The sequence below is a fragment of the Oreochromis aureus genome, linkage group 18 (genome assembly GCF_013358895.1).
Source record: "Oreochromis aureus strain Israel breed Guangdong linkage group 18, ZZ_aureus, whole genome shotgun sequence".
NCBI classification, from domain to species: Eukaryota; Metazoa; Chordata; class Actinopteri; order Cichliformes; family Cichlidae; genus Oreochromis; species Oreochromis aureus.
Genome location: NC_052959.1, coordinates 4,178,509 through 4,755,224, shown reverse-complemented (window position 1 = coordinate 4,755,224; position 576,716 = coordinate 4,178,509). Strand labels below are relative to the sequence as shown.

Sequence of the window (576,716 nt, the reverse complement as noted above, 5' to 3'; positions counted from 1 at the left end):
GGCTAGTATTTATCGAATACAGAGGTAAATTAATAAGCTCTATTGCCTTTTCCTTACAGCTTTCTAAAAACTGTTAAAACAAAAATAATGAGAGTGAGACAAAGTATCAAAGTAACCACAGTTAGATTTTCAACAGACCGGTGATAACAATGCTTTCTCACAGCTGTGTGCTAAAGTATGAAATATGGTTTCATACCTGTGAGGTATTCTGGGTCGGGCACAGGGTCTGACAGCTCCTCGTGGCATTGAGCCTGCGTTGGCACCGATGCCACCACCATGCCATCTGGGAGCTGCTGTTCGATGCCTCGGGCAAAGTTCTTCTGCCTGGTGTAAAGAGAGATAATATAGAGAGCTCCAATTAAGAGACATCAGTGTTCAGTTGCCCAGCACGGGATGAAAAAGGGAAGAGGGAATGGGAGAAAAGCAGGAATTCAGGAAACAAGGACAAAGAACGATGTAAAGGAGGTAACGGCAGCTGTCATTGTCACATTTTGTGGTATTTGATGTATGAAAAAAAGGCAGTGAGTGAATCAGTCAGGAAAAGTCATGTTATCACAGATGTTTTGTTGCAAATTTTCTGCTCTACCGACATTTTAACACAGTGGACTAAACGAAGTATTGGGACATGCATCGTAGCTCTAATTTTAAAATGTGCTGCTCCATAATCATTCAAGGCAAACTTCATCCTTTCAGTATGTTCCAACCTCGGGCCATGATGGGCCGAACATTTGCATTTATCATTTGAATTAATGTGTGTTAGTGAGAGCGTGTCCACCTGAAGCACACCTCAAACCAGGCTGATGGACACAATCTCAATCCTAAGCTCTTAGTGAAAGTTGCCGATGGCCTTAACTGACTGATTATGGTGACTGTGTATGAATGCCATATGAAGTCAGACCAGTAATCTAGAACCACTGCTGTTACTCAATAACACAATTAAGAGTGAGTTTTTGTGTTCTCACCATATTATCGTAAATTGGGGCTGTAATCTTTTTTCACTGCAGTAATGTTTTTGTCCTTGTGAAATATTTTCTTTACTCTGTGTTAATCGGGTGCTGTGAACACTAACTAAGTCACTAATTACCCTTCTGAAGTTTGATGATGATGATTAAACTACTATTGCCAGAGGGTTTGCAGTTGCATGTGATGAATAATTAACACTATATAAGCTATAAATAGCCATGGAAGTGCTTAGCAGTTTTGTTTAAGACTTCTGTGAGTTTGCTGTGGAGCCTTTGTGATGACTTGTGATGTTATTTGGTGCACTTTTTATTGACAGGTTTACAACAATAGCAAAGAAGGCTGGTCTAATAATAGGAAATAGTCGATGAAGGATGTTAGTACATCCATCTTTAAATGTAGAGATAGACATGTGTATGCTCACGCAGTTCCACGGCAATTTTAGATTTATACAATTTAAAGTTCACGCACATTGTGCGATATTAGCAAAGGTTAAATAAATCCACACTGTGTAACAAAGTTTGATCCATGCAGACCAGGGATGGCAAACAGGTCACATTGATCTTAAGTGGGGCGGACTAGAGAAACTTCTTCCTGCCAGTGTGAAGAAGTTTATACATTTAATCCCTGGGCTATCTTAATATAAGAAAAATGCCTCAGTTTGTCAGGGTTTTTTTTTTATAAAGTAATGCTCCAATAGTAAATGAAAGAAATCTGTCAGCACGACTCATGGACTCGTTGAAAGAAATACAAACTTCTGGTAGCTGATTGCCTCAGACCTTCTTGTAATTATAAAACAGAAAGCTTCTGTTAATTCATAGAAAATGCACTTTGTTGTGAGGATTGTAAATAACAGAAATTTGTATAGTGAAAACACAGGACATTACTTTGGTGTAATACGAATGGCCGAGGAGGAGCTCTTTATTAGCAGGAAAAGCTGCAAAATATATTAACACATTTAAAAAATGTATTCCCTCTTTCCCATTTCCCAAAGCCATCCAGTGGGCTTTGGAAAGACTGAAATCTTTGTCAGGTCCATTCTGACCCCCGGGACTTATGTTTGACTGCCCTTGTCATGGCTAGTGCTGTGGCAGGCAAGATGAAGGACCCAAAATGCAGGACTCAGAAACAGGAAGTAACTTAGGGCGCAGCTTTATTGCTGGCAAATCTTAAAACAATAACCGTTATAAAAACAAACCAAAACCTCAAATGCAGAACTAGAACTAGACTGGGAACAGGAACCTAGAAACTAAGAAAACTCACGCTAGGAAAAACCAACCGGGACACAACAAGAGAACACAGCAAAATGAGGGTACAATGCGACAACAAGCAGGGGATGACAGAGGACTAAAATACACAGCGGCATAATCAGGAAACAGGAGACAGAAGGGAAACACAGCTGGGTTTAATTAGGCAGGACGAGACAAGGAAAGCAAAAAACTAAATACACTGACATAAGACACAGACTTTCAAAGTAAAACAGGAAACACACCAACTAAACTTACAGACACAGACTCAAAGACACGGCTTCACGCAAAGACATGAATGACTTGGAACCAGAAGGAACAAAGAGACAAAACCTAAGGACTAGAAATCACAGAACCATGAACCAAAAGACTAGTAATGATAAAACGTGATGAAATCAAAGCTTAATAATAATACAAAAATCAAAACGCTGGGTCACTGACCCAGGACCATGACAGCCCTGATATAGACTGAAGGTTTTATTCCTTTGCCATTTCTTTTCATTACACGTCACACTTGGCTCACTTGTGATATCTTCAGAGGGACGCATTATACAAACCAGGCTTCTGCTGTCACAATCATACATTTTCTTTGTTGTTTGAATCCCAGGCTTTGTATAGTAACTTCCATCTATTCTCTATCTGTATCAGCCATGATATGCTCCAGCACCCCCAATAATCCTAAATTGGTAGATGGATAATCTGTTATGATTTGTTTAGATTTTTTCACAAGTGCCGCTGTTGAGCTGATGAATTTGTCAGTTCATGCTGCGTTGTCATTGGTTCATTAGTGAACATGGGTCAAAGCAGCAGTCACATTTTGAGAATTTTGTTGGAGGCTCTCTCTGACTACAAGACAAGAGACGGCCTTTAAAAAAGGAACTATTAACTTCACAGTTCAAAATGATCATTTCTGTTGCAGAGGCTCAACACCAGACAATATAAACTGGGCTTCAAGATTCTACACAACTGTGAAAAAGTATCAAACTCATTCATGAAACAGCAGTCCAACTTATTTTGAGCTGAAATGTGAATGATGCAAATAAAGGAGGAATATAGCTTATTAATTATTCATTCAACTCTAGTATCAGATCGGTACTCTGTATCAGCAGATACCCAAAGAGATCCCAAGGTACCGTATTGGAAATTGCAGTAGGATGATTGCATCCTCACACAGAAAAAGATGAAGCACACAAGGATGGCGACTAGAAGGACAACTCAAAGATAGACAAGTGTTTTTCATAACTGGCAGATTGTAAGGCAATACTTTCTGGCAGATCGTTAGAGACAAATCAATAAATACTAATAATTATGGGAGAGTATGGCTGTGTATTGAAGAGACAAAGAGTCACATTAAGCATGTCATTTTTCATTATGTTTATTGTTCTGCTGCGGAGTGACTCACATTCAGTCTGAGAATTGATGTCCTCATTTGTCTGATGCCGCGAGTGACTCTTGGTTGAACTCACTCATTTTGTCCACTCCATTATTCCTTGTCTCAGTGCCAGTTAGGTTCACAACAAGGTTTTGCAGCAGAATGACTTCAATAAATCAGTGACCCGGGTCAATTAGGTATCTCGGGTTGGATGCTGAAAAAAATAACTAAAAACATCTTTATTTTTACTCCTGCATGAATCCACAGCCAGGCTGACTTGGACGACAAATCAGACAGTGTCTGTAATATGACTGGAGAAACTTGCCATCAAACAAATACCTTTTATTAATCCAGCAAGGACGGACTCATTAGCAGCTAAATGTGCCACTGAGTTCGTCAGTTGGTGGTAAACTTTATCTGTCTGCTGTTTGGTGCTGCGCAGGTAGTGCACACTGGGTTTACCAGAGCTTGTTGCTGGAAAAGGCTGCCTGTTGCCACGGTAAACATGTTTAATGAGAGAGCTGACACTGAACCAAAGCAGTTAAGCGTCAGACATAAAACTAACACTATGAGCCAGACGATAGTAATCCGTGTGAAAAAAGGGAGATGAAGTGGACAGTCGTTTAAATGACTTTTACTATAGGTCACACTTTTCGTACATTTGATTAAAACTACTTATAAAAGACCAATTAGCGCAAGTTTAAATGAAACTATAATTTAGCTTGTGTTCAGACTGTCTAACACTTTGTCTAGATTGTCTAAACCACTGTAGATATAAAACCTAATGTGTCAGTTATCGCACCTCCTTGTACAGGTACAGTCTGTGTGTCAGCCCTTTCACATTCCCAGGGCGTAAAGTAATGTCTTTTTGTCAGAGCTGGCAGAGTGTCACAGCTAGGTACAAGATGTCCTTTAGTAGCTGTGAGTGACAAATCGGGTTATGTTAAAAGAAAGACCAAGTCTGTCATTCCCACCTTGTCATTTATGAAACTGCCTGGTTATAAAGTGGCTTTTTGCATGTTTGTTTCTTTGTTTTCCCCCAAATCACAATCTTTTATATAACTGAGTGCTTTGACTAAACCTAACAAAGTTTTTAAGCTTAACCAAGTAGTTATCACTGCTTAAACCCATCAGCAAATGGAAGTTAAAAAACAAAACAAAACAAAAACACAAACACAAAGAAACTATCAGAACATGAACCATGGCTCAGAAGTGCAACTAATGCCACTGCCTTCCCTGCCAGTTGTTATCTGTGCAACCAATAGTGCAGAGAATGTGAATGTTTCTGACAAAAGCTCCATTTTGTGAAAGCATGAGAAGAGAACTCATTGTTTAAGAGTACCTGTACAGGAATTATGACTTTTATTCAACACATTGTCACAACTTACAGAGAGTAAGTCAACTCTCTGCTGTTCAAATTTGACAGCTCATGACTTTCTTATGTTTTTCAGATACAGGGCTGAAACACTTAGGTATCCGATTACTTCCTCCTCAAGCAGTTCATCAGACTACTCAGCTGCTTTACCTGTTGGTGCTGATAAACTGTTCTCTAACTTCAAGGTTATTTCCCTGTCTGAATTAACTAAGGTTGTAAATGCAGCTCGTTGTGCAACCTGTTCTTTGGATCATCTACCAGCCTGGGCTGTAAAGGAACTGTGGTCAGTATTAAGACCTCACATTCTGTTTTTTTTAAATACTTCATTGACGACCGGAGTCTTCCCTGAATGTTTTAAATCAGCTGTGGTAGTACCAATCTTTAAAAAGCCTGGACTGGATGTTGACATAGTTGCAAACTATAGACCCATCTCATATCTGTCTTTCTTATCTAAGGTCTTTGAAAAAGTGGTTTTTAAGCAGCTCACTGAGCATCTGTCAGCTAACAATCTGCTTTTAGACCAAATCACTCCACAGAAACAGCTTTAATCAAAGTGGCAAACGATCTGTTGGTAAATGCAGACAATGATCGCACTTCAGTTTTAGTACTACTAAATCTAAGTGCTGTGTTTGACACTGTGGATCACTGTATTTTATTGGATAGGCTTGAAAATTTTATTGGCGTTACAGGAAATGTTGTATCATGGCTGAGATCCTACCTGTCTGGGAGATCTCAGACTGTTAGTTTTAAAAATGATCTCTCCGAGACCTGTGCAGTGGGGCATGGGGTCCCTCAGGGCTCTGTACTTGGCCCACTGCTGTTTTCGCTGTATCTGCTGCCTCTTGGTCTTCTTTTACGTTCTTTTAATGTAACCTTTCATTGTTATGCTGATGACCTGCAGCTTTATGTTCCTTTAACCTTTGGAAATTGTGCTGAAGTGTCTAAATTAGAATCGTGTCTATCTGCAATTAGAGGATGGTTATCAGATAACTTCCTGCTTTTAAATACTGATAAGACAGAGTTGATTGTCACTGGACCACAAAAATTTCAATAACTGTCTCAAAATTTCATCTTGAAAATTGATGACTATGTCATAAATTGCAGGGACAAGGTTAAAAACTTGGGCGTGTGGTTCGACATGGTGCTGTCCTTCGAGTCTCATGTAAAAGAGACAACAAAGACTGCCTTTTATCATTTAAGGAACATAGCCAAAATCAGACAAGTTTTATCTACACTTTTAAAAAAAAATCCTAGAAAAACAGGCAGCTGGGGTGCCAAAATAATACCAAATAATACCAGAAAATAACTTTCTCATAAAAATACGGTTATTTTCAGTAATGACAATACAGTTTGTTGCCCTAATTTTACATGGGATTTTGCCTTTTTCAAGTGCTTTTAAACATTAAATTGGGAACATGTTAATGTGATTAAACAATGAAATTACCTATAAACAAGGTCAATGAATGTGGCAATATGAATAATAATACTTAAATGTACAGAAATATACAGTTAACAGTTGGTTTAAATAATAATGGATTGCATGCCCTGTGACAGACTGACAGAGGCGTGGCTGCCATATCGCACCATCGGCCATCACCAGTAGGCGGTAGGTGAAGAGTCTTGACCAAGGACACAACCACCAAGAGTGTCTGAGCCGGACAATGATATTCTAGAAGAACAGAACAAAACTGTAAAATACACAGTTAAATACTTTTATATTAGGATTTTTTTTTACAGTGTAGCGACACTAAAGAGGTTCTTCTCCATGCATTTGTGTCTTCACGTATCGATTATTGTAACGCTCTCCTTTCTGGGCTACCAAAGAAAAGTTTTAGAGGTTTACAGATGGTGCAAAAATGCAGCTGCTCGCATTTTAACTAAAACTGGAAAATTTGAGCACATTAACCCCGTACTGAAATCCCTTCATTGGCTACCTTGTCAGGTTCAAGCAGATTTTAAGGTCCTGCTGCTCACTTACAAGGCTTTAAATGGTTTGGCATCCTCATACCTCTCTGATCTTTTACACCTTTATGTTCCATCCCATGCTCTCCGATCCCAGGATTCTGGCCTTTTAAAAGTTCCTAGAGCCAGAAAAAAGACTATTGGGGAGCGAGCTTTTGTCTTTTCGTGCCCCATTTTTATGGAACAACCTCCCTCAAGATATTAGGCAGGCATGCTCGGTGGAGGTTTTTAAAGCTAAGTTGAAGACCCACTTGTTCACCCCATCCTACATGTCTTAATTCTATGGCATTTAGTTTTTAAAATTTTTATCGTTTTTAACTTTTATTATGTTTTTAACTTGTTATTGTGTTTTTAACTTGGATTGCTATGTATCGCTTTTTATTTATTTATCTCTTTATTTTCAAATAGCTGTACAGCACTTTGTTTGAAAGCACTTTATAAATAAAGTTATCATTATTATTATTATTATTACATGAAAGATAAAAGCTAAACCAAGAACTCGGTCCTAAAATGCAAAGAAACAACCACTAAAACTTTCACATCCAGGGGTCTGAGACTAACTTACTTTCTTATTATATGCCACGTAGCCTTAATATTATGACCACCTGCCTAATATTGTGTTGGTCCCCCTTTTGCTGCCGAAACAGTCTGTTGGGTCTGTTCCCACAAACCCCGCTAGTTCTAGAGACTTATTCATCATGAAAGAAAACAAGACAGTCGATCGATCGATTACTTGCGCAAGGGAGGCCTCGTTGGTATCTTAGCTCATCACGAATGACCCCAACGATGGCCTCCTCTCGCTGCCTTTTATTGAGAGACAGTTCACACAAAACACAGCAAGCAACGCCCACATGGTTCTAAGGCATTGTATGTATATGTGTGAACTTCTATATGTAAGTAGGAATGTGTGTGTGTGTGTGTGTGTGTGTGTGTGTGTGTGTGTGTGTGTGTGTGTGTGTGTGTGTGTGTGTGTGTTGAGACCTCCTGCTGGGCAGGAAGCTTACATCAAAAAGACCTTCACAAGGATGTTGCCTGTAATAAAGGACTACAGCCCCTCACCCAGAACCTCGAGAATCTGGGGAGGGGGACAGTGGAATTCCTTTCATCCTACAGTTAAACAATGTAGATATGGATGGTAAGCATAAAAATGACAAACATTTAACAATTCACTCTAACACAGTCCTGTCCCATGTCCTGGACTCCCTGAAGGTGTGCTGTGGTATCTGCACCAAGATCTTCAGGTCTTGTAAGTTGCGGGCTGTGGGCTCCATGGATCGGACTTGTTTTTCCAGCACATTCCGCAGATGCTCGATTCGATTGAGATCTGGGGAATATGGAGGCCAAGTCAAACCTCAAACTCGCTATTGTGCTCCTCAAATCATTCCTGAACCATTTTTGCTTTATGGCAGGCAAATTATCCTGCTGAAAGAGGCCACAGGCACCAGAGTTAATACTGCTAACATGAAAAGTGCACACCGTCAGCAATGCTTAGGTAGGTGGTACATGTTAAAGTAACATCCACATGGATAGCAGGACGCAAGGTTTCCCAGTAAAACATTGCACAAAGCATCACACTGCCTGTGTCGGCTTGCCTTTTCCCATAGTGCATCCTGGTTCCCCAGGTAAGTGATGGACACACACCCAGCCATTCCTATAATGTAAAACAAAATGTTATTCATCAGAGCAGGCCACCTTCTCCAGCATGGGAATCCTGACTGATCTGTGGCTATGCAGCCCCATATGCAACAAACTGTGATGCTCTGTGTATTCTGACACATTTCTATTAGAACCAGCTTTCCACTTGGAGACGCTCTGACCAAGTCACCTATTCATCACAACTTGGCAGTTATCAAACTCGCTCATATTCTTACGCTTGCCCATTTTTCCTGCTTCTAACACATCAACTCTGAGGACAAAATGCTCCCTAATATATCCCACCCACTAACAGGTGCCATGATGAAGAGATAATCAGTGTTATTCACTTCAACTGTCAGTGGTCATAATGTTATGCCTGATCGGTGTAAGTACTTAGGAATTATAATTGACGACTCCCTCTCTTTTATAGCATGCATTCAGCAAGTGGTGAAAAACGTAAAATCGATTTGGTTTTTACTTTCAAACAGAGACCTTTGAGGGAAGAAAGAGTTGCTTCCACTTTCATGTCAGTGCTGGATTATGGTGTTGCTACTTATATGCATCTGTTTTCACAACGGCTATGCCGGATACTGTTCATCACGTAGCACTGAGGTTTTATTAGAAACCTTAAAGCTCTTTCCCACAACTCTATGTTGTACGCATTTGTCATTTCATAGACTCAACCAGTGCACATTGTTTTTTTTAGTCTGATTTTGCTTTGCTCCTATCTTACTTACTCACATTCATTAATTAAGTGTGGAAAGTTATTGTTACTGGTCCCAAATCTCGTTCCTTCCGTCTGTCCTGAAAGTTTATTGTGAATTTCGAAAAAATAAGCGTTCAGAATTGTAACTGTCTCCTCCTCGAATCAACACAAACTTATATTCATTATGATCTCCACTTTAAGGAGATTTCAGGTAACCTGGAGGCAGTTACTTCAGGCTGAATATTAGTACCCCCTGTGTATTTGCCCAAGACTGGCTTAAAATTAATAATTTTTGGTTATTTTTGGACTAATTCTTTTGTGCTTTTTAATGTGTGTATTTGCATCTGTGATACTAGTCTACTCAACTGCTGTATTCCTGTCTGTCTTGGCCAGGACATTCTTAAAAATGAAACTTTTTTTAATCTAAATACTTCATTTAAAGGGTTTTATTACTTTGGATAAATAATAAGGGTTAAATGCAAATAAATAAGAAAATAAATAATGTTTACGAGGATGTTTTCAGCTGAAAGTTAAAGGTTTGTTTAAAGGAAGCGTACGGGTCAGGGAGATTTTAAACACTGCAGGCGATGATAAATGGAAACACTCTCTTACTTAACAGCACAGACATCCTGACTAACATGGTCGGTTTGCGAAGGAAAAAAAGTTACCATCGGACGTGAGAAGCAAAGCGTTTACTGTCAGAGTGCAGATATCTCTGGATGAGAGGCTCATTTGCTGCTGTTTATCTTGCTCTCAAATTTCAAATTACCACTTCCTGTATACTCCAAATATTTCCTGCTAGTAACCATATCTGACACAAAATATTAAATTAAGCAAATAAGATAGAGAGCATCTCACTTACACTAAATGGATGCTCTTCTCAGTTGCAGCCCCCTTTTACATCAAGTGTAGATATATTAAAAAGAAGGGCGTAATAGCCTCGCGCCTTTAAAAGATTCATACCAGCAGCCATTAAAAAAAAACATGAAAGGTCCTCATGGTTCATACTGGTGACAGTTCTCCCATTAATATAAACTCTGCATAATGTACCATTTGATGCATGCAGAGATCTGGGCCTTAGTTGTCGAGGGAAAAATGCACAAATATTTACAGATCACAAACTGCTGCCTTCGGGAAAGTCACAGCGTGAGAATAACAGAAGCCACCGGCTTCAGCGGAAACAGTGGTAGCTGTGTGGCCACGCCGAACACCAGCATCCATGAAGCATTTTATTACAGTGGTCATTGTTTGGCTAGGGGTGCAACAGTATTAAGAAGGAGGTCAGGCTAACAGATGCAATGCAGTGCAAAGTTAGCTGCTGGTGCACCGCTAAACTAGATGCAAGTGAAACCTTTGAAACAGTAGAATAAGAAACAATAATCAGGATTGAAACAAATTTCTTTATTATATATCCAGTACAATGCAAATGTTTTAGGAACATCAGATGTTTAGATCTTTAACCCTGCCTGAGTCAGAGCCCTCAACTGGGGATCTGACTTAGACAAGCACAATCTGTACTTACTGGTACTGGCATTTTAAAGAAACCTTTCAGTCAAATAAAATATGTACAGGAGAGTTTTACTTTACTACAGGTTATATGCTTTATTCAGTGCTTGTAGAAGCAAAGCCTGAAATCTTAAAGAGCTACATTCAGCAACTAGAAAGTCTGGTCCTGAAACCCATGGCATAACACTCATCATTCATTGATGTCAGCAATATGGAGTGATAGCCTAAATTCACAAAAGAATTTTGATCTCCTGGACACTTAGAGCAACGGCTCTGCAAAAAGTACTTGACTACTGTGGACAAATGTACCTAGAAATAGCCTTGCTTTAAATGTATAATGTGGTCATGCTAACAATGGGTTTTTCTATTTACTCCACTATATCTTATTTTTTCAAGTAAAAAAGAAGGAAAAAACTAGGAATTGCCCTTTCAGTCCATTAATCCAGTAAATATGTTTAACTTGTAAGTCCTACATCCAGCCAAGTAATCTAAAAGTTAAATGACTCAGACAATTAAAGACATTCCCCTTCAAACTAGTCTGCTTGGGTACAGTGCCTCGAAACCACTGCCGGCATTTCTGCACCATTTGGAACGTGCCACTGTGACTTCTTTTTACTCCAAATTTAGAAGATGAAGGGTTCAGATACAACCAGCATGACAACTGGAAGATTTTCCACTTACGTGGACAAAAACCTTATTCTGTTCTACTCTAGTCCATGCTCCTGGTCTTGGTCCTCACCTCCCACCCTGCTTTTGGTCTTAGAAACTCTCAACTCTGAAACTGCTCGGCTGTAGCTAGAAACCGAGCTCTCATCAGCACTGATGGTTGATGTTAAGTGCACAGGGAAGAGGCCAAAAATATGAGAAGAAATCTAAAAAATGTAGCTGTATTTAAAGAGGTGCATGAGAAGATGACATTATAACGGACGGGTTTATGCCAGATTTTCGATTTTTACAAGCTCACTCCTGAAACACTTTGATCACACTCTTTAAAGCAGGAACATACTGAACGTTTACTTCTCTGTCTTTTCTTTATTGGTTTTTTATGGATCATCAGCGTGTACTAAAAATTAAAACACAGCTCATTATGTAGTGCTATATTTGTAGTTTCTACAAAACTAAAGCAAACAAGGATGGCTGTGATTTTACTGACACTGAGTCAAAAGCCTGTCATTTTCTGCTGAAAGTAATTACGCATGATTTCAGCTGTCAGTTTAACAAAACACACAAATTGGGAACGTAATGACTGAATCTCAGTTGTTTTGCTGACGACCGTGATTAGATTTTTCTCTCCCATAGATACACGTGAAGTGGGATATGTGGCTGCTATCGCTGCATTTGTGTTTGACAATTTTCACTGTTAATTTTGTTAGAGGATGGCATGTAACATTTAGCAGCCATCTGGCACTGTAGGGATGTCATTATTCATTTTCTCTCTTGAAGTTCAATGAACTCTTGCAAAACTGCCAAAACTTACTAAAAACTTTTTTTCTTCTTCTTTAGCAGGAGCTGTGGTGAAGCAGCCACCTGTTTGATGAATTATTAAAATGTGAAATGAGACAAAACACCAGGACACTTTTGATTTACGACAACAGTTCTTTCACTTTCTTTTCTGTTTTCCTCGCAACGATCCCCCTGACTATGTGACTCAATAAACTCGTGGCTTTCAATAAGAGACAATCAGGGCCACTAGCAACCCATTCCCACCCCACTGTCTCCATTAGTCTGCGGCGAGCATATTTCATATTTTAATTAACTGAGTCAATGAAGGTATTCCTCTTGAGGGCGTCATGTCGAGGGTGTGGTACAGCAGGCACAAATGAGCCAAAAAAAAATAAGAGAGGGAGTTTGAGAAAAAAAAAATTCTCACACAAAATAGTGGGGTGAGAGAGTGATGGGTTGTCAGGTGGGAGTGTGGTCTTAATCATTGATCCCAAGCAGGCAGCAGAATGAGAACAAAGGCCACTAAAATATTCATTAAAACCTGTTCTGAGCTCGTCGTGTGAGAAAGCAATAGAGAGAGGAGTTGAGAGAGAGGAGAGGGAGGACACTGTTAGGAGTAATGAGAGGAGGTTAGCTTTTTAACATCTCATTACTGGAGTCCACTGGCTCCCACAGAGACGGGAAGATAGAGACCCTGTCACTGAGCTCTGTAATTTGAACCCCGATCATATCGCACCCCCGAGATGTCACCGTGATAGGATCTCCTTCACACAGACGCACATCTCACTCTGTAACCAAAATCACCGCGTGCCCCACTGGCCCTGCTGCCAATGACGATGCCATGGCTGGATCTCTCCCACTAGGAAATCAAATAAATAAACCTTGTGTATTTGAAATGATAATGCCGAGCTTTCTGTGCAACGAGGGGAAGGGTGTATTTTCCCCTTTCCAAAAAAACATGAGAAGCATTTCAGGGCTGGTGAGCTTGAAAGACGGACCACGCTGGGCAGAGAGAATCAAACAAGCGCTGCGTGTGTGTTGACGCTCTCTGGAGCAGAAAGAACCGTGCATTTACAGTATGTGCATACCTGAAAACCCAGGTTCGTGTACCGGTTAGTGTTATGTGTGTGTTGTGCTGCTGGCCACCTGCTCACTGTTATTGCTGCTTCCCTTTTATCTCCCCCACTTTTTCTCTATCCTTGACGGGGCCACAGATCAGTTCCGTTTCTCTCCCCAGCATACGCATTTCTCCTCAAACAGCAGCCAAAATGTTGACTTGGACGAATGCTTGCCATTTTTTCTTTTTACTTTCAGTGCATGAAAGTGGAAAAGTGGGCAAAAAAAAGGAAAAGCAAAGAAGTGTATCATTGACACCGAAAAAGAATTCAGGCAGGTAAAAATGGTAGCATATATTTGGAGCGAGCAAAAAACAAACAAACGTATAAACCCACACCGGTGGTTAAACAATATTAAATTTTGACTTCTTCTTTCGACTGAATGAGGGAGACAGATGCTTTGTGCCACTCCTGAGCCGTGGGGTAAGGGCCTTTTGAAGAAGTGCCAGTGAACATCACATGGAGGTTCTCATTTTCCCTCCCCTCGCCTCTGCCTTGCGTGCTCGTGTTTACTCAAGGGCAAATATGTGAGGGAATATGTGAACTCACGGGCCACATTGCTGTTTCGCTCACATGTTGTAGATGCTGATGAATAAGTCAATGGCTTTCGAAGGCTGGTCATTGCATCTTTGCACTTTTGCAGCCTCGAGTGTCTGTTAGAAATACTATAATTGAATGTTCTGCAGTTTGAAAGGTGTCTTTGACTACAGGTCGTTTGGGTCGTGTCAGAGAGGTGCACACTACTTGGCTCTTTGTGTCACTCTCTACAATGAGTGGAGGGTGTGAGAGTCAGCTAAAATCCACTGTTTGTGGCTTCAGAGAAGAATGACATTTGAGCAAATAAATCCACTGTACTGGCCTGTATTAAAAGGAAAATGACACCCTACCTCCCCTGCTGTTCCTCCTTGGAGTAACCTTGCAATTTATTTCATGGCTCTCACAAACAGATTACGCATTCAGATTTTTTTCATCCATCACTCTGGTCACACTCTGTAAAATGCTGGATTCTACATTCCAGTATTAGGCTTGAAATCTGTTCCCTTCAAAATAAATAAATAAATAACTAAAATAACTGGATGTGCATCAGTGTCAGCAAATCTCTTATTAAACTGTGTATTAAGTAGAGAGTAATGTACCAAACATTCAGGTAATGCTAGCAGGCTTTTTATTTTTAGCCTGAGCTGACTTTCATCGATTAAAATGACAAACATGGCTGGTTTCAGACTATATGAGCTCTAGTTAATTACCATGAAGTCCATTAGGAATGTTGCCTGGTAATGTTCTGTCTGTGTATCTGTGATTGAAAAAGGAAGAAGTAGAAGAAAAACACTGACTCTAAGTGTCTGTGATGAGTTCCAGCTAAAAGCTGAAGCTCATGGCAACCTATGGTTTACATAAGGCAGAATTTCCTGGTTACACTTTTATTCTTTATTCATTCATTCATATTTGTTGTTTCACTTTCACAAAATCAGAAGCATTTAAACATTCAGTTTAAAATGTCCTAATTCTCAGTATGTGCATTTGTCATGGTTTATCATTTGTACATTTAACTGTTCAGGAAAATGGACAGAAGCGATGCTCAGTTGGCACTAAGAGGGTCAAAGTGTGCCAAGAAAATGCCCCTCAAACCATTAGACCAATACCAGTCTGAACTGCAGGTGGGATCCATGCTTTCATGCCGTTCGTGCCAAATTCCGACCCTCCCATCCAAATGTCACATGAGAACATTTTCATGGTAGGATAAGACCAGCTTCAGTTTTCTGCTGTCTAAATTTTGGTGAACACTTGCAAACTGTAACCTCAGTTTCCTGTTATTAGCTGACAGGATTAGCACCATGACCATGTCATTGGCTGATATTTGCATTAAGTAGACCTGCGGTGTATAATTTGCCCCTTTAACACAGAATTTGTTAAGATCCAAGATTTTCTGTCACTAAAATATATTGGAGGTTCTAAGGTGCTACATAAAATACAGCATTGCAATGTTAACTACAGGCAGCTCTTTTAGCGCTCATTTGAAACTTGACCGCCAGCTAGTAATTCTTGCTATGTATCATTAAATTTGACATTCAGTTTCCTTGGTGACAGATAACATTGCAAGCTAAGCACGCATTTCCAAAGGCCAACATTCACTTGTGAAAAAACTGTTACAGTTATGTTCATGTTATTGGTTTTGGAACAACTCCTGACACACATCTGTGGATGCAACGCTTTCTTCCTGCAACTTTGATTCATTTTACTTTCAAGCCAATTTGTTCCTTAGATTCAATTTCAGCACACTGACTCCTGGTCAGTTTCAATCCATTTGGTGCTATCTCCAATAATTAGGCCTTGCATTAACCATGCCTCCCAACAGTCTTTCCTTCCTCTTCCACCACCTCATCTGAACAGGAAGCACGAGCACTTTCAAATGAGATCAGAGCTTTTGAGATTTAGATTCTTGATGATATTAACTATTAACCTGGCTCACGCGTCCCTTCCTCTCTACGACTCTAGCGGTTGATCCCTAAGTGGGTGATTGGCCTCCGGGCAGCAGAATCCATGCATGGCCAAAATTAAATTCGTGGGCCACAGATGACTTTGCTGACCTTCCGGCTTCCTGAGTTTAGTGGAAATGATTGCCACATGCAGCGAGTGATAATTAACCACCCTCAAAGCACTCCACTAATCATTCTGATCTCTGTAGAAATTATGAGAGGGACAGTGCGTTGCTTTTCACCTGTGCGGTTGGATATATACAGTAGGTCTCTCAAAAGAGGCAATGCATTTTATTTGTTTTAAATAGTACACAGCCAGGAGAAACATCCTGTTTTATCATTTCCCTTTTCAGAAAGGGAAATGGCATAAAATCTAAAACAAAATCCTTACTCCACCATGAAATAACCTTTACAGATACTGATTTGATCCTTTTTTCCAACCAGTGGAGACACATTTGCCTCCAGATTATGTATGAACTGCTTCCATTTTGACATTGTGTGACCTGAACCATATTCTACTCCAAGAAAAGCTGAAAGGTTGAGCCAGCGCCGTAGCTCCGCAAACGCACATAACGCACACTGCGTAGGGCACCAACTGGCCGGTAGGGCACCAAAAAAATCAGGGTCGTAAAAAAAAATAAAATAAACCATATTAATACTATAAATATCATATGCATTAATATGGTTAAACAATACAAAAGCAACATAAAACAATTTTCCCGAGAAAAGGGGTGAATCTGCTTTGTGCCCTGTCTCCAGTCTCCTCCTGGTGCCCCCCCCGCCCCCCCCACTCCCACTCCCAGTGGTCTGTTCTATAATGCCTCAATTCGGTATTGGTAAACACCTGTTTGAACATGGCCTCGAAACGCAACAACAGGAGTCGGGAGCGGAGAAAAGAAAGAAGAAGTGGAAGCGTGATGAAACTCAGGCGTCGCTTGCCGGTAAGGCAATGTTTAAATAATAACAATAAGAAAAAGTTCATTATTGTAGCCCTTGCTTGCACGCTCATGTCCGTCAACTCTGTGATAGCTCCTGTTAGCAGTGTTCATACTGTGTTAACAAATGTTGCAAATGATTGATGTTGGGTAGTTTGTTTACGTTGTGGATATGAATATAGAATGGACTACTAAAAGCAACTCATCATGGTCACTCAATTGACGGTTTTCAGATAACGTTAGCAATCGTGAGACTAGCATTTCCTCCTCAGGTTGCTAGCTGGCTAACGTCATGCATGCTACTGATTAACCTTAACTTTGGGATAGGTCAGTGATGCAGTCAAGTATTATTATCAGATTAGACAAGATTACTTTGTATGTTGCTGCATTTCAGGATATCTATAAAGACGCATATCTTATTTATGCGGCATAAATAAGATATAGGTTTCATATTACAGTGTAATATGAAACCTATATCTTCCAGTAATATAGATTTCCTACTTGCGCATTTATATCAAATTATGTACAGCATGTTTATATTGCCATTTGCCATTATGACAATCTATACATGTAAAATATAGTTAGTAATTTTAAATGTACCAGTGACTTACTTAATTTATTAGTCTTATAATGCAATTTTTCGTAGGCCTACTGTAGATTCAAAATTGTATTTCTGTAAAATCCTGAATATTTTCTCTTGTATGCAGGGTCAATGCTTAAATATGTTCAAGGAGGATCTCAAGGACAGGATGAACCATCCAGTAGTAGTGCCATCCCTGGACATCAACCACCAGCCATTGTAGACCCTGCAACAATCCCTAGCCAAGAAGAACAAGAACCATCAACCACCAGTTCAGGTACAGTTCCATACACAAGTACCACTGAGAGTCCTGTCACTGAGAGACTATCAGAAAGTGACACTGTGGAGACATGTGTGCCCCCTTCAACCGATCCTGCTCTTTGGCCAGCTCACATTGTAGATGCTGATCGTGTTGAAATTGTGCGGAGAGGTCCTTTTAATGTCAGCTCTGATTTTAATTTTCCAAAGGGGCCTGAGTATTTATTTGTAACAGTATTTTTAACCTCCTTTAACCTTATTTATTGGTTTAACTGTCATGTTTGTTGTTATTTAATTAAACAAATTCCACTGAGAAATTCAAAAGTATTAATGTTTTGTTTTTGTTTTTTTTTAAGTGGCGGGGGCACCACCATAAAGCATTTGTGCTTAGGGCACCCAAATGGCTAGCAACGGCCCTGGGTTGAGCCACAGCACTAACACCAATATCAGCGGAGTAGTTTCTTAAAAATGCTTTGGGCACAATGATTATTATCTGTGTGAATGAAGGTGGAATTAAATTTCCCCTTTTCTTGTATTGTTTGTTGCTTCTCAAGTTTTGGATTTTCAGTAAAGAAGAACATAAGAATTGCAGATAATAATGAAGACATATTTGTACTGGCACCCCAGGTCAACATGGAATATACAAAGTGTCATAAAGAGCAAACAACACCGACTGTTGGTGCAGCTCTACATATGGAGATGGGGAGGTTAAATGCTGTTCCCTGATTACTTTGAGGGAAAACAGAATTTTTATACCTAAAGGGAAAACCATATGAACATTTATTTGGTACCTCTTCAGATATGTTAAATTATGTGGTTATGTTAAGCACAACAATTAAAAATAACAAGAAAAAAGAAACAGAAAAAAAAGAAGAAAGAAACAACTTTTGTTTCCTTTCAGTTTTGATGTGTTGCCATGGCTTTATTTGTCCTTCTGTGCACCATTAAAGTGACTTAACTGTGTCCACTGAGAGCAAATGAAAATCTGTTGCTTCTGTGGTTTGACACAAACAAACATTGTTATTATTGTTGCATCTTTGCTTGTAAAGTAACACAAAGTCACCCGCTTGTATGCTTTATTGCTATGGATTCCGGGTGTGTTCATATTTGCATCAATACACATTGCAAGTGTGCCTCTCTGCTAAAGGGAACATAATTTGGTGAGCATTCACACTAAACACTGTACTGCAAACGTAAATCTTGGCATTCAGTTCTTTAATGAAGTAAAGCCTTTGAGGTGTGAGGGGCGGGGTCTGAGCTTGTGCACTGTGAAACCAATTAAAAAGCGAAACTGAAAAACATCAGGGCTTTATGATTATTTATAAAACTGATATCACTGCAGTAGCTATAGAGATTTGGAGAGAGAAAAAAGCTACAGCAGTAATCTTTATTTATTGCAGTGTTTTGTAGATTGATATAATTTAACAGAGCATCAGTCTGACCTAGTAAGCAGGTAACTACCAGCAGCAGTGGTAGTTACCTTATTTTCAGCACTCATAAAGTGTCAAGTTAACCTCTTAAGCACGCACACCTAACCCTAAATGCGATCTCCTCCCTTTTGCCCTGTATCTGGGGGCATTGGTGCTTAAGAGGATGAGTGTGGAGTAAAGTAGTTACCAAGTGTTTGTCCCTAAAGCAGTTGGGACCACATAATTATCCAGTTTTCTCTGAATCCTTTGCCCAGCCTGGTGAAGGTCCAGGCAGCAGTGGATGTCCCGCTGAATAACTAACGTTTATTCACAGACACTCATTTTTCACAGAAAAGTCACAAAGTAAAACTAAAACTAAATTTAAAAAACAGGAACATCAACAGAAGGCCTGATTAAACCGAAACATTTTAACACAGAGTCAGCTAAATGGAGCTGGAGTGGTGAACTGGTCCTGAGCCTTGGAGAATGAAAGGCTCTGTCTTCCCTGTTCTTCAGTCTTGTACGAGGGAAAACTAATAGATTTTGAGCTTGAGTGAAGACAGCAAGCAGAAGTGTTTAACAAGCAGTTGATATATATAATCTATGTTCAGCCTTGGATGGGATTTTGTTCTGTTAAGGGTGCCATCATTTTAACTGGGAACCTTAGTGCTGTTCTTAGTCTTTCTTTCAGCTCTGTGTTGTACTTCTTCTACTCCCGTCAAAGGCTCATTGACTTGGATCTATGAATCTGCTTTGTGTGTCAAACATTAGTCCAGTCATACCTGTATTGAGAAGACTTTTACCAAATATACATACATACATACTCCTTAGAATTTTAGTCCTAAAATGCATAAAGTTTAAAAAAAGTGAGTAAGGAGGTTGTGTTGAGAACAAGCTAAAAGTCTCTCTCCCTCTCTCTCTCTCTCTTTAAATGTTGCTATACACTACAGTACTCAGAGCATTTCCATGATTGCAACAACACTGTTTGTTCATGTGTTATCCTGTAAAATACATTTTGCATGTTGCCAAGTGCTTGTTTAAACTGCATGAGGTAATTTGATTGTAGGGAATGTTATGAATTGGTGATATATGAATAAAACTGAAATGAACTTAAATAAATGAAGATAAAGATTCACGGTGATATCGGCATTGTGGGAGCTGAAAGTCCTGCGCCAAGTGTTTCCCAGCTGAGGTACAAATGGCAGAACAATGTCCCACACGCTCCATTTCACCAAAGTCTTATGTGCTTACCTGAATGTGGCCTTGAGGATCTGTCCAGAGGTGCTCTCTTTGGTGTGGTTGTTGTATCCGTAGAAAAGGTCCCCAAACACCGTCTGGTTGGCAGGGATATCAAGCACCTCTCCACAGTCTATTCCCTCAGTGCAAGCCTCAGACAGTGGCAGGCACGACCTCCCATCTGGACCGCGTTTGTAGTCTTCGATGCACCTACAGCAAACAGGGATTAAAGTCATTTACCCGATCCATGGATTTCTTCTTTCTTTTGTTTTCTTTTCAACACTGACTGTCAGTTTAATTACTTACTCTATTGTCTATTTGTTTTCAGGTTTTCTGCTCAGGCATTTTCCTTTTGAATCCTTTTATTGTAGTTATTAAGCATATCAATCTTTAGTGTGCAGACAACAAATGTTTATTATTCTTGAAAATAAAAAAAAAATGTTCACACTGAAAAACTGAACAAAGTTGAAGTAAACAACAACAACAACAACAATAATAATCTGACACACCTGTAGACAAAAGTTATCACAGACTTTTAATAACTACCTTTTAATTCAATTAAAAAGCAGATAAGTATATTAAATTAAAAACACATTAACTTTACCTAAAGTCACCAACTTTGGTCTATTAAAAAAATCATTGGAGGCCCTTTTGATATTTACTTAGACGAGAGAACAATTCTCCACAATCTGTGTGCAATCTAACGGTCAACAAGTCAATATCTTACTTTACTTATATCAAAGAAGGTAAATAAAACACATGCAGACAAACATAGGACAACTTGGTAGCTGACACGCCATGCATTACATTTTAGGTAACACCCATAGTTTCTGCAGCAAACAAAGAATTTTACAGGCACATGTACTAACTACAGGCTACCAGAAAGGTGCAGACTGAAGCTGACAAAACAGATGTTGGTTGGTCCTCCCCCTTCATGTCTTACTTGAGCACTCTTACTGCAGTCTATAAATGCATGCATAATCCTGTCTACAGCCTGACAGGGCTTATATTATATAACTACCCACAAACACTACCGTGATGATGTCAGGCAGATCTTGGCATGTTAAAAAATATGAGCCTTTCTCACATAATCTTCCAAATAGGTCAAGTTAGTCAAAACCAACCAGTTTAATCTAACTAAAAATTGGGAAAATATTTGAAAGACACACCTATTGAAGTTAGTAGAATATGTTATAAATATTTAGTTTATACCCACTGTAAAGCCAAAATGCCATTTTTACCTTTCAGTAGTTTCCACAACTTAATAAATGTAATTTCTTCTTATGTTTTGGTTTCTGTGCAGTTGCCAAATTAAAAAAACAAAGTATGATTTCATGTATCACTATTCAGAAAAGTCTCTTTTTGCTAAGTTCAAAGCATGAACAACTCATGACTTCACAACTCACTAGAATCAGCAAAATCATGTCTGCTTAACTGATATATAATCCACCATTTCAAGAAAGGAGCTAGAATCCAAACACTGAGAGTCCTCTCAAGGTTCTTTCATATTGATGATGTTTTGACATCTCAGTACATATATACTCTGAAATGAATCAAAGGCACACAAAGTGGAGGCAGTGAAATAGGGGGTGGAGTGGGGTGGAAAGCAAAAAGATAATCTGTCAGGGATTTACACTATGAGAAGCTCTCTCCTGGATGCTAAATGTCGCAAAGCTAATGCCAGTCTCCGATGGGAAAAGTGGAGGATTAGCCACATCTGCACTATGGGAAGAGACGACAACAAAATGCTGTTGTTGAGAATTCAATGAAGCAGCAGTCTGTATCACCCGCTTATGTAAATTTGACACAAATTCGTACGCCTGCAACATGATGTTTGCCCTAAAGATGACAGCAGCTTGTTGTGTTCAATTAGAAAAGTGTTGTTTATCGAAAAATGTGCCATTTCACAGCGGAGATGATCAAAATTCATTGCTTTTGTTTTAATTACGTCTATTGAGAAAAGTAAGAAACAGATCTTGGCAGCTTTCTGCATTCAAACAGCACAAAGGCTAAAAGGCCAAATGCTAGAATGACTCGTGAGCTGCAGATATTCTAAACACATCTTATATCTCTTTAGATTAAAACTCTTCATATCCAGCATATCTTAGCAGAAGGTTCGTGGCCGTCTCCAGTAACTCTAAATATTATGCTAGTTATTATTAGGCTTCATGTGACAGAATGAAAATGCCAACTTTGTTCAGTTTGCTTTTAATATCTGTATATAAAGCTTTGTCTTTTCCATTTGTAGATCACCACTGACCACTGACATTTGAAGACGCTTTAGTTATATGCATATGAAGAGATGATCTGATGATGATAGCAACCCAGCATCAGCGTGGTTTAAAATATTAGCAGGTCCAAATCTAGTCAAGTATGACATTCAAGTAGTCTTAATTGGTCAATATTTTAAAACTAATTAGCCTGTGACAACCTCCTCCATCATCATCTCATTCTCTTCCTCTGTCATCTTCGCCTAATTCATATTCACTTCCTATTAATCTAAGGGACAACTTACATTATGTTGCCTCTGTCAGTTAACCACCATGAAAGAATCACCTCACATGAAGAAATACTTCCCCATTCACTCATCTGTTCCACGTTACACTGATGTTTTTTTTTTCCCAGACACAGCCAGACCAACTCTATTCCAAAGATGCAGTCTGTTATATAATCAGCTGACTTTGTCCAGACCAGCATGATGCTGATGGATTGTGTACTTGGATGTTTAGTTTCAGGCTAGATTTGGGTTGCTCTGCTGTAACCAAGAAAATGTATTTCATTGATTTCTAAAGAACTAAGTGAGGAAAACAGGCAAGTACGTATCGAATCACATACGAGCAGGGACTGAACGTAGTACACAAAAAAGTTTAAAAAGCTGGTCTGATTAGTTTTTATTGGATTTGTATTATTTTTTATATGTGGAAGTTATTATTAATTGCTATTATTAACTGCATTACAGTGAAATGTCAAAGCCTTATTAGAATTATTCAAGAGTCTCTTTTCTCAAAAAAGAGTCTCTCTTTTCTCCTTTTTTTAAATTTAAAACATCTTTATGCTGTGTTCAAATTCTACACCAACCTCATCTAATCCAATCTAAAAGAACACCACACTACTCATGATCAAGCTTTCTATGACTAATGTTGAGCATCAGTATCGTGGGATATTTACATAAGAACTAGCACCCTGGATGGTTCTTTCTGTTTTCTAACTGTTTTATGGAGAAATCTTAAAAACATTTTGGGTATACTTTATTTTTATGAATGTTGCACAGCTTGGTGAACGGCCTCATTTCTAATCTACATGTTGATTGCAGGCTCATTTTGTAGCCCTTCTGGGTCAAAATGATTAAATATAGTCATGTCAAACAGGGGATGACGGCCAGTTTCTTAGCCTGTGTGACTGAGGCCTTAACACAAGTAGAGTTAAATGATTCTTATTAGAAAATAAACTGAGAGAAAGAATCTTGACCCTAACATTGAAATTTATTTATAGAAAAATTGTTTTGACCAGTCACCTATCCCACGTGGTCATATGAGCTTTTTAAAGTTGACCTTAAAGTACTTTATTGAAATGACTTATATTGAATTAACAGAAAATGCATACAACGTCCAGGGCTCCAGTATTTGTTTCTGTCAATGTCATTAAATCAGCTGTGTTTTTCTATGATATAATTCACGTTAATCCTCTTGAATCAGCCTGTTCCTGTACTCAATAATTCAGAAGGCTTGTAAAAAAGCTGAAAAAAATAATGTGACTAAAAAGGACCAAATTTAAACCCATCTCTACTTACTTTGAGGGATTGTAACTCATGCAGTTTTAATTGTATGAAAGTAACATTTTTGATGGATTAATTTGATATGTTACAACTAAATAAATAATAAAAACCAATCAGCTGATTCCAAGGAGTCAATAATTAATTGCAAATGTGTAATTTTTACATGCAGTTCCAGTAAACCACATTACATTGTACTGTGTTGTTGTAGCTGAGAAAGGTAAATATTCAGAATTATCCACATTGTCAACCCAAAATTTACGCTTGAAACAACAAACGGTTGTACATTTGAACCAAGTGTTTTAATGGTTTGTTTGTTTGTGTGGTTTCTGTGCTGTTAATCTATCACTGCACAATTCAATGTGCAGATTGTAACAATAAAATGACATAGACAAGCACCAGTATTAAGACATAGGCATGGGACTATTTTTCATATATTCATAGAGTCTAACTTATGCTACTGTATAATTCATTGTATTCTACACTGTTTCTGCAACTAGTAGTTAAGAACAGTAAAATGTGAAAGATGTACAACAAAAACACATTGCAGATGACCCTCAGGTTCAAGACTGGATTAGCCATTGATGCCAGTGAGTTAGTACAGCAATAACCCAGGGTGCATGGGGAAGTGAACACATAGGAAGTGCCTTATTACAGATTAAAATGGTTTCCCCTGCACTGGTAGACACTGATAGGATAGTTGTGACTGTATTACAGCTTATGAGGATATCTGTTTTGGAGACTCGCAGAAACTACTTTGGAAGGTAAAGAAGCTGTTCCAAGGAGTCATTTATATAACAATTTTCATCATAAAAAAATAAACTAGAATAACACACACACACACACACACACACACACACACACACACACACACACACACACACACACACACATACATGATATGATATGATACTAGGGTACTGGAGTCGGAGTTTGGGCCTTAACTTTATATTATTTCTTGCCCAGCCTTGTGACACAATATTTACAACCCACTATACAGTCCACTGTGTGATATGTGTCACCGGGCTTAAATCACCCCGCTCTAATGTCCCAAAAGGTTTGCTTTTCCCATTTGGTCCATGGCTATTCCTGGCTAAAGCCTCATTTGTGTTGGCATTGTATAAGGAAAAGCAGCAAGGCAGGTTTCTTTAAATTTCAGTTGATTTGAGAGCTATAAATCACAGGTGCATAAATTGCATTACTTACTTTCATGCACCATATCTTCCAGAAATGAGCACACTGTTAGGTATTATCTTAAAACTAATTTCAGAGATAAACACTTTTATAAATCAGGCCCCAGGGGATCATAATGGAACTCATTAAAGCCCTTTTTTCTAGTTTTGGTATTTTTAATTCAACACTCACTTCAAAGTTTGCTTTAATAAATGTTAATGGTGGTATATTTAAGACTTCACAATCAGGAGTCTTAAAGTGCCACCACCATACTGCTTTATGTTTTTTACTGGCTCATTTTGCACTAAATGTTACAAATACTCATCTGTAGTGTACTATATATATCACCTGAATCTGGAAACTTTTCTTCTCTTTCTGTCTCTGTCTCTCTCTCTCTGCATCACACTGCACCTCTCAATGCACCTGCTAGTTAGATGGCATATATGTGTATGTATATAGATGTAAGCGTGCATGTGGAAAAATGTGTGTGTATGTATGTACGGATGCATATATGTATATATACATATATGTATGTATGTGCATGTATGTTTGCAGGTGTTTGTATAACTTGTACATATCTTTCTTGTGTAAATGTAAATTTGTCTGTTATTGTGTAAATACTTATGCTATTGTGTACTCCACACACATCGAGAGATGCCAAACTGCCTTTCACTGTTCTTGTAACAGTGACAATAAAAAGCTATTCTATTCTATTCTATTCTATTCTATTCTATTCTATGCTATTCTATATATAGTGATGGCAGCATATTAAAGGGATTTATTTTGTTTTTGTTATTGACTGACCATAGACCATGTAAAAGGTGACAAACTTAACATGAGAGAATTGTGAAATATATTGCTATAATAATTAAAAATAAAAAGCACAGAATGTGTTGTTTCTTACCCACAGAACATCTGGATGTTGTAGAGTGTCGGGTCATCCTCTAGAGGGGCCAGCTGCTGGAGACACAGCTGCTCACATCCTCCATTGAAACCGTCAGAGCAGTCGATGCCGATGTGGTGGTCATAGCACCCGGTGCCATCCTTCATAGGACTGAGTCCTGGGGGGCACTGTGGGACGAACGCATGGTTTTAAATGACTAAAATTAGCAATTACACATTACTATTAAGGACACTTTCCTAGAGCTGCTTAAACTGTGTGAAGCTACCACATTAACACTAATCCCAAATGGGGCAGGTAGACAGATCCCATAACATCTGTGCCACAGAATGCAAACACTTAGATTTCTATTCCCATGTGCAGTGTGTGTGTGTAAGCACTGAGTCTTGTTTGTAAAACTGCACAAGTAAAAGTATGAGGACAGCATTACTGAATCATTATTAAATTAATAACTTTATACACCAAGTTTTAAATTGCCAGTAAATTTGTATTGTCTTAACTATAACTTTAGAATTACAGGATTTTCAATGCCCCACTGTAAACTATTTGCTGGGTTCTGACCCAGGTGGGGTCTGATTCATTATTAATCTCTGATGAAATATGATGAAGCAATTAAGAACACTCACACTAAAATAATCCCTCAAGATTTACTTAATGTTAGTTTTGATCTGTATAGACTGCTTGAACACCGGCACAGCTACACCTATAAAAGTAATTTAGTTCATGAGAACAAAATGGGCTAGCTGAAGGAAAAATCTACAGTCAAAAGTGTAAGGGTGTCCTTTGTGAACGTATTCCATCAAGATGATTTCACAAAGTTAAGACAATGTTCACAAGACAGGGATGTTCACAGTGCACTTTGACAAAGTCTAAGGTTGTTTTACTTTATGTATATATGGAATTACTTAATTATACATATATATATATATATATATCTGTATAATCACTTAAATAAGTATATGTATAACTATTTAATTACATATATAACCTTGAAACATAGCAAATAGTTTACAGTGGGGCATTAAATATAAAATACATATTTATATCTTTATATTATATTCCTTCTCTCACCCCAACCGGTCGCGGCAGATGGCCGCCCCTCCCTGAGCCTGCTGGAGGTTTCTTCCTGTTAAAAGGGAGTTTTTCCTTCCCACTGTTGCCAAAGTGCTTGCTCTTAGGGGGTCATGTGATTGCTGGATTTGTCTCTCTATGTATTATTGTAGGGTCTACCTTGAGGCGACTGTGATTTGGCGCTGTATAAAATTGAATTGAATATTATACACTATATAAAAAGTTCCTACCTGGCCCCCTCAGAATCATTATTTTTTTGTTTGTAAAATAACTATTGCATATTTAATGAAGCCATTCCACCATCTGACCTCGGTGTTATTGGTCAAACCACAGTGAACAAAATATTCGGTAAAGCACGACTTGTTCGCAGGAGAGAATGTTGTGGTTTTTTGAGAAATTAATAGAGTTATGAATACTCAACAGCAGTAATATTAACTTTTTTGCCACTGTTGCTCAGCAGTTGTACAAGTAGAATGTAATGGGCAGCTGAGTCATGCTTTTGAGCCCACACTTCTTTTTAAGGGTGTACACGCTGCAGGGTGCTGGCAAAATTTCTTTGCATTATTCGTTTGCCATTTCTTTTCCGTATTAATCAACACAAGCTATAGTTATTACATCTTCTTATATTCATGTATTTTAAGATATTTTTTCCCATTGTGAAGATTTCACAGTTGGGAACATACTGCTGCCTTAGCAGCAGTATGTTCCCAACTGTTAATAGCATACTTACCCTAACCCTAACCATTAAAAATGAATGCCCTGACATTAAAACCACATTTTGAGCCTCAAAAAGGCCTTCAAACTTGTGAGGACCGGTGAGTGTGTCCTCACAAGTGACTGTTGGTTCTCACAAGTATAGTAGAATGCAGATTTCGGTCCTCACAAAGATAGCTAGACAGGAACACGCACACACACACACACACACACACACACACACACACACACACACACACACACACACACACACACAACCATACAAATACTATCACTTTAAAAGAGATTTTCTGTTATGGTGAGGAAAATGAGACAATACTGCAGGTTTAAATTCAATTTCCATGCAGATGACATAAGAATTTCTTCATATTTGAAGAATGAAATTAAATTCTTTAGTTTGGTAGATAAACTTCAAGAAATTAATAAAAAAGACCCACAATACAATTTTTTACACAGCCATGAACAGCCTCTTAATGCAACCACACTCTGCACTGGGGTGAATTTAGAAAAGAGTGAAGACCTGACTTCACCCCGGCTCATTCAGTGTTTCCCAAGCAGCTGCCAAGTGAAATTCACATTATGTTTTCTGTCAGTGATAACTTCAAAGGAAACTTTGATGGAGTGCATTTTAACAAGGCATCCCTGCCATCACAAGTGTGACTAGACAGTTTGTTTCCTCTCAGCATGGAAGAATCAGAAGCATATTATTTTATTATACAGGCCTATTTACAGTCCAGGTGGCTCAAGTGCCTGTTGATTGTGTTGATTTCAATTTACTTCACATTTTTGTGAATGTAACACCTAATATTGTAGGCAAATAAAACTATAATAAACCTTCAACTGGCTTGAAACTGCATTTTAGAAGTGACCTTTTTAAGAAGTCATTTAGATTAAACCATGACTTCTATGTTTTAAAGATTATAGGTGAGGCATCCATCCATCTGTTTTGTCAGAGAAGTGACAAAACAGATGTCTTCTGACCAATGTCATCACATCCTTACATTTATAGTTAACTTCCTTTATGTACATGCATCAAATGTAGGATGTTTTTCATCTTCTTCTCTTCTTACCTAAATGAGCAGAAAAATAGTTCCACCATCATGGGGAATCCCTTCAGTGCACATGCCTCTATAGGAGGTATATTGAATCACAGAAACAAGCCTTATATATGGCACTGCAAAGCAAACCTTGAAGCACTTGGGTATAAGAATAAGGATACATCTCCCCCCATGGAGAAGAAGGCTCGAATCCAGAGTCAGCAAAGTGGTTAACCTGCACATCAGAGTGTCATGAGCTAAAACTAAGCGATACTGGAAGAACATCTATTCAACACATAGTAGCAGGATGTAAGACTGAAGCAGGTGAAGCATACCCTGAAAGGCACAACCAAGTGGCTCCGATAGTGTACAGTAACATCTGGGCAGCATATGGACTAAAAGTCACCAAGACCCAATGGGAGACACCACCAAAGTCCTGCGGGACTTCAAATTCAAGACAGACAAGCAGCTGCTGGCCAATCAAGCAGACATAGTGGTGGTTGACAAGGAGCAGAATATGATAGATGTGACAATCTCAGTGGGCAGTAACATCACAAAGAAGGACACCAAGAAAACAGAAAAGTACCAGGGGCTAAGAAAGCACTAGAGCAGATGTGGACGGTAAAGTCTGTTAATTCAAAACTTATAAAGAAATAACAAACTTTGCATAATCACACACAGGATGACTTATCAACTCTATTGGCAGGTCCTGACTTACCTTTCTGTGGCAAACTGTACATTGTTAATAGCATACTGCTATTAAACTGCTTATTTAAAAACAGCAAACTGTTGTATGACTAAAAGACTGCTTCACACTAAAACTGGTGCAGATGTTGGAGATTTTTATTTTGTATTTTGTACATGTAATACATGTATTACACTGATGCATGTAAAACATGCATCAAATTATTTCTGTATTACAAAGAAGAACTGTTGCCATTTGAGCCAAGCTATTTAAAGTTAAGTTATTTTATTCATGTCCTTTAATCTTGAAGAAATGTGACTGATATACATTTGTGGTTGTTATACATTTGTAGAAGTACCTGTACAGAATGAGGACACATGCTTGAATGAGTGGTCCCTGGTCTTGCTCCCTGATAAACTGATATTGATTTTGTCACCCTGCAAAGGGCCGTGGCGACAAATGATTTATTACTTGTAAAGCAATGAGCACATGAAACATTGAATCTCCTAACACATCTGTGGCACAGAGTCTTTAAATCACTGGAACTCACTGCAGTCAATGGATGTGTGGACATGCAGTGCAGGCTGAGAGGAATTTGTATTGATGAGTTGCTATACTGCAGCTTGCCAACCACAGATAGCTCTGGTTATTGACTGCCATAATAGTCTTCCGACACATTGGAATAGCGATAACTCTGAACTATTGTCCAGCTTTCCGTAGGATAATAATCATTAAGAATATGTGCCTGCCTGAGCCTTTGTCTGTGGATAGTTATAACTTGAGATTTCAGTAAATCTGGTCTATAATCCTGGGTAAAACATATAACCCTCTGTATTAAACTTTCCCTGTATAAGCAATTGTCAAATCTTTCAAAAATTTTTAAATCTAATTTAATAACTTCTTTTAGTTGTTGTCTTCAGAAAAGATGTGTTGCCATAAAAGATGGAATACTAGAATTCTACATGAGAGCCATGTGTTAATTACTGACATACAAAACTTTGTTTTAAAATTCAGCTTGTGGTTGATTCAGTCACACAATGTTACTTCATCTTCCAGTCTTATATTAAATTTTCTGACATTTCCAAGCCATGGATAATTAGGTCTCACTTGGAACTTGATGGCTCACACCATTTTACTACAAAAAAAAGGTTGAGAACTCATTGTGGATTACACTGTGAAAAAAATCCTCCAGAGTAATAATAAATGAACTTTCCTATTTTCTATATCATTTCGATTTCAGCAGATCTGTGAGGTTTACAAAGGAGAATTCACGGAGAATAAAGATTAGGATATAAATAAAGCTAAGTGCTGGACAATGAAGCTAAACTGTGACACTTATTAGCAAATTTTCAAACTGACAAACCTGCGGGTGAAGCGTTATGCCGCGTAACTGAAAAGTCTTTTCAAGACTGCTGCAATGCAATTCACACAGCTGCACATCAACTACAACAACAGCAAGAAACTGGCTCTTGCTAAAATGTTGAATTTCATCCTGAGAATATCAGCTCTGACAGTGTTTTCAAATGTAGCAATCTTTCTTCAAGATTCTGCCTTTATAAAATAGAAGTTGCACTCTCTAATATGCTGATTCCTGCTACATTTTGGCAGGTGTGAAAAGTAGACTTACCACACTACATGAACAATAAGAATGACAAAAAAATTGAAGAAAGTCAGTAGCTGAGTTGATTAGTGTGCTAGACCAACCCTGAAAGTATTCGCTGCAAACCAATGACAAGGTTCTCAGTTATTGTGAAAGGCATTTACAGTATTTATTAGTAACTACCTGGAAAGGACATATTTCTTCTCCAAAGGAATATGCAGGATACTAGATAATGACCTGCGTATTCATCCACTGACACAAACAAAATAGTCTTTGAAGGCAAAGTAATCACCATTTATCTTAGATCATTTAATAACCAGACAGTGAGTGAGAGTGCTGTCTGTTCTGTTGTAGAAAGAAAGCATGCAGTACAAAGGCTACTCTAGAAAACCCCTTGAACCACCACTTTTAATCCTGTTTCTTAATGGAGATAAATTCCTTCAGTGCTATTGAGGCTTAAGGGAATCAGCCCTGTGCTATTGCCAAACAGCAACAAATCCATGCGAGAGAAGTTGGATAAGCTATGCACTTTTAAAATTTGTCCAATAGGCAAACTGGTACGGAGATTCAATGACTGAAGATTTAAACCGTGAGGAAATGTCTTCAGTGGAAACTATTAATAATCCTTTAGAGAGTCCTAATCAAGAAGGAAAATTGGAAATTTGACTTATTCAAAGAATTTCTTTCATTGTGAAGGAATTTTATTTTTATCAAGTAGATATGATAGTAGTTAACCTACTTCACATGTGCAAAATATTTGAGGTGTTATTTTGCAAGATGTACCCCCTTGGACATAAATTAAAAGCATCCATCCATCCATCTTCTTCCACTGATCCTGGGCAGCATCGCGGGGGCAGCAGTCTAAGCAGAGAAGCCCAGACCTCCCTCTCCCCAGCCACCTTCTCCAGCTTGTCCGGGGGAACACCAAGGCGTTCCCAGGCCAGCCAAGAGGTATAATCTCTCCAGCGTGTCCTGGGTCTGCCCCGGGGCCTCCTCCCAGTGGGACATGCCCGGAACGCCTCCTCCAGGAGGCATCCTTGTCAGATGCCACCTCAACTGGCTCCTTTCGATGTGGAGGAGCAGCAGCTCTACTCTGAGCCCCTCCCCGATGGCCGAACTTCTCACCCTATCTCTGAGGGAGAGGCCAGCAGCTCATTTCCGCTGCTTGTATCTGTGATTTTATTCTTTTGTTTACTAAAAGCAATAATGTAATAACTGTGCCACTATTTGAAAATAATCACTATCAAAGGCATGATAATTTTCCGTCCTTTCAATTACTTATAATATTGTGATATTTGTGTGCAGAAATTATATATTATAATTATATATCTGCCATGAAAGGGTCGTGCATAGTAATAGCTTATTATCTATGCCTTCAAAACATTGTTTATTGTGTTTATTTTGTTTATGTCATGTTTAATTTCATACTCTGTCAATTATTTGTTTTTTATTATTATATTATTTTTGATTATCATGTGAATAATGAATGGCAGTGATTGAAAACAATAGGAAAGTAAATTGATCCTGGTAAGCCAAAAGTACAGTCATGTGGAAAAGAACCTTTTCACTGGAAGTACACACCCACCATGATTTAGTAGCTTGTTAAACCACCTTTAGCGGCAATAATTTGAACTAATGATTTGAGAGATTTTATCAGTCTCTCAAATCATTGCGAAGGGATTTTGGCTCACTCTTCTTCACACTGAGTTCATCGAGGTTTTTGGGCATTTATTTATGTACAGCTGTCTTAAGATCCCAGCACAAATTTTAATCAGGTTTAGTTCTAGACTTCTAAAAATGAAAAGAATTTAGATGTTTTGCTGTGGCCCAGAGAATCTGTTGTAGATCTGCAGGTGATTGTGCTACTATTGACCCAATGTGGGCCAAGTTTCAGCTGTCAGACAGATGCCCTCACATTTAACTCTAGAATACTTTGATATACCGATGAGTTCATGGTTTACTTAATAGGTGCAAAATACCCAAACAAGCTCAAATTATCACCCCTTGCCCCACCATGCTTGAAAATAGGTATGAGGTGCTGATATGCTGTTTGGCTTTTTCGTCAAATGAAGCACTGTGCATTGTGGCCAGACATCTCCACAATGGTCTGTCTGGCCAAAAGACATAGATCCACCATCTTGTGCTTATTTCAGGAGCAAATATGTAAACCTAAGCTTTACTCTGATGCTTTTTGTAGAGAGTACCCTTCAGACACGTCTTTTTCTAATTGTACTATAATCATTTTAACATTTGCCTTGCCAATAGAGTCTAGGATGTAGCTCTTGGATTTCTTTACAATTTCTCTGAGCATTGCACAGTCTGACCTTGGGGTGAATTTCCTGGGATGTTCAATTCTACCAAAATTGTGACATTGTGTTAACACACACCTGCTTTCATAGAAGTGGTCACACTTGTTGATGACCAGTTAATCAGCTGCATTTCATTAGCAGCACCTTGCTGCTTACCCTCTTCATTCCTCTGTAACTAATGATGCACTTTATTTTTCACCAGATTGCACAGAATTCCTTTAACAATGTTCTTTTCACACATACTTCAAATGATCTCAGTTACTTACTAACTTGACCTGGTAAAATGTAAAATAACCACACATAGCGGTTATGCATCTTCATGTCCACCCAATCACCAAGAAATATTTTTAAAGAAATCCTTCACGTTTTTTTTGCAGTTTCAACAAGCAAAAAGTTTATACAAGATGCATTTTCATAGTTTGTGTCTCTCAAGGCATTTATGGTGTTTTACTCAATATAAACAAGTAAGTAGCTGTTTAAGAGATAAAGAGAAAATAACATTTTCCCTTTAAAAAATTACACAGGACAATTGCTAGGTCCTTTAAGCTCATTGCCCAGCCACTTCATGTGGGGGTAGATGATCAACAAAACAGTACCCACAATTTGTTTCCAACTGAGTACACCGAAAGGTCACTAGCTTAGAGACAAGATTTACTGCTTCATCAGGCCGATGAACGTCTTTAATATGTGTGTGTGCACTGTACCCACACAGTTTATGAATACAGTTTCCTAAACAACTGTGCATGCATTAGCTGAAACTTATAAGACACATATAAGGTACAAAAAAGCTTCTTTCTGCAATGTTTATGAAATTGAATTGAAAAGACGACGTGTTAACCTTTGTTTTACTTGTTTGCATTTTCTTCTTCTTCTTATTCCTCTGCATATTTAGTATGACATTATGGTTTTTCATACTGCTGTACTGTATGTTGATATATCGCTAAGGGAAATATTACCTTGGCACTTATTTGTATAACCACGTATATTAAGGTCATGCAAACCTTAAATATCTTAATCAAAAGGCCAGTTAGAGAATTAAAACGCACATTGACTGATACATCACACAGAGAACTGGGATGATATATTTGCCAAAAACTTAAAAGGTTTACAGCAGAGAGAGAAAGAAGAAAGCCCACAGGAATGTTCGCAGAGTAACTTATCATTTCAGAAATGGTCTGTTAAAGACATCACATTTTCTTACCCTAAAACATTATTCCAACATTTCACTTTCCTTTCATGTTTCTTAGCAGAGAAAATTGTCTCGAGAGGGTTTTATTATAGCGTGTGATTAGATTAACACTGTGAGTCAAAGGTCAGCTTATCACAGAGCACTAGGCTCCTCATTCCAGTCTCCTTTGGATGTAATGGTGAGGGAGTATAGTGCAGGAACCTTGGCCTTCTAGTAACCCCTCTCACCTCCTTCACAGCAAACTGCAAAAAGGACAATATGGATGAAGACTCAGGTCAAGTGGAGGCACTGCAACGATAGACCTGTCTATAAAGGAAAGATCATGTTTCCTGACCATGGATGCTTTTCTTTATTGATTGCTGGAACTGTCAGCACCGTCTGTAATTCTAAAACTGCCATTTTCCATTCAGAAATGTAATGATCTTACAATCTGTAACAAATTGTAGTGAACAGATATCCACAAAGTATATTAACAAAACTAATCTCTTTGCTAAACTTTATCGACTTAGAGAATGAGAGTGTGAGCTTCTCGTTTGGTAAATTAGAGGGAAAAAAACTTTCTTTATCAACTTGAAAAAAAGAGCCTTGTTACTTTGGTCCAAATTGCTCACAAAAGAGAAACCGCATGTGCATTACTTTTGAATAGAGAAGGATTATTTATACCGTGTGGAACGTGTCTGCTCTAATCCGGCTTTAAGTTTGAAGGTGCCTGAACTAATGAGCGATAAAGAGCAGGTACAAGAAAAATTATGGAGACAAGTGAAACCGAGAATAGGGTCGATATCTTATTCAGGTGATGTAAGTACTGGACATTTGTTTTGTTATGAAACTTGTTTCATCTGCTTTTGTTTAGGAAGCTAAAACACAACACTCATTTTCAGTTATTTAAGAGTACCTCTGTCCAGTAGCAGAGCACTTTATTTTCAGTTTTCTTAAGTGAGAGAAGAAACTGTAATGTTTAATCATTTACTGTATTATGCTGTCAATTTTACTTTTTCGAAAAAAAAACAGAATCCGTAACAATCTTTACCAACACGTCACAGTAAGAGAACAATTGGAAATTGAAATCAGCCAAGAAAACTGCAATTGGTACATTTCTATATGCAATTATAGCAATGGTCCTGTTCTTTGATAACAAAACTTTGACTGATTTAACTGCCATAGGGTTCTGGCACAAGACGGCAGAATCTGGGATAAAATGATTGTGAAGGGTTCTTTAATAAAAAGTATCCAGTACACCAGTATTCATTTATACTGACTAGAAGAAAAAGACTATTACTGGCATAATTATTTTTAGTGCTTAGGAACACCTCCTTCTGCAGCGAGAGAGAACTACATCAAGCCGTGACACAGATGAAGAAAGCATTATGAAGAATGACGAGGACATGTTCCATTTTTGCTGCTTCGTGAAAGCCCTGCTCCTACCAACTGCACTTATGCATCTGCGATGCAAGTTGGATCTGGTCCACTGTGTCAAATCACTAAGTCTTCACACTTGATTTCATTTGGGACAAGAGACATAGAGAGCTAAATCTGGCTGATGAACGGGGTGGGAGTTACATTTGGACTGGAAGATTGTACATGACATCTTCCAAAGACATGTACCGCTTCAAGTGGTTTATATGAAATGTTCTCCATCAGCATGTTAAAATATTACATCACGGCTCCACCCTGAGTCTGAGTGACAAATTCATGGTCTACACCTTTGTGTAAAAGATAACAAACATGGGAGGCGTCATGCTTCTGACCTGACAGCGCAGGCTCATTCCTTAAAAACTGCTGTGTGGTCTCTGGAGTTATAAACCTAGACACCAAAATGAGATGGTTTGATGCAGGAGCTGATGTTTGGACAGGAACAGAACAGGACACAGTGATCTTTAAACCTGAAGGAGAGTTTTTGCAACTATAAATCCCGCATGGTTTCTGATTGTTATGAGCAATTACATTCAACTTGTGATTCTGGTTCAGGATGTGTATTTCTACTATTAGGATTATATTTTTTTATTATTATTAATGAGGCAGAAGATTCATTTATGTTTGTGCCTTTAATCTTTCCACCTTCATCTTCATCTAACTAATAATGTATTATTTTCAAATAAAGTTAATACTGAACATCACATTCAGCAACTTCACAGTTGACTGAGCAGTAGATGAGCACTTCCTTTTATTAAACTTCTAATTTCAAACACTTAAACACAGAAGTCCAGTGACCTGAGGAGAGAAAACATCAGAAGTGACAATCTAATGTGCTCCTATTCCTCCTCAGGGCTGAGGTCTACCTACATCTCTGCCAGGTATTGACTCCACTCAGCACTGCTTAGTGTCCCAAAATGTGATCTGAGTCAAGATTGTTTTTTGCTGCCTAAGGGGAATAACACCAATACAGGAGAGAAGAAGTACTTTAGCCAGTTCCATACAGTGTGGTGCCATTCAGAAATGTTATTAAAAAGCACCTGGCTGCAAGCCGTCTATTTGTTGGTCTTATGCGCTATTGTACATATTTTGTACAGTATACTGTACATATTTTGGATGAGCTTCATGTATACAGTCTGAGGCTGACCAGATTTAATGAAGAGGAGCAAAAAGGGTTAGTTCTTAGTTCTTTGAATTAGGTTATATCACTGCAAACTGAAAAGCATCAGAAATGAAAAGTGGTGTCTCTTTCAGATTCATTTAAAACTATTAAGTTGAGACCATAGTATTGTACCCTCATCAAAGGGAAAGGCTGCATATATTAAAAATATTATTCAGTTTACTAATATCTATGAATAAGGAGTCAAAATATATACGAGAGTACAGACGTTCTATTTTCCTTATTGGAATTGACACTTTGTTAGGAACAGCTCAATAGTAATGAGTTAGACCCCAAGTCTTTTGTCTTCAGAACCGCCTTAATTCCTCTTATCCTATTTATATGAAAAAACACTCAGTTGTCTAGCTCAGTGTTTCCCAACCACTGTGCTGCGGTACACAGGTGTGCCGTGAGAAATGATCAGGTGTGTCGTGGAAGATTCCACCTGATTAGTTCTCTAAGCGACCGGCATGAGTAACGGGCAGAACATTTACATTCTCTACCACTAGAGGGCAGTACAACTACCTGCTCTAATTAAATGGGTTGCCAACTGCTAGTAAAACAGAAGAAGACGAAGAAGAATTACATAATAGTAATAGTAAAGTAGTCAGTCTGACCTGGGTCCTGGAGAAAACTCCGACCCAGATGAAGGCCCAGCCTGAGTAGTGGTCAGAAGAAAGCAAAGAAAGGTATACTGGGGACAAATTGAGCCAATTGCGCTATACCTGGTGCGCCGGGGAAACTTATCAAAATGCTTTTGGTGACATTTTTGTTTGGTGGTGTGTCGAAACACTGGTCTAGCTACTGCCATTGTTTATCTTTACAGTAATAAATGCTTGTGGCTTCTGGGACTCTGAAGGTAGTTGACAGGTATCAGGAGGCCAAACATACACAGCATTGGCAGTAGCTGAAATAAAATCTCAGATGTGGGAGGAGTTCAGTAAGGCCATGGAAGCTGTGTGCCTCAAAGAAATTCTGGCAAACCATCATGTGACTCAGAAGGAGGAAGTCATTTCCTTTGTTCCTGTAAAGTTGATTTTAACTGGGGATATAGTTAGATGGTGGAAGAACATGCCCTCCATAGAGAACGCAGTCTTGGGATGGATGGATGCAACATTACCAATGCTACAACTTACATCACAACCTACAGTCACTTAAAACAATATCTGATTGATCTGCTTGTTTCTACTTTGTACACGACATATTCTTTACTTCATAAGCATGTTGTCTGTTGAACATTAAAAATTTGGACTGTTATAATATAAACAATAAATAATCAACATATCAATCTTATAGATACCACAATCCTGGAGTATGTGACAAAGGATTTGCTAAAATAATTTGAAACTATTGTTACTTCAGTTTACTTTTTTAGTATCTAGTTTTAGAAATTAGTACAGTTTGATACATTTGAGGGTTTTATTTGTTGTTTCTTTTCTAATTTTCTGTTCGTTTATAATTATTCACACTTGTCAGTCTTATTAAACTACTACACACTTTACCCACATTTTCTGTACTTGTATTGAGAAAATATAAAAAGTTAGAGCTATGAAGTTTTGGCTGCTAGTCTACAGAACTTTATGAAGCTCTGTCTGTAGATGTGATTCATAGTCAGTGCTGATGACCGTTTTGTTTTCCATACTGTGTTTACATCCCCGATATGAACATTGTCCCAGTCACACACGACAAACAGTCCCAGTCAAGTCTTGTCTCATACCGTGTGCACAAAACGCCTATGGTGGTTCTATAAAGTAGCTATGCAACAAAACACACAGAAGTAAGCAGCAGTAATGACTCACATGTCCTGTGTACTGCAGGTTTATGTATCAAGCTACAAACACTCACTACACGGGCTGTTTGGATGGTGCCCAGCTATTCTAGTCATTCCATCTTGGTGGCAATCTGTTCTGTCAACAACATCCTTGTTTTCCAACATTTTGCAGAGGAGACAAGTGACAAGAAGAAGCTAATTAATCTCACAATCATCTTGTGATTATTACGCTCTCACTTCCACAGGCGCCGCATGCTGCCTCTCCTCAGGAGAGCAATATATCAGCTAGATGGAGGAGGTCAGTCAGCACAGACCGCCAGCATCACTTGACTCTCTCGAAAGGAAAGATATTAAATGCACACAGGGCAGCTTCTGGCAGTGTGGACTGAGACAAGGTGTTAATTGATTAATGTGGAATCAGAACGCTAGGGCCCAGCCAGTTTACCACCCTCATTAGACAGATGAAAGGCTTGTTTATTAGCTCAGCAGTCACGAGACAACTACTCAGGGTGGCTGTAGCTCAGGAGGTAGAGCAGGTCACCTACTGATCGGAAGGTTGGTGGTTCGATCCCTGGCTCCTCCAGTCTGCATGTCAAGTATCCTTGGGCAAGATACTAACCCCAACTTGCTCTCCGATCGTCCATCGGAGTATGAATGTGTGAATGTACTTAGTAAGCACTACGTATAGATAAAGTGCTTGTGAGAATGGGTGTGATTGGGTGAATGAGGCATGTTGTATACAGCGCTTTGAGTACTCCGTGAGAGTAGAAAAGCGCTATATAAGAATCAGTCCATTTACCATTCAGTCCATTTACTAAAAATCACAGTAATATATGCAATGGGAGCTGACAGTGGTCCTGTATGGTGATGGACAGGAGAGGGATGTGTGCCTGTGCGGTATACTGTATCGGAATATCAGTGGCTTTGCTTGTAAAGATAATAATAGGTGGTTGTTAAAAAAAATGGGACAATGATGGCATGTGTCATTCAAAAAGAATAAGAAACACTTATTATAAGCTACCTTTAAAGCACAAGAGATCAAAGACTGCAGAGTGAAGCAGCTAAAGTAGAAGAGATACCAACTGCCAACATTCCAACATTCCTCATGAGGACTTATGCAAACATTAGAAAGGAAATGTTGGAAAACAGGTGGTATTAGTATTAATTAGGCAGGAAAAAGTGTGTGAAAACAGATTGAACAGATAATGCATTTTAATAAATTATTAAATTAGTTATAATAATTAAATACAATAATGAGTTATTGTAAACGTAGAATAAAGAAAATGTAATATCTTGTCTATGTCTACCTCCTAAACCCTTCCCCAGCTCTGCTCTGGATTTCATCTTTGCTCAGATTAATACTCCTTACTCTGGACTCTCTGCTCACTTCAGCAGTGGTTCCCTCTCTGCTCTGCTCCAGCGCAACATCCCACCTGTCATTCTTTCAGCCCTGCAATGATTATTTATCTTTGGTCTAACTACAGTTCTCTACATACTTGTCTATCAGTCACATCTAGCTAGCAGGCTCTTGTTGCAGCACACTGAATAGGGCAGTAGTATTGCACTATAAATTTGATGGGTTATGATCTATTGATGAATCTTTTTTTGTGGAATGAACATTTTATATATGAAAAAAAGGAACACTTACAGATCAGTGTCATAGTGCATATTATGCATTGCAAGTACATCTATGTTCTTTTTTCAGTTCTAAAAGAAATTTACAGTAGAACATCCTCACGGGGATGAAAATACAGAGAACGGTAAATAATTAATAGACTTGAAAAAGGAGTTCCATGGAAAGGAATATTTTCAGAGTTTCTCTTTGGATCCACCTGAGACTAATTTCATCAAGAAGAAATTGTTTTTTTTCCTGATGCTTTTGGCAAGGACTTGTAACACACTGCAACATAAAGCAGTCTTCTAGAACACGAGTTTTAGTTTAAAATCATCCGGTAATGTCTAAAGGAAGGTTATCACAACCAAATATTGATATTCCTTTTTGTGCTTTCCCACATGAGAGACCAGTATGAAAAAAATCTTATCTACACAACACATAATAAAATACCCACATGACTTCAAAGCTCTGACCCAAAATATCCATTCAGTCATCTCTTGGTGCATGATGGAAATTGGATAGATATCTCATTTCAGTGCAATGCTGGTGCTACTTACAGGTCTTCTTTCACAGTGTTTATCATTTCTGATGGTGAACAGCACAATACATACAATAAATACTTTACGTGTGACAGATTTCTCTCGCTAAATAAGCTTGAACAACGTCACAATGTAAAAAATGTTTGAAAAAACATTTAAAAAAAATCAACACACTTTTAAGTTTTGTTTGCAGTGTGGAAAAGGAAAGTTTTGGCTAGCTGACCGTCCTCAATATTAGCATTTATGCTAATGCAAACCTCAGTGCAAGCAGTGGCAAATATTTAGTTGCACTCATTCAGGGCTAGAGAGTATGATCGCTAAAAGGGTCTTCCAACAACAACAAAAAATAAAAAATCAAGGCATATTGCTTACGATGTATTACGCATTGAACTATGATGTGGACTAATGTGTCCTGTGTTTGCAGCAAGGCACAGTTGACCATGCCTAGAACACCTTATTTCAGAGGCGTGCAGGAGAAGTCATTCCATCTGGTTTCTTTCTATGTGGACTAGTGGCTCTAAGCTCAGCCATCCTCATTCGACGTCTAAAGGAGAGCCCAGAGACCCTTCGGAGGACGCTCATTTCCATGACTAGTATCCCATTCTTTCATTCACTACCCACAGCTTGTGGCCATAGGTGCAGCTAAGAATGCAGATTGACCAGAAAATCAAAACCTGTGCTTACACTCAGACGGATACAACATCCAGAACACTGCAGATGTTCCACCAATCCATCTGATAAAATTCCCACTCCCCTTTTCCCCTCATTCATAAACAAAACCCCAAGATACTTGAACTCCTCCACTTTAACTGAATTAACATTTTAATTAGCACATTTCTCAGCTTAAAAAGAGACTAATAGACAATAACATTATGGATAAGATATATTAGCTCCTGAGACAGACTGATTGATCTGGTTTCGATATTCCTTCCACATTTTTGAAGCTCGTGCAATTTTAGCCTGCAGTCTCAAACTTAATGATTTAAACCAAATGAGGAAAGTCAATAAATGTACTCCTGCATGTGCTTTCCATAATGCCTGAAGTAATATTTACTTGTCTGCGCAACAGTTTATCATGCATACTGTATATAATTGGCTGGAAATGCTTGCCTCTATATAAAAAGCATTTTCCCATTTAAAAAACTCTCACAAACTCTTCTGCCTCTCGTTGAGATGCATTACAGGCAATAAGAATACTGGATTGCATGAATAGCATCTTCCAAATGCACCTCAAAGGCTCTACTCAAGTGTATCAAAGTACTTGAAAAGAAATTAAATTGTTAGGAAGGATGGTGCCTGACAGCTTATCAATAGAAGTGGGGGATTTAGCAGAAGCAAAACACTAGCAGCCGGTGCTAAGATTCTGCAAATAACAAGAATGCTATTGCTGAAACCCCCAACAGATGGAGAACAAAACAAACCTGGCTGCTACATTTCCTGGTTGCTAAGCACCACCTGGAGTTAATGAATGTGTTGTCAGGCTAAGAGGCATATGAGACAAGAGGCAAAGTCAAACTGTCTACTCAGAAGCATTAGAGAGTACCAATCTGCTGAGACTGCCGATCTGCTATTTGTCCTTGTGGGTCACTGTGGCATGCAGTTGTGTTTATAGTTACACTACACACACAAAAAGTTAAGTTGGAATATTAACGAGTAAAAAAATCCCAGGTATGTGACCACGAGTCGAAAAAGCCCTACTGTTTGCATCTGCTGACGGTACTAACTATGCTCTCATATCAGTCATAAAAAGTTATATGAAGGCTGTATGGTGCACAGTAATACTTTTGATTTGATTTTCAGCAAAACCTGAGGTACTGCAGGCAGTTTTATAACAGAAAAAAAGGACTCACCACACATCCAGTGGAATCAAGCTTGCGGTCTGATATACAGCGGAAATTGCGACTGCAGCCACCGTTGTCTTTGGTGCAGTCTCTGACAGGTCCAAAAGAGTCCAGGAGAACCTCCAAAGAGTCAAACGATGAACTGATCATCAACTCCTCTCTGCAAATACAAAAGTAATACACAATAAAGAGCCTTTACCTTCAGCCAGGTGTATCTGTGGGGCTTTCAAAAAGTATATTTCTTGACTACATTTTTCTTTTTTCTCTTTCATCCCCCTGAAAGTGAAATTTACTCATTAACAGCCTTGTTTTGAAAATCCTGTCACTTCTAACCATCTAGCTCCAGCCCTTCCCATTCTGTGTTTTTCTGACCAGACTCTCTGCCTCTTCAGAGAGTCTGTCTTCCCACAGCTGAAACTAACTCCAGCTGCAGTAGGCGACAGCAGTCCTTGTTAGAGCTACTTTATGTTGCTCCTTTATTCACAGGGGTCGCCACAGCGGGCACCTCTGCATGTTTGATTTGGTACATTTTTTATACTGGATGCCTTTCCTGACACAACCTTTCAGGGGTTGTCTGCTATCTGTTCTGTGTTTTTACAACTCTCAATTAACTTTCTTTAATGAATGGTAAAGTTACTTTCATACACATGCATAAAGTTACTTTGGCTCAGGACTGAACTGAATTCATAGCAACGCCAAACTGCCACTTTTCTAGGACGCTGACTTCCTTGGAACAGCTGCCAAATGAATTTTATCACATGTTACTTCTGAGGCTGTTTTTTTGCGTGACTTAAACTTAGATTGGTTCTCTGACAGCTTGGATGCACTACACAAACTTTGCATCAATTGAGCAACTGAGCTCTAGCCCAACATGACTAAACAGTACAAACCTACCATGCCTAACTTCTAAAAAAATATTGCATTTAAGTGTCTACTACTCTTGTCTTAATGACCTTATAATACCATATCACCCCATTAGAGCACTTCGCTCTCGCACTGCAGGCTTACTTGTTGTTCCTAGAGTATTTAAAAGTATAACAGGAGGCAGAGTCTTCAGTTTTCAGGCCCCTCTTCTGTGGAAACAGCTGCCAGTTTGGATTCAGGAGACAGACACTATCTCTACTTGTAAGATTAGGCTTAAAACTTTTCTTTTTTGCTAAAGCATATAGTCAGGCCGGAATCAGGTGACCCTGAATCCTCCCTTAGTTATGCTGCAATAGGTGTAGGCTGCTGGGGGATTCCCATGATGCATTGACTCATTATGTTTTAATACACCTCTCTGCATTGAATCATACTTGTTATTAATCTCTGTCTCTCTTCCACAGCATGTCTTTTATCCTGTCTTCCTTCTCTCACGCCAACCGGTCATGGCAGATGGCCCCGCCCCTCCCTGAGCCTGGTTGTGCCGGAGGTTTCTTCCTGTTAAAAGGGAGTTTTTCCTTCCCACTGTCGCCAAAGTGCTTGCTCATAGAGGGTCATATGATTGTTGGGTTTTTCTCTGTATGTATTACTGTAGGGTCTACCTCACAATATAAAGCACCTTGAGGTGACTGATGTGATTTGGTGCTGTATAAATAAAACTGAATTGAATTGAATTGAATACTCAAATTTTTCCTCAAGATATGAGGAGCTACTGCCCAACAAAATGTGTAGAAAGAAAGACAGTTTCAAGAGCAACAATATTTCATAAAGAAAAGGAATTTAAAGATTTTAATGAGGATTTTTTTTAACTGAACTTTGTTTTAAATAATAAAACTCTGTTATGGTACCTTTTTCATTGCCAGAGCTCTCATTGCTAACGATGCTGCATGGAAGATGGCAAAACCCACCAATAACCATCCATCTTCTTCTTCTGGCTGCTCCCTTTATGGGTTGCCTCCATCTCACCCTTTCCCTAGCATCCTCTTCCATCACACTGACCCTCTGCATCTCCACCTCCAGTCTTTTTGTTATAACCACCACCTTCCCCAAGGGGAGCCATTCAGCATCCTTTGCTGTAAATCTGTTTGTTCTGTCATAAATCATCCCTGACTCTCATCTCACCTACTCCACCCTGTCTGCACTCTCTTCTTCACCACTCTCATGCTTTGTCCATTGCTTTGGATGGCTGACCCCAGGCATTTAAACTCATCCACCTGTACTACATCTACTCCTTGCACCTGTCCCCTCTCATTAACACACAAGTATTCTGTCTGGCTTTATTGACTTTCATTCGTCTTCATTCGTCTTCTCTCCAGTGCATACCTCCACGTCTCCAGAATGTTTTCCACCTGGTCTCTACTCTCACTACAAATCACAATGTTGTAATCATGCACAGACACACCTGCCTGACTTCATCTGTCAGCCTGTCCATCACCATCACAAACAACACGTGGTTTGGAGCTGATCCCTGATGTAATCCCACAGCCAGCTTGAAACCTTTGTCTATCATACCACACCCCACACCACTGTGTCCTCCACCCTCACATACTTCACCGCCCCTCCTGACTTCCTCATGCAGTCCCACAGTTCCTCTCTTGGCACCTTATCATATGCTTTCTCTGGCTCCACAAAGACACAGTGTAGCTTCTGACCTTCTCTGTACTTCTCCAGCAAAGCTCTCAAAGCAAACAGCACACCTGTAGTCCTCTTCCTCAGCATGAAGCCATACTCCTGCTTCTTAACCCAGCTTCATCTCTTTCCCACAGCCTCATGGTGTGGCTCACTTATTCCTCTCTAGTTACTACAACTGTGCAAATCAGCCTTGTTCTTGAAAATCAGTACCAGTACACTTCCATTCCCCAGGCATCCCACCATATGTCATCTGTCAATGATCTGTCAGCAATCTTTTATATGACTGGCAAAATTTCACACAGAAACAAAATTACTGCTTTACTCCTTATCTGAAGAAAATCTGATTTCTATTTGTCCGCTCTTGCATCTAAGTTATGGAAAACCTTCTGAACTTTGAAAATTAATGTCACTGCCTAACTCGTTTAAAAAATAAATAGATAATAAAACACATATCTGTGATTATTAATTGTTATCTTATTTCAGCTGCAAAATTGTTTTATAACCATTTCTAACAAGAACAGCATCTCTAATTCTGCTTGTTCTGCACCAAATATTCCACATCAACAAGCTGTAAGGAAATCTACAGACAACTGGACATTTTTTTAGGGTGAGGACTAATCTAGCGTTCCCTTCCACAGAGGTGGGGATCCTAGTGACTTAAATAATTACCATCCCTGTTAAAATCGCCTTACTAGCAAAAATACCTAATAAATTATCATCTAAAACTGTATTTGGAATCAAATAACATTTTACAACCAGAGGAGTCAGGATTTAGATCTTTTCCCAGCAGAGCAGTACTGCAGCTCTCCATAATTACCAGTAATGCACTGTACTTTTCATAGACCTATCAAAAGTATATGATTCAGTGGATAATGGCATTTTAGAAGATGGACAGTCCTTTAAATGGTTCTAAGACAATCACTCTGACAGAAAGTCCAAAACTATGTGCATTGTATTAACAGGTTCACAAAAACCATCATATGGTCCATTTTCGCTTACCACCTAACCCTAACACCTATGAAGAAAATGAAAGACACACATTGGATTTTTGTATAGAAACAGATCCTGTTTCTCATTCGTTAGTTGTACGATCATTGTACAATCCACAGTTTTGACTACGCTTCATTATGGTCATATTCTTTATAATGTGACCATAATGAAGCCTCTTGACTCACAAGAGCTTATCACAGCTGTTTCTTTCTTACTCACCATGGTATCTTATATGAAAAAGTGAAATGGTCCTGAACACAGAACATGATACAAATTTAGATAGCTCTCCTCTACAGATTCCCTGCTTACCTCTGCTCTTTGATTACATTTAAAGACAGTGTCTACAATGTAAGGTTGGAGGACTTTTTTTAACACTAACTGCACAATACATAAATAAATAAATAAATAAATTCTTCACTCTTAATAAACATGAAGAAATAAAGTAAAATGCAGGTGAAATATATAAGAAATATATAGGTAAATGTCATTGGTATAAACTGAATGCATACAAATGAAGTCAATTTTATTTTTACCACACTCTTTTAAATAACATAGTAAATTTACATATAATTAAATTAATTCTTTTATTTTGTAAGTGTGTACCTTTTTGTTCATACTGAACTGAAAAATGTCTTTGCTATCGATAAATCAACCAAGCCACATAAACAATGAAACGTCACATTTTTAAAACAGGCTCGTTACTTTAGGTTCATTCATAGCGTTTCTACTTGGAGGATAATGTAGACTGTAAGTTGTGGACGTGGTACTTCAGCATCTAGCTATTGCTACTGAAAAGGAGCGAGTATAAAACAGAGTAACACTTTTTAACTGGCCGGTATATAGAAATGCAACGTTGTCTGTGACATGTCCTGCAAAACAAACTAAGCCTGGACTTTATTTTACTTTTACTTGAGTAAAGAAGTGGATTTAGTACTTCAACTTCACTTGGAGTATTTTTTAAAACGGGTATCTGTACTTCTACTTAAGTAAAAAATGTCTGTACTTTTACCACCTCGGATTATTAAACATGTACTGTATAATGTGCCTGTCTGTATGTTTCTTTGCTTTTTTTTGGACACTGTTCCCAATCTTAGTGAGACTGTTTGTTTAATTAAAGGATTTATTATAATATCCTTCTGAAGAATCAATACTGTTTTAAAAAGTACACGAAATGCTAACTTCAAACAAGCTAATAATTCAACATCCAATTAGCGGCGCCTCGATGTCAGGAATGTTCAATTCACTCTCATTATAACTGATTAGGTTATCACATTTCTTTAGATCATATTTCAGTCTGGCAGGAAAATGAGGAACTGTCAGAGCAGTGCTTCAACAGTCTGCTTTGCGAGACATGTTCTGACACTCTGCTCTCATTTTTTCTCATAAAGCGATATCTTCTTTCATGAATTACAAACACCTGCATGTTTAATTCATTCTGTGTAATCATCATGAGAAAAGCAATGAGTTTTTACAGCACAGTTGTTATGCAACATAGCAGACTTGTGAGATAAAACACACCATGAATTCATTGCTTTAACCTTGCTCAGAGCACTCACTTTGAGTAACTACAATTTCATTTATTTATTTATTCATTATTTTTGCCCGTAAACCTCTTGCAAGGTCAATGAGCAGATCATCCAGCAGAGGGGCGCAAGTGTAAGTACTTGAGATGGTTGAGGATGAAGAACAAAGCAGAGTGGACTGCTGCTTTTCCTCACATAATCTAAATCAGTAGCTATTTTTTGCAGAGGAATAGTGCTGCTGGTGATAAAGAAGAACTGGTGTAATAGCCTTGCCATGAACCTTGGCTTAGCAGGGAAATTGATGACTTCTGTGGAACTAAAAAAATATTTAGTTTCCAACTTCCCTAACCCCCCTCTGAATTCCCTGGTAGAAAAGGAAGCGAGTTTCCTTCCTTTTCACACTCAACTTGATGTTATCTTACAAACCAATTTTTCCATTATAATTGCCCACTGTTTTATTGTCATTTATTCAGAGGGAACCTATTGAAGAGAGCCTCAGCAGATGATGAAACTAACAGCAAGTTCGAATGCTAGGATATTTTAGAACCCTAATTAAAGTCAAATCGCACCAAAAAACTGTGGGTGACACTACTGTGTTTACCATTAAACATCCCACAAGAAAAGAAAAAAGGTTCAAAGCATTGTTGGTGAGTCTTTGAGGCTACTACAACATTCATTATATCCCAAAATATCAAAGCGCTGGAAAGAATGATCATCATAATGTCCATTTGGGAGGAAATATTTGGGTGTTTGGATGTTAAAACCAATTTGATGCAGACAGGACAAACATTTGGCTTTCCCAAATCTTTGTCCTGAGGGTTCGATTAACGAAAACACGATTTGATAACAACTATCTGAAATGCTTTTTGCCCAAAAATGTCTGCAAAACTGAATTTAGGGTGAGGATAGCACAGGAGAAAAGTTAAAGTGTAAAGGCTTTTTTATTTCAGGAAACTGTATCAGTATTACACAATTTTGTTGTACAATGGAGGAAAACTTCTCAATTAATTAACGAAACATGCAATTGGTTTAGGCGAAAAAATGATGATGTAGAGGTCTCAAATACTAACAAATCAAATGATACACTTCTAAGACTCATGACTTTCCCTAAACTCTTTTATATGTTTCATTAGATCCCATGTGCAATGTTTCTGGTGCTCAACATTAAAAAAGAGTCATCCCCTCCAGGCATTAAACATGGAACAATACGACCAGAGATATCTCTCTGTAAAACAAAGTGGTGTTTAATGGGAAGAAAGTCCTAAAAGTTACAGTTTTCCAGATTCAGATCAGATTATAATCTTTTAATTGGCACTGACAATGAATCCAAACACACTTATCTAATTAAAAAGACAGACGACAGACAATTAAAATGGTTATCTGACGTAACTGATGTTACAGTCAGTATCGGAGTACACCATCACTTTATTAAGTCATTGGAATGACTTACCTTGTTAACTTAAAAACTAAAATTCTCACCAGAAAAGCAAAACAAAAAGGTTAAAATACAGTTAATTATCCTGATTTTATTAAGAGCATCATATGCTTCTGCTGAAGTAGTTCTGCGTTATGTAACAAACACACTGGATTAAAAAAACAAAAAGTCACACTGGTAATGTTGAACAAGGACATGTCATATATTTATAGACAGCTGCCTGCTTTTGAAATATAAACTGAATGTAAGCCTCAATTATTGGAACCATTAACATGAATGGAACGGTTATAAGTAAATGTGCGATTAAATGCCAAGTTTTACCCTGCAGCTGACTTATTTTTAGTCATTTTAGTTCAGACAGGGAGGTGAAAATCACCATTAACAAATAAAAGGAAAAATATAGCGTCTTTCTGAATACGACTTCCTAATATGAATGATACATTGACAATTACAATGACTATTCATCCAGTCATTTTCATCCAGTCATTTTCATCCAGTCATTTTAACTGCTATGACGCCAGCTAATCAGTAGGAACTCATCCCTCAGCCAGTGAACATGACATATTGACAAATTTATAGTCAAACACGTGTGAACACAGTTCAAAAGAGTGCAACAGCATGTTCAAGAAGATGCTAACATTGTTGCTTGGCCTCTGGGGAAAGCTGAGAGGAGCCTTCATCGGATCAGGAATCACAGAGAAATGACACATTGGCATGAATGAAGTGGTTGAATGAAGAAAGATAACTGCTGAGCTGGTGACAAATAATTCCTTAAAGGTGTTCAGCGGTGTACAAAACTTTCCCATAGTTTCTGCTACCGCAGGCAATTTGATGAGAAATGGTGTTTCCTACAATATTGCTTTAAATGAAAAACACTCAGAGTAACCTGGTGACAGGAGTTCTGGGCCCTATACCTACATCTCTGAACCTTTTTCTTCTCTTTATCCATATTTTTCAGGCATTTTTTAAATTTAAACAAACAACTGTGTAGAATACTTCTGAAAGTACTTCTCAAAGTGCCAAAGAAACGTAGGAATACTGTGTCCCCCACATTTCTGCATTTCATCTCACTCCATATAGAGAATGCTACTTCCAGCGCTGACAATAAACTCTAACACTAAACAACACTGAACTCCAACATCATATCAGTGGTTTCTGTCAGTAACAAGCTAAAAATATACACTTGTCCACTTCCATTCCTGTTCTGATAACTAATCCTTTCAACCAGCTGTGGCTCAGGCAGCACATTTAATTAGTAAAACACACACAGCTGGAGTCTCAGATTCATATGTGTCTATACGTCGCTTTCTTGAGTCACTTGCATCAAATTGGTTTTGTATGCCTGCAACAAACACCCAAATATTTTCTACTGATAATTAATCCTTTTTCTTGTTCAGTGTGAAATTCATTGAAACAATATTTGATAAATAATCACAACAATCCTCTCAGAGCCACATCAGTATAATGAACCAAGTCAAATGACTTTGCTTCTATTTAAAAAAGAAATCACTAAGCGTGAAAATTCATCAACCTCAGTGGCTGACAGATTTAATAAATGGCCTTTCCCCATTGGTATTCAAGCGATTCAGGCACATCAGGCAAGTGAGGTCTTTTGGGCATGTCCTACCAGGACCACAGAGGGAGACCCCAGAGGTGGCCCATGACAGCCTGGAGAGTTTATATATGTCCGTTGTCTTGGGAACACCTTGGTGTCCCCCAGGTCGTTGCCTGCTTTAGTGGGAATCTGACAAATGTTGTTGGAACATAAGATTGTTCTTGTCACAGTGTCAAGGGTCCCTTCAACTCTGTCACCACTGTCCCATAAAATATCTACATGCCATGTAGAGCTTCACAGTTAAACATGTTTAAATATGTTAAATAGTTTAAATTTGTGTATTTTGGAAAAGTCATTCAATTTCAGGCTAAAAAAAAATGACATTGCATTTGACAAAGAGCACTATAGACCAACTCTTGCAAGTAAGGATTGTGTTATAAATGGCTGTCACATCATCTTCTGTCATCTAAAGTTGTTATTCCCTTACTGTTTGACAGATGTATGGTTTTCCATTCACATGTATAGGAACGCAGAAGCTAAACTATTTCACTGTATTCTTTTTAGTGACAGTAGTGTAGCCCAGGGGTGTCAATTTATATCTGTCTTCCTGCCATTCAGCCTGCTGCTCAACCACTTTGATCCAGAAGGTAACTGAAACAACTGCTGTTAAACTGCAAAGGGATTCAGTACAGGCATTCATGGTCCTCACAGAATAAAATCTACTGACATCTTCTGTTTCAACTCCAGATTGATACCTTTGTGATTTTCTTTCCTTTGGGAAGTGGCTTGACAGCTATCACAGATGACACATCATTCATTCATCATGGGTCATCAGGTGGGCAGCTGTCTTCGTGGATGTCTCATTAATTTAAGAGCAGTATATCAGATGACTAAATCACCTGAGGGCTAATCCATAAATCCTGTCATCTTAGATGAACACCCTTCATATCCAGCCACAATTTTATTTTAGGCCAAAATCTAGTTGCCCCTGTTTATCAATAATGAGTTGATATTTTATGCAATCAATAACAAATGTACCCTATAACTATGATACACAGAAACATGTCTAAAGGTGTTTTCATAAATGAAATTAATCAGTTTTTTCTTTATATTTCTGAACTCTTTGGGATTAAAATATAAAAAAGCTCCCTATGTGTTTATGAGGCTTCACAAAAATGTTGATAATCACCTGGGTGAGTCTAACTTTACCTGGCATAATTTTCACAGGGAAAATAAGCGTAAGTCAAACAGAGCAGGGCTTTACACAGTTACACACTAACTTGTTGACACTGAATGTTTCTGCAGACACTAAAGGACAATACCCACTAATGACTACGTGGACCTACCTCTCCTCTACAAACTAATCCTGTCCCACATATTTTTTCTAAAACATAATAAGTCATGTTAACTGTTAATCTGGGTGAATCTTAAAGCTTTCCACCAACAAGCAAAGTCGGTTCTGCATCAAACTAATTAGTGGTCTGTCCTTCAAGTAGAAGTGAGCAGCAGTCTTTATGCTCAAGGGCTACAGAGATGATCTTACAGTGAACCTGATCAGAAATACTATTGATATTACTGTTGATTAAGTCGTGTGTGGATATTTTTTATCTGTGCACCAAAAAAATTAAAATTATTTTATTACCTAAACTCTTGTCTTTGTGTCATATGTCTAAGAGCACCAGGGATCTTTTAGAGTAAATATTTTAGACATTCGCATTATTTACAAAGCTTGCTGCCAAACACGTGCAAAAAGGTTACCGTGTTTTTGTTTTGGAATGCAAAGTGTGAATCTAAAGGGCTCATCCAAAATATATCACTTATGACAAGCTTGTACTACAGTCTCTTTCTGTCTCTCACTTTCTTTCTTTCTCTGCAAAACACATTAAATAATTAAAAACAAGACAAGTGTTCCAGCAGAAAAGATTTTTCTTTGCCATTAACTGGTTTGAAATTACCAGACTAATCGGTGCTGCTCTATTGTTCACACAATTATGACTCTCAGAAAATTAATCTGAAATTATTTTGAACATTTAAAGATTTCAGTCATTTTCATTTTCAGAGAAGAGAATGTGTTATGTTGGGGTCTTAAATGCACAATAAATTTTATTTGGACAAAACAGAGCACCAAAGGCCTTGGTCTTCAGGAAACTGGTGGAAACTTTTCTCAGGTTCCAGATTTATCCACCAAAAAACTAAATCTAACAAAGAAATGACCAAAAGAGTACACTAGATACTGAAACATGCTGTGAAATTCTGCCCTGTACTGGTCATATTTGAGCATACCCCTGACTAATTTAAGTAACTTAAATAAATGTAATTAAATGGGACATAACTGATCAAAGTTCCATGTAGAGCATTCTCACTCCCAATGCGTAACATACCGACGATTTGTCACGTCCCGAGGTGTCTCATAGTAATGCGAAAGGTAACCTTCTGTGTCCCTATGATACGCTCTGGATTGTGGATGGAATCCAATAGAATGACTCTGAACGCATAACATACAGACGGGTTGGGTGCCCAAAAGCGTAACATACCGACGATTTGTCACATAGCGCCGGTATGTTACCTTTTGGACAGTGAGCATCATATTTTGGCTGGTCAATGAAGCCATAAACATAAACGCTGAAGGCTCAGGCATACGGATAGGCTGTTTGAAATTTGATAGTTGGATTTATTTTAATTAGTTAGACACACACACTATAACAGAAATAGTCTACTCCACTATATTCATTTTATTATTGGAGTCCAACGTCTGGTTTTTATAAACATTTGGCTTTCTTGTTATGCAGACATCTCTTTCTGGACTAAACCTCTTATCCGAGCATCGCTACCTTTAGCTTCAGCCCAGAGTTGCCTAAAAAAAAGCACAGAATGACTGCACACACCTGTCCCATCTCTCCAGTGAAAATCTGTTTGCCAGGGAGCATTTTTGAACAGAACAGTACCCAACCTACACTACACACAAAATAAAAGCATATTTTAAATAAGCAATGAGATATTTTCTTATCCATCTTATTCCATCAGTCTGGAAGTTAATGTGATTTTTAAGTAAAGCACGAACCACACTCTGAAAGAGAGATCTTTCAGATACGGTCATGTGTCTGTGCTCATTTGGACCACTAGCTAACTTGCTAAAAGCTAGCTAGAGCCTATATTGGATTCAATGATTTGGTTTCTGCTTTGTGTCCTGGACAGATTACATTGCTGCACACATCTCCAGTGATCTGGACCAGAGTAGGATCATTGTGGTTGTTAATCCACAGTTGTTGTAGACGGTCAAGATAACAAGCCAGTGAGACATGTTTCCTGCTTGCCGTGTCAGTGACTGTCGAAATAACACAAATTCTTCAGCACTACCTTAAAAATCACCTTTTATGGTTTGGGTGGGTATGTTCTTTATTTAACCCCCACCCCCAACCCCAAGTAGCATGTCTGTCCATTTCTCATTAGAAATAAAGAGAATGCTCAGGGGCATTGCTTCCACTGTGTAATACATGTCATCAGTTGAGCCCAGTTTAACTCTGCGGCATTGTTTTGGCTCATTTACAGCTCTCTCTGCAGCCCACAGTCACTGCACACAGAGTAGATTTTCTTTGGACTTATGAACCATTTAACAATTCAAATGCTCTCAGTGGCTTTGAACTGCCAAGCAGTTCTTTCTTTTTAAACTTTGGCATTTTTTCCTTTATTCATAAATGTTTTTGTGTTAGACTGCAGAATTTCATTGCCCTCTGAATCATGACCACCTCGGCAAAATCCTCAGAGGCCTGATTAAAACTCACAGCAACAACAACGAATAAAAACAAATGCTGATTACGTGAGAATACAAAACAAGTCAGAGAGTTGATGAGAGATAATAATAAAAGTCTGTTTTTACTAGAGTCGACAGAAAGTCTTTGCAATCCTTCAAGTGCGGCATTAAGAAGAAACTCCTTCAGGTACTTTTCAGCTTGGTGCAGCGGTCAGCAAAATCCTACCCTGCTTCACTGCTCGATGACTCCTTTTATTTCTTTAGTTGGACTGTCATGACTCCCAAAGTAACACTGAAGAAAATGGCAGTGCAGAAAATGTCTCTCACCTTACATCTACCGCATCCTCCATGACTGTCATGTCTGTCTTGCATTTGGCTGATGGGTTGATGGCGAGCTCAGCAGGGGGGATGACAAAGCTTTTACTTAATGGCAGCCACATTCCTTCTCCTAGGGTGTACGTGAATCTGCAAGAGGACAGGAAAAGTACATGAGAGTGTAAGGTAGGGTTGTAGGTTTAGGCCTTTCAGGGAAAATTAGATCATTAAGGCCTTTGACACTGTTGGGAACCCCTTTCAACTTCCAGCTGCTAGGGAATTAACCCAACCAGTTGGTGAGAGGCTGCTGGAAGTTGCTGACTTTTGCTAGGTGAAACTGTTTGCAAAGAAACAAAATGTTCACTTGCTCCCTGATATATCTCGCCTATTAACAGATGCAATGATGAAGAGCTGATTAGTGTCCTTTATTACACCTTTAATAATTATCAAGCAAGCACAGCGTTTCCTTTGAAATGGGTTTATTTTGTCAACAAAAACAGAATTTAGCAGGTGTTCATTATGTTGGTTTTGCTCTATAACAGGTTCTACTTACACATACAATGACATCATTATTTCAAATTTTGGCAAAAGAAACAGCGGTCTAATCATATATGTGAGACAAAATACCTAAGTATAATAAAAAAATAATAACAGTAATAATAATAATATTATGATGATGTTCTCATAAATGTTGTTTCTTTACATAGAAAAAACAAATGTAGAGAATACTACTTTTTTGAATTGTGACTGAAAGTCATCAAAGTTATTTGAACTGACAGCAGTTGAAATCCTGACTCTGTGAAGTGTTGAATGGTGAAAGGTTACTACAGTTAAACATATTAATAAGTAGCTCATGAATGGCAGACAGAAGTGCACAGAGGCATTTGAGAAACTGCAATATCTTTATTGATTTGTGTCTACGAAGGTGTGCAAGCCTTACTTCGCATATATGATCGTATTTGTAAGGTGCTATTTGTTTTTAGGCCTCTAGTCCTGCAAATGTGATTTTTACAGTAAGTGAGGGATAAATATATATAGTATATGAAACTTCAACACAGCAAATGCCAAGAGTGAATTTGAGTGCACTGTTATTTCCAAGCAGAGAATAAAATCAAGTAGTTAAAGATCTACCGTCATGGTTCTGGGTCAGTTTGACCCAGCATTCTGAGTTTCTTGGGTTTTGGTATTATTCTGTATTATGGTTTATGATCCGATTCTCTAGTTGTGCTGTTTTGATTATTATTATCTGGTGTTTAATTCTTCTTAAGAGTTTCGTTCTTAGGTTTAGATTCCGTGCTCCCTCTGTTCAGTGTCCAGTCTGTGCCTCTGTGCCTGTCCTGGTCCCACCTCTCCATGTTCGCTCTATTGCCATGTCTGTGATGTCTGAGTGTTAAGCTTGTGTCTCTAAGTCGATGACTGTACATACGTGTCGTATTTCCTGTTTTACTTTGATAGTCTTTGTGCTATGTCAGTGTGTCTACTTTTGCTCCCCTCGCCCCGTCATGTTTAATTAGCTTCAGCTGTGTCTCCCTCCTATTTGCCATTCCTCGTTTCCCTCTGTGTATATTTAATGTTTGTTCTCCTTTGCTCGTCGTCGGATCGTCTGTGTTGCTTCAGCATCTCTCCTGTGTGTCATTCCCTCCATGTCTCAGGTTTAGGCTAGTTTTCCCAGTATAGGTTATGTTTGTTCCTTTCTAGTTCTCCTTGCCGTTTATTTGTAACATCTGTTCAACCATAAATAAAGGCTCATTTTCTGTTAACATCCACATTCATCTCCATTGTCTGCATTTGGGTCCACTCCTTCCTAATATCCACACGGTTTGCTTGGCAAACCATGACATCTACATTAGGGGATAATAACATGGGTCTATATTTTTAATAGTAATATTCCAGTTATCTTCACTGACATGTTTATCGTCTAATGTTTCAAAGCATAACACAGCTTATGTGGTCAATTTTTGGAATTGTTAAGTGATTCTTTTTATTTTTATTTGGGTTCTTGCTGTTTTCTTTACCATTAAGGAGAAAAAAACAGTTTTATTTGGTTCATGGTTTGGCTGAACTCGATGTAGCAGTAGACTTTTAAGCTCTGCATCAAAACAGTGAAGTTAGTGAATGTTAAAAATATAAAGGCACAAAACATTAAAAAGAAGAGAAGAAGCAGAAGTGCTGGTTTATTAAAATCTGAATAGAAAACTAACGATTAAATAGAGACATCCGGGATATAATGGTTATCCCAGTGACTTATTACTGCACAAATTTAAAGTTGAGAGACTTAAAGGAAACACGAAACAGGAAAAATGCCCCAAACTGAAAATGCAGTGTCTAAAGACATTTCAGTGGACGATTAAACCTCTAAACTTTAGATCCTGAACTTTTGAGGCATGCAGGGTTTAATGGGAGTTGTTTAATGCTGAGTTTTCAAACTTGTTCCCAAAGTTTGAAGTCTCAAAGGCAAATTGCAATAACCTTCGTATCATCATCAGGGCATTTCTCACAAACCTTGGAAATCCACCAGTCAGTGTTTCTGACTAATGGCATCATGTTTGTTACAGGTTATTTATTTTACCTTTCAGCAAAGTTATCCTTTTTGCATAACTCTTATTTGAGCAGAAGGGCACCGAGTTAATGGACAGACTGCATAGCAAATGAGGCACCCCGGCAAAAAAGGGCCCATAAGAGTTTCCCCCAAGACAAAACAGGGCTATAAATCTGTAAACAACAGATGGTTGGAACAAGGGCTTTAAAACAATTCTTTATTTGTGAGTCAATGGACATCATCAATCTTTAAACACTCTGCAGATGAAATGTAATACTTCAAGTTTTAGTTAAACAGTGCATGCTGATTAACATCAAATGCATTATTAGTGCTGATGAATAATTCATGGATACTTGTAATACAAAAAGGGGGGACTTGTTGATTAAATAGTTAACAGCCATTTTTATGCAGACTAAACATATTTCCTCATTTACAATTGTTCAATTTGCATTTAATAAAATGCTAACGTAGCATAAGGAAAGGGCAGTGAGTTGTGGGCGCTGCATGCATTACCAGTCGCTTTTAGAACCGAAGGATTAAATCACTATAGAAATGGAACACTTCATTATATCCACCCAATTACTCCCTTTGTTCCAAAGTTAAAAAAAAATTTGAGTGGATCAAAGTGCTGTTGCTCGTTTACTGCAAAACACTTGGCTGTAGCAAGTTAGTATAACATGGAAGTCCATTAAAATGGTAATATTTCCATATTACTTCTCAAGACGCTGTTGCGCTGTTGCTACCTCACATTTCTCCTACGGGACTGTGTATAGCAGGAGTGCTGAAATTCCCTGTGATGCGGTATGACGTATATGGGTGACCGCAGGACAAATTAGCAGCCACTTAATGAGCGCAGCTTTATAATGGACAACTGGGGACTTGTGTGCTACTGTACGACTTATTTGGTCCAACCTAAGAGAAAGTGGTGGTGGAAAACACTAAGAGGCCCCAAGAGGAAACGGTTGTTCAGTGGAAAACATGTTTGCAGTCCGCAGAGGAACTCCCTGCGGTTAATACTGTGCAAATAGGAAACACTGTTTGTGAATGCTGACTCTCACCATTTAGCTCCTCCAACACACGAGAATTTTGTTTGTGTTGTTGGGTTTCCTTTGCTTTATAGCGCTTCAATTTCACTCAACTAATTAGCTTTTGTGCTGAACAGTAATATCTGCTCAAAGAAACAAGAGGATGGCTTCGTAGGTCAGCGAGTGCTTGCTCAAAATTCAAGGTCTCTTCTAATGTGTGGAGCAAACAGGGACGTTTGGGGAAGTTCAAAGCTAGAAATGTTCAAATTAGGATGGATGGCTGTGTTGAAGCCGCCAGAGGACAACGAGATTTTAAACTATGGTTGTAAAAAAGGTGGGGAGCCTACTGCAGAACGCATGCTGGCAGGCAAGGAAATGCATCAAAGCAGCTCCTGGAGATATTACTGTGATTCCAGCTTCGAATGTGTGTCCCAGCATACGGACAATGCTAACAATAATAAGAATGGTTCACATCAACTGTGCAGTCACACAAACTTGTTCTTGCTGCTGTGCTGTCATGAAAGGAGTCAGAAACTTGTAATGAAGGCAGTGGCACATTCCTTCTTAGATCTGCTCTTTCTCAAGTCGGAGAACTTGGCAAGGAAAGCAGTTGAGAATATTGTTAGATACCTCAGTCTCAGACAAGTTGCCCGATACCCTGATGTGTTGTTGTGAATGTGAGAATGGAATGATTTTCTCTCAGCTATATGTTCTCTTCAAGGCAAACGCCTAAAGCAATGATCTCTGTCATAAGACACAAGGGAAAAGATTAAATATATATTGTAACGCTGTGTTTGTAACATTCATCTGTTATTAAAAGCATAATAATTTATAACAGCAGCCAGCAAAAAAAGCTGTAAATTAGCTACCTTTATCTGACAAAGGGCCAGCATTCACTTGCTTTTCTGGGTTCATTCAATCTGAACTAACATCTGTGAACTATATCTGATTCTTTAGTAACTTGGAGATATGTTTGGTGCCTAACAAGTCATTCATCTTAGCTGTTTATGCTGTCATATATGCTAAAAAAAAGGTGAATATCATCCATGCTCTAATTTGTTTGTCTTTCAGGTCTTTTGTGTTGTTGTTCGACTCTTTATTGCTCTTTGTTGCTCATCAGTGCAGAATTCTAAGTTTGTGAGTAGCTGAAGAAATAGCAGGTATTTACAAAAAGTCCCATAAGTATTTGGAAAATAACAGATTTTGTCATTTAGCACCACAGCAGATTGTTTGTTTTTGATTAAAGAATGTTAGCTACCGCTCACCGCTTGTCTGCAGGCTTTATTAAATGGAAAACTTCTACAACAGTGTCCACGCCATAACACAGCAACAGAGAATGTTTCTCTTAGGATTTTCAGCCCAAATTTGACCTGGCCTTCCTGTTCTTGTATAATAGCGAGAGTTCCAGTGAAAAGCTACCACATGCCGCAAGTTCAACACAATGGGATCAATTCAACATGGCTGCAAAACCACGTTACAGTCAACTGTCTAATTAGATTTGAGCCTGTATGAATGGAGACTATTTATAAAATAAAAATCTTTAACAGTTGATGCAATAATTTGGTTTGTTTGGTGGTTTGATTTAAAATCCACTCTGTAATGGTGGTGTAAAATTACAAAAAAAACCCAAAACACTATGTACTTATGGACCTGAGAACCAATATTGAGTCAGCATGGACATAAACTGTTCTGTCACACCCTTGACTTGTTCAGTGTTTTCAATTTCAGTTCAAATGAAACATCAGCCATTGTTCTGTTGTAACTTTTTTAAAGTGATTTTTTAACAGCAGGGAAAACATATGCATTATGGATTAATGTCCACAATACTGCAGAGAGAAAAAAAATTTACTCATGTTATCACAGTTTCACAAAAGTAATTACTGCTTAATATCAAATGTTGTCTGAAGTGGTCAACTAAATTCACTTTTCCAATCAATTTCATGAATGTGTAGCATTCAAATTGTTTTAAAAATTAATTCTCAACAGCAGAGCAGACAGCTTATGTGATGTTTCTCCCATGTGAAAATCAAACCTCTTGCTCCCTTTCATAGTGCATTTAAAACTGACAGAGTTAGAAGGTATTCTGCAGCCGGAGCTCGAAATCCTCCCCTAATCATAAGGGAGAGACACAATCAAAGCTATTGTACCTGAATTCTAACAAGTTATTTGACTGCAGCACCACAGAAAATGCAGTCAGATAAAACAAAGTTTTGTGAAGTTCTCCTTACCTGAAAATGCGATCAGAGGGTTGTTCTCCCATCACAAGATCAAAACCACGCTGGAAGATGGTGTAAGGCCAGGGACTGGCATGAAAAAAAAGGAAAGAAAAAAGAATAGATCAGAGGAATAGAAAAAAAGGTGAGAGAGAATAAAACTGTGTGTTAAAATCAAAGCCTGCGAAGTGTTAAATTTTTCATTGTACCATCCTCCTAATCTAAACCCCCTAGACATCGAAACACTAGCCATGTTTCCATGTCTGACTTTGAGTTTTTCCCGCCTTGCAGAGCCCAACAAATCACAACCAGCATTGCAATGTGCACTACGTGTAAACATAATGATTGAAAAATGTGTTTCTCCAGCAGCTGACATGCAATGTGACTTTGACTCATATCTATTTACCAGGGGAGGGGATAAGAGAGGATGACAGGGCGAGACAGAATGGGAGAAAGGGTCAAAGTGAAAGGAGGGAGAGACGGAAGGTGATGGAGAGGGCACACAAAGGAGCCAGTGAGGGTGGGGGCATCAAAGGGAGGAGACAGATGCCAAGAGGCAGAAGCGAGAGAGGGGGAATGATGGAGATTAATGGGGAGTGGCAGCTCCGGGACTAAACAGTCTGCAAAGTGAGAGTGTAAGGGGGAGAAGTGACAGGGGACCGATGTCATTCTGAGCACTACTGTAAGCAAAAAGAACATTGAGGAAGACTAGAGCTGCATCCACGCCATAGGCCGTGGTCATTAAACATTTAAGTCACCCCAGGGTGCTCACTCAGTTACACAGGTGTGACAGGGACTCAGGGAGAGCACCAGGGAAATGAGATAAAGAGGTGCAGAGTTACGTAGACGGGCAAAGGGGGGACATTTCTGACGTTTCATAAAATGCAGACAAAGAAGAAAACATTTCCAACATGCACTGAGTCTGGCGTGTGATACAGAGAATACATGCCTGCCGGTGACGTGACAGATTAGGGATGTATGATTTGACTTGTTCAGGCCATCATCACATTCACTCTTCTCAGTGTTTGGCAGAACAATTTCAAGGTGCAGCAGAATCTAGTACCAGGCCATAACAACTAAAGAAGTCACAGTGGGGTACCTCTTCATTGTTACCATTTGTTAACAAGTTGTTGCCCAGACATATTGCTCTGGAGCTAAACTTTAGTGGGTCCCCTCGTTCTCACAATATATCTCCCTGTGGTCATTGCATTTCTTTCTTTTTTCTAAGAAAAGAAATGTAATGAGCACTCTATATGGTTTGGTATAAAAACACACACAGAACAAAACAAGAAAACTCCACAAGACACTTTAAATTCTGAAACAGTTCCATTACAAAGTATTTCATTATTGATGTTATTTTCATAAACATGTGACAGCCTGCTACATATAAAAGGGCTGGATCCCATATCATCTTTTGCAGGTATTACTGGGTCAGACAGCAAACTGTAAATCAGCACAGTCTTCTCTGATGTAGCTTGCTTTTATTTTTTTGTGACAGTAACACCTCACATGCACACGCACACTTACACACACAGCGGTCACCCAGTGGTCAGCACTGTGGCACCAGTGTTCGCCAAATGTCAAGGACTTTTTAAAGAAGCAGATGTGAACTCAATTAAGTGTTAATATAACTTCCTGGAGAAGAGCCTGAAACAGCATTTTTAAAGCCAAAAAATATCGAGTCATCACTTGGAATCATTACAGAACTGGTGACTTTGAGGTCAAAGATGAAGAGATCATAAACCACATTAAAGCCACTAAAAATTAACAAATCTACCTATGGCTGAAAATGATTTAAAGATAGTACTAAAAGTCACGCAGCTGTCATTGCAGCCACATTACTGGATATATTATGGGTTCGGAGGTACATACCAACTTAATACTAACAGTTAAAATACTCTTCAAAGCAGGTACTTCACCACCTGTGGCTGCATTGAGTCTGCAAGAAATTACACCTCATGACTAAACTGAACACAGTACAAACATGAATTTGCTTGGCTTTAGAAAACCATGTTGTACTTCAGTACAATTTATTACTGCAGTTGTGATTTTTGGTTGAGGTGCTAAAATCGTGCTGTTCACTTCCACAGGTGGAAGCTGCTGGAGAGAGCCTCGATTGATGTATTCCCAAGCCTGTAAGTGACCACTGAGAGCAGCCGACAACAGGCAGTAAGTACTATGGTATCTGTGTTCGCTGGGGGGTAATTGTTGGCTCTCTGTCTGCAATATTGTAAGAGTTTGACCCTGCTAGGGAAAGTGCCTGTGAACAGCACACTTTAAGATTTGTTGATACATAAACTCAGTGAATAGAGCTGTAGAAATGTAAATCCGAACATTCTGCATACTAACACATCTAATCTGTTTTACGCAGTGACATGACCTCGGGACAAGCGGAGGACTATAAAACTTGGAACTGTATCAGGCGATGACGATGACATCGATTATAAACAAATACCCAAGCAACAAAGAAAAATGATCTCCCGAAGACTATTTACAGTACATGCCGATGTGCACAACTAATTACCTGCATTTGAAATGTTTATGTGTTCAAAAATATCAGCTGTACTTGTCAACATTACTGTTCCTTTTGATTCATCCAGGCAAATTAATACCACTTGGTTTGATGCGTAGGGTAATTCCTTTGTTGTTCCACTGTTCGACTTTGGGATGGTAATGAGCAATCACAAACCATTATGAGGTGATTATCATAACTTACCCCTGATTGGGCCCCCACTCACTGCGGATGCAGAGGTGCTTGTGGACCGGGTCCTTCATGTAGCCGTCTAAGCAAAGGCACTCTCCTGCAAGCAGAAAGCCAGTGATTCAATCATGTCTTCATTATAGTCAAGCCTTGTTTAATTCATTAGAAATTTCCCTCTGCCCCTCTCCTTCCATTTCACTGCAGGAGAGCTATTCTAAAGATGAATCCTCTGTAGAGAAGCACTCTTAATCATCTCTTATTTTTAATGATGTATTCATAGGTGGTCTTTTTTTTTTTTTTAGCTATTTCTGTTTAAATCTCACAAAGAACGGAAAAATAAATTCCTCAGAGTGTTGCAGCAGGAGAATATTTAATCAGTTGTCTCAGTACAATACAGCCAGTCTCCAAATGGCTACTAAAAAAAGCGATGGCGCTCACTGCTGTGCGTCATGTCAGTGGATTGGTTTCTGACACACTGATAAGGACACGGAGTGTAAAACACCGGCTCGCTCCGACACTGTCAGCTCATTAAAACCTTGCAGTATGACTCATTTTGGATTGATTTTTGACTCGTTCTTGATGTGCATGATGCTTCCTAACCCTAAAGTTCTTTTCAACTCCAAGTTTAAAAAATGTCGTTTTTCTTTGTTTTTCTTCTGGAAATTCTTATTTTGCAACAAGACAAACTGAAGAGGCCAACCAGTAACCTAAAGCTACTACTTTTAGACACAAGCCCAGGATATGGCAACTTATTTCATCAAAAGCATAAAGGATATAGTATTTGTTTGTTTGTATTAGTTTGATTTCTAATAAATGGTTACCATACTTAAAATTCAATTAGAATTTAATTGTTAGGTTTCAGTCAAATAAATGTCAAAATGGATCAGCCAGAATGTGACAGAATACTTTTTAAATCAAGAACTTACTTTTATTTGTCAGTTTGTAAGACTGACACTTAGCTAGCACTTGCCTTAAAGAAGAAATGCACAAAGAATATTTTACTGGCAAGACCATAAGCATATATGTAATTTGCCAAAACTCATTGGCTGCCAACACAATGAAAGCAACCCATAATGAACACTGTGGTTCAGTTCCATTTTAGTCTCAGATGTCATCAAATTCAAGGAAAGAAATATGATGCCATGAACACAACTATGGGATAAAGTGTTGAAGCTCTCAATAAGAGATTGCTCCCTTATCATGTTTCCAATTTCTCCTTATGTTTTATGAGTAAAAAAGAGAAACAGACGGTACATTTACCCAGCGAATTCTGACTTGACATCGAAGCCTCAACCCACAGAGACCGCTAACAACATCGTATGGCCAGATAGCACAAAAGTACCGTGTCCACACCCAGACAAGTTCGAGTTGTTTTGAGGAGCAAAGAATATTAGTCTGTTTCTTTTATTCTTGTGGCTTATCAGTGTGGTTACACAGTGGAAAAGGACACCCTAGAAGTAAATACCGAAGTTAACTTTGAGTCATTACTCCAAATGTCTAGACTTAATAGATTCTGTTTATATTAGTGTTTTTCACACTTATCAGACTGGTCCCAATGACTGAATAACATCCCCTACCCAAATGAGAAGTGATTAGATCAGTGATTAGTCTAATGAATCGTCACTTGGCACTGCCATTATTTACTAAAGCAGAGTGTCTTGGGTTGTAATTTGCCCAAATCCACTTAGTCCTCAGGCCTAAGGCAACAATTTGGGGCAACTTCTAATAGCATCAAATGCAGCATTGCCCATCTGTGCTGTTTAAAGGTTGAATGTCTAAAGCCATCTAAAAGAGTTTATAAAAAAGCCTCAGATGTGGGACTGTTTCATATGCAGAAACATATGCACTAGGCAATATTTTAGAGGGTGCTAAACCGACTACTCGATACAAAAAATACCAGTGTCTTACATGAATATGAATGTCCAATACCTCAGCAGTGGGACTCGTACAATGCTCATGCTCTGTGTTGCCATTGTCCTGATAAGTGAGGCCTGTGTGCTTTTTGTGCTGCTATCAGCTCCTGGGAGAAATGTCGGCCTCGACTTTATCCAGTATGATTGATGGGGCCTCACCTTTGGTTTAGATGGTTACTCAGGGGTAACATGTACAACATGCTCTCCTCATGCTCAATAGGAGGCAAGTGAAGAGCACAGGCCCTGGGCGTATACACCACTGTTAATGGAAAAGGTCAACTGTCAGTACCTGCCAGGCTAAAGGAAATCGTTTACTGACTTTTCATGCTAGCTGAATAAAAAAGAAATGAGTCAGGCATCCTCATGATTTCAAGTCTGTCTATATTTTATAACATATAGATGGGGGTTATTTTCTAATACTGATTCTGTACTCAAGAGAGCCTCTGTGTGCTCTAGAGTTAAAACAACTCTTAGACCGGGTTCAATAATGCCCGTGATCCCAGCAAAGTTTTGAGAAAGGAACACAAAAACAAGGAGAAGATAGAGATATACTCTGTGCCCTTTTCAATTAATAATCCTGCTCAAAGGCTGTACGGCACATCCTCTCACAGAGTTCCTAAATATTGAACTCCCAACTTGTTATTGGCCCGTTAAGTGCTGCACATGGGGCTGCAATTTAAACTAACTTTACATTACATGATTAATCATGACCAGTGTCAGTGTTTTAATCTGCTGTGTTCATCGAGTTTCACTCAAGGAAACTCACATTTAAAATGACTGCTTTATCACAGCAGTAGAATACCATTAGAGTTTGGTGTATTTGAGCTCATTACTCCCCATTAACTCATTACTTGTGTAATTGGAGTGTAATAAAATAACAGTTGTGTGGAGGGGTTCGAAAGAGCACCCAAGATATCAGTAGCGCAGCATGTTAGGATAAAAGATGTGAAGATAGACCAGAAAGACCTCATCATCTTCTAGTCGCTTAGCTGCATTATGGAAGTTCATGCTCTGCTCCTCAAGCTTTGAGTAATTATTCTTTTAAAAAGGATCACCTGGATGTGCTCTTCACTAGTACCAGCTTTTCCAAGACTTTCCTTGTCGGCACTCTTAACATGTACATCCTGTAGCTCTGAATATAATTGCTACTTTGCTGCTCTGTTAAATGTGCAATGAAAGTATTGAAATGTTTGACACTGGAAAGCCAATTTTACATGTTCACTGATAATCTAAACTGTATCCAAAAAATAATAACAATAATGCTGGAGGGGCAATGAGCTTTGTTGCACAGCTCCTGAACATTGCTAAATGGCTCATCTTACTTTAATTGCCATTTCATTGCACTCTCAGGTCACGGCACTCTGCTCAAACTTGTTTTACACTTGCAAGGTGTTACTTTCCATAATTGCTCAACATACAGTGAGAGCCACAATCTAGGCTTCACGCTTTATTTTCACTGAATTTCACTCTGCGATTTGTCACCTTTAAAAACACATACTGTACCTATACAGTACAAATCACCCTCAAATAGCCTGAAACTTGATCTGTCCTGTGGATAGCAAAGACTGCACTGGACTAGACATGTATTCACTTAAAACTTGTAACATGTTCTACAATGTCTTTTAACTTGACAAGACCAAACCCTATTAACTTCTTGTTGGTGATCACGATTGACTAAAACGGTCAGTTTCTTTTTGCCAACATAAAAAGTATTTGTTTGACTGACAGAAGACAGAACAATGAAAAAGTCCAAAGAACTCTGTGAAAATCTAAGAAGGAAAACTATATACGTATGAAAGGTCTGTTGGAGCCATTTCTAAACAACTGCACGTTCCAGGATCATCAGTTCAAGTTATTTGGATGTGTCACATCTTTGCCAAGGTCTGGAGATAGACCCAAATTGTCATACCCAGATGAGAGGAAATTGGTTACAATGTTCAGGAATAACCCAGGAACCCACAAGGCTGAAGCCTGCCATCAACGGGAAACTGCTGGAACACAACATAGAGAGGGTGCCAACCAAGAAAAGAAGATTCTGCAACCTTCGAGCTTGACTGAAATTAGCAAAGACAAACCAAATTCCTTCTGGATAAAAGTTTTATGGTCAGATGAGACAAAGCTGTCAAGCACGGTGGTAGTAGCATGATGCTCTGGGGTTGTTTTGCTGCTACTGGTACTCATACATTGCACAAAGCGCAGTACTGAGGAGTACTGGAGAAGGAGGACTACCTCCAGACTCTTCAACTTCATCACAAATCAACAACTAGACAGTTGGAACTTGGACACATTTGGGTGTTGCAACAAACATAAATCAAAAATACTCTTAGAATGGATGAAGCAAGCTAACGTTATGGAACGGCTTCACAAAGCCCCAACCACACTGGGAAAAGAACATTTTAAAAAATAATTAAAAGCCCAAATTACAATGGCATTCATGCCTATGACTACAGCTCTAATAAAGTTGACTATGTGAATGGTTAAATGATAAATAGGTGAATGTTAATTGGTTTAACAAACAAAACTTTCCTGTGAAAATGGTCAGGTACAAAGACTTGCCTGAAAATGAGTGAAAAATCGGTAGTATTATATGTGGTGAAAACACCACTTTTAAAGCATCCCCACCTCTTTTAATGTCTTACAGGAGCAGCACAGAAATTGTCACAGCCCATCTCAGTTTTCATCAGTATATTCTCTCAGCAGAAAAGAGGATTGGATTTAAGCTATCTATAGCACCTTTGCAATCTCCTGGCAGCCTATACACACTTTCACTCATTGTCATGTGTGCTATCCCACTGATAAACCTGTATCTAACCTTACATATGCACAATGGCTCCTTTACAAATTAATCACATAAAAAATATAATAAAATTGCTGAAGCCTGCGGCTGGTCCATATATCATTTTAAGAGTGGGGAGAGTGGAGGTTTGGGTGTGTGGGTGAACCTCAGAAATTATTCCAAGAAGAGCAGGCATGAGACACACTGGCCCAGCTTTTTGATTCATTTAAAGGTCTCAGAACTTACTCTGTATTGCCCAGGGGAGAGTTAGGCTGCTGAATAATGGATGCAAAACAAGGAAGACACTTCCACCGCTTTAAATGTGAGACTTCTTCTTGCACTAATAATCAGAGTGATGCAGTGGCAGAGACTGTCTAAGAAAGCAAAAATCACACTGTTCTGTCTGCATTCTGCCTCGAGCCATTACAGATATAAGCATGTTTGAAAAAGTTTTTCTACATATGACAGGATGCATTTAATTGATTGTTGTAGATCTGAAAGCTGACACAGTTTTCACAAAGAAATTTAGTTGTTTCTTGGAAGCTTTTTATGCATTGTAAAGCTTTATCTTGAAACTTGAAGCCAGGGCTATTTCTATATGTGGGAAATTGCCCAGGGAAAAATTTACTGTCAACACCTCCATTGAAACAGGGACCACTTTATATTTAGCACTTTGATTTTAAAATACTCCCTGACAAAAAGGTTAGAACAGAAATTGAAGAAGTCATTTATAATAGGTAGTGATCTGATTGATACTCTTTGAATACAAAGACGTACAGGCATCTTTTTAAACACTAACATAGAAAAGAGAAATTAAACACACCATAGTGTCTCCTATTAATAACATATGCTTGCAAGTATTGAGCAAATTTGAGGAATGAGATATAACTACATACACAAAGATCAAATGCTTCTAATTTATCAGAATGTACTGTATAAATCTGTTTAACACACTACATTTAGTCCCATATTGTAAGATCAAAATATATACAGGCAGTGAGACTGATAAAGATCTCACTAAACAGCAAAATGTTTTGCTATTATTTTTTATCAGCAAAATATTTGAATTCATAGTGTTGTATGTGGTTTAAATACAAGAAGTAGTCTTGAATGATCAGGCTCGGTCACGTCTTAGACCCCATACTATCCCAACTGAAGCCTTCTCCCTCAGACTGCAGGCTTACTTGTACTTCCTAAAGTTTCCAAAAGCAGAAACGGAGGCAGAGCTTTCAGCTATCAGGCTCCACTACTGTGTAGCCAGCTCTCACTTTGAGTTCATGAAACAGACACCATCTCTCCTTTTAAGATCAGGTTTAAAAGTTTCCTTTCAGATTAAGATTGTAGTTAGGGCTCCTTCAGGTGACCCTGAACCAAGCCTTAGTTATGCTGCTACAACCTCAGGCTATTGGGGAACCTCCCATGAAGCACTTTTTCCTCATGCATCTATACGCCACTATTCCATCACATTAACTTGTGTCCACTTTCTCCTGTAGCTGTTTGTTATATCTCTATGCTCTTATCCCGTTAAGCCCAAAACCGTGAGATGACTGCTGTTGTGAACTGGGACTAAGTAATTTGTATGGAGGGAGGAAATGTTTGAAATCAGTCAGCTTAGTATGAATTAAACAGGATGTTTATTTTTAGTTTTCTAATAAGGTCATATTTGTATTCATATTTCAATTCAATTCAATTTTATTTATACAGCGCCAAATCACAACAACAGTCGCCTCAAGGTGCTTTATATTGTAAGACAGACCGTACAATAATACACACACAGAAAAACCCAGCAATCATATGACCCCCTATGAGCAAGCACTTTGGTGACTGTGGGAAGGAAAAACTCCCTTTTAACAGGAAGAAACCTCCGGCAGAACCAGGCTCAGGGAGGGGCGGGGCCATCTGCCACAACCCGTTGGGGTGAGAAACACATATTTCAGAAACACATTTAAGATTTCACAGTGAGCTCACTTATTTAGCCAAAAGCTAAAAAAAAAACAAAAAAAAAACAGTCCACTATTCTGTTTGCATTGTTTAATTTTTGAGTTTTGTGTGTTTTATGATGTTGTTTCAAGAAAACAATCAGGTTCACTTTTATCACACTGCACTGTACATTGCACTGTTCGCGGCGGCACCGAGAGCTCAGCAACTTGGGTAGACACATGCAAGCAGACAAAACAGGAGCAAATCAAGATCTTCACCAATTTTCTAAAAGAAGTAGAATGAAAAAAACAAAACAAAACACTGCAGATGAAGGATAAAAACCAAAAAACCAAAAATCCAAATCAGACTACATCAGAAGTATTTCCAGGGGGCACTATGACGGAGAAGGACAGAGCACGCTTGTTAATAGCATTAGAACTGTGACTCATGATGTTGCTAAAGTTGGCTATTTATTAGTAGTGTTACGTTTTTTCTTTGTTTAACAACAACTTTCTGAGTCATAAACTGGTAATAAAAAGAATGACCCCGCCATGTCCATTACATCATTTTTGTGTCATCAGGATGTGTTTTTCTTTTTTTAAATACTGTTTATGTGTTGTCAAAATAGTGAAGCTGTTTCATATAATAAGGTTAGTGTTAAACAAGGTTGTTATTATTAGTATTTTTTTTAAATTAGCTTTAGTTTATTTGAAGTAGACGTACAGATCATGAACACTAACTCCTTACACAGTGTACACAGAGGATTTATTAGCCTTCCCCTCAGCAATAATCATTAGCACTTTGTGCAAGAAGAGAAATTTAAGAAATACATTAGATGTGGGCTATTTATCCATTTTAGATTAAAGAAGTAAATAGGATTATTTATTATATGTGACTTAAAATGATTAAAATGAACAACAATGGGCGACTAATGAACAAGGTCTGGATATAAATGTGAATTTAGATGGTAACCACCTAAAACCTTTCTCTGTTGATGGCAGGTATGGTGAGGTTGGCATTAGCTAAGACTGTAAGTGAAAGTTACAGAAGAGACATTTTCCTTTCTCTGTTTCTGGAGGCTCATTTTTTCTTGTTTTGCTGTAAAACATGCTTTTAGTTGTGAAATTAAAAAAAAATTATGGCTGGTTACAAATCTCACTCTCTTCAGACGGAACACCAAATATACCAGATGACTAATGGATACAGCTACGACAAGCATTCACATTGTGGCAAATTATTCCGTAACTTCTGCTAAGTCAGACTTCAAAAGCCTCCAGTAAACCAGTGCATTTCAAATACAGTTTTTTTCTTACAAAAAAGCCTAAATTTACTATAACTCACAGAAAAAAAAAGAAAAAAAAAGACTAGACCTAAATGAAAATAACTGAAACAAAATGTTGTGCTTACAAAACTCAGTGAATTTAAACAGAAAATACCCTTAATTAACCCGATTATCAACCTGTCACAAAATGTTGTTGTAGGCATATTCTGAAAAAAAAAACAAACAAACATGAAAACTAATTTAAAAATAAAAATGAATCAAACTATAGTTTGTTGTTTTTTACAATGTAATTGTAAAATACAAATACATGTATATCATTTCAACCTTCTAATTAATCTGAAAGCTTTTATAGTAAAGCCTGCCATATCTCAAGAGCAGCAGCATTTTATGTAATGTCGTAATTATAACTGGACTTCACCCGTTCAATGGAAGTCATGAAGAGAGCTGATCAATAAGTTCACTATTAACTGCTAGTTAATATTTCCACTCAAAGCTGTGAGAAGAGCTGGTAGTTCTGGCCTCGGCTCACCTGTCTCGGGGTCACACTGATGCTCGCAGGGATCCAGGAGGCGTCGTCCACACAGCTCATTGACCCAGGGCCCGCTGGCATTCTGCTGATAGTACAACAAGATCTGGGCTGGGTTGAGCCAGTCTGAAGCATCCAACTGGCTCCCCTGGAGCAAAATGAACCTTGACCCTGGGTAGGACAGAGGAAATGGAAAACATGGAAGAGAAGGGAACAGGAAAGAAACGTGAAATGGATATGATGGTTGAAGAGAAGGAAAAAGGTGATTGAATGGTAACGAAAAGATGGCAGGAATGGAGACGGGAGGAGGGTGAAAAAGCAGGAATGAAAAACAGAACAGGACACTTAAAAAAGCCTGACTTTGAACAAAATCTTCAAAGCAAATTATCATATTTATTATATTTTTTACCACTTGTTTCTTTATATTTTCTATCATTTCTAAAACCATTTAACAACAACAACAAAAAAGACAAGGTCACAGCACATATTGGACCTTACAAGTAAAATATCTTCAACTAAATATAATGACAGCAAGCACCACATTTTAGTGAGGCAGTTTCTATGAGAGAAAAACAAATTAGGAAACCTTCAAAATGAATGTCTTTTGAAAAGAAAATGTGATTAAAAAATACCAGATTTAAAATGTGTGGATCTGGAAAAAACATAAAAACTTTATACGACATTACTTGTTAATTTTAGTGTGATTAAAGTATAAGAGCCATAGTGCAAACATGAAAGCTGCAAAATTGAAAAGCAAAACTTGTAAACACTCCGAAAGATTTAAACAGAGGAAGATCTATAATCATACAAATAACAGTTTGTATGATCCTAACATGTGTTAGGCATGATCAGCTGAATTTCCAAATGTACCTTGATTAGGTTGATGGTCCTGGCTGATTGAACTACATAACTATAACTGGGTGGGTAGCCACCTTGCAAAACATTTCATTCTTGCTGTTTGTGTTGTTTATTCTACCAAATTCTATTATTACTGTGGAGAAAATAGAAGCAGTGAGGGCAGAACTGGCATCTTGACCATAACAATACACTCTGAAATGTTTACTTGTAAGAAAGATCTTTGCCTACTTCAAAGCGCATAAAGGTGACTGTTGTTGTGATTTAGTGCCATAAAAAATTAATAGTTATTCATAACTATATATTTGCTTACAAACTGTATAAGGTAAATGCTGATACAATACAGCATTTACAGTGGATTATATTATGTCAGTGAATGCCAAATTGAAACAAAAAAGTCTATATTTTCTCCCAGAAAATTGTTTTTTGAACCAAGGTCTCAGGCTTATTGTAAAACGATTGTTATATCTGTCAAATTCATAACATTTAACATAATTATGCGCTATGCATCTCATCTCTTTTACTAACATTGTTCATTTTTTGGCCCTTCTTTTATTTTAACAAAGTATGGCTGTCTGTGAAACAAATGTTCCCCGACCCTGAAAAGTCCGCAGTGCTCCTCTTTCTTGTGAGTCTTATTAGTGGTTGTTATGACACAAACAAAGCATCAGCTCAACGCTTTCTTGGTGATAATAAATGTATAATAATGATTATTGGCACCACTATGGGCCGACACATAATTCTGAAAAGGTTAAAGATGAGAGTACAGCTGTAAATGAGCTACAACGCCGCAGCGTTGTTTGTTTTCTATGTAAATTTCAAAGTTTGTGCATCTGATCAGTGGAGGTAAAACTGTTGAGCACTGGGCTAACATTCTGTTGCCATAATGCAGGATAATGAGGCGAGGACTGCCTGTGTTACTGCTGCTGTTTAATTTCAAACCTTTCTACTTATGCTTTAATTACCTCGTGGTTGAAAGCTGCAGCACACAACTTTCCTCTTAAAAGGTATAATCAATTAGTTCCATTGAATACACTTAAAGACTGAGGTCTCCAGGGGTTTACAGCTCAAATGCTGTAAACTAAAGGGAGCTCGTATGCAAAATGTTTTCTACTGAGTTTGTGACTGCCTGGGAAAACAAAAGCACTCTTCCATGTTCCAGGACACCTGACAGAGGAGGTGTCTCTAGAACACTTGGTACTGAGAGTTATCCGCTGTGTGATCTCCGTAAATTAGCAACAACGCTCACTGACCAAAGCACTGTCCATTTGCAAACACGGGATGAGCTGGGCATTTGCTAACCCAAGCATATTTAATGACTTGTTGGCAGGCTCTGTGTGCCCTAGTTAGTGCCGTCCTCTTTGATGATTCCCTTAGAACTAGAGCGCACACTGCAAATGGCTGGACTCATCCTGTTAGCTTAATTGTGGAGAGTCATAAAACTGCCTGGAAAAACTTTGAAGACACCAGCAGTGTTTCTGTTTTTATGACACTTTTTATGTTCTATTTGAGTTTTCTGGCAACTATGTATGCACTTTTTAAGATGAAATGGATTTCTGTGTAAAACATAAATGCTTTATATATGGTCTAATATACAATGAAGAATTCATTTATCAAAATAAGAAACTGTAGCCATCTTTATTGAGACATTCATCACATTGTGAAGTTTGACTCTCACGGGAAGCCACGTAGGCCTGAACGGACTCCGAGACCAGAATTATTAACCCGAGCACCAGACTTAAGAGCAGAATTAATCGTCTGTGTGCAGCTCTTTGGTCAGGTTTTAAATAGAGCAGTTATGTTGCGTTACTTTGTGCAAGTACATCACAAGTACAACAACACCCCCCAAAAGAAACATAGTGCTGGATTGCCATCCTCCAAAACCTTGGAATTTCTATATAAAAAAAATATTATAGAAACCGGAGCTCTTAAATACCAGGCGCGTTAGCTCTGGTGCACTATGGTAGCATGTTTAAAGGCTAGCACACTTAACATCACATTAAAATTTAACTCATTTGTGCACTTTCATTGCTAGAATGGCAATAGACTCTGGCTTTTTTTTGGTATATTGCGCTTAACTTTTTGGATGCTTGCCTTCAAGCCTTTCCCGAGGTTGACTCAAACGCCCAGGTTCTGACAGATAAACATCTATAATGGCAGCATAATGGCAGCAGAGGCATGACCGGTAACATGAATCCCCAGCCACTACTCGGATGAGACTCTAGGCCACAGCATCACTCCTTGAGATAGCTTCAGATGTAATTGGGAAACCTCTCACAGGAGGCACAGATGGTAAAAGTAAATCTATTTCCAGCAAATACAATCTGAGATGATAAACGTCAGCCACCTTTCTATTCCCGACTCTCCAAGTTAGTGATAGGAAAAAAAAAGTTGGCCCTGTTCTTTGTTATGTATCTTGAAAAGCAGTAGATATTGTTATCCCGCGTAACCACACAAACATCTTCAGATGATTACTTTCCCCGACGCGAAAGGCAAGGAGAAAGGTGTGACGCTATATTTTGGTACTTTTCTTTCAGTATTTGAAGTCAGACACATGCGCAGCTGTTGGCATTAATAGCTTCTTTCCCCAGTGGTAGAATCCAGATTTTCATCTGATTCACCGTGACATCAAATCAAGTCTGATGAGACTGTGGAGACATTTATGGAAACATTCTAAATCGATCCCAGTTTTGTAATTCAACAGACGAATTCGCCATCTTTCATCTCTCCTTTCAAAGTTCCCTCCCTCGATGCCTCCCTGGAATTTTAATATCGCTGGCAGGCCAGCGTGTACCACCGGAAAGCAGCAGCGTTCCGAATCAAATCAGACCTCTAGATGATAGATGAGCAAGCCTAGTCACAGTCTATAATATATCTGGACTGCCAGCTCACTTCAGTGACAGCTGAAAAATGCCAATGAGCCAGCAGGAGCCAACACTTGGCTCCCGTGGTGCTATTTTTTTTTCTGCAGGTACTACATTGAAATTCATTAGCGAGGTGGTTCAACATATCAGAAAGTAGCAGGGGAAGCGTGATGGAGGTTTGGCTGTGGGTGGTCATTGCGACCTAGCAACGATGTGCTCCGATGCTTTGAGGGCACATCTGTTGTGTGCTGCGACATGGGAAACCCAGGCAGAGGGTGGTCGACCTGGCATTTACCTTTGTCTTCGAGAGAGCAAAGCAAATCAGCAGCTCGACCACAAAGCACAGGCACTCGGTTAGCGAGATATAGTGGGCCGAACTCCCCGGAGAGTGACGAGGAACTGCAAGCTCAGCCCTCCCTGGGGATGTGTTTGGGAATTCTGTGGCTGGTGTAAGGCCTTACCATCAGCAATGAGGTGCTCCGGAACATGTAAGATTACCCGGACTGAGAGGCTGCAGGAGAGGTGAGAGGAGTAAACCAGGCCAATCACGCAGCTGATGACACTGATCAGAGTCAGGGTGGTCTTATTGATGGGGCTCCGTGGGGAACCTGCTGCTAGAAAGAAATGAGGGTGGGGGGGGGGAGAAAAAAAGAAAGAGTAGAGAACTGTGAAGCAGTGACCACACTTTTCCCCAAGAACCCCTCCATCAATACATGCACACTATCACACAAACATGTACACACAGTGCCTACACAGACACTCATTTTACAGTTATTTTACAAACAAGCAAAAAAAAGACAAAAACCCCCAACAACATGGGTCTAAACCCATAAAAAGGACCTTTTTATGGGATCAAAACCCTCAAGCCTCTGGGAAGTTTACACTAGGCACGGCTCAGTGGCACAGAAATACAGTTTACCTTTGAAGGGTTTTAACATCCATGCTGGAATGTGTGGAGGGAAAAAAGAGAGAGGTTGTTCTTCAAACCTTCCCTCTTTCCTCACTTTCCTTTGCCCCCCCCCGAAAGTGAGAACTCTCCCTTTATCTCTTTTGCTCCGGAGTGCAACGCAGAAAGTGTCAAAACTGACCCCACACCCACGCATACATGCACATACACACAGAAAAATATCACAGTGACCTTGAATGTAGTCACACAGGCTTTGTTTAAAGTGCCTATTTTTTCACTAGCTGAATAACTCTAGATCCCATTGTCACTTTTAAATTACTCTGGCAGAACTTTTTCATTCAAAAAATGCCCAAGGCAATCCTTTAAACAAAAGCCAAAGTAGAAAGCTGACCTATCACAAAATGTTTAAAGCTAGTTTATTTAATCAAGTAACTTACCCAGAACCTGGATGCAGGGCAGAATTTCACCCCTTTGACTTCCTTTTCAAAGTTATTTTTTAGATTTTACAAAACCTCTCTTCAGCGCACATTTCTGCCTTCTATATAAAAGAGTAGAATGTCTCATTCTTCACATCCTTCTCTCAAAATTTTCTATACATGAAAAAACAACTTTTGTCATGCCACATGAATCATCCTCTCCTCTGCATCTAAACAACATAGTTAGTTCTATTCTTAAAGCTCAGTCTAATTAAAGGTGTTGGCTACACTTCTGGAGGCTTTGCTGTGTTTGTGACACCTGTGCACATGACGGGGGAATAATTGGCTTGGAGGCATCGTAACAGCTTGTAACGCCTTCCGACAGCAGCTATTATTTTGAGGCCAGTGTCACATTTTTTTACTTGAAAAAAAAAATCTTCTCTGTCTCTTTTCCACACCCCATTACTGTACATCAAAGTTGCAAGGACATGGCATGCTGACATATAAAGCATGCTGCACCACTTCACTATGACAGCATTTGCAGAGGATCCTGCTTAGAAATAATATTTGTGTGGAATATTATTTCAAAATAAGATGTTCTTTGGCTTGTAGATGCAACTAATGGCAAAATATTCTGCACTGAGGACCTCTGATCTCATCATCTTGTTTGAGTTCCGTCAACAAGATCATATTCGGATGCACTGAGATCAGTTTCACATGCTCACAACCACTCTACACACACCTATGTATATACACAGCATGTGCTTCCCTTGGGAGTCAAAATGATGAGCACATACAACACCAGAATCATCCGCTATATGCACTGTAAAGGTGACTTGTCATGCGTCGTGGCGATGGTAATACCATCAGACGGCAAGATTAACTGTCTGTAGGTGTATGAGTCCTCCTTACCCCCTGAGCCCCACGCGCTGTTGGCATTACCGTTTCTCATACCTCGACTCCGGCGGCGACTGCGGTTTGGGTCGGTGTAAAAGGCCAGCTGAGGCTCGCTGTCTGCCTCCGTCCCAGAGTCCCCGTCTGGGTTCAAGAATGTTGAACCCGCTGTTGGATTCACACAAAAAATACAAAAGAGTTCTGGACCAGTGGTGGGGAATTTGTCCTCAAGTTAGCTTCACAGAGATGGCAGGAAAAGGGCAGCCAAAACTCAGGATCAACCCACTGCTGGACTTAGTGTAAAAAAAGAAAAATCTTCTTCTATCATCTACTGATGTGTAGGCTCATTTGTAATCAAAATCAAGCTGCAACTTTGAGCATTGTGTTTTCCAGTTTTTCTTTAATATACTGTGTTTAGTTTTTATTTTTTTTCCCCCCAACTGACACATTTTGAATTAGCCACATCCATGAAACAGCACATCAAAAAGAGTGCATGCTGGCTTAACTGGACTCGATCTGACTAAAATACTGATGTCACCTGTGTTAAACAATCAAAAGTGCATGTTTGAGCCAGAGTTTGAGACTACTGACTATTGTTTTCAATTTTAGTTTAGCCTCTACTTTCATTTTTACTGTTATGCAGTTTCGGTGGTGCTTGTCAGATATTAAGATTTAAAAAGTACACACACGTATCAGGTGGGTTTCTAAAATTTCTAAAATCAGGTAAATCTAACTTCATATGAACAACAACACATGACATATCAGACCACATCACTATTTATTTAACACGAATTATCCAAAATGTAGAAGCAGCACATGTGCAAATTTAAGGGTAACTAGCAGCCAAGCGCTGCAAATCAAATGAACTAGATTAACTGATCAGTGAGCATGAGCATCTCCATAAATGCAACATGAAAGTTTTGCAGGTATCTTAGAGAAGCAATTGTTAATGGCCATAAATCTGGAAAATCTGGCTGTGAAGCCATTTTTAAACAATTTGAAGTCATTCTACTGTGGAATTTGGTCACCTTGTCGGTGTATCCGTGATACACAAGGCTGGTTGTGTTCATGGTTTTTCCAAGGAAACATGAGGAATACATAAAAACATTGTGCAAAACTTCAGCACTTTACTTTTTTGTGTGATTCTAAGATAGCACTTCACTACAATTAAGACCCTTGGAGATGTTTTAGAGAGAACTATATGAGGAGGAACCAGTCACTTGGAAGTTATAACAGCTAACTAAAATGCTTTTAGTAGAAATCACTGAATCTGCATCACACTTATATAACGCTAAACTTTGGTTAGCTTGACAAGATCAAATTAAGACCACTGATCAACTAGAAGCAAAAAAAATCTTTCTGCTGTTTTTTGCTAAGGACTGCTATTTAGTGGGTACTCCTAAGCACTACTGTCCATGGATTTTATGGGTGTGTATTTAGTATAATGTAAAATGCCACCTGTTTCAAGGACCGCTCTGCATCAAAAGAGAAAAAAACTGGATGCACAATCTTATGATTTTCTTTTTCTGCCTTTGACTTTACAAAAACACAAAGCACATTTCCTTACACCATCAGATATAAAGATGTACTACAAACCATTTACAGCACCCTGTATTACTGTCATTATACACTCAATATATACTCATTTAATAAAAGTGAACATGGCAACAAATGTCCACTTGTAAATATCTAAAGGTGAGCTATTGTGCTCACTTCTAGCATCGTGATTTTACTCTTGTATTTTATCCTGGTACTTTGGTTGGTCGTTGTCTGAAACAAGCTGTTTTAGTTCTTCTCCCTGTATGGGCAAAATTGCTTCAGGCTAACTTTATACTCACTGTCTGTTCCTGGTAAAGAAATGATTTACCAGTAAATTAGAGGGTCTCCAGTGCTTACAACGTGAGCTGTGTGACTTCACCATATGAAGGGTATCACATTTATAAAATCATACACAGCCAAAAGAAGGAGAAAATGTGTGAAACGCGCTTTCACAAACATCTCACTTAAAGCAGGATGTGAAAATAAATGTGTCTAAAGATAATGTAAAAAAGCCACGTAAATAAGATATTATGTGTTGACTCAAGGCTCAAAGTCTGAGGGCTGAACTGTGTGACACTGTTTCCAAGTTCATTAATTTCAAAGTACACATGAGGCAACAATGAGGCAGCAAGTAATATGAAAAACATAAACACTAAATAAATACATGAAAACACACAACATATACTTTAGCTAGACAATCCCAACATGACTCCTGTTTTTCTGTGCTACATATTTTTCCTACACTGGAAGGAAAAAAAACACAATCCATAAGACTTTCTCTCTACAAAGAAGAAGAGTGCAAAATAAATGTTAAATAAAAAGAAGAATGTTCAGCTTTATCTGGGAGGATGATCCTTCTCATAACATCCAGTCATTAAAAAAATTAGCCAGATTAGACTGTTATTTAAAGCTAATGCTCTTTAGTATGAGGGTTGATTATACAGTAGGTGCAACACTTTAAAATAAACAAACTCTTCTCACACCACAATATACCCACAGTGCATTTCAGCTGAGTGTGTTTTAGCTGAGGCATTAGCTATATTTAGGGGGCATGTATTGAAGCTTGTCTTACAAGTGTTAGCGGATTGCGAATCAAAAAGTGAGGGGGAAAATCCATCAAAGCAGCCAAGATTTGCTGCCTCAGCGGGACATGTGAGAATCGAAATAAAATTCATGCTAACGTTGCTCTGTGACAAGAGCTTTAAAAATCCCCAACCAAGAGGCGGTGTTTGATTAAACTGGAGACGATCCCTCAGAAACAATGGGGCAATGAAAACACAGTTGGCAGCAATGTCAATGTGGCAAACGCAGAAGGACTTTTTTATGACAGCGGCTTCATCAGCTTTTCATATTGTTGGGTTTTTTTGAACAATGCGCGCAAGATATGAATGTACGGCGTAAATATTATTGGCAGCCATGACTATCTGACAGCACAGATGTTGGCGTTTCTTTACTTCACAAGAAGCGAGCCTTTTTAGATGACACCATTGTTTCTGCAGTGTTTTCCACGACTGATTTAATAATGAGGAATATTCACTGCACACTTTCCCCCCAGATATGTCTGCTGGCTGGAAACAGAGTCCTCTGGAACAGGATTCAGTGTGCGCAACTAAAACTCTGTGAAGACAAATTAAATCTCTATGCCCTAAAGTAGGAAGAAGGAGGTGGAAAAAAAACATCAAGAACACAGGCATGCTTGAATTACAAGTTTCACCAAAAAATATTAATAAAACATTAATAAAATTGAAATAAAATTGTTATTTTAAATTTCAATCTACTGTGTTTTTATCATGTATGTTTTTTTGGTTGCAACATCCTGCCAGAGTCTTAGCAACAATGTTTGCACTACAGCTGGGGGATAAATTTAACTACATAACAAGAATCCACCATAATTCATATTAAGGGCATCACTGCTGCTTTATTCATGTGGATATGTACATGCACTGATTATAATGAATTATCTTATAGGCTGCTGCAAAGTTGATGAATGCCTCAACAAAGATGGAACACATCAGAGCTTCAGCACTGTTACCATACTTTACAGACTTTAACTGTTACTGGCCAGTTTGAGCAGCATATTTTTAGATGTAAGAGCAAATTTACACTTAATATTAAAGACAACACAAAGGAAGTTGAAGACTTGAGGAAATGTATGTGCTTAAGCCAAAGCCAAATAGAGGCCTTTTGCTGAGCACTGATATAATCGTGATTGGATGAGAATCAACGTGGAGATTGACAGCAGCAAAAATTAAACAAAGAAGATCACTTTACTGTTACAGCAGAACAAAGGCTAATCATATTTGACAGTAGTGATTGCTATCTATAGTTCAATATTGAACCATTAAATTATATATCCAGCAGAATACCAGTCACCTGACTTTGCAGTGCATATGGGAAACTTTACATTGCTGAGAAGAAAAACAAGCTTGCCTACACAATTCCTAGTGTCTCAAATAAAATAAAAATGTAGTAGCACTTGGGTTTTCTTAATTCTCAGTTTGGTTCCTGTTCATAGTTTGCTGTTCTCTTCTCCCTGTCTCTAGTGTTTCCCTTTCATGTTTCCCTCCATATCTTTGCTCTTTCCATATTTTTGTCTCTTTTTGGTACTAGTTTTTGTCTTTTCTCACCTTTATTACCGTCTGCACTGCCTTAATTGTATTCACCTGCTGATGTTACCTTGCTCTATTATGTGTGTATTTCTTTCTTTGTGCTCTTTATCCCATGTGTCATTTTGTTGTGCCATGGGTAGGGTAATCCCTCATTTGTTTTTACCTTCTGCTGTGCTTTGCTTTGTTTAGTTTGTGTGTGTGTGTGTGTGTGTGTGTGTGTGTGTGTGTGTGTGTGTGTGTGTGTGTGTGTGTGTGTGTACATGTATTTTTTTTCTATTTGTGTGTTGACTTTTGATTTGGTGAAATCATATTGTTCAGTAAAGCTTGCTCTTAGTTTTGCATAACTGTCTTGACAGTAAATAATAGCAGCGACTGCAGTACAGTAGCGTTTTGACATGTAGTAGTAGACAGTAGTGCCATAGTGTAGTGGTTAACACATTTGCCTAGAATACAAAAAACCAAAGCAAAGACCAGGAGGAAATACAACTCTGTGGAAAGGTTCAACCCAGTATCACAGCAAAGTGTGTAATAGTGTGTCTGTAATAGACATAGACACGCATGCTTAAGTAAGTAGTGCAGTAAGCTACAGCACCAGCAGAGGGAGATATTTTATTTCAAGCCAACACACAAATAGTCATAGGAAATAACACATTTACATGAAACTACATATCAGCCACCTAGCTTTATTGTGGCATAGACGGAGCCTGGATTGTACTTCATACCTTCCTTGGTCACTAGCGACTTGTTGGCTTTTAATTTCTTCACTCCTCCTGCTGGTATTGCAGATCTATATGCTGTGGCAATGAAAGAAAGACACTTTGCAACCAGTTACAGTTGCCAGTTGCCTTATGTTCTTTTGTTTTGTTGCTCCCGGTACAGTACTGAGAAAAAGTGTTTGAGAAGAAGCCATTTCTTTATATTTCGCTAGAAAAATGGTAAATAAGCAGAATGAGTGACTGAGTACGGTTGTACAACTCTAACAAGCTTGACTATAAAATAAGAATATATCATTAATCCATGACTGATAGTGTTCCATTGTGTGGCTTTCTATCCAGGTATGCTTTATCCTTAGACTCCAGCTTCAGTGTGTTTGGCATCTGATCTGATCAGATCAAAGGAGGAGGATCACTGTCATCCTGAAAAATGAAACCATTGCCACAGACTTTCCAGACGGTATTTCATGATGGATAAATTTTCTGTTTTCATAATTCCATCAATTTGGACAGAATACCCAACAGCACGGGCTAAAATGCATGACAGCACCTCCACTGTATCTTACAGATTGCTATTGATACTCACGGTTGTAAATCTGTATTGACCTGCTCCGTACACGTTGATGACTTGAACCACAAATTTGGATTTATCACTCAATAAGACCCACAGACACTGATTTTCAGTGTGTAATTTGATGTTCCCTAGACTTTTTTCAGTCGCTTAAGAATGGCTTCTTGACAGCCATTGGGACCACTTCTGAAGAAGCTTCAGTGGCTTGTAGATGGGTCAACTGAAGGGCCAGATACATCTCTCAGGTCCTGTGTCAGGTCTTTGCTGTATTTTCAGATACTGGTCATCTGCTGCATATTGTTTTTAGGCCTGGCACCTCTTTTTCTGTCTAATTGTCCAGTTTCCTAATTTTGTTGGTGGAAAAAAATACTATTTTCTTCCCGTCAAACTATGTTATCTTCGGAATTTTTCAAGATTCAGCTTAGGGAAATGGGAAAACATCATTTGTTTTTGTGACACGCCACTAGCAACAAAGACACAATTTAAAATTGGTTCTGTGCTGAATTGTCTGTTATGCATAGACACAAGTGGTTTATCCCTTGAGTTAGGTGCCTTTTTAATGCCTGAATGATTCATGGATGCACTTTGTTGCAAAGACTAAAGTTAGTCTGAAAATGGAATTGAAATGATCAATAGCAAATATACAATGAAGCCTAGGCAAACATGAGAAGCAGTAAAAAAAAAGAGTTGGTCCCGCATCCCAGACTGTGGGGTAATGAGGGTCACAATGACCAGATGTGTATTTCAAATTCTGTCAAAAAGTAGCTACAGCGCCTTGCCACATTTTAAGTCTTTATGGGAGTCTGAATATCTAAAGTTAGGAAATGTGACTTTAATTTGGGAGAGGTGTAAATTATGGTCGAAGTCAGACAACAGTCTAATATAAAGGGATTAACTGAGGTGAAGAACAGTGAGGCAAAAATGTCAGGAAAACCATAACGGATCCTTAAAATCAGCAAGTATTGAGGAATTGTCACATCCAGGCAGAATCAATGACAGAAACTCAGAAAGATAATTTAGAAAAATGGAACAGTTTGATAGAATAGACTTTAATCCCCGAAGGCATTAAGAAATAAATGTATGTAGGTTTTTTGGGGTTTTTTTGCTGTTTCTGGGTTACAGTGATTGTGTCGATTATTGCTGTTTGTAGAATGTTCCATATTCTTTCAGTACAATTTTAGTGAGTTTATGTAATTTATTAATTAATTGATTAACTGGATAATTCAATTAAGGAAATATTAAAATATAAAGAGGGAAAAAAAAGTGTCCCAAACTGCTTTGGAAACATTTTATGACAATCAAAGAATTCATTCGTAGACACTGCTAAATAGCCTACAGTGTCAAGACTCCCAAAACACTTACTGTCTACATATGTAAACACTAGCACTAGCTAGGTATAATTTTCAGCCCATTCAATTTAGTTTTCACAGGTCAGGGAACAGCTTCTAACTGGGCACACACAACAGATTTATAAGGTTTTTATAAAGTGAGCAAACTCCCATCACATCAACCTTACTAGACCATAATTTACAGTATTACAGAAAGATTTGAATTTTCAGGTTTACAAAAACTACAAATGGAGCCTTTGAGTTACTCTCTGAACACCTGAATAGTGCACAGCTGTCAAGGACTGCTTCAGGTTTCAGAGAGAAAAGAACATAAAAGAAGTGCTGGCTAGAATGTAATAGTTCTACACTAGGGATAACTTAAAGTAGTTCAAAGTGCAACAGCATGTCTCTCTGTGAAGACGATCTAAGGCAGTTAGGAGAAAATGTACCTTACAGCGTTTGCTAGGAGTTCATGCTGACTGACCAATGGCATAGAGCTAGAATTTGCTAAAAGAAAAGGATCGGAGGGTTGCAGGAAAACATGTGGCATAAAATCATGGCCCAATGAAACTTGCTGAATATAAAGAATGAGATTTCCATACTGGATTGGTTTGGACCCAGGTTATCAATGACAAGCACCCTTTTACCCTTTTGGTCAGCGGTCAACGGGGTGGAAAATGTGCAACTGTTGGCTGAAGACAATGAAAAAAAGGGGGAAAGGCGTGTTAGGAGGAAGCGAAAGAGACTGGGTGGACAAGATTAGAAGCACTAGAGGTGGATTCAAACCATACTACCGTGATATACATAGGAAGAGAAATTTAGTAGGTGTAATCTTAAAGGAACAGCATGTGAATAGTATTGTACAGGTGAAGAGCGTCAGACAGGATCACGAGTTTAAAGCTGGAAGTCGAAGGGATGATGTTGAGTGTTGTCTGTGCATGTGTCCCACAGTTTGGATGTCAGTTAGAAGAGAAAGACGAACCAACAATAAGTTGGATGAAGAGGTAGAGAGTGACATCACGGAGAGGAGAGCAGTGATTGGATCAGACTTCAGTGGACATGTAGCAGAAGGAAACAGAAGTCATAAGGAGGTCTTGGATAGAATAGAAGGACAGAATCTGAAAGAGACAGAAGACTGCAAGGTGGTGAAGCTTGCCTCCACCAGTGTGTGAATGTGAGAGTGAATGAATAGTGGAATTGTAAAGCGCTTTGGGTGCTTAGAAAAGCGCTATATAAATGCAATCCAATCCAATCCATGGTGTCAGGGGAGAATGTAGCTAAGCAACATCAGATGTCCAAGGTAGGAGCAAGGATTAAATGGTGGAAGCTGAATATGGAAGAATGTTACACAGAGTTCAGGGAGGAGTTGAGAAAGATCTTGGGTGGTAGGAAAGAGTTAGCGGATAACTGGGAAAGTACAGCTGAGAAGCTAAGGGAACTGCCCAGAGCCTGTTTGGTTCCTCTAGACAGAGGAAAGAGGACAAAGACAGATGTTGGTGGAACGAGGGAGTACAGGAAAGAATTCAAAGGAAGAGGTTAGCCAAAATCAAGTGGAAAAGTCAAGGAGATGAAGAAAGTAGACAGGTATACATCAAAGAGAGAGGTGGCAACGGTAAAGGAAAAGGCCCATAGTGAGTTGTATGTGAGGCTGGACACAAGAAAGGAGAAAAAGAACTTATATGAATCTGCCAGGAAAATAGACTGCGTTGGAAATAAGGTTAAAGTGGTTAAGGATAAAGATGGAAATATACTAACAAGTGAAGATAGTGCTTTTAGAAGACGGAAGGAGTACTTTGAGTAGCTAATGAATGTGGAAAATGAGACAGACGATGGATGGAGGAAAGTTAGTAAATCAGAATGTGCAGATTATTAGTAAGGTTGAAGTGAGGGCAGCTACATGACAACGATGGGGGAGTGGAAAGGCGACTTGTCATAATGACCTACCTCTTGAGATGTCTAAAAGAGTGGGCAGTGGATTTTTTTAACCAGATTGTTTAACCTAATAGTGAGAGGAGGCCTGAGGAACGGAGACGAAGTGTACTGATTTTCAAGAATAAAGGTGCTGTGCAGAGCTGTTTTGTAGTCTAGTCAAAGTCCGGTCTTTAATCCAGGATAGACTGACCTTAAACAGGCCATTCATGCTTGAAAACTGTCTAATGTGGCTGAAGTAAAACAATTTTGGAAAGAAGAGTGAGCAAAAATTCCTCTGCCATGATGTGAAAGACAGAACTTCTTGGAAAGAAGAATTGCTTGATTACAGTTCTTGGTGCACAGCAGTTCTTAGCTTTAGGGCACAAAAATGAAAAAAGGGGATAAATATTTTTTCACAGCACTTTACATTTGTTAAAAAGATGCCACTTAAAATGTAACGGTGTGACTCACAGAGAAGAAAAAAAGCAACTCCTGAAGAAGACTCATCCTTGCACAGCAGGCAACTTTATATCTTAAAACTGAGCTGAAGGTGTAGTGCTTAACACTGCTACAAACACAAGTTAGACTCCTTTAAATGTTCACTACAGGATGTTCACCCACAACCCAGCATGCACAGCAGAGACAAGTACCTCTTATAAACCAAAATTATATCCAGTGCTAGAATCAGGCAGCTGAGAGAATAATGGCACCACAATGACAATCTACCCTGACAGAGGAAGTGGACACAAACAAGCATATCCAGATGATAAGGATATCACTGCAACTGGAACAAGAGTGCTCATCTCAAGAATAGCTGCTATGAAAATAACTATTTGCAACAACAATACAACCTATTTTTTGAGTTCCCCATTACCAGTCCACATATAACATTTTTTCCTAAAAGCAGAAGCAAAATCATGATATTTGACCAAGATCTGCCCAAATGTAATATCCAAAGAATACTAGATCTTCCTTTCTGCTCTAGAAAACCTTTTTTTAATCACTTATAAAAAAAAATCCCTTAATATGGGCAATTATGGACATGTGTTTTTAGTTACATCAAACCACCCAAAAAAATATGACTCCAAATTAAAATGCCAAACCTTTCCAAAAGAAAAGCTAACAAAAAGCTAACTAAAAAGGTTTACAGCTCCCTACATAGATGACTTGTTATTATAAAAATCATATGACAAATTAAAAAAAATAAAATCCTAACTATGATGCAGTTTGGCAAACCACTGTTCAGTAGAATGACAACTATATAAGGAAAAAAAGGATGTTGCAGGAAGAGCAAATGCAGTGGATCCTATAATATATTAATAACAAGGGAGAAAAAAGTGATATTTGAAGGCATTGCAGTACCAAGGGACAGCTGCTAGCCTGTGGCTAACCCTCTGTACTTTTGTTATTGCCACAGTAACTTGGCAGGCAGTGTTAAAATAATAACAGGCAAACGCAAGCACGGACACACACACACACACACACACACACACACACACACACACACACACTTTGCACTTCCATCCGTACAATTAAAATTGCAAATTCTACATTCAATTAGCACTTACAAATTTACAGTGAAGTATAAATTGCATGTATTGAGAGTTTGCCTGTTATAACAAATAAACTGAATCTACAGAAATAGATTTATTTATTTATGCATTTATGTATTTTGTGTAGCAGATGTAATTTGGTATAGACTGTTCATGCTACCTCTGGTGGAACATTTGAGATTTTAAGACACTACTAAACATTTCAGCATCTAAAACAATCAAACCTAAACTCCGCAAAACCTTTATATGAGATCCTAGTCCCCAAAGAGCATAGACTAATGATTTAGCAGCTTCCTCTGCCCTTTTGTTGTAATTTAGTTGTGGTAATTTGAGAAGATTCTACAGCACAGTATGTGACAAGATACTACCAAAGCAGGGCCCTGTTTCAGAAAGCCGGTTTAGAAAACTCAGAGTTAAAAATGATACTCAGGGTTGAGTAACCCCGAACTGTCCAACTCGGAATATTCGGTTTCAGAAAGGCTGATAACAATTAGTTCAATCAACGCGGAGTTGCTTTAACCCCAAGTTAAGCACGCGCATAAAGCCCTGATTAGTGGAGGACAGATTAAGCGAGTCACCATGGAGACGGAGGGAAAGAAGGCGCGGCCAATGTATTTTACAGCGCTTGAGGCCGAAATTCTGATGGCAGCATATGCCGATAACATGCAAATTTTATGGAAAAAAAAGTAACACAGCCTCAGCTGCAAAAGAAAGGGAGCATGCATGGCAATACATAGCCGACAGAGTCAATGCGTGAGTGTTAATTTAAAAATTGATCTAGGGATTTCCACCCATTTAACACGTTATTTTATTATATTTAATTTTATTTTTTATTTTATACATTTTATTTTGTGATGTGATGTGAGCGCATGTGCAACCCAACAGGCCCCAAACGTTCCTGGCAGCAAGTAAAAATGAAATATAAAAATGTAGAGGAAGAGGGTCCAGCCACTTCTCCAACAAACCTTTCCTCAGTAAGATGTTCAGCACTGATTTACAACCAACCTAAGTAGGCATGTACTATGAATGTCAATGCTATTTTCTGTGTTTCAATAGCTCCCTGTAAAGCAGCTGTACAAGACCTGTTTGATCAAGAAAATAAAAAATGCTTTTTGGAAATGGAACACTTCAAGCAGCAGAATGGAATGTGAGTGCCATCTATACAGCCAATCACGCCTGGGAACCCTGAAAATAAATGTAAAATCTAAGTAGTAGTTCAAGTATCACCACATCATGAATTAAGTTTTGTTCATCCTGATACCTGCAATTTTGTGGAATCCTCTTTGATAAATCTTGTGGGTCTATGACCGGGGAACACCACAAACGAGTACACAGGAGACGTTTCAGTGCAACTGTAACATTCCTGACTGCCCGACAGACGGTAGCCTTGGAAACGTGCTCAGCGTCACCAATATTATACAGAAAGCTCCCGTTTGCAAAAAAACGAAGTGCAATACAAATAATATGTACAGAACTGACAGAATGTCCGCGATGTGTCACATGAGCAATATAAGGCCTGAGGATGTTATTCAAATAAATTATCGATTGTGCTGAAAAACGGTAACGTTCACACAGAAAATCATCAGGAAATGATAAAATGTCCAAACGCGCTCTATCACTCTCTCCCGGCGGAGAGCTCTGCGGAGAATTTGGGCTTCAACATCTACTGGCTCTTCAAGGAAGGGGCACCATGTCTGACACTTCCTACAGTCAGGTTTCCGACAAAGAGGCGGAGAAGTTCAGGGTTAGTTGAAGTAAACCTGCTAGGGGGCAGGTTAGCTTCACGGAGTGTGTCGTCATAGTAACTCACTCAGAATTAATCTAAACTCGCTTTGTGAAACCGAAAACCCAGAGTTTTCGTTAACTCAGGGTATACTTACTCAGAGTTTGCACTAAACCAGCTTTCTGAAACAGGGCCCAGCAAACAAAAAAACAACAACAATAACAACAACAATAACAACAACAAATAAATGCCATTCCATTAGATGCTTGTGTCTGTAGAGCAGATCTTTTCAGACCAAACAGCTTTCATATCAAAAAGTGTTTGACTAAGTTATACTTTCAATGTCACAATGATACCTCACTATTAATATCTGACATGTTATATGACAGGCTTTTAATTTAAGACTCAAAATAACAATAATGAATGTCTCTACATAGGCCATTTGCGGGTCTTACTATTTTCCTCTATCTTTCTGTCTCCATCTGTGAAATATTTGGAATAGCCTACAAGCCTGGGAAAATCATTTTCTTTAGTATAATAACAGGATTTGCCTCTAACTAAATCCACCATTACCACAGCAGGTTACATTTATATAAATACATCATTTTATACTAAAACCTGTACTGTACAATCAACAGTAGGTTATCAAGGCTGATAACCCATATATGTATTCAGATGACAAAAAGAAACACTCTGTAATCCGGTTTTTTAGTCTGACGTCACTAGCTTTGTCTGGGCTCAAACTCCGCTGCAGGTCCATAAATCAAACGATCACTGTGGCATCACTGAGAGTTGAAAAACTGTCTTAAAGTCTTTCATCTTTAATAAAATGATCAGCGTTCTGCTCTACCAGGTGTAACAATTAAGTTTAACATCCAGGCATCCATGAAAACGGAATTTATGACATTTAACGGAGTTAGAAACTAGCAGGAAGTTAGCTCGCTAGCTTCCATCTAAATACAATATAGCATGTCCTGACAGAGGGATTTTGGAAACAAATTCAAACGTACAGTTCTGCTATCACTTCGGACATAAATGAAGACAGAAAACTAAACAGCAGTGACGTTTGTAGGGTTACTGAAGTTGGGCTAGCTGGTATATAACGATGTGCTACGTGACCGCTAGTGACACAGCTATGTGAGCATTGACACGCTAACTTTTTTCCACTTGATAAAAGTTAACGTCAGGATTCTCGGTGGTCAGGAACAAATGCAATCGCATGGCAGGATGCTGTAAACAGACCAAACTTCAGCCAGGAGAACAACTGAGATAATCCATCCACAATACGAGGTTAGACATTCATATACTGCTGCATGGGCTGGGCTGTAGTTACATCGTAAGGTTTTAAAAACTGAGCTTTAAAATGATTAGCGGTAATAAAAGCCGAGAGAGGCCGACAGTGATCACTGACTGTTTTTAGGGGCTTTTTGAAATTAAATAGAAGAAGATACAAAGCATTAAAACATGTTAACAACACAAAAGCCATATTAAACGCAGACTACTTTGGGCCCGGAAGCAGGATTCGTCACATCATCACTTACAGTCCAGATAATCAGGTTCATTAGTTTAGTAGCACTTTTGTAGGCTGGAATAATACAGAACATTTAATAAAGGGCCCAATGTTCAGATTTTGAAAACTTGCACCCTTTGCCTTTCATGTAAATTCAACTGTCTTATTTCCTTCCTGGCTGCAACAAACTATAGACTGTAATAGGATAACAATATTAAATAGTTTTCTAATGCTGTGCCATTGATATAACTTAATAGCATTTGAATGCAACAGCATCATTGTTATCATTAGCCCTATCAGTGCTTTCACTGTCAAATCAAATGGCCTAAACTGCTAGACTAATTCAAGCAATGCCATTCAATGAAAAGATACTGTCAAAATACTCATGTCTGCTGCTGAGGGCAAGCCTTGTTATGTATGCAGAAGTACAATAACTTTAATGAAACATTAACCTTATCCAACAATTTAGACAACATTAACTTAATTATGGTGTATGGTCCATAGCTAATTAGGAATAAATTATGCACCCACTCAGCAATAATAATCATGAAATACTGATGGGGGCCGCAGGCCTGGGCCCACTCCTTTCACTCACTCTGACATCCTTTTCTCCCATTTGGCAAATCTGGCACTTTTAGTTGCTGCAGAAGTAACTCTGGAGTCCATTAAATGTGCTGACATATGGAGGGAAGAGAGACACTGGGGCATCTTCAGCAAAAATTGAAAGAGTCCTTACCTTACCTGCCTTGCACATGCACCGAAGTTATCCACTGAGGACAACAATAGCTCTGTCTGTGCATATTTTATGACAAAGATGAAAATAGTTGACTAGAAACACCAACAACAGCGACTCAAAACTGCATGAAGCACATCTAATTGCCTGCTTAGACAGCCTCATTCCTATGCAGCTGGCTTTGGAGAATACTAATCTCTACCTGGAAGCACTGAAATTTTTAAATTGTGTATGTGTGTATGTATGTGTGTGTTTTGAGTGTATTAGGAGGAAGCAAATCCTTCTATTTCTTTACTAAGCTGATACTACCAATTCTGATACAACAAATATAATGTTTGCAAAGGGATTTTTCATTTCTTTACTTCATGCTTGCATATTCTTTTAGCTATGCAACTAAATTGATCAGAATTAGTCCTTTCTTTTCTTTGTAGGAGCATTAAGTTCTGGTGTCAGTAGACAGGCTGACTCAGAATAAAGCAGAAGATCAATAGATGACCAGTGGGAGATGAGCTGACTATTTGAGATACATCAAAGATCTAGAGGGGTTAGATCCATCTTTTGCCACAAAACACATTTTGAATATGTATATAGAACTCCAAAAACATTAACATTATTTAGAAGTTAGGTGTCCAGCCCCTGCAGGGTTTAAACAAAAATAAAAACCATTCACAGTCACACCTATAGCCAATTTAGTATCACCTATAAACTTAGCTCATGCATTTCTGCAACAGAATGACTATGAAAGGAAGCTGAAGTACCTTCAGAGAGCCGAAGCACCTTCAGAGAGCCGAAGCAAGCAATGGGAGAGCATACAAACACCACAGGGAAAGACCTATGTGGTGGATTTTTGTATGATATGTATAACTATGTAACTATATATACTATTTATCTATGTGCACTGAACATATATATTTTAACTTTCATGTAGAGTCTTAAGCACAAGGCATTTTGCTTCACCAAGGTTTATTAAGGTTTTACAGTAACAGGGCAGTTAATGCTGCTGAGAGTTCACCTGAATAACTCACTCTCCACCTCCGGTAACTAACCTTCCCTAATACACACTCAACGTCTTTCATGCAGCACAACCAAAACAGTAACATTGTAACAGAGATCCTGAACACATCACGATAAAATATCATACGATATAATCACACACACACACACACACACACACACACACACACACACACACACACACACACACACACATACTTTGAACCTACACTGAAGTGTTTTTATATATGAGAAACCTATGTAGTTATAAGATTATATATTATAAGATTGTGCCACTTGCTGTGTAAGATTTAATAATTAGGATTAATGTGTGATGTTTGACCGTGTCATGACCTATCGCAGAAGGCAAAGCAAAGGATTAACCTAAAGGTGTCCCTTTGGGCAGGGCCCTCAGCCAGAGCCCTGCCCGTATCCTGGCCTGTACCTGACCCCTGCAGCTGTGTTTGGGCGCGTGGGAAAGTTACCCAGCAGCAGGGGGTGGGGATACTGATCCCTATATATTAGTATATTAGGGGACCAGAGGACACCCCCAGCTCTTTTTCTCCTGCTGCTACTTCCTGTCCGTCTCTGTGTTGCTCTGCTGTCTGTGCTTAAGGCTGTACACCTGCTTTGCTTGCTTTCTGCTATGTAACTCTATTGCTAAATGTCTGTATGTATTTTTCCTGCTGTTCATATGATTCAGTGTATTAAACTCTGTTCCAAGAATTCTACTCTTTTCCAGAGCATCTTTTTGAGTGTCTTGATTTTAATTGGATCTAAAAGGGTTGGATCGCCACATCGTTGGTGGGAGAAGGTTATCATGATGGCTTCAAAATTCGCAACCACACCTGGGTCGGCTGGTGTACTCAAATCCAAGATCTTCTTGTTGTGAGGGTTCAGTGCTAACCATCAAACTGTGCATGGATAATAGCTCCTAATGAAAAACTTAGACAGTCACGGGTCACTTTAATATGTACACCTTGCTATTACTAGGTTTAAGCCCCTTTGTTTTAAATCTTTGTGGCACAGTCTTTGCACAGTCCTCAGATATTTTGGTCCACGGTGACATGATAGCATCACACAACTGCTGCAGATTTTTCTGCTACACATCCATCATGTGAATGTTTCATTCAACCAAATCCCAACCGTGCACGATTGGACTGAGATCTACTGACTGTAAAGCCCATTTGAGTACAGTGAACTTATGTTCAAGACACCAGTTAGAGATGATTTGAGCTTTGTGACATGGCAGGTGGGTACACTGCAGTCATAAAGGGATACACAACAGCAGCAATACCCATGTAGGCTGTGTCATTTAAATTATGGTCATATGGCACTAAGAGGCCCATGGTGTGCACAACTCAGCAGAAATTAAGACTCATCAGAACAGGCAACATTTTTCCAATCTTCTGTTGAAACAGCACAGAAATAACCCTTCTAAGTGTGTTGAATGACCTGCTGGTGCTGGCAGGTCTGCTTCCCTCATGCTTTTGGACTTGACTACAGCATTTGGCACTGTAGATTGTAGCATTTTTCTGACACGGCTTGAATTACGTGCAGGTATTAAAGATACTACCATTGGTTCCAGTCATATCTATCAGATAGGAGTTTTTCTCTCCATTTAGGGCAGTATTCATCATCCGTGTCCCCACTTGTGGGGGACCTCAGGGTTCCCTTTTGGGGCCCATTCTGTTCTCTTTCTATATGCTTCCTTTTCGGTTCATTTTTAAAAAGCATAACATCTCCTTTCATTGCTTTGCAGTTGACCTTGAGATAGATTTGCTTATACAAACCAACAGCCATGTTTTTATTCAGGCACTATCTTAGAGATGTAAAATGATGAGTGGATATAAACTTAACTAAATAAAAGTAAAACGCAATTTTTATTTGAGCGACCCAACCTGATGGATATGACAGCACCACTGGTCTTTTACCCACTTACTGTCATATGGTTGCAAGGAACCTTAACTGAACCGTGACTTTTGGCAGTTCTTTATAATGTGATAAACAGATTAGTTCTGTTGTTAAGACAAGTTTCTTTCAACTCAGGCTACGTCCACACTAGCCCGGATAGATTTGAAAACGGGGTTTTTGTCTAAAAACGCTCTGCATCCATACTAGCTTTTTCAGTCATTTTCACAGAGTTGTGCGTCCACATAAAAAAGGCCGAAATCGCTTACGTTCCAGTACTGCGCATGCGTGAAACGCAAGAAGATTCAACCTGCCACATTTAGTCTGCCGCTTATTTACTTTCCGGCTCTTTGAAACGTTGCGGAAGAATGTTGAGGAAAAGCACCAAGTTTTTTAAATGGACTAACAATGAAGTGGAATTGTTGCTGCGAGTAACACAAAAGTACAAAGTTTTGCTGTCCACTCTGCGACGCGAAAGCACTGTTTCCAAATGTATGCGTTTTCAAGAGCATTTTCAAAACGCTGCGTTTTCCATCAGTGAAAACACCGTCTCAGTGTGGACTGGAGGCCAAAAAGGAGAGAAAACGATGCATTTTCAAATGAAAACGCATTAGTGTGGATGTAGCCTCACGTGACTTTGAGAGGGTAATTCACGCTTTTATTACCTCTTGTCTAGAGTATTGTAACTCTTTATATGTTAGCTCTGATCAGAGCTTAAAAAGTTCAAAATGCAGCAGCTGGCTTTTGATGGTAAAGAAACAGTGTGATCACATTAAACCTACACTGACCTCCTTACACTGGGTTCCAATCCATTTCAGGATCCAGTTTAAAAATGTATTGATTGATTTTAAGAGTCTCAATGGTTTGGTACCACCTTGCTTAACATAACTTTTGAAACCCTATAATCCTACGGTACCAGAGCAGTGAAGTCCACAAACCACTAGGTTTGAGTGGCACTGGGTGTGGACTTTTGCTGCTGTAGCTCATCTACTCCAAATTTCAGTGTGTTGTGCATTCAGAGATGCTTTTCTGCAAAGGAGTAGATATTTGAGTTACTGATCCTATCAGCTTGAAGCAGTCTGTCCATTCTGCTCTGACCTCTGGTATCAACAAGCCACTTTTACTCACTGGATAGTTTCTATTTTTTGAACCATACTCTATAAACTCTAGAGCTGGTTGTGGTAGAAAATTTCACTAGAATAGCCATTTTACTCAGACCAGCCGATCTGGTACAACCACCACGTTTATAATTTATATTAAATACTTTTTAAAAATTGAATTCCGAAAGTGCCCCAGGACTCTTTATGCTTTTATTGAGTTGTTTGGTTCTACTGATGAGCAGCTGTTTGGAGTAATTTTTAGAACCACGTAGCACTTCCTTTTTAAAAAATTTTCTGCTGGAGCGTACTTCCTGTTACAATGGAGTTTTTCCTTCCCACTGTTGCCAAGTGCTTGCTCATAGGGTGGTGGGTGATTGTGGGGGTTTCTTTCTAATATTGTTTATTCATTTATTAATTATATTATCTTTAACTTGTAAATATAAATCCCCTTGAGGTGAAAGTTGTTGTGAATTGGCAGTATATAAATGAAACAGAATTCAACTGAATTGAATTCAACTGGCCTCTAAGGTGTGAGCAAAGAAGCTGCAGGTTATGGCTGTGAAGGAAGAGTAACAGAAGTCTCATACTAAACCAAATATTAAGTAAACAAACAAATCCCTACAGTCTCATGTATACCCAAGAATCGTTTTGTTTTGAACTTTCTACCTTCAGTGTTTTCATTGGACCTTCTAACTGGTCAAAAGTTCATTGCAAATGCAATAAAATCCATTGACTCCTGCAATTCGACAAAATTGGTACAGTCATAGTACCAGTATGCGTGAAGATTCTGTTTTTGACACTGATCTGCTGCTAGCCTGGACCTGTCCTGAGGCATATTTACTCTTTCATGATTTTTGTCATAAAGCTGCAAAGCATAGGCCTGAAAGTAAACATTTTTTGTTTGCAGTTCATTGCAACCATGTTACAGGAATTTTGGCCACTGGAGTTTCAACATTCCAACACTGCCATCTGGAGCTTCTAGCAGTGTTGTATGCCACTCTGTGTTGGGTGCTGGGCATTTATTCTTTGTTTTAACTGTATTATGGATAAAAGGAATTGCTTAAATATTGTTCTTTTTTTCCATTTTGCTTCTCGGCTTTAGGCAATTGTTTGCCAAAGCCATGGTGGAAGCAGGTGAGTGCCAAATCAGTCAAGGTAAAACTATGATAGAAAAACAGGACAAGACCAATTTGTTTCTTCTTTAACAATTAGAAATCAAGGTGTCCCAAGAGTCATGTTGGGTTTCCATGGAATGAATGAATTTTATTTGGAATGATTATCTTCCAGGATAAATAAATAGAAGTGACTGCAAGTACATGCACATGTGAACATTTTTGTTTATGTTCCTCTGTTGTATCTTTTCATTTCCAATCCTTTCTCACTGTTTGGAAAAGATTTCTGGATTACTTTGTGTGGCTAAAAATGGGTATTTCTGGAGATTAATTTGCATCAACGAACATTACAGAATTGTTTTTAATTGGACTGAGAATAACACTTGCAGTCGAGTGTGGAAGAAAGTGAGTTATGGTCTGAGGTTAACAGATTTAAGATTAAGATTTTCAAAACGACATTTTGAAAATGTCGCTGCCTTCTTCTCTTGTTTATGATAATGGGATAATGTCTCTCAGTTTGATCAACCGTATCCTCTCTCTCTCTCTCTGCATTTCCAATGTTCTTCTGTGTTTTATTACACAGGACAAGTTCTGCAATATCACAGCTTGTCAAGGCACAGGTGAACATGGGAGGCATGGGCGTTTGTGGTGACGATGTGAGTGCAAAATTAAAAAATAAATAAATGTATGGTAGAAAAAGACAACAATAAGAGAGATCTACATCGTTTTGAGAGTTCACGCGCTCCTGCTAACGTTGTTTTATTTATTGTTCGCAGTCCAATAATCTCCCAGGAAATGTTTATATCTATGACTCAGTTTATCCTTTCTGTCCTGCAAAGGCCTCTTGTTTTCCAGTGCTACTTTTATAACACTGCTGTATTCTGTACTCTATTGTTGATAACTTTTGTCCAACGAGGTGAAAATGTCTCGAGGTCCTCTAGAGTTTTCCAAAGGGCATTCATGATGTTGTCAATGATTAAACCTGTGGTGGCATTCAGTGACTCACTATGAATTGTTGTGAATACTAGAACTGTGAAAGATAAACATTTAGAGAGAAAAGATATACACAGCAAGGAACTGAGCACACAGTGCTGCAATGAGTTGAACACATAATGGCTCATTGTCAGACCTCATTTTTACTGAAGGATAAATCTGGCATATGCAATACCGGTCAAAAGTTTGGACTCACCTTCTCTTTATTTTCATGAGTATTTACATTGTAGGCATCAAAACTATGAATGAACACATATGGAATTATGTAGTAAATAAAAAAGTGTACAATAACTCAACACATGTTTTATATTTTAGATTCTTCAAAATAGCCACCCTTTGCACACACTTGGCTTTTGACTACCTCATGCTGTGGTAGTCACCTGAAATGGTTTTCCAACAGTCTTGAAGGCATTTCCAGAGATGCTGAGCACTTGTTGCCCCTTTTGCCTTCACTCTGCGGTCCATCTCATCCCAAACCCAATCTCGATTGGGTTTAGTTCAAGTGACTGTTGAGGCCATCTGGCACAGCACTCCATTACTCTCCTTCTTGGTCAAATAGCCCTTACACAGCATGAAGGTGTGTTTGGGGTCATTGTCCTGTTGAAAGATAAATGATGGTCTAACTAAATGCAAACCGGATGGGGTGGGTGATGCTGCGGTAGCCATGCTGGTTCAGTGTGTCTTCAATTTTGTATAAATCCCCAACAGTGTCACCAGCAGCTGGTAGAGATGTGTCTGTTATTGGAACTCTGTGTGGCATTTATTTGGGCTCTGATCCTAGGTGATGTTAACTTGCAATTTCTGAGGCTGGGGACTCAGATGAATTTATCCTCAGCAACAGAGGTGACTCTTGGTCTTCTTTTCCTGGGGTGGTCCTCATGTGAGCCGTTTTGCTGTAGCGCTTGATGGTTTTTGCGATACATTTGGGGACACATTCAACGTTTTAGCAGTTTTACGGACTGACTGACGTTCAGCACTTAAAGTAAAAATGGACTGTCATTACTCTTTACTTAGCTGATTGGTTCTTGCCATAAAATGAATTCTAACAGTTGTCAAATAGGCCTGTCAGCTGTGTACCAACCTGACTTCTGCACAGCACGACTGATGGTCCCAATCCCATTAAGAAGGCAAGAAATTCCACAAATGAAGCCTGAAAAGGCACACCTGTGAAGTGAAAACCATTTCAGGTGACTACATCATGAACATCACTGAGAGAAGGCAAAGGGTTTGCAGCACTGTCAACAAAGCAAAGGGTGGCTACTTTCAGGAATCTAAAACATAAAACATATTTAGAGTTATTGATCAATTTTTTGTATCTACAAGGTAGAAAGTAGTAAAAAAAATAAAGAAAAAGCCATTGTATTAGAAGGTGTGCCCAAACCTTTCACTGGTAGTGTGAATATATGACTCAATTCCCCACATATGGATCCTGGAATGCCTAGATCTATACAAGTTTGTCAGAACCCTAAGAGCCTTCATCAGGAACTCAATAGAAATGTGGCGAACAACACTAGAGGCCAACTTTCAGCCAGTAGCACAAGTCACCATCAAGTCTGCCAAGTGGTCTGTCCCCACTGCTAGTCAGAAGTCAGAATTGAGGGGACTGTACTACCAGAAGGCAACATTGCCAACATTGAGGACAGCTACATGTACCAATCCCACAGCCAGATGGAAACCACAAAGAGGTCGCTAGGAAAGCCGCAACCACCAAATACCTGCACAGCGTCAGGCAAGTGCTGAGGAATCAGCTGAATAGAAAGAACAAGATCTGGGCAATAATCACCTACGCCCTTCCACTGAACAGGTACCCTGCTGGGATTAGAAGCTGGCCAAAGGAAGAGACAGAAGCCACTGACATCAAGGCAAGAAAGCTCCTTACCATGCATGGAGGGTTTCACCCCAAATCTAGCATCCTGAGACTGGACACTAAGTGAAAGGAAAGGAGGCCGAGGAGTGGTGAGTGTCAGAACCACTGCCCAGGATAAGACAACAAACATCAGTCAGTACATCAGGAAGATGGCTAAAACTGACAGTGTGATTACTGAATACCTCAGGCAGCAGAAACACAAGAAAGAGGAGCAAGAAGAAAAGCCATCATGGAAGGAAATATAAATGGCTGACATCCAAAACTGGTGGCTGGACAAAGCTGGACTGAAAGACAGCACAGAGGCACTAATCATGGCAGCACAGAACCAAGCTCTGAGCATAAGATCCATAGAAGCTGGGGTCTACCACACCAGGCAAGACCCCAGGTGCAGGCTGTGTAAAGATGCCCATGAGACAATCCAGCACATAACAGCAGGGTGCAAGATGCTAGTACACAGGGCATACATGGAACGCCATAACCAAGTAGCTAGCATAGTATACAGGAACTGTGTCGAGTATGGCCAGGAAGTCACGAGGTCAAAACGGGACATAGCCCTCAAGGTGGTCAAGAATGACTGAGCTAAGATCCTGTGATACTTCCAGATACAGCCAGACAAACTGGTGATGGCTAACCAACCGGGTATAGTAGTGGTGGACAAGCAGAGGAAGACAGCTGTAGTGATAGATGTAGCTATACCGAATGACGGTAGTATCAGGAAGAAGGAACATGAGAAGCTGGAGAAGTACCAACGACTGAAAGAAGGACCTGAGAAGCATTCGGAGCACTCAGTGCAGTGACCTCCAAGGTAGGTGAGTGGCTCCAGCAGATCCCAGGAACAACATATGAGATCTCTGTCCAGAAGAGCGCAGTCCTAGAAACAGCAAAGATACTGGGCAGGACCCTCAAGCTCCCAGGCCTATATATCCTCCTTTACATTTTTAGTGAAATGCATTTTTGCTCCTACAAAACATCTTACAAAGATGTCCATATAATGAGCCACAGTACTTGGAGAGGGCTTAGCCTTTTGGGTTCCAACAGTATTTTCTGGTTACTAGTGTGGTGAACCAATATTGTGATATGATATGATACCAATATATGCCTGCCGCTTTGCTTTCCAAGCTCCTTAAATTACTATGACCTGGATGACTGAAATCCTACACAGACATCTAATGGCAACCAATACTCATCTTAGCTAGCTAGGAAAACTTCATTTTTACAAAGTCCAATTGTAATGTAAAACCATTTTTACTTCTATTCTCTATTATTGTTTATGTCCTATTACTTGTTATTTAAAAAAAACAAAACACTTTTTACCCCTTACCTTGCACCTGTAAGGGACTACTGCCTTGACTTGACAGAGCAGTATCATATTATCATATTGCATCAAGTGTGTTATCTGGTAAAACTCAATAATATTGAAGTCAGTTTTATTCCTGTGAACACTGTGAGTGTGTAACACGGATGCATTGAGAAAAATTGGATAATGAAGTGAAAGTCAATAATTTATGTGATCACTTGAGTGAAGATTTTTTACATTCTGAATTACTAAAGCTCCAGGAACAGTGCTAGGCTGTGCAGCAATTTGGAAATTATATGCAAATTGCTACAGAATGAAAAAATAATAATAAAAACAACTATTGACCACTGAGAAATATTAGCAGCACGTAGTGAGTAGTGGCACTTTCTCTGCTGATAAATCTACTCAAAATGTCTAGTCCGCTTACTCCACCACTTTTAGGACTTGATTTCATTGCAACTAATAGCCAAACTGCACCGACAGATTCTGAAGATAAAAGCCATTTGTGTTTATGCTTGTTTCCCTAAAACCTTAAACCATTTTTGTTTTAAGGTTTTTACGATTTTTTAAAGCCTCTGAACTGCGTTAACTAAGCTAGACACATAATTGCCATGCAGGATCTATCTTGTATAAAAAGCACAGATTACACCAACGTTTATGGTAATACTTTGTGTTCTGCTTCTTCTTTTCACAGAGATGTCCACACACTATGTTATTAGTATAAGCAACAATTAAACACTGTACATTCATTCTCTAGTTTATATTAGCTTACACAAAAAGGGGAGAGAGGAGAAGAATTAAAGTTTCAGGTTGGCTTTACTGTCTGGAGGGCCATGTCAAGTATGTCAAGTCATGTGAAAACCTTTTCTTTCCTTCATAAAGTCCCCAGGCTGTCACCTGACAGGATCAGTGTACACATGTAACGATACAACAATGTCCACCTAATGATCTGATGCTGCTAGTAGTCCTGGAGAGGACTCATGGATCGGTGGTGTTGACGTTATCTGCTGTCTGTCTCAAATCCATGGTAGAGATTGACTCACCACGGGTGTTGCTGGAGAGACGTTTGCGTTGGCTGGTGGAGGTATTGTGGGGAAGCAGGGTGTTCTGCTGGTGGTTGCTATCGATGGGACTCGTGGCAATGATGTTGTCCTTGTATTTGTTCATTAGCGCCAACTTGGTGTTGTCACTCACTGCAGATAAGAAGAATGTTTTTTTTAATGTAAGCTAGGAGACTTACCAACCTTAAAGCTTCCTCTTTAACCCTTTAAAGTCATGTGTTTTATATCTGACACTTGAGTTTTTGGTGAAAGGTTCAATAAACACTCAATTTTTTGTTTAATTGAATTGTTGGGCAGTTATGCGATAGTTCAGGCTTTAAAGAGTTAAAATGAGAAAGCGCTTGGAAAAACATTTTTCCATTTTTTGTTTCTTTGCTTTGGCTTGATGTGGCAAGCATAAAGTATTACAAATACTAAGAAAGAAAATCCAGGATGCTGTTTCCTGTACCAGAAGTCAAACAGGCAAAATTAAAGACAGACAAAAGCTGGCATGAAATTAAAACTTATTAAGGCATTAGACAGAGCCCATTTAAGCCTCAGAAGGAAAAATGATCTATTTCTGTAAATATTAAGAGCTGAAGTTCCATGGAAACAATACGAATCATATATTACTGCAGATATCTGGTGCTGTCATGGTATTTAGTCACAGACACTGTTTGTCATGGTAGCTGTAATTTTCTGCTAATGTCAGTGTGTTCTCCACTTTGTTCCAGTCTTTCAAAAAAAGAAAAAACACAAATCTGTGTCATGGATTCGGATTAAATTTAATTCAGGATCTCAAGTGGATGACGTTTTCAGAGCCACTACTATGCCTTGTCTCACCATAATTTCTAAAATATGTGTGCATTGTCTTAGGCAAGAATTGCAAAATAGCAAAAAGAAAGGAGCGAAAGCATGAATTATTAACAAAAATAAATAAATCCATCAGTATTTTCAAAGACGTCGCTTGCAGAGGTCTAGTATGTGGTATATTTTCTAATACATGCCATTGTATTCAATAATTAATAAGCCCAACTATTTTTTTCTGTATATTTTTCCATCTCAGTGTAATTCAAACTAATAAATAATGACACAAAATGTCTTATTAAAAATAAACTGTAGATAATTTAACATGTATTTCTCTATTATTAATGTCTCTTTTAAAAATATGGAAACAATAAAATGTTGCAATTGTGCAAAAGAAAAATCTTTATGAAAATTTTGACATTTTAAAGAAATAAAGTTTTATTTCAAAACATTTAAATGAGACGTTTGGTAGAACAACAGTAGCCACACTATCAGGTACAGTAAACTGTAAGACAAGATTATTTTTAAGAAGTACAAAGTGCACAAGTGACAACAGACACGAAATGCCCCTGACATCTTGTTTTTCATTTGTTTATGTATGTGTACCTACTAAATTATACATATAGCAGAGAAAAGGTCAGGGGAGCCAAAACACATTTACTGAAATTCGTTATTTTAAGTCTAAATTCAAATGTTATTTTCTGAGTGACCTCTCTGATGTTCACACTATTTGCTATTCCATGCATGAGCTGCTGTCTCCATTTTTTATTTCTCTAGTTCATTGCGTTACACATCTTAAATGCATAATGCACAGGATTACTCTGCTTCCATAAGCGCTGGGGTGGAGCTGTTTGGATTTTACAAGAGCACAGCCATAAGAGATCTCCTGATGAATCCGAGTGGTGACTCTCTCGTTAGTTGAAATTCAGAGCCTGTACCTTCATCACAACTGCTCCACTTCATGAAATAATTCTCATGGGAGTGGTGCTCAACTCCAAAGTCCACCAATTATGAAAAATGCTTTCTCTAAAACCTAAAATCCAAATTTCTTGGCAGGTACGCGACTCTATAATTATTCCAGTGGTGACTAAAAATACTGTTTAAAGGAATATCTGCAGTTTTTATATTTATGTGATCTGCATTCTACATGGGTCACACAGCTGATGTTATTCTAGTAACTGTGGAAACCAGTGCTTTATTTTTGTGGATTTTACACAGGCAAACCCTTTCCAGCCTGCATGTTTGTGAAAATATTTTTTTTATCCTCTATCATTCCCTCCAAATTCATTTAGATAATTACTTCTAACCTATGAGAGAAAATAAAACTTATGTTTTTTAATTAAAAATCCAATTAATTTTTCATTTATTTCACTCTGCAATTACTGCAACTGAGTTTGTGTAATACGCAAACATAACCCCTTTTGACACATTGTCTTGTAACGTCGTTCTTAGAAAACCGTATGGCTGAGGAGGAGGAAAAACAAATGCATTAATAAGATGAGTAGATGAACATCTGCAATATAATGTAACTGCTTTATGACTATAAAAGACAACAGTTCATAGTTACATGGAGTGTCAACCTTTATCATAAATTAGAGTTTAAAATAAACACAGGAACATTTTTTTGGTGTAATATATATCTATATATTTTCCTTTTTGTGTAGGTGTACAGTATAGCGTTTACTTTTAGCTCTGTTCTTCATCTCCAGCTAGGCGCTACGCTTGTCTCTCGTTTGGTAGGACATGAAATTATCTGCGTTTTTCTGCTGAAAATAAGTAACAGCATAAGATGAAATAAAAAAATAAATATTCTTTAATGCTAAATACTGATAGCGGCCAATAAGCCAATGAACCTAAAGTCAAGGTAAATGATCATGTCTAAAAGTGATCACTTTTATGTAGTGTACTTCTAATTATCATGAGAAATATTGTTCAGTGCACTTGTTCATTAGGTCCTGTGTCTTTTCTGACCTGGCTGTTTGTGCATCTTTCAGCTTACCAGGTGCGAGGTCCATATTATTCTTGTCATTACAGCCCTGGAGCGAGTCCAGGGTACGGGTGACTTGGCTGGCAAATTCCTCCCCACCATTCATGCACTCCCGCTGCAGATGGTGACGCAGGTCGGTAATGTCATACTCATACCTGGGGATGTAGTTGAAATCAATTAGCAAAATCATTATCAGACTTATCTAAATTAGAATAAATGTCACAAGTGGCTAATGTGTGACGCAATGTACTGATAAAGGCATCAAAACACATTACAGGCTAATATAAAAAAAAAGCAAGTGTGTTGTGTACAGGCTGATTTGTGGAAGCAGTTGTCTATATTCAGGCAATATTAAGCTCTGCTTGTGTAACATGGAATAAACAAGATATTATTATTCAACTCAGCAATGTGTACGCATGCTATGTGCTTATTTTTAGGGCTTGAGCTCTAACCATCCCACATCCAAACCCTGCTTGTACCCATCCAAAATCGGTGTCTCCCGGATACTGAGGGTACCGCTGGAGTTTGGACCCTGACCCCGCGAGTTCCTCAAGCTCTCGCGTGCCTGGCCTCCCATCAGCACTGATGGGATGTAGTGGATCTCATTAGCCGCCTCGGCGCTCGCGCTCTTCTGGGGCTGAGGGATGCGGCGGCGTTTACACCAGCGCCTGCGAGTGTAGAGGATCAGGACCAGGCAGAGGATGGACAGCAGAAGGGCAATCATCCCGCCCTGAGGGGAGGAGGGTGGCATTTGGAGGAGAGACAGAAAAAAAAAGGGAGAGAAGAGACAGAAGTGGGGAGAGAGAAAGCAGTGGGAGTCAAAGGCGAGAACAGAGTCAGAAAATCTTGCCAATAGAATACGGATCAAAGTCAAAGTTGCGATGCCAACAGCAACATCTGAAAAAGGTTGCAGCGACAGTTTACTGTCTTGAATAACGCCTACAGTGTTTTTAAATGACACTAGCTCTCTGAAACATTCCTCTACTTTGTTTCAAGGTGAAACGGTAGCATAATACGCCTTTTGCCTTCATTGTTTAAACTAATCTTAACTCATGGCAACATTTAAGTGCTGAGATTTTTTCTTGAATTTAAAAAATGCACTTACTCATGTTGTTGCATGTGTCATACCTCAACACATTGTGTGGAGATAGGCACAACAGTTTGGCTCTGTGTAAGAATCCAGCCCTCTAATTAAAATGTTCCATCTCATTAGGTCAACACAAGAGTCAGAAAATCATACGCTGTGATTTTATGGAGTACATGCCAAACAGTCTTGCCGAGGAGCAGCACCTTCAGAGACTTCTATATTCTTTTTCCATGCTGACCAATTTCAGTGACTTTAAATACCAAGAATTAGGTGCACAGGTTTGAATTTTTGTCTATTAACAGGTTTTGTCTATTAACGATCTATTAACCTTCAATTAGAGATCACATTTGACTACAACTGGGTTTTTTTGCCAGCACAAAAAGAACTGGTTTGTTCTGACCAATACTCAGAACATTGGGAAAGTTGGTGCAGATCTAAGACGGAGAATTATAGAATATATATATATATATATATATATATATATATATATATATATATATATAAGAAGTCAGTAAGTACAGTGTACATGTGATGTTTTAGGATCAATGCTTATAAAAACAGTGTAATGCTGGTGACCACCTGTAGTATGAACTTGAAAATCGCTTCACTGTGAAGTGATCACATTCACGAGATTATCAGAAAACCTGACCTCTGATGTTGAGTTTGAGGTCACCAAGATAACTTGTCCTGAGATTTTTAGTAGCAACTATGGCAGCAATTTGACAGTGTAAAGGTACTTCCTTCTCAAGTTATGGCATTCACAAACTTGGGTGTCCATGCTGCCCGCCCGCTCTGCAGTGATATCAGTCTTTTAAATGAGGGGTAAAAACTGTTGTAAAATTCTTTGCATTAGCTCATAGCTCTATAACTGGCAGAGCTAGTCGTCACGCTGCCAGTTGTTGATTCTCACTATCCACTACTTTGCTGAAAAACCTGAAAACTACTTTTACACAGTCATGTACTACTGTCTCTGTTTACATCAGGACTACTAAGGGAAAATAAGATCTACTATTAAGCATTTGCTGGTTATTCATTTCATATTTTGGAGTTTTGAAGGTCCTCTACCATCTGCCAGTGGGTTGTGGAGTACCCTCAGCACACCTGCTTTTCAAAACATGGTAGAGGTGCAGAGCTGCAGATAGTGACCAAAGTGTCATCATGTTTGTTTTAGTACCTGTCATATGCATTTGATGCTTCACACCAGTGAACTTGCATCATCACTCAGCTAGTCTGAGAAGAGAACAGGTAAGCTCAGCTGACATGGCATTCCCCTGTTAGGTGACTGATGTTGGCTGCGTAGTTTTGAAAGGCCTCTCTTTCAGGTTTTCCCACATTTTTCATGATCCATTCACCATCCATTGAGTGACATTTGAGACTCTCATTTCATTTCCACGGGTTTTAGATGTGTATCCATTCCCATCTCACATTTTTTCTGCGGCTTCATAACGTACTTCTTGAAATTTGTATCATTTTAATCTCTAGCAGTGAAACTCAAGCTGGAACAAAAGAATTATCATTCGTTAGTTGCTTCCAGTGTTACTCTCTGCAGACACTGAAGCCGCAGTGTGATTAGCTCAGGCCCATTTCACATCACAACGCAGAGATGTGACAAAAGTCAAAAACACATGTGCCCCGCTCACGGCCTGTGGAAACGCAGAAGACAGAAGTCAATTGTGACATTCAACTCAGGAGGTACTGATCTCAGATGACTGGGTCAGGTCACATAACTGTTTTCATTTTCCTCTTTTTCCCTCTGATTTTAATGACTTATGAGGGAGCTGATGGTGTAAAAGGGTGCAGTGGCATCTACACCCGCAGAGAAGGCACAAGATGGACAGATGAAGGGCGATGAGCCTGCCCTGAGGACAGGTTAGCAGAGTGGATCGAGACAGAATCAGACAGAAACCGGAGAGAGAGCGAGCCAATGAAAGGGTTTACAGTCAAAGGGAGAGCAGAAAAAGCGAGAGCAGAGTCAGAGAATCCTGCCAAGAAGCAGGATATGGATCAAAGTCAAGGCAAGTCAAAAGCACACAGCCTATGAAAACACAGGAGGGTGAAAGAGGGATTCTAAGTCTGAATATCAGCCCACAGCTCCTCTATAGATAAAGGCAACAATTGTTCGTGGGCAGTTTTATGTTTTTGAGTGTGACTGTTTTGCATATTTAAAGTTGTCGAAAACATGATTTAATGAAAGACCGGGAATGATGAGATAACATTACAAGACTGTGTTACAAGACTGTAACACATAACACTGCATGCACTGTGCATGCAATTTATCACCTCCTTGTGACTAATCTGATACCAGCAGCTGAGCTCCATCAAAAAATCAAGATCAGATAAATTGTGCAATTTGGAAAAGGTCAAAAAGAGTTATGAAAATGTCAACTTGACAGTGCACATAGAGACAGACGGGAGGAATCTAACACACAAGATTTTTTTTTTTCTTTTAAGAATTAAACCCACCAGTCAGAAAATTTTACAGCAAACTGGATAATTTCTCCCTCTGGCTAGGTGTTCACGTGTTCTGTGTTTACCTAACTTGATACATAAAGATCCAAAATTGTATTCTTTCTCTTGATCATTCAAAATAATAAGTAAAGTAAACCAGTACCTAACTGATCCTCCCTGTAAGCGATACTCATTCACCACACTGTTACAACAAGGGTTAAGTGAAACTGATTCAAAAACAGTGACAGGAAAAAAAAATCAATTAGAAATGAACTGCGTCAGCTCAGTCAAACAAGTACAGTTATGCAAAGATAAGCAAAAATGATTAACTGAAAAATGGATTTCAATGAGTCATTTACATAAAATATCCCTTTTCAAACATATTAGGGAGTCTGTGGCTGAATAAAAATGGGATTTTGGTTGCTATTATTAATTTAAATCAGCAAATGTTGTGGCTTCTTTGCATAAGTTGTTTGTTTAATCTGCACAGTCAAGGACATTAACAAATAGCACCATGATATGGGGTACTTGTGCAGTAAATCTGCATGTGCAGTGGACAGAAAGGAGACGAGGGTCATTTTGTTTGCGATGATTACATTTTTAGCTCTTTGAAAGTCACCCTTGCAAATCCCTTTCCACAGAAATGAAGCAGTGACTATACTCTAAATGCAACTGAACCAACTGAGGATCTGATATTTCTCTCTACCAGTACAGTCATGGACACTGACAGCAGCAACACACTTAAAGCTGCACTAAACAACATTTTTACATTAACAAACGGTCAAATCACTTAATGATCTGTATTAAATGGGTCTCTGTGAACCATTTGCTGCCTGCTAAGCAGACAACATTAACAACTTGCGGCTGAAACTATTAAAGAATTTAGTAGGTAAACAGCCAGTCTCACACATTTGGTGGACAGCAAAACAAGACCAAGACCTACAGTTTATACAAAACATGACAAATTAGCACCCAAGTAAATCTCAATTTGCTTGTAGCCTTCATTACAAGGAAAGGGCTTTAACTGGGTTTTTATCTCAGTTTCTTTTCAGTCTGGTAATGATTGTGGAAAAAAAACTTTTTTGCATTTATTTTTACTATGACGCTTTTGTGACATTTCCTTTGCAGTGGTGATTTTGCCTCTCCCTTAAAGCCTCACTCCCTCTTTAGTGTGACTTGAGGGTGGTTGAGTGAAAGAGAGCCTTCAGTCAGCAGCATCTATCTCAAGAAAGTAAAACTATCGAGGTTTTGTTGATGAACCCGTGGATGCAGATCACACAGATTCTCTCACGTGGTGCCTTTCTATAGTATGCCTCCCATTGCTTTTAGCACTGGTTATCTCTTGCTTGCCCGGGGTAGTTGCCATGCAGATTCCCAAGGCATGTGAGTCCACTGCCACCTGGGGCTCTCTTCACCCCTGCCTACACCCTCAGACATCCCACAGTGATGGCAGACAGTCTGTTGCCCTTGCAAGACAGGCTTTACAGTCAAAAACACTCCCTAGTCAGGACCCCGTGAACCAGTGTCCTCCACCACTTTGTCTTTTTTCCCTTTATGTGTTTTTCATTTTCATTTCAAGTTAAAGAAAGCGTCCTCCAAAAGACATAATTTTCTTTTTTTAAAATACAGCTTGTATATTGTACATTTTATATATATATATCTTTTTCCCCTATGTTAATACTGTCCATATGTACATAGCACTGCAGAACTGTACCTCCCCGCCAGCATGTTTACACTGAGTAGGAGATGCTCTGTATCTCATTATACAACTGTATAGTGACAATAAAGGCATTCTATTCTATTCTATTCTATAATCTCATTCACTCATACATATTTGTGTTAACTGATCAAGACTATATGCTGTCTATAACATCAGAACGAGTTTCTTTGTGCTCTACATCTACCTTTTTTCAGACATGCAGCTAAAATGTCTAGATCCCTCTTTCTGTATGTACTGCATTTCTCAACGTGAATGATTCAAAGCATGCCGAAGCATAAGTTAAAGTATATACATGCAGATTAGGATGATGGAAAAATATGTCTGCAATGAGTCTGTTTTACACAGTCAGGAGGAAGCTGGAGGGAAGGGGACAATGATCTATCAGAGGTGTGAGAGGACGCCAGTGTCCAGAGTCTTCGGGTTTGAGTTAATCATGCAGGAGAGTCGTTTGGTTTCTGCAAATCACAAAAATGAAAAGGAGTTCCAGCAGCTGGCTGAAAAAACAAACAAACAAACAAAAAACACTAATATTTCATTTAAACCTGCATGACTACCCTTGAACTTTCATATCTACTTTAGTTTGTTCAACATATTTTTATACTTATGTGTTTTCAAGTGTTTTTTTGTTATTAGAGTTACTCATTATTTTCTCAAACGCAGCACAACAAATTGAAAAGCAGAGGAATTTTTCCATTTGATAAATAAACACATAGATTTATAAGTACTGAAGCACAAATGTATTCTTAAGCACCCCATTGTTTCATTTATGCCTGAGTAAACTTCAGTAAGATGTCAAATGTCAATCAAATCTACCCCAGTGACAAATGTAATTCAAGCCCATCAACCAGCATTAGTGCCCATACATGGAGGGAGCTAATACAGGCAATGCAGGGAAAAAACTGTTTAATGCCAGGCATTACTTGGAATCCAAGTGGAGACTAAGTGAACTGTGTTCTCTTATAGAGCCAATAAAACCAAACCACACATCAAAGCATGCCAGCGCTCCAGCCCCATAATCCACTTACTAACGGATGAGGATGATGTTATAATGGCACCAGTGCTCCTATGACTTACACCCCTGTCATGTAACTCCTGAATGGAGGAAAGAAGACATGGCCTTTCTCAGGCTGACGGAGCAGGCATAGTATTAGAGCTGAGCTATCAATCTGTCACTTAGTCTCTGAATGCGAGGCATTAAGAATCAGGAAGGCGGAAAGATCGGGACTATCTGACAGCTACAAGATAGCAAAAGGAAGCTTCTTGCATGGAATATAATAAACTTTATCTGCACTAAAGGGCCGCTGATTGAATTTGATATCAGATTACAATATTAATGGCTGAAACTGATAGTTTTCTAACAATGAATCCTTTCAATGCATTTGTTATTACGCTAGCTCCTGAACCTGCAGTTAATGTTGTCAAAATATAACATTCGATACGTACAATGAAATGAAATGGAATGAAGAATGAAATGAAAGTTAAATTGAGAGGATTTTTAGCAATGGGCTTTATGATCCAGTGCAGATTTTGACATTGAACAAATGTGAAAGTCGCAACCCCATTTCACACGTGTCACACAAGGGCCTCTCCACTGGAAATGAATATTAATGACATAACTGGCTTCTATCATTTGATTCAATTTGGTGTATTTCATAAAAGCTAATATAGCATGAAGCCATGATAGTTTGACTCTGTGTGCTAATGGGGTATTAAAGTGAATTATGTTACAGTTGTAAGTTGTAGTTGTAATGGTAAAAGTTTTAAATGCTTGAAAGATGTTTTATGCTCAAGCTTTTTATTTTTTTCCATTTCCATTCCACTGCTTTGAAATCCACGGTGGATTGTATGAGATCACATAATTCATTTTATAATGGTGGAAAAATGAGTCAATAGTGTCAAAATGTTATCTTTTGACGTATTATCTTCAGCCAGTTTATCTGAAACAAACTTGTATATTGACAAGAAAATATGTTTAGATGTAATTTGAAACATTAATTTCTGCTAACGTGACACACAGGGATTTTAATATCAGGCTGTCACAGTGAGTCCAGCACTCTGCTTCTGATAATATAATAATTCATAATTCATGCTTCCCACATCATTAGACTCCAGTCAGCCTATTGCTACTACAAAGTCTCTACAAGCCTGAATTACTGTCTATTAGTAATACTTATGCTCTGTATTTTAGTGGTGTGAAAAGTTCCTGTTTTTTTGTATGTTTGTCACACTTAAATGTTTCAGATCATCAAACAAATTTAAATATTAGACAAAGATAATACAAGTAAACACAAAGTAAACGCAAAGTGAAGTGTTTATTATTAAGGGAGAAAAATCCAAACCTACATGGGCCTGTGTGAAAAAGTGATTCACCTAATAACCGGTTGGGCCACCCTTAGCAGCAACAATTGCAATCAAGTGTTTATGATAACAAAGCAATGTGTCCTTTACAGCACTGTGGAGGAATTTTGTTTACTTGTATTATCTTTGTTTGATGATCTGAAAGATTTAAGTGTGACAAACATAAAAAATAGGAAATCAGGGACCACCATAGACAGGAAATTCAAGCGCAAGTATAACACAGCAAACTCTGTTCATTTAATGTGAGAGGTGACTGACTATCAGTTATCTAGTTCTATATTTATGTGTAATTCATTGATATTACAGTGTGAGATCCATCACATTCACCCTAGCAGTTGATTGATGGACAATGTACGCTAACCTTGCAGTAATTAAGCAACAGATTTCTGTGCTGGGAAGAAAAAAAATAAGGTGCATAAAGATTTTGTCCACTGTGACTTTTTCATGTTATTGGTACAAATACATCAAATTCTTGGTTTGTTAGTTGTCTCTAAATGATTATGCAAAATATTTAAATTCTAATATTTCTGTTTGAACTTTACTAAATCAACCAATCTGTGGCATCACAAATATAGAACTGTGTAAAAGTCTTGAGTCTTTATACTTTACTTCCAAGGATCCAGATCGTCTTATTATAGTGATCTCGGGCAATATCTCTCCAGGGTGTCTGAGCATCTTTCACAGTTTTTTCTTTTGTCACTGGCTACTTCTTCATGCATTTTCAATCCAGTCCTTGTTTTTTTAATCTTTTTCAGAACGATGCTTTCTTGTTAAGCCAATATACACTGACCTATAAATTACTACGAATTATACGAAGCAGTGGCAGGCCAAAAGAACTATGTATAACACATGAACATTATCTGAAAATCACATCATTAAGAAACAGGAAAAACCTGAGAAAACCTGAGAAATTCATCTGACCCTTCAGTTGACCCATCTACAATTCACTGAAGCCTCATCTGAAATGGTGTTAATGGCTGTCAAGAAGCCATTCTTAAGGAACTGAAAAAGTCTGAAAAACACCAAGTTACACACTGAAAATCAGTGTTAATGGGCCCTATTTATTGATTAATCCAAATTTGTTAATCAAGTCATCAATGTGTATGGAGCAGGTCAATACAGAGGTACAACCGTGAGTATCAACAGCAGTCTGCAAAATACAGTGGAGGTCCTGTGATGGGTTAGGGCTGCATTTCAGCCAGTGGTGTTGGATATCTTGTAAAATGGAAGAAATTGTGAATGCAAAAAAGTAAACGAAGATTTTTATGCATCATCCAACTTTTGGGTTGCATATAAAAAACTTTTGGTCAGAGTCTTCAGCTTTCGGGCCCCTCTTCTGTGGAACCAGCTTCTAATTTGGACTTGGAAGACAGACCCTCTCTACTTTTCAAGGCTAAAAAGTCTCCTTTCTGAATAAGCTTATAGTTAGACGTGGACCTGGACTGTTGCAAAGTGCTTCCTCACAGAGGAATTGAACTGAACTGAATTTAACTGAACTGAATTTAATTTAATGCAATACCTTTTATAAAGTGTTTGATTGGATCAGTATGATCCCAGTCGTGAGTGATTGCAAATACACTGTAGCAAAAAAAAATACCTGGACAGAAAAACAGTCAATGAAACAATTACTATTGAGGCAGTGTTGGATCATCTTGACAAAGAATGGACCAAAAGGCAGTCAATGTCCAAAGAAGAGCTTTGGAAACTTTTCCTAAATATGACTTAAAGAAAAGAATTCAGGCTTTACAAACTGACTTTACAAACTCTTGTTTTTGCCTAATTTACTGCATTTCCATCTGTGTTTGCAAGAAACGGTTATTTATTCATGTAGTTTAAAAGGACAGCCACTCACTGTCTTGCTATATAAGGGAACATGAAGTAGTGACAGTATTTACATGCACTGAATCAGTTATTGGCCATTCTGCCATTAAGGTCTTATTAGGGTTAAACTCGTGACATGCCCCTCTGACACAATGTGATTGAGCATCCTTTCTGTGAAAAATTAGCCAATTGAAGAATACAGCCATTAACAGCACTTGGCAGAAAAATACTGGGGGTAAAAAGCTTGTCCTGAACAGCTTTGTCCTTCTCTCACAAGAAGAGACAAAAAAACAACAGGAAATGGAAAGCAGAGGCCAACGGGGCCAATTAATTCTCAGTACAGGAAATAAGGACCAATAACAATACTTAATAAAAACAAAAACAGCTTAATGTCAAACCAAGTGTTGCAAGACTTACAACAGGCTTTCAGTCCTCTGTGCCATCATGTTAGAAATATTATAAATTTAGTGAATTCATATTTATAAGTAAAATACAGAAAAATAAAGAACAATAGGACAAAAATAAATATAATTTAAAAAATGAAACCTTTTACAAACCTTGTGTGGGAAATTGCATGAAATACCTCCTAACTGCTGATCTTTTACTGTCCTGCTACCAACCAGTGCACTGCTGCTGACGCGGGGTGTAATAAACATGGAACACTGAAGTAAACAAATCGGACCCCACCGAGCAGGTGTGGTCAAATATACCTAATCTAACTTTTCGAGTCAGGATCAGATCAATATCACTTTCATCTTTCCATAATCCAACCATCCCACAGTACAACCTAGAGGACACAAAGGATATGTTGCTGACCACATTTCAAAAGACACTCCCAGGTCCAGTATTAATGCCCTGATAGCTTAGACCTTTTAAAAAGGATACTTTAATTAGGGATTGGTCTAAATATAAGAAATATGATTTTCTGTATTCAGTTATAACTGATATATCAGCAAAACTACACACTGAGCCAAAATAATATGAACAATATTCATATATTTTTTTAAAATCAACTGAAAAAAATTAAGCTCTTTTTTCATATCTAGTCTTCCCTTTTATCTTCAATGTACCAGATTTTTACATTTATTCATATGCTAAAAATTCATATTAAGCAGGTTTCTGCTCACCTGTGTGTATATCGTTTCCAAAATGTCATCTGCACAAATCCAAAACTCATTTTTACACTTGCTGATGTGTGACTAATTCATTTGGTGGCACTGAATGAGAGCTACCAGTTCACTGTGTTTCTACAAATACTCAGAAAATTAGAAGTGTACGGTAGAATGCAGGGAAAATAATAGTGTAGGTGTTCTGCATAAAACCTTGTGATATTCAGTTAATATTACTGTGGGGAAGTGTCACGATTACTAAATTCAGGTATGCACCTCTCATGTCCCAACGAACAGAAAGTCATCCCGTGACAGTAGATAAGCACACTTATGGGATCAACTGCTTATTGTTATTATTATTATTTTTATTTCAGTGCTTGAAAAAAAAAACATATTACTTATGTTTTATTTGAGAACTTCACTATACAGCCCTTGGACATTGCTAATTGTGCCATCTAACGCGTACCAGCAAAATGAAATATGATCAAGGTCATGCTTTTAATCCCTAAATTGAATCTGTACATTTACAACTATACCACTGATAAATGTGTAGCAAGGTCTGGCACAAACTCTGTTTAGATTACTTTAGGGGTCAGTGCATGTCTCATTTAACCTGATTAACATTTATGGATTAAATCACAGCAGCAGTAAAAACATTTCCTTGTTCCTGTTGGCTCGAATGGCCATGAGGCAAATATTATGGCAAATATACAGCAGCAGCTTGAAAAAGTGAAAAAAAGTGAAAAGTAATTTTGCATTTAGTGTTTTTATTTTTTTCCTGTCTTTTCTTTCGGTCTATAGGAAATTAAATTGAGGCTAAAAGTCCACGGTTCATTTTCTGTCCCTGTAATGTCCTCTATACTTGCAAAGGGACAATAAACCGGTGAAGCAGCATGTAATGTTTCAGCTCCTATGCAAGTCTGATTTATTAAAAGCATGCTGTCTGCTTTATAAGGTACTGGCCCTGGATGAAATCCCAACAGACAGAGGAAATTATTTGATGCTGAAGCCATATCTAGTCTGACTGATTTCTCTTATGTGCGTGCTGAGACACAGCTTGATGGCACATGAGCGAAAAGAAGGAATACATATTAGAAAAATTCAATCAAACATAAACAGAGTTTGTGGTTTTCATGCACATAAAAGCTCAAGAAGCTGAACCATCAGCTAACAGCTCAGAGGTCATTAATGCTTACATTCACAGTTAAATTTTTATGTTTACTCATAATAATTGGTCACTTGGGGATTTTCTACCACCTTACAAGAGCATGTTATCAGCAAGCATATTTACACATGAATAAGCAGCATCAACATGGATTAGAATTTTTGAGCCAAAGGAAACAAATTTTACATAGAGGTGAAGGAAACCACAGGATAATTGCTACAAACTAGACCTCTTTATTACTGCAGACCTATCCATTCAGTTATTGGTCATGTGTTCTGCCCCTTTAAAGCTGTACCAGACTGCTGAGAAAGCAGCCAATCAGCCACATTTTTCTGCATGTGCGGCTAGCCTCGCAGTAATGTCACAGTACATTTTTGTCCATTTTACATTCTTAATTGGAAAAGCTTTTAACTGAGTATACGAACATAATGCGCAGAGGTATCTATCTGAAAATTAACATCTTCTGGTGTCCATTCATGTCTCTCAAGCTGCTGTATTTATTCATTTTTATCCATTTACTTCCGCTTATCCTTTTCAGGGGACACTGGAGCCAGGGCCAGTACCTATCCCAGCTATCTAAGGGCGAGAGGCAGGGCACAACCTGGACAGGTTGCCAGTCTGTAGCAAGGGTAACACAGACACAGACAAACATTTACACTCACATTCACTCACACATTCACACCTATGGGCAATTTAGAGTTTCCAACTGACCTATCCCCACTAACTGCATGTCTTTGGACTGTGGGAGGAAACCGGAATACACGGAGAGAACCCACACAAACATGGGGAGAACAATTTCTTCCTAATTTCCTTACTTCTTTATTTTATTTATATCTTGCACTACTGCAGTACTGTTTATATGTTTGATTTTATATATTCCCTAGAGTGTTTCTGAATCGTGAATCATCTTGTCATCCAAATCTGTGTGTAATTTTAGACATCTATGGCCATGAGATGAGATTACATGAGAAGGAGAATTTTACATTTGTGTCCTTATTCCTCTCCAACACATCCCCAGTAGGCCAAATTGTAGCAGTTGCTTTTACTTCTGTGACACTGAAAAACATACAGAAGAATTTTGATGACTATCAAGCCTTTTACTATAATTCAAAACACTAATGTTGTCTTAACTGTGCAGCTAATTATGGGTGTTAGAAATGATAACCAAGTAATTATTTCATGAAAAAGCCATTTTATTCTTTTGATTGGTGGATGCTTAATGACTGAAAGAAAATAATTAATAGAGGAATGGATGCATAATCTGCCCCTAGAGCCACCTTAAAGGTGAGGAGTTTTTTGATCTTTTACAAACAGGTAAAAACTTGTACAACTTTAAACTAGCTTAAAGGGCTCATCAGTGACCCCACAGTTATTTATCAGGGCAGCTATTAAACTGTTAAAAAAACACAAAAACAGCAAAAATCGCTGCTCTTCACCACGTTAATGCTTCTGTCAACGGCTAACAAAATTTAACATGATAAATAATGACTGATTTTTCTTTAACAAACTTATAAATGATTCACTTACTCACACAGGCATATTATTAACTACAGTGCTTCAGCTTTAAAAGGCAAAATGTCGGCTTTTTTCTTTTAATTAGAACAATGATTTCCATTTGGCTGTTTTGCCTTTGTTGTAAAACCAACCCATGGCGCTCGTTGTCTGCATCAGAGATTCAGCAGCACTACAAATAGGCCAAGCATTTGGGCTGTGTGCCTTCCTGACAGCCCATAGGGAACCTATGGATTGGTTTGTCTCGCTCTGCAGGCTTTTCAAAAACACGCCATGCTGTGATGCACATAGAGTAGCTCTGGAGGCTGGGATCCAGCCGGGGATCCTGCTTTACAAGTGGTCAGGGCCACATTGATTTAAGGTTTATACGATCAATGCTATCAACATGGGTTTTAGGAGGGTCACCACATGAATGTCAATATCCCCAAGAGCTGAGCTGTGTCACAATGGCCGTCCCCTCCCATAAACTGTTGGTGTGTGTGCACGCGTGTCTTCCCTTAACATTGAAGCTTGTACATTTTCAAAAACACTAACCACTTACTGTAAAGTGGAATGAACAGTGGTGCAACATAAAGGGCTGCCACCGTGATTTCTCTACAATCATCAGAAAACACTTTATCATTTCGCAATAACATAAACAGAGATTTACCAATTACCATGTTAGCATGTCAAGAGATGCAGGTGGAACCCTGCCAATTTACTGTGCTTCAATTACACTCAAATAAATAAAACATGAGATGTTCACTGGTTTGGGGAGTTTTGGACTTGGTTTAAATAAATTTGTCTTTTTCCCAGAAAAACAAACACATCATTGAGGGACATTTTAACATCATGTAAGGATTTTATCTTTTATCACAATTACTTTTTCCTTGGCAAAGTAAAACAGCATGAGGTAGGGTGATTATATAAACACTTACAAACGATATTCTCTCATGTGGTGATTTGATGTCGTTGGTTTATTACTGACAGTGTAAAGCTAATGTCAGCAGTGGTGGTGTGGTAGGGAAGGTTTCCCCAGTGTAGAACGTTCCTCACTCGAGGTTCTGGTGAATGCAGCCTTGAATGGGGTGGCTGTAGCTCAGGAGGTAGAGCAGGTCACCTACTGATTGGAAGGTCGGTGGTTCGATCCCTGGCTTCTCCAGTCTGCATGTCAAGTATCCTTGGGCAAGATACTAACCCCAACTTGCTCTCCGATGCATCCATCGGAGTATGAATGTGTATGAATGTCGTTAGAAAGCACTAAGTGTAGATGAAGTGCTTGTGAGAATGGGTGTGATTGGGTGAATGAGGCATGTTGTGTAGAGCGCTTTGAGTACTCCGTGAGAGTAGAAAAGCGCTATATAAGAATCAGTCCATTTACCATTTACCCTGACCTCTCCTCTAGCTCCCCAAACACAGTTTGATTATAAGACACACCTGGAGCCTGTTGTTACTTTGGTTGCAGATGACAGCAGTGGTCACTGATCCTGAGGCCTGTACTACAAAGCAGGATTTGGGCCTATCTGGGTAACTATAGTGATAACCCTGGGTTTCCTGTTCTTCGAAGGTGCTTCACTTCTTACCAGGGAACTTTGCTGCGGTAACTTAAGTTTCAGACTAGAGACTGACAGGTAATAACCGCCCACTCTTAGAACTCTACACAGACAGATGGGGGATCTAAAGGTTTTCAATAGTTTCTATTGTCTGATGAGCATTACTATTGAATATAGATTCTTAAATGCAGCTTTATTTATTTATTGGCTTATTTGGACTCCAAAATTCGCACGCAGCTTAGACTAAACCTAAATTTGAATCCTTTTTTTAAATACTTACCCTGAGACTGTTAAACACTACTGAGGTTACAGTTGAAAGAATAAAAATTAAAACAATCTTTGAACATTGCCAGCTTTCTTTTCTGGCTTCATACAGGCTGAACTTTATTAATATAGTAGATCTTATTCATTCCTAATGCCCTTAAAGTGCACACAAATTCATACCGTGCTTTTAATACTAAACTACTGTCGAATGCTTTTCCTCTCACACACTGTTGCTTTATTTGCAGCAGCTGTGTTGCTTTTAGTCTGTATTATGTTTAATATCTTCATCATTTTCTAACATTACAGTTTTGTCTTCCTTTGTAAATCAGTTGCTTCTGCTGCCAGTACACTTCTCCATAATGGTGATTGGTCAGATGCTGCCAACGTTACCCCTTTTATGGGAATGCCAGGGGAAGCTTCATGTGTCTGCTTATTCTGACTGCCAATGTTAGTGGAAGTGAGTCTAGATAATGAAAAGATACCCTGGGTATGTTGGACATGCTTTGTAGTACAGTCCCTGTTGGGGCCACTGTGTTGCACCCCTCTCGACCCTGTGTTTTGCTGCCCAGTGCTCGATGGTGATCTTGCTTAGGCCTTTTATTGCGATTCAGGTTAAGACTTTTGCACTTCAATGCATTTACCACAAATTTTCTCTATTGTATTTTCTCTAACTGAGTTGCTTGTGTGTTCTGGTATGCTATTTTCATTTGAGTTCTTTCAGAAGCGTTCCAGTTGTAGCCCTTTGTTTTCTTTTAGACATTTTTCTCTCCTTAGTGAGACAGAACGTCATCTTGCTGAGGGCACATTTGGTGAGGTCCCCTCCCCACAGATATACATGTGATTGATTCATTGTGTTTGCAGTGAGGTACATGGTGAGTAGTTGGTAGCGCCACTGGGTACTCCTCAGTGTAGCCTGCCCCCCAAGATTTTACCTATTATACTATAGTAAACCTTCTTTTTCATTTCATCAAATTTGTGATTGTTTTTTACCCGTTTTCTCCATCCTAGCAGCTTCAACGTTGTTTGTAATTGACTTCTGTTTTGTTGAATAAATTACTAGAATTAATCTGCCTCTCTGGTATGGGTCAGTGTGCCTTTATTATCCACTGGTAATTAAGTTTTGTTAAAGCAATATTTCCTGTGGTGGAGTTCCTCAAGTGGCATTGTTGTTCTCTCTCCTATTTCCACATTATTACCCTCACCACAGTAGGACCTGCAGTCTTATTTCCTTGAGGGTAATGTCCATCACACGGTGTGTTCAGGCTTGTATCAAGTGCTTATTTCAGTTTATTCTGATGCGGCTCCCACATGACACTTCATTTTTCGTAGTTTAAGTACATCTGGTGTGCTTTCTACCTTGCTCTTTTTAGAACATCATTTTTAGTCGCGGCTAAAAATGTCTGCTAGCCGACGCATTGCAGCCATCCCACCCATAGTGGAGAACCTGTCTGCCCATAGACAGATTAAAGATTCTCATCAGCTGGGTTTAGATTTGCTTGACTCTAATTGCTGACTCATCAAAGCATTTTCAGCGCACTGTGCCGTACAGATGTGGGCACCTTCACCCCAGAGGCGAACATTCCCATCGGAAAAGAAATGTAGAGTAAAGATGGCCACTTGGAACACCTTTGTACTGACTGGCTGTAACCCTTCACTCTCAAAGGGACAACTCACAAAATCCTCACATCATCAAATCCTTTTTTCCATTATTTTGTTCCAGTAGAACCTGACGTTCATGTTTGTTCATCTGCTTTTTTAAAGCGGGGCTGGATTGTTGCTGGGAAAATAACAACCTTCTCCTCAGCTGTGGATTATGTATTATTAAAGTCATCTCTCACAGTGTAGTTCTGCAATAGAAAATTTTCAAGTGCTGAAACCCATTTTCTTAAGGGTCTTGGAATAATATGTAATATATAAAAGCTGAATTTTGTTTTTTTTAATAGAGTCTCTCTTTGTGGGAAATTGTGAATTAATCTTGTCAGTTTCATATCTTAGCTGCATAACTAAACACAAATCTAAGTATGAAATAACTCCCCCACAGGCTATTTAACTCCCAAACATCCAGAACAAAATGCCCAAAGACATGACCTCACTCATAAGCTTGACACCAAAGACAATCATCATTACTTTTTTTCTTTTTGAAAACAGATCTACCAATGCAATTTAGCAAAAGCGTTTAAAAATAAAAGTACTTTTCAGAGAAATAGTTGACCATCCTAATACTGATAATAATGTAAGGAATGAAAACCTGCAATGTGTCCACTGGAGAGCCTATTTCAGCCAGACCCAAACAAAGGTGCAGCCTGACAGTCGCTGCTGCCATTAATATACAGCTCTGACACTCTGAATCTAATAAAAACCTCCTAATAGCTCCAAAGAAAACTTGTTCCTTGAGGCCTTCGACACAGGTGAGGTAAACAAAATCTGTCCACACCTGCTGACCAGCAGAACTAACCTCGTCAGTAACCTTCCCAACGATTTGCTTCTATGTGTGAAAGAAAACAAATGAATTCCACTTTATCTCATTACTAATTAACTTTTTGTCTTGATTTCTCCATTTTTTTTCAGGCAGCACTATGATGCTTGCTCAAATTAAAAAGTTGTGTTATGGCCTCTGAGGAAAAACAATAGAGCCAAGAGAGATTCACGAGGGGAAAAACATCAAATCTAACCTCTACGCTTGAAAATATTAGGCATTTATACAATGTAATTGACTCAGTTTGTTCTGGATGCCTCTGTGCTGTATGTGATGATTGGATTGATCCACTGAGGCCCTGTGGCAAAATAGCAGCTTATTAGAATTTGGAAATTAAAAAGGGAGAAATGTGTATAGCAATGATACACTGGAGCTTAAGAGTCTTGACACATAAAACAATCATGCCACACTAAACACATCTTTTTCTAAATATATAGTGTATTTATTTGTCTTCATCTAAGTATCACAGTTAACTTTGAAGCTGTCTGTGCCTGTAGGGTTCAAGCTGAAGTTGAGGACATGTGTTTGAACTGCCAGTGTCTCACCTGGTGTTGATACAGACATGCACAAGGTTAGTCATCTATTATGGATGACCAGCACACAGCCAGTGGAGGACACTGTGGTCACCTTGTTGGATGTGAATGCATGGGGAGAAGCTTTGAACCCTCCATGAGGAAAACCTCCAACTTTAGAACACGGCGACTGAAAAATAAACCAGCTAAACTACTGAAAATTCATTGGTGTTATTCCATATAGTCAAAAATAATCCATAATATTATAGCTTGCTTGGAGTCAGGGAAAAAAAATGTTCCTGTGGCTTCAGATCCCAACTTTGCTGCAGTCCATTGAACCCAATTCCCTTTTAGGATCAGACCCATAATAAGCCTGGCTTATCGTCAAGCTTTAAAACGATGGAGTCCCCCCCCAACAACCACCCATCCTCCTTCTTAGGTATAAACAGTCTCACGGTGTAGTGTAGTGGCCAAGCAATGAACTGTGGCTAATTGGACATTCCTGGCTGAGCTGACCTGGCTAAATTGTGCAGACCTGGGACTAATTTCAACTAATTTCATGAGTCTGGTAAAAAGAGAGCACTGTAAGGCAAATATGAATTTTACAACCACAGGATACACTTTCTGCAGGCCTTTAGAAAGAATGCAGATTTGAGACGCTTCCAAAGTCCATCCAACTCATTATGAGATCATCAGGCTAAACTGTTGATTTTCTTTTACAACCTTGTTTGTCCACATGGAGATCGGACTTAAGACTGTCTGAGGTGAAAGTCTGCAGTCATTAGACTGCGAAATTATGAATTTCAAAAACCTACATCACCTTGTTCTCAAGTTATCGCATTCACAAGATTTTCAGAAACCCTGACCTTTAGGGCAAGGTCACTGTGATTCGAACTTGAGATTTCTAGTAGATACACCCACAGTATCAAATTGAAACTCCTACATCACTTCATTCTCGAGTTTTACAAGCCTGGGTGTCCACGTCCGCCCAGCAGGAGGACGACACCACCCCAACACCCTTTTACGGCTGAGGGGTAAAAAGCGAACAAGCACGTATCTGCAGCTGGATGGCACTAACTGAGGATGTCCCCCTACTCTCATAAATTTTTCTGTTTACACCTCTATGAAACACATTAATCCAACAGTCTGACATGCCTCATATTGATGCTGGTCTGGCACAGATATACTCATCTTACCAAGTGAGACATGCAATAAAATGACATGATATCCTTTATACGGGTATTTGGAGTGTTCAATGTCACTGGATCCCAGCAACTGGTTTGGTAAGTCAAGCATTAAATGTGACACCAAGGTTGAGCTAAACTGTGTATCATTCTTCTTTTCATTGCTGCAGCGTCATTGCATCACCACAGAGTAGAATAGTTTCTAAACATTTGGCTGTGATCTAATGAAAGTGTCTTTTTTGCTGCTTTTATTTAGACATCATCTGCTCTGCGTACTGAGTGCTTCCAACCTGCAGTCTCCTGTGATATACAACAGGAGCAGGTCCAGTTACAGGTGTGCAGTTGAGCTAAAAAGCCTGTAAAGCAGCCTTCACGGGATCTTTTCTGTATCCATAAGGAGCTGAACGAATGACACAGCTTTGGATTTATAGGTCGAGGCCTCCAGCCGGGTGGCAAGCTGCAGCGGGGCCCGGGCAGCACAGTGGCAACACCACTTCCATCTGTTTCCATGGTCTGCTCATATCTGCATGCTAATCCTTCTCTACCCACACCTTCATGAAAAACACCCCGGTGGCAGTGCTGCCGCTGCAGCTCGTTCAGGATGAGGAATGAGCGGAGCATGGAGCACAGAGACATGGACCTGAGGTTGATGGGATGTGAAATGCAGATAGAGCAGGGAGTAAAAATCTGAGATTAGTGGAAAATCAAAGGGGCAAGAAGCAGAACTGGCACCCTGGCTATCTAATTTCCACATAAAAATGCTGTCATCACTGAAGCCTGCGCACCTAGGAGATGGACTTGATGTTTGCTAATACATGTAAAACATGCAGAGGAAAGTCAAAGTCAGTTATCCGTCATTATATTAAGGTCTGAAGGTCAATGACATTCAGGGGGTGTTGAAGCACAGCTCCGTGCCTCCGTTCAGCAGATATAGCTGCTGGCAAAAGTCTTCTCAAGCTGACTAATCATTTGTGTATGCAGCTATAATATGCTTTCAATGTCTGAAAATACATATCATCCATCAAAGTACGATTGTAATGTCTTTGGGCTGGAAAAGGGCACTGGGAGTAGGTGTGGCATATCTAAGATCTAATAAATATACATTTCCTCAGGCAAGAAGAGGAAGCTGTGAGATCTAAGGATTCATTTCCTTCTCTGCCGACAGAGCAGATAAGGTTTGATACAGTGTAAGCATGCAAAAATCTACATTTTGCAAGTGAAATGTAGAATTTCATAAATATATGTTTTGGTGCCATAGTTTATACAGCACTAAAATGGCAACAGTAAATACCCTTTTTTCTTTATCATTAAAAGTCCACTTTGACCCCATCCATGTCTTTACAGTCATAAAACACATTATTTGTCAAATGTGTCCTTGCCCTATAGCAGGCTGGAGTAGATGCCATGCACTTAATATATGTTTGCTCTAAATAAATCTGGCAGGCATGTGACTGTGGTGGAGATTTTTAGACTGAGATATCACATATATTGGGTCAAAAAAAACCCTCAACATACTACAGAGTGAACTGCAAGACAGAGAGAGGTTTGGGGGGGAAAAAGATTTTTTGCCTGTAAAACAGTCATCGTACCATGACAGAAATCTACAAGATTTGTCTGCTTTTTCAGAAAAGAAATATGCGGGTTGTGCTGTTTCATTTGGAAGCAAAAACAAAAAGAATGTGCCATCTTATCTCAAAAAAGACAGATCTCAGGGTAGTTTTGTTTCTGAGAAGAAGAAAAAACAGTGAAGCGGTTTGATAAATTTGATCTCATGTCAGTTTTAATTAAAGGAAGAAAAAAAATCTTCCACCAACATTTTTCATTTTGCTAAATTTTGCCCAATTAAAAAGTTCTTATATGTGTCAAAAGAAAAGGAACAGCAATATAACATAGCACTTTCCAGTTTTAGCTCTTTTGTGATCACTGAGGCTTTACCATCACAGAGATGTGCAGGATGCGGAGCTCCTCCTTCGTAGAGACATTGGCTGGATCCTCGGTCGGTTCTGGGAGGCTCAGGCTGCCGTCTTGGTGATGGATGTGGAAGAGTAGAGTGCCATTCTCCAGCCACTGCTGCCTCCAGCGCACTAGAGGGATGTCCTCCGAGTTCCCAGAGATTTCTTTAAAAACATAAAGGACAAACACAAGGGCACTCAGAAGCTTTCTGCTATTGCACATAAAATATTACCAATATCTTGGAAGAGATCCATTTAAATTTGGACAGTTTACCAGCAAATGGCATCATCTGATACTGGAAGGTTCAATCGTGCGGATATCAAATATGATAGAAAGTTAGCGAGTGAGCAGTCAAAGGCACGTGCAGTTTTAACTTCACAATAAAAAAAAAAAAAACACACTACAAGTGTTCACGTAACTAACAAAATAAGACAGAAGGGACACATATTCAATTTAATTTAATTTATTTATAACAGTCCTCTGCTGTCAACAGTCATCTCATGGTGCTGTATATTGTAAGATAAATATTCTACAATAATACAGAGAAAACCTCAACAACCAGACAACCCACTACAATCAAGCACTTGGTGATAGCTGGAAGAAAAAACTTTTCACAGGAAGAAGCAACCCGATATCACAGCAAAGTGTGTAACAGACAGGCCGGTCCATCGTGTCCATTTAACACTTTGTCTCTCCAAAACGTGAAATGTACACACATGCAGTAAGTTACAGTAACAGCAGAGGAAGATATTTTATTTCAGACCGAATGAAGTGTTTAAACAGACATTTTAACACATGTACATGTATATACATACTAGCCACCTAGCTTAATAGTTTCTGGTGATTAAGGACTCAATAATGTACTTTATACGTTTTTTACTCAGTACCGACTTCATGGCAAATATGTTATCTCACCCTGCCGGTAATGCAATTTCTGCATGCATGTACATTTCACACTTTGGAGAGGCAAAGCGTAAAACGGACACGGTGGACCAGCGTGTCTATTACAGGTTTTGCTGTGATACTAAGTTGGAAGAAACCACCAGAAGATCCAGGCTCAGGGAGGGGCAGCCCGTTGTAAGACAATAACAATTATACAACTAAAATTCATTACCCAGAAACAGAAACATCTGACTTATTTTTTTACCCTCTACTGACAAAACAGTGAAGATTTATTTTATGTCAGTTAGGTGACAACAGAGAAAACATGTGACAAGAGAGTGATTGAAATCACTAACCTCTATATTCTACATAATTAAAGTTAACATATTTACACACATTTTCTGCATCCTGCACAGACATTCATGGTCCCCAGGGGATGAATCCTCTCATGTCACTTGTGTTTTTCACATTCCACAACAGATCATTGCATACTGGGTGCTAGATGAAGTGTCAAGGTTAATCCCTTTACACTTCATCTAGCACCACCATCAGGTTGGAGTTTCAGAGCATTTAGCTCAAAATGCCACTTTTACTAAGTACAACCCCACAGAGATGCTATCATCTCTGTCACCTCTTGTTTGCACGGGTAACAAATTTTATTGGCATTGTCGACCAAGACGCCTGCAATCTGATGAGCAATTTCATATTTTCAGCGCTCAGCACCCGTAACCTGAGAGATTCAAGGACAGTCGTGACAGTTGTGACATTTTCCATTACAGTAATTCATTCATTCAGTCTGCATTGTCCGGAAATGATTTATGCAAATACGTTGAAATGGATTGCACTGTTTTAGGGTTTTTCTGATCCCTGCTTATACCACTCCCTCAGCTGCCAGCCGTTATATCCATGGAAGAACAAAAAAAAAGAAAAAAATTAAACCCACGAGAAAGAAATGAGTAAACAGTGATTTTATGGAAGCAGTGGAGCATGAGAAACATTGTGCTTTGTGTCATACCTCAGTTCCCCAGACAATAAATTCCCCTCCTAGCTATTTGAAATATTAGTGATGTACGCCAAAACACACAGAGTGCAGAAATGGAAAACATTATGAATGCATGGCAGAGCTTTATGGGTGATTTTCTGTTATGCAAGTGTGAAGAGTAGCAAATGCATCAGGTTCATAATTTAGCAGAAGTCCTGGAAGACATAAATCGAAACAGAGATCACTTAAATGGCAGCTGAAGTGGAATATAGTGTATGTTCCAGATGTGATTTTATGACTATCTGTCTTTCAGCAGCACTAAGAAAGCAAGGATTTGGTGAGGTACAGATCACGGTCTAGAATCAAACTGGTTAGGTATGTTGTACCTGAACACTATATTATATTGCAAAGCTTTTCCTCCTTGTACACTAAAATATAAAATAAAATATAAAAATCTAAGTGTGAGAGCCAAATGTATCCTAGTTTTCACCCAGGCTTTGAGATGACCTGCAAATCAATAGATCATTGCATAAGTGACTTGGACTGTGAGACCTAGATTCCGCCTCCAGATTAACACTTCATTCATTCATTCATTCATTCATTCATTGAGTGACTTATAAGCCTTTAGAGCATGGAAGACTCTTTGTCTTTATATCTCATACAGCTTCATGTTTCTGTTGCAAAAGCATCTTTAACTACTACCAGTTATTTTGTTTTAGACATATCTGTCCACCGTCCAATTTCATATTCAAGAGTCTCCTAAGTAAAGTAAGTAAAAACTCAACTGAAATCTTTTAACATGCATTTGTTACTATGAGGCTGGGCTTCTGTAATCCCTTATTATGACTGCCTAAATGCTCCCTGAAAAGCCTTAAGTTGATCCCAAACAAAGCAGTAAGAGTCCCAACAGAGAAAAGAAAAAGGGATCACATTTCAGCTTACTGGCTAGTCTTCATTAGCTCCAAGAAATCAGTTTACAATCCACATTTACAACTGAATGACCTGACAACCATACATTAAAATCCCTGTGATCCCCATAATATCATACTGTACAGAATACAGAACACTTAACTCTCAGCAGATCTGTTGACTTATTTGTCGTATAAAGCGCTTTGAGTGCTGCAGGAGAGTAGAAAAGTGCTATATTAGAATCAGTCCATTTACTTATTTGTGGTACCTAAACTTACCAAAATAGAACAGGAGGCAGAGCTTGTGCTGAACTTGTGCCACATAATAAAATGGGAATGACGCGTAAATTCAGTTATATAAAACAAATGAAATGTATATTTATATAATATTTACATGATATAGATTTTAACATAAATAAATAGAATTTAGAAATGAACAAACTCTGGATAAAACCTCAGAAACCCTTTGAATTGTAACCAAAATCCAACGGGTTTTCCACTGTCTGAAAACTAAAAACAAAACTCATCAAGAAATCTTGACAAGTGGAGAAATGTGAGACTTTCACTTGAAACTGAGACTTGTGTACTTTGTATCTTTGTATTACAGCTTTTATGATTGCTGGCTGGAGCCATTATTTCCATTTAAAATTCCTATTAGGAATTTGCACATCAAGTCCTCTTTACTGCCACCATTTAAAGTATGGTTCACAGTGCACATCCTCACCCTGTTTATGGATTACTTTGGAAACCAATGCCTCTGAAATAGACTATTACACTAATTGCTAGCATGACCCAGTACAGTGCACAAATCTATTATCCAAATATATTACGCTTGCTCTACTGCTATACAAGCTATCAAATCATTTATACCATAAAGAACTTAACAGAGCAACAAACACAATGGTAATGCATAGCAGAAATAAAAAGTGAGGATGAACTGAAAGCACCCAGTCCATTAACAAACATTCCATAATTAATCAAAGTCCACACTGTTTGGTGCAGCAGAGGACTGATTGTTGCAGGGAGAAATCACAATATGCAAATAATAAAGAGGATTAGGCCTGATCAAAAGAATAAGCCCAGGACTCTGTGATGAAAACAGTAAAGTTAAACACTCAAGTTAGCAAGGATGATGTGACAGTAGGACAGGAACAAGGACTGGGAAAGCATGGGGAGGCTACACAGCAGTGCAGTGGCAAAACACAAAAGTGTTAGAAACACCCAGCGCTATCAGCACTAAATCTACTTAAAGCCATGTGTGGAGAGCTTTATATAAACACAGGCTAACCACATTCCACACTACAGCATTACGCTGATAAGTGGCTGAGACGTAGCTGCAAGCCAGATTTTCCTGCTGATCACAGGCTTTTGCACAGTTTGCCAAACTTCAGGGGCATGTATCACCTTACACAGTTTTAGCACCTGCACATCATGGGACCTCACTGATTCAAGGCTTCAAATTCTGCATATGTATATTTAAGTTCTATCTTTACACACATTTCATGTTTCAACATAAAGAGAAAAAAACAGAGAACCAAAGGGTAAAAAGGAAGAATAATTTTTACACATTAGCTAGTAATTAGGAGAGTTAGCAGCCTGCAAAGAGCAGTTGCAGACTGTGTCCCGCGGCACTGGAGCAGCTTTGCCAGGTCAGAGAAAATTTACTTAGGTGATGTCTTCAGGGTTATACAGGTTGATTTTTACATAATTAGCATTATTGCTACGCGTTTTTACTTATTTAGGCTGTTAATTAGACACAGAAGGTTGAACACATAAATTACTGCATTGTACGAAAAGAGCAACCAGTGTTGCTTCTGAGGATATCAAACACAACTAGATTTGTTGAATAGGTCTCCAGCAAGTGCCAAGCTATAAGAAACAGCATGCTTTAAGTATGTGAATGGATTGCATGCCATATATCAGACATCAACTACACAAATACAACAAGAGAATCACACTGCTGTTCTGTTGTAGGGTCTTTAGCACCTTGAGGCGACGGATTTGGCAACAGATAAACAAAACTGAACTGAATTGAATTATTTTTTGCTAAATAGAAAAAACAGATTGTAACATTAAGTGTGGGTCTATCCATTTAACAACACGTTTATATGTTCTGTTTCAGAACATTTAGGGCGTATATTCTGGCTCATCAATCTCTGAATGTGGGGCAAACACAAATAAACAATTTGTTTCCTACACAAATCCAGTTTTTTTTATTTTCATTAAATTTGGAGACTTTGTTTACTTTTCAGTTAGATTTTCACACTTTGTTTTATTTGTTGCTTGAAAATGTTTAGTTTTAATTGACTTTTTACAAGTTTTTATTTATTTATTTATTTTTTAGAGGGTATTTGTTATGGGTAAGATTTGAGGATCTGAGTGCCAATTTATTAAGATAGACAACATCTCAATGTCATTTCAGTTAAAGTTTCCTATCTTTCTGTCTTTGGTTTTTTCTTGATATTCATTGTATTGTATTTGCTGTGCTTTGTGACTTGATGTCGCTGAAAAACATTATATACATACACTTTTCTTACTTACTTTCCATAGAAAAAAGCTGTGCAAACCCAGTCATTGTATTGATCTCTTGACTTTTCATCTGACCACAATGAGTTTCACATTTTTTAGTGCAATGTGTTGACAGCTATGGAATACATTACCATATCTGTACTCAAAACAAAAACACTACAGCACAAAACTGAGGATGAACAGTAACAGTCTTTGTTAACCTCTGACTTGTCAAGCAGCAGCAGTTTAAACTATAATAATAGTTTGTTTTAGAAGTAATGTAAGTAAGTAATACTAAATACAAATAAAAATGACATATAGGATAATGGACAGGGTTAATCACTGATAATGAGATAGATTTTAAAGGGTTAATTAGTCCCAATAAAGAGTAAAGTTCTTCTTCTATCACTGGAAAGATTTCATATGTATGCCTAAAAGGCTGGCTCTCTCTCTCTCTCTCTCTACCTGCCTTAAACTATTCATTGGACTGACACCATTAATATTTTGTGCACACTCTGTACATGCATCCGATTACAATACAGCACTTCACCTTGTGCTCTGTGAGTGTGCACCTTCTTCGTCGGACAGCCCATTACACTGATTGCTGGCAAAGGACGCTCTTGCAAGCTTGATAATAGCCGCAACCCCCATATAGATTTTAACCTGTTTATAAACCAAAAACACTTAATGCTTTCACCATGACTCAGCTGTGTGTGTGTGAATGTGTGTGTGTGCTTGCCTGCATTTGTGCATTTGTAATTGTTTGGCCTGACAGTAACTGATGCCCTCATGTCGCAGTGAAGAGGGACTTCCCTCGGCTCATAAATAAGATTTAAGAGTCCCGACTGGTTTTAACCTAAATGCAAATCATGTGCCAGAGTGTGACAGGGCACTTTTTAAAAAGTGGGCTCTCTCTCCCTGGGGACTAGTTTGCCATGAGAGCTGGATTAATGAGACCACCACAGTTACTCCCTCTAACCATACACTGTGCCACCCAGCAGAGACGAGGCAGGAGAACAAAAGAAAAAGGAAAAATGGAAGAAAGAGAAAAGAAAGGAAAAAAAGAGGAAACGGAGTAGGGAGGCAGGCTGAGACAGAAAACTGGAGAGGAGATGAAGGGAGTGGCGGAGAGGAAGAAAAGTAGCCACCTACCAGCATCAAAATGAATCAAAGTAATCTGATTAGGCCGCATTATTAGTTTACCTCCTCTGAATGCAGATTTGCAGTACCATTTAGTTTAAAGGAGTTTTAGTGCCTTTAGAATTTAATTTAAGTAGCCCTTATCTTAAGCATTTTGAAAGCAGTAACTTTCATGCCAGCATAAACTAATGGATAGCAGCACCACAGAGAATTACAACACAAAGCATTTTAACATTCCCTTAGTTACTGACAGAGCACAGACCACCCCAATGTTATTACCGACAATTCAGAGTGTGCTTTGGGGCTGTCACAGATTTCCCTTACATGTGTATCGTTAGCACATCGAGTATATTGCATTAAATTCAGTAAAATCTCACTCCACCTCAGGTCGCAATGATTTCTGCTTATTCAAGCACAACTGATGGAATTAGAAAATTCTTAAGGGGTATTTAAGAATTAAAAAATGAATTTGATATCAAGATTAATGAGACGTGACAGAAGCAAACAAATTTCAGTAAAGCAGTCTGTTTGGTGCAGTTCAAGGAACATGCGGGGAACCTTTTTTTAGAGAATTCAGCAATATAACACTGTCAGTTTTTAGCACCCAGCAGGGAGGTTTTGTTCTGTTCCAGGCAATAACATCGCAGCGAAGTGTCGGAGGCAGAATAAAATCATTCATCTTATTGGAGGATGCTTCTGGATAAGATGAGGGGCTCAGTGTTAAACTGGAGCTGCAATAGAGTCGTACGGGCCCTCCGGGACTTTTGAGGCTAGAGCTGCTGCTAACTGCATTACCAGTCTGTCGTTGTAGCTACTGCTGTGACAATAATATATTATCTGGTCAGTTTATCAGTGTTACAAAACAATTTGATCTACTTTGTAGCATTCAACTATGCACATAGTTGATTTGTCCAGATTATAGAGTTTCTGTCTCTAAGCTTTCTGTCTAATATAATAAGAGGAAGGTTCTGAAATCATCTGCAGGCAGTGTTGCATACTGCAATCTTTCAAAACAACTCCTCTTATTTATAGGTGGTAATGTGGACATTTTTAAAGTGGGACCAAATCTTTGTTTTTCATACTAACCAACTCCATAAAAATAAAAACTAATTAATTTAATTAATAAAAAAACAGTTAGAGTAGAAAAGGCTTGCTCCTTGCCAGTTAAAAATGATGATCTTATAATAACTGGTATCGAGTTAATTCAGAAAACATAGTATATGCTGTTGTTTTAGGTACTGGACATACCGCACATTGACGACATGAGGCATCATGGTGCACTCAAAGTCCTGCTCACATTCTGATTTAAAGATTCAGGCTTCAGGCAGCCTAGAGAAGTTTCAGTTTCTCATTTTGTGCTATCCTCATATCCTGAAAATTACAACCATTGTTTATTAATTGCAACACCGTGATATTTTGATTTGACTCATGTCTCATATTCTAAACTAGGTTCTGGTAACTAAACCTTAGTAGTAGTACCTGTGTGCGTAAGTAATTTATACCTATCGGACATCTACAGTATGAGTAATTAATTGCTCTGTTCTAACTGTGCAACTTTGGTTGACTATAATCACCCACAACCAAATCTGACAGCCACAGACATTCACTGTTGTCTCCAAAATGCACTCTTGATTATTTTCAGATAATAAGTTAATGTGCTTTGCACATTTTATGACCCAGTTCTCAGAGACCAGATTTTCTTTTTCTTTCAGACATGAAGGACCTATATAAAATATAACCTCCGCGTACTGTCCCGCTTAGCATTATTTTTATTCTGTTACAACGTTTTGGCCTGTGCGACCTCGGTGAGGTACAGAGAAAGACCTCCAATTCATAGGGTTAAAACTGAAATATGACTAAGGGCTACGTCTCTATTGGCACATCAAATGGATTACTCTGATAAAAGAAAAAGCAATCAAAAGCAGAGAAAAAGTTGTAATAGCAGTAATAATATGTAATAATAATATGTAACAATAGTCCATCATCCTGTACATACATGGACAATGCATACATACGTGGAGATTATGATTTTGGTTGCCTTTTAAAAAGAGACAAAAAAACCTCAATGACAAACAAAATCAACAACCACAGCCCATTCATGGCAGGAATTCATATATAAATAAGAGCCATGGGCACCGGTTTACCTCAGTGTGTGAGCAGGCAACCACAGGCCGCATGGGTCCTGGCTTGAGTCCGACCCTTTGCAGCGTGTCTTCCCCTCTCTTTCTCCCTGATTTCCTGTCCATCTCTACATCTCTACTTACTATCCAATAAAAAAAGGCAAAAACCGAAATACAGTGGTCCCTCGCTATAACGCGGTTCACCTTTCTCGGCCTCGCCGTTTCGCGGATTTCGTGTTTTGCAATTTTGCATGCCTTTTTTTTTTTTAATAGCGAATGGTGTTCTGTGTCCTGATTGGCTGTAGACCATTGTCAGCCAATCTCCTCCGTGCCGTGTCTCCTGTACAAATTTACATAAATCTTTGATCGCTAGCAGTGTGGCTCTGAAGTTGGTTTCATTTTATAATACTGGACTTATCTTTCTACAACGGTTTGAACTTGAGGGTGTTTAAACAGAAGAGAAATATATATATATATATATATATATATATATATATATATGTACATATATATATGTACATATATATATGTACATATATATATATATATATATATATATATATATATATATATATATATATATATATATATATATATATATATATATATATATATATATATATATATATATATATATATATATATATATATATATATATATATATATATATATGTTAAATATAAGAGAAAGAGAGAACTTTAGGAAATTAATATAGCCACTACAGTGACCATCAAAATAATGAAAAAATATTGCCGTAAACAGTTTATTCTGCGACACCACGAAACAAACGATAGCGTAAAATGAAACGATAGACGTTTTATATCGTCATCCGATATATATCGTTATATCGAACAGCCCTATATATATATATATATATATATATATATATATATATATATATATATATATATATGTATGTACATATATATAAAAGCCACATCCACAGCACTATTTAAAAAGGATTAAAAACAAAATCCCAAATCTCACCGAAAAATGCAGCTTGGGTCTCAGATGACTCTCCCTGAGGTCACAATGCCGCAAGTGTATTCTCTCTCTCTAAACTGTGTTCCACTGAGACCATGATAACAATCATCGCAGAGCTCGGGCACCAGAGGGCACGGCGATAAGCAGAAATTACTTTGGAGCTGTTGATTCTGAATTCCCCAAACTTAGCAGTAATAAACGACTGCTAAAGAGAAAACGAGCTGACAGAGAAAGGGTATGAAGGAGAGACAGAGCGTTAATTTCCAGATCATTATTCCAGTATGAACACATGGAGGTTGTCCTTCATGCCTGTCCTCTAGCTACACCAAAGAGGGGCTGATTTCTGAGGAGGCCTTGAAGTATGCACTTTACAAAGTAAACAGAGGTTTTTAGCCTTGCCACAATGTTAGGAGACGGCTTTCACATGATAATACATTTAAGTTTTAAAACTTTAGTGGGTTTAAAGTTATCTGAATATGTTTTATAACAATGAGATGGTTTGCATTATATCACCTGTTAGTTATACAGTCCCGATCAAAAGTTTGAGACCACCCTGAAAAATGGCTCAAAATCATATTTTTTTTACAAGGTTTCAAGTAGAGTTTCAACATGCAACGAGAAGAAATGGGAGTCAGCCAATTTTCAAGTGGTCTTCAACTTTTGATCTGGACTGTAAAACATACAGGTGATATAATACAAACCATCTCATTGTTATAAAACATATTTTGATCTGGGGGACTGTACTATATTTTCCCAATAAAGTAAACACAGATGTAAAAGAGCTACTGAAAGATATGACTCAGGCATTAATTGGAATAAACTGTTCATATGAATCTTTTATCCCCGAAACATGTCTGTTTGAATGCATCGACTGAATGCAAACCATAGAAACCAAACTTAAATAGATCATAAAAACTGTCACTGCAAAAAAGCCAAAACATAAAAAAATACTCAGCTCTCATATTTCAGATTGTACTGAACATTATCTGATAATATATAGAATATGACAAAGCGGGAAATCATAGAGTATTTTTTCTGTTACTTAAAAACCAGAGGCTGTCAGAAAGAGAAAACAAAAGTTGGTCTCCTCACGATGATTAAAGTATCCATAAAAACGCTCTGAACAAATGAGACAACAAAAGATTTCGTTTTGGACAACAAGGAAGCACAAAATCTTCAACAACACAGTGATGTCACCATCAAGGGAAAGTACCAAAAATGTGTGGGGGCGTGATAGCGGTCGCTTACAACTGCCAAGAAAAAAAGAAATCAAATAAAAATTTCAGTGAGTTAAAACTCAGGATGAAAGACTTTGGAACACTCTATTAAATCTTTACGGAGTTGGAACTGTTTTATTTTGTTCTCTTATTTTTTTTATTACACGTTCTCTGTCTACTTACAAAAATTAAGAGGCAACCTTCAAAACAGAAAAATGAAGCCAACTAAGACGTGGTGAAAGCTGCAGTTCCTCTTGGTGCCACTTGAGACTGGCTCCTAAAAGGAGAGATGGATTATGCTTAGCTGAGCTCAACCAGAAAGCGATACACGGCCCCGTCTTCTTGTGGGACATCCACTCGCCGGGGTTAGGTGACGTGTGGATTGGGCAGTGGTCGGAAGCCGAGGCCCTGGTGGTCCGATGGCCATTTGATAAATCTGGCTACAGGGACCCACAGTGTCAGAAAACAAATCCATTTATACTGAACTAATTCTATTTACTTTGAGCTAATTAAGATTAGACTAACTGAGAGCTGACTGAGAATAAAACAGAGATGGAAAGATTGGAGGGGGGGTCAAAGATTATAAAATGATTGGGAAATACCTGCAGCTCCCACACAGAAAACGTTTCTGTTCACTGCTTTGAATGCACAGACTAGTCTGCGGTAAGAAATGTTATCTTTTTCCTTCTAAGAGTTTAGTAATGTTGAATTAATACTGAGAATTATAGATGGCAGTTATTAGAATTTTTTTTAGAACACATCAGCTTTTAATGGCTGGAATGGTTTTACGTGATTACATAATAAATCTCAACAGTTCCAGAATGTTCTTGCCATTTTCACTTTCAGTAAAATATATATAAATCAGTATGCCTGTTATGTTTTCACATCTAAAATATAAAACATGATAGTAGATGTTTTTCTCCAAAAGTGAGTGCTGGAAAACCTAAAAAAATACACTCTCCCTGCTCTTCAAACATTCATTAAGGATTAATCACCATTCATTAATTTCAGACAGGCTATTTAAGCATTGTACATAGATCTGTAGATCTGATGAGCAAAAAGTGTTAGAACTGCAGTACACTCTGCTTCTCTTTCCTTTCAGACATAAAGTACAGCAATCAGGACTGTAAAACCGGCAAGCAGAGGGCATAGTTAAACTAGTTAATGATTTTAAGCCAGAATTCTTTGATTTTTGCAAGGCAAACAGCACAGTGTCTGGGATCGATTGGTGCTGACTGTCCAAAAGGCCTCCAGGAAACAGTTTGATAGTTTATTATTATTATTTTTTCATTAGTTTCAAAAAGTGGTTTAATCATATTAAAGGAATGTTGAACAGGAAAACAGAAATTTTATTGCTTTGCCATAGCACTGACATTTGCAAATTACTAATCTCATTGCAGTTATTACAAGAAACAATCACCCAACTTTCTAGTTCCAGGGTGCCACCTAAAGGAGTGCACACACCTTAAATGCACTTCATCTAAGAGCCACTAGAGGTCCCTTGGTTTTAATGTATTGCATCCACATTTGCTAAAGCACATAATGTTCAAAAGGAGAAGAATTGCAACCCAAGCAACCCACTCCCACTTTTGACAAGTCTTAAAAAACAAACAGTATGGAGCTAAAGTAGGAGCGCTACTTTAGCTGGAGAGTAGCGGCCCAGGTTTGAGTCTGACCCACAGCCATTCGTTGCAAGTATTCACACTTTCCTGTCTGTCTTCAGGCAGAAAACTAATCATAAAAAAATAAACATGCAGTACAGTGAGTCCTCTGGAAGATGCACAGAAAGATCATCTACACTCGCATGCTGATTCTTTCTCATGCTCGTATAAAAGCTGCTAGCTAGCTTACAAGACTGCACACAGCACATGAATGTGGTTTAGCCACAGAAAAACTATGTTCTGCTGTACGTTGTTCATGTTTGCTGTAACTTATCAAATAAAGAAGTTAATAAGTTAAGTATGTCTAGATCAAATTTTGTATCAGTATCAGTAGTATAGCCATGTGAAGTCTGCATGGTGTGGTCTGAGCACATCCCAGTGAAAAATATTATGTGATGTGTTTTTACGTGACCTGTAATTTACTTGCAGCCTGCCTACCCTGCCTCTTGCCCTATGACAGATAGCTTAGGCTCCAGCCCCCCTCTCACAACCCTGAACTGAATAAGTGGTTAAGTGAATGGATGGATGCTTTCGCCCTTTTACAGTAAGACTGCAGGAGTTATTTCTGACTGATGTTGATTAAAAGATCTTTCAGATCTTTCAGCATGATCTCAATCGCAGCCAACACAGAGGAGAGATACATGCAGTGATTTATATGTCTCACTGTGTTTTATCTTATGCTAAGTCATTACTCTGAAAAAAGCAAACAAACAATTTTCCCAGGTGTGACGACATGCTGGTCGGGGCCATCATGCACTGTGCTGCGAATTTTAATTTGGCCCCATCTGTAATCAGCATGAAGTCTGCTACTCTGCTTTCAAAAAGATAAATCAACAAAAACAAATAAAAAGTTGTTTTTGGACTTCTAAGGCCTTTAAAGAGAACACATGTTGAGTAACTACTGAAGCCACGATATTGATTTTCACAGCCAAGAACTAAGCACAGAAACTGACTTCAGAGAAGCTGAGGAGGACAGAATGAAGATGATATACAGAGAGGCACAAATCCCACTGGGCTTATTTGTAGCCTCCACCTGAAAAATGATAACCTTTCACACAAAATAAAGACCACGGTAATAATGTATTCTTCATTTAAGTCATGTGTAAGTACTGCATAGTACTAGGATATCCTAAACAAAGCCTTCTGCCAAAATACAACATGCCCTCATAATTAGCGTGTTGCTGATGACAACACACAGGAATGTTTTTATTGGTCTAGCACCTCTGGAACGGGTGGTAAACGTTTTGATCTAGAAAGCTTTAAGAAGTCACAACATTTAGATGAGGCACAAGTGGTGGACAAACAATGCTTTTGACTTTAATGGTTTGATGATGATTACAATGACTGTTATTATTTCAAAGTTCCTACACAGAATTTCCTTGGGGAGACCGTCTGAGTATATTAATGGCAGCCAAAGTAGTTTGGGATTTATTTCAGCATTCCTTTTTTAACATTTTCCATCCACAGACAATTTGGTAGTTGTTAATTTGGAAGTCCATTAGCTGCTAACCAGCTAGCCCAAGTTTTTTCAGCTCAGTTGATGAGCATTTGAGATGCCATTCAATCCCATACAGCCTCTCATCAGACAGACTCCAACTCCACAGTCATGGACTACAGCTAGCAACGGTAGTCGTTGCCCTGCTCTGGTAATCTGCTCCAAGCTATATGACTAATTCAACCACAGCCTCATTCAAATCCACCTACTCTGAGGTACTGCTGGTACCTGCAGTTCAAGGCAGTGGGACGGGATGAATAACTGGCTTAAGAGACAGCTGATTCTTGCTGTGAAACTATAAGATATTTAGAACTTGAATTTGTGTTTATGCCTATTTTATTTTTTAGTATACTTGGAGAAAATCAGTTTGTTAAACCAAAGCTACTCAACATTTGAAATAAGATTTTCCTAAAATATATAAATAGATAAACTCTCTCTCTGGGCCAGCATCTCATAGTAGCTACTATTAAGCTGCATGTGAACAGGCTTTGTGTAATGGATCATTAATGCTCCACAATGCTATACTTTTCATCGTTACAGCTCTAAAGACTATTCACAGCACAAGGATGCCAGTAGAATGCATGTAGAATTAGCTTTAAGTAAATCTGCCATCATAGAAAAAGAAGGAACGTGTCCCACAATACTTGCTAAGAGGATGCATTAATTTTTGCTTTGAGCTTTGGGTTTAGAAAGAACATAAAACGGCTTAGATGAAGCAAACGCCTGATTATGCCAAGTCTTGCTATCTAGGATACTCACTCACTCACTCGCTGGTGCTTTCTCTTCTCTGTTTCAATTTGTAATGTCTGATTAGTTGATAAATGCCCACCGGAATGCAATTCAAGGATATACAAGGAATCTAAAAAAGCATCAGGGTTAGAGCTAATGGGTACTTTATATTTCTAAAGGAGGGAGAAACATGATTTTCTGTTGGCATGCAGGTGGTGTCTTATTAAAGCAGTATACAACACATAGTGAGAGTAATCACAAAAGACCAACACTGTAAGGTCGCTTTCCGTTTAAAAATTTTACCGTGGCCAAGCAGCTGAGAGCGTAATGCGACAATATCGACAAAAGCATTCAGAACTAATGAGACAGGCGAAAAGATCTCTTTAGGGGAGATCAGGAGCTGAACAACAGTCTGAGAGGACTGCTGTTTTCTGAGGCCTGTTTCCCCAGTGGGATATGGGAGAAGGGAGGAGGACCATATGGCTGCGAAGCTGTGCGCTTGTACTGGGATTTAACAGCAACAGAGTGAGGCGTGAGTGTGTGGTGGTAAGAGCTGGTGATTGCTGAAGCTATTCTGCTCACATCCTCATGCGGTGTCAGGGAAAGCTGCCCTCTCTTACTTCTCCTCACAGCAAGGGAAGGGGAGGTAGTAAAGAGGGACGGGGAGGACGGGGGGGGGGCATTAAAATCGAAGCCGGCGTAATGGGAAGAGTAGAGCGAGAATGGTGGAGTAGAGGTTGGATGGGAAAGAAAAACGAGAAAGATAAAGAGCTCGGTTTTTGATAGGAGGTCTAATCTAAATTCAAACTTCAGGGTATGAACCTGCCACCGCTGCTCCAACCCCCGCAGCCCCTCCACACACACGAGTTCCCAAACTGTGATCTAGACAGGCATGAATAAGCAGCAGTCCAAAAAATTCTTGAATCCTTATCAAAGACATCCCTACCACCAACCACACAGTCACCCACAACACAATCAGCAAAGCAGGGACTGCCAATATAAAGCAATCCCAGAACATGTGAAAACAACTTCTGTGGCAGTTTCGCTGCACGATGACGCTGAAAAAGTAAACAGCACGAGCAAAAGAGCAAAAACCTTGATGTTAGTGGTGAAAAAAGAATTAAAAAGGCTAATAAATAACAGGCTTTAGTGGGCAAAACAACAAAAAAAGTTTCAAAAAAACTAAACTAAACAGGAGCAACTCATTATACATGCCTAACAGTGACACTGCCCCATTGTTCAGCTTTTGTTTCAACATCTTAGAAACTCTGAAAAGAAATGTAAAAACAAAAGCTATGAGCACTACAAAAGCTGGAAAAGTCATTCAGACATAAACTCTCCACTGTCCTCAGGGAACGCTTCTGGTCTCGTTTTAAGATGTCGTTCTGCCTTGCCAATTTTCTACATGAATGAGAATAGGAAACCACGCAATCAATCAAAGTCGCTCTGTTTCCTAACTAGCTACCTAACACGGGACTCAACATATTAACCAAGACAGCCAGCAAATGGTAATTTGCGGTAGCTTGAGAAGTTCCTCTTTTAAAATTTCATGTTGGATGATTATGTATGGGACACGGAGCATAGAGGACAGGGGGAATGGTCGACTTCAAGGTGAGTTGAGATCACAGGAGGTTCTGCCAGCAGCTGCTGTAAAATACATGGAGCGATCAGTTTGATGAGATTCAACAAGACTGACCCCACTTGGCTGTGATTAGAAATTCCACTCGTGGAAAGTCACACACCCTGCAGAGTTTCTGCAAATGTGATCACACAGATGAATCCCATTAAAAGTGAGGCAGAGCAGATGGATCATATTGTTGCCAAGACTGGGAGCTTCAAAACCACTTTCGACAGGTTGCTAAGCTGTTTAAATGAAAGGTGTTAAGGCGTAATGCATCACTGTATGTGGAGGCAATCAAAACAAAGCTGGTAATGCTAACTCTGCATTTCCAGCTTTGTTCAGTTCTTTTAAGCCGAACGGGAATAATTAACTGCGTACCACTGCAAAGATCCAGAATCCACTGATTTGTGCAGGTAGATGGCTTTGAGGAGACTTACATTAAAGACACCAATAAGAATTACAAGTCTCCCTAATGTTTAGGTAGAAGATGCAATATGCCTCCTTCACACGGTAAAAAACACATTAACTTTCTCTTGATTCTAGATACTTTCCAAGAAGCAATGAGAACACAGCCAGCATGAATTACCAAGAAACTGAAATGACAAAATAAAAGTCAGCCATCATTCATTTTGTTAATTATTCCTGTGCTTTTCCTGAGGAGAAAATGCTTGTTTTTACCACATTCTTGTGATTTTCATTAACACACCATTTATCTTAAAAATGACTGCAAAAAATATATATTTATATATTTGTACTTCTTGCAGAGAAAATGAATCATTTTGGACTTGCAAAAAAAAAGAAGGGATTTGGAATGAATAACCTATAATCTGGGACTGCAACTGCCTGCTACTGTGCAATCAACCATGTGTTTCGTGAGGTGAAAAAGGTCAACTGAAGGGGTCTCATGGATAGCAATGACCTGCTTTCTGTTTGGCACCATTTGCTTTGGTACTATGGTGGGTGTTAAGGACAGCCGAGCTGTTTGATCATACAGATACCATGTTTTCACATCTGGAGAGTAGAGCAGCAGGCTATTTCATTAAAAGTTCAGAATTAGATAACTATGGCTGCTGTAATGTGTGTTCAGCAGTTCATCTGGATGTTGACAACAAATCTATTCAAATAATATTCTATTTATATGTGCTATTATAGTTTTCTATTTTCTATTAGTTTTTTAGATTACTTTAAGTAAGGTTCCTCAGGTCTGCTGGCTTGAGTTTAGGTTTTACCATTTGAAATGTTGCATTCGAGTTTAGATTGTATTAGTTTCACTCTTAGCTTTAGCCTTTCTAATTACTGATTGGTCTTGCCAGTGACAAGATATACAAAAGGTTCAGAACAAACATTAGAACACAGTCACCAGATTTTGGAAAGATTGTGAATTAACAGCATTTAGACATCTCAGTCTCAATAAACAGATACACCAAAGCCTCATCAGGCTGACTGTGTTAATAAATCTAACTGAATCCAAAGACTAAAACTAACTACATCTTAATTTGGGGTTTTTTTTGCCCATATTGTTCTATATGGGCAAAAAAATGGTGTCATCCTAATTTCTATAATGTGTAATGGCAATTTAATAGAAAGCCAATGTTTCATAGATTGATGAATAGATTGCAGCTGGAAACAAAGACTGTGGTTGAATGTAGTCCAGCTTAGTCCTTTCACTCTGTAAATCCTCCTTTTAGTGTCTAAAATTGCATCTGAGGGAGATCAACAAATCTCTGCAAGTCTCTCGCTCTGTATTTCTGCACCACTCTGTGCTACATCACCATATTCACTCAGCCACGCCCACTATGACTGGGATCTGCGTTAAATCCCTCTCACAGCTAAACCCAGTCAACATATTTGTTTTCCCACAGAAATAGAAAACATTCACAATTCAGTTTCTATTGAACTGGACTGAACACAAATCTCTAAGGCGTGTATAGGGCATCACCACGACAAAGTAAAACACCTTTTTCCCGCACCCACAGATTTTAGAAAAAAAACCCAATTTGACTGCATTTTTCAACCCAAAATGAAGATTCGAATGAAAAACATGCTCTCATATCCTAAAAACAAAGAACCCCACCGTCAACCTGTAGCACAAAACCAATCACTGCTTTCATATAGAAAGAATTTAACAAAGCAGTCATTCACACACGGACCGCCACTCTCTGTACGGCAGTCTCATTTGGATGTTGACTTAATTCAACATGCACATCAGCTCTCGCAAAGAAGGCACGCACTGTGCAATGAACCAAACAAACACCAAAGCCATTTGCTATTCTGCGACGAATAGCAATTACGATTTTTATGTCTCATTGGTTAACCCATTTGTTGTTCTGCAGAGCCATGGATATGGAAAACAACTTAATCTCCATGTGAAAGAAGTACACGTTGATGGAGGCAAAGATTTTAATCCCCATTTTAGTCACATCCTGGCACAATCAGCTTTCATATGTTGGTCATATTTCACTAGCTTCATTGTGATGCAGATGTGGTATTGTTTTTAGAGCTGGTAGCCAGTTGTTTCAAGTGCATTTCAGTAAAGTCCAAGTCTTTTATTCAAAACAGAGTGAATGTAGATCTTCTTCTGAATTCTGTATTCTATACCAGTCCACTTGTTAAAGGACATTTATTTTCCAGGGGCTTACTCCACCAGTTTGTCTGTCCAGTTTTCGTCAGGTCCAACTACAAGTGCCCTGCAGTCCCACTTAAGAAGAAAAAAAGTTTAATGGCTAAGAGAAAACAGGTGAAGTGAGCCTGCTACTCAAGTCACCTTGAACACTTAAACATGGTGTTCAATGGGGATTGCTCAGCTCTCCCAAAAGGGACATTAGCATGCCTAGCAAGTAACACAGGTGCCTCAGCATTGCCTTAATAACTACTTGTTCTTGCTCATTTTGCAAAATATATCCAGTTTAAGAAAGAAGCCTGCCATGTGCAGTTTTCCCACTAAGGTACTGAATAAAGTGGTATGCATAACAAAAAGAACAAAAACACTCCAGACTTCTTTTTTTTTCAAGTTTTCAGCCTCCAAATCCTTTTTCAGCTATTTTCAGGTGTAGCACAGCTAGAATCTATACCAGAGTACAGCTGAGCACAGACAGGGTCATGGGTCATGGACTGAACTTAATTTGTTCATTTGTTACTGTTAAGCTAGCTAATCAATATAATCCTCCTGTTGTGATCATTATTGTTTTTACACAGATAAAAACAACATAAAGACAGTTAGCAGCTGCCAATAATAATATTAATGTTCACAGCTGAATGTCCAAATGTTATTAAAAACATATGCATAGCTTTGATTATAACATTTCCTGAATCATTTCAAAATAAAGTGAAAATTAAACCACCAAGAAGAGTGGGCAACCTGCTTTACCACCTAAATCTGGAAGTACCAGGTATTTCTTAGAACTATTTAATTTTTTAATTAGATGACCCTGCTTGAAAAGATTTTTTTGTGCTTAATTCTGCTTACAGGTTCAGTTCTTTATCTTTTAAGTTCCTGAAATATTTGTGTGAAAACAAAGTAGACCTGCACAGGTTTTCAGCTTTAATTGAACTGTATTACTATCACTGTGTTGTGTCGGCGCAGAATCAAAGTGTGAAAAGGCTTGCGTTGCAAAGGTGTCTGGGTCACAGGCAGAAGCAGCTAAAACCTGGAGAGAAAAGCATCACAACAACTTAACCACAGGCTGGGAAGAGACTTATAGCTCTCTTCCTTTTTTTCAGCTGTAGAAAGGCCTGATATAGAAAGTTGCAGAACACGTTTCGTTTTACTCTGATGTCTGCTTGTTAAACTTACACTCCCATAAAACTCAACAGTTTGGAGCAAAAACAGTGTTGTAGATCATTTTTACTATACCCTTCTATGTCAAATACTGAGAATTACAGTGTGAAAACACAGTTACAGTTGGCTGCTCGAGCAGAATGAAGCCAGCAGGTAGCTCTGCATGTTTGATTTGGCAGATTTTTATGCCAGATGCCCTTTCTGACACAACCCCAGTGGGATTTGTGTTTCTTTCTGGGATCGAATGAGGGACTGTCACTTGTTAGGCAAATGTGTAAACCACTACACTATGGAGCCACTAATCTGAAAAACATGCATGACGTGCAAAGGTCTGCAGGTGCTTCTTTCTCTTTCCATCTCCAACATCATGCTTTCATAACGCAGCTTTTCTCCTGGCATGAAAAATAAACAGTGTTTTGATATAAGTAATGTGAAAATGAAGGAAAAACAGAAACTGTCAAGGATGTTGTGATTGAGAGTTAGTGTAGTTACTTATAACCCGTGTGATGATTTACAATGTTGTTTATGCTGCTATGTCTTCAAATTTGCTTCTGTCCTAACTTTGAAGTAATTAATATGAATTTCGATAATTTTGTGATCTTGATCCAGTAAATTAGCTGCTTGCTGTGTACTTTGTTTTAACTTTTAAAGACATTTTTTGGCCATGCAGATTAATTAGAGCAAAGTAAACATACAGTACAGTGTGAATGACAGCTCATTTAGAAGAACCAGACAGATTGCAATGCATCTCCACCAATAATCAATTAAGATTAAGCAGCTCCCACGCTCATTAAAAGAGCACTTTAGCAAATTGACACTACGTTTTCATACATTTGGCCAACCACAAGAGAGGAAAAATTTAAAAAAAGAATCAGAGGTTGTGTTTTCAAGCCAAAATAAAAAAAAAGCAAACAACAGTGTTTTGTTCATGTGGTAAAGACTTACAGTTCCCAGCCCTTTGCCACTGAAACAACAGCAGATATCCAGAAACAAAGATAACACTTTAGTATTTTGACATGCTAGCCAGTTCTGTGAATAACAAGTAATTTAGTGTATAAAATTACTTATTTTCTTTTAAATCTATTACCATTGTGAATTCTAAGAGAACCATAATAGAAAGGTAATTTTTGAATTTCAGAATTTGTGTACTCTGAATAACTTTATGCTGATGGTCAATAATCTTGGGAGCTGACAATATTTTCCCCATAAATGCATTAAATAACAGCAAAATTCATATTAACAGTGTCCTTGCCAATGATGACACACAAAATCAGTGTTTTCAAATCATATGAAATCAGGTTCTTTCAGGGTACTCGGGCTTCCTCCCATAGTCCAAAGACATGCAGTTAGTTGGATTAGGTTAATTAATGATTTGGAATGTGAGTGCGAACAGTTCTCTGCCTCTTTGTGTTAGCTCTGTGTCAGACTGGGGACCTGTCCAGGGTGTACCCTGCCTCTCAACCTAGGTAGCTGGGATAGGCACCAGCCGCCCCATGACCCTGATAAGGATAAGCCAGGGGTCGGCAACCCGCGGCTCTTTAGTCCTTATACTGCGGCTCTGCCTGGTTTGGGCAAATAAATTAGAAGTATTTAGCTGAAGTGTATTTTATTTATGTTAGTTCTTTTTAACTCGTAGTTCTAAATTGGAAGATTATTGTGATATTGAAATATAAAAATAAAATGATATTCTATTATTTTTCATTGCTCAAAATAAGAGTCACACTCATGAAGCCGGTGTACCATTGACTTGCGCGTGCACTTATCGAGACTTTCAACCCCAGGTAGGCCAATTATGGATCTTCGGATCCACATTATGTCAGCAGCTGTTCTCCACCGTGAACTATGTTAAAGACAAACACCGCTCACGCCAGACAGATGACAGCTTACAGTCCTGCGTAAACTGACTTCGTATAGCCCCGATTTGCGGACTCTGTGCGCAGAGGTTCAGGAGCAGAAGTCCCATTGTAAACAAATCACGGCAGACCCGACGATGTTTCCATGAGCATGCTTTTCAGCATCTCTTTATTGAGCACTTTTCACACACGGTTGCTGTACGCATACAGCCGGCTGTAGCTTTTCAGCTCACAGCCCGACATACACCACCAACAACACAACAGCACAGATAGCGCAGACGTTAAGGCAGCGAGGCGTGATTGCGGGTGTCGCTCAGGTGCATCCGCCTCCCCTGCAGCGGCGCTGCAAACCACGCCCGCCGCGCCGCGCATTAACCAGGTAAAATACATATTTAGGCAGAATTTTGCAAATATCCATTTTTCAGCAGCATAGTGCTTTTTTCCAGTTATTTCTTAAGAGTCAGGTCAAGGCTCCAACAGCCCAAAGGCGATATAAGGGTGGCGGCTGACAACAGTTTTTGTTTGCTACATGGATCATTTTTGTTCAGGTTGGTGTCTTTCCTTTTGTTATATTTCTTTAAGAGTTCAACATGTGTTGATTACACAAATATAATTTAATTTTCTCTGTAGCATTTCATGGATTTCATAAGCAGCACACCTTAGTTGTTCACACAAAGCATAAAGATAAAAACAATATATACAGTGTTATCTTCATTTTAGATGTCAAAAAGTATTTGCGGCTCCCAGTGTTTTCTTTTGCGTGGAAACCGGGTCCAAGTGGCTCTTTGGGTGTAAAAGGTTGCAGACCCCTGGGATGAGCAGAAGAAAATGGATGGATATATACGTACATTTCAGACCATAAGGCGCACCGGATTATAAGGTGCATTAAGCGAAACAAAACAGTCAGATAAGTCAAATTTTACTTATCTCATTCTTCTTGCTTCGGTACCATTGATTCATTAATGTTGAATTCCCTCGCAGCTGCTCTATTCCCATGTTGTTGCAGTATATTAATGATTAATTAATATACTATAATATTAATTAATATGGATTATCTCAGTTGTTCTCCTGACTGAAGTTTGGTCCGTTTACAGCATCCTGCCATGCGATTGCATTTGTCCCTAATCATCGGGAACCCTCACGTTAACTTTTATGGAGTGGAAAAAATTTAACGTTCATCCTCCAGCTTCACTGTGTTTATGTTATGCTAACATAGCTGTGTCGCTAGCGATCACGTAGCACATCATTATATACCCATACATGCCATCCCTCCCAATTTTTCCGGGAGAATCCTGAATTTCAGTGCCCCTCCCAAAAATCTCCCGGAGCCACCATTGTCCCGAATTTCTCCTGATTTTCCACCCGGACAACAAAAATGAAAAACCATATCCTAGACTTAGTTTTAATATTACTCCATTACTCTTTTTGGGCCGCAAAATAAACTTTTAGCATATTTTCAGGCGAGAATGTAGCTGTGTAAACGTCAAATATCTGAGCCGGCGAGAACAGCGAACTCCTGGCAGATTGTTTTCAAACCCCAGCGATCTTTCGCTACTCAGGTTAAACATGATATATAAGTCACTTAGGTCAGCTAAAAATGTTATTGTTTGACTATTTTCAGTATTTTATTTGTTTGTGAGTAAATCAGTTTGACTGAGATTAAAGTTTTGAGATTAAATTAGATTAAATAAAACTTTATTAAACCCTCGGGAGGATTCCTCTGGGGTTTTCACACAGCTGAATAAACGAATAACAGAAAACTGATTAAACAGAAGTGTGAGATGGTCGAGAATTTACGCCAGCATCCAGTTATATTTAGATAGCAAGGAGCAGACAGCAGAGTGTCACTCCACCTAGAGAGCTCGTGATGTAATTCTGAAGGCGAGAACGTGACAGTCGCTCACTTCCGGCCTACCTTTCGGAGGACCCGGCCCACTTAGACCAGCGGTCCCCAACCTTTTTTGCCTCACGGACCGGTTTATGCCCGACAATATTTTCACGGACCGGCCTTTAGGGTGTCGTGGATAAATACAACAAAATAAAACTAGTACCGGTACCGAAAAAAAGAAGATTTATTCATAACACACATGAAAAGACCCAGGAAAACCGAGTTAACGATAAAAACGATAACAAAATAACGCTGAAAAACGATAAAACCCCTGAAAAACATACATTTCACACCTGAGCCTCAACTCTCGCGGCCCGGTACCAAACGACTCACGGACCGGTACCGGTCTGAGGCCCGGGGGTTGGGGACCGCTGACTTAGACCACGAAGGCCGGGTCCTCAGGTGGATGCAGCCTCTGAATTTGGACACAGCCAGCTGGGGGACAGTTATAATGGTGACATTTAGCTTACTTTAAATAAATAATTTTAAATAAATAAACACTGTAAAATTCAATCACAATCTTTGAAATAAATGTTTGCTATCAGCAGACATTTGAAAAGGTAGTACAACTAGAATTAAGTGGAAAAAATATATAAATTAAAAGTAAATACATTTCATCTGTTCAGCTGATCCGTCCATAGATCACAGTCTGAATGTGAACGAGGTTCTCCTGCTGGTAAAGCCTGCAGCCTACTCCCTCTTCATGCTTGAAGTGGGTAATAAATTCCCCAGTGTGCGTGTCTCTATCTGCTCCCATCAGCAGCATTAGCACTGTTCTGTTTTTGCATTTGTGCCACACAGCATGCATTATAGTGGGTGGATGGATGGTGAAATGTTAACCGAGTGCTACATTACATGGAATGAGGCTTTTTTCCACATTGTCAGTAAACATCTGGTTATACTACTTTGTCAACCAACTTGTCACTTTTATTTTAAAGTAATTATGTTAAACACCTTTGGTAAAAACTGCTTCCTGCAGAAACGTCACTGACAAAATTCCGTTAACTGGGCCCATTTTTCATTCTTAAAATAACCATGCAAAAGAAACACACGGAAGCATAGAAATTCAGGTTAATGCCAATACTTGTAGCAATAATGCAGAGCAGAAAGGCACTCCCCAGGAAAATGTGCTGCACCTTCTAAGGTTAGAGGACACAACATAATCTGGAACAAAGTGTTAAACCTTTGACACCACAGCTGCACAATATAGATACCAAAAGTGGCAAAATAAGAAAAAAACAGTAAAAGTGATGTACTGTCCAATTTTATTTATTAAACATTTGTTGTCAGTTAAACTAAAACTTTGAAAGCACTGAATTATCCTCAAGTCCTCCTTCACACCTCTTGTTAGATATTCGCTCAAAAAGTGCTGAGGTTTCACAAAACTCTGTATAGATGATGCATGGTGCATGTTTTATTTATTCGTATGCAGTGCAAGGTAGATATCTGACCCTGGAAAAGATAATTCTATTCTCTATCCACAGAGAGAGAATAGAATCTCTAACCCTTGTACTGCTGCATTGTTCTATCCAAGTAGCTTCATTCTCTCCACCATGCATTATCCCACTTCAGTGAAAAGCAAAGAGATACAAAAAGCATTGTGATTTGTATAATCCATGACTCTGGAGTCAGTTGAGTCCCCTCACTGAAGTTAGGCATGGCCATCCACTGGAAGGGTGGCTTTGGACAAAACATCAATGTTGTATAGATCGAATAACAATGTAAGCTTCTGAGTGTGTCTGAGGCTGTACACTCAAAACTAAAGGCCCGACATTCCTAATACCAATAAAAAAGAAGTGCAGGCTTTAACACATATTGATTGGATTACAGAAAAGAATGTTGCAGAATATTGCATTACCGATGAAAGTTTGGTCCTTTTTCACTGAGAACTTTTTATCACTATGCAGGTAAGGCTGAGGTTAAACTCCTTTCAAGTGATAAACTGTTCCAAGTACTGAAAATCTCTTCTGAAAGAACAAGTTGGTCCAATTCAGTGCAGCCAAGGCTGAGGTGTCCTGACTTGCAGACCTCAAGCAGACCTGTCAATTACATGCAAAGTGTATGTAAATATATGTTAATGGCAGTTGAAAACATGCATGCAGAATGCACTGTGATCCAAGTGTTATCAAATGTGCTAGATTGCTTGTTGAGGTTTTCGTCTCGCATTGTGATCAGATGCTGGGGTGATAGCAGATACATTAGAAAAGGTGGTCAACCTACTCTAATCATCAGTCAGGCTGGCTGGAAATTTGCCGTTTTGCTAATGTTTCACCCAAGTATACACTACCATTAGTCTTCTTTATGTGTTTCTTACTGACACTTCAACATCAGTGGAAATGCATCATCAGGGGACTAATCTATTATTAATTAGGGTTATCTTTCATACATAAATGCCAACTTTGACCCAATTTTCATTCTTTGTATGTGATGATTTGTTGGATATTTTTGAGACGTTTTTGGGGCTTTTTAATTTCATAATGACACATTGTATTTTATACAATATAAAACATATACAAGTCAATTGTTTTAAAAAAAATGACAGACTGAGTACTTAAAAAACTTAAATATACTGCTTTAAAAACACACACAGATAAACACATGAACGATTTCACTCCATGGTGCTTTAAATGTTCAAAATCTCCTCATCAAAACATTTACAGTCTTCGACATTTAGCTTGGTAAGTGATGTCAGCATGTTCATAAGACTACCCAGCAATCACATTTTGCAGCATTTTTAAAGGCTGACAAAGACTTACCACGACAACTGCAGTTGCTGGAGTACCCTGTTAAGTGCCTTGCTTAAGAGAAGGCAGCATTTCTCTCCCCTTTGGTGATTTTCCCATCCACTCCAGGATTCTTACTGCTGCTTTTCTTCATGTAAAAAGCTGTTTGTAGGGTGTGTAATTGGTGTATAAATACAGTGTGGATTCATTGTCTTTTGAGAATCCAAGCAGCGTGTGTTTCCAACGTGGCAAACTTGTACGCCTCTATAATCAGGCTGCTAAATTAGCACTAAACACCCTGAGAGGTGGGAATGACAGTCTGTCAGAACGCTGCGGTCTGACCAGCCGTGAACGGCTTACGATGCGGCTGCTGCCGCTGCTGTTGTGGCTGCAGCAGCGAACTCCCGATGTGCTGGGGCTTATCTAGGGCACGCAGGAAGCACAACAATGAACTTATCACCATCCAGCCACTTGGCGGGATGTAGCTGCAACCCCACCATGCTGCTCCGACCGCAAGCCGGTTCCGGTTCACTGATCATACACACCAGCAGAACCTAATCTAGGGACAGTGAGCCTTTCAAACTGCAGGCTCCAGCTTTGGACTGAGAAAGGACTGAAAAGGGAGAAGCTTTGCCAGGTAATATAAAAAGCTGCTGGTAGGAGAAAAAAAAGCCCAGAGAAACAAGTTCAATAACTTTGCAGGGACCTCCACGGCCTGCATGTCAACTAGCTTCCAGGATTTTGATTGAAGCTCTGCACAAGCCCGCAGCAGGGCTTTTCTATTCCTTCTTTCTTCTTTGTTGCCGAATCGGTTACAGTGCCACAAGAATACATAGAAGTTTTAGTAAGAGTGCTACTGTGGGTCAGGGAAAAAAATCTCTTTTTGGGACAAAACTGTAATACAAACAAAGATGATTCTCAGTCTATTTGCTGTCTGTGAAGCTTTGAAAGCAGCAACAAAGGACATGTCAGAGTGAAAATGAAGAAGCACCATCCCATACAAGCAATTTCAAAAGCATGCAATGTGATTTTATGTGCAGAATAACAAAACGGGCGGGTTACCTTAATACCCAGACAGATGCATTACGATCTGACACAGTTACTGTCAGTGATATTAGATTTATCACGCCCACTGCAGAAAGTACAGAGAAGTCATTCAAGCTGTATATGAGAAACATCAGAGCCTTTTAAATCTAATCTGGTATGGGATTTGGGCAAAATATAGTCTGTCCCTCTCTCTATGTCTGTGTTTCTACAATCAACTTCAATACGAGCCACACTGAATGCACAGCATGTGTAGGTGTGGGCACACATTCCCAGTCGTGAAGCATTTTTTTAATATAGCCTGATAATCAGAAGCTTTTGTAGTTTCTTGCTCACTGATTCTGATTCCATCAGACCTGACTTCCAACATCCCATCTAAAGGAAGGATTGGATCAAACAGAACACGGTGACTTGCTCCCTTGCAGTCTCGATGTTTGGAGTAAATTGAAGGTGATTTTCAATAACTGCACTGATGAGAGGCAACAGGCGGATCAGAGTCATTCTCTACACCTGAGAGCCTGTAATAAAAGTGACGATGCGATGTTCTTTGTGTTTCAAGTGAATCATAGCCTGGTTTAAGCTGCCTCCTTGAAGAGTTTTTTTTACCTGCCAGAACATGATGGTGGCGCATGTGTAAAAATTTTCCTGATTAAAAATCCTACAATACTGTTTCCCTTTTCGTTGAAAGGGAAATTGAATATGGCTCTTGCGAAATTTTAGAGTAAAAACAGAAAAAAGCTTCACGTCTTCTATGATATTCATTTTTGCTTTCTGACAGGTTCTAGAGTGCTGTTGTAGAATGAATTATCTGACCAAGAGATGCAGCAGTCAATGAGCAGATAACAAGAATTGGATGGAATTAAGACAGTTACAACTTTGTGCAGTGCACAACTAATAGTTGTCCTATGGACAGATTCCCCCATCTGAGCTGTAGATCTCTGCAGCTCGTCCAGAGTCACCATGGGCCCCTTGGCTGTATTTCTGATCAGCGCTCTCCTTGTTCGGCCTGTGAGTTTAGGTGGACGGCCTTGTCTTGGTAGGTTTACAGTTGTGCCATACTCCTTCCATTTCTGAATGATCGCTTGAACAGTGCTCCGTGGGATGTTCAAGGCTTGGGAAATCTTTTCAGTTATTTATTTGTAAAAAATGTTTGGAATCATGTATGATTTTCGTTCCACTTCTCACGTGTACACCACTTTGTATTGGTCTTTCACGTGGAATTCCAATAAAATTGATTCATGTTTGTGGCTGTAATGTGACAAAATGTGGTAAAGTTCAAGGGGGCCGAATACTTTTGCAAGCCATTGTAGCAATACGCTGTGTAAGCATGTAAATCAATATAAACATGGCATATTGATATATGTCATTTTGAAATAAAGTTTGATATGAAATCAGCGTGATAGTAAACAGTTTGCCTTACCTAAAAAATCACAGTCCATCCATCTATTTACTTAACCACTTAGCCAACTTAGAGTCCCAGAGTTAGGCTTAGGCAACAGACAGGGTGCACCCTGGATGGCCTGTCAGTTCTGAATTATCCATAAATCTGTTTGTGTGCTGGGCTAGTTAAGACAAGTCTGCAGAGTCATTCATTTACATGGTTAGGTCACCCGTGTCTTATAGATCCCAAATCAGCAAATCTGAGACTGACAGTACAGAACACTGACTGATATTGATGCAGCCAGAGTATAATTAATTTTGCGGTGAATTCAGGTATGATTGTGCTTGATAAAAACTGACTTTGTCTTTCTATCTAAAAGCATGATGTGGGAGGAATAGCTTCACTGCTGCACAGTGGAACAAAAAAAAATTATGCTCTCTTCTTATCAATGTAAGTTCCTTGCAAAGGCCACAGTAGCTAGTAATCTTTAAATTTAGCATCTGTTATTTTGATAGCTTTTCTGATCCCTGTGTAGTCCCAGCTGGGTCTGAAGTATCCTCTCTTTTCTGTGTTGAAGCATTAACAATGAAAGTAAATGTGAAAGTTGCTAAAACTCGAACATAAAGTACTCAGCTTAGCCTACTTAACCCCACCATCATTTTATCCACACCAACTTTGTAGGTGTAGATAAATGAAACACTGGTCAGCTGGTCTTTAGAAATCTAAAAAATTGTGCCAGTAACCTGAAACAATTTATTTTGAGGGGTTTTTTTTGCTTTGTTTTGTTTTTATTTGTTTCTTCTCTATTCTGTTACACTTTTACTGAAAATATATATTAGCTGATCAGTTATTGGATATAACATATTAGAAAGATACTGAATAGCCAATATTATGTTAAACAAAAAATTTCCATTAAAAGAAAAGTTACAAAAATGCCTGTCAGTGCTTTCCATTATAGTTATATAGAAATCTATAATTAATCAAGCAGTGTCATTGAGACTGAAATCTCTTTTACAACAGCAACACAGCAAAGAAGAACTCAACAACAACAGAAAAAGCTCCCCTGGACACTAGAATGAAGATGAGTTGAAATTAATTCTACTTGAATGGGCGTATTATCTCTAGCCCATGTAATTCAGTGTATGACTGTACCTCGATGGCTACAAGTCAAAACAAAGCACAAATGATTTAATAATATATCATTTTTTTCATGATTATTAATATAGTGCCGGATCTTTGTGAATTTAAGTTGTCTGGAGACGCGTTTTAATTAGATGATGCACCATTTTTGTGCTCCTGACAAGAACAAGCATGGATGGACGATGACTGTAGCCTCTTTCCATACAAATATTCTCACACCCTTTCTTTTCCCCATTTGATTTTGAATCCTGAACATTTCTGTATAACTCTTTCAAAATGTAAAAAAGAATCTTCCATTTTCACTGGCCTTCAGCTAAGGACATTTCTGCACAATGATTATTCCACAGTATGATTTGCCATGAGAGGCTGTGCTCTTCAAGGTAGTTCTCAAAGAGAAAGAGCACAAGGTTGCTACTGGAAGAACTAATTGCCTATAACAAACACACAGCAACAGTAGATCTTTGATAAATTAATTACAACAAAACCACAAAAAGCAGAGGGAGCTGCACCAAGAAACAATGTTGCATTCTGGGAGTTCTTCAGTTGGTCAGCTGGTAGCCTCACTGGTAATAAATAAGTAATTGATTCTAAAGCAGTGGATGCGTTAATGTAAGCATAACCCCAAGAAAAACACTAGATCCTTATATCACATATGCAGATTTTATACTAAGGGCATTATCTTAAAAATAAATAATAAATACATTAATTGTAGTAATGAGTATAAAAGTTTTGCAAAGCAGTGTATGTGTAACAAAGTACAAGAGAAATGCCACAGATGAACTGTTCTACAATTCTGTTACAAACCCTGTTAACATTCACCATAAAAGCAACTCAACAGTCTTTGCCTGAACACTTTTTAAAAATGTATGTTTGTCTCCAAACATTTGAGTAATAGCTGGATGCTGGGTTTTTAGTAACTGTTAGTTAACAGTGTAGAAACAGGGCTGTTTATGTGCACACTAAGACAAAAGGATTTATGCTTGTATAAAAGTGTACAGGAAATTAGTCCCCTGTCTGTGTGACTGTGACTTAAGTAAACTTTTTCCTGATAAGTTGCTTGTTTTAAGTCTTGTGGAATACTAAATCATGTTTATGTGGTTAATTAAAGTCCTCAGCACGGTCACCATTTACCATGTGATTGACAAGTCACTAGCCTAGGAGGATGTGGTGCATCATTCATCCATCCATTATCTTTCAGTTATTCAAAGTTCAGTCTCTATGGCAGCAGGCTAAACATGATGCCAAGGTGTTTTCAGCCCAAATGAGAAATATAATCTCTCTAGCAGGTTCCAGCAGAGTCTAAGGCTAGTCCTTCCACTCAGGCATGCCCTAAAAACCTTCAAGGGGTGGTACCAAGAAAGCATCCTAACTAGATGCCTAAACACCTCACCTGGTTTCCTCAGACACACAGGAGCAGTGATACAAGTCTGAGATCCTTCCGTATGTTTTAACTCCACACCCACTCATCTCAAAGACTGAGTACAGCCACCCTAGGGAGGGAATTCATTTCAGCCCTTGTATTTGCCATCTCCCTACTCTTTTGGTCATCACCCACGTTTCATAATCACAGGTGAACGCTGGAACATAGATAAAGTGGTAAATTGAACGCTAACGATAACTGCATTATATCAAGCTCCAACTTGCTATTACTTGTGAATAAGATCCCAAGATATTTTAACATCCTTGCTTGGCAGCATATCCCCCTTATCCAGCGTTTCACAATTTTCCAGCAGAGAACCATGGCCTCAACAACAAATTCAGTGGCTGCTCCAATGCATGCTCTAGGTCACATTCAGATGAAGCTAACAGAATCACTTCATCTGCAAAGGACGAAATGCTATTCTGAAGTTCCTAACACAAACCCTCCTCAACTTTTCTACACCTTGTGATCCTGTTGAATATCACCAACAGGATTTCACACAATGGGCAACCCTGATGGAGTCCAACACCTACTGAAATGTGCTTTGTGCAGAGAACATGGGCACGGTTCTCACTATGATTACACAAGAACAGAATGAATCAATGGACTTGGAACCCCTGGAATCCCTAAAGGTGCCCATTTGGGACCTTCCCCAAGTCCACAAAACACATGTAGGTTGCATGGTCAAGCTCCCATGAACCACTCAGAAGTTCTAAAAGGGTGAAAGTTTTTCCCATTGCTCTACAGCCAGTCAAGCATTGCTTCTCCTGAATCCCAGTTAGGCCCTTTTCAGCATCATGAAATAGATTTTTTCAGAGCAGTGTGATATGCTGATAATTTGCCACACACCCTTTTAAAAATGGGAATGACCAACCCAGGATGCCTTTCAACAGACACTGTCCCAGACATCCACATGACATTAAAAAGATATGTCAACCAAAGACAGTCCCATATTGTCTCTCAGTTTTTCATTCAGATTCATACTTTTCACTTGTCCAATTTCAAAACACCAAAATGCTGACAGCAAAAATGTTGATCTTAATACCATATTCCAGATACCTCGGACATGTGTTGTATGGCACATACGAATTACACACAACTTGTTAAAAACACCAAGTATAATACAAACACTAACAAATACTGACATTTCCTGTTGATAATTTATTAATGTGTTACATACAATTATGATTACTTCCTAAAACTGAGATAAAAACTTGAGATGAGAAAAAATGTTTTATACTGAACGGACTGGAAAACACTTTGTGGCAACTCTAGGATTCTTGACTGTATAAGTGTAATCCATCTTATCAAGGCATCTCAGCTTGGCTGAGCATACAAGTCCATGTCAATCCTATCTTTACCTCTCAAGATAAGTTATATGTCAGTGTTTTTAAACAAGTCAGAAAGTCACCCTCAAAAAATAAATAAATAAGTAGAAATAATCACCGGAGCTGGCAGAGTGAATGAAGCCTTTGGGATAGTCTGAACTATATTTTTCTCCGGAAAATAGTGTTTCACGTTTCCCTGCAGACAGACTCACAAGGAGAAAACTGCTTTGTGGCAAGCTGAGTAGAAAAGTACCCATAAATCCACCAAAATGACACCAGGGCTAAACAATCTTCGCTCTGAAACAATCTTGCCTTGGTAAGAAATTGGAGGTGGGGGAGCACTTTGCCTACAACATCATCATCATCGTCTTCTTCTTCTTCTCATTCTGATCTGCTACCTCTAAATCTATTTTGCTGCTTAATCTAAATCAGACATATGACTAATTCACTCAGTAGTAATCAGCAGCCTTGTAATAATCTGTGCTGTGGCACACATACACTATGGACCTACCATGTCTAAACATATTAAGCAAACAAGCTAATCACATGCAAAGCTCCATCCCACGACAAATTGCCAACAAGCTTGTATTTGGTGTTTACCTTCTGTTTTGCTCAAATGGACTTGGCCAGAAGTGTGGCAGTCACAAAAGCTGCATGGTGGGATCCTGCTACAATAATACCTTACTCATGGATGCCACCCACTGTGTCAAAGTCACACACTCAACATGCGTAACCATGATTAGAATCCAAAGAAAAAGCACCCTATTTTCTCAAGAGAGCAGAAAAAAAACGCTTTACCAAATATAATGAAAGGATTAAATGAATGTACTGATTTGTGTTAGGTTGTGAACAACTTTCTAATATTAACTACATGTGTAAAAAAAAAAAGAAGAAGAAGAAAAGAAAAAACAGTCTTTCTTCTTTAAAGGGTCGACCCATTGCGTTCACACATGGACCTGTTTAACTGTTATGAAATGTTCTCATTTTACAGTGTAAATTTCCTCTGAAAATTGTATGTAAGAAAATTATTACACATCATTATTCTCTATAGGAGCCAGTTTTGCGTTGTTTTTGCAACTTTAGCTAGCAGGTGGCACTTCATGTAAAATTAGCAATAAGGAAAGTCTATTCTATCTACAGTATCTAATCTTTACTATGCTTTGTGCAAAACTGTTATCATATTTATGTGAGTGGACTATTGTGGTTTTCATATTGAAATTGTTATATTTAATTTTACTTAATTTGGAAATTTTGCCTCAAAAATGTAAACAAATGGAACTGGAGCATGCGTGAATTGAGTTTTGTCATGGCAGTTCCTCGTTGGCACTTTAAAATTGCATTAAAATAGTCACTAAATTTATGGTATTTTTTAACAAACTCACAGAACTTTCAAAATGTGGTTTTAAATAAGAAAATGTATTTATGTGCTTTTATTAAAATCCTCAAAATTATATTATACCTAAAAAATAAAAGGGTAGACAATGGGTGTTTTTGCTTATAAAACAGGTCCGGCAAGGCGTGAGTGTAGATGGAATGACATGAACTTGCATCACACTTGAGGAAAGGGGTTCAAAGTTAAGGATTCATTCAGCTTACTTTACTTCAATCAAGTCTGTTAAACAAATTTGAACTGTAGTTTTGGTACCCCAGTAACTAAGTAAGAGTATAGCTGTGCCAGTATTTCAGAGCAAAGCGTGAGGTTAATAACCTTTATTAATTGTGTTGCAGGATCTTCTTCTTGCTCACAAGTAGCTCATTTTACAGCAATGAAATAATAAGTCATCAAAATATTAGGCCTTCATTGGGGTAAAGACGTGGTTTTTCCATCAGTATGCATTGGTGGAATGTGTGCATGTAGTTGATATGGTGAAGAGATGTTATGATATTCTATGTGCAAATTTGGCCCTTAGACATGATTTGATAAAGTTAGTCTTATGCAAATGCTCTCCCTTTTTTCTGTCTGCAGGTAGACAGATTTACGTGTAACCAGTGATTACCGTAATTTATCCACAAAACAAGCTGCTGATGAATTATGCAAATGCTACATCTGTTTCCCTACAAATTAATCTCTGAAGGAAAATGGCTTTGTCACTGCTTGATAAAATCCATCTTTAGATGACAGCAATGGTCAGATGCCAATGGAAGAAAAAAATGTGATACATTTGATAAGTTCTTCTAGCAGACTTGTGGATAGTCAAGAATGATACTAGGCCATCTGCACCACAATATTCTGCTTCTACTCTACCATATACTGTTTTTACTTTATAAGTCTTGAGCAAGACTTTCCAGCAATTTTTAAAGTGTTTTTGAGCAAGGATACTCCAGCCTTTCTGAAGGTTTTTCAAAGTTTTTCTGTATGATTATTTTCAGAGGAATACTTTAGTTTATTAAGCCACTTAATACTGACCTATGAATCATTCACAAAATAAAAAGGCACCAAACTCAAGGGACGTCTATGCATAACAGACCATTTTTAAGTCCTATCTTTATCCACGTTGTTACCAGCAGCCAGAAAATCTAAAATGCCAGTAACAACACAGTTTGACGGGTATAAGATTGTTTTCTTTTGGGAGTTTTTGTGCTAACAGGGTGACTCCCAAAGAGCTTAAAAACTTATCTTGGCATGATGAAGCTGTGATTTGAAGAAAGTGGACAATTGGAAGCCCCCCCCCCCAAAAAAAATAGTGTAAGGTCAAAAAGTTATCTAGAGCAGTTGAAGAACATCTGAAAGTCATGTCTTAAAAAGCAGGGGAGAAAATCCAGACATGACCTGACGTGGGACCTCAGACATGCATCTGGTCTATCAGTTGACTTATCTACAGTTTGCCAAAGCATCATAAAATAGTCTTAGTGGAAGGTTCGCTTTAAACAATTCATTCTCAAAGAAGGAAAACAGGGAGAAAAGGCGGAGGTACACCAAATTACACAAGTCTGAAAACCAGTGGTAACAGGTCTCATGTCAGAAATGAATCCAAATTTGACATTTTCGGTTCAAATCATGCTGGATCAACAGTGAGTGTCTGCAATATGATTTGATACTAACTTTACAGCCACCTCCCTGCATTTTAGCTACTGGTGTTGGGGATCTGGTCAAAACTGATTTGAAAACTGATTTGTAAATACAAAAGTGTACTGTCAGATTTCGAGCCACCATGCAATACCATTAGCAACAGCCTCACTTTTCAGCATGACAATGATCACAAACACACCATCGATGCAAGAAAAGCATACCTGGACAGAAGAACATGCAATGTAACACAATCAGCCATGGACTGGCCTCCCCAGAACCCAAACCTCAGCATTACTGAATCTGTGTGGGATCATCTTCACAGAGAATGGCAGCCAAAATTCAATGAAGAGCTCTGGAATCTTCTTCAAGAAGTCTGGATAACTATGCCTGAAGACCACTTAAAGAAATTAGAAGAAGGCTGTCTAAGAGAGTTCAAGCTGCGTTGAAGATCAAAAGTGGTCATTCCAAATACTGACTTTCAAGCTTATTAGAATTGTACCAACTAGTTTTTTTTCTGCTTTATATAGTATATTTTCATTTATGTTTGCACATTTTTCAACAAATTGTTGCACCCATGTCTCATTTCCTGGTTCACAATGTTTGTGCAGTACGGTATGATGATTTTCAAACACAGCGCTGTCAATACTTTTACAATAAGCACTTTTTAAAAATTATTAATTCAGTTTCTTTTGCTGCTTCTCTGGTTTTGTTTTGACTAAAACAAAGCTCTTATAATAGTACAAGTTAATGCTGTTGGTATATTTAAAGAGACTAAGTTGAGTTCATGCACAACACAGCTCTAATTTTCATCTATGAGTTTACTCACAATGTGCCCCAGGCTTGCAGTGTCAAAGCTATCCTACCTTTACAACCACTTCCCTATGAGTTCAGTGAAGTATGAAAAGCTGTATGTAAGTATTTTTGGAGACTATCATAAACACCTCCTGAGATGTTTATGATAGTGTTCAAGGATATGACCTTGCTGCTAGTTCAGACTTCTCCTCTAATGAGTAGGATGGCCTCTGGTTTTAGAAATTCTGATGCACTACCTGCCAACTCTTGGTCATAGTGTTAATTAGTTTTGATTACTTTTAAATAAAAGTCAGACAATATAAGATTATTTAAAATCCTAACAAGCTTTTCCTGTTTTTAGCACGTTAAATAACATCCCCAAAATATTAAGCATAGGATAGAAGCTGCTTCTTATTTCCATACCACTGTCTACTTACCAACATTTTCTGTGCATCAACACTAAGCAAAGGACCTTCAAAGAAGAAGCCACGGAAATGGGTTCATCTAAAATTCTGTAGGGGGGCATAATTTGTAATCTTCTCATCCTAAGTCAGTTTTCAAATCAGCTAAAGGTACCCTGATATGCATTTACCAAACTGACCCTGTGCTTTATCCATCCCCAGCATTAATATTCCTTTGAACTAAATGTCAGGTTCATCTGTAAGGGGTCCAACCCTCAGCAAGGGGCCAAGGAGAATGTTAATTATTATGGGAGCAAACTGACTTTCAAGTTCAGAGGTTGCTTTAATTAAGCAAAAGCAACTTGACGCTGCAGAAGCATAAACTGCCCTAAGACTCACCGCGTGGCTCCTGGAACACCTGAGAGCACGACATTTGATTGTGACTGTTGCACAGTTTTTGTGTGGATGTGTGCAGAAAAAAATGAAAGCAAAATCAAACTCTTTGATTTTTTGTGTACATATATTTCAGACAGAGATTAAGCATCGACACCTTTCAGATATTACTGTGTTAATGCAATACGTTTTACTGTGAGAGTTTCAGCTTACTGGAATTATTGATGACAAAAACTCCTAAAAAACTCTTCGCAAAAAGGGGAAACCAGTGACTTTATGTCGATCAGATGGAATGAGCTTTGAAATAGCTAACCCTTTTGGATGGTTTAACTTTTTTGGTTTATGATGGAATACCTTCAGTCTTACCGGCAATTCTATGAATGTCAGAAAAACTGTACTACTTTCAAATTGATAGATGGCTAACCTTTTAATACTGAGGAGTTCATAAACATAAGAACTCCAAAATATCAGCATGTTAACACTGCACTTCAACTGGCATAAAGGGCATTTCCAGTTGAATAATATGGTGTTCAGATCCAATTTGTCCAGTTTCAAGTATCTTCAGCATAGCCTTTCATACGTATTTTTTCTCTGGCGTTTCTTGAGGTAATTATTCTGAGCAGCAGAATGAACAGAGAAACCTAAAACTGCACTCATAACTTTTCAGCAAAACAGCTGAGAACTCTGCATCACTGCTAACACCGGAGAAGCTGGAACAAGAGCAAAGAAAAATGATAATTGGCAAGCTCACAGCATTCAGATTTAGCTCAAAGTACCACTGTGCCTAAATGTAGCCCAACATTTAGACACTTTATTTGTCCTTTCCCATAAACATCTCAGATTTATTCAAATTGATTTTTCATTTCAGCTTCAGAGTTTGTCAATATTTAAACAATTGAAGAGTTTCTGATCCTATGTCCTATAAACAGCTCTTTTTTTTATTCAAAGAAATATGTTTAACCTGTTATCAAATACATTTTTTCCCTTTCTTGATTTGAATCAAAGTAAAACTATTGTACACAAACCTACCATGATGTGCAAGTAAGCTTAGCTTCACACACAAAATGGGAACAGGGGAGAGCACCTAACCTGAAACATGACCAACCTTCCAAGTTATATAGAAAATTGTGTCTTGTATTCTATATCATAACTTTGAATTTTGATTTAGTCTAAATTTAAACTATTTATGTCATACTTTGACATAAGCAGGGCATGATCTCTTGCCTCACCTATAGGCGTTCTCAAAATGTATTTTATATTTTCATGATTGTTTTCACCCGTGTAAATAAAAATAAGAAAAATAAAAGATATGTAAAAACAACATCTCTGCTCCAAGATATGGTGCGACTCTTTGCACCCAGACTTTGATGCTGATGTGTTAGACGTGGTGTGAAGATGTATCATGACAGTAAATCCTCCCGGCTCCTAACCCTGTTTCCCAAGGGGGATTCTGAAACTGCTGTAGGAGAGCCGTCAGAAACGAGTCAGCAACAAAAATCCAAAAGTGAAACACTACTGTAGTTTGACAATGACTTCTCACAGAGATGAATCAAACTAAAACAAATGTCCTTTAAATAAAACCTAATGTCATTAACCCTTTATGCATGAATTATGACAACCTCAATCAGGATTTTTTTCTTAAGTATTTTTATTCATCATGAAAAAATATTTTTGAACTTCATTTTTTTTAAACATGTACTTTTCAAAGAGTTTTTTACATGTCCACTTAGGTGGACAACTGATGACAACTAATGTGTCCACGATGTGTCCAGTGTAGTGGTTTATGTGCAAGTATACCATCAACTCTGACACAAATACAAGAAAACAGCCTTTGAATAGCTGTCCACTGTAGTGACCACTATGCGTGAAAGAGATAAAAAACAAACAAACAAACAAACAAAAAAATAAGTACAACATCCAACATGGTAAAAATTGGTTATAGGTATTCCATCAAACTGTTTGATTTTAATTATTAGGCTTAACATGATGGCCATCCCTCAGACAATCCAACACATAACAGCAGGGTGCAAAATATATAGGACCATCTGTACTGAGTATGGTCTGGAAGTCCTGAAGTCAAAATGGGGATAGACCCCCCTGGGGTGGTTGGGAATGACCAAATTAAGATTCTGTGCGACTTCCAGATACAGACAGACAAATTGGTACGGAACGACATCTGAGATCTCTGTCCAGAAGAGCGCGGAGCACATGGGAACTTTATTGCGGAGGAGTGTTGGTTTTACTCTGATTCACAGCAGAATGACTAGACTCCTCAGATCCAGATATCCTTCAAAGAAAACCAGTTTTTGCCCCTTGTTTCTGCAGTCCTATTGTTTTGGTCATTACAAGAACTTTCATACTCAGTTCTCTCCCCAACAACATACTGGGCATATAAAAGCCTTCTTCAGACCTCCTTCCTATGTTAACTTTGCTTCTTCATCTTATACCAGATACATCCAACAGATATGTGGAGTCAGTGTTCTCTTGGAACTTTCAGTAACACATTCTGGCTTACCCCAAGGGTCAAGACTAATTTGGGAACTGCAGAAAAGATGTGTGGTGTCCCTCTGTGGGTTTACCATATTGTGAATGAAGATGTGAGCAAAGAGAAGACAGAGCATACCTGCTGTTAAATGATGCTTTAATTCCCTCATTCTGCAAACAAAATATTTGCTGTGCTTTGAGTGTTTGAAGCTGAAGGTATCTCAAAGGTAATTTTAGGCTGGCACATGTTCAATTACAATACATCTGCAAATGCTAATTGCAGATTGGTTAACAGTGCTAATCAGCAAAGTCATTATGATAAACAAAACAGAAGACACGTGAAATACTAATACGGGGAGCTGTCTGATGAAAGAAAAAATCAAAATGAGAGTCATTTCATGGTATTCCTAGATCCTATTGCAGCAAGAGAATATCAGATTCTTCAGTTCTATTCTGACTTAATTAGGTAGTATAAGCACACTGCTGGGGTTTAGCTACCTTGGTGTCCAGAGGCATATATGTCATATAAGTAGTAGATATGAATTTTCAAATTTAATCTGATTCTGCAGTTTCATCATTCAACTGCAGTTTGCTGTAGGTTTACTGTCAAATAATGAGGTTTCCATATATATTTGGACACCGACACAAGTTGTTTTTTTTAACCCCTTTACTGAAACATATTCCAATTAAAGTTATATAAGGGACATCCCACGTAGCAAGCAGGTCTGGCCTGGATCTGGTATCAAGCCGGCGCTGCTGGCTGACTTCTGGCATGATAAGATGTATGTCATCAAGATACGGGCCAGGGCTGGCGTAGATGGCACTGTTTATGTGATGGCATGCCATATCTTGCTCGATTATGGTTTGGTTTATGTGGCCCAGTTCCATAGAAAACAGGTCTTCCCTGGATCCAGCATCAAGCTGGGACTTCTGACTGACTGGTGTCATGGCAGAGTGTATGTCAACCAGATGTGGACCAGGTCTGGCAATGATGGCACTATTTATGTTCCTGTTTTCCTATTTAGTTAGAAGACCCAAATGGCATGTTGCAATACTATACTGCTGTGGTAGCCAACGTTTCAAATGCAGGTTTGACAGGTTTGTGAGTGTACACTTTATCCAAAACCTAGTGAGGGTTTACTAATATTTACCACCGGGTGGCTGTAGCTCAGGAGGTAGCGCAGGTCATCTACTGCTCGGAAGGTTAGTGGTTCGATTCCTGGCTCCTCCAGTTTGCATGTCAAGAGTGTGAATGTATATGAATGTAGTTAGGAAGCACTCAGTTTAGAGAAAGTGTGTGTGATTAGATGAATGTGGCATGTTGTATAGAGCACTTTCAGTAATCCGGGATAGTAAAAAGCATTATATACGAATCAGTCCATTTACTGTCTGAACAGAGTTTTGTAATGCTACTTTTGCACTATTATGTTCTGGCACATGTTGTTATTACATGGCTTGATTAAGGTACACATTAGGCTAACATCTGGGGCCAGAGCTGAAACTGTTCTGGGCCAGCACAGGACCACCAGTGTGTCTGCAACTGGCCTTGTGCTGGCTCATGTGTGGGCCACCTCTGGCAAACCTGATTTGAGCCGCCAAAGGGCCGTCATTCTTTGCGGTATGTGGGCCATGTGTAAACACATTGTGTGGGCCAGATCTGGGCCATACCAATTTTGCTATGTGGGATGGATATAATGTGTAGACGCTCAGTTTTCATTTAAAGGGAACCCCGGCTATTAACACATGTTTGCGCTAAAATATGCACTGTGCTTTCAATAACATATATGTGGTATTAAAATACGCCAAATGTTTTCCTTTTAAGCACATTTTATATAAAACCGATTTACCAGTAGGCCGCCATTGTTATTTACTTCTCAATGCACTCTGGGTAGTGACGTCACACGGTTGCACCGCATCGAGTTCACAGTTAGCAGCGCACTGGAAATGGCTTCTGTTCAGTCTTTCCAGTTTGAACCAGAGCAATCCGAGAGAGAGGATGAAAATAGTCATTCAGTACTTAATTTAGATGAAGATGAAAACAATCCATCACACGAGGACGCGAGAGTGAGGGAAAACTACTGCGGCTACTGCTTACCAATGGCAACGGTGTCGTGCCAAATTATGTATCCCCACAGAATTTGTTTCCCCTGCGTTGGGACCTTGGCACACGGGATTATTTAAATAAACCAATGACATTTTGACTGATTATTATTTGTATCCTTCTGTAACTGTACTAAGCTAAAACCTCCAAAATTTCAGGAGCAATAAGTCTTTGGACAGGGGGAACAAATTGTGGCAGGATCAGCCTGATATTATTTGTATCCCACTGCAACTTTACTGTATAAAGAGCTAACATCTCCAAAATTTCTGGAGTAGTTAGTCATTATAAGAAGTGTTTATGAACTAAAAATCACGAACGTGGGATACTGTTAGTCCATGATTTCGAAAGGCCAGTGTATGCTCCCGACGCAGGGGAAACATTCTGTCGGGGATACCTAGTTTTGCACGATGGCTTCAAAGTTTTGGTGCACTGTGTTGCATGGAGAATCTGTAAAAATAACGATATCGTAATTTCACAGTATAATAAAAATTATAATTCTATTAATGTTTTTATCATGCGGTTATGCGATACCATGGATAGCTGCTGCCATAATTGAGCTCTTTACAACAAACGCTCTCAGTCGCCGTTGCAATTGGCAAGCAGTAGCCGCATAGACACCAGTAGTTTTCCTTCACTCTCGCGTCCTCGTGTGATGGATTGTTTTCATCTTCATCTAAACTAAGTACTGAATGACTATTTTCATTCTCTCTCTCGGTTTGCTCTGGTTCAAACTGGAAAGGTTGAACAGAAGCCATTTCCAGTGCGCTGCTAACTGTGAACTCGATGCGGTGCAACCGTGTGACGTCACTACCCAGAGTGCATTGAGAAGTAAATAACAATAGCGGACTACTGGTAAATCGGTTTTATATAAAATGTGCTTAAAAGGAAAACATTTGGCGTATTTTAATACCACATATGTTATTGAAAGCACAGTGCATATTTTAGCGCAAACGTGTTAATAGCCGGGGTTCCCTTTAAGGGTATCCACATTCAAATTGGGTAAAGGGTTTACGAGTTTCAGCTCCTCAACATGTGCCACCCGCTTTTTAAAGGAACCAAAGGTAATTGGACAACTGACTCAAAGGTTATTTCATGAGCAGGTGTGGGCAATTTATTTGTTATTTCATTATAAATTAAGCAGATAAAAGGCCTGGAGTTTATTTGAGGTGTGATGCTTGCATTTGGAATAATTTACTGTGAACAGATAATATGCAGTCAAAGGAGCTCATGCAGGTGAAACAAGCCATCTTTAAGCTGCGAAAACAGAAAAAAAAAACATCCAACAAACTGTTGCAATATGAGGAGTAGTAAAATCTACAGTTCGGTACATCCTGAGAAAGAAAGAAAGCACTGGTGAGCTCAGCAACACAAAAAGACCTGGATGTCCACGGAAGACAACTGTGGTGGACAATCGCAGAATCATTTTGATGGTGAAGAGACATAAAGAGAAGACTTCATGAAAGTAAATACAGAGGGTTCACTGCAAGCCACTCATAAGCTTTAAGACTAGAAAGGCTAGATTAGACTTCACTTAAAAACATCTAAAAAAAAACAGCACAGTTCTGGAAAAACATTCTTTGGACAGATGAAACTAAGATCAACCTCTACCAGAATGATGGAAAGAAAAAAGTATGGAGATGATCCAAAACATACCACATCATCTGTAAAACACGGCGGAGGTAGTGTGATGGTTTGTGTGTGCATGGCTGCCAGTGGCACTGGGAGGCTAGCATTTATTGGTCATGTGACACAGGACAGAAGCTGCCGAATGAATTCTGAGATGTTCAGAGACATACTGTCTGCTCAAATCTAGCTAAAGAAACTCAGGAGTTTAACAAAGCAAAGAAGTGAAACAAACAAACATTATGGCTAACAGGTGGATTTTCCCGCTTCAGTGCAGCTAATCAAACAACAGGGAACCACCTATTGCTAAAGAGACAGACAGTGAAAGTGGATAGTATATCCCAGATTTCTTATAGGGCTGGGTATCATCACAGATTTCTAGAATCGATTCGATTCTGATTAAGTTAAGTTACTGTGTTGTGTTGTGATGTGTCGTGTCGTGTTGTACGTAGTGCCAGTTTCATTGTACTACTGTACTATGTATGACTCTGCAATAACAATAAAGAGTTACCTTATCTTATGAGGTCCCGATTCGATTCGATCCACAATTCGATTCAATTCGATTCAATTTTGACTCAGACAGTTAGAAATATTATAATTCTGATCATTTATCAGTACTGACACTTGTGAGACTTCATCAGAGGTGTAAGCATCACAGCAGATGCCTTTTTGTCAAAGTAACTGAGGATAACATACAGAAAAACATGAAGGAGATTTTCCTGGCCTGGCTTTTTATAGCAGATAACCACCTTAAAAATATTCTGCAGTAGAACAAAAACTGAATCAATATATGAACATTACCTGATGCTGCTGAAGTGAAGCAGAGCAAAGTTACGGAGGTTTTATTAGACACATAGCTAAGCATTTGGGAATTTGGCATAATTTTAAAAAGTTTAAACTCCTTCGGTGTTGAACAGTAGAAATGAGGCTTTCTTGTCGGAAGTCATTTAAAAAACAAACAAACAAAAAAAACAGTAGCCGACAGCACTGAACACAACGGTAGACTGGTGCGTAATAAACAAGCGAATAATGCAGAAAACAGAAATTTGAGATGGGAAGCTGTTCTTGAAGTACATTGAGAGTGAGAGAGAGAGCTGTGCAGGAAGTGTGATTTTATCGTGGTGGAAGCAAAACTCAATTCATGATGATGTTTATGTGAAGCGAAATCTGAACTGTAGTTTTGATCTTTTGCTGCTGGTTCAGTCAATTTTGGTTGGAGAGTGACAAAACCTGCAGCTTCAGGATCTGTGAGCTGTCGGCTTTCAGCTCCGACGGTGTGTCAGTTTACGTGCCGGCGAGTGAGAAAGCCGACATCTCACAGATTCTGATGCGTTGGGTCCACCCTTTGTGTTTATGTCTTTGTGCACAATCTGTTTACCTGCTCTCATTTACTGTTTTAGCTGTTTGGTGGTTGTTGAAATAGTTTTGTGAGGTTTAACCTGAGATTCTGGCATTTCTGGCAAAATACATTAATATATTAAAAAATTGGTTCAGGATTTAATGAATCCACATCGCTTTATTCAAGCTAAAATTGATTTTAATCGGAAAATCAATTATCGAAACCCACCCCTAATTTCTTAACGTAAAACTCATTGTTGCAGACAGGCCCAGCACAGAAGTGATCCCATTAAACTGATTTTTAGTGTCCTTATATTCCCCTGAGTTACTATTTCTGAAACTAGTTAGCTAACATAAACTAATATAAGTCTATTAGCTGCAATCAAACAACTACATAGTGTCACATTCCATACTGACAGAAGATGGCACTAAACATGTTTTTAAAACTTCAACTTAAGCTCTTATTTCCTCAATCCAGTTTCACAGACAGAGTTACATCTGTCAGTTTTTGAAAGCAGGGCTCCATGATGCCCATTAGCCTTTATATGTTTAGTGTTTCATGTCCTGTTTAAGTACCCCAGTTGAGATGACGGATATTTTAAGAACAAATATGATCTTAAGTCTCTTTTATAATAGAGGCCTTGGGGTTTTTTTGGACAACACAAGAGTCGTTTTACTTGTTAGATCTAAACCTAATACAAATGCTCATGATGACATGTGCCAGTTCTATTTTGTCAGGCATCCTAATAGCCTGAAGTTAAAGGCTTGAAGTCATCCTCAAGGAAACTTGATTTAGAAAAAAGAAAGCCAACATTGATTAAAGTATTCCTGACATAGCAGAAGACTGCATGTCACCAGTTTAGACCGATCAAGATCAGGGCACTCATTCGAAATGGTGTGAAATTTCCCATTGTGAGAGAATCACATATGTTCATGACTGTGTCCCATGATGTCAAACCCCAGAACCCTAATTTACTTTTCTGTTTTTAATAGCAGAGTAAGATGAAATAATAACCCTCAGAGTGATGAAATGTCAAGTCCAATTATGCTTATGACAAAAGAGCCATGACTCATCTACTTTCATGAAATGAAACTTCATGAAACCATAAGCAAAGCGCTGGAGACCACTTTATTTGGGATTTTTACATGTTTTCTACAATGAGAGCATGTTGCTACACGGTTTATATTAATAACCCTTAGAAATCACAGAATATACCATGAATCAGTGGAAATACTGGCTTCATAATACAACTGTATGACAACGAATATTAACAATACTCAATCCAGATAGTTATTCTAAATGACAAGATTCTGTGGTATGCTGTGCTGGAGATATTAGGGTAAATGGTAGTTGCTTTATTTTTTTAAGAACTGAGCGGTTCAGATGTGAGCAAGTTCCAGTTGCCCCAGGATGAAACCAAAGCCAACTGTATAACTGAGTTTTATGGTACTGTGCAAAAGTCTTAAGCCACCCTGCTCTCTCTCTCTCTCTCTCTCTCTTTTTGTAGAATTGGATTACTATGATTATTCAACGCAGTTTAAATTCTTAAGCTTTCTTGTAATTTCTTGTAATCTATGTAAATATGGCTTCAGGAATAGTTTTCCAGGCTTCCTAAAGGACATTCAACCTCACACTCTTTTAATAATGTTGAGGTCAAAGATCTGGTGAGGCCAATCCAGCAACAATAGTGTTCCATTCTGTGTTTTTGTGTGTGTGTGTGTATGTTTTCCAAGTATGCTTTTAATACACTGTACATACGTTTACTACACACATTATTCTTGGGATCACTGTCATGCTGAAAAATGAAGCTGCTGCCAATCAGCTCCTTTGCACGTGGTATTGCATAGTGGCTTCAAATTTAATGTTACTTTTCTGCATTCACAATTCTGCCAATTTTGACAAGATCCCCAGGACCACTAGGTGGAATGCAACCTCCCAACCATCCCCAAATCTCTACCATGTTTTACAACTGTAGACACTCACTTATGTACATCTCTTCTTTTCTCCTCTATACATTTTGTTGAATCAATCATGAGATATGTTGCCACTGAATGTCCGAAGAAAAACTTTGGAGCATCCTCGCAAAATGTGGAGAAGTACTGCTCAAGACCATCTAACAAAACCAAACCAAAAAAAGGATAAATAAATTGTGGTTTCTTGAAAGTAAAATACAAAGAAATGAGGTGTGGCTCAAGACTTTTGCACAGTACTTATAAAGTACAAAATCCCATTTTCATTCTGTTAGCTAAAACCTGGCATTTTACAATGACATCCACAGCCTATTCTGCACTGAGATTTAGTTATATTTCGGCTATATTTGTACCATGGACACATAAAGAAGACAGAAATGCCTACAGCAAAATGTTTTAACATGGCAACGTGTCCTATGAATTTGTGCTAAGGATCTTAGGATTACATAACTCCCTCGGGATTAATAAAGTATATTGATTGATTGATTGATTGATTTACTCATAACCATAAGGAGTGAGAGTGATGTATTACACTGTAATAAGACATGCCACATATGATGAAGTCATATTACTAAAGAGCACTGAGAGCTTCAACTGAGAGCTTCACGACTTCACATTGTGTGTCCTTGATGTTTTGTTTTTTTCCAGAGCTGCCTCCCTAGTTCACAAGTCCTTCACTCGGCTGAGTGACAGGAAACCAAGCTCAATTCCCTCTCAGCAACATAACTCAGTCTCCCCTCATCTTGTTGAATTAAAGGAGAGCCAATCTTAATTGATGCTAATGGAAGTCAATGACGACCATGAGGAACAAGTGCTAATGTGCTTGAGCAATTAACCTAATATTTACTGGCTGTGACTCTTGGGAGGTGCTAGCTTATGTCTGTCTGCTCACTCCTTTTGCTCTGACATGATGTGCAACTGCTCAGAGTCACAGATAGGAGGAAAAAAGGTAGACTATTAGGGAATAATTAGAATTAGGGTGTTAAAGCTGAGTAAAGGAAAAGGAGTGATACAAAAAGAGCAATTAGACTGCTCAAGTCAATTCGTCTATAGTTAAGAAGCTAGTAGACTTATTCAGCAGTAAAATATTCAGGAGTAGATATAGTGACACGTAGCACAGAGCAGGCATCAAAGACAACTATTAAGTCAGATACAAAATGGAAGGAGAAGTTAGGGATGGAGATTGGTTGTAAAGTGGCTTGCAGATGTGGGTTAAACCAGCTAATACAAGGTCCTCTAGAAGCTAACAGGATATGTTGGTATCAGCTGAGATGAGCTAATCTGCAAAGATTGACTGAGCTTGACTTTGTGACCTGCGTGAGATTACGGTATACTCAGTACGCGTACTTATGAATTCAGATCTGCACATCATGGTCAACAAAGGTCACAGATGTATACTGTGCTCATGAGATAACTTTTACTTTGTCAAATCTTGCTGACTGCAGCCATTAGAAGGTGACACACTGCCATCAAGGGATGCACATGTCAGTATCAACCCTCAGACTTCAGCATAGAGGTGATAGTATTCAAGACAAAATGATTCCCCACATTATCAACCTAATCAACCTATCTCTAATAATCAGCTATGTACCACAGGCCTGCAAGCTGGCAGTAGTTAAACCGTTACTTAAAAAGCCATTTCTTGACCCGGCGGTCTTAGCCAATCTTCAACTTTCCTTTCATCTCAAGAATTTTTGAAAGAGTAGTTTCAGTCAGGTTTCAGAGCTCATCACAGTACAGAAACAGCTTTAGTGAAGATTACAAATGATCGTCTTATGGCCTCTGACAGTGGACTCATCTCTGTGCTTATCCTGCTAGACCTGTGCAGCGTTTGATACTGTTGACCATAGGCAGTATGTAGGACTGCTTTCTTTCATTTGCACAACATCTCTAAAATTAGAAATATTCTATCTCAGAGTGACGCTGAAAAACTAGTTCATGCATTTATTACTTCTAGGCTGGACTATTGTAATTCATTATTATCAGGATGACCTAAAAACTCCCTAAAAAGCCTTAAACCTTAATCCAAAATGCTGCAGCAAGAGTACTGACAGGGACTAGAAAGAGAGAGCAGGTTTCTCCTATATTGGCTTCCCTTCATTGGCTCCCTGTTAAATCCAGAATTCAAAATCCTGCTCCTCACATACAAGGTCTTAAATAATCAGGCCCCATCTTATCTTAATGACCTTGTAGTACCATATCACCCTATTAGAGCACTTCGCTCTCGCACTGCAGGCCTACTTGTTGTTCCTAGAGTATTTAAAAGTAGAATGGGAGGGAGAGCCTTCAGTTTTCAGGCCCCTCTTCTGTGGAACCAACTTCCAGTTTGGGTTAGGGAGACAGACACTATCTCTACTTTTAAGATTAGGCTTCAAACTTTCCTGTTTGCTAAAGCATATAGTTAGGGCTGGACCAGGTGACCCTGAATCCTCCCTTAGTTATGCTGCAATAGGTTTAGGTTGCTGGGGGATTCCCATGATGCATTCAGTATTTCTTCTTCAGTCACCTTTGTCACTCACTATGTGTTCATAGACCTCTCTGCATTGAATCATAATTGTTATTGGCTCTCTTCCACAGCATGTCTTTATCCTGTCTTCCTTCTCTCACCCCAACCCCCACTCGTGGCAGATGGCCACCCTCCCTGAGCCTGGTTCTGCTGGAGGTTTCTTCCTGTTAAAAGGGAGTTTTTCCTTCCGACCTTCGCCGTAGTGCTTGCTCATAGGGGGTCATATGATTGCTGAGTTTTTCTCTGTATGTATTATTGTAGGATCTACCTTACAGTATAAAGCACCTTGAGGCGACTGTTGTTGTGATTTGGTGTTGTATAAATAAAATTGAATTGAATTATCACACCAGCAGCAGATGCTTAGATTCAATAAGGTAGGGTGAATCCACAGATACATGCTCATGAAGCAAAATTCTGAGCTAACCATTTTAAAGTGCCACAGGAAGAGGTTAAGACTGTTTACAGTATTTGCTCCGACATCTGTCTTATTATAGACTCTAGAATAGGTTGCTACCTGTTTTAGAGCCTATTACTTAACTTTCTGCCATCTGGTTCAGGTTTCAGTAATATCACCTGCTTTGACCAGATTCTGTGTAGGCTGAAAGTGTACATGCAGGTTTAAATTAAACTCTACTTTCCAGTCAGAAGATCAAAGGGATCAAACTGCCTAGCAGTGAGTAAGTAAGTAAGTCAATAAGATGTCGACAGAAACACAATTTGTAAGAAATTCATTCTTGAGTTGAGCTTCCTTACTTGTATGTAAACTCTGGGCTCCTGCTTTGCTAGTTATTCTGGTACACATTTGTCTCTTTACTGACAGTAATTAGGCACTGGTTAAAAAAACATCACATATACACTGTGTGATGGCCACAAGATGAAGCTATTTTATTGTTGATTCATCAGTGATGTTTTGATGTGTTTGTGTTGGAATGTACGGCTTGAGCCTCTGCTCTAAGCATCTCTTACTGCCGCGAGCGGGTTTATATTGGACTATATTGAGAACCCAGAGTGTTTTATAAGGACGTGGAAAGGTACCTTTTGCGTCACTGTGAGACACCCTTGGGCCTGGACAAATTGTTGGTATGTTACGTATTGGGAATAATAATGCTCTATTAATTTTGGCTGTAAGTACTGAACTTGAACAAATAGGAAGGAATGTTGTGGATTTCCTTGCTAGACTAAATCTCTCTATTATTTTTTTTCCAACCCTGTAGATGACCTCAGAGTCCCTGCTTGACTTTATCTCCTTTACCTCTGTGGAGGTTCCAAGGATAGGCCTGACTCTTTACTCTAATCCTAAGGCAGGATCTCACTGTTCCTTTTAAGCAAGAGTTGTGTCCTCCTCATCAGGAAGAGACTAGACTGACAGAAATGTGCTCCCTATAGGAGAAAGACTACAAGAACTGAGTGAGCACTTCTGGTGGCATGCTACTTAAATTGTTTCTGCTTTACCATGCGACTCTCTTAAATGAATTCCCACATGAGAACAGTACTGGTTTCAAAAGATCTCCCCCAGTATCCCGCAACTAAACCAATCAAGTGACTCTCATTGCGTGTATGAGTGAATTGCTCTCTCGGTTTTTCTGCTGTCAGTGTTTTCCTGCGATGAGAAAATTACAGCACTCCATTAAAGGTTTTAGCCAGCACCAAATAAGATCAGCAGAGGGAAAATAATAAGCAGTAAGAATAAAACATAGCTATTCAAATTCCCACACATTATTAAATGTTGAATATTCAAAACATATTTGAAGGAATCTGAACTTGGACTGTTAAGCAAGAATTACATAAACTTAGATATGAAGTATTTGACTTCCAGCTGTTAGCTCTTCTCTCACTAAGATGCATTGTTTTGAGATGATCGGAATGATCTATGATAAAGCTAGCATGTACAGGATCTCTGGTACTGTTTAAATTCATGCTGTGCTGGTGGCTTCAAGAGATTTTAGCAGGGCTTGGAGACTCTCTGTCAGCCTGTCTTAGCCTGCTTAACTACATTCTCCCCTGGGATCTCAAACTCAGTACTAAATGTTTTACTTTCACGGCTGTTTTTCTGTCCTTGTATTATATTAATAATAAAACAACACTGTGCTTTATCATTTAGAACTCATGCTTAATCCATTAAAGTCTTAGTCACAAATAACTAGAAAATGAATGTGTTTCTGGAGAACAGTATTTGTGTCATATTGTGTGTGTATGTTGATATGGTCACTGTATGGTCAGTGTATGATCACCACCCAAAGTCCCATTCTGAGCTAGAAAAACCCTGACTCTTCAAGTAGCTTGACAACTGGAATACCAAAACCAGCATTTTCTCCAGTATATGTACCCATAAGTACAGTAAATGAACTCTTATGGAGATCTTACTACAAAGAGCATTTCTGACCTGCTATAGGTCAAAATCTTGCTCAAGCCTTGTTGGAAATAATTTCTCCTTTTATAGTGATAAGGGCTAAAAACTACCATTAGCACTAAACAATGCTATTAGAATTCAAGTCCATGACCACACATGCCTCAGACTTTCCATTCCCTCTTTTTGAGCCATACAGGTTTGTGTTCCTCATGAAGTCGTTGGGCCTTAGTTGCTTTATAACACTGAGGCTATTTACAGAGCCATGTTTATCTGCATCCAACACAAGCAACTCTGTCACCCCACTTTTCTGGATGGCGCACGTCAAACTCTTATTTTTCAAGACTTCTTCAGAAATGCTTTAGCATTAGAAAATGTGCAACTCTTATCTGAGGGCTTTATGCAAAATTACAGGGGGGATTGTTACAACTTAAAAAAGATGGAGCATTTATAGTTGATACATACAAAATGATTATTAATCATTTCTTGAACATTTTTTTTTCTTGAACGTTTTAAACAGTAATAAAAACACCAAATAACTATTGGCTATGGAAAAATAAAGTGAATGAGTGGCTTGTGCTGTAGTCAGTACTTCTCTGTTGCAGCCAGTTGGGTTGCCAGTGGATGTTAGCAAGTTTGTTGTTAGTCACTGCAATTGAAGCTGTTTGCCCTGTTTATTAAGAGACTATCATGTACAGATAAACTCAGGAACATTCAGCTGGAGGTGCTGCTTACTCTCCTCTTACACAATTTTTCAGGTGAAAAGACGTCTGACTTAGAAATAAGGCCAAAGTCAAAACTGGTCTGGCCTCCCACAGTTGAAGAGCCCTGCAAGCTGCTAAAGACTTCCAAGTTTGGTCCTGTTTGCTTTACACTTAGATTTTTGTGCTCTAGTATATCATCTAGTGGTTCTGAATTATTTAAAATATGTATAAGTTTAAAATAAAGACCCTGTGTAGCAAAGCTGAAAGTAGTGCACATCTTCAGAATACCATCAATGAACCAAAACTCAAAACCCCAAATTTTTATCAAAGTATCAGCATGCACCTTAAGTTCAAGTTTTGGTCAGGTTTTTATGTTGCTCTCTAACAAATATCTCTCTTTCTTTCTCTAATCTAGTCTTGTGGGTCCTGTATTGCAAACTACCATCACTAACAGGAAGTATAAATACTTCTAATTATGAAAAAAAGCATGTATTTTATAATACAAAGTGGAACCCCAAACAGTTACCTTACTCACTAATTGTGTGTGAGGCATGTGGTTGCACTTACCTTACTAAACTGTGAAATATATTACTCATTACATTGACATATCATCTTCAGATTACAAATGAGTACTCATTGTTTGTATGCATTGCTTCAGTTCTGTTGTGACTTTTGACAGTTTTGGCATAATTCTATTTTGATAACGCTGTCAAACTATCTGCATACACTGAGGCGACTCTCATGCAGCTCTGACCCACTGGGGAATGGGCGAGGCACTTTGGAGGTGTCCTGTGGTGGCAGCACATCCAGTCAGTCATTAGAGTTGCAAAGTGGGGTCTTTGAGCATAAATCCTGTGGATCCTTAGATAGATTAAAAAAAAAGCAACACACTGGTCTCTTTGTCATATTCCTGAATCATTCCTTCATAGTTGTTGCAGTCTGGTAGGGGACAGTGTGCAGTTGAAGAGGCTGCTGTCTTAACCCTTGTATGGTGTTCGAGTCTGTGAGACCCATGCCATTTAGAGGCCGTTGCCCCTTTAGGCAGTATATACCATCAAAACCTGCAAAATATGGTATAAGGATATGTACACTTGATTAGAACTGATTTTATTTTTTTTATAACATTTTATTGACAAAAAACGAGAAGCACATTAATTCATAAATGTGATCGAACAAAGGTAAAAGGAAAAAATTAACCATGTTTGCTGTTCACATGGCTTGTAATTGGGATAAAGTAAACATCTGTTGAGTAATTTAACATAAAATTGTTTGATAGTGTTAATTGGAAAGCCAAAACTCTAGCGGGTCCACCAGACCCATGAACACTGGCTGAGTAACAAAAATACGAACACCACACAAGGGTTAAGGGAGTGTAATTGATAAGTCTGGTTTGAAACACTGTTTTAGACACACTAGGTGTGGCTCCACAGTGTGGTGGTTTGCACAATATCTTCGGAAACGAACGGTTCCTGGTTTGATTCTATCCGTGGTTACAATTTCAGGAAGAGCATGAGATGCAGCATGTTGTGAAATCAAAACATGTGGAGCTACCTGCTATACTGGCCCCATGTGCCAAGAACAAGCTTCAGCTGCTCTCTTATGTGTTAAAAAGAACATTGCTGGAATTAAATTAAACTTGAGCAACCAAATACCCTAAGAAAGCCATTTAATTCAGTGATAATTTAAAATGACTCACAGATTATTACAGCAACACAACCTTTAATAGAAACGGATGCACTCCAAACAATATTTTGACCTTACCCTGCTGTTTTATGAACTTCAGCAGAAGATTTTAATACCTCTTTAAACACTGTCAATAACACTAACAAAATCCTTTTTACGCTGGTCTGGGTCCAATTTACACTCTGGTTTGAATTTTCCTCAATAATTCCCTGTCACGCTCACTGGTACTGTGTGTCGCTACATTGATTCCCACTCAAACTTTGAACTTCTGGTTTATAAAGCTGAATACACCAGCCTTGAACGTTTTACTGGACACACCAAGTAAGCAGCTCCAGCCACAGTAAGGTTCTAATAATGTCATTATTGCAAGCAAATAACAGTTGGTCAGTACAGGATCAGTTTGACAAATAGGTTGTTAAATAATCTGAATTCAGACAGGCTGTTGGCATTTTATCCTCATTAGGAGAGAACAGCAGACGCATCAAACATTAGCTACTTTATTCTAAAGAATATGTTTGCCTTATGTCATCACTTATTAAGCTGTGATTTCATTAAAAAGGATTCCAAATTTTCATACACACACACATATACATACACACACATATATATATATATACACACGTGTGTGTACATATACATATATACACATATATATATATACATATATACATATATATATAGACTATATATACTGCTCATTCCCATTCTAAATATCCAACTGTGAAATATATTATTTATTACAGATATAAAAGGGGAAGATTCAGATTACAAGTTTAGTGTTCCAGCCCTTCTGGGCTGTCATTGAAATCCATCCTCTTCTTTATTGTGAACAGAATCTGATAGCACACGATATACATGAGAATCTAAGACAAGATAATAGAGCTGGGCGATAGAACAATAACGATATGTATTGCGAAATAACTTTTTCTCGATAGAAAAATGAAACTATTGCGATAGACCTCATCTCTTGCTCTTCCTGTCTTAAAAAAAAAAAGAACAGCCAATCCAAATTAAGTAGCGCATAGCCGAACCAATCACAGCCGCAACGTCACGTCACATGACTTGTCACGTACAGCACAAGTGCCCAGCCGCACATGTGTGTTTGTTTGGGAAGCAGCCAGCCGCCATGCCGGCCGGTTAATGGAGAAAATGAGTTTGCCCGCTAGAGAAAAATCAACCGAGAGCTTGGGTGATCAGGTTACCGAAGAGAACACAGATGACGGTTCCAATGCCGGAGAGATTGTTGAAAGGAAGGGCCAGAGAAGTTCCGTAGACTGAAAGCGCTAATTCGTCATCGAAAACAACCAGGAGAATCCCTGCGAAGCAGCAACAGTCAATTGAGTCAGCTTTCTCCAGCGTCTTACCATATGACAAAAAAGCTAAGAGACATAGCGACATAACGAATGCCATAGCCTACCGTCATGCTAAAGACATGCTACCAATAAACACGTTCGAAAATGAAGGATTCAAGCAGCTAATTGAGGTAATAGCTAAGCTATACAACAAGGAGAGATTGAGAATTTCCTTTTAGTTCTCAGTTTATTTGATATTGACAAAAGTTAGTCAATTTTGTCTGTTCTTCTGTAAAACAAACTAAGATTTATTTTTAGAATTATTATTTTGTTTCTAAGTGGAATTGACAATTTACTGCTCTGTTTTGTTTGTTCTATTGAAACTTAAATGCTTTAGCGGCTGCCTTTTGTGTAGTTTGCAATATTTGCCTTTATTTATCTGAAACTGAAGCCTCATGTTCCTTAAGTACATCTGCCCTGTTGAGCTTATTATGGGAAATAAATATTTAAATCAAAACAAGCTGCTGATTATTTCACATTTTACTTGTGAGCAACGGCACATTTAAATCTCACAAATATAGTTATTTGGCTTATATCGTGATATATATCGTTATCGCCTGAAATGAAAAAAACATATCGTGATATGAAAAAATCTGATATCGCCCAGCTCTACAAGATAAGAGAAGTTGAGATATATTTGGTGCAGAGGGTGGTCAGGATTACCCATGATGTGCAGCCGTTTGTTCCTCTCCACAACAGCTTTGTCCAGTTTGCAGTTAATCACAGGGTCTGTTGGTGTCACCAGCTCTGATGCTGCTCCCTCAGCAGACCACAGCAAAGTACAGTGCACTTGCCTGAACAGACTGATAGAAAACATTTTGCTGCATACACACACTGCCTGCTCAGCCTCTTCTTATATCCAGCCTCTTTGTCTGTCTTTCAGTTTAGAGTGCTGCCAGTGTAGGTCTCCAGGTACTCCTCCACCACACCAACCTCATGTTAGGTGGCAAGGAACTGAGCCTGGAGAGCTAACAAAAGAATATTAGCATTAGCTAGTATTCGAAGGCCTGGCTGCCCTCCGCTTATAGCTAGTTCCTGCTATTTCACAGCGAGCAATATTCTGATATCTGGTTCAGCTGCATCTCCATAGTGTAGGACAGCTAATGCATAAGCTCATTTATGCATGGATGTGTGTTTCCTCAGACGTTACGTTAGGTTTAGGCAAAAGCTGAACTTCAGTTAGATAAAGTCTGTGAGCCTGTGTACTGAGCACAACAATTCCAGCAAAACAGTGTTTAGTTGGGTTTTTTTTTATCCCATTTCAACATGAACTACATTATAATAAGAATTTAAAGATGCAGTTTCATTTAAGTATTTTTCAAATATGATTTAACTGGAATTCAAACTCACTAAACGTCAATGTGAAAATCTCACATTAGGCCTCAGCTTGAATAACAGTGGTCACAATAACATACATTACTTCAACATACATAATATTAAATACTTTTTCATCCCTCAGGTAAAGGAGATGAATTTTGTTGAAGAAAAAATATAATGGAAAATATATATATTTTAATGATCATTTCAAATCTATGAGAGAAAAATTTGGCTTCTACTAGAACTGCTGTAAGTTAGGCTGAACCTATGACTGGCAAAAAATACACGCAGCTAATCCCTGTTAAATGTGTGACATTCAGTCTCCTAATTAAGGTGTTTCATTCCTGACATGTGTGTTATAAACCATAAAAAATGGAACAATTCAGAATAACTCACTTTGTCGTACTAACAATGCCTGAGCCTCAACAGTCATTACAGAGCCATACATTCACATGTGATGACTCACAATGAGTTTCTGGCAGAGCTGAGAGACAACAGTGGCACAGCGCCTTGAGCAATCAGCCTCATTTCCATTTGCTTTTGTGATTTTTCTTAACAAGCTACATGCACCAGCAGTATAGATTTTATACTAAGAAAAAAAAACATGATCGTGCATTTTGTTTGCATCGTGGTGGCCCAGGTTTACACTGCCCTGATAGCTCTTCTTTTGTATGAATGCTATCTTGAGGGCCAGAGCATGACTCGAATCCAAAATGCTGATTACCATGCTACAAGCTTTTTCCTGTGTGTGAAAGCTTGTTTTACAGTGACAGCCCAAGCTAAACTCACTCCACATCCACACCAATTACGTCTCCAGTCATCATATTGCACATATAAATTCTAATTTGTCCGAGTCCTGGCCGGTGTTCAGGTGTAGTCGTCACCGAGCAAACGGAAGCCACACAGCCATTTGTAACCACATCACGTCAATCTTTGCGTTATCGCCTGATTTTGATGTGTTTAATTTTCAAAAAGGTAAAAAAAAAAAAAAAGCAGAGGTGCTGTTATTGTGTTAAAGATAACTTTAAATATGAACTTGTTGTTGCCAGGCTTTATTAGTTAGGGCTGGACCAGGTGACCCTGAATCCTCCCTTAGTTATGCTGCAATAGACGTAGGCTGCCGGGGATTCCCATGATGCATTGAGTTTTTCCCTTCCAGTCACCTTTCTCACTCACTATGTGTTAATAGACCTCTCTGCATCGAATCATATCTGTTATTAATCTCTGTCTCTCTTCCACAGCATGTCTTTATCCTGTTTTTCTTCTTTCACCCCAACCGGTCGCAGCAGATGGCCCCGCCCCTCCCTGAGCCTGGTTCTGCCGGAGGTTTCTTCCTGTTAAAAGGGAGTTTTTCCTTCCCACTGTCGCCAAAGTGCTTGCTCATAGGGGTCATATGATTGTTGGGTTTTCTCTGTATTTATTATTGTGCTATCTACTGTACAATATAAAGCGCCTTGAGGCAACTTTTGTTGTGATTTGGCGCTATATAAATAAAATTGAATTGAATTGAATTGAATTAGAGGAAAGGAGCTTGTAGGACTTAGATCTAAAGATTACTATTTACAGTAGGATTTATATTTCCCTTATCTAAAGACTTTCTTCATTAAAAAAAGAAAAAAAAGGATTTTTTCCCCCCTTTTGTCTGTTCAGCACATCTTAGTGGGCTTTAATCAAATGTCATTTTCAGAGCGCTTGGCCTTGTTGTTGCCTGACTTTCTGTTTCGCAGCTGAGTTCTAATTTTACTTCAGTCCTGCAGGATTACCTTCATCTACTTAATGGCTTCCTGATTGTGTGTCGAGTTCTTCTGTTAGCTTTATTAAAATTTCATTTCTGCGGTAATTAAGCAAAGCGGCACTTCTTTTCTTAAGGGGTGCTTGGGCTGTTGAATTGTAGGCACGTTAATTAAACGTGATGGTCTTGTAAATAAAGCAGGCTGTGGTTTAATTGCAATGTTGGCATAGTGTCCAGAAAAAAAAAAATTGGAAGTTTGTGGCATATTAATACAGCTAGCTCCATAGAGACTCGGAGAAGTGCTTTCTTATGTTTGTTGATAATTTGATCCATAAAAAATAATTCTGTCATAGCTGCCTGGAGCAATATTCGATTCGACAATGTGTGGCGAGCTCAGCTTTCTCTGTACTTCTGGAGTGAAGGCGTATCCTTTCAGTAAGGACCTTCAGCCGACAGTCAGCTTACCTACAAAAACTTGAATTGTTCCTTCCCTCCCTAAAAACAAGCCTCCTGACAGTGAGGGAGAGTAAGCCATTGTTATGGTGCAGGCAGCTGGAGCAAAAAGGCTGGTGCAGAATGCAAATGTGAGAGCTTCTCCACCAACAGAAAAGGTGGAGAGCAAAAAAAAACAAACAATTTCTCAGCTTTAGTTGTGAAGACAGGTCGTCTGTCTTCCTCCTCTGGGCCAAGACGATAACATCTGTTAGCACATATGGCACATCAGGAAAGAGCAGGTTTGTAAATCTAACAAAAACAGTGACAACAGGGATGGTGAATGGAGGACAGAAATCATATGCTGATTAGAAGCGGATCTATACATCATTCGTACTGTCACCGTGCATGCATATGCTCTGCGTATATAGATGCATCTTTGTAAGTGTAATCACAACCTGACTGCTGCCCTGCCTAGCCCTGCTTTGAACATGTGTGTATAACGGCTTCTTTAAAGGCGGGGTGTTAGATATCAGTCCTTTTGAATTAAAGATGCCTTCCCTTCTGTTTGATGAGACATTCATGCGAGAAATGGATGCACATGGATCTTTAAATCAAAGTGAGATTGGAATCAGAAGGCAGATTCTCTAGTACTAAAACCAATCTATATGGAAACACCAATGCCTTTCCTGTCTGAAAGTGGATTCAATCAGGACTGCTTGTTCAAAAGCTTTTTATGAATTCTGTGGACAGGATGTGTTATGAGGTCCTGTTAGATAAATAGTAATGGCCTCCACCTGCCACCCTGCACTGGCATTCACACAGCCTAATGGCCATATGTTTTGAGACCAGCAGATGCTCATTTAACCTTCTACCGATGAGCCACAGATTCACAGAAAAGTCCATCATAGCCAAATACCTCATGTTCAGGGACGTGCCTTCAACCCACCACGGTGTTTAGACTTATCTTAAAAGAGGGCAAAGTTAGCCCACAGGAAATATTTAGAAAAATGCATTAAACCTTCATTAATGGTAAGCCCCCTAAAACAACTGAACTACATCAACAAAAAGAAAATAACTGTCACTAAAGAAAGCCCAAGCTCCGTACACAGACTTTTGTCTTTTAAAGGATAGTTTTAGCTTGTTCCCATTGTGCCAAACAAATTTCTAAACCTCAAGATGCATGTGTGCAGCTCCTGCTGTCGACTGCATTGTAATTTTACCTTAATTATAGCTATACATTGTCACAAATACTTGTGCACTGAAGTCCATAATCCTTCACTTTAAATAAAAGGGTTGCTGATTGGCCTGTTTTTGTACTGTAAGAGAATGTAAAGTGTGAATGTGCAGCCCCGGATACTACATCGCTGGAGATCCTATGTTAGGATCACTGGGAATCCAAGAATTCCTGGCTTTTTGTATTAACAGAAACTACCCCAACAGACATTTTCCACTGCAAGACCCTAGAATGTTGTGCGACTCCAAATATCAGAGATCTTCACTGGATTTCAGATCATTTTGCATCCCCAGATCGCTGTCAACATGCATTCCTATGTATCGTTAAACCCCAAGGTACTGTGCAGCCTCAGAGACCACTGTGAATCCTTAGATTCCGTATCTGTAGGATCTGCCTATTCCCCCAAGTTTTTCTATTGCTGCTTTAGTAAACACTGTATGAAAGTTGAAATATGAATAGATATGAAATGATATGAAATAATTTATGGTACTCAAACCCCCCCACCGTCTTTTGTATTGCATTTTGCTTTCTGCTGTTTAAAAAAAAATAGCTTCATGTCCTATGTAAACTGAACATTTCTCTGTGATAGCCCTGCAAGAGATTGGTGATTGTCCATGGTGTACCATACTCTCTTGCCCTCATGATCGGATGGTTGAGGGTTCAAGTCCACCGAACGGCTACCCTGAAGGTACCCCTGAGCAGGGTACTGTCTCTAGACACTGCTCCCCTGACGCTGGATTGGTGGCTGCACACTGCTTCGCTGAGTGAATGGGTTAAATACAGAGGACTAATTTCCTATAGGATTAATAAAGTATACATTATTATTATCTAAGTAATAGAAGATCACTTAAATTACAGAAACCTTTCTAATTTTTTACTATATACAATCGAAATTTCAATTTTTAAAAATTGATGTACACAGTGGACAAAACCCCCCAAAACAAAACAAAGTAAGAAAAAAACTTTGGGCAATGAGGTACTTTTTCAGTAATTTGACACATTTATTACTGACAATTTAGTCCCAAAGAGTCGTACTGACAGATTTCTTTCATTTACTATAGAAGTATTTGATGAGACATGATGTTGAAATAGTACTTTTATCTTCTTTTATGAAGATACATGGAGGATTCAATGTGCAGTTACATTTCTCTTCACTGACAGAGAGGGGAATTTCACTGGTCTGACCCACTTAAGGTCAAAGTGGGTTGTATGTGGCTCATGATGTAAAATGAGTTTGACATCCCTGCTCTAGACCCTGTCTCTAGACCACTTTGTTCCATGGATCTCAGATGACTATATGTTTAACGGCCACTGTGAATTCTCATTCCACTTTAACAGCATCCTTTTAGCTTTCTAATGTTATGCTAGTAAAATAAAGAGCAATTAAAATGATGGCATACACTTCTGCAGTTACCTGCAGTATATTTTTTAATGTTCACAGACAATAGAAATGAACCAGCAATGCAAATAGTGAGAGCTCATAAGTGTGGCAAATACTTGGTAGGTTTGAAACTCTGTGAGAAGAAACACTGACAGAAATAAAACTAGACTTATTCTGGTTTAAAGGACGTTTCATTTGTTTACCACGATTACGCCCACTATTGATAATCGATGTAAACACAAAGGAGTGTGAGTATGAGGATTATGAGTTTGCATGGCTGAGTAAAAAAGAGATAAGAAGTTATAAAAGAGTTGAGGGAATCTGGGTGTCTTCTTATTGTCTCAACTTACAGTGTAAGCGTTTCATTTTGGAGCCAATAAAAACACTTTGGTTTGTACATGCTGCATTTGAGTGTTTTCAAACTCCCATAATCTCCGTGTTACTTTGTTCATTTCAATATTTATTTATTTATTTTACACACTGAGACTTGCATTGCAAATCTTAGGTGTTTTGTTTTTCTGGAGTATGGAAATAAATACAGTATCTTTTATTAACGAGGCTGCAGTGTTTTATCAGTTTGCATAAACTGTCACAGATTGTGTAGGCTCATGATAAAAAATTGTAACAGCATGATGAAGCTACTTTACAAGCCACTCTGTTTCACTCCCATTAGAGAAACTGAGGACATCAGTTTACTGCAGTTCATAGTCACCTCCTATAAGCATTGTTTCCTTGTTACAAATGGCCAACACATGTGGGCATCTTACAATATACAGACTTCCACTGTACTGAACACAAAACATGGGAAATATAAAGCCCATAGAAATCAGTCAAATCAAATGGAAATAACACTAGAGCATCAAAGCACCAGCTCCTGGTTGATAGAGCAGTACACCAGGATTCCAGACCAGACAGACCAACCTGAGCACCGCCTGGATTAACAATAAGAAACCCTACCTATGACTTAATACCCCACATATGGGTACTGGAAGGTTTGGCACTATATAAGCCTAGTATTGTGCTAATAACATTCATTAAGACCTAAATCTGGAAGACAGCTTCCAAAAGTTGTATGCCAGGAATGAGTGAGACGTCAAGTCAGTGATCCACCTCAGCAGAATTTAAAGCAAGGACGTCAGGATGTCATTCGGACTCAATAATTGTAGCTAAATGGTTGCAAAAAGAGTTAAATTGACCTGGATTGAAGAGGAGGAGTTGTACAAAGGTAGAAAAGCAGATATACAGGACAGCCACAAATACCTGGGTATTCCACAGGCCAGCGAGGACCATGATAAAAATGCAGAGAGGTCACCCCTACCAAAGCTTAATGGTAGAAAGCTTTCAATGCACACACACTACTGGTCAACTGATACACAACTGGAATAATAAGCTGACCAAAGGAGGAAATGGATGTCACTGATGTCAAGACACGAAAAATTCTTAACGAGGGAAAGAGGGAGGGCGACAAATAGTGACTACTAGAGCCACAATCCATGATCAAGCATGGAACATCTGCAAACACATCAGTAAGATGCCCCTCTGAAAAGAACTGCTCCAAGAATCCTTCAGGCAGCTGAAGACAGATGTTGATGAGGAACAGGAAGATGATCTATCACCTACCATCAAGCCCCTGCATGGGATGTACAATCGACAGACAGAGGGACTGGCTGACATTAAGTAATCCTGCCAATAGCTAGAAAAGTCCGCCCAAAAGGACCGCACAGCATAAGAACAGGCCCCACACACCAAGGGTCCTGAGCTCCTGTGGGACTTCGGGTTCTAGACAGACAAGCAGCTGCTAGCCAACCAACCACACACAGTACTGGCTTACAAGAAGCAGAGGATCACAGTTGTGATAGATAGATTTGTCTTTCGCACAGTGTTTGTTCATGAAAACAAGAGGCCTTCTTCATCTGATCACACTTCCTTTTTTAGAACCAGCTCTTCTATAATCCCATATCTAAAGCCCATATGCTGAAAATGGCACATAGGGCGTGGGGACTACCTCATACAACACAGAGACAACCCCACCTTTGCAAATATAATAACCATTTGTAGTTGTTGGACTGACAGCTGGAAAGTGTTAACATGTTGCCCAACTCTAGTTCATATGAGTTTATTCATACACTCCTGCCTGTCTGCCTTTGCAGAGCCATATTGAAAAAGCCACAGGGAAATGATTAACATTATATTGTTTGCTGGTGCAAATTTCCTATCTCAAAGTGAAAGCTGTGTACCCATCGTAAGCCGGGGAACGCCTTGGGTGAACAAATCATAAGATAAAGAAGCTTGGAAGGGTGTGCAGAACCCAAAAGCATGTTTCACCAAGAAGGAAATTGAAATGTACACAAATCCACTGTAAGGCTCTGAAGTCTTCCATGCCTCTGATAGCTAAAGAAATATATTACACCTTTGAGTTTTTGCAAACCAAGTTCCTGCTATACATGGCAAATAACTTATTTTTCAGCTTTCTAAGCTCTGCAAGGCAGGGCCTTCTATTTCTGTGTGATTAAATGTGTGTAGTTTTAGGATACCATAATTCATGTTTTAATTTAAGGTCAGCACAATCCTGTGGTGCTAAATAGTGTGTGTGCTGCATTATACCATCTTAGTTGTCTTGGGAATGCTTCATTCAAATGGTCTATAATTCTGAAATGCAACAGTGTAGAGGCCTTGATGTAAACATTTCACCACAAGACAGCTGTTTAATGCTGTAGTCTGGTGTTTCTGCTCACTGACACACAGGCAATAAACAAGAAACGTTTCAGCATTTGGATATCGAGCATTACTTAATCTTTAAGCTAATTGCATTACCACAGACCAAACACAGCCAAGCTTCATCAGCAGCAGCTCCTGGGCACATACTCACTGACAATTACACCACTTAGCAAATACATCAACTGGCTCATCTCTCACTTTTCCTGGTTGTCTTTCAGTCTCCTCCCAAAGCAAATCTTTCCTTTCACTAGCTCACCATTGTACTAACCTACTAACATCTCTTTCAGTTTTTGTCCTGTCTCCTTCTCTGTCACCTTTTTTCTTTCCCTCATGTCAGCTGTCTTTCACCTTGGAGTGTTGTCTCCTGCTTCCTTCACCTGTCACCCTCAAGCAGTTTAATCATCAGCCTAATGTCACACCCTATTTAGAGAATGCTGGAAAACACGCATGTACATTTATATCACATCCCCTCTGGTGAGCGATCCCACATTTGCCAGCCACTTTGCCTTTTTTTTGCAAGTAGTAAGCAACTTGAAAGCCATGCTTGACAAGATGGAGCCCTCCCACATGGAGCTTTCTGAGCTCTGTTTGCATACGTTTGCTTGCAATGGTTATATGCTTGATATAGTATGTGGTAAATAAGCAAATAAATATATATATTTGAGTACACAGCCACTCGGGCTGCCAGGTTCATTTAAGTGGAGATGAGTGACAGACAACTGTAACGCTAACAGTTGTATTTTAAGGCAGAAGAGTTAGGCAGCTGTGAGACAGGTTGGCTCAGACAGACCAAAGGAGTAGAGATAATACTGCATCTCAGAGGTGGACATAAGCAAAAGGTGAAATCATCATTTTCAGTTAGATCTGCCTTGAAGGATGAAAATCCTAACAGGGGGAGCCAAAGAAACAAATAACCAACTAGCTACATGCCATGTTTAAGTTATACAACACAAAAAATACACATAAAATATATAAAACAGAGTATTCTCATCATTCATAAATAACCATGTATTTGTAAGTAAGTATAAGTAATGTATTTATAGGAGGAGCTAATCTAATGAAATATGACACTTCTCAGTTTGAAGTAAACATGTCACAGGTATGATTCCACTTCCTCCTGCTATCTTAACAGTTTTACACCAAAAGGAAATTTACTGACTTAATGTTTACATGACTAATGTAATGACACATGACAGTCAGCACCCCCCAGACAGCAGTTATCTTTTTCAAAGGAAAATGGCTTTCTTTTAGTTTCTACAATTATATTTTAAATCATCTGCTTTCACTTAGAGAAAGTACCACAAGCTACCAAAAATGTCTTCTGGCAAGATTGCTGTGTAGGTTGTCAGTCATCCAGGTCATGGCCGTCTTACATAATTTAATTCTTGTCAGTCTCCTGGCAAGAGTTAAATTTTTATTGTCTATACTGCAAGTCCTCTAGCCACATATGGTGGCTCAGTAACTTAACAAAGACACATGTAAGTTTTCCTTTATTTGGTCCCCTGTCAATCAAACTGAATTTCTTGTAAAATTGGAACTATGAGACCACAACAATTAAAATTATTTGTAATTAAGGGGGGAGTGAATCATGGCTTTCTGACTATTAGAACTATGGAGCAATCCTTTCCAAGTGGTCTTCATTTTTTTAAGTATTTGCTTTTTGTTTGTGAGCCTAAAGCCAAGACATGTAGTTCCAGTGTCTTCAGACACAAATTGCAGGAACTTTGATTTGCAGCAGCATTTTGTAATCTTGATATCGGTGTGCTGCAGGGAAATAGCTTTTTTGTCAAAACATTTTTAATGCTTTGCTGAGAACTTGGTCCTTTATTACCACTGAATGTGGTAATAATAGCCATGTAGTCCCAGTGTTGAATACCTAAAAGTCAAAAAGGCATCCCTGACAAGTCTCAGTTTCAGCAATTTCTTCTTGTCATGAAATAAACATGCTAATCTTGTTGATATTTCCAATATTATCAGCCCATATTAGCCATTTGCATATGTCTTGATATCAGCATTTATAATGGCTAATAAATAAAAAATAAAAAGGAAAAATAGGAGAAACAACCTTTACGTTATGTTATCAGTGTTAATGTTGCACACCACAAACATGGGAAATACTGAAAGTCACATCATTTATACATGACAAGGATAGGTTATTTGCATTAGAGAAAAATTGCATTGATGTTGAGAAGCAGCCATACAAATCTATATGGACCAGTATCACTTGTACTGGTGTCCTCATAGGCATTGAACATGAATTAATGTATTTGGGATAACTATTTAAAGTCATAAAAGTTGTAGCCATAGTGAGGAAGCATTTATATTTAAACTATTTGTATAAAATATTAACACAAATCCATTGGAAAAAGTTGTTAAAAACTAGCCTACAGCAGTACATAACCTGTTCTTCAAAAAGGTCTTGTTAAACTTTTGGCACTTTTCATTCCAGCTCCCCGTGTCATTGTCTGTTTTATAATAAATAGGCTATATTTTTACCACCAGCATGGTTTATAGGTGATAAGTCCCCCAAGGGAGCAATCTCTGACAAACTGAAAATTCATGACCATGAGAATATTTCACCAACTTAGTATAGCTGGCATGCTTGCTACATTCACAGCCGTCTGGCACAGCCCTAGTACTTACCTCTGGCCAGCCTTGACATTGTCTAAAAGAATAAATTTGCCATTAATCCACTTGGTTTAAACCTCCAGATGCCATATACACCTTTGACACTGTCGACCATGTGACTTTATGAGACATCTCCCTGGAAATGTAGCTGTTCTGTGCTCAGTAAAACATAATAATAACAATAAAATCAATGAGGAAGAAATATGAGACTATCCTGGAGATTTCTTTTGCTAGTGCCTCACTGTGGTGCAAACAGAAACAGAGAGAGATGCTTACTGAGAAAGGTAATAGAGCACTGTCTGTGTGATATCTGGTCCAGTTTCAAAGTGGGCAAAAAGACAGGAGAAGAAATGGAGGTAGCATTTTCTATTACAGCTCAATGATGTAACTGTAATAGGATGGAAACAGGGACAGCACCTTGGTGCAGTGGTTGCCTCACAACAAGAGGGTTCTGGTTTTGAATCCACCTGTCTGTGTGTCTGCGTGAAGCTTGCATGTCATCCTATGCTTATGTGGTTTGTCTCCCAGTACTCCGGCTTCCTCCCACAGTCCAAAGACATGCAGTGGGGTGAGGTCAACTGGCAATTCTAAAGTTCTAAAGTTTTACCCAGTTACATAAACTTCAATGTATTGTTAGTTTCTGCACTGCCAACTTTCCAATCAATCTTTAAAAGATGGCTTCTTCATGGTTTAAGTGGGAAAATTATTACTAAAACTGCAAACCAGTTGATAATGACAAAGTTAAAGGACACCCCTGTGGGAAAAATAGTTTTAACACACAACTTGTCAGGAGCTTACATAACAAACATATATGACTTCCAGCAGCATTTTGTAATCTTTATCTCGAGGTGCTGAAGAGAAATAACTTTTTTGTCAAAACATTTTTAATGCTTGGCTGAGAATTTGGTCATTTATTACCACTGAACGTGTATAATACGCTATGATCGATGTCATTAAGTTAACAATTAGGTTGCGCTCCCAATCAATGCTGCATTAAAGGGATGATAATGTTCAGTACATTAATTCTCATGCCATTATGTAAAATTCGTTTTTGGCAGGAGAACAATGCATTGAACCCTTGCCACAAAGTTTTTTCAGGCACTGGAATGGGTCAAATATTTTATATTCGAGAGAGACATCCCTCCACAATTCTGTTCAACATTTGCTTTAATTCGCAGAACACGCCCTGTTTCTCACAGTGCTACGGTACAGTGGAAAGTTTTAGTCTTTCTCTTGACCTAGGCACAAGTGAACATATTTTTACTTTCAGCTGCATGTGCTAAGAGCCAAGAGGAGAAAGCTTGCGTCCTATTTTGGGTTTGACTGATTGATCTTAAGCAATCATATTTCCCTTGGTTCAGGCTGGGAGGCTGACATAACAAGGTCAGGAAATGCCAACGGGAGATTGAGATGTGCCAGTAGGTAGCTACAAATATCAAGCAAGTAAGCTAAGCACGAAAGAAAAACAGAACTACTAAAGATCAGCATGATTTTTAAATATTTTATATTCTCTACATAGTAGTGAAAAAACCAAGTAGTTTGACTATTTTTTTTCTTAAAATATAAGCATATTCCCATATGGTATTTTTGCCCACCCCTGGTGGCCTAACTGGTAGTATAGACACATAATATATGGTCATTACATGCCATAAATTCAGATGAAAAATATGCATTTCATATATGGTGACTACTGGAACTAGATGGTAAAAATAAGGCCGTTACTGCCACTTTTACTAATAAAACATCTTTTACTGAATAGTCTCATATACTTTTTTGAACTCACATGCAGGAGGACAGGGTTATTATACCTAGTTTCAATGTGACAACTCGTACAGCACAACCGTTAGGCTGATACTGATACTGGATATTTGGTTGATATCACAAGGATGCATACTGTGTGTCTAATAAAAGAAATGATGACATGCTGCCTTTCTGAAATATTTTGCTGAGTGAGCTGATGATATAAGTCAGCTAGAAAATGGTTATCAAAGCATTTCTAACATCAAAGCTCAGTTTAGTGAAACAAAAAGAACTGTAACACCAAAAACATCCCAAAAACACCAGTAAAATCCAAAGTGGCTTTGCACGCTTCAATCAAACCCGAAACTAACCATTCCTTAGAATAAATGACTGGTAGGATGTCGTCTTGCCTTTGAGCTGATGTCCTTCTTGTGTGTAACACCTTTCCCCGAGGTTGAGAAACTGACAGATCGAGGCCAGCCTGTGATGACAGTAGCAAATTAAGATGTATTGCTTTTACCGGGTGATGAAATCAGGACATCAGAGGGGGAAACCAAGAAACTATAGTGCCGCTCTCAACACAAGAACATCGCCACATGCTTCCTTTAATAGAACTAATCTGAAAACCTGTGAGGAGCATTTCATTTTTACATGCGTAAATGTACAGGCACAGCGTGAACATGATAACAAGGTTCCTCAATCGATCCATTTACTTTAAGAACCATCGAAGGCAGCGTGCTCATGGAGGGCCATAAATTACTACACCCTAATCTTTAAAATAGCATGAAAAATATTTCTAGCCAGTGTCCCATTGTTTGTCCAGCTCCAAGCCCTCTCCCACTGGCCTCTGTGAGCCTGCATACAGATTACAGTTTCTTTCTCCCTTGATCTCTCCTGGCCTGACAGCCTAATAAAACACATGTGGGCAGTAGTACCATTTTTGAAAACTCTATCAGCCGCCTGGCAAAAGTGGCTGTGAATCTGAGTTTGCCTTCTTCTGTTGCTGGTTGCTGATTTATTTGTTTACCTCTGTTTTCCTCTAAAAGCTGTCTATCTTACAAATTAGATTAATAATGGAATTTGTCTTTTCATTATTCATCACCACAGTAGTGCTGCGATCTAAAAGAATCTACTCTAACAGCGAGTTATCAAATATATATGTAGTATTCTTGTGACATCATCCAGACACATTATAAATAATTCTACGGGTAAATTCTCTAACACAAAAAGTGATGATTTCCCACTCATTCTCACCCATGCTCCGCTCAGGCGTTCAAAAGTTGAACTGGGAAATGAATAAGCCAACTGTATTATTGCACACATGCAACTCCATTTGGTGGCGGTCCTGTCTGCTTGTTTCTTGTCTGCTTGTGCATATTTCTTTTAGCTTTCTGTGTTGATGATGTGATTCAGCATGGCACTTAATTCAAATGCCCTGGTGGAATGACTCAGAGACAACGGCCATGTCCATGCCCAGTATAACAGATGAATATAGCTTCTGGGTCTGAGAAGTGAAACTAACATGGAGGCGCCTTAAACCTGCATTCCTGCATTTGGGTCCTGTCTTCAAAACACGATCATGACACTTCCACAGTTTCAACGAGTTCCTAATTAATGTTATTAGCATACTGTTCAGTCTTCTATGGTGCCAAGCACTAGTGTGGATACTAAATCACATAGGATGGAGAATGCCGGAGTGAATGACCTAAAATTTTTTGTTGCGCTGCGCTCTGCCTGTACATCATTTTTTTGCGCCTGCTCTACGTATACTAGACGCGCCTGCTCCCTGTCATTTCAAAACATGTATCTCTCATCCATAAAGAAGCAAGCTTTGGCACTATCCATTCTAGTGAAGAGCATGTCATTTCCACAACAGTGCTTTCCTCCCGAGGTCCCTTCTTTAGCCATTAGGCATGTCAGGTCCTGGTGCTGTCCAAATTTTGAATCTGGAGTCTTCTTGTTGGATCTCTGCCTTTGTGATGTTGACTGCCTGTTGTTATGGGAGGTTGCTGTGGCTTTTGGCATAGGTGTTGTATGACACCTCTCTCTCCTGAAGGTTCTTCTTATACTTTTGGTTGTTGCTTAGTCTCTACTCTGGGTGGGTCTGCCCTTGTGCTATTGTTCCCTTGTAGTTGAGGATACATACGCCCTGGATGGATCTCTGGAGAAAAGGCCATTTATTCTTTTTGCAACTCTTTCATATACGTGTGTGTGTGTGTGTGTGTGTGTGTGTGTTTGCTCACCTATCTGAACCACCAGTCGCCCACCATGTAAAAATAGAAGATCAAATAAAGGACAACTCTAATACCTACATTTATATATTAACTTGAATCAGACGTAGATGCACTCTGTTCTCTTCTGCCTCCTCACCTGTGAGGCACGGGCTACCATTACAGAGAGGAACCAGAGAACAGGAAAGTAAAAAGCTCAACCTGAGCACGTTGTACCTGAATTGAACAATATTTGATGGATAAATCATCAGTGTTTTTTTATAGTTGGCATTATTCAGCTAGAGCCAGTGCGCAGAGTTCCAGGTGCCACGTCAAATGGCTCTCCTTCGTTCCTTCCTCTCTTCTCCTGCTGTGGCGATAAAAACACCACTATTCTTCAGAACTCCTGTCTAAGCACCCGATCACGTTGCCATGGAAACCGTTCACTAGTAGCGATATGCCTTACAATCTCTCTCTTTCTGCTTCACTCTCTCTTTATCCTCTGGCTGTCCTCCTGTCTAATTCCTTCTCTTGTGCTTTCCTCCATAGTTCTCAGCCGTTGCCTTGCAAAACAGCAAAACAATCCTCGATCTTTGCTTGGTGTTAATCACAGAGCAACGAAGCAAAGTGACTGTGCAGTGGTGAATTCAGCCTCTACACTAAACTGTGTCACAAGCAGATTTGGACAACATAAAGGAGGCAAAGTTCAGATAGGGGAGGAAGATGAAAATGGATGTACACATGAACAGGCTGTAATAAATAATTACTGTATGTTTCATAGGCTATTATAAGTTTAATTAGCTGACATGTACTTCATGTAAATCCTCAACTTGGTATATTTCAGATGTACCTGAATATAGGCAGTCCCTGGACCCAGACAAGGCTACACAAAAGCAGAGCAGTGCTGTGCATAGAAAATAGGAAATGTAAAGTACAAGTCTACAAAAGAGATACATTTCCATGCAACTACAGTGCACTTTTAATGTACTAATTTCAAGTAAGCGTTTCTTCAACACTCCAGATAATCATCTAACACGAATATGGACATGAACTATTAGTTCCAGTGTGAACTCCCTATAAACTCTGCAGAAATGTACCAGAAAAAATTCAGACTGTTTGAAATCCCGCTGGTATTTCTGCACGAGAATACAAAATAGGAATTAGGGTTGTAGAGGCCCCAGGGAGACTAAGAAAGCCAGTAAGAGACTCTCTGAAAGCTGCAAAAGGTCTTGCCACTTGCCTTTGTGTATTGTCTCACATACACATAAGCAAGTGGTAAGAATGGGATTTCGAAGGAGTGATCTAAAAGTAAAGGTGTGGCTGATGGAAACATTTTTATTGTAAAAACTACTTATTTTAAGAAAACCTGATACGTGACCATCTCCAGTACCTTATTGTGTTATAACTGTTCACAATAATTATAAGACAAAGAAACCCAGTAAATAAATGCAGCACAAGGTGGACTCACAGCCCCATGCTGTTAGCCTCCAATGCTAATCAGCCAGCACACTGGCATGGACAGCAACACAGCCTTGACACTACTTAGTAGGGCTTACTAGAGCTCCTGTATGTCATATCAAGGAGGAGATACTAGCAGCTGCAGAGTACTCACTAGTTGAATTCCATATGACAGGAAAAGAAAACGGTAGATGGAAATTTGTGATGCAGTTACACGGTGAAAAAGCAGGGCTTTAAGCAGCTGGTTAAAAGGTTCAAGTCAAGATTCAAGACAGAAAATATGTTTCAGTGTTATAATGTAGCAGACTGTGCAGTCTCCTGAAGACGTACAAGGTTAAGTTACTTTTGTTAAACTTAAAAAAGTTTAGGCAGTTATATTTTAAGTGAAAAGCACAACTTTGGTTACTTTTCTGCTTACACTTGACTTATGCTGTGTTACCAGTATTGCACTATAATGCTGATGCTGCTGGCACCTTGTTTTAATAAATTCTCGCTTTTAATTAGGAAATGTGTCATCAATGACAGTAGCTCATTAGAAATGAAGGATAGAAAATGCTCTTTATTGTGTTAACATTTATAAATGCTGCTGCGTGGAACCATCAACAAAACATTCAGCATTTCTTTTCTACATAGAAATATTGTTATGGCAGGTTTTCTTGAAATATCATCTTGCAATGTTAAAACTACATTGTCCACGCTTAGCATTTGCACTGGAATAGGGAAAAGATGACTGTCATGCTCTATGACAGTACAAAGACACGTACAAGTGAATTCATCATGAAACCCATAATGACACAGTCTGTGCCTATCTGATGTCAAATGCACTATGTGGACAAAAGTACTGAGCCACCTACACTTACACCTACAGGGGCTTCTCGGCCATGGAAACCATGCCATGAAGCTTCCAGTGTACAGTTTTTGTGCTGATGTTAATGTCAGTTTGTACTGAATCAGTTATTGAATCAACAGACTGAGCACTCAGTGACCCTGCTATGTAACGTGGTCTGCTGAGTTACTGTGGTTCTAAATGCTTTCACTTTGTAGTACTTACAGTACTACAAATTCATTGAGCTCTTTACAACTCACCATGCCATCATTCTAGAGGCTTGTTTGTAAAGGCAGACTGCATGGGTAATAGGTAGAGCTGGGCGATATAAGATTTTTTCATATCACGATATGTTTTTTTCATTTCAGGTGATAACGATATATATCACGATATAAGCCAAATAACTATATTTGTAAGATTTAAATGTGCCGTTGCTCACAAGTAAAATGTGAAATAATCAGCAGCTTGTTTTGATTTAAATATTTATTTCCCATAATAAGTTGAACAGGGCAGATGTACTTAAGGAACATGAGACTTCAGTTTCAGATAAATAAAGGCAAATATTGCAAACTACACAAAAGGCAGCCGCTAAAGCGTTTAAGTTTCAAAATAGAACAAATAAAACAGACCACTAAATTGTCAATTCCACTTAGAAACAAAATATTAATTCTAAAAATAAATCTTAGTTTGTTTTACAGAAGAACAGACAAAATTGACCAACTTTTGTCAATATCAAATAAACTGAGAACTAAAAGGAAATTCTCAATCTCTCCTTGTTGTATAGCTTCGCTATTACCTCAATTAGCTGCTTGAATCCTTCATTTTCGAACGTGTTTATTGGTAGCATGTCTTTAGCATGACGGTAGGCTATGGCATTCGTTATGTCGCTATGTCTCTTAGCTTTTTTGTCATATGGTAAGACGCTGGAGAAAGCCGACTCAATTAATAATAATAATAATAATGCATTGGATTTATATAGCGCTTTTCAAGGCACCCAAAGCGCTTTACAATGACATTATTCATTCACGCTCACATTCACACACTGGTGGAGGCAAGCTACGGTTGTAGCCACAGCTGCCCTGGGGCAGACTGACAGAAGCGAGGCTGCCATATCGCGCCATCGGCCCCTCTGGCCAACACCAGTAGGCGGTAGGTGAATTGACTGTTGCTGCTTCGCAGGGATTCTCCTGGTTGTTTTCGATGATGAATTAGCGCTTTCAGTCTACGGAACTTCTCTGGCCTTTCCTTTCAACAATCTCTTCGGTAACCTGATCACCCAAGCTCTCAGTTGATTTTTCTCTAGCGGGCAAACTCATTTTCTCCATTACCCGGCCGGCATGGCGGCTGGCTGCTTCCCAAACAAATACACATGTGCGGCTGGGCACTTGTGCTGTACGTAACAAGTCACATGACGTGACGCTGCGGCTGTGATTGGTTCGGCTATGCGCTACTTAATTTGGATTGGCTGTGCTTTCTTTTTTTTTAAGACAGAAAGAGAGAGAGATGAGGTCTATCGCAATAGTTTCATTTTTCTATCGAGAAAAAGTTATTTCGCAATACATATCGTTATTGTTCTATCGCCCAGCTCTAGTAATAGGGTTTACAAAAAAATCAATACTCAGATACTAATCAATACTAAAAATTATGAGATTAGACACTTGTTTGTAATAGTATCAATACCAAAAGTGCTGTCGTTGCCTTCACCTGTTGGCATGCAATTTCTCAAAGCACCTTGCAAGCACACAGCCCATCCCGTCACTGGGAACTGAACACATGAACATTAGCACAAAAAACATGGCAAAGCATCTTAAAGAGCGAAACCACTGTCTTTATAAGGTCAGTAAAGCAACAACACTGAAGTTTTAAACAGTTGTAAACTTTAACCTCAACAGCACACATGTTGATGTTAGCCGATTAAAATGACCTACTTACCCATGTTAGCCATCTGTCAACATTAAGGTAGTAGTTAGTGGCTAAGAATAAAATGATACCATTAATGGCATAAACATTATCCCTCCTACCCATCTCTGATGTTAATAGACATGATTAACTTAACAAGATTAAGTTATTCTTCTTGTAAAGTCCCAGGTTGAAGCTTGGAATGGTCTATCAGTAATCTATCAGTAACTAGACAGAAACAGTGGGAGCCTGCTTGCTATTTGATCAGCTAATTCTGGTGCCAAGTGACCAGAAGCACAGGAAATACACAGGACTGTAGCTTTGCATGTACCAGTATTATCCTGTGTATTGGTATCATAACAGCCTTAACGGCTAGACGCTTGATTTTATACACTTGTGGCATTGGGCCTGAGTTATGGACCAGTACTTTTGTCCATGCAGTGTATTCAAACAAACAAACAAACCTCATAAATTGTAATTGTTTGTAAGAAAAGATTGTTCTTTTTCACCACCACATGGGAAAAGAACACCACCTGGCTGCCTGTCATGAAAACACAGTCCACTTCCTTGTCAAACTGCAATATTTCCGTTACTGGAAACAACATTGCTGATTGAGGATTTGTTCAAACAAGATGATGCACGTACACTGGCAAGAATCTCAGCAAAGTCTCACGTTATTTGCCTGAACACAAAAGCATTAACAATGTTAAGTGAGAGAAAGGGAGAGATTGAAACAGGTGATAACAATCATAAACTTTTAAGATGTGAAGAATTTCTTTCCGAGCCGCACACATGTTCATCTAGGCCAATGATACTATTTTCCCACTAACTGCTGCATATAGCCATCGATTACAGCTTAAAGACGTCACCTGTTCACACTGGTAAGAGCGGTAAAAATCAGCCTCACACAAGCATAGCCTCACTCTTACATTAGCCATAGAGAGTGGGATAAGAAGATGAAAGCACCTGGAGCAGTAGTTTATTCATGTAACTGCTAATTAGCACTTTTTATAGCTGGGGCTAAAAGTCTCTGACTTTGTTAACATGTTTAGTATCTACTCCTTAATGACAGCGCATAAGTGGTGTGCATGTTAAGTTTCTTGTTCTGCTCCCACATTAAAAGCTAAAAAAAAGAAACAGACATACTGTTCTGTTGTTTCAAAAGCAACTCTTATCTCCCTTCTGCAGATTAAGCTCTGGTCGATATAATAATACTTTAGATCAGATTAGGTTTTTGAAATAATTCAAGTGGATGCATTTTAAAGTGATCGCCGAGGAATATTAACAGTAAACACATAATCCCTTACGATCCTCTAGTTTCAGCACAGTCTGCTTTTTATATTTATACAACCCTTTACAGGCATCATATTATTATAACAATCGCAGACACCTCACAGGAGACCTTCATGCCCTAAAAATTCAACATTAAGCATTCTGTTCAAAGTATTAGTGCAACATTTTGATGGAATGCATTAAAAACAATGGCCTCCATCCATCCTCTTCCACTTAGTCTTTTCAGGGTTGCAGGGGGGCTGGTGCCTATCCCACCTGTCTTAGGGCGAGAGGCAGGGTACACCCCGGACAAGTCACTAGTCTGTCGCAAGGCTAACACATAAACAACCGTTCGCACTCACATTCACACCAATGGACAATTTAGAGTTTACAAGTAACCTAACCCCATTAACTGTATGTCTTTGGGCTGTGGGAGGAAGCCAGAGTACCTGGAGAGACCCTGGCCTGGTGGTGGAATTTAACTTGCTGTGAGTAAACAGTGCTAACCACCGTGCCACCATGCTGCCCAAAGAAAGACAACTTCCTGTCTTTTCTTTTATAATACTTTTTTCTTTTTTGTCAGGGGGAGGGGCTTTTTTCTACATTTTTAAGTAAATGGTACTTTTACCCATAAGCACGATGGACAAAAGTAACATAAGCAAGCTTGAAGTAATAACCCCAATAATAAGCTTCAATAAGCTTCAAATCAAAAGCTTTCCTTTAGGTGCCACCCAGCTACATTTCTACAGTCAGGTATAGGTTGTCCATGATTATATAACTCACCTACGCTCAGAAAAAGCACTGTGTTCAGCACGAAAATCCAATTAATAAATGAGTTGTGTGCTCACCAAGCTCATCAAAGTGCCTCTGACACCCTACATGTACAGTAATTAGATGTCTCTGTAACATGCTCATTATGACAGGAGTATATGAAGGCAGCCTAATTGCTCTGGTGGACACAGCTTTGGCCCATTGTTTCACCCCACGGTCTCCTGCTGTAATTTCTTCTGAATAATAGAAGCTACTGATATTTAGCAGAGTTGTGGAGCTCTTCCCACCAATTACTGATGATTATGATGATTTCCCAACCATTTTTTTCTGTAAAAGAAGTACAGCAAAATATGGGTTAAATACTTCCACACTGCTGCCATGTGCAATCAGTGATACAAAGGGGGAGAGAATATGAGTTTACCCTTTCCACCATGAGTGTTCCTATACACTTTGTAACTTATCAAAATGCAAACCACCAGTTTTCTTCACGTTCAGTGAAGATGCTACCTGACAAGGTCTTGATGCATTCTCAATCATCCAGGAAAGTAAATCTCCAAAAGTTGAATCTGTTCCTCTGGACGTAGCGTTTTGTGGGAGAAACGTTTCGTCACTCATCCAAGTGAAGAAGTCACTGAAGAAGTCACTTGGATGAGTGACGAAACGTTTCTCCCTCAAAACGCTACGTCCAGAGGAACAGATTCAACTTTTGGAGAGCTACCTGACAAGGTTATAATTAAAATGAATGTCGCATTTGCTGACTTTAATTTCTGTGACAGAGTTGCAGTTGAGAATTTCCAGAACAGGTTGAATAAAATCAGTATTTACAGGCTCATTATTTACTCTCTAACTTCACTAGACAATAGGTAAAATGCCAATTTTTGCTGGAATTTAAAAAAAAATCTTTCTCTGTTAACAGGGACACAAAAAACTTATTGTATTTGAAAACCCTGCCAGGTCTCTCTTTTCTAAAGAGCTCAAGGTTGTTCGCTGTAGCCTTACAGTTGTGGAGCTGTTACCAACTGAAATTGGGGATGTTTTATCAGGTGGAGTTGTATAAAAAATGGCCTGGAGCTTAGCAGGCCTAGGAGGTTAAGGCAACTGTGACAAATAGACCTGGTTCGGATTACAGTTACTGGCCTAGTGTTCTGTGTAAGAAAGGCTTGAAATCACTTTCTGGTTATACAAGGTGATACACACCGCTGGATGAGGATTAAAAAAGCAATATGAAAAATGGAGGTCAACACAGCTTTTTTGAAACAACTTGAGTTTTTGTCTAGCATTCACTGCAGTCAGAGGCCACACAGGAGCTGGCATTCTTTTAAGCAGACATCAGTCATTGCTCTGAGGCGCATTTTCTGCTCATGGATAAACGTTTTAGCTGGATAAAATATTGATGATTTGATCCTGGATTTTTCTTTTTTTTGTTTCTTCAACTGTTGTTTCATTGGTTGTCACTACATGTCATCATAAGGTGAAACCAGCTTAAACGATGTGGCTTGCTGTGTAGATGTGGATGTGGTACTCTCAGGTGGAAGCAGTTGTCATTGGTGTTTCAGAGACGTACCAATTTAGTCGGGGGGGGAATATTCACATATGTAATTATTTTCACCACTTTACAATTCAAGTGTGATGGCATTCGCTGCTTCTGCCAACAATACAGTCTAATATGAACAATAACAACAGCCAGTGAGCTTCAGTTACCTGACATGTGCTGTACCTGTAGCTTGTGTGGTTTCTGAGGAAGAGGTCCACCTTCTGCACTCTGCTGTTATTGTATTATTGCAGGGTCTACCTTACAATATAAAGCACCTTGAGGTGACTGTTGTTGTTATTTGGCGCTGTTTAAAGAAAACTGAATTGAACTGAACTTTCTTAAATCCATTAACTAATTTTTTAACTAATATCCATTAATTTTTTATCTTTTTTTCTTCCTTTTTCTATATCTACACTATCCTTCAGGGCTACACAATTAATTGAATTTTAATCTTGTTGCACAATGCTTAAAACGCCTCCCTGACCAATTAAAACACAAAGCAAAAGCAAATCAAGCGCTCCCTAAATCTGGACCTGACCACATGCTTGGATTTACCCGTCACAGCTGTTCCCTGCACTATGCAGCTTGAAGTTTCCTGAACTAGTCTGCATGAGTAAAACCTCGTTAAAAGACAGATATACAACACAATTCAAATGTCTAGCACACCAAAAGTCAAATAGCTTGTTACCTGAGTCATCTGTTGTTGGGAACTAGGGCTGTGCCATATCATATTGTCATATTAACTACCCGTATACATTTTTACATGACAAAAAGGTGTCATATGGTGATATAATTGCTATAGCAATGCCATGCATGTACATTCCCTAATGCACAAGCCTATACATGTCTGACAGCCAGAGCCGTGTGTCAGCCTCAAATGAAGATTTAGCTACATCAACATCCTCCAACAAATCACAATGCTTTGCAAATATGCAAGAAAATCATTCCTGTTACAGGTAGAAAAAGCAAACTCGTTTTAAGACTTACGGCAAAAATACACTTGCAGAATACAACCAGGTTAAGGAGGCAAGTAAGGAAGCGATAGGAGTGGCTGGTGATGTACAGCAAAACAGTAAACAAATGGCTCAACCGAGCATAACAGGAGCACTCACTAGACTCCGTGTGACAGGAAGAACAAATGGTGAATGGAAATTACTAATACATATCGTTTGGCCAAGATATGATACATGACATGACAATATATGATGTTAATTCAAAATGTGGAAAGCAGGGCCTTTTAAGCAACTAGTTAAAAAGTTCAGCTCTAGTTACAACATGTTAGATATAATTTTTTTTATTTTAAATGTAAATTTCATTATGAGACAATACTGTGCTAGCTCCTGACGAGTTACAAGGTTAAGTAACCGCAACTCAGCACAACCAACTTAGTCAAAAATAGTAAGGCATGTTTTTACTTTTTGATTAAGATGCCAAAATACAGTTACTTACTGTTAATAGATTGAAGAGAGTTGAACGGTATCATTTATTCATTTCATTATTCATTTCTGACTCCTCAGAGAAGTGGACGCTCATGTTTGGTTATCAAAATGTGAATTCAGCTTGTTATTTGCTTAATAAATGACAAAGTTTTTGACATATTACTAATATATTTGTGTTTTCTTGTCTTATGGTTATAATTTGTACTGTGTGTGTCCAGTAAACACAGTGAATAACAAATGTTTCAAACATATCTTATCCCAATTACCTTTCTAAAGTGGCAAAACCTACGCAAACCATCAGCGGGGAAAGCAGAGAGTGATCTCACAGCTGTCGAGTACTTTGCTGGTTTGCTAGTTTTATTCACAGCCATCATGCAGGTACAGTGAATGGAAACAAAGACTTTATGTTATTATTTGTCTGCAGAGATGAATTCTGAAAATCAATTATCACGAATGTAGCACAATGTAAAAGGGAAAGCAGTGCCCTTGTTTATTTTATTTTTTTATCAAATCTATTTTAATGAAAATATTAGTACTAATCGGAGGATGTAAAAGCTTTCTGCTTTCTTATATGACAGAACAGTAAAACATTTTTTGAATAATTGTGACAAATAATAATGTTTTTAAAACTGAATAAAATTGTGTTTTGCGATAATTGTGCAGCCCTAATGTCACTGATTCAGATTTACAGGCAGACTTAAAGTGCTGTATTAGACTATAAGCTACCTTACAGTTGTAGTATTACACCAGCTTCTTTTCCCAGTTTTAATATGATTTCTATGTTGTGGTAGAAGAGCACATGAGAATGAAATCATTTCAGGAGTAGGAGTATGCCTGCACATTTCATTTGTCTTTAACCTTTTGCCTCACCTCGCCTCTTGTTATTTCTATTTTTGTGATATTACCTTTAACATAAAATATCTTGGTAAATTTCTCACAGCCCCCTCAAACAAGTTCTTCCTCTGCTGGGGTAAAAACGTTTTTTTCCCTCTTATTCATCATTTCTCCGGTTATCAGAGTTGCTGATAATGATCTCCAGGATCAAAATATTCCATCTAATCACCATTTAATTTTCTCAGTGGACTGAATTGAGTTTGACTAACCCAATTCTCACGTTGCTCTGAAAAACCAAAACACAGGATCCAGCTGATGCTGGGTTACTCAGATGATCTCAGATCTTTAAAGCAATGTGCATAGAATAAGTCACATGATGAGGCTAAAGGCTGGAAAGCCTTTTTAAATAGACCTTTATCTGTCTATACATTCATAAATTTGAGAGGTTAAACATAGTCGGGCTGCTGCCTATACTCTGAAACAAACTAAGCAACTATTCTGAATCCAACACCTCAGACATTAAAGTGGAAGAGTCTAGAGACCTTTCAAAACCTCAACTCTCAATGGGAGCTTGAGACAACTGAATATCACCACAGCAAAAGCTCACCTGTAAGGAAGCACTAGAAGGAAACCACCAGAGCTAACAGGTTAGCAACTGCTGAATCGAAAAATAAGGAATGGATAATGTTGTTGTTTCACTTGAAATAATAAAAAAGAAACAGAAACATGCACTTCAGCACTCAATGTATACCATCAGCACCTGGTCCTTGTGTAAAAAACACTTGATTATGAAGAACTGTAGTTAATGTTACCTTTTGTGAGCTGGGAAATCAATCTAAATCAAACTACTTGCTGTAGTCTTCTTAGTATGGTCACTGTTCAAGGCTGACGGGTTAATATTTCTTAAAAGGTTGCTTTATTCCTGACTCAGAATGAGCCATACAACTAAAAGAATTCATTCTGAACTCTAATCTGAAAATGTATTTATAAAATAGGGGTACAGCTATATTTAGATTTGTTGTATTGCACCAGCCTAACTAACCATATAATTACTGCTCAGCACAACAATGAAAGGCACTGAGTTCTACACACTCAGTAAGACGGAGTGAAATACAGGTCTCTGCGTCCTGTCAGCTTTGTTATGGTTTGAAAATGTACATAAATATACAAACAAGAGTTTTAATAAGGGCACAGTGCATTTAGGGCCCAAAGGAGATGTATAAGCACTGGTGGACTTTAATGTCTTATCCACTAGCAGCAGTATAAAACTTTCTATGGCATGGACCTGAATCTTACTAGCTAACTTATTATCCCAGAAAGCTGATTCAAATGGGAGGCAGTTAAGGGCTGACTACCCTCCCCGATCCTTCCGGCACAAATGTGTAAATCACTGCCAGAGCCAATACAGCAAGAGTGTCTCCCAGAGGGTAACTTTATTACCTCACCTCGGCACAATTTATGACACCACACCAAAAGGGTAAATTTCTAATAACATAGCTTCCCCGGCTTCTCCGACACTAACAAGTGGCTGCAGTCCCGAAGCTAGAATTTACTGTCAGTCACAGAATCTCCCCTTTGCAAAGTGTTTCTTAAATGGTCAACACAGAAGCAATTTGGGAAACGTAAGCTATTGTAAAAGGTGAAGAATATAAACTGTACCCAGTACCGCCCTCACCACCACACACACACTACTGTGTGCTTTCTTTAAACACTTTTGAAATGCTGTCACTGCAAAAAAGGTTGAGGGGCTAATGAAAATAAAAATCAAAAATTTTCTCCAAGGCCAAATAAAAGCTCATTGTCCCCTTCTCAAAATGAACCATACTACTATACAATTCATTGTGAACTAGACCACTGAGTCCATTCCTTAAAATTTTTTGATCTTCTTGTCTCCAAGGTCTTCTAAGCTCAAATCATTACTGTGGATTAGCTGAGTATAAGGTGTCCCTGTGAAACATGGAAGAGGATGGGGTACTGTAGTTGTCAGCAGGACTCTCTGCTGCTGCTGAGAGGGGTACTGTGTAATATTAAACTGACTGAAGTGTTCACGATCTTAAGTCAAAGCCCCCAGCTGTCTTGCATTTAAAGTGACACTCAATGTTTTTACCGTCAAACATTAACTACCAGTAAGCTTTAAAAGAAGGAGAAATTTATGTCAGCTCCATGTAAAATCTCTTCTAGCACCTTACAGTGTATACAGCGTGTTTCAGTGCTATATGATTGTGTCATGGCTGACTACCCTGCTTTAGAAGGTCTCATTTTTTCCCATTTTCTAAGATGTCATCTACAACAAGAAATAATAATATAGGTATATATCGTTTTAGAGTAGCAACAAAAACATTACATGAGGTTAGTGATATTAAGGGAAAAATGTAATTGTAAATTAAAAATATTCTCTATTTTTTTAAAGAATTAGCATTATGACATCCTGTGACAGAATGGCAGCCTGCCCAGGACGTACCCTGCCCCTCACGTCAACCTATCACAGCTGGGATAGGCTCCAGCCCTCCACATGGATGGACAGATGGATGGATGGTCAATGCAGGTATTGCTGGTAGAGTATATGTACTATCAACCAGTAGCTTGGTAGTCCATGAGGCCTTTCACAAAGGCAAACCATCCAGCAGGTTACATGTTGCAAACAGCTTCAGCAATGTTAACATACGTCAGTTTTCCGCAAGTAGAGATGTTTACTGCAAAAACTTACCCCAAAATCTCTTCACAGTAAGGGTTTTTCAAAGTTAGTTTAACTGTTTTACTCAAAAGAGACTTTGTTGGTTTTAATCTTGTTATTAATGTTATCCAAGTTTCCCACATTGTATGCTTGCCCGGACCCAGCCTTGCACATGCCGACATCTGGCACAATGGCTCGCACGCATTCTGTAAAAATTTGCTGAGATGAGCTGTGCACCACCTTCAAATGGAAGACTCAACAGCATAAACAAGGCTGGTGTGACATGACAAATGGAAACCAGACAGCAGCTAGTCAAAAATTTAGAGGTTCCACTGAAACAGCATTCAGCCACACATGTTTACGTGCAGTCACTGTTATTTTTTATCAGCACAGCCGCACAATGTTGGCTCAGTTTGCTTTTGTTTCCTGAGAAGACACGGATACAATGAGCGAGTGAGTGAGAATTGTGGTTTGTAGTTTAAAGTGGACACCCATCTTTTTCTACAAAGGGATGGGGAGGTTGTCAAACAGCAAAGAAAAAAAGCAACAAACAAAAGAAACATAAAACCAAAATATATAATAGAACCAGCAGCTCCAGCTGCTCCAGTCTGTTTGAGTAGCAGTGCCCCTACTTGCACAACAAATCTGGATTTGTGTGGGTTTCCCCAGTGTGAATTTTCATTAAAAGTTTTCTGTCCCACAGCAGAAAACTATGTCAGGAAATGTCACATAGAAATTAAGACTGATTAACATGCAGCAGCATTCCTGAGAGATCTGTTGTGCTGTGCATTTGTCTTAACCTTATTTAAATCATAAGTGTTGTATTAATTATTCCTTTCAATAGTCTAAATAGTTCATTTAAAGAGCCACGGCAGCCTCGTGGTGTAAATATCAATAATACCACCATTAGGGAGCTTCAAGAGCTATTCCCTACGTTCATATGTGTGCGGTAATTAAAACACCCATGGAATTTTTAGTAGTGCTTTCTGAGGCACTGATAAATACAACTGAGTCAGCCCACAGTGATAATTCTAGTTGCATTATGCAGTTCTGATTTGCTAAAGATACCAGATACCAGTTAAAGAGCCACATTACCAGTTTTAAATTTAAAAGATGTAATCCACACTGTAAGGCTCTTAGGACTCGTTTTTTTATGTGTATGACGACGTCAGGGTAATAACTAAAATAAATATATCTTCAAATTTGTAGATGGGTGAGTTTACATCCAATTAAAAAATAAAAGCTACATTGGTGTTGGTTATCTAACTTCGGGGCACTAGTCTAATTTTGGTGAGAGCCATAGCTGCTACATAGTGGTTTTTCTTTCTTCTTTCCCTTCCTCACGCACACCTTGTTTATGGAGCTGCCAAAGAGTCAGGGTAAAAAAAAAAAGATTAATCCAGTTGAGGACAACACCATACCATACAGTAAAAGCTTCCCAACAAGTGGTAAACTAACTGAATGCCCTTCCAGCTTATCTTATATTAGCTTCCTTCATGCTACATTAGTTCTGCCAGTAGCTGCTGCTTTCATGTGACATAATAAACATCAATACCCAATCCAGCTTTTTTGGGGTCAGTATCAGACCAATAGCCAATCCAAGTATCGGACTACTCTGTCCTTACTGAAGGAGAACGTGGGTGTCTTGAAAAGTTTGGGCAGTTGTTCTTTTGCTAAATCAGACACCTCAGGAGAAGCACAGCTTGTCTTATTGCAAATGATTCTATTATATAAATCTAATATCTGTGTCTAATAAACACAAAACAGTATCTACCGTCAGATTCTGATCCTTCCACTTGTTAATGAAGTTGTTATTATTATTTTACCACATACAGACATGTATCACCTATTGTTAGACTGAGCCAATAATCTTACAAAATTAAGACTGGAGCACGTAGCAGTAACAACTGCTGTCTTACAGAAATTTCAATATGGTATTTAACAGCTCTGATAGAAGAGAAAAAATACAAACGAAAGAAAAAAACCATAAAACTCAATTTGTGATGCTCCAAAGGAGTGTGTCTACTACTCAGCAAAGACATGCAGAGGCTATTGTAGTCTTTGCAGTTTTGTTTAATGGACTGATCTCTGTGTAGAAACGTGTATAAAAACCTGATACAGTGCAAACCCATCACTCACTGAAAAGTAATTTGGCTGCCTGTTATGCCCAATATAAGATGTATCCTCTTGTGTCCTGCATTGGGATTCTTCCCCGCTCTCTCCCCTTAATTAAGTTAATTTCAGTGCATTTAAGTTAAGTGCTGGTCTGTTAGATCAAACTACCAGTATGAACAGAAATCTGCAGGGCTTGGCTCTAAATAACTGGGAACTCAGTGAGGAGCGACAGGACACAGCCAAAGCTTTGGCAACGAGCCATCCACCCATGGCACTTTTTCTGATCATATCTTTCCCTGGTTTTCAGTCATTCAGAATAACACTCGTGCAGCAGCTATCACAGCCAGATCATCCCAAAATGCTTTTTTAAAATGTGATTTTTTATTGTTAAATATAGTGCAATTCGCAGTCAACTGAAATCACACTGTATAACTCATTTAAATACTCTACTCTTCAAACTCTGCACTGTGCAAGGGAAACCTATGCAATAAGGCAGAAATGCTAGTACTACAGTAAATAGGCACATTAACTGTTGAGAAAAAAGAAAATACTGCCCAAAAGTTTGCTTTTACAGAATCTCACATATGTCATTGTGTTCTTTTTACTCTGTTTATGTCATTATAAAAATCTCCAAAGTTTTAAACAATTGGTAGACCTCATCCTTGGACCCCTTGGCCATTTTCCACAATTTTGTGACAGACTAAAAGATCAGTGGATTTATGAAAAAAGTACACAGTGAAAATAGTCACTAATTAGCAACTGTCACATTCTTAGGGCTGTTTATTTGTTCTACTTTTTAAGCTAAATCAAAGGCGCTTTCTGATTTTTGGGTCAGTTTTTAAAAAAAAAATGGTCAAAAACATGTTTCTGTTTTACCAAAACTAAAATATCAAAACAAGTCACTGTAGAGAAGCATCATATTTGAGAAACTTAAAACTTTCAAACGACAATTTCATAACCTCTCACAGGGTTAAGAAATGCTTTTATACAAATATAAATCAGTATTGCTGTACCATAACAGCTAGTGCTAGGGCTTAACAAGTGCTGCTTTACAATAATTAGTAGATTGCATGTTATAAATGTTATAAATAATGTCATATATCTAGTATTCTCAGAGTTTAAGATACTGACAAGTTGACCCATTGATGTATATATGAAGGATTTAATTAGGAAACTTAAAGGTACAGTGTGTAAACTCTCACCAACAGATTTCAGCAGATAGCATTTTTCAGCCGGCTGAATTCTGTTTTCTTACCCCTCCCAAATTAAAATTATAATCCCAGCTATGGTGGCCAATATAGGACAAAAACTCTGGTTGTTGTTTATCTGTAGTGAGTATAGGTTGTCAGTCCATTGTTTACCTCAGCTGTCAGTATGTATCCTCATCTATTTACTCTGGAGGAGGCTGTAAAACTTTGTGAAAGGAATCTGATATGAGTTGATGAGTCAGTGAGGCTCACTTCTGTCTGATGACAGCGATACTGAGGTAAGATTTTGAGGAGATCCTGAACTTTTCTCCTGGTAAGTTCTGCTGTTTTTGCTGCTGTTAGCAGGTGTTAGCTAAACTTTTTTTGAAGTGGCTCTGACTTTGTTGGACTCAGGCGCTTAGTAAGGAAACTCTGAATGTAATAAAACGTTTTATCAGAGGGGAAGTGTGATTCTTGAGTCTAACATTAGCTGGCATATTGTTAGCTTATAACCAGCTGTTGCTGCTGTTTAGCTGGCCCATTGTCAGCTATCTGGAGACATAGCGAGTAAGAGATATTGAAAATATACAAGTACAAATGTTAAATGGTCACATATACTTTAAAAGAGCAACTTGTGATCTTTGATTTAAAAGTAACTTATAACACGTACTACGTACAGTATGTGGCTCATCGATAGCCACATGTATAAAATGTGATTAGACAAAACAGTCGACCACTGTGTAAAGATGGCAAGACAACATGTCAGCTTCCACAAAAGAGCAATCGCTCCTATGTATTTTAGTGGATTCATTAAAAAGAAAGTTATGACAATAACTATTCTATTACATAATCTCAAAAAATACTTACTGTACCTTTATATTTTTGATCAAATGTAATTTATTAGTTTTAAACCATTTCTTGTTTTTCCCCACCAATCCATTTCTAGCTTAAATGTGGTTAAATCAAATTATAATTAATATTCATTCCTTTACCCTTTATGGTTTTCTAAGTTTATGTGTTGGTTCTTGAAGTATTACTGCGCTATTACTACCAGTATCGCAAGAACTATGTAAATACTGTGAAAATGTGATTTATTCAAACAGTATAAATTTTGTTATTTTTGTTATTCTCTGTTTCTAGTAATACTGGTAACTAGGGGTGGGCGGTATAAACGGTATTCGGTAGAAATGATATGAATTTGGCCAACAGTAGAGATTTTGACTATACCGCTCTACCACGATAGCGCATGTTGATGGCGTCATCAATCTGCACCTGTTTTGGTGAAAAGCATCGCAGCGGCTGCAAGCAATATCATCTGCAAATTATGCTGGGCGACAGTAATAGTGAAGACACGAAGCACGTTTTGGAATATGAGGAAAGCCAAAAACTGCGCTTCCTCCACTTCCGTAACATTGATTCATTAATGTATGAATTCTGCTCTATTCCCATGTTGTTGCAGTATATTAACGACTAACCTCGTATTGTGGATGGATTATCTCAGTTGTTCTCCTGACTGAAGTTTGGTCCGTTTATAGCATCCTGCCATACGATTGCATTTGTCCTGAACCATCAGGAACCTTCACGTTAACTTTTATCGAGTGGAAAAAAGTTAGCATTCATCCTCCAGCTTTACTGTGTTTATGTTATGCTAACATAGCTGTGTCGCTAGCGATCACTTAGCACATCATTATATACCAGCTAGCCCAACTTCAGCAACTCTAAAAAAGTCACTGCTGTTTAGTTTTTTGTTTTCATTAATGTTGGAAGTGATAGCAGAGCTGTACATTTTATTTTTTCAGAAATCTCTCAATCAGAACATGCTATATCATGTTTAGGTGGAAACTAGCGAGCTAACTTCCTTCTAACTTCTAACTCTGGTAAATTTAACAAATTCTGTTTTCATAGATGGCTGGATGTTAAACTTAATTGTTACACCTGGTAAAGCAGCAGCACTGATCATTTTATTAAAGATGAAAGAATTTAGACAGTTTTTAACTCTCAGTGATGCCGCAGTGTTCGTTTGACTTTGGGACCTGATGCGGACGGAGTTTTGGACCCAGATTACGCCGCAAGGCTCCTGACTACGGTGGCCGTAATGCTCCGACAGTCCATCAAATGGTGCGGCTTCGTAGCTTACCAAAGTCGTACTAAAACATTTTTGACAGATTTTTGAGCGCCGTGTACCACATAAAATCAGTTTGAGGTCAGTAAGCACAACCAGAATTCATACATAAGGCGCAATGGATTATAAGGTGCACTGTCGATTTTTGAGAAAATTAAAGGATTTTAAGTGCGCTTTATAGTGTGGAAAATACAGTATACAGAAGAAAATAATATATCGCGATATATATTGTTACCACACATGCTTCAAATTATACCGCGATATGGATTTTAGGCCATATCGCCCAGCCCTACTGGTAACAATTAAAAGCAAACCAAACAAGTATTTAGTGATGATGGCATCCAGCAGTGTGAGTGCAAGTTTTGTTTTTACTTTTCATGTTGTTATATCTAAATATTTTAAGAATTTAAGTAATACAAATAAACAGAGGCTTTACATAAATAACAAAACTGATTATAATATTAAAAAGGTTTTTCTTTTAAAATAAAAAAAATCAAATAAAAAGTCACACTTCAGTAGTGAGGATTTGTTGGTGATATAAAGATTTAAGATGCTAATCATGTAATCGTATCATGGTGTATCTGACAAAGCATGAAAATTAAATCCAAAAATGACTCAACAGTAATATAAGCAACAGACAGAATAGCTGAGCTATGCTATGTCTGTTGTCCTATATACGTTTTGTTCCAGTTTTTTCTTAAATAAAATAGAGTGAGACTGCGATTTTAAGGTCAGGTGCACACCTCATATCAAAGTGTCACAGGCAAGAAAAAGCTCCACTGATCCAACAGTCACAACACTAAGGCGTATCTGACGTGCTGTCTCACTGTCTCCTGTTGCTTTCTGACACATCAAAACCAGTTGAGACTCCAGTAACAACACTTAAACCCTCACCAAACAGAAACAGAGCGGACCTAAAACGCTGTGTAAATGTGACACTGCAGCTCACACGGAGCCCCTGAATATGGAGCGGAGGGATATGCTGGCCCCCAGCAGCCGCAGCAAGAGACGCTATAAAGAAGCGCTGCGATTCAGCACCATGGACAGCGGCCAGCAAACTTCACTGCAAACTTTGCCGCTCTCTGCCTAAACCAATGTTACTGAAACAAAGCATAATGTCCAGTTAACGTGAACTTGGGTTGGCCTAAATCTAGATGAAGCTTATTTAATAAAGTTTGAAAACTCACAAGAGGGGCGTAAATTCTACTGTCTGTAACACAGCATATAAGAAATGAGCAACAAAAAGTAACTACAAAAAAAAGACAAAATTAAAAGTTACAGCACAGTGTAGTGTAAGAGGAGTTTGGCTGCACTGTTGCTAGTGTTTTAACTAGCAAGCAGTTTCCTACACATGTAGCTAACCGAACCACGTGTGCACACTCTGGGTAAAATACCCACAAGCAATAATACAGACAATGAAAATGATGATCCCTAAACAACTCTAATGATGGTTTTTATTTATTACAACCCCCACACAAAAAAAACCTCTGTTTTTATGCGCATGTGCTGTGCGGCCTAATATAATGCAAAAACAAGTGCTAAGTGTTGATTCACTACGCTATCAATAACAGACTAATTATCAACCACTGGCGGACTAATTATGACCCGTAAAACTGAGCTAATCGTATTAGCTACATATTTTGGCTGCTATACTGCCTATAACATTTTCCCAAACCAGTGGAGCCATGGTATGTAGCCAGGCGCTAGCTAATAAACAGCTGCTCCGGTGTAGTAATAAAGAGCGAGCGGGGTTTTATCCGCTTAATTGGTGGTTAATGATCCCACACAGCAGCGTGTTGTAAAAAGCAAAACTCACCTAAGACGAAAAAGGGGAGCTCAGTGTTTTCCAGGTCGTCCACCACCACCACGTCCCCGGGAAAATCGTTTCTAACAGAGAACAGAAGCTTGGGCTCGGAGGCCGAGGGACTGTGCATGATGCTCAGGTCGTTTTCTCTTAAAAACGGCAGCGCCGACACGGTGACGCTCTTCATCTTGCACTCGGTGTCCTGGCTCTGGTCCTCATCGCCGTTAAGACATCGGACGTAAACCGCTTGGAGGGCCAGGAGAGCCCACGCCAGCTCCAGCAGCAGCAGCGGTCTCGGCCCCATGTTGATGCTCGCCATATCGCTCCGTTTCCTCTCCCCTCCTCGCTGTTTCTCTCCCAGGCAGCTTCAGTCTCTCAACCCGGCGGATGACAGAGCGCCAGAGAGAGTGAATGGGGGGCGTGCTACACCGGCGGGCTCTCACAGTGTCGGAAACAAGCGCCTCTTCTTTCTCGCATATGATCAATCACAGGATTTTGTTGTACATGTGCTACTCCCGCTGAACACTGATAATGTAGCAGTGTTTTAATGCTGTTGACCCCCTTTGTTGTAATTGATCGACAAACTGTCCAAATGGCTGTAATGGCTAAGCAAAGATTACTAACAGCAAACCACCCAGGGTGCCCTGAGGTTCCCATCACCAAAAGAAACATCATTTGTAATTTAATTGTCTGCTTGCCCTGTCATAGAAACTTGCACATAATCTCCAAGGACACCACAGAGCATCCTTAGAAGCTTGCCTGACCTCAGTGTACATGCATAATTGCCTAATTGATGGTGCAGATGACTGTTAGGAGCGAGTGTCGGTGTCTGCAGTAGCCCAGATATGAAGGACACTGTAGTGAAAAATCTCTCACCAAATTTTAGGAACCTTACAAATAAAATCAAACTATATGTTGTAAAATTTGGCAACCAGTACTGAGTAAAGAAGTGCCACAAAGATAACAAGAGAGAGAAAAGAGTGTTTTGAGTGTATACAAATATACAAGTTTTTTCATTATTGCTAATTTTTTAACAGGGCATTTTGAGGAAGTGTGACATAATATATACAATATTAAGAGTACACTTAAAATAAGACTGCATTTGGCACCATTACATTATGTTCTGCTATGTCTGGTGAGGTTACATAGAACCCTGAATATTGGTGTTATAAAGGTCAGCACTGAATTTTCATGATAATTGTGCATGTTTTAAAAAGAAATAAATAAAATGGAATTGTTTCCAATACTCTGTCAGGTTTAATATGCTTAACATCTATTAGTTTAAGACCTGGCAGGAACCTTTAATGTGCATGTCCACAGTTAGTGGTGTATAAATGGCTGAAATGAGAAAATACAGCTATTCAGTTTGATTTCAGTTTTTGTAAATGACACTCTTTTAACCGACGCATTTTCCCCCCCTGTTTTTCACACATTAAAATTCTGTGAAATTCTCATTATCCATTTCTTTTGCTTCCTGGTACATCACTGTTCTGCCACTTTTATGCATGAGGAGGGAAAAAACACATGTGTTTCTCTTCATATAATGGTGAAATAAAACATAATCAGTCAGTACAGAATCAGGTCCTCATTGTTCTCCATATCTGGCCACTTGTAAGAACAAGTTAAAGCAAACCAGTTAGGTCTTTTGTGATGACAGTTTTAGACCACCGTCAGGGATGTAAGAAAGACATGGCAACAGCGGCTATTTTCATGATGTGATATTTATTTTCAGATTTATGTAAATGAACAGAGGCAGTGCATAAAAATAAAAATGGCTCTGAACCACATTGTACCCTACTAATGTGGGCGACAGGGTACACTGTTCTCTTCAGTACTTGCAGGTGCACCACAAAAAGAGAAGCTAGGCATCACTCCAATAAGGCCTGATGGAAATGCACCAAATGGGCACTGTAAGAAACTTAAAATAATTCTGGTCTACAAAAAAAGAGGTTTTGTTTGCTACTGGGAACCTCAGAGTAGCTCTTTAGCTCTAAGTTGTTGCACTGATTTCTGATACGAAATCTAATTTGAGCTACTCGTTAAGGTTTCTGAGATGCATATCACTGATGATTTGATACTTTTGAACATCAGTGTAAATATACCAACACAATGTCTGGAACTATTTCCTGCTAATATGTTTGTTATATGTTTTTTATTCTGAAAACATACCAGGGCATATTTCTGTCAGTTTAGCTCAAAATAAAACAAGCATGCTCTAAAGTGTTTGAGGCCCTTGCTTTTGCGTTCATGCTGCACATCCATCTCTCTATGCAAGAGCAAAGCATAGTCAGCCATCATGCTCGGATTACATTTTCCCTGATATCTCTTTTCCATCACTATTATATCTTGATGAAATCTTTCCTCATGCTGGTCGCTGACATCGATCAGGTTTGATGGGGATAAAAGTCGAGGTGAGAATGTAAAAAGTGCATCTTCAGTGACATTCTGGTGCCCATTAACTGATATGCTTTCAGCACATTATCTACAAGCTCAGCATAATCCTCTGTGATTGCCCAGAAAATTGTGGACATCCTGCATGAACACTTCCCAAGCTGCTGATTCAGTTGGCTTCCGTTTTCTTTTGAAGTCATCGTCAGTCATGAGTTCACAGATTTCAGGAACAACAAATACACCTTCCTTAAATTTTGGGTTCACTTTAGATGCTGAAATGCATTGCAGTTACTGTCCGTTCATTCTATTTTTCCAGTATTTGGAACATCGTAACTGAAAAAAACAGGGCATGCTAACGAAATGCTTGTTGACAAGTGAAATGGGTAAGTGCAAAGTCAGCCATTACTGACACATGGGGTACAACTTGGACTGGTCAACCAGTCTATGACAGGGTTAAAAGAGAGACAGACATTGATTGCATTATCCTAATAAAGCCTATGTACAATCAAACCTATAATAGCAATGAAAACATTATTATTATAGACTTCACTTAAAGATAGCTACTTTCCAGTTAGTGATAACATCAAAGGTGCTTGTATGTGTATTAGAGTTTCAGCTATTTAGAATTTTATTTTCACAATGAAATGAACTTTAAAATAATCAAATTAACAACAAATAATACACAGGAATACTCCAGTTGCACTCAGACTAAAATTTCCAGAGGGGCTTTCAGACTCTAAATCCCTTGACTGTTTTGTTGACCACACAATTGCCACTGGGATTTGGATATAAAGCCGTAGGAAAAGAAGATTGCGTTTTCTGTGTCACCACTGTCCATCCATTTAATATTTAAGCAGCTCTGTGGTCTCCAGTGAAGTGTCAGTTCTCTCTGTCTCTTCCCGTCCTCATCAGAAACAGTCTGAAAATCCAAAACAGGGCAATATTTGGGATCGAAGCTAAAAATAAAAAGCGGGGAAGTAGATTGGCCTCGGCCACCCGCAGTGAAATATTAAAAGGTTAGCAGAGATTGAGGAGAATAACTGGACTAAATCGCATAAATGTGCATTAATTATTGATCGTGGGCTCATGGTTTCTCAAGACACTGTTAAAGAAAATCCATCAGCATTCAAACAATATTGAATTGTATGTGAAGGTTTAGCTTCTGGATATGTGTGCGCTTTTTTTTTTCTCCCCTTTTGATTCTCAGGCCTGCTTGCAATTGGACAGTACATAAGAATTATGTGACAGGAAATATGAGGGCAGAGTGAAACCTTTCTAGTACATTGCCTTAAGGGTCAAATGAAACTTTTAAAACAGTCGTTTGGAAAGTATACACTGTGTCAGCATTCAAATAATTATTTTTCCTGTTCTGTAAAATAAAAATAAATAAAGTCAAGACAGATTTTAGTCATTAAAACCAGACTCTTTTACTGGATTTGTTACATGATATTTTGTTGCCAGAACACACACTGTTGTTTATTTTGAAGCAATCGTGGATTCACTGTCCTGCTGCTGCAAATGATTTGTAAACCACCAAATCCACAATCAATAAAGAGTCTTCAACAAATATATTTTAATACATCTTCTCAAAAATGCAAGTGTTTTAAGAATTAAATCAACAAACCAACAACAAAAGCCAGAATTCATCCAAAACAATCTCATGCACATCCTACAAAAATGAACAATGATCATATCTGAAAATGCACATTTACATGTTTTGCTTTTTAAAACATACACCTGTGTGCAGTGAAGTAGGAAGTAAATTTATGAAGTGATGCACTAACGTGTACTATATGTGACATTCATGTGTGAAACTGTAGGATGGTTTGGTGGTGGATTCGATCATATGGCTAATCGATAGATTTAATTTAGACTGCTACATTAATCTGTTGTGCGTAGGTGTCCAGTCTGATGCTAATAAAATGAAATGAAATATCGAGGATGATCAACCCTGTTAACTCCAATATTAAATGTTTTACTCTGCAGATCTGTCACAAACCTGAGCTGCTGGCCAAAATGTGTCTTTCCATTAGATTCATCACCAAAGGAAAATGACTGTAATTATACATTTTACAACAGGCTACTTTGCTGTTGAACAAACAAACAAACGAGCAAACAATTTTGTTACTTGACTCACAAAAATTGCAAGCTATGTTTTCTACCTATTAAATACACCTTTTTTCTCTCTTTTTCCTTTTTTTAACTTACTGAATTCAAAATATTGACAAAATCAATTAAAAGGCATATAAGAGCAGTGGTGTAAAAGTCTGTTGGATCTCCATTAACACATGCATGATTGTTAACCACTGGGATGGTCTTTATTTGCCCTCCACCAACAACCCTTTCTCTGCCCCTCTGAAACCTTCTTATTTGGAGAGAAAACATAAATCTTTGACGACCTTGGCACAAAATCCTCCTATTCTGTCTCCAGTTGAAGCAAATGAGCTTGGATTGGCACAGGATGTCATGAGAAAGACTCAGGAAAAGTGGTAACACAATTTTGGGTTTTCCACAGTATTCAGAGCCAGCAAGAAAATACAAAATTGCCTCCCTTTGTTTATTTTTAACATCCTGAAACAGCTTTGCTTTCAGAAAAAAATGCCCTTCAACCAGAGGCTAAAGCAGTGTCGCCAAACATCCACCCTTCAGTGGCGTCCTTGATTGTTAACCTGCACTGTTCTGCACCTTAACATGGACCTCTGATCTTCCTGTTAGAAGTGCAGAGAGTTTCCCCACAGGAAACCATAAAAGAGCATTCTGTTTCTCTCCTGTTACTTTAGAGACATTTAGCATCCATTTAGTCATGAAGCTACGCCAAGCAACTCGCCAAAAAACTTGTTTAATTCAGTCCCAAAGATTGTAACGTCATCTCTCGCTGTGGAATTGGAAAAATGTCTTTCTCATTTATCACAGAGTGATAAACAGAGGAAATGAGTGAGCAGCTTGAGTCTAGTCTGGATTATGTACAGTCCCAGCATTCGTGATTAAAGTGTAGAGGGAAAGAATAACAAAATAGGTTTGTGCGAATGTGTGTGTGTGTCTGTGCAGATAGTGAGTGGGACACCATAGAACCTATGTATGTGCGAGTGTGCAAGTGAAAGTGATTGCAAGCGAGGCAGAGATGAAATTCCGATAGATTTGCTCGCATGAGTTCTGGGTCGCAGTCGATAATCAAAAGCAAGGAAAAAGATGGAGGGTGGAGGAAGACCGGGGGAAGAAGAAAGACAGTCAGTGAAAGTTGAGAGGCAGAAAGAGAGAGCGAGAGTGGGAAGGGAAGCAGCGAGCACATACATCAGGGGCTGAGACTAGCAGGTGCAGGGATGGCGGGGAGGACAGACCGGGGGCCTGATCAAGAGAAAGATCTCACTGTTTAATCTTGAGACTCTTCCCGTTGCCAAACTAGCAAGGCTTTGGCCCACTGTATAGCTTGTTCTGTGATCAGGAGCAAACAGATTCATCTTTTCAGTTTGCTCGCCCCTCAGCCTCTGCGTGGGCTGCAAAGTTGATTATCGCCTAGAAAAGGCCTTTGTCGTCAAGCTGCTGGATCTCTGACAAACTGGCTCAAATCATCCCGCAGCAGTTACAGTTACAGCCTCTTCAAATCTTCAGTGTATGATGTAAATGTGCCACTTCAGACAAACTGGGCTGGATCATGAAGAGCCTTTTAACCACTACTGGATAAACTGTAAAAGCTGAAAATTGTAGGTTGCCTGATGCTGTTCTTATATATGTGGGTACCTGCCCATGTTTATGTACTTGCTGTCCTCGGCAGAGGTCTGTGTGCATATAACCCATCATCTCACAGTCATCTCTTGCATGAAAGTGCAAAGATCTTTTAGCCAGGCATGTCAGCGTGCTCGGCTCTCTGAAACAACTGTGTCAACAACAGTAACACAACAATAGCTACTTAATAAATACAAATGGGCTTCTCCAGGAATTTACAGCATATAATTACCTTGTATCACCTAATCAGCCCACCTCCAATCTGCAGCCGGAGGCAGATGGTGTGGGATTTCCTTCAATGTGTCCAAAGATGACAGAAATAAATGTCCCGAAACTTTCTCCGGCTAAATAAAAACAAATCCCAACTAATTCAAAGTCTATATCCATATCCTCTGTGCAGAAGAGTCTTGGCTGCCTGTTTACGAATCAAGCCAGGAGCCAGAAATCTGGGTGTATTTTGGGACAATGAGCTCTTTTTTGGCAAACGAGCCACAAGCGTTATCCAGCCACGCTTCTCCAATTGAGGAGCATTTCAGAGCCCAGTTGCTCTGACGCCTGGACTGACCTCGGGAAGGTCAGTTTTTGCATTCATATAATCAAGCCTTGACTCCATTAATTCATTTCACTGAGGGTAAAGCCATAAAACACTTTTACACCATCAGTTTGTTGTAGTGCAGCTGCTATTAAAACAAATTCAAAAAGACAGCAGCATATTAGCCCTGTTCCATTCTTCCAGCAGAGGTTAACACCGTGTTTTAGAACTGATTAACATATGTCACGTTTAAAGCACATCACGGTTTGGTTCATGACTGGTCCTACAAGCCACAGTGAAACCTCAGATTCTCTCTTCCGATTTAAGCCTAAGATAAGATAAGATAAGATAAGATAACCTTTATTAGTCCCACACGTGGGAAATTTGTTTTGTCACAGCAGGAAGTGGACAGTGCAAAAGTTATGAAGCAAAAATTAGAATAAAATAAAATAATAATAAATACAGTACACAACTGTACAGAATAGAATAAAATAAAATATACAGTAGAATAAAATAGAATAAAATATACAATAAGATAAAAATAGAATACAAATGCTATATACAACTGAGTAAAAATACAACAATGCCAGAAAAGATTATTGCACATTAGTGTTATTGCACATTAGTGGATGTGTGTGTTGTGTGTAAGTAGTACAGTTTAATTCTTCTTCTTCTCTATTCTTCTCTGCACTCTCGGTGGCACTGACTTTATTTTGGTAACCGTCTGAATTAGTCTGTGAGCCACGGAACTTATAACTGTGAAAGCATTAAAAAAAAAAATCTCACAAAATTAATATTTAAACAACAGCATTTGCACCAGACAAAACATGAAATGCTGCTGTTGCTCTTCCCCTGAGCTCCAAAGTAGCACGCAGCTCAGCTCAGCAAACTCCAAGGTCAGAAAACTTCAAAACTGCCATGTGGAAAATAGATAAGGCCTCATATGTTACACATGTATGTCTTGTGGAATTTTCTTTTTTTTTTTTGGGTGGGGGATTTTTAAGGAGCAATAAAGTGTGATATACTTTATTCTTAGTTCAGATTCACTCTTAGATTCTGTGTGACCATTTTGTGTCACGTGGTTTTGAATTTGATTTTGCAGCTGTTATGCAACAGTGTGATGTTGCATAATAGTTTGCTTATTGCTGTATCATGAAAGTGATTAATGTCACACCACTAAATCATAATAATAAATGTGATAATAAAAATGTGGCCATTGTGGAAAACTTTGAGATACTAGTCTTTAAACCTAAATTGTCTAGCTCGGTTTAGCTCACTGGAATGAACAGGCGACCTTATGCTGCACGGCTGAAAGCGGTTCGGGTTTGAGTCTGACCCGTGGCCCTTTACCACATGTCTTTCCCTCTCTCTTTTCTGTCAGTCTTCACTGTCCCTATCAAAAAAGAAAAGCCATAAAAAGGCCCCCCAAAAATAAATAAATTGTCTGAAATCTTGATCTGAATCTCTGTCTTTAACCTAATGACATTCAGTACTGGACTCAGAGTTAGCACCCCATTTCAGAGACCTGCAATGTTTGTGACATGCTGCAGGGAAAAGGGTTGTTGGAGATTGTGGCACAACCAAAATTACTGTGACCACTGGCAGTCAGCTGCCATCTTCAAAATAACTTTAGTGCAGAGTTGGGTGTAATACTTTCCAGTAAGTAACACGCTACTATAGTTACATCATCACATTTTCGATAAAAACGTGTAACATGTTGCTCTAAATTCAGTCATTACAGTTGAAACAAGAAGCAGTCAGAGTGCAAACCTCCGACAAGGCAGCTCATCCTCTGAGGAGTATTTACTTTAATTCAATTCAATTCAATTCAATTCAATTCAATTCAATTCAATTCAATTCAATTCAATTCAATTTCATTTATATAGCACCAAATCGCAACAACAGTCGCCGGCACTTTATATTGCACAGTAGATCGTACAATAATAGATACAAAAGAAAATAGCATTATACTTTTTATAGATTCGCTTTGTTTCCTTTGTTCTTTTTAAACTTGCATTAAGAAGTTTTTAGTGCATTAAAACTCAGATAAGAGTAGCATAAAAGATTGTTTACTCTGATGCCACAAACGTCATGTCAGAGTAGCTAATGGATAAAATTTATGTATAACTGGACATGAAAAACTTGAGCTCATTATATAATATTACACTAGAGTGTATTTCTAACTAACTAGGCAGCTCATTCTCTTTCTTTTGACAACACTTTCTTTAAAGATATAACACAATTTGGGGTCAGCTTGAAGGAAAGGCGGATGTGAAATGTAAAAGTGAGATCAGAGGTCATATTAGACATGATATCTGGATGCAAACTATAATGTGATATGTAGAATCCCCATATACAAGTATCGTTCCCCAAATGTTGCCAGTACAACCAAAGGCAGCAGAATATTAAGCACAGTTTTAAAGATATGACATTCTATAAAATGTTGACCTTAATTTACTTGAAGAGATCCAAGGTCCACAATAATTAGAATCCCTGTATGCCTATATGTTGTCAATACAAAGAATGGCAGTAAGAAACACAAGTTTCAATAGCTCTATATGGCATCATTTTCACTTTGCCCTTGTGTTCAATTTGTTGATCTTGAAGGAGAGGTCAGAGGTTAAATGTGTCAGAGTATTTTAAATCTTTATATGATCCTCTCAGTATACATACCACACAGAATCATACTGCAGTTTGTGTTTTAAGGCTTGTTTTGTCAATTTCCAGCCGATAAATTATTAAGTTGACCTTGGAGACCTTGGTGAATGTAATCCATATTTTAATAGGCTGTTAAGATTTTATCAATATTAATTCAACACTTTTTGAGCTATCATGTTTATAGACAGAACAAGTGACAAATGATGCAAAAACCTAACCTTTTTGGGTGAGGCAATTATCCCAAACACACTTTTTTCTTCCAGCACTTTTTACAACCAGCTGATTTTAGGCTGAGGAGGAAAATAGTGGAGCGGTCTACAGCTTTTCAGGAATGGACATATGGATATTAATTTTTTCTTTATTGCAAAAACAAATACAAACCACATCCAGGACAGAAACAGGCGTATTACACTGCTAACACAACTTTGGCACTTTGCAAACATCTGCACAGACAGCATGCTAATACAAAGCTAGATGAGTGTATCGCAACCCCAGCCCATGAGCCAGAGCCTGAACTTCAGCAGGTAACAAAGACAGTGATGGGGAATCGGGCTTGCAACATTGTAGCCTCCGTCAATTTGTACATGTTTCTACAATAGCTGTGCTAATTTAATAAGTGAGTAACTAAGTAACATACTGCATTACATTTTAAAAAAAAAGTAACCACTAATGTGTAATGCATTACTTCTTTGAGCACAAACTCCAGTGCTGAAGACAGAGTCAGTGTGCTATCCTTCTGCTATCACTTTGTGACTGAATGGGGTTAAATTGCAATCTGTTTGTGATAATATGGTCATTAACGAATCTCACATTAAACAGAAATTCACATGAACTGCTTACATTCAGATTTCAACCACAAACTCACAGATCTGAAGCACAAATTCAAAAATTCCTTCATAAATAATGATATCGTGGCTGCAGGACAACCTTTTAACTGCAAAGTGACATTGGTGCTTGGCAACCCTGCTTTTAAGGTATATAGGTATACAGGAATAAAAGCAGAATACAACCAGCTGAGTCAAGTCCCCTATTGCAAAGAGACATGTTGAAAGTGAGCTGGCTCATTGGTGCAGACTAAATCAAACTGATTGCAATGTGTTGGCAATCTCCTGCGTTTATAGGTTGGAAAACAATTATTTTGCAAAGCACTCAGACTTGTATGGCTTAGCGACAGATTGCCTCCTAACAGGAAATACACTGCCAGGTTGAGGGTGTTGTACTGTCAAGTTCTGGGGTCACTGCAACTACATACAATCAGTCACCAAATGCAAAAAAAAATTAATTCAGTCACTTTACGATTCCATCTTCGCTCTAGTGAGCCATGAGGAGGTTGGAGTGTTCACTGGTCACTGGTGAGGTTTAGGGACTTGAAAGTTAGGAAAAGGAAAATGTTGTTAAGGGTTAAATACAAACTAGTGACCCTTTGCACTGAAAAGTTGTCTCATTAATGTCAGACATGCATGGCATGCATGACCACCAAAGGAGCATCACTGAGCATCACCCGTGGCTTTGTCCAAACTGCGTTATTTTACTACCTGGGAATGAGAGTAGCCAGGGTATTTTGAATGGATAGATTGACTCCTTGTCATAATTTGCATTAATAACCTGCTACATTATGTTTAGATGAGCCGGTTCAAGTGCTGTGGCATTGCTCATTCACTCATTTGTTACGACTGCAGTGGATCCCATTTCTGGCCAATTGATTTATACATGACTCTAACAAAAACAGTTTATTTTATTCCCTTTTTGTAAATAAGAAGATGCCATTTCTAACACGGCGCCATCATATCAGCAGACAGACATAAAACAAGCAACGTCTGGAACACATCACTTACTGTGCTACTCCAGGACAGCGCAGGCTGACGAGGGTGAGCAACATTTTCAACCACTGCTACATCACTGCTCTTCCTTTTATGTTCATTCCTTCATGTTAAAAGCAGAGTTAGCTATTCTGTAAATAAACCAAAATAAAAGTGCTTTTTTTAAAATTAAACCAGCGCTTTCTGGAATAGGCTTCAGTCAGCAGATCTTTCAGAATTAGAATGAAGTGTGACACTGCAGATGAGCATGTTATTGCTGCTCTCTGCAGTTTTGCATAGCCACAGAATCAGAGGAGTTGATTTCATGGGAAACATAGTCCTCGATCTGGTTCATACTAAGGCTGTTAGCTGTTGACTAAATGGACATTTGTGCAAAAGTACAAAAGTACTAACAGGCTTAGAAATACATTTTGTCGGTAGATGCTCATTAATAAACTTACCTCCTGTTTATAATTTACCATCTGAAATATTCACCTTTCATGTTGTTATTTATTACTTTGTATTTTGTATATATCTTTCCCCTTTTATTCATGCACTGTAAGTCCTAAGCTCATCTCTTCTAACCAACAAAATACCTGCAGAGTGAGCAATTGCCATGGTAACCGGGGACTGGTTGACTGAATTACCATAAGGAATAGATACTGTGTAAACCCCTGGCTAGGGAAATATTTGGAGAGCTTTTCTTATCAATGACACTCTTGAACTGCTCATGCATAAAAGCACTTGCAACCTCAGCACCGCCGCTGCTGCTGATCTTGTTCCAGTGTTACAGCAAAGCCTCTTCCATCATGATTTCTTTATTATAACAACATCACTTTGCATTGAATGAGTCTAGTGAAGTTGAGTTTGAAAGGTGAACCACTGATACTACAGGATAGTGGATGCTCAATCACTTGTAATTTTGTCTGGCTATGTCAAGCCTGAACTCATGTACTGTAGGATTAAGTAAAGATTACAGCAAATTCACTACTCTTTAAGTGTAGAACTGCATATGCCTGCACTGCAAAAGGGCTTGCTGTATAAATCTCTTTAATCTTTGGAAGTGCAAGTATTATTTTAACTGAACATAAAAACAACTGCTCTTTGGATCTGTTTTTTTTAGCTTAAGTGTAAGATAAATATGCTACCTTTAGATGGATGTAACATTGTAAACACAGGAAGTCAAAAATCCAAATCTTCACTGCACAGACTGACACTGACAGGTTGGCAGTCAGCTTAGAAAAATATACAAAATTTAAAAAAGGGAAAAGAAAAAATCCAGAAATCAGGCAGAACAAGTCAAACATAAGAAAAACTATATGAAAGCAGGATGTTTACAAAAACATATGGTGGAAAAAATGAGATCATGGAACATGGAAATCTGGAAAAGGCTGGAGAGTTTGAAGGCAATCAGACAGTTAACAATACGAAACAAATGGATGCATGGCAACCATTTAGCAATGAGTTAAAAGGTAGCATCTTAATATCTACCCCCCTGTGACTTACATTTAGTTTGGTTTAGGTTTGTTGTATGCACAAATTAAGAATAGCATGAAGCTAACATGCCTTTAAACCACCACATCAATAAAATCAGAAGTAAGAAAAATAAGAAATGTAAACTACTTCATTACCTTTTACTCCTCCAATCATGCTGCCCCCTCAAACAAAAGGTATACAAAGGTCACAATCATACCAATGTAGTGCCAGCTAAGAAACAATGGGCTCCACTGGATATATATCCACTGGATCCCTAAGTTCAGGTAATACCATTTGGCCTTTGCAGACAACATTTGGATAGGAGCAGAAAAGGTCACTTAAAAAAGGTTTATTCCATACTATTCCATATAGGATACCTTAAATACATTTATCATTAGGGTGACAAAACTGTGAAGAATGCCCTAAGTATGGTAAACAAAGCTGTTAGACAGATTAATGAAGCTGACATGAGCTCATGACAAAACAGGAAAAGACCCAGAGCACTCTGAATACTAAAGTTTGGTACGAAGTTCTTCTTTGTCAGAGGTTTGTCACAAGCTATTTCATGCTATACCAAACTCAGAATCCAGAACCAGAGAAACAATAAGAAGGACAGCAAGGCTCCAATTTATCCAAGGCATCTGCCAAGGCCCGTAAACTTGTTGTCAAGTGTTCAGGTTTCCTTTCACAGCTAAAATTAGACCCTCAGCTCCTCTGACAAGCAGTCTGGATCACCTCTAGGGGCCTCCTGTCATCCTAACTTATGCATCCTTGGTGGGGGGGCAAGTAGAGCGATGCTACCAGCTTCTAAAATGGTGGTTATCCCAGAGGAACCAGTCTTTGATGAAGACATGTGCTGGGAGGAGGAGAAACAGCAATATTAATAGCATTCTATGCCTGCTGAAAAAATAAAACCTACAGATACAAACTACCTGCTTTTTCAGCAGACTGACAGGTAAACCAAATAATACTAACGGAAATGAGTTCTATCAGAGAAAAATGTGTCCAGAGATTTTACTGATAGTCATTCTGTCATGAATTGATTTGAATGGTAGGGACTTGAAACCCCAAAAAAGGAATAACTTCAAAGTCACTGATTGAAACAATGTTACTATGTGACGGATCATTGGAACAATTTTTCCACCCCTTCACAAAAATCCAGTTTACATGAGTGTCTGCAAGGGCCTACATGATTTTTCCATATCCACATTAGTGCCTAAAACTACAGTGCTTAATACATTTATTAGAGCAGCTGTCATAAAAACAAGAAAACGCTAATCTTTTCAAAAGCTATCAAAACATGTAAATTGCCATCAAAAATAACAATATGCTATTTTTCACACTTTTTGCAAAAAATGTGCCAAAAGTATTCACTTGTCTGTCTTCACACACGTACAGTATGAACTTCAGTGACATCCCATTTTACTCCATAGGGTTTAATATGATGTTCGCCAACCCTTTGTAGCCATAACACTTTCAAATCTTCTAGGAAGGCTTTCCACAAGGTTTAGCAGTGTGTTTATGGGAATTTTTGACCATTCTTCCAGAAGTGCATTTGTGAGGTCAGGCAAGGGTGCTCCATCCGGTTGAGGGCAGGACTTTGTGCAGGCCAGTCAGGTTCTTCCCCATTAAACCTGCCCATCCGTGACTTTATGGACCTTGTTTTGTGCACTGGTGCACAGTCATGTTGGAAAAGGAAGGGGGAGCATGAAACTGTCCAAAATGTCCTGGAATCCTGTTGTATTACATTCCTTCCACTGGCACTAAGGAGGTGAGCCCAACTCCTGAAAACCACACACCATAATCCCCCTGCCACCAAACTTTACACTTTGAACAGTTGGCTTAGACAAGTACCGTTCTCCTGGCAAGAAGAAAACAAGCCTCCACTGCTATAGAGTCTTGTAGTGACATGCTTTACATCACTGCAGCCAACACTTTGCAATGCGTGTGGTGATCTAAGGCTTGGATGCAGCTGCTTTGCCATGGTGACCCATTCCATGAAGCTTTCCATGCACTGTCGGTGAGTTAACCTGAAGGCACATGAAGTTTGGAGTTCTGCAGTGATTGACTCTACAGAAAGTTGGCGACCCAAGCGCACTATGTGATTCAGCATCCACTGACCATGCTCTATGATTTTATGTGGCCTACCATTTTGCAAGTTGCAGTTTTTCCCAATTGCTTCCACTTTGTTATAATACTACTAAAAAGTGACTGTGGAATATTTAGTAGCGACTGGACATGTTGCACAGGTGGCATCCTATGACGATACCACACTGGAATTCACTGAGCTCCTGAGAGCAACCCATTCTTTCAGAAATGATTGTAGAAGCAGTCTGCATACCTTTGTGCAGATTTTATACACCTGTGGCCATGAAAGTGATTGGAACACCTGAATTCATTGATTTGTATGAGTGGGCAAATATTTTTGGCAATTTAGCGTACATGCATGGATGTGGTAGTATACAACAACCGTTCAGGTTTACTGATCTTGGAGTTACATTGGACGTTTCAATTTGCTACAGAAATGAGCTGTTTGAATTCAGCAGTAACTATGAACCCAACCTTCATTTGTTGCTTTGAACTTTGAGTCCTGACAAGATGAATGTAGTCCTGGCTACAATTATTGAAAATTAGAGCTGGTGCTTACTACGAGTTTACTTCCCCTCCTACCCCAAACACTTTACCACAGAATTATGAATCCATTTGGGAAAACATCAGCTGTATAGCATCTTTGGGGACATCTTGGCATCACTTGGGAGGACTGGGAAAATATGACTTGGAAGCTAGACATCTGGTCTGTTTTTTCCTGTCTTGCTTCCATCATGATTCAGACACAGTATAAAGATGGACAGATCCTTTTAGCTAAACTCATCACAGACTTTGTCAAGCTTAACTGGGGTTTTGTCTTGTGTATTGAAACAATAGTATTTCCTGACTCAAACATCTTCATTAATTAGAAAAGAAGAAATCGGTATCTGTAAAACTGTAGTGTCATCACCTGAGTATTCTCTTGAGTTTAATAACGTGATATTCTATTAGCCAGAGAGTTTGACCTTGTGAGTGTTTTTAGTTTAGCTGAATGGCATTTAAATTAGAATGTGAATATTTCTGCTGATTGGTAGCAAGAAAAATTCACATTTATTTTTCTTAAATACAATGATTCACTTTTTCACGGTGTAGCCTAGTCTACAGCCTACACTGTGAATTCATTTTGAATATTAATGTTGAGTCCACGTGACATCAAGCCAACAAGGCTTCCACCATGCGACTCTTATTAAAGAGGATTTAGATATTAAAAGAGAGACCTTCATCAGGATAAAGAAGAAAACAGATGAAAAGGAAATCGTTCTTGGTATTGGCACAGCATGCTTTCTATACAGCGCTAATTTGATTTTCAACCCTGAAGCCACTGTTAAGCAAACATATAGTCGCTTATCCTACTTCCTGGTAAGCAGCATTTGTTAGAAAGCTTTGATCTCACAGGCCAATTAAATGAGCTTTGTGTTTTTTTATGGTGCCAAATACAATAGGTGCATCTCTTTCCTCTTTGCACAGTCTTCAAGTATGTCGTTGCAACAAAAATCACTCATTGGAATCAGAGCTCTGTTGCTCAGGCAGGCAGTGTAATGAGCAAATCCACAACATGGTGTGATATGGTATTTGATAAATTTTTAAACAAATTCTGGTGATGGATAGTTTGTTAAAGGCATTAATCATTTATCAGCACATGCATAATGAGGCTTCTGCATCCAGAATGATATTATATCATCGTGACTTTGCATAACTAGGATGTGAGCACCTGAAGGCAAGGTTTCCGTATGTCTGACTAATCCCTCCACAGCAAAAATTCTGCAAGGTTAAAGATGCACTTGAGCTCCCGTAAAATCTTTTTTTTTTTTTTTTTGTGGCCCGACTTGAAAATAAACGAAGCACGAGGACAAGAAGTGAGCCACCTGGAGACTCCTGAGATTGATGGTGATTGCTGCGGAGATGTGATTATAATAAGCCTCTTGATAAGTCTTAGGATCAAATTTAGGTTCTGAGTTTCGGGATTTAAATAACTCTTTAATACATCAGTTCAATATTATTTTACCATTCCAGATCCTACCTGGAAATTGCACTGTCACTTTAGTGGTAGTGCAGGTAATTTTGCCAGCAGCCACCTTAAAAAACTCATTTGATTAGCTCAACAAATCAGATAAACCAATCAGGCTGATTTGACAATTTTGTTTGACATGTGAATGTTCAGTTCACAGCTGCCTGTTATACAGTTTGCATGCCAGGAATTCACACGCACACACAGTCTGTACTTTTACATCTCTGAGGAGTGGCTACTAGCACTTAAAGAACCTTGAGTCAGACACAATGATGGCTAAGAACTGTAACTACAGATTAAATGCTTTATTTAATGCTTGCAGTAGCTAACGGCAAAGTAGTGATAAATTGATTCAGCAGTAATAAATGCAGTGTTATCTCAATGAATTAAAAGATGATTTAATCCTACATTGGATTAATTTATTGGTAAATGGACTGGTACTTATATAGTACCTTTCTACTCAGTTGAGCACTCAAAGCGCTTTCTACTACAAGTGTCATACACCCAGTCACACACACGGACAGCTATTTTATCTATACCCGTGTTTCTAATACACACACAGTGATCCCTGATGCCTGATGCACACACGTGCATCAGGGATAACTCAGGGTTCAGTCTTAGCACGTGAACTGGTTGTTAAATAAATCTGAATATGACCTTTTTCTGTAATGTTACACATTTAGTTATTTGTTAGGGCAGGGATAGCTCAGTAGGTAGAGTGGTGGCCCCATGATCGGAAGGTCAGGGGTTTGATTCCCCTGAACAGCTACCCTGAGGTACCCCTGAGCAAGGTACCGTCCCTACACACTGCTCCCCGGGCGCCCAAAGGCTGACCACTGCTTCACTGAGTGAATGGGTTAAATGCAGAGAGGAATTTCCCCACGGGGATCAATAAAGTACACTTTCTTGTGCTTGCATTTACTACAGCAGTATTTCTTTATTGAAACAGAGAAACTTTGAGATGAAGTGTTGAAATTCTGTTTCTTATATTAAATATGCAGTTTAACATCTTTACACTGTGTGGCCCCACAATGTAAAATGAGTTTCAAGATTCAAAGTGTTTATTGTCATGTCTACAGAAGAAATAGCATTTCTCTGTGCAATGAAATTCTTCCTTTGCTGTCCATACACAAATGCCAAGTTAGGTAAGGGTTAAAGGAACAAGATAAATACAGATAAAAATGACAAGGTATTAAGATAAATAAAGATTAAAATATTGATAAAAATAATGAAAGATAAATAAATAAATGCAAAAAATAAGTAAGTGAAGACAAGTGAGGTATGCAGATGTCGATGTAGATGGATATACAAAGGAGCTTGATGTGCAAAATGACATTGCTGACATAGAGTCACTTGCTAGCTTGACCTGGTGCAAGTATACATGCCCCCAAGCATGTAATATCTTTAAAGCACAAAAAACCTATTGTGAATATTTAGATTTCTTTGTTCTACATCTTAAGAGAGAAAATAGCTTCTCGTTTATTGCACTTCCCTGCCAGTAAAAGTGGCAGAAACACCGTGGCTTTCCTTCTGGCAACTTTTACAGGATTAAAGACACAAATTAAATAAGCTGACATTGTTGTGCAGCAGAAGCACAAATTATGAGTTCCCACACTGATCATAAATGAGATTCTATGATTTTTTTTCACACAAAATGCTTGTAAACTGGTTGTGAAATTGCGAAGAAGCAGAGACTACTCGAATGTGCTCAGCTTCTGAAAGCTTTCCTACGGACCTCAATCAAACAACAACAGAGTGAAGCAGCTCAGTCCAGCATATGTGAAAATGAGATACCGATTTAACTGAAAGCATTTTTGTAAGAGCAGGGAGAGATGTGCACTTTTCAAGTAAGACAGTTATTACACTTATCTCATCTCACCATTATTCAGTGACACATTAAACAGAAGCCTATTTTGGACAGACAAATGAAACTGTACTTGCAAGCAATTAATCTTTCATGTATCAACCCGGTCTGACATATCAGTTATAATATATTTTCTAAGCAATTATTTCCTGATATGTCCCGTTTGACATATTGTGCTCTTTTATTTCATTTCTTTGTCTGCCAGTTCTCAGGAATCGTTCTACTTCCTTTGTACTGTTTCGCCCTCTGCAAAAACTTGCTTACTCCCCAAAGAAACATTTTCCCATCTAATAGAGGTAGGAAGAACAAATAGCTAGGTTGAACTAATTACTGTCGGAAACCAGCCAAAACATCTCGCTCTCTGTCTGTACTCATGCTCTCTTCTCTCTGTGTGACTCATACACACAAGCTCTCCTTTCCTTGCGCTGACTTTCTCTCTCTTGAGATGCAACTGCAGGGAGCGTTTCTATAGGTCAGCTTTGCAAGACGGATGGTCGACATCTGCCACAAAGCCTCGCTGGACGTATTACCTGAGACACCAAACAATAACCTCTACACACACACACACACACACACACACACACACACACACACACACACACACACACACACACACACTGAAAACACACTAAAGCCGAGCCTTGCCTGGCCTTAAACGGCCTGCCAAGACCTGACCTTCTAGTTACGACCATGATCACCCCCATGGGCACGGGTGGCATCTGGCTCAGTGATATGCGTGTGTGTGTGTGTGAGTGACTGAGTGCATACTGCGAGTGTTCTACATCACGCACGCATGTATGCCTGCTTCCCTGCATGGTAGTGCTGGCTCGCCTGTTTGCACGTGTTTATCTCTGTGTCCCTTTGCCTGTGCGTGTGTATGTGTGTGTGTATTGTTGGCATGAAGAGGAATGCCGCAAGGAGCCCAAGCAGCATCAGAAGGGCCGATGTGCCCCCAGAGTTTGACCATCTGTGCGTTATTGGTTGTCATTAAGGTTTCTAATTCGGAGGTGTCTTGGGGATTAGCCAAACGAGGGCAGAAAATGTCATTACGCTGTTCCCCCCGCTGAGCTGCCATGACCATATTTACATATTTATACACCTTAATTGTCTTTGCCTTGCTGCCGTGACATTGAGGCTGCCGGAGTTTAGCCCGAGCAGGAGGCAGGAAAAATGTGAGGAGGACAGAGTGGAAGACAGCATTACATACAGTCAAATCAAATTTAGCTCTTAAGTGGATTTGAATTAACGAAATCGCGGGTAAGCGGACTAGAGAAGAAGATTAACAAAAGGCAAAAATACAAAAATGGAAAGATGCAAACAGCCCAGAAAGAAGAGAAGCAAGGAAAATATGCATTTTTCATTTTTTTACAGCTTATATATGTTGATAACTGTATTATAAACTATGTACTATTTGAACTTTATTAAATTAAATTGCAAATTTTGCATATGCGCCTCATTTAACAAAACAACATTAACATAAGCAAAACAGAGAATTTGCAATTTTAAACGTCTTGACGTAAAAACCAACATAAGTACATTTATCCTTGCTATCCTTATCCTTTATATGGAGAAAAGGCGCACAGCACCAGCAACCAACCTGATCTGGTATGTATGTATCCGATGTATGATTTAAGTGTTGTTCCTGTGTATAACCTAGTGATCGATATGGAATGATACCAGTTTGAATCAGCACAGTGAACAGCTTGAAAAATGGTGTGATCCTTACAGACACTCGTTAGAGAGGCAAACACCGCCAAAACATTTAGATCGAGCCTTCGAAATCTCACCAGTTTATGGCTGCGGTTAGATAACTAAACAGCTGGTTTCTTCTATTTATATTTCTCTGTGTTTAATTACATCACTTTGTACTCTACATTATGTTCTTCTTATATGCAATATATGCTATGCTTCTCTAAAGTGTACTTACACTTATTTAAATGAGGTTTCTTGCTCAGTTGCTTATAATAATAAAAAAAAAAAAGCTGGCACTGACTAATCTCAGTACTCCTGCTGGCACTGCTGTCATTCCAGCATGTATAGGAGAATTCCCACTGAGTTCTAGAGTCTAAAGGAGGACTTCTCAGCTTTTCGGCTTCCTCTCAGTAACAGGGACATTAATGAAAAAAGTTACTTAACACAGTCCATTATGAGGTTATGTTTCTGGGGCTATTGTAGCTGCCGCTGTTGGGTGCAGTCTCTGACCAGTCAGAAACCTTGCCGATTGTCTTGCATGATTGATTAAATTCTAAATATTTAAAGTGCCTTAAACATTTCACAGTGCGGTATTTGAAATAGATCTTTTGTTAGATATATTTTTGAGCCCCTCTTTTGCTGGCCGTTTAGTTCTTTACGGACTGCTGCCTTTACAGAGGTTGGGGAATAAAGAGAGCAGGTGCACCAGCATGTTCTATTTCTGGTGTAATTAGAGAAGAAATGGCTTCAGCGCCTTTACTGACTATCCACTGTGGGAGAATCACACTTGTATTGTGTTGACACCCAGAAAGAAGCCCACAGAGGTGGTGGTGAAAACGAGGGATTACAGCCGCTAAGCAGTTTAACACATTCATTATACCACGCAGGTGATTATGTGTTCACTCCAGTTTCATAAGGCAACAGCATCATATCTCTCTAAACAAAACCTAATTTGGGAGGTGAAGTGATCATACAAAATGATAAAACTGTGTAGTTACTTTTGCTGTTCATCTGGCCTGGAGCCGGTTTCAGCTGCTATTTGTGCTTGTATGCACCCGCATCTCACTGCTAGATTATGCTAATTGTGTATGATGCAAGAGGCTGTAGTCAGTGGTGCAATTCCAAATTAATGGAAGACTACCTTGTAATTGTGCCTACCAATCAGAATGAATAAAATATTAGCCTGTAGACAGTCCAAACAATGCCAGGAAATATAGTGGGGAACTCAAGTCAGTATTGTATGAAAAGAGTGTCCCTCATTTTACCCCCTGCCCCGCCTCTTCAGACTGATAGACTGTATTTAAAAGATGGACTTAGCCAGCATGCTGTCACTTTGGTTACTTTGTAGCCTCTACTTTAGCATTTTGGAGGTTGCCATGTTAATTTTTATTACATTTGGAGGACAGAGTTGTAATGCTAAATCATCAGCTAATGCTAACTTGGTTAGCAGACTGCATCCATAAACTGTACAGGTACAATGCACAGACACACATGTCTGCCAATTAGTGCTAAGCAACTCGAAGTTCACTCAACAAAAATGAATCACAAAGCACTCAGTGGATGAGCTGTGCCACACAGGAAATCATATTTAACGAGATCCAATCAAAATTTTTCAAATAGCACCATCAACAGAAACACAATGGAGAAGTCCAAGGACTTGTCATCTCAGCAATCTGATCACCAGCAGCTGTTGAGACAGCTGCCATTCAAAGCATGCTATCCTCTAAAACCTGTCTTTAGTTTTCAGCCGCAGGTGTTGCCACTTGGTCCCACTATGGCCATTTTTAAACTCTCCGTTTTGAGCTCAAGTATACATTTGTGAAGTTTGGTGACTTTATCTTCTACAGTTAGATTGGTAGATTTTGCTACTGAAGCATCAGCAAAGGGATTCACATTCAAGTGCAAACACAAAGTTCCCAAATCCTGACTGTAAAAATGAAAAAGCTTATCTGATTTAAATTTGTCCTTGAGAAGTGCTTTTTAGATTGCTCCACAGAACTCCTATTTGAACTTGAACAAGTGTCAGAGTTCAAGTGCTTGCAAGTGCCCCAAGATCTTACAACGCTTTGACAGTTTAACCCTGAGAAACTGTGCAGGTGCAGGTTAACTCAACAAAAATGAAGCACAAGCACATTAGATGTGCTGTATGACACATCAAACCACATCATTTAAGGAGATAATCCCATTAAAATTCTTGAAATGGTGATCACAGGACAATGGTTATCAACTGGATAAATTGACCCTGGGTTTTCCAATTCAACTAGGAGTGTGTTCACATGAAAGAGATGCTGCTAGCAGGTAAATGGAAGAACACATACTACAGACTGAAAACATTATAGCTGCTGGGGAGATTAGACACATTTTCAGAGTAAGAGTGTGTGTGAGAGAGGAAAAAACCTGTACAGTACTAAAAGTGCTGTATAAATGTGTCTGCTATAAACAATTTCGTTAGTAAGGCTGGAAAAATGCTACTATATTAATTAAGTTGAGCCTATTGGAAGCCAGGAAAACTGGCAGGAGAGCCAGTTGAGATGCCAGTAGTGTAAGTTAGCAGACTTATCAGCATCACAACTTTATCACTGAGACACAGAAGAATCTGACAAATTACAAGTGTTATTCTGGTAGATGAGACAGTTTTGTTCTTAATCTTTCAGCACATGCCCAGTAGTGTCTAACAGTATTAGAGCAGGTAAAGAACAGAATTCAAACATATGCTTAGTCTACATGCAGAGATTTTCCAGTCTGAGAAAACAGAGTCTGTTTTCCAGAGAATTAATTGGTCAGTAGGAGGTGATGTCATTCCTGCTGATATCTTCGCATATATTACCTGGTCTGGAGTAGGTTAGGTCCGCTGTGATGTGTCCTGGTGAAAAATGAACTTTCAACCCCTAACCCTGGAATAATCTGAATAAGCCAAGTTTCTGGTTTTTATTAGGGCCCAGCAGAAGCTGAGAACTGAACCCAAATGTTGACTTTGGGGGGCTCTCTCCCTTCTTGAGTCTTGTTCTGCTTTAGATCTGGTCCTGCTGAAAGTGAGTTCTTCTTTCCCACTGTTGAGAAATACATTAACTATTAGGGTTTTCACCTTACAATATAAAGCAACACGAGATACTATATGTTTAATTAATACTTTCTAATGCGGCCCTCGATTAAGGGTGAAATTCCCCTGTAATAAAACGGAATTTCAATGCATTTTATTTAAAATTACAATGCAATTATATTTACCTACAAATACTTAAACACTAGAATAAGGGGGTAAAAAGTCAGATTTATACAGGAAACAGCAGAATAATTATAATGTAAGTAAAATTTAAGTAGTGTGGAAGTAATTGTAAGTAATCTTGTAGAAAAAAAATCAAAATAATTACCAAGAAGTTGATATTATGCCTATGTTTAATACATAAAATTTGATAAATAATTATTCCTGTATATAGAAGCAAATTGATAGCTACAGTGAAAACCTATGCTAAAGCAGCTTGCAACCTTGAGTATCTGCATTTGTATTATTGATGTAAACTTTGACTGAACTCAGTCTTTGGCTCAACGCTCAGAGCAATCTCCCTCTATTAATGCATGCTGTCAAACACACACACACACTGACAGGCAGGAACATACACACAGTCAACAAGGTAACAGACAACAACAGGATCGCCTGTTACCTTGAGTTGAGCATTCATTACATACAAAATGACTTGGACCTTGTCTAGTGGAGACACTGTTTTCACCGAAGCGACAGGCCATTGTTCACTCACTTTGTAAACCCTGTTCTGTTACAAAGAAAGGAGGCGCAACATTGAGAGTGTGGCTTAGTGAATAACACTATATTGTATAGAAATTTGAGAAATATAGTTTTATTATTGCATGTTTGTGTCTTTTTTACTATTTCAAAGTTTTCACTGGTGATACTTAACGGCCCGCAGGTCCAGACTGCAAAGGTGACTTCATGGGTGTTTGCAATCAAAGCCTCAGGGTGAAACAATGATTTGCCTGAGGCTCAAAGATTCGCACAATCACTGAACTCTTTACATTTCAAAAGAGCTGACTTTCTGACTCTGTGCAAACAAAATTACTTTACATTTTCTCCTTATCGTTTCCTTTGATGTCAGCACTTTGTTGCATTATGTATTTATACAAATGTCTGATGTGAATATCATGGGATACATGTAGTAAAAGCAAAAATCACACCTTACTGGCAAAAGTTGCCAAAAACAACACAGTGAATTTCAACTTGGATTGTGTTTCTAGGGTTGCAATCTGTGGGATATTTTTCTTGTTTCGTTGAAAATCTTCCAAACATAAAGATACTGAATTCAAAAAGATCTCAAACAAATACAGCAAAACACATTCCAGAGAACAGAAGAAGAATCCAAGAAGAAGAAGAAGAAGAAGCAGAAGAAGAAGAAGAAGAATCTAAAATAAAGTGAAAAGCCATTGTAACTACCACCACGCAGTGAAATAACAAGAATGAATATTTAAATATTTATATCTGACTCGAGGATCATTGTGTCATATTAGACATAAACAGAATCATAAATGTAAAAAAAGCAAAACAAACAGAAAACAGTAGTGTATATTTTAGAGACTGTCTTGAAGAAGAACAGTCTAGAATCTAATGATTGTAGGGCCCTGTCATCTACTCAGATTGTAGATTGCCGTGCCTGTCCTGAGAGGATGCTTTAGATAGCTTTATAACTTTAGATAGTTTCTGTCACCAGTAAACTTCTTTTTGTAGTTCTTTGAGTTCCAAGCCGATCATAGAGCAGGAACACAAAACAGGGAAGACTGACTTAGAGTTTGCATATCTAAAAGAAAAACTGAGGTTATTATGCCGTCATATTTGTGGCAAAACAGATGGCAGTAGCAGTCTACTCAATTCTAAAATAAAATAAAGATAGGAACAGGAAAACATTTGCCATTTTTATATGTTTTAGAAATCTAAACAACTTTAAATTCTTCTTGTGTGACAAAGCCATTATTTGAAACTGCATGTCTCTGAAATTGTTGTAATGTACTTGCACAAAACAACACAGATGGTAGGAAGCTACTGCTGAAACACAACCATAAACCACTTCTTCTTAGGAGGGTTTGTGTGCCTGGCTTCCTTATGTGCTTTTTGTAGATGTGGAAACCCACAAAGTCAAAGAGATCTCTGAAATATGTTTGACCGTGTTGTCAAAGTTGAAATCTTTATATATTGATTGCTGAGTGTCAAAAATAGCTTCTCTTGGTCTTCAGCCTCTAACAGTCTTTGGAGACGTTCTAAGATTTTGCCATTAAAAATGCATTTATCTACACATCTCACATTTATTTGTGTTTAAATTTAGCTTGGCTTTGGTAAAGGAAGGGCATTTTTAAGATTCTTGACTGTGCGTTCAAGATGTATTAATACACACGAACATCCTTCAGCTGTGATTATTATTTAATACATGAAAAATGTCTCTTCTGTCCACTATTTAACATTACAGCCCACAGGAACAGGAACATAGCAAAAAAAAATAGAGATCAAGCTGAGCTGCTGTGCTCAAGTCTTGTACTTTTTAAGCCTTGAAGACAAAAGAAATCCATCCTGTGGTTTTCAGTGAGCTGCTGCCATCTTCTTGCTTCTCTCCCATCACGGTCTTCTGTTCCAGACGACTCTGTTTTAATCCCTCACTTGTTTCGAGAGAGGGGGAGGAATGGAGGTATGACAAGAGCAGGAATGAGCGATCCCACACTAAAAAGCCTGATGAGGAGGCACAAACAAAGCGCACTTAGCTTTCACAGTGACACGAAATGTAAATGCTTTCGCGCCAACAAAGCTCATTCTGCCAATAAAATATTCTCATACAGCTGACAGTGACAAAGACCCTGTGTGGGCAAAAACCGAGGTGAGAGCTGCAGATTTGAAATTCTGTTACTGATGGGCAAAATACCACAATATTTCCCTTTCCAGTGAATATTTACTGTTTATATACTGTACTGTGTGGCTTTTGTAAGATGGTGCTTGCATTAATGGAACTTGTTCAAAAGCACTATGCTGAAGAGAGTTCCTCTGAGAAGATTCAACTTGTAATCTAGAAAACCAGAGAGTAACGTTTTGTTGACCCAGTAGACTCTAGTTACTTTTGACATGTTGTAGAAATGACAAAAGTATAATTAATAACCTTTAGACCAACGGCCTTTTATTTAGTTATCCCAATGACATGAATGTATCCATGCTGGTCTACTGAAATGGTTTTCTGGTGAACTTGACTTGGCTAAAATGAAAAAAAAAAGAAAAAAAAAGAACAAAAACTAAACAAACAAACAACAACAACAAAAAACAACAAAAAACCAAAAATAATATAAACACTTTTAAAACTGGCCATAAACCTTAAGATATGTATTGGCAAATGAACTGGTTCTTATATAGCACTTTCCTACTCTATCGGAGCTTTACATAACTTGCACATTCACTTTTTTTCTACAGTGTTCTTAAGTGCTTCCTATCTGACATTCACACTCTGATGGATGCATGGGAGAGCAACATGGGGTTAGTATTTTGCCCGAGGATACTTGGCATGCAGACTGGGATCAAACCACCAACCTTCCAGTTAATAGGGGACCTGCTCTACCACCTGAGCTACAGCCGGAACGTTGTGTCCACATATAGAATATCTACCAGTTACCATTCATCTATTAAGATTTTGATATCCTTCCATCCTTACTGGACTTAAAAAAAATTATTTAATTAATTAATTTTTTATAGTAAACATTTTTTTTTAAATCCCCATGAATGCCATTAAAAACAACAGAAAACGATGAACCTCACTCACTCATTCTGTGCAGGGGCTTAAAATGAAAACGCACTTTGTGCTAAAGCTAGCCAGCAAACACTCCAGGAGCTGTTTTAATGGGGCACAGAGTTAAATCAGAGTGTAGCAAAAAGACATGAAATCTTAATCGACCTGAGAACAGAAAGAACAGAAAGAAAAGTCGGTCGTCAGAACTTTATCGGCTTTGTTACTTCAGTTTGGTCTAAGCAACTCCACAGCTCGTTACTGTATTTCCCACAATATCTGTTGCTACTGTAATGACCGCTATGAAAGTACTGCTTACCACTATGTCAGATCTTTACAGTGGCAGCTTAGAAGTTTTTATATTTTCAGTAAATAAAGAAAAAAGTAGTGATGGGAGAGAATGCAGGAGAGGAGGAACACCTGGCTCCAGCAGGAAGACCATCATGACTTAACCTACCCTCTGAGGTCTAACTCTAATCCCTAATCTGAACCTTGTTCTGTCAGAATGTATGATTTTTGACTTTCAAGACTTGTTCTTGTAGGATTTTGCAATCAGTGGACAAAAAATAGACATTCCAATTGATGCATATCAAAACGTTTTTTATTGTCATCAAAATGCAGGGTTGTGGCTACTGAATTAAGGTTGACTCACAAGACTGTAAAACAATATGACCAATCTTTTAATACAGGAGCTGACATGCCATAAGAATTTGTTCTCCTGCCTCAAAATCATTTTTATATTTCACACTTTGAAACTTTGTCTCATATGGAAATCTGTACCACACGTGACACACCCAGTCCTTAGACTCTCGAAACCTGATGAGCAACTTGAAGTACCTGTAGTCACGTCGATACTTTGATTTGAGCAAATCTTGGAGATTTGTTGATGTGAGCCTTAAAATAGCTGTAAATAGCTACCTGCTACTCCAGTGAAGATGTTCCCCAGGTGCCTTTCTAAATAAAATGCTGCCTAGCTTGCAGTGAGCATCTCACTCCTGTATGGCAGCAAGTGATGAATGCTTCATGTGGCTCCAAGTTAACTAAGTTCATTTTGAAACACTCCCTGGAGCGTTGCCATCAATCAAAGCCTCTCCCAGGAGCTGTCAAGCAACTTTGTCTGCCTTATTCTGCTACCATGTGCGGTTGTGCCACAACAATATCCAGCCCTCCCCATTTGCTTCCATTTCAGGCAGCTCAGGCACTTACTTAGTTCCCTACTTTTGCCTCTGGGCTGGATATTTAACATGCAAGACACCCTCCAGCCTCCATTTAACCCAAGAATGGCTTTTGGGATAGCCCAAAGAGACCAACACCTACTCCAAAGTGCCACCAACAGGAGTGGCGCCAAAGAGAAGAAAAAAAGATTTCCTCATTGCTGCTGATTTTACTCTTAAAGGTCTGCCACTTTCATCCTGTGTGCCCATAAACAGTTATAACCACTACTCGAGCTACAGCCAACAGATGAACCTGAGTGGAGTCTACAGTCAGACTGTAAGGAGATGCTCAGCAGGAGGAGGGCGATTGTCGTATAATCTGAGTGCATGTTTTTAATCTTATCAACTAAAAAATGATCTGTAATAATAAAAAAAAAAGACCAGCACACGGGACAGGAAATCCTGAACCGAACATGTGCTGTCCACATATCCTGGCTCTAGGAAGCCCTGAAAATATTTCTGCCTGTGGTGTAGTGGGAGTAGCAGACTAGCTGATATGAAACAAGACTGATTTTAGGGGAATCTGTTATTTTTGAGCTTTTCCGCTTGTGCATTTATTTGCTCACAGCATTGAGCAACTACCATGTATGCAATGATGTTCTCAGACATCATTGCATACATGGCAGATATTAGAACATGAGCATCACTGAAACAAACTCTTATATCGATAATGTAGACCCTGAAGTCTAGATGATAAGGTAAATCACGCAAATCCAGATGTTTTATTGTCATTGGAGTCCAACTAAATAATCGTGCTGCTCATTTGTTCCAAAAAATAAAAAAACAACCCACATCAGCCTTCATCAAACAACATGTTGAAGTGTTTCCAATTTAAACTGGTAACAAATGTCATGTTAGGGGTGGTGATAGTTGCACAAACACATAAATTTCAACCAATTGACTGCAGTTTTCCAGCTGTTTACTTTTAATTACACCTAAAAAATGTAGTCTTAAGTTACCTTTAGGTTCCATGCTTAAGTCCTACATTTCAGGTTTGTTGTCTGAAGTCAGAAACAAAATGGTTTTCTTGCACATGTACCAAAACTGGTTCCCTTCTACACAAAGGACCTGGCATGCTGTAGCCACTAATTCATCATAGACTCATCAAGGAAGCTACTTAGCTTTCAGCCACCATATTGTTTTTTTTTTTTTTTTTTAAAGTAGACAGACAGTCAGAAGTGTATGCTTAGCATTGGTGGATGCTGTCATTATGTGTTCCATTCTGCTGGGAGTCAAATATGACTAAAGCACTGCCAGTGACTTAGTGGGTAAAAGAAATTAACTAAAGAAGAAAAAGAGGAGGGACGCATTTTCACGTTCATTTGCCGGCCTGTCCCTCTGGGCTCAAACACAGAGCTCAGTGCATTAACTGCCCTCCCTGATAAACCCATCCATCCACACATAGCACACAAACTGCATTATCCTCATTTCCTGGGACACTCTCCTTCCCCTTTTACCTTTCTTGCATCCCACTTCTCCCATTTTCATCTCCGTCGTTTCCTCTCCATCTAAGTTTATTTAATGCCACCTCTCTCCACCCTGTCTTTTTTCCTGTCCCTTTCTCTCCCCCTTTTCTTAGAACACATCATCCCAGCCTTCCTCACCATCCCTGTCTTCGGTCTCTCCGCTTTCCAGCCAATGGCTGCCGAGAGGGGCGTGGTTAAATAGAAAGCGGATGGACGGAGCTTGTTGGGGGAACAGGGAGAGGGAGACACAGAGGAGAGCGCCGATGAATAGAGACGCTTTCCTTAGCTTCCTGGAGAAGCAACGCCAGGCTTGACACTGAGTGATGATTGTCACGCAGAGAGAGTCGGAATAATAACGCGGAATCAAATCCACAGAGAGAGGGGAGGAGGGGGCTCAGTCTGTGGATACCTGCGCGTCTCCACTCTGGCCGCAGGTGCGCTACGGTCCCTCTAAAGGGAGTTTGATCTGTGAGAGGCTAGTGCGAGAAGAACCAGTCCTGCAGGGATTATTTTTCATTTTCTCGCCAAGTGTCAGTTTTATTTATTTTATTTATTCTTTTAGTTAAACTGAAAGCAAACTTTCTCTCCCCTTTGCGCCACCTGCAGTCACAGTTCAACTCCAGGTCTGACTCCAGCTTCATTCGGAGCTTTGTAAGTCTGTGGGCTGTTCTTTCAGACCTTTCCTGAACTCGGATTACACTGGACAGCACCTCCAGTCTGAAAGGAGAATTCCTCAAAACTCCCAAGTTAACGAGAATCAGGAGTCCTTTCCAGTCCAGTCTTTGCTTTAAAACGAGCTGATGAAGAGAACAATGTCTGGATTATTGCAGTCGCTGTTCAACCTGCCCCGGGAAAGAGGGGAGGAGTGAGGAAAGCAGTAAAAGAAGGAAGGAGGAAGAGGTGAAGAAGGGGGGAAGTCGGCGGCGTTTAGCTGCCGTCCACTAGTTCTTTAACGCCTTTGCTGCCCGGGTTCTCCACTCTCTTTTTACGAGATACACGAACAAACATCAAGAGACGCACGGGGAGGACCTGCGTTCACACCCTGGGTGAGTTTGTTTGTGTGTGTGTGTGTGTGTGTGTGTGTGTGTGTGTACACTGGGGGAATGAAATCGGGAGAATAGAAGAGGATCGCTGTTGTGCGTGTTCGTGCCAGGTGCGTTTTTACGCACAGCTCACTCCGGGTTGATACGCACAAGACAATGTGGGTCCAGGAGGGTTAGTGACGCATGATCGATAAGAAATGTGAGAAAAATGAAGAGATTGCAATTCAGGTGAATGTGACAAGACGCTTGTTTAGCCCGTTTAAGCAACTTTACGCCTAGAAAAAATGCGCAAATAAATACTGGCGCTCACACGTGGGTCTTTATTGGTCCTTTTTATCTAATAGATTGCGCATGTTCTCGATAAAAATGTGCGCAATTGTGTTCCGCTTCAACCCGTAGAGTCTACATTCTCGTCACGCTTGGGAAACGCGTGTTTTTGACAGCGTATGACAGCTATGTATGTATGTATAACAACCTCACAATTGTGTGTGTGAGTGTGCGGACAGGAAAGAAAATCTCGCTGTTCTAACTAGTGAGCACCTTCCTGCTTGCCTCTGTCATCCCCGTGTGTCTTTCTCTGCCTCCGCGTGTGTGTGTGCGCGCGAGATTGTTGCTCCATCAGTCACCCTGAATGCCTGCCACGCACCGCACAATTTCTCACAAATTCGCTCAACCATGTAAGCACATTTACCTGTCAGCTACTTTGTCGAGACTACTGTAAGTAAGAAATCCTCAGAGAAGACGAGATGCTGCCTCGGCAGCTGTGCGCTATATTTACACACACACACACACACACACACATATATATATATATGTATGTATTCATTCTCCTTTCCCTACGTAATGGGGTCTAGTCAAACAACTAATGGGGGAGGAAGAAGAAGTGAAAAAGGGAAAAGGTGAAAACCCAACTCTGGGAGCGGGACACTTGCTCACCGAAAGAGATCAGTTTTACATCGGTAAATAATGCACCAGTCAATCAGCGCACACACCCACACGCTCACAGTCGTTCACCTGGAGAGAGGACAGCTCTTCCCGTTTTCCCTGCCTGCGTTTAAACAGCAGTGACGCGCTGACGAACGCTCGCTGGAAGAGCCTGCAGATGAAAGGGTGAGTGCAGGACACAGCGCGCTCATAATGACGTGTTTTGTAATAAGAGCGTGAGCGCAGAGCCGTCCTGACTTCACAAAGTGAGAAGTGATATTGAACGCTCCGACCAGCGATGGGTGCGGGCGAAGTGGCCGTTGGAGAGAGTGGACACACGCACTAAACTGCAGCCATTTCTTATCGATATTGTTTTGCTTTTGGGCTCCGATTCAATTATTCCGCTATAGTGCAGTACAGTAGATACGAATGTAGGATTGAAATCAATAACACGACATTAAAACAATCACCATGATTTTCCAGAGAAAACTGAAAAGGAACCACTATATTCTAGGTGAGGCGAGTAATTTGCCATTTTTTGTCTTTCTTGTGTCAAAATCCTCCATTTCCCACAATGCAACCAATTTGCAAGCCTTCTTTGCTGTTTGAGCTCCATATTTGTCAAACTTTGGGCACTCGGTCTGGAACACTGCCTTTATCAAAACTACGTTATAGAACATCATGGTAACAAAGAAATGCAGAAAGTATTTGTATTTAATGTATTTGAACCCGACAATAATATTGTCACTATGATTTCACTGAAGTTGATACTGTTCAGATAATATTGAACAGTATTATCTAGAAAAACAAAACAAAACAAGAACCTTATCTCCACAATGGAGTTCACTCCAGCTGCTAGAAATTGTAACTAGAACACCTTATACACTCCTGAATATAGTCCCCAACAACTGCAGGCACATGTCCTGGTGTTGAGTAAGGAAATGACTCTTTTAATATTAGATCTGTGTGCTGCCATATGAATGTCACAGTGTCCTGAAGCTGAAAAGATTACACTGATATACAAATGCACTGGTGATTTAGGTATTTTTTATGGACACAATGAAGTCAAAGTGATAGAACTTTTTAAATGTATACATACAATTTTTAGATTTTCACCCAGAAATGACATATTAGGGGTAATTTTTGGGTTCAGCATTTTGTCTGAGCATGGTTTTGCTTGCATACTAAAAGAGCCAGGAATTAAACCACAACCTCCAGATTAGTGGACAGCCTGCCATCCTGCCTGAGTCGTAGCTACCATATAATATGATGAACCCTGCACGAGACAGAGTAGACGATTATGGTATACCTCGAGAGTGCAGGATAAATATTGCAATTGCAAGGTGATTGGCTGCATCGCAATACCACAACTTTTCTCTCACAAAAGCATCCATATAAAGAATTCCATCCATCAATCAATCCTTCCATTTATTTTTTCCGGTTATCCAATTCAGGGTTGCAGGGGGGCTGGAGCTTATCCCAGCTGTCCTAGGGCGAGTGGCAGGGTTCATCCTGGATAGAGGAGAGGAAGTTACATAATGAGATGTTTAGAAAAACGGTTTATCAAAAAAATATATGAAACAGAGATTATTAAGAAATTAGATGCAGAAAGTTTCCCACTAAAGTATTTAATTTTTCTCCTTTTTAGCCTTTCTGCCGTCTCAGGAGAAATGAATGTCCGAGCGCTCACATTAAGTTCATGTTCATGTTTATTAAATCACTGCCTAAAGCCTTGCATTCGATCGCAAATTTCACTGCTTCAGATGTGTAGAAGGGAGCTTGGTTTCACTTGTATTCTAATGCAGTGCTGTTGCTGTTTGTTTCTTTGGTTGAGAATCATACAGCCTCTGTAGGTGGAATGAAACCTGTGATTCATCAGATAGCCTAATGCAGGCAGGCTTAAAGGGAAAAAAAAACACCTTAATGCATTCTATCATTGTGGTAACATTCCAGTAGCAATATAACATAGCAAAAACAAACAACTTTGCACTGTGTTTAGGACCTTGGAGAATCCTTTTAAAGGCTCCTGCTGGTCCCCACTTAAGAACCAGTGCACCCATGCAGGAGTACATCGCTCTGTAAAAAAGTTTAGATACTTACAATAATCCTTTGTTGATATAAATTGTTTCCCACAACATCTTTCAGACCTTATAAGACCTTATACCAGATAAGATTAATTGAACATTTGGTATCATGTCTGTGGATGTCTGCTTTTGGTGGTGCTCAGTTGTTCCACAGTCAGTGACAAGAGATGGAACACCTCCTAGTGCACTGACCCCCTTTCCATAAGGGAAATCAGCTTGGCTGTTGTTATTAGGTCCTATTGTTTCCACTGATTTCTCCTTACATTTTCTATTTAAAATGAGATCAGGCTATTTACTTAGCCTGATCTCAGTCCCACTTATTAGCCTTCATCATAGAGCTGGGCGATATAAGATTTTTTCATATCACGATATGTTTTTTTCATTTCAGGCGATAACGATATATATCACGATATAAGCCAAATAACTATATTTGTAAGATTTAAATGTGCCGTTGCTCACAAGTAAAATGTCAAATAATCAGCAGCTTGTTTTGATTTAAATATTTATTTCCCATAATAAGTTCAACAGGGCAGATGTACTTAAGGAACATGAGACTTCAGTTTCAGATAAAGGCAAATATTGCAAACTACACAAAAGGTAGCCGCTAAAGCGTTTAAGTTTCAAAATACAACAAACAAAACAGACCACTAAATTGTCAATTCCACTTAGAAACAAAATATTAATTCTAAAAATAAATCTTAGTTTGTTTTACAGAAGAACAGACAAAATTGACTAACTTTTGTCAATATCAAATAAACTGAGAAGTAAAAGGAAATTCTCAATCTCTCCTTGTTGTATAGCTTAGCTATTACCTCAATTAGCTGCTTGAATCCTTCATTTTCGACCGTGTTTATTGGTAGCATGTCTTTAGCAAGACGGTAGGCTATGGCATTCGTTATGTCGCTATGTCTCTTAGCTTTTTTGTCATATGGTAAGACGCTGGAGAAAGCTGACTCAATTGACTGTTGCTGCTTCGCAGGGATTCTCCTGGTTGTTTTCGATGACGAATTAGCGCTTTCAGTCTACGGAACTTCTCTGGCCTTTCCTTTCAACAATCTCTCCGGCATTGGAACCGTCATCTGTGTTCTCTTCGGTAACCTGATCACCCAAGCTCTCGGTTGATTTTTCTCTAGCGGGCAAACTCATTTTCTCCATTACCCGGCCGGCACGGCGGCTGGCTGCTTCCCAAACAAATACACATGTGCAGCTGGGCACTTGTGCTGTACGTAACAAGTCACGTGATGTGACGCTGCGGCTGTGATTGGTTCGGCTATGCGCTACTTAATTTGGATTGGCTGTTCTTTTTTTTTTAAGACAGGAAGAGAGAGAGATGAGGTCTATCGCAATAGTTTCATTTTTCTATCGAGAAAAAGTTATTTCGCAATACATATCGTTATCGTTCTATCGCCCAGCTCTAACTTCATCAGGACACCTAATTAATGCATTGGGCTCACTTTTGTGTCATTTCTTAAAGTGGCGCTTTAGTGTTACAATTGGAACCCAAACCAGGACCTCTCCTTAAAGCAGCAGCTGAAAACAAATTGGAACTAACTGCGAAAACAAAGCTTTCACTGGGGAAGTGAACAGTGATATCCACGTCGTTTGCGTATCTCTGAAACACCAGTGGATTATTTCGGGATACTCCATCTGTGACCTTTCTTCAGCTTCATAAGTGACGTAAACGTCTGAGCTAAATCTAATGTTGCCTTTATTGTGAGTTGCTTTTCAGAAAAACGCATCAGCTAAATGCATGTATATAAATGTAAATGTCCGCACTCAGCCTGCGTGCTTTTCTAGTGCATATGATACAGCTGTGTCCTTCAAACTGTAAGGACATGTGGAGTTATTGAGAATTCAGCCGTTTCAATGATCGATACATAATAGCTCTCTTTCAGATTTGCACCCTGTCTCATCTGGCTGCCCTGTGAGCTTTTCTTTTCAACACAAGTCATATATGCGTTTTTTTAAATGCCCGAGTCAGACTGTGGAAGCATCTGAAAATGAAGTTATTCATAAATACACAAAGGTGCCTTTTTCTATAGGCTCTATTTGCTGTGCTTAGACCAGCCCAGTGCATTTTATACAGGCATGGTTGAGAAAATACCAAATTTCTCCTCCACTAATGAACCAGTGGACATGAAACACTGGATAATTCTGTTTCACTGTATTTTTTAGTGTGGCTGAAACAATTAGCCAGTTTATCGGGTAGTTAATTGTCTGCAAACTATGGACTTTTCTGATAATTAGTTAAATCAGTCAATATTTTGGAAAATACACCCATCTACTCTTGTGGCACGATGAGAAGTTCTTAGTACAGGCTAGAGAGTGTTAGTGTTGCTTAGCACCCAGTCAATAGTGTATTAAGCTTCGGACAAATGCTTTGGACAAAGCCAGGCTAGCTGTTTGTTTCCAGTCTTTGTGTCAAGTTAAAATAATTTACTGTAGCCTTCAGTCTTCTTATTTCAAAACAAGAAAGTAAAAATCACATTTCCTAAAATAACTTTTGAAAAAACTTTTGCTCTTCCAAGCTCAAAATTATGTTTTTTTCTTTGCAGTCAGGGAAGTTATGATGATGGTTTATTATTAAAAGTGACATCGTGACTTTAATGTGTTATATGTAACACATTAAGTATATAATACTAAAAGTTCTATATGTGAATAAAATAATGTAGGTGTAAAAACAAGAATATTATTGAGATAAAATCTTGCAAGATAAAGTTGACTTAATAGTATGGTCTTATTTTACTGTTAATTTATATGGGTAATTTATATATCTAATATAATATTATATCTCAAAATTGATCTGAGAGCACTCTAACAAAGAATAATTAATTACTGATGATTTTTTCTAATCCTGAATGCTAAAAATAGACTGTTTCCACCATGTCAAATATGATCATTTGTAGGTATTCTTTCCCTGTGCACTATAATGCCATTATGTTTGTAATTGAGTTCATGGAAATTAAAGTTAAGGCTTTTATTGTGAATTTCATGGGGGAAGTTTTGAATAAGAGAACTGTGAATTTAAGAGCAAATTTACTTTCAAATCAGTGTTAGTGTTATATGGCTATTACCAAAGAATACTTTACTTTAGAAGTCATTGTTATATCTGCAAATCCCAATGCAGATGTAAGTGGTAAAGAGTTAAAGCTGCACAAGGCTAGTACTCATCTTACCAGAGCCTTCCTTTTTTATTTAACCTGTGATTTCATCTTTTAATTAAATCTTAAAGTTTGTCACTGCAGAGACTGCAGGATCACATCCAGGTATACCTAGCTTAAACCAGGAGCACCTATTAGCCTTGCAGCAACAAAAAAAATAAAAGAAAGAAAAAGAAAATAAAAAATAATAATTTTGCCTTCATGATGGTTATGGTTCATGAAGTTCTTTCACAGAGGTCTAAAGTGAACATTTGCTCTAGTGTATGTATAACATATACTTCAAAGCCAACCTTTTGTGAACCATAGAGGAACGCAATTTGCAACTAGAAAGTGCATTTTCTGAAGAAACTGCAGTGTGAATGCTTGAATCTGAATGTATGCACTGAAATGAATTAATTGCTGAATTTAAGTTAAAAATTTTGAATGAGATGAAAAATACAGAAATTTTCACCTCAAAACAAAAGTGCTGAACTGCTAAAAGCTGACATCCACACAGAAGAAGTTGGAAAATAATTGAAAATGTTTTAAATGTAAATGAGAAAAACCTAAGAAATGAGAAAAAAAAATTAGAGTCAGAAAATATCTGAATGAATATTAAAAGTTCATATTCTTTGAATCACTGAATGACTAAAATGTGATCCCTCCACTTGGGTCCACACAGTTGTAAAGGCTGAAAAGTCAGCCCCAAACAAATCCTTCCCAAATGAAAAGTACAAGTCGTATTGACAAAATTCTTTCACCGTGAGCGGCAGCAATGTCTAGTCTACTGAATTCTCAGTTTTCATGCCTGTGGAGTTTATTATATGGACGTGGTGACAGTCGAAAGACACCATGCTCTTCTGATTTTCAAACGAACCTTCTGAGCCATTTTAACATTAGAGTCTGTGGAGGAGTTGGAGGGAGGAGGCTGTGCATCGGTGACATTTATGAAAGAACCATAACACCTAGTACAATAGTAAACACATTGGATGAAAGAGGACAGCGATGGCTACGTTTTGAGGGTAAAATCATACCTGTAGAGCAAATGCTGCGGACACAGCAGCAGTTTTAAAAAAGATTTTAAGATTAATTTTTTCGCTCCTCTCACTCTAGCAGTTGAGCTGTCTCACTCTAGCCCCAACATTCCGTCCCATAGACACCCATTATAAACTCTGAAACGGGTGAAAAAACATCATGAAACTTAAACTGGAACTGAAGAAAAAGTATAATAGATATTGAAAAGATAAATACAGGTTGAATAGTTGACTGTCTTGTCTTCGTTTTAAAGTTTGAATGGTGGCTCTATGTCAATGTATGTGGAAGTAGTTAGAGTTGAAAAATGACTAAGTTGAAGGAGAATTTGAAGGATCTCCCCATTGAAATACATGGGAAATTTTTGTTGAAAAAAGTTGAATAATTTTAAAAATATAAATGTTAAAAATGAAAAAAATAGAAGCACACCATTCCAAAAGAAGAGGAATCTAACGGTGTTTGAATGGTTTTTCTAAGTTGAAAGGTTTTGAAGGAGATAGACGGCGAAAAACGTACGGAAAAGAAAATAATAATAAAGATTTGAAGAACAATACTGTGAATGCTTTTACAAGCATTCACACTAATTATTGATTGACCCACATGATGTTTGTCTGTGCTGTATATGTCTGAACTGTGAAAAATCTTTTAAGCAATGATCTCAAGCTGCACAGGAGTGTGCTGCATGGGGCACATCAAGTTGATTATTGATTGATGGACGTACAACATCATTTTAGATCTGTGCACCAATCTGCTTGTTGCATTGTTGCCAGTGTCAGTGAGAGAACTGATGTGAGTCCACATACCTGGGAGATTCAGTATAGACTAAAGCAGCAGGCTGTATCTTCTCTTGGATGCATTGTGATTCATCCTGTTGCAGGTTCAAACACCTGCGTTGACTGAGCTGGTCAAATTGAGACTTTCAATTACAGTCATGAAAATAAAGAAAATCTAATTATTTCATGAAACAAATTAACTGTCTAATAATTCCGTGAATTAATTAACCTGTCTGCTGATGAAAGGAAGCCAAGTTAACTGTTATAGAGTCATTATGTCAGCTTGATTAAGCACATCATATTACAAAGACTTTGTACGAAGCTTCAAAATAAGAAGCCAGCAAATAAAGTAACACTGAGCTGTGCTTTGTGCTCTCTAAGATGTACAGTCTTTACATTTCACTAAAAGCTGTAATGTTTAAATCATCCTGGTTGTACACAAGAGATGATTCTAGAGCAGGGGTCCCCAATCCCAGTCCACGAGGGCCGGTGTCCCTGCAGGTTTTAGATGTGTCTGTGATCCATCACAGCTGATTTAAATGGAAAAATTACCTCCTCAACATGTCTTGGAGTTTTCCAGAGGCCTGGTAATGAACTAATCATGTGATTCAGGTGTGTTGACCCAGGGTGAGATCTAAAACCTGCAGGGACACCGGCCCTCGTGGACTGGGATTGGGGACCCCTGTTCTAGAGAGATCCCAGTTTGTTTTTGTACTTGTGTTTTTATGTTGCTCCATAGGATAGTTGGACTCTGCCCACACTATTGTATAACAACTCTTACTAACTTGTAGACTATTTCAGATGCAGTCTGTGTGAGGAGTCGCTGTTGTACTGTCTTTCTCTTACATAACTGAAAGTTAGATTTTTGTACAGTATGCGAACACTTCCATAGCAAAGGAGATTTATCCATAGAGCAGCTATCCTGGCCTCTGATATCAGGTTTTCTACAACATCCCTTTGCAAAGTTCAACTTGTCCTTCATTTTAAAGCCCAGCTATAAGCAACATAAACGAGTGCCTTGCTCTTGATGTGATTGGCTGGAAACTGCACTTGTGTTTGGAAACGTAAACTCCGCAGAACTCTTTGGTAAAATTACTCCAGGTAAAGTGAAACAACGGATCCACACTTCAGTTCAACAATGCATAACATCACTCCATTCAGAGTGAATGGGAGCCGAGAGCACCAAAGCGTCAAGTTGTATGTGTGAGTGTAGCTGTAGGAGGTGGCCACTTGTATCAGAGAACATCATTTACTAGTCCAATAGTGAGATATGGACAAAAATAAAGAAATCACCCCAACTCAACAGTAAGTAGCTGGATTAAAACTGTACATGTGCTTTTTTTTTCTTCAATAGGAGTGACCTGTTAATTAGTGCTGCCTGCAGCCACAATACTGAGCTCCCTGAACCTTTTATCCAAGACTCAGATTTTTCTTTATCTTGCTTGTTTTTGTGGCTGTCTTTAGAAACTGCACCTCTAGGGGGAAAAAGAAGATGAAACAAAATCCCCCAACACCGGCAGCAACCACCACCACTGCTCCACTCTGTGGCACTGACACGCCTCCAGTGGCAAACCCCGTAGATGTGTCTGGCTTTAGTGGCTTGTTTAAGGCAAGACAGTGGAGTGTCGGGGTGCAGGGAAGGGGAGACATGAAAGGCAGTTAAACTCCCTCTTTGTCGGTCCCTCTGCCCCCTTGCCTCTCTTTCTACATCAAAGTGCTCGTCTCTTCATAAGGAGAAGCCACATGCATCCCACTGCAGCTACAGTAGGAGGGGATGTGGAGAATCTGCCTGAGTGAGCATTGTAGATGCTCCATTGTTTCCCATATGTACATTAATCCTGAGCCAGGCTCCAACGTGGACCGTAACAATCCAAAGCGTTGCTGACATTTCAATCTACACAGGGGGTGGGTGAGAGTCAGGGGGCATTTGTGTGCGTGTTGTGCATGTGGGTGGGGTGTGTCTAATACTCTTTTTACCGCTCTGTAGAAAAAAAAAGAAAAAGAAACTGAGCTTTCCTTTTTGTTTAATCCATGGAGGATTTTTTTATAAGCCGCTTCCAAATATTCTTATGGACTAAGCTGTTGAGTTGTGTAGAAAAATGTCTGTCTCATTAATGAGTTTTTCTTTGCAAAATCAGTTGAGGGATTGGACTGTCATTCCCAAAAGGCTTGAGGAAATTGTTTTTTTTCAGACATGTGTTTCAGGAAGGTTAAGAACAAAATGTGTGTGAAAATGGCCACTTTCTTATCACGGCTCTGTCAGCGAACGAAATGACTAAACTGAGGAACTAAACAGAAAGAGGAAATGCCTAGAGGACACTTGGATTTGTTGATCGTCTCAAAGTATGCCACTCCTTACCCAAGAGATGCTTTTACATTTGAAAAATACATGCACATCCATTTTTCCTCATCTTTCCCACTTTCCTGTGTCCCCCTTTTAACTCATCGTTTCAAGTGCCCCACATTTGAATGCAGTCCAGATTAATAGTTTAATACATTTTTCATGCACAGTTATCCAAGCCATAGCTTGAGCCACATGTTGGCATATTGAATAGTGTATGTTGGGTTTGGAGGATGTTTCGCATCATTGTGACAGAAGTTTTACTGGACCTACAGAAGTCTTACCATCCATACCTATACATGTATGGTAAGATTTGAGAATCCACACCTAAACATGACTTGAAGCTTTAGTATTCCTAAAACAGTGATCATTAACTAATCTAATGATGTTTGAATCTGTCTTTTGTCCTTGTAATATTTGTCTTTGACTTAGCTTTGATTTGCTGAAGCAGAATGAGATCTTTGGAAAAAAAAAATCACAACCTTGATTGTATCTGCCCTGCTACTGTGATGACTGTCTTGTTGTCAAGATGATGGCATTTTGCATATGAAGCCGTTGCTCAAGAGATACAATGTAGAGGAAACAAGAAATTTTATTCTCTGAAGAAGCTGCTGCACTCCTCACAGGTGAGCTAAATTGATCCACAGCATAAAATGCTTTTCTGTCTCAAATACGTCTTCAACAGTTTGTGATTGCATTTACTCTTGGCAGTTTTGATATCAGAAAGCCTTTTAATCCACCCAAACCCCATGAAGTGTAAGTTACGTATCTGTCACGCACAATGATTCTTACAAACCCAGATTTTAAAGCTTGGTGGACAATTCGTGATTTAGTTACTTGTGTAGAGTCTGCTTCGAGCAGACCAGTTTGCAAGGCTTGTTACCCGACCATATGTGAGGCCGAAAGTGTTTAGCTGTTCCAGTTGACCGCACTTGAACACGGGGGTATGCAGCCGGCTGTCACAGAGTGGGTGAAAAGCAAAAGCTCACACTTTCAAACAGTCTTTCTTCATATTTACTCTTGTTTATTCACTGAAGTCATTTTCAGTTTGATAAATTGTTGGATATCGCAACCCAAATTCCAGTGTCATAAATGAGATGGTGTTTCAGATGTTGTGTCACCAGCCCAGTTTGTTAACTGAAAAACTAAGAAACTACTGTTGGAACTGTTGTATTCCAACAACAGAGATGTGGTCAGGTACGAATAATCAGATGACTTTGATCATCACCAGTGTTGACCAAGAGTATGTGAAACCACGGTGATGTGGCCCTTGTCAAAGTAGCTTGGGCTTTTACACAAACCCATTGCATCAAATATGAGAACTGAATGTTGCTGAATGAATGTTAACAACAAATGAGTCCCAGATATTTATATCTGGCCTTTTTTATGATGTAACGAGGGGTCAAAATCCATCAGTTCATCAGCTCATACTTCTCAAATTATTTTGTGATAAAAAAGATTTTGCTTTTGTCTTTATGATGAAACCCTTATCGGCTCAGTTCTCCTTTTCATCTCCAAGTAAATTGCTGTTGCTGCAATGCAGAAAACTCATCACTTTCAGTGAGTCACAGGGTTTTTTTTTTCTTTTGGAGAACTGACATACATTAACATGCATCCATGTTTACTAAAGCAAAACCCCTCCAAATGGATTGCATTTCTACTTTCGTCTATCTTTTAGCAATAGAAACTAGTACATTTGCATAAAAATGTAGTGCATTCTTGCCATAAATTCATGTATAAATGATGCAGAGTGTAAAACTTGTCACCCAGGTCCCTGTCAAACACTAGAAGTAGGAACATTAAGGAACAGTAAACTCTCTCAGCACTAAAGCAGTACAATATTTATAAGGCATCCAACAGTACAACATCTGAGGACTTGCATGAGGAGCTTTTTCTCTCACCTTTTCCTTATCTCCTTTGGCTCCTCTCTGCTTCCCAACAATGATCAGGAAAGACATTTAGCAGCGAGAAATACAATGATTATAGGTTGGGCCATTGATCCGCGTATTGAGCTATATCCTCCTGATTCATTGGCTCTGACAACCAAACTCTCTCCATTGATTTTTACTGTTGCTGTTAAAGGAGTTTTAATCCCACCACCACCTCCTGCTCTCTCACTCTCTCTCTCTCACACACACACACACACACACACACACACACACACACACACACACACACACACACACACACACTACCTGCCGTAAGCCAAACAGGTTATGCTGCTGAAATGTACCAGTTGTACTTTCCTGACCCACTTTATCGGCATTCGTGTGCTCAGTGCTTGTGTAAGCATTCACTCAAGGCTCTACAGGATGAAGTTTTGATAGTATGAGGACCAAAACGAGCTAGAGGAAGTCAGAGTGTGGTCACACTACTTTATATTCATGGTGTTTTACATCATGCATGGAGTGCAATGAATTTTCCAACCATGCAAAGGAAAAAAAATCAAACAACATGGCCTTACCTTGTCTCTTACATCAGGAAGTTACTCCTTTGCCTCCGGAATACATTTTACAGCCAAACATCGGCTGTATTCCCTTGCTTCAAAGTGGAATGAAGTAGTATGATTGGGCGTGCTTATTAAAAACCTATCACCGCTACATCAGCCCAAGACTCTGCCAAGAACATCTGGGAAGAGGTGATAATAGCTTCCTCATCCATTTAGGCATGTCCCTGCAGAACCCCACTGGAAGCACGTGTCACTGTGATTACATATGTGAGGAGCTGTTGTGCAGGGATGTGGAACCTGTGGCATCATAGGAAACCAGATCCTATACTCCCTGCGGCTTCAGATATCAGCCTACACGAGGCGATCATAAACAAACACAAGCTTGTGCAGCTTTTTTGCCTTTTGTATCTTGCTGGTTTAGTGTATTTGGGCTATTTCACATCAAACATGAGCAGCTGGTAGACCCACTTTACACAACCTAACAATCACCAAACAGCAGACAGGAGACAAGTGTGGTTACGAATTTATGAATTTGCAGGAATATTTAGCAGCTCGAGTGTCTGCTTTTCTTTCCTGGATATGATAAAGACAAAACTGGAAATAAGGTAAGAGAATAATAAACGCACTTCTGTCAGCTGACCACAAGTGCAACTTTACATTTGGTCTCTCATTTAAATCATTTGCTTGCACAGAATTACAGAATCATTAGGACTCATATATAATAAGCTTAAAAGCTTTTTTAATGTAACTGTGAATTGGTTAAAAAAATATGCAACAGTTTCTTGAGTTGTTCTTTTTCGATTATTGATGAGGCTACATAAATAGATGATTGGTTGTGCTGTTACAAATATGTAGGATAGCCATAGAAATGCTTCCATGAAAACACTCTGCTACAAAAATAGTATTTATTGTATGTAACTGAAGTTCTTTGAGGTTTATGTACAGTCCCCTAATGGGTTTACCATTGGTTGTGTGCAGTGGCCAGAGGAGTAGCCAGACTTAGCATATTGAAGCCATTTCCGCCTCTGGCCATTCCTTGGCTCAGCCTGTGGCTGCTGCTGCTCCATTAGCTGTAACTCAGCAAATGGGCAATTGACGGTTTATTTCATCATGCCTTTTTGGAAAGTGAAACATGATATTGTGGTTTATTAAGGTACAAGAATCTGAAATCTTATGTCCTCAAGGAAATGAACTGGTAAATGGACTGCTTTTATATAGTGCTTATCCTGTCAGTTCAACCACTCAAAGCACTTTACTACAAACCACGTTCACCCATTTATACAGTACTTATATGGAGCACTTCCTCTAACACATGCACTAACACACCGACTGCTTGATTGGCACGTTTCAGAATCAGAATACTTTATTAATCCTTGAGGAAATCATGTGGTTACAGTTGCTCCAAGACAATAAGAACAGTAACAGACTGAACTAAATCAAACCATATATGTAATAATATATTAAAAAGTTGCAAATATAAGAAATAGCTGTAATATATACAGTAGCTCAGTTATAAATATCCAGACTATTACAGAGATTAAATATCTATGATTGGTATTTTACAGTAAACTATAAACTGTTTAAACTTTGTAGAAGATGTGCAAAAGGGTGTAACTATTGCACTGCGTACTGTGCATTAGATGGAGGAGTTGTACCGGGAGATAGCCACAGGCAGGAATGATTTCTTGTGTCATTGTGCATTATGGGTAATTCCAGTCTCTCACTGAACATGCACCTGGGACTGGACAGCGCGTCATGAAGTGGGTGGGAAGTATTGTCCAGCATTGTATATATCTTAGGCAACATCTGCCTCTCCGACACCACCTTAAGGGAGTACAGTTCCATTTCCACAACATTACTGGCCTTGTGGATCAGTTTATGGAGTTTGTTGACAATCTGCAACCCTCAACCTGCTGCCCCAGCATGCAACAGCATAGAGGATGGCACTGGCCACAACAGACTCAAAGAAAATCCCGAGCATTGTCCGACAGATGTTAAAGGACCTCAGTCGCCCAAGAAAATAGAGATGGCTCTGGCCTTTCCTGTAGGGTGCAGGGCTTTTTATAACCCAGTCCAGTTTATTATCAGTGTGTACTCTGAGGTATTTATAGTCCTCCACAATGTCCAAATGGACCCCCTGGTTTGAACAGGGGTCACTGGTTTCCTGGTCTTCCTAAAGTCCACAATCAATTCCTTGGTCTTTGTCACGTTGAGCTGCAGAAGATTCTGCTTGCACCACTAAACAAAGAAGTCGACCACAGCCTGGTACTCCATCTCATCACCCTCGCTGATACATCCAACCAAAGCAGAGTCATCAGAAAACGTCTGAAGACGGCAGATCTCTGTGCAGTGGTCCATGGTGTAGAGGGTGAAGAGGAAAGGGGAGAGGACGGTCCCTTGTGGTGCACCTGTGTTGCTGATCACCTTTTCAGACTCTCAATGTTGAAGATGGGCATATTGTGGTCTTCCTGTCAGGTAAACAACAATCCAGGACACAAGAAAGGCATCCGCCTGCATCGCTGTCAGCTTATCACCCAGGAGGGTTGACCTGATGGTATTGAATACAATGGCAAAACCAAAAAACATGACCCACACAGTGCCTGCACGCTGATCTAGATGGGCGTAGACATGCTTGAGCAGGTAGATGTTGGCGTCCTCGACTCTGAGAAGGGGCTGGTAAGCGATCTGAAGGGGATCCTGATGTGGTCTGACTATAGATCGGAGCTGATCGAGGATGAGTCTTTCCATGGTCTTCTTGATGTGAATCAAGGCATTCCATCTTCTATCTATCTATCTATCTATCTATCTATTAGGGGTGCAACAATACTCGTATCGGTATTGAACTGTTCGACACAGTGCTTTCGGTTCGGTACGCATATGTATCGAACAATACAAAATTTTTAATTTATTTTATCAACTTTTCTTCTGACGATGCTGTCTGTGTTGAGCGCTCAGTGGATCTGCGTTCGATTACTCCGCCTAGGCTGCACTGTCAAGCGCAGATCCACTGAGCGCAGCGCAAGCTAGCGAGACAAAAATTAAGCTCGTTGCAACATGGCAACTGCCTCAACGCTAGCCGAAATTGAACCTCCCCCACCCTCTTTCAGATCTGGCGTTTGGAACTGTTTTGGTTTTCATGTGAAGCATGACCCTGAGGGTAAGCGCGTCATGGACAAAAGTAAAACAGTATGTCGGATGTGCCACGCAATGCTCAATTACATTGGTGGGAACTAGTGCGTTAGCGCAGTTAGCTCGTTAACGTGTTGACGCCGTCCAGCCCCACACACGGGGCGATCCGCGGTAACTTGTTAACGGAGATTTGCGGCGTTATGGCGTTAATGTCATTTTAACGAGATCAATGCTGACAGCACTAGTGGGAACACAACAAATATGACTGCACATTTACGCTGACATCATCCTAGTGCAAAGACAAGTGGAAGCAGACAAAAACAACAAGCATGCATGCTACAAACTTTACCCGAGTCATTTAGACAGCCGTTAGCACATGATTCTCCTTATGGGGACCTGATATGTTTAATATGCTGCTGAGAATATCGCCCAGAAGAAGCGTATAGTATAGCTTTTATTTTGGAAAGAGCCATTTCTCTGTAATAAACTCTCTTTTCCAAAGATGAGTGATTTCTCGATCAGATAGATTTTTTTTATTTTTTTATTTTGTTGTTTCAGCAACATTACATTTAAAAACTGTACTTTTGAGTTAAAATATATATTTATAATTTTAATAAATGACAAATTAAAAAGGCATGAACATTTTTTTGTATCGAAAAAATATCGAACCGAACCAAACCGTGAATTTTGTGTATCGTTGCACCCCTACTATCTATCTATCTATCTATCTATCTATCTATCTATCTATCTATCTATCTATCTATCTATCTATTAATTATGTGATCAGTCGAAAAACTACAAACAAAAGCAATATTTTGTCGATCTTTGTGTCTTTTGTGTCACAGTGTTGTGCTGCAATGCTTCTAGTGGCCAAAAGAATCTGTTCATATCACGTACTGTGCCAGTTGGTGCTGTTATGGTCATTAAAGGAAATGAATGTAATTTGTGGAGTTCTATGCAGCCACAATTCACAGTCGATCTTTTGGGTCATATTTAAAAACTTATACCATTTTATTGTAATATTTGTTTGAATATTAGTATTTAAAAGCATTGCGTTACATTAGATAGACAGTTATGTGCAGGATAGGATTTGTGTTCCATAAAATTCCTATTGAGACTATAATATAAGCGATATTTAATCATTCCTGCTTTTGTTGTTTTAGGGAAATTTGAAGCTTAACTAACTAACTTCCTTATGTAGGGAAAGGGCGTGAGCTCCAAATTGCTGTGACTCTGATAATGCTAATTTATCTGTTGAAGAGGCATTTTTCCTCTGTTATTGGCATGGCTTCACAGAAGTTAAAACTCAGAAATTGTCTAGCTGTGTTTGCACGCCTGATTACATATTTAATTCATGAGAAAACACTCCAAAATAATAAACCTCTCCACCCCCGCCCTTGCCTCCCTTGTTTCAGCTGACTAACCTGACACGAGACTGTGAATGTACTCATGTGTGAAGTTTTGGGAAGAGCGCTCACGTGAATCTGACTTTGACAAACCCAAAGGCAAACAGACGGATTTTCGTTTCACACAATATGAATATCATGAAACTTGTGAGAATTGTGTGTGTGTGTATGTGTGTGTGTGTGTCCACATACTATCTTGAAAGGATGAAATAAGTAAGAGGGCTTTTGATTTCAGTCAATGTTCATAAATAATAAAGCAGTTAAGGGTAGAACTACAGGATGATACTTAGCAGCTCAGGGCAGCTTCTGAACAAGAGAGCAGAGCAGAGCAACTGTAAGGGCAGGGTGGTGAGTATGTAAACATGTTTCCTGTCTGAGATGAAAGTACTGCATATATGTGCCAGTCTGTGCATATGGGTCATTAACATGCAGTTTATGTTAGCTTTGAATCAATATTTTCAATCGAAGTGTTGAATCAAGTGTCATAGGAAGCAGTCAATCAAGAAACTCGTTTCCAGTGAAAAATACAGGTTGACTAAAAAGACGTGCCGTAGTACTCCCTAATTTTGTTGTGAGCTGGAGTTCTTAAAGGCTCACTGAACTCTTCACTTACAGTCATTTAACATTAAGATGCAGTGGGATGTGCAGCTATGCTTTTACTTTTTTAGCCTGAGGTTGTGCCAGGCTACATCCTGGTGGGTTTTTGGGGCTGTGTGGAGGAACAACTGCTAGTAAACTCTGGGCTAACATGAGTTACAATTAGTTATTTTTTGAGACATATTTTAGTTCGGGGAAGTGGGGTAGTGACCGAAAGAACGAGATTGTGGATACAAGCGGCAGAAATGGGCTTCTTGCGAAGGGTGGCTGGCCTCTCCCTTATAGATAGGGTGAGAAGTTCACCCAACCGGGAGCGGCTCAGAGTAGAGCTGCTGCTCCTCCACATCGAAAGGAGCCAGGTGGTTCGGGCACCTGACAAGGATGCCTCCTGGGCGAGGTGTTCCGGGCATGTCCCACCGGGAGGAGGCCCCAGGGCAGACCCAGGACACGCTGGAGAGATGATATCTTTCTGCTGGCCTGGGAACGCCTTGGTGTTCCCCTGGACGAGCTGGTGGAGGTGGCCGGGGAGAGGGGGGTCTGGGCTTCTCTGCTCAGGCTGCTGCCCCCCGCCCCAGCCCCGGATTTATTTTTGGACTCTACTATAGTATCTTTGCACTGTTCATAATTCAGTCCTTATTCTTCTTATACTGGAGCTCTGAAACAAGCTGTTTTATTGCTTTTCCCCTCTTTTTAAGCTGACTTTATTCTGATTGGCTACCCCTTGCAAACACAAGATTTGAACTGCAAGATTCTGTGTTTCCAGTGAGAAATGACAACCTGAGATGATCTCTTTAGGGATTAATTGTTTCGTTACTCATCCGAGTGACTTTTTCACGCTCAGCAAACTGCAGGTTTCCCCTACTTTATAAGCAGCACATTTGCATAAAGTCATTTGGATGAGTGATGAAATGTTTCTCCCACTGAAAACGCTATGTCCAGATGAAAAGATGTAACTTTCTTTACATGGATGACTGAGCATTAATACATTTATAAGGATTATTTAGGGATACATACACTAATCTCATTACTGAAACATGTTTAATATGAACGTTTATCTCAAAAAAATGAAAGAGGACAAAATGATCAAATTATAAATCTTGTTACCAGCCAGGTTAAATGTCAATCCAAATACATTTTGATATTATTCTTATTTGTGAAACCTAAACTGTTTCCTTAATTGATATAAGAAGAGGAAAAACATTTTCAGCTTTTCCACTGTGAGACAACACAGGTTTACTCAGATTTTAAGGAACAATATGGAGATTAAAGAGTGACTAAACCAGTAATCAGTAAGAAAAACAGCTTAAAAACATACTTTGAATATTTCATTGTTTTTCTTCATAGGCAATGCACTTACCTAAGTCATATATAATTCTTTTATCTGTTCTAGGCAGATGTTTAGTGGTTCAAACCCTTGGCAAAGAAACGTGTGGGGAAACTTCCCTGAGACAGTCACAGAACCCCCGAATGGATCCCAATATTTATGCGAGTGGAAATGTAACCGTGCATGAAAGTGCTAAGTGAATATATAGGCAGCAGCTGCTAAAGATTTAAAATGATACTCAGAGGTAAAACTGATTTAATCTAATTTAATTTTTGGATGAGGTCAAAAACACCTTTAAGCAAATACAGGTTAATCACATTGTGTTCATTGTGCTACTGTGTTTAAGAGATCATGACGGACTTGTTACACTAGAAAATCTTTGATTTTTATTTTTCCTTCCTGCCTGTGTCAGAACTCATTCCAAGTTTGAAGCATTACTTTCAACTTGGCATCTAGGCTGATCCTACAGTCAGCTGCGACGTGCCAGCTTCACTGAATAGCTTTAACAGGATTGGACCCTCGCCTCGACGGTGACGCACTAAGCCAGTCAAGGTCACTAACAGCAACACATAAAAGAAGACATCAGTTCTTAATGAAGTCATACATCACATTTAGCATATGGTTCAATTAGAGGCTTCATAGAGATTATTGAGATTATATTATCCCTGTGCATTCATTAGCTAAGCTCCAATAGTCCCCCATCTGATTATAAGCTGTGAGGGGATTTGCAGCTATTGACTGGGAGCAATTCAAGCATGGAGGGAGAAGGAGTCACTGGTAATGGAGGGGATGTAGCTTACACGTTAGGTGGGTTTGATTTTAATTGTGTAAATATGTGAGTTTTCATACAAATGCGCTTGTAGGCGTACACGTGTCTACATATAAAGTCGCAGCTGCAGCAGATTTAGCTCATAAATGCTTGTATGTAATTGTATATGCGCACTCAGTTGTGACCAAATAATATTCTTTCAAATATGTGCGTAATTGGTTTGTGTGTGTATGTGTGTGCAAGCTTAAATTTACTGGGATCCGAGAGGTCACGGCTCCCCTGTTAGACAAGTGAGAAAAGGCAGAGAGTTGTGCCGTCCACGGTGGTGATGCAAGTTCACAGTGATGTGAATAGATGGTGCTTGTGGCTCTTTAGAGAGACACTGTGCGTTTTTCTCCCAGAGTGTCTTTATAACAGAAGAAATTTTTTCAGTGTTGCACTAAAGTGTGACCTTTTTCCATGTCTGCACTGTAATTTTCTCCATTTAAACCGTGCTTTTTTCATTCTTTCTTCCTTTGATATTTTGTAGTTTATGAATAATTGTAGTCACAACATATACGTACCCTAATGCGGTTAGGTTAGGGTATATGATAGGCAAACAAAGCACCTCTACATGTTACAGGAGAGGCTGGGATTCATATGCAAGCTCCCATCGCTTCCAAACTTTAACACTTTTAAAGTCAGAGAACAACTGTTCCTATGAATGAATTGTGCCACTGTTAAATTTCTCTGTATTCAACCAAGAAATGATCATTCTCCTCCAGCCCTGTACTGCCAGTACCAAAACATAACTATCCAAAAAATATGTATAATATGACAAGTGTACAGTGAAATGTGGAATTCTATACTTGGAAAACTGTAATGTTTGACTGTCCAGGAGGGGCTTAATCTCATCCACTACAGGGACAGTGGTTTATCAAGGTGCTGAATGTTGTGGGGCACTCTTGGCTGACATGCCTCTGCAGCACTGTGTGGAAAGCAGGGACAGACTCCCCTTTTCAAAAAGCGGGACTGGGTCTGCTCCAAGTTCATGGGATCACACTCCTTACCCTACCTGGTAATATATATGGCAGGCTTCTGTCTTTTATTCAAACTGATCTGGTAGGAACAATGCAGTTTTAGCCCTGGTCTTGGAATACTGAACCAGCTCTTTACACCCTCATGGATATTTGAGAGTGCGTGGCAGTTTCCCAGCCAGCCTACACGTGTATTGTGGACTGGGAGAAGGCATTCAGTGACATCCCTCAGGGCATCTTTTGGGGAGCTGCAGTATGAGGGCTCTGGCCTGTTGTTATTGGTTCTTGTACAAACAGTGAGAACTTGGCACACATTGCCAGCACCAAGTCAGACCCATTCCTGGTGGGATTTAGACTCTGCCAGGGCTGCCCTTTGCCACACTACTGCTTTTAGCATTTATGGACAGAATTTCTATCTTTTTGGTTGTATGGAAAATTAGGCTGTTTGTAGTTAAAATGGAGAGGTTTAACTTCTCTCTTTACATTAGGTTGTTAATCTTTCTTAGACTCAGGAAATGAAGCCGCTTGATCTTGCTCCTCCTAACCCTTCAGAGGAAAAGAGGCTGAGACCTCTGGGTGGACATGCAAGGAAGAGAGAGCTCTGCCTGGGCCAGCTGCTCCAACTGTTGATGCTGTACCTTACTGGACATTTACAGCTGTGTTCCTTGACTACTGGGACTGTAAATAATTGAAATCTGGAAATCCTTGAAAATGCTGTAAAATGACAGCTAATCTTAGTGGCACAGGTGGCCTGATGTGTAAATCTGTGCCCCTCTGCGTGATTGCACCGCACTGTGTCTCGCTTGCTTTGGCACATGCACATATACAATAAATCACATCTGACTTGGCTCACCAAGTGGTTCGGCCTGTCCTGGGGTCATCTCAAAATCACCATTTAATGTTTAACGGCAAAGCTGGCTTTGATATCAGCGGCAGATAAAGTGGAAATTCTTGATTGCCTCAGTCAAAGAGGCTGAGCTTGCTGAGAAAATGATTTATTGGACACGGGGAAGACGGCGGAGATCAAAGGAGACGGACGAACCTCCGACTCACACCGTGGGCCAGGAGCAGACTGGGGTTTTTCCAATCACTCACACCAGCAGGGCTCCGTCACCTCCATCGCAGCTATTTAATTGGCCACAGACAAAAAGTGAGAGAGAGCAGTGTGATGGGGCGGAGAGGAAAGGAAGGGCTGAAGGGCCCCACAGGTCACTAGAGAGTTCAGGCTGGAGACCATTACTTAGAAAGGAGATAGAAAGGGTCAACTCAAATGGAGGGTCAGTGGAGCACAGATTGCTATGCCGAGAGAGTGTTTCCACTGGCATGCATGGAGATTACTCCACTGCCCTGTTTTCTGGATCGGAAAGAGGGTGACTGTAGGGGAGCGAAGCTGCACAGGAAAAGAAAGGAAGCAGAATTAAAAAGTGTGAAAAAAGCTAAGTATTGATTTGTAAGAGAAGATTTGCTCCCAAGATTGAGAGCAATATAATATTAAACCCTGTTGCTGACCAAGAATGAGAAAATAAACCTAGAATATGACTCCCCCCCCCCCTGTTTTTTTTTTAATAACTTCCAGTCTGAACTGCAGCTCCGGAGAATTACAGCTTGTGAGATAATTGGAAAAACATCAAAATGTGAATGCTTGGTTAGCAGAGGAATACGCTTTATTCATGAGTTGTTGTCTAGGTATTATTAAAAAGAGGAACGAGGCTGTAAAAATAACACCAAGAAAGAACTCCAAGCAAAAATGACTATCATAATACAAAATGCAAAATCAATAAAACTTTGAAAAACTTAAAAAAGTGTTCAGATGCATTGCCAGTTTGTAAACACTTATGGACTTGTTGCTAGCAGGTAAAGTGAGATTCAAGTACAGTAGTTGTGCTAATGAAGCATAAATTGTGTTAAGTTAATTGGGCTAATAAAAAACAATTCAGTCTGTGAGCCAATTTCTTTCTGTGTTGTTGAGTTAAGAGGAGTTATAAATGCTGTAATTAATACACATATGGTTTAATAATGGGCTTTACTAGCAACTTGTGAGTTTATAGTACACGGACAAAATGTTGGGTTAACATGGCCAAAGTGAACTAATGTTCAGTTGTTGTTGTGATAATCATTAATTAGGTAAAATGCAACTGAAGAAGAAGAACATTCATGGACATGAGATTCACAAAACCTTAATACTAAGGCTAAGGTTATTCATGCACTTCCTGACAATGTATTGACATCTGTCATGCCATCTTATACAAGGAGTTGCATTTGTTTGTGTTTCCTTGGTGAAGGAAGCAGAATAAATCCTGCTGTCAAAGCTATAAAGAAGCCTCTTTATTTGTATGGTGGCATGACTTAGGATCACACCCCTCCCTGACACTCACCAGGGCAGGTGGACAATACATACAAAGCATTTGTTGATGAACCAAAGTTGATAAAATAATTATTGCCAATGGCGGTAGATAAAAGATTAAAGCATCGTGACAATTTATCCCAAAATAAACCATAAATTTCTGTGCAAACCTTTTACGTAAAACAAGAAAACTCCCAAGAGAATTCAAAGTCGTTATGAATGGCTTTTTAAAAAATATTTAAAAAATGACAATTTAATTCAATGTTGACGGAGGTATTTGCTATGAAATCAGTAGTTAGCAACACCTTTTCTTTTAGAATGCTGTACTCACCTAGATAAAAATAAGTGAACATGCTTCCAGGCTACAATTAAAAAATAAATACATTTAAAAAATGAAGGCACTGCTGCATAGGCCACAGATTAAATATATTTCTTTGGTATACAGTTAAACTGCAGTGCACACATCAAGGAGCTTCATAAGCTAAGGTAAAAACCCTACAATAATACAAAGAAAACCCTGACAATCAGATGACCCCTTATGAGCGATCACTTGGCAACAGTGGGAAGGAAAAACTCCCTTTTAACAGGAAAAGCTCAGGCAGGGGCAGCCATCTGCTGTGTCCGGCTGGAGGTTAACTATGAGGTATTGCCTTTGACATATTGCCATATTTTCCCATGTGTAGCAGACTGACAGTGCTAATCAAGCAAAACCTAAACCTAGTTGGTTGGTAAACAAAGATCATAAATCTGAAACATATACAATATAGACTTGAACTTACAGAGATACTGTACGTATGCTTCATAAGCTTGATAAAGACTTTTATCAGAATCTGGGATCCTGCATAGGTATTTATAGGACAATCAATTCATGGAAAAGACTCTGTCCCCTGATCCTAAAGAGATCAACAGCTAAACCGGAAATCAAATGAGCTGTGTTGTCTTGATACACTGAAGCATTTGCACAGTTGAAGTCACAGTTTCAGCACTGAAATGAAAGCGTACTTATTTAAGTAGCGATGACGTAGGTAAGTGTAGCTTTTCATTTGTTCTTTTCTTTATCTTTAAAGTGAGTTAAAGAGGCATTTATTCAGTGTGTTCTGGTTTTGGTATGATGAGCCAGAGAAACTGATGATGTCCAAACTAAGCAGTAATGAAGAAATAATTTTGGTAACTTTGTGTAATAAGTACAACTAAAAAAGGTGTCAGAATTTTGATTTATTTTAGAGCTGTGTATGAATAATCCCTGACCTGTGCCACTTGAGTTGTTCTTTGAAATGATCAGACACATGAATAAGAACATTCATAATGAATTCATTTCCTCCTCCATTGATGCAGTTTTTCATCGTTATTAATCTGTCTTATTAGAGAGTAAAAAATAGCGAGAACCCCTTTTGAGCAGACATTTGTAGCTCAGAATGATGTAGACTATTTACTGCCGTGAAGCAACACTACTTCTAATATAAACACTACATCATATGTGTGTGCTCAAACTAATGCAGTGAAAGATTTTGTTTGCATATCCCATGCATGCTGGTTTTTATGCAGTGTGCAGACTGAGCTCACACTGTGTAAAGAGGGACAGCAGAGAAATGAGGAAAAAATGGAGATTTATAGCGTTAGCTTAATTAAAATCTCCAGAAACTAATGGTGGGAAAATTGAAATGTTCCTTATAGATTAAATTTCCCACCACTGCCTGGTTTCAGAGAACAGTGAAGCAGACTGTGACCATCTCGTGATATCTTCTATGTTTAATAGTTTCCTACATATAATTGGAAAGTGGGAGCTGTCCAAAACTTTGACAACACTCTATGATGTTGTTAGACTCTGAGATCTAAAGCAGTGTTTCATTTTTTACAAAAAGGCCTAGACTCTTTCAAAATAACACTTCTTGCTTGTTAACTGTCAAAGTTAGTTATGAGAGACTTTGTTACCTTCAAACTCCACAGGTGTCACAAAGTGAAAGCACTGGAAGAAACTGTGAGATATCGGGAAAATTCTTTGATGAGCGTTTGATTCGTTTTCCCTAAATTTAATCTAAATTGAAAAGAAATCTTTAAATGGACACCCAAGTCCTAATTTCCAGATTTTCTGTGCCTTCATAAATCCAATTATTCCTACTTGAAGCCCACTTCTGGATTAAATCTGTCTGTGAATGTCAAGGGGGGAACGGGACTGCACTGGTTGGTTAATTGACATTAATAATTGGTTGAAGTGGCTGAAAAAGCCAGTGTGAAGTGACAGTAGCACTTTATGTCTAAGGAGCTGGGAAAGGAAGTGACTTCTTTAAGTTTCTTGAAGTTTTGTTAAGTAACTTAAAGAGGTTTTGTCACTTTCTTTCCCAGCTCCTTAGACTACCATGACCTGGACGTCTGAGAAGCTACACAGATTTTAAGCATTTTATGGATTTTTTTTTTGGAGATACAATTTATACAATTTGAATTAGTTGAATATAATCCATAGTAACACACGGATATCAGGGTTGTGGCTGTAATGTAATTTATTTGCATTTTATGGCATAAAAAAAATGAAAGAAGGAAAATCAGCCGGAAGTTGGAGTGGGCAATATAGAATCAAAATTATAACGCAATATTTCCAAGAAATTCCTGAGAAAATTTACGATACCAAAACCTATAAGGAAAATTTACAAAATTTAATTTGTACAAAAAAGTATGAAATAATTGTATAACAGTACCTAAATGAATTTAACCTTGCAACTCTTCCGGAGCTGCACAGTATTGTAACATCATAAAACTTAAGTTTCTCTTCTACCTGGGACTTGGCAAAATCATTTGTTTACATTTGGGTGGCAAGTCTCAGCAGCTCCACTTTCATGGCCTGGCTTTACTTGATAGTGTTTTTAGCTCATCTGGTAAAACAAATTTCTTGTTTCCATCTTCAGCAGGAGCAATTTTCTTGCATATTTTGCAAAGTACTGTGCTTTGTTGGAAGTTAATGACGTATAATAGCTCTGTTTTTAGTACTAAAACATCAGAGACTGACATGTGCCTCTTGGTCTCATGCATGGGCTTGTCTTGTTGCATGCACTGGGGAGCATACGTAAACACACGGTGTTGCTAAAGCAATTAGAGATGCTACAGCAATTTTTATATCACATTTTTATATCACATAGAATTTTATATTATTGTGAATGATATGATATGGCACAGCCCTAGCTGGAAGATCTAGCTACACAATGAGCATATTTAAATATGTCTAGACACACTTGAGGCTAGCTGGACCTTTTTCTTAGTGTCCTTGACCCAGTCTGACGTACTAAACAGAAACATAACACTGGCAGTAGCACAACGGCTCATTGAGAAGAAATCGTGTTCATTTTTCCTGTGATTCACCATTGACTGTCTCCTCACCTTAAGAAGAGATTTTTTTCTTCTTCGATGAGTATGACACTATTGACACCTAAGGTCCTTGTGAGTAGAATAGGACTCTGAAAGACAGTTTTAAACAGATGTGGAAGATGGAAGAACAGGAAATGTAAAGGCTGTTCAAAATAAGTTGCTTTAGAAATACCAACAAAGTGCCATTCATCTGAACAATGATTCACTTATTTGTCATTTTCCCAGAAATGGCATTTAGGTTCTATTACACCCCTTTGACAATGATGTACTGATCCATAAAAAAAAATACAATACGTGACACCATTATACTTGTAATCCTACACTGAGAATTTCAAGGAAACATTGAGAGCTGAGAGAAAATAGTCTGAAAACTGAGTGCAGCTGGCCAGGCTGTCTGAGGATGTTATAAGTATTGGATCAGCAGCTCATAACACACACACCACATCACAATATATCATAGGCCCTGGTGGTTTCGTGCCCCTCCCATTTGCCCCCTCGCACGTCAAGATGGATGTTTGTCATTATCTCTGTCTGGCTGGGGTCCAGTGACCTTTTCTGGGTCTATCACCGTTGGGAATTTCCCATTGATCAAATGTTTTCAGCATCGCGAGCTTGTTGGAAATATTTAGTATTTAAAATCAGTGGTAGTGTATACATTAAGTGTGTGTCTGGAGAGATGAATATCAATAGCAGAAGGGTGAGTGTGTTGACGTGCTTGGGTGCATGGTGAAGGTGCATGCATCTCCTTGACTGAAGTAATGAGCATATCAAATGTGAATGCGTGGGAATCACCTTGACCAGGTTGATGGGTGCATCAACTCGCAGAAGGTGTTAAAAGTTGATGAGGTGGTTTCAAGTGAGCAATATGACCAATGGAGTGAACAATGTGCCTGTGGAGACATAAAAACACACACCTCTATCTCCAACCCTCTTGCAAACAGGGACGGTTTTAATGAGGACACTGAACTTTGATTGATGGGTGATGCAGGCCCCATCTTTGATTCATGTACTGCATCAGGCTGTTACTCTTTTCTTCATATTGAGCTGTAATTTTATCTCTGGGGGTCAATCTTAGGTTGCTCTTCACAGAAGAACTCAATATGGGGAAAGATGAATGGGCCTACCATGCTGTTTGTCAAGGAGTTAAGCAGTGCTGAAAGTGCACAGAAGACGGGGCTTCTACAATTGCCCCTATTTATACACAAATCTTTCCTCCACAACCTTTTGATGAAATATTGGCCCATAACAATTCACAATGCGGGGTCATCAGTGTCATGTGGAGCGCTTGTTTAGTCGATGTGCATTCAGCACTTCAGGTGGCAGTTCAAGGTGCTTTCCTACCCCCAAGTATTTCTATTGCATGATGATGAAAGACAATTGTGATTCAGCTTCGAGCTTGTGAAAGATTTTAACGACTGTGCCGCACAGGAGGTGATGTGTTTAATATTTGAGGCAGCAGGCTGGCTGGAATGAACAGATCCTTTGCACAAAACAGACTATAGCTAAAGTGCAGACATAAGGTAAAAAACCCCTGAACAAAACAAAACAAAAGATCTGATTGGAATTAAAGCTTTAGATGGTGAGCGTACGTTAAGTCAAATTTGATCCAAACAATGTAGGGGTCTTTAATTGTTTAATCGCTTGATATATAGTTCAGCGACTGGGCTTATCACTCTTTTTTTATAATAAACTCTGTCATTTGCCTTTGAGAACACCGTGACCTGATTTATATAAGGTTATAACTTGTGTTCTGGTCTGTCTCATTACTGAATAGAAAATTACAGCTTTGCAGCCGCCATTGCATCGGATTGTTTGAATCACTGACACTGAAGGGAGAAGTTTGCAGTGGAATGTTACTGCAAACATTCTCCCTGCTGTATGTTACTGAAAATGGAGACAATACTATAACCGAGCCTTTCTTCTTCTGAACTGGAAACATTTTTGGAGAAAATTCTAGTAGCCCGCGCTCAGTGGACCTACACTGTAACGCATTTAACACTTCACTTTACGACATTACCTAAACTACTGCACAGTAAGTATATATGACTTGGTAAATGGGTTCTTATATAGCACTTTTCTACTCTACTTGAGGAATCAACGCACTTTTATACAGCATGCCTCATTCATGCACATATTCTCATATTCATACTAGCACTTTAGTGGTTTCCATCGAACAAAAAAAGTGCTATCTACCATTCACACTCTGATGAATGCATTGGGAGCAACTCCGGGTTCAGTATCTTGCCCAAGGATACTTTGGCATGCAGACTGGGTCAGCCAGAGATTGAGCTACCAACCCTCTGATTAGTAGATGGCCTGCTCTGCTCTTAATGGCTGAGTGTTTGTGGTTGCTAAGCATTTCCATTCTCTACGAGGGAGAAAATTTTATGACCGGCCATGTTGCAATGTTAACATCCTATTACAGTACCATGCTCGAATGACCCATTCTTTCCCAAATGTTTGCAAAGGCAGACTGCATGGCTAGATGCTGGATTTTATACACCTTCAGCAATGGGACTGAAAACACCTAGATTCAAAATTAAGAGGCACTGTTGTCTATATAGTGTACCTCCAAGTAGAATCATGAGCCCAGCCTTGATACCTAGAGGTTTGTTAACAAGACTGGGCTTACTGCCACATATGCATGTAGAGTGTATGTGTTTATCAGCTCTATTTATACACTATATATGTCTGATTTGCATAAATGAAAACATATGCTGGCTATGTGGATGCACACATATAAGCAGACATGTTAAAAAGCAACTGAAAAAAATCCTTAGTCTACTTACTGGTTATACATCATGGATGCTAATTGTCTGAATTGCTGTAGCATGCTTGGGAGCATTGGCAGCATTTAAAATCCAAGCCAAAGCTATCTATATTATGTCATGTTGTATAATTTTGTATTTGCATTCTAAGATGTCAAACCATTCTTTGAGTTATTGTGGTTCGGTAGCGATGTGAACAGATGTCGCACAGTCAGAGTTGTTTTAGCTCCGATTAAAAACACAAACTCTACTTTGCTAACTGTTATTGCTTCACACTAAAAATGGAAAAATTGCTGGCTGACCGGTCAGGTCACAGTTTTCAGACACATTTGTGGCAGTGAAGTCAAGATAACAAACACTGGGAATATTGGAAAGTCCAGTTTTCCTTGGTTGCATTATTGCATGGCTGTGTTTGTGCAAACCTGGGATTTCTGGGGAACGTATGGCAGAAGAAATATTCTACCATTCTCTTATATTTAATTGTAATGAATTTGAAACTAATTAAATAATGGTGTATCCTAATAAGCTTCAAACTCCAAATTTAAATGATTTCTTGTACAGAATAGGAAACCCTACAGTGTTAATAATACAGTATTGTAGATGCTCTGCTGCCGGGTTCTGCTTGTCTCAGTCTAATCCACAGTCACAGTCTGATTGATTTTTTTTGCTTTTTTGTACTAAAACCTGGCAGCATTTGGAGACAATTTCATACATCCCACTGTTGTTCTTGCTGAAGGCTCAGCCAGATAAACTGACTTAAAATGTGATCAGATTAAAAGGTTGATTTGCTTTAAAACAATGATGTTTCAAAGCAGCTGAGCAGCTTATAGAAACTTTTCCCAAGGAATAAAATGAACTGTTTACAGCTCACACAGAAACTCACACCGTGTTGTTTGAGTGTAGCCCGATTTTGGATCCCCAACTTTGTTTTTGGCTCAGCCAGAACAAACTTGTCTTATTGCAACCTTTAATCATTAACACTTTGTGACAATTTATGTGTCTGGCAGCTTTGTTGGACATGTCCACTGTTTGTTACCGGTGACAACACTGAGCCGTCACTTCACTCACCAGCTTCAAAGAGTAGCAGCTTTTATCCGGGGGACGCTTTTCCTTTCTGATAGCTTTGATCTGATGAATGAGAAATACACAGTAACTGTTATTATCCTTGCTTTAGCCGCTGACTCTTGTGCCACTTTTCAGCTTACCCACTGTAACTAAATGAATAAAATACCTGCCTCCGCCATATATTAAAATTATACAAGAGAAGAAATAGAAGCTCACACTTCACAGCAGTCCCTGGAAATCTTGTAATCAGTGCAAATATAAATCAGTTCTCTGATTACCAAATTGCACTGCATCTTGTAGGTTTTTGTTTACTTCTACAAAACGCCCTAAATTTCATGCTGTCAAAAAATGAAATGAATGCAAAAAGGCTTTAAAGTAAAATTTCTCCATATATTTCAACACAGTCACTCCCTTAAGCATTGTGAAATACAGCATGAGTGTACATGAGGGAAGCGTTAGATTAGAGTCCTTTGCAGCAGCACCATGCAAATGATGACATGTTATAGCTATGTAGCAAGATCAACAAGATACTCTCTAAGCATACATTTATGAGCAAATATACCAGAAGCCTGTCATGCATAAGATACGGTTAATGTTGTCACTGAGCAGCCACTTCATGTGTTTTATTGGGCAAAGGTATCATCGCAAGATGAGAATTATACATGTACTTTACAGGTTCCTCACTATGATGCCTGCATGATTAATAGCCCACTGAGTGCATCCTTCAGTGTAAAGACCTTGACATGTAGATGGGATTTATGCCACATACATATTCATCCACCATCTATAATTATCTAAATAAGCTATGAACATGACACTGCAGGGTTGAGTAAAGGATGTGAAACCGTACTACAGTAGGTGTGCATGCTCATTTCAGTACAAATACAGCTTTGGAAGCATAAATGAGCCCTCTTTGCCCCGGAGGTCTCTGCATTTATTACTAAAACACAACCCATTGCCATTTTTTAAAGGTTGCAGTGTTGGATCTTCCTGGTATTTTGACTGAAATAGATGCATTTTTCCTGCCTTATCTCTGTTGGAACTAGTTTGGTAGAATTATTATAAAGTATCTTTAATATAGTTTAAATATCGTCAGTATTCACTGCTGCTTTTACTGAAACTTTACATTTGTTGAGCAGAAACAGGGCTTTACTGTATTGTGATGGTTAAATATTAATGGATGTATTAATCAATAATATCAGCCAGTGTTGTGTGTTGGTAGTATCTTAGTTGTGTTCAGAGTCAGGGTTAATAACCAAATGATGATGTGGTCAGTTAATGGTAAAACCAATCAATATCTAACAGTATAGCTTTGTTAAGTTCCAGCTGTAGACAGAAGAATATTTTTTCCATTAATTAAACTTGGGAAAATACACATAAAAGTTAATCATGAATTGTAATAAAAATAATATATTTATTGCATTATCAGTGAAATGAATTTTAATTCATGCTGTTTCTATTAATATTGATTGCTGCAATAAAAACTGTTAATTAAAAAAAACAAAAAACAGACCACTCTGACTCCTGGAAATGGTGAACACTGTATGAATTACAAATGATTTCAGTAATACACATCAAAACTGCATGACAAATGTAACAAAATATCCAGTATACATATATATTCAGATAAACTATACAGTTTACCTAAAGATATGTTTTATGAGGAATTTCATGTTTTTTTTCTTCTGCAGGTGTCCGTTATGTGCTCCTAAATGTATTTTTATGTTACTTCAGAGACTTCAGAACTGAAGTGCATCTAGAACTCTAGAACCAGATTATATTCTTGCACTTAATTACTTGATTATGGTCATGATATTGGTTGTTGCACGTCACCAACTGTGACTTCACCACAGCACTGTAACCATTTATACATTGGACTCCATGTGGTATTCTCCTGAAAGATAGGTGTCACTACTCAGACAAAACCTTTGCATTTTATACCTGAGACACTCCACCTTTTGGTTTTAGAACTGAAGAAGCCTCTTGGATGAGAGTTGAAATATCTTCAAGAGAAGTTCAAGGAGTCCAGTCATGTTCTTTTCTCAGACTGCCATGACCTGGATGACTGAGTTCCTATGCAGACATATAAGAGTTGAAGAAGTCGAAACAGGAAGCAAAGGGAAGTTTTCTCTAGAAAGGCTCACCTTTACAAAATGCTGCACCATCTCTCAGAATCTCTAAGCTCCTACACTGATATACCATTGAAATGGCTCTAAAGGCCAACCTGCTCCAATACTCATGTCTCAGACCTGACATCATGTTACAAAAATGAGAGGCGTACGACAAGCCCAAATGACGCTCACCTACAGGTGTGCCATCACTTTTAGCACATACTGCCTTTCCCAAGGTTGACAATGGTGAGCGTAAAAGGGTCATAAGTGTGTATAGCACTTGTGTCTGGTGCAATGCAGTATATTACCTCATTATTTACATGTAGAACAGTACTATTACAGACACAAATAATATAATATAGAATCTAGTATAATGTACATCTTCTGGTATGGAAATCAGAATTTTTAAGATCAATTTTTTAGTTCATTCATACATATCATATAGATACAGACATTTGTATATGGAACATATGGAAATTCCTGAGTCATTGACTACTGACTAATTATGTTCAATAGTGATAGGCTTTCTGTCCTAACACCACATTGCTGAGAAATCACTGGATAATCATAACGCTAATTTCTTTGGCAAGAAAGATAACTGCTATTTCTTGTGGAATTTTTAAGTAATTGACCTTTGGCCCAACATAAAATCTAATTTATTTCTCCAAAAGGAAAAAGAAAGATCTTTCAGGTCTTATTACGCTGTCATCTTTTATCATAACCGCCCAGATAAAAATATGTAGATTCCCTGAATCCTCCCTGTCTTCCTGTCACCTTTTTCAGTCACCTTTGCACTTCTGACTGCTCTTTCCCAACCTCTCTCCATCCATCCCCTCTCATGGATCGTGTCTCACAGATACCGGGTCGTTTTTGACGGCATTGCATTCCGCTAGCGGGACGTTAACTCGAACGTTCCCCCCGTCCATCACTGCCTGCCGTGGCACCTATGCATTAAATATCAAGCTTTGTAGCGGGGAAGAGTCACAGAGCGTGTTCACTTGGCAGGACAGAAGAGAAGCTTTCCGCATCTGATGATTAAGCTCAGTTCTCACTCTGTGTAAGCCGGAACAGTTGGTGAAGCAGGGAGAAGCAGTTATGGAGAAGCTTTTAATATTTCCCAGATGTAAAAGCACCATGGGAGCGTTTGAATATTGTATTAAAGCATGCTGACACACAGATATAGGCAACCTTCTGTACTTGCATGGACACGTACCCACAAACAAATGCTGTCGAATGCAGAAAAACACACATGCCTGAGCACATTTTTACACACACACCTGCAAAGTAATGAGATTAGTGCTCTGATGTTTTTGGAAAGTTGGAGGACTGAGAGAATACAAGGGGGAAAGGAAGTGAGCTGGTGCAGCAGTGATAACACATTTTCAGGCAGGGGGCCTCTTATGAACATGTCCATACCAAAACTGTTAATTAGCAAACAAAAAAGGTGAAAAAGGTGGAACTTCTTTTTCTGGAAATCTAGCCCCCTGGTGCATTCCCATGTTTCGGTGATGCTCACAGAGAGTACACTAAAACTTAGCTTAGCTTGGTAATTGAGCTATGAAATTATGCTTTGATGTGTGTACATGGAGGCTTATGCAACAGGCAATTTAACTGTTGACACATGTGCAGATCCCTCTTGCTGCTGTGCTATATCCCATAAATATCCCGTCAATTTTAACTCCTAAAAGTCTCCTTTTTCGTTTTTTTTTTCCAAACCTAAACAGGACTCCATGTTGAATATTTAATAGTTTGGTCTGGTCCCAGGGGTAATACCTAAGTAATACCTGAGGGGAATTTTGACTGTCAAGCAGAGTGCGGGTTAAAAAAAGAAGCTTTAATTTATCACTGCAGCTGTGGAGAAATTGCATCTGAATATGATATGAACAGGTGTACTTTATACACCAGCAGATGTAGCACGGTATTAGGTGCATTTTTACTAGTATAATAACTGAAATGTTACTGCCACAGCTTAAAAACTAAGAAAAAATATATTGTCATAACTATTGATAATTATGAGGTGGGTTCACAGAGAGACAATAGTGACACTTTTACAGGAAGGATAGAAGCTGCTTTTGCTCTACTCTGGATGGATGCTGACAGCCCCACGCGTTAGTGCATTAGTGTATCCCTGCTCACACTCAATCATTGTGACATACGTCATTCAGCCCTAATTAAAAAATGAGTTGTGATGTATGTGGCTACTCCATATTGTTAAAGCATCATAAATAACTGCTGAAAACTGATGGATTCATCACATGAGTAATGCTGTGGAGTGTCTAGACAAAATGCTTTTAGTATTTATTTCTTCATATAGTTTTCCCTTTGTTTTTATTGAGTTATTTTCCCCTACTTGGACAATCATGTAATATCTTTGATCCCTTGAAAAAAGACGAGGCTTCAAATTAAAGAGCTGTAATTCCTAACTATTGTAATAGGACATTTTTACAAAAATAGCCGAGGCACTACAACAACAGAAATGCTGATTCAGTATCATAAATGATCATAGGACACAGAAGCCACTTTCCTCTCCGAGACAAGGATGTATGACAGGTGGGACGTGTTCAAGGAAGGAGGTTTGGCTAACAGCTTTGAGTTTGTTAACCCTCAGCCGAAGGAAACTCCTGGCAGGCTAACTGGCAGGTTTTCTTCAACAAAACGGGAGTTTCTCTAAGACTTCTGCTCTCCTCCTTCTTTTAAATTTTTCATTTCCGCATTGATAAATTTGCCATGAAAGCTCAGACTGGAGCAAATTAATGTGCTGTGCTGTGTTTAAGTTTTTAGAAATGTGTATATTTGATATCAAATTCACATACTATGATGATAAAAGAGTGGCCCAGAATGATTATATTGGCTTTTTTTCTTCCGTTTTTTAAGATAAAAATCATGGTCATTTCCATGTGTCATGTGCACTTATATTCCTCAGTCCATTTGCTTTAAATGGAGACTGCTTTTATTTAGCTTTTGACATGGATATCAACTCAAAGTGAACATTCAGTTCAATTTATTTATACAGCACAAACAAAATCACAACAAAAGTTGCTTCAAAGTGCTTTATAGCGGGAGGGAGACCCTACATGCTCAAAGTGGATTGAACAGCTGATCAGCAAACTCAGAGTTGTGGATCTCAGAGTGAATCAAGTCAGAGTTTATTTTTAATCTCACAGTTCATGGAACATGCTTCCTGGAATAGGCTCCCGGTTTGTGTAAAACAACAACCGCAGCAGTCTTGGTGGATCTTCACAGACTCAGAGACCTGATTGAGAGTATTGATTTCTCACTTGGAATAGATCTGTCTTGGTGTCACAATCAGAACCCTGTAAGGAACAGATGATGCAGAAACAGGCCGAAACCAGCTCTTCAGTTTAATAGTTTTTTTTAAATACATTTTTGACTTATTTTTCCAACAGGAAAAATGTGACTGATAATCCAAAACATATATCAATAGCTGTTTGGAATTCAACAGATAGGAAGAAAAACGAACAAACAAACAAAAAAGAAAAACACAGCTTGATTTCAGTTATCTTTCTACCAGTGTGTCATGTTCACTTTTGAGACTGTCTGGTGAGATAGATCAAGCGCATGTCTGGCAGTTCAAGGAGTTCAAATATTTGACACTTTAGTCAAACGTTTTATTCAGGTCTGTCACAGAAATGTTGCTCCAAAGAGATTTGCTATTCTTTGTCCTTGTTAGACTCAGGTTGTGACTGGATCTGCAATCGCAATATGGTGAAAAGAGGGTATAATGCAGTCAACTATAATGCAGGGTATAATGCAGTCAACAGTCAGCTGCTAAATTACAGTTATTTTCTGTGTAATTTAGCAGCTCTGCTTTGGAAAACAACCTTGCCATAATTCCTGGTTATCTAAGATTTTCTTTTAATTGGAAACTAAAATGTTCTCACCTAGTATGAAATTGTATTAAGGCCTAAGTGGATTTTATTATCACAGAAAGCTCGGCAGTGATATTAAAATGTAATAGAAAAATCAGCTTACTGCTGTGGATTTGCTTTAAGCAATTAATGTAACACAATTTTCTTCCAAATCTTATGCATTTTCATATCAAGTAGTTATGTATAATGTATATATAATCACTAATGCTGTGATGGCAGCCAAAGTAAGATACTTTGCTCTGCTTATCAAAAAAACAAGAAAAGAAAATGAGACATATAAAGTCAATAAACATTAAATAGCCTTAAGTATCCTATAAAGCCAGTAGAACTGGGATTACTGGGGACAGATGTAAGTAAAACCCAGTTTTTCAGTCAGTCATATGACTGCACGAGATGCGAAAGTTGTTGCTTGTAGTGCCAAACCAACAGAGAATTGTCACTTACTGTAGCTGTGAAGTCTTCCTCATATTTTATCAGCTCCTTTTTTAGCCTGCAACACTGACATCATTAAGGTTTCTAGCAGCAGCAAGCAGCTAGTTTTTAGCTTTGCAGCCTACGGCACATTACCTGCAGGCAATCTTAGTGAAAATCAACCGAACTATTTTTAAGTGACAGATATTTTTCAGAGGCGTTTCTGGTGATCAAAAAAGGGGGAGAGATAAAAGAGGACTGCAGAATGAACAGAATTTGAAGCCTTAGAAAAATGCTAATGTTGCTAATCTTTCTGCTGGATCTGTGAATGAGCGTTTGGCAACAAAATTTATATTCATAAATAAAAAGAAATCCATTGTATTATTTAGAATGCAACCATAGTAGCATAATGAATGTAGCTTCAACTCAGTCTGAAGTATAAATGCATTTGTTTTGACATGTTTCCCGTTTTAATGTGATTATCAGTGTGATATCTTCCTAGTTAGTATAATTTTTTTAAGCTAATTACAAACAAATCTCTTCATCATTTGGTTTGAAAGACATTAAAGACCCTTGCAAATAGCCATGAAGTTTATATAGCTGTAATAATGGAGCTCAAACTCCTTCATTGCGCTGTTACATTTGTGTTCAATATATTCATCATCTCGTCATTGTTTTTCATGTCTCATTATACGTTCCTCCTTCTGTCCTTTTCTCCCATTCTGCCTCTTCATATATCACTGCTCTGCTTTCTCCACCAGCCTCTTCTCTTCTTATCTCCCTGCCCGCTCTCCCGTGCAGCTTTACTGTGGCCCCAGGCCCTTTATTACTTTGTCGTGTGCAGTGGACACTCCTTTCGACCTGGCGCCACTCTTGGATTAGTGTTATCTCCATCTCTGTCACTTGCTTATCTTTTTTCTAGACTCTTGAAATAAAGCCCAGCCAGATGTGTGATGTACTTAAGATTACCGGAGGCGGGAGGCAGGTATGGAAATCCTCCACCGATTAGATGTCCTTCTACAGGCTAAGGGAGATGTGCAGAGACTGCTGCCAAGCATCTTAGAGATATACTGATACACTATTAATCCTAAATCTATGGATGGTTAGAGGAGGTTTTCTTTCTTTTCTCCTGTTTCTTTTACTTTTGTGCTAGCTTTCCTACAAATCATTTAAACATTTACAAAGAAAATTTGCATAAATACTGATTTCAATATACCATGAAACCAGAATTTAATTGCCACCACTCATGTTTAAGGCCTTCAGTAAAGCACAAGGCAAGCATGTAAATGGGGCGCGAGGTAAAGCAAAATATTCATTCATCTTCACATTTATCTTAGAGATAGTGGCATTTGGTTATTACAGTTTAATCATCCACGGATGCTTTCTTCTGTACAGTAATTATGAAAAACTTTGTATGATGGACCTGGTAGGCATCTAAGCATGTATTAGAAATAGTTTTAAAATTATTTTTTGGTCTCTTACCAGATTTACTTTTGTGATACTCAGTAGATTTTTAGACATGCCAGGTAAATTGAAAATGAAAAATTTAAATTGGTTCAGGGTGAAATAAGTAAACCAATTTAGTCCTTAAAAAATAAGAAATAAAACCTTTTGATAATAAACCACATTAGTCCCTTATAAACATGGTGCTTTCACTTTAGTAATGTAATTCAGTAATTTAATAAAAATGGGACTCTTAGTTTAGGCGATCTACCTTTTATAGAAAATTCCCACTAAATTGTGTTAAAATGCTTGTTTTGATTCTCACGTTGAGCCACGTGAAGCCTGTGCTATGTGTTAAGATCTGTAGTGTGTTAGGTTAAGTTTTTTTTAGTTCCTCTGTAAAACACTTTTGACTTAATATTGACCCAACAATTGGAACTCATTTTAAAATGTAAGATTTTTTTCAGGATTGCGTAACACTGACAGTAGAAGGAGAAGAATTTTGATGGGGATCTCTCTGATTTGGCTTATGCATATGGGCACTCATGACCAGACAAAGCCTTTGAATCAAATTGTGCTGTCTATATCACCAAATGTCCTTGTCAAATTGTGCAAGAGTGCAAGCGCATACAAAGTGAGCGTTTTGTTATGGGGAGTGAATAGTTTTACTTGCCTTCTATACCATTTCTTTACTATTTATCAGAGAAAAATGATGTTATATTTCCATGAATCTGACTTTTTGACACCAAGTGAATACTTTACGATACTTTGTATCTTTGAAACAAGGCTTTGATAGTTTGTCAAACGTATGACCTCTAGTTCAGTTACACATTTTTCTGAGATCTTGAGTTAAGAAAGACATTTTATATGTTAAAGACTCAACAGTCATAGGTCAAAGTAATAGCTGAAATTTGTACTTTCTTCAATAGTTGCTTTGACCAGCATTTCAAAGAGGTTTCTAATGGTGCAAAACCAGCCGACTCTTGTGGTGTTTCATCTAGACAATCAAAGGTCAGTACCCTTTGGCACCAGTGTGAAATCTAAATGCTTTTTCAGAACTAACTTTTTTGAACTTAATGACATTTTTCTGAATTTGGCCTCATGACATGAAGGAAAGTCGGTGTTATACAAGCTCTCAACAGAGGTTAACAGACATGTTTGCAAAGCAGCTGCCACAGTGAATCACTTCCTGCTGTGAGACTCACAAAATATACACAGCAACAAAAAGATATCAGTTTCCCGATGTCAATTAATGTAAACCCCAGCAAAAAAAAAAAGAATTCTTGAGAAGTGCAACTGAAAGCAAAGTGTTGATCCAATTTAAAGCACTTCAGTGTTTATTTCATGTATATATTTTCATCAAAGCTTTTAGTCACATTATCAAGAGTTATCTTAATTTGACATGAAAGTATGATCTATGTGGGCATGCCACTAAAAGAAATCTGTCCTTATTCCGTTCACGTTGGCATTCTCTTCAGATATAGAATAATGATGAGTGCAGCTTGGATGCTGTGCCTTTCACCTGTCACAAACAACAGATGGACAGTAGAGAAGAAGTGATGTGACAAAAAGAATTTAAAAAGTACTGTATAAGCAGAAATGGCAAAAGTACAGAAATTCTATACTCCGGTAAAAGTTGAAGTATGATTCAAATTCTTTACTCGAGTAAAAGTGAAAAAATACAGACTCTGACATGTACACAGAGTGAGAAAGTAAAAAGTAGCTCTTTGGAGGATGTTTCTACCAGCAATTTTTGTGTAAAACTATATGAATCTTGTGCTATATTAATGCAATAATAAAATATCAGAAGGGGAACAAAAATGTTATTTCGTTCTAAATTTTAATTCTAATAAATGTATTCTGCTTGAATCACTGAAGGAGGACATGAGCAGCAAAAAAAGGGGAAAATGTTAAAAAATAGCTCTATTTTCTGTTGCCTGCATTGTAGAGGGCGACTTTGCCTCTAAACAGGAAAATGTGTACAGTCAGGTTAGATAAAGTGAGATTCAGCAGGTGGGGAAACCTAAAATCGGTTGTTATGGTTTAGCATGGGGAAAAGAATCACAACTCATAAATCTCTATTGAGAGCTCCGGTAGATCTTCTTAGTGTACAGGCTGTGATCAGCTGACCTGCTGCTCTTTGTGGATTTATACATCTGAATTTAACCAGATGTAAGCAGATGTTTCATGCACTCTCCTGGCTGATTTTTATTCTCTGCGCTGACAGTACACCGTTTATATTAACTTTATACTAGATGGCCACTGTGTACAAGTCACACACTGTTCTTTACTCTGAATCCATCACAGCACGGCCAGCTAGCCTGTTTATCCTGCACTAAACTGCAGAGTATTTTTATGCCCTTTAAATAATACAGTCATTCTGCCTCAGTTTGTTTAGCAGCATGTTTTACAATATGAAAATACATAATATCACATTTACAAACAGTAGATGTAAATATCTGATTTAAAAACATGAGCACTTACATGTAAGCTTTAAATTTCCAGTTAATCAAACATCACTGAGCAGTTCTTACCTTTAAATCTAACCTCCCTTCTTCCTCCTCTGTCCTGTCTTTCTTATCTTTCTCCATCTCTGAGTGAAGTTAGCTATACGCAGCTGGACCTTTTAGCTAGCAACGCACTGTGAGACAAACTGCACACAAACAGTTTGTATGTTTGCTGATGTTTGTTGAGCTGATAGAAACATTGCATTTAGAAGTCCCTCCTTTTATGATCGCTACTCTTTGTAGTGCTAGCTAGATGCTAAAGTACCGCAACTCATGGACACCTGCAGTCATTCCGGTGTTGTGCCACAAAAAAATGGCGCAATTGTGCCTGATGTCAGGAATTATCAGGAATTATCTTGTTAAAGAAAGGTAGGACACAGTATTTGTGTATGTATCTGTGTATAAGTTGTATGCTTTTTTAGAAATAAGTGCTTATCTGTATTGACAGAAACAGCATTGTGTATTTTTGATGTCCTTTTGTGTCTTCCATTTAGGGGGATTACACAAAGAACATGATTCTTTCCAGAGTGATTCACATCACACTGGAAAAAATCTTGATCTATGATCATTTACTGGATAATATCGTCATCAGCATGGAATTGTAAATAACTTTTTGGCTGTATACTAGAAGAAGAACTTTCACTGACCTCCAGCATGGTTGATTGTGATCGTGATATGAATTTCTCTGCAGGACAAATGAGGTGGCAAGCAAAAATTAAGAAATAAAAAAATTGAGTCAGAAATGAAAGACTTATCAAAGGCAGCTTATTTTCTAACTTGCTTTTTGACTCAGCTCCAGGCTTATTTATAAAACCAATGGCTGGCTATTATGTATTAATAAAGAGAGCTTATTGACAGTGACAGTGACACACCCACGCTGTTCTGTCTGCTTCAAATTATTTAACAGTAGACTGGCTGAGAACAGCTAAGCCAGAGTTACAGCAATCACTTTTAGTCCATGTTGCAAGCAGTCAGGGAGCCTGTTTCCTGTAGTCTGGTGTCAGGAATTATCATGTTAAAGAAAGGTAGGACACAGTGTGCTGCCTACTGTATTTACATTTGCCATTAAACGCAGTTTTTGTTTGTATTCACGTGCCCAAATGAAAAGAAATAAATGTTAGAGAGAAGCAGCCAAATGAATTTTCCTCATCATGGCAGGTAGTAGTCTATGTTATTGTACTGTTATATTCTTATCGTATTATTGTAGGGTCTTTACCTTACAATAATAGGAGCTAATAGAGTGCTACAAACTGATATGAATTATTCTCTCTGTTCTAGTCCTGACAGAATTTCTAGATTAATGGTTATGTTGGTCAGTATAAAACAAACCCTTTGACAATCATAAAAGTCAACTAAGAAGCAAAGTTTCAAAACATTTGCTAGTTCCAGTTTGTCAAATATGAAATTACTTTGTTTCTTCATTATTTAAATGTTTGTCCAATGAACTGAGTTTTCGGCCAGTACAAAGAAATTCTAGACCAGGGGGTTAAACTCCTTTTACATCGTGGGCCGCATACATACTTTGGTGTCATTTGGGCCAAACCAGTCAGTTTAACAACACCTTAATATAAGACAAAAAAAAGCACAATTTAAATGGCATTTTTCAGTTTTTCTAGATTATAAAGAAATGCTGCTGTAGTAAAGGAAAAATCCTCCAGCATGACTCTTTAAGCTTAAATTGTAAGAAGTAAATGTGTGCAAAAAACATATTTTTGAAATTATAGAAATCTATCATTTAATTACTCTGGTGCACTGTGAATGGTCATAGGGGAGGTCTTTATCATGAAAAGTTGTAAAAATTGTTAAAAGTTAAAGTTTTCCAAAGTCATCCAATGGAGTTTTCACTTGGCTGATTCTGGCCCCTGGGCCTTATGTTTGACAACCCTGTTCTAGACTAAATACACATAAACTTAGGCGCTGGGAAATTATAATTGACTAGTGCGTAATTGATGTATTGTCACTGATATTTTTCTGACGAAACAAAGCATTCCTGGCCCTGTATGATTAGTAGCTTTAACCGTATGTACTTGTACTGCCAGTATTCATTTGACCTGATAACTAAATTATCACACACCAACTGATACAGTAGATTGTATGCACTCTTAAAAAACACCCCATTTTTTAATGTGTGCAAATTGTAAGCTTATCAGTACAGATTAAGTAACATCTGGTGTTAATGTGAATAACTTAAAAATGTAAAAAACTGGAACGAACTAAATGAACTTAAAGTCATGGGGTTTTTTGTTGGGTTTTTTTTTTGCCTGTTTAGTGTTTCTTACCCAGTATATTCTGACATGTAACACTGTGCTAAATACTGAACGTTTTTGACCAAAGAGGGAGGAAATGCTCTTTGACACGGTGCCAACAATGCCTCAGAATCAGTTTTGTCTAATGCACTTGAAACCAAATTTATCAACAAGGACCAAGAGCCAGAACTTAAAAACTATAAATTAGTCATATAAATAAATACAATGTCAAACTAGATGCTTTTAGATCAGGATAGAATGTAAAGTTAATGTGATTATAGCAGGATTATCAGTGAAGCAGTTTGTACAAGCATAGTTCTTAAACTATATTAGCATACATGGCTGCATTAGAGTGGATAAAAGTCTTCCACTTCTGTTAATTAAAGTAAATCCCTTCTGCTATCTTAAAGCAACTGGGACAAGCATTTGTGAAAAATCTGCAGTCTGTAAGTTGAGACTCTAAGTATTCCTCTGCTCTAAAAAGAATCAGAGCAGCACTTGCTTTGTGACATTGTGCATGCACCCAGCTTTTTGTTTGGACCATCAAAACCGGAGCTTAACCCATTTTACATTTTACATTAGTGAGTATAACAGACTATAGAGGGATGATTTTGGTTATATAATAACCAAATATAATATAATAAGCATTGTGTAGAGAAAATGACAGCAAAGGGGTATGCACCTCTATAATGTTCAGGTCATATTGTACATGGTATATTTTAATGCACTTTGAGTGGGTGTTATGTTTTATGTTTTTTGGGTGAGAATCTTTATGGATACCATACAGCAAAACAAAGCCAAAACACAGCAACGCCATGACAAATGCTGGTTGTAGTTTGAATTTACCCTTTGCACTACATCAGAAATGTGAAGTTCATGTCAGGAACTTTATCCACAGGTGTCTGGCCACTCCTGCACTCCGTTCTATCCCTGTAGATCATGTAAATTTATGGTTACGTGCGCTGCCTCTCCTAAAGGTCCTCAGCACGATTTATGCACCCTGCTTTATGTTGCAGATGATAGAAAGAGAAAGCGCAAGACAAATAAGCCTGTGAAAAAAATGATGCAGTGAAAAAATGGGAAAGAGAGAGGGTGTGAATGAGATGACAGGATAGTGTTTAAATATATTGGATATTATATCCACCATTCACTCATGTAAGCATTGTGTTTGTGCACATATGTCACACCAACGACCAAAAAAAAAGAGTTTTACATGGAATCTGACTCACTCTCTTGTCACCTGAGTTATAGTTTTTCAGTTGCAGCAGGGTGATATGTGGCTCTGTTTTTTCCCCCCGCAGTTTTCTCCTCTGGGTAACTACATGACTCATCATCTCCCTGTCCTGCTTCACCTACAGGCACACATCTGCCTGGCTAGGATTAAGCAGAACGGAAGCACGATTAAATGGCTTTGGCAACTGTCTTCTCATACATCTTAATAGAATTCACAAGTCTCTCCCCTCTCTCCATTTAGGGTGAAATTCAGCCCGAGTCTTGGATTTTTTTTTTCTTTTTGCCTTTCATTTATCTGAAGTGAGGGGCCTCTTTGAGTCGACAACTGGCTTACTGTGCTTATGGGCAGGGCAGATTACTCAATTAAATGAAGACATGGAGGAAAAAGGGCTCAGTTTATGCTCATCCTTAAGCCTCTATTCTGTTGTTCTAAAGAAGGCGCTGAGGGAAATCAAATGACCAGATAGTGGGCAAAAGTGAAGAAGACAAATGCTGCACATGGACATGCTTGAACACACTCTCAGTAATGCCACAAATTGGAAGAAAATAACTTTTTTTTTTCCAATTTGGCTGACGGTGGTTCACAAAGACCACAACAATACAGCAGCAGTGGAAAGTAAGTTCTGTGTTTACTCTAATTTTGTAGTATTCTGCATATAGGAAGTATGGTGCATTAAGTATATAAAGTTCCTGCAGAAGAGCTGGAGGAGGTGGAGAGAAGTCTGGTTGTTTCAATTTAGACTGCTGCCTCCTCAACGGGGACCTGGATAAGTTGCAAAACATGGATGGATTGATGGATGTTGTATTTATCTGACAGGTGTTTACGTACCCAATAAAGAAACACCATGCAAAATTTTACAAAAAGAAAATAGAAAAACTTGAAATGTATAGTAGTGCCAGCTAGCCACATCACAATTCTGGTTAAGACTGTAACTATATTTTTGAGAACATCATTATCATAGCCAAAAAGAAATTACAAAGAAGATACTGCACCTGTTTTTGTTTTCAGTTTTTGGTTTGGGAGAAGTCAGGAGATGTCATAGTTTATCCTACTACATAGAAACATTGTAAGTGGTATAGCACTGACAGAATTTTCATTTGAAATAATATAAGCAACGATGGTGGAAGAAAGAGGACTTTCAGGGTGAAAGAGCTTTCAGGACTTTATATTACAATGTTAATGATTGTGTATTAGTACTATGCCACTCCTATTTTCAGGTAGTTGTGAATTGTTGGCACCACATTTGAATGTTTTTTTAAATTATCATTTTTCAGAGGTTTAAGAACAACATGGTCTGTTTCTTTGAGCTTATTGATTAAAAATGCAACATTATAATCAGGCTGAACTTACCTTTAAAGCATGAGTATTTATCAGTCAAGTGCTCAGTATAGATTATGTAGACATTTTGAATCTCAATAAGTGGAAAACAAATAATTTTAATACCAAATTTCCACATGCAGGGAATAAAGAAAAACCCAAGAAGCTCGGTAATAATAGAAGAGATAATTACAGACCTCTTTGTCTGCAGCTGGCAGAATAAAGCGGCATTGTTGCAGCAAAGATCCTTAACTACTCACATGTCTGCATCAGACTTGTGTAAAGGTCAGGCCATTGTGTGAAATTAGCAAAGACAGAAAGGTCATTGAGATTGTTCGTGGCTAATAGATAAGACCCGAGGCCTTAATGGGTTCATGTTTTCCCTTTTTATCAGGGGAGGATAATGCACAAGAGCTGGCCCTTTTGTTTCCTATGGACTTCCACAGATACACACAAAGAGGAACACACATTCCCATATTCACAGGCACATGTGGGCACACAAAAAGTGCGTAAAACCAGGGTGAGAAGGTTCCGAGTCTGAGGGTCAGAAAGTTAATGAACAAGAGATGAAATATAAATCATTTTACAACAATTTGAACCTCAGCTTTTACTGTTGTGGGTGTGTCTGTTTTTGTGTATGTCTGAATGCAGTTTCAGGGTTTTATAAAGAGAAAGAATTACCATGAATTCCCTTTTAAGCAGTCTGGGTACTTGCCAGATTAATAAATCATTTCTTTACAAAGAAACACAAAGCAAAGGCAGATTCATTTTAAAATCAAGGCTGAAAATCAAAGGGATTGGGGGACTCTATCAGGATTGCATAGACTTCTCATTGACCTGTAAGAGAAAACAATACCAGCTTTGAGTTAGTTTTGTCAACTTGCCTTTTGTTAAGCGTTCACAGCAATTGCTTTAAGAAGTACAAAATTTGTTTTGTATTCCGCTCATAGTTTCTTTGGGACATTCTGTCCTCTCGTTAAGTCTGCCTGCGGTTATTTTATCTACTGAATGAAAGCTCTTCTCAAGACTGATTGGAAAAGTGGAAAAATATGATTATTTTTCTGTAATATTTCTCTTTTTGGTTGATGCCCTGCAGTAGCAAAAAGGCATTTTGGCTTTTTGAAATTGAGTTAATAATCAGTGGCATTTGAGCTACTGAGCCAGAAATATGAGAGAAGTAAAAAGATGTAAAGTATAATACTTGTAAGAACAAAATCTATCAAACAGACTCTCTCCTTTAGTGTATGTTTCATTTGAAGTTGAGCTTTACCTAAATAGGTAAATATATAAATCCTAAGGTCTAAATGCAACAGGGTCTTCAGTAATGAATTGTAGTGTTAAAGGTTCTAAATGAACAGTATGAAGGACAGTTGTTGATCTCCAAATACTTACAAGTTCAGACCACACCTGCAGTAAGATAGGACAGACAGCTGACAAATGAGAGAATAAATGTGAACCGCTGGTCTCAGCAGTGAGTCCTTTGTTCTGTTTTGCATGACTTGGACCTTAAGGGCAAGATCATTTCAAATCAATCTGAAGTTGTTCTGAGTGATCACCTTTTCTTAACTTATAGTGACACATTTTATTTATGACAGATTTATTTTTCAGATTCCAGAGCAACTACACGTGAAAGTTCTTCAAGAACCTTAACTTCGCTTATAATAACAAAAGAAATAGAACAAACAGTTACAAATATGTTTCTACCATGACGTCATGCACATACTGGTTTTCCATCATATTGGATGTGAAGCTATGAAGGAAAAAGGCGTATCTCCTGACTGGTTGGCAAGTGGTTGCTGGCTGTTGCCAGGTGAAATCGGTCACAAAGAAGGTGTTGTAACTTCCTTATTATTGTTTTGGGTACTAGCGGATTGCCCCAGTCACCTGTACTTTGCATGGAAGACATTGTCTTGTATCCAAAGAATCTGAACTATTAACTAAGTAACTAACAAACTCTTAACTACTTAACCCTTGTATGGTGTTCGGGTCTGAGACCCATGCCATTTAGAGGCCGTTGCCCCTTTAGGCAGTATATACCATCAAAACCTGCAAAATATGGTATAAGGATATGTACACTTGATTAGAAATGATTTAATTTTTTTTTATAACATTTTATTGACAAAAAACAAGAAGCACATTAATTCATAAATGTGATCGAACAAAGGTAAAAGGAAAAAATTAACCATGTTTGCTGTTCACATGGCTCGTAATTGGGATAAAGTAAACATCTGTTGAGTAATTTAACATAAAATTGTTTGATAGTGTTAACTGGAAAGCCAAAACTCTAGCGGGTCCACCAGACCCATGAACACTGGCTGAGTAACAAAAATACGAACACTATACAAGGGTTAACTGGAAATTGAGAATATATGCTCACCAACTAGATCACCCCTTTGACACTGGCTTCTTGTAACACACAGTATATTCAGACAATAAGGGAAGAAACTCTTAAGTCACTTTTCTGACTAGACAAGTTGAAGAATGGAACGATTTAACTAGTACAGGGAATTAAACACTGGCGTTGAGTTTCTGCAAGGGACTGTTAGAGCGTCACACCCCTACTTAGTCCTAAACAGTCATAAGAAGCTGCTGCCAGACTCTGTGTATCTCTAGAGTAAAGACAAAGAGTGGTGGAGATTTGTCACTAGAACACATTTATGGCCCTTTGGGAGAGTCACTGTGTGGGTAATTGTGTTTTAGCTGAAGTAGCAGCTATACTAGAAAGGTTTATAGCTGTAGCCCTGCTGTTAACTACAGTTAAAGTTGCTAAATATCTTGCTAATCTTCTAATACGGTTAATGCTACATTTTGATTGTTGTTCATTGGGTTCGTAATGCAATGAGCATTACTGAGCCCACCAAACAAGGATGAAAATGTAACATGTGACTAACGTTACCAAGCAGCTGAAGAATGTGTAAAAACTGGGTATTTAGTAAGCTAGTGTTGTACTATTTACAGTTAAGAAGACCACATATAGAACTTGTGGAACTTATAGGAAGGTTTTCCTTACTGGCATTACTGGGAAACATTTTCAACATCTACTCTTATAAAAAATAAATAAATAAATAATGAATTTAAAAGAAAATCTGTGTCTACAGTTATTCATCACATTGTTGAAGAAAGATATTACATCAAAGTTGAGAATGCAGTATAATACAGAAATAGATAATTTAGCTCCAGACAATGTTTTTGAGAGGTTGAAAGTCTTATTTATAGCTTTAATTTTGCACTAAAAGCGATTCAAACAGCCGGAGATCATTAATGCTTCTGTAACTTGTTTTACAGAGGAAATAAATTAATGATGAAAAGGAAGAAAATTGGCAGTTGGAGGTTATGTGCAGTCAATGGTGTTGACAAAAACAAATGTGCATCTTATTTTAGGAATTCTTTGTTGGTTTAATGGTTAAATTAAGATGTGCTCCATGTTTAATGTCACTTATATAATAGCTGAGATTATATAGTAAAAGCAGTGCTATGAGAACAATTAGAGGTTACCACAGGAGACAAAAGCAAAGAAAGAAATCTATAATGAATTTTTTCATGTATTTCTTTTAAAAGGCAGCATGAACATACTTCATACATTACCCTTCTAACTACCACAATATACATTTCCTTAGTTGTATTTGGAAATTTGAATTTTTTGGCTAAACAGCACGTTTTGGGCTTTAGAAAATGTTTTCCAATGATTCTCCTCTTACCTTAAGGACCTTTTGTCATTACAAAAAACATCAGAGGTTAATAGAATAGAATAGAATAGAATAGAATAGAATTCAACTTTATTGTCATTGCACATGTCACAGGTACAGGGCAACGAAATGCAGTTTTGCATCCATCCAGAAAGTGCTTTAGTTGTGATATAGATATATTACAATATATATTAGCAATAATAGAGATGTGTAAGTATATTACAGAAATGGGTCTATTATGGTATGTTATAATGTACACAGTGTGAAGTATGTTATGAATATTCTATAACTATAAGTATGTACAGGCTGTAGTAAGTACAAGCTATGTACAGGCTATGAACAGGATATAAATATGAAATAAAAACTATACAGAAATCTGAGATATACAGTTATACAGAAATGTGAACTATGTAAGTTATAAACAGTTGTGGGATTAAAAATGATCGTATGTACAGAATGATTATTTACACAGAGCTATACAGTAGTGCAGTTAAGATAAGTGAGGGTGTGGATAATTTCTACAGAGGCTGTCAGATGTCAGGAGGCAGAGTTCAGGAGTCTGACAGCTGTGGGGAAGAAGCTGTTCCGGTACCTGGTGGTCTTAGTCCGGAGGCTCCTGTAGCGCCTCCCAGAGGGCAGGAGGGTGAAGAGTCCATGTGATGGGTGACTGGGGTCTTTGATGATTTTCCCAGCCCTTTTCAGACACCGCTTCCTGTAGATGTCCTTTATGGCAGGAAGTGGTGCTCCGCGATGCGCTGGGCAGTTTTCACGACCCTCTGCAACGCCTTCCGGTCCGAGGCAGAGCAGTTCCGTACCAGACTGTTATACAGTTGGTCAGGATGCTCTCGATGGTGCAGCGATAGAAGTTCACCAGGATGTCTGAGGATAGGTGGTTCTTCCTCAGAGTCCTCAAGAAGAAGAGGCGCTGGTGAGCCTTCTTGACCAGCTTGGAGCAGTTGGTCGTCCAGATGAGATCCTCGGAGATATGGACTCCCAGGAACTTGAAGCTGCTCACACGCTCCACAGCCATCCCCTTAATGTGGATGGGTGGATGTGGGTCAGCATTCCTCCTGTAGTCCACGATGAGCTCCTTAGTCTTCTCGGTGTTAAGCAGCAGGTTGTTTGTTTCGCACCACTCAGCCAGACGATCCACCTCCTCCCTGTAGGCGGCCTCATCGTTGTCACTGATGAGGCCAATCACCGTGGTGTCATCTGCAAACTTAATGATGGTGTTGGAACCATCAGCAGGTCTGCAGTCGTGGGTGAAGAGGGAGTAGAGGAAAGGGCTCATCACACAGCCCTGTGGTACACTGGTGTTCATTGTGATTGTTGATGAACAGCGGTTATCCAGTCGGACATGTTGGGGGCGGTTGGTCAGGAGGTCCAGTAACCATTTGCAGATGAGGGAACTGATGCCCAGGTCTGTCAGTTTCCTGATGAGTTGTGAGGGTGGATTGTGTTGAATGCTGAACTGAAGTCTATAAACAGCATTCTGGCGTAGGTGTTGTTGTTGTCCAGGTGTGAGAGGACAGAGTGCAGTGCGATGGAGACTGCATCCTCTGTGCTCCTGTTCTGGCGGAATGCAAATTGGTGGGGGTCCAGGGTGGGGGGAGACAGGATTTGAAGTGTGCTAAGACCAGCTGCTCTAAGCACTTAGTGATGATGGGGGTGAGGGCTACTGGGCGGTAGTCATTGAGGCTAGATGGGTTGGAGTTTTTGGGTATCGGGACGATGGAGGTGGATTTGAAGCAGGCCGGTACCACAGCGTGGGCCAAGGACAGGTTGAATATGTCTGTCAGCACTCCTGCAAGCTCCCAGAACACGCTCTGAGAACACGCCCGGGATACCATCAGGACCTGCAGCCTTGTGGACATTGATACTGCTCAGCACCGCTCCTACATCGGTGGGGAGAGAGTCAGAGGTTGGTGGTCTGGCGTCATGTCTGTTATGGTTGTGGTTGTGGGGTTCCCTCGCTCAAAACGAGCATAAAAGTTGTTGAGCTCGTTGAGGAAGGAGGCATCAGAGGATGTGGGGAGGGTTTGGTGGTCCTGTAGTCTGTAATGGTCTGGAGTCCTTGCCACATGCGTCGGGGTTGGAGTTGGAGAAGTGTTCTTCTACCTTCTTTTTGTAATGGTGTTTGGCTTTTTGATGCCCTTCTTTAGATTAGCCCTGGCTGTACTGTAGGCGTGTGCATCTCCTGACCTAAAGGCGGTGTTGCGGGCCTTCAGGAGGAGACGAACATCCCGTTCATCCAAGGCTTCTGGTTGGGGTACATGGTGATCCGTTTCTGGGTGGTGACACTGTCTGTGGTTTCGAGATGTAATCCAGTACAGATGAGGCGTACTGGTCCAGGTCTGTGTGGGTGAACATATTCCAGTCTGTGTTTTAAATCTGTCCTGGAGCACTGCGTCTGTCCCCTCTGGCCACACTTTAATTGTCCTCACAGCAGGTTTCACACGTTGGATGAGTGGTGAATACCTAGGTGTGAGGAACAGGGAGAGATGGTCCGATTGTCCAATGTGGGGGAGGGGTGTTGCTTTGTAGGCTCCAGCCAAGTTGGAATAAACATGGTCTAAAAGTCTTGTCTCCTCTGGTGTGGCAGGAGACATGTTGGTGGAATCTGGGGAGGACTGTCTTTAAGTTGGTGTGGTTGAAGTCGCCAGCAACAATAAAAGCAGCCTCGGGGTGTTTATTCTGGTGTTTGTTAATGGCTGCAGAAAGTTCTTTCATGGCCAACCTAGCATTAGCGTCGGGAGGGATATATACTGCAGTGAGTATGATCGAAGTGAGCTCTCTGGGGAGATAATAAGGTCTGCATTTGACCATTAAAAACTCCGCATTAGGTGAGCAGTGACTCTCAGTAGTAGTGGAGTTCATGCACCAAGCATTGTTAATATAAATGCACAAACCTCCACCTCTGGTCTTGCCGGAGTCATCTGCTAGCCTGTCGGCTCGGTGTGTGTGGCGTCCTGCTAACTGCTAAAGATGCCCACTATGCCATCTGTTTTGTTGTTGTTGTTCTAAATCCATGATCTTGTTTAAAAGATGTACACAACAAAGACATAAATACTCACTGGCAACCGAGCCGTCTTCACTTTCTCCAGCTGACACACAACTTGAAAACCTCTCATCTCACAAACAGCCCGTTAAACCTAAAGTAACGAGCCTGTATTGAAACTGTAAGCAGTAGAAAGTACAGATTTTTGTTGGGGAGTAAAAGTAAAAAATTCTCAGAAAAATAAATACTCAAGTAAAGGACAGATACCTGTACTTAAGTACAGTAAAGAAGTATTTGTACTTTGTTGTTCCCACCTCTGGTAAACAGACTGACACCCTGGTCTTTATAAGGAATGTTGTAAGGTCAGCAGTTTCTGTTTCAACAACTCTGAAGTATCGCACAACATTAATTATCATAAATGTTTAACTGGCAAACACTCATTTTAATGCTAGCCGTGTAACTATTAGCAGTTACCCACATTAGCTATAATATCTTTTTACTCAGTCCCTATTTGAAACTGAGAAAAATCTTTACAGGAACAGCAGAAATGAAGCCTACCTACTATTTGATGAGGAACAAAAATATGGTAACAGAAATTGTGAAAAGCACATGCAATAAGGAGCTTTAGCTAATTGCATTTGAACAGACCATTATTGTTGTAATCTTTATTTTAAAATACATTTTTGAACATAGAGGATATTTTTGGATCAATGAGGTAATGTACCAGTAATGTAAGACTTATGAGGGCTATTTATTTAGTTTAAATCGTTTATTTAACATAAGAAAAAAATGTATGCCAGTATGTGATGGTTAATGCTATGGAAATCTAAAATTCGAGTGCTTGGTATGGTTCCTTGCTCATTGTCACCACTGTTCCAGCTTTAGTGTTTTATAATGGAAGCATTAGCAGCTGAGCAGCTCCTCAGGGTGCCTTTGCCCTCTGCTTTTCACAGAAGATTCACAGCAGGATGGCTGCAGAAACTTCCTGGAAAATAAAAGCAAAGTACTTAGTCCATAGGGAATTATGTAATGGCTGGGTTAAAATAGAGACAGAGACACACAGGCAGAGAGACATGCACACTTGTCCACTTTGATTTAAGTAGATCAACACGGCGTTCCATCAAGCAAAGGCATAAACACAGATATTGTTTTATTTGGCTTTTGATTATTGAATGTCGTGCCAGGAATATTCAGAGAATATACGTATGTATACACTTTTGTGGGGGGATTGATTTGGGTGGAGTCAGATGTCCAACATGGAACTGCTTGTTTGACTTGGCAGCGATTTTACACCGGAAATAAGGAGCACACTAGCTTGCGACCCCTGAGGTTAGGTATGTGTCCTGATGGAATCAAACTGGTTGTTTTTAACGTGTAAAGCAAATGTGTTAACTGCTACACTTTATCACTTAGCCTCATCTAGCATGTAAATGTCAAATTTGGAATTACTGTCAGCACTTTTCTAGCAATAAAGCTTAAAAAACAATCTACTTGCATCATGCAGCACTGGGAAAATTGAATATTTAGGATCTGAGGAATATATTTCCCCTTCGAGTAATTAGAGACTCCCCCACCCTAATTAGTGAGATCCATGTTGATTAACTTTTTAATCGTCATCACCAATAACCTGTGCCAATCTGATCGTAGCCCAGTTGTTACACAATGGATCTTTAAGGCTTCTGTGCTTGACCATAACCCTAATGGTAAAACTACTGTTCCAGCAGCTCCAATTTGTGAGTCACTGGTACAACCTACCTCTAATAAAGGGCCATGGAGCTCAATCCAGGCACCTTAAATAAATATTGTAAACATATGCAAATACCTACCCTTCATCAAGCACCAGCAATGCAACACATTCTGCATACACACATCAGTGCACTGGAAGGTGCTCTTCAGCTCTTTCAGCTTCCTTAATTAAACCAACCATCGCTCGTCCAATTTCCCCCATTATGGAGCTGTAAATCTAGCAAGCAGCTCTGACTAATAGCAATTTACCCACAAAGTGTTGCAACTGGCCTATACTGGCTTTCCAGCCTAATCAGCCCTCATAAATAAATCAGCAGGATGGAAGCGAGTGATGTGTAAGCATGTTTGCGGTTGTGAAAATTGGGACGTGCATGACATTTAGTTGTACAGTTTGTTTTCAGGGTTGCAAGCATTCGAAGCAACATCAAGCGTTTCCGTGGAGTCAGCTAAGGCTGAACAGATGGAGAGACAGGAAGTGTGAACAGAAAGTGTCAAACATGGAAGAACTTATTGTTTTGCTCATAGTTTCCCTGCAGTCCTTTTGTTTAGTATCTGTCAGTTTTGGCTGGGAGCAAACTTTGCCATGTGTATTTTACAAGATGGCCTGTTTACCAGAGACAGGCCAGAATGGATGAGAGTCTGCTTCAGGAAGGAAGACAATCACCCATGAGTGAACCTACTGTTCTCGAGATACACCATGCTGTTGTTTTGCTGTACCGAAAACTAATATCTCCGGTGCTCCTGATTTTCTGTTGACATTTCCCTCTTGTTTCATGACTAATGTTTTAGTGCTTTCCCCAGCCAAAACAAGGAACACACACACACAGACACACACATCCAAAAGATACATAAATAGTTTAAAATTAAGTTTTAATTTGAATGAACTTTATAGGAAGCTAATTCGAAAAAAAATTACACAGTATGTTTTTGTTTTGTTTTTTTTTACATTTTGGGCTGAAAAGATGTGATAAATGGTCTGAGCAAAACATATACATAGTGTACAAATGTGCATGTTACATAATGTAAGAAAGCATATACAGTATATTGTGCATTTTCTCTCCACAAATGAAAAGTTGCAAGAAAACAGGAAGCTTCTACCAATAATAAAAAAACAGCAACTTTTTCTTTCCTGCCAGCTGAAGTGGCAACAGACACAAAGCAGCATGGTGTTTGTAAACCTGGCTCATATCAATTGTTGTTATACACACAATGGCATGCCTGTGAGCTATTTTTGCTGTGTAACATTGTGACTGTAGGGCGTTATCAAGCATAAGAAAATAAAATCATTCATCATGGTGTTTTTTCTGTGTTTCTCTGGCTAAAACCAGAAAGGCGTGGCTGATGTCATTGTCACCATCTATCAGGCTTTCCATCATGCAATGTGACTGCTGCCATCAATCATATTTCCCACGGTGCACACCGAGAGTCCAAATATTCAGAGATGTCATGGTTTATGTATGCCCTGCCTGTCAGGTATAATATGTGTTTATGTGCACTGTTTTAACTTGAGATGTACTCATAAGGATGTGTGTCTGAATATGTAGGAATAAATCTGTGTGTATATCTGACTTTACAATGAGACAGATAACACCTGGAGGCTAAATGTAAAATGTACCTTTTGAGGAGTGCATTAAAAATAAGGAAAGAGATGAAACGACTTTATAATGCACCTACGTACACCCACTCCTCTTTAGATCTGCAGCTGTGTGCACTCTGCATATCACTGCGTTATTTGTGCCAAAGACACTTTGCCTGAAACCGTGTGAGCTATGATAAGGAAAGAGATTTGATATCTTCTACAAAACATTCAGTTTTTGGCCCAAAAGACACCTCTACTATATTATCTTATTTTAATACAATGCACAGCCTGGATGTCTTAAAGCTTATTTATTGCTTTTGGCAAAGGCCAAAGCAGACAAATTCTACATAAAACTGCGATAGTGCATGAGGAATATAAGAATACTGACTTCTATGATTTATTGTGGCATACCTCACATTGTATTCAATGGGGAAAACATACTTTAGTTAATGTGGACACTGCTGATAGACAACTATATAAAACTCTAAACAAACAATTAAAAAAATCAATTTTTACACCAGAGAAATGGAATCAGCCGTAAAAGGCCGATGGGGTATTGTTGTCTCCCTGCCTGGTTGGCAGGCAGAAGGGGCACCCAAGTTTGTGACTGCGACAAGTTAAAAACAAAGCACGAATGAACAAAATGTAGGAGTTTCAAGTTGATTCCATCTATTAAAAATCTCAGTGACCCCAACCTCAAGGTCCGAGGTCAAGTTTTCCGAAAATCTTGTAAATGCGTTAACTCGAGAAGGAAATCACCTAGGATTTTCAAATTGATGCCATGGATGCATCGACTAAAAATCTCTCAGTGACCTTGACCTCAAGGTCAGAGGTCAAGTTTTCTAAAAAATCTTCTGTAGTAAAAATATTTACTACTACTACTACTTTAATACTACTACTAACCTCAGAATCAGATATTGGACATTTTCTTTTATCTGACAATGGAAGGATACTTGTAATGCAGCATTTTTATTTTTAACATAACCTGGTACAGCACTGATAACCAATGACAGTGGTACCCATTGAAATTGATGATGACTTGTTTACTGTGTAGGATATAAAAACTCATGTATAACTCACTTATATAGTACATCTAGTGGTAAAAGACTGAATCACTTTACATGATGTATAGTACAGTGGGGTTATGGATGAAATATAAATCCAATAGCAGCAGAGATATAACTGTTATAATCAACATGTCCAATCTTACACAGGCTTTCCCTGTAGAGTCCCACACAACTCTACACACTCATGTCAACACATGATTCTGAAATAGCACAAAGATAATCTATACATTAAATTGCCATCCTGAGAGTGAGTGCCCTGAAGATGTTATTCTCAAATATCTTGTATTGCATTTTCCATGGGGTATTTTTTATTGAGTTTTGTCTTGTTTGCAGGCTGGAAGCAATATAGGAAACACTACTTTCCAGTTTGATTTAATTTATCTTCAATATGGGCTTAGAAGGTTATGAAATATTGGCAAAAAGGTGAAGGCAGCTGATACAATGGGTTTCTGTCGCTTAAAACAAAGCTTCTGGGATGCGTAGATAGCTAGGTTAGTCATGCGCAAATTTAGCAAATTCTTCATTGATAAATTTTACTGTTTCCACCCACACATTGCCAAGAACCTTCTATCTTGCAATAACGTAGTTCATACTGACACCTCGTAACTCCAAACAAATAAGCTCAGTGTCAGAATCAGAATTGCCTGAAGCAAAAGAAATCCCAAATAGCTGAGACTTGGCTGTCACCAGAGGACTTTTGGGAAGGATATGCTACAGCGGCAGCTGTTGCTGTAATGTAGGAAGGATGGCAAACAAGGGACCTATCAACTCCCACAGTTTTTGAGCACCACTCTAAGTATATGTGATGGCTTGAACAAACAGTCTTCGGATTTATTTCACTCTGACATCGAGCTCTGCTGCACCTCCTGACTGGAAGTTGTACACTGCAAAATGGGCACGTAAAGCAAAGACAGCGTTTGGTATTACAAATATAAATATACTTTGATGAAGATTTTATTTGAAAATCATTGCCACAGCTGTGCTGGAAAAACAACCATAGTGCAGTCTCTGTCGTGTCATAAATATGGTAACCGGCTATCTTAGAATAAATAAATAAATTTCCATGACAAGGCATATCAGACAGACCTGATTGGATTAGAGCTAATGAAAATATAGCCAACACTTACCTCCTATCTTCTAATACTGTAACACACTATTAACAAGAAATGACAGTAGTGACACGCTCGGCTTAACGCTAAATGCCATGACAAATTGTCAGCGATCCCGACACAAAGTGTTACACCAATCTTAATGCAACCCTCTGAGCCACGTCAGCATTCACATGGACTGTGAACTGTCTGTACTGTATCATGTTATCCCTGTCACCGTATTTACTATTTACTGTTCATTGCAGCAGATGCTTTGCCTTTGTGTTGAGAAAATCACTCAAGTCTGTCCTGGTGTACAACAGTCCCATTCTAGATAGCCGTATGTCTTTCATCTCCAATATATTAATGCAAAAGACCCCCACCAAACATTAGTACCTTGAAACATTAATGTTACAAGATCAAAAAAACTGCTGCGCCTGTCTGTGAATGGGAGCTAGAGGTATATTCAAGGTTCAAGGTCCATTTTTTCCTTCATGAACAAATCATACACCTTAAAAACTCCTCTGCATGATGCTTGGGACGCTCCCCTGCAGTGCCATACATCAGTGTACTGTTTACATATCAGGGCAGTAGCCACCTTGAGAGTTGGAAATAATATGGCAAAATCAAGTCAGGTGTATTTGTGAAGGCCAATTGTATAGTATCTAATCAGTCTGTACAGCTCCGCATCTCTCATGAAAACATAGAGGTAGTCACATTGTGTTATTCTAAAATGATCTCCACTCCCGTTCGGCCTAAATTGCAAGTCATGAGCTATTTCTGTCGAAAGCTTTGTCAGCAATTTTCTGCTTAGAACGTTCCCTGATGAGCCAGGTTATACTGCTGATGCCCATCTCCACTGGAAATGACTATCCAATGTAATAATTCTCCTGCTTTGCTAAGGGCCATCTGAAATATTCAACATTCTTTTTCGAAACACAATTTCCTATCATCTTAAATAGCATGAAAATATAATGGGGCTGTATGGATGTTGAGGTAATGAATTCTGTAGGGGACAGGTGATCCATGACAGGACTCAGGGATGGTTACATTTTTTAAAAGAAAACCAAAAATCAAAACAAAACATTCAGACCTATGTGCACTAATCTTTCTGTGCTTTGCAATGTATGTCAAACACGAGGGAATTCATAATCTGCTGTAATGTGTGACTGGGGTGTTTGAATACTGATCATTACTGGGACTTTTCTGTCGAGTTGATGGACCAAATTGATGACAGCAACGCCCACTTCAGTATTTGCGAAGTAATGCGTGAAAGCAAGCATAAAAATACGATGTTTTCAAAATGTATTTCATTTCATACTAAGCACAGTAAACAAAAAAAAAAGTCAAACCAATATTTGACCACCCTTTGCTTTTAATTCTATTTGGCAGTTACAGTGTTGCAAGGAGTTTGGTGAGTTCAGCTGCAGTCAGTGCACAATTTAAAGAGGGCTAATTACTGGACCTCAAGGTAACTATGTGCACTCTTTTGAGGGGTAAAAAAAAGGGTCCAAGTACATTCCTTCTTTTAAGGATATATCAGACTGTTGAATTTGCCAATCCTAAAGTTTTTGCTATCTTGCTAACAGGTTTATTTTCATTGTCCAGGCTGATGAGCTCCTTCACTTGCATTGGCACCTGTTTGGACCAGATTTTAAGAATTTCAGTTAACATCACTTTGAATCGATTACATTTTTTTTTTTACCTGCTTAAGTTGTGATGAGGGAATAGGGCTCCCACGGCCTGAAAGTGCTTCTCAGTTGGCTGTCCAAGTACCTTTGGGCCTCTGACAATGGGGGTTGGTATAAAAATATCTGCATTGCCAAGCAATCAACATTTTAAAACCTAAATTAAATTAAGTTGAAGTTCTCTGAATCACTCGTGCTGTACAATTATTGCACCCTGGAAATGGTTCAAAGAAAACGTCAAAAGCCCAAAATACCCATGGCATGCCCATGGTTACTAGATGTAAGCCTTTAACTACTGTAGGTACAACATATATTTTACACATTGAAAAAAAAAAATCATTTAGCATTATTTGTGAAAAAATGAACTCATACTGTGTCAGTGGCAAAAGAGGTGCTGAGGTTAGCACGCCACCTCCAAACGAGGTTTTGTGTTGGAATATTTTTGGGGCCTTTGTTCTACTGCTGCTCAACCTGGCCTTCATTTCATATTCCAACAGCTGGCATGCTAGGTAAATTGTTGATTAGAGGGGGGTTGTAGGTGCAGATGTGACATAGATGAAGCCACCCCAGTAACTAGCTGTTGTAATCACAACAAGAAAATACACGGGGCTCCTTCACGCAGCATGTGGTTAATATATGAATCTTAGCTTGGTGAATGGCGAATATTGCAGCCTTATAATACAGAGCTGTTTATTTAAAACGTGTTATACAACAGGAGTTGTCTGGGAAGAGTGAGCACCATGTTTCCACCAGCTGGTGTGAGGACTTTTCAGGAGAGTCACAGCAGTGATCCAAAAATCAGGTGGTCCTCATCCACTCTGTGCCGTACCTCAATCTGTTCTGTTTGTGAGGACACCTGTTAAAAAATAAGAACTATACTGGAATTATAGATCAGTTTACTTGGTTCGGTTTCCCCCCAGCACTGCTCCCGCCGAACACCTGCAGCCAGATGGCCTGGATTTTCTGCTTGTTTACTCATTATTTTGTTTATTTATAATTGTATTGATTTACAGTAGACGAACTGTTTTCCTCCGAGTCGCTGCGCAGAAAGTATTTCCGAGGAGCTGCTCTATTCTCGTGGGCAGATTCTTTCTCACTTGTCTGTGATAACCTAAAAGCCCAGGGTGTCAGAATGATTTTGTTTGATTCACACCATTATTTAGCATAAAAATACATATAATAATGTACCAGTTGATCACATCAATCGCCGTCAGCAGGGAAACTGAACGAGAGAAAGTTTGGGAGAATTTCATGTTAGTTCTGATGCCAATGTCCTGTATAACTGTATCAAACATGGTTTTTCGCAGGTAAGCATTTCTTTAAACTCACGGGCGGAATTGTTGTGATATTAAAAAATAAAAGTGTGTGTGTGAGTGTTGTTATGGCCTGATTTTACTAGACCACACAGGCTTTTCAGTAATAAAAACACATTTTTATACCTACTGTAACTAAGCAAACAACAAGTCGCTTTTACAGTGTAATTTGAACCACTGTTTATATCTTACTATATTGGATACATATTTCTTCAATGCACTCTCCAGTGTCTCCAGTTCTCAGCGTAAAGGTTCTGGCAACTAAGGTTGCATTCAAAACTGTAGTTTTCTTCAGTTGGAAGTGATCATGGAGGAAACTGAAAACTCACACACTGAACAGCTTTGTTGACTGTCATGCTGACTCATCAGGACCCTGTTGAGTGGATTAAATTTAGATGACTGATAACAGGATAACATTTTGTGTTGCACCATACTGATACTTTTTGTGTTAGAACTAATCAGAAAATGGCTGATCATGTCATTGAAAATGTGAAACTTCAACACAACCTCCTTTCATCAGTGGTGACAGCAAAAGCATAGATATAGAAGCTGTCTGTCTTGTTGAAATTATTACTACTTTCATTCAGTGGCTGTCACTGAACGGTGACCAACAACAGCGATCGTGGTGAGGGAAGAGTGATAAGAGAGAAGAGAGCCATGGAGAGGAGCAATATGTCCTGTCTGTCATCGTTGATGATTATGAGAGCACTGGGCAGTGAGACGGGCCAGCTAATAAAGAATCAAGGGGACTCCCATGAAAGTGGTGTTGGTTTCAGAGACATGGCTCCAAGTTATTTCTCAAGGCCCACTGCTGGCGTGAGAAATAACCAGAAACAACCAGAAATAAATGTGATTTGCAAGAACTGAAGTGCATCCTTTGCTGCTTTTATTAAAAACCAATGGCGCCTCTGAGATTGACAGGTGAATTGCTGGACTGTCTCCCGTGATGTCGACGCTGCATTAGTGTTTTGTGGTAAAGAGACCTGAGCGTGAAGGTGAAAGCGTTGACTGACTGGTTTATCAGCATCCCGACTCTCACCAGTGGCCAGAAACTGTGGGTAGTGACCAAAAGAAAAAGGTTGCAGATGCAAAGGGCAGAAGCAATCATCCTCCAAAGTGTGTTTGGGCTCTGCCTCAGATATACTTGAGAAGTTCAGTTATTCAGGAGGAAGTTGGGATAAAATTGTTGCTCCTCCGCATTGAAAGGTGCCAGTAGAGGTGGTTTAGAAAGACTCCTGGGCTCCTTCTAAGTGTGATTCTTGGGCATGTCAAACTGGGAGGAGACCCCAGGGCTGACCCAGGACATGCTAGAGAGAGTATGTCTCTTACTTGGCCTGAAAATGCCTCTTTACCCCCCCAAGAATAGCTATAGCTAGAGAGGTGTTGACTGAGGAAAGGGAGGTCTAGGCAACTACGCTTAAACTGCTGCAACTGTGATACAAATAGGAGGCAAAACAAAATAAGGATGGATGCTACTTTTGTCACATTACCATGAGGAATCATGTTGAACTGTTAGCCATGGGGATACGTCCATTCTACACAACCGGGGAGTTTTCACATGTCAGTCTCAGAAACAGGGTGTTTCATCATGCACTCTGCTGCAGTGAAATTCCAGACCATTGTATAATGTATAATTCAAAGACATTTATCATTTTTCAACTAATTTTTTCTTTGATTTTGAATCTGAATTGAATATTTTATAATATAGTGGCAGGGATCAACACTGTAAGGTGGCTAATTGTGTGGTTCTCTGCTAAAATGTCATGGCACTCGGGAAGCATAGGAGCAAAACAAGAACTATACAAAGACCATGAAAATGGGTTATAGGTCAGAGGATGGTCAGCCCTAGTTTGAAGAAACTTAAATTGACTGTTGTTAGGAGTATGAGGGTCCACACTGCTTGTCACGTGTTTTTGTAGCCCCTAGGCACTTGTCAGTAAACCTCAACATTGATTATATAAGCGTATAAACAACTTTTATGTACTTTAACAGCTACCGCTACAACATAGGCTATAATGTGTGCTTAGAAGAGTACATCTTAGCTGTCTGATACTGTCTAATGTGCTAGAAGAGATAGCCTTTGCCTTTTAGCTATACAAAAATGGATAACCCTTTTAACCCCTCGCAGGTTTACACAGAACCTACAGGCTGCACTTTAATGCATAACACCCAGTTGATTTGTAACTGGCGTTTTAAACTCTGATACTTGCTATTGGCAAAGCCAAATGCACATATTCCTGTTAGAGAGGTGGGAAGGTTAAGAACAGTTTTTAGCTTGCTCGTCATTACATTAAGCTGCATAAAGACTCAAGCCGTACACTCATGTTCAGCCCATTTGAACATGTAGGCGGCATATTAAATGTCCTCAGCAGAGCTTTTCCACCTCTTCTTACTATTTTTTCAGTTGATAGAGAGGAAAGCAGATGGAGCCAGGAGGCTCAAAAGGAGCCTGAAAATGATGTTGCTCTTCTATTGCCGTAAAAGAAGATTCCAAATATGCCCATGGATATAGATTCAGAAGGCGAGGGGAAAGCGAGTTATGTGAAAAAGAGGGAATGAGAGAGACGGTCAGAGCCAAACAGAAGTAAGAGATCTGGAGTGGGAAAAGGAATAAAAAGAGAGTAAGCGAGACCGAGGCAGCTGACAGATAGCACACAGACGGGACGAAGTCGCTGCCTCCATTATCTTCTGATGCATTTTTTATAAACTTTTGGGAATTTAGGAAATTAATTTCAAACTTCAGCCCCACGGGGCACCCACTAAATGTCGTCTCAGCCACAGAAGAAGGAGTGAGGCTATTTCTCTGTCCTAACATCCATGTCTAACTATGTCTAAAAAGCAATCACGTTCTCTGTACTTCCGAGCATAGCTGGAGAGTAACTGCTTTCATTAAAGGGCTGCTCCATTATAGCTGTGGCCATTTATGCCACGTTAGCCAAGCTTTTTATTTGTGGGGGAAAGTCTTCCAGTTTTCAACACTGCCAGTTTTTATGTTTAATATTTATACATCATCATTTAACAGTAAACTGATAAAAGTCTGAGAGGAGTGCTTTGTCAATTTTTACTCAGTTGTGCTTTTTTTAAAAAAAAAGAGTACTATTAACTATGTCTCTGTCATTTTGATCACACGTATTTTATGGTCTCATTTCCTCTCATTTCTCTGCAAGGGGTATTAGAAATGTATATCAAGGTTGTTTTAAATTATGTTAATTCTGCTTACAGAAAGAACAAATAATGGGGTTGGCGTGGGGGGTGACAGATACATAAAAGTACGGTTCGAAACACGCTCGATATAAATGGTAACATTAACTTACAAAAAAAAAGCTCCACATCCGGTTCTTCTGTATGTGCCATGAAATGGGTGCGATAATTCCAAGTCTACAGAATGAAGATTTCTTAGCTGTTTGATGTTGGACAGCATCTAAAACAGCTGCTGCTGCTGCTGCTGCTGCTGCTGCAGATCGAGGCATTCGTTAACTAAAAGCTGAGTAGAACCGCAGAGTCAGGTGATAATTCACACTAGGTTTGTCACTTGAAGCAATATGCAATTATACCACTTTTCTACTGCTTTAATTTCAGCTCACTATATTGCACTGATCCAGAGATTTTGTTTCATCTAACAGAAATGTCTTTATTACTGGAAAAGCTTAGTCTTTCATCAAACTTTTATCACAAGCTGGCGATAAAGTCAAGTTAAAAAAACAAAAAAGATTCTGTGGAATCAACTGCTTTAGAGCTCATCTTACACACAATTATCTCTCACACTGAGCACACGGGCGCCTGCTAAAATAAAGTACAGTGTCGCTAACAACTATAGCTGGCTGTCTGTGTCTGCAGACACTGCTTTTGAGAGGCAGGTATTAGCAAATTAAGCTTTTGTTGTTGCTTTATCGCACTCATCTCTCTCTCTTTCTCTGTGACCCTCGCTCTCTCTGTGGGCTTTTCTCATTGAGCATCAGGAACAGAGAGGTGTTTGTTTCTAGTTAGCTGTTGGCTGCATCCTCCCCGGGGACTCGGCTGTTTTGTAGCGATGCAGGACACATGATTGGAGTTGGCATGGCAGCGTTGCCAGGGGCACTGTGCCTCCAGCATCACAACCTCGTTCCTACACTGAGAGAAGTGATGGTAGCCAGAAAAGCTCAGTGTTTTCACCTAAAACTCCTATGGGCAATAATTTAAAAGAAAAAACAATCACATTCCCTCAGGTCTGCCTGACATATGATTTTACCTCTTTACGTTTTTCTTTAAACACCATTTAAGGCATGTTTGTTTTTATCAAGTTCATATTTTTAACCTGACCTTCACTCTTAGCCTGTGTCTTCTTTTTTTTGCCTCTTTTCTCCTCTCTTACCCTGAGGGCCAGTAGTTGGTATGACAATGCTGCTTTGCGCCCACTGTGCTGTTTGGTTCAGCACCCAACCCACCTGCTCATAATTATTTAACACCACAGCGTGCTGGATTCCCAGAAACATCTAAAATGCATTTGTGCTTGTATGAATCCAAAATTAGTTATGAGTGTACTATGCTTTATGTAACATTGATAAACAGGGGGAACTATTTTCTTTTTTGTTTCTTTATCCTATTGCGTAAAAGTCTCATGGAAAATCATGCATTTCCCAAGTTAGACCTTGTCAAGAAGGCAGCTTGAAAATGCAACACTGCAATACACATTAATGCTGTAAACATACTACTAGTGAGAACGTTATACAAAGTATGGCAGTGCATATCATCATTAACCCAATGATAAATCTAAAATCATGTTAGAAATTGCACATGGTACATTACACTCTAAGAAAGGGCAAAAAGTTTAGAAGAAACGTAGAAAATCTGCAACTATAAGGCAGGGCATGCACAAAATCCATGTTAACAACTGTTATTAGTCAGGTCTTAAAACTACACATTGTAATTTTCCCCATATACTCTTGAAAATACATGCACAGAATATACTGTGTAATTTTAGAGACTAGTGTTTTAGTCTCTAAAAAAAAAATACTCATTCTTAGATCTAAAGACTATAAAATGTAAAGAATACGCAACTATTATTGATTGCTGTTCTTTTCCTTCTGACCAAAAAATCTAGTTTTTATGATCAAAGATTTATTTCATTTGCTTTCATCATGTTGCAAATAATGGTTTTTTCTTTACCACGCTTGTGACGTACAAGGCAGTTTCATGAGGAGTCTCTTTGGTATATTTTAGAGGTAACAGGAAGCATGGCAGCGGAAATTCACCGGCTCACAATAGTACTATATAAATAGGAATCACTGCGTTTTGCAAATTAAATGTCTCTGCTCATTCTCCTGTCTTTATTTTATTTCTCCACTTTTAATCTTTTCTTTTTAATCTTTGTCCTTATTCTTGTCCTCTTTACTGCTTGACTGAAAAAAAGCCTTTAAATTAATGGCTTTTTAAGATTGGAAACTATATGTACAACAGAAGTGGTCAACTGAAGCACTCGAAGCATTTATTTGCAGCCCAATTCAAATCCAGAATATTGCTTTTTGTTGTTATTAAGTACGTTCTAAGGCAATGGCATTGATGAATAACTCTGAAACTATAAAAAAGGCAATGGCTGTGCCTTCTCCTCTATTTTCTGCTGTTCAAATCCCTGGTTTCACTATTTATATTGACCTCAACCCTTATGAGGTCAAGTACTGTATGTGCTGAGCAAGATTCATTTCCCTTGAGCGTACGAAGAAACCAATCTCGAAACTAATTTAGAAAAAATGCACATTCATATTGCCCCAAAAGTGATGTTTTTGTACTGTTAAATCTATTCCTCTCTTCCTGTACACTCTTGGTAAAACTATTTATTTGGGACTAGCCCCTGTGGTAAATGTAAAATCTGCTAACCTTCTATCTCAGCCATCTCTTTTTGGGCAAACTTTCAGCAAAGCACTCTCTGTTGCTTATTACATGTCTACCTTCAAATGTTTTAAAGGCCTCTCTAGCGACTTCCCCACAAGATGGGAGTGACGTGAAAGTCGAGGCAGAAGCTAATGTACTTTGTCCTACTGTGTACGTATGTGGTATGTCACATCCTGCTCCAGAGTGTGTTGTTAGGAATGGTGTCATGGATTATGGGATGACCGAAGACATATTTGTCTGTGGGGCAAATAAAGATTGTGGAGTTGTGGCTGGAAATGTAAGTGAGTAACTGTAATTCTTAACTCCAAAACTTAACTCTGTTTGTATTCTGATCCAAAGAAATACGCAAAGTTTCAAGGCTGTTTTTAGTGGTTTTGTAAAGAATTTGTTCTTGTCCTTTGTTTCTAAAAAGCTCCTTGAAGTAGAACAGAAATTATTTTTAAAAAATGAGACACAAAAATAGTTTGTACATTTACAAATGGCCTTGACAGGAGAAGTCAGAGTCTTTGACAAAGTTTCTTTGTGAGTACTAAAACACACATCATGATAAATAATTTAGTACACATTCAGTACGATGCACTCTACTTTTTACTTTTATTTCTCCTGTGCTGTTCCCTGGCTGAAGTTAATCAGGAACCACAAAGAAAGTGGTCAGTATGATTTCTTAAGTAGTGACCATGAACTAACTGTTACGTAATGACACACACAGACAGTTCCCTACTAACGCAATAATAATTAATTGGAAAAGTATTCATTAACTGTTCATAAGTTTTCAAGTAGTTCCTGATTTTTTTTAAGTCATTAAAAAAATATAGAAGTTATCATTAAGTACTAAATAAGATTTGATTACTCATTATCTGCTGAATGTTCATTCATTCATTCAGTAGTAGTTGTCATTCACTATGGTGTTGAGAGGGGTTTTTTTCTTATATTGTAATTAGTAACTTCTTTGATTGCAAAGGAATGAGAGCACACACAAGTAAAAGCTAGCTGATGGGCCTTAGGTGTGAATATGAGCATGAAAGACTGTCAGTGGTTTTCTGGTTCTTTCGTAGCCTGCCTGTCATCAAATATCAGCAGGGATCGGCTCTTGTGCACACACTTGATTCTAGATGTTGGATTAGGAATTGATTTTGGGCGATAGCCTAAAAACTCATAAAATTCAGCATCACTTTTTTCTACTCCACTGCTCCTTTCTGTTTTGCATCAGCACGGCTGCAGACTTTGTGGTGTGGTAGCCTTTTCAGTCTTTGGTGGTATTTTTGTGAATAAAGCTGTCCAGAACATGGAGCTGTTCAGTTAGCTCTGTTACAGTTTTCATTAGTACGATCTTTGTGACTGTACTAATGAACCTCGTCAGTATGGAGCTATTGAAATTAATTCGAGCAACTGCTCGAAGACGTTCTGGTATTTGAAAACGGTTTGATGAATGCAGTTCTTTCACATGATCAAGCTTTAAAATACTTTTAGGATAACATGCTTTTGCATCAAAAAACTGGACTTTTGGTCACATATCAAAGATGGAGCGTTTTTCCAAGAACGTCTGACCAATATGATTTTACTTAGTTGTGCCTCCCTCTTCAACATCACATCCATTTTATCTGTGAAGCCATCACCATGCTCAGTATGTCCCAATCTGTTTTTCTCATCTCATCTCTGCTGTTCAGCTCCGTTCAGTGTTATTATAGTGGAATGATGGTGCATGCACACAACCACTTTAGAGCAATATCACTTGGAGAAAATGATTTGTCAAATCGCTGTGGCAATTCAAAAGAGCCTGGGGAGGTTCCAGTGTTGGCATAGTAGTAAATAAGTAGTTATATAAACCCCCCTTTTACCCCCCCACGAAGCTGCTTAAAACTGAGAATAGTTTGGGTGATCAATTTCTCCTATCCACTTGTCTACAATGCCAGAAAACTGATGTCGGGTAAGGCCCCATGAGCAGGAATGCAATAGTATTTCCTTCACCATTGTGCTGATAGGAAAAGGTATTTTTCAAAACTTTCTGCTGCACCAAGAGAGTACAAAGCGAAGAGCGTACACTCCAGAAATACAGACACGGGAAAATCCTGACAGCCAGTATTGAGCAACATTTACAGACCACAAAAATAAATGACTTCCCTAAAGAAACATTTCCAGGCTGTAATCTCTACTGTAGGAATTAGGTGAGTCATGCATACTAGGCTGTGTGTAATTAATTCAAAGCACCATGCAGAACTATTGTTGCATCGATCCACAAAGTGCAACCCCAGTAGAAAAGCCAATACATGTGTTATTGATCCAAAAATAGTGGTGGGGCCCTGTAAGCCTCATACATCCCCCAAAGCTAAAGAGACAGGCAGATTAGAAGATTACACCATTAGTGACTAGTGCATTCCTTCCTAATTCTAGCTGCAACACATAACACCTTTGACCATTTCTAAGCCATTAAACTTGCTGTTTGCTAGGTTTATACACCAAACCTGTTTTGATAAGTTTAGTAAAAGGTTGTTGTTTGAGTTAAGATCATGGTTTGACAGCATTAAACAAATATTTGAAAGATTTTCATTCTAGATTACCAATGCAAGAGCTCCGCCTGAGGTCACCTAATTTTGAAATGTAACTATAAGGTGTAATAACCTGCTTGCACAAATGACCTAAGAGGGCTTTTTTGTGTGGGAGGTCTGTTAATCATTGCACCAATGCAATCACTTCTCTTTATAATCTGTATGTTTTTTTGCTTCTCTCTGAAAACACCTTCCAATTTTTGCTGCTTGTTCATTTTATGTTGCTTGTTTCCTAAATTTATGAGATTTCTTTTAACAAATGAAAGACTTTTTCTGTCAGATACTTGCTTTGAAATAATATCACTTAACATAACAAAGTCGGCTGCATAACAATTAGATTCTCTGAACTAAATTTTTGTAATCTATATAGTGAATGTCATTATGTCGTGGACACACTGTGAGCAGTATGTCATGCAGTAATATTCAAATTAATGTAACACATAATATGGTGAGTGGGGGAGTTAGCCGCTTTCTGTGATTGTGGTGCTTGCAAAATATTAAGCCATGAAAGCAGCAGGGCTCTTGGGATGACATTGCTAGTATTTCTGTTGCCTAGTCCCCTACATAATTTGAGTCTTTTGGAATATCACAAATGTTGTGATGTCATTTTTTGCCAGTGCCCATTTACAGCAACATTCAAAGTGAACAAAGAAATGCAATCCACAGAAACAGACTGATGGATTTAATGTTATGTCTAATATGATCCTTCCTACTCACAGAGAAAATCCAAGATATAAATGGACTGAGGCTAAATTAGAGCAATTTGCATCTAATACGGAAGAAATTTTTACACTTCCAAGACAGAATTTATTTTTTCCAGCTAGAATAAAATCAACAATACAACAATAACCGGTAATAAGTAATGGGCTTCATTACTCAAGGGGATGACATAAACACATACAAAATCTTGGAAGTGGCATGCTCAGGAAAAACTACTTTACTAATGATATTATTTTGCTCTAAAAAGATGCTGAAATTAAGAAAATACTACTACTACCACTACTACTACTAATAATCTTAATGTAATTGCAGCATATGTCTGCATAGATGTACCCTTTCTCCTCCTTAATGGGCATCCGAATCTGAATGAAACTTTGTACAAACATTGTTAACATCTATACGTTTTTTAAATAATTTTAAAGATTTATTATCAATCCCAATTCTTTGAGTTTGTGTATATAGTATGTGATTTTCATCAACCCCCTGCAAAAGCAATGTTAAGTTGTCTTTTTGACTTTAAGTGTCGCTGAACATGACATAATGCCCCTCATGTAACGGTCACCAAAATTTGTATCCACGACAGACTTTTGTTCACCACTAAAGATGAAATGAAACATTTGAAAAAAGTTCTACAGGCCTGGCAATAACTGTTATAATAAAAGTAATTATAGTAAGAATAAGATTTATTATCACATAATTAAAATGAAGGACACTAGATTAATTGAATCAACATAATTTTGCTATTTTATTTACTCAATAAAAAGCTGGATACTAACAATGCAAAGCATGACTTTTCATTTAATATTAATTCTAGAAGCCATTAGAATTATAAAGGGAATTATAGATGTTACTTAAACAACATTGTTTGGACTATAAACAACATTGTTTAACTATAAGCATAAAACTCAAATTCTCTATAAATTAGCTAGCTTCTCTTAATGTTATCAAAAATGTTTTTTAGCCTGTTGGGCCCCACAGATTTTATCTAATTTAATTCAGTTTAATTTAATTAAACTTTTCTTTTGGACCAATGCAGGTCAGCCTTTTCCTTACAAGCAGTGGGCTTTAGCCTTAAATATGACCTGCAGCAATGAATGTAGCATCAACCTTATATCATACTCAAAGAAGTGAAGTAAGCCCATCTCCTCAAAATGTCAAACAATTCCTTTGAATGCTTCATCTGTAGAAAGCTGGACTCAAGCAGGCAGGTTTAACAGGCTTTAAGGAGAGCATTTTGAACAGCTGTTCATCAAGCTACATGATTTTAATACCTTTTAAAACAGGGGTGTGGGAAAGGGCTCATTAAATTCCAGACATTATCGGTTTATTTATGTGAAATGAAAACATTGTTTGACTTAAGATGGAAAGAGCGGGATGGGGGATGAAAGGAGTGGCACAGAAGTAGAGAGACTTGGAGTGAGAGAGAGAGAGGGCTATAACAGCAGCCAGGCAGATGATAACTTGGCCTTAACATTTCTGAGACATTTACAGTCCAGATTCAATCTTAACCACAACAATCAATTCGCGAACCGCTCTAAGAATATCAAACATGTTTGATATTTACAGCCATCTATGGGGTCCTGAACTGTCATGTGGTGTGTGAAGCATTATGGAGACTGCCGATAGTTCAGGACTTACACAGAAAAGAGAGGCTGGCTCACATCATCCATTGTTGTTCTGATTACATATCACAGGATTTCCTACAAGATTAGAAGCCCTGATGTCAGCAGGATACAGCAAATCAGCTGGTGAATGTAGAAGCACGCACACACACACACTCACACACTATTAGGCTTATAAAAAAGGGCTGTGAAAGTCAACTAATTTAAGAGCCTCTCTAGTCTTTAAGGTCATGTCAAAGCAGTTTTTTACTTTGGTTCAGACCTTCCTGTTTCTGTAAAGAAAAACGATTCACCTCAAGTGTGTGGCAACAGTGGGGAGAAAAACTTGCCTTTGACTGAAAGAACCAGACATTCACCCACTCACATTCAGGCCTTCACCCACTGAAAAAGAATGACTAAAGAGTGGAGAGAGTGGCGATTATGCTGACTATCTACCATGATCAAATCACAATCGTAAAAAACTAGGTAGACTCAAAATAATTTCCTAGGGTATATCACTGGAATCAATCTTTAGGTGTGTGATACTCAGCATCTCCAAAATCGGTTTGGTTTTACGTCTTTAAATCTTCTTTGCTTAATACCTAAAGTGCTCCTTAGTTAGGCAAATAGAAAGAGACAGATGTGAAAAGAACAGACCTCAGAAACATCATCATGTGCAGCAGCAGCAGCAGGACTGAGTGAATGCACATTGTGACCTGAGGGCTGAGAGCAAGAAGACCGTAACAATAACTTGTGCACACACCTCATGTGAACCCGCACTTAAGACGTGTAAGGCAAAGAACCACACTTGCCATGGTGAATGAATAAAGGGAAACTTGCTTGCATGTCAGTTTCTGAAGTGCTTGTAGAAATAAGAGCATAACAATTTGAATGGCAAGATTAAAGAAAATGTAAAAGTCTCTCTTTTCCCCCAGTAGCTTTAAGATTGAGATGGACTATAAGCAAACTAGCAAACACTGCAAGTGTTGCTGACATGAATACTGCAGTGCAGACCTGCAGTAAGCAGTCATTTCTAGTGTCAGTAGAAAAAAAGGTTAGATAAGGTGCATTTTCACAGATGTCATCTCTTGACAGTGTATCAAGTTGCTTTGGGCTAATCTCTCTTAGCTCAGACAGTACAGAGCACTCAGTTAAAGAAACATTTGCCATGCATAGTTCTTTACAACATTGCGTTGATGTGTACGATCGGCCTCTGCAGTAATTAGAAAAGAAAAAAAAAACATGCTTAAAGGGTTATTTTTAACCACAGACAAAGTAAACATGTTGGATTTTTTTGGATTTGTTGTAGACCTTTTTATCTAACATTGATTAGTAACTTTCCCGACTATTTTCTCCTTTAAGAGAGGTTTGCAATAGTGAAACCTTTTTCCTGTATCATTATTTTGCTCTTGCTATTACTCAACACTCAAAAAAATAGCTGTGCAACAACTCCGAAAACCAAACTACAGATGCTTCAAGTAGTCATCCATGAATGTTTTTAAAACTATAAAATAGATTCAGTAAGTATACTACTTTGTATAAATGCATATTAGACAACTTTGAAAGCTGAAATGCCATCAGCTACCAAGAGCAGATGTCTGAAAAAATGTAATTAATGCAGTGTAATGTTTGTAAAAGACATACATGACACATTATTTAATAATAACTTGCACATATTGAGAAATGAGCATTTTGTTTTGAATGGTCATGTCTCATGACTTGTTCTTCCAAAGGTCACAACCTCCCAGTAATAACACCTCACCACAGTACCTATAATGGCAGATTTTGCTTTACACTAAGTTGGATGTGTTTAATCTAACGTGTGTGGCAGAGTTTCCACGGCTGCATGAGTGGCTGCGCTGATACTTCATGTCTGTCGAATGTCAATGTATTGACTTTGCTAACCCAGATACTGGTGTAATGCTCCATTAAACTAATTGTTTGAGAAGTGGTGGGGAACTCTCAAAGGACACGCTGCAGCAATTAAAAATGCACAAACACACATGCACAGACACACACACATATACACTCACCTACATAAAGTAGAAAGTCAATGAGTGTTGGCCTTTGAATGTGTTGTGAGTGATTTTTAAAATAGTGGTTGGATATGTTTGGAGATATGTCAGCAGATGCGTTGCTATTGATCCCTTCTGTTAACCTTTACTTCTTACCACCCATCCTCCACTTTGTTCCATCTAAATTTCATACATGAGAGAGGTAAAAAGTGGCTTAAATAGTGCACTCACACATGTAGAAAAAAAAAAAGTTGAGCGTCATTGAGAACTAATTTTAAAGTCTATAATACGGCTTGCTCTATAGTTGTGGCCTTACTCTCCGATAAAGATGGCACCATTTGGTGCAGTTTTCATGTATCTAACCTTGTGGCTGTCATACTTATAATCACAGGAAAGAACACCTTGGGTATCATTATGTCTCATGGGTGCCATCACATTAAAAGTTCCCAGAGACTATCTGAGGCCATGTGAGTGTGACGCCCATGAATTCTGATATTGTAGGGAAGAAATCATACATAGAGACAAGGTTGTTTAGAATGAGCTGGTTGGGAATAAACAATTTAACCTTTATACTGCACTTCTTGTAAGGCTGGGCACAATTTCACACTTTCTTGGTTAATACGTGATTTTACTTTTGACCTATGGTATTTCGCTCAGTCTGCTTAGCGTAAAAGTGTAAAAAATCGGTTGAACTCTGGTGTTCAGTTGACATGCTCAAGAAAAGATGGGTTTTCTTCCACTTCCATTTGGATAGGATAATGAGATATTGATAATAATATTGACAATTTCGAAAACTACTGCTGATGTCAACCTCTGTCTACTGGGAGAGCTTTTCTAAGCAAACTGTATAAACAATGGATTTATCTGGATATAGCAGCATATCAAGACATGTGCGCTGTCTATTTTTGTGCTGCCATACAGTCGTTATCCAATCATAATAAAAACAAAGAAAATGCAAACCAGTATTTTTTCCTACTCATTTATGACATCACACCCAGTTTCTACTTTTTGCTTTGAAAAAAGAAGTTTGAAAACTGTCAGTCAGTCAGAGCTTAATAAGCAGGATCAACAGATAGATACATAGCTGCAAAAAATACAGAGCCAAAGACTGGATGTGCTGTGCAAATTCCAAAGTTCATGAACAGAAATGTAAACTCCCACTCCACCTTTCTTAAATCCATATGAAAGAAAATATTTATTTGTTTAGTACTTTTCAGAAATATTCACCACAGTAAAAAGTCAAGGGTTACAAAAACCAATATGCAGCATACAAAACTAGAATTTCAAAGCAACAACTGAAACTGAAAGGAAGGGCACAGAAATGAAAAAGAAAACCAAAGTAAAAGAAGAACAAGTACAGAAGAAATTGGACACAAATAAGATACAGAAATACAGAAATCAGACATAATAGGGCTGTGCGATAAAATCTCATATCCCAATATAAAACATTTCTTATCCCGATAACGGCATATGTGACAAAATAGTGCATTTTCTATAAATTCTGTGAATCTCGGGCAGCTCGACCTGTGTGAAGTGTTTTCAGGTGGGCGTCGTGTACTTGGAGTCGAGTGTTTTGACTGATGCATGAAACTATATATTTTTAGATATAAGTTGTAACGGCCGCCATTTTCTTTCTGAGTATTTATTACATGGCGTGCTGTGGGGAAAAGCCTTTTCTAAGGTTTGAGTCTAAGGTTTATTTTGTGTTAGGATGCCTGGGTTGTTGACCCAGGGTTTTGAGTTTATTATATTATTTATCATTTCTAGTCTTTGGTTTCTTTGTTAGAGTTCTGTCTTATGGTTTATGTCTCTGTGTAATCCTTAGTTGCTGTCTCCCCTGTCTGCTATTTCCCCGTGTCCAGTCAGTGTCTGTGTCTGCCCTGGTCCCACATCTCTGTTCCCTCTGTAGTGCTTGCCTGTGAGTCTGTGTCTGTAAGTTCAGTCTGTGTTATGTTTCCTGTTTTACTTTGAAAGTCAATGTCTCATGTAAATGCGTCTGGTTGTGCTTCCTTTGTTTCATTAGGCCTGATTTGCCCCAGCTGTGTTTCCCTCCTGTTGCCCACTCCCTGAATGCTCCGTCTATGTATTTAAGCCCTGTGTTTCAGTTTGTCTGTGTCGCGATCTACTCTTATCTACCCTCACTCATGCTGTGTGTTTTGTTTTCCTGCCTGCGTTAATGTTTGTACTTTGGAAGTTACTTTGAGTTCAGCATTAAAGCTGTTTTTTGAGTTCACGTCTGTCTCCGGAGTCTGCACTTTGGGTCCTTTTCTTGTCTGCACACAGCCGTTCCATAACATTTTGAGCACCTGATGGCTTTTTTGCTTCTCATCCATAAACTCTCTCTATACTCTTTCATGTGATTCTTGCATAGGTGGTAGAAGAGAAAACAATATTGCCATAAACAGTGTATTTTGGGACACCACGAAACAAATGATAATATGAAACGATAAATGTTTTCATGTCGTCATCCGATATATTTCATCATATCGCACAGCCCTAAGACATAATATAAAATTTTGCATAATAAAAAGCAACAAATCAGTCAAGCAGCTGCCATAGGTTGATAAGTCTCTGTACCAAATATTGCAGGTTTTGTGTTGATTAATGTTGACATGAAACTCCTGCATCACAATCTGGTTAACAAGAATATTCCATGAATATCTTCAAACCAAGCAAGTTAATTACAAGGCTAATATAACACTGATAATGGGGTTGCCACAGCTTGCCCAAGATTCACCTGCCTATGAATTCATGTTTTTCGTGTCTGGTTCATTACATATTACATATTAAGATTCGGGGCCAACAGAAAATGTACCAGACTCACATTTTTTTCTCCTAGTTTCAGACCAACTGATCTTAGGCATAAAAACAACCTTGAATACAAAAAAACTTTCCTCAGAAATCTTTCACTATCAAGTTATGTTGATTCTAAGCAGATATAGGAATTAACTTGAAACTTTCTGTTCAGCTTGACTCACTTGAGAGAGCCGTGTTACCTCATGAACACTTAGCCTCATTGCGATAATTATAGTTTGGCAGGAGCATACAGGTCAACGTCTGCTTAAAAGGTACTTGGTATCCTAAGTAGAGCGCTTAAAGTGCATTCTAACGCAATCGAGTGGGTTACCAGTGTGGTCATTTAAATTATCCAACAATCAGTTTCAACCAAGCTACCTGTTAATATGTTAAATCTCAGCAAAAGTTACAAGTAGGCTTTATTCAGGCCTTTTCTGTGATACACTCACAAAAGACAAAGTGTTGGTTACACAGTTGCACCAACACCTTTGATGATATACTGTTCCCATCATTATAATGGTGCATCGGTTTTATACAACTAATCACAGTAAAGAGTAAATAACAGACTTTCCCCTTGGGTATCACCCCTTTAGCAATGCACATATTGTACAAAGAAATACACCACTTATAAAGAAGCTCATCAGAATTTCTAATAAGAGTCATATATCTTGTAGCATGTCGATGTTCATGATTATTTTATGAGGTAGGAATAGTAGATAGATGCTTAGAATTCTTGTTTAGCCTTATGTGCTTACAATTTGAACTCTCAGGAGGCTTTGTCCTACTGGAGAGGATCAGTGTAATGGACCAGGCCTTCAAACAGAATTCATTTATTCACCACTGAAGAGGAACATTTATCCATAGCACTGAGACATCCTCAAGAGTCATGCGTATTTGCTGCAATGTTTTATTAAAAATATGTATCATTTTAAGTGAAAAATATGGCTGTGTTGTCTGGCATCAGCGTGAGAGCTGGCCGATCATTTACCAATTGTCAACAAACAAACCAAAAAAACAACAACAAAATTTATGTCTTCTTATCAGTGCTCACTTCAGGCGATGTTAGGCCATTGTTACAAATCGTGACTGAACAGACTGCAATCCAACTAATAAAAGGAACTCTGTAGGCTTTAGATGCCAGACTGAATAAGCTAAAATACCAATATCATGTTCAATGCAAGCCAGCTCTGGTTTGAATCATGCATTTACTGTCTATGTATATATCTTATGAGGTTTCATTCTTAGTATGATTTCATCACCCAAAAGATCTACATATGAATCTAACCATGGTGGACAAAACCACGTCCATAAATGGTGTGGGCCGGATTTCTGTAACGTCAAAGATCACAGAAATACAAACAGTCTGACTAAATGATTTTCAGTGTGTAATAATAAATTATGTTACAAATAAAGCTTTGCAAGACTTGTTAGAGAGAAGAACTGGACTGTAGATGTTCATGTTTCTGTCGTTACTGGCATTGTTAACAAAGAACTAATGCCTGTAGTTATAATTTCTACAGTAGTTGCTGATGACTGAGGAAACACTTGACTGACATTCTCGTGTTTTCATTGACCCCATTAGACTTATGAGGATTTAAGACTGGAGAGGTTAAAACAAGCACAGTGGTTTCAGCGGAGGTTAAATACAGCACATATGCATGATGGGCCATTTTTATGCAGCAGTTTCTGCTTAGCAAAATCAAACGTTGCTGCTGAGGCCTGCTGAAGCAATTACAAGACCTCTTCAGGCTTTATTGAGGAGCGGCACTGCTAACTAAATGGTTTTCTATAGAATCCCAGGGGAAAAGATCATTAAGAAATAGTGCTCAATCTATCCATGATGCAGTGGGAGATATACTCTGTGTGTGTGTTTGTGGATGAGACCAAGGAGAGTGAAGCACAGCACACATCTGTTACAGCTGAAGGGGCTACTTAAACACATTTCAATGAACTGTTATAAGCTTCTAATATGCTCTGGTAATAGAGATAGGTTGCTACTGACAGTGTTTGGAAGGGTAAATAAGCCTTCAGTCATTCTTTTCCTTTCACAGTAGGTGACCAATATCTCTGTCCTTTGGAAATGAAAGATAAAAGATGGAAGGGGGCTTCGTTTGCCCCCAAAGGCAGCTATGATACACTTTGCACACATACAGATTGAAAGGCCTTGAGATATTTCTTTTATTGATTCACCAAAAGTTTTTTTCCTTCACAAATTCAAACAGTTGACTGATTTTAATTTGCACCATTATAATGAGCCAAATGGAAACGTATGGTCCCATGTGAAATTCCTGCACATCACTATTAGTCCAAGGATGTTATTTTTTAAATATTTTTTCCAATATTATCTCTGCACAACATGCAAACAGTAGCTGACTGCATTAGCCGTGCAATTGGCTGTGGTTAAGCAACACCACTAGAAGCAATAGTAGTTGCTAGTGAAGATCATTTTTCTGGGTCATGCATTATTGCCCTTTCATACTCGACAGAGAGAGTGCTTGCCCCTGGCGACTGGCACTGGCCACACAGATTTAAAACAAATAGAACATGTCACATATACATATATTGGGTTTCTTTTTTTAATATGTACTGGAAATGGTAATATTTCCTGGTCTTACCTCTGCTATGGTTCCTGTGTGACAATAGTGGCATTGAATAATGAGGCTCCATGGGACCCAGGGGATACTGTTACATTTTTCATTTTGGTCTGGAGCAGAAAAAGTTTTAGAGCCTCTGAATTATGCAGCAGATGTTACAATGTTTATTAAAAGCTCTTATGTATGGAGGTTATTTGAGAGAACGAAGAGATGTATTGAGATTCCACATCAAACTTTTTTTTACCTAATGATAAAAGAACTGGGAAGAGCAGAAAGAAAGCTATCTGGCTCACAGGAGCACGATGAAAAGAGCAGTTATTTGTCTGGCCACATGAAGTTAGAACAAAGCAAATAAGAAATGTCTTCACAAAATACCAGTGTAATGAAAGCAGAATGCTATGTTTACCAATGCTGACTGGCCTGGCCCCACAAGCTTAGTAAGAGTACATCAGACACTCTGTGGGCCCAAAAACTATTTGATATAGAAAAAACTGATTAAAGTGAAAGCTGGGATTTATCCCTATGTTATGACTTCAAGGCAAGGCTGGATAAAGATGGTAAGCAATATGCAATCTGTGGTTTCATGCAGCTTCGCCAGTGATATGACCGATAAACTGGAAATTTCTGAAGACGTTTGAGCATTTGTAAAGCCCTCCACTGAACCATCTCCTAAACAGATGTAAAACAAATTCTGTCTGTATATAGCAAATTTTCTTTGAGATAGTGATACATTTACTAAATTCACAAGTCAGTCACATGGAAAAATCTCACAGGTGCTGTTGTTCTGCTCTTGACATGGGATGCTTTTTTTTGTACCCTTGTGGTTTGTATATAAAGGTCAGACGTGATCATCTGATACAATTTTGTACCAGCCTTTTAAAAAAAATTAAAATTTGATACCCACCAATTTTTTGTTATTGTTTCATTTGAATTATTGTTCCTTAACACTTTCAAATATACCTTACAAATATGAGTCTTTTTCCGAGGAGCCTCATCTCACATCTGTGCAGACATGGATGTTCTAACTAGAGATGGACCGATCCGATATTACGTATCGGTATCGGTCTGATACTGACCTAAATTACTGGATCGGATATCGGTGAGAAATAAAAAATGTAATCCGATCCATTAAATATCAAAAAAGCACCTCACAAAACTTGCGACATGGCGTAACTCGGCTCATAACCGTAGCACGTGGGAGCAGTGCGCATCACGTGATAGAGCGGCTGTGTGTATTTGTAGCCTGCTACCAAACCAGCATTTCATCTCTGAGGAAGTTATCCCAGAGAGAAGTAAAGCAAGTGTGTAAGTTCATCTCTGAATGTTTGTAAAGCGTTCCCACGTTAAGCTTAACAACCCATATATGGAGCGACTGCCTCTTCTTGCTGCTACTTCAATCGTGAAACTGCTTAATGATCAGCTGATCGGCTTTTCTGTCGGGAGTCCGTCTCTCTTCTTTGTTTTTGGCCCACTTTGCACCAGAAAGAGGAAAACAGCGGCTGAACAACAGCAGCACGTTTAAGCTTGATAAGCTGTTGTTAGAATTTATTTATTATTACTTTCTACACCAGGATCCTTTTCTACGTAGCTGACGGCTGGTAACTGTGCAGGGGCGGATCTAGCAAAGTTTAGCCAGGGGGGCCGACAGGGCATTAACAGGGAAAAGGGGGCACAAAGACATACTTTTCTTTCTTATTCTCATTTAAAATGTCTAGCTTTTAATAAATAATTATCTGAATCTTACACCCAAAGTTTTAATCTGATGTAAAATGTATAGAAGTCCATTACTGTATATAGTAACTGTAGTCTATAGTCTAATCTAACCTAGTAAGCTATAGTACTTTTTCCTTTGGGAAAGTACCATTTGTGAATTCTGCAATTCTGTTGAAGAAAGATGTTGAATCTATTTAATTATTCTTGAAAAATAATTTATCTGTGCATTTTTTTTTTCACACTGCATCAAATTTAAGTTGATTACATTGATTAAGCATCATGAGGTGGAGGGTGGGGGGGTGGTTCGCAACCCTATTAGTTAGGTTGCTTAATATTTCTGCTAAGTACTCTTTAAAATACCAGAATAGGGAGGATGGAGCAGGTTTAAGTTTATTAGATTGATCAGTGTTGCTGAACTATGAAATATTTTGGGTGCAGTGTATTTTTTACATACAGGTATAACAGAATAGTGTTGTTGTTTATTTAAACTTGAGTATGAACTTATACAAAATGCAGCAAGATATTAAAAAACAGTTTTATTGATTAAAATACACTATATCGGATTCGTATCGGTATCGGCAGATATCCAAATTTATGATATCGGTATCGGTATCGGACATAAAAAAGTGGTATCGTGCCATCTCTAGTTCTAACCTAACATGCATGACTTTGCGTTAAGATTAAAATCTTATCTTTGTCAGATTAATAAGAATTTTTGGTAGATTCCTTCCTGAAAAAAAAAGATCAAATTTTGTAAACTACATAGTATACATAATTAGGTTTGAAGTCCAATAATTTCCGTGTGTAGATTTTACCTGTAGGGAAATAAACTAATATTTACAATTGCCCATTTTCTGAACGTTTGACTATACATTCCTCTCTCAGCTTTACAAACCTTTTAAACTGCACTTTGTATGTAACTTAATACCGATGAAATGTTGATGCTGCTGGATGAGATGGCACAGAGGCTCTTAAGAAAAGTGCAGTAGTAGTCAGTTTAGTGATTGAAAGTCACACCGGCATTAATTTGTGCTTTCCACCACTTTGATGTTAATGTCATCTCTGGGACACCTCGTTTTGTCTGTACATTCCATAATCCTCTTGTATTTTTGCACTTTACAGAAAATCCTACCCAGCACTTATTGGGGCAGGCATTGTTAATACAGCCTTATCAGTTAGCAGGCAGTCACATACTGTCAGTGCCAATATTCTACCGTGCACATGTCTGAATGCAACGTCTGCCTATTTACACCTTGTTTTTTTCTCTTCTGGTCTTTTCTTTCTTTTTTTTTCTCTTTTTTTTGCCTGGGTAACTGAGACATTGAAAGCAACTTTCATGGGTGAATGGTAAAATAATCATTATTAGTTTGTTTACTCAGCATGACAACAAAACTAAAACTGCACTATTGTAGACTTTTTCAGAAACCTTGATAATAGTGTATGTAAAACACACTTGTGGCACCACAGTCCTTCATTTTTTTACTCGTGGTGCGATTTCGTGTGAACTGACATGCAATTTTACACAACAGCAGCAGCCTGTAACACATGATTAACAGAATGAAATGAAGTATGTACTTTTAATTACTTGATAAGGTTATGTGAAAAAAGTTCTGAACTGATTCCAGCATTCTCTCTTACTTTCTCCGAACTGCTCTTGTAATATTTAATAATATAGCACAGCCTGTTGTTAATATATGTTATTAGACGTCTTCTGACTGACTGTGATTTCATAGGTTAAGTAAAGAAACTTCTGTATGATTAAACTCTGGCCAAGCAGCTGTGTGGGAGAGCAGCGATTGAACATAAACATGACAGTTTTAGAACGAACACTCGTGGCTCTATAGTTTCCAGACAGCCTGTGGTTCTCCACCTGCCTGCTCACCACTTACTGGAGATGAATGAGCCTTGGGCGGCCATTACTTACCTTGTGAAATGGGCTTAAAAGGGATAGCATAGCCCCTGTCAGCGCGAATGTGACCAAACACCATAAAGTCAGGCTCATTTAAAAAGCGATCCATTACGCGTACAAAAATGTGAACCCGTAATGTACTTTTGATCCCACAGTAAATTAAAAACAAGAAAAAAGGAAAAAAAAAAATCATGTATACAATGGAGCTTAACATAGAGCTGCAAAGTGCAAATGAATTTTAAAGAGCGCTGATGTATGCATTTGTCCATGTTTTTCAAAAATGAATTTCAAATGTTGATTCATCTGACCCAAGGACAGTTTTCTACTTTGCCTCAGTCCATTTTAAATGAGTTTTGACCCAGAAAGAATTGTGCATTTTTGGATGATGTTGATATATGGCTTCTCCTGCATGATGGAGCTTTAAACCTATATTTGTGGATGGCACGGTAAACTGTGTTCATATCTTGTGATTTTTACAAGTGTCCCTGAGGCAATGCAATGATTTCCTATATGCTTTTAGTGCACTACCACCCTCTTTACCTCTGAAAAACACTCTCTCTCTAAGATGTTTTTATATGGTAATGACCTGTTGGCAGGTAATGTAGTTAGTTGTGAAATGTCCCTCCTTTTGCTTGTTTTTAGTACTTTTCTAGCCTTTCGTTGACCTCCTCCTAAATTTTTTAGACATGTTGCTGTAATCAAATTCAAATCAAATGAGCTATTTTTTTTTCAGGAAATTGTAAAATTACATTTAGTATGTTTTCTGTGTTATGTTGTGAACATGGGATTTATTAGATTTTTTGGAATTGAAGTTTTATATCCTCAGTAGTCAAAAAAGAATTTAGATCATTTGCTAGATGAAATTGCTAAACTCAAAAATATTGTAGTTGGAGTACATACGCATCTTCTTTAAATGTTTTTAAATGATCAGAAAATGTGAAAATGATTAATGATTTATTTGAACTGTTGTTTTTCTTGGGTGGAAAGATTGTACAGCAAACACCTTTAACAATGTAAAAAAATAAATAATATAATATAATACAATAATAATAAAAGATTTGGGTGCACTAGTTTTAACTTATTTTTGACTTTCTCTAATCCACAGAGGGTCAAAAATATACATACAAGATCAAATATTTACACCAGGAACAACCCAATCACCAAGACTCTATCCTGCAATCAACTGGAAACTGATGGAACATCAGTATCACTGTCCACAGTGAAGCTAGTTTTACATTGCCATCGACTTAGATGTGCTGACCAAGAAGAAGCCCCTGCTTCAAAATCAGCAGTTTTGAGCTTGAGTGAAATTTGCTGATCTCCTCATGAACAAGCCAAAAGTTTTATGGTTAGTGGTTTGTTGACAATGATACAACGACAGTTATGGTTCTGCCAGTGGTACTGGGACATTTTGCAAAGTAAATTATTCCAAATGGTCTAAATTCTCATTTCTTAAACTTTAACTCAAATCAACAGCTACACAGTTGAAATTAGGACAAATTGGGCATTCCATAAAGACTTTGATCAAAAACACACATATAAACTGGTGTTGGAATGGATGAAGCACTAACATTAAGCTTCTGAAATGGCCCATCCAAAGTTCTGACCTCAAGCATACTGATAATTTGTGGAGTATTGTGCGAGGAAACATCCGTTTTAAATCAGCTTGACCAGTTCTAAAGAAGAGTTCTCAAATTTCCAGTCAGAATTAATTTAACCAATTAGTGTGGGTGTATGTATATATTTAGCTTGTATTTATACTTTTTTGCCATGTGTGAATAAAAAAACCCAAATTAAATAAATTCAAAAGTGTGTACCTATTTCTTGCTTTTTGAAATCCTTTAAAGATGTGTGCTGTATACAACATTTCAAGAAAATATTTAAAAGCCTAAAATCGCATGACATTCACTGCAGACACTAGGGGAAAGGCAAGCTTTCATTGGCTCTGCTTTACCTTCTGACTTGTATCATAGTGTGATATAGGAGCTCAGAGCAGCACTAACCATCATAGCAGAAACCATCTTAGGATTGACAATTGTGTAAGCAATGATGGTTTGAACTTACTTAAAAACTATAAATAGGTATGAGAATAACAAGTTATAACTGAAGCTACCATTCCACAATGACAAATGACACTTACAAAAACGTGTTAGTGTGGATTCCTAGGGTTTACAGGGACGTGGTCATAAAAGTTTATTTTACCAATGTAATAAATCATGTTCTGAATATGATGTTATGTACGAAATTTCATGATAATCCAACCCATAGTCATTACCAAAGCATCACATCCTGCAATTTTCCCAAAAGAGTTGGCATCTCTAAATTATTCACAAGGTGTCCTTTGGCATCAGTGCCATGACATCACAGCTTTAGGCAATAATGAGACAGGTGTCTCAGAATTCATTACAGTTGGAAAACAAAAAGCCCCTTAACACAAAACACGGCGTCCTGAGTGATAATCACTTACTCCACTGCCATCCCTCAAGTTTCCTAATGTGGAGCTCTTTAAAGAAGAATCACTAACTAAAGGTGTACAGTGCCTAGGTGTCAGTACACCTTTTGCATAATTTGGAGATCCCAGCAACATCTGACTGAATAGTAGTATTTGATGCGAAGAGAAGAAGAAATGTAATGGTGAAATGAGAAGTAAGGGAATAATCAGGTTCTTCCATTATTTTCTAAATAGAGTATACAGTAAAGCAGTTCTTGTTGGATGACTTTTCCTGAATTCCATCCTTTTGACTAAAATCAGAATTTCATTATAGCTCAACATACCGAAAGAAATTCCTTCCTGGAACTATGCAGATCCTCCATAATTAGTCTCTCATTTTTATTCTAATCAGGTGTTGGATGCATGTGTCCAGAGTCTGGTCACAGCAGCACAAAGTGACTGACTTCCATAAACATTTAGCTGAAGTTACTGAGCACTGACACAGTATGTGTTTGGAATTATAATTAGTCCACCTCTGTTTCTAAGTTAATGTTTGCGTTTGTGGATCTGGGCTATTTAGCAAGGTGGAACACCTCTATCACTCGACTCATTCTAACACCATGGTCTGCCCATTAGTCCGCATATGGTCTGCCTGGCAATGCCTGATAGGCTGTAAGTGCTTAAGCCAGCCAATTACCAGCCAACTGTTCTTTTAGAGCATTCCTTTGACATCAACCAAGATACCCACAGTCAGTAGTGAAAGCTATTCTAATAGTCCCATCAATTGTAACATTTGTACTGATTGTGCTAATAGCTTAATGATTTGATGATGAATAGTGCTTTGTGGTCCTTTTGTTGTGGCTGGCCTGAAAAAACAGTACAACAAAAAGCACAGCAATTGCGCACGAGTATCATCATTTATTGGCTGCCAGAGGAGCTTTATTCTACTTTCATGGACCGGAATAAGTGCAAATGTGTAACAGTGCGTGAGATGTGGATTGTTTAACTGTCCAGCCCATTTGCATGGCTTTGGCTTGTCTTTGATGTCTGCTACATTATCAGAAGTGACCTATTCAGCAGTTAAATGACCAGCAGTTTGTTTATCTATGGATTTCCTTTTAAATGTAGTGCCCATGGCTATGGCTAATTCTACTCATTACTGGTTGTTGTTGGCAACTTAGTGGTATTGGCAAATAACAAAAGTGACTACACTGCTGATTAGTAGATGCTGCTGGTCAATGCTGAGGCTGCTGCTCGTCACACATTAACGGCATCCGAGTTCACATATTATTAGTGACTCCATTACTAAGGCTTTTAAACAACGTGAAGAGATTTATTTCATTAGGAATATGAAGCAGCGCCAGAATGTATCAGCCCCAATAACAATCCTTCAAACTGACATAAATTATGCCATTATCTGATAGCATTCCAACAACAAAAGCAAATAATTGCCTAAATTCATCTGTGGATGAAACACTAACCTCTTGACTCTGCAGTGATTTCATACAGAAACAGACCAATCTGCATCCACAAAAGCTGCCATAAGCTCATTGATGGATGTGCTTGGTTTATAATGTGGCCTCTGTTTGTTCAACTACATATGTTTGGAATCAGTTTGCCTTTCCTAATGTATGTCAGTCCAGCTATTAACACAACGACATTGTGGCTGGTTAGTGTTTACAGTCAAAGCCTTTTCATCAGTGAAATAGTTGGAATAGTCATTATATCTACATTTAAACCAGTGAGAATTGTATGGCTGCCACAGTAGTCTACGTGGCCAGACTGATAAGCATCCGATGGCCCACATGGGGCCCAGTGCTTGCTCAATTATATGCCAACTGTTTGTATATGTAAAGATTTTACTCAGCTGTGGACAATTCTGCCAAGAGCTTGTTAATGCTGTTTGTGAGCTCACTGTCTCAGGCAGCACCAATTATACTTAGTGTTAGCTTGGGGTGATTCAGTAATTAACTTCTATGATAGTGCCATGTATGTCATGACATTTGAATTCTGCTGGATTATGTCTCCCCTGTAAGCTGCTGTACGTGGACAGAGATTCACCCTTCAGTTACCAAGGCAGTTAGCATTCTGAAGGTACCTCAGTGAGCCAACTATGCAGCAGCTGCAACATGCCAGCCTACAGCTGGTACGGTACAGAGCTTTAATGAGGCATAAAAACAACATTTCTGCTAGGTTTCTGAAAAAGAAGCACAAAGTGCGTCTTTTCCGATTTTCTTTTTCTTTTTTGATATGTGAATTATGGATTTTGTATAGAGCTGAACAAAGGGTCAGACACTCACACATATCTATTGATCTATCTATCTGTCTTTCTATACATATATATATATATCTATATATCTATATATATATATATATATATATGTAGGAGAGAGAGAGAGAGAGAGAGAGAGAGAGAGAGACACACACACATATATAAAAGAGCAGTTTGTGTTTAGGGTTGGTGTAATGCTAACCACGTATATACTGTAATAGTATTTTGTCTAGCACAGGAGTCATAGCAAAGCATGTTTCTAGTCATCTAATTTGCTTTCTCCTCTATTAGCTGTGCTCTGCCTTTCATCTCCTATCTCTTTACCAGCTAACTGCACCATCATCTTCATTTTCTAGCAACATACTTTGTCTGTCTACGGCCTATTGGTGCTGATCAGATTAGCACAGCTGCCTGCTGAATATTACCTATTAAATCCACATTGTTTTGATTGTAGAAACAATTTTGTCCAAAAGTACCTTCTAAGGTTAACTGCAAGATGAATATCAATTGTCAATACAATAAAGAAGACACTTAGAAAAACAACAGATTAGTGCAGCATATGAAATAAACTTTAACATCTGTTAGGAATAGAGTGAGGTTTATACTGCATTGTAACAAGTGTGATTTAAAAAAAACTAAAACATGTTTTTCTGTTACTTACGGCTTCTGTTGTATATTTGGGTATGATAAATAAACAATGACGTCATATAAAGAGTAAATATGAATATAACCCTAACCTTATTTCTCTTCCTGACCCTGCAAAGGCCATTGGCTATCAGCAGCGTGTTAAAGGGTTAATGCATTATTTTCTACCTTTCAGAATGTCTCAAGTATATCATTTATGCACAGGGCTATACTGGCATAAATTACTCTTGTGTATTTTTAAAAAACAACCCAAAGTACACCTATATTGCTGTAAGGTGGTCTAATTTGAGTTTGCCATCCCCCCGGTCCTTTTTAGTTACTAGAATTTGCTTTCTGCTGCTGCTGGCAAAATATCAACTGAAGCCCAACTTACTCTGTGTGGACCTATTTGGAAAGGATTAAACTAGCTTGCAACTAATAAAGGAGATGTTGCAGTATGCATATAGGGACTTTATGAGGCAGCTTGACTCAGTGGTGAGCAGCTTGTGTAATTATCAGATTCCAAAATGAGGCAGGGAGGGGAGAGTTTGTATCGGGGGTGGGGGATCGGGGGCTAATGAGGATGGGATAAAATTGTTTTGGTGGGAGAAGGAGGATGGGTGGTAAACCTACAAAAGAGAGGGCGTGGTAGTTTCACATATAATATAAAATAATCATACAGTCAACAGCACTAAGTGAGTACTAGGAATTCATTGATTAATGCATCCAGAAACACATCCACTGACTGTGACAAAAGAAGTATCTGTAACTGTTATCTGCAGTTACACAACAGGTTGGCAGCCCTACTGTTAAAACACAATGTGGTGTAATAAAACAGACAATTAAAAACCAAGTAAAATATTCCTGTTGATCATAAATGGGTATTAAAATTGTGTCCTAAGAAACTGATTATCAACCAAATTTTATGCATTAGGATGCGTTAACTGCTTTACATAATCTATTTGGTGGCATCATCAACACATTACACATTTTGCAGTCCGTTATACTGGACATAACTGATAGAAATGAGATTGTTTCCCTGATTCTTAATACCAGTTTTGGGCAGGTAATCAGTAACTTGCAACTAATTGCGTTTTTAAGCTCCTCATTTTTTCATTATTTGTTGAACCTTTACTTTAGTACCTGTCAACAAAGTTGCTGAGGATAAATGAAAGAGGGTTTAATGCTCCAGACTCAGAGCAACTGAAAGTTGATATAAGTCTCTTCCTTGCTTGGGGAACTTTGAGTTCCAGCTCAGCAACAAAAGTGTAAAGTGTATGTATGTTTAATAACTTGAAAAAAAATGTGTTCTGTGATTCATCCATTTTTTAAACTTCTTATCTAACTTGGGAACTCTAGGCGTCTGGAAACTATCCCAGCTGGCATTGGGAGAGAGATTCATTCTGGACAGATCGCCAATTCATGCACAAATCCATACCTACACTGCACCACTTAGCCTAACATACATGCTCTGGACCTTGCAGTTAAAACACAAACCACACGGCTTTTGCATTTTTTCACTAAAGTATCGTTTGTTTTTCATCTCAAGCACCATAGTTGAAAGTATATGCTAATCTATGTTTAAAATAAGCATGACCTCCACTTGTAAGTATTAGTCATAGTCTACTTCTAAACACATTTTCATTGCCACAAAGAGATTTGCCAACTGCTGAGCATTCTGTTTTATTGTTCTCATAATTACTTAAATACAGGCAATGTGCAATGCTAATTCCTGCATCTAAGAAGGTGATTGCTGCTGAAATCAGCACAAGAGAAATAAAGTGAAAAGAAGCAGGGTACTCTTCATCCGTGTCAATCCTTTTAACATTTATTTATATTAATAGTCTTATATGAAAGTTAACGTCTCCTTACTGTGCCATTAACGTAATGGCATTTGGTACAGGACTTTTATTTAGTGGCATTCTTTTTTAAATTTTGCACTGCTTGTTAAATGATCTGAATATGTTTTCCCACCAAGGTGATTTATTACGATCCCAAACTCCAGACATGTCCTTTTACAATAAACACTGTATGCATTATTGGTTACTGTAATTTTACCACAATGTCAATGATTAGATAATTTAACAAGTTGTGTTTAATGAATTTATTTTACCTCTTTGTCAAGTAATTAGTACACAGTCACCCTCATGCATGGTTGTGTCATTGCAAAGAAATTTAATTAGAGAAGAACTCAAACGCTACCTGCAGTGGCCAGTAGCCATTAATTTCAAGTATTTTCCTTAAATACTCAGACAAAGTGAAAAAAGGAGACCTTATTTACCTGACTCCAAAGTCGTAAAACATTTGGAACCAGCAAATATTCAGATTAGAGAAGGTGAAACAAGTCAAATTTGTCCCATGAAAAACGTGACTTAAATTATTGTTGGCAAATACATTGCCATTTCATTTTCAGGCTAACTGATTAATCAGCTAATCGTTTCAGGTAGACCTGGGAGGAATAATTAAGGTGCCCTCGATAGTGGGGTTCAAAAGGAGACCAGCCACAATTTTTGGCCATGAGGGTCGCCTGGGAGGATGAACGCGGCCACGGTTTGTCATACTGAGCAAGTTGTTAACAAAAGCAGCATTTTCTAACATTTCTTACACAGATGAGTGGGCGAGGTATGTAACTAGGGGCAAAATGACTTTCAGCAGAGCGTGCTGCTGACAGGCTGTTGTTTTCTTAATTATCAGCTGGTATAGATGTTAACAGAGGTATTGATGGGCCTTAATTGACCATATGGCTGTTTGTTTGTCTAGCTGGAAACTGGCCAGAGAATGCACTGATAAGACAATCATACACACACACTAACACACATGGATGTAAAATGTACTGCGCAGAAACATGAACTCACAAACACACGCACACACACACACACACAGGAAGCCAACACAGCATATAATTTGTAGGGGTTCCAGTTTCTAACCACAGGCCATCAGAGTGTGTCTCCCGACATTATCGGCATTATGCTGTGCACTGACATTATTGCTGGCTCTGCTGCTTCATAATCCAGTTGTGTGTGTGTGTGTGTGTGTGTGTGTGTGTGTGTGTGTGTGTGTGTGTGTGTGTGTGTGTGTGTGCATAGGGGAGTTCCCACCACCTGCTTATTCAAAACCCAACTCAGCCTGTAGGCACTGGGAGTCTGAGAAAAAGCCAATTACATTATTACGCTTTCTCTATTTTTAATCAGATGCCCTTTAACACCCCCTTTCTCTTTGTTCTCATTTGATTAATCCAACATACTTTTTAACTGCAGGTCACATTTGTTCTTTTAATCCATAATCATTCTTACGTCCTTAGACTGTTAAGTTTTTGTTAGTCAAGAAAGGGAGTGGGATGGATTTGAGAATGTCTCCTACAGCTACTTGTAGGCGTTAGCTTGTGCATGATGAATAGCATTTGTCTTTCTTAAAATCATGTAGTTTTTCTCTTTTTTGTGGGGGTGGGGGGGTGGATTGTTAGGAAGCTCCTTTAAAAACTACAGCGTGTGCACACACACACACACACACACACACACACACACACACACACACACACACACACACACACACACACACACACACACACAAACAGACAAACCTACTGAATGAAAAATAGAGGTCAGTTGAAGACGCATATTTGATGTAGACAGATTGCAGAGGTCTGTAAAATAGATGCTGAGGATCTGGATCCCAGTGAGTGCCTGGCTTTGGTGAGTGGGAAGACTGATGGATTTTCATGTTCCATCCAAATTCGTCCAGCTGATTTCAGAATATTTATGTCCTAAATATCTTCTCATGTTCTCATGTGTTTGAGCAACAGTATTACAGCATAAATCTCATTTTATTAAAGCTGACTTTTTCCCTATGCCTTCCCATACTTTCCATACAGCCAGTCAGACGGAAGTTTGCTTAAAGGGAGGATAACTTTTCAGCACATTATGCCTTACATAGAAAATCATGTAAACAGCTCCCGTATTGTAAGTAACTATACACGTTAATACATTTTGGGTAGGCATCACAACATATTAATTTCATTGAACGCTGCTCCAGGTTTTTCTGCTGAGGTTCATCTTGATTTTCAATTGCTCATAAAATAGTTAAATAAAAAATCAACCCTAACCTATCCCAGCCATAATGCCATAATATCTTTCCACTGCTGCAGGACAGGCTTACTGTGTAGGTGAGCCTGTGAAAAACAGGTAGGCGCAGTGTGAAGTACCCCGACATTGGTGAGTGAGATCTCAGTACAGGTAACATGGAGGCGATAGAGCTATAGGCACACTTTATACTGACAGATAGTCTGGTGAATGTACACGCAGGACTCCAGCTGGTTTACTATTCAGCTCCCACATCAAAGTGTAGAAGTATGCTGCTCTCTGTCTCTGGCTTTCTCTTCCTCTCTTTTATGTCTCTTCCATCGTATTCATCTGTCTGTCCTTCTGCATCTCTCTCTTAACCTCCCTGTTTATATCTCTCTGACTGTCATCCTGTTTTGTTAGGATCAGTTCTCCGCCACTAGCTTTCTTGGCGCCACAAGCCCCCAAATCCCCAACCCACTCCCCCTCCTCCAGGTCTCAGAGCCCGAATAACAAGGCATGGTAGGAGCAGGTGTGCAGCTGGTCAGCTATTGCTGCTGACTCGCATAAATGCTGAAAGGTGAGTAGTGAGCTGCTGGGGTTGAGGAATACAGCTGGCCTCTAATGCTGATGGACCTCCACCTGCTTTAATGTTTGCCAAGAGCCTGGCCAGGTGCTTGGCAGCATATCCACACACAAACACACAAACACAGACAGAAACCAGCTCAGATTCTACACACACACACACACACACACACACACGCACACAGCTACGGACCGTGAAACACATATGTGTGTCAGATCCAATAAGGAATCCCAAATGTGGTAATTGCGGCACACAGATAGCGAGCTGATGAATTCTGCTGCACATTCAGGTTCTGTGCTGCAGAGAAAAATGATGGTTGCATTTTGTCTGACTCAGAAATAAAAAGGAAAAAAGCTGGGACACTGGCTCCCTCCCATAATTCTCTGCCCTCCCAACTGGAGCACGAATTACTTAGATGAGTCAGGAGGTCAAACCATTTTCACCTCAGCCTTTGCCTCGGTCACTCTGCAGCTAGGTGGCAAGTTTAAGGAGAAAGTTCTGCTGCTTTCTCTCAAAGAGCGCCTTTTTTCCCAGATAAATGTTCCCCTGTGAGAACGCCTGTCCCTTTTCCAGTCTCTCTTGTCTTTCCCAGGTTTCCCCATGTTTCTCATTTTCCCCCCTTTTTTTCTCCAGTTTAGTGCAAACACAGTATAGCAACACACTCTTTGCCCACTAAGCCCAGTAGATGGGATGAAAAAAAAAAAAAAAAATCCAATAAACATAAGCCTCGTTCCCCCTTGACTCTGCTGTCATCTCTGAGATGTTATTTAAGCGCGACACGTGGTCGATTTTTCCATTCCACCTGGATGCCCTGACACCCCTCCTTATCCTCTGCAGCTCCCTCCTTTCCTTCCAATATGGATTCGAAATGTCCATGCCTTCTTCACTTACCTTCCGCTCCTCTAGGTTGGGTTACAGAGAAGGGTAAATACGCAAAGGGTATGTGAATAATGCAAGGCGTACATTAAATGTCAGGGCTGAAAATTCACAATTTCCCTCTATTGTCTCGCTGGCATTTGCGGCATGTTTTATGCATTTTATAATTAGTAAGTGAGTCTCAGAGGAGAAGGAGGCCTGGCAGTAACGACGAACACTTATTTCTGCGAGAGGTGGTGTTTTAAGAAGTTACAGAACTTCATTTGAAAGGCAAATCTCACAGCTCCTTGGAGTGGAAGACTATTGCATTTCTTTTTCTCTGAATCAATATCATTGCCAGCATGTATGTATGTATGAGCTGTCTTTATATTCATAAAAATGCACCAAAGAAAGATCTTACCAACCGAGTGTCTAAAAGTCCATTTTCCATTTTTAGTTAATTAAGTTGTCATGTGTTGTGATTAAATTTTAGGGCTTTATATTTACATGACAGAATGTCTCCTCAGTTTACAAATAAAATTTTTTCTCCTGGATTTCCCACAAACACAGTACCAGTCAAACATTTGATCAGCTGATCAGTGGTACAGAGAAAACTCTTACTCTATTCATGTTTTCATATGCAAAATGTAATTAATAATTATACTAATATTACTGTAAACCGTAAGATTATTTAGATGTTAAAAGACTTTCAGCATATTAGACATACTTATAGTAAAACTGTACCTTACTGGGTACTTAAGAATTCCCAATATGAAAATCATTTGGTCCTGCACATCATTTGCGCTGACGTTTGTATTACACTTGTTTACATATTCAGATTTAAGTGTTGTAAAATGTTGTTGTACAGCCAAGTCGCAACGTGTCCGATGGTATTCTTTTTACTGACATTGTATAGCTTTTTGGTTTTCTGAACAATATTTGTTCTTCTATTGCAATATTTTCTCACAGTGACTAAGCTGTGCAGATTCAAGGAAACAGTAAATAGTGCCCTTTTGACCTTTTGATGCCAAGAACTTCTGCCACAAAACCTATCCTCTAAAGTCAAAGTCCCTAAACATTATCCCTGTCACCTGCCTTGTGATTTGTGGGTAGCAGGTATTTGTTAAAATAACCAGTGTAGTAAATATTCCTGTCAAAAATTCTACAGAGAGTGTGTAGCTTGTAAGTATTACACCAGTTTTCATATACAGTGTGGCTGTTACATTGAACTAAGTGACATTTGCTTCTGCATTTCCCAATTTTCATAGTAAAAACAACAATACCAACTATTGAATAGTACATTGCACTTGTACACTGTACATTGCACAGACACATTCACAGACATATCCAATGGTTTATCTGATTTTCTTCTACCAGAAAACAACTGCACAAGCTGAGAAAATTCTGCATTCTGCAGCTTGACTATGAAAATATCGCCATGGTTTCGCTAACCCAAATTGCAAAGTATTTTTTTTAACTTTCCAGTATGGTTGATTTAACAGGCAATGAGTACCAGTCAGTAACTGGAGAAGTGGCTATAGCCAGTTTAGAAAACCACAAAACACCTGTTATACACAGTAAACATTGTAATCACAGTAAAAGAGCTGCTGTATATTTTTACAGTGGTAGCTGGACAACAGTAAGCTACTGTAAAAAAAAAAAATGTTTACGTTAATGTTGCAGTATTTGAATTTGCAGCGTTATCTTCTTGTTAACAGTATTATTGCTATATTGTCATTTGTAGCATTATTACTGTGTTCTCTATTGTTACTTTATTTTTTGTATGGTTCATTTTTAAATAGTACGATATTTTAATACTATGTTTATTTTTCAGTAAGCTGATAGCTTATTAATGTTTTTTTAAAACAAAAACAAAAACGGGATATTACAATATTAGACGGCCCTGAGCGGTCGAATGCGGTGCAACCAAGGAAAACACCAGATAATAGAAAAACACACTGCAAAAGCATACAAAACACAATGTAAGGAGAAAGAAGAAGAAGGAAGAAGAGAAAGAAATAAAACCTCACAAATTAATAAAACAACACAACAGTTGTGGACTGTACTGAGACAAGCTGAAAAGGACACTTATTGTGTTCTTCTCCCTCACAACACCAATGAATCCTCTTCTTTTTTTCAGTGTGTGTCAGTGCAGCATGTTTTTTGTTTTGTGTGCTTTTAAAGTGTTTTTTCTGTTTGCTCGTGTTTCTCAGGTTGCTCTGCATTTGACCTCTCAGGGCCACCGTATAGAAGCAAAACCACAGTTATAAAGAGGGCACTTTATATATAATTACACACAAAAATGGGTTTGTTCAGAAGGTGTGCATGCAGTTGTGGCATTGTGACTGTGCTACCTTCAACAGCAGTAAGTTTTATTCGGAGTGGAAAGATATTTAATCTACCAGAGCATTAGTTCAGGCAGATCCATGAAGTCAAGCTCATCAGCAATCCTGGCAGATCAAGCTCGCCTTGGTGCAGGCCCTCACATTCAATTAGCAACTCTTATATAGGGAGCTTCTCTAACCTAGCCACAGCTGCTACGCAATCCAACTCTAAACCAGCTGCTTCCTTTATGCTATATCTGACTTAATCAGTGTCATATTTGTTTGCACTGATGGTCTGTTGATCTGTTCTTGCTGCTGCTGTGTAAAATCTCTGTGGTCCAACAACAGAACCCAGTGTACCGTAGTTTGAAACAAAAATCTGAAATTCACTGCAGTGGTTGTGACTGAACTGTAAGTATTTTCCCCACTGCTCTTTATACTTAGCTGTAAAATCTGTACTATTGGACTGTTCTTTAGTCGGCAGTGGAATTAGTTACGTTTGTAACTCTAACTATATAGAAGAATTTTCCTTTTCTTTTCTTTCTTTTTTTTTCAAACAGGCACTCAGGCTCAGAATGCTTGACTGACTCGTTTCAAAACAGACAACTGGGCTTCTCTCAGGACATAAGAAAACAAGAAATCTGGCACACCGGCTTTACCTCTGGGCCAAACGGTACAAGAAACAGCATAGCAGACTATCCTATTCATCAAGTTTTCATCCTGCTTTTAGTTGCATAAATACATTCGTTTGACAGATGACTTTGCTAATTGCCTTTTCAAACTGCAGTAATCTCCTGGTGCAGCGGGTGAAAATTAAAAATGCAGTACCCTGAGTATTGTTTTTTCATGTCTAAGCCTGCATTTATCTACGTGAAATTAATTCTCTAATTTGTTTGTGAGATAAACAGGGAATACTTGAGATCCCAATCCACTTAAAGCACCTCCTCCGCTGCTTTACATATCCGTTCTGAAATGCTGATTTGTCCCTAAAGACTCCACCCGGCGGTCCTGCTAGTCATTACCGCCGAAATGAAGAGCAAACCTCGACTCTTTTGAAGGGTACCGTCTTTTCAAAGTGTCACCTTAAAGACAGTGTCAAAGCACTGTGCCTTCTCCTGGGCTGAATAAATGAAAGCCACATTAGAAAGAGCTGTTTGGTGTTAGATGCTGGGAAATCACACTTGAACTGCAGTGTGTCCTACACTGCTAATGCCTACGATTCTGTATGGAGGCAGGTGATGACATGCTTGTCCAAACACACAAGTCATGAAGAAACTGAAAGCAGTCAGGCATGCCACTGTCGTGGGACTATCCCCATCAGATGTATTACTAGCTTTCAGTCCTTCAAAAAGTTACTATAAAATAAGGCTACAGAGTCACATAGCAGAGATCCATTTCATTTTAGAAGCTTATGTTTCCCTTTTCAAGGCTATTTTATTTGTACATTAGCTGTGTTATGAAACCAATCTGTGGTTTTCAATTTTCAAATATCAAGTGCTTGGCTGACAGCAATGATGCTTTTTTCAAAATGTTTCATTCAGAAATTATTCAAAGCTTGTGAGAGGTGCCTTTTGGCTTGTAATAAATACTTCCATTTTACTGAACTGTCTACAGTTCAGCAAACCCAGAGTACGCTGAAAGGAAGATTTCAGCTAAAATCACATTAGCACCATTACAAAAACTGCTTTTGCAGAGCACCTAGCTCTCCTGGGTCAGGTTCATTGTGTGGCTCTGTATAATTCATAAAGTATATAAATGAATGGCTAAATACACAGGCAATAGCACACAAGTGAGAGGCTTTACCCTTCACTAGCATTTAGACCAATATTCAACAAGTCAAAAGAAAAACAATCAATCCCTTGAAGAAACTGTACAAATACAAAATTGTTTTATTTCTTCCTTGCTGCTTACATCTTGTGATCAGTGCAACGGTTTGTTTTACTATGGGATCAAACACATCTTTACCTAATTTTGACTTGTACCTGATATCATTCACATTTAATATCTTACATACAGCATCCATGATATTGCACTTGTATAATATGCTAAGGATCCTAAATTTCATAGCAAGCTCAGGAAATATGTTTTTTCTGCTGAATCCAAATGCTGTTAACGCCCAGGCTTTCTCCACACCTTTTCTTTCCACCTCACTGCATAAATGTCACACTCCTTTTTGCATTAACACTGAATCATGGCAGTAAATCGAAATAATATGCAGTCCAATAAGGACTTCCTGGGGACAGTCCTTATTCCTGTGGATGCTAGGCAGAGTTTTTGTGCTCTTGGTGTCATACCAATAATTTAGTTTTGTACCAAAGGCATGCACAACCCTTTCCATATCAGAAGGTTTTAAAAAGGCTTTTAGTGTCAAGATTGTTCTGAGCTCAAAGAAGCTGCTCTTGACCACAGATTTGGTGGTCACAAAGTGGTAACATTTCAAATTGTTGATGCATCTTGTTTTGCTTATCTGGGGCTGGTCACAGGGGGGCAGCCTAAGCAGTGAAGCCCAGACCTCCATCTGCCTAGCCACCTCCTCCAGCTTATCCAGGGTAACAACGGGGCCAGCTGAGAGCGTGTCCTGGGTCTGCCCAGGGCCTCCTCCTGGTGGCACATGCCAAGAACACCTCAACCAGGAGGCATTCTTGTCAGATGCCCGCACCACCTCAAATTTGTGTTTAAGATTATTCCAAGGTTCTTAACCTGTGTTTTCATAAAAGGAGTTTAAAAGCCCAGGGTATTGTTTAATCTCTCAACTAACAGTGGGAAGTCAAAAAATATGGTCCCTGTTTTGGAGAAACATTTGATATATAAAAACCTTTTTTTTTAAAATATCTGAAATGCACTCATTGACCCTTCATATGGAAAAGCGATTTCCAGCTAAATACAGTTTTAAAACATCTGCATAGAAATGAAAAGATATGGTATAATAATTTGACTTAAACTAAGCATGTACAAAGAATAAGAGCAGGCTAATTTCTATTGACACTTGGAGCTTGTCTTTCCTCCAGCTGTGTTCAGCTCTCTTTCTTTCTTTCTTTCCTGACAGCCCTAACAGATTCATTAAGCCAGGGATGACTTTTAAATCTCATTCTGAGTGGTGGAGCCAAATCGAAAGCACAAGTACAGAACACATTAAAAGAAACACTGAGTTCTTGAACACCCAGATTGTGAGCAGCAGAGGAAAGAGCTGTAGTGTTGTAATGTATCTGTGGAAGAGCTGAACCTCCTACAGTTGTAGGGACCACAGATTGAAAACACACAAGTGAGTTAAATCAGTATCCAAAATTACAGCATGATCTATGTTATAAAACCACATGACAAGATCAAGAGTGGTTTCATTTAACAGTCTTGAATGAGATTAAAAGATTCCCAAAGTTGGTATAGTCAGGTGACCATGGGCCTGTTAGGGCTGCAAACATGTGTCCCCCAAAGTGAATATATGCAGTCATACATTACTATTACTGAGGACAGAAGATCTGAAAATTAATGTCATGAAGTTTGTGCACTAATGACTGTTAATGAATGTTAATGATGAAAAGTCTAAACATTGATTTCAAGGAGATAGGTAAATACATGCTGCAGCAGGCAGGATCGTCCACTGATCATTAGTCATTGTTAACCTCTGGCTCTCCTCCACAGCATGCCTTTGTCTTGTCTTCCTCCCCTCCCCTCACCCGATTGCAGCAGAGGGCTGTCCCTCCCTGAGCCCGGTTCTGCTGGAGGTTTCTTCCTGTTAAAAGGGAGTTTATCCTTCTCACTGTTGCCAAAGTGCTTCCTAATTGTTGCAGTTTTTTCTTTGTTTTCTCTGTCTTTCTCAGTCTTTAACTTACAATATAAAGCACCTTGAGGCAACTGTTTTTTGTGATTTGGTGCTATACAAATAAAATTGAATTAAAATGAAATGAATCCAGTCCTGAAGTTTTATTCTCACACGAAATTTCACATGCCCTTTTCCACATCTATTTACCAGAAAAGGAAACAGTATGTTTCTGCACCTTTAAGATGTCGCTAGACTGTTCCTGAGGCCCATTATGGTGTCAAACAAACAGCTTCAAAAAATAGAACACTTGTTACTGTGTGCCAATTGTTCCATTAGGCACTTTTTTCATCACCCACCAAAGATAGTAAAATCCCAAGAAATACAAAGGATTAATCCAAAAACAAAAAACCAGCCAACCAACAAACAAATAAAAATGGAAATATTTTGATATGGAAAAAACAAACAAACTGTGCATGACTGTTAACAACCAAATTCTTGCACCATGCCAGTGTAACGCCTACTGAAATAGTAAAGCTATTATAAAAATAAGTTGATAAGTTCCAAATAAAAGCAAATTTGTTTAGGTTTAGTGATGTATATATCAAAACTAATTGGGAGATTAGTGTGTAGGCATTTAAGCACACTCAAACACTTGTGCATCTTTTGTGGGTTGGATAGCTCTCATAGCAAAAAAAGCTAATGGTATTGCAGAGGCCTAAAAGAGGGATTGAAATCAGGGATGCATTCTAGCAAGATGTTGAAAAGGTGCAATTTCTCTGTACTAACTCATTTAAACTCAATTGAAGTAGTATGTCAGAAAGTCCTCTGTTGTTTGAAACTTCTTACACCCACACTTACACTTACTATGCCTGCCACCCATAGTAATGGTGGCAGGAATAACATGTATGTGTTTAAGCATGACCCCTGATCTGTATGGATGACAGGAAGACAATAAGGCTTTGCAGTCACTATGGACATTATTAGTCACACATGCTGCTTTTAAAACTGAACTCCAAGAATGAAAGGTTTTTGGCAATTACTCACCAACCTCTGATCTATTATCACCACCATGTGGACTAAAGGAGTGATGCTGATTTGCTCTAAGGCCCTGAAAACAGATGTTATGGTTTTGTGGTCAATGCGGCTGTAAGAGAGATCTAAGATATGTTTATGTGGCCAAGTATATACGGAAGCAAAGGAAACACAATCTGGATTTTGTCCACATTTAAGAAACTTGAAATGACAGTTTCAATAAGCACTGCAGTAAATACAATTTCATGATAACTGAACTTCCCTGTATGAGCAAAAGCAAACCTCCATTTAGTATTTGATCATGGTTATTCATAATAATTATGTGTGTCTTTAGGCATGCAGAGAATATCTTTCATGTCAACATTCAAAGTAGACATGAAAACGCTCTCACTGATTTGATTGATGTTAACTTGGTAAACACCACTTAGGGGGCATTATGCTGCCTTCATAATCACAATATATGGACAACAATGTCTGTCAATGACAACAAGCTATGAATTACCAGAAATTCCTTCCTACTACAAAACATGTTTCAGCATGCTATCATTTCTCCGTTTCATTCAGGCCAGCGGGAGGTGACTGTCAGAAGAAATGCCGGTCCCAGGTGCCCTAGTACATCACCACTGGGACCATGGCGACTCCTTGGCCAATGAGAAGAGACAGGTGCTCCCATGGCTCCGCCTGGCTTGCTAGATGGTTGGCGTCATCCTTGATGCTCCTATGGTTGCCGTGGGTGTTACTATGGCTGCCGTGGCCCACCCATGCTGAACAGGTGGGCAGCGGGGGACATGTTGGAAAGGTGCTGCATGGATCCCTTTCGTCCCCCTCATCTTCGTCATCTTCCTCCTCCTCCACATCCCCTTCTGGCTCCTCACCATGGGGTTTTAGCACAAGGCAGAGCGGAGGGCAGCTGGACTGGCTGCTGTCAGAGAAGGGCCCTTTCCACAGGTGTCCTGAGTACACCGAGTTCAGAGAGAGGTTCCAGCAGGGATTTTCTACCAGATACAAGATTTACAGGTGAGAGGGATCTGCACTGGCTAGTGTGTGGGGGTTTTTAGTGAGACCATTTTTCTCTGTCATATCATATAATATGTACAGACTCGCTTTGTCTTTTGTGCAGACACTTAGGTGTGACTTTGTCTTTTTCATTCTTCCTTCCTGCATCTTCAGTTTTTTAAAATAATTCTTTTTTTTTATCTGCAAAGATTTTTGTATCTACCAGCTGTTCTTCTTTTACAGCTCTGTTAAATTATTTCAGCTTGCTGTTCAAATGTTCAAACTTCTTTAAAATGCTGTTCTAAAATGTTGAAACATCACATGCTCTTGGCTGATGTACTGTACAGGCAATCACTAGCTCTGTTTCTTCCTTGAAGTACTCTTTAAGTGGACTATTTCAAAAGTGGATTTCACGTTTTGTCATATTATATTGACACAGAATCTTCTCTGCCCCCTTTTTCTATCCTTAGCACTTATCCATATGGTTAAAAAAGTGTTTCAGGGATGCTAGTGACAGAGGTCACCAGTCCATCACAGGGCTAACACAGACAGACCCATTCACATTTTCATTCATCATTTTGAACCACCAATTAACCCAACACGCCTGTATTTGAACTTGCTTTGCACATGCTCATATCGCTCTTCCTGTGAATGAAGTGTAAAGTTATTTCACTTCTGCAGAAATTCTCAAAGAAGAAAGTGAAGAAGAAAGTTTTTTTGGGATGTACATTTTTTCTTCAGCTGCCTAAGGGTTAGGTGACTGAATTTAAAATCCATTTTACTGTTAGCTAGTGCACATTTATATGTTCTGATTCTCTTGAGATGACCAGTTGACCCGTGTCTTTGAAGGAAAATGCTTCTGGACAATTTTCCCCCAAATGATTATGGAGAGATTTTGTTTTTATGTCAACACTCAGCCCAAAGTTCATACTAAACAAAAGATTGATTAGCCAAATGCTGACTGAAAAAATGAAAGCAGGCATTAACCAATAAAATATATAATCGCAATTCATGAACCACTTCAAAATGTCAAGTAAATGGGTGAAAATCAAACTATATTACTAGACTTTACAGCATCTCCTTATTTTTCATGAAAGAACAGGATTGTGGCCAATAGAAAGTAAACAGAAAGAAAGAAACTCATACTTTGAACATAGCTAATTATAGCAGATTAGAGTTCTTGCCTCCAGTTTAGACATTTAATTAGCTAATTAATGTCAAATGAATGGTTTTGACACATTTTATGTCTTTATCTTGAGGGAAAGTTATTTTAAAGTAAGCCTAGAATGTTGCTGTGATATATGCAGTCTTTGCAAATTTAACGAAACAAAACATGCTCTTAGCTGAATCTGTTAAACAGTGACTAAACATGCATCAGAGGGAATGGATAATGCATTTTGTCTGCCAGAAAAAAGCAAGCGTTTTTTTAAATACTGTCAATATAATATCTGAAGATATAAACGAGTAACAGTTCATTTTGACTGGTGGACACATTCAATGAAGTTATAAAAAATCCCCCCCTCACCCCTGTGGGCAGTCTATCCTTCAAGCTCGGGTCCTCTACCAGAGGCCTGGGAGCTTGAGGGTCCTGTGCACTGTCTTTCCTGTTCCTAGGACTGCGCTCTTCTGGTATTTTTCCAGCTTCTCGCATTCCTTCTTCCTTATGTTGCTGTCATTTGGTATCGCTATATCTATCACTGTGGGTGTCTTCCTCTGCTTGTCCACCACTACTATGTCTGGTTGGTTAGCCATCACCAGTTTGTCCATCTGTATCTGGAAGTCCCACAGGATCTTAGCTCGGGCATTTTCGACCACCCTAGGGAGTGTCTCTCATTTTGACCTCGGGACTTCGAGGCTATACTCGGCACAGATGTTTCTGTATACTATGCAGGCCACTTGGTTATGGCTTTCCATGTATGCCCTGTCTGCTAGCATCTTGCACCCTGCTGTTATGTGCTGGATTGTCTCAGGGGCATCTTTACACCGCCTGCACCTGGGGTCTTGCCTGGTGTGGTAGACTCCAGCTTCTATGGATCTTGGACTCAGAGCTTGTTCCTGTGCTGCTATGATTAGTGCCTCTGTGCTGTCTTTGCAGCTTTGTCCAGCCACTGGTAGGATTTCTGGATGTCAGCCACTTCCTCTATCTGTACATACTGTGCGGGGGCCTGTCCTTCCACAATGGTTCCTTCTCTTGCTCCTCTGTGGTGCTGACACTCACCAGTCCCCAGCCTCCTTCTTTCCACTTAGCATACAACCTCAGGGTGCTGGACTAGGGGTGAAACCCTCCATGCATGGTCAGGAGCTTCCTCACCTTGATGTCTGTGCCTTCTATCTCCTCTTTTGGCCAGGTTGTTATCCCAGCAGAGTACGTTATTGCGGGCAGGGCGGAGGTGTTGATAGCCCAGATCTTGTTCTTACCGTTCAGCTGACTCCTAAGGACTTGCCTGACCCTCTGCAGGAATTTGGTGGTTGCAGCTTTTCTAGTGGCATCCTCGTGGTTCCCATTTGCCTGTGGGATTCCCAGGTACTTGTAGCTGTCCTCAATGTCTGCAATGTTGCCCTCTGGCAGTTTGATCCCCTCGGTTCTGACTATCTTCCCTCTCTTTGTTACCATCTGACTACAGTTCTCCAATCTGAATGGCATTCCAATGTCCTTGCTGTATGTCCTGGTGGTGTGGATCAGTGAGTTAATGTCTTGTTCACGCTTGGCATACAGCTTGATGTCATCCATGTAGAGGAGGTTGCTGACGATTGTTCCCATCCGTAGTCGGTATCTGTAGCCAGTCTTGTTAATGATCTCACAGATGAGGTTGAGGCCTATGCAGAACAGCAGTGGGGACAGAGTATCTCCTTGGTAGATCCCACACTTGATGATGAGTTATGCTAGGGGCTTGAAGTTGTCCTCTAGTGTTGTACACCACATCCCCATTGAGTTCCTGATAAAGGCTCTTAGGGTCCTGTTGATCTAGGCATTCCAGGATCCAGATGTGGTGCATTGAGTCATAGGCCTTCTTGTGGTCAATCCAGGCAGTGCACATGTTGGTCAGCCTAGTCTTGCAGTCTCGGGTGACTGCTCTGTCCACCAAGAGCTACTCATGGAGCTGGTGTTTCGCTCTGGTATTCTTGCCAATTCCCTTCTGTGCTCTGCTCATGTATTGAGCCATGTGCCTGTTCATCTTAGCCGCTATGATGCCTGATAGGAGCTTCTATGTGGTACTGAGGCAGGTTATTGGGGATCTGGGGATCCTTCGGGATCAGGACTGTCCGGCCTTCAGTTAGCCATTCTGGGTTCTCATCACCTAGCAACTGGTTCATTTGTGCTGCCAGATGCTCATGGAGTGCAGTCAGCTTCTTCAGCCTGTAGGCGTGAACCATGTTGGGCCCTGGTGGTATCCAACTCTTCATACTGGAGACCCTTTCTTGGATATCTGCCACTGTGATGGTTACTGGACCGTGTTCAGGGAGGTTGCTGTGGTCTGCACTTAGATCCACTAGCCACTAAGCATTGCTGTTATGGATTGTGTCCTTCTCCCATATGCTCTCCCAACATTGCTCTGTCTTCAGCCTTGGTGGTGCTGTTCTCATATTGTTCCTCTGCTACTGATAGTTGGATGATTCAGTGGAGTACAGCTGGTTTATTCTCCTGCCTACAAGCTCTCTGGTGTACCTCTTCAAGCGGCTGGCCAAGGCTGTGAGTCTTTGCTTGGCAGTTTCCAAGGCCTCAGTTATGGACAGCTTGCTGTACTTCTTAGGCACCCTTCTCTTTATTGCACCTTTCTGTATTTCTGATAGTTGGCTTCCCTCCGTGCTACCTTGATTTTGGCCTCTAGTCGCTTTCTCCGTGAAGGGAACTGCTCCTTGTGGCTGTTCATCTTGTAGCCAAGCATCTTTGTCATCACTGCTGCCGTGGTGTAGATCAGCTGATTGATTTCAGTCATGGTTGAAGCAGGGATTGTCTGTAATGCTGCATTCACATCTTCTAGTACACCTCCATAGGTAACTTCATGTTGTCATGGTAATCGGCTAGAGGGGCCAGGCTTCCAGATTCGCCATGATCCTGTCTTTCAGGTTAGCTGCTCTCACACTCAATATATCTTTGTGTGTGTATATACTATATTTAGTGAAATAAGTATTTGATCCCTTACAAACCAGTTAGAATTCTGGCTGTGTGGTACACAGATTGCAATTAATCAATGCAATTAATCAATCAATAATCAATCAATTACTCTGTGTGTGTGTGTGTGTGTGTGTGTGTGTGTGTGTGTGTGTGTGTGTGTGTGTGTGTGTGTGTGTGTGTGTGTGTCTTCTAGCCCTACAAACATTAGTGTAAGTGGAAAGATATTATGGCTTTCCTGACAGCTCAGCTAACAAAACATGAAGTGGTAAAATTATTTTTTAACATTTAAAATGTACTTCAAAAAGTCAGCCTCAAGAACTGCAGCATCAGAAATATTTCCAAAATAAATAAAACAGCAGAAACATGAGAAGGGAATGGTCTTCACCATTCTCCAATTTAACTGTTTCATGCAAGATTTACTGTCCGAAATAAGCCCAGATAGTCTAAATGCAAAAGTTACAATTGCAGCATGCACATGCTGCAATTGTAACTTTACCCGCAATTTTACCAAGGCTTAGTGTGTCAGTTTTAAGGACCCATAGATTGTATCTGTAGGATTCAGTCCTTACCCTTCTTAGGGTATATGTGTTTTTATTCAGGGTGGTTGTAGGTCAAAAGGTAGCGCAAGTAATCTACTAATAAGAAGGTTTGAGGTTTGTTCCTTGCTTGCTCCAGTCTGCATTTCCAAAGTGTAAATTGATGTGCGAATGTTAGATTGAAAGTACAGGCACAGAAAAAGGTGCGTTGGTGAATGAGGCATGTTGTATAAAGCACTTTGAGTGCTCAAGTAGCGTAGACAAGCACTATATAAGAACCAGTCCATTTACCAGATGTCACCTGTGGTTTTTTAATCTGAACTATTACATAAGTATGGTACAGTAATTGTATTGCATATATACAGTTTTAGCTCTAGCCCAACATTACACTGCTCGGATCTCCTGCCAGCTTATTTTGTAACAATAGTAGTAAAAACAGAAGCTTAGCAACCACATATTTACTAGTCCCATTTGCATGATTTGGGCTTTAAAATTCAGCCTTGTGGGCCAGGGTTTTTTTTGTTTTTGTTTTATTTTTTTAAACTCTCATCAGTAACCACTTGGTCTGAAAAGGTGAAGCCTAGAAGCTCTTCTCTGTAACACAAAGTAGCCTCAAAGCCTTTCTCTGGCAGTGTTTCTTTACATCCCTTTATGTTGTGTTCAGTTATGCGTGCAGCTGCATGAAGGTCATAAAGCTGAGCTGCAGGCAAAAGATTACAAAATGACCTTATCAGAATTTAGGGTTTAATATTTGTCTGAAGTATAAAAATGCCCACATTGGACAGACAGCCTCAGAACTGGATTGATATGATTAGGCCCAGAAGTATTTAAACAATTACACAGTTTTTGTAACTTTGCCTCTGTACAATGCCACAGTGAATTTTAAATCGAAGCGTGACTGAAGTGTAGACTTTCAGCTTTAATTCAAGGGTTTAACAAAAGTACAGCATGAACTGTTTACAGCCATTTCTAATTGGACGATTGGGTGACAAGCAGTTTCATGGCTAGGCGAGGCCTGTTTCCTCATTATCCTGTTTCAAATAAAGGAGATAAAAGATCAGTTCCAAACCTTGAACTTGCATTTGTTAGCTGTTTACTGGAGCTCTCAATTTCACTTTTCATATTTTTCTTCCCCGTCTTATTTGTCTCCTTCTCACTGCTGCCACTCAGGGGTCGCCAGAGTGGATCATCTTCCTCCATGTCTCTCTAGCCATAGGAAATTCTTCTGTCACACCAGCCCTTTGCGTGTCCTCCTTAGTTTCTTTGTAAACAACTAGCTAAAATGATTCAAATTTGCACATACATTGTACTGTTAACAGTCATTTCCTTAAAAAAATAGACTAAAACGTATTATTATTTCACCAAGCTTAATGAAAAATTACAAATATACCCGAGCAGTAGAGTTAATGCTAAACTTCCTAGCAATTTCTAACTCAGCTTTTATTAGTCACTTGTTTTGTCACAATAATATGATGAAATACATAGTGGGGCAGCTGAAAGTTTCTGTAGTTAGTGTCCAAAACAACTTCACATGGGGCAGTATCGAATTACAGTTCAAAAAGAACTGCCGATGTCATTATTATTATTATTTTTATTATTATTATTATTCTAAACTACTTGTGATGGTTATAGTTTAATTCATCTCACTGATTTCAGGCGTTAGGGCAGTAGAGATCAAGTGCAACGTCTTTTTTAAAGCTTGGGCTGAGTGTATGTGTCAAAAACACCTGCCAAAGAGTGATTGTATCATCACTGATTCCTATAAACATCCTTGTTACTTGTACCTGCTGTAAAGTGTATGCATATGTCGTTCTGCACAATGAAAGTGAAACATTAGCAAAGGAAGACTTTCTATCTGATTTGTCAGCGCTTCATTTGATAGCACTTTAGTTAAAAATGTTGTATTTGTTATTGATATCTTTAACATCACATAATTGTACAGAAGAAGAAAATTCAGTCTTGTGTATAGGCTTCCTATTAAATTTCCTCTTACAGTGAACGCGCATTTTGGGCCTGACAGTTTCCTTGCTGAGAGGAAATTGTATGCTAAGCCAGCAGGTTCTCACTATGTGCTCTATAAATGATGCAGTGTAGTCCTGTGCCAGGTCCAGAGTTCATATTGGCCCCTGTCACCATTATCATTATTCCAAATTTAATACCAAAATTGATAGATGCACACTGTGTCTGCTGAGGCTGCAATTTGAATTTCGATTTCCTCAACTTGGATTACATCTATATTTATATTCCGATTTTTTACTTTGCCTTGTCGTTTCCTTCCCCTCCGTTCCAGCTCTTTAAAAATAGATTCTCCAAGCTCATAGCCATGAAAGCTGTCACCACCATTTGTTCTGTCGCTAATGTAGACGTGCCTGAAGATGATCCATTCCAATCACTCGTGGCGTTTTTTTGTTTTTTGTTCTTTGGCTGTTATAGGAGTTGATGGTGACTGTGTTATACAGACATGCAACTGCTCTTTTCTGTCCTCTCTCTTTGTGGCAGTGTATGATGATTTGTCACCAGCCTCATCTTTACACTCAGCTCGTCTCTTTCCCTCCCCCTCCCCGGGTCACTTGGACAGCGGGAGATTTGAAATGCCTTTAAGCAAAATTTCTTTTAGTTGACCAGTTCCTTTTATGTGCTTTTGCCCTCAAACATTCTTTTACGAAATACAAAATGACAGTGCTTTCCAATCTTTATACATTTCTCTTTTTCCTCTCTCTGCTGTCTTTTCCTCCTTTCCATATCCCTCTGCATCAACTTGAATCAAATGGAAATGACAGCATCACTTACAGATGAAGGGGAAGTGTAGTATGAAATGACAGGTGAAAGTTTTATGACATAAGTGGGACAGGTTGTCATATGATGCCATCTTTGGGAGAATCTGCCCCTTTTTCTGAGTTGCAGAGTTTTTGGCTTGTGCTTCTTTTTTCTGTCTTTTTCTTGGCATAGATGCTTTGCAAACAAACTAGCATTAACGTGGACCATTTGCATTTGTCGCACCAAGTTGTTAAGAGTTGTAATGCTTCACTCTCCAAAAGACACAATCGAGCCATTCAGTTCAGGAGGTTATGCTGCCTTTGTGGGTCTTTTGTTTGCTGCATTAGTGTTAAATGAGCATAAGAATGAAATCAAACTCATACACAACCAGTGCAATGTATGAACATTAACAGGAGACAGCAGTTCAAGAGCTTGACGGAATGTATAAGTCTAAACTAATATTTTGCAAATCTTACCTTATCTTATTTTTTTCTTATGCTTATTTTGTGCTGGTAACTGCAGTTTAACATGTTATGTTACACAGCAGTAGATGAGGATTAGAGATAAGCGCAGTATAAAGTACATAAAGAACTTCGACCGTATCCATTATGAAGAAGGTTGTAATTCTTCTCACAGTTTGAGATTGCATGTTGAAGTATGAAGGAAAAAATATAGTATAAGGAGAAAAGAAGGATTATTCTGAACTGAATTTAGGTTCTGCAGTTTGGGAAAGTGTGTGAACCTTTACAGAACTGTGCAGAAATAAAGAACCCTCTGATTTTCACACACATAGTGAAAAGACTGATGGAGGAAATACAAATAATACACAGAAATTGAATGAAACATGGAGGATAAATTTTGAGTCATGTTTTTTTGACAGTGAGAGGACAACTGGGTATTCAGTAGGCATGGTCATCCAACTGGATGACCAACTATGAGTATGCCTTGCAATATTCTAAGGTTCCACAGAAGAACGCGGGGCAACATCTAAGCACCTCAAGGGCTTTTTCTCCCCCGTGCAGAGACAACTGATCATTTTAAGAACATTTACAGAGTTCGTGAGCATTTTTTATGACAAGCACCCTTTTGTTGCCAGAGTAATAGCTGCTTAACTTACTCTTCATAGTTGTGATATTAGTCTCCCAAGCTCTGTAGCCCAATAGGTCAGAATGTTCATTGTAGAGGTAGTGTAATTTGGGTACCGCCCTCCTCCACAGGTATGTGGGATACAGTCAGGGACGCCACCGGGTATTTTGAAAAAAAATATATCACCTTGGCCCCCACCCCTTTACCATTGCAAACCATGCCAACCCTAAAAATATAACACTGCACAGACATGGATCACAGTTCTGCTGAGATAAATCCATTTTTTGATTTCATGCAAGAGAGATATGTGCAAGCCATTTTTTAGATTTCAATACTTTAAATGATAATGTTATCAGTTTTTTTGGTTACACTGATTGGCACTGTACCTTACACCAAGTACAAATACAAATAAAATTTAAAATCCATGTTGGAGGCAAATTTAAATTCTCATCTATAAAGTGGTGTAAAAGTATTTTGTACTGCTTGAACATTTTTATTTATAATATTAAATATCGACAAATATAACTTAAATAAACTTTGAGTTCTACTAGGTCTGAAGACAGAGACCTATTTTAGTTGGCTACACTTTGTTCAAAGGTTTTAATCTTTAACATTTTTTTATGATGACAGATTAATAACGTCTTTAAAAGAACCCCAGAAAAGACTAGCTGACTGTTCTACTGTTTCTTAGAACCCCTTAGAGTCGTCATCACTTTTCTGTCTCTTCCACTTCCCTGGTATACACTCAAAAGTGTCTGACTTTGACATTCAGAAACACTCTTTCTACTCTAACAGTGTTATTAAACAGTTATTAAATGATCAATACAAGAAACAGTTTTTTTCAGCTGTCTTCAAAGTGACTGTTTTGTATAAAGGTGACGGTAAAACTCCAGTAAGATAGAATCATTGAAGTCATAATGTCAAGTAGATGCAATCTGTTTGTGATAATGCAGCTATTAACTGTGATTTTAAAAAAAATCTGCAAATCTGCTGCCATCAGTTACAAACCTGTTGCTATCTGTTGCCTTCTACATACAAAGAAATTCACAATTAAACAAAAACTATCTATAGTACTTAGAGTCCAGCCAGAAAGCCATACATTACAAACAGAAATTCAGAAAACGCACAAATAGTGATGTACTGACCGAATTAAAATTGGTTGGCAAATGACAAAAAATTCACGCAGGTTGAGATTGCCGTCCTTAAACCTACATATGCAGTGCATTGGTGTTGTCGGAGCATGCACTTTCTTTATACGTTTATATTTCTAGATACTCATATCATGATATAATCATATCTAACAGTTTCCCATTATGTTAGAAATGACATCTCTCCTCCTTACTATCAAAGAGTCATTACCAACCCCTCTGTGTGTACTTTGGAAATGCATTCCTCATTTTCTGTGGTTGCTTCTGCTTTTTGTTTGATTGCTGCACCCCTGCTACCCACAGCAACAAAGTGCTTGTACATTTCAGCCAACGCATCCTATTCAAAATTTGTGTAAAAACAATAAGAGTGGCAGTGAAAAATGCCAGAAGAGGCCTTGCAAAAAGTACTGCTTCAAGAAATCAGACTCAGGCAAGAACAAAAGTCTTCTTTTAGTCTTTCTTTTGTTTTCTCTTTAATTAAAGCCTCATTGTTGTAACATTTTACAAAACCAACCTTGCATGTGACTTATGATGTAAAATAAGAAACCTTTGCGGTGCAATAATAGAAATGCTAATCAGTGTAATGAGGAACATAATTTTATGAACATTCTCCAGAATCTGATTAGTGATGGTGAAGATAATATGCATATAATAGTACAATAGATAGAGGAATAAAGAGAGTGATGGTCCAGATCAAACACATAATGGTGCAATTAGACTTTAATTATTCCTATATGTCCTGTTAATTTTGTGTGTCATTGAGAAAGGAAGCCTGCGAAAAGTCGCACAGTAAACACAGCAACTCTGCATCATGTAAAAAGCACTTCTCTCTGGCTTCTAATTGTACTCCCGTGACCTTACTAATGCTAATATCTGATTATCATTAAGGAAAATAAGCACTGGCAGGCTTTTCTCTGCATTAACTTTCCACAGAGCAAGAGTAAAATTGGCTGCTCTCATTAGCTTTTAATCAGGGGTAATGGAGATGGGAATACATGTTAGCCACATTTTCCTGGGCTACACGTAATCTGTTAAATCCTTTAATCTCATCATCGCACAAGTTACATCAGCTGCTACGGCCTTAAACAAGCTTGAAAACTATCAGTGGTTGAGGTCATGACATCTGCACTTTCCAGTGTGCTTACTGTCGTTGTGTATCTGATATCATCGTGTTAGTGTGATCCTTATACCATTATATCACTGAAGTAATTGGTATCGTTGTGAATAACCAGTAACAAAATTGCAATGTGATAGCTTTACAAACCAGGAAAAATACTAAAATAGTATGTGTCATCCTGTGGTGGAAAAAGTGTGGAGTGACAAAGATGAGGTTGGGCTTTCACCTGCACGAATGGGATTTGTGCAGATATTGTTTTTAGAGTTGTTACTTCGTATATTTAAGAAACCTTTTGGAGTTTTGTTGATGATTGGTTAGTTTTTAGGAAGCTGGAACTGACCAGTCACAAAATTATGATCGCCCAATTATTTGCAAATGTGTCCTATTTGCATTTAATTTCTAAATTAATATTAATATATTCATTTATTCATTATTATTACACATATCTATATATTACAGATATTTTAAATAAATTGACTGGTGGATACAGCCCTATCTGTTGTTGACAACAATAGTGCATAGTATTTTTCCAACATGTGGCTGTCAATTTGAAAATAAAAGGGGTTAAATAATACCACACGGAATGAATTTCTATTGTGCTGCTTGATGTTTTATGCCAAAATCAATCTAAACTACAAACTGAGCGAACAAATCACTTCAGCATTAACCAGGCTTGTTGTTGTTTATTCAATCAAACTTTACATCACCTCAAACTCCAGCAAAGAAAAGTCTCATCTGGCTGAATCAGGCTGCAAAGGAACAAAACCACATGGAATAATCACACTCTTTTCAATTTTCATCTGTCTGAAATGACAAAAGAAGAGCTGTCAAGCAGTTCTTGTAGAGAGACAGACAGGGATTCTGCTTAATTTTCACTTCTACTTGTGTTGGACTTGAGTTAGATTAGCTGCTGATGAGGCACTGGGTGGGGGTGGAAGGTGTGTGCATGATTGCGTGGAATGTGAGGGGGTTGTGGGCTTTTTCTCTATGGTCCACATTATCAGAGAGGCAGACAGCTTAACATGGACAGAGCAGCACGGCAGAAACAGGCCTGTGGTTCTGTGATGGAAACAGTCAGGAGGCAACAGCCGGCACAGCAGGGAACACTTGGTGTGTATTCTGAGTTAGTGTGTTCTGTGCTGTCTGACCACCATAGCTCCTACATCGCCTTCAAACAAATGTGGGTCACACCCTGCCTACCACACATAAAGGCACACAAAGATTCAGGGTCTTTGCCGGCTGTTTGATATGTTAACCTCTCAGTTTCATAAAGGGATAAACCAAAAGAAACACCAACTGCTGTGTGCATTATCGCTGGTTTTAAACACCAACTGGGTTCAAATGTACACAGAAGGCAAGAGAAAAACACACAGGACAATACAGAGTGCTAGACTTTAAAAAAAGAAAAAAGAGGCTGCTTTTATATATGCTGCTGTCAGAATGACATTGGAGCCTGCAAACAATACCATCATATGTAAATGTATTCATGGATTTTCTGTGTTCTTTTCCTGTGGATGCAGTGTGGTTAGAGAAAGCTAAAAATATTTGAAATGTAAAGATTTGATTTCTGCAATTAGACTGTATCTTTAACCTTTGCTAGACACCACCAGCACTGGTTTTCCTCAACTCTGCTGCTAAATCTAAAAATGCAATTTCCTTACAAACGTGGGACCATTAACTGTAAAAGGGGAAATAAACAGGCTTTCCAATGGCATAACATTTATTAACAAGAAGCACTGTACCAAATAATAACCCACCCAACATGAATTTCCTTACTTTCTGTGCTAAGTTTAGATAAACCATTTACTTTGCTTTAGAGAAAATTAACATTTAGATAGATGGAGATGTTTTGTGTATGATAGTACGATATTAACAATGTTTATTAGAAAATTATTATTTTGCATTGTTGTTTAAATATCAATCGATAGTTCTTCCACATTTCTACTCCATTTCACTTCTGCACTACTACATCTTTTACCTTTATTTGCTATATTTTATCACTTTGCAGTGCAAGGTTTTACATATCTCTCTATTTTCCTATATGTACAAAATAAAAAATGTTAAACAAAATCTAAAGGTCAAAATTCATATTTTATACAGTTGATTTTTTATGTTTTTCTTCTCTGAGTACATTCGTCTGGTCTCCTTGACAAAGTGTGGTATGATCTATGGCAACAAGTCTGGAATTTACCAGCAGATAAATATTGTAATTGTGTGTGAAGAAATGTCTTTTTATTTTTTATTAATTACCGTATCATAAATATTTACTGTATATTAGACGTTTATGATTTCTGTGCAGGTTTTGGCAGTGAATAAGTCTTTGTGCAAAAGACATATACATGAAAACATTCAAACAAATCATCAAACACTGTCTCTTATCAGCAAAAGCAATTTAGTTCCGTTAGCTTTTCAGTGCACTACAGAATTCATCCGCAAATTAGGGCTACACCCGGGACTGGTATAATGAATTAGCCTCTGGTATTCAGGGAAAAAGTCATAATGAGTGATGCATTACCTTTATAAAAAGGAAGCCGGCAGCAATTGCATGAAATAAAACGTCGGTAAAGTGGCAGGTGAAAAGAAAGAGACCTTGTCCTTAAAAAATTGAATCACTTCAAATGAGATTTCACATTAACCTTCAGTATAAGCTATAGTATTTGGCATTAAAGTGAGGTTTGACTGCTGAAAATATTTAGCAAATAAAACATTTTTGACAGACAGACTGAGAAACATAGAGAGATATATGAATGTGTGGGTGAGAATCAGCGTGCCTTTCCATTTGGCCTCTATCTGGTTTAAAATCGTAAAATTACAAACAACAAGCGAAAAGAAGTCTTTGCCCAAGAAATGCCCAAGTTCAGCTCTAAAAGTTCACAAAGAACTGCAAAATTTCAAGAGCTATGACACTTGAAGTCTTCTGAATTTGAAAAAAAAAAAATCACCACCAGCAAGTTTAAAACGTGTCTCTGAGAAGCTGCAACGTCCATTTTCTTTTCAGATGCAGCAATCACAATGGATTCCAGGGGTGACCTATAAGTCATGACTAAAACATGCATCAATACTTTTCAAAAAACTTTGAGAATGTGGATGAATAGAAAAAAAAATAACTGTACGCTAAAATGTATCTATCACCAAGGACTGCAAGACTCTACAGCAGGGGTGCCCAATCCTAGTCCTCGAGAGCTACTGTCCTGCAGCTTTTAGATGCATCCCTACTCCAACACAGCTGAATCAAATGGTTTGATGACCTCTTCAGCATGTCATCAAGTTTGGCAAAGGCCTGATAACAAGACATTCATTTGATTCAGGTGTGTTGGAACAAGGATGAATCTAAAAGCTGCAGGACGGTAGCTCTCGAGGACTAGGATTGGGCACCCCTGCTCTACATTATGCTTGTCAAAGCGATTTCCATTACTGTCCAGACAAGATTTTAGCACTGCTCATCTCTGCAAACACACTGAAGGGAAGGACACATAATCAGGTACAAGAGAAAACAGATAGACAACAACAAGGAGGCAAACTGTAGCTCAGGTGGCTGTAGCTCAGGTGGCAGAGCAGATCAGCTACCAACCAGAAGGTCGGTGGTTTGATCCCAGGCTGCTCCTTGTCTGCATGCCAAATATCCTTGGGCAAGACACTAACCCCATGTTGCTCTCCGATGCATCCATCGGAGTGTGAATGTGTATGAATGTTACTTAGAAAGCACCTAGAAAAATGTGCTGGTGTGAATGGGTGAATGCACAAGTTGTGTAAAGCGCTTTGAGTGCTCAGAAGAGTAGAAAAGCGCTATATAAGAACCAGTCCATTTACCAAACTGTAAAGGAAACATTTATATCTGTATAACATTTGTAAGAGTAGCTATTGCTGAAACCATCTTATCAAAGCACTTGTACTGTGCATGTTATAGTAAAAGAACAAAATTATTATGCTGAAAATAACAAAGTCATTAGTGTGGACATGACCTGAGTCAGGTCAAGAGATGTGGAAACTGTATTTCCTATTTGTATTATATATAGATAATGTGTGAAAATGAGTTTACTGAGATTGAGAACAATCACACAGCAGTAGACCTGTGCGTGTGTGTATTTGTGTCACAGTAACGGAGAGAAGTGGAGAGAAAAAGAATCTGGAGCTTCACAGAGACAATAAAACATCAAATAGAATCATTCCATCAAAGAAGATTACTTTAGATACAACACTCATGGAATGGAAATCTGGGCAATATTTTCCTCTTATTTCATCATCAAAAGATTAGGTTTTCTCAATAAAACACTCTCCACCCTCCACTCAGGAAAACGTACTCAGAAAACCACAGCAGCACATGCTATACTTCTCTCCAAGTGTCACGCCAATAAACATCTGATTCCATTTGGAGTTTCATGAGTAACTCGCTCACAGACATGTTGGCTTTCCGTGGTTACGAGCATAATTTAATTTAACCTCTAAACACACGAAAACTTTTAAGGATTTTAAATTACAGTGTATGTTTTGTCTCTCGCTCTTTTTTCTTCTTCTTCCTTTTTTGAACCAATTTTAATGAAAAGTATCTAGATTTTCTATTCTGAACACAGGTTTTCATTTATACCTTCTGTTGGCACAAATTGGATTCCTGCTGCAAGAATACGTTTGTTCTCTTAAAGCTCATTTCACTGCTGCTATCTTCTTGTGATATGCACAGCTCAGAGGATGGTTCCAGAATTTTTATATATTTTTCTACTCAAATTAAACACAGCTGTCACTGAAATGCAAAAAATCTATATACTAATAGGTACATATGCACTAATATATAATATATATTAGTGCTGTCAAACAATTAAAATGTTTACTCAGATTCATCACAGGGTTACTGTGGATTAATTTTGATTAATCACGATTCACGAATCTACATTAATCACATTTCATTTTGCATGAGCAAACAGACTTGAACATCTTGAACATTCGTGTTATCAATATTGTCAATATTTTCGAGGTAGACTTACTGAGTCCCTGATGCTCTGTGAGTGGTTTGTAGCAAGCTGGGTGACGCGTTAGCCAAAGTGCTAGCAGCATTCCCAGCTAACGTGTACGTCGCGTCAATTTGATATTTTAAGCTGGAAGTGCTTCGGTGAAAAGAAAATTCCTTGTTGTACAATGTGCATAATACTTTATGTCGGTCGACTGTTCCGTCTTGTTGTTTTTTTTAATACTCAAATTTCCCATCAAGAAAATTGAGTTGATTGGTTCAGCTGCCCGTCACTACCAGATCAACTGCCCATTTGTGCATGTGCAAAGGTAACTCTACTTGGACAAACTGCCCGAAATGCGTTGACAGAAACATTTCAGGGATTTTGAGTCATTCTGCACTCCAGATGCATTAATAGCATTTTTTTGTATTGCGTTAATCGTGATGATGGCTTAATCTGCGTTAATGCGTTAATTTTGACAGCACTAATACATACCCACACACACACACACACACACACACGTATATATATATATATATGGGACTTTAAAAGAACGCAAAAGGCAGAAAATGCATATTCATCCATTTTCCACTTTGTCCATTATTAGTCATTTTTCCCATTTATGAATTGTGCTGGATTCCAAGTGCACTACAGAGTCAGCCCTTACTCTCTGGTCAAACACATTCAAAAACACTTTGAAAAGCAGGTGGTGGTGGAATGTTGGCAGCGATGAAGCAGTGGGCAGCACAGAATAGGTACCACTAACTGGGCCAATAAATACCCTACTGATTAATGATTGGCACCATGCAATCAACATAAGGATTTGGGAAGGTAGTGTGAACCTAAGGGGAGTTCCCCTGTGAATTTAAAATTGAGGGAAGTTAAAATATATCTACAGTAGATGGGCTAAAGCTAAGAGGCAGCATGAAGGAGGAGTACTAAGTCTTCTTGCTGCTGTGATCGCTATTATAAATGTCAAACTCTTGCAAGTAGATGGAAAAAAATTTGGAATCTGACAGAAATGCTTAATTCTCTCCGTAACTTGCAGTACGCTATTAATATGCTGCCTAGCCATGCAACAACATCACTCACATGCAGTGTGCTATTATAAGTACTATCCTGCGATGCAAATCTTCAGGCTGCGCTTACTCTGTGTGTGATTATATTCCTGAGCTGCTGTGCAGAAATTTTGCTGGAGAGGATGAACGACAACAATACAGCCAGATGAAGACCAAAGGTCACAGAATCCTTCACACAACATGCTTGCTACATCATCTGAAGTCATCATCCCATCTGACAGCTCATTTGAGGAATTTCTAACATTCTTTAATCACAAACAAAGAACAGAAAACCAAGCTTGGTGGAGAGCCTGCATGATCGTGGGGCAGACGGTCAGCAGAGTCTCCCTGAGCCCAGCATGGCTCTCAGTTAAATACCTTCTCCAGGAACAAAAGGCAGTACACAGCTGTTTCACACCTTAAGGTTCACACTCCCTTGCTACCTCCCAGAGTCCTCCAAGAGACAAAAGATTCTTCCTGTGGAGTTGTCTGCTTCCCCCAACTTCCTTACCATCTGTCTTACTGTATGAGTGTGAGACATGTTAAAATCCAGTAGCACCAAGGCATCATACAATAAAATAATGTGATTAATACATAAATAAAAGAAATTCCTATACAGCTGACAAATTGCAGAGACACTGTGATACAACTAGGTGGTATGGTAACCTTTTTGCGTTATATTTTGCTGACTATTAATAAACCTTTGTCTGTACCCATGACTGGTTGATGTCACATGATAAACCATTGTTGTTATGTAAAAAAAGAGAGACATGGATAAAATCCTGAAAATGTGACATCATTATCAGCTTTTGACCAAAACAGCATTCTTGCTGTAAAAACAGTTAACTCCGAATACTATGAAGGATGAAAAAATCTCTAAGGTGGATATCACATCCTCCACCTCAACCTGTGAAAATTATCTTGTAATTTCTTATAACATACCTGCACATATGGAAAAGAAGAAAAATCCCTTCAACAGTAAATGCATTGCATTACCTATATACAGTGTTGGGTAAGTTACTTTAAATTAGTAACTTAGTTACATTACTAGTTACTTCTCTAAAAAAGTAACTCAGTTACTTCAAGTTACTCGTTATTTTCAAAGTAACTAGTTACTAGGGAAAGTAACTTTGGTTTTACTCAGAATTCTCTTGTTAATGTGTTGCTTCCATAACTGGATACCCAGCAAGATTGTCAGTCTTCTAGCTTGCTTACTTGCCACAAGTGCACTGTGCCACCTACCAATAGAAAGGAAAAAATAATGTGCACATTTCCACGAGAGAAATCCCACGCCTGGACCGTCGTTGACCGCCACCATGATTCTAGCCTGCTTTTTACATCCAACACAAAAACTGCAGTCGTGGTGCTTTTGATTGTACTCAGAACTCGGAAATTCTGCCTTCTGAATAGGAAGATGTAGGTAACACCAGACTGCAGATGAGCTGCATACAGAGCTGGACTGGGACAAAACAATCGTCCCGGGCATTTTGACTAGAGACCGGCCCGCCATTATAGGAAAAATCATAAAGCCTTTGAATGAAAACAAACACTGTTGTGACAGTGATGTACACTGTTCTGATGGTATATATGTATCAATCTATCAATTGTTTGTTGTAAGACTCAGATAATTATTTTTTTAAAAGTGAGACATTTTAAATGAGAATGAGAATGGACTTTATGTTTCCAAATTTTTGCTTTAAGTTATTTTGTTATTTACATAATAATGTAGATAACCTAATAATGATCCTTATTGCTGTTTTAGAGAGGAGCGGTGCTTCAAAGGATAGTTGCAGATTTCTGTCAGAATCTGCAGATTATACAGTACAAATAAAATGTTCACGTTATCTTCCCAACAGTTTCACTAACATCTACACTGGATGGCCAGGAAGCGTTCGTGATGTCTTCTCGGACGCTTCTCCGGCGCTGATAATTGGCGTCTGTCTTGTGTCAGTGACGTAAAAGACGGATTTAATGCGACATGACCGTTCACACAGCAGTCGCTTTCTAAAACATCGGATATGTATCGGATTCAGGACCACATACGAAAGTGACCCAGATCGGATTTGAAAATATCGGTTTGTGCCGCTCACACTGTCATACCATGATCGGATATGGGTCGCATAGGGTCAAAAAATCGGATTTGATGCGCTTTTCGCCTGCAGTGTGAACATAGCCTTACGTTCACACTGCAGGCGAAAGCGCATCAAATCCGATTTTTGGAATTGAGCATTAAGACCTGCAGTGTGAACGTAGCTAAATCATGGTGGCACGTTTTCATTTTCCCAATGATGATGTGCACTTTCTTACATTCCCCTTTGAAAGACGTGCTCGGTATAATGGCAGTCGGCAAGTACCACCAATATCTAATATGACACACAAAGTTATTATAACCAGTGCTTAGCACAAGTTGTTGAAAATTTTCATAAAATCCTAGTAATGAACACCCTGACCAAGTTTCACTGAATACTATTGAATCCTTTGTTACCTAATCAAACATTTAAAAACATCTTAACAACTTACGCTAACGTTTTAAGCACATAAAAAGTGATGATATAGGCCTTGTCTGACTTTTTAGAGCTGTGAGAAAGCGGCCTGTGATTTGGAATGATTCTGTGTTCTGTGTGCTGTTTCTTATTTGGAGGTGGAGGATCAGTACATGCCGAGTCTGAAAACATCATTACCAGTGAAGTTATCTTTTTAGATGGCCAGTTGCCAATTTCGATTTGGCTGCCCCTCATCATTTTTCTGACTTTAAGCCAGACACATTTTTTCATTTTCTTTACTAGCACACATTTTAGGAAATTCACTGTACACGTTTCATTGTAGAGTCAGACATCACCTTAATAATGCTCTTCCTTTATGCTAAGAAGTATTAAGCATTTGTTTCTGCATTCAGCCTATTTCAAACAAGTTTAACTGTGCTGTCTTGTTTAGTAATATGGTCTTGTAATCAATGTAACCATTGGCAACTGACTCCAGACGATCCCCAGTTGTTGTTTTTTTCACATCGATGTTATGTTTGTTCCCATCTGATGTAATTTAAGCACTGTTATACAACTGGTTGACAGTGTTTTTCATCTAAGCTGGACGACTTGTGATTTGGTAAACAGTTAAATATATCAAGACATGATTTTAGTGGCCTCAGTTTTAACTGCCTGTCTTAAATATTTCCAGCTTCTGCAAATTCTCCAGCAAAAACAACAGTTACAAAAATGATTCCATGTCATTTAGTCAGGATCATCACAACTTTACGTCACAAACTCGTGCAGAAAAACATCATTATCATTTCAACATTTTCTTAAGAATTCCTGACACCAACTACAGGAATTTCGTTTCCTCTGCAGAAAGATGAACTTTCCCTCCCATTTCCCTTTCATGTATGGCCTAAAGATATTGCTGAAATCATGACTTTGCAGCATTATATTTGCTTTGTTCAGGCTTATGCTCTCCTCCTATGATCCGTGGACAAATCTTTGGGTGGAATAAATTTTCCAGTGGCGATAGCAGAAGCCAAATGGCTTACTTAGCAAAGGATTGTGAAAACATCAGAGGAAAGAATTTCCCTATAGTGAACATTGAGGCATCGGAAGGGCTCAATGTTTGTAGAAATGTTACCTGGGCAAACCAATGAGAGAGATGGGAGCAAGCGTAAGAAGTAAGATAGAGGAGACAATAGAAGGGAATTAAAAGAAAAAGAGACCAGTGAGAACATAAAGAAAGGAAATGAGAAGAGGAGCTGGTATGAGGGCAGTGGTGTTTTGGGAAAGGGACAGAGCGTGTATGATGTGTGTGCGTGTGCTCATTTGTTTTCACTTCACTGTGAGGGCAGAAGACAAATTGCCCATATGGATAAGAGCAGACGGTGGCCAGGTTGCGTTAGGAACCAGTTAGTTCTAGCACATTCTGTTGTTGGGCAGGAAGCCTAATGTTTAGCACACTGGGAACTGGCAAAGTAATGGACACATGCAAACTGCCACAGTGTAGGCTCTTTAAGGATTCCAGGACACTGCAAGGTGCATTGTCTAACACAGCAGCTGCTGAAAATATGATCATGTATATTTCCTTGAAAATGCCATAGCAATGCCAAAAGTAGTTCAGTGGAATCAGTAACCCAATATTATATAATATATATATAATATTTTTATTAAGTAGTATGACGAGTATTTCATCTGGACTGTGCTGGCTGCCCAATGAAAGGAACATTAAAAGTGAAGAGGGTATTGCACTGTAACCATAGAAAGAAATAATAATCAATAATAATGAATCAATGCTCTATATTGGTACCTAATAAAATTATACCATATAAAGTACACCAATTGCATTTTAGCTTACGACCTACAGAGAGTTCATGTAACTCTAGTTCCTTTAAGATTTAGTCTTTTTTTGTGGTCCATGACTTAATCAGCCGATCCAGTCTCATCAACTTTGTTTTCATCAGTCGTGAGAAAAATGGATTCCAGTGAAAAAGTTGTGACAAACAGACTGGGTACCTACACTAGCCAACACCAGACTGATGATTGTCTCTGTCGTAGTTGGTGGAGACTAAAACAGAACTTAAATAAGAGTGGATCTTATACACAGGCATTAGGCTGTGAGAGAAAATGTCATGTTAGCATATCTTTCCCACTTTGTCTGTTATATGCTAATAATGCCTGTAGGTCTAAAAACCCAGTGACTCCTAGCCAGAGTGCTAGCAATGCATAGACTACCTATTCTTTAACAAGATGGCAGATGTCTTTTATGTCACCTGATGAATGTAATTTTCAAATACTGTGTATACAAGATGTATATACTGTGATGTCCTGTTAACATGCTGTTTGTTAGTAAGATCCCATTGTGAAGGTTTGAGCTGAGGGTGTTCTTGTCATCATCATCATGGCGTTTTCAAACCAGATGTGACCAGGGACTGACTGAGAAACTTTTGCTGACTGTTTGCTCACAGGGTAGCGACTTACTTTGTCCTTTGTGTTAATAATGACTAGAATTTACAAAATGAAAATAAAACTGTTTTTAGAATGACCTCAATTTATCAATTATTAATTATCAATGAATTTTGGCAGCAAATTTTGATGGTTTTAGTCAATGTGACTGTGAACTATGTGTTCATAGTCACATTTTAGACTAAAATGTCATTTAGTTTAAGTCGTAATTTATGCATCTAAATTACTTTAGTCTAAATATCATATGATTATAGACGAATAAATCAAATGAGTTGATTCAGTTGACAAAAATATAAAGTGTAAAGGTTTGTTATGTTTTTAGCAGTGACAGTTGCTCCACACACTTTATTCATTTTCCTTGACATCAAATGCAATATGTGCCCATATATCTAGTCTTCTCTTCCGCCCAAGTGCTGACATTTTGTTGTGTTTTCATGAGAAACATGGAGCACGGTTGCCGATTGTTCGATTTCCCAGGGTCGATCAAATGTTCGCATCTAACCGTACTGTACAAGGAGATTAGTTCTGATTGGCTCACTTTCAAACTTGTGTGTGTCAGTTTTTATTTAGTTATTTTGAGATTTTCCTCAGAAAAAAAGGTAATTTAGGAAACTGACTATGAAATTTTTGGTTAATCCAATTGCAACTGAGACCAAAAAGTAATTAGGAAAGTGTTAACTGAAATTTTAACTGACAAAAGGTAATTTTCTTCTGCACAGAGTTTATGGCAAGCACATTATCTATTCTCTTTTAAGCTTTGTTTTGGACTCTATGTACTTTTTCTGTTTGGTATTGTATACGCATTGTGCATGATGCTTAAAAGTGGATAAAAAACTGTGTAAGTCCTGGATTGGGTGATAATGTATTTAGTTTATATATGTACTGCATTTTTATCAAATGTTGTTTTGTCTTCACTCTAAAAAGCAAACGGTCTGCTAAGTTCACTCGAAACCTGTTTGTTTTCTTTAAACAGTTTATTGAGGAAAGAACCGTGTCCAACTGGAAGTAACCTAAGGGCTTCCTATTAGATGGGCATTGTTTTGTCAGTGTTTTTTCTGTGTATTATATTGTTTTGATATTGTTTGGTGGCTGCAGGAAGCAGCAGCCCTCACCAACGCACCAGAACTGAACAGTAATTGGTCCTTCTGTCCACATGTGTGCACATGTCTATGTGCAGTATGTGAATGTGCTGTCCAAATGGCATCACACCAGGACATGGTTGACGTCAAACTGTGATAATGAGCACAGCCAAGATTTGAATATAAGCACGCACCGATTCAATTATTTCATCCCAGCTAGATAGAAAAAGCCACAAACATACTCATTTCTCTACATTCTGCCAATTTTCTGTTGGGAATGCCTCCTGGGCAAGACAGTAAAACGTGGAATAACCTGCATTTGTATGCTCGCTACTTATGCGCTCTCTCTTTCAATTTAACAAGAGTCAATTTGAATTATAATTCAAAGGTGCGGTCTCTATTCACTAAGTACAGGGTGGGAGTTGATGCTGGTGGAGGTCGGCATAGGGGGGCAGAAAGCTTCATTGCTGTCTCTAACAATACTTGATCTAATTTAGTTGAAATTGTCCCTATTACAAAATAAGAAAAAAATGGCATCTCTCTGTTTTGCTTTTGTCTGCTGGTTGAATTATTTAATTTTCTGATAAGGCTACATGGGTCTTCTGACAGGGTATGTTAAGAGCCACAGTGTTACAAGAGAAAAAGAAGTATACACAAAGAGGTCTGCTGAGGGTGAAGTAAAGAAAACATGACACATTAGGATGACAAATATAGACATAATAACAGGAATATAGACCAATCTTATGAACAGGATATGAACAGATAATGACTGCTAATATCTAGTCAAGTGGCATTAAATTATTTTTCTCTCAAAACATAACTCCAACATATTATATAAAGTATACCTTAAAAGTGCCGGTGTGTGGGTGGGTATACAGTTCCAGTTTGAAAAGTTACAGATTAATTGCATTTGTATTGGAAGTGATTTGTTTGTCACACATTGTCTTGGTGACCATCATATATCAATTAGTCCCTCTGATTGGTGGTCACTTTAACTGAGAAATGTTTGACACTGGACCTGCCCACTTCACATGACCAATCGTTCATTTAAAGTCACTAAGTCTCACTAACTTTCTGTGGTCTGGTCACAGGGTGGTTGCTAGTATCTTCTGACGAGTTCTTCAGTATCAAACTGATCCTTTTTTCCACAATTATAAGAAAACAGAAAGGGCAGCATTGCTCCCAGTAATGTGGACCTATGAAGGGAGGTGTACAGTAGATTATTTTCTGTGGCATTATACTCAACATGCATACTAAGTGACAAGTTAGGTGCTGTCCTCTTTGCTGGAAGCAGCAGCTCAGAGACTCAATATGGACTGATTTGATTTTAACCTCTTAAATGTCCTGAAATGCTTTTAAATTAGAGCGTTCATTGTATATGAAATAAAGCTTTTGTGCAACCTTTTTCATATTAACCTGATTTGAATGGTTAGTTTTGAGACGGTTAGGATTATCTTTACATTTATCATAGATGGCTGAAGTCATTAAGTTGCATCCTATTTGAGGACCTTTCAGCTGGTTAACTAACTCATCACAGTCAACATCTGACAAATGGAGATAAGAAAGCATCCATACAAAGAAAGAAAGAAAAGAATGGTGGCATATTCTGATAACTGGATGATGCTATGTTGCATTTCGGTTCTTTTTTCCCCCTCTAATAAAAGCACAAAGTATACAATTTTGAATAAAAACAACCATATAAATGATGTTATGAATGTCTGGGGCTAATGGGAAATGGGTTTCAATAAAAGAAAATCCTGGGTTAATTAAAAGAGAGAAATGTTACACAAGCAGCAATATTAGACAGTATTTCATTTACTAACGTCATCTTTGAGCCACATGTCATACTGTAAAAAAAACCCCTCTTTTCCCCGGTGGTTTAGCATTCTTGCAAATGTCACGAGGATTTTGAATTAGGTGTTTTCAGTTATGTCTGAGCTTCCCAAAAGACTCAAGGCAGACCAGCTGAAAAGGTTAAGATGAAAGAAGAGTTGATTGAAAGAAACAAATCAAAAAGATGCAACAGAAACTTGAAGGTATTTCTTTAGAGTCTTCCACAGGTTACATCTGCAAGGATTAAAACTGCACGGATCTAAAAACAAGCAATTAGTTTGTGTCCTTTGCTCTGACCAAAGACGTTTGTAAGAATCGTAGGGTACACTCTGGACAGGCTGCCAATCTATTGTTGGTCTTGATTTTTCTTAAAAACAAATCAACAAAAAACACATTTTCATGATGATTTATATCTGCAACACAGTAAATGGTGTAAAAAAAAATGAATACTCTGATTCCTCTGTAAAGACATTCTAAACTCCTATTATGAACTTTGATGTTATTTACATATTTACCAGGCTACTAAATTTCACATGCTGCAAAATATACACCATGTAATATACAGTACATTCAGTTCAGTTGTCATACGTGTGATAACAATGGATATCAAGTTAGCTTTCGTTGTCACTGGTGATAAACACGGGTGTTTATCAGATTGCTTGTTCACAGGTATTTTAAGGTGTGAAAAGGATGTATTGGAATGGGATGTTTTCCAGAGTATTTTACCATTTTATTGTTAATACTATATTTGGACATAAAACACAGCTGGGAAAGGGAACTGACACTAATTACCCTGTGACTGCAATTGGTGAACGCACATTAATTCTATCACCATACCGAAAACCTTAAAAAAACAAAAAACTTTCTTACTATGTGATCCAAGGATACCTATCTACATCAATAAGAAATTTCCCTCATGCAGTAGGAATTATGAATAATTCAAGCGCCCATATAGCTGCGCCTTTTCAAAAATGTATTACTGGAAAGTGGCAGGAATACCACACAGAGATGGGCAGAGCATATCTCCTCAAATTAACACTGGCAGGCCACTTTTTAATGTCAAAGACACTCAAGATATTTAATCTCAGTGTCATTCAGAGGAATTATTCAGCCTGAGAAACAATCAAATTGAAGTCTTCTCATTGGAAATGAATTCATGTTAATGCAGAAAGAGTAATCTCATGCTGAAGGGATAGACCTGTTTCCTCGTTTGGGTGGATACAAATGTTAATAAACCCCAAACTTTTTATTTTTTTAGTTTTGAAGGGAAATAGGACACATCAGGCTCCTGTTTCGCTCTCGCTCTCTCTCTCACACACACACACACACACACACACGGAGACTGGCTACAGCATGACTCTCAAAATAGCTGAGAGAAATTTAACATGGAAAGTGAGGCGCTCAGCTCCTTGATTTCTCCAGGATGATATTAATATAGAAAGGCAGGGAAGTTGGCAAGCAGATTCAGCACACATCACGACTCCTTGGGGTTAACTTGTTTTTTTTTAAGTCCTCCCCTGCAAAATGTGTTCAGAAAGACCTCTTAAAGTAACACTGAAATATGTTCGATGCCATTGAATCACCATGTCACGCCTGTATCATTTCAGGTTGATTGAACCAAGGTTAGACAACCTAAATGTTGGCAGATTGTCATGCTTTTGTACTCTTTCTTTACAATCCTGGAGAAAAAAAAAGCAAGCAAGCAAACAAATAAAGAAAAAACTTTTCCTTTCAGTGTACGGTACTTGTGCATTCAGCTACTGGGTGAAATCTTTATTCACGTACACGTAAAAAAGATCCTAGTTCTGCACCCGGGCTTCATATTTTAGTACACAGCACTCTTTACATGAAAGTGCATGTTATACGCTTTTGTAAGATAACATCCATGCATCCTGATAAATGTCTCCTCAAAGATAAATTCATATGTTTTTCAGTTCTTTAGCTTTACATATGTGCAAATTATTAATTATTTTATTTACATTAATAATGCATTAAGACATTTTTTAAAGTAACATGAGTTCCCATTTCACTTAAGCCTTTTGTATTGCAACCATTACATTCAGAATGCATCATATTAGGAGCAACTAGACTTGCTTTAAAAGACATTGTAAAACAGGACTAATAGCTACAGAGGTAATAAAAGTGTCATTTACCAACATAAATCTAGTATAAAGTTACTAAACTGTCCAAAATGATGATTTTTGTTTGATTGATTGATTAAATGATTTCATATATTTATTATTAAATGAAATGAAATTACATTAAAATTGCAAGTCTTTGGAGCTAAATAAAGACATACGAGGCCCAAAGTGGTTATTTTAATTTACTAATTTGGATTACATTTAAACCTTCACATGAAGCAAAGTAGTGAACACACTTACAATGAAAACGGAAAAACAGTCCAAGCATAACAATTCTATCATTGTAGGCATATTTCTATGATAGCTATGTATTGCAAAACAGTGATATCAAATTGACACAACAGAGAGCAGCTTTTAGACAACATGGAAACTCTTTTTTTTTCACTGTGGTCAGATTCAGAGAGAATAAAAGTCTTACACTGATTCTTTTTTTCCCCCACACAAAGGATGATCAGGCATAAGTAAAGAAACTGATAAAGAACTGAGAATGGCATTGGTATTGATGAAATCTAAGCAATATTCCTTGATAAACATAATAAGGAATTTTAGCACAAAAGTACCGGGGTGCTGTGCATTCTATTTCAGCTGTGTTTATTGTTAGAGAATCTGTCTGTAGCTGCTGAATTTATATATTTTGTTCACCCGCCGCTGTGGTGAACACAATAACACATGTTGTTTTTGCATAGCAAGTCATGGACATTAGGTTTGATGCTGAAATTTGCCAACAAAAGCTTTTGGTTGGTGGATGCTGGCAGTTCAAATGATCTTGACGAATCATTAAATACTAATATAGATGTTTTAATTACTATAGTTTTAAGTGCCACATGTTTTCCTGAACACCCCCAGATATTGGTTAAGTTGATGAGTTGAATTGCCTGTATATAAAATCCACTGCTCCATTGTTTTATTGTCTAAAAGTCTAGGATGTGTAAGTTTTGACATTAAGTGAAATTTATTTATTTCTATCACATTATTGGCATTTATTTATGTAGAACATGTGTGGAAAGTAATGGGGAATTTATAGTCAAGTATGAAGTATTATTGTGCGATCTATTGTACAATATAAAGCGCCTTGAGGCGACTTTTGTTGTGATTTGGCGCTATATAAATAAAATTGAATTGAATTGAATTGAAAAGGTAAAAGGATTTTAAATGTAGGCATATGGCCAATTTATGGCATTCATGTTATAGCAAGACCATTAAGAGCATTATGGTATTGGTAGCTGGTCAAGATGGAGCTATTGCTAGCTTTTTTTATTTCTTTGTGATCCACTATGTTATAGATTAAATTATATTTACTTTTCACAAGAGGACCTTATGTCTCATTCTTAGAGTTCTTACAATTGAGGTTACAGTAATATAAATTGGGCTCTGTCCTTAAAGGTAAAACTGGCTCCTCTAATTTCAACTGCCAAATTTCAGCAGTGTCATTGACATATATCCTATATATCCCTGTATCCTAAGCCGAGAAGATTCAGCTGAAGCGTGACAAATTTTAAAAATAGCTGACAGTGACACTCAACCTAGATATGCCAACCTCGTAAGTAGGCAGGTGATGCCTAGTACAGATTTAGGACACACTGTGCAAATTTAACATTACCGCACATTAAATTGGTTTGACTTCCCCTCTATACCATAAACTCTAAATCAGGATTGATACATACTTGAAAATTACTGAAGCAAACAACCCCCCCAAAAAATGCATACATCATGTGCTCACCTCATGATAGTGCAAATCTGTCATAATTATGTTGCAGTCAAATCAGTTTTTGCCCACAAATAATCTTTATCGGTTCCTTTGTGTCAAAGCTGCTATTAGCTGTCATAATGTAACTGCAGTTTGGGTTCCCTTGCAGTCGACTTCCAGCTTAATTCCTTTCAGGACATGTATAATGACTCTGGTGGGAACAACTCAGACATCATTAAAAAATCATGCCCTGGCATAGACCCTCCAGGCTGGGTGGAGGGTCTATTTCCTAGTGGGTTCCCACAAGGCAGGAGGGAGTTTTAATGAACTCCCATCCGAGGACAAGAAAAGAGACTTTGTGATTCAGCTCCCAGACTTAGAAGGTAACACAGCCCTTAGTCCAGAGCAGTAGAGCTTCATTTATTATACCATTTGGGAGTAATAACCTTGGGTCGAGTGTTTGACAAGACAGTTTGACAAATGTTATGTGGCAACCTAAAGGTTCACAGGCCATATGAACAGGCTAGCTCTTAACTGATTGATATATAAGAAAGTAATGGGGATGTCAGTCATAATTTTAGGATACCAAACAATTTCTTTTTAAAGCAATCCAAGATCTTTGAATTTAGCTCAGACTGCAGTGCTACATTTGTCAGAACCAGAAGTTTCAAGATCTTTGAGAGTGAATCAGAGCTGACACTGGGCACACTCTTAGTATTCTAGTGTTTACTGAGGTAAACCTTTCTCAAACAGCACATGCAAGTAGTGTGACAGCTAAAACACACCTAAATCAAATCCCAAAAGACCAAATTTCATCTACAGCCAGATGTATCTATCAGTTCAAATGAGAAATAAACAAATGTTTGTATATAATAAATGCTTTTGAAAATGTAATGAATAAGCAGAACAATGTAATTTTAAAATATGGCTTTAATCTGATGTGATAAAGTGTGTCTGCCTACCAGTGTTGTTATGTTGAAAGACACCCAGGGTCACATTATTACCTACACACTGTACACTGTACACTTTACATACTGTTTCAATTATTCTGAAGATGCAGAACGGTTGTCCAAATAAAAGAGAACAGCTAAGACATATGAGTGTCTTATCAGGTGCCTCCAAGCTGACCAGCTGATAAGTTTTGTTAAGAGTTTACTATGTCCTCTGTCAATACCAGTAGTATTTCTAGATGGCTAAAAGGACATGCATATATTTTTTTGCATCACAGTCTGTGCCAGACTTTTGTGCTGCTAGCTAAGAGCTAAGAAATGGAAAGAGGCAACAGACTCTTTCACCACATTTTTCACTGATGTTGTATCATCTTATTACTATTTAGCAGCAGGAAACATTAATGCTTGAGTTACAAAAGATAAATGGTCAAATGTCAATCGGTGGATCACAGTTCATCTCGGCGCTTACAGATGGCAAAAGTGACATTTAGATTTCTGAAACATGCGGGAATTTGGGTTTCACGATACTTTGTCATATATCTTTAAGGAATCAGTCAGTACAGTTTTATTAATTAGTTACCAATCAATCTGTAAGTATTTTAGGCTGTTGTAATTAATTCCTAAGTGTCCTTGTCATTTCCTGCTTCGTGCATTTAAAAAAAATCTTCTCTTCTGCTGCAGTTACAAAGTTGAGCATGATAAAAACACTTTCAATGAGATGGCTGGAAAATATCACCCCACTTCTTATGGATCAGGGCTCATTTTCATTGAACATTGGTTGTGAGCAGTGAAGCACAATTTTCACGGAGGAACTTGAAGATTGTGCACTCCGCCAACCACCCACTCCAGAAATAGCCAGAAATCATATGTGGGTCACTTCTTATTAATAGGTGAGACTGCACCTGATTCAGGTGAAACTGCTCATTATAAAGTTTCAGCTCTGTTCCCTTGCAACACCACAAACCTCTCATCATGAGTCAAAGCTCGGAACAAATAGGCTTGTGGTGAACGCTGGGGTAGAGTGCAAAAGTGCATACAGTGAAGTGAACTTGCAATTTTCTCCTTTTATGGTTTCTCTCTTCTTTTTCTCCCATCTTTACCTCTCAAATCTCAACTAAAAATCATTGCCTTCTCTTTTTTTTTTACTAAATTCTAAAGTTGTATAGATGACTAATTAAGCAGAGGGACCTATGAAATGCTGGCTAAAGCCTGTTGGTGCTCCAAAAATGTTTGTACTTCTGAATGTATACCTGTATTTAATATGCAGGAGCAAAAATAGAAGCATTGTGACTTAAAATTAACTAAACAAAACATCTGCCATCTGTTAAGCTCAGTACTAAGGACTCTTCAACAGCTGCTGGAGAATCTCTGTCTGTTGTAATGTCACATGTCTCTGGTGGAATGGGAGTATGTGGGAGGTGTATAACTGGATGGGATTGCCCAAAATTGGATGTGGATTAGTGAGCACAATATGATGTAGTGGAGCAGTGATTGTCAAACATCCCTTCATAAATAACTCCATATATCATGTGTCTCCTCTGACATTTCCCAGCTGTCAAAGGGCGGCTGGCAGTTATACTATGGCCAAGTCTCCAGTGTACTGCAGCTCATTTGACATATATATTACATGAAATAATACAGTTGAGCTTGGGCAACATGCAAGGTCCTAAAAGTGCTTATTAATCCAACGATCACTTCCTAGACCTGACCAAGTCGATTTAGCACCTAATCCTAACTGAGCAGAGGGTAAACGCAAAACAAAGCAACAAGAGAAAAATATATTGAACCACGAGTGAAAAGAAAACATAAATTAAGAGCAAAACCGAAGCTGCCAAATAGGACAGAAAGAGCAGTCTGTGTTTGGCAGTATTGTCATCTACACTTTTTTTTTTTTTTTTTTTTTTTACACTTCTTCTTGATTGCTTTGTCTCGCATTTTTCATTTAACATTTTTGCAGTTCTCAGCTCCAAAACCTTTAATTCACATTTCAAAACAAAACCTTTCTTTGACACTTTGTAAACGGAGGTGCTCAAAGTGTTTATAGACATTAGCAGAATGAGAGTGCGTGTTTCTCACCTTCTCATTTCCATAGCTGTCTCACCCTGCATGTTTTTTCAGTGGCCTTCCTGTTATTTTTCTGCGGATGGGGGACTGATATTGTGTATCAAAGTGAATACTTTTTAGATGCTGATTTCAGGAGCACAAGGTTTTACATTCTCCCTCGTAAACAAAAATAGCCCGTTCATTTGCATTTTCTTTCCATTTGTTTTCCTCCAATATGCCCAAAATGCAGTAAACAAAAAGTTATAGTGACCAAAATACAAAAACAGAAAAAGTACACAGAGCTCCAAGGTGGGAGAGGGGGGTCCATGATGCTGGACATCATCATGATGCTCACCAACAGAATGTGACGAGGGGATAACTAGCACGTGTGCCACATCTATGCTCTTCATTCTTCGGCATCTTTTTTTAGTCCGTTATCTTCCCTGCAGTGCTGCAGATCCTTAGTGCTCATCCATGGGCAGGCTGTTTCCTCAGTAATATATTTATCCGTGCAGTCTCCTCCATGATAACAAATCACAGTAACTCTGTTTTGTTCAAGCTCTTATAAAACTGTGTTTTATAATCCTCATTTGAGAGATTTTCACCTTTCAGTTTGGCAGATTTGAAAATCTGACTGCTCTGCATGCTATGGCTTACACGGTCATATTGCTGACATATTATGGAAAGATAGAAATACTATCTAGTTTGTACTAGATACCGTGCTAACTGCACTGAATCATTTGCATTTGCATTTGCAAATGTTTTTAGGAAATGAGAAGGGCCATCTCAAATATGCCCATGTCACAAAGTGCCTTTAAGGATTTCACATATTGTTTTGAAAACTTCAAGTGTCATTCGAGAATTAAGCCAAAGCAACCAAGAAAGCCGTGAGCCAACATCAGCCGACAGATGTTTTTAGCTGAGCTGACCTACAAGCGCACTCGTTTGGCTGGTGCCCTTGACACAGGAAAAAAATGCATTCACAAAGATCTAACCCAAAAACAAATTGGATGCTACTTAAAATAAATGCTGACATGCCCACTGGGTACATAAAACACTTTATATTTTATAATTATTTTGCAAAACACAAATAATTTATGTGTAACGTGTTTAAGTAGCCTGTCTTCTCTGGGTAATTGGAAGGGGGTGGCACACTAGTGCTGCACATTAATCAACAGCCAGTGTTACCGTGGTTTCTGAAGCGAATAAGAATGTGTTCATATACCTGTACTGTAAACCAGCGTGGTGACCTGCTTGTGTTTGCTTCTGTATGTTTTGGAAATGCAAATGCTGAGGAATCTGACCGCTGTTCTACATAGATCATATCTAAGCTGTTAAACGTTATACAAACAAAGCATGATCTCATTTAAAATGTAAACAACATGATAAATAACATACATTCTGAGCCCTCGGCGCCGCACCGATGAAAAGCATTTGGTAAATATATTAATGGTTCACTAAGATACCCTGAAAGGTGTCCTTCACTCGCTCTGTAAAATATCAAAGAGCGAATAGCATTTTGGTGTGGCTTTCTGATATTCTGCCAGGGGGAGCATCCAAAAGAATTTTCTGCATAGGCAGAGATTTTTCCCCCTTTTTTGTTCAGTAAAAACAACACAATTCCCTGTGCTTCAGTGGAACTGAGTGCTGGAGCTGCAGGTGCAATCAGCGCTGTGCTAAAACCTTTTAATTAATACCATCTATCATCATTAGCTGAACGGTCAGCCAGCAGTCTTGCCGTTAACTCTTAGAGAGTGAAGCGGGGAGAAAAGTAAATGATGCACTGCGCTTCTTTGCTTTTCGGCCCCGTCACCATCAGCTCTCCTTCGTTGTGCTCAGTCACTGTTGAGCATCTCTAAAAACACATCAGTCTACATCAGCCTCAGTTAATCAGGATGGCTCCCGTCCTGTTCCTCGCTGGACTAAATAGTAAGCTAAAACTAATGCTTGCTGATGCATGTGATGGCCGCAGACTAATTGTCATACTTTGCCCTATTCAACTGAGACTGGCCTCTGGTTTGGGATATTTGTCATGTGACCGCTGGAGGAATTAGAATGGCTATATTTGTTCGAAGCGCTCCTGCTGAAATAACTTTGACGCCCTTTTTTTTACTTTATATTGTATTTTTTTGTGTTTTTGTGCTCCAGGTTTTTTCTTGCAGGTGCAGCAATCTGCAATACAGAGTGCATTTCTATGTGTTCTATACTTCTAAACTTTTCCTAATTCTTTGGCTTTTTTTGAGCTTTATGGAACAGAAATCCAAATCAGACTCCATATTCAGAATTCTTCTTTTGCTTTGTTGAATTTTAAAACTATACTGGGGTGGTGGCAGCTCAGGAAGTTGAGCAGGTCATCTACTAATTGGAAGGTTGGTGGTTTGATCCCTGGCTGTTCCAGTCTGCATATTTAGACAAGATACTTACTCCAAATTGCATCCACAGGAGTGTCTTTGAATGTTAAATAGAAAGCACTTAAACATAGAGAATGTGTTGTTGTAAATTGTTGAGTGAGGCGTGTTGTATAATGCTCAGGCACAGTTGAAAGGCGCTATATAAGAACCAGTCCATTTGCAATAAATGACTAAAGGTGACAAAAGGCAATCTGTCTTGCCCCTCAATACACTTCAGTTGTCCTGCTAATTTACTTTGTTGTTCAGTGCATTATTGCAGGCTCCATGCATTGTATGTTTTTCATACTTGTGTGAACACATAAGAGGCAGGTATGCTACAAAAAGCACTGCTTACCAAAGACTGAAAAGTGTCGGTGCTCTGAAATCCATTCCAGTATTTAGTCATAAGGCAGGAGTGGGAAGAAGGTTTTCAGAGGAGAGTAATGTCAGTGTCTGACAGGAGTGAGTCATTAAAACACCACAAGATGAAAGAAGAGAGCGCTTGTCTGATAAATTGCATATAAAATAGCATCAGTTCTTCGATATGCAAATGTTTCTTCATTTCAGTGTCATTTATTCATTTGATTTAAGAGCAGCTCAGTTAATTTACTTTTAGGCTCGCCGTTTTTCTACATTACATTCGATAAACATAATAAGAGGGACTGGATGGATATACCAGGTGTATTTGAAATATGCAGCAATTTTGTATGTCATGATGTGCAGTGCGCGCACATCAACTATAACTTGATTGTCCAAATACAGAATGATAGTCTTTCTACTGAAAGCTGGACTTTCCTCTTCACTTAGTGTTCCTGCCTTTTCTGTTTTATGTTCATCGTTGTGCAGAAAGGCTTGCTGCTGGAAATAAGCAGGAGAAAATAAGATTTATTGTATTCTTTCAGGTATCAGTAAGAATATGATATATCCTCCGAGGATTTCATCTTATCAGACGCTTTAAATATGACACGGGGTTTATAATCCCGTACTACACAGCTTTACACACTGAAAAGTTATCATAGTCACTCATTTTATTGTCTGTCACACAGATTGCCAGAGTTACAGCAGAATAAAGCTGTTAACCAGGGACATGGCTCTTCTTGTTGTATGTCTTTTGTACTTTTTAATTGTATCATCATCTGACGATGTTCCTTTGAGCTTCTTGTGATGTCAGAATTGTTTGGCTTTCTTCTGTCCTCAGGTTTTCTAATAAAAGCTCAGGGCGGTTGAGGTCAGGCAGTCGTGGAGGAAAATCTGTGATTGGCAGCATGCATGGTCTTCATTGATTCTCAAATAGTTTTTTAAGGCTTTGAGATGTTTTAGGGTTTGTTTTTCTTTGTTTTGTTTTTTCTGCTGGAGTTTGAATCATAGACTAAGAGAGGAATCAGAGCCTTCTCACAACACTGTTACTCTTTGAATTCAACTGTGCTGGTATGTCTTTGCCCACCTTTGGACGAAGATCTCTGCTGCGTAGCCTCGTTTGGACAGGATGTTTGTTTACTTGAATCTTGTTTTTGCGGTTTAGAAAATTCTGCATCTTTTCTGTATCTTTTATAAAGTCACTGTTCGATTAAAATTTAGCCTTTTAGAGTGACACTGCCCCGTTTAGTGTCAGTTTTTTTCCCTTTTTTTGACAAAGTTCATGACCATGGTCAGTAGGATAAATTTGCCTTTAACTTGCTCACCTATAAAGTATACATAGTCAAACTCAAGTAAATTTGCGTCAGGGATACTAATGCAAGACATATCTAGTTGTAAGACGAATTATAATAATAACAGATATAAAAGGAAATTTAACAAAAAGAAGAAAAAATTGTTGTGTGCTCGATAAGATCAGTATCAATAATGGCATTTAGTCAGCTCCTGATAATAGATAACTAATTGAGTAGACTGACACAAGTAGGACAGTTGGAGCTTATCATCTGCCCTGTTGCCTTGTTACATAAATCCTACTGTTATTTCATCACGAACTACTGTAGATTTTTTTTTCCGATCATTTCCTGTGAACAGCTGGTGCATCTTTGTCCCAAGCACTGTTTCTCTTCTCCAGAAAAATGGTTTAGAGAGGCTGCTCTTCCTCTGAGACCCCTGCATAGCTTTCCTTCCTGATTGGAATCTTTTGTTCTTTAATTAGCAAATCTTATATTTGTGCTGAAATTACTTTTCCACTCGTTTAACAACATTTTGATGGTGTGTCCACTTTGGATCAGTTGAAGCCAACTGATCCAAAGTGCTTGCTTAATCGTAAGACACGACTTCACTCTGATAACATTTTGGCTGAATGCATTATTTTCAATTGGTGAATGATCAATACATGTTGATTTACTAGAATATTGTTACAATACATGACAACTTGTGTTTTTAAATGTTTAAAATGTTGTTAATGTTAAAAATGGATTTTAAAAATCCCCAGAACTTCTGAGAACATCACATGCTAATCAGTGTTGCTTATGCAGATTACAGGATATCAGTTAATGCAGACACATTTGCAGTATAAGAAAAACTAACTAGAACAAAAGCCAGTTTAAATGCTTAGCAAAGCCCTGTTAGGTACTGTATGCAAAAAGATGATTTTTAAACCTTAAGTTTGAAGAACCTTAATTTAACGAATCTGTGCACTTTTTGTTATTGTATTATTTGAGTCTAAAAGTTAAAGAGTGAAGAGAAGAAAACACACAAGGGTGAGAAAACAAAGCTTTATCTTGCGCTTCTTGATCTCTTTTTAACACTTTTTTTGCAGCATTAAACTGTACCTTCCAACTTGCTTCCCCTGAGTTGCCCTCCTTTCATGGGAGAACAATGTTGCCAGAGTTAATGATAGCATGAACAAATTGTGCTGTGACTGTGGCCAGACTACAGACATTAATTGGTGCATTATGTGAGAATGAACCTCCTAATGAAGCACTAGTTTGACCGTACGCTCCTGAGGCCATTCCTTCTGAGGAAGGCTTTGTCATGCCATGTGCTAAATGGCTACAAATCCAAGCTCTCCTTTGAAGACTAATATGCAATGCATGAACTAAAAACTAATTACAGTGCATTCTTGTCTTTACTGTAGTACTATCTGAATGACCTATGCATATTTACTGTGTATTATTACAGGAAGTAGCGTATTGTAGTGTAGTCACAACGCTGTCAACAGCATAATTACAATTTTGTGTTGGTAATAGTAAACTTTTGACCATAAAAATGCAATGTGAGAGCAGCTAGTGCAAGTGAGACAATGATATTGCATATGTATCTCCCTCTGTGAATCCTCCACTGTGAGTATGCGCGCGAGAGAAAGAGTGCACTCATGGGAAAACGGTGTATCACTGCTGGCATTTTGTTTGGTGCATAATGTGCTAAGATTCAACTCCCCTTGTTTTGCCAGCAAATTTATGCAGATGAGGTGGATCTGTACTTTTCTTCTGAGATTTGCATAATCTTCCTCACATACCTCAGGGTTCCACTGTTGCAGTAGTGAAGTGATGAAATGATCATCAGTCACTTAAAATGCTTTTCCAGACTCATCTCTCTCTCTGACCTAAGGTCATTGTCACTGCCACTGGCATTTGTCTGGACAGCTAAAGAACTGGATTCACCAGAGGTTTAGTTATTTAAACTTTGCAAAGTTATATGTGACATCCTGGATTTGTTTATAAGGATCAGGTTCTTTCAAATCAAGTATATGCACTGCCAACTTTTCATGTCATGATTGGGATTACTGTACTTTACACATGATGTAAGGTTTGAAGTTTTCAACAGGATGTGATGAAAGAGCTGTTGCTGTATGACCTTTGGGAAACGGGGATAGGGCTACTCACATCCAAAAAAAACCCTCCCAATACTCCCACTGGTAAAATGCTTTCCCATAGTGGTTAACGTTCATTGAAGCACAAGTGTATTTATTTGCTTGAAACGAAGACAGCAGGGCACTTGGACATGCCATACCAGGCTCTAAATCACAACACTGACATGTTTTGACCTGTTATGGCCAATTTCTTCACGCAAGGCTGCACAGTCGACAAGCAGAAATGTTATATATTCATATTCTTAACTTTAATATTGACAGGTTTTTCTAGCCACCCACCAAGTGTGAGTCCAAAAACTATTTTCTCTGCACCAGCTCTCAGGCAAATGTTATGCTTATCATAACAGCTGCCAGACTGAATCAAATCTGTACAGTTAGAGACCATGAAATCAAAACAATAAGCTGCTACGTTAAAGTAACTAAGAGGTTTATTCATAGTTGTTTATGGGCTTAATACACGCAATACAATATATGTAAACCACACAGATTACATGTTAATGTTTTTTCTGCCATCATTTTAAAGTCATAACAAGAAGAGATTAAAAGGTCTGAGGCTCTTATGAGGCATTTGACATTGACTGAATACAGAAGGGCGATGTCTCTTGAATTTATCAGTGATATTCAACAGCTATCTGAAAATAGTGTTGCTGGTTACAGAAAGCCCAGAGTGGTCGAACCTAATTTGCTTAATTAAGGACATGTCCCAAATGTAAAGTTCTAGCACCATTTAATAATTACCACATTCATCTTTCAGATTAAACTGAATTAAATGTGAACAAACACGACCGCAACTGAGAATACTGATAGCATTTCCTGACATCCATGTTTAATGTGAGTCAGTAGGTTGTATTTGGTGGAAAACACGGGCTTTCTTTACAGTCCCAAAACTTGGAATGCCCAGAGTGTGTGATCTTCTAACCCCAGGCTATCTCTCTGCAGAAGTGTGAAGAAAAAAATACAAATACTTTGTTACTCTGCTTTGGTAGAATTTTCAGGTATCTGTACTTCACTTGAGTATTTGTTTTTTGACAGCTTTTTACTGCTACTCTTCACATTTTTTGCACAAATATGAAATATTTTTAATTTCTATTCCTTACATTTTCAAAACAGGCTTGTTTCTTTAAGCCAAACACATTTGACACATTGGCTTTATTTTACATCACTGTAAATCTTAAAAAATCAACCAGATTTGGTTTTAAATGGATGGAACAAGAACACGTAAAAGACACTCCTATATCCTCCGTCACCAGTGCTTTTTATTTAGTGCAGGATAAGCAGGTTGGCTCAGCACACTGTTGTGAATTTACAGTAAAGCACTGTGTTGTTCACTGTGGTGTTCATGGTCATTTAGGTTATATCAATTGATGAATTTGAATTTAAGCTGATGGTTCTAAAATTCATTAAACCTTTATACCAACTGTATATTGTCTGGTGTAAAAACAGTATAAACAGTGAACTCTCAGTGGACTGAACAGAAATCAGCTAAGATAGCTGTGAAACATCTGCTTACAGCTTGAATTCAGTTGTGTAAAATCAAGCAAGAGCAGTAAACCTCAGAGCTGCAGCAGCACATGTGAGCTGATGCCAGCCTGGACACAAAGAAAAACTACTCGAGTTCACGATAGAAGTTATCTTGAGCTTTAATTCTTTCCAAACGCTGAGCCACTGCAGCTGATTTTACGGTTCCCCACCATTCCCCACCCCACCATCCCACTTTAACCCCTGACTATCCCGTGAATATTAGCTTTTTGGCATTACTGTATATCTGTACACACGTTGGAATATTTCTCAGTGTAGCTCATCATATATAAATATATTTTTATTTTGTCAAAGATTTGCACATTATCTATCACAATTCCTATACTTTTGACCACTCAGAGTACTTTACTTTATTCATACATTCACACATTCATACACCAGACTGTTTCTTATACATACAGCGTTAACACGCCACAACAGCCATCCCTTTGTCAGTGCTCTTTATGATGCTGGCCAATAGGATCACATTATAGATAAGAATAGATAAGATGTTTATTTTTTTGTGACCTGCAGATACCTTTTTTTTTTTTTACATATAATGGTCAAGACAATTTCACAGTGAAAGACAGCAAGTCATGATTTTCCAGGGACCATTGTGCAATCTGTAGTGTCTCTCTCTGTAGTCACTTCAGAAACGTATGACTCTAACCTTAAATATTCCTGTCATTATATTTAGCAGCATATTCTAGTCAGTTGCATGTAATTCCACATCATGCTAAAGTGCTTGCTGAATCAAGCATGTAATCACCTTTTCATGTATTTATAATTTCAGGGAGTTCAGCCACTGGAAGGTGAACAGCCTGGCTACGGAGAAGAGAGATTTCCTCAAATCTCCATTGCCCTTAGCACCAGAGTTCCTACGCAACCTGCGGTTACTGGGCCGACGACCAACCCTGCAGCAAATCAACGAAAACCTCATCAAGAAGTACGGGACCCACTTCTTGGTTTCTGCCACCCTGGGAGGTAAGGGAGGACTGCAGGTGACACGCTCTCCTTTATTCTCGGGTTAGGAAGTGTCGGGACACGCCAGAAATAGAGAAACCACTCGTTTTAGGTCTCGGAGGATGTTGCCTGTGTTAGTGTAGTGCTCCAGGAGTCTAGCTGTCCTTTTATTCCAAGAAAGAGTCTCACGTATTAAGTAGAAATAGTAACAATGCTTACATCTTGCACTTGCAGCACTCAACAATGCTTGTCTCCCTCAGAGGTAATTTTCCACTCATCGTTCCCTCTGATGAACATTAGAGCCTCGGAGAGCAGAAGAGGGATTAAAATGACCTGTTTCATACCCCCGTGTTTCTTCATTGGATTTCTTTTTTGCCTCAATCCCCAAGGAGAGAAGTAACTCACAAAACAGATCGGCAGCAGCATCGATCGTGTGAGGGTCACAAAAACAAGAGTAAGACCTGTGTAGTGTTCAAGATGACAACCTAGTGATATTGATAAACACCTAATCTCAGTCATCAACTAGTATAGTGCAGATGTACGAGTACATTTTCAAGGATTGATAGTAAGTCTAGGCATATCTAAGGACTCACTTCATCAGTGTCCAGTCAGGATTTACAATCCTAGGGTACTCAGATCAGTCAGCCACATAAAAAATGCTATGAATGTATGAAATTGCAGATTTTACAATGATGTAATTAGTCTAAAACTTAACGCCTAGTGTATAATATTTGAAAAACCAACATAAATTGCACAATACATTTTTCAGCAATAAATTGAAAATAAACAAACAAAAAAAACTTCAAATGTGCAAATTAATAATTAATTTAATTACTTTTGAAAAAATTGTCAGAAGGTTCAGTTTCAATTATTTCACAGTTCAGGCTTGAAATGTTTAATACCAAAATTACCCATACATCTCTGGCTTTGGATACACACTGTTCACATAGCAGACAAATCCGGTTCTCTCACAGGAACAGTCTCCTAACAGCCGCTCTGATATTCACGTCTGCAGACGCCTAACTTTAATGCCACTTATCACTGAATGTATGCACTGGAGGAGCAGTTTTAGAGATGGAGCAGGGATGAATGCAGTGTCACACCGATAGTGTCTATGTGTAATTAACAGCCTCGACTAAATGGGCAGATCCATTCTGCATACTGTAGCAGAGTGAAAACGCATGAAATATCTGTTTTTTGTTCTCTTTTCTTCTGCTGTTTTCATTTTGTGTGCCTCACCAGCTGTGGTTACATCTAAGTGTATTTTGTTAAATAGTTGAGTGAAAGTGAAAGAGAAGTGAAAAATTGATTAATTCCCCCCCCCCAAAAAAAAAGCCACTCAGCCTCAGAAAAGTACTTTTTGCATCAATAAAATGAATTGCATTACACTTTGAGAACAAAAGTACTTTTTGGCTGTTATAGTTGTGACATTGCACTTTGCAATAGAAACTCAAATGAAAAGGTGGCGGTAAATATAAACACCCTGCGCTTCCCAAATAACTGAACACCCATGAATTTCAAATCAGAGTTAGTCTCTCTGTGTTTCTCTGAATGGCTTTAAAGCCTCTTGGTGCTCATCCATAAATAATGGTGTGCTTTGTTGAAGACCAAGAAAGTGTGGCTTTTCTAAGACTTAGGCAAAACTTATGCTTAGCAAGACACTTTTGGAGTGGCGGCTTTGCTAAAGATCGCACTTAAGCTCCCATTCAGATTCAATTTAGGGAGGTTGGGAATAAAGTGTTCCCTGTAGTGCCCGGTAATTGAACTTATCACTCTGAAAGTTTTTGAGAAATTACAGTAAGAGCTGTCTGCAATTTATTTGGACATTACACGGGCAAATAAAAAGGTGTTTGGTGCATTTACAGTAAGAGAACCCTGCCTCATGTGATTTGTTAAAAAGTTTCCCACATCAGTAGCTACTGGCATTGCTGAGAATTTCTTGCTCACACTTTATATTACTTACATGTTTTAGCTTGCACAAGATAAATGCCACGTTCGCCTTTCATATTTTCAAACTATTGGTGTCTGGGGAAGGAATACAACCTCCTCTCTTGCCTGTGTCCAATTTTAGTGGCAATGGTTCTGTTGCTGCCAATCCAAATGATACAGTATCTGCACCACAGCAGACAAACCGCAAAACCGCAGCGAGATGCTGAAGGCCTTTCCAAAGAAATGTCAAAGTCAAAGATTGTCACTCCAGTTCTTCCAAATATAACTTACGCGCTCTTCTTCATTTGGCTTTTTATCCACGTTAAAGAGGATTCAGAAAGAAACAAATGATTTTCTCAATGAAAACTGTTCATCACAGAGTGCTCTATAAAATAATTATCATCGATCCACAGGAGAAGAGTCTCTGACCATTTTCCTGGACAAGCAGAAGCTGAATAAGAAGTCCGAAGGCAACAGCAACAGCTCAGTAGTGTCTTTGGAGCTGCTCCATCAGCTGGCCGCTTCCTACTTCACAGATCGAGAGAGCACCCTGAGGCGACTGCACCACCTCCAGATTGCCACCTCTGCTATTAAGGTACTGCTCGCATTCACAAAGCAAATGCACCTGGAGCACATGTTCAGATGTATAGTCTTTGATTTACTAAGAAATTAGTTTTCAGTATAAACCATGTATATGCAAATGTGTGTTTCTGAGTGTTTGCAATTCTCTAGATTCAAAAACAATTACAGAAAAAAAAAAAGACACACAAATTAACACTCCTATAAAACTGTCCCTTTAAAATGCATTGCTCCATGCCCCACCTAAAACAAATGGCTCTAACAAGCAATCTTTTTTAAAGCATACTTTCAAGGTGCGTCGTTGCTCAAAAGCTGGCAAGAGATGAAAGCAAGTGCACAACATTTTTCAAATGTAGCAAGCTGGTTTAAAAGGACAGTGCATGTGCTATAACCCACAGAGGCATCAGAGCATGGCAAATGTCAAGTTTCTCCAAAGTCCCGATGTGAAAAGCAGCAGATTCTCTTCCATCTGGCCCAGGTTACGGGCTTCAGTGTGGGTGTATGCATCTGGATCACACAAGGGTTAAAAAGACAAATATCATCAGTTTTTTTCAAATAGAGCTGTTTGATTTCAGCAACGAAGTGGCTGCGACTGTCAAACTTGAAGCGATTTTAACACACTCTTACAGCCAGGTTCATTTTATTTACCTGCACACTCAACACTTGATGTGGTGAGTCGTCACTTAGCCAAAATCCACCTCCGGGCTTGTGCAAGCTTTTTAATTGCGACGAGGCGCAGTTTTGTTGAAAACACACTCAAAAACACAGTCAAATAAATCCTATTATCTCCTCTCTGCCTGGTTTTACCTTCCCAAATCCCCTCCCTTCCAGACTGGAAGCAAAGCTTAACCGAGCAATACATTTTTCACATCAGAACAAATCTGTTGGCTTTCACTTGATGACAGCAGGTGTGTGGGTGGGTGGACCGTGCCTTCATGCTTTAACTTAAATATAAAATCTGATTGAAATGAGTAATTGCAAAGTGTCAGCCTTGTGCGTACCTTATGCGAGGTGGCTCCTTTCCAAGCACAGTCGCCGAAAACAAGGCATGCAGAGGTGAGATTGGCTCTCAGACCTTTTTTGGCTGCCAACAGTCTCTTTAAAACAGACCCTGAAGTACTTGATTGCTCTCCCAAAAAGCCTTGAATGGTTGTGCACAAGAACCGGGCAACACAAAGGACTCCTGGACTTATTGCAAATAGCTTTTACTGGGAGAGAGAAAAGTTTGATTAGTATGAGGGCATGAAATGGAATTTTAATGAATGAGAAAAGTTTGTTTAGCTAAAGGGAATCTCAGTGAAAGCAGCATCAAAACAAACTTCCCTACAATGCAGGGTTGGTCAAAAAAAAAAAAAAGATAACCTCTGCGTGCCTACAGCTTTTATGTTTATTGACACGGTTTATCCCAGCAAACCGTCGCTTTAGTACGTGAGCAAAATCAAAACAAAGGAATTTTCTTGCTTACTTAAGTATGCAAAGTATGAGCGCTGCATCTCACCATTGCAGAAAAGGCTGCTAAGCTTGAATTAATTATGAACTGAAATCTTTGCTCAGCGTGATCCGTTTGTGTCTGCTGGGGGAGGCTAATGAGTGACTGGTGCACTGAAACAATCCGTCAGCTTCTGCAAAGAAGTCCACAATGGCAGATAAATAAATTAGTAGCGACCATTTAGATCTGTTTTCCACATCAGTTAGTCTGCATTCAATCCATCCAGTGATATTCTGAGAAGAACACGTTCAGAACCCAACTGCTTCTCATGTATATTGAACTGCATTCCTACAGTCACGTATACACGTATACAGCCAGCTTACTGTATTTGGTCTGATTCAACAAAATCAATAATTATTGAAGTTTAAGAAGAATCACTATGTCATCAAATATTTGCCAAGTGGTATTATTAAAGTAAAAACAAAGTTTGAGCTCTATCTCTGAAATCAGGTCCTTAGTTGCCATGTTGCCTCTCTGCCCTGCTTTTGTAAAAGAGAGTGTGAGTGCTCTAATCCAAGTGTTAACGACCAAATGGACATCAGCTAAAAATATAGTGGTTTAATTTGAGTGATGTAAGTAGGTCATAGTGGTGGCAACCTCTGTGGCTGAAAAATAAGTCAGCATGGGAGTGCTAAACTGTAGTTTCTCTAATGGCAACTTGAAGCTGACTCCCATCAATATTAACTCTTTGGATGGGACTCAGGGATCCAGGCCCACCCAGTAAAGTCTCAGTAAAGTAAGTTACACTAATTCATACAATTTGCCCATATCGATTCAATTAAATATATATTTATTGAATTCATTATTATTTGATCAACAGTAGTTCTGCAGCAATCGTTATGATCAGCATGACAAAGAATGACACTGAGTGGATGGGCCTGTGCAGGTCAGACTCTGGGAAGTACCTGTCATGTCATGAAACTAAAAAGAGGTCGTTTTAAAGTACGACCCTACTCGTAATTGCAAAACACAAACACTGCCTCCGCCACCTAAGATTTTTGAATATTTTGAAATAGCAAAGTGACTTGAGCTGAATGTCCCCTTGTCAAAGCTGGTTGCCCGTCCAGTTCATAGGGTTTGTTGTCAATCATGACTCCCATGAAGAATTGTTGAAGTCTTGTAAAAAAAAAAAAGAAAAGCTAAATTATTAGCTAAATTGTCCCTTCATAGCAATTATACAGAGTTGAACTTATTTCTTAAGTTTTTTGTCAAGGTTTAAAGTTAATATTGTGACTGTTATTATTGACAGGTGTACTGAAACAGGCAACTATTTGATAAATAACATGGCTTCCTAATATGGTCACTTCTGGCTCAAGTAGAACAATGTAGCAGTCGGCAAAATGCTAATGTTGAGGGTTTCAAATGTGAAACCAGAGACCAGTATGTGACGTAATGGTGGCTGTACTGTATCTATCTGTTGGGAGTGTGTAAGCATTCAGTTTGAAAGTACAGCCCACTATACCCAGTTTGGTGTATGCAGTAATATTCTGAGAGCTGAGTTAAGTTTAGTTGTACATAATTCCACAAAGGCAAAGCTTCAAAAAATGTTATACTTAAAAACTTTTGATCATAACTCTTTAAAACAGCTATTAGATTAGTGTTCCTGGGTGTGTGAGGTAATAGACACAGAAAGTCAAGAAGTGTTCTAAAATGCTTGAGTAACACCCACTGTCAGCTGCAGTGGGCACACCACTGACTCTCCAGACTCTTTCAAAAAGTACAAAGCCCACCCCACGGCCAACCTCGGAGAGTTCAGCTTTTTTTGTGAGAGGGAAAGCACTGGGATGGGGTAACATTAAAATTGGAAGAGCTAGATGCAACAGCTCAACATAAGAGGAGACCAGTGTGGCCCTGAAGGTATACCAGTGAAGAAACAAACCAAGCTCAAAAGACTCCAGCTGACAGGAAAACTCGACTAAAACTACATTTGAAATGCTGCTGATCTCATGGAAAAGATGGAAATGTAAATTTTACTGTCAGACAAGCCCATATAAAAACTGTATAATGTAACTGTTTTTCATAAACAGGCTAAACTGTTCAACTTGAATGCCTTTCTCTAAACGTCCACGATGTAATTACTTTCTTGAAGTTACACATAAAAATAAGCTTCAAATAAACCCGGCTTATTGGGCAATAAAAGTGTGTTAAACCTAGTTTAGCCACTACAGCTGCTTCTTTCTTTTCCTTTAGACTGATACTAGCAGGAAATGCAGCAAGAAAATAGATTTTTTTTCTAAAGGAGAGTACCAGTGTAACAAGACCCAAAATAGAAACTGAAGTGCCATCTTGAATATATAGCAAGGATGTTGTTGCTTCATGGCTTTGTGCTCTGCATGAAACAAGAATCAAGATTATTGCATCCTAACACGACCTGACAGTAAGCGGAGTCATTGTCAAGGTGTTAGCTATTTTGTCAAAAGTTTATTGCTTGAATTATTAACCAACATTTGATGTGATTAACTCAAAAGAAATCAGAATAGTAAGGAATAAGCAAGCATATAATATAGCACATTTTGACACACTGAAAATTTTAAATTGGGATTTAAATATTGGCTAGCTGTACCCCGATAGATGCGCAACAACACTCCTGTAAGCAGTTCTGAAAAGGCAAGCTCATGTGACTTAGAGACTTAGAGACTTAGAGAGCTTTTTATTGTCATTGTGCAGTTTCTTGCAAAGCGAAATTGGGTAGCTGGACCACAAAGGTGCTAAAGTAAGAAAAAGAGAAACCAATATACATTGAAGGTGGAAAATAAATAAATAAATAAATAGAATAAAATAAAAAGCAGTGTATATATATACATGTGTGAGTGGAACTATATACGTGGTGTATGTGTGGGAAACATTGAAACAGACTGGGACCAAAATAATTGCACTTGAGCCAAAAATATTGCATAGAACATGGAAAGACTGAGATATTGCACATAGATGATCAACAGCAGTGTCAGGGTGGATGTGTTGGGGAAGTCTTTACACACTCTTAGTTTCCATTAATAGTTCTGACAGCCCACGGGAAGAAGCTGTTCTTTAGTCTGTTGGTTTTGCACCTGATGGATCTGAGCCTTTTTCCAGAGGGCAGGATGTTGAAGAGGTGGTGGTTCGGATGGAGGTGGTCCTTTATAATTGCCCTGGCTCTGGAGAGACATCTTGAGCTGGCAAATGTGGCATGTAAATGAAATGCTACTTTCAGTCTGATATAGTCGTGTTGCTGTGAAAAGGAATGAGTAATAAATGATGGCAGCCTGTCATTTATTTAAGAAATATCACTGTATTAGTGTTATGTAACCGTTTACCTTCACTCAGTCAAACTCCAGGCATGGAAACACGATTTTAGCGAAGAAGGGAGTGAGTCAGCTTCTGAATGATAACCCGCCCTGCAGTGGGAAGACCAGGTAGCCATGGTAATACCAGATCTAAAGCTAAAGCTTCAAACAGTTTGGAAATGATAGCCACAGTCACAGAGAAGAGTTAATCTGTTTTGTTTGTTTCGTGTAAACTGTGTGGGAACACAGAAATAGCGCCTTTTCCGCTGGAGTCGGAAAACACAGAAGATTCACCGATCAAAAGCACACATAACAAGTGAGGCTGAAAGTTTGCTAAAGAAAAACAGGTTACAGTGCCTTTAGAGTTTGTTGGCTAAAACTTAGCTCACATTTTCATCAAAAGACTGAAAACTAAACAAGCTGTCAAAACAAAAACGAATATAGAGTGTTGCGCATATAGATAAAAAAAAATCTGCAGTAGGTATTCATCTTCATGAAAATTCAGAATTTAACTTTGCATTCAAGTGAAAATCATCTAAAAAAGTATAAACACACATACCAACTAGTTTACCTGCTGATAAGGGACTAGAGCAGCTTTTCTTCTAGACTGACAGGCAACTTCAAACAGCCAGTGTTTTTGCACACCTGCCTACACACACACATGTACAAACACAACAAACACAGAGTCTCCCACTTGGAGAAGAGCATCCTTTACATATGTGCTAAATGAGGCTCTCTGAATGGCATTCGGGCCACCTGCCGAGCCATGTTCTGCCACATCCACTCATCACCCAAAAGGGAACAACACTGAGTGGGATGTACTTGACCTGTGCGCATACAGGCCCTTGGGTTCCTTGTCTCTGCAGCTGAGAGTAGGAGGTAGGAGCCACATGCATTGCCTCTATCTGTAGCAGTAAAGGAGAAGAAACTCAGTCACACGTTCAGTTTAAGCTACACTTCTGTAAGCCAAAATAAACAAATAAATAAATAAATCCTCTGTAGCGTATGTGTGAAATCTGCTGTTTGGAAAGGTAGGGGAACTGGCTCTGTTGACGCAAGTGAAAGCATGGTATTTTTACCACACTGTCAGCAAGAGCCAAGATCGGCAGGGGAAGTGCACAGTGAAACCCCAGTCCTAAATAAAAGCTCATCACAACGCATTACGCAAGAAGGAACGCACCGACATACACTGACAGAGATCTGAAAGTGATCTAAAGCACAAACACCACACCTACAATGACTTTAAACTCCAATAATTCTTGGAGGTGTACAAACTAGATTTGGTGATGCCATATAATAGGAAAAATGACTTTTTAGTCCTCTAGCTCATATGTGATGGAACAAGCCAGCTTCACATTGATAAAAACATGAACAAGGCACTGTTGTATATTTAGGAATTATTCTAGAGACTTTTAATAACTAATAATGACTAATTAGGGCTGTTAAAACATCCAGAGATCAAGCAGTACTAATGTTCTTCTATCCAAGTGTTCTCAGGTTTTCACTGCATCCATTACTTTGAGGTAACTTCAAATAAGATTAAGATGCAGGGCACGTCTGCAAGGTAGGGACACGAATGGTATCAATGCAAAACCTGCATAAATATATATTTCACTCCAAACAAATGTGCACTTAATAAGAAAGCTGAAAAGTATTTGATGTAAAATAAAACCTGTGTTTTTGTGAATCAATAAAGAGGTTAAAGGTACACAAGAGTATAAACAGCAGTTTGTTAGATCATCAGCCATAATAAGCTGAGTGAAACAAACAGCAATGCATTACTTGATCTCACAAAATCCATACAAAACTTTCTAGGATCATAGGAAAACACACACTACTCTGCTATGTTTGAACAATGCATGTTATTGAGTAAACACAAAAGACAAAGTGGTCTAGTTTGAATGATCCACTCACTGAAGGGCTCTTGGGAGTTTGAAACAAAAGCAGAGGCAGGGTGGCAGCTCTCAGGTGGGTTATTATTGAAGTTCCTCACAGGAGTTACAAAAACGCCTGGTGTGTATTCACTGCAACACAGCTGAGAGCTCTGATGCATTTATCATTTCGACAGACAGAGAGCACAATTTATGTAGACCTTAAGGAAATAAATCATGATAATAAAAATCGTTGTAGATAATTTGAAAAAAGATGTATGAAATTGTTACATTATAGTGATAATTGTGCAGTCAGTTTTGAGTATTAAACTGTCACTCTCCATGGGCTAGAAAAGTGGCTAAAACCTTTAGTGTTCTTCGTGAAGAACAAAGATTAAACTTAATGCTTCTTACACAATCTGTAGTACATGTTTGAATTTGTTTATTGCTACAAAAAAACTTACCGAGCTGTATTGATTTCTCAGTTCCTTCTGCATTCAAACATGGCATGAAAAATGAAAAACTTTCAAAGTTTTTGCACTAAATTGTGTTGGTATCAATACAACATATGCACTTTAAAGTTTGGGAGATTTAAAAATACAATAATCTACTTCTGTTTTCAGCAGGTTTTCATATTTTGAACAGATACAGTTCAGTCAGTGCTGTCTTCTTTTACTAACAGTAGCTTGCTGGCATGAGACATGTTTAGTGTACGCCTGTAAATGGTAGCTATAAAAAAATACCTTGCACTGCAATCCTTTAAAATTGATCAAGAGTTGACACATTGAAATGTGAAAAAAATGTGAAACAGACAGTTTCAGTTTCACAAAATATAAATGACAAAAATATAAAAACTAACAAACTGTTAAACTGGGTCCACAGTGGAACAATTTGGCAGTATTTTCTTGCCTACTGGCAAGAATGTGACCTCTTGACTGTGCTACAGCTGGAAATTCCAAATTATGAACTAAATTATTTAGAAATACCTGCTCTAACTTCTCTTCTTAAGCTAAGCTGCTCCATCTTTAGTCTCGCACTTTATTTTTTATATTTATTATATGAATTTTCCTCAGTGTGGTAGTTGTGGTTCTGTGAGTCATGCTGTGTTTGCTGTCTCCACTTCCTTTGTTGAGATTGAGGGTCACAAAGAACCCCACTAAGCAGCGTGTATTCCTTTATATTCCTGCTGGGTGTAGTAAAGTGTTTTATTGGGATAACACAAGTGATGGATTTTTTTTTTTAGTGTACATAAAAGAGAAAATTATAGTAGGTGAAGTACAAGAGAAAGACCCGCTAATAATTAGCAAGGTCCAAAAATAAAGGACGGTCCAAAAAGAAAAACCCCGGGGATCCACTTTGAAACTAGAACGAGTTAACAAAGAACTCACCCAGCAGGTGGAAGTACACAGACTGGCAGCTCGATAAAGGCAACGCAGGACTACAGTATGTATATACAAAGAATAGAACTTAACAAAGATGAGGCAGTGTGGGACTAAAATATCACACAGGAAGAAGAATGATGTCATCAAAATGAAAGAGGAAGTGAAAACAAAGAGACTAACACAAAAAAGGGGAAATGCCATCCATCCATCCATCCATCCATCCATCCATCCATCCATCCATCCATCCACTTTCTTAACCACTTATCCAAATCCAATTCAGAATCATTTGTTGGCTAAAAGATTCAGAGGATAACCTCGAAAATACAACAAATAAAAGGAAAAACATGCACTGTTTGGTTATTACTATATTTCTCTAATTCAAAAGCCAAATATCTGCAAAATAGTTGTCCTACCCTGATCATTTTTGTACCTTTTCATAACCACTGTGCACATTCTGCAGGCTTTTAATTTTAACTGCATGCAATTTATAAAAAAATACAAACTGCTTTGGTTTTGTGGAATCACATAATTTATCCGACTTCGCAGAGTTTGAGCGCACCCTATGAGGTAGAGAAAAACCCAAGGGATTATGTTACACAGCCAATTCCAAAACGTGAATGAGATGCAACAGGTTTCTTTTGGTTTCTTTTTAAGGCAGGGATTATCAGTGGCACGTGTGGCTGAAACAACATCCCCAAACAGCCCCGTCCTCCTTCACTAATCTTTCCTTGTTGCTTGCCTTTATCTGTAGCTTATCTTTGACTTCATCTCAGCAGTGTCTGTTTTTTTTAGTTGGTTATTTGAGTGATGTTTGAGATGTGTATCTCCTGTAGCGCCTTCAAGGGTAACTTCTATTTCTTTTGATATTAGATGCAATCTTAATGCAAGGCAGAGTGTGAAGATGTAAGGCACAGGGCTGTGTTAAGGACAGCAAATTTGCACAGGCTACCTCATTTGCCAAATAGCCTGATTTAGCTGCAGAATGATTTTGCCAGAGGACATGTCAATATTCTTATGTTCTATTTTGAACAACTGCTCGGGAAAATGAACTGTGTGCAATATCTGCACTATAATGTTTGCTTGATTTTTTTTTTACAGTATTTTCTTTTCTTTCTTGTGTCTTATCCCTTTGTTCCATCTTTTTTCTGTTTACACTCATTGCTCTGTGTGCACCTTTTTTCTTCACCCTCTGTTCATGTCACAAGAACAATATTGTCAACATATCATAATTTCCATTACATCTCTATTCAGTTTCAATTGATATATTTTTAAAAACTAAATTGTACTATTACAATTTACTTTTTTTGCATCTTGTAAGGAAGAAATTTTCAGTTCAGTTCCCTCTGATTGTTGCACTGGTACTCCAGTGCAGCTAGCCAGCTTTGTATTGTATGATCACTTGTCATCATCACTTGCAATCAACAAGTCCCTATAATATTTTTGTTCAGTGATGATGTTGTATATTCATACAATTAGAACCTCTATCTGCACAATACCTGTACTTTGATGCTGCTAGCATTTTAAAGAAACCTTTAAATCAAATACAATACACACTGGAGAGTATTTCTTTATCTACCTGTTAAATAAGCGATTTTTAAAAATGATGTTTGCATCAGTAATAGCTGTCTTTATTGTCCCGACAGAGTGTAAGGCTGTACGAAGTGGTGCATAAAGATAATATAAAAAAGGAAGAGCATGATTCTTGATTCTTAATTTCTTGTAGTATAGCAAAAGTATCTTATGTTGGAAGGTGATGGCAGCATTTGGTTTATGAATGGCCATTTTACAGCCTCCGAATAAGTCGGGTGGAGAAGGTGGGGCGCTACCAGTGCCTTGTATTTAAACAGCTCCAAGGTTTACTTAAAATTACAGTTCTTCCATGTTATCTCTTGAGTGTTTTGCTGCTGTAACAGATGCAGCATTATCATTGGTCACACTTAAACATTACAGCTCTCTAAAGCCTGCTGCCTTGAATCTTATTAAGGGAAATGTGTTTCACAGTTATTCTAAAGCCAAGATAAATTATATGTTTTTATTTATTTTTAACTTGTGAATAGAAATATGTTTTTAAACCCTAATAATAAGAGATACTACATGGTAAATATTCTTAAATACATACCACAAAGTATCTAAAACTAATAATGAAGTCAATTTATAGACATAATGTTAAATTTGTGGGGTTTGGGCAAAGCGATCATGTCTGTGACGCTGTGATAAAAACATGGGCTCAAACAAATCAGCAGATTATATGAACATTTTAAGTAAGATGCATTTGCAATAATTCAATGGAACAACAAATATCATGATTTCTGCTAATAGGAATAATGATAGTCATAAAAGTAACAATAACATCTTAGTGTAATATTTAAGAAATTTGCAGATTTTGAGTATTTAAGAACACTAACATGTAAAAGTGGTCATTACCATGCTTATTGCCTCTACTACAAACTGCTGCTTAAAGCCATTTAACAGCCTACCTTTCAATATTTGATTTTGTGACTCCTTCACAAGTATCTGCATCTGTTCACTTCTCACTTTTCTTCACATACTTTCCACCATTCTTTGAAGAAAGCCCTCACGTTGCACACAGCTGTGTCTGCAGGTGTATGAGTGAAGCCAAAGATGGTGACAGTTTCTCTGCTGTCAGAGGGCTCTGCCACATCCAGTATTCTGCCTGCCTTCACACACTTCACCTGCTACAGCTGTGTACATGACTGCCAGAAAGAGAAACAAACAGCTACCTCATCCATTGATTAGTGGATGAGGTAGCTGTTGAAGTAAACAGAGCTATCCCTCCTCTATTTCCTAGGTAACCGAAACAAGGACAGGCCCTCTCGGCTGCAGTAACTACGACAGCTTGGATTCAGTTAGCTCGGTGTTGGTGCACAGCCCGGAAAATAAGATCCACCTAAAGGGTAAGGCTCACAACACTCAAACACACACACGCACACACACACACACACACACACACACTCACACACACACACACACACACACACACACACACACACACACACACACACACACACACATATTTCCCCATATACTGTGTTTTAAATTCATGGAAACACACAGCCTCTGCCCTGGAGGATCCACTGATGGGATAAGTTTTTTTTTCTTTTCGTACATACACACTTGAACTCACACATTTCTGCCACCTCCATCCACCACCATGCCAAGCCTTTCGCCTCCAGTGTTGTAGTAGTTGGCCAGGATGACCCTTTACTTTACGCTGCAGTAGTTTATATGTCTGTTTCTGCCTCAGTGGCGCTCAGGCTCACAGAGAATCTGTTATCTTACCAAGGCTGTAGATGGAGCATGTCTGGCCACACTGACCTCAGCCTAACCTTTCCTTACCTGGAGCACTCAGTGCACAAGTAAAGCTGAAGTGTTAATGTGTAAAGTAAAACACCTGTTTGCTTATAATTATCACCAAATTATTAGTGAATATCATGACACTCATCCCTCTGTACTGGGAGTGTTTCCTTGTCAATCCTCATGCTAAAAATTAAGGGGGGTCATCAGCTGATGCAGCTCATCTGAGGGTTCTTAGGCTCTAAGATGATAAGGACATAAGGTTGCACTCTTTTTGGCTCCATCTGGCATCATGAACTTTCTCTGTTCAGGTTTTGTAAGTTTATGTTTATTAAAATATATTTTATTTAAGCTAAGGTCTTGTGTGAACATATGAAATGTGTAAATATGGTAAATTACTGTAGTTTCCATTGGTGATTAATAAAAAGTCACATTTATGCTGGTATTTTTTTTCCAGTAAACCGTCCTTTTTAGAGCTTTACATGATTAAAATAACCTGTCATGGATGTGTTGTTTAAGCTTTAAGGTTTTCCCCCTTTAATTTTATTAGCTTTTTGTCCCTAACCTTGCTTGTTGTCATCATCTTGCTGACTTATACTTACTTTTTTGAGTACTCTTACTTTTTAGGTTTTGAATGAACTGTTCTACACACCAGTTTGACTAAGTAATTCTTAACATCTCATCCAGTTAAATCAGTTTGGGGGCTGAACTAAGCATAGGTCTAGAGCTACATCAACTGTTGGGTGTAAATGCTGTTCTAAGGTCAGTACATCAGGGTATCAACTGCCATATTTACACTGCTTCTCTTGGTATTTAATGTTTTATCCAGATGCTAAAATGCTAAAAGCATCTATTGGACACCAGTACCACTTTTCATGTACAATTTTAAACAGTTTTGGTATTTTTATAACTGTAAGCATCCTGTGAAGGGTTTTAAATGTGTAATGATTGTGATCACACTTTAGTTAATGTCTGATAACCATGGTTTTTAGTTTGTGGTCAAACATCACTGTGACTAAGTACCACCTACATGTTACAGCTACAGAAGCTGCTCAGCTATGGAAAGCCATGTCATGGAATTCTCTGCAACTGTTTTTGTGTTGATATTAACACCAGGGGAGGTTTAAAATCTGCAGGTTGTGAGTCAGCAGAGCATTTTATGCACTGTGTGCCTCTGCAGTGACCCTACTCTGTAACTTTACATGGTCTGTGCTGTGGTTCCTAAACACTTCTACTTTGCAGTGGTAGCATTTACAGTTCAACATGTACTATGAAGTTACATGAACTGACTTGTTGTTGTGATTGTATTTTATTACAGAGTCACACTCAAATTCAGTGAGCTCTTTAGATTAATCCATTCATTCACAGACTGCATGGCTAGACACACGACTTTATACACCTGTAGCAATGCGACTGAAAACACCAGAGCATGAGGGGTGTTGGCCAGTACTTTTGGCTTCTTCTTTTCAGTCTTCTTTTTGTCTATATAGTGTTTGTAGCACAGTCACTTGGACTTGAGGAAAAAGGAGAATTAGGTCACTGAAGTCCAAAAACTAATTTTTTCTTGTGTGAATTCTTGTGCTATTATTTCATATCCAGAAGGTCAAAGTTCAGCTTATGGGTGTCATAATAATGTTCAACAAAAACACTTTCCTTGACATTATTCAACACCAAACATTTGGAACAGTGAAGGACACTGTAGTCATATTTCACATTTAGTATTCACTACATATATTTTTTGTGTCTGAACACACGTGGCTGTTGATTTCAGCTTGAGTGATTGTTGAAGAAAAACAACAGTAAGGTAGTAAGCAACTCCAGTCTTCTAGTTTTCTGCCAGAGATAACAGGATCAATATCTCATTCCTTTAATTAGGAAAAAGGAGTTAAGACAGCTGTTTACCATGAGAAAACAGTCTATTCAGGAAGTCAGACATGTTTACTTGCAGTGTGATAACCTGGCCTTTGTAAATGTTTTGGTGCATTTGCTGGAGGCTGACAGATCTGAATATAATGATGCAGGATTTGTTTGCATGATTGTGTCTGATTTTTTAAAACTTCCATTAAGTCCAAGCTTTATACGTTTTAAATGCACAGTATGACAAATTATACATGAAGAACAATATGGGCAGAGACTCAGTGCATGTGCCAATATGTTTATACGTTGGAGGTTGCATCAACAATCACGTGACCTTTAAATTCCAATTGCTTTACTGCAGTGCAGTTTGCTGAAATAACTTTAGTCAGCATGCACAGGTCTGGAACAAATGTGAGCTTGAAAAAGTTTGTCCCTGAGCTCAAAAAGGCGGCATTACACAACATTTAGTGAACATGAATACATGACAAAAGGATTTTGCACTCTGATACTGCCATTTACATAGGCTGTCTATATGACACAAGTCCTAGATACAGTACAGTACACGTGACAATATAAAACCATAAACGACTTCCTTTCTTGCCTCCACTGCTACAAGGCTCAATTAGCAACACTTTTTTTGTGTGTGGAATGCAAATTGGTGCAGCATCGGTTTGCAGAGCAGAGTTTGTACAATTCTAACTAGCTTGAAAGCTGACGACCTTTATTCTTCTCAATTTTCTTAGGCAAGCTTTCTTTTAATTTCTTTAAGTAGCTCTCCAGGCTTCTTGACAGCCATTTCAAAATTCATCCTTGGATGCTGGCTTCATTTGATCTTTTTTCTGTAAAAGATCATGATCCCACACTGCTTCAAGATTCTTAAGGTCATAATAAAAAATAAAGCCAGATGGAATTGCATGGTGGATCACAATCTGGTGGTAGTTTTCTGCTAATTTCACTGTTTTTATCTAGATCTAGAGCCTCCATTGTGTATCAGAATAGACTGCAGACACACACTGTTGGACCTTTCACCCAAAACAGTCCCTACATATTGATGGGCAACAATTTAAACTAAAACTATCAAATTTGGATTCAATATTTTATAAACCCTGTTGCCACTAATTTTGAGTCTGTGCCTTACAAAAGATTAACAAGTGAAACTGAAAGGTCAGCAGAACCTCGAGACTCAAACACGTCTCAAGCTGTCTTCAAAACAGAAAAAGGAAACAAATAAAAGACAATGTGATACAGAAAATATTAATATTTATTCCAAGATTTGCATTACATGCAAATAATTACAGATATGTAAGAAAGACTAGGTTCTGCATTTTTAAGAGGGTTCAAGAGAGAAAGAGACATGAAGAGATATTACAGATAGAGATATTAATATTACAGAAAAAATACAATACAAATGCACATTAGAACACATAAAATGATATATCCATTAATAAAAGCAGAATCTTTTGATGAGCATCTAAAGAGTTCAGTCAGGTCAGGTAATTAAAAGGCATAGATTAGCATTTTATATAAATTTGACACAGATTCTCTATGGCAATTCTGTTTTTGCTTCAGACACATCAACCAGGATCAAAGGTGAGCAGACAAAGGATTCTTTCAATATGCATGTAGCTTATACTTGCAGGAAAGGCAGATAATACTGGAGGGGCTTTCTTTGATAGTGTTTTCCTTAAGCATACTACTCTCATTTTATGCACTCCTCTTTAATAATATAGCATGTCCCCTGCTGTTTCTCCTGACAGGGAAAGATAATTATCAAGGGAAAAGTGCCTGTTTAGGCTAACTGCCATTTTGTATGCACACGGAAATGAAATTGGTTAAATCACCCACCTATGAAGACTAAATTTGATGGTTAAGCAGACACATTTACTTATCTTTATGATGTCAGAACAAGTATTTCTTTGCAGTTAACTTTGGGTGAAAACAGTTTCAATTGTATTTGTGGAACTTGATCGACTACAGTGAAGTTTGTTAAACTGCAAACACTAGCATGATACTGCCTGGCCCATGCAGTAGTGGTCAACAGTTGCGTGTGCTATTGGACAACCATTATATGTAATGTGTCCCACTGTTGTGTACCACATATAGAATCTGAAAGTGTAATCAAGGGATGCTCACTGGCTTATCACTTGAAGGAGAAGTTGTAAACTAATGAGTACCTGGATTTGTTCTTATTTTTGACTCTTAATGAACTCTAATTTACGAAATAAGCATTATGTGGTATTATCTGCGACTAATGAACTACTAGCTAGCAGTACAACCTGCTACTAGAGGTTGAGCCTATTATAAACTCATTAGGAAAGTGTCATAGAGAAATGAGCCTGGGATCATTTCCCCATAGATTTCCATATCGTTGTATTTCTGGGCGAGTGTAGATGTTAGATATTTTTTAGGGCTAATCTCTGAAAGCTTCAAATCACTTAACTTCTGCATTGAAGCATTTGTTTATCCATATAAGAACATGCATCTGGTATGTTTTTCCTTGTGACACTGCAAGAAAATTGGTTGTTAATTATACAGATGATCTGAGAACATCAGCCTTATTATAATGTTTCATAATTATCTTACTCTGCCTCTCTTTTGCTTTAATGGCAGCAGCAGCACTCAACATACATGGAATCCACAAATTTGTCTAAACCTGATAACTCATGACTTGGTTCTCCATCTTCAAGTGCCCCATAAATGTTCAGTGTGGTTTAGATCAAGTGATCATGGAGGAAACTCACTGACAGTCAGAGCTCTTTGGTCTTCTTTGGTCTTTAAGTAGTTCTGTAGTAGTTTGGAAGTGTGTTTGGGCTTGTTATCGTAGTGTGGTCTGACTCTTTCTGTCCTTCTCCACAAAGATGCAAAGCAGAGGGTTGAACATTGTTTTTGTACAGTAAACAAAGCATGACATTTAGATCTTGTGATGGTGTGGTCATTTTTGGTCTGTCTGATTATGCACTGCATTCAACAACTCCAACCATCCCCCATTTGAGTCTTTCTCTCTAGTCAATGCTGACAAAGCACCACTTCTCTTGGAGTACCACTTTAACCTTTAACATTTCATCATAGTTCTGATGCCATGCCAAAGGCAATTGTGTTGCTGGGATTCAGTCAGTGTACATGTGCTTTTCAAGTGTGTCTTATCACCACTGGATAGGGCTGCGATGGTGCATTTAAAAAGTTTTTAAAAAGTTTGGAGTCATAGCAGAAACTCTGTCTAACATCTCATATTAGACAGTACAATATTGAGAGGTATTCCATAAATGTATAAATGAACTGTGGACGGTTGATACATGCAGATAGAAATGAACAGTGAAAATATTGTAAGCCAGTTGTAAACAAACTAGTTCTTAACGGCATAGTTTATTTTTAGTTTATTTTTGAATGATAAGGAAAAGGGTCTCAGGTAGTCATTAAGCTGCTTTGCCAATCATTTTTGAGCCTCTGAAAATGTGGAGGGCTATGTATAAAAACCAGTTAATGCAATGAAATGTTATATCACTTGAATTAAAGTTGAAAGTCTGGACTACAATTACCTCTTGAATGTTTGATTTAAAATGTTGTACAAAGGCAAAATTTTAAAACAAATCGTGTCATTGCTAAAACCTTGCTAAAAACAAACCCTTACTTATACATGAACAGCTAAATCTGTTGATTGTCACTAGGACGGGATCAGCGAAATTTAACCAAATGTAGAACAGAAATACAGGCAAGCAGTTTTTCTTAAATTGTAATGCTTATGTTGATACAAATAAATAGTTTGATATTATGTGCACAGAATAGTCAGTACATAATTCTCCTCTAAGAGAGGGCAAACTCACTTAAATTGTGGTAAGGACATGATATGGTCGAATTAGTCATGGTCAGTCCCTGGGAAGTCTTCTTCATGGCCACATTAAAACATTGGTTTTATATTGATTGTATCTCAGCTATTGAATTTCTCAAATGCAGCCTATCAATTCCATATAGTGATGTCACTGCTAAAAGTCTTCATTCTATTTACTAATGGTGTAATGCATGATGTGCCTGCTCTGGAAATTGAGAACCACAGCAATGAGCAAGAATAATTTTTACCAAAATTCCAGTCGGTTAGATTGATGGCATTCATTTCTTGCACTTCAGAACCTCTTGTCCCAAGAGGCCAGTTGATAAATATTATGGCATTCTGTTGAATGTGTTGCTGGCTTTTCTAGCACTAAGTAAAGTCAAGATTTAGGTATATAGTCTTTAATTACAGAAGAAACAGAATGAATGTTGCCTCTCTACGCAGGATGTATATCCCACAACATCCACTCCATTATAAAAGGATGAACCACTCTAACTACACAGCCTCTTTGAGTTTGAGGCCCTGCTGGATACATAAATCACTAAAGAACAAATAGGACAGAAACATTATGCTATGGTGATAAGGTAGCAGCTCAAAAGCTCTGTGCTGTATAATCTTCAGGCCAGAAGAAAACCTCTTTTTCTATTATTCTATTCCCCAACTGTTTCAGCATTCCACTCCCTGATCTCTGACTCTGATTGCATGCCTGTTTGCTTATATTTTGTATCTTTCGGCTGTGTGTGTGTGTGTGTGTGTGTGTGTGTGTGTGTGTGTGTCTTTGTGTGTGTGTTTCTATGCAATAAATTCAGCCTTCATTGATGCCAGCAGTGGCTACCCTTTTCTCATCAGTAACTGTTGATGAAAACAGCCTGACTTTAGTCTCAAATCAGAGTGTCGCTTTGAAGTGCAGCTGCAAAATCGTCATTATTTTTATTGAATGTTTTTGCCAGGTTTTCTGACTGCAAAATTAAACCTGCTAGGTTATTATTTGCACAGACACATTGTATATATGATGATGCATATTTGTGAGCAAGTGTGGGTGGTGTGCTTGAGTGTGAGTGGATCAACAGTACATCAAGAGTCAAAAAAAGTAAGTCTGATAACAATACATTTGACTGTGTGGGGAGATAGGGGACTCAAAATACAGAAACAAGTGCATAAGGGCTTTGGCAAGCTTTAGTTTATATAATCTTTTCTCACAAAACTAAGTAAAGCAACCCCGCTCTCGACACAATGCCCAGTGTGAGTGTATACATGAACTCACTGGGAAGAATTCTGTGGAGCTCAGACTTCACCCTGAGGCAAGTGTAGGTCTGGTGCTCGTCGAAAAAGGAACTCTGAGACTACAGATCCATGCCATTTATGTCATACCTCGCTGAAGTAGGGCAGCCTGGCTACTTTTACAAAATATTTATTAGGACCTGCAGTGATGCTGCTCTCTGGCAACATTTTGGAAAATAAGCAGCTTCCCAAATCCACAGGACTGACCGTCAAAAGGCTTCAGTCAGCCCCATACTGAAACCACTGAACGGTTTTAAAAACAAACTCAAAACACGTGATACAGAAAGACTGAATTTAAAACAAACACTTGGACGTTACTTTCTTAAGTAACCTTCTGCAAGTTACTGAGTTCTACAAATGCAGAGTTTGATACTACAAGAAATACAAGCAGTGAGGATGGATTTATTGGCTAATCAAATTAGAAAGAGAACACAAAATCATGTCGCTGTCAAACATTTCAAACAGGTATTTAAACATCCATCAGAGTTTACACTTTTCAGGCTTCCTTACTTACGCATACATTTTTAGCAGTTTTAGCTAGTGCCAAACATGCTTAATCATCATTTATTTGAATGGCAGGTTAATTGGATGAAGGACTGCCAGAGACAGATTGATGTGTTTTATAAAACAGAGTCCTTAAGGATGTTGGCAGTATTAAAGAATATATGGTGTCTATTGAGTTATACTGCATGTTTCAGAGATTTCACAGTGTGGGTTTTTGTATCATCAACCTTTAAGGTTTCTTAAATAAGAAGGATGTACAAAAGAGGATTGTAATCTTGGCTTGTGTCTGCTTCGACTTTCTATTTTACCAGGTTTGCCAATACAGAATTCCCCTTTATTTTTCTAAAGGATTCTATCAGTGCCATCATTAAACTGCATACAGCCTGCAACATACATACTCTAGTTCTCTGGACAGCAGCAACTTCCATGGTGCACTATTTTTGACTCTCTGCTCACTGTATAACCTTCCCAGGTGGCTCAATCAGTTTGTGCTGCAATGTGTTTATGGCATCCCAAAGGATGCCATAAACAAGGTGTCACTGCAGCTGAGCAGCCTAATTTTCTGTGTGTGTGTCAGCAAGTTCTCAATCATCATTCATTAAAAAAGCAGAATAAAATTAAATTAACAAATTTTTCCCTCAGTCATCCCCAGCCATCACTGTGGGAAAGTCAGGAAGAGGATGAGGTCATTTCCTTTGCGGCGATTCTCAAAATCTGCAGAACAGACCAATCCTTATCACTTCACGGTACCTAAAAAGGGATAACACATAGAGTCAAAGAAACACTGTGTTGAGACTAGATTACATTCAACCGAGCCATTATGTCTATATGGGCAATGTACAGGAGCAAATTAAGCAAGCAGCCATGTCCTGACGTTCTGAGGAAACAGAAAATATGTTTGTAGCTCACTGATTTTTCCACCTAGAAATTCCTCTTTAGGTTATCCTCAAGTTTCTTGAAAATAAAAGGTCCATAGTTGGTCGGTCGAGGCTCAGACTAGAAGCTACACTTCAAACTACCAGAGGATAGAGTTGACAAAATAGCATTTCAGGCAATCATTCTTCAAAAAAGAAATAACAGTGGAGAAGATACATCTAATCCAACTCAGTTCAGTTTTATTTCTATAGCACCATTTTGCAACAACAGTCATCTCAAGGTGTTTTATATGTAAGGTAAGACACGCCGCAAAATTAGTGAAAAAAAACTAAAATCTAATGAAACTTTATTAGCAGAGTCTTGGGTACAGAACCAAACTCAGATGTTGGAGTAGGAGGAAAAAGAAAGGAATAAAGATAATAAAGATAGAGAGATGAAAAACAGCAAGGTGAAAAACTAGAGGGCAGACAAAAGGAAAGGCATTCAATAGTGGCATATAATTGCACAGTAAGCAATGAGCGGAAAGTAGAGAAGTAGTACTCATGTGGGTCATGAGAGGTCCACCAACAGCCTGAGCCCATAGTATATGGTTCATGGTTCATGGTTCAGGGTCACATGCTATTCTGCTTTCAAAAACTCTAGGAACCACAAATAAGCCAGTACTCTGAGAGGAGAATGCTCTACCAGAATTATATGGCACAGTAACATCCTGACGATATGTTATGTCATGACCATTTAAGACATTGGGTGTGGTTGAACAGTGAAATGTACTCAGTAAGATTCTTAACTAAGTGAAATGACCCAGAAGTATGCAGGCGGCACTCATAATCAGAGCTCGCTGAATTCTATAAATACTAAGGTAAGGTGGTTCAGTGTCTCTTTTATTACTTCCTTTAGCAAAGGATGAACTGGACCATCTTCTATGAGAGGAAAAGAGGAACATTTGCGAAACTGATCAACAGTAACTGACAAAGTGGCACACATCATATAAATGTTAATTCATTTTTTCTTTTTCATGCCATAATTAAAATATTCGGAATTTTCAACAACAGTTTACTTCGGGTCAACTCGGATAAGCTCCAGGTACTTGGATAAGTGATGAATGGAGTGAAATATACAAATACAAATATTTGCAATGGATCATCTTGCAAGCAAGGAATAATGAAATAAGCGTCCATATTTTATTTATTTATTTTTAAAGAATATAATATTATATTTTTCACTGGTGGCTCTCCTTTATATGACCTGAATAAAACAACATGACATGGCAGGTAGATGCACATTTTGTAGTGCACTACCCGGAAAATGTAGTTTCACCACCTCGGACATCATATCTATTAAGGAATCTAGTGGAAGTGCAGTTTGCTTCTCTGAGCATTGAGCTTCTCTTTTCCCAGGTCCTTATGAGTTTTCACACATCTGTTCTTGACCTTGTGACATTTTCCATTGAGGTCAAGGAAAAATAACCAGGAAAATTAAATTTTTCAGCCACACATCTTTTCACTCCCATATTGAAAACATTTAGTATATTTCATTATCTAGAATATTTAAGAATTTTTCATTACAGAATAAATATGGTTTACATTTCAGCAAATAAAACACTTAATTTTGGTTAGAATTTAATCCAGTGGCAACTGAGACCATGAGGGGTCGTGATCAGGGGCCACTGTGATGTTTAGATTGAATTTTAATCTTTAAAATGTTTGGTTCAGGTTTTTCAGGTTAGGGAGAGATTTGGATTGTGGCCACTAAAAAAGGAAACCTTGTGAACATTTTTTTTTATTGGACATACGCACTGTCACTCGATGTTATTGTTAAGAAGGTGGGAGCCTGGCAAGGGGGGCACATTTATCTGCATGGCTTCATATAGCATGTACAAGTTTCTATAGTAGCACTGAATGTTAAAATCGTCTGTAAATAGCAAGGCTCATTGTCCACATGGGCAACATTTCTAATGGCACTGAGCTGATTAAAATACTACCCAAAGGCATTAAGCTGTAACAACAAGCTTTGTTACATTTTTGGCTAGAAAGAACAAAGCCCACTTTGTAAATTTACCAGACCTCGGCCTCTGTTCTGCACTGGCATGTGCACAATTGCCACTTTAGTCATCCTTTGAGACCTCCTGCAGGTCTTTTAGGGGTTCAACACACAGAAGTGATGCCAGAGAGTAAAAGCAGCCAGTTCATTTGCAGCCAGGATTTTACACTCAAAGGACTTTTGCATCAACCACTACCATTTTATGGCTTTGCTGTAACCTTGCCCCTATTTTCTGTTCTATTTCCACATTCCCCTGCAGATTGTATTTGTCTTATCTATTAACCAGCAACTATAAAGAGAATTATCTGTGGTTCTGTCCATAGGCTCTAAAGCATTCTAGCTTTTAACATTCCATCAATTCCAAGCCATGGTCATGGTGGTAACCTAACCTAAGCCCATACTGTGGAGGAAGGCATAAGAAAGGATTTTTGGAAAAAAAAAAAAAAGATTTTTTTTCTGTTATTACTTCTTTTGTTTTGTTTTGTTGTCAAGACGTGGCAGCTGATGACTCAGACCTCAGCAGGCTAAGAGGTCCCTTGGTCACAGCGTGACATTCTCCTTCTCCTGTGTCATTATGATAGATTATCATCATGATCTCCTAAATATAAGTTCATTTTAACATGGAATCAGTTTCTGACCCAATAATACCTGAATCACACCTTAATACATAGTCCAATTCAAACCTAAAAAATGATCTCTACAACTATTTTTGTTTGTTTGGAGTTTTTTTTCCAGTCTGATTAGGATCTTCATCATGGAAATAGTTGTATAACACAAATGTACCTGTAACATGATATCAGCTTGCCCCTTGTGCATCAAACTCTAAGTAGGTCCTTACTGTATTGGTAAGAAAAATGTTATAATAACAACACAAAGATGAAGCTGCAGGCCTCATTCTTTGGTCAGAAATGACACCATTGCCTGCTGACAGCTGCTGGGTAGCCTTCTGAGACAAACTCCAAGAAAACCTCTAACCGATCCCCTTCACAGCACCCCAAACAGGCCTTTAGAACTCTGTTGGAATTGCATCAATAGTGGGAGCAGGGCCTGGGGACAGATGCAGTATTACTCTTGTGAGCTCCTGCAGGGTGAGAGGTCTGTCAAGTGCCTCCCTCTGCTCAGGCCTAAGTCTGGGCAGTCACTGAAACAAATTCTCAGCACACCAGCTGTCACTATATAACACAGCATGCAAGTCATTTGCCAAATTTCTCATCAGCGGCTGACATTAAAGCTCTAAATGGCAGTCTCAAATGTAAAAGTTGTTTAAACAGAGAGCACAAGGTAAAAGGAAAGAGCCAAATGACACTTCATGCTTTGAAAAAGTACTCGCAACTCTGGAGACATTTTTCCCTTTTAAGTGAAACATCTATTAGATCTAACTCACTTGACAACAAGCCCTCATCTATTCCCAACCTTACTGCTCTGCCTTTTACATACATCCACATTGTTTGGCTTTTTTTTTTTTTAATTTACAACTTTTAACTTTTCAAAACAAACATGACAAAAAAGAAAGCATTTTCCTTCTTTTTTTAAAAACTTACAGCTACAAGACTGGGGTGGGAAATTTAAACTGGTATTATTCCAAATGTCTTCTAATTCAATGAGATTCTCCTTTTACCATGCATGCACTGCTCTTTTGAGAGCTCTATCCATAGATTTTCTGTGATATTCAGATTATGATGCTATGGGAGCTGTAAGAGAACCTTCAGCTCGATCCTTTTAAGGTGGACGAAAGTCAATTTTAAGATGAACAGTAAAATAAAGGAGCGCCACATCAGAGTCAAGTAAAATTTCTTAAGGATCTCTTGCATTTTTGCTTTCCCTTTATTGTAATGTGCAAGCCATTCTTTTGAAAACATCTTCTTGGACATCCAAATTAAGTCAGGACAATGGCTTTTTTGTCATTTCAACAATATAAAGGTAATGAACTATATTGTAGAACTAGACAATTGTCCTACAGGACTATGGTGCTGCATATTATACAGCAGCATCTGTAGCAGCCCATTAAAGCCCTGATACACTGATGTGATGTATATTTGCATGAATGTACGTCACACTGCGCTGTGCTTTACTAGATGCTGTACAGGTGCAAGCCTTGGAAAACAATGGGTTTTGGAGCACAGTGCATGTGGCTTCCTGCATGAAAGGGCCTTTACTCTACTGTATATTGAAGCAGGACTGCCTGAATGCTGAGGTCATGAGAGCAGGAGCACAATCCAAGGGTACAACACCATCTCCTCTTCAGCCACGAGTGCATTCCAGTGTAGTGGACCAAGCTCTCACCAAAGCAAAGGCTTAGAAAGAACACACACACACACACACACACGCACACACACACACACACACACACACACACACACACACACACACACACACACACACACACACACACACACACACACACACACACACACACACACACACACACACACACACACACACACACACTGATAAAAGAGGGGTAGTGATAATGGTGGAGGCTTAAGAGCTTCAAATTGCCCAAAATGGAAAGTGTGCTCTCTGCAGGAGATTGAGAGATAGAGAGGGAACCATGGGTCTGCTATTTTTGGTCTACTAGGGGGATCTAAATCTGTGGCTGGATGGAAGAAAAGCCTCCTGGGTAATGACCCTAAAAGCCCACATCAAAAAGAGACACCCACAGTTTTTTTCTGATATTCATGGTGGTGACTGGAACCAGGTGTGATAAAATAGCTGAAAGCTGAAAACAAAAAGCAACGAATGACAGAGTCTTATTTTATCACAGTTTTTAGCCAAAACTGCAAATCATAAAGGTCAAGTCAATACAGATAAGGCTTTTCATTCATAATCTGTCAGAATAACAAAATGATCAAAAGGCAAGTTACAACCATCTCTCAGTTCAAAGCTTGAAACTTGGTGTACTATCTGTATGCAAATGAACTTTGTAACACTCACTTCGACGGACTGATGATTATTTAAATCATTAAGTGATGAAATGAATGTCTTAATACGCCCTTCTCAGAGCAACATTTAATTAATAAAATGACAACACTGTTAGATTAATTAGACTTCAATGTAAAACAGACTATAAATCAATGTGGAATACAAAAGAAATGACCAACCTGGTGACATAGTGGCAAGGAACTATTTTCTGTTTCACCGTTCTTCATCATCACATCAGCATTTCTTGTTATTTTCTGAATTTTTTACCACATTACCATTAATAACTGTCAAAAAAGTTACCCACTTCAGTACTACTGGAAACTCACGCAAGGTACCAACTCTGATATTTATTAAAATGCAGTATCAGGGTGGGCACTTCATATCACATTCACACCCATAAATTTACTGAAGCGAGATTACCTGAAGGAAAGCCATACAGGCAACTATACATATAAAGGCCCCACAGGGATTACCTTCTTGCTGTAAGGCAACAGTGCTAACCCCTGCACCACTGTGGACTGCAGCAGCTATGAATCTCATATCTGTATCTGGACACCATCTCTCAAGGCACTTTCTGACCTCTTTATGACCTCTGTTCTTTTTGTGTACCATCTATGATCACTCCTGTGTGTTTTTACTATTTCACTGTTTCTCCTCCATGACCCTTCAAAAAACACCAGGTGCCTGTCTCTATGGGAACCTGGATAAAGGTAGTTGGAACACACATAGAACAGTTTCAGGGTTTCCTTTGAACTCTGTCACAACTGCTCCACATAAAAACCATACACAAACATGACATATGGAGTTTGACAGGTTTAAGATTCCCTAAATAACTTTGCACAGTGTGACCTGATTTTTCCTGCAGTCGTATGCAGTCGTCATCTGTGAAAATGGCTCAGACTTTATTAATGTGTACAAAATGTAACCAGGAAACTCAACAAAATGTTAGGATGCCTGGGTCGTTGACCCAGAGGTTTGAGTTTATTATATTATTTATCATTTCTAGTCTTTGGTTTCTTTGTCTGTCTTCTGTCTTATGGTTTATGTCTCGGTTCCCTCTGTTGCAGTGCCTGCGTATGAGTCTGTGTCTTTAATTCAGTCTGTGTTATGTTTCCTGTTTTATTTTGAAGGTCAATGTCTGATGTTAATGTATCTGGTTTTGCTTCCCCTGTTTCGTTAGGCCTGATTTGCCCCAGCTGTGTTTCCCTCCTGTTGCCCATTCCCTGATGGCTCCCTCTATGTATTTAAGCCCTGTGTTTCAGTTTGTCGGTGTTGCGATCTACCCTTATTTTGCTGTGTGTTCTGTCTGTGTAAAGTTTACCTTGGAGTCTCAGTTTTGTTACTTTTTTCAGCATTAAAGCTGTATTTGAGTTCACGTTTCGTTTCCGTGAGTCTGCATTTTGGGTCCTTCATATCACCACTCCTGCCTGCACACAGCCTTCACATAACACAAAATGGATTATAACCCTTTCTCTCTGTGTTTTTATTCAGTTGTTTTTTAAAGTCTTGGAAATCAGATAACAAAACAAAATAATCTTTATAACTGTTACACATTGAAAACGATTGACATTTTTTTGCAAAATGGGTTAGTGTAGGGTTTAGGGTTACAACCTACGATGGCTGAGAAATAAACACATTCTGACTGAGTAGGATTAGAAACAGAGATATAGTTGGGATGATGGTTCAGGCCTCAGAGGGTTAATGGGAAAACAAGTCTGTTTTCCAAGTTCTTTAAAAGTTGAGAGCCAGGAGATGCACTTTCATTTGATTGACTGGATGGTGAAAAGGCTTTCATTTCAGCTTCTATTCAAATGTCAGAGGATGTGACTCCTTTTCAGCTAATCCTCCTTTCTGAGTTTATGTGTATTTGACAATTCAGAAAAAGTCACATTGACGGCCCCTTTTAACCAAAATAAGTCTGCCATGTCATTCCCACCTCAGTGACATTCATACAGGTTTAATTACATCGCCGGGGCTTTAAATGATATGAAATGCCAAATGGGGACTAATATTCGGCCTAGACACTCTATGTGACAAATTAAAGTGTTCGTGTTTTTATTCGCATTGGATCAGCAGATGTGAGCTGCATGATGATCAAGGCAACCTCTTTCACTGAAGTTGCTGGAAGCTAATGTGCCCCTTCAATAACAACATGCATTTCAAATGTGAAAAGCATCAAGGTGAGAGGAGGAGCAGTCACTGCCTAACAGCCGTGCTGAATTAGTTGTCTTCATTTTCACTCAACAGTTTTATTATGTTGCATATAAAAACTACTAATATGTGATGGCTGCACAAAAGCAGTAGACTGGTACAAAATCTTTGGGCAGCCTACTGGTGCTGAAATGCCCAGCGACACTTTGGAAGTGTGTCACTTCAAGTTTTTTATCGCGTATTACTTAACAGACCTCTTTCTGCATAATCATCCTACAAATTGGTTGCAGCAGGTGGTAAAGATTCTCATTTTCCCATAGTCAGCATGTAGCTACTAGCCAGCTGTGGCTATATCTGTATGTCTGTGTGTTATATTTAGATTACAGTACTCCTTATTTTCAGTCCTGTATTTCTGCATGACCATTTCCACTGTTTGGTTGTTTTTTGTTTTTGGAAAAGAAGGAAGTCAAGAAATTAAAAGTCAGGAAATTCACATTTCTGGAAATGAATGTAAAATGTCAATACACTGTGTAATATTTGACAATGAAGAAGAATAAAGAACATGGACATCAGTTTATGTCAGTAGTCTTCTCTGTTCCTACTGATAAGTTTACAATAATCTTCCAAATCTGAAAATGAAAGTTTAGAATTTGAAATTCTTCTAAACATGACCTATCATTTCCTCTGTTCATTTTACTTAGGTGCAGTGAAAGTATACTAAGGCACTGCCTTTGCTTAACTCTTATAATAATAGAGAAAGAAATTGTATCTTCCATGACCTGCCTCTCACTTGTTCACTTTCTCCTGTTGCCCTGTCTCTTAAATTTGATGCTGTTGCTGGCTGTAGAACATACAAAGCGTAATCAGCTTACATTGCCTTCTACAGTGCACATGTCAAATGTCAAACATTTCCTTGTGTCAAAAGGTGAAAAGTAATGAAAGACAATATTTGGGCCAAGTTATTTTGGCATTAAGTAGCTTCCAACTAGCTAGCAGCTAAATCAATAAACTAAGCTTTTTTTTTTCAGCTGCAGTTTCGAGCTTCTGTAATGAAAACTGTCACTTTCAAGCTTTTTGAGTAACAGTGGTCAGGGCAATTAATAACACAGTTGTTTGCATTCTTCAGAAAGGAAACAGGTTAATCTGGTGTAAAAATGCACTTTTCTCCGCAAAATATTTTATTATTAGTTTGTTTTAAATATTCATCGTGTTGCAAAACACAAAGCTCATGTTAAGCAGGAATGTTTAGAATGATGAGGCTATAATGTGTTTTGCATAACGACATGTTTACATTTCATTTTGGGTAATGTCAATGCATTACTGAGTAAAATTGAAAAGAACCAGTAAACAGAAAAATACTTGGCTATATATTTATAATACTTGAAACTTCATAATCTGCTGGGAGGTTTTCTGATACATAGCAGGAATACATGGGAGAGACTCCCTGTGGTTTAAAGTGGATATTGTTGCACTGTGTACCTGTGTTGTCAGCATTTTTCTAATATGACAAAAAAAGGCTATTTTACAGTATTTCTAATTATAATGGAAAGTGTAAAAAAAAGTGATCTGATTCATTAATTCCAATATTTACTTGGATAAACATTCTTAAACAACATCTTTTCCAGTGTTATTGTGTTACTCCAGCTAAAGAATGAAGCACAGAAAACAAGAAGAAGCAAAGTGGAAAAGCAGAGCAACAAAGAGTGAGGTGGAATAGAAACAGTGTTTTAGTGGCTGGTGATGGAACGTGTGTTATTTGTGTTATTTAGCTGTCTCCTAAACTGAAGAAACCCCGTCCAGATTTGGAACAAGCACAAGCCCAAACACACACACAAACACAGACACACACACACACATACCCCCACACACACAAAGACCTCAAAACACCTGCCAAATCATGGAAGAGGAAAAATGTGACTAATTACATCTCTTTCCAAGCCATTGAAAGAGTAAATACCAAAGAAGAGACATGCATATTCATAGCAGGGCACAGCGGGATTGACTTGGCTGTTGAAAATCCTCCAGAATGAGCTTCTGAAGCGAGGAGAGAGGAAGCTTTTGACACAACAAATTGATGATTATTAGAGCGACAGACAGGGAGACAGACATGGATCAACAGACAGATTCAGAGAAGCAGCATGAGCACCACAAAGAAAGCTGCCTGCTGGTTTCTACGGGATGATGCTGCACTTTAAATATCACACGTGAGCTTTTTGATTTGGTTTAATAGGCTGTGTACCCGTGAAACAGCACCATAATTGGCATACCACTATACTTTTAAATAATTTCAACAATAAAAGCAGCAGAATTGAAACAAGCTCATACCCTGCTGTTAAAGGACATGAAGGCGGACAGTATTTCCCACAGCCTGAGCATTTATTTATGGGTTGAATCTTCAGTTGGTGTAACATCAGTCTGAAATTGTTAACTATTTTAAATCCCGCAAAATTTCATTCTTAGCATAAAAACACTTGTTTTGTAAGAGGTGTTCGTGCAGGTGTAATGGCTTATAGGTAGATAGGTGGGCAGTTGGTTATGTAACATTGGTTGTGCAATTTTCCCATTTGCCAGTTAGGCTTTAAACGTTATGCCTGACTAGAAGACCAGTCGGTGGAAAAGCATGGCATTGCAAAGTAATAATAATGTAATGTAATTATGTTAACGATGGCTTATTTTCACTAAGGATTCCCCTGTTAGTGTGACAACAGCTAAGAACCCACACAGATTTCAGTGAAATTAAAAACTCTGCCACGAAACTGCAAAACAAAACACAAATTACAGTCTACTTTGATTAGACTTTGTCAGCCTTTTTTGTTATTGTATCAACAACTTTTTAATTTTTCCTTTTATGAAAGGAATGAAACAAATGGTGGAAGAAACCATATTGCAGAAGGCATCTGACAGCATCCTTAGGATATCCTTTAGAAGGCACCTTGGGAGTAAGGGGTATTTGGCCCATTGCTTTGAGCCGTTGTAAACCGTTGTGAGAGGCTGGTCCACATTTTCATGTGGAAAAGAAACAACCAAAAAAACAACATTTAGGAAGAACCAGCTTTTAATAAAATACCAAATGTTTTCTTTCTGCAGACTAATTATTTTGAAAGGTGAGTGAAAAAACTAAACAAAACATGCAGAATACATTTGGATTGCTCACATAAATAAGGCTCCACATCCATCACGTCCATAACAATTGAATTAAGTATTCTTTTAAATAGCAGGCTGAGAAATGGTGAAAGCTGCAGGCAACAAACAAGCTGCATGTGGCTGAGACTGTTGGGCGTTTTTTGGTGATTATAGACTAGGTGACAGTTGCTACTGATGATTAGTTCTGAAATACGTCCCAGTCAAGACTTGTCATCATTATAACTTGTATATCCACCTATAGCATATCCTGCAAGAATTGCAACTGAAAATAAAACAAGTAGATAACCATCCTTATCTCCCTGGGTTAATACAGTTGCTCATATTGTACTGTGTATATACATATGTGTACATGAACAAATTTACTAGGCCACCTACATGCCGCCTTCAGGAGCTGCTTGGGCATGGAAACCCATGTCATGAAAATGCTGGGGCACAGTTATTGTGATTATCTTAATGCCAGAGGAGGATTCTCTGCAGTTATTTAATCAGCACAGTGTTACTAACTTAAAGTTGATAAAGAAAATATCACAGACTGACTTGTTGCAATGGTAGCAGACTATTAGAGCACCATGTTCAAATTCAGTAAGCTCTTTGTAATACCCAGTTCTTTTTACAAATGTTTGTAACTGCATGATTAGGTGCTTGATTTTATACACCTGTGGCAAAGGGACTGAAAACATCTAAATTTAGAGACTAAGAGGAGTGACTTTTGTCAGCATAGTGTATGTTAGTTAATGTTCTAACTATATATAAGCATGTGGCACTACATTACAATCCATGTGCAAAGTTAATTCTGAAAAGTTTGAGACTCTGATCAAGAGTCTGTTTTCTTCTGTTGCATTTTTCTTTTCACGATGCACCAAATCTTTTCAGTTGGTGAGAGGTCTGGACTGTAGGCAGGGAAGTTCAGCTCCTGGACTCTTTATACACAAATGAGCTTTGGCCCAGAGAAGACAGCAAAATTTCTGGATTATGCTCACATATAGTTTCTACTTTGCATGAGTGAGCTTTAATCTGTATTTGTAGATAACATGGCAACCTGTGTTTAGAGTAGTGTTTCCCAACCTTTTGGAGCCACAGCACATATTTCACGTTAGAAAAATCACACGGCACACCACCAAACAAAAATGTCACAAAAAGCATTTTGATCATTTTTCCCTGTGCACCAGGTATAGCAGAATTGGCTCGGTTTGTCCCCCAGTATACCTTTTTTTTGCTTTCTTCTGACCACATGCTAGGGCCTTCTACTGGGTCGAAATTTTCTCCAGGACCCAGGTCAGACTGACTACATTTTCTTTTCAGATACTTATCTATTGCTATTATGCGCTGTGTCGTCTCACAGCATGACTATTATGTAATTTCTTCTTTGTTTTCTTCTGTTTTACTTGCAGTTGGCAACCCATTAAATTAGAGCAGGCAGTTGTACTGCCCTCTAGTGGAAGAGAATGTAATTGTTCTGCTCGTTACTCACGCTGATCGCTTAGAGTATCTTTACTGACGGCCTAAAGATCACAAGAATCTAATACTGATTTTCAGAGATTTTTCCAGATTCTCTTACACACTATGTGCTGTAGATGAGGAATTGTTCTGAAATTGTTCCACAATTATTTGCCTTTTTTTGCAGATTGGTAAACCTTTGCACATCTTTACTTCTAAGAAACACTGCTTCTATAAGATAGTCTTTTTATACCCAATAATGTTACTGATCTTCTGCCAAGCAACCTAATAACAAAATATTCTTCATGCTGTTTCTTCTTTTTCAGCTTTTTATTTCTTTTCCTTTTTTTTGTTTGTGCAAATTAAATTAAACAAATTAAAAAATAATTTTTCATGAATTCATGAAAAAATTGTTCATGAAATAGCAAAATTTCTGTTTAAACATTCGATGTTTTCTGTGTTCTGTTGTTAGAAACTTGTATGTTTAAGTCCTACCAATCACTACATTGTGTTTTGATTTACTTTTTACACAAACCCAATCTTTTTGGAATTGGGTTTATATACAAAACAGCTCTGCCTCAAAAATGGTACGCATTTCTGTGAGTATATCTGTGATGTCAGGCGTCTTGGCAGTGGGTTTGGGTCTTTATGAACTGTGCTTGTTATGTCATATCCGACATATTAGTTTGGAATCGGTCTGTAGTTTGTAGCCTAGGTCAACAAGTGTCCTTGATGTGCAACGATTTTTAGGTGGGTGCTACATTTCAAAGTAACAGCCACATGAAATCCAAGGCCCAAAGTTTACCAGCAGAACACTGTAGTGAACAACAGAATCAATATTATTCAATTACCTGACACTGGTTCCAACGACTTCCCATCCTAAGTAGTAATACAGTGCTAGTTAGTCCCAGCAATATCAACCGATAAGAGGTGAACCGATGTTAGAGGCCTACATTAGTAGGTTCAGGGACTAGTGGTGGTATAAGTTGCAGGTATGTCAGCCAGGATACCATGGTTTGGAAACCTGTGTAGGATTATTCTGTCTTTCCTCTCTTACAGATTTGTGTGGTTTTTTTTTTTTACACACTTTTTACTTTCTTGTTAACTACTGAAATATCCTGGGTAAGGTATGAGGTTTAAAAACTGCTTGGTTAGATTCATAAAACAATCTTATTTGGGGGTAAAATATACCTATTCTCAAGAGTAATCACACTCACTGACAAATTAGGAATTGGAAGTACCTGGCCTGTCTCGCTAAAGCCATAAAACAGTGTATCATGGCAGAGAAAATGGAAGGAAATGGGCCACACCAGTATTTTTTGACAAAATGGCATTAACTCAATGAGAATGGGCTGGTGGTTCTAACATTGTGGCTGATTCAAAAATATTGGCACTTCACTCCAAGGCATTGCTCCAGTGTTATAGCTTGCGAATCAATGTTATAGCTGAAACTACTTTGTAGTTTGTGAAAACCGTGATCATATCCTCCAAAGGCTATGTCTATTATATATTATATATGATAAAGGAAATTAACAATTGATGTTTAAAATCCTACAAGAAATCAGGTGGGTTAGACATACCAAATGTCAAGAATTTTACTTCACAGTCTTCTCAATTAAATGGCAAGGGCTAAAAATGTATTTTTACTTGAAGCGTTAAAAATAGCCTAAAATAAAATATGACTCTTTTAGAGTCTGCTTGTTCAAAAATAAGAGCATTCTAAAAAAAATCCAAAATACTTTACCATGTGCTTCCTTTTCTTTCCAGGATTGCAAGATGTCCTGCCAGAGTTTCTGCGTGGGCGTTTTGTGGAGGCAGCCCTCAGCTACGTGGCATGCAACTCGGAGGGCGAGTTGCTCTGTCGCAACAATGACTGCTGGTGCCGGTGCTCTCCTCGCTTCCCAGAATGCAACTGTCCTTTTGCTGACATCAAGGTCATGGAGGAGAACCTGGAAAAGAGCAAAGAGGCCTGGAACAACTTCAACCAAGAGTTCATGGAATCAGGTATGGGTTCATGTTTCTAAGCAAGCTGTTAAGCTATAAAGAGGTTGCGCTGAAGGATGCTTTGGTTTCGTTTCTGAACTGCTTTGGAAGAAAAATGCTTCACTTAACACCTGAATGCGTATAAAAAGTTTGTATGGCGATTCAAAAGCCTGATGATAACTAATGCAAGATGTATTTTGGCAGTAAGTCTGCGGTGTGGTGTTTTTATTTCGATTCTCAGATGCTATATGAGGTCATGTCACTGTTGTGGTTGTGATGAAACCTGTAACACTTATGGGAACAACTTTAAGGTCCGCATCCATCGACAAATATGTTCCACTTGACTTGGATCTTTGAGGTTCAGGTGTTTTTTTTTCTTCCAGCAGATATGTATGTAACATATACAACACACAGCTAGTGTGAGACAATTACAGTCCAGAAGACAATTATCCTTCTATGCATTTAGTAAATCTAAAATAATATTTGAATATTCATAGACCACACCAGTCTGCTTTAGCACACCGTTTTGGAACCACTATCTTACACTGTCCAAAAAAACTAAACAAACATATTTTCTGTTCATATTTCAGCATAATTAGCATTACACTTGAGAATCAAAAAAGACTCACAGTACGTCTATTTAATGCTTGCTTGGAGCTGCAATGAAATAGTTGGATAACCAGCAAGAGTGCAGTGCACTCAGCACTAGCAGCAATTTAATTTCAGAAAGAAGCTTGAAGAAATGTTGTTCAACAAATGAGTTGATGCTGAATTGTTCTGCTCTTTAAACCTCTTAGATACAAAACAAATATTTAATGATTTAAAAATCCTCAGAGCATTTGTGGTTTTTATGCAGATTCGTTTTCTTTAGTTTTGACATTACTTAGCAACATTTTCCACACAGCTATAAGCTATAACACTGAAAATAAGACTCTTGTTTGCTGGCCTTGCATTGAGGTAGGCTGTACAGAAAGGATGAGCTGTGGACAGCTGGACAGGGAGCTTGTTGCACAAGTTTGTTCGGTTCCAGTACCAGATGCAGATGCAGCAGGTGGGGTGGTGATGATTCATTGCTCCAAGCTGGAAGCAGTTTATGCTCAGTAACACTCTGGTTATACAGTGCGTACCTGTGAAGTGTTGCTATGATTATGTTCATAATTAGTCAGTTTGCAAATTTCTGACAGACCAAGACGATAAGTTGTAAACTACTTGGATCACAGCTCAGTTAATGCAAACTTCATTAACAGCCTGATATACTCACTAAACACTTAAGTATGTACTTCTTGTTAGTAAGAGTTTGAATCCCCTGTATCTTCAGAACTGCCTTAATTCTTTGTTGTATAGATTCAACAAGGGGGATTTTGGTCAGTTTGGTCCATTGGTCTGAGATCTGGTGACTGTGCGGTCATTTGAGTGGAGTGAACTGACAGAAGAGGCACCCATCTGCTCCAAGGTTTAACATTTTGTATGCTCAGAGATGCTCTTCTGATAACCAGAGATGTTGTTTTCTGGCGACCACTTGATTGTAGAAAGTGGTCATTTGAAAGTTTGCCTTTATTTCAGATGAAAGCAGTCTGGCCATTCTACTCTGACCTCTGACATTATTTAGACCTTAAAGTGACTTTGAAGTTTTACTTTTCAGTAACCAAGAATTAGTACCTAACATCATTAGATGAGTGATTGTAATACTGTGGCTGGTGTATAGTAGGGAAGAGTGAAAAGAATGGATACAAGGAATGTTACTTTTATTGCAAATACAGCGAAGTATAATTAAAATTAGGCTGTTCTGTGTAACATCTAGAAAACCACTGTTATTAATGACATCCACACATGTTCTTTGTAAATAATTTAAAAAGTTAGAAAACATTGCTACATTTTTTAATTATTTCAATTTAGATAGTATTGTGTTAGTAATTTTGTTAGCAAGCTAAAGTTAGCTAGATTTACATTTATTTGCAGCATTAACTGATCCAAGTAGATCAGCAGAATGCAGGCAGAGACATCATTAAAGTTTGAATGCGCTAGCCTACCTTATCCACTCAAATCAGTATTTTGCTAGCAGCAATGCAAGCTAAGGCAAGCAGCATTAGCTTACACTAATGCTAATGCTGTAATGTGGATCTCCAAAAGATAGAGCAATGTTCCTGGGCCTTAAATCTAAAGCCAGTGCAGAAGTACTTTAAGTGTCAAATTTGTGGCAATGACCAGCAGGTGGGATGGGGTGGGGTGGGGGGCTCCTCTGTATACTTAAAGAGATGTGTATTTAACTTTTTCAGCAACTTTTGATTTATGGCCTCAGTAATCACTTTCCTAATGGGTTTATGGTTGCAGTTTGCACATGTTGTATTTTAACTTTTGATCGCATGAGGATACTTTGGAACCACAGACTTTAAGCACTGTCATTACTGAGGTTTACAGGATTTATATAGAATATATGCATCTGGACACAGGTGAGGAAAGTATGTAGTTGTTAAAGTTAAATGTTGTCTCAACCTATGTGCAAATAATATAGGCACACAATACATTTGATGTTAGTTTTTAGTATTTAGTATTTAAGCTGGTGCTGTATAAATATAATGTAGTAATGTACAGTCATAGTAAGAAACATGTAAGAAAGTAATCAACCCCCCACACCACCCCTGCCCACCCCCTCAAAAAAACCCAAAAAACCCCACAGAAGCTACAAAGTACATGAAAAGCTTGTTGTGCCACTGCCAAAATTTCTGTCCATAACCATGGTTTCTGACCAATTTTCAGGAAAGTGAAGGTTATACTCGAGCATGCTGAGAAACAATGAGAGAGCCTCAATAAGGTAAACAATCTCACTCTTGTTAAATTGTTTTCCAGCAAGCCAACCAACCTGCTTTATCAAAACTATTCATCATAGAAAGCAAGACACAGGTGTGTCATATAATGATGGCAATGATGCAGAATAACTCGGACACCACTTCCTAAACTGGATAAAGTACTGTTTTTTTTTCTTCCTTTGCTACATCTCAACACATCACCAGCTCACTTCTTAATGACTTGGAACATGTAGGCAGGATTTAATTGGAGACGGGTTTCTGGCAGTTTTTTGTGAGCATCTTGAGTTTCCTCACAGAGATGAGCAGATTGTGTGTGTGTGTGTGCTGACATATAGGTGGAAATTGCTCTTTAAGTGACATTATGTTGCTAAACAGCATTTTTGTGCATTCACTTAGGCTCATTTTGACAGCACCTGACTTTGCAAGGTTTCTTTTATTTCTTTTTGCTGCGTGTTAAGTCTTTATAAAGGGGCACTGACAAAGAGCACAGACAGGAGGAAGATGTGTAATTGCATGGCTTTTCTTGTTCTGCTGACTTTATGGGTTTTGTCAGGAGCTTAACTTTGTGTTGTTTGTCATAAAATATGAAGCCTTTAGTACATCTGCAGCCCTGTGTGTTTGAGTAACGAGCTAAGAAAATATCAGGAAAGGCTCCCCAGTTTGTAAAACACCAACAAAGGGCAGACCAAAGCACAGGCAGGCATAGATTGCTCAGCCACAGGCATGACTGCATTCAGGGGATCATCAAAGTTTTATCTAATTTTAGGGAACACTCACAATCCAATTTCACGTTCACACACTCGCAGCCACCTAGCATGAGGCGAGTTGGGATGAAAAATGAATGCAGAAAAAAGAGAGGAGGCTAATCTACATGGCAAATATTGTTTGACTTTCAGAGCTTTAAGAGCAGGTGTTAGTATTCATTGTCTCTCCTTCTGTCTTTCTTGCTAGTTTTTCTGCAACTTTTCACTCGAACACAAACACACACACACACGTGCACAAAGTGGATTCTAGCTTCTGGGGTTGTCTAGGAAGTTGGGCTGAATCTCGTCTGCTGGGACGGGCTGATAAATTTATTGTGGCGAGAGGAAAACAACTGGGAGGATGGTGTGTGTGACAGATTGCTCATGTGTGTGTCAGAGAGACAGAAGGAGCACATAGAAGAGACTAGATCACCGTGTGTGCCAAACAAAAGAGGAGAATAATACCCTCGAACCTCAGCCAATCGCTATTTGGAAACCAAAGTCCCAAAGCTAGGTTGATAGCTAGCTACATTCACACACTCTCTCTCACACACACACACACACACAAACACTCTTCTCTCTCTCTCTCGCTCTCTCTGATAGATCTTATGCAAGGGTTTGGGAGGCAAGATGTCCCAGGAAGGTGTGAATAAGTTGGAACATCACACCTTTGGTTTTGTGAAATTGGAAAACACTATCAGCTTCAAGGCTTAGCACCAGATCCTCTAATACCTTGACTGCATGGTGTGTTTATGAAATTGAAGTGACATATTTGTAATACAAAGTGTTGTAATTTATGTGTCCTCTGTCACAGGCTTAAAAGTTGATACAGAGTGGTTTTGCCTTGATACAATACTGCTTAGTTTTATTTTCTCAGTGTTTGATTGGCCGTCTTTTGTGACAGTACATAGACTAATAAATAAACATATATAATCATATTTCCACAAACATTGACAAGAGGCTTTATTTTCCCCAACCACATAAGGTGAAGGTTAAGCCTTATAAGACTCTACTTAAAGCTACTTAATTCCCCCTGTTTAATCAGTTTAATTGATAATACGTTGGTCCAGGGTTTTCTTTGATCTACTCTAATTTGCCCTCTTAAACTCGGGACATTATAGTTTCAAATGTAAAGCCCTCTAGTAGTTTAGTGAGGCATCTCCAGACTGGAACAGTCAGGTGGGAGTAATGGATGACAAACCAAAATAAATCAGAGTGAAGGAATGAGATGCCACCACTGTGTCAGTGTGAACACAGCACAGCACGATTACATTGGTGAAATGATTTAATTAGAAGCTGTTTAAGGCATCTTAGTTGGTAACCCTGACCCTAATGTAAAACGTTTTGGATGTGTTTGAGTTAAAATGATTGCTTTCATTGGTCCCTGATTGCCAAGATTTCTGACAACAACTTAATAAAAACAATAATTCTATAATCTGATTGCCTTGGGTTGGGGCTTCATTTGCATATTGCAGGGTTAGATTTGGGGTTGTCAGCAGTGATGACAGTAATGAGAGGGTAAAGGAAAGAAAGTTGTAATTCTTAAAATAATGCTGCAGATTCTTAACATAGTCAGTGAGCTCCGAAATTGTTCAGTCGATAACACCATAGTTAACAGAAGATCGATATTTTATTATTATATTTGGTGGCATGTCTCTCTTTTGGGACATCCTTCCACAGAATATTGAAGGCGGTGTGCAGCAGCAGGATGGCAACACAAAAGGACTGATGACAACAGACATGACACTGATCAAGTCAGATACAAAATTTGATGCCATCAGCCGATCTACTGTGGTCGCATTTCAGTTTGACTTCATGGCCTTATGATTTGATCAGAAAAGGGTAAAAACTGTGTGTTTGTTGTTTTTTCTAAATCCCCAAAACCCACTGAATCACTCAACACTGAATAAGTTAGTGTCATTGTGCCCAATGTTCAGAACTCTTCTGCTGAGGGAAACCGAAGAGTCACAAAAAGTAGCAACTGATTCCCTGTTTTATATTTCTGGGCAATTTATGTGGGGATGATTCCAAGCAAACTACAATGTAGGCATAATGTATGTACAGGACTGGTCACATTAAGTTAAAATGAAATAAAATGAATCATTCATGTAGCCAAGCAGTTTTGAATAGCCTGACACTCCTCCCAGCATTGCTTTAAGCAATCAGAAATCCCCCCAGTGATCCATGACTTTAGAAGATAATTAACTGAACTGAGCCAACACAGGTGACACAACGCTACAGTGACACACGGGCTGAAGTGCCAGCCTTAAGAGCCAATTTTATAATGAAATTCTGATAGGGTTTAGAATTAGCATATCATAAGAATGTTCCACTCAACAAACAACCCATTAAGCTGGATCTTTACGATAGTAGCACAGCTGATGTGAGGAATGCGAGTTCTTGGCCCACCATATATGTTGCAGGGAGTTAGGAAACGAATGAGGTCACTCATACATGAAACACAACATGGAGCTTCTTGGTAATTAAGAGTCAATTCCCTGCTCCAGGGGTGGATAGTAGGCAGTGTAAACTCCCTACTGAGAGAAAGTCAGAGTTAAAAAAAAAGAAAAAAGTTCAAGTAAGTCTTTCATTTTCTGCTGTGTTTAGTTCAGGGGAGAGACTGACACATGACATGCAAATTATTAACCAGAATAATGTTCAGGTGAATAGCCCCATACTATCATTCTATTTTTTTAAAAAAAGGAAACCATTAAATTCAAAGTCCAGTTCTTTTGATTTTGGTAAGCATACACTAACTACAACGTTTCGGCACCACAAGAATTTCCAAATGCATATGGAGGTGCAGGCAACTCTTTCATGCACATTGTGCTCGCACTCTAGACACTGACTTTTTCACCTGTTAGTCTGACATTGCACTCCAAATGACTTCCTCACAAGAGACAAACACTGAGGGCAATTTAGAGGTAAAAGCAGTCTTCAAAGCCTAATAAAATGTGCACAATATCTGTTCTCATGTGCTGAGTGGCTGTGGCTCAGGAGGTAGAGCAGGTCATTAATCAGAAGGTTGGTGGTTTGATTCCTGGCAACTTCAGTCTATGTGCTGAGGATACATTAGCACTGAGTATCTTTCTTTTTCCTTGAGAAAGAACGCAATTCTGATGTGTTCATGTGAGTGTGAATGCTAGCCAGAAAGCACTTAGAATATGTGTATGAAGCACGGGCATAGCTTTGTGGGAATGAGACAGTTTGTATGAAGCGATTTGAGAGCTTGAGTAGAAACGCATCATATAAGAAACTAATTAAAATTAGGCATATAGTATATGGACAAAGTGGTTATCTACACATTGAAGAGACTGTATGCCATAAATCTCCTGCACATAGCTTTTGTGCTGATGTTAATGTTAGAGTAGCTGGCAACTTTCATGCACAATGCAGCTCAGCACATGGTGACTTTACATGTTTGGGCTCCCGAGTTGATGTGGTTCCTAAACACTTCCACTTAACACCACTTACAGTTTATTATGGAACATCTAGGAGAGAAGTAATTTCCTAAAGTGACCTGACCTGCAGTGGTGGCATCCTGTTACAATACCACAATTGAATTGCATGAGTTCTTTACAATGTATATAACATGATCTGGCTGACGACAACAACAAAAGTGACAAAGCACCTATAAGTTCTTATGTAAAAAACAACTGAATACCAGGTTTGGGAGCATTAGCTATATCTCAGTATGACATCATTTGAAATGTTAAGCAGACATAAGAGACAGCAAAGAGCGTTACCACTATGCTGGTACAGAAATTTCTTTTGTAGGGGCGGCATTGGCAATGTATTTAATAATGGTTAAAGTTTTAGGTTAAATTTTTCATCAGAAACAAAGAAAATACAAACTGATGGTCAGTGTGGTACAGCACCTATGGATGCCCAGTGGACACAAACAAACACCAACATGAAAGAAAGACAAGAAACCAAAACAAAGCTTCAGCATGAGTGTCTGAGAAGACGCCATTTACAGCACAACATGAGTAATTTATATGTTGCTTAGTGGTTGGTAAACCATTTGCTACACCTGATTCAGCATTGAAGCAATGTGCAGAGACAAGTTTCAACATATGGCTGGAAGAAAACAACAAAACAGACTAAACTGCAACCAAGAGTCTTTCAGACAACATACAACAGAGTTCAGTAAGGAGGGGTCATTGGAAGGAACTGAACATCGTACAGCAGAATGGAATCCCAGCAGTGATAGGAATTAGGCCAGGATCCTGTGGAGTCTAGAAGAGATCGGAGGAGCTTGACAGCATGGGAAAGTGGAAGGGATATAAAAGTTAGATTAGCCACCTAACATCTGGGAAGCAGACAGATGTGTGACTACTGATCTTTCTTATTGAACTTTTGCATAAGCTTCATTTTAGTCATTAATGCTGCATCATGCTACATTGTTTTAATGAGTTTACTACCAAAAATCAAGATTCTGAACTTAATCATACACACTGAAATCTTACTTGGTTTTAATAGTGACTCATTTTGACTCATTTTTGAAAATTGGAGTCAGGAACACTGTAAGCCCAGAATATGTAGCAAAGTTGTAAAAGATTAGCTTAAAGGCATCCACATAAAATGGTGTACAAGAGAATGACAAGGACCGTGTCTCTTCCGATAAGAGGAAACACAGCACTGCAGCCCATTGAAATGACAAGAGCCTCAGCAAACAGAGGAGAGGCTTCAGCAACCAGCACTAACAGAGACTATACGTCATCACTTAACCAGCCTTATGAGTCTTATCAAGTAGTAGCACATTGCTTTTTATTTTATTTTATTTACTCATTTTAATTTTAATTTTACAGTTTGATGTCACCGTGGACAATTCATGAAACAAAGGTGCTGTATTGATATTGGTGTGTACTTGTCTGCAGGCTGTCTATATTTCTTGTGGAATATGATGAAGGCTTATCGGATTAAACTGTGATGGCAGATGTTACATAAAAGCTGCTACCATTATAGTTTATATCTTATTTACATTTACTTCTCAGTAACAGGCTCATTACCAAACTTCAAACTTTTTTCCATATTGCAGTATGGTTTTCTTTCTCCAAGCAGTACAACCTCTGAGAGTTGTTGGCATGGCTGCAGACTCTTATCCTGTCTTTGTTTAGCATAAGTGGTGCTTACAAGCTGCACGTTGCATGTTTCTTTTCATTAGTAGACTAATAATGAAGCACTCCATATCGAGAATAGGAAGAAGAAAGACAGAAAACCTTTTATACATAGGTTACCATTGTGAGGACATGCTGTACCTGCTGCATCACAACACCAGTCACAATGTTAATTGGATATGGTGTGCTTGCTGAGCCAAGTTGGTAGTAACCATTAAGTAGGCTAGAAATACTGAGAGGAAAAGTACGACACTGACTAGATGGTTCTTTACCAAAGAAAAGGGTTTCTTTTTAGTATGTTTGAGTGGTACACACACATCAAACACAGTCTGGCTGTCCACGTGGCAGGATGCAGGTACACTGCAGAGTGAGGCTTCTCTAAAAGGAAACCTTCTCTGCTTAAGTATACATAAGCAGAGAAACAGTGTGTGCGATTCAAAGCTCATCAGCAAGGGACACCTTTAACTTCTGGCAGAAACATAACAGCATCTACTTGGAGTCATTAACTCGTTTAAATGCTCTGCATGGTAACACAGAGAAGCGGCAAAGGAATATGAAGTCATTTTAAGAGAACAGATGCTTCCTGTAGTGCAAACACTATTACTCTTCAAGGCCAGATTCCAAATGGAGTCTAGCTTTAATTGTGGTCAAATAGAACAACAGCGCACTCACAAATACCAGTTTACTGCAGTTCTTTCATTCACTGGCAGATGGTGGAGTTCACAAAAAAGCTAAGCTAGAGCTCAGGGTTGATGGGTGGGTCAGCAAAATGTGTAATTTTGAAAATTTTACTTGAAAGTGGGTATAATGGATGAAAACTAAACTACAGTTTTCAACCTTTTATTCAGTGGTCATCAGAATTTAGAACCATTTGCAGATCTAAATATCACTTTATTTTATGAGCTTGTAGTGAGAACTGCAGTGGTTTTTGCATTTTCTCAGTAATTCGCCATCAAACCTTGCAGGAAATTGAAAGCAGCACGGAAAACTGTCAGGAAATACAAAGAACTGATGTGGACTTAAACCCCCCCCACATATTTGGTAATTCAGACACTAACACCTTGCACACTGGAGGTTTTTAAATGTGAATAAAAGTGCTGTGAGCTCTACACATGCAAAATAGGATAGGAGGGTGTTAGTGAAGTTCATGTAAAAGTTCATGTAAAAGATTCTAATGTCAAGTGGCTTTTACCCAAGTAACAAGTGAAAAATTACAGGCTTACTCAAAGTCAGAAAGGATATTTTTACCAGCTATTACTGTGCAACACTAGCTGATCTTCATGCCATTTTGATATATTAACAAAAAAATATTAGTACATGGGAATAGTGACTTTTTTTGACTTTGCTTCCTAACCAAAACAGAAAAATCAACGGTTAAAGTGAGATTTGGCAGGTGGGGGACCCCAAGATTGGTTATAGTGGGTCAGTGTGGTTAAAAAAATCACAATTCACAATCATTTCTCTGTGATCAGCTGGCCTGTGCTGCTGCTGCCTTGAGCTGTACTGCTCTTTATGGATTTACACAACTGAATTCAACAAGATGTAACCCAATATCTCACAACCCGTCTTGGCTAATTTTCCCTATACTCAAGTGTACTGTTTATATTGTCTATACACCACATTGTATGAAGCAGGAGTAAAATTCAACACGTGATGCCACCCATCAGGCAACCTTGAAGTAACATGAAGTTAGTAGACCTCAGTTTGTTTTGAAGGACGTTTCACAAAATGAAAAAAAAACATGACTTCACTCACACAATACACAGTGTCGGGTTTAAAAATGAGACCATTACACATCAGTTTTAAATTTACAGTTGATCAAATGTCAGTCTACACCTAAATATAACCTCTCCTCCTCCTCTGCTCCCTCATTTTAGGCTCAAATCAGTTTGATGTTTGTCTGAAGGCGCAAGTTAAAAAAAAGTAAAACGTTCCCTCAAATGTGTTAAACCTAAAGCAACGTGCCTGTTTTGAAAATTTAGGAATTAGAAAGTTGTCAGAAAAAGTAAATACCCATGTAATATAGAGATACCACTAAACTTAGCATCTTTCCCCTTTGCTGTAGAACAAGTAAGCAAGTCCTATTTAATCATCATCTTCTTGTTACAACAGGCAGACATTTATTACTGATTAATCTATAAATCCTGATTATAAAAGTGTATCTCTTTTTTTCTGTCTGTACACTTGTAATCCTCCTTTCAACTTCTTCGTTCTGCTTCATATCGCTCCTTTTGTAATTTTGTAGCGCAGCACAGATTGCTTAATTGTCTCTCTTCCTCCATCATGTTAATGAAAAAGAATCCCTGCAAGCTAGCAGGAATCTGTCTGATCATTTGTACCACCTACAAATAATCCTGGCATGGATTCCACTCAGCGCTATCAGGACCCCACTGCTTTGAATCTCTGCCCATTTCCACCTTTATTGCTGTCATAAAGCATGCTGTGTCGAGGTGTAGATGTAGCACATGCACTTCCTGGATTTGTCAAAACAAAAAAACAAGTAGGGTTTTTTTTTTCTTTTGTAGATGGATAGAAGGATGTAATCTGAAGATTTGGCAACATTTACCCTTCCTCCTAATTTAATCTTCCTCATTTATTTCACAGGAGGAAATGTTTGGCAGAGGTAGTCTTTGCCTGTGCTACTAGTACCTTTTTCTTTTGTTTGTTTCTCTATTTCCCTCTACCTGTGCATCTCTGCATCTTTCTTGTGTACTGCAGGAATTTCTATCTATCTATCTATACACTACTGGTCAAAACTTTTAGAATACCTCAATTGTTCCAGTTTTTTATTGAAAATTATGCAGTTTAATGTCTCATTGCACCCTGAAATGATAATAGAAATCAAATATTATTCAGTTCTTCCCATTTCTGTTGCAGAAGTTCCCATAAAAGCTAGATGGGGTTTAAGCCTGGAGACCATCTTGTTTTTTTTTTTCCTGAGGTAGTCCTGACATAGCTTGGACTTATGTTCTGGGTCATTATCTTGCTGTAGGATGAGCCCCTGACCAACTAGGCACATACCAGAGGGTATTCCATGGTGCTGCAGAATGCTGTGGTAGCTGTTTTGGATCAAGGTGCCTCTCACTCTGTACAAGTCACCGACACCTGGACCATCACACTTCCTCTTCCATGTTTCACGCTTGATGCCACACACTGTGGAACCATCCTTTCGCCTACCCAACGGCGTACAAAGATCCTGCGTGATGATCCGAAGATTTCAAATTTTGATTCATTAGTCCATAATACCTTCTTCCAGTTTTCAGTAGTCCAATAGCTGTTCAAATGTTTCATCGCCAAGGCAAGCCTCTTTGTCTTTTTGTGATGTCTTAGCAATGGCTTTCTTGCTGCGACTTGAGCTCGAAGTCTTCTCTTGACAGTTAAAACTAAGACTTGCTTGCTACAACCACTATTAAGCTGTGCTTGAAGCTGCTGTCCTGTGAGCCACCTATAATGCAAGCTGTTAACTCTCAGAAACTTGTCCTCTGATTCAGCTGTGGCTTTGGGTCTCTTCCTGTCAGAGTTTTCCCAGTTTCTGAGTGCCTTTTGATGGTGAAGGAAACTGTACTCACTGACACCTTGACTTTCTTTGCAAATTTTCTGTGGGAAAGACCTAAATCTTTAAGTGTTACGATGATCTGTTTCTCTTCCATTGTTAATTTACTTTTTCTCGCCATTTTTGTGGCAACTCACTACTTTCTGCAGTACAATACTGTTCAAATGATTTTTGCGAGGGTATGGTAGCACAGTGTGTTCCAAACACTGCTATTATGTAGACAGAGGGGGTTGTAAGAAATCCAGAAAAGTTGGAACACCTGTAGGAATTAGTAGCACCAGCTTTCAAGGCTTGATCAACCTCCACTGCTGCAGAACAGCCCATTGTATGATCCTTGAAAAGGGCCTTTTTGCATATCTCCAAAAGTTGAATCTGTTCATCTGGACGTAGCGTTTTGTGGGAGAAACGTTTCGTCACTCATCCAAGTGACTTCTTCAGTCTCAGCTGACTGCAGGTTTCCCCAAACCTTATAAACAGTACATTTGCATAATGACTGAAACCAGCCCACTGAAGGAACAATGGGCTGTGAGGTCAGTTATGCAAATTCCCATGACCATTGATCAACAATCACTGACCAAAACCCACTGATCAAAGAACACTGATCAATGGCCATGAGTACCATTCACAGAGAGTTGGGGAATGGCTGCAATCACAGCATTGTAAGATGGCGAAAGATGTACCCTTAGGCCCCCTCCTCGATTCAGAGATGGTCTTTCCCTTTTCACGTAAATGGCCTCCTTGACTCCGCGCTCAAACCAGCGTTCTTCCCTGTCCAGGATGTGTACATCCTCATCGTTGAAAGAGTGTCCACTGGCCTGTAGGTGTAAATAGACTGCAGAGTCCTGGCCTGATGAGGTTGCTCTTCTGTGTTGTGCCATCCGCTTCGCTAGAGGTTGTTTGGTTTCCCCGATGTATAAATCCTGGCAATCCTCCTGGCACTTAACAGCGTACACTATGTTACTCTGTGTTTGTGTCGGGGACCCGATCCTTGGGTGGACCAGTTTTTGGCGCAGCGTATTTTGGGGTTTAAAAGCCACAGAGACCCGGTGTTTAGAAAAAATGCGTCTCAACTGCTCCGATACTCCTGACACATATGGGATCACTACAGGTTTTCGCCTGGGCGGCGGTTGTCCTTCTCTTCTGGATCGGCTGGAGCTTTCTTTAGGTGCCTTTCCAGCTTTGACAAAAGTCCAGCTGGGATAATCACATTTACTCAGGGCCTTCTTGATGTGCTGTTCTTCTGCCTGGCTGCTGTGTCAGTGGGGATGGTGTTCGCTCTGTGTTGTAGCGTCCTGATGACACCCAGTTTGTGCTCCAGTGGATGATGAGAGTCAAACCTTAGATACTGATCCGTATGCGTGGTTTTATGGTACACGCCAGCTTTTAGATGTCCCCATTACTGATGGAAATCTCACAGTCTAAGAAGGCTAACCTGCCACTTTTCATATCCTCCCTGGTGAATTTGATGTGTTGGTCCACCGAGTTAATGTGATCCGTGAAATGTAGTACGTCCTGAGATTTGATTTTCACCCAGGTGTCATCCACATATCTGAACCAATGGCTTGGTGGTGTTCCAGGGTAGGATAGCAAAGCCCTCTTTCCCACTTTTTCAATGTACAAATTGGCCACGATGGGTGAAACTGGGGAGCCTTTTTGCATAATTCTGAAACGTACATTATTTTTCAGTTTTGGGTAACCTTACCTTTTTTTTTAACCTCTGGCAGTTCACCACTTACCTTTGTACCATTTCAAGCTATTCATTGAACTTGAAGGACTGGAATTGCAATAAACCCTCTGATGCATGAATTATGAAAGCCTTGGTCAAGATTTTTTTCTTAAGTGCTTTTATTCTTCTTAGGACATGAAAAAAAATGTTCAACTCTTTTTTTCCCAAAAATATGTTTTTTTTATAAAGTTATAAACTTGTCCACTCCAGTGGACTACATGCGCCCGAGCACTTAGCATGAAATACTGTGAATTTACTGTAAAAATGAATTACCTTGTGTTCTATTGTAAATATACAAACACTTGTTTGCTTGTATCCTTTGAAAAACATCTCAGCAATTTTTTGGAACTTTCAACTCATATAGCCCCAATTTTTGGGCGTAAATAACAAAACCAGTCAACAGTCCTAGCTGTGAATTCTACACCTGAATATGGCAAACTATCTCCAACAACAGAAACATTTTTGAGTCTACACAGTTCTATAACGACAGGACCTCTGTCGGTCACATCCAAAAAATGAAAAAACACTCGGATGTACCACCTCTTGTTTCGACGTCTGTGGGGGTACATTGCCAGACATTGGTCAACAAGATCAACCCCACCCATGTGTTGATTGTAAAGGGCCACAGAGAAGGGCTTTTGGATCATCATCTTGTTTTTTTCCTTCTTGACCCATCTGTTGGCAACATCTTCAGGGGATTGGCCAGCACAGGACGAGACCATGTGGATGACAGAACTGTCGAACCATATAGCCTGTCATATAGCCTGAGGTTCCTGCTCTCACCCATACCTTCACTCCCTGGACTTATCACTGAACTCACCATCACTGCACTCATCAATGAAATCATCATCACTGGAGCTGGATGGAATTTCCTGGACTATTCTGTACGCTGCCTTATTCTTTGCTGCATTTGAAGTCTACAAAATATGATAAAATAATTATTATAGTAACTCAAACTACAGCTGATCTGCACAAAAATATATATTTTAAATGAGTAGCTTATAAATTTAACAATTATATGCTTACTTATAACCAAAACAGTCCCAAGAAGCAGTGAAGCAATTTATGACTTATGTTAAAAAAATATAGTGGGTAATGCATGATGTCCACTTCATTGGACACATGGTTAATCGTAGTTTTCTACATATTAGACATAACAGTTTCTTATTCCAAACAGATAATATCCTTCCCTAGATGTTACTGCATATCATCATATTTCTTTTTTACCTGTTGGGCTCTTTTAGCTTAGAAGGATTGACAGGATATGCCAGCAGTGGTCGGCAGGGGTGACAGTTTGTCTGCCATCTTTGATTCAGAGGAAATTTACTTGCAGTTGCACTAACTGAACACTGAACTGACCTCAATGGAGCATGGCAGCAGAGAGCACTCTAGAGGCTAATATGCAGTTCCACCATAGAAACCAATACATTAAAGAGATATGTACGTTTTAGTAGCTGTCCACTCCAGTGACCACTATGCATCAGAGGGTAAATCACTAGAAAAATTGGGGTGTTCTAAAACTTTTGATCAGTAATGTATATATTTTTTCACTGTGCGCTATAGTATATGTTTTGTGAAAGCAAAGAAAAGCAAGCACGGCATTGTCACCATGTTCACACACAGCACAAAGCATGAGACCCTTTGCATTAGTGCATTGTTCAGAAAGGCACCAATCTAAAATTTGTAGTTTCATAGTTCAGAAATATCCCAATTGAAAAAACTATTTAAAAAATAATGCACCAGCAATCATGTACATATTTATAGATACATTCTGTATCCATCGCTTTCTATTATTTGATATTTTTTTTCTATGGAAAAAATTGTCTTGGGAAAAACATGGAAAAACTTGGAGATGAGAAAAAATAGTTTAACTTTTAGGAACACATGTTTTCATGACTAACTTCTCCTGTCTGTATTAACTTTCCTTTAAAAAGGAAACACCTAGTGAGAGTGAGAAAAGGCTTGCTTTTCAGTGCCTCAAATTCTCAGAAAGGTTTGCTCCAAAAGGTTCAACATAACCAACAACAGTCAGGGAAATGTGAGAATTTTCTATTAAAACAGCGCAAACTGTCTACCATCAAGAGTCTGATCTGCACTGGACTAGAAGATGAACCTAAGAGTAGCATATATTTTTAAAGCACACAATGTTTACATTTGGGGTTTACTATCTGCTCTGAATAAAACTTGTAGTAAATGCAAATCTGGTCAATAAGCACTGCAAAATTCAAGGGAAGAATAGTTCTTGTAATACTTTCGGTGAACCTAAACATGCCACCTAATGGCATTAAAATTGGGGCATCTACACTATATCTTCAGCCAGAAATGAAAAACAGGCCTGTAGTCATTTTAACATTAGAAAATGGTGACAGTGAGAATCAACACACATGTTGTTTTTTCTCCTCATTTGAACAAGCATCTTCATGTGCATTATGAATGAAGCACAATTTCTTGATTATGAAACAAACATTATTACTAGTGTAGTGCAAGTATCGTTTGCATATAGAAGTATTTGACAATAATGGACAGAAGAGCACAATGTCAAAGTGTATCCTTGTTATATACTCCTGATGAACTACAGGAATGCTGGTCAGCCTGTTCCTGGCCATTTTTGTATACAGAGACATGACCTGAGTCAGTCTTTTTGACCACTGAATGAATGATCACTGGAAAGATTAAATATAGATTGCATACTATGAGTTGTCCAGAGCTAACAGTAAAAGGTCCAAGTTATCCCAAGGCTTTAAATTCTTGACATGTTCGTCCCTTCAGGTTTAACATCAGCAGCAGAGGGCTTAAAAGAGAACGGGCACCTGGAGTACATGTGCATAATGGCTATTTTCAAAGAAAATCCATATGCAATCATTCTCAGACAAATGGTCAGTGACAGCAAAATGCTTGCTGAAAGCTGAAGAGATGTTATTCTGACCTTAGGCTAAACAGCTATAGAATATAACATATGGAAGCAAGAAGTGGTACAATTTTGTCTGGTCTGAGCAGAAACTTGTATATGCAAGTTATATTCTGACTTGGCAGCTTTTCATTTGGTTCTTGAATACCTAAATCATAGGTGTCAAACTCTGGCCCGCGGGCCAAATTTGGCCCGCAGCCTAATTACATTTGGCCCGCGAAGCCATGCCAAATTACTATTAGAGCTGGCCTACTGGTATTATACAGCTAATATATATATCGTTTAGTATTAAGCTTTGCTTGTTCCATATTCAGTTTTTCAGCAAAACTTGTTTGAGTCCATAAGAAAAGATTCATTCTTATATCTGGAGGAAGATTTTTTTTTCAATAAATATTAATGTTAGCCCACGACTTTGTTCCAGTTTTGAATTTTGGCCCACTGTGTATTTGAGTTTGACACCCCTGACCTAAATGCTAGATAGTAAACATGGACTTTTTATAAGCTAAGTTCATATTTCTAACTAAAGCCTGTAACCTACTCAGAAAACCTGAGGATAACATAAAAGAAACTCCATTCATTCCCACTTCCAAGCAAGGACCAGGATCGCAGCAGAATTGTTCTTTTTACCTGGCTAAATCACTGGGGCAATGTACGCTAAACACATAACCTGTTTACATAATATGTTCAGAGTTTTTGTTTTCTAAATGAAAGCTAAAGTGGCCAAGTGCATGACGTTAAATGCTTTTCCCACCAAATGGGTCAGAGTGGGGCATATTGGAAAATTTTGTGCAGTTCAGTTTTATTTATATAGCATGAAATCACAACAACAGATACCTGAAGGCACTTTATATTGTATGGTAAAAAACCTACAATAGAAGAGGAAAAGAGGGGAAAAGATTTGGCGACAGTGGGGAGGAAAAACTCCCTTTTAACAGGAGGAAGCTTCCAGCAAAACCAGGCTCAGAGTTGGGTGGCCATCTGCCCTGACCTGTTGGTGCTGAGAGGAGGAAAACAGGACAAAGACAGCAAAAAAGTAGCATTTGCAAAACTCAGGTTGTGTGGGTTCCTTAACTGAAACGTGTCAGACATGTTGTTTGCATTCTAATTTTTGTCTCTAGTACTTAAAGGGTTTACACTTCATTAAACAAAAAAACAACAACATATTTCTAGTTGGAAAGCTCTCTCATAATGATAATGTCAACCTTGTGAATGAGATTTTAAATCTCAATGGGTTGTTCTTCCTGGTTAAATAAAGTTCTTCGTTTTAAGTTCCAACAATTGCTTTAATAGAAACACAGACACACACATGATCTCACACATGCACACTTCAAATATAAACTCACTCTAATGGATTGGTCACCCTCACCCCACCATGATGTAATTCAGCTGCTGAGTGGGAAAAGATTAGGTGCCTTCTATTGCCAGGCTAAGTGAGCAGAGACTCATATGAGGGATCACAAAGGACGTGCTATTACCAAGTGAAAGAAATTCACAAAATCAAAGCTTTTTTATATGTAAGCCAGAGTGTGTACTGAATGGCAACATGATTTAACATCCCATGGTTTTTTATTATTGTAAAAGGTCTCATTAACAAATGAAGTTATTTGTTTCCTTCAAATATAGAAGAGCATGGTCAAACAGTGAGTGAGTTTGTATAATGAACTACTTTTTTGTCTGGTGGGATTGACCATCAGCAATTCTTTACTGAGTTGCACCTGAATGTTAGACTCAAATAACGAATCTGCTGTGCTTAATTAGTTTCACACAATGGCTGCTATGTGCAAGTCATCATGGTATGTTTGCTGTGTTGAAAATATACAAATAGAAAGTAAGAATTGGCATCTTATTTTCACATGTTAGACTGAAAGAGTAGAATGCTGCTCTCATGCTTTACACCTGCATAAAAAGCCAAAACACATTTTGTTTTTGTTTGAAAGCAGTTGCCAGTAGTAACAAAACGCAGACTTTTCACCTGACCTGCTGCGCTCTCCTGCCTCTGTATTAAATACTCTGGCACACAGCCTACACACAGCCTATTGACAGCTTTTGCCCACCATAGAAACCAAAATGCTGAATTTTTCCAGAGTGATGGCGATGAGCATGATGGGAGGAGCTTATGCTACCCATCACATTCACAGATGTTTTTGCGGCAAATGTCTCAGTTATGTCTGCGTGGGATTCTCGTGGCATTTACTTTTAGTGGCTCAGCTTCCCAACACTTTGCCTCAGCATATCTGACTCCCGACAGACATTTTGAGTATGGATTATATATTAAAATAAAAGTTTATGCAGTTAGTACAGTAAGCAGAGAGCAGTTTGCCCTTGAGGCAGTTAATGCAATGTCTGGAACCAGACCTGTGGAACAGAGAGGCACTGCTGAGCTCAGAGCTATTACTACATTATATTTTAAGTGCAAAATGAAATAAAACTGTGCACAGCTTAAACCTTTTCACAGTTCTTCCACTTTTTGGTGAGGATCTTTATGCCACAAAGAATTAAGGCAATTCTGAAGGCAAATTGAGGTCCAACCTGGTATGAGAAAAGTGTATCTAAATTCTGATATTTGGAAAATATACATATATGAAATCACAGTTTAGAGATTTGGTCCATGTTGACACATCTAGATCATGCAGTTGCTACTTTGCAGATTTCTGTGCTACATGGTGCATTATCCCGTTTGATGAAGGCATCAGAAAATTGGTATAGACATGGTCAGCCACATGATTCAGGTCGGCTGTAACATTTAAACAAGTTTAACAAGCTTACTTGGTACTAAGGATCCTAGAGTGTGCCAAGAAAATATCCCCCACACTATTACAACACAGACAGCACAGCTGAACTGCTGATGCACGGCAAAATTAATACGTGCTTTCATCTCATTTATACCAAATTCAGTAGATCAGCATAGGTGTTCATCAATTTTCACCTCTGATTTCAGTCTCTACCAACTTCTGAGGGAAACATCTGGTTATTCAGCTGCTTAGTTGTCCACTTTCTCTATTTCAAAATCCAGCTGTTTGCTGTTTGGCATAGAGAAAGTAACAGTACAGTGAGTTTAAAGTTCTCTAAAGTCATCTCAGTGAAGTGATTGTAGGCAATGAAATAATGATGGACATTTTGAAAAAGTTTTTTTTTTTAAACGGCTGTCAACTTCTTAATGAAAATAAAAAACAAAAATATAACACGTACGAAAGTATTCACAGCATTCAGATATAGTGTTTCCACTGATAATCTGTCAGCTGTTTCTATAACTTGCTTTGAGTGGTAAATTCAGTTGATTTGACATGACATGATTTGGAAAGGCACACACTGAGTGCCAAGAGTCATGTCTGGAGGAAACCAGGCAACCTGGTGCTTTAGTAGTTCTGTAAAAAAGATTGTGAGAAGATGCCCACAAAATACAAATACAAAGGTGCCCCAGCAAAGGCTGTGAAAAGTACATTTTACCTGTTTTTTTTTTTTTTTTAATTTATTTTTAATTAAAAAACGAATTTTTCACTTTGTCATTATGGGGTACTGTGTGTTGAATTTTGAGGTGAAAATTAATTTTGAATAAGACATGTCAACATGTCAAAATGAGGGACAATTAAAATGCTGTGAATATGTTCCGGATCCACTGTAGACTTTGGCGCTAAAAACCATTAAAACCCTGGTCTCTGGAGAATTATGGCGGCTTTTTTGATGCACATTTATTTTCCCTAGTGGACAAAATCTTTCCATTTTCTTGTCTGAATGTCAGCCATGCAAACTCCGTGTACAGTTGTTTTACCATCTCTTAAGGCATATAAAAGCCAGATGCTCTTGTTTATCTGCCACAGCTAATTACGCTTACACACATAAAACCAGCACATCTGAGGAGAGCGTGGATGCAGATTGTATTTTGTAATGTTGTGTAACACACACACTCCCAGAGATCTTACACTTAAATAAGCATGTGTTCATGTCTTCTTGCTTTGTATGTGTGTTTGTGTGTGCGTTTTGTTTCCCTGATGGTGATTTCCACTTTGATTCTAGTTGAACTGAAGTTTATTTGAGATGAGTGTGATCTCAGTCCAACTACTAGTGTCCTGTGGGTCTCTCTCTCTCTCTCTCTCTCTCTCTCTCTCCCTCTCTCTCTCTCGGGCCATCTCTGGCACACCTGCTTGGACCCCTCTTGTTTGGTTTTTAAAAACTGTGGAAACAGAAAGCAACTGGTGATCACCAGTTATAACTGGAAGCAGTGGGTGGGTAAAAGCACTGAGTAAGTGTGCATTAGGTAGTGATATCTGGTAACTGTAGGCTACCAAAAAAATGAGCACGCTATTTTAGAAGCCTCAAGCTGACAATTTTAGCTTTCTGAAAGCAGACGTGCCGCATGCAGGAGCAGCAGGGTCATTTTCTCAAAGAGTTCTATGCAGTCAAAATGTGAAACACCCCTGCTCGCCCTTCCAAAAACAAAAAACGATAAGAACAGGGCTCCTGAGATTGTCTTACATTTTATCTAGTATCACATAACTATTGTATCACCTGGGCAGTGTGTTGGGAATGTGTTGTCATGTGATTAAGACCCCTAACTACTCAGCCCACTTTCACAACAGTTTGTGAAGTAATCATCAAAATAAATCCTTTTTTATGTATTCTTGGACATCAGTTGTTACATTTTTCATGTCAGTGAACACAAATTTGTCTAGTAAACAGTGCATTCGCATAAGAGATGGTGTCATCTGAAATGTATATTAGAAGAGGGCCACATCCTGAAGTGCTACTGCAGTTTGACCCAGTATTCACTCCTGTTTAGTGTACTATAGAGCATGAAACTTATTGGTGGGAAAAAAAATAGCTAAAGGTTTATATTTTTTCTACTATCTGAGTGACTGATCAGAGTTTAAAGCTTTCGTGAGTGAACATGTGTTCTATAGTTGGTTCATTTCGCTTCATCTCGTCTCCCATTGGGATACTTTAATTTTGTCAAATATCAAAAATAAATTCCCCAATTGGTTACAGAAATGAATCAGGGCACTTATAATCAGGGACTGAGTCGGCTTGAATTTCACGTCAAATTCAACTCACAAACATCACAGTTTTTCACACATCATTTGTTGGATTAAAAACAACAACAAAACAAAACACATTATTAATGACAAACATGTTGCTTGGTTTGGTTTAGGCACTAAAAACTACTTGGCTAACGTAAGGCATTGCTTTGGTAGGTTTCAAAAAATATTCTAGATATTGTGTTCTAAAACACAACGGTTGGTACATCTTTTCAAACTTTGTTTTCCTGGTTGCCAAAATCAGTTCTTCTGACACTAAATATATTAACATTTATTTCAGTTTAAAAAAAACAAAAAACAAAAGCTACTCACACCTAATGGATGGGATTTTGAATAACAAGGCATTTACTGTATATATTTAATGTATTTTTATTTTTCCCTCAGAGGTCAAACTATTATTCACGCCTTTACTCACCATGGTTTTTGTGTAATCTGTTTAAATAGTGTGAAAAATGCAAAGAGAAAACTAACTTCAGTAGTCAGTGGACATTCCTGGCATGCATGTCAGCTTTTATTGACCCCAAGCACCATATCAGCACTTATGGAGCACAGGTTGAAGAACGCTGAGAGGAGCAGTTTGTGAAACCAGAATGATAAAGTGGGTAGTGTGTGTGTCGGATAATCTCCCAAAAGACTTGAGTGCTGGCACTGGCTAACCAGCACAGATGTCTGTGAAGGAGGTTTTGGCAGGAGGTGATGGAGACAGTGGCAGATCACAGGATTATAGTGAAAGACAGAGGCGGAGAGATGTTCTGGAGTGACAAGTCGTCAGAGATGAGTTCAGTTTGATTTTTGACAGAAACATGGGAGCCTGGGGCACAGACGAGGACAAGAAAGAAGTAAAAGCCCCGAAAAAGAAATCAGCAGCACTCAATAGGCTCTTTTTCTCCCTTACTTATTCCACGTCTAGGCCCATAAATAGCCCAAGGGCATGAGCCCCTAAGCTGACAAATAGGTAGGTGGTGGCAGTTCATCTCAGGACGTTGCTCTGGGTGAGAGGAGGTGACGCTGGGGCTCCGCGAGGCATAACCTGGTAGCTATTAATCCTTCAACATGTGTAGAGAATAAAAGTGATGAGATGGAAAAGAGGAGGAAGGTAAATCAAAGGAGAGGAGGAAAGGGAGGGAGGAAATGAAAGCAGAAGAGAGGAGACTAGACACAGAGAAGGGAGAACAGATGAGGAGGGAGGACAGCGGATGATATGAAGGGGAGAGGAGGAGACGAGAAATGAGCAGAGAGAGGACTTCCAGTAAAAAAAAAAAAAAGTATTAATCACCTGAAGGAACGTGAGAAGTATGAAAAGTGAGGAGAGTTAGAGCAATCAAGGAAAAAATGAGAGATGCAGGAAGATGGTCAAACTCAAAATGGAGAGAGGAGTCACTGCACACCATGTCAGATTTTTCTAATTTAAGATTTGTAACAGAGCCATAGTTTTGGATTTGTTTTAAGAGAGGGATTTTCAGAGCAGGCGATAAGAGGAGATGTTCTGCTGTCAGCTACATACTCACAAACATAGGAACACACACACACACACACACCACACAGACCTTTTTACTCTAATCTCTACTCCTCCCCAAGTGTTGAGAAAAAAATCACCCCTTTCCTGAAGATAGAGATAAGACGAGAGAACGGAGGTGCTATCCTTCCCTCTAGGTGGGTGGGGACGATCGGTGGGTGTAATGAACACTCGCTTATCACTGCTCCTCACTTCCTAGCGACGACCTCTGTGCAGCGTAACTAAGACGGTGGTATAGAGCTGCTACGGGGGATGCGTCATTTAGCGGGTAACCGCTGTGGCTGGAGACTTCAGATGACGCAAGCTGAAATCTCTCACGGCCAAACGGAAGAGTGAATGGCTTCACCGAGCAGTCAGAGTCAGATCTACACCCAGAGTTTATCTTGAGGCTAATAATTGGTAAACATGCACTTTGAACTTGACAAGGGAATTTGTTTCATGTTTCCCAGTGACTGTGATACATATTTAGCAAAATGCAAGTGAATAAGGGCAATCAATAGACAAGAGAGATGTTTTGTGCTTTATAATTTCATTGTCTATAATAGCCTAAAGATACGAATATGAAAATGTCTTCTTATGTCAGTCTGCTTTGGCGTCAACAATGCATCAAATACTGTGAGCATGCCGAGGCCACCGAGGTCAAACAAATATACACGAGGTGTTGTTTAGTGTGAGTAGTGTCATGCACTCTGTTTATGACAACAGTCAGACAAGTCTCTCACTCGCAGTTCGTCATAATGACGATAATGATGTAAACTACCCTTGTGGCTTCACATTTAAATGCACTGGGAATGTCATTTTTCAACATGCAGCGGTAGTAAAGTACTTTCAAACAAGTGAAGAGGAACCACATCCATGAGTGAAACACAAAGGCAAACAATCCATTAAACCATTAATGGGACACAAAGTGCAGTCTTATACTGAAGATGCCTCCACATTCAAACAGCAACAGTTTTATGTAGACTGGCTCTTTAGAGAACATCAGTTATAGCTACACACTTAATACTGCAGTGTCAGGTGCATCAGGACGGCAACACCAAGGGACACTTTGAGTATATTGGTGTGGGGAGAGCGCACATTGAATATTTATAATATGACAATCATATAAACAGTGGGTAAAATAGCTAATGTGAATTTTTAATTGCTAAACGTCAAGTACACATTCAAAACCTTACTGATAACAATGCAAGCAGTTAGCTAACTAGCCAGCTAAATTGCAAGAGTATTTGGAGAAACTTCTGAGCAATTACAGGAATCACATTCATCAAGCTTTCAGGAGACCATGATGTCAGTCCAAACTTGTAAGTGTTAGTCACATAACGAAGCTCATGCTGGACTCCTTGCCATCGTGCTTTTCAGCATTATGTATCTTTTAGCATCATTTGTCAGTGTGCAGGGTTGATGCTGTGAGCCAGTGTATTTTACTCGAAACCATGTTTTCTGTAAAATAAGCAGATACTTTGTGTGTCTAACCCTAACTAAGTGACACAGTGATTTACAGAGAGATCAACAGGTTTGATGATAATTTTAACCCAATATTGCAGTGTTTCCCAGCCATTTGGAGCCACGGCACATATTTCACATTTGAAAAATCACACAGCACACCACCAAACAAAAATGTCACAAAAAGCATATTGATAATTTTTTCTTGCGCACCAGGCATTGCAGAATTTGCTCAGTTTGTCCCCAGTATACCTTTTTTGCTTTCTTGTGACCAGTACTCATGCTAGGGCCTTCATTTGGCTCACAATTTTCTCCAGGACCCAGGTCAGGCTGACTACTTTTTCTTCGTCTTCTTCTGTTGTACTGGCAGTTGGCAACCCATTTAATTAGAGTAGGTAGTTGTACTGGCCTTTAGTGGAAGAGAATGTATCTGTTCTGCCTGTTATGCCCGTTGCGATCGCTTAGAGTACTAATCAGGTAGAGCCAGATAATCTTCCACGGCACACCTGATCATTTCTCACGGCGCACCTATGTGCCACGGCACAGTGGTTGGGAAACACTGCTATATTGCCAAGTGTATCATATCTGATGCACAAGTTTTTGAGACCTCCACTTCATCAGTGGGATTTTTCTTTTCCTGAAAAGCCTAAATCAATTGCACAACAGATTTTATAAGAATACATTTCACAAAATGTCAAATGCAGCCAGAAGAATACAAATTGAAACTCATATATACAAATTTATATTTAATCTACAAATGTTTACTTTGTCAGAAGGTTGAATAAACACTTTATTTTCAAAAAATTACATTTTTTGGCAGTTATTTCATGGTTCAGGCTCTACGTGGTTAAACACCCTGGGAGTAACAATGGGTTGCTCAGACGTGTTTCTCCAAATAAATGCTAAAGAGATTCTAATATCATTGCGGCACAATTAGTGGATAACCAGCCTCAAAAACGGTTTCCCAGAAAAACAGTTTTTTCTGGCATATTTAAAAGCTTATTGGGAAAACATGAAATCTCTACTGTGTAGCAGCTACTTCTGTTTAAATGTGTTGAACCACTCACCATACTTTATTTGTCAGAAGCCAAACAAAGTAAGGATATGCAGAGCATTCTCATTCCCAACGTGTAACATACCAATGATTGGTCACAGCCCGAGGCATGTCATAGTAACGCGAAAGGTACCCCTCCACGTCCGTATGAAATGCTCCAGATTCTTAATTGAAGCTGCTTCGGCTTTCTATGTTGCTTCGTGGCTTTCTTATTTGCTTCCCTTTTTTATTTGCTCTGAGCTTTCTATTACAGCCCTAACCCTAACCTTAACCATAACCTTACATTTATAGATTAATTCCAACCCACCCTCGGAACGCATAACATACAGACAGGTTGGGCGCCCGAAAGCGTAACATAGCGACGATTTATCACATAGCGTCGATATGTTATGTTTTGGGATAAGAACGTGTTGGGATATGATAATAATGTTCCTGCTAAAATTATGGATTTATGAAATGACACAAGATGAATCATAGGTTTAAACAATCAAAAATTACAGTAGTTTAAAAATTGTCATCGAAGCAAAGGAAATGAAAGATGCTTAAGATAAAGTGGACAGAATAAACAGCCGGATAAACTTGGTTGCTAGACCCCTATCAAGTTAAGTTAAGCCTTTAAAACACTTGCTGACTCAGAGAATCCTTTTAAAAAGCTCACATTCTGTGAAGACTGTATCATACTGTTCTTTGTTGCTGTCATATGTTTTCATGCTGCTGGCCTAACTGGCTGAACCAAGACTCTCCTGGTGCCAAGTGCCAATATGGCTCTCTAGAGATTCAATTAGAAACACAGCCTATCAAATGTCATCACAGGATACGTGTGTGTGTGCACGCATGCCCACATCCTTGTGTATTTTTCATTTAAACCCATGTGTTGGTGTGAGTCACAGCTGCATATGACCATGCAGAAGGCCTTCCAGTTAATGAGCAGCTCATTAACGAGCCTCTACAGCAAAAGACAGTTTCTTCTCTCCCTTTTTAGGGCCTTGTAAAGTTCATCCTCTCTGGATTTAACTTTTAAAAAAGAGAACAATGAATCAGACAGAATGACACACCAACTGTCAGACTCTAAAGCAATGTAATTTATTTCACAGTTGCAAGTTAGAAGTTATATGTGTTGTACAGTAAAGTAGTGGACCTGTAGCTTATACTAAGTACAGTAAATGGGAACATTGGTAGAGGTTCCCTCTGTAATTGTGTTGTTAAGCAACTTTTTCTTAACTCTCATTAGAAAAAGCTACAAACTACAGGGACATTTTTTCCCCCTTAATAATAAACACACCTTCATTCCCCTTGTGGGGAACACACCCCACCACATCAAAAACTCCACTGACTTGAACTTGAACTTGATCCAGATGAAACCTTAGATATGGTCTCACTCTTTACTTGCATACGTACAACTAAGGCAATGGAAACTGCAGAAAACGACTACAACAAGACAGCTCTTTGGAAAACAGAACCAGCTTCACCCGATCAGATTTGCACACTGTTAGACCTCTGCCTTACCACCACATATTTTAAATACAACAAGGGTTTCTATAGACAAAAACATGGATGTGCCATGGGCTCCCCAGTGTCACCTACTGTAGCCAACCTTTACATGGAGGGAGTGGAAACAAAGGTTCTTGGCTGTTTTAAAGGGACAGCACCAAGCCATTGGTACAATGAAGTTGATGACACTTGGGTCAAAATCAAAACCCAAGAAGTAGAATCCTTCACTAGTCACATCAACACAGTGGATAGAAACATGTTCACCAGGGAAGACACAAAGGATAACAGTCTGCCATTTCTGGACTGTGCTGTGCGCATTGAGGAGAATGGAAACCTCAACAGTGAAGCCTACCGGAAGTCCACACACACAGACCAGTACCTCCTCTTTGACTCCCACCAAACTCTGGAACATGAACTTAATGTAATCAGGACCCTGCCATACCGGGGAGAAAACCTTCCCTCTAAGCCAGAAGGGAACAAAAAGGAATATTCACATTACACACATTGAAACATCTGGTTATCCCAATTGGTCTTTCATCAAATCAGCAAAGATGCACAGAAAAAAAGGTCAAACAACACTGTTGTCTCTTATGTAGCAGGTTTATCAGAGAAACTCGGGAGAGTCTTCTTCAAGCATGACATCCTGATAATGGCCCAAACCCGTTTTCACACCTTGGCTCATGTGATTAGGCAGATGATCAACAGTGGGTCAACGACCCTCTTAGGGACTCTCCCAGTAGGGCTTAAAAATCTGGGACTCTCCACCAATTCCTCTTAGAACTGAAGAAGCTTCTCAGATGAGAGGTGAAACATCTTCAAGAAAGTTAAAGTCCAGTCACTTTTCTTTCGAAGCTTCTTAGATCATGCTGTGTTTACTTGTGTTATCTTTGTCTAACATTTAAATTTGTTTAACAATCTGAAACATTTAAGTGTGACAAACATACAAAAAATCAGGAACCACTTTTTCACACCACTGTGTATCTGTTTACATCAGTAAGAAACTCAGTCAAGTTGCTCAGCAAACAGAAGTCATCATGATGGGATGATCACTTTTCATCATTCCAGACCAGATGACGTGGGATATTTATAGCACTTCATTACTCACCTTAGCAGCGACAGCTTATTGGTAGGAGATAATTGGGACCAAATTTGCTGTTCATGAATTTGCAATGGGCTCTTCATTAGGATTTGTAATTATTTCTCTCTGTGTGAAAGGTTAAGTGTGGGAGGAAAAGTCTGCTTCAGTTCTTCAGCACAAGTTGAGTGGTGCCAGCGCTTGCCAAATCCCTTACAGCAAGCTCTATCTCTCCCGTTCTCTCAGCCAATCTCTTTTAATCTGTCTCTCCTCCTACCGACCCTTGAGCCCCTGCGGGGAACAAAGTAATTCCCATTGCTTCAGTGCAGAGAGCTCAGTGCAGTCTAAGCCTCTTGCAAACAGCACCTACCTTTACTTTGCCCCGGGCCCATAACATCTCTAACATCTTGCAGGAGAAGCTGAAACACTTCATAGCTGAGCGACGTTCTCACCTGTTATTGCCAGCACGGTGGCCTCAACGGGGGTGCTGCAGAAAATAAACATACTTAGATCAATAAGCAGAGGCTAAATTTGGCATCTCAGCAGGGTACAGATTGCATATCATGTCCACATCCAAACTATCAACGTTGCCATCATCGCATCATTGTTCATCAAGGCTTTATGCTACATTTGAGCGTACTTCAGAGGTATTTTACAGAGACAAACTTGTGTGCATTTGTTTCTTTTTTGGCTTCTACGTGTTTGAGCGTAGGTGGTTTGGGAAATTCCTGTGATCCAGAAATACTTAATACTTAATACTTGCAAAGTTAGAGACAGAGAGATTTCACCTCTTGCATTTAAAGGAATAAACCGGAGCTTGTAAGAATCACAAGGCAAATTTTCCCAAGGATGTCTTTCTTTAGGCTCAGTAAGGGGAAAATCCTCTCCTCCAGCTTCTATTTCAATGCAATTCAAGAAAAAGACTCCTCAAAAAGCGCTTGAAACACAAATGAGAGAAAGAAGGATAAATGCTATCTGCTGACAGATAACAACAAAACAACAACAATTGAAAGAATTGTTTATTTTTGTTCCATTAATCATCTTACTTGCTTTCTAAGGCTTTAAGAAGAATATTTCCCAAATGGTGGCATAATAAAAAATATATCTGGCATCTTAAAATGACGCAAAGCCACTGCTGAATGTCTGTTAAAGATTGTCCTTTGAATGAATGAGGAAATAGGTCTTATAGTCACAGTGGTGATACATTTTGTTTGACAAAAAAACAGGGGAAAAAAGAAGGATGACCCGAGACCTGAACAATGAAACGGGTAACTTCAGTTTTAACTATTAGCTCTCACATCTTATACATCACCATAGTAACTTGAGCTGCACATCTAACCCACTTCGTAGCACTTAATGTTCTATAAAATCCCCATCTCTAAAAATCCTCTTGGAAAATAGCACCATTTCTATAAGATCTCTCATGTATGGATAGAAAGAAGGTCGCTAGTTTTTAGAGACAGTCTAACCTCAAAGTTTCCCAGACAAGCACCATTGAGAGTCAACAGATTCTCAGTGGAGGGTTTCCATTGTTCTAGGCCTTTATATGGTGACCATTTAACACTGTAAGAACTGCAGCTGAAAGAAAAAGCTCTTTTATATAACCTAAAACAACATTAATCTAATAGTTTTGACTATATCCAGATCTACCCCAGCCTTAATGAGCATGTGATTGTATTGATAATATTAACAGCTCTCGTACCTTTTCCTACCTAAATGTTAGCCTAGATGAGGTCTTTAACCTCTTTGCATTTTTCTGATATTATTAGTCTGCTCTGTTTCTGATATATGGCACAAATGGGCTCGGTAGGTCTCTAAAACAGGGTCGTTATCTCTTGGCTGCCAGTGTGGCAACCACTGAAACATCAAGAACTACTGCCAAATGACACCTCGTGTCTAATAGTAAGATGCAGACAGCATCTGGCACAATGGCATTATATATTTCAGTCAAAATGTTTTTGGACAATGATGCCATTTTTGTAATTTGGCCCTGTACACCACCACAGTCATTTAATTCAAACAGTCAAGATGTGCTTGAAGTGCAGACATTTATCTTTAATTCAAGGGGGTTGACAAAAATATTTAATGAACCGTTCAGGAATTACAGCCATTTTATACACAGTGCCCCACTTTCAGAGACTCAGAAGTGTATAAGAACATAATTTTATATGAAAAGATTATTACATATTAAAACACAACTTAACAGATAAACCCCTTGATTTAGTACTAAGGACCTCTATACTAAGTCTTGCCTTTAAGACTTCATCATATATATCATTTAACTGATATATTATATTCTCATCAACCAAAGTTCTGCATAAATTGAAAATATAATGTTGGCTGTAGGAGAAAAGTTTGGGGACTGCTGATGTCATTTCAAATTACACTAAGTACATTGTGAACAAGTAACTTTTCAGACTAAAGTTGGAATTTGACAGCCAAATCAAACATGTAGACTAGCTGAATAGAAATGATCTCAAATTGTATGCCTTTGTTCTTCATGCATAGCAAACTTTCACATTTTGATTCATAACATTCACACATAAAAGAACTCCGGTAATGCCAAAGGTTTAAAAAACATAAACATAGTGCCTCCATAACTAGATCATTTGCAGCTTGAGCGGATGCCCCGTTAAAACCCATCTGTCTACAAACAAATGAAGCTCAGAACCATCTGGGTTCCTTTTGCTATTTGAGACCTTGGGAGTATTCAAGGTTAATGCCCTCTTATTAGGCACACCCATCACACCACACAATGGCTTGCCTTTAATCTATGAGCTCTGCATGTTAAGTACTGCCTTACACTGGTTAAGCAAAGGTTTGGCATCATCCATCTACGCTGCATTTAATAATTTTATTAATAAAACTGGCGTTCTCCTCTGCTCACAAGTGGAAAAAGATAGATTTACACAAAAAAATAACTTAATGTGTGTGTGTGTGTGTACATGCTTAGACATCTTTGTGAGGACAGAAAATTGGTATGCTACTATACTTGTGGGGACAAACAGTAACTTACACGAGTTTGAAGGCACTTTTGAGGCTCAAAATGTGGTTTTAGTGTCAGAGTTAGGCTGCGGGTTAGGATTAGGCATTCATTTTTGATGATTAGGGTTAGGGTAAGCGGCTAGGGAGAGCATCATGTCAATGAGACTTCCTCACTAAGATATGAAAACGTGCGTGTGTGTGTGTGTTTCTCCAATATACAGTACCTGCTTGCAATTGAAATGTAAGTAAAGTGAGAACTGGTCACAATCGCTTGGGGAAAACAGAACTGTAATTCTGTCATGCAGGATGCTTGCTATAAACATGATAACTGATTATCATAGTCGTATGCCTGATTGAATATATATCATTAGCTGGTGAGAGCAGACTGAAAAAGCAATCATCTCCATAAAGAACATTAAAGAGCAAACAAAAACAAGGAAATGGGAACAGGAAGCACACATGGTTTGTATTTGTCAGAAGTAATAATTTAATCCAAAACTGTTACCAATATATAGAAAAAGTGCTCTCTGATAAAGAGGTGGGCTTTAATAAAGTGGGGAACATTTAATGTGAAACTTTGTAAAGCAGAAACAAGAATAATGTAAATCTTTTATGTTTTTGTCGCTAGAGTCAAATTATGGAATAGTCTTTCAGCACAACTGCACCGATGCTGGACTCTGCAGTTATTCAAAACACCTTCCCAGCTTGTTTAAAAGCACAAATGCAAATTCTGCTTCTGAGGTTTACATTGGACTTGGACTTCTTTATTGTTTTGAGTATTGGCCAGTCCAATCAGTGCTTTCAAACAAATCATTTTTATGCTGGCAAAGAGAAACTACCAGTTTGATCGCTAGTTTGATCGAAGTTAATTAGATAGAATATCCTCTATCCTCTGCACACGCCCAAACTATCTTAGCTTTGCCTCTCTAACTTTGTAAATGATAAATGGACTGGTTCTTATATAGCACACAAGCGTTGGTTTTGCTGTGCTTTTTCTACATATGTGCTTTCTATCTAACTTTCACATACATTCAACTCAGATGCATCAGAGAGCAACGTGGGGTTAGTACCTTGCACAAGGATATTTGGCATGCAGACTGGAGCAGCCAAGGATTGCACCCCACCAACCTTCCCATTAGCAGATGACCTGCGCTACCTCCTGAACTACTGTCTCCAAACTGCTAAACCTAAGGTGTCCTGCTGAAATACTCATTTCTAATCGTGTCCATTCTGGTCACTCCTAAAGAAAAACCTTGACATCTTCAACTCTGCTACTTACAGCCCAGTTCCTGTCTTTTTGTTAGTGCCACTGTCTCCAAACCAAACATCATAGCAGGTCTCACTACCACCTTGTAAACCTCTCCTTTCACTCTTGCTGCTATCTTTCTGTCACAGATCACCCCTGACACTTCATCTCCACCCATTCCACCCTGCTTGAAGTCTTTTCTTCATCTCTCTTGTGCACTGTCTGTTGTTTTGGATGGTTAACCCCAGTTATTTAAACTCTATCTTCACTAGCTCTGCTCTTTGTTGCTGTGAAGTTTGTGAAATTACTTTGTGAGCTAGATGAGAGAATAAACTCTGGAGAGTCAGCTTGAACCCATTCAAATTTAACAAAAGTTAGTAAATCTTTGCTGGTGTAAAATAGTCACTCTACTGGTGGGTTAATCTGTGTGCACTGACTGTCTCAGCAAACGCCTGCTGTGGTTCTCCTGGCTTTAGCGTACTATTTTCCTGACGCTTTAAAGACCTCTGTGTACGGTTGGATCCTTTGTATTTCAGTCACAATAAACGATATGAATCGACATAATAGTAATTAAGGCTTTTTAAGTCACAGTGAACATTAAAAAAATAAAACAAGTGCAGCTTTATACACCATGCCAGTCACTGTGTAAAGTAGGAGTGATCAGATTTCAGTTATTAGAAAGTCATCTGTATTCTATTTTTATCCTATTGTATATTTTATTCTACTGTAAGTAGTATTTTATTTTATTGTATTCTGTACAGTTGTGTACTGTATTTATTCTTATTGTATTCTAATTTTTGCTTCAGAACTTTTGCACTGTCCACTTCCTGCTGTGACAAAACAAATTTCCCATGTGTGGGACTAATAAAGGTCACCTTATCTTATCTTATCTTATCTGACAAAAATTTTGAGGCATACTGAGTTGACTAAGTTGAGCAATTGGAAAAGTAATGACTTTTTAATAAGTTAGAAATTATGCATGAGTGTGTTTATTCATCCTGTGGAAAACAGCACTGGCAGAGTTTTATTTGCATTGTGAAAATCATCCCTGTAGTTTTTTATTTTATTCTTGTAAAAAGAAAATCATTCTTTTGACAAAGTTGCTCTTCTTCTAGCGACTTTGTGGTTTCTTATAAAGACTGCATCAATGATGTCAACCTTGTATACATAAAAGGTGTCTCAAATGCCATGGGGTCTTTTGAGGAATAGTAGCGACATATAAATAAGAATGGAGAAAATAAAGATGGAAAAATTTATTTTTTCAGCCTCCAGTAACATACACTGATGCACACTGACACACAAACAAGTACTGCCTCACAATGATTCTTTACATCCTTCATCCAAATACCCTTCAATTTATTCCCGACAGCGACATCTTACATTCTGTAGGAAATAATACCCTGCAATGTCGAATCTTCAGACAATATCTCAATCATGGTGGATGGCAGCGGAAGTGCACCAATAATGTTTGCCCTTTCTTTAGAGTGTTAAAATGTCCTTGAGCAACCTCCACCTGCTTCAGTGGAGCGATTCAGTAGAAAAATGTGGTGTTTCTGGACTGCTCTTGATGGCCACCTGTGTGAGGCAACGGTTTCCTGGACAGCTCCCAAATGTGCGTAACCATGTGAAGCGTGGAGCAGAACATTGTTAAAAAGAGCATATATGTTCTGTCAGACATCCATATATAAATGTGGAAAAAGAGAAGAAATAAAACGATTGAGAGGTGTTCCACTCAGATGGAAAAATAGCTTGAATAGCTTGCTGGATATAAATGACTGACATCTCATGTTCCCCTAAATCCATTATCAATTTCTGATCTCTTGGCAGGAGTCAGGGAGGTAGTTCATCTTCAAACCGCCATGTTAAAGGCTCAGTGGCCTCCTCGTGTGCTTGTTTCAGCTAGGGGCAACTGAAAAAGTGCAATGAGGAGAACAAGCAATGCGTGATGTTTTGTACAGAAATCTTAAGTCTGAAGGCCTAGACATCCAATGATTTAAAATGAATAGATTATTTAAAAGCCATAATTCCAGTGGAACTGGCATTATCAGACCATCCGAACAAGGAGATGAAATCTGAAACATGAGTTTGCACTTTTAACCAGTAGCAACCTATACAATCAGTGCTGCTGTTTTATTGGAGCAGAATCCAGAGATGCTGGTAGCTTTGCAGTGTATTAGATGTACTGCAACATAGATAAATGCTTATTTACCCATAGCAAGTTCAGTAGCTCAGAGGAGCTTCAATAACTTCATATTTAAGAGAAAAGGTTGGTTAACAAATGCCAGCTGGAGGCTAAGAGAACCGGAGAAAAGATGACTGAATAAGCACCAGGTCATTAGCATGTACCAGTTAGCTTTTTGCCACATAATTGTTACCTAAACAAGTAAAAGAACATTTAGTTTTAATGTCATTAGTGTGTACCAGTTAGCATCTCTAACAATTAACTAATAACATTGGTACATTAATGAAAAATATTTTGAAGTAGATCCAATGCTCTGTGTTCGTAGCCACATGAAATTGTTGCATGTAAATAAACATTAGTTTTATAAAGATTTTCAATGTTTCCCTTAACTTGTAAAGTTGAGATTAGACAATATAAATAAATGACTCATAAATCATTCAAAAATATAAAGACTGAAAATTGATTTTACAAAAAATTTGCAATTTCATGCAAAAGTTCAAACATTTTAAAAACTTTTCTATACAGGTAGATCCATTGAGACTCAATGTCTCATTTATGAGAGAGATCTGTTTCAGAAAAGCATATTAAAATTACAATAATAAAAAAACAAAACAAAACAATAAAAGTTATTTAATGGTTGTTAAAACAATCAAAGTAGCCAATACATAAAATAGAGAAAAACAGTTGTTTTAAAGGGGGTAGCTATTCATAGAGTCTAAAATTATAATTATTTGTGTGTGTGTGTGTGTGTGTGTGTGTGTGTGTGTGTGTGTGTGTGTGTGTGTGTGTGTGTGTGTGTGTGTGTGTGTGTGTGCGCGCCAAGCTTTTAATGCACTGAAATTGGGCTTTTAAACATTGGAGTAAGAGAAACTGACTTAGCTTTTGAGCCAGCCTCAACTAGTAATTAGAGTAACTTTTTGGCACTCCTGACATGTCAGTTTTAGTTTTGACCCTTGGATGTTGCCACTTGGTTTATTAACTATGCATAAGCTCAAATTTTCAGTTTATTTCAACAAAATAACATTATTGATTATGTGACTATGACACCGTTGGGAATCATGATATGTTGTACAGGAGACTACTTTGTTGCAGTTTGTCATATAGTGTGTTGCATTTGGCTGTTTAGTGCAGGTAGATGATATATTTATTCAGTAGTCAGTTCAGAACAACCCCAGCACGCAGATTTTCACATACTGCAGTTAAGGGTCTGACAGCTAGACAGATGCACACCCTGAATATAATCTATTTGATAGATAGCTGTAATTGATTTAAGATTGTAAAATAAGCCTCACGGTCTGGATAGATTGATGCTATTTATATACAGTACACTGTCTATAGTTTTCTCCTATCAAGCTTCAATGACTCAGCATTATTATATGCCTAGTGACATTTCTGAAGGACTCAAACAACAATACCACATATCTCTTGTATATGTGAATTGGACTTTTGGTCACTACTTTACATGAGAAACATGAGAAAGTCACATTTGTACCCATACCTAGATAGTAATCAGTCATTCCTCTATAAAGACCAGGCATAATCAACTTGGAAGTGTATTTTAAACCCACAGAGATGCTATGACTGGTGTCATTCTCTCTGGCGTTCACCCCTTCTCTCTATGATGTGTGTGTGTCATAGATCAGGACACAGAAGTGATTTGGATGCTTCCTCACCAACCTTGAACACGAAGGAAAATGGTTCTTCTAGCTGTGATAGATCTTCTTTATGACTTAGAGGCTCAAGGTGCGATGCTCAAGCCTTTTTTCCCCACATTTTGATCACCCACAAGAGTCCAATAAGCACACATGCTGATGGCTTTACTTCCCAGATGTGTTGTGCCTGTGCACATATTGGTTTCCCAAACAGAAATGATTCCCATTTCTCATTCAGACGATGGGAATGAGAAGGACCATGAGGGGATGTGTTTGAGATGTTAAGTGTAAAACTGTCACATATGTTTGGATTTGTGTGTGTTATAGCATGGCTGCCTCTACTGGGACAAGCTTCAGTTTCATTCAGCTGACATTGTGCTAGTGGAAAACTGATTGTCTTTTGTGGCTTTTTGGGGCACAAAGCTTCGGTTTCTCATGTGGGAAAGCCTGACTGTCTATCAATCTATCTGCTTTAGGGTGTATTAATGTTAGCATTGTTTTGGATTTGACCTAAAAACCAAAATTAAATAAAAAAGAAACATCATGTTGCAATAGTCTAATTGACTGTTGTAGTCATTCATGAATTGAATAACTTCACTACAGCTGACTTTAAAAAAACAGGAAGAAAATAAACCCTCCAATGACTCGTGTCTTTACTTAGAATTAAAGCTTTGTGACTGGAAAGAACTTGACATCCTCCTGAAGCTCAGTTTAAAAAGCATACACCAAATTTACTGAAATTATAAAATCTTTTTTTAATTAAAACATTGAAAATGGTTACAAGGACCAATGCATTTCTGCATATTAACTGAATGCTGCGCTGTGAAAGGTTGACTTTCCCTCTATCTCTGTGTTATTGTACTGACCATGTTTTCCATTTGGAGCACGGTGCTCTAAAAATATGATGCTGAAATTCAGGTCGGCGCTTGATCTATGCATGAAAAAAAATCTTGGTCAGGTCAGTAACGCTGATGGAGAAGAAAAGTTCCCTCACTAAAATGTAATTTAAGTTCAAGCAAAAGAGAAAGGAGCTTTATCTCTAAGCAGTTAGTCACAACTTTGCTCTAACTGAAAACGTTCTCAAAGCAAAACCTCTGTTTCTGTTTGTATTCACTGTGATAAAACATAGCTTTACTAAGTTTCGCAAGACTTGCAAATCCTTTCCTTTTATTTGCAGAGATAAATGCAACTTTAATGATTGTGTTAATATTAATAGTTCCATGTATAGTTGGTTATGAATTTATGACTTCAGCTTAAGTAAAGTACAGAGCGTGCTCTTGTCCTCTTGAAGGATTTTCAACTAATTATGGAAGATGTGTCTGGAAAAACTGCAAGCCTTCGGGGGATTACGAGCTAATCTGAAAACAAAAGGCTTACTTTATTAAGAAGAAATGTAATTAGAGTGTATCATAATGAATCACTCTCTGAGACCAATTTTCTGCTCTGTTTCTCTCTACCTGATCCCTTTTTGACAGCATTTAAAGATACAAATGTGCAACAGTAAATTCTTTTTATTGCTATTGGAAAAGTATCAGATTATGAGAAGTTAAATGAGGTATTATCTTTTTAGAAGTGGCAACTTCAAGGGCCAAAAATCAAGCCAACATGGAAATTCCAAAAAATCCAGTTCCTCTACAGGGGCGGATCTAGAGAAATTTTTTTAGGGTGGCAAGAGGGTGGCAAAGAAATCAAATGGGGTGGCAAAATCAAAGCCTTTTATTTTTTCAAACACATATGCAGGTGGTTACATATGGTTAAAATGATTCAAATGCAGTAAGTATACACGTTTTTATGTAAATATAGTCTACAACTTGATTATTGTCTGTAGCCCACATAATTACACACTTTAGTTACATAAAACATGTGAGTTTTGATTCTATGTACTGTATAGCCTGTATAATAAATAAACATGTAGCCCAATAAGTATAAAATCCAGAAAGTTACATAACATGGGGCGGTTCATTTACAAACACAAGTCTAACTTAAGTTTCACACTGTTTTTTGTTAGAAAACAATCACATTGTTACAGCTTAAATTACACAAAATGTCAGAAATCTGCACTGTCATAAACAAAAATTTAAACCTAATTTTTTATGATTTGTTGGATTAACCCTCTAAGATCCAAAATATAACTGGCCATTTTTGAGTCCTTTTGATTTTACAAACAAATAAAATTGTTTCATTTTATTTTTTTCCCCTTGCCTTGCTTGGTATCATTCTTTTCAACCTCACGTGTCTGAATTTAGTTGTTTTTTCATTGATATACTGTATTAACACAACTGATCTGAAATCACACAAAAAACTTAAAATCCTAGTAGTGATGTGTACGGCTGGCAGCGGAAGAGCTGCAGGAGTTGAATGCACTGTTACAGCAACCGTGTGATTATTGTAAGAATAAATGATGCTGCGAAGCATGAAAATGTCATCGGGTCTGCCGTGGTGGCGATCTTATTTTCTTTTTTTTGAAAGGTCTTAAGTGCACGCAAACCAGTAAACAAATTAAAACAAATACTGTTGAGGAACTATAATACAAAAATTACAATTAAAATTCTCAACAACAAAAACAACTGGTAAAAATATAATTAATATGTAAACAACTTAACAACCCCCAAAGTTTCTAAGTCACGTCAAGTGACAGCGCGACACCGAAACACAAGAGGGGGGGAGGGGGAGCAAAGTGTGCCTGCTCTTCGCTGACAGCAGTGAGTCCAACGACATGGCTGTTTCCTCTTTGCTGAAAGCACAGCATTGCAAACGAGCAGAACTCAAAGTAAAGAATCGATCTCACTAGGCTAGTATCGATCCAATACCGATGCCGACTTGGTATCGATACTATCGATATTTGGATCGATCCACCCACCACTACCCAAAACTTTGCCCTATTCATAAACAACCAAATCCCACGAGTTGACTTTTTAAAAAATTGGTTGACATTTTTCCACCGATAGGAAAGAGGTGGCTTTTTTTTTCTTTCTTTACTGTTTTCGCGCTGTCCTTAGAAAACGCTTAACCCCCCCCCCCACACACACACACACACACAAAAACGTGACGACAGTATTTAGAAAAATGCATGGCGTATATATTTTTTTAATCATAACTCCGGATTTACTGGCCTGTGATTAAAATTTAAAAATGGGGTATACTTTGAAGTCCAAACTTTCAATATGGGCTGAAATAGAGACTCAGCGTGGCTGCACCTTGTTGCTGTGTCAGCTTAAATCAGTCATGTGATTTGGAGGTGTAGCGTGTCCATGGACCCCAGAGGGTTAATAACACTCACCTTCATTCCATTTCCAGAGTGTAACAACCAACCACCTGTGTGAAATCTGAAATTCCCATGGTGTTATTCAGAATGTGCTCTGGCACAATCATAGGCATCGGTTGCTACTGAAAACAAGAAAAAAGCCGGTCCACACTATGGGCTGAACCATTTGTTAATGGTGCAATATATTCAGTTTTAGCATTTATATTCACTGTTTACTGTAACTACGCTCAAAGTGTTAATGCTATCTTATTTTAATAAACAACACTGTCATATGCAAAACTGGGGTGGCACTTGGGGTGGCAAGGGATCATTTTAGGGTGGCACTTGCCACCCCATGCCACCCTTCTAGATCCGCCCCTGTTCCTCTAATGGCTTCTTGAGGCTGCCTTTAAAAGCATGTCAATGCCCACAGACTCCCATGTGGAACTTTGGAATGGAATTTATATGCTTAAAACCAGGTATAAAAACAAATCTGCTCTTCAGGAATAATAACAGGAACAGATTGTTTTTTTCTCCTTTGGATCTTGTCAAGGTTTAAAATTAGATGGCACTTTGGTTGACATGTCAGATGTTTGGCAGGCCTTAATTTCTTAACTTGTTAATTAAGTTTAATTGGCATTTTCAAATTATCCATCCATCGATCCATCTATCCATCAGTTTTCTTCCACTTATCTAATTCAGGGTCGCATTGGGACCTAGAGTCCTTCCCAGCTGTCAAAGATGGGGTACACCCTGAACAGATCATCAGGGCTAACACAAAAAGACAGACAACCATTCACATTCACGCCAGCCATTGTCACTTAATCCATGCATATCTGTGGAATGTGGGAGGAAGCTAGAGTACCCACAAAGAACACAAACAAGCCTGGATAGAACATAGAGAACATGCACACCCCACACAGAAAGGTGGATTCGAACCCTGGAACCTTTTGCTATCAGGCAATGGTGCCATCCACGTTCAATTCAATTCAGTTTTACTGACATACCTCCAGTTCAAAACCAGAGTTATCTGAAGGCACTTTGTATTATAAGTTGAGGAGCCTACAATATTAGACAGAGAACTCCAGTAATCAGACAAAGCTTCTGAGCGATACCTTGGCTTGGGGAGGAAGAACTGTGGCAGAACCAGGCCCAGAGAGTGTTAGCCATCTGTCATGACCAGTTGGGAGTGAGGGGAAAGCAGAGACACATAATCCTCTTCTCCAGATATGGTAATTTCTGGCTCTAATAAAACGACGTAGTTACACTGAGGCTACAAAATGAATCTAAAAACAATAGGCCATATCACAATGGCTTGTTGTGATACTAAAAATCTGATTTATCCACCCTGAAAACTTTCTTTTGGGGGTGTTCTAGAAGTTAATGCTAAATGTTAGGAGCAAGAGAATTTCGTTGCTATATTTTCCGTTACTGTAGAGTGTATTTATAATCAGTACTCTCACATTCACTTTGAGAATATATGTTCTGGTTAAATAAAAGTGTTGAGGCATTGTTCCAAGAGATCAATCAATTTACTGAGCAGTGACCGAACTTGTTTCAAAAACTATTCCATCTAGTTTTTAATATAGAGGTTCTATAGAGACTGAAGAACATAAAATACTTGCTGCTAACTATTATGTGAGCAGCAGTGTCAGCAATGTATGATGGATGGCGCCTTTAATGTGTTACAGACACTTTGAAGTGATGGAGATAGCAGCTTTCTTGACAGCTCTGGACCTTCTGTTTTCCGCTCTGTCTCTTCCAGCCTGCATCGCTGCAGAGTGAAAGACAGCGAGAAAGTGGCACTGCCACATCCGCCTGAAGACATCCCAACTCCAACCTTATTGTCTGTCATGTTTGCAATTGAATTAAAAGCACAGAGGAAGACGGATGATTATTGAAGTTGTTGTTGCAAGAAATCGGGAGGGATTTAATGAGAGGCTTTTCACTAAGATGTGACTGACAGGGGCATGGCACAGGAAAAAAAGACAAACGAGTGTTCAATCCTATATGTGACTGGCAGTTGTAAACCCATCAATTCAAATTCCAGCTATGACAGATAAAATTCAACAATGAGTTTGTGCAAGGATTACTAAATGAGATATATTAATTATACAGAGCATCGCCGCATCAACTAATATGGACTTGCAAAGATGACATCGGTCTTTATGTATAGTTATCTAAACCTTTTTATCCATATTAAAAGGATACTTGTCTATTTTGAATATTTATTTGTAGAATTAAATAAGTGTTGATTGATGCTTGTCCTATTAGCTTAAGGAAATGTTCCAAAATGAAGGCTATATCGCCCCACCAGCTGAATGTCCTTCCTGAATATTACATGGGGTAAAACAATAAGACAAAGAGCACAACCAATTACATTATTGGACTAGATCAAAGCCCAATGTGGCACTGCAGGGTCAAATTCACACTGGCAGTATTTTATTTTAGAATACAGTCATGCTAGCTGTTTAGTGAGCTGAAGACTAACCCATTCAAAGCAACAATGCTAACATGCTGATGTTTACCTAGGAATGCTTTTAGCTGCTATTGTGATGTCTTGTTTATTTGCTGAAATGCCAGCAAACACGCAAGAATTGAAAAAAAAAATCAGATCAAGTTATATCCCTCATTGTCCATGAATAAAAATATAAAGTGCAAGAACCAATGAACACTTTCTGTTTGGTTGAATTCTAGACTACTTTGTTAAGAACTTTTGAGGCTCTCTCTTTTCAATACCTCCTGTCCTTGTAGTGAGGTGGATGAACAGTCCTCAGCCAGCAAGTCACTTAGCTGTCGGCTCTGCTCAATGGTGGCATGAATCACTAACTCAGCCCAGAGATTGAGATTTTTGGGGCAGCACGGTCACCCATTATGGAAAATAACCCCCCTCCCGCCGGCCCCTTTATCTGATAGATTTTGAGTGAGCCAAATTATCCATAAATTTGGGACATGGAGTCATAAATGTCAGGAAAAGGGAGGAAAACAGACTGACAAATTCCTTCAGCATGATGGCAGCGCTAATGATTACCACGGGGAGGACGTGGAGGGAGAGAGAGAGAGAGAGAGAGAGAGAGACGATAGTGTTGAAAGCAAATTGAGAGGAAGACAAAGGGTTTGAAAATAGAAAAAAAATATATAAATAAGGAGGTGGCTGGGTGGGTGAATATTAAAGATGAATGTATATGAGGCACTGCATGTGACTTAAGAACTGACTGAAGGCAAAAAGGAGGAGAGGGAAAAAATGCAGGACAGAGGGAACAAAAGTGGGCTGAGGTGTAGGAATGCATTGATTTAAACTTGAAAGGAAAAAAAAACTTTGAAACAGAATTCACATGGGCACTCTAATGAGGGCAAGCCATCATTAATGTGCCATTTTGGCAGCCATATTTGAATCTATCGCACAGCAGTAACTCAGGCTAACAGTCGTATATATTTTCATGCATATTTCAGGATGTCAGTGGGGCAGTTTCAGCTCTTGTTGGCAAAGCTGGGACCACATCTGAGGAAGCAGAAACAATTTCAGAGATCCGACTGACCCGCATCTAGCAGCATCTAGCTGTTTGTCTGAGAAAAACATTGTACAACTGTACAACAACTGTATATTGAGTACTTCTATCTACATTGCATTTGCTACCAACCTCAGTGGTCTCGTTGGTGAGATCTGGTTTTTTTGGCTCTGAAAAATCGAGGTTGGTGTGAAAATTTAAATCCCACAAATTCGTACTGTGAAATTAATGCCTGCATTAACAAGAATCCAGAATATAAGAAAAATATACCTGCAAATTAGACCAAAGTTTCTTGACTCTGTCTTCCTTATGGGTCAGCAGTCTTTCACCAAATCACTCAAGGGCCGATCAGAGTGGTCAGATAAATCTATATGAAATGAAAGACACTATAAATAAAGACCAGCTGAAGAAAGCAGCCACAAGCCAGAGCAACAAGAACGTTTTTGACTAGTTCATCTTCATGTCAGCATAGAAAGAGAAAGATACAAAAAAAAAGACGAGGGACCTGGGAGTAAGAGAAGATTTAAAAATGAGACAGACAGGGAAAAAAACGCAGAGACAGAAAACTCAAACGCAAGAATAAGACAGTCTTGACTCGCTAGTCCAGAAGAGGAAGATCACACCAAGAGAATGAGACAGACACACACAAAGAAAGAGACAGACCATCATGTCATCTGGGATCACTGAACACTGTAATAGGCTTGAATCTCGTCAGTTGGGCTCAGCTCAGGTCAGCTTGGCTGGAGATTTCTGTGCTGTCTCGTTGCCAACAGCAGCACATGGGAATATGATTCTCCAGCAGACCCAGAACAATCCAAGAAGGTCTCACTTAGCTGGCTTTGCGAGGGAAAAAAAAAGAAATAATAGGTTCAAGTTTCCCAGAGGCTTCATACTGGCATAATATTTGCCCACTGGTTCATAATGGAACTAAAGTGAGCTCAGCACCGGAACGTTCTTGGCAAACCCAGCAGAGGGTACGAACTGTGTCTTCTGCACCGATGTTATTCTCACTGTAATTTTCTCCAAGTGTTCCCATTTTTTCAGTGTTTGAGATTCACACAGACACACACGTGCACACAGAGACACCCATACATACAGTACACACAGGATTTCTCATCACATATTGGCTTGGGTAGCAGCTGCGTCTAGTACAACAAAGTAGGTGCTGTTTGAGTAAGGTCCCCATCTGTTTCTAAAATTTTATTCGCAATAGCATAAGGGGCAGTTGAGCCAAGCACATTTTCCTAAATTATAGCTCAGGAATGTTACTTAAGATGCAGACTTCTCATTTGCATTACAGCTCAAGCTTAGATACAATCCATGTAAATGTATTTTGAAATTTTGACCATTCAAAGTTATGTTAAACTTGTCATTTTTTCCAGTTTACCATCATCTACAAGTTTCTACAGATATAAGCCAGAAACTGAGAATGATGACTTTAAATCTCCAATATGTAGTTTCTTAAATAAAATCAACATTATATTTTATTTTATAGAGGACATGCTTACTTGTGGGCAATAAAAAAATATAGAAATAAATCTTGTCATTGTCTGGTATGACTGGAAAGCTATGTGATGTTATTGAATGTTAATGATCGGTCACCTTACTTAAATGAACTTGCGAATCCTACCTTTGAACAGAAATAAATCTTTCAGTGTTTGTATCTATATATGTTAAAATGTAGTGTAGTGACAGTATGCTGCACTGTGCAGAATGTTGTTTAAATGTGTAAATCAACAAGCTTGGGTAACACTCCTATTTCATTAAGTGAGTTTGCATGAGTGGGTTTTGTTTGTCACGCATGAAAAATTTGAAATGCATAGTTCACAAGTGTGCCTGAAGCAACTTGCTCTTGATGTTTGAGAGTGGAAGTTTTTGTGTCACAGATTATTCATATTTATCAACAATGATATGATGTATGGGAAATACAGTGAAGCCCCCAGAATTTAGGACTCGGCAAAATGGAGATGAACTCAAAATCACATCTTTAATGCGGGTAAAAATGGGGACAAAAAAAAACAAAGGGCAAAATACAAAACTAAACAGTAACAGGACAACTGGCTGACTGACATCATGAGGAACCAGGGACTAAAAGCAAAGGTAAACTCACAATCATAGAGTGATAATAACATACTCAAAACAGAGTAGAACATAAATCATCTCCAAAAATCCAAATTAAACAATCATAATACTAACTCAAAAACTTGGTCGATGACTCAGGACCATGACTGATTTTTACCAGATGGTGGAAAACATTATACAATAATCCATTAAAGGCTCTAAACGATAGCAATGATGATAAAGAAATTAGTGAGGAGGTTAAAGGATCACATACTCGGTGAACAAGGTGGGACGAGTAGCCACAGAAAAAAGAAAATGTCAGCAGACATCATTGTGTGTGTCATTTGTCACAAAACTCCCTTCTCAAAGATACTTAGCCTATTGTTAAAGAGTTTTAAATCAGATACCGCAAGACCAGCGAGGCAATATGGTAGTGGTGCTTATTGCAAAGAAACTAAAAAAAGATGATCAAAAGCACTTTCTCCTGAAAATACAGTTAAAGAACAACTTCTCATATGTCAGATGACACAAATTTGAATATGGCAGGGGCTTAAAATTCTGTCGAGCTTTTCTATTCCGTGGGAACAAAAATACTACTTTGAACAAAGTGACATAAATATAGCACACGTCTCCATACTTCATGAAAGTGTATTAATAAATAAATACATAAGTAACACAACAAACAATGACAGAAGACAACTTTCTCCTCATTACCACGTGCTTTTAGTAGTTTGTTCAGCTTGTGATTATTGATGCTCTCTTAACTTGTTTGGGCTTTTAAAGATGGCCATCTGTATGTGATGCCATATGGTAAATCGTCACATAAATAGTGTTGCTTAATGACAATGATGCTACAGTGAATAAGATGGGATTCTAATGGAGAACTGAATGAGTATAATTGCAGTTTAAAGCGCAGGTATTTGCTTTGTAATTGTGATTCATTATAACATAACAGCTTTTTTAAAATTCTAATGACATGTAAAACTCCCCAGCTTCTCTGTCATTTTCCTGCATGCTAGCAGGGGTAAAATAGAATGTGATGAATAGGCTTTCACTGCTCAAAAACTGTATTGTGATAAATTACCTGAGACTAACTTCTTTGTTTTCTCCTTCTCTCTGTCTCTGCTGAATTCCCTGCAGATGAATTCAAAGCCTTCCTAAAGCGATTGCCCACTGATCGCTTCCTGAATGTGTCCATGATAGCCAAGCTCTGGTCAGCCGACTTATCCCTCCAAAAACGTTATGCCCAGCTGGAGGCCAGCACCGTCCTTGTCCTCAGCAAAGCCCAGAAGATCATCAGGAAACTGTTCACGCTGAGTAAACGCTGCCCCAAACAGCCCCGCATCAGTCTCCCCCAACCAAGGTAGCCCACCGGGACACACTGACAGAGAACAAACCATTACCGGTATTTTATCTGGCTGCTGTGTTTGCAGCTATGGGCTCTTTAACAGCCCACCTCAAAGGAGTGCACACATACCCCTTTATAAAACATTTGTTGATCGCACTGGAATTACATTGGTTTCGGCCTTGGGTTGTCTCTGTTGTAGGTTATGCATTACAATTTCTCTCACGTTTAAAACTCTTGGGCTATTTGACTGGCCGATTTATTACATTTGCCTTGCTAGTACCAGGTTGGAACCCTGTTTGCCTTCAAATTGTCTTAATTCTCAATGGCATCGATTTAGCAAAAACATTCCTCAGTGATTTTAGTCCATTTTGAGATAACAGCATCACACAGTTGCTACAGATTTGTCAGCTACGTATCCAAATGCAAATTGCCAATGGAGAAAAGGTGCTCTGTTGAATTGAGATGCTCTGACCGTGGAGGCCATTTGAGGACAGTGAACTCACTGTCATGTTCAAGGAACCAGTTTCAGGTGATTTGAGCATTGTGACATGGCGTGTGATTCTGTTGGAAGCAGCCATCATAAAATGGGCATACTGTGGTCATAAAGGGATGGACACAGTCAGCAACAATACTCAGGTATGATGCTGCATTTAAATGATGCTCAGCTGGTACTAAAAGGCCCAGAATCTGCAAAGAAAATACACCACACCAATACACCACTACCAAGATACAAGACAGGATGGATGTAACACATCTTATTTTGTGTTTATATATGTGTGTGTTCCTGTCTAGCTATCTTTGTGAGGACCGAAATCTGCATTCTACTATACTTGTGAGAACCAACAGTCACTTGTGAGGACACACACCGGTCCTCACAAATTTGAAGGCCTTTTTGAGGCTCAAAATGTGGTTTTAGTGTCAGGGTTACAATTAGGTTATGGTTAGGTTTAGGGTAAAGCTTAGGGTTAGGCATTCATTTTTAATGGTTAGGGTTAGGGTAAGGGGCTAGGGAAACCATTATGTCAATGAAGGTCCTCACTAAGATAGCTGAACGGGCTTGTGTGTGTGTGTGTGTCAAGATAGCTAGCTCATGGTAGATGGATGGATCAACAAAATTTTGTCTACTGCTCCATTTTGTTTTTCCTCTTTACCCCTCAGGCATAAAAGGAGGATGGGGTATTACTGTCAGGGAGCCAGGTGGGCGCGTGAACACCCAACCTTATGAACTTGAAAATGAGGAGATGTAGATCTTTGATAACCTATAAGTATATCTACTAAAAATCGGACAAGTTCAAAACTCACCTTGACCTCAAGGTCACTTCAAGGTTGAGATCAGAAAGTCACATAGGATTTTCAGATTGATACCATAAGCGTGTCTGTTAAATACCTCAGAAGAGTTTGAACGTCAGTGATTAAGGTCAGCAGTCAGGTTTTCTGAAAATCTTGTGACTGTAATAACTCAGGAAGGAAGTTACCTAGGATTTTCAAATTTCAGCTTTTCAAACTTTTTTATTCATTTCATCTTCCAGGTATTTGTCAAATCCACTTGTTTTTGATATCATGTCATTTAAATTTTAACTTACAACACAAAATACAATACATTACCAAATTGTTTTTGTATTACTACCCCAAACTTAAATATGTGCGTCAAAAAATACCCGTATTCATTTCTTAGGAAAAATCATCCTATCAACTGTGACTGTCAGGAATCTATATTTTGTGGACCACAAAGAGTGCCAATCTTTAAGAAGATTATTTTACACAGCAAAAACTAATAGATGACATACATTCAGCATTCAGACAGTGATTGTGTCACATCCTCCATGTAATATGTGGAATGGTCGCCACAGGAAGAAAAACAGGGGAAGAAGTTCAGAAGAATCTGAGGGAAAACATTGTCCAGCAGTTGTGCAGTAGACACAACATTACCACAGATAACTGTTTCTCCAGTGTGCCTCTTGCGCACTGTCTCCTGGAGACACTATTGTCGGGACTCTACAATAGGACAAGGCAGACAAGGTTCTTCACAACTTCATACAGTGAGGGGACAAGGCAAGACATGAGAGAGGAATTGTATGGACACACATACGCATATACTCTCTCACACACACAAAATTGATCTTGACATTGTTCTATTGCTGTTGTGTGTTCCTTTTTCTAATCGTCAAACATTAAATCATTTCTTTGTGAATGAAATATAGTACAAATGATTATTCTTAACCAAAACAACAAAGGTTGTATAAACGCACACGGGTTATTTTTGACCCACTTATGGAAAAGTGTAGGGTCCAATCACTCGTGCATCTAAGGGTTAAATTAGAGTAACTATAAACACATAGACCTGTAATCTTGCGCTGAAGGCTGCAACTGAGTTCCAGAATGATCTCATATTCATGTAATTGCTAGGGACATGGGAACTTGTGTTTGTAAAGTGGAACAGACACGCTGAACAGACGGACAAAAAAGAGCGCTGCCTTTGTTGAAATCACCTCTTCAAATCATGTAACGAGTTAACTGACTCCCATAGTCTGAGTGAATTCTGCACCTGACCTCACTCAGTTGCAGTTTCTTTTTTTAAGGGAAAAATGAAAAAAGACTTTCAATTCAATTTTATTTAAACAACGCCAAATTGCCTCAATGCGCTTTTCAATTCAATTCAATTCGATTTTATTTATATAGCGCCAAATCACAACAAAAGTCGCCTCAAGGCGCTTTATATTGTACGGTAGATAGCACAATAATAAATACAGAGAAAAACCCAACAATCATATGACCCCCTATGAGCAAGCACTTTGGCGACAGTGGGAAGGAAAAACTCCCTTTTAACAGGAAGAAACCTCCGGCAGAACCAGGCTCAGGGAGGGGCGGGGCCATCTGCTGCAACCGGTTGGGGTGAAAGAAGGAAAACAGGATAAAGACATGCTGTGGAAGAGAGACAGAGATTAATAACAGATATGATTCGATGCAGAGAGGTCTATTAACACATAGTGAGTGAGAAATGTGACTGGAAGGAAAAACTCAATGCATCATGGGAATCCCGGCAGCCTCGTCTGTTGCAGCATAACTAAGGGAGGATTCAGGGTCACCTGGTCCAGCCCTAACTATATGCTTTAGCAAAAGGAAAGTTTTAAGCCTAATCTTGAAAGTAGAGATAGTGTCTGTCTCCCGAATCCAAGCTGGAAGCTGGTTCCACAGAAGAGGGCCTGAAAACTGAAGGCTCTCCCTCCCATTCTACTTTTAAATACTCTAGGAACAACAAGTAGGCCTGCAGTGTGAGCGCGAAGTGCTCTAATAGGGTGATATGGTACTACAAGGTCATTAAGATAAGATGGGGCTTTATGTTGTAATGTAGACCCTACAATAATACATAGGAAAAACCCAACAATCATGTGACCTCCTAGAACAAGCACTTTGGCGACAGCGGGACGGAAAAACTCCCTTTTAACAGGAAGAAACCTCCGGCAGAAACAGGCTCAGGGAGGGACAGCCATCTGCTGCGACCGGTTGGGGTGAGAGAAGGAGGACAGATAAAAGACATGCTGTGGAAGAGAGCCAGAGATTAATAACAAGTATGATTCAATGCAGAGAGGTCTATTAACACATAGTGAGTGAGAAAAGTGACTGAAGAAGAAATACTCAATGCATCATGGGAATCCCCCAGCAGCATATACCTATTGCAACATAACTAAGGGAAGATTCAGGGTCAGCTGATCCAGCCCTAACTATATGCTTTAAGAAAAAGGAAAGTTTTAAGCCTAATCTTAAAAGTAGAGATAGTGTCTGTTTCCCAAACCAAAACTGGAAGCTGGTTCCACAGAAGAGGGACCTGAATACTGAAGGCTCTGCCTCCCATTCTAATAAAAACCTACAACCTATGAAAAGTATGGTGGCCATGAGAGGTCAAATGGACTGCAACTTAAGAAAACAGCAGAACAATGCTGAAAAAGCACACAAAACACAGTGGAGATGGGAAAAACACAACAGAAGTTGAATAAAACACACTACAAGTAGAAAAAAATCTCACAAAATACGACAGACGTGTTTTTGGGGCGATATTAATTTCACGGACCAGCTGTGGAAGTGACAGATACCAAAACATGTAAAGGTGAAACATGCTCAAAAGAACCGTAGGATTCATCAGTGTTGTGAGTAAAAAAGATGTAGGTAATGTGTGTTTTAATGGCATCATCCATATAATACTGTGGATCCATTTTTGCTATTAGCCCTTCACTGTTAGCATGTCACTTCCACAGCTTTCCGTCACGCTATTGTCTCCCCAAAAACACAACTGTTTCTTTTTTTTTCTTTTTTCTTTTTTTTTTACAGTTTTGCTGCATTTTTTTCTCTTTCAGTTATGTTTAAGTTACCTTCAATTGTTTTTTGTGTGCTTTTGCAGGATTTTTCTTTTTGGTGGTGTTTTCTTAGGTCACAGAGGATTTGAAATCAAAGGGTCAATGTAGAAAAGGGACGAAGGGAATCTGGATAAGAAAGGAAGTGAACTACCGAGATAGGAAGGATATATAGTAGGTAAGAGATTGTAGAAGGGAGAAGAGAGAAGTGCTGACTGGATCAAGAGAACAGAGGAGAAGAGAAGAGGGGTCTAGTTACAGGTTGTGGGGGCCTTTGTAGGCTGAGGTACATGGTACTGTGGCATGCTGTAATCAAGTCCTCTCACAGACTGACAGCTTGGCACTTGTTTACAGAGGACTTTAATTTCCCTGACAGTCCTTTCCCTCCACCAATCACTCCATCTTCCCTTTGCCCATTCTGTGTAGAGTCTTGTCTTTATTTTTCTCCCTCAGTTACCTTTGTCTCGCTCTCGCTCTCCTTCCTCTCTCTATCGTACCCTGTCACTCAGTTGTAACCCCATTTGCGCCGGCAACAAGTTAATGGTTGCTGCTACAGCTGAAAAAGCTTCCTGTTTTCTTCTGCACAAATCCATTTGTTTTATCATCATTCATTTTTGTCTATTTACACAGGCCTGAGGGGGAGGAATTGCTGAAGCATTTGGGCAATTTTTTGTGTTATTTCCCAAGCTTAGCCTGGGGATAGAATCTCAGCAGAGCCAATTTTCAGTCCAAACTTGTTGTTACTGTTACTGCACCAAAGTGGATGGTAATTTATGTATGCTTCCATTTCCATCCGTACTGCAGGCACACCGAACACCCACCCTTCTACAAAAAGGTGTCAAGTCATTATAGTATAATCTTATGTATTAAGAAGATGGAGCAAACTATGGATTCATTTTTCACTTGTTGAAAATCTCTTCAGTGCGAGCAAAGGGCATGACTATTTAGAGCTACAACGAAACAAAGATATTGCCACTGACGTACTATTAACCAACACTGTCCATTGGTTTTTTACTTCTCTTGACATCCAGTCAGTAGATTTAGTTCTACAGTAGATTTCACCTGTGTTTGCTTGATTTTTTATCATTATTATTATTATTATTATTAGTAGTAGTAGTAGTAGTAGTAGTATTATTACTATACAGCAGGACACTGTTCTATTCTTGCTAATTTGGGTGAGTGACTGAGTATTCCTTATTGTTTTTTCTCTATCTTGAGCTCCAGTTTACAGACTTTAACTTGTAGGTCTGTCTCTTACCCGCTCGCCTTCAATTCTTTTGTGGTTTTTTTTAATGTATTTTATTTTTTAATTACTGTTATAAAGTAACAGTAAATAAGAAGACCACATACAAGGACATTACAGAATGGCTTTGAGAATTTGAATGTTTGAAGATACATTACGCACTATTTAGCTTCTAAGAAAAGAATCTCTTTATATGTCTATTACCCATGGTAGAATTTAACAACAACAGTATTGTAAAGTAAAACTTGCAGGGCAAGATGTTGTTAAACTTTATTTTGGTTCAAGGTAAGAAAAACTTTTGAGCATGTTTTAAAAATCAGATTTATTATTGATCCTGAGCACTGAAAGTTAAACTCATTGTACTGTAGATAATGTTTCCAAATAACTGTTGAAATATGGCTCTGTTTTTTGTTTAAAAATAGCTTCTGAGTAGCAAAGCTCGATAAACTGTAATAAAGCGCCTTCTAATGGCCTATTAGAAAAGTTTTAAAATAGACTCGAGGAGAAAATAGTCTGTAAAGGTTAGTGACCCCAATAAACAGCTGTGTTTATTGAACAAATAAACAGCTGAAGCACTGAACTTAAAATGTTAGCACTCACATTTGTTAACTAAAATTCTCTAATACTCACTACATGGAAAAAATACACACATTAATAGATGACAATGAACACAAACAACACACTAAATTCAAGATGGGGAAAAACATCACCTGAATTAGCCAGTAATTTCAGTGTTAAATGTGGAATTTGAAAAACCTCTAGTAAACTGCCCTAAATGGTTCAACTAGGACTCAGGTTAGCTTTCTAGAGTGGGTCAAGTAGATAGTGAGGAGTCTTTGACACTAGAGAAAACTGTGGATCTGAACCATAGTGCAACTAAACTTATTGTGACTGTGTGCAACTAACTTGCAGTCTCCCTGCAAATTTATAATTTAATATAACAAATACTGATGTACATTTTTTGCAAGGGCAAGTTGCTGAGCTCACACAGCACTGCTGCTAGTCCTTTACAAGACCCTAATCCAAAACTCCAACCCCAATTTTTTTATTAGTGTGTGGTCAAATGTGGGACTTTGCAGGGTGGCTTTATGATTATTATTTTTGTTTTGTTTTAATATTCTTATCCAATATATCCAATACACTGGGGACAGATTGTAATTCATTTTTATGTAAGAAAGTCCAGAGAAAATGTCAGGCTTTTATCTTTAATCATTTTTGAGATGCATGCATCTCCATGTTTGGACTTTGCCTTGGATTTCAAAGTGCAAAAAATACATGCTTGGAATTGGTCGACATATCATTTTACAAAAAAAATATAACTTGAAAATTATTTTGCATGTGAAATTAAAATTTTAAAAGGAATCATTATATGTATAGCCCAAAAAATTATAACATTTTTCGGCAAATCAGAGGTAGTCAAGCAGAAGATCCACATTGGTTTAGGAAGGAATGACCTTTAAGTGAGTCAACACTGAAAGGTTGAGTCCCCAAAATTTAAATGATTGTCTTATGTATTTTAAGTCTTTCTGGGAGGGGGGGTGTAACTGTTTTTAACTGTTGTTGTTGGTTTCATTCCACAGATCTACCCCAGTCTGTGTGAAAGGTGTTATTATAGGACACAATGACCACAACATTACTTCAGTATTTACCAAACATGTTGCTGTGATGTATAGATAACTGCATTAGTGTATCTTCTCTTTGCCCCCTGCAGGCCTGTTGGGTTTTGGCTGACCAGGGCTCAGTCTCTGCTCTACTGCAATGAGCATGGAATCCTGGGCTCCTTCTCTGAGGAGGTGATGAGCTGTAGCTGCCCCATGGAGCAGCCAACCTGCCAAGGAGTCATCCCCTGTGTTGTAGGGACTTCCACCACCTCCTGCGCCCTCTGCGCCTCTGACAACGCCACCCGTTGTGGAGCCTGTCATCACGGCAACATCCTCCATCTTGGTTCCTGTCGACCAAGCATTGCTGCATCACTAGATCATTACCTGAACTTTGACTTGGACATGCCTGATGCCGAGGTTCTCAAAGCTCCTCAATTATGTATTCCACTGGTTCTCAAAGCTCTGTGGGATAAATTAAACAAACAGTGCCTCAAAGGGCTCACATGACATCAATTGTTGAATTGTTTTTGTCTTGAATCTTTAAACTGAACATACAAGATTTACATAACAGTACAAATATTAGTCATGTACAGTTTTTTTGTTCAAAAAGGAATACAGTATTAAACAGGGATTGAGAGGGAGTTTCAAAATAGAAAGCTGACTCTGAAGTACCTGCAGTGCAAAGAGTCCCTTCAAAAACTATGAGCAAAAACTCATACTGTGCTTTTTTAATAAATCACCACAGTAGTCATTTTTTAGCCCCTAGAGGTCTAAGTTGTCACAGTTGAACATCTGCCTTAACTCTGATCCTAATTCACAAGCCTTCAAACTGTGGCTCTTTAGACCTACTTGAGTGTCTTCCTTTGGCTTTGACAAAAAAACTTGATAAATATAAAAATGATCCTCTTAATTTGCTGAACCTCAATAGCAATGGCTAGCAAAGATGTGGAAACACATAGGTCATCTTTAGCTCCCGTAGCTATGGATTCCAAAAACAAACTAGAAAGCGAAAATTTCAGAAGAAATTTTAAGTGTGCCTATGCCGCTGCTAATCAGTGTAGTTTGCCATTCATACGGCTGCTTAGGGCAAAACTCAGAAGAGCACCCATTCTCCACCATGAACTATGGTAAAAACAAACACCGCTCACGCTTCACAGATGACAGCTTACAGTTTTGTGTAAAGATGAAGTTACTTCGTACAGCACCGATTTGCAGACGCTGTGCACACAGGTTCATGAGCAGAAGTCCCATTGTACCACGGCAGACCCGACAATGTTTGCATGAACACGCTTTGAAGCATTACGTTATGGACCACTTTTCACACATGGTTGGTTTACCCACACAGCCGGCTGTAGCTTTTTCAACTCACAGCCCAACACACACCCAAAAAACAGCCGAGAGAGCACAGTCTACGCCCGAGAGGCGTGATTGCAGATGCCGCTCAGGTGGGTCCACCTCCCCTGTAGCGGCACTGCAGACCACGCCCCACCACACACATCAAACACGTAAAATAAGTATTTATGCACTTTCGCATTCACTTTTTGTTTTTTGTTATTTTTACACAGTGTTCTGAATGATTAACAATGGTCTACAGCCAATCTTGTGTATTATTATACAAACTTTGGTTGTAAGATTCAGATAACTATTTAATAAAAGCTAAATATTTTATATGAGAGTAAGAAAGAAAAGTACATCTTTGTGTCCACCTTTCTCTGTTAATGCCCTACCTGGCCCCCTGGCAAAAGCTTTGCTAGATCCGCCCCTGCACAGTTACCAGCTGTCAGCTACACAAAAAAGGAGCTTGGTGTATATTTGTCTCTCAGAAACAGTTCATAACTTCCCTTCAACTCATTCATGTCACCTAAAGGGTAAACCTGTTTCTCCATCACCAGTTCAGCTCTGATGATTCAGTAAGGATATCTGGTTTGGACCAGCCGTTTTTACAGCTGTGGCTGCAGCAAACATCAGCTGATACTAGAAATTAAAATCAAATGAATTCTAACAACAGCTGATCAAGCTTAAACGTGCTGCTGTTGTTTAGCGCGATAAACAAACAAGAAAGAAAAGCCGATCATTGATCAGTTTCATAATTGAAGTTTCAACAGGCGAGAGAATGACAGGGGAGGCTGTCATAAAGTTCAACATCGGTAACATCGGTAACTTAGCGCACACACAGCTGTATAGAAACTCCGTCGTGCTAGCTAGCACGCAGTACGATTGTAAAAAGTCAGCACAACGAAAATAAAAGATATACGAAAATAAAATAAAGTTAAAATAAAGTTCAACGTCAGTAACTTAGCGCGCACACAGGTCAGCACAACGAAAATAAACTACACCTAAACTCGGTTTATATCTGACCCAAATAGAGTGCAGGTCATAACTTCTTACCTGAAATTCAGTTCACCTCACGCTCCTGCCTTCGATTTCCCTGATCCATGATTGAGCTTCGCGTTAGCCACCACCGGTCGATAGGCGGTTGCCTCGCCGCCTCGTATGTCTCTTTCCCCGCATGTTCTTTCTGTCATACACCGGTGGATAGCTGCCCTCTGTTGTAGCTCCGCGTTAGCCACTACCAAACAACTCAGTTATTTTTTGGAAGATTGAGAATAATAATAATAATAAGAAGAAGAAGAATAAATCCAACGAATAGTAATAAGTGTGCCTCTTGGCATAGGCATAGGCACACTTAATAAAGGGTATCACAGGAAAGTAGAGATTTTCACAATGTGTGGACAGATCTATTTGCTTTCACCACCGATGCTGTTGACTTACCAGTATGCATGACCTACAGCTGGACCTTAGTCAAAATTAAATTGAAAGTGGCCATTTTTAAATTCTTATGATATTTGAAGCTTTATTTATCAAAATACTTTCAGTCTGATTAATTTGTGCAAACCCAGGTAGGATTCAAAGTGGCCTTCTGAGCTTTATAGTGACTCTTTTTCAAAGTATACCTTTACATTTTTTCTTTACAATAGTTCCCTTTTATTGCTTTTTACACATTTAAAAAAAATGTGTAAATAACTTACATAAATAATTTTATTTATTATAGTTAAATAATCAAATTTTATAATGCCAATGCCTACTCTAGTTAATCAGAATGTCTAATTTTTGCTTTTTATTAAAATGTCTTTAAAAATCATTAAAAGTTTTACAAGGGGTCTAAGGAGCTTGGAAAGAAAAGCGTCTGGACTTCTTTAAGTTTCATCCGAGAAGCTTCTTCAGTTCTAAAAGCAATTGGTGGAGAGTCCCAGATTTTAAGCCCTATGGGAGTGTCCCCAAGAGGGTCAAGGACCCCCTATTGATCCTCTACCTAATCACACGAGCCATGGTGTGTAAACGGGTGTTGGTCACAATCAGCCAAGGTTTTGGGTGAACCCATTGTGAAGCCTAGCCCCACCCTATCATGTGATTTATTGAGGTCAAATGGCCCAGGATGTGAGTGGGCGTTAAGGCGTCTAGGAAGGGATCTCAAAACTGGATTATAGATGGCAGACTTTCTCGGATGCGAGGTGAAACGTCTTCAAGAAAACTTAAAGAAGTCCAGACGCTTTTCTTTCCAAGCTCCTTAGACTACGATGACCTGGATGACTGAGAACCTTCACAGACATTTTCAGCATTTGTAAACTAAAGTTGTAAAACATCTATTGTGGCTCTTGATGAGGTTTTTAAATTCTGGCAAAGGTGGTAGTTGAAATTTAAAATTTAGTAATAGCTCAGTTTGAGAACCAGTGCATTAACTATCTATCTGCTTATTGCATTGACTGCAGCCTCACAGTTTGTTAATCCCTCTTCAGGTAAAGTACCTGCTTCAGCGACTGGACAGCAGGATAGAGGTCCATGCCATCTATATCAGCAATGATGTCCGCCTGGGAAGTTGGTTCAATCCTGCCTGGAGGAAGAGGATGCTACTAACACTCAAGAGTAACAAAAACAAGTCCAACCTCATCCACATGCTAATGGGCATTTCTTTTCAGATATGCTCAACTAAAAATTCAACACTGGAACCCGTGCCTGCTGTCTATGTGAATCCTTTTGGGGGAAGTCACTCAGAGAGCTGGTTCATGCCGGTGAACCAGCCTGACTTCTCTAACTGGGAGAGAACTCGACTGGACAGCGTCACCACTGCACAGTGTTACAACTGGACTCTGTCTCTGGGCAGCAAGTGGAAGTCCTTTTTTGAAACAGTGCACATCTACCTGAGAAGCCGCATAGTCACGGATGATCCAACAGTGAATGAAACTCTCTTCTATGAGCCATTGGACTTGGATGATCAAACCTCCAACCTGGGCTACATGAAGATCAACACGCTGAAGGTGTTCGGATACAGCATGCACTTTGACCCTGAGGGCATCAAGGATCTGATACTCCAGTTGGACTACCCCTACACACAGGGTACGCAGGATGCCGCCTTTCTGATGTTACTGGAGATGAGAGACCGGATTAATCGGCTATCTCCACCAGCACCACAGCCATTAGATCTGTTTTCTTGTCTCCTGCGCCACCGCCTCAAGCTGTCAGCTGGAGAGGTGGCACGAATCAAGGACTCTCTGCAGATCTTCAATTCCAAGCTTCCCAATGCTTCACCTGAACCTGAGCTGGCCCAGCTCTGTAGCTAGCTAGTTTAGCACAATAGCCAGGTTCAGGAATGATGCTGTTCATAAAAAGAGGAATTGCTGCTTCAGGGACGACCCTACTGAGATGGCCTTTGGACCCGAATCATCTGGATTAACGTACTCTGATGAAGGTTGAATGCTTGGCCTTTTTGTGGTCACTCTCAGTTGGTCTTCTGGTGTTTTACCTTTGACAAACAGCATCATGTCCTTGACTTTTCGGAGAACGAGGGATACTTTGACTCTGTTTAGGAGGCTGTACTGAACCCGCCCGGAGGTTCACTTTTGCTATTACTGCCCTGCAAACTGCGTAACTGGACAAGGCTAAAAAGGTTTCTTTCACTGACAAGTTTTTGCGATTTGGAACAATAAAAAGAAGAACACACATAAGACACCTGCCTTGCAAAGACAAATGCGGTTTTCTTATAAGAGGAACTCTTCAGAGGTCTTCAAAAATTAGCGGAAGAGGATTTCCCCTTTTCTAACCCTATTTTCTTTGGCTACAGAACAATCTTGAGGGAAGGGGAAAAGGGATAATTATATATATGTGGTGAATGAGTTGTTATGTTATGCTTAACAGTTTAAAATTTGATAATCCTGAACCCTGTCACTGTTTGAATATTTCTTTTTAATCCCTACCTTCCATTTTATCTGGCATTTGAAAACTTGTATCTATGCTTAACATCTGAGTGAGAAGCCTGTTAGTGATGTTCTGTCCTTGGTGGCTTGTCTGTACCAAAAGAAGGTAACACATTGGCAATTTGAATGGCAAAATATCGTAAATGTTGAGTTATTATTCTTTCACTTTTGAGCTGAAATAATTCATAATGGAACCTTCTGATGTGGTAACAAAAAGGTCTGCGGATATAGCGCTGTAAATAACGCTCCATCTAACCCAGGTTGTGGACAAGTGCACATTGCTTTTTAGATAACTGAGTTCAAAGACCAAAAAAATGTTTATAACAAAACAAACTCATGCCTTATATGGAGAGTCAATGTTAAGATAAGAAGCACATTTAGTTTCTGTGTTTGGTTTCCCTGCAAAGGTTGTATTGCTTTTTATATTTCAATATTTCTACCAAGACAGAATAACAGACGCATTCTCCAGAGTACGTGGTAATGTAGCTTTTCCATGTAAATGCCAGTCACTCGTTCTGCAGGTACTTGTTTTGATTTGGTGTTGTGAAACTTTTGAATCACCATTCACAGTGCACACCAGTACATGCATAATGTAATTGTTCTGCAAAATCCTCCAATGAGATAAACTTTCAGTAAATAATAGAACATGGTTGAATTTATGGTTTTAAAAGGTTTTCAGTGGTTCGGTTAGTCTCAGGTCTATGAAACTTTTTTTTTTTTCCTTTGACATATGGGTCCAATGTGAGCTGCGGTTACCACGGCAACTGGAGTTACAAGGTTTCTGCGGGGCGGTGATGGTACACTTGAAAGCTGCAAACTTAACCAGGATGATACTTGATATGATTTTACATTTGCTTCACTAATTTCTCACTGAAAGTTAGCAAACCTTGTATGTCATTATCAACAGTTCTTCTGTGCTCAGCTTGCTTAAGTAAAAACAAAGTGATTTATCTATCTGAGAGCCTTTTCCTTGTTTACAAAACTGTTTTTAACCCTCACTGTTACATCTGTTATATAGCATTATTGCCATATTACCTCTTTGCCTGCATGTTATAACGTTGTCTTTGGTCAATTCAAAGACATATTGATAAGATTAGCTGTGAAAATGGTGACACAACAGACCGTCTCATCTTACCACCACTAGCTGCTCATTGTTCTAGTCTAAGCACAGTTTTTTATATTTGTATTTATTTATTTATTCCACAGATATATCTGTTGTTTTTATTTTAAGCTAATTCCTACAAAGTAATTTCTTGTTAAGTAAATCTGTCACACTATCACTATTGCATACTTTATTTAAGTTGTTTCTGTTTCCTGTCCACCTAATGGGTGCCAGGCAACATTATCAACCTGGAAAAATGGGAAACTAATCAAAAAACAAATTCAAAATGCAGTCATTTATTTTGTTTTCATGTCCTTACTGAAACCATTTGACTAATTTGCAGCTGTTTTTTATGCCAGATATGCTGGTTAGAAACCAGTCTTGCATAAACATTTAGACTTTTTCAACATAGCCATGTTTGATAATATTTGCAGCTTTTGACGGTGGACTTCGATATAAATTAGGTCACCATGCTGCAGTTTCCAACTAAAGTAAAGGCAGCTAATGCATTTTCTGTGGATCATTTTTTCAAATGAAGAGGAGAAGTCTTGTGCATCTACAGGGAGGCAAAAGGAAGAAGTGGTAACAGGTCAAATATTTCAGTATTTTATCTCATTCTCAAAGCCAAGTAAATTATCAGCAACTAAGTGATGTTGTTAGACATTAAAATTATTCTTGCTAGTCTGTGCACTAATCTTATACTAAAGTCTTCTACCCTTTTTCAATATTTAATCAGCTCCAGTTTCTAAAACTCATCCCAAAACACTGGTGTGTGATGTTCTTTATCTCCAGTGTATGTAGCTCCATCATCTTCAGCCATCAATACACATTGCTCAAATTGTAACATCCTTTCAGATGGGTCCATAATCCTTTCTGCATTTTTCTACCCAGTTCTAAGAAAAACTCAGACTTGGGAACCTTTGACCGTGCCTAGGGCACATCCTCCTTACCTTCCGTCAATACCTTTCTGTTCTACACTGCTGGTACTTTTGCAAGTGAGCACTGAAAGTCAGGAAGAGTTTGCTGTTAAATACACGAAACCAAGTGTTTTTTATAGTCACTGTTAGACACGTTAAACAAAGCAGAGACCTGCTGCAGACATACAGTGGCTTGCAAAAGTATTCGGCCCCCTTGAACTTTTCCACATTTTGTCACATTACAGCCACAAACATGAATAAATTTTATTGGAATTCCACGTGAAAGACCAATACAAAGTGGTGTACACGTGAGAAGTGGAACGAAAATCATACATGATTCCAAACATTTTTTACTAATAAATAACTGAAAAGTGGGGTGTGCGTAATTATTCAGCCCCCTGAGTCAATACTTTGTAGAACCACCTTTTGCTGCAATTACAGCTGCCAGTCTTTTGGGGTATGTCTCTACCAGCTTTGCACATCTACAGACTGAAATTCTTGCCAATTCTTCTTTGCAAAACAGAAGATGGATGGAGCCAAATACAGGGCAATCTTGGAAGAAAACCTCTTGGAGTCTGCAAAAGACTTGAGACTGGGGCGGAGGTTCACCTTCCAGCAGGACAACGACCCTAAACATAAAGCCAGGGCAACAATGGAATGGTTTAAAACAAAACATATCCATGTGTTAGAATGGCCCAGTCAAAGTCCAGATCTAAATCCAATCGAGAATCTGTGGCAAGATCTGAAAACTGCTGTTCACAAACGCTGTCCATCTAATCTGACTGAGCTGGTGCTGTTTTGCAAAGAAGAATGGGCAAGGATTTCAGTCTCTAGATGTGCAAAGCTGGTAGAGACATACCCTAAAAGACTGGCAGCTGTAATTGCAGCAAAGGTGGTTCTACAAAGTATTGACTCAGGGGGCTGAATAATTACGCACACCCCACTTTTCAGTTATTTATTGGTAAAAAATGTTTGGAATCATGTATGATTTTCATTCCACTTCTCACGTGTACACCACTTTGTATTGGTCTTTCACGTGGAATTCCAATAAAATTGATTCATGTTTGTGGCTGTAATGTGACAAAATGTGGAAAAGTTCATGGGGGCCGAATACTTTTGCAAGCCACTGTATGTGCTTTCAAAGGCTTGAAAACCTTATTAAGGGCACCTATCAGAAGCAATGGAGTTAAACATTAAACAAGAAAGTTAGCCAAGTTTCCAATAACAGATGAGGCTGTAGTACAACATTCTAACAACCCCAGATCTCCCCCAGATCATCAGTTGCCTGCATGTAACAACCAATCACAGCGACTGGAAAGAAGCCAGTCAAAGCCAAACAGAACAGGTTAATCTTATCTAACACTAACCTTTTTGTTTTACAAGAAAAAAAACGAGATTAAGAACAGGATTAACTGCATTAAACTCCCTGCCTCAGAGGCTCATTTATGGGAAGTTAGAGACAAGAGTGAAAGAAAAAAATGTGCATTTTACAGTAACGTTCTGTTAGTATGGTTCAATTAATTTAATTTAGAACATTACTATACTTTTACAGGGTGATGCTATAAAACTAGTGATGGGGGAATTTCTACAGTATTTTCTCCAAAATTGTTGCTATTTCAAAAGTAAATATCTATTGAGTCTGCAGTTAGTTTAATTTCACTTGGTGATGCTGTTCTTTAAGTCACTGTCCACAGTTCATGCAAACAAATATGCTACTACAACTACAATTAAATGGAAGCACTCAATATTTTAAAACATACTACTAACACAGACCCTTATTCACTAATATGTGAATAGAAATGTTCTTACTGTGTCCACAAAATAAAAGCACAGAGGAAATTATCACATGGATTCATGAAACAGGTTGATAATGGAGAGGGTGAAAACAGCTGGAAGACAATGGCAACCATATCTGTCAGCTAAACATGAGAAACTCATTGCAAATATAAGAAAACATGAGTAAGTTGGATATTGCAGAGAAATTAGACTGTCAGTGAATTTTCAACCATTATGTTGAAGATTTGTTGGTGTGGTTGGGATCATTGTCCAGTTACATGACCCAGTGTCAGCAAAGCTATGGATAGATGGCTGTACATTTGATTCTAGAACACTAAGAATGCTTGAATATTAATGGTATACAAAGGAGTTGATGCCAGCTCAATGACTGCAGGGTATCCAGGCCCTATAGCTGTGAAACAGCCCCAGCTCATCCCTCCACCACTGTGCTTGACAGGTGGTGTAAGGCATTTGACAAAAATCAAACACAACATATCAGTACAAACTTGGAGCTGTGCATTATCACCAAACATTTTGACTTTGGTCTCATCTGTCCAAGGGACATTGTTCCAGAAGTGGTTTCTTCAAATGCACCTTTCCAAACCTTTCCAAAGTCAGGCTGCCATGTTCTTTTCAGAGATAAGAAGCTTTTTTGGGGTAACCTTTCCACACCAGTCATATTTGTTGCATCTTTTTCTAATTATACTGTCATGAACTGTAACATTTAACATGCTAACTGATGCCTGTAGACTCTGAAATGTAACTCTTGGGTTTTCTGCAGCATTCTCTGAGGATTGCAGAGTCTCAGCTTGGTCTATAACATAATAGACTTAAAACAGTTTGAAAATGTCCTTTTTACCCATCCTAGATTGAATAAATTCATTTCAGTTTTATTTATTTACTGGTATATCACAACAGTAGTCATCTAAAAGCACTTTGTATTGTAAGGTAAAAACCTTAGAATAATACAGACAAAACCCCAACTATCAGACAGTCCCCTATGAGAAAGCACTTGGTGACAGTGGGAAGAAAAAACATACTTTTTAACAGAAAGAAACCTCCGGCATAACCAGGCTCAGGGAGGGTCAGACATCTGTTGCAATAAGTTGGGCCTGAGGGGAAAAGAAGAGAGCAGAGAGGTACAGTACAAAGGACAAACTGTAGAAGAGAGCCCAGAGTTGAATAACAACTGATTAAATGCAAAATGGTGTATAAACATACAGAAAGTGAAAAGAGGTCAGAGAAAAAGAAATGCTCATCGGAAGCTCCCAGAATTCTAAGACTTGATTCAGCCCTAACTATCAGCTTTATCAAAAAGGAAAGTTTTAAGCCAAATCTTGAATGTATAGAGGGTGTCAGTCTTCCACAGAAGAGAGGCCTGAAAACCTAAAGCTCTGTCTCCCATCCTAATTTTAAATATGTTAGGAATCATAAGCAAGCTAGCAGTTTGAGAGTGAAGTGGTCTGTCAGGGTGATATAGTACTATGACTTAGTGACTAATTTAAGATGTGATCAGGCCATCCACACAGGTGTGCACACAGGTGTACACACATGTGTTCACAGACACAAACTACACCTTTCTTGGCTGCTACCTCAAAGCACATTGTGAGCTGTCGCTCTTGCATGCTGCACAATAACATTTAATATTTAGTATCTACTGTTATTTACTGTTAGCTAGTTTATTGTGATGGTGTTGTATTTATTATGTTGCTCTTTTTTGTTTGTTTTCTCTTCTGTTTTTTTCTTCTCTCGACAGGTGATCCAGGTGTTTTTTTCTTTTTTGTTTGTTTGTTTGTTTGCTTTTTTTCTCTCTCCCCTCTATTTTTTCTTTCTTTCTCTTTCTTTCTTTCTTTCATTCTTTCTTTCTCCCTGTCCTATCCCCCAGTCATGTCTGTCCTGTCTGTAACAACTGATAATAAAATAAAATAAAATAAATACATAATTATAATAAAGGTCAATCACATGGACCAATATGGCAAGGCCATGATGATCCACTTGGTAAAGTAAATCCGCTAGGCATTGACGTGAAGAAATAAAATGCAGTTTGGCCCTTGAGGATTTGTTTGTTGTTGAGTGCAATGTTAAAATAAATTCTTTAAAAAGCAAAGTAGAAATGGAGTCTAATAGACATGTTGCTTATCACTAAGTAGTTTATCACTTTGAGGACCTTTTTGTGTTGATTAAGAAGTAACATATTAGCGATACAGTATTATACAGATAAGACTGTCTTCAGCTTTTCCAACACATATTGGTGAGATTCACTATGAAAATGTTGAAGTGAAGTATGAAGTGCAAAATGTAATGCTGGTAGTGGGGTTAAGGTTAAGGGGATGAGGTCTGACTGAACTAGACATCTAATACAAAATACAATCTAATACAAGAAGGGTAAAACATTTTTAAAACTTTATCTAACAAAGTAATTTCATTTTAAATAGTCCTACATTCTTAAATTCTTAATTGGTATTTTGATGTTTCCTGTGCAACAGTCAGGATAATCAGTCAGAAAAAATGGGCTACTATCCATTGATGACAGAGCATAGATCTCATGAAAAGCTTCAGGTTTGCTTTACTCTAGGTGTTTATAAGAAATTTGATTGATTGTTTAGATTTACTTGTATCTCTGAAATAGACGAAGTCCATTGAGCCTCAAAATCTTGTTCCTAAAGGTGAATTATCGTTGTTATTATTAAAGTTGATTTCAGTTTCTGATTGAAATATTTACTATTAATTTTTTTAGTATAGGGTTAAATTGAACTGAAACGACTTTGTAAAATTGGAAAACTAACTAAAATGAAATAAAAATAGAGGAAATATCCCTAGCTTTAATATGTATTACTTTGGTAAAAATTGCATTACACGTTCCCGTTAAGGCATTGATGGATGTGTGTATTGGGAATTTGGATGTCTACAAAAGTGTGAGTCAGCTGCTTTCAAAAACGCCTGTGTTTTTATTGTAATGCCTGTACTAATTTTTGTAAATCTTGCCTCTGACGTATGCCCTCCATATTATAGTAATTAAAAAAAGACTAAACACTGAAAAAACTGAACTGAAAAACTATACAATAAAAAGTAAATAGTCTGGGAAATAAGCCTGAAAGCCTGAGAGTGATGTGCTCTTTCAGGATAACGTGGCATTGTCGGTCTTTAAGAGATGATAGGCTCTGATCAGTTAGGACTTGAGTGTACGAGAGAAGGATTTCACATTAAATTGTGGATTTAACAGGAAGCCAATGAAGTGTGACCAGAGGGAGTCCCATTCTTACTGCAGTACTTTCTATCAGGAAACCTGATAATACAGAATTGTAACAGTCCAGCCTAGAGGTAAGAAATGCATGAACTAATGTGTAGCGCCGTTCTGAGAGAAAAGGTTTCTCATTTTTGATAATATTACACAAAAAAGAGAACACAGTCCTAGAGATTAAACATTTTTAAAGTTTCAAATAATACAGCTGGAAGGAAAAGAAAATTGGAAATTCAGAAAAAATAATACACCACAGTTTTATGCTAGGCAGAGATGGCAAATTTGAACAGTGTTCAATTAAAGAAACAAAAAAAGCAGATGAATACAGATATGTAGAAATGAAGGGAAAAGACAGACAGACAGAGGTTCTACAAAAGACTACATGAACAAAGAAATGTGACAGAAATGTCATACTTTCATCATAATTTCCACCATTTGCGATTTGACTGGCATTTATATAATTATACCGTCACATTGTGCCCTTTTCTTCTGTAATGTCACGTGAGACTAGAGAGATGGCTTCAACACTATCTCATCGCACCAAGTTTCTACGATAAGTCTAACAGTAGCTTGGAATATGTATTAAAAATGTAAAAAGTTAAATGGAAACTTTGCTGTTGGGTTTGAGGTAAATAAAGACTGGTTCATATTCTCTTCTTCACAGCAACTTTCTGTGTTGTATTCATTGTGCTTGTACAATCAAACTGACCTCAGTGCATCCATGAGGCAACTTGCAAAGCATCGCAGACCTTAGGTTCAGACCCTCTGAGGTCTATATCTTAACTAATTCTGTTATTGGAGCATTTGTTCTTTTTAAAAATTGCTCTCTCAAGTCTTTGCACTCAAAAAACCAAAAACAAAGAACAAACAAACAAACAATGCATGGATGGCATTCTACCTTGAATGCATCAAACTGTTCACGTTTTTCCTTTTTGGTTGTCTCCAACAGATAGGGTTAGGGTATGGGTTATCACTCATGATGACCTAGAGGGTGAACATTTGATATAGTTTTTATCCATTTTGAACATTCAAATGGAAAAGCTTTTAAAATAAATAAGAAGCATATTTAGCATGTCTAATGTCAAAAGATATACGATTTTATTTAGCATGTCACAAAAACAAAACATATCCCATGACAGGTCACCAGTAACGTAGTGGATGCTAAGTGATCTTCTAGAAATTATTTTCTTCAAATTTCCTCAATTGGGTCTACAATAAGGGGACAATTCACACTACATGCAAATTGCCTAAATGACATTGAAGCTGTGACTTTAACCTGGTGAAATTTTTACATGCAACATCAAAATGTTCACCACAAAATGTTTAATATAACGGATGCACAAACTTCCAATTACCTTCAGCTCTTCATAATAAGATGAATGTCCTCTAATATATGGAAGGCAGTATTTTTTGTAAGATGAAAAGCCAATTTCCTGAGTTGTCAGGGTGCAAACAGGAACCAAACGTACACTGTCACATTACATCAGGCTGCTGGTTTATCTGCTAGAGGAAGCAAGAGAGGAATGGGGAGAGAGAGAAGAGAGAGAGGGACAGGAAGAGTGACAGAGATGAGGTGAGGGAGTGCTACACTGGCCAGCTCAAGCTGTCTGTATTTTTTTCCCCCTCTACCCCATAATGATGTGGGGAAGGACTCACTCTGCATTGGGTTAATAAACAGTTATTCATCTTCAGCATGGCACCCAGGAAACAGAAGTGGGTTTGCCCTTGGGCTAATCTTCAGGCCCATGGAAGACAGCCAATCCATCAGAGCACTATTTAGACTGCAAACTGCAAACTTTCTGGACCTCCCAAAGAAGCGAGGGGAAGCAAGAGAAAATGAGAGAGTGACTGAGGAGGGAGTAGATGACATAGAGCGAGAGATGGAGAGAAGATAAGGTTAAAAGAAAGTGGGAGGGAATGAAAAGGTGAGGAGGGTTGGGCTCCTAGTTCTGCTGTGATTTATGATGTTTAGAAAGTCAGACTGTTTGAATTAATGAGGTAGAATTGGTGAAATCGACCAGTGTGTGTGTCCGTGTGTGTGTGTGTGTGTGTGTGTGTGTGTGTGTGTGTGTGTGTGGACTTTATGCCTGTGTACCTGTAGGTCATTTGACACAGTCATCAATAATAATGGTGTAGATTTGAGTTTTGAAATTACTTCCAAATTAAATTATTACAAATGTATCCAGAGAAATGATTCATGTTTGCTAACAGTGTAAGGCAAGCATTTAAATGCAAAGTTGGAGCTTGTTTGACCTTGACTGAGAGAGAGGCAGGCAGGGAGACAGTTGCTCTTATCATAAGGTGGTTTATTGTAAGTGTATCAACAGCAACATCATGGCTGACAAATCTGAAATTCAGGTTTCATAGAGCTCATCAGTTTCACATGACAGCCTGCAAAAACATCCAAAAAAATAATTTATTCTCTATATTGCTTCCCAAGACTCACTAGGCAAACACATTTATTACCTCCGACCAAGAACAGACAAGGTCACATTACAAATTCACTGGTGCTGCAGAAGGAGTTTTTTTTCTTCTTTGTCAGCATTTTGAAAAAAACTGCAATGAAAAATTGCTTGTTAGCTCTGACAAAATTACATGTCTGAACACATCACTTTCTATTTAAGAAACATGGTAAAAAATAAAAAACACAGTTTTTTTCTTTACTTGTAATGCAAAATGTTTAGCAGTAGTATTTTGATTTCCATCTACATGTACATATGCAATCTTCAACTAGTGACAAATCCTAAATGTGACTATTTTTTACAGTGGAAATACTGCAAACAATAACATCCATCCATCCATCCTCATCCGCTTTATCCGAAGTCGGGTCGCGGGGGCAGCAGCCTAAGCAGAGAAGCCCAGACCTCCCTCTCCCCAGCCACCTCCTCCAGCTCATCCGGGGAACACCAAAGGCGTTCCCAGGCCAGCCGAGAGATATAATCTCTCCAGCGCATCCTGGGTCTGCCCCTGGGCCTCCTCCGGTGGGACATGCCCGAACACCTCACCCAGGAGGCGCCCAGGGGCATCCTTGTCAGATGCCCGAACCACCTCAACTGGCTCCTTTCGATGTGGAGGAGCAGCGGCTCTACTCTGAGCCCCTCCCGGATGGCCGAACTTCTCACCCTATCTCTAAGGGAGAGGCCAGCCACCCTTCGGAGGAAGCTCATTTCTGCCGCTTGTACCCGCGATCTCGTTCTTTCGGTCACTACCCACAGCTCGTGGCCATAGGTGAGGGTCGGGACGTGATCGACCGGTAAATTGAGAGCTTCGCTTTTACACTCAGCTCCCTCTTCACCACGACGGACCGGTGCAGCGTCCGCATCACTGCAGCCGCAGCACCAATCCGTCTGTCGATCTCCGCTCCCTTCTCCCATCACTCGCGAACAAGACCCCGAGATACTTGAACTCCTCCACTTGGGGCAGGAACTCATCCCGACCCGGAGTGGGCACTCCACCCTTTTCCGGCTGAGAACCATGGCCTCAGATTTGGAGGTGCTGATCCTCATTCCCGCTGCTTCACACTCTCGCTGCGAACTGCTCCAGTGCGAGCTGGAGGCCCCACCGATGAAGCCATCAGAACCACATCATCCGCAAAAGCAGAGATGAGATTCTGAGGCCACCAAGTGAAAGCCCTCCGCCACTTGGCTGCGCCTAGAAATCCTGTCCATAAAATTATGAACAGAATCGGTGATAAAGGGCAGCCCTGGCGGAGCCCATCACCCACCGGAAACAAGTCCGACTTATTGCCGGCAATGCGAACCAAACTCTTGCAACGGTTGTATAGGGATCGAATGGCCCGTAACAGTGGGCCAGACACCCCATACTCCCATAACACCTCCCACAGGACACCCGAGGGACATGGTCGAATGCCTTCTCCAAGTCCACAAAACACATGTAGACTGGTTGGGCAAACTCCCATGCACCCTCAAGTATCCTCGAGAGGATAAAGAGCTGGTCCAGTGTTCCGCGACCAGGACGAAAACCGCATTGTTCCTCCTGTATCCGAGGTTCGACTAACGGACGAACTCTCCTTTCCAGCACCTGGCATAGACTTTCCCAGGGAGGCTGAGGAGTGTGATCCCCTGTAGTTGGAACACACCTCCGGTCTCCCTTCTTAAAGATGGGGACCACCACCCCGGTCTGCCAGTCCAGGGTACTGCCCCTGATCTCCACGCAACATTGTAGAGGCGTGTCAACCAGGACAGCCCTACAACGTCCAGAGCCTTCAGGAACTCGGGCGGACCTCATCAACACCAGGGGCTCTGCCACCGAGGAGTTGTTTAACTGCCTCAGTGACCTCGACCCCAGAAATTGGCGGGTCATTCCCTCATCCCCAGACTCTGCTTCCTCCTCGGAAGACGTGTCAGTGGGATTAAGGAGGTCCTCAGTATTCCTTCCACCGTCTGACAATTTTCTCAGTCGACGCCAGCAGCGCACCGCCAGCACTATACACAGTGCAGGTAGAGCACCGCTTTCCCCTCCTGAGACGCCTGACGGTTTGCCAGAATCTCTTCGAGGCAGTCCGAAAGTCTTTTCCATGGCCTCTCGAACTCCTCCCACACCCGAGTTTTTGCTTCAGCCACTGCCTGAGCCGCATTCCGCTTGGCCTGTCGATACCTGTCAGCTGCCTCTGGAGTCCCACAGGCTAACCAAGCCCGATAGGACTCCTTCTTCAGCCTGGTGGCTCCCTTCACCTCTGGTGTCCACCATTTGGTTCGGGATTACCACCACGGCAGGCACCAATCACCTTGCGGCCGCAGCTCAATGCAGCAGCTTCGCAATGGAGACGCTGAACATGGTCCATTCGGACTCAATGTCCCCAGTCTCCCTCGGAATGTTGTTGAAGCTCTGCCGGAGGTGTGCGTTGAAGATCTCGCGGACTGGGGCCTCTGCTAGACGTTCCCAGCACACCCTCACTACACGTTTAGGTGCACCGGGTCTGTCCAGCGTCCTCCCCGCCACCTGATCCAACTCACCACCAGGTGGTGATCAGTTGACAGCTCAGCCCCTCTCTTTACCCGAGTGTCCAGAACATATGGTCGCAGGTCTGGTGATACGATTACAAAATCGATCATCGACCTGCGGCCTAGAGCATCCTGGTGCCACGTGCACTTATGGACACTCTTATGTTCGAACAAGGTGTTCGTTATGGCCAAACTGTGATTTGCACAGAAGTCCAATAACAAAACACCACTCGGGTTCAGATCAGGGAGGCCGTTCCTCCCAATCACACCCCTCCAGGTCTCGCTGTCGTTACCCACGTGAGCATTGAAGTCTCCCAGTAGGACAACAGAGTCTCCAGGTGGGGCACCTTCCAGCACCCCCCAGGGACTCTAAGAAGGCTGGGTACTCTGAACTGCCACTCGGCGCATAAGCGCAGATGACAGTCAGGACCCGTTCCCTGACCCTGAGGCGCGGGGAACAAACCCTCTCATCCACCGGGAAAACCCCCAACGTGCCGGCAGCAAGCCAGGGGATATTAGAATACCCACCCCAGCCCGCCGCCTCTCACCAGGGGCAACTCCAGACTGAGACAGAGTCCAGCCCCTCTCAGGAGACTAGTTCCAGAGCCCAAGCCATGCATAGAGGTGAGCCCGACTATATCTAGCCGGTACTTCTCAACCTCACGCACTAACTCAGGCTCCTTCCCCACCAGAGAGGTGACATTCCATGTCCCTATTGCCAGTCTTGGCAGCCGGGGATCGGTCCGCCAGGGCCTCCGCTCCTGGCCGCCGCCCGACACACATTGCACCCGACCCCTATGGCGCCTCCTGCGGGTGGTGGGCCTGCGGGAGGATGGGCCCATGTCTCCTCTTCGGGCTGTGCCCGGCCGGGCCCCATGGACTAAGGCCCGGCCACCAGACGCTCGCCCCCGGGCACCCTCCCCGGGCCTGGCTCCAGGGCGGGGCCCCGGTAACCCTATCCCGGGCAGGGTAAACTGTTCCCTCGATGTTCTTTTCATACGGGTCTTCTGGGAGCTGTGATGGCCGAGAGGTTAAGGCGTTGGATTTGAAATCCAATGGGGGCTCCCCGCGCAGGTTCATACCCTGCTCACAGCGAAACTCCATTTCGCCAGCGTTCCAAACAATAACAATACAGACAAATAAGTGAGAATAAAATAACAAAATTTTCTTGCATAAATATCAGCTAATATATTTGAAAACCCCAATAATTAATAAATGTGCATCATTACTTTGGACAGTTTCACTGTGGCCTTTCTTCTTAGCTATTACATCCATCCACCCAGGTTGTTGGCAAGTAACTGAACTACACTGTAGACTTGAGTAGTATCTATTATTTTTTGTATTAAAGCATACTGTCATACAGAGTGACTAAATTCCATTTAATTTTTTTTATATAGAGCCAAATCACAACAACTGTCACCTCAAGGCGGTTTATATTGTCAGGGAAAGACACTACAATAACATAGAGAACAACAAACCCCTATGAGCAAGTACTTACAGTAGTGGAAAGTACAGCAAAAAGTGGTGAGGGAAAAAAGTGTATTCTCTGGAAAGAGGAACAAAGACAAGGAGACCTGGTAGTGGAATAAGGAAGTGCATTCAAAGGAAGAAGTTGTCAAAGAGGATTGTAAACCTAGGCATATAGCAAAGAGAGAAGTGGCAAAGAGAGAAGTGAATTGTATTGGAGGCTAGATACTAAGGAAGAAGAAATGACCTTGTATTGTGGCAGAGAGATTCAGCTGACTAGGATGTGCAGCAAGTTGGGGTGATAGATCAAGAAGGAACTGTACTAATGACTGAGGAAAGTTGTTGTGTTGAGAAGATATGTTTGAGAAGCTGATGGATGAAGAAAATGAAATGGAAAGGAGGACAGATGAAGAAATGTTAGTGATCAATGCAGAGGTGGAAGAGAGAGCTATGAAGACAGGGATGGCATATCTGTGGAGGTGTGGAAATGTCCAGGAGAGAGGGGCTTAAGGATTGATGGAGTGTACTGGTAACAATTTTCAAGAACGAGGGTATTGTCCAGAGCTTGAGGAACTACTTGAAGACAAAGTTGAAGACAAATCAGAAAATCTATTTTCTCAGTTATAGTCAAGATACAAGTCTTCCATCAATTTTCATCATTCCTGTTCCTAATTTCATCTGTGAGAATTCCAGTAACACATGCTTTCATAATCTTTGTCAAATTTCCTTTCCACTCACACTCATTTAAGAAATAACATTTGCTGCTCAATTACAGAAGCAAGTTGTTTTACTAAAGCAGTCTCTTGTTGTGTATATTTTTCAAGTAGTTCATAAGTGGCTGGCACATATCAGGCATGTGCATTTGGGAGACGATTAGTTACAACGAAGCACACGTAACTTTCTGTTTTTCATCTTTTCATATTTAGCCAACGTTGTGTGAGAGGTGAATGTAAATGTGCTTTCTGCGCTTTGTCTCTGGCTCTTCACTTTCTGAAGAGCAGACTCCCACTCTGCTTCTGCGTAGTAATGTTCACTTAGCTTTCACTTGTTAAAGTCTGGCCATTATGAACTAGACAACTGTTAGCCATGATGATATTTCCAACCTCTATTTTGTTTGAATGTTTTACAGAGAGAAGCGGACAGGCTGTTGCTCCCTGCATCACAGGACATTTGCATAAAGGGAAGTTTTGAACCCAGCGACTGTCAGATAGAAGCAGCATTTGTGTGATTTCTTTCCATCGAAATAGATCTTTCTTTATGTAACTATAAAGAATATAAAAAAGTGTATTTGACTGCAGGAAGTGAGGACTTTAAAATTGGTAAATGTGGGACATAAACACTTTACTGGCAAGCAGCAAACTTTGTCTTCACTTCACATTTCACACTTCACATTTTAGGCATCAGTCGCACAATCCTAGAGAGTGGTCACACCGGTCAATGAGAACATTCCACTTCAAAGTAAAAGTTGTGAAAAAATAACAAAACAAAACAAAACAAAAAAAGGGAATGTACATTTTACCGGGGGGTCAGTGACCAGTCTCAAAACAATTAGGTACACATGTTAAGTCTCACATGATAAGACTCAAGCTGAAAAGATTAACAGGTTATGGTGAGCATGCTAAGGTGGAACTCAACAAAGGTCTTTAGTCAGTGACCCAATTTTATTGTAAAATGTTGTTTTCTTGTTCTTGGCAAAATAAGCAAGTTCCCAGGACCAACGCTAGAGTCACTACAACACTTTTGGGTCACTCCTGTGATTCATTTGGGCTACTGAACCATTTTGTCTAATAATATTAGAAGGCTTGCATCATTATTTTTATTTATGTTTGACAGGCGCCAGCTGGAACTCATCCAGGTCAGCCCGAGGCAGCCTCGTGTATATAATTCCAACCTGCTCAGCAGCAGAACTCTAAGGTCTGTGTGCCCATAAACCATGGAGTCTCAACATCAGCATTTCAGCTTGGGGACGAGAAAAAATGTAACAGTTTTGTCGATTACTTCTGGTGGATGAAACAGACATTAGTTGTTTTGAGTATTACAAATTAAAAACTCTTGAGTAGAAATAATGACATATATGATATAAAAAAGTGGAATGTTGCCCTGCAACAGGGTGGTAAATTGATTAAATTGATAAAAGCAAAATCCATCAAGTGTACTGAAAATGCAGTGATGATCTACATTAAAAGAAGCCATCACACCACCAAAGACACAAACATTATATTTGATTACTTTCACCTAGTCTTTTTTTGTTGCTTCTGGTGTGTTGTTTCCCCCAGATTAGTCCTCAGTATAATAAAAACGTCAGTTTGTATGTGTTCATTGTTCATCCTGTTTGTTTCCTGTATGTCTGTATGTGAGTTGGCCACCATTTGGATTTATGGATATTGTTTTGTTGCCACCTTTTGGACTTTTTGGACAGAAACCTCTTTTACAGAGTTAACTTGGGATGGAATAGCCCCCCTGAATGGGCACATGGTCAACTGGCCAGGTTATTCAGAACACATCAAGGGAGAACTAACTGACTCCAGATGATGGTGCACAGTACCTTGGCCAGTTGCTCAGGAGGCTCTGAGAGTTCAACGATTTGTGCTGACAAAGTCTTCACTGAGAACCAATACTCAAAGGAAGGGCCCCAAGGAGTTGACTTGCCCCCTAGAGGAAAAAGATTACACTCCATTACAACCAAGAAACTTATTCCCAGAAGGAGAGCCCTTCGTCTCATTCAGATCCTGTGGAGATAAGAGGGACCCACAAACGGCCTTGCAGAGTCATGGTGCTCGGAAAAAGAATCGATATCAGGGATTAAGCAACTGAGGATAACCTATTGCGAATGATCTTGGTCACTTCAGGGAAGAGATGGCTGAGGTAACCGTGAATGGCTGCATCTACTGCTCCAAGGGGACTTTTTATAATTTCAGACACCCTCACTGGGTTTACTGACTTTGAACTGAAGCTCTATAATAAAAAAGTTTAGGAATAGTTTAAACAAAAGAAGAGATTCAGAGAAGGAGAAAACTACAGGAATGAGGTTAAAAGGCCAACTCAAATGCTGTAGAAGAACTTGACCCCAGTGTTTGGCTAAATAGTTAGCCAGAGTTCAGAGAGAGATCTTTGATGAAAGAAGAGTAGGTACATACAAAGGTTGAACCTGAGGCTTGGCATAAAATGAAGATGATGCGAGTAGAAAACGGTTGCCTGGAAGGATTTCAACAAGAATGAGGTAGGTTGAGAAAAGAGCCTTTAAAGCCTCAGGCGAGAAACAGAAAGATGAGCCTACTTCCTATTTCTTCCAGAACAGGACTGACACAACAAAAAAAAAAAGAAAAAAAGTGGTGAACGGGCATCAATCAAGTCTAAAACTGGCAAGAAATCTTCACTTTAGACCCATAATGACCAAAGATGGCAGGAAGGCATAAATGCCTGATGTGCAGATAAAAGAGATTATCCCATACCAAGTGTGTGGAAGGATAGATAACAAAAAACAGATTTCTGCCCTAGGTTCACCTTTTGAGACCCAGCAGCCATGCCCATCTTTTATATACAGTCTGTGGTTGTTCCTAATCTGTTAAAATATATGAACCATTAACTGACATTGCCTGCTTAGCAATCAGTCCTGATGCGGCGACTTCTCTGCACACTGTTCAATTAACTGGCCATAATGCTGAACTCACGCTGGAAGTCCCAAACTGGCTTTCATTCGGTGGAAATCACTATAATTTCAAACAATATGGCCGTATCATCAGTGCTGATAAATAGTACAAAGACAGCATTACTGTTTGCAATTTTTAAAGCTTCTATTAATTATGAATATGATTTCACACACTTGGGCAAAATTCTGAAATTAACTGAGGAACAACAGAACGTGGAGAAAAACATTGCTATGATAATATTTGATATGTACCTATTAATTATCCATCTATCCTTTCTCTTCTGCTTTAGCAATATAAACTGAAGTTGAATCAATGTCAGGCCATAATTTTGTGTTATAGTACTTCGTACCACAACATGGTCCAGTGAGTCATTATAAAGTTAATTTAACAAGCCAACTCATCAAATCTGTCATATGTGTGCTTTATGGCAACATGCAAAAGGCAAAGCCTATTTAGACCATGAGGGTAGGGTTCAAAAGAAATATCAAAAGTTAAAATAAAAGCAGTCCACAAAATCATACCAGTATCTACTGTTTCCCTGGTGAGGAAACTCTGAGGAACATTTTGCAGAAGTTAATGAAAAAAAGTACCTTTAGGTTTTAATTTAATCCAAATTATGTATGCCTTTTAGCAAGCAAGAGCTCCAGTTAGCATGTGGCGGGATAACAGTACCCCATTGTATATAGTACAGTTCTTCAACTCAAGAGAGAGAATCAGTACTGTGCCTTTTGGCAAATGCAGCTTTCTGTGAAATAAACATGTTTGGTTTGGTGTCTATACAATAAGACTTGATAGCTGTAATTAGCCCAGTGGAGTGGACTGAGCTTTATTATATTCACAAAACAGAAATACAGCAATTTAAACAGTGGCAGGAAGATACAGCATATCCAACTGTTTTTCTGTGAGAATATCTCTGTTTGTTTCTTGCAGCTCTTTCACATTTTTCATCCAGCATACACTGAATGAATGAGTGACATAAAGACTGTGCTGGGTAGAATAAAAGAAGGAACTAAAAAAAACTAGAAAATCAGACAATGAGAGGATGACAAATTGAGACAGAGGAAGAGGCAGACAGGCTGGCTGACATGCAAATATTCCCCAGCGGAAGTAGCTGTCCCTCGTGATAGTGATCCTGTCATTTGAGCAAGTGCCTGAACAAAAAGAGGATGGCATACAACAGAGGAGGACACTTTATCCTGTTGGGCAGAGCGACGGAACTCCTGCCATAGCCAGATACAGGGGATGGACAATATACATTAGTACGTGTTAAGTGCTATCACACAAATGTAATTTCATGCCTTTTGGGAAAAATTTCACAGTCTTTCATGGAAAGAATATATGAATATGGCCAAATTGTTTGTTAGCCAACTGTACAAAACATCATCCAGCACACACTCAAAAAACAGATTCAGGTCCTCCTTTCAACGAACACATACAAATTTTGTTAGTTGTTCATAAATGTAATTAAAAAAATACCAAATTAATTTGGCTTTCTTTGTGTAAACTTAAAATTATTCTAAACCAGCAGAGGCTGATTCTGAACACAAATTGAATGAGTTTGTTGGGGCACTGGCGGTAGGGGGACTACATTTTTGCACATGCGCATTTGTATACTCAAAGAAAAAAATTCAAGCCCCTCTTTAAGCTGAAACATTTTTTTTTATCTCACTCAACGCAAATGTACCAATCCAGCGTTACTGCAATTATTATTTGTGTGGTGAACCTAAATTATTTTCTCTCAAAGCAGTCTTTGTTACAACAACACAAAGTTATTGAGTTACACAACGGTCAGGCTCTTCGAAGATTTTGCGCTCTTTCAGGATCACCTAAATGAATGCAGCTGGTCTTGGCCTCTCTGTACTTTTTGGATAAAACTACACCTTCAGGTAAGGTAACATATTAATTTTTCATATAACCAATTGTGTATTTCTCTATGAGCTGAATGTAGAGTACTGCTATTTATCATAGAAGCTTGTAACAGTTGTTTTTTGAACTTTTGGTGGTGCTACCATTCTCCTCTATGCTGGAATACTATTTTTTTTTACCAAATAGACAGGTCTTTTCAAAAGCACCTTGTTTTAGAGGACAAATTATGTAGCCACCAACTTTTAAGTACTCGGAGCTTGTGCTAGCTTGATAGCAGCTAGCCAGCCGCCATGTGCTCAATGAAAGATGATCTCCTAAGGCTAACTTCATTCTTACTGTTTTCTTTTTATAATCTAAAAATGTGGCATTCTGTGTTTATTATTATATAATGCCATATTATAGTAGAAATTATTGTTTTGAGGTGTCTTTAACAGCAATTTATAGTTTACTGAGGGTGCTACCAAAAGTGAACCATGTGGCCGTAAGAGTAACTGCAGTCAGTACAACACGCACTCCCGTGACGTTCATACCTATTTATTATTAGAAATGATTTCTTTATTTATTATTCGCTACCGCCTAGATTATAAGAAAATGCTGCGTCAGGGGGAAGCGTTGGAAGGAGAGGCCGATGATAGTCGTGGGGCTAGTAGGGGAGGGCACTGGAGAACCAGTGAAGTTTGGCAGTGAGTTTTGCATAATATGTTCCCCTCCAAGTGACAGAGCCCTGAAACAACCTATTTCTTAACCAAGGTATTGTTTCTGTTTTTCAGACCTCCTCCACTGAGGATGAACGGTTGAGATCCACTGCAGCAACTGTCATGGGTATTTACACCATTACAAGAGAAGGCATTCAGGAGCTAGAGCATGTGGGAGTTGTCATTGAAGGTACTACAGTTATGAACAGCCTCGGTAGTGTCATCATGGCATTCATCGTCTTCTTTGGACTGATTTATGCACTTGATCTGAGCTATCCAAATGACCACAAGTACACTTTGGAGTTTTGTCAGAATTTTTGAATGAATCTGGATGGCCCAAAGCTCAGTGCAAAGATGCAGCAAATGAAAATGAAGATGTTTGCTTAGGCAAACAAGACTCCAGCACAAAAGTTGATTTTGACCTTTTTATCTCTTTTTTTCAGACTGTGACTTTAAAAAAAAACAAAAATGGAAGTTTTCAATTTTTGTCTGCTTTTCTGTTTGAACATCTTAGATGAACATCCTATTGTGAGTGATGTAACCCTTAATCTATACTAATATAGATGGATAAAAGGACTGTGGGAATTTAGCTCAAAAAAAGTTTAATGGTTGTAACCAGCATTTTCTTTTTAATTGCTTTTGGGATTTTCAAAGACACAAAACAAATGTTGACAACTTTGGTGTCTTCCAGTGTTTTTAAAGTTGGTGTTCCCGTTTTTATAAGCTTGTAAAAGTTTGAATGTCATTGGTTTTAGAGAAGTAAAGTTGAGATGTTTTTTTTTTTAAATTAAAATACATCTGCTTTGGTAACACAAAAATGTTCTTAATGAAAACCTTTTATATATACATTATTTTTGTATTCAAGTATTGTTGGGTTGTTTAAAATGTTCAGTGACTGGCATACAATGGTGTGAATTGTAATGTTTAGTAGGTTATCACTGCGGATTTGCTGAAAAGCTACCTGCAAGTGTCACTGTAAATGTATACAATGATTATTAAGTGAAATCTGATTTTACAAATTGCAGTTTGAAAAAGGAAGAACATACATTTTCTTTTATACTGAGGGGACAGATTTGTTTTCAGTCTTGCCTAGTAATACAAAGGTGTGTCCTATTCAGATTTAATATTCATTTCAAATGTAAGCCAGCACTTTTTTGTTAGCACTTTGATTTTGTTAAGGTTAATTTGACCATGTGACATGTATGTTTATTCACAAAATATTCTGTTTCTGCTGTTAATTCAAGTGATTAAAATTGAGTTGAAAAAACAAATTCATTTTGTTATTTTTTCAATAATTCAATAGTTAGTTGAACTTAAAAAAAATCATTTTAATGCGAAGACAATCTAGCTCAAATGACATTGTATTGAGTTGAACCAACCAAAACCTTTCACATCTTATCAATGTAATTTTCTTCCTTTTAAACTGATTTAAAAAATTGTGTTCGACTGACTCAGTTTAATTAAATTGTCATGATGTATGTAGATTTGGTTGAACCAAAATATATGTATTACGTGGAAAACCTGCCATCAATCCAATTGAGTTCATCCAATGACTCATTTTTATGAGTGCAGCAGCAAATCACAAAATCAAATATTAGTATGTATAAATACTGTTTTTTGGGCTTTTGGAAAATTGGGGGAGAAAATGAACATTTTCAATCATAACAAGTTTTTATTTCGGCTTAGTTCCTGGGAAAGTTTGATATGTTTAGTGATGAAAACACACTATAATACTCGTAGGTCCAGTGTTGGGGAGTAACGGAATACATGTACCGCCGTTACGTATTTAGAATACAAAATATGAGTAACTGTATTCCGTTACAGTTACCGTTTAAAAAGGTGGTATTCAGAATACAGTTACTTTGTTGAAATAAATGGATTACACGGCGGTACTTTCCTGTTTCATATTGTCGCAGGTCAGGACTGTTTGGGTTTGTTTGACAGCTACGTTCTGTTGTTCCAGGCGGCAGCGTTACGGTTGCCATGGTTACAGGGTGACGCGCTCTCTCTCTGCGTGTTTCCTGGGTGAGAGAGCGCTTTTTTGCTGTTGTTGTTGTGCTAAGCTAAAAGGCAGAATGCTACAGGCATGGCCCTAAAGAATGTAGCATCATGGGCAGTGTAGTCCGTGCTGCAGGGAGAATGGACTGCCATACACGTTATGTGTCTGTGAGCGAGGGAGGGAGAAAAAGGAAAAGTCGGGAGCTGGGAGCAAAAACGGGAGCTGGAAGCATGTAAATATAATAATAACCACTGCAGCCAAGAAGAGTGCCTGACGAGCCCATTTGTAAGTAAGCTATTAAGACTCAACTGTACACTGTGTTCGTGTTTTCCTCCGGAAAAAATAAGTTTCGTTGGAGCAGCCTTTCAACGCCTCTCTCTGTCTCTGGCAAGCAAAGTTGACCCAAACAACAAAGTAAAGCTAGTTTTCGGCTACCAGCCCGACACGGAACCCACTGTATTAGCCAGAGGTCCCTTTACTACGGTTCGGAGCCGCGGACCTTCAGTATCAGTAATAAATCACAGCAATAGTACATTCACGTAGTTGTAAACAGCACGATAATATATTAAGTAATCCAAAGTATTCAGAATACGTTACTCTCATTGAGTAACGTAACGGAATACGTTACAGAATACATTTTGGGGCATGTATTCAGTATTCTGTAATGGAATACATTTTAAAAGTAACCTTCCCAACACTGTGTAGGTCTTAGCTGTCATTAAGGAGAATAGCCATAACCTCACAAATTCCGTCAGTTCCCTCACCGGCTCTCCAGGCTGCTCCAGTAGCTCAGTCACCTGCTCTCCAGCCTGCTCCAGTCCAGTCAGTCCGGCCTGCTCCTGTCCAGTCAGTCCGGCCTGCTCCTGTCCTCCAGTCCCCTGTAGCTCAGTCTCCTCCTGTCCTCCAGCCTGTCACCCAGCCTTCTGTCGCCCAGCCTTCTGTAGTCCAATCACTCATTCACCATCCTGTTCAGTTCCCGGACCTGCAGCCACAGCATCCAGAGCCAGCTGTGAGCTCTCCCGCTCCTCAGCCAGGGGTTTCCGCGCCTGCTGGCCCGGCCGCTCCTCAGCCAGGAGTTTCCGCGCCCACTGGCCCGGCCGCTCCTCAGCCAGGGGCCTCCGCGCCCGCTGGCCCTGCCAGTCTCCAGCCAGGGGCCTCCGCGCCTCCTGGCCCTGCCAGTCTCCAGCCAGGGGCCTCCGCGCCTCCTGGCCCTGCCTGTCTCCAGCCAGGGGCCTCTGCGCCTACTGGCCCAGCCTCCAAAGCTGTTGCTCCGTCACCGCCGGCTCCCATGCCGTCGCCTGGTCCAGCCTCGGCTCCGGCGTCTGCTTCGCCTGGTCCAGCCTCGGCTTCTGCTTCGCCTGGTCCAGCCTCGGCTTCGCACGGTCCAGCTTCTGCCTCGTCTGGTCCAGCCTCGGCTTCGCACGGTCCAGCTTCAGCCTCTGTGTTAGCCTCGCCTGGTCCTGCGGCTGCCACGCCGTCGCCCAAGCCACATTTTGGACGTCGCCGCCGTCTTCCTCGCGGCCGCCCACCGGACCTTCTCAGTGGCCGCCGCCGTCTTCCTCGCGGCCGCCCACCGGACCTTCTCAGTGGCCGCCGCCGTCTTCATCGCGGCCGCCCACCAGAACCGTTTCGGCTCGGCCACCGGCCTCGTGGCCGCCCACCTGAACTGTCTTTGTTTTGGACTCCGTCCCTCCGTCCTGGTCCCTCTCCGCCCACCCTGTCTTGGTTTTTCTTTCTTTTGGCCGTCGGGTGCCGGCCTTTGAAGGGGGGGGTACTGTCAGGGTTCCTGGGTCGCTGACCCAGTGATTCAGTTCTGTTCATGTTCAGTTTAGTTTGCCACATTAATGTTCTCACTTCCTGTTTTTTCCCATGTCAGCTTGTGTCATTAGTCGATTATGTTCAGCCCTGTACTCACCCGTTTCCAGTCATTGTCATCATTCAACCTGTGTATTTAAGCTCCTCGGTTTCACCAGTTCTTTGTCGTGTCATTGATGTTCGTATGATGTTGTCCTTTCCGTGTGTTCCCTCAATTCAGTCAGCCATTCAGTTATCCAGCCAGTCAGTGTCAGTTCACCCTCTGTTCATCCATTCCTTATAATAAACCTTCACCAGTCTTCACCTACCTGCGAGTCCTGCGTTTGGGTTCCTTCTTCCTCGCCTCCACACAAAACCTGACAGAATGACACGACCCATGCCACGAAGACACGATTGGAACCCAGCGGACTCTGACCTCTATGAGCAGCAGGAGGCAGCGCTTTCCCGTTGGGCAGAGGAGCTCAGGGAAAACAGCGCGGCTCTTCGGCGGAGAGAGACACGTCTTCGAGGGGACTCGCCTGGCTCTGGGCGGGCCTCGGAGACGCCGCATTCCCTCACCTGCTGCCTCATCTGCAGCGGAGCATTTGCCGCAGAAAGTGGGCGCTTCACGCCACGCTTCGGCCGCTCCCTCTCTCGCCGCTCCGCTCCTGGCTAACACACCCGCCGTCTCATTCGCCGGACCTCCAACCTCGCCACGGCACAGCGGCTACGCCTCCCACCTCGGCTCAATGGAGGCTACCGCGCCAGAGGCTCATCTGTTTACCCTGGCCGCTTCCTCTTCCCAGAGAAAGCGGCGCACACGCCGCCATAATATGGACCATTTTGAGCAACTCCCGGCGGTGAGTTCCAGTGACTGTTCTCCACACCCTTCATCTAATTATTCACCTAAAACGCACAATGGACTCACTACTGATTCATGGGGAGTTTCCCTCCTAGAGGACGATGTGGCCTGGGAAGAACTTTTCTGCTCTGCTCCCTCTGAGCTGGAATTCATTAAGGACAATACCCGCGCTTCAACACCCCCGGAGACTGTTCAACTAAAGACTGTAAATGGTGATGGCAGAAAGGCCAGCGCAATCTCTGATAAATCTGTTACAGTCCCTGTGTATGCAAACCCTAGGCCTGCTCACTCTAGGACTGTTTTATCCGAGCCTGCTCCTCCATCCACCTGTCAGCCTGTTCCAGTTTCATCAGCTCAGGCCACTGTTGGAAATACTCAGTCACCTAAACCTGTCAGTATCGCTCACCCACTCGTTATTTCTACTCCTGTCAGTCAGCCTACACCCACACCTGTGCCAGCTCCCAGGACGAGGGCAGCCGTGACCCAGTATACCTCCACGCCTGCTCCTGTTTCTCGGGTGGGGATGAATGGTGTCCAGCCACCTCCCGTGCCTGTCCCAGTGCCAAGGCTGAGGGCAGCCAGAACCCAACCTGACCGTTCCAGAGGCCCAGCCGAGGCTCTCCAGCCAGTGCCCTCATGCTCTGGAGGCTCGGAAGAGCTAACCGGTCTACCTGCTACTCCACCACTCCATCCACCTCCTGCTCCAGCCTTTCACGCCCTCGCACTATCCCTGGTTAGGCTAGCTGAGGTGTCCCCTGCTCAGGCACCAGCTTTATTAGCCCAGGCTGTAGCTTTATCTCCCTCACTAGCACAGTCTATAGCTCAGCCATCAGCCACACCAACCTCAGCTCCGTCGTCAGTTTCACCTACCTCTGTTCATCCCTTAGCATCCCCACTCCAGTCAGTTCACACGCCTGATGTTCAGCCACCACTCCAGTCAGTTCACACGCCTGCTGTTCAGCCTCCAGCCCAGTCAGTTCACACGCCTGCTGTTCAGCTCCCAGTTCCGTCAGTTCACTCACCGGCTCTCCAGGCTGCTCCTGTCCAGTCACCTGTAGCTCAGGCTGCTCCAGTAGCTCAGTCACCTGCTCTCCAGCCTGCTCCAGTCCAGTCAGTCCGGCCTGCTCCAGTCCAGTCAGTCCGGCCTGCTCCTGTCCTCCAGTCCCCTGTAGCTCAGTCTCTTCCTGTCCTCCAGCCTGTCGCCCAGCCTTCTGTCGCCCAGCCTTCTGTCGCCCAGTCACTCATTCACCATCCTGTTCAGTTCCCGGACCTGCAGCCACAGCATCCAGAGCCAGCTGTGAGCTCTCCCGCTCCTCAGCCAGGGGTTTCCGCGCCCGCTGGCCCGGCCGCTCCTCAGCCAGGGGTTTCAGCGCGCTGGCCCGGCCGCCCTCAGCCAGGGTTTCCAGCCAGGCCCGGCCTCCTCAGCCAGGGGCTCCGCCCTGGCCCTGCCAGTCTCCAGCCAGGGGCCTCGCGCCTCCTGGCCCTGCCTGTCTCCAGCCAGGGGCCTCCGCGCTTCCTGGCCCTGCCTGTCTCCAGCCAGGGGCCTCCGCGCCTCCTGGCCCTGCCTGTCTCCAGCCAGGGGCCTCCGCGCCTCCTGGCCCAGCCTCCGAAGTTGTTGCTCCGTCACCGCCGGCTCCCATGCCGTCGCCTGGTCCAGCCTCGGCTCCGGCTTCTGCTTCGCCTGGTCCAGCCTCGGCTTCTGCTTCGCCTGGTCCAGCCTCGGCTTCGCACGGTCCAGCTTCTGCCTCTGCGTTAGCCTCGCCTGGTCCTGCGGCTGCCACGCCGTCGCCCAAGCCACCTTTTGGACGTCGCCGCTGTCTTCCTCGCGGCCGCCCACCGGACCTTCTCAGTGGCCGCCGCCGTCTTCCTCGCGGCCGCCCACCGGACCTTCTCAGTGGCCGCCGCCGTCTTCCTCGCAGCCGCCCTCCGGACCTTCTCAGTGGCCGCCGCCGTCTTCATCGCGGCCACCCACCGGACCTTCTTAGTGGCCGCCGCCATCTTCCTCGCGGCCGCCCACCAGAACCGTTTCGGCTCGGCCACCGGCCACTTGGCCGCCCACCTGAACTGTCTTTGTTTTGGACTCCGTCAGTTCACCCTCTGTTCATCCATTCCTTATAATAAACCTTCACCGGTCTTCACCTACTTGCGAGTCCTGCGTTTGGGTTCCTTCTTCCTCGCCTCCACACAAAACCTGACAAATACAAATGTTTATAGTTTCATGCAAAATATTTCTCACATCCTTTCCAATAATGGTAAAGCTCAGTGTATTAGAGAGAGTTAGAGGCCTAGCAAATCACCATCTACAAGGCCTCACCTCCACTTTTTACTGAATAAGAGCTCACAATCATGTTTGTTTTGTTGATACCTGCTGTAGCATTTTATTAGACCTATCTACAGTGTGGTATAGGCCCTGTGCTTTATTTGTGGTTTATTTGAGTAAAAATGTAGTATTTTAGTAGTCCATTTCATAACACTGATTAGCAACATTGTGTCCATGCAGGTTATAAATGCATCTTGCTAATCAACATTGCTGGATGTCTGATGTCACAGTGGGTATCCATCTTTTGTATACAGTCTATGAGAATAATTCTTTCACAGAGCTGGACATTGTTAATTATTTCCCCTCTATAGTGAATTATCATTAACAACAAAATACAGTTTTATGTACACTGCCTTATTATTATTAATTTTTTAAAATACATTTTTGCAGTGCAGCTTGTGATCATTTGTTGTAAAGAAATACTTCATACATAAAGTAAAAAATAGGGGCATTATGTTGTAATTATCCTTGCTATTTTATAATAAGAAAATCAGGTAATGATTCTCTTGAAATAATAATACTATCACATATAGTAAGGCATACAAACATGCTTTAGAAGCCAAAGAATAATCAAGTTTAAAAAATGTCTGACCAAAAGTTAATTGCGACAGACCGTCCAACCATCCATGAAAACAACTGATATAGTAAACAAAATATAAATGTAAATGCTAAGTGTAACTATTACTGCATTTTCCATTTCATGCCATAACCTGCTGATATATTTTGAGTTTTTAACAACCTGTTAAATGCACAGCTGAACATCACACTGCTGTAATAAACACTACTTGTTGTTGCCATGAATGAAGAACATACATTCATATAAGGTCTCTATAGCTATTATGAGCTATATTAACTGATGAAAGTGTGTTTAAGCTTCAGTATTATCAGTTTGCATAAATCCTTTGCTAATTTGCTGCCTTTAACTCTGCCAAGGACGGTCCCAAGCCCGGCTGCAAATGGAGGAGGGTGTTTGCCCAGCCGAAGTGACCAGAACCAGGTGACTGGAGAAATGAGGCATGAAGCCGTACGGATCCAAACTGATCAACGTCGCACATTGAGGCTAACGCATCCAGGGCAGCCGATGTGCCAGCATTGGGATCATCGTGCAAAAGATCCAGCACTGCAGCATCGAAATCGCTGCTTTGTCTGAACTTTGTCTAACAGGATCAGGTACCAACGTCAAGCCCTCTTCCACTGATGACACTCTATTATTCTGGGGGAGATGAGTGAGAAGCAGACGTCGGCTTCATGGTCATTCACAGAATCTCGACCTCTCCTTCCAACCCATCTCAGAGCGCCTGGCCACTCTTATCATTGATGGAACGATCACAATGCACATCATCTCTGTCTGCACGCCAACAGAGACCAATCTGCAACCGACTTGGTGTTTGCAGATGACAGCTCCATCTTTGCCAATGGTGACGCCAAGGCTACAGATATGATGTCAGAGAGGGATATTATACCCCTTATGTCAAAAATATTCATGAGCTTTTTGAGTGTTAGGTTCTATGAATTATTCATGAGCTCAGGAAGTAATTTAATTATTATCATAATTAAATTATGATAATAATTAAATTATGATATTCATAAAAATTATGATTTTCATAAAAATATGATATTCATCCAAAATATGCTAGTTCATAGGTCATTGCTTTTCTTCCCCCAAAAATAAGAACTAATTGCTTATTTTAGAAAAGGTTTTATATCAAATAGCATTCTTTTATTTTTTTAATCCAATAAAAACTTTTTCCTTTTTTCCCTAAAGAAACGCCATCTGGTGGTGGGTCAGCGCATGACAGCGCATGAGTGCACAGGGCGCGCGCGACGCGCCGCCTGTGTCTAGGCACGCTTCGTCGCGCGCCTGACTCGGGACCGGCCTGTGTCTCTGGGACCGTGTTTATGGGTGAAAATGTGTTAAACCAGTATAAATGTGCTTAGTTAAACTTGTGCTTTTGTAACGTTCAGTATGGCCAGACATACAGGGTGCATGCCTTGTGGGAAAAGTTTATTTCAATTTCTATGCATTTGTTTAATCCAAACAAAGAAATTTAAAATCAAAGTCCGAGTCGCAAAAAACTCTCGCGATCATAAACGCACCGCGGCTCCCAGCGGGTTTCTCTCCAAAATACGCAAAACAAAAACCCTAGAAATAACCTGTAGGAACCCCGTATACCCAAAACCTTATATTCGAAAACAGGGCAAAATCCTGAAACCAAATCCTTAGGCTTTTTTTTCTCAAATTCCGCTCAGAGTCTAAGTTCTCCCTTCGCTCCGAGCCGCACCGCCCGCAACCAGAGCAGTCTCTTTTCCTTCTTGTTCGTTCCCCGGCTCATCCCGAATGCTGCTTACCTCGCTTGAAATTTGCGCCCGAGACCAACTCCGCCTCCCAGGTGCCCGCTGCCCTGCCGCCACTCAGACCAATTCACAATATTACCCCCTTCGCCAGACCGCTTAAAACAATTAGCGGTACTCAGACCAATTCACAATATTACCCCCTCGCCAGACCGCTTAAAACAATTAGCGGTACTCAGACCAATTCACAATATTACCCCTTCGCCAGACCGCTTAAAACAATTAGCGGTACTCAGACCAATTCACAATATTACCCCCTCGCCAGACCGCTAAAAACAATTAGCGGTACTCAGACCAATTCACAATATTACCCTTTCGCCAGACCGCTTAAAACAATTAGCGGTACTCAGACCAATTCACAATATTACCCCTTTGCCAGACCGCTTAAAACAATTAGCGGTACTCAGACCAATTCACAATATTACCCCCCTCGCCAGACCGCTAAAAACAATTAGCGGTACTCAGACCAATTCACAATATTACCCCTTAAGCCAGACCGCTAAAAACAATTAGCGGTACTTTTACCTGTGTGCATATCAATCATACCAGGTAAACCTTACTGCCCGCTGACAATTACATAACAAACGGGTGGATCCATTCACACCCGCTCACCCAATCGGATAAAGGTCCGATTTATCTTCTCAGCGACAGGTCTATTCTCTCACCTGCATCAGGATAAATAATCTCACATTTCAAGTTGAATTTAACAGTTTTTCCTCTCAGAAAAAACAAGTTTTCTCCTTTTTCACAAAACAACATGGCCACCAGACCTACCAACCTCACTGTGGTCTCTCAGACCCCGTAACCAGCTACAGAGCCTCTGCCAAGCCAGTGCAACTCAAACGACTGCATCTCTGTAGGGTCCAGCCTGCATCTGCTATCCCTTTGGAGGAGATTCCCTCTCAACACCGGGGATTTTGGGGCTATGCTTTCAGCCTCCCGGAGAGCCAAATCTATTTCTACCAGCTAAAAGCAGGTGAAAGTTTTGGCCCACTGACACCACGGATTGCTTTTAGCTCGTCTGACTGGGCTGTTTTGACCCTCATCGCGACCCCTGAAATCCAGAAGAGCCTGCAGGATACGAGCTCCCAGCAACCTCGAACAAGGGACCAAGAAACGCAGACGCATCGTGTTTTCAAAGGGGCCCATGAGTTTCCACCTTTCACCCAACAACACCGGCCTTTAAACGCGGTGAGAAAAACCGTGACATATGCGCAGTGGGAGACTAAGAGCACGCCGCTTTTGCAGGTGGGTCTGTAAGGCCAGTCGTCAGACAGCAGAAAATGCCGGCAAGGATGAGTTCGTGCTGGAGCTTACGAACACCCACTCAGGCGTTTTCAACACATTGCTTCGGATTCCCATTCAAGACTGGCTAAAGATGGTGGGGGAAAAGAACGGTAGAATTTTAGAGCTTTTTAAGCTAAGTACACGCACCTCTGAGTTGGTCCTGGTTGGAAATAACCCCGCAGTCAAAATAACCCTGCCCCCTCATCCGGTCCCCTTACCCGCCTCCTCCTCCCAGTGCTTTTTAAAAACCGCAACGACCGTCTCCTCCACATCGTCTGTAAAAACAGCCATGAGTCACCACAGCTCTGGAACTCACTCTGCTCTAACCCCAGCATCCTTTCGGCCAGCAGCTGCTTCTACTCCAGCCGGGAACCCCGTGATGGATCTTGCTACTCCACCGCAGAGTCCCCACCGGGGGTCATCATCTCCGGCCGTTATGCGTGCAGATTCGCCGCTCCTGCCTCCATCACCTCAAGGTTGGAACTCGCCCCGCCACCCCTGCCCGAACAGACCCCGGTAAACAACCCAGTCTCCGGTGTCTCGCTCTGGGCTTTGGGGGACCCTGTGTGCCGGGCTCTTTTCAGAGAGCCTGAAGACAATGACCCCCACCCTGGGGTGAGCAGTGGACAATCTTCATCCCTGGACATTGACGAGGCCGCTACTCTACTCCCCACAGCCGTTTTTGAACTTATAAAACTAACTCTCAAGTACCTTGTCATGTCGCTACTCCAGAAACACCGACAAGACGTGTGTCAAGGATGCGCAGTCTCCACCCCTCACAGAGACGCCATTCTTGTCTTTTCCGTTGGAAAAAATATTACTTTTTCAAGTACTATGATGAACTCTGCAAAAGAGTATGGAACGGACATTTCACCAAGACATTATTACAAATTTTACGGTTAGAAGGCTTTTCACCACCACCCGAGCAAGTCAGAGGTGTGGCCCAGGCGTATCTCTTTGAACTCAGAGACGCCCATGATATAGAGGGCACTCTGCAAGAAATCGATGCCAGTGTCACTGAAGTTACTCGTACAATAATTGATCAAGTGTTAGATGACAATTACTCACTGTGGCTGTCCTAGTATTTGTTTTCTTTTCTTTCCTATTATTTTTCTTACTGTTAAGTTTTTGTTTGTTTGTTTTACTCGTTTCAGATGTAATGTTTTTTTTTGTTTGTTTTTTCATTACATCAAATAAATTGTTTTTGGAAAAACGTTGTATCAAATAAAACTTTCTTGGAAAATCATTGCAAGAATCAAACTCATTATTTGTTTTTACTGTTCAAATGTATTGGTTTTCATTACATCAAATAAATTGTTTTTGAAAAACGTTGTATCAAATAAAACTTTCTTGGAAAATCATTGCAAGAATCAAACTCGTTATTTTTGTTTTTTACTAGAATCAAAGTGCAATGTTTTAATGACAACAAATAAAATATTTTCATAAAGTTGTTACATGAGATAAGTAACTGCTCGATCATGAAATAAAACCATAGTTAAACATAACTTCAAAGAACACACATGGCAGAGCAGATTCTATTGAAACGGGCATATTACGACCCATCTCACCCCGGTAGTTTCTGTGGAGTGCAAAAATTGATTAAAAGCGTGCAGGATGAAACTGGTACAAAGATTAACGCGCAAACAGCCCAAAACTTCCTCGCCGAACAGGATGCGTACACCTTACACCGAGCCGCACGCCTGCGCTTTCCGAGAAACCGTGTGTTTGTCCCCAGACCTCTAAATCAATTTCAAGCAGACCTTTGTGATATGAGAGCGCTAGCTGAGCATAACGATGGCTATCAATATTTACTTATACAGTTATAGATGTTTTCTAAAAAGCCTATGCAAGAGTGTTGAAAAACAAAACAGGAGTTCAGGTCACTAAGGCTTTTGAGGCTGTCTTAAAAGACAGCCAAATTCCTCAAAAGCTACAGACAGATAGTGGTAAGGAATTTTTTAATTCCAGTTTTCAATCTTTAATGAAAAAGCATGGTATAAATCATTTTGCTACAGGGAGCGATCTAAAAGCCTCAGTCTGTGAAAGGTTTAATAGAACTCTTAAAAGTAAAATGTATAGATATTTCACTGCTCAAAATACCCGTAGATATATCGATGTGTTACAAGATTTATTACAAAGCTATAACACTAGTTATCATCGCTCCATAAAATGGCCCCGAATCAAGTAAAATCAGACAATGTAGCATTAGTATTTCAAAACCTATATGGCACTTCGTCTCGTTGTAGAAAAAAGCCCATGAAATTTAAAAAGGGAGATCTTGTCAGGCTCTCTAAAGTTAGAGGTGTCTTTGATAAACGTTATGAGCAAACATTCACAAGCGAGGTATTTACGATTGATCAATGCATACCTAGAGACCCTCCTGTTTATAAAATCAAAGATTACGATGGGGAAGAAATTATAGGTAGTTTTTATGAGCATGAGTTGCAGAAAATCGCTCTTTGCAAGGATAAGCTTTATCACATAGACAAAATTCTCTCAAAACGTAAACAGAGGGGACAGCTTTATTTCCTGGTGAAATGGAGGAATTGGCCTGAAAAGTTTAATAGTTGGATTAAAGCCAGTGAGCTTAAAAACCTGACATAACGAACTCCGTACATCACTCTCACCCGCTAGCCTTTGTAACGGTTCAGCATGACTCTCAGGGCGCAGGGTTTCTACGTCACACTACCATCAAACGCAAGTCTGAATGTTTTAAAAATAACACAAGTAGCTCCTTTCGTGTGGATTTGGCTCACCATCTCAATCTCGATGGGGCCTGGGAGGTGGCTCTCACTGAAATTTCATATCCCTATACATGGCTTAATATCCCGAATGATAAGGCTTATTTTGAATGGAGGAGGAAGGCGATGCTGAGCAGCGGCCTGATGACGTGGTTAAGACAAAAATACGCTGCTGGGTTTTATGAGGATGCAAACACGCTGAGAGCAGAAATCGAAGCATGCCTTAGACGTATCGACTCGGATATATATCTAAAATACCACCCCATTGTTAAAAGTTTGAATTCACCGCTGGGGTATATATCAACTCAGGTTTTTCCTCCTCTGGCATATATGCTTGGTGTACCGGCAGGTGTCTGGCAACGGTTTGAGCGCAAATTTGCCCCGTATCCTGCAGATATAAAAGCGGGATGTTATCATCTATTCTGTTATTCAGATATAGCAGCCTTACAGCTGGTAGGTGATAGCTATTCGCCCCTGCTGCGTACTGTCAGAATAGAGGGTAATTACGGAGATATCGTTAACCTTTGCTTTAACAAACCAGACTACATTCCTGTTGCTCGGAAACACATAGAAAATATCCATATTGAAATCAAAACTGATCAGAACGAGCCTGTAAACTTTACCTACGGTAAAACGATAGTAAAGCTACATTTCCGCCCTGTCAAGGATCTCATCTAATAACAAAAATATGGATAATAATAGATTTATAAAGTATTACGAATCGCAGGCTGGTAACGGGCTGCCAGGCTTTTTCAGGGCGCCTGTAATTTACGGACGAGGAATAGCATCTATTTTCTCAAAATTGTTTAGATTTGTAACCCCATTCTTAAAGCGTGGGGTCAGCCTCGTTAAACCTCATTTGAAAACAGCTGTCAAAGGGATTGCTACAGATGTTGTGACCTCCTCGCTGTCTAACTTGACTCGCTCAAACACACGAGAAGAGCAAGAGGGCGCTGGGTTAAGTTTAATCGCACGTAGACCCCTAACCCGGAGGCCGTTTTAGGGGTCTACGCGCGATATATGGATATTTTCTATGTGTTTCCGAGCAACAGGAATGTAGTCTGGTTTGTTAAAGCAAAGGTTAACGATATCTCCGTAATTACCCTCTATTCTGACAGTACGCAGCAGGGGCGAATAGCTATCACCTACCAGCTGTAAGGCTGCTATATCTGAATAACAGAATAGATGATAACATCCCGCTTTTATATCTGCAGGATACGGGCAAATTTAAGCGCTCAAACCGTTGCCAGACACCTGCCGGTACACCAAGCATATATGCCAGAGGAGGAAAAACCTGAGTTGATATATACCCCAGCGGTGAATTCAAACTTTTTAACAATGGGGTGGTATTTTAGATATATATCCGAGTCGATACGTCTAAGGCATGCTTCGATTTCTGCTCTCAGCGTGTTTGCATCCTCATAAAACCCCGCCAGTATTTTTGTCTTAACCACGCCATCAGGCCGCTGCTCAGCATCGCCTCTTCCTCCTCCATTCAAAATAAGCCTTATCATTCGGGATATTAAGCCATGTATAGGATATGAAATTTCAGTGAGAGCCACCTCCCAGGCCCCATCGAGATTGAGATGGTGAGCCAAATCCACACGAAAGGAGCTACTTGTGTTATTTTTAAAACATTCAGACTTATGCTTGATGGTAGTGTGACGAGAAACCCCTGCGCCTGAGAGTCATGCTGAACCGCTACAAAGGCTAGCGGGTGAGAGAGTGATGTACGGAGTTCGTTATGTCAGGTTTTAAGCTCACTGGCTTTAATCCAACTATTAAACTTTTCAGGCCAATTCCTCCATTTCACCAGGAAATAAAGCTGTCCCTTCTGTTTACGCTTTTGAGAGAATTTTGTCTATGTGATAAAGCTTATCCTTGCAAAGAGCGATTTTCTGCAACTCATGCTCATAAAAACTACCTATAATTTCTTCCCCATCGTAATCTTTGATTTTATAAACAGGAGGGTCTCTAGGTATGCATTGATCAATCGTAAATACCTCGCTTTGAATGTTTGCTCATAACGCTTATCAAAGACACCTCTAACTTTAGAGAGCCTGACAAGATCTCCTTTTAAATTTCATGGGCTTTTTTCACAATCGAGACGGTGCCATATAGGTTTTGAAATACTAATGCTACATTGTCTGATTTTACTTGATTCGGGGCCATTTTTTTATGGAACGATGATAACTAGTGTTATAGCTTTGTAATAAATCTTGTAACACATCGATATATCTACGGGTATTTTGAGCAGTGAAATATCTATACATTTTACTTTTAAGAGTTCTATTAAACCTTTCACAGACTGAGGCTTTTAGATCGCCTCCCTGTAGCAAAATGATTTATACCATGCTTTTTCATTAAAGATTGAAAACTGGAATTAAAAAATTCCTTACCACTATCTGTCTGTAGCTTTTGAGGAATTTGGCTGTCTTTAAGACAGCCTCAAAAGCCTTAGTGACCTGAACTCCTGTTTTGTTTTTCAACACTCTTGCATAGGCTTTTTAGAGAAAACATCTATAACTGTAAGTAAATATTGATAGCCATCGTTATGCTCAGCTAGCGCCTCATATCACAAAGGTCTGCTTGAAATTGATTTAGAGGTCTGGGGACAAACACACGGTTTCTCGGAAAGCGCAGGCGCATGGGCTCGGTGTAAGGTGTACGCATCCTGTTCGGGCGAGGAAGTTTTGGGCTGTTTGCGTTAATCTTTGTACCAGTTTCATCCTGCACGCTTTTAATCAATTTTGCACTCCACAGAAACTACCGGGTGAGATGGGTCGTAATATGCCCGTTTCAATAGAATCTGCTCTGCCATGTGTGTTCTTTGAAGTTATGTTTAACTATGGTTTTATTTCATGATCGAGCAGTTACTTATCTCATGTAACAACTTTATGAAAATATTTTATTTGTTGTCATTAAAACATTGCACTTTGATTCTAGTAAAAACAAAATAACGAGTTTGATTCTTGCAATGATTTTCCAAGAAAGTTTTATTTGATACAACGTTTTCCAAAAACAATTTATTTGATGTAATGAAAACCAATACATTTGAACGAGTAAAAACAAATGAGTTTGATTCTTGCAATGATTTTCCAAGAAAGTTTTATTTGATACAACGTTTTTCCAAAACAATTTATTTGATGTAATGAAAAACAAACAAAAAAAAAACATTACATCTGAAACGAGTAAAACAAACAAACAAAAACTTAACAGTAAGAAAAATAATAGGAAAGAAAAGAAAACAAATACTAGGACAGCCACAGTGAGTAATTGTCATCTAACACTTGATCAATTATTGTACGAGTAACTTCAGTGACACTGGCATCGATTTCTTGCAGAGTGCCCTCTATATCGCGGGCGCCTCTGAGTTCAAAGAGATACGCCTGGGCCACACCTCTGACTTGCTCGGTGGTGGTGAAAAGCCTTCTAACCGTAAAATTTGTAATAATGTCTTGGTGAAATGTCCGCTCCATACTCTTTTGCAGAGTTCATCATAGTACTTGAAAAAGTAATATTTTTCCAACGGAAAAGACAAGAATGGCGCCTCTGTGAGGGGTGGGAGACTGCATGCATCCTTGACACACGCCTTGTCGGTGTTTCTGGAGTAGCGACATGACAAGGTACTTGAGAGTTAGTTTTATAAGTTCAAAACGGCTGTGGGGAGTAGAGTAGCGGCCTCGTCAATGTCCAGGGATGAAGATTGTCCACTGCTCACCCCAGGGTGGGGGTCATTGTCTTCAGGCTCTCTGAAAAGAGCCCGGCACACAGGGTCCCCCAAAGCCCAGAGCGAGACACCGGAGACTGGGTTGTTTACCGGGGTCTGTTCGGGCAGGGGTGGCGGGCGAGTTCCAACCTTGAGGTGATGGAGGCAGGAGCGGCGAATCTGCACGCATAACGGCCGGAGATGATGACTGGTGGGGACTCTGCGGTGGAGTAGCAAGATCCATCACGGGTTCCCGGCTGGAGTAGAAGCAGCTGCTGGCCGAAAGGATGCTGGGGTTAGAGCAGAGTGAGTTCCAGAGCTGTGGTGACTCATGGCTGTTTTACAGACGATGTGGAGGAGACGGTCGCTATGCGGGTTTTAAAAAGCACTGGGGAGGAGGAGGCGGGTAAGGGGACCGGATGAGGGGGCAGGGTTATTTTGACTGCGGGGGTTATTTCCAACCAGGACCAACTCAGAGGTGCGTGTACTTAGCTTAAAAGCTCTAAAATTCCCACCGCTCTTTTCCCCACCATCTTTAGCCAGTCTTGAATGGGAATCTGAAGCAATGTGTTGAAAACGCCTGAGTGGGTGTTCGTAAGCTCCAGCACGAACTCATCCTTGCCGGCATTTTCTGCTGTCTGACGACTGGCCTTACAGACCCACCTGCAAAACGGCGTGCTCTTAGTCTCCCACTGCGCATATGTCACGGTTTTCTCACCGCGTTTAAAGGCCGGTGTTGTTGGGTGAAAGGTGGAAACTCATGGGCCCCTTTGAAAACACGAGGCGTCTGCGCTTTCTTGGTCCCTTGTTCGCGGTTGCTGGGAGCTCGTATCCTGCAGGCTCTTCTGGATTTCAGGGGTCATGATGAGGGTCAAAACAGCCCAGTCAGACAAGCTAAAAGCAATCCGTGGTGTCAGTGGGCCAAAACTTTCACCTGCTTTTAGCTGGTAGAAATAGATTTGGCTCTCCGGGAGGCTGAAAGCATAGCCCCAAAATCCCCCGGTGTTGAGAGGGAATCTCTCCTCCAAAGGTATAGCAGATGCAGGCTGGACCCTACAGAGATGCAGTCGTTTGAGTTGCACTGGCTTGGCAGAGGCTCTGTAGCTGGTTACGGGGGTCTGAGAGACCACAGTGAGGTTGGTAGGTCTGGTGGCCATGTTGTTTTGTGAAAAAGGAGAAAACTTGTTTTTTCTGAGAGGGAAAACTGTTAAATTCAACTTGAAATGTGAGATTATTTATCCTGATGCAGGTGAGAGAATAGACCTATCGCTGAGAAGATAAATCGGACCTTTATCCGATTGGTGAGCGGGTGTGAATGGATCCACCCGCTTGTTATGTAATTGTCAGCGGGCAGTAAGGTTTACCTGGTATGATTGATATGCACACAGGTAAAAGTACCGCTAATTGTTTTTAGCGGTCTGGCGAGGGGGGTAATATTGTGAATTGGTCTGAGTACCGCTAATTGTTTTAAGCGGTCTGGCGAAGGGGGTAATATTGTGAATTGGTCTGAGTACCGCTAATTGTTTTAAGCGGTCTGGCGAGGGGGGTAATATTGTGAATTGGTCTGAGTACCGCTAATTGTTTTAAGCGGTCTGGCGAAGGGGGTAATATTGTGAATTGGTCTGAGTGGCGGCAGGGCAGCGGGGCACCTGGGAGGCGGAGTTGGTCTCGGGGCGCAAATTTCAAACGAGGTAAGCAGCATTCAGGGATGAGCCGGGGAACGAACAAGAAGGAAAAAGAGACTGCTCTGGTTGCGGGCCGGTGCGGCTCGGAGCGAAGGGAGAACTTAGACTCTGAGCGGAATTTGAGAAAAAAAGCCTAAGGATTTGGTTTCAGGATTTTGCCCTGTTTTCGAATATAAGGTTTTGGGTATACGGGGGTTCCCTACAGGTTATTTCTAGGGGTTTTTTGTTTTGCGTATTTTGGAGAGAAACCGCGAGGGTTTTTTTTTTGTTTTTCAGGAGGATTGGCAGGTTATGTGCCTAGGGTTAGGGTGGGCGCCGCTGGGCGCTGAATTTGAGAAAAAATGACTAAGGATTTGGTTTCAGGATTTGCCCTGTTTTCGAATATAAGGTTTTGGGTATACGGGGGTTCCCTACAGGTTATTTCTAGGGTTTTTTTTTTTTGCGATTTTGAGAGAAACCGCTGGGAGCATGATGCGTTTATGATCGCGAGTTTTTTATGCGACTCGGACTTTGATTTTAAATTTCTTTGTTTGGATTAAACAAATGCATAGAAATTGAAATAAACTTTTCCCACAAGGCATGCACCCTGTATGTCTGGCCATACTGAACGTTACAAAAGCACAAGTTTAACTAAGCACATTTATACTGGTTTAACACATTTTCACCCATAAACACGGTCCCAGAGACACAGGCCCGGTCCCGAGTCAGGCGCGCACGACGAAGGCGTGCCTAGACACACAGGCGCGCCGCGCGCCCTGTGCACTCATGCGCTGTCATGCGCTGACCCACCACCAGATGGCGTTTCTTTAGGAAAAAGGAAAAGTTTTTATTGGATTAAAAAATAAAAGAATGCTATTTGATATAAAAACTTTTCTAAAATAAGCAATTAGTTCTTATTTTTGGGGGAAGAAAAGCAATGACCTATGAACTAGCATATTTTGGATGAATATCATATTTTTATGAAAATCATAATTTTTATGAATATCATAATTTAATTATGATCATAATTTAATTATGATCATAATTAAATTACTTCCTGAGCTCATGAATAATTCATAGAACCTAACACTCAAAAAGCTCATGAATATTTTTGACATAAGGGGTATAATATCCCTCTCTGATGTCGCCCAATATGCTCAACCATATGGCCTCAAGATCAGTGCCAAGAAGACCAAAGTCCTTACTACTGTCGAAGGTGTGCAAGTTGAACAAGTGCAGGAATTCAAATACCTTGGCTCTCAGGTGCAAGAAAAGAAAGTGGCATCAACAGCGGAAATACACTCAAGAATCGGTCAAGCAGTGGCGGCATTCACTTCCCTCCAATGGTGCGTCTGGAAAAAGACAAACGTCACCCTCACCACCAAAATCCGCCTGTACCGCACACCGGTACACCCATTCTTCTTTATGGATCCGAGACCTTGGTCATCCTCAAGCACAACCTCTACAAGCTCAAGGTCTTCCAAATGCGCTGTTTGTGTCAGATTCTGCGAGTGTCCCTCCCTGACCGTCTCAGCAACAGCGCGATACGTAGTCAATATCACCAGCAGCCCTCGATGGAAGTGCTGATCCAGAAGCGACGGCTGCAATGGTTTGGCCACATCTGCCGCATGGACAACCATAGCCTGCCATATCGCCTTTTGTTGCAGCAGTGCCCTGCCCACTGGAGAATCAAGCGTGATGCATCCAAGAAGACTTGGATCAAGCAAATTGAAGATGATCTTAAACAACGACTTCTAACCCTCAAGGCCAGAGATCACAAGGCCTAGAAGTGCATCGCTGACCAAAATGGAAACCCTATGGCACCCACACAGTGATGTATTGGCTTTGTGGAAGACCCCCTGCCGACCGCCAGCTAGGGACAAAAGAAGAAGAAAAGTAAAGATATTGCTGACTTTAGGATTATCATAAATTATTTTAGTTTAGGTCAGCTGGGATAAATAATTGAGGGAATTTTTCTGCAGTGTGTAAATGTGTGTATTGGTTTTTCTCCCATTTTTTAAAAATAGCACATTGAAGCATTCAGGCCTTAATCTAACACACTAGCATTAATAGCTGCATTTTCACAGACATTTCACTTTTATTTGTTACAGATTCAGCAGCGAGAAGTCACACACTGTTTGCGCACTGCTAAGAAAGACATCTCAGTTCAGTTCATTCCTGGGAAAAGAGTTTTGCATTTGCATGACTCATTTAAATATTCTCTTCCCATAAAATGGAAACTTGTACTCCTGTCCACAACTTTAAGTCACAAAACTGATGCAGTGCCCCTTTAGTACATCCAATAACTTTTTAACATTAAAAAAGGCTTTGCACTGCTGTAGACATTAGTAAATCTGACCCTAAATGCTCCTTTTGCTGTAGAAATTTCACATGCTATTCTTGTTTGAATGACCTGCATAAAACAACATGGTTAAAATATGTTGGTATAAATTAGGGTGCACTTTTTGTAGTCCATCTTCTGCAGATTCCACTGCATGTTCAGCATGTCACATTGTATAGGAGACTGGTTCTAAAATAAACTAGCTCTTTCTTTTTCCTGATAAATTGTCCTGTCCACTATAAGGTTACAAGACAGGATTGACTTTTGGAACACACCCTGATATTAAGTTTATGAGTTTATTAAGTTGACTAAAGATGGAAGACAGGTGTGACTTTACAGTGTTTCTTCAGACTACGCCCACCACTTCAAGAGATTGGTTAATTTTCAGTCACACCCATATCCCCACCAACTGCAGGGAGGGATAGAGAGAACAACAGGATGAGACAGAAAAGGAGGTGTGGCACCTGAAGGACAGTGGAGACCATGACAGATATCTTTGCTACCAAAGTAAAGCAGTGAGATCCATCAGTGTACAGTGAGTATACGCAAATACTATCTTTTAGCAAAACATTTTCCAACATACTTGGTTGACAAAAAAAAAACTTTTGTTAATATTCAAGCATGTAATTACTATATTTAATCAAGCAGAATTAGTGTGTGTGTCCAAACTGGAAAGATTGATAGCAACCTTAATAAGATTGACAGGGGAACAGAAAAATGTCAAAGAGCTACTCTGAACCTATTAATTGTGTTTTTATCATTTGCTTTTAATGCACAGTTTGCTATGTAATGAAACTTAGTGCAAAAGAAGACACATGACCAAAGTAGGTCATCCTAGAAGGCTCAAGTCAGCATTTAAATGTTTATTTTCCACCCAATTTAAGTGTGAAAACTGCCTCCTCATCTGCAATTTGATGATACTTACCTGAAGTGCCAGCTGTTTATCTCAATAACTACAACTATAAACATTTGCATTTTTCATTGTGCATTAATTGTCTTTTGCTCATTTTCTAAAAATTTCCATCAGACTGACTAAAAATGCTTTTTCTTAATATGCCAGTAGTGTCATGTTTTGAAATGAAGACCGAAGAACCCAACCCAGAGCCAAACCATGTAGGATGCTAGTATGTTAGCAGACCAATGAAGTTTCTTTCAGTTATCCAGAACAGCTGCTGAAGTTTGGTTCCAAATCAATGTAGTTTATGTTATACACAAGAAATAGCAATTTGGCCTTCCTCCTCTTCCTGGAAGGGAAACAAAGAAGCTAAGCACGTAGTCTATGGAGACCTTGAAAGGTGGTACTCCAGCTATTCCTCCAGGAGTAGATGAAGTCAGTGTTTTGTGGGCATATTTAATCCAAGAGAGGTCAGTACTGCAACTGGATGGATTGGCGGAGGCAATGCAGCGTAAGTACACTTTGGGGGATGGTCTCTACTAACAGTAGGCCCTAAAGCCTTACAGAAAGCTTCCTAAACCCAAGATGTGAACTGAAGGCTCCTGCCTGACACAGTGTCCAGGGGAATGCTGTGCAGGCAGAACACATGTTGCACTAAGAGCTTTGGCATTTCAAAAGCTGTAGGTAGCTTAACAAGGGTTATGAAGAAACCCTTGTTCAGGGAGGATAAAAGTAAAAAGACTGAAAGTCTCAAAATCTAGAGCTGCAGTATATGCGACCAGACCCTACTACTAAAAACCCCCAAAAAACAGTGGGTTATTTGAAACTAGACTTATTGCTTAAGCAGACTGAGCAGGCAAACACATAAGATCTAACATCATTTTCCACTGTAGGCCACCAGAACATGCAGTTAAGCAAAATAATAGTTCTGCTGACCCCTGAATGGCATGCAAACCCATCAGTGTGAGCCCACCTCACACTATGACTGAATCTTATCAGTGCACTTAAGCTTCATGTGACACCTGACAAGTATTTGCAGTATCTCTGGTCAGAGAAAAGCACATTTGAGTTGTATGTCTAACCCAAATAAAATGCACTGCAAATAGAATACAATTATTTCTACATATAATTTACATTAAAGTGAAAATTTGACAACTACAAAATGTGTTGTATTTATTATATATGTTGTTTGTTCGTTTGTTGGAAAAGGTCATTTTGAATTTGATAACAAAAAACTGATAAAAACAACAACAACAAATAAAAAAACAAGATTCAGAATACTGGAAAAAATGTGTTGAAATTCCAGTCTGACCCTCCCAAAGCTTCTGAGCCCTGTTCTTGTATCTGATAATGGTGGGACCAATAACCATAGAAAATCAACTAACAGCTCCCCAAAAATGAAGTTAAAATGTCTCTTGCTACCTGGTGTCTGGCTGGCTGGACGCATTCCGTTATAGTTACCGTCTAAATAGGTGGTAATCAGACTACAGTTACTTTGTTGAAATAAATAGAATACACGGCGGTCATTTCCTGTTTCATATGGTAGGCTATCCCCTCTCTATGCCTTCTCCAATTTTGGTGAGTCAGCGCCCTGAGGCGCCGGTTTAGGTCAGTTGCATGAGCATGTATCATATTTTTGCATGGCCAAGAGCGTCCGGCCCTGGTTCAAGTACGACACGTTCCCTTTTTTAAAAAAAATATTATTATTATTATTATTTTTACTCAATTTCCATCTGGGATTAATACAGTTTCTCTGATTCTGATTGCTGGAAACCCAAACAAGATACACAATAAGAGGTTCTAATGTAAGCGTCCTGTTAATGTTGGTGGCGTCAGTTACACAGTGGACCCAAGGCTGCAGTGCACAGGCAGGAATACATCTCTTTCTTGGAAATGGGATGGGCAAAACTTCAGTATCTTTGATGTACTATTGCTGTGTTTACTATTAATGAAGGCTACTCACCAGGGGCGGATCTAGAAGGGTGGCATGGGGTGGCAACTGCCACCCTAAAATGATCCCTTGCCACCCCAAGTGCCACCCCAGTTTTGCATATGACAGTGTTGTTTATTAAAATAAGATAGCATTAACAGTTTGAGCGTAGTTACAGTCAACAGTGAATATAAATGCTAAAACTGAATATATTGCATAGTGTTCCCCCCCTCTACCATTAACAAATGGTTCAGCCCATTGCAGGACCGGCTTTTTTCTTGTTATCAGTAGCAAGCGATGTTTATGATTGTGCCAGAGCACATTTTGAACAACACCATGGGAATTTCGGATTTTACACAGGTGGTTGGATGTTACACTGTGGAAATGGAAGGAAGGTGAGTGTTATTAAACCTCTGTGGTCCACGGACACGCTGCACCTGCAAATCACATGACTAACAAGCTGCAGCCACGCTGAGTCTCTATTTCAGCCCACATTGAAAGTTCGGACTTCAAAGTTTTTAAATTTTAATTACAGGCCAGTAAATCCAGAGTTATGATAATATATAATCATGCTTTTTTCTAAATACTGTCGTCACATTTTTTATGTGTGTGTGTGTTTTAAGCGTTTTCTAAGGACAGCGCGAAAACAGTAAAGGAAAAGAAGCCACCGCTTTCCTATCGGTGTAAAAATGTACCATGTCAACCAATTTTTAAAAAAGTCAACACGTGGGATTTGGTTGTTTAGGAGAGGAGAGTTTTAGAGTGACGGTAACGGCAGCGAGACAGAGCGAGCGAAGCGAGTGAGTGAGAGAGAGAGAGAGAGAGAGAGTTTTTAGATGTGGGAGATTTGTGACGTTTAGTGTGGAGTGTACAGTTAGTGTGTTGTGTTGTCTTGTGTAGTTGTTCTGTTGTGTAGTCGTTTTGTTTTGTGTGTCAGTGAGGGCACTAATGAATGTCACAAAGGCACATTTGCAACGTAAACACTGTCACTAAGTAGAAAACCAGCGGAGTGATACACCTGCTGTTGTCAGGCCTGCAGGTTTCTCCCTGTGCTGCTCTCCTCTGTCTTTTGGTGGACAAACTTTTTTACTGGCACACATCATTTGTGGGGCATCTTATTGCGACACCTGATTGTTCTCTCACTTTAGTTTTAGTAATATTTTTAAATGGTTGTACAAAATGAAAGAAACGGCAGGTGTATTGGCTGCATTTTTAGATAAATAGTTGTATATGTTTACAAAATGTACAATTTATATTTGCATTTCAAGTTAAAAAAATTTACTCAACATGCCTGTGGGTTTTTTTTATAGTAAAAAAATACTACTAGGATTTTAAGTTCTTTGTGTGATTTCAGATCAGTAATACTAATGCAGTATGTCAGTGAAAAAACAACTAAATTCAGTTGAGCTGAAAAGAATGATCCCAAACAAGGCAAGAGGAAAAAATAAAATGAAACAATTTGAGGGTGAAATACAAACGTAAACTCAAAAGGAGTCAAAATGGGCAGTTGTAATTCAGACCTCAGTGGGTTAATCCAACAAATCATGAAAAATTAGGTTTAAATTTTTGTTCATGACAGTGCAGATTTCTGACATTTTGTGATTGATTTCTAACAAAAACAGTGTGAAACTTAGACTTGTGTTTGTAAATGAACCGCCCCATGTTGTGTACCTTTCTGGGTTTTATACTTATTGGGCTACATATTTATTTATTATACAGGCTATACAGTACATAACATCAAAACTGTTTTATGTAACTAAAGTGTGTAATTATGTGGGCTACAGACAATAATTAAGTTATAGACTATATTTATATGAAAAACGTGTATACTTACTGCATTTGAATCATTTTAACCATATGTAACCACCTGCATATGTGTTTGGGGAAAAAAAGGCTTTGATTTTGCCACCCCATTTGATTTCTTTGCCACCCTCATGCCACCCTAAAAACATTTCTCTAGATCCGCCCCTGCTACTCACCAGCCAGCTAACATTGTTAGCTGGCGTTAGCTGACTGCAGACTGTTAGGCCGTTTCTCAATACTCAAGTATGCCCGTCTGTCCATACTCACGTTTTCACTAGTCCGGACTTCTTAAGTTCACACGGGAGTCCAGTGTCGAGAACGCAGTGCGTGATGACATCACAGCTCCTGAGTTTTTACTGCCATCCCCTCTTAATTTAACTGTGATTAATATTTGCAATGGAAATGACACATGACATAAAAAAATATACATGATGTAGCAGATTTCTTTAAAAAAAATGATAATTTGCACTGATTTGAACTGAACAAATATTTAAAATATTATCTGATCATTTTTGGAGCAGCCTTCAAGATCTCCACGTATATTAGACTTGATAGCATTAACAAGACGCTAGCTGCAAATAATCATGTGCAGTTTCACATGATTATTAACAGACAAAAAGAAAACATATAACTGATACAGAAAGAGTTTTCTATACGAGATCGCTGGAAAAAGTGCAGCCTTACCTAATGTCCACCCTACTGTTACTCATTTTATATTAAGATTTGAAAATCTTATTGATATTGGTATGGCAAGTAACCTTCAGTAATAGTATCACACAACAATAGTACATTCATGTAGTTGTAAAAAGCATGATAATATATTAAGTAATCCAAAGTATTCAGAATATGTTACTCTCATTGAGTAACTTACGTTACAAAATACATTTTGGGCCATGTATTCTGTAATGTGTAGTGGAATACATTTTAAAAGTAACCTTCCCAACACTGATTACTAGTAGTTCTCAGTTGCTTTTTCAGTTAAACTAAACCTCTAATAGCTGATAACAGAACATAGAAAAAGCCACTTTGGTCATACTACCAGTGAAAGGGGCAGACCAAAATTAATGAAAATGTCAAGTGAACTAAGTTTGTGTTCACATTTTGCTGTTTCCCAAGTTAGGAAGGTTTTTTTTTCCTCAGTGTGTTTATGTGCTTTTAAAAAACATGTGGTAACATCTTCTTTATTTTATTACTCAGAGCTTTCAAATGACTCACTGATAACCCTTTCAGATCTGTTATGAGTAAATATTGCTTTTTCCTGGCTTGTTGTCAGGGTTACTGCAAATAAATAGCTTTTCTGACTAATATAGCTCACTCTATGTGAACAACTAACAGACATAACCTTTTAAAGCAGCAGCTGTAAAAGTATATTTGCACTAATGAAAACTATGGTGTGACTGTATGTAAAAGAGAGATGAAGGCACCATGAAGGATGGCTGCACCTGCTTTATAATGGCATCACGCTTTTGTTTTTGGACTGCTTTTTTCAAGCATTTTAACCTCGATCAAGTTGTTTTTGAAGACAGATGTAAACATATTTGGATGGAGTGCTAAGTTATCAGGCAAATCCAGTGAGCTACTTTAGCAAACAGCATTTATAAACTATATGGTGGCAACACTAGGACACAGATGACTGCTAATTAGTGCTAGCTAACAGAGTACCAGAATTTCATCACAACTGGAGTAAAAACTTATTGGACTGCAAATGTATTTGGCAGAGGCTGTCAATGTTTTGAGGGGAAGAAAAAGCTATAGAGATTAAAACCAAGTAAACTTGTGAATATTGGTGCTGAGGTTGGCCATTTTGAGATTGCACCTAAGCCCAGTGGCTAATGGATTTGCAGTTTTTGGAGTCGTACAACCACAGTGGGAGATGTAAATGGAAAATCCTATTAAAACAATCTAACCTAAGGACATTTTTGTTGTTTTTGTGTTTAGTTTTTTTTTCAAGAAATATCTCTATGAAACCTCAAATTGTGTTAACTGTATGCTAACCTATAGTCTAAGAGAAAGTAAGGTTAACATTTATTTGGAAAGTCATATTTGGAAAGTCAGATCCTCTCCCAAAGTCAATTGAAAACATAGAGGCAAAGTTAGAACCATAATGAGTAGAAATAAGCCTTTCAGACTGAATATCAGTCCCTGAGCTGCAGGATGATCACTTCTGAGTTTCTGCAACACCACACTCCCTGCTTTATCAGTCTTACTAAACACCACTGGCACACCGCTTTTTTATCTCGTCTAAAAGAGCAATATTTCTTGTCACAGCAAAACAAAGTTTAGAATGGATTATTTACCTTTCCTGCCAAACTGACTGAAGCTAAAGAGCAAGCTAGAGTGAGTATGGACTGGGGAGAATGCGAGTATAAGGAAAAAAGGTAAAAATTGGACAGGAATTGGCATGCAAGCATTTGTCCATGGGCGGACAAAGATCAGTGAATCAATAGGCTGATGGAGCGCTGACAGAATGACAGCGCCATGCTGATCACTGAAGGACATCTAGGAGAGAGAAAGAGAGAGTGGTGAAGAACAGGCCAGAGAGAGAGAGAGAAGGGCTGACAGCTAGCAGTAATGAATGATAATTGTTCATCAAGTAAACGTTCACAATGTGTGGAGGCAAACATTCACCCAAGTCACTTCTTATACCTTCTACACATCAGAGTCATACTTGTTAGCACGCCTACAAATGCACACCCATTGGCACTGACTGACAAAGACGCAGTAGTCTCGGCTACTCTGTATTTCTGTTAATTATCATATGCTGTCTAGCTTAAAAAATAAAATAGTTTAAAAATGCCATCAGTTTTGACCTGGGCCACCAATTATGTGTCTCTAAGAAATGTTGAACAACAGATGTATTTATAATGTATAAATAGCCCATCAGACACTGAAAAGAAAGATTATTTTATTGCATAAAATATTGCTGATCCCATCAGCTGATCAGAGTTCTGATCTAGAGTCAGAAATTCTGAATCAGTTTCTAAGTTGCTCAATGTTGTTGAGCTACTTAGAGACAGACAGTGAAAGTGAACAGTATATCCTCGGTGTGGCAGTCAGGGGCAGCACAAAAGTGACCCCCTTAAACTGATTTTTAGTTTTAGTGTCCTTATTTTCATCTAAGTTATCAAGTCTGTCACTAGTTAGCTAACATAAACTAATGTAAGTCTATTAGCTGCAACCAACCAACCACATGACGTCATGTTTCTTACTGACAGAAGATGGTGCAACACACAATCTCAAGTAATTTCTTAAATTCAGCTTCACAGACATCTTTATTAGTTTTTGAGTGTATGGCTCCATGATGTGAATTAGCCTTTATATGTCTAGTGTTTCATGTCCTCTTTTTAAAGAAATTAAATTTAGGGTGTTTACTTCTGTCCTATGTCTGGACACTTGATCTAAACAGAAGGCAAGAGTTAAATATACATTTCCCTTGTTTATACTCAAACTCTCCCACACGAAATGTCACACTCCATCTCAGTGTTACATGTGGGTTGTAGGGGAAAAGTATGTAAAGAAAAAAAAAGTAGTCATATTTTGAATTAGAGTTTTTGCTTGAAATGTTGTTTGAAATCTTAGTGTTGTGAAAATCCTGTACATCTAGTAGCATTGCTTCAGGTAAACCAGTGTTCATCTAAAATCTTATCAAATGGGACTGCCATTAAATTTCGTGCAGACAGGAGGTCCCATGAGCATGTTAGCATGCTAATGCTATTTGCTTTGTTTAGTCAGTTTCACTTGCGACAGTATGAACGGCCAATGAACACATTTAGGTCTATTTTTCAATATAAGGAAAAAAAACGAAGTCATACACAATATGTAATTCCGCTGACCGCATCTATTGCCCTAGCTGCTGAGGAGATGAACATGAAAAGCAAGACGTGAAAACTTATCAGAGAGCATCAATAAAAATGAAATGAAATGAGAAGAAAGTAGAAGTGAGTGTGATAGTAGAAAGACAAGGTTCCAGCAACCTAAAGGGACAAGAGAAAGATGATAAGAAGAGAAGAGAGTAAAAGAGCTGCAAAATGAACTCAATTCATTCAAAAAGGGAGACCAGAGATAACTAAGGGTGAGAAAAGCAACACAATGAGCTTCTAATGTCAGAAACAAGGGAGCAGGCATAAAATGGGAGGGGACAAGAAATGACTCACCATCTTTAAGTCCCGAGGACAGCGAGTAGAGAGAGATGCTTACACTACTGCCTTAAAAATAATAAAATAAGAAAGAGAAGAGCACAAGTTGACCTGACACAGGCGCTCTGTACAAGCTGCTTCTAGCTATTGTATGTAATTTAACGAGGACAGGCAATGGGACTTCTGTTATTGGACATCTCTCATTTCGAGGCTCAAAAGAAAGGTCTGAGAAATCTTTGAGGTGTCTCTGAGGTGTTGTAAGGATCTGAAAGTGTAGACTCCGATAGGATGTTTTCTGAGCATTTGATGGCTGGGGAAGGAGGTTTCAATCAAAGGCTGGCAAGATGATGTAAAGTTACAGCACAGAGGACACAGACAGACACAGAAAACGACAACTATCACATGTACATGGATAGAAAAAGGTTTATAGGAAAAAAATAATGATTACATGTCATGCAACATTTCATAAAACATACGGATACTGATTCTTTTTTAAAATTTTCTTAAAATTGCTCTAACCTACAAAAGTGAAATGCATTCACTTGGCTACAAAAAAATGTCTCTTGTTTTTATTAATTACTGAGATAATCATCTGGGAAATTTGTAGAAATTTTTAATTAGAAATATTTCAATTAGAATTTAAAACTTCACATTGTTTTTCCAAAATATTGAGATAATTGTCAGAAATTCTGAGAAAGCTTTCAGAAACACAAAATCCAAAAGATCTTCCACTAACGTGAACGCTTAAATGTTATGAACAGTATTGCACCTGCTTAGTTTAATACCATTCTGTTTTGGTTTACATTTGAAACACCTTGAAGGATCAACTTGTAGTCTCAAGTAATTTCAGTTCAGGTGATCCTGGAGAAACACTGCAAAATCTTAAACATGCCAATATCATTCATGGTTTCAAACTGTATTAGAGTTGGGGTCATTACTCATGAAATCAAGATTCCAGTTACATGTATTTCACAAAAATAGAGCAAAATTCTACTGTAAATGCAGCTCTTTCTAAAGCACTTTGAGTCAATTTCTGTTGTTTAAATGTGCTATGAGATATAAATAAAATAGATGTGACAGTCAACACAAAGAGGTTCAGATATTTTTATAGTAGTGCATGTTTGAGGTATATTTTTTCATTCCCTAAAAAAATAATTTAATGCAATTCAGTGGGCTACATGCTGAACTTAGAGGATAGAAAGAAAGTATCGACCCTGTCACCATAATATAGATCCGATACCAATACCATCATTGGTATCGATACTATCGATCCGCCCACCTCTACTAAGCACATTCCCCTTATTAACAGGTAGCATGCCATAAGAACAATAACAAAGTCTCAAGTGTCAACTGTATGCAACCTCAAAACTAAAAACATACACTACTCAGGAAGGAAGAATAAAAAAATCAAACAAAACAGCATTCTTACCAATTTAAAGGTAATTCCGACTCTTCTATAAAAGCCTCAGCATTTTGTTATCTCAGTAGAATTCCATTCAGTCCTTTGTTCGTAATCATTACTTCGGTATGAGTACGGTAGAGTATCGAAGTAAATATATATCGAAATATCGAAGGTTCAAGCTGGACATCAAGATGATGATATTTTGTAAGCTTTCTAAAGATTTTTCACTTGTTCATTCATTAAAGGAGACGTGAAATCCAACACTGTCATGGTCTTATTTTATGTCTCTAGTTTAGTTATAAATGACTCTGACTTTTTTTAGTTCTTGTCTTGTTCCTTTTGTCTTTGCTTTGTCTTTTGTATTTGTCTGTTTGTTTCCTTGAAGTCTCTCATGCCACCATGTTTGTTTACCTTTTTGTCGATGTAAATTTCGCATGTCTTAATTTCTCAGTGTTTATGTTTCCTGTTTTATCTAGATAGTCCCTTGTCTCATGTTTGTTGTGTTTAGTTTTGCTTCCATAGATTTTGTTAGCCTGTGTCTTGTTTTCCCTGGCTGTTCCTCTCTACCTGATATTACCTGATACCTGACCTGTGTATTTGTAAGTCTTCAGTTTTCTTTCTGCTCTTTGTCGTGTCATCTCTTGCGGTTTTTCCTCTTTGACGATTTGGTTCCTTGTTTTTTTGACTTGCATTATTTTGTAATATGTTTAAGTTCAACAATAAAACTGCTTTTCAGTTTAACCTTTGTTTACAAGTCCTGCATTCAGGTCCAACTCCTGCCCGTAATACACAGCCAGACTTGACAAACACTGCTAAAAGGGATAATTAGACACCAGAAATGTTGACCATACAGTTAAAAGTATCCTGTGATGTTAATTTATTATTTTTGTCTTGTCTTCAGATGAATTTACATTAAACAAGCAAGATTATGGCTGCTTGGTCTTCAAACTTAATCATGATATATATTATTTATAATTACTGTAAATTTACAAAAAAATATCCAGGCACTATTGTACACTTATTACAGTTTTATATTTAAAGGCTTCATCACTGATAAAGCTTAGAGGCTGTATAAAAATACAACATAGTGAAAATCTCATCAGCTGCAAGCTGAAGGTCACCAGCAGGGAGTTGGCTGACATATGGTTGGTCAACCACAGACGCTTCTGATCAGCAATCAGCAGTGTGGCCTGCTGCTGATGGAAATCCTCCTCATGCATGCACAGCAAATTTGAATAGATTTATCAGCCTTTGTATACAGTACATTTCTTTTTACCTGAATTTCCCTGACATTGGACATCCTGAATAAGCAGATAAACCTAGAATAAACTAAGAAAACACCAAAAGTCGAAAAATGTCCTAAAAAAGAATGAATGCTGCTATTTTATTGTACTTTCTATTAAAAATGCATTTATTTGCAAAATAACAGCAATTTGGGCCAAACAAGGCCCAAACGCATAGAAAAAGCTGTGTACATGTGGACGTAGCCTGTGGCCTTCAATCCAATGTCAGACATTTATTTTAGCTGTCTTTATTTTAATGATAGTTACCTTTACATGTGTTGTTTTTATATATTTTCAATTGTCTTCAGTGTTCATTTTTGTTACCAGTCTGTATTTGCTGTTGCTGTTTTAAACTGCTTTAAAAATAAAGTTGTTGCAGTATGGGTGTTTTTTTAACTACTTTTTATGACAGTGGTACCATGGGGTTTGGTACGGTAATTTGATTTCACACACTGTTTGGCAAACCAATTAATTGAATGAACTGAATTAATTGTTTATCCACACCTTCTAAAATATAGTACAAATACAATGAACCATCTGCTGTCCTGTCAGTCAAATACATTTAAGGTCAGAAGTGTTTGCATATAGACACAAGGTTTAATTGAGAGAAAGGTCATGGTTTGAATTGAAAAGATTGCTTCATTATAGCTGAAAATCTAAAGTTCCTAATGATGATTAAGACACTAAACAATTAAGGCTAGGAAATGTTTACGGTCATGTTTTAAATTCTTAAAATTAAACATTTAAACTAGTGCTGTCAGCGTTAATCTCGTTAAAATGACGTTAACGCCAAAACCGCATTAACGCGGCAAGTCTCCGTGTTAGCGCGGTTAGCTCATTAACGTGTTAGCGACATGCAGCCCCACACATGGGGCGATCCGCGCTAACTCGCTAACGGAGATTTGCCGTATTAATGTGGTTATGGCATTAACGTCATTTTAACGAGATTAACGCTGACAGCACTAATTTAAACATTAAATAAAATATGAGATATAACTTTGAAACAGAGACATTTAAAAGTAATCTACTTCCTATAAACACTGTTGTTGGTGCAGTAACATCACAGACGTCCTCTTTGTCTGTGCCATTATTGTCAACAATTAACACATAAGGAGAGCTTTCTTTGTATATACTGTGAGAGCACTTTTTTTTTCAGGCCTCAAAACAGATGCCTAAGTGCCTCAAACCTGCATTCTTTCTAATAGCCAGTAGGGGAGCAGCTCCTGCATTTGAAGAAAGAAATCCACTCCTTTATTAAGAGATAACATACCAACCTTCTTTCTGGGTTCTTATTTATAGCATGATGTAATGTTTTGTGCTGTATTTTTTAACCATCTACGGCATACTCTTGCCAAATGATGAAACTTGTGTTTGGACACTCAACATGAACTTTTACTGAAAACAATTTAGCCTTCATTATATATCTTCCAGCTCTGTAACCAACCACCAGCTATGACACTGTTATATGTCAACTAACCCAACTCAACCAACCCTCCAAAATAGCACTACTGTTTAGTTTTTATAGTTATTATTGTAGCGTCTTTAACTTTCATTATAAAGTACCTTGAGTTGTTGTGATTTGGTGCTATACAATTACAATTTAACCTAATATTTCAATGTCAAATTTATCAATAGTTTCAAAGATATAACAGAGCTGTAACTTTTACTTTTTTAGAAATACTTCAGTTTGTCCCAGATATGACTGATGAAGTCAGACTTAAGGAGCAGATAGAAGTCTATGTCAAAACATTAATTCCTCACACCGTGATGAATTTATGGTCTCTGTTGCTAGTTTTAAATGTTACTGAATGCAGTGTAATAATAATTTTGTAAATTATTTCCTGTTATAAACACGAAGTACAATACAGCAGTATATGTTTCAGGGTGGAACTGCCTTACAAGTGACAAGTTGCTACAGTATGAGTAAGTAGTGTCCTTAGTTACTCAGTCTACTCCTTACTTCTGTTGTTACACACAAAAACCTACTTGCAATTGAGCTCTGAAAGCAAAAATATTAATACATTTTTTTAAAAAAAGCAATACAAGGAGGTTGTTTTGACTTGTGTGACTGAGCCATTAGGTAGCACTCAAAATACATGTGAAGGCTGATATTAGCAAAATGTAAAAAAGCCAGCACACAGCTGGGTTTGATCTGAAAATCAATCAAAGGTTCATTCATGAATCATGAATGAATCAAAAGCTGCGCCTTGTTGACCCGGTCATAGTGGCTTCTAGAGATAAAAATGGCTGTCTTCTGCCTCATGTTTACTAACTTTGCTAGCTCTGAATAGAAGGAAATAGGAATCCCTGCATTACATCACATCACATTGCTTGATTTGAAGTAGTTCATATGTGAAAGCAATGGGATATTTTTATGTATTTACATTTTGGTGTTTCATGGAGCACATTAATCATGCTAGTTTGGGCCCACAACTAAATTCAGTCACATTTTCTAAGACAATCATGAATTTCTATAATGTACCATGAACTGAATTAGCCTATGCCATACATATATTTACATACAGTATAATGTGTTTTTTCAGTTGTGCTACATCCCTCAGCTACAAAAGCTAATTAATATTGAGTTAATCACCTCTCTCTTGGCAAACAGTACTTTACCAAATGTGCTTTAACTAATAAAACAATTCCATCAAAAGAGACAATAAAGTGATTCAAATGGGCAAGCATTCCAATAAATATACCTAAATACATTTAAATATATTTTAAATACAAGTAAATCAAGTGGTTAACAGAGAAAACCAAAAATTCAAATGTTACTTTTTTGGAAGCATATTTTAAGCACATTTCTACTATCTTTTTTTGAGTGACCTGCTTTTTTGGTTTCATTTAAAATACGTATTTCTGATCTGAGCTGACTTTCTTCAAAAACAATCTATGTTTCTAGCAATAAAGAAAACAGAAAGTGAGATTGGTGAGATGCATGTGGAAAATAACAGACAGAGTGAAGAAAAGGAGGCAGAAAGAAGTGTGACAGCGAGTATACTGGCGAGAAATCAGTGGTGTGTGAAAGAATATTCAACAATCAGGGCTGTGCTTTGTGATTCAAAGAGTAAGGAAGGCAGTGCAGGGAAAAAGAAAAAAGCAGTTTGGGAGTGATTTTCTTCGAGCAAAGAAAGCATCTCAGAGTTCCTCCAAGGTCACGTATGTAACCCCTGAGCTGGTGCAGAAGTCACCACCTGATGTTTCATATGGCTCTTTGTTCCGCCACTTGCCTTCTGACAAGCATGGGCGTGCTGTGGGTGACAACTTTGTGTGAGGTTGCCCCTAAGGACAAAACACACAAAGGACAAAGCAGAAGCTTCACAGAAATGCAACACCATGGTTTTTTAAACACAGACAATGTGAAAGTACAATTATTTATGTAACGTAACCTACAAAATAAATGAGTGAAAATGCTGAAACACATTCAACAAATGGGTTAAAGTTCTAAAACAAAGTAACATGGGTTGTGCCACTGCAATTATTTTAAAAAGGCTCAAAAGATCATTGAAAACAATGGGCAACATGTGGCACAGCAACAACAAATCAAGCTAAATATCCACTATCCATTCAAACTATTCAAATTCGAAGAATTCAAAACACAGCCAAAGCTTGTGCACTGAACTAGTAGCAACAACCAACAAAAAGGCTATAAACGGGATTGTGGTTGACAGCAGCCTACAAACCTGAGTGTGATGAGGTCACTAGGCATTGGCAACACCTTCCACAATTGGCTGCTTGTTTGGAGCCAGATCGCTCTGTTAGTTCAGATACCACCATCTGGAAAATGTTTCCTTTGTTACAAACAGTTAAGGTTTATTCAAAGCTACTTAAAGACAAAATGGTCAGAAATAAATTTAATTAGTTATGAAATTTATTTAATTATTACTAGCTTCAAATACTGTTGTCAAATACTGTGTTTGAACGTAATAGCATTTCTTTGTATAGTAACACAAATCAGCGCTGCCCAAAATGTAAAGGCCAAAACCCCAAAGTGATGATATGTAAGATGTGTCCTTCTGTTGGGGCAAGTATCTAGCCGTATTTGGACTCAATCATTTGTTTTACACTGAAAACATCATTTGTATCAATGGAATAAATGCAAGTAAAACTCTACAAAACCCATGCAAAAGGAACTGAGTATAGTAATAGTTGAGACAGGCCATGAAATTAAGCTTGTGGTTAATTTATGGTTCTGTGATTCTGTCTGTTTTTGTATGTATTTTCCTACAGAGAAGGGTTTTGATCCAAAACAAGGATGCTCTCTGTCAGTCCTCTAGAATCCTAACTGCATGCTGCTTGATGTAAATGATGCTGTGCATCGGTCGAATGCTGATTGGTTGACAAGTGAGATAGAACAGGGAAGAGCATGACAACATAGTAGATGAAGAACACAAAAAGAAAAAAATGTTAAATGGAAAGCTCAGGCACTGGCTGCACTGGACACTTTCTATTGTTTTAAGCACTTGGTTCTACTTCAGTTCTCTATATGACTTTGCCAGCTGCCAATCTACTGTCAGCATGCTGGCATCACTGAACCAATAATTTCCTCCTTATTCACAGTCCAGGAGGATCAGGTGCATCTACAAGCTGTTTTGCAGTTCACCTCCACTCCAGCTCATCCTTTCATAATCAGTATCGTATCTGTTTGTCACTGATGTCTGCTCTCCTTTGTATGCTGGAGTCTTGTTGATTTTCTCCTTCCCTCTGGATTTCCATGTAAACACTCAAAGTCTAAAGAGCATCAAATGGTGGAAAATTAATGATGAGTTTCCTGGCAGATTTTCTAGGCCAATAGTAGGTGAATATTAGGCTTATGAGGTAGAATAGTGACAGGACACGTTTTACCCTGTATGAGTATACAACACTGAGGAAGTACCATCTGCAAATTCCACAGAACTTCGAGTAACGACCAGAGAATTATAAAAGAAAACTATGCTAAACAAATGAACAGTAATATTTTGTTCTTGGAGTTTGGTTTTTCAGTTTTACTATTTTAACAGCTAAGCCTGATAAATGTTGCTATAATACTGTCAATATGTGCAGTTTCTTACCAAAATGTAAGGTGTCTGATTAGAATATGACTGTAGACTGTCTAAAAAAAAACCCCCTTAGCTATTGTTTTTGTTGATACATCTTATTAGTGTAAAAAGAGAGTGTCACATGGTTTATATACTGATCAATGAATGAATCATGCTGGACAATCTATACTGATATGGGTTGGGTCATGTGTTAGGAGCTATGGGATGCCACATCGTTTGATGGAAATGAGAATTATGAAGCTACAGAGGGCTGAATTCAGAGGCACCCCAAAAATGGAAGAATGATGTAGTTCATTTTGTCAGAATTTCATTGCAGCAAATTAAAATGGAAATTAGCAGTTTATATGGCCCCCATGTGCTTGTATTCATGCATGACAATGTTGTTCCATGCTCCTAATGGTGTGCTGAGGGATCTCTTCCCAGACGTGTACCAGGAGAGTCTGAGCCTCTGGAGAGTCTGAGGTGCAATCTGGTGGTGTTGCATGCCGTAGAGGTGCTCTATTGGATTTAGATCAGGCAAGTGTGAGGGCAAGTCAGTGGTCACATGTGCTCAGGGTGACTGAAAGATATTGAAAGAGGAGATTGAGGAACGTGCATGTCAGGAGTAACGGTGCTGCAACTGTTTCTTTTTGAGTTCAGATGACCTGAGCTAGTGTGGCTAATTAGACTTATAGCCATGTTGTGGCTATAAGCCACAACATGGCCACAAAACAGCCCACAAATAATAACAATAAATACACCAAACCCAAAATCGCTGAGTCATGGACTCAGGATCATGACATGTTGTTTGTTGACACGTTAGCATCGCAGTCTCTTGTTTCCTTTGCTAATAGGTTAACTTAACTTACTATTACATTTGCTACTGTTATTACTGTTTTAAACATTTAGGTGATGTAGTTTATTTCTACGTTTCTTTGTTTTTGATGCTAGCTTACTTAATTGCTGTGTTGGTGTAACATCATGTACGGCTACAGGGGCTGGCTTTCAATGCACAATCAGTAGTAGTAGTAGTTGTAGTAGTAATAATAATAATAGTAATACACATTATTAATATGACTATTGCACATGTACATTTGAAATGACAACCCTATAAAACATGCAACTGCTCAGCTGAGGATGAAGACTGTGGCCAGTCTCAAAGTAGCCACTCAACCATGATCATGAGTTCTGTACTGAAACCATTCAGCTCATACCACTACCAACGGTAATCCTAGAAGTATGTGGGTATAAGATCAAGTGGTCTCTTCTGCCGGAAGAGAAAGCCTGGGGGAGTGGATGAACAGACCACAGCAATGTCCCAGAGCAAGAGTCAGTCAATATACCAAAGGCAGGTATCCAATGGCTCTCCAGAATGAAGAGCTGAACAGCACCAGTATCTGACATGATCATCGGCTATTGGCCTAAAAAAGCTAATAGCACTCCATGATCACTCCACCTGGCAGCACAAATAAGGAGGTTGCTACAGTAACAACAGGTACTCGTGTAGCTCATCAGAGTAGATTGGAGTATAGATTCAGGAGTGGAGTGAATATCAGCCACCACCTGTACACAGATGACATCAAGCTCTACACCAGGAGCGAGGAGGCATTGACTTATGGATCCACCAAGATCTAGAGTGAGGACATTGCCAGTCAGACTGGATAAATGTGGCTGAATGGTTGCAAAGAGAGGAAAGGTCGTCCAGGCTGCAGGGGTGGGCTGCCAAAAGGCAAAATACAAAATATATACAACAGCTACAAATACATGGGTATCACACAGGGCAGTAATACTATGATAAAGATGCATGAAGGTCACCCACAGCCAAATACCTCCAGAAGATAAGACAATAATGATGCCAATGATGTTAAGACTAGAATATTCTTCAAAGTGTACTGAGGTCTCCACCTTCCACAGCTGGAAGATGTGTGGAAGGTAAAGTTAAAGTGATCCCAGTGATAACAGGAAGATTAGAAGCTGTAACCCAGGAACACGTTAAAATAAAAGACCTTTAAGGACGTTAAATGAGCTGATCATCAACTGTCCCAGCTGTTAGTAAACCATCAATAAAAATGAGAAAGATTAGAGCAATTTGTGTAGCAGTCTTTCATAGATGGACTCCTTTAAAATGTTTGCTTGTGTTGGAGCCACCCCATCTAATTACTGGGCGAACTGTGATCAGATCCTAATGGATAAGGTCTCAGTTTGGGTTTATTTTCGGTTCATATTTAGGGTGTGAAAGTAGGCTCTCTGATGCTTCATTTGAAATCAGAGTTGTCAGCATATTCAAGACACTGAGTTGGGAAAATAATCCTTGGTGTGACCCTTTAGAGCCTATTTCACTATCTCAGCACTCAGAGTGCATGGCAGTTCACTGCTTTTTTACAGACTTCGAGGTTTCCTATCATGTTCTTACTTTGTAGTTTGCCTTCACTTATCCTTATCAGGGTCACAGGGGGGGCTGGGCGAGAGGTACAGTACACCCTGAACAGGTCACCAGTCTATCACCAGGGCTAACACAAAGAGACAAATAACCATTCAGACCTATGGGCAATTTAGAACCATTAGTTAACCTAACCCCACTAACTGTACCTGGAGAGAACCCAAGCGAATATGGGGAAAACAAGAAAACTTCACCCAGGAGATGGATTCGAACTCACGACCTTCTCGCTGTAAGATAGCAATGCTAACCACCTTCACTGTACTACCCTCAGAGACCTTATACCGCATAAATTGTTTGGCACATAAGTTCAACTGCCCAGTGAATGTTTCCTCTTTTTTTTCTTTTTTTAATTTCATGTTTTAAGCTCTCTTGGGCTTTGTGATTTATGCCTTTTAAGTAGAGGCTACTGGAGAATACAAATGACTTGTTTAGAATTCACAGCCAGGATAAAGCACGAGTTGAGGATTACACAGATGCACAGTTACAGCAACTGCAGATGAGATGTTGACTGTTTTTGTCACAAAGACATAAGAAAATCAAAGGCATCACAACTAATGCAGCAGAAAATGAAATATCACACATATTTCAGGTTCTGCTGCCAAATATTTTATCACAGTGAGGTCATACACACAACAGCAGCATGTAGCAAACAAGTCTTGTGGGAAAGACGTGAAACAAAAAACAGGCACCCAAAGAACAAACAGCTCATATGGCACATTAAAATATGACCAGAGGTTTCTACTTAGTCACTTTGTGATAAACTGGAAGTGAGACTGTTGCTAATTCAGGTCACATCTTTCATTTCACTCTCTAGACAAGTGCTCCTGAATTCTTTGGGAGCTGACGAATGACTTCACTTGTGTGTAAAATTTACAGAAAAAGTCAAACCCTAGAAAGTATATCACTATTTGTAAGTAACCATACCAGACAATGGAAGCCAGATAATCTCTTTTCCCAGCTGCCAGCTACTCTAGGTTGGTAGCTGTCCTGCAAAACCACTCTTGAAGAATCCTAACAAGGTGGAAGTAAAGTGGAAATAAAATATTTCCACTTTACTTCCCATTTTACACATTTCTAATTACAGTTTCAACTGTCACAACAACTTCCAAGATTTCTATTAAATGATTCATTCCTTCTCTTGCTGGCCTTTATGGAAATAAATGAAATGGCTTTCATGTAACTGTGACTACTTCTGTGCACATTTATGCTGCACTAAAAAATAAATGCTGGCAGAGACTGCTGTCGGTATTTTGAAGAAGCTAAAAACACTGACATGAAAACAATCTTTGAATGTCCTCAGAAAAAAAAAGGCTTAGTCACAAACTGATGGCTGTTTTTAAAAAAATCCTAAACTTCATCTTTTGAAGTCTGCTTCAAACTGTGCTGCTTCTGAAGCTTGTTTAGGCACATACCTACAGCACATGTTCGTATATCAGCATTTTCCAAAATGCTGATAAAGAGTAGTGACAGGAAGAGGAAAAAGTCCTCTGTCATGGAAATGAAAGGTCAAAAGAAAGGAAAGAGATAGAGATGTAAAACTATAGAGTAAGTCTGTCAGTGCAGTTTTTTCTACAATGTATGATACAGTGTGGTTTCTCTCAACAATGCCACACACAAGATCCCTGCTACAGACTGGTCAACAGTAAACAGTGGTTATTATTAATATTATTTTGTTACATTTTTCCCCATTCAAGATGAACTGCCAAAAACTGATTTCTGGCAAAACCTGACAGGTTGGCTGTAGCTCAGGAGGTAGAGCAGATCAGCTGTTAATTGGAAGGCTGGTTGTTCGATTCCTGGCTCCCCCATTTTGCATGCCAAATATCCTTGGGCAAGATACCGACCCCAACTTGCTCGCCGATGCATCCATCAGAGTATGAAGGACAGTTAGAAAGCACTGAAAGTGTAGATAACAGTGCTTGTGTGAATGAGTGTGTATGGGTGAATGCAGCGTGTTGTATAGAGCGCTTTGAGTACTCCAGGAGAGTAGAAAAGCACTATATAAGAATCAGTCCATTTACCGTCTTACGACATTATTCCTTATCATCTTAATATGATCAACCTCATATTGAACAATTCACATTTGATTTATCTTCCTCCTATTTTTTCTTGCACTTTTTGTCATGTCTGCTGTTTATTACATATCTAATCTACCAACAGGCTCTACACATAGTCAGTATGACGAAAAAAGAAACTTACTTGGTCTCTTGAGGTCTCTTGAGGTCTCTTGAAGGATACTAGTATGAACCTATGTCTGCTTCTTAGTGGCATACTTTATTACACTTAAGAAAACCCTCTAATGCATACAGTAGCAATAGTCTATGTGATTAATGGTGACACAAATGGACACCAGTGACCCTTTGTGTGCATTTCTGGAAACACAAAGTAAAGAAAATTAAACGTAAAACGTATAAATTCAGTCTACACAGAGGCTACAAATTTGTACGTCAATACATTTGGATACAGTTCTTCAAAAAGCCAACAGCATGTATGATGGTATGCATGGCTTCAATGCTGAATGGTAGAAAAGTTGATTTCCACAAGTTACTGAACAATGGGCTATCCATAGTTTTTCACACAGTGCTTTTGCATTTTGACCTAATTGATGGCATGGTGTAATATGTCACATGAACTTATATATGATTAGAACTCCTGTTGGGTTTATATAGAAACCACAGTTATGTTCTGGAACAGGTTTTTATAATATATGTTGATGATATGGTGGCATATGTATCAGTCAAAAATCCCTTATCTGTTTCCTCCCAAGTGTCACATCATTTACATGCTATGACATCATGGCTTGAAAACTCATGTCTCACACTTGTGGCTACATTAGTTTGCACCACTGCAGTGTGCTCAAAAAACTAAATATCATAAACTTTATAATTTTATTACATTTTCTCATGTAAAGCTAGTTTATGATTACATACATAATCAGCCTCCCCAGGTGCTCAGTAACCTTGTTGTTTCCCTTGCAATTTGGGGTTTTAGTATTGTGTGGAGCATCTATTGTAAAACTGCAAGGTGCCATTACAAAAATATTTTCTTCTATCTTTTATTTGTGGTATTTTGGAGATAGTTTACTATCAGAACTTAAGCTAACCCTGAGTGGGATCATTTTAAAATTAAATTGAAAGAGTTTTTGTTTTAAGCTTTTTTTTGTGATACTGTAGTCTGTGTCTTGTGGTGCTTTGTCTGTTTACGCCATGTTGTGTTTGAGTTTTTTGTAATGTGTGTATATTTATTGTATATATCGTGCACATTATTGATTTTCTCTGTATTTTAAAGGCTGGACATTGCAAACTAGCAAAATGATGTCTTTTTCAAGAAAGACTTTGCATATTTGGCCTGTATTTGTATAGCGCTTTACTTAGTCCCTAAGGACCCCAAAGCGCTTTACACTGCATTCAGTCATTCACCCATTCACACACACATTCACACACTGGTGATGGCAAGCTACATCGCAACCACAGCTGCCCTGGGGCGCACTGACAGAGGCGAGGCTGCCGGACACTGGCGCCACCGGGCCCTCTGACCAGCAAGACAATACTAAACTGCATACTACAGCTATTAAACATAGTACAAGTGCATAGTACTAGAGTCCAGGTGCTAAACTGGCCTGTCTGCACTGAAAAACACATCTTTAGAATGTAGTTGATTTAATATGTAACTAGGTTCCACACAACCAGAATGTGATCAATAAACATATTAAGATATTGTTATGTCAAAAAATCAATTTGAATTTTTGTGACTTTAAAAGCCGTTAGGGAGATAAGGTGCTATGAAGAAAAGAATGGAAATTAGTAAAATGTATGTAATTGAATGTACGTATGTAGTTTTCTATGCCACAACCAGAAAGAAGGCAACCACAGTCTCTCAAAAGACTATAGATACTTAAACTCAAGAGACATATAAGTGTTCAATAGTCCAAAAAAACCACAACTATTCCAGACTTTTCAGACACTTGTAAGACCAGAGGACAATCCCGATGTCCTGCAGTTTGTCACGGGGATTTCTGTATTTTGAGAGTGCATGACATCCTCACTGTTGACTCCTCCCTCGATGTCTCCATGTGAAATAAGGACAGTGTCACAAGTGTGTCTCAGAATTCACAGCTCTGCATAAAATTAAAACTGAAGAACATGTAAGATGCTGGGACGAAATATCCTTTAGCTGGATGAGCTGAACGTGCCAAAATCTAGTGATGTCAGTATGCCAGTACAGACACACACACTGGACAGGAATATACATTCATGTTCTCTCTGCGTACTCCAACTTCGTTCTGTATGCAGTTATTGGGGTTAAGTTAACTGGTGATTTTAAAGTGCCCACAGATGTCAGTGTAAATCTGTCTCTCTGTGTTATAGATAGGTGACCTATTGAGGGTGTACCCTCTCACTGTATGGCAGCTGGAATAGGCTCAAGAAAATGTATAAATATAATTAGTGGTGTAGCTTTACTGCTATCTTCTTTTTGCAATCATTCCCTTTAGGGATCACCACAGTGGATCATCTGCCTCCATCTGTCACACCGACCCTCTGCATGTCCCTTCCGAATATCCATGAATATATTCTGAGGTTTAAATCTTTTCTTCTTTCCTTCCTGCCTCCATATTTGACATCCTTTGTCCAATATATCCACTATACCTCCTCAGTATTGCCTCTCATATACTCATTTCTAATCTTGTCCATTCTGGTCACTCTCAATGAAAGCAGCTCTACCACCTCCTGTCTTTTTGTCAGCACCACCATCTCTAAACCAAAACCATCATAACAGGTCTCACTACCATCTTGTAAACCTTCCCTTTCACTGTCGCTGCTATCGTTCAGTCAAAAATGATCTTTGACGGTGATCTGTCTGGGGTGGACTTGCTGTCCTCATAGATGATCTGCAGCAGCCTTCCTGGCCTCTTTCCTTTGTCCCGAGGATACCCCAAACAACTTCTTGGCAGTTTCTCTCCTTTAATCCTTACCTTGTATTGGTTTCCTGACCCATCCTACAGACAACCATCTAATGCAGCTTAGCCACACTCTCCCCTAACATCACCTTACAGTTTCCTATCTCTTTGTAATATTGCACCGTCTGCATACAATGTAGTCTCGCTGTATGGACCTTCTTCCACTCTTATACCCTCAGCCCCAACCGGCTGCAGAAGATGGCTGCCTCTCCCTGAGCCTGTTTGTGCCTGAGGTTTCTTCCTGTTAAAAGAAAGTTTTTCCTTTCTAATGTTACCAAAGTGCTTGTTCATAGGAGGTCATATGATTTTTTAGGTTTTCTGTTTTCTCTTTATTATTGTAGGGTCTTTGCCTTACAATATAAAGCACCTTGAGGCAACTGTTTTTGTGATTTGGCACTATATAAATAAAACTGAAATTAAATTGAATTGAGAGTTTGTTTTGCAGATAAAAATACTGAGTTGATTTTGGATGCTTAACTCCCCCTGGGGCTTAAGGGTTTTAATATCAGATGTACCCATATCTTCGGGGGTGGCTGTGACTCAGTGGGTACAGCAGATCATCTACTAATAAGAATGTAGGTTTGATTTGGTCCAATCTGCATGCCAAAGTATCACAAGACATGATACTGAAATCAGAGTCGGCCCTGACATCAGAGTGTGAATGCAAGCAGGTACATAGGTATAGAAAAAAGTGCTTGTGTGAACAGGTGGGTAAGTCTTGTAGTAGCAAACACTCTAAGTGCCCAAGCAGAGTAGGAAAAAAAGGTTTACCATTATTTACAATCTTACAATCTTTTCACCTCTGTTCACTTCACCTCCATTGAAGTCTCCTCCAATCACCCCTCACTCCCTTATAATCCTTTTACTACACATTATTATTTCCTTTCCTCTTTTCTTTTGTTTAACAAGAAGCCAGTTGTCCCCCTAAAACACTTGCATTCTGCTGATGCATGCTGTCAATTATACAATTTCTTTGACTCACACAGCTGTTCTTCATCATACAAATGATAAGAGACAAATGTTGGTCTCAAGGTAACAACCAAATTAAGACATGCTCATTGAGGAACCATCCGTGATCAAAACTGGGCCTTCTCTGTGAACCTAAGCCATCCACATTAGTGGGTACATTTCAATTACCTTGCATTAAGATAATGATTAATGATGAATGGCTCTTACACTGAAAATAGCCATTTAGCATCTGGGTCTAATTTTCATATAATGTATGTACTACTGTATTCATATGACACTATTCTTGAATATTCTTGAATCAATATGTTCAGTTGTCTTCAGACAAAACAAACAGAGAAACTTGTCTTGTGGCAGTCACTTTTGCAGGACCAAAACTAGCACCTGTTCCAGCCGGGGATTAAGCAGAGTACATTTTCAGCCCATTTATGCCAAAGACCAAACCAGTTCAGTTCTTACAGTGCTGTACTTATTATTGACATCTTTCTTATCTCCTCAGTAACGCTAACATCTGTTTATTACCAGGGGATCTTCTGTTGGGCTGCTGTAAACTCACTGTTCACTATCTCTGTCCCTTCTCTATGTTTCCTTTCAAAATCACACTGATCTCTAATGAATAAAAGCCAAGATTGCGCAGATATTGATTAAATAACTGCTATTCATTTAAAAATGTCATTTTAAAATTCTGGACACTAAGTTTATGTGTGGGAAGGGATTTGTGCAGCAATAATAGAAGTGACTGACTTATTTTCATTAATCTGTTTTTTTTTTTTAAACTACAATGTGCCATATTTTTAGGATGAATGAATGTCACTGTAATATCAGGCTTTTAATCAGCACATTGACATTTTGGTAGCCATCAACAAACTTTAGGCATAATTTTAAAAGCCCAGAATTACCATGACCTTCAAGCATATGGTGAGTCTATGTAAACTTCCAACCACAACTGTGTGTCACATTGGCTGGTTACCCTCTTGTATGTGTATATGTATCTCCTGTGCCTAGTGTAATCTCAGCATAAGATTTATTTTCATTATTTGGTGCTTGAAAACACAAAACTTTTTTGTTAAGGGTGGTATTTTATTGTCCTCACTGATTGCTCTTCAAAATTCCGTGAACGACAGTTTTTTGTTCTTCAAATGCCATTTGAGATCATTTTCTTTTGATAGTGAAATGTTCAAACGGCTGTCCGGGGCATTTTTCTGAGCTCTTTCATTACGTTATCACCGAGTTATTGTTGTGTTTGTTTATCATCTTAAAAAAGTATCCATGGTCAAATCAAAGATGGTCATGGACACAGCCACCATTAGGGAATTTCCCTTCTGAAGCCTCAAGATGAGCATATTTTGCTGCTGGTATGTAAGCAGCAACACGTGGATCTGACTGTGAAGGTGGAAACTCTTTGACTAATGACTTGTCAATCTCAAGCTGTTGGTCAGTGAGCATATTGTGGCTGGTCTGGACCTCATCTGTGAGTTTGGTGCAAGACTTTGTCAGACTGACTGAGTCTGCTATCAGTTTGTGATTGAATAGGGTCAAGCTAGCAATTGCATGCAACCTGTTTGTGATGGTGGTGCTTAATTGATACAAATCATAAATTTCTTGCTGCCTATTGCAAATCTATTGCCGTCCACGTACAGACATTTTCACATTAAATAGAAATTCACAACTAATTACAATCAGAGTTCAGCTGGAACTTGACAGATTTGAAGCAAGAATTGCTCCACACATAGTGAAGGAGTTTCTGCAGGATGCTGATTTTTACTAAAAGATGACTTAGGCACTTAAGCAACCTTGTATTTAGAAAGGACTGTAAGCAGAATACAACCAGTTGGCAATCAATTGAGTCAAGTTGAGTCAAGTCCCCTATTACAAAGACAAGGACTGCGGATGAGTTGCATTCATTGGTGCAGACTGAATTACATTAATTGCAAGATGTTGGAAATCTGTCTGCATTTATATATTTTAAATTATTTGCAGTCTTTTGCCAATGTGTCTGACAGTGACTGCAGTCAGCTTGTTTTTACTTGGAGAAAGGTTGGAGACAGGTTGCAGAGGTTTCACCAGGCAACCTCTGCAAGGTTACTTGTGAAAGTGGTTACCCAGCAGTTGGTGCATGTTCAGTGTTATTGCTACTAGCTGCAGTCAGTCTCTGACTGCTGTAAAGTCAATGGAATCCTCAAGCAACCACTGATTTTTCCTGGTTCCTAGGAGGTTGTCATCCTTTTTTACTCTAGAGTGACTGAGTCCCTAGAATAACCCAAAAATTTCCAAAATGGGCTTGATGTTATATTCAGTATGATGTTAAACTAGTGATTGAGCCCATAAAGTCATCAAGAATGTGTTTAGTAAGGTTCAAAGCAAAGCAACCAGAAGCCTGTTTTCAATGGACTTCTGTACTATTTTTGCCCATGCAGGCTATTGGAGAGAAAGCATAACTAAAGCACACCTACAAAGATTCACTTTCAGAAAGCATTCAAACTTTCAGCATCCTGTTGTAGAAAGGTCAGAGCAAAGTTAAATAAGATCTCTTCTGAGATCTCGCATTTCTTCGTATTAATTCTTTTTTTGTCACAGAGAGCGAGATGTGAATCACTCTGTTCATGCAGCAACACTGGAAGCATATGTAAGTGCTGAAACATAGGTGACTGATAGAATGCATTGTTCATTTCGGTGTTCTCAGCCTGCTTGTTTTTCATGGCTATAAATCAAACTTGTAGTGCTAAATGTAGTGCTGATACACCGACACCACCAAACTCTTTTGTAGTTAAGAGAATGGAAACAACATCCTAGATTTTAACTCTGTCTTTACAGCAGGTCATATTATTAGTCAGATAATTCCATTAAAATGCTCCAAAAGACCCCAATTAGTAGAAGTAAAGCCTAGCAGACAGCTGTTGACTAGAGCTAACTTAAAATAGGTGAATACATTTTTCTTTTTCTTTTTTTTCTGGACCAGGTTGTAAACATGCTTCTGGGCATTCAGCGGACCCTATAGGAACTCCCTTATTTTTGCAAACAGCCTTATGTCGCACAGAAAAAGTAAACATAGGTTGTCGTGGCATGCCACAGCTCTCTCTCTCACATCACAGCACTACTATTATTATTAGAAAGTGAAAACTGAAGAACAAATTACTAGAAATGGTTTCTATTCTAAGGAAAAACTAAATTTGGATTTCACAGAATACTGTGAGCGAGGTTCCAATAATGTTTTTTTCTCACGTATCTGGAAATACTGTGTGTTATCAGAATAATGAGGAAGCACAGAGGCATAACAAATTACGATAAACCTAGTTATTGTGCATAAAAATGGTACAAAAAATCACATGGAAAGGAAACCTCTGCAGTGAGACATTTTAACCTGGTGTTGTTTCTAGTGATGGTTAGGAGATACTTGCTAAATAATTTGAAAATAATCACATCCTACAGTCCACTAGTCAGTTTGGTACTGTTTAATGCAGGATAAACTGGTTAGTTTGCAGCATCGTGGTGAAGTTTACACTAATACATTATTTTGGACTGGTGTAGCTGAGGCAGGCATCAATATATATTTAGGGTGACGACACTGATTAGATTCTTCAATACTAGCTTTATACTGTAAAGGGGTTGGACATCAGTCCTATAGCTTGTGAAACAGCTCTTTATACCTTGTTTAACTCAGATCAACAAATCCAAGATAACTTAATATGGGAGTAGGAACACATGTGAGCAGGTCACAGTATAGTATTTAGACTGTACACAGAGAAAAAGCAACTGGAACACATGGAATGAGTTACTATGTGACTTATTTTTAATTATTTCCACCTCGCAGAACTGCTACATCCAGTCCTAGTGTTTACCTGCCAAATCCCACTTTAATCCCGCATATATCACGTAAATGCTGTTGATTTTGAGTGTGTGCCTCATTATCATGTTTTTACTGATGTTAAATTCTGTTATCTATTTTCATAGAAATATTTAATGTAAATCAAATATAGATTGACCTTTTGTTTTAATTGAAATTTCCAAGAAATACATTTAGGAGTTCACTTCAGGCTCCAAAACCCCACATCAGTTGTATTAAACAGGTTCATAGGAGACAAAACAATGTTGCAAATATACTCGCAGAGGTTGTGTATGCACTGAAAACATTTATACCCCATACACTGTTTTATCAATCCTTAACAATAAAACAAATTTTACTTAAAGAATGTCATGCAATAGCATTAGCTGAATCATATTTTGCATTCACCATGAATTCACTTCATATTTTTCACCCGGTTATCTGCACCCCACCTGCAATAAATGTGTGCTGCGCAGTCTCAAACCCTTCTCTTTGATTTGCAACATATGCTATAACCTGTGTATTCCTGTCTTAATTACATTAAAATTTGTTTTAGATGGCGCATGTGATGTCGCACTCCATGGATTCTGATTACCTGACATAGGTTGCTGCAGTAGTGGAAGGATTTCTGCAACTTGTAAGTAAAAGGAATGCATGGCCATCTGTTTGAATGTAGCTCTGTGTGTACTGTCTTTGATCGGACTTTAATTGCTTGAAGGGAGAAAGTGGGGGAAAAAAAACGACTTTCTAATGTCCATGTTTAAAATGGACAGTGAACAAAATCACAGCAGGTATCAAGTTGTAATGTATTCTCCTGGGGACTCTCCTCAATTTGATATTCTAAAATTCTTCTCGGCAATCAATTTCCTGGCGAGAGCTCAGCGTGAGACAAAGGTTTATACCTTTTACATACTTTAACTTGAAGACAGCCAAGTAGAGAAAGCTGTTCTCACACATTATTCAGTTTCTGCAGTCATTAGCTGGGCAATTTAGAGCACTCAAAGAAGCAAACAGAAAGGCACCTGCACACATCTTACAGTAGCTCGGAAACAAGCCCCGATCCTGCAGATTGGTTACAATGCATGCTGCATAATCAATCTTGTTTGATCTGTACAGCTTGATCAGTTTCAGTTCATTGTTCTAATACAGACCTAAAAAAAAAGGTTGCATTTTATCCGCAAAGTCTGTCCCTCATTGACTGCCAGGAAAGCAGCTCAAGGGTTTGTTTACTGCTGCTGTTACCAAGAGGTTTTTGATTCTCTCTTCTTTGCCTTTGGGAGAGACATGTTTGTGCACACAAATATTGATTAAACTGTCCACGATCAGGAGAACCATATGGGCCCACTTTTTTTTTTTTTTTTTGTTTTTTTAGGATGTATAATCCTACAGATCTAAGTGTGGTGAGAAAAGAAAGAAGATCAATCTGATTCACAATCAAGGTCCCTAGTGCAGCCTTGACGTCTGATTCAGCGTGAAACTGAAACATCATGTCAGCGATGCGATGAGTGCTTCTTCAACTGAAAAAGATGACCACTCACAGTTGAAGTAACAGAAGTTCATGTCAAGGTTCAGGAAATTGTGTGTTAAATTGTGAGTAACTAGCAGCAGAAGAAGTGGGGATGCATAAAGGTCTGAGTGATTTTTCCTACATATACCTCTGTTTTTATTGTATAATAAGTGTGTGGCGAGGCGGCAGCATTTTTCTATACTCGGGTTTTGAACAATCTGATATTAAATTTCCTGAGCGAAGACTAAAATCAGATCACGAATGGTGAGAGGTCAAGCTAGTTTTAGAACCCAACACTCAACAGTCAAATGAACAAGGAAGTTCCAAGTCAGAGAGGTGACAGAACTGGGGTTAGGACAGTGAGGAGGGGCAACGCATCCTTCTAAGTAGCAAGGTGGGAAGTCAGTTTGCAGGTAAGTTTTTTTAGAGGGTGACTGGAACTTTTTTTTAAAAGGGATTTTCCAAAGGTAAGGTTTGGAAGCAATCCCAGACAGATGAAGGAGGGATGAAGGAAAAACAAGTACACGAAGAAAACTACAAGCATATGACAGCAAATACTGAACTGAGAAGCTGTAAGTGGATGACTGAGCTGGTCATAAATACACAGAATGGAGATGAGTAGATGGGAAGCAGGTGTACTAAACTGGAGGAGCCACACACCTCTTATACGCGTGCACACACACACACCTACACACACATACGGGGAAAGAAAAATTAGGTAAAAAGCAGAGAGCAGACGGAGATGGCCTACACTTGAGCTACAAAAATCCTTTAAAAAGAAGGTATGTATTACATCAATATTGTTTAATGTACACATTTTACATTTTAATTTAATACATTAGGAAAGTAATGTTTAGGTCTAACTGGATTTTGCCTTACAAAAAAGAAATGACTCGAAATCTTTCTGTTACTGTGAGAAATGAACAGCTGGTAATGGGTTGGTACTCCACACTCAAAGTTTCTCTTCCAGTACTGAAACTATAAAAAGCTATATAGGTACATCCTTAGTTACCACTGTGTTCTGTTTATTTTCTATAGCAGAATACCCATTAAGCAATAAAATGTCATGAATAATGTATTAACTTTGTTCATGGTTTTCTGCATTCAGCTGCATGCAGCTTTACAGTATGTTTTTCAATAAGTATTACAAACGACTCTTCTGTAACAACTGATTTGATACACACTGCATGGATTCATTTCATTCATGGTCTAAATACACGTTATGTAACAATAATTAAAGCGAAGACTCAAAGTTTTTTTCTTGCTGGGAGTAATATAAATGAACTGTTTATGCATACAAAACTATTAGAGAATGTATGTTGTTGAATGATAAATGCCAAAGTTGCCAATTCCAGTTAATTTAATAATTCATCTAAAGTTGTATTACTGACTGCACATTAACCCAGATAACTAAGATTGTGTAACAGACACAAATAACTTTGACTGAGTCTGGCCAGCTGGTCTCAGAATGGGGTCTCCTGAGGAGAGAGAGCGCTTTCAGCTGGAGTACGTTGCCCAGAGAAAGATTTTGTGTGATGATCCATCTTTCTGGTTACTGCCTGCTGACTGCATATTGCTTCAGGGAACATTGGTGGCTGTTTGGATGAAGCATGTGTGGAATCCATCTTCAAACTTGTGTTGCTTTTGCTCTGGGAAATCACTGGCAGCAAAAATAAGACAAAATGAAGTTGACTGTTGCTCCTTCGTAATGAAATGCATTATACTTACTTTCTGAAATCCCTGCCAAGCATCAGTTTATTTTGAAATGTCTCTAAAATCTGAGGAGCAGTTGAATGTAATTGATCTCGCAGTGATAATCCGATAAAAAAATAATGTGGAATTAAATGGAAGAACACATTGCAGATGGATTTTTGAAAAGTTGAAGAAAAACAAAAAAAAGCTAGGAATTTTAAACATGGGAATCAGACAAATAAAGTAGTGCTGCCAAGAATAACTGTATCTCATCACAGATTTCTAGTGTTTCCTGTCCTTCCTAAGGTATACATGGAGAAAACCTCACTTTTATGACGACCAGCAATCTTTTGTGTGCCATGATTGATTTTCACGAAACAAAAATTGTCATGATGAAACCAGCTGAAAGAAAGACTGAGTTCTCTTTGCTGTGGAGGATAATTTCATTACAGCCACCAGGAAAGGAATCAACAACTCCCAGCACTCCAGATTAAAGCCAGCATCAATGTTTCCCATAGTTCCAGTAGCAGGCTGTAGAGATGCCAGCCCAGTCTCATAGTAAAACGTGAAATGATCACAAAAAAGAATGTAGTAGTTTGTCTTTATGTAAATTAATTTTGACATTTTTACATGATAGACAGCATAAATTTTCAAGTTATATATTTTGATAGGGAGTATTGTTAAAGCCAGTGGACAACTAATGGACCACAAAATACACAAAGTTCAAACAGAATGGCAAGTTTCAGAGTCTTTATTAAAGAACAGGATAATGTTCAAGATGATGTACAACACATCAGTGCTGAGATCAGGAAGGGAGTTGCCACTTGAAGAGAGCAGAGCTGCGTTATTACTCTAGGAGAGAGCTGAGAGCATAAGTACAAATAGGATGTTGCAAAAAGGCTTTCAGGCTTACTTGAAATGGTGGTAATTTTGCTGTGAGGAGGGGGCTACTGGTTTGCTAGGTGGGGACAGAGGAGGGCAGGCAGGTGGGAGCCAGAGCAGGAAAGGAGCTCTGGGAAGGCAGATAGAGTGTGTAGAATAGTGAGAGCGAGATGTCCCATCCAGACTGTGATGCTGATTTAGGTAAGCAGACGAGGGAGGGGACTCCTTCTCACAACACGAAGGAGGAATCCTTAAATACAGCTGGGTTGATCACAAGATGGCGATAAGGTGTTATATCTGAATCTCCAACTCTGCCTCAGAGGGAGAAGGAATCTCCACACAGTTTCTTCCAGACTCTCCTCCTCTCCTGGTGAAAACAAACAGCAGAAAAGCAGCAAGCCAGCACAGATCATAAGAAGTGTATTTCATTTCTGCAGCACGTATGTTGTATTTTAAGTCTTCGTGGGAAATTCATTTGTTTTCTGGTATGACAGCAAGCCTAACCACCCATATAGCCAACCCTATACATTATGTTGTAGCTGAGTAATTCTCATAGGGAAAAAAATACTGCCATTTATATAATGGGCAACAGGTCAGGTATACATATATATATATAACAACTGACTGCACTCAGACCAAAGGGGGCTGAATAATTATGCACACCCCACTTTTCAGTTATTTATTTGTAAAAAATGTTTGGAATCATGTATGATTTTCGTTCCACTTCTCACGTGTACACCACTTTGTATTGGTCTGTCACGTGGAATTCCAATAAAATTGATTCATGTTTGTGGCTGTAATGTGACAAAATGTGGAAAAGTTCAAGGGGGCCGAATACTTTTGCAAGCCACTGTATACATATTTATGTGTGTGTGTGTGTGTGTGTGTGTGTGTGTGACACATTCCTGAAAGTATCACAATACCGCTCTCTCTCTCATAGGGAGCAACAATTAGGGTGTGCATTAAGGTGAACCTTACTTTCTTAGGAGAGTGTCACTGGAGGAGAAATTACTGCTTCTATTTTCATGCATAAAACCCTAATGTGCTGTACATATTCACTGCAGCCCAGGTTTGTAGCTAGGTTGTGATAGGTAAAGGTTAGATAAAGCAAAATAGATGGTGTGGAGACTGAGTTGGATGGATGACTCACAAAGCACTGGACCCTTAACGGTGTGTTCACACCGAACGCAATAGAGGCGGCCAGAGCGTCAGGTTTACATGTAAAGTCAATGGAAAGAGCGCGATGACACGCGATTGCGCGTCCAGCGAAAATTCGGAGGCAGATTTGCGTCGCGAAAACGCCAAAACGCCTGAAACGCGCGTCAGTGTAGCGCGTGGGGCGCGTTTGACTCGCGAAAAAAACCACGCGCGTGAATTTTTGTGTTGCATTTTGTGCTTACGCGTGTTTCGCCTCTACCGCTGGAGTTGGAAAATCTGAACTCCAGCGTCAAATCGCGCCGTGACAACCAATCAGGAGCCTGGTGACGTGGCTGTGACCTAGGTCAAAGGGGCAGATCCAGCCAAAGCCCTTCATTCTTTAATGGAGGGAAGGCTAATCAACGCCGTAGCAAACAACCCGGAGCTGTACGACACCAGCTGCTTTGTGTACCGAGACAGGAATATAAAGGACCGAGCTTGGAGGAAGATATGTGAAGAGATCGGGCAACCTGGTGAGTTCATTAATTTCTCTTTTTACATTTTTCACTGACCCGGGGAAGCCGCACAAAAGCTAGCAAGCCACCGCTATTTTCCCACTGATGTACAAATACCGTTCTGCTTTTATGCATGTTGTCATATAGGAATATATTTTGTTTATTAATAAACAGCACACAGTGGTCCCGCTCATCCGTCACTGCCTCGCTTTTTCGCTGATTTCTTTTTTTTTTTTTTTTTTTTGCACAGTACAGCGTTGCATTCTGCAGCCTGATTGACAAATCTCCTCCGTGCTGTGTCTCCTGTGCTTGTCAAATTTATCATGTTTTGTTTTGATAACCATCACATCCAATAGATAAAACAGCACAAAAACACCCATAACTATGACCCTGATTCGGAAATAGACACCTGCACCGCGAGGGAAAAAGGCGCACGAAAGTGGCAGGCAGATGAAGACAAAACACGGCATAATACTTTTACGTTTTGCAATCTACAAAGGTTTGCACTTTGAGAAACAACTTGTGAGAACTGTGACTAAAGTTCATGTGTGTGGGGGAAAAAGTGTATAAAGTGCATGGCGAGGGGCTAGTTATTCTGACAACCCCTGCTGCAATAAATGAGGGACCACTGTATATACTTTCTCTATGATTATTGTATTCAACCTGTTAACATTTAATATTGTCTTGATAGAACCAACTGATTCTGCAGCAGAGCATCCCCTGTTGCTTCTCCTTGCTCCCCAGTCCCTGAGTTCCTGCTGCTGCACCCACAGGTATGCAATTGTAGCATCAGATGTACAGCAAGCACTGATAGCTTTTTACTCGTGGGATTCCCTTGTGATCACCTTTACTAAATATCTACAACCAATCTGATTATATCCTGTTTTTTTTTTTTTGTTTGTTTTTTCAATGTTGAAATTAAAATCTAGTAGCAGCCTTCTCATTTCTTTGTGTTTTGTGCTGTTTTACAGGCCCAGAGAGGAGGACAGCTCCGAGGCAGATGAGGACTGGTCCCAGGACGGTCCATCGGTGGTGGAGCTGGCCATCCTGGTGTCCCTGAAGAGGCCACGCCAGTCTCCAATGGAGCATTTCCTCCTCAGCCTTGTTCCTGCTCTGGAGAGCAGCTGGGTCCTTTTTATTCCTGTCTCTCTGTAAATACTTATATTTTATATATTTATGTTTAATGTTTTTCTGTTTGAGAATTTTAATATTATTTGAAATAAATTTTTATAATGACTAATGTCTCAGTTCTACTACACAGCAAATGTTGGCACACGACTTGACACATGTAGAATTTATTTCATATTATACTAATGACAGAATATACTAATACAGTGGGATGCAAAAGTTTGGGCAACCTTGTTAATAGCCATTATTTTCCTGTATAAATCGTTGGTTGTTACAATAAAAATGTCAGTTAAATATATCATACAGGAGACACACACAGTGATATTTGTGTTAAATGTGATAAATCAAGCAGGTGCATAAATTTGGGCACCACAAAAAAAGAAATGAAATAAATATTTAGTGTATATCAATGTGTGTGTCTCCTATGTGATATATGGGGTGCCTTTGTCTGGACGTGCTTCCCATCCAGAGCTCCACAGCAGAGAGAAGTTCCAGCGCCCTGGAATCCCTCTGTGATGGACCGCCAGTCTCCAGGTGAAGGCACAGCCATGAAGTCGCCCACTAGACAGTCCCAGATGGCCGTCGCTAGCTGGGGGGTGATCTGGCACACCATGGACACACCGACTCTGAAACTGAACGCGATGGTCCTGAAGGAGTCCCGGTGGCAAGGAACCTGGACAAAATTGTTCAAAATTAGTATTATGTGTACTGCAGTTACAAAATACATTATTCAAATTCCAAAATACTTTTGTGATGTCAGATTTAAATTACAAAACATAAATCTTACATAAAACATTTTGTAATTATAAGGATAATTACATAACATATATTAGATATAATATAAAACAGTCAGTTGTGTTTTGTTTTAACTTTAACATATCATAATTTGATTGGTAGCAACTTTTACCACTACAGTGTGCCAATCACTCATAATTCCTAGACATGTCAATCAGGTAGGAATGAAGTAAGACATTAATAGAAATAAAGAGTTGTATGTTGACATGTAGCCCTTTCCTTGCTTAAATCATTGTTAATATTTTTGAAAAATTAACCTGTGATAAGACATAGCTTATCAAGATAGAATATGCTAGATAGAACCATATAACTAAAGATGAACCAAACTTTTCACAATTTTATCTAACTCTCAGTTTAAAGAAAGGCTGGTGACCCCTGTTATAGAGTCTGACAGCTGCGGGGATTATATACAAATATTCAACTATACCAGAATTAAACCAGGTCTAAATAAAAAAGAAAAAAGGAGTGAGTATCACTACAAAGATTAACCAACAGTGGTCCTCATACCACAGTTTGATATCAGCAAACACTGAGAGCATACATTGATAGACACCACAGCCATGCTATCATTGCTAACACTGATAACAGCATAAATTGAATTAAATCGGGACTTGATGAGAACTGTCGAGTATCACTAGAAATATTATAAACAGTCGTCTCCATACCACAGTTTGCTATCAGTAAACACCGACGGCATTCACTGATAGCATACCACAGCCATGTTAGCAGTGTATAAACGATAGTTTAGCATATATTAGCACAGGTATCAATAAAGGACTACCGTATTAAACACTTTTACTAACCTCAGGCAGATGGACAGGCGCTCTGCAGGTGGGATTGAGCGCCTGTAGTTGGTGTCTAGGCGGGCGATTCTGGGACCGACGCGGGACAGCATGTCCTCAAACTGGGCGAGTGAAAGTCGGTGATATCGCTGAAATCGGCCGTCATCCAGGCGCTGCTCCTCGAGCAAGTGGTGAAACTCACCAAACTGCTCACGCCTCTGGTGGACCTGATGGACCCAGGTACGGCGAGGACGTCCTTAACGCCGCTGCTCTGCTCTCCACAGTAAATAGAGGAGGGAGACTCTCTCTCTTCAAACGCTAGCTCGACAGCTGCCATCTAGCAAAGACACCGTCTGGCACAACTTCCTCCCACATCCCTCCCACATTTCCGGTTCACGCGCGTCAAAATATGCAATTTTGACGCGCGATGGATTTTTCTTGGACACGCGTTGAGGTGCGAATGTGCACGCGTCAAATTAGGGGCGTTTGGGGCGTTTTCGCTCGAGTCTATCGCGTTCGGTGTGAACGCACCGTTAGGAAACAAGCGGCTATCTTTGAAAAGGTAAAGGTGAGGCTTTCAGTGCTAAGCAACCTATTTAAATAACCCAACCTACTGTATTTAAATGAGTTGTTGCCACAATTCTGTTTTTGTGGCAACAACCATGAGAATGATAATAACCACAGAGTGGGGAGATAATGAGCAGATTTGCCCATTACTACACAGCTGAAACTATCGTAACCCTGTGCCTAAGTTATTGCAGGAACATCATTCAGTAACTGTTTTGATCAGTTCTTTGGTGATTGGGGATGAAGTGTGATCTTTGCCGTTATCAAAATCTCCCATAGACTTCTATACTGTATTATTTGAGTACCATGTATTTCTCTTATAATCTCTCAGTTGACTCAATACCATGAGTATCTTTGTTGAGTATGGCATGACTCAACATTTAAATGAGAAAAGTTAGAAGGAAAGGATTCCTTTGAATCATTGTCCCTTTCTGAGATGAAACATATAGAAAGGGTATTGGTGTCTCCATAAAGATGGATGTACAAAGCAACAGAAGGAAAAAAGTGCATATTTCATTTAGTCCCTTAGGGAGACGACAGACTCTTTCATGTGCAGTGATTGCCATTATACACTGGCACTGCAAAGGGCTGCTGGGATTTCAAGGAAATCCAGATGATTTTAATTGTTTAGAGTTGTCTCACCTGGCAATCTGCATTACAGTTCAAAGGTATTTAGAAATTAGAGATGTGTAAATTCAACACACAACTACAGGCAACAGTCTCTGGCAAATCTAGAGGAACTATACTCATTTACCTTACGTGCATACTGTGAAAAAGCCAACTGCTTTACATTTTGCAAATGTTTTTAGCTGACTACCTAGAAATGCATAGGTGCCACATTTAACTCCAGTTACACAGAAATCTTCTTCTTTTCAGTCTTTTTTTTCCCCAAATGATGTTACCTAGAACAGACAGACATTTTAGATGCTTGTGAAAACTATTTAAGTGCTGCGTTGCTGTTGTGTTTTCAATTTGCAGGACTATGGAAAAGCTATGGAAAGATCATCTGGACTTCTCTTATCGTGCCTAATTACTACTGTCCACTTCTAAAGTTTAATGAGAAGTGTAAAACTTCTAAAAACATGCTGTATATGCTGGGTTGACAGGTTTCCAGTGTATCGGGGGGGGGATGTACAAAGGCAAACATACTTTCACACATGCTCACCATTTTATTTACATTTACCTAACCTCCATGTCCTTGGACTGTCTGGGGATGAAACAGATAGAATAAATATTTTCTTTTACTTCTCACCTTTATATGTATAAATAAAACATACACAGTGATACACCTCACCCATCATCTTCAAGTAATCTCACTTCTGAGACAAGGTGGAAAATCCATCTTTTCAGCTGCTACCAATGTTTAGAAGTCGTACAACCCTTGTGATGTCTTTTTACAATGGAGATAAATTTTTCACTGTCATGGTAATATATGAGAAAGATGTGGAATTTTCCACATAGCTTACAATGTGCTATGTCATTCTATGTGTTACTGCTTTAAGGTGACCTAAATGATTGGTCTCAGTATTAACATGAAAGTAACAGTCAACTTAAGCTCACCAGCTAGTTTGAACTTGTTTGATTTGGAAAAGGTTTTATATTGGATGACCTTCCTGATGCAACTTTCCCCATTTATCCAGGCTTGGGACTTGCACTAGGAACACACTGTCATTTGGCCCCCTTGTGGCTGAGTTTAATATGGGAAGTCAAAGAATTCAAAACGTGATAGAAACAAGATTTATCCAATTAGTCATACTGCATGACCCACTCAGCAGTGCAGAGCTTTCCAGTTGGTCATATCATGCAATCCAACTTGGCAGTGCAGAGCTATCGAAACCAGAAATGCTTTTACTTTGAAGGATTTTCCACTTCTCCTTGACAGCAGCTACTCTTTTAGTGAAATACACTAAGACAGCTCAGCTCTTTTATTTAAAGTCAAACAGTAGTGTACAGCAAAATGAATTAATCTGAAGTAAAATACTCAAAACGTTTTTAATGGTTTGTTGCATAATTTAAAATTCCATAAATTCAAGGCTACATTTTTTTTTGTTTTGCTGTAAATGTAGTTGCAACAGTGTAAAACACTGCACCACACGTTATTTTTGCCATAATGAATCATGGTTTTGAAAAAATTAAGTGAATGCTGCAAACAAAGTAAAGACCCATTTGTGCTCATTTCTTGCCCCTCCATAAACAAAACAAACAACCCCCCAAAAAACCCTTTAATATTTAAGACAAAAATAAAGCCACAGAAAATATATTGTTGTCTCTTGGTAGCAAATCTTTGAGTACCTCGATCTGAAGGACATGCTGTACAATAAACAGGAAAATACTCTTATGCCTTCTTTATCTTTTGGTTATATCTTCACCTCTGCTGTTATTAGTCAGCTTTGAAAATCTTGTTAGTAAGCGTACTTCAGCTGGTGAATATATAAGATCTGAAACATTAAAGGTTTGTTTTTCCTCAGTTGCAGTAGATACACAAGGAAATGTAGTTTTTCCATTTCTTTCATGACCCTACTTATTCTGTCCCGTTTCCAGCACATTCATAGTTCAGCATTATTGTTCACTTTACACTGTGAATATGGAAAAGACATGTCAAAAGACAACACCTTGCTCTCTAACACTTCTCAATATACTGCAACACAGTTTACAAAATTCACAAAACACAAACTACAGCACCAAATCTCATTATCTCATCATAATATGCATTATGCATTTATACATACATACATCATACATACATTTGATTAGATTTATTGCACGGTTTGTGTATTATCACTTAAGCTACTTTACAGCATTAGACGACATATTCAGGTTTAAGTACCCATGCCACACTGTAAAGCTGCTTTCTTACACATCCTGCATTCTTAGCAAAATGAACAGAAAGCACCAAATTACAACATCCATCTCTGATAATATAAGCTCACTGAATGGCTTGTTGTCCTCACTCCCGTCCATATTATTATAGACTCAATGGGCTGTTATGATCCATAATAATTAATAGAATACAACACAAGTGAAGAACTGCAAATTAAATTCTAGCTGGCAAATGTCTTATAGCTTTGTAACATCTTATTAAAAGGTATATTTAAATTCTCTAACCCCTAGTTAGCGTTGGTAGATAAAGTTGCAAATGGGCTGAAACTGAAAGTGACACCAACTAAAACTGACAATAAGAAACAAGTACAGTAGTACGATTAGTTAAGACCAAACAATTCTTTGCCCCATGTCATGGTTGTAAGTAGAACAGAAAGCTGTTTGAACCTGGAAACACTGCATATTACATCTTTTAAGTAAGAAGAAGCAATCAGCAATAAATAAGAGGATAACTGCTACCAAACATCATTTTGGCTCTGTATGAATGGCTTTCTTTTTCATACATTTTCTTCCTAACTTGTTCATCTGGATACTGAAGTTTGCTGTCTGTTGTTGTTGCTTTTAATATGTTTTTTATCATGTTAGCTGACCGATTATATGATTTGTTTTATAGCCTATCAATTAAATTTGTAATACAGTTTTGCTGAGTAAAATTCTAGCATTTAGTCAGCACCTTGCTGATCTGTGAATCTGTGCCATTAGCCCTGCAGTCTATGGATGCAGGTTGCTAACCTGAGAAAGGGTTACAAGAGGTAAGCATTAGGTAACTGATGTTCAGCTGCACAAATCCCTGGTTCCTGGAATTAAAGGTTTTAGTTAAACAAATCTGAGGCTTCTTTAGTGATGGTCAAGCTGTCCTATGATCAACAACATAGTTACAGGTTTCTTACTTTTCCTGAATTTTTCCATGCAGCTATCTGAGGACCATTCCCACCTCTGTTGTTTGTGGTCTTCAGGCTTCCTCTCAAACAGCTTATTTGGCCATTTTCAGAAATACAGAAAAGCACATATAAAAGCACAATCTGACAGATAAGTGGTGGTTGTGTAAAGTGGAAGTAAGAAAGTAAAATGTAGAATTGGACAGTATACAGCTGATCAACATTTTAAACAAATGGTAACCTCGATCCTCCCATTAACTGAAAGAAAGATGAAACACTTATCAGAAAAAAAACAAACAGATGGGAATCTGTGTCTCAGCAGTAACAGAACAAATCTCATTAAGTGTTGCTTTGAATTCTGAATCATCAACAGTGTCACTAACACGTCCATGATCGCATCTCTTCTTCCTCCTTCCTGCTTCACAGTGGGAATAACAAAGCAATTCTCACTCTCAGAGCATCAGAAATTGTTGTTTTTTAAAGAGCAGGAGATTGTCCTGAAATATGTAACATGTTTTGACAAATACAGAGGTGCGATCAGAGTCACATTCTGACAAACCCTTAACTACCTGTATACACAATATCCAAAGGTCACAAAAAAGGTGCATGCTGCAAAAATATCACATAAAGATGTTGTCCCTTTTCAACACAAGTCTCCTAAACAAATCCCTCAGTGTTACCAGTTAAGATTACCAGGGTCAAAATTATACTTTGGCCCTGTAAATTTACTCCCCAGTGACCCAGCTCTTGAAGCAGTTTTTACTGTAGTCTCTGATGTTACCTTCCTCTTAGGGATGTGCTGCCAAGAGAGGTGTTAAAGGATTACCTGGATCCAGGCAGCGCACAGACAGCAACCTTGCAGTTAAGATTCATTTGGTAGTTAATGTTGAGATGGTTCTTCCTCTTGAACACTTGGAAGTAATGTTCCAGGCAAACTGAGCTCTAATGGGGTGTCTCAGGAGGTACAGCAGGTCACAAACTAATTATAAGCTTGGTGGTTTTGTCCCTGGCTGTTTCAGTCTGCCTTGGGCAAGACACAGCCTCCATGTTGAATTGGGGTTATGGTTAGGATTTTGGTCTACCACAGAGAGTTAATAATTTTCTGTTCTCAAGTGATGCAGTTGAATGCCCTCTCTTTGTCTGCCTGTTTACCAAATTAACCCTGACCCTCAAAAATCCTCAATGGCACGAAGAGTTGGTCCAGTGTTCTGCCATCAGGACAAAAACCAAAAACTGATTTTTGCCTCTGTTGAGTTTAGCAGCGCCCCACCCAGACTGTATAAAGTGAACAGAGCACTGCTTCCCCTTCATTAATTGCCTGATGGTTTGCCAGAATTGTTTTGAGGCCATGGACTCACCAAACCCACATTTAAGTTTTTGTTTCAGTTACTGCAGAGTGACGCTCAGCTGGCCTGCTTGCGCCTGTCAGCTGCACCTGGAGTTCCACAGGCTAAACCCGATGGGCTTGCTTCTTCAACTTGGCAGCTCCCTTTACCACTAATGTCCGCTATCTGGTTTGGGGGTTAATGTCATGATAGGCTCCAACAGGTTATGGCTGCATCAGCAATATTAATGTGGAACAAGACCCACTCATGCTTAAAGGCCCTAGCCTAGCTTGAAACACTGTTGAACAATACCTTCCCATTTATTTCACATAACACAGAGGGATTTTTGAGAAAACCCTTTTTTTATAACTGTGTGAAAATAAAATCCCATGCACAGCCCCTCAAACTTGCACTCATGTTACAACATTTTCATAAAGACACACTGAACTGTACAGCACCCCACCTACTGATTTGGAAAAATTGGAAGTGCACAATAACAGATGTTGAATGGCAAATTACAACCCCACATGTCTTACCCATTCCAACTTATCCTACGCAGAGCAGTGGGTTAGCATTAAAAATGAAACAGCTTCTTCATGTCTCATTTATTAGCTCAAAAATTAAACCAATTCTAAAAGTAGTTTCGCTCCCTCATACTGATAGAAACATGAAAAACATTCTTCAGCTAAAATAATAAAAGAAGATGGTAAGCTGATACAATAGCATTGAAATTAGGGTAGAAAGTTTTATTTAACATGCTGATTTGAAATTGTTCAAACCAGTGCAGAAGGTGGTTAAAAATCATAGTTCATACCAGTTACCATAACATGCTTTCATTTTTATTTTACTCAAGTGTCCTTTTTGACTGTAGTTTCTAACACATAAACTGTCAGCATGCATATTATTATTATTCCTGCGAGGATCTTTTTTGGGGTTTATATTTCCCAGTCTGTAATGTGTTGTTTGTGGCCCTGTATTCCACATTGGATCGAATATAGTGCACTGTTTATGACTGGCAGTAAAAAAATAAAAAGGAAAATGAAAGAATTGTCTGTTGGATTATTGTTGGCCCAGAACAGAAAACAGATATTGTTCCACCCGCGCTCACTCCGAGAGCACGATATTGTCATTTTTATGACTTCTCTCTCTGTCTCTCTACAATAAACAAAAGAAATATGAACTTCATTCCCAGAGAATCTGAGCTTCAATTTCCCTTGAAAGAAATTGTGGTGTGAAGGCAAGAGAGTATGAATATTTCCTACTGGAGTGGCTTGTTAAACTGACTGTGAAATGGGTTTCTGAACAAGGCAGTGGATTTTGTGTGAGAATCAGGAGTGGGCAGCACATCTAAACTCCACCTACGATCTCAACACCAACCTCAGTCAAGGGTTCTCAGCTTTGCTGCAATCTAGTTGTCAGTCCAACACTGGTTTATGCTAAGTGCACACTCGCTCTTATGCTTCCTCTTCATTTCTTTCTCTTAAGTGCTGTCATAGCTCTCTGTATCTAAACAAATGTGTCATCTCACGATCTCAACCTTTTTGTTATTCGTTTCACCATTGATACTGTTTAGATTCCACTTCATGAAAGCACAAACCTGCAGTAGTCTGAGGAACAAAATAAAATAAAGCAAAAGTATAAAAACACAGCACTGACCACCAGCCAGGAGGGGAATTACCCACCAAGGCCCTACTTTGTGCTGCATGCAGTCTTGTGAACCCAGCGGTAGGAAACAGCAGAAGTTAGCAGTGAGGAAATTACTGCTGGGCATGGAAAGATTGAGAAATGAAACTGAGAGACGGAGAGGAGGAAGGGAAGAGAGAGGGGTAATCAATGAAGTATTCTTTAGTCATTCACAGAGCACAGGCCCATGGTCAGGATTACTCAGCATGGGGCCATTACATGAAGAGACCAGCGAAGCAATTATGACTACTGGGAGGAATTGGCAACAAGATCCCCATGGGGAGGAATGATAGCAGTTAAAAATAGAAGTCAGGGAGGATGATCGAGAAAACTGGTGAAAGAATATCAAATAATGATTACTTTGCGCTTTCATCCCTTCACCTGATGCAATAACCCCCCCCACACACACACACACACACTCCCTCAGGCTCCTACTACTTTATTCATGCCTTCTTCTCACATGATGGAATGTGAAAACCGAATCTAGAGGTTTCCACCTAGCTTTTGTGCTCGGGATAGTCACTTCATCTTCTGCACTGACACCAGGGAGGACTTAATAAATCTAACTGAAAGTCAAGAAAGCAATTTTTTTAATAGCACTGGAATTTGCTGTTTTCTGAAATGCATTGGCAATAGTCATTGGAGTGCACTACTTTGTGGTAGTCTTTGAGTTGTACTGAAATTATAAGCAACCATAAAATATAACTATCTGGCTTTATTCATTATGGCTAATAGGTATAACGAGTTAAGGGCCTCATCCTCTGCTCTGAGCCAATAAACCTCTCCTCTCTTGTTATACTTTTTTGGAATATTTGTTAATGGGTTATCTGCAGACAGTCTATGAAATTTATGCTTTAGTTTTAGTGAAATTCTAGTTTTATATTTGTACTTTAGTCTGCTAACGTATGCTAATACATGCAGCTTGCTAACCATGGATGTTTGCTTGCTTAAGCAGATAAACTGGCAGTTTGCCTTTTCATCCAAATAAGGTCATTTTTGGCTTCTGCTAACACTGAACCTTAAGAGTCCAAATTCACACTGTACAAAAAAAAAAAATCTGAAAAAACCCCAGAAAATGTCCTGGTAATTTTCTGCCACCAGATTTACAGTTTTCTGTTTTATGAAAGTTCACAGACATTTCCTATATGGTCAAACAAAATAGTTCTGTAGATTGACAGTACATCATAAGCCTATACCTATAATATCCTATAAGGTCATTTCCTTCAACTCTAAAATGGAAAATTCAGTTTATTCTCAGTATATTTTTGTACCATTAACAGACATTTCCGTTGACAGGAAAATTCTGTTTATATTATTATTTACAGGCATTTTCTTTTACTAAAATTCATTAAATGTACTTCTTTATATCCTCAAGCATACATTTCTATAAAATTACAACTTAATACACCATTTGGCACACATTTCTTAAATTTAGGAATTTAATCAACAGTACATTTAAACAGTTAAATCTCCCTTTTAACCAGTTTGTCCTAATGCAAACATTATTATATACATTTATTCAAGTGTTTTCTGGGTGTTTTCCTTAAACAAAACACTTGATAAACATTGACAAACATGGCATTTAACACAACTGGCAAAACGTGTAACAGACACGCTGGTCCACTGCAGCCGCATACAGAGGTCACATTACTGGATGCAGAAATTGCAGTACGAGCAAGGGAAGATAATAGATTTAAAGAAAAGATGTCAGTAGTGAGCGAAAAACATATCAGGTACATTCTAGAGTACTTAATCGCCAGAAACAATTAATCTTAGTGGATAATATGTATTTGCATGTAAATGTGCTAATAATGTCTTTTTAAACACTTCGACGTAATTAATTTTATACTGGCTAAAAATTAAATATCTCTCTCTGCTGGTAAAGCAACTTACCGCAGATTCTGCATGCGTTGCATCTATAGCATTGACTTTAGCTCATTAGCTAGCTTGCAGTTGTGTAAAGCTAAAGAGAAACAAACAGCTAAGGTTAGTATTTACGAATAACGTTCTTTATTTGGCCACCGGAGGCCAAAACTGGTGGCATCATAGTGAAAAACTAGAAAGCGAAAATTTCAGAAGAAATTTTAAGTGTGCCTATGCCGCTGCTAATCAGTGTAGTTTGCCATTCATACGGCTACAGACAGCAAAACTCAGAAGAGCAGCCATTCTCCACCATGAACTATGGTAAAAACAAACACCGCCCGTGCCTCACAGATGACAGCTTACAGTTTTGGGTAAAGATGAGGTGACTTCGTACAGCCCCGATTTGCAGACGCTGTGCACACAGGTTCATGAGCAGAAGTCCCATTGTATCACGGCAGACCCCGACAATGTTTGCATGAACACGCTTTGAACCATTACGTTATGGACCACTTTTCACACATGGTTGGTTTACCCACACAGCCAGCTGTAGCTTTTCAACTCACAGCCCGACACACACCCAGAAAACAGCCGAGAGAGCACAGACTACGCCCGAGGCGTGATTGCCGATGCCGCTCAGGTGGGTCCACCTCCCTGCAGCGGCACTGCAGACCACGCCCGCCACACACATCAAACACGTAAAATAAATATTTATGCACTTTTGCATTCACTTTTTGTTTTTTGTTATTTTTACACAGTGTTCTGAATGATGAACAATGGTCTACAGCCAATCTTGTGTATTATTATACAAACTTTGGTTGTAAGATTCAGATAACTATTTAATAAAAGCTAAATATTTTATATGAGAGTAAGAAAGAAAAGTATATCTTTGTGTCCACCTTTCTCTGTTAATGCCCTACCTGGCCCCCTGGCAAAAGCTTTGCTAGATCCGCCCCTGCACAGTTACCAGCTGTCAGCTACACAAAAAAAGGAGCTTGGTGTTTATTTGTCTGTCAGAAACAGTTCATAACTTCCCTTCAACTAATTCATGTCAGCTAAAAGGTAAACCTGTTTCTCCATCACCAGTTCAGCTCTGATGATTCAGTAAGGACATCTGGTTTGGACCAGCCGTTTTTACAGCTGTGGCCCCAGCAAACATCAGCTGATACTAGAAATTAAAAGCAAATGAATTCTAACAACAGCTGATCAAGCTTAAACGTGCTGCTGTTTTTTAGCGCGATAAACAAACAAGAGAAAAAAGCCGATCATTGATCAGTTTCATGACTGAAGTTTCAACAGGCGAGAGAATGACAGGGGAGGCTGTCATAAAGTTCAACATCGGTAACATCGGTAACTTAGCGCACACACAGCTGTATAGAAACTCCGTCGTGCTAGCTAGCACGCAGTACGAGTTATTGTAAGTGATTGAAAAAGTCAGCACAACGAAAATAAACTCCACCTAAACTCGGTTTATATCTGACCCAAATAGAGTGCAGTTCATAACTTCTTACCTGAAATTCAGTTCACCTCATGCTCCTGCCTTCGGTTTCCCTGATCCACGATTGACCTCCACGTTAGCAAACACCGGTCGATCGGCGGTCGCCTCACCGCCTCGTATGTCTCGTTCGCGGCATGTCCTTTCTGTCACACACCGGTGGATAGCTGCCCTCTGTTGTAGCTCCACCACCAAACAACTCAGTTATTTTTTCCACATCGACCAGCATCATCGGCCCATATAAACGAAAAATAAGTCCAGCTAAGACACAGACCCTTGCCGAGCGATCGGGTGATGAAACAAATTTTAGCCACCTCACTGTCAGCCAAGCCTGGGTGCTTTTTCACGAAGGGTCGCTAGCGGCGCTAGCTAGCCAGCCGGCTATCAGCAACACGTATGGGATGTCTTGATAAAATGAGCAGATATTTGAAGTTTACACACCTACATTCTCGCCTGAAAATATCTTAAAAGTTTATTTTGTGACCTAGAAACACGAATAAAAGACATATAAAACGAAGTGGTGTCCGCCATTGTTTACTCTGTAGAGGCGTGCTATGAATTGTGGGATATGGAGTTTTCCACCCGCCATAAACCCTTTAGGCCGTACTACTCCCGGTATACCACTAGAGAGAGCCAAGACACCACAAATGAAGTCTGTTTCTATGGGGCCAAAAGCAGAATCTTTCTCAGGAGCCTAGAAATTGGCCTAAATTTGCACTAAAATCTAAATATTTCAAAAACTATAAAAGTCATAAACACCAAAAGTCATAGCATACTAGTCCAACTCCAGCCGCACAAAATGATCTAACATATGTAACAATTGTGTCAAAACTGTGCGGCAGAGAAGTGCGGGAAAATTTTCACTGAAATATTAATATTTTAAAAACTATAATAGTCATAAACACCAAAAGTCATAGCACACCATTCCAGATCCAGCCGCACAAAATGAGGTAACATATATGAAGCTTGTCTCAAAACTGCGGGGCGAGTTACGTGCCGAAATTTAGGCGGAAGATGGAGAATAATAAGAATAACTAGAAAGCGAAAATTTCAGAAGAAATTTTATGTGTGCCTATGCCGCTGCTATTCAGTGTAGTTTGCCATTCATACAGCTACAGAGAGCAAAACTCAGAAGAGCAGCCATTGTCCACCATGAACTATGGTAAAAACAAACACCGCTCACGCTTCACAGATAACAGCTTACAGTCTTGTGTAAAGATGAAGTTAATTCGTACAGCGCCGATTTGCAGACGCTGTGCACACAGGTTCATGAGCAGAAGTCCCATTGTACCACGGCAGATCCGACAATGTTTGCATGAACACGCTTTGAAGCATTACGTTATGGACCACTTTTCACACATGGTTGGTGTACCCAAACAGCCGACTGTAGCTTTTCAACTCACAGCCTGACACACACCCAAAAAACAGCCGAGAGAGCACAGACTACGCCCGAGAGGCGTGATTGCAGGTGCCGCTCAGGTGGGTCCACCTCCCCTGCAGCGGCACTGCAGACCACGCCCGCCACACACATCAAACACGTAAAATAAATATTTATGCACTTTTGCATTCACTTTTTGTTTTTGTTATTTTTACACAGTGTTCTGAATGATGAACAATGGTCTACAGCCAATCTTGTGTATTATTATACAAACTTTGGTTGTAAGATTCAGATAACTATTTAATAAAAGCTAAATATTTTATATGAGAGTAAGAAAGAAAAGTATATCTTTGTGTCCACCTTTCTCTGTTAATGCCCTACCTGGCCCCTGGCAAAAGCTTTGCTAGATCCGCCCCTGCACAGTTACCAGCTGTCAGCTACACAAAAAAGGAGCTTGGTGTATATTTGTCTCTCAGAAACAGTTCATAACTTCCTTCAACTCATTCATGTCACCTAAGGGTAAACCTGTTTCTCCATCACCAGTTCAGCTCTGATGATTCAGTAAGGACATCTGGTTTGGAACAGCCGTTTTTACAGCTGTGGCTGCAGCAAACATCAGCTGATACTAGAAATTAAAAGCAAATGAATTCTAACAACAGCTGATCAAGCTTAAACGTGCTGCTGTTGTTTAGCGCGATAAACAAACAAGAGAGAAAACCGATCATTGATCAGTTTCATGACTGAAGTTTCAACAGGCGAGAGAATGACAGGGGAGGCTGTCATAAAGTTCAACATCGGTAACATCGGTAACTTAGCGCCGCACACAGCTGTATACAAACTCCGTCGTGCTAGCTAGCACGCAGTATGAGTTATTGTAAGTGATTGAAAAAGTCAGCACAACGAAAATAAACTACACCTAAACTCGGTTTATATCTGACCCAAATAGAGTGCAGGTCATAACTTCTTACCTGAAATTCAGTTTACCTCACGCTCCTGCCTTCGCTTTCCCTGATCCACGATTGACCTCCGCGTTAGCAAACACCGGTCGATCGGCGGTAGCCTCACTGCCTTGTATGTCTCGTTCGCGGCATGTCCTTTCTGTCACACACCAGTGGATAGCTGCCCTCTGTTGTAGCTCCACCACCAAACAACTCAGTTATTTTTTCCACATCGACCAGCATCATCGGCCCATATAAACGAAAAATAAGTCCAGCTAAGACACAGACCCTTGCCGAGAGATCGGGCGATGAAACAAATTTTAGCCACCTCACTATCAGCCAAGCCTGGGTGCTTTTTCACGAAGGGTCGCTAGCGGCGCTAGCTAGCTAAGCTAGCGGCGCTAGCTAGCTAGCCGGCTATCAGCAACACGTAAGAGAATTGTTGCTAAATAAACTACACCTAAACTCGGTTTATATCTGACCCAAATAGAGTGCAGGTCATAACTTCTTACCTGAAATTCAGTTCACCTCACGCTCCTGCCTTCGCTTTCCCTGATCCAAGATTGACCTCCGCGTTAGCAAACACCGGTCGATCGGCGGTCGCCTCACCGCCTTGTATGTCTCGTTCATGGCATGTCCCTTCTGTCACACACCGGTGGATAGCTGCCCTCTGTTGTAGCTCCACCACCAAACAACTCAGTTATTTTTTCCACATCGACCAGCATCATCGGCCCATATAAACGAAAAATAAGTCCAGCTAAGACACAGACCCTTGCCGAGCGATCGGGCGATGAAACAAATTTTAGCCACCTCACTATCAGCCAAGCCTGGGTGGTTTTTCACGAAGGGTCGCTAGCCGGCTATCAGCAACACGTAAGAGAATTGTCGCTAATATGGGATGTCTTGATAAAATGAGCAGATATTTGAAGTTTACACACCTACATTCTCGCCTGAAAATATCTTAAAAGTTTATTTTGTGACCTAGAAATACTAATAAAAGACATATAAAACGAAGTGGTGGCCGCCATTGTTTACTCTGCAGAGGTGTGCTATGAATTGTGGGATATGGAGTTTCAGCCCAAGCATAAACTTTTTTGGCTGTACTACTCCGGGTATACCACTAGAGGGAGCCAACACACCACAAATGAAGTCTGTTTCTATGGGGCCAAAAGCAGAATCTTTCTCAGGAGCCTAGAAATTGGCCCAAATTTGCACTAAAATCTAAATATTTCAAAAACTATAAAAGTCATAAACACCAAAAGTCGTACCATACTAGCCCAGCTCCAGCCGCACAAAA

The 576,716-nt window shown here is 39.0% G+C and overlaps 2 protein-coding genes and 1 non-coding gene across 8 annotated transcripts in view; 2 read left to right on the top strand and 1 right to left on the bottom strand.

The window, feature by feature from the left end:
* Positions 1-217,648, bottom strand: part of astn1 (astrotactin 1) — a 417,314-nt gene extending 199,666 nt beyond the window's left edge. The window contains exons 1-15 of one of the 6 annotated variants that reach the window (XM_039602830.1): positions 217,247-217,648; positions 126,379-126,560; positions 105,708-105,985; positions 105,268-105,410; positions 102,465-102,614; positions 77,977-78,126; positions 76,203-76,352; positions 72,026-72,193; positions 63,621-63,705; positions 60,920-60,994; positions 55,140-55,277; positions 43,015-43,165; positions 26,066-26,232; positions 20,232-20,426; positions 197-324 (exon numbers count right to left, since the gene is read on the bottom strand). In XM_039602830.1, the coding sequence (XP_039458764.1) occupies positions 197-324; positions 20,232-20,426; positions 26,066-26,232; positions 43,015-43,165; positions 55,140-55,277; positions 60,920-60,994; positions 63,621-63,705; positions 72,026-72,193; positions 76,203-76,352; positions 77,977-78,126; positions 102,465-102,614; positions 105,268-105,410; positions 105,708-105,985; positions 126,379-126,560; positions 217,247-217,553 (2,467 nt within the window). In that variant the 5' untranslated portion in view covers positions 217,554-217,648. Of the gene's footprint in view, positions 1-196; positions 325-20,231; positions 20,427-26,065; positions 26,233-43,014; positions 43,166-55,139; positions 55,278-60,919; positions 60,995-63,620; positions 63,706-72,025; positions 72,194-76,202; positions 76,356-77,976; positions 78,127-102,464; positions 102,615-105,267; positions 105,411-105,707; positions 105,986-126,378; positions 126,561-217,246 lie in introns of all 6 variants that reach the window. The other 5 variants (XM_039602832.1, XM_039602831.1, XM_031744823.2 and 2 more) reach the window with 5 other exon arrangements.
* Positions 217,649-247,161: 29,513 nt separating this feature from the next.
* Positions 247,162-485,733, top strand: brinp2 (bone morphogenetic protein/retinoic acid inducible neural-specific 2). Its single transcript, XM_031744820.2, has 9 exons — positions 247,162-247,949; positions 349,057-349,509; positions 389,415-389,605; positions 391,927-392,108; positions 402,907-403,012; positions 425,218-425,454; positions 471,922-472,144; positions 479,433-479,739; positions 483,120-485,733. Exons 2-9 carry the CDS (start codon positions 349,124-349,126, stop codon positions 483,939-483,941), a joined length of 2,454 nt encoding a protein of 817 aa, XP_031600680.1. The 5' UTR covers positions 247,162-247,949; positions 349,057-349,123; the 3' UTR covers positions 483,942-485,733.
* An 11,854-nt stretch (positions 485,734-497,587) lies between these two features.
* On the top strand, positions 497,588-497,669 carry trnas-uga. The gene has a single exon. It is a non-coding gene; the product is annotated as a tRNA-Ser (tRNA).
* The last annotated feature ends 79,047 nt before the right edge of the window (positions 497,670-576,716 follow it).

Excerpts from the sequence above, each read along its gene's own strand:
- brinp2 (XM_031744820.2), top strand. The coding sequence starts at position 349,124 with ATGGCGACTCCTTGGCCAATGAGAAGAGACAGGTGCTCCCATGGCTCC. Across the intron at positions 392,109-402,906 it reads TTGCCACCTCTGCTATTAAG|GTAACCGAAACAAGGACAGG; the intron begins GTACTGCTCGCA and ends TCTATTTCCTAG. Across the intron at positions 479,740-483,119 it reads TGGACATGCCTGATGCCGAG|GTAAAGTACCTGCTTCAGCG; the intron begins GTTCTCAAAGCT and ends ATCCCTCTTCAG.